The following is a 504,998-nucleotide window of genomic DNA, read 5'->3' on the forward strand; positions in this document are numbered from 1 at the left end:
CTACCAGTCTCCACGCATTGGTGGTAGTGGTCCCCCGGGCCCAGCTGTCTTTTCTTTTATCTCTTTGTCTTGTGTCTTTATTTCTACACTCTCTTGTCACCGCACACGGGGAGAGACCCACAGACCCTGTGGGGCTGGTCCCTACAAGAAGGAAAAAGGTTGAGCCAAAGGAACCCACCCAGGAGGTGGACAGGTGGAGACCACTGTAGGAGCTGAAAAGAATGCATTTCCCCCATAAGGTCATCCACACAAGTCAATCATAAATGCCTGGTAGAGTTGGATCCTGCTCACACTGAATAAATGGTAAAGAATTCTGTGTTGTTGGTGGGACTGTAAACTAGTTCAACCATTGTGGAAGTCAGTGTGGCGATTCCTCAGGGATCTAGAACTAGAAATACCATTTGACCCAGCCATCCCATTACTGGGTATATACCCAAAGGACTATAAATCATGCTGCTATAAAGACACATGCACACGTATGTTTATAGCGGCATTATTCACAATAGCAAAGACTTGGAACCAGCCTAAATGTCCAACAATGATAGACTGGATTAAGAAAATGTGGCACATATACACCATGGAATACTATGCAGCCATAAAAAATGATGAGTTCATGTCCTTTGTAGGGACATGGATGAAACTGGAAACCATCATTCTCAGCAAACTATCGCAAGTACAAAAAACCAAACACGGCATGTTCTCACTCATAGGTGGGAATTGAACAATGAGAACACATGGACACAGGAAGGGGAACATCACACTCCGGGGACTGTTGTGGGGTGGGGGGAGGGGGGAGGGATAGCATTAGGAGATATACCTAATGCTAAATGACGAGTTAAGGGGTGCAGCACACCAACATGGCACATGTATACACATGTAACAAACCTGCATGTTGTGCACATGTACCCTAAAACTTAAAGTATAATAATAATAAAATGTTAAAAAAAAAAAGAATTCTGTGTTCACCCCAGCAGGAAAGTGAAGGAACTTAGTTGCAACCATAGTGGTGGTTCAGTATTCCAACTATTCAGGTCAACCAAAAAAAAATATATGGAATATGGAAAAATATAGAACCCAAGAAATATGGGCTGTGAGTTCAATCCCATCTGGAGAGCATGGATTTAGCAACTAGAACGGGATAGAGAGCTTCTCCCTGTGGCTCCAGGAAAATTATACTAGTGACGAGCAGCCCAGACCGCATACATTCAGTGTCAGAACTCTGTCCAGCAAGCAGCCCCAGGCAACGCCTGGCAACCCCAGGGGATACAGAATGCGAATGCTTTTCCCTCAAGAAAGTGTATTCCAGACCTAGGAAGGTTTGAAACTAAATATATAGGCAACAAAGTAAATCCAACATGTAGTATTAATACATTTGTGCCAAATTTAAGATAATCTATATTTGGTATTATAATGTGTAAGAAAATTCAGCATACTAAAAGATTTGAAATTAGCCTGTGATAGCAAATTAAAATACAAAATGAAGTACTTGATTTTAGACTCGTGCTTTCTTTTTCAGTTGAAATGTATGAAATAATTTGATTAGGTTTGTAAACAATGTTGGAATGTTGAAGAGTCCTTGAGATTCCTTATGAATATTAATTTGCCTTATTTACTTAGTTTTTGATTGTTAAAATCAAATCCTTAAAATACACCAAATGTGTAAACTCAGTTTAAAAATGTTTCTAGGCATTTAACTGCATTGTGAATGAAGCTGATTATTTAAGAGAGTTTCGTGTCTTTGACTTTCATTATTATGCAATAATCAGTGAGAAGGTAAAGTCGGTGGCTCTTATTTAGCACAATTTATTAAAAGAATAATTACGGCCAGGCACGGTGCCTCACACCTGTAATCCCAGCACTTTGGGAGGCCGAGATGGGTGGATCCCCTGAGGTCAGGAGTTCGAGACCAGCCTGGACAACATGGTGAAACCCAGTCTCTAATAAAAATACAAAAAGTTAGCCTGGCGTGGTGGCACTTGCCTGTAGTCCCAGCTACTCTGAAGGCTGAGGCAGGAGAATCGCTTGAACCCAGGAGGCGGAGGTTGCAGTGAGCTGAGGTTATGCCATTGCACTCCAGCCTGGGTGACAGAGTGAGACTCTGTCTCGAAAAAAAAAAGAATAACTACTTTTATAAGCTGAACTTACAAGAAGTTTAAGGAAAAATTAGATTTAAAATGTACTTTAACAAACTGACAATTTCTTTAAGGAAACAAAATGATAAACAGTTCATTCAGTACACAAATACCAGCATGAACATGAAAAGCTCTCCTTGACTTTAGGGTCCACATGCCAAATGGCAGGGTCCAAGGCAGGCCACCGGAGACAGCGCCCCACCCATGCCAAGACCACCTGCAGCAGCGCCACCCCGGACCCCCCTTTCACCAGGCAAGTGGACAGGGCAAACATGGACAGGCCCCCGGCACCAGTCTGAGAGGCCCAGAGGCTAAGAGGGTGGGCTTCATGCCCCGGCTACCCGTGTCCCCACATCAGGAGACTGTGCACCCCCACCACACCCCTCTCCTCTTTCCTCCTTGCTCTGTTTTTCTCCACAGCACTCATCGCCATTTGATAATGAATGTTATGTATTTCGGTTATTATCTTTCTGCACATACAGCCAGGCATGGAGACTTAGGCTCACTCAGTCCTAAATCCCCAGCACCTAGAAAGGTACCTGTGCTTGGTCTGTCCCCATAAATCTGTGTTGCATGAAGGCACTGATGGCCTCAGCTCCTGCTTTGTGCCCCTCTCCCTGTCTGGACTGCCAGCTCCCTGACCTCAGGAACTACCTTACTCACCACTCAATGTCCAAGCCCAGCACCAACCCAGAAAAAAAAAAGAGTCAGACGCATGTAAAAGTGACTCCCTGTGGGAAGCCAGGCAGGGCCTTCAGAATCAAACGTGATCTTGAATTCTGGTTCTGCCACTTACCAGCCATAAGGGAACCTTGGATAAGTGACTCAAGGTTTCTGATATTCAGTTTCTTCAGCTGGAAATGGGTATAATAATACCTGCCTCACTCGGTTCTTGTTGGTATTAAACAGGTTAATGTAAGGCAAAGTGTCTAACACTGAGCCTTTTTTTTTTTTTTTTTTTTTTTTGTATAAGCAAAGCCCTCACATTGTAGGTGCTCAGTGAAAATCAATTCCTTAACTCTCATGGTAGGTACTCAAAGAAAATCAATTACTGGCTGGGCACTGTGGCTCACGCCTGTAATCCCAACACTTTGAGATGCCAAGGTGGGTGGATCACGAGGTCAGGAGATCAAGACCATCCTGGCCAATGTGGTGAAACCCCGTCTCTACTAAAAATACAAAAATTAGCTGGGTGTGGTGATGCGCGCTTGTAATCCTAGCTACTCGGGAGGCTGAGGCAGGAGAGTCGCTTGAACCCGGGAGGCGGAGGTTGCAGTGAGCCGAGATTGTGCCACTGCACTCCAGCCTGGCAACAGAGCAAGACTCCATCTCAAAAAAAAAAAAAAGAAAAAAGAAAAGAAAATCAATTCCTTTACTCATTTTAACTTCCTCCAGTTGCTGCAGAAAAAGCTCTGCTTCCCTCCCCCTGAGCTTCAGGTGCTTGACTTATATTTACTCCCCTGGGGAATGACAGGAGTCAATATGGGCGGGCTGGAGAACCTGGCACCTGAGCCCCAGAGGAAGGCCCCAGCTTCCTGCAGCTCGGGCTGGCGGATGGGAGCAGAAGCATCAGTTCCTGGTTGGGAATTTGGAGACACCAACAATTTGGGGAACTTCAAAAGCAGGAAGCAAAAAAGATGTGAGAGAAAGGGGAAACACCAACCCTCCTAGACAGCCCCCCTCCCCACCCCCAATCACAAAAATGCGGAGCCCAGGAGAGCCAACTCCTGGGAAGGGACGAATTCCCAGTTCCTACCCCGGCCCATCTCCAGCCTGGTCCAGAACTCAGTCCTGAACCCAGCTCCCGGCTCCCACACCTCCATCAGCCCCAACCCCACTAGCAGCCTGTCCCAGGCCCAATTCTAACAAAGACAAGGGGTGGGACCCTGGAGAAAGTGGGGTTCCCCAAATCACGAGAGAATTCCCTGGCCTCTCTGCCATCTGTTTCCACTTCCCCTGGTCTCTGTCTTCCTGTGTTTATCTGCCTCATTCCGTACTTCGGCTGTTCCCTCCTCCACAGGCTCTCTCTCTGCCTGTCTCTGGCTCATTCACTCACATATTACACAGCAGGTATGTGCTGGGGAAGAGGGAGCAGGCCAGTGAGTGAAAGCAGAGGAGGCAGAGGATGGGGCCAGAGAGGGAGGCAGGGGCTGGATCACGGGGACCTCCAGGGCATGGAAGGCCGGAAGAGTTTTCTTCTCTGTGAAATAGGGAATTATTGATGAGTTAAACAAGGCGACACATAGCCTGATTACATTTTTTAAAGTCACCTTCAGGCTGCTGTATGAGGATGAACCTTTAGGGGTGAGAGTTGGCAGGGGATGTTGTTGCCAAAGTCCCAAAAGAGAGATGACGATGGTGTTTGGGACTGGAGGTGGCTGTGACAACAGTGAGAAGATGTCAGATTAAAAGCAGATCATGTCAGGGTGCGGTGGCTCACGCCTGTAACCCCAGCACTTTGGGAGGCTGAGGTGGGTGGATCCTCTGAGGTCAGGAGTTCAAGACCAGCCTGGCCAACATGGAGAAACCCCATCTCTACTAAAAATACAAAAAAAAAAAAAAATTAGCTGGGCATGGTGGCAGGCGCCTGTAATCACAGCTACACAGGAGGCTGAGGCAGGAGAATCGCTTGAACCCGGGAGGCGGAGGTTGCAGTGAGCCAAGATTGTACCACTGCACTCCAGCCTGGGCGCCAAGAGCGAAGTCTCCGTCTCAAAAAACAAAAGGGTAGATAGTGAATCTTGGAGGAAGAACCATCAACTCAGCACTGGCTGGGGAGGGCCTGTGGGCGAGGAAAGGAAGGCTTCCTGAAGAAGCTTTGTATGCTGCTGAGAAAGTGACAGCAGGGTTAACTGAGCGGGAAGAGGGGGCAGGAATGGGTTAAACGCGCAATGTAGAAAGAGGAACTGAAAGGGCCGGGCGCGGTGGGTCATGCCTGTAATCCCGGCACTTTGGGAGGCCCAGGGAGGCAGATCACTTGAGGTCAGGAGTTCGAGACCAGCCTGGCCAACATGGTGAAACTCCATCTCTACTAAAAATATAAAATTAGCCGGGCGTGGTGGCACGTGCCCGTAATCCCAGTTACTCGGGAGGCTGAGGCAGGAGAATCCCTTGAACCCAGGAGGCGGAGGTTGCAGTGAGCTGAGATCACGTTATTGCACTCTAGCCTGGGCAACAAGAGCAAAACTCCATCTCAAAAAAAAAAAAAAAAAAGAAAGAAAGAAAGAAAGAAAAGAAAAGAAAAAGAGGAACTAAAAAGAGCTCAATTTGGGATAGACGGTGTTTGTGTTTGAGGTCCCTGTTAGACCCTAAGGTGAGATGCCAGGGCAGAAGCTGAATAAACAATCCAGGCAGGAACACACACTCACACACATTGACCCCAATCCCATGAGCCCCATTGTCCTGAAGACACATCCCTGCTCCTGCCCAGCTGGTCCCTGACCCCTGACCCCTGGCTATGCTGGCCTCAGATCTGTGTCTCCTTCTCAAGTCATTGGCCCCCAGGGCCACTGTCCCTCCGTCTCCACTGGGTGCACTGGAAAGGCAGGGTGAGGTACAAGAAGCCCCATTTAAAACCATGAAATCAGCAGCTCAAACACCAGAAAGTCCCCAGCTTTTGCAACAGCTCATAAGGACTGGTGTTTCCTGCGAGCAGTGACACCCTGCAGGTTTCTAAACTCTGCTTCTCTTTGTTTTGTAAAGCAGTGTTCTATCAGTCCCGGAAAGCCCCTGGAGTGGATCACGCCTCCCTAATCTACCGTGTTCTGCATTTATCTGCATCTGCAATGTTTGTTGTGGTCTTGTTGCTAGAGGCCTCGTTCCCCCTGCCTGGTTTATAAAATCCATGTAACCCAGGATTTTTTGTGGTGTGGATACTCTACATTGAAAGGACATGCATGCTTTCTATTTTATTTATTTATTTATTTATTATTTTTATTTTTATTTTTATTTTTGGAGACGGAGTCTGGCTCTGTTGCCAGGCTGGAGTGCAGTGGCGCGATCTCGGCTCACTGCAACCTCCACCTCCCAGGTTCAAGCGATTCTCCTGTCTCAGCCTCCCGAGTCGCTGGGACTACAGGCGCTCGCCGCCACGCCTGGCTAATTTTTTTTTTTTTTTTTTTTTTTTTTTTGTATTTTAGTAGAGACGATGTTTCACCGTGTTGCCCAGGCTGGTCTCCAACTCCTGAGCTCAGGCAATCCGCCCGCCTTGGCCTCCCAAAGTGCTAGGATTACAGGCGTGAGCCACCGTGCGCGGCCGACATGCATGCTTTTGAAATACCACAAGGGCACTGGGGACTGGAAACAGGAACGGAAACAGGAAAGGTTCCCTTGTCCCCGTCGCAGGGCGTGTGACAGCGGGAATAGCTCGTTTTTTCAGAATCCCACTGCTCAAACCTCTAGGGGGAGCCTGCTGACGGGCAGCTTGTGGGGCTCCAACCCCACGGCAGCATCTGGGGGTGAATGCTTACAGCTCCTGAAGCCCCAGTGGGCGTGTGTGACGGGGGCTCTTTCAGTTTTGCCGTCTGTAGGCGGCTTGTGTTCATCAGCTCTATTAGACCTTCTGCCTCATCACAAGCACAGAGGGCTTTCTGTGTCCTGGGGTTCCTGCCTTGGTGTACTGGAAGAATGGGATCACATGTGGGCTTGGAGAATGAGTGTAAGGTTTTTTATGGAGTGGTAGTTCTCAGCGAGGTGGATGGGGTGGCCAGAAGGGGGATGGAGTGGGAAGGCGGTTTCCCCCGGCCCGGAGTCGGGCCACCCAGTGCCCGGGCCTCCTCCAACCACCTCGGCCATACTCCGCAAATCGTTCTGCTGGTCAGTGACCTGCCGGCATCCACCTGTCAGTGTACTCCTATGCCCGTGCGTTCCCCTCGACGTCCAGCCACTTCTGTGTCTGCCCGCTAGGGTCTCAGGGCTTTTATAGGCACAGGATACGGGTGTGGCAGGCCAGGATGGTCTTGGGAAATGCAACATTTGGGCATGAAAACAGAAATGCCTGTCCTTGCCGAGGTCCGTGGGCACAGGCCCGGGGGTGAAGCCCTAGCCAGAGACCCGCCCTTCTCTCCCCAGCACTTCCCTGCCCGACTCCTGTATCAGAACCAAATGGTTTTCTGTCTTCTCGACAAGATCACAAGGTTCTTTGAAGCCAAGCACAACCAGAGGGTCCTGGGGGGTGGGGGTGGGGGGGCACCATATGCCCATAGCGTGGCAGCTCTTCCCTGTGCCAGAAGCACAGAAATGAAGGGACCCTGCCTTCAGGAACAGCACAGTTAGGAGGAAAATAAGGCTGGGCACGGTGGCTCATGCTTGTAATCCCAGCACCTTGGGAGGCTGAGGCGGGCAGATGGCGAGGTCAGGAGATCGAGACCAGCGTGGCCAACATGGTGAAACCCCGTCTCTACTAAAAATACAAAAAAGTTAATCGGGCATGGTGGCGCACACCTGTAGTCCCAGCTACTCTGGAGACTGAGGCAGGAGAATGGCTTGAACCCGGGAGGCTGAGTTAGCGGTGAGCCGAGATGACACCATTGCACTCCAGCCTGGGCAACAAGAGCGAAACTCCATCTCAAAACATAAATAAATAAATAAGAGGAAAATATACAGGTTCACAAGCATGGAGTGAGTGGGACCCCAGAAATAAGGTGTCCAGGGAGGGTTTTCTGGAGAAATGGTGCCTCAGCCACCCCTGGAAGAGCCTCAGTCCAGAACCTCACCCTCCAGAGTTTCCACCTACACACCTGCCTGTCAAAAGACAGCAAACTCCAGGAGAGCCACTTGCCACAAGTATATAGGATCTAATATGTTTGTTTGTTTTCATATAAAATTAATTTCAAATTAAATATTCCTGGATGATGAGGAGTTACCGAATGGGTACAAGGTACATTTGTTTGGGTGATGGAGATTCTAAAAGCCCTGAGTTCACCACTCCACAATCTATGCATGTCACAAAATTACACTTGTTTCCCATAAATTTATAAAAATAAATAAAGCTGGGCCGGGTGCCGTGGCTCACGCCTGTAATCCCAGCACTTTGGGAGGTTGAGGTGGGTGGATCGCCTGAGGTCAAGAGTTCGAGATCAGCCTGGCCAACATGGCGAAACCCCATCTCCACTAAAAATACAAAAAAAAAAAATTAGCCGGGCACGGTGGCGGGCGCCTGTAATTCCAGCTACTCAGAAGGCTGAGGCAGGAGAATCGCTTGAACCCGGGAGGTGGAGGTTGCAGTGAGCCGAGATTGCGCCATTGCGCTCCAGCCAGGGCAACAAGAGCGAGACGCGGATCTTTTGAGCCCAGGAGTTCAAGGCTGCAGTGAGCCATGATTGAGGCACTGCATTCCAGCCTGGGCGACAGAGCCAGGCTCATCTCAAAAACTAAAAATAAAGAAATTCTGACACATGCTACACCATGGATAAACCTTGAAGACATTATGCTGAGTGAAATAACCCAGTCACACAGGGACAAATATTGCATAATCCCACTACCTAAGGTAGTCAGATTCATAGAGACAAAAAGTAGAATGGTGTGGTCGCCAGGGGGAGGGGTTGGTGGGCGGGGAATGGGGAGTTGCTGTTCCATGGATTTAGAGTCTCAGTTTCACAAGATGAAAAGAGTTCTGGCCGGGCGCGGTGGCTCACGCCGGTAATCCCAGCACTTTGGGAGGCCGAGGAGGGCGGATCACGAGATCAAGAAATCCAGACCATCCTTCCTGGCCAACATGGTGAAACCACGTCTCTACTAAAAATACAAAAATTAGCTGGGCGTGGTGGCGGGCGCCTGTAGTCCCAGCTACTCAGGAGGCTGAGGCAGGAGAATCGCTTGAACCCAGGAAGCGGAGGTTGCAGTGAGCCGAGATCACACCACTGCACTCCAGCCTGGCGACAAAGCGAGATTCTCTCTCCAAAAAAAAAAAAAAAAAGATGAAAAGAGTTCCATGGATGGTTGCACAGCAATGAATGTGCCGCGTGCAACAGAAACGCATACTTAAAAACGGTTAAATTTTATGTGGTGTGTATTTTACCACAATTTTTTATGTAAAAGGCAAAGTTTTAAAAATTACTGCAATCAGTATTAAACCTCATTTCATATTTCTAGTTTACTCTTTCGCCCTTAGGAAGTTGGGTTTTTTTCTTTTTTCTCTTATGTTCCCAACATCAGGATAGCAGCGCCACCGTGTGGTCACAGCTGCAGGTGCCAGTCTGAAAGAAGAGAGACTCCCCTGCACCCCAACTATTTTTTAATACAGGTTGAGCGACCCTAATCCCAAAATCCAAAATCCGAAAGGCACCAAAATCCAAAATTTTCTGAGCCACAAGTGGAAAATGTCACACCTGACCTCATGTGACAGGTTTCAGTCAAAATGCCATCGAAACTGTTTCATGCACAAAATCATTTAAGATAATATATAAAATTACCTTCATAGCCTGGACAACATAGCAAGACCCTGTCTCTACAAAAAATTTAAAAATTAGCCAGGACTGGTGTTGCACGCCTGTACTCCCAACGACTCGGGAGGCTGAGGCAGGAAGATCACTTGAGGTCAATCAATCTGCATTATACTTCTAAGTAGCTGAAGTGAAACATTAAACAGTAAAGAGATCATTCTTACATAGCTAAGAGTATTCAATTATTCAGCTCCTGAGAACTATTTGGCTACACTTACTTATTATCTTTCTTTTGCCAACTGGTAAGACATCCTAGCCTGAATCACAAAAACACTTTCTGGTTCACATCTTAGAGTCGAAAAAGGCTTGCGAAGCCCCTAAAGGTGTTGAGGCAGCTTGGCCTGAGACCGTGATAGCTTCTGTTTCATCCCCAGATCTATTACATGGAGTTCAGAAACCAGGACGATTGCATTTATAAGCCCCAAATTTAAAAGATTATTTGAAAAAGAGCTTCTTGAGTTTTACTCTTGATACACTAAATGCAATCCACAGCCTCTCTGCCCTAACAGACTTTCGTGTTCCTTCCCTCTTTTATAGTAAAATTAGGAAGTGGGGAGACGGGACAAGTAAGTAAGGGAATCTGCACAGGCTGAGCAACCCCACCCTCAGCCTTGCTGAGTTCTCTCCACCCAGAGGACACTGTACTCCTGCTCTGGGAAGACAGCGCCTCCCGCCAGGGGATTCCGCCAACCACCGCTCCCTGCAATCGGGGTTACCAGTGATGATTCTTCCCCCAGCATCACCCTACGGTGTCTTGGCAGCCTGCCTCCTTCACAGACTGCCTCGAGAGTCCCTCAGAGCTATTTCCTTAAAGACCAAATGCGAGCATATCTTCACTGACGGGGTTTCAGAGCCTCACTTTGCAAGTTTTGAGGCAGAGGCTCAAACTAATTTTGCTGAGAAGGACAGGAGAGCTGAGAGAAAATCAAACAGAACGGCGGCTCTCCTCCCATTCATGGCATGTAATGCTCTGGGCCCAGCTACATCTGCCATGGCCTCCAGGGACCTGCTGGAGGGGTCTCCCAGCCCCACCTGGTATAAGCCAAGCCTGCTCCAGACTCAGGATCTGCCCAGAGGGCTGGGATCTCACAGCCTGAGGTAAGCATGAGTCAGTCTGAATGTAATCTACCCTCCCTACACCCCTTCCCAGCCCCAGCCTCTCTGAGGGGTCTCATAGCCACCCAGCCTGCCTGTGACCTTTGCTGGCTATAGCTTTTCTTCCCATTAACTTTTTTTGTTTTGTTTTTGAGATGGAGTTTCACTCTGTCGCCCAGGCTGGAGTGCAATGGCGCGATGTTGGCTCACTGTAATCTCTGCTTTCCAAGTGCAAGCAGTTCTTCCCCCTCAGCCTTCCAAGTAGCTGGGACCACAGGCACCCACCACCATGCCCGGCTAATTTTGGTGTTTTTAGTAGAGACAGAGTTTCACCACGTTGGCCAGGCTGGTCTCGAACTCCTGACCTCAGGTGATGCGCCCGCTTCGACCTCCCAAAGTGCTGGGATTACAGGCGTGAGCCACCATGCCCGGCCCCCATTAACTTTTAATAATAAAACATGGTGGCCAGGCGCGGTGGCTCACGCCTGTAATCCCAGCACTTTGGGAGGCTGAGGTGGGCAGATCACGAAGTCAGCAGATGGAGACCATCCAGGCTAACACGGTGAAACACCCCGTCTCTACTAAAAATACAAAAAAATTAGCCGGGCGTGGTGGCGGACGCCGGTAGTCCCAGCTACTCCGGAGGCCGAGACAGGAGAATGGTGTGCACCTGAGAGGCGGAGCTTGTGGTGAGCCGAGATTGCACCGCTGCACTCCAGCCTGGGCGACAGAGCAATACTTCATCTCAAATAATAAAATAATAATAATAATAATAAAAACATGCTGCCTGATTACAGGAACTTAAACTTGTTTTGTTTACCCAAGCTGACATGTAAAAGTTACTAATAACTTCTTTGTCTAGGCAAGTTAGCAAATGACTTTGTAAGCACTGAGCAGCTCCCCTTAACTGTTTAAGTGGGAAGCCAGCCGTCGCCTACCCCAGGCAGGGGAGGCAGGACTTCTCCAGTGGCTCAGGGGAGACTGCCCTTCTTTGCCAGTTTTGGTTTGCAGACAGGTCACTGAAAGGTGGGGCCAAAAAGCTTCTGTGAAGCAAAGAAATTTGAGACCCTAGTCCCTTTCTTTTGGAGATCTAATGTCCTTAGAACCTCTGTGATGAACAGAGGCTCTAGCTGAAGTCCACTGACGGGGAAAGGCACCAAAGGGCCCGAGGGAAGCCCATCATGACTGAAGAGGAAATAGAACAAGTGACCCTGTGTCTTAGTCAGCTTGCACTGCCATTGCAAAACACCACGGACTGAATGGCTTAAACAAAAAAAAAACATTTCTTTCTCACAGTTCTGGAGGCTAGGAAGCCCAAGGTGAAGGTACCGGCAGATCCAGTGTCTGGGGAGGGCTCACTTCCTGGTTTACAGACAGCCACCTTCTTGCTGTGTCCTCACGTGGATGAGAGAGCACACTCTGGCCTCCTTCTCTTCCAACAAGGGCACAAATCCTATCGTGGGGACCCCACCCTCACAACCTCATCTAAATGTAATTATCTCCCAAAGGCCCCACCTCCAAATATCATCACACTGTGGAGTAGGGCTTCCACCTATGAATCCGGGGTGGGGAGGACAGAAACATTCAGTCCCTAGAATCCTGTATCAGTGCTAAGGCCTGGTAGGGTTTGTGAGGGAAGCCGCGTTTGGCACAGGCTGAAGGTGCCCCCTCACCAGATAGAGGCTGAGAAGATGTGCTTTGAGGACCTCTGCTGAGCAGGGCTATGAACTGAAGTGTTTTTTCCTCTGGAGCCCGAGGACACGGTGCAGTTGCTCAGCAGCACTAAGGAGGGACTGGGTGTGCCCTGAGCAAGCTGTCATTGGGGGTTAAAGACTGAAACTGTCACAGCCTAGGTGCCTAGTGGCTTCCGGGACAGAGCTAAGCAGGGCACAACAGGGGTAGACGGTCTGTTCCATTAAGCTTTTGAAGCTCGTTGTCTGAGGTAATACCCAAGGTTCATCGTCTCATGCCAAGGAAATTGAGGATGCAGGCACACACGACGAGTGAGTTTAAGAGCAGAGGTTTAATAGGCAAGAGAAAGAAAAGCTCTCTCTCCTGCAGAGAGGGAGGGGCTCCCAAGTCGGTCTTCTGGCTCCGAGGTGAAATGCACTGGGTGTTATAGGTGAGCTTGAGGAGGCAGTGTCTGATTTGGAGGTTTTGCCTTGTTTTGTTTTGTTTTGTTTTTGAGACAGAGTTTCGCTCTTGTTGCCCAGGCTGGAGTGCAGTGGCACGATCTCGGCTCACCGCAACCTCTGCCTCCCAGGTTCAAGGGATTCTCCTGCCTCAGCCTCCCGAGTAGCTGGAATTACAGGCATGCACACCACGCCCGGCTAATTTTTGTATTTTTAGTAGAGACGGGGTTTCACCATGTTGGTCAGGCTGGTCTCAAACTCCTGACATCAGGTGATCCACCCGGCTCAGCCTCCCAAAGTGCTGGGATTATAGGCGAGAGCCGCCGCACCCACCCGGCCAGGCAGTGTCTGATTTACACAGAGCCCAAAAGATTGCGGGACCAGGTATGCCATTTACATAGTGCAAGAAGAAGCTGGCCGCCCCACCCTAATCTTTTATTATGCAAATGGATTCTCTACCTGGTTGGCATCATGTTGCTGCTTCCTTTACTGTACAGGTGGTTGATAAGGAAAAGGGAAGATGAAGCCTCCATGTTGAACATGCCTGGCCCCAGGTAGCCTTTTCCGATTGGCACGGCTGCCGCCATTCACCCGTTCAAGCTTCCAGCTTGCCTGTCAATGTCTGCAGCTCGATTTTACAGGCTGCTCTTTGTTAGAAAAGAAATGATGTGGGGGCTGCTTTTTGTTAAAAGGGATGCCTTACCGAGGACTCTCTTACCCTCACCAACTGCCTAAGTAATTTCTTTTTAGCTCCCGTATTACTGCATCAAACTATAGCCAGATCCACGGTGACTACAGCGCAGCCACGGCAGGGGTGGCCTCTGGCTGAGCGGGACTTGTTTGCAGCAGCAGCATCTGGTGGCAATCGCAGAAATAAGAAGGCAGTCGAGGCCGGGCACAGTGGCTCATTGCTCATTGCTTGAACCCAGCAGGCAGAGGTTGAAGTGAGCCAAGATCGCGCCACCGCACTCCAGCCTGGGCAACAGAGTGAGACTCCGTCTCAAAAAAAAAAAAAAAAAAAAAAGAATTTCGGCATTTGAGAAAAGGCTTAAGAATCTGGCATTGAACAGGCTATCCAGCCCAAAAGGGACCTCACCTGCTTTGTTGATTGTTGAATGGCCCAACTACATCTGGTTGCAGTGGCAAACGGCTGACCTCCACGAGCAGCTGAAAGTGCCTCCTGCAAGTGACCGACTCATCCAGGCCTTGGACCGAGAAAACAGCTCCTCAACTGCATCAGCTGGACCATGGTACAGACCAGAGACAGGGCAAGAAAAGAAGCAGAGGCTATTGGCCCGTGCAGAGAAGAAAGCTGCCGGCAAAGGGGGCATCTCCATGAAGACCCCAACTGTCCCACGAGCAGGGTTAACCCCGACAGCACCTTGGTGGAGAACAAGAAGCCTCAGCTGGTGGTGACTGCACGTGACTCTCGTCGAGCTTGCTGTCTCTCTGTCTGCGCTGTGTCCTACAGTGGGGTTCCCTTACTGCGTTATCCAGGGGAAGGCAGGACGGAGATGCCTGGTCTGCAGGAAGACCCCAGAAAAGACTGTCACCTTCACACAGGCTCACTGGGAAGACAAAGCAGCTCTGGCTAAGGTGGCGGAAGCTATCAGGACCGATTACAATGGCAGGTGTGACGAGATCCACAGTCACTGGGGAGGCAATGGAACCTCCTTTGCAAAAATTATAACTGAGGAAATTATGACAGTGAAAGAAATCAGACCTAACCGACTCCATCTTGCGTCTAACCTTTAAGCTGTCCTTGTCCATTCCTCGGCGTGGGCTGAACAAACTTCGGGGAGGAATTCAGCTCGTGGTTTGACTCTGAAACAAAATTGATAATAGCCCTTAACCGAAAAGACTCTTCTTGCCTGGGGACCAGTCTGCCTTTGCAAGACTAACAGATTAGCTACGAGATCAGAAATTGTAGTTTAGGGGTCATGCAGACTCTGACTCTAAGAGTCGGAACTTCCCCACATTGCTCCTGGGAATAACATCACTATTGTAAAACCTAAGATCAGTACTTGAGATACTTTTCAGACCCTGCACTCGATAGATCAGCTGACACCACCCAGACTCATAATCTGACCTAACCAGTTCTGCCACCGCACCCAGGAACAGAAGACAGCAAGAAAATCTCACTTTGATCTCCTATGATTCCGTCTCCAACCTGACCAGTCAGCGCTCCTCACTTCCCAAGCCCCTATCCGCCAAATTATCTTTAAAAACTCTGATCTCTGAATGCTGGGAGACTGATTTGAGAAATAGTAAAACTCTGGGCCGTGTCACGTGCGTCCGAGTGAAGAGCCCACCGAACAGGCTTTGTGTGAGCAACAAGGCTATTTATTTCACCTGCGTGCAGGCGGGCTGAGTCCGAAAAGAGAGTCAGCAAAGAGTGGTGGGATTATCACTAGCTCTTACAGGTGTTGGGATAGGCGGTGGAGTTAGGAGCAATGTTTTGCAGGCAGGGAGTGGATCTCACAAAGTATACATGGGTGGGGAGAATTACAAAGAACCTTCTTAAGGTTGTGGGAGATTACAAAGAACCTTCTTAAGGTTGTGGGAGATTACAAAGAACCTTCTTAAGGTTGGGAGAGATTGCAAAGCACATTGATCAGTCAGGGTGGGGCAGAAACAAATCACAATGGTGGAATGTCATCAGTTAAGGCTATTTTCACTTTTTTTGTGGATCTTCAGTTGCTTCAGGCCACCTGGATGTATACGTGCAGGTCACAGGGGATGTGATGCCTTAGCTTGGGCTCAGAGGCCTGACAGGCCGCGCGTGGTGGTTCACGCCTGTAATCACAGCCCTTTGGGAGGCTGAGATGGGGGGATTACGAGGTCAAGAGATCGAGACCATCCTGGCCAACATGGTGAAACCCCGTCTCTACTAAAAATACAAAAATTAGCTGGGCATGGTGGCACGCGCCTGTAGTCCCAGCCACTCAAGAGGCTGAGGCAGGAGAATCTCTTGAACCTGGGAGTTGGAGGCTGCAGTGAGCTGAGATCACGCCATTGCACTCCAGCCTGGGCAACAAGAGTGAAACTCCATCTCAAAAGAAAAAGCCTCCGGTCTCCCGCACAGCCGGCTCTGCGTGAATTGCTCTTTCTCCATTGCAATTTCCCTGTCTTAATAAATCGGCTGTGTCTAGGCAGCAGGCAAGGTGAACCCGTTGGGTGGCTACAGCAATGCCCTGGGTCCAAAATCTGGCTCAGACATTGCTAAACTGCAAAAGGCAAAGGCTAAAGAACTTGCCACTAAACTGGGTTAAACGTCCACTGTTGAGTTTTCTGTACATAAATTCTTTTTTTAATTCTCCTTCAAAAAAAATACTGGTCTATCAAAGTGGCTCCTGCCAGTAATCCCAGCAATTTGGGAGGCTGAGGCAGGAGAATGGCTTGAGCCCAGGAGCTCGAGACCAGCCTGGGCAACATAGTGAGACCCCTCTCCCTCCAAAAAAAAAAAATTAGCCAGGCGTGGTAGCACATGCCTGTAATCCTGTCACAGGGCGACCCCAAAATTAGAGGCTCAGCCCAGGAGGTCACATGGGTTCTTGGCTTTACACAGGAAGGAACTCAAGAGGGAGTCAACAGCTCAAGCCTGTAATTCCAGCACTTTGGGAGGCCAAGGTGGGCAGATCATCTGAGGTCAGGGGTTTGAGACCAGCCTGGCCAACATGGCGAAACCCCGTCTCTACTAAAAATACAAAAATTAGCCAGGTGTGGTGGTGCGCACCTGTAATCCCAGCTACTCAGGAGGCTGAGGCAGGAGAATCGCTTGAACCCGGGAGGTGGAGGTTGCAGTGAGCCCAGATTGTGCCACTGCACTCCAGCCTGGGTAACACAATGAGACTCTGTCTCAAAAAAAATAAAAAAATAAAAAAGGCCGGGCGCGGTGACTCATGCCTGTAATCCCAGCACTTTGGGAGGCTGAGGCGGGCGAATGACAAGGTCAGGAGTTTGAGACCAGCCTGGCCAACATGGTGAAACGCCATCTCTACTAAAAATACAAAAAATTAGCTGGGCGTGGTGGCAGGCACCTGTAATCCCAGCTACTTGGGAGGCTGAGGCAGGAGAATCGCTTGAACCCGGGAGGCGGAGGTTGCAGTGAGCCGAGATCGCGCCACTGCACTCCAGCTTGGGTGATAGTGAGAGACTCTGTCTCAAAAAAAAAAAAAAAAAAAAAAAAACAGAGGGAGCCAACAGAGTAAAGTGAAAGCAAGTTTACTAAGAAAGTAAAGGGAGAAAAGAGTGCCTACTCCATAGGCAGAGCAGCTCCAAGGGCCACTAGTTGGCTATTTTTATGCTTATTTCTTTTTTTAATTCATTTATTTTTCAAATGGAGTATTATTTCTTGATCTTATGCTAAACAAGGGGTGGGTTATTCATGAGGTTTTCCGGAAAGGAGCAGCCATTCCTGGAACTGAGGGTTCCCCCCGCTTTCAGACCACATAGGGTAACTTCCAAGTGTTGCCATGGCGTTTGTAAACTGTCCTGGCGCTGGTGGGCGTGTCTTTTAGCATGCTCATTTGTTATAATGAGTGTATCGTGAATAGTGAGGACAACCAGAGGTCACTTCAGTTGTCATCTTGGTTTTGGCGGGCTTCGATCCACTTATGTACCGCATCTTGTTTCAGCAGCGGGGTCCTCGTGACCTGTACCTTGCAAAACCTGTCCTGACAAACTCCTGTCTCAGTCCCAGTCACTCAGGAGTCTGCGGCAGGAAGATCACTTGAGCCCAGGAGCTCGAGGCTAAAGTGAGCCACGATTGTACCACTGCACTCCAGCCTGGGCAACAGAGCAAGACCCTGTCTCAATAAATAAATAATAAATAAATAAATAAAGGCACAAAGATTTCCCATATACTCCCTACCCCACCCCCCCCACCCCCACACATACACAACCTCTCTCCGTAGATTTGTTGTTAATGTTTGTCTGCATAGGTTGTACCTCTGGTATGTAATTTTTGTTTTAATCGTTTGTAACAAGTTAATTTGTTTTTAAACAGGCAACCTGCACTTCCCCAACCCCAGAAAGTGCTGATAATGAAGAGTTTATTTGCTCCCAAAACAAAGCTAAGTTTTCATCTCACCAGTGGGAGTATTACCCTCTGTATTTTTAGGTCATTAAATATTTGCAATAAAAAATACAATTAATAATTTAGTGTACCTAAGTGATGTGTGTATTGAAGGATTTAGCACCTCCCTTGAACAACAAACCGTATTGCTCAGCTGAGCACCATCCTCTTGAGGGACATTGAAGAATCTTTATTTTGTTTCTAAACAAAATAAAGGACAAGAACTCCAGTCGTTAGATCTGTGAAAGGAAAATAAATCTCGGGGCCAGGCACAGTGGCGCACTCCTTAAATCCCAGCACTTTGGGAGGCCAAGGCTGGCGGATCACCTGAGGTCAGGAGTTCAGGACCAGACTGGCCAACATGGTGAAACCCCATCCCTGCTAAAACTACAAAGACTGGCTGGGCGTGGTGGCTCACGCCTGTAATCCCAGCTACTCTAGAGGCTGAGGCAGGATAATCGCTTGGACCCAGGAGACGGAGGTTGCATTGAGCCGCACACCTCTGCACTCCAGCCTGGGCGACTTCACACACCTCTGCACTCCAGCCTGGGCGACTTCGTCTCAAAAAAAAAAAAAAAAAAAAAACCCGCAATCTCAGGATCCCAAAATCACTAAGCCAAAGGAAAAGTCAGGCAAAGGTTTGCCTTTTTATTCCTCCCATTTTATTCCTAAATAAGATAGCTACAAAGATGAAAAAGCCTACATACCTCCCTCACAATTTGCCCACACTGAGCCAGACTAAATTGTGTGTTCAGTGAAAGGCTGATCAAGGACTTAAAAGGATGCAACCTTTTGTCTCTCCTCTACCTATGATCTGGAAGCCCCTCTCCCTCCCCCCTTCCCCACCCCCACTGTCTCATGTCTCCCTAAAATGTATAAAAGCAAGCTGTACCCCAACCACCCTGGCCACATGTCATCAGGACCTCCTGAGACTGTGTCACGGGTGCATCCTTAACCTTGGCAAAATAAACGTTCTAAATTGATTGAGACCTGTCTCAGATCAAAAAGTGTTATGGTACATTGAGTTGCATTTTGGATTTTGGGTGTGTGTAAATTGTCCTCTTCTCCACAAAATCAGAAAGTGTGGCCCTGCGCTGGAGAGGGCGGGGTCGCCCCAGTCACCTGAGCAAGGAAACCCCCAAGCCCAAGGAAAAGAGAGGGAGCAGAGAGGAGGGGAAGCTGCAAAGCCCACTGCCCCGCCCAGAGCCACCCACCAGCCTGGAACTCCTCTGCAGAAAAACAAGGAAAATACAACTGAAGCTTGTTTGATGGCAAATGCTTTCCTTTGCCTTGTGGATGATGGAATGCAGATCGCTATGACGATGGGAGCTTAAATTAGAGGAATTTATCCAAAGGAAAGAAGGAATTTCCTCCACGGAGTGGCCTAGAAACTGCAGAGAAAAACAAAGGAGGTGAGGTCAAGTCACTTCAAAGTAGTCAGTAGTCACAGCAGAATGGCCCAGAGTAGGTCTTTTTTTTTTTTTTTTTTTTTTTTTAAGACCGAGTCTCACTCTGTCTCCCAGGCTGGAGTGCAGTGGCGCCATCTCGGCTCACTGCAACCTCCGCCTCCCAGATTCAAGCGATTCTCCTGCCTCAGACTCCCAAGTAGCTGGAATTACAGGCACCTGCCACCATACCCGGCTAATTTTTTTGTATTTTTAGTAGAGACAGGGTTTCACCCTGCTGGCTAGGCTGGTCTCGAACTCCTGACCTCAGGTGATCCACCCGCCTTGGCCTCCCAAAGTGCTGGGATTACAGGCGTGAGCCACATACCCGGCTCAGAGTGAGTCTTAAAAGGACAAAAAGAACAAACTTCATTGCTAATGCTCCAGACTGACCCAGCTGTGAAAACAGCGATACCATCTTACCCTTGCCCTTTTTGCCAACTCTGGAATCTTGCCAATGAGGAACTTAATCAAATGTGGGTTCCAAAATAGGAACTCATTAGCACAAATTTTGCAGGATGCATTCCTCACTTGCAGGATTTTATTATATAATAATCCTAATGTTTGTATGGAGAGAAATGTTTATTGGTAGATTTGGTTACTTTGTGACAGCACAGGTTTTTTGAGATGGAGTCTCGCTCTGTCGCCCAGGCTGGAGTGCAGTGGCGTGACCTCGGCTCACTGCAATTTCCGCCTCCCGGCTTCAAGCGAGTCTCCTGCCTCAACCTCCCGAGTAGCTGGGACTACAGGTGCCTGCCACCACGCCCAGCTAACTTTTGTATTTTTAGTAGAGACGGGGTTTCACCGTGTTGGCCGGGCTGGTCTCAAACTCCTGACCTTGCGATCCACCCACCTTGGCCTCCCAAAGTGCCAGGATTACAGGTGTGAGCCACTGCATCCCGGGCAACAGCACAGGTTTTTAAAGATGACCATGTGCTTTATGTGCACATCGGATGCAAAGTTGATGAGCACAGAATCCTTATGGCCAACATAAGGATTTGCTTCCTGGACAAGCAAAGCCTGCCACTGGAGACTGCTTCTGCGTCTGTACACAGGTAGAAGCTGGTCTCTGTGAATACACTGTTCTTTCTGTGACTTTTACCCACCCCACTGACGCCAAAAAAGTGATTGCATTCTCACTAATTGTTATAACACATTTAACCTCCTGGGCCCTTGAAGGAGGCAGCACCTTGCAGCCCGGGGAGGTCGGTCCTCAGTGTCTCTGGTCATGAATGTTCAGAGTGAGATAGGAGAACCTGCAAGCCACAATGTCCTCCCCACTTTTCCTGCCAGATGCATGTCTGGCTATTCCCCACCTGCCCAAGCCTCTCTTGGCATTGCTTGTACATCCCCCTCCACTATGGAGATCTGTCTAAGGTGTATCTCCTCCCAAGACCAGCTTGAGGCACTCTGGTATAACCTGTAGCCAAAGCTGCTCTGATCAATCAGCTGTAGGTTACACCAGAGTACCTCAAGTTGGTCCCGGGAGGAGACACAGCTTAGGCAGATCTAGGTCAAGTTTCTGTTTTCATGATCTAGCCAGGCTGCCCTTGATAATGTATTTGAGACTTTAGTCATTGCCTGTTCTGAGCCATCACATTACAGAGACAGGCCTAGGCGCCACCTAGCCCTTCATTAGTAAGAGTGCACTTCCTAGAGATTCTAGGTTCACTGCAGTGAGTCAAAGTAGCTGAGAGCAGCGCTAATGATTTGCTTGGTTGGTTGACTGAAATCTGGTGTCCTCTTGGCCGGGCGCGGCGGCTCACACCTGTAATCCCAGCACTTTGGGAGGCCGAGGCAGGTGGATCACGAGGTCAGGAGATCGAGACCATCCTGGCTAACACAGTGAAACCCTGTCTCTACTAAAAATACAAAAAAAAATTAGCCGGGTGTGGTGGCGGGCGCCTGTAGTCCCAGCTACTCGGGAGGCTGAGGCAGGAGAATGGCGTGAACCCGGGAGGCGGAGCTTGCAGTGAGCCGAGATCACACCACTGCACTCCAGCTTGGGCGAGAGTGCAAGACTCCGTCTCAAAAAAAAAAAAAGATATCTGGTGTCCTCAGGAGTGGTCTCTGCTGATTGAGATTGATATGATACCAAACTTCCCTGGTATAATGTATTATAGAAGAAAGAATCCACAGGCCGGACCTCAGAGCGGAGTGGGAATAACAGACCAGCCAGTCACCTACCTGGTAGCAGCTTATAAGTTAATGGCGAAGGACCTCATGAAGGGTGTAACATATAAATTGACTCATAATTCAGCGTATAGGTTTGCCTTTCCCTGCCCGCAGTGCTCCTGCCAGCACTGTCCTCCATGGAGTTTCAGAAAGCTGTGTTCACTGTCATAGTATACACAACACACTCCAGAGCAAGCAACTCACAGCAAAAGAACTGCGGCATATGGGCTCAAGCCATGGAATCCATTGATCTTACCACGTACCCCATCACCCAGAAGCAACTTGCCTGATACAATGGAATTACCAAGTAAACACTCCACAATTATGCCAGCTGGAAGACAGGCCCCTGCAGGATGGGGGTGCCAGCCTACAGGATACTCCATAGCATTTGAACAATTCCTCTCTAGTGAGAATTCACAGGTCCAGAAATCAAAGTGTTTTTCTCCCTATTACTTTTTTTTTTTTTTTTTGAGACGGAGTCTTGCCCTGTTGCCCAGGCTGGAGTGCAGTTGTGCAATCTTGGCTCACTGCAACCTCTGCCTCCCAGGTTCAAGTGATTCTCCTGCCTCAACCTCCTGAGAAGCTGGGATTTTTGTATTTTTTTTTTTTTTAGTAGAGATGGGGTTTCACCACGTTGGCCGGGCTGGTCTTGAACTCCTGACCTCGTGATCTGCCCGCCTCGGCCTCCCAAAGTGCTGGGATTACAGGGTGAGCCACCATGCCAGGCCTCCCTATTACATTTAATAACTCACCTGTGTTTGAGTTCTACCAACTTTAGAGGTCATAATTCCCAAGGGTGAAATGCTTCCATCAGGAAACATAATCAGTTCCACTGAACTGGAAGTGGAGGTTTCCCCTGTGGCCATTTGGGGCCCTTCCTACCGCTGAGCAATAGGAAAAGAGAGGTCCCTGGACTGCCTGGGATGACTGATCCTGGTTATCAAGGGGAAAGGAGGTTGCTGCTACACAGTGGGGGAAGGGGTGTATCTAGAACTCAGGGGGCCCAATGCCTTGTAATACAATTTCACAGAAACTATAACAACCCAATAAAGGCTTCAGACCCTGCAGAAATGATGATTTGTGTTTTCCCATCAGAAAAAGACCCCCTGTCTGCCAAGGTGCTGGTTGAAGGCAGAGGGAACATTCAATGGGTAGTGGAAGAAAGAAGTGACAGGCAGACGCGGTGGCTCACGCCTGTAATCCCAGCATTTTGGGAGGCTGAGGTGGGTGGATCACTTGAGGTCAGGAGTTTGAGACCAGCCTGGCAAACATGGTGAAACCCCATCTCTACTAAAAATACAAAAATTAGCTGGGCGTGGCGGCGGGTGCCTGTAATCCCAGCTACTTGGGAGGCTGAGGCAGGAGAATTGCGTGAACCTAGGAGGCAGAGGTTGCAGTGAGCCAAGATCACACCACTGCACTCCAGCCTGGGAGACAGAGGGAGATTCTGTCTCAAAAAAAAAAAAAAAAAAAAAAAAACGAAGGCAGTTACATCAACTACAGCTTTGCAACCATGGCAGAAATAACTGCTGTAGCAAACATGGGTATCTTTTCTTGTTTGTTACAAATATGTATATGTTAATTAATTCATTATTTCTTTTCTTTTCTTTTTTATTTAGATGGAGTCTCACTCTGTTGCCCAGGCTGGAGTGCAGAGGTGCAATCTCAGCTCACTGCAACCTCTGCCTCTCGAGTTCAAGTGATTCTCCTGCCTCAGGCTTCCGAGTAGCTGGGATTACAGGCGCCCACCACCACACCCGGCTAATTTTTGTAATTTTAGTAGAGATGGGGTTTCGCCATGTTGGCCAGGGTGGTCTGGAACTCCTGACCTCAAGTGATCCACCCGCCTCGGCCTCCCAAAGTGCTGGAATTACAAGAGTGAGCCACCGCACCCAGTCTATGTATTTCCTTTTTTTTTTTTTTTTTTTTTGAGACGGAGTCTTGCTCTGTTGCCCAGGCTGGAGTGCAGTGTTGCAATCTCGGCTCGCTGCAAGCTCCGCCTCCCAGGCTCATGCCATTCTCCTGCCTCAGCCTCCGGAGTAGCTGGGACTACAGGCGCCCGCCACCACGCCCAGAGTATTTTTTGTATTTTTAGTAGAGACGGGGTTTCACCGTGTTAGCCAGGATGGTCTCCATCTCCTGACCTCGTGATCCACCCGCCTTGGCCTTCCAAAGTGCTGGGATTACAGGCGTGAGCCACCGCGCCCAGCCCTATGTATTTCTTTTATAGAAATGTTTGTTTATATTTTTTCTCTTCTGGAGGAGTTTTTTTTGTTTTTTTTTGTTTTTTGTGTTTTTTGTTTTTGTTTTTGAGATGGAATTTCACTCTTGTTGCCCAGGCTGGAGTGCAATGTTGCGATCTCAGCTCATTGCAACCTCCATCTCCCAGGTTCAAGTGATTCTCCTGTCTCAGCCTCCTGAGTAGCTGGGATTACAGGCATGCACCACCATGCCTGGCTAATTTTGTATTTTTAGTAGAGATGGGATTTCTCCATGTTGGTCAGGCTGGTCTCAAACTCCCAACCTCAGGTGATCCGCCCACCTCAGCTTCCCAAAGTGCTGGGATTACAGGTGTGAGCCACCACGCCCGGCCTGGAGTCTTTTTGATAAATAACATTTTCCTAGACAATTATCCAGTCTTTTAAATTTGGTTTGTTTGTTGTTGTTGTTGTTTTGTCACCCAGGCTTGAGTACAGGAGCATAATCTTAGCTCACTGCCACCTCTGCCTCCCAGGCTCAAGCAATCCTCCCACATCAGCCTCCAAAGTAGCTGGAACTACAGGGGCAAGCCACCATACCCGGCTAATTTTTGTAGACACAGGGTTTTGCCATGTTGTCCAGGCTGGTCTGGAACTCCTGGGCTCAAGTGATACACCTGCCTCAGCCTCCCAAAGTGCTGGGATTACAGGTGTGAGTCACTGGACCTGGCCTGTTTTGGTCTTAGTTCTGTGTTAAATATATTAAACATTCACTGCCTTCCTTTTGCTAAAATTTACTTTTTTGCTAGCCCTTAGTTGACTCGAGTTTATCCTCCAGTAATTTCTTCAAGAAGGGCTCATGAGAACTATATTTCCTAAGATCATGCATTCTCAAAATTGTCTACGGTTTAGAGAATAAAGACAAGCCACAGACTGGGAGAAAATATTTCCAAAACACATATCTGATAAAGAGTTGTATCCAAAATTTACAATAAACTCCAAAAACTGAACATCAAGAAAATAAACTACACAATTTCAAAATGGGCAAAATATCTGAAGAGACACCTCACCAAAGAAGGCACATATATGGCAAATAGCATATGAAAAGATGCTCAGCGTCATATGTCATTAGGGAATTTAAAATTAAAGTAACATTTGGATGGTCAGGCACGGTGGCTCATACCTGGGTGGCCAAAGCTGGGGGATCACTTGTGCCCAGGAGTTCGAGACCAGTCTGGGCAACATAGGGAGACCACCGTCTCTACAAAAAAACGTTCTTTAAATTAGCCAGGCTTGGTGCCACACACCATGGTTCCAGCTACTTGGGAGGCTGAGGTGGAAGGGTTGCTGGAGGACAAGAGGTCAAGGCAGCAGTGAGCAGTGATCGTATCACTGCACTCCAGCCTGGGCAGCAGAGTAAGACTCTGTCTCAAAAATAAAATAAAATAAAATAAAATAAAATAAAATAACAGTTGAACTCTGCTACACATCTATTAAAATGGCTAAAATCCAAAACATTGACAACACCAAATGTTGGCAAGGATGTGGAACAAGAGAAACTCTCATTCATTGCTGGTTGGAACGCAAAATAGTATAACCACTCTGGAAGACAGTTTGGAAGTTTCTAATAAAGCTAAACATAGGCTTACCATACAATCCAGCAATCATGCTCCTAGGTATTTACCCAAAGGAGTTGAATGCTTATATCCCCATGAAAACCCCAACACAAATGTCTACAGCAGCTTTTCATAATTGCCAAACATTGGAAGCAACCAACAGATCCTTCAGTACATGAAATGATAAGCAAACTATGGTACATCCATGCAAAGGAAAATTATCCAGCTAAAAAAGAAATGAGCTATCAAGCCATGAAAAGACATGGAGGAAGCTTAAGTGTATATTGCTAAGTGAAAGAGGTCAGTCAAGCCGGGCGTGGTGGCGCATGCCTGTAATCCCAGCTACTCGGGAGGTTGAGGCAGGAGAATCACTTGAACCCAAGAGGCAAAAGTTGCGGTGAGCCAAGATCACACCATTGCACTCCAGCCTGGGCAACGAGAGCAAAACTCTGTCTCAAAAACAAACAAACAAACAATAAAAAACAAAAAGAAGAAGTCAGTCTGAAAAAGCTATAAATTATATATATCCAACTATATTATACTATATTCTGGAAAGGCAAAACTATTGAGACAGTAAAAAGATCAGTGGTTGCCAGAAGGAGGGGAGAGGGGAGAGGGAAAAAAACTTTATGGTCTTTTAATGAAATCCCTGACTCATGTTTTCTTTCCTTGACTACTTGCTCCATCTCTTCCAGCATTCAACATGGGTCTGCAGACATCCAAGGCTAGCCTGATTTTTATCCCCTAAAAGAAAAAAGGAATTTATCTTTTTTCCTGGCTGCTCATAAATTTCTTTATTTTTAAAACTCAATAACTTTACTAGGCCAGGTCTCAACAAAAACATTCTTGATCAGTTTTCCCTGACATCTAGCTTTCTCTTTCATCATAGATTCAAGCCTCTTTTATTTCAGGAGAACTTTCTTTTCTTTTTAAAGGAGAGACAGAGTCTCACTATGTTACCTGGTCTGGTTTCGAACTCCTGGCCTCAAGTGATCCTCCCTCCTTGGCCTCCCAAAACGCCTGGGTTACAGGCATTAGCCACCATGCCTGGCCAATTTCAAGAAAACTTTCTTGAATTATATCTTTAGCTGTATGTTTTATCTATTGTTTTGGTTTTATTTTTTAGAGATTTCAACTATGCATATATTGCATATTTAATTTCCTTTGCATCTTATATATATGTATATATATACATAATTTTCCCATATTGTTTTTAATCTACCATATTTCCACTTCATTGGTTCACTTTTCTCATTTCTATTCTTTATGTCCTTTACAGTGTCTTCCATAGTAACTGTTCTTATTTATACTCCCTCCAATTTCTTTTTTCTTTTTTTTCTTTTTTTTGAGACGGAATTTCGCTCTTGTTGCCCAGGCTGGAGTGCAATGGTGTGATCTTGACTCACCGGCAGAGGCCTCCCAGGTTCAAGTGATTCTCCTGCCTCACCCTCCCAAGTAGCTGGGATTACAGGCATGCACCACCATGCCCGGCTAATTTTGTATTTTTAGTGAGACGAGGTTTCTCCATGTTGGTCAGGCTGGTCTTGAACTCCCGACCTCAGGTGATCCGCCCTCCTCTCCCTCCCAAAGTGCTGGGATTACAAGTGTGAGCAACCATGCCCAGCCGGGTTTTTCTATTCTATTGCATCGTCAGGTTGCAAATTTTCCAAATTTTTATGCAATGCTTCCTCTTGAATGTTTTGCTGCTTAGAAACTTATTCCACCAGATACCCAAAATCATCTCTCTTAAGTTCAGAGTTCCACATATCTCTAGGGCAGGGAGAAAAAGCTGCCAGTCTCTTTGCTAAAGCACAGTAAGAGTCACTTTTGCTCCAGTTCCCAACAAGTTCCTCACCCCCATCTAAGACCACATCAGCCTGGACTTTATCATCCATATAACTATCAACATTTTGGTCAAAGACATTCAGTAAGTCTCTAGGAAGTTCCAAACTTTCCCACATTTTCCTGTCTTCTTCTGAGCCCTCCAAACTGTTCCAACCTCTGCCCACTACCCAGTTCCAAAGTTGCTTCCACATTATCAGCTATCTTTACAGCAGCATCCCACTCTACCAGTACCAATTTACTGTATTAGTCTGTTCTCACACTGCTAATAAAGACATACCTGAGACTAATTTATAAAGAAGAAGAGGTTTAATGGACTCACAGTTTCACATGGCTGGGGAAGCCTCACAATCACGGCAGAAGGCAAAGAAGGAGCAAAGATACGTCTTATATGGCAGCAGGCAAGAGAGTCTGTGTGTCGGAACTCCCATTTATAAAACCATCAGATCTCCTGAGACTTATTCACCATCAGGAGAACAGCACAGGAAAGACCTGCCCCCATGTTTCAATTACCTCCCACTGGGTTCCTCCTACCACATGTGGGGATTATGGGAGCTACAATTCAAGATGAGATTTGGGTGGGGACACAGCCAAACCATATCATGGAGGTTGCAGTGAGCCGAGATAGTGCCACTGCACTCTAGCCTGGGTGACAGAGCAAGACTCTGTCTCCAAAGGAAAAAAAAAAAAAAATTGTAAGATGACTCACCATGGGGGACAAGTAGATCCTCAAAGTTTGGCCCAAATTGCTGCTTTGGAAAAGAAACAGTAAGTGCATAGATACTTTGTTATGACGTGCTGCATGGAAAAGAACTAAATGCATTTGGCTTTAAGTATGAAATATTTTTGGTATCTTGGTGTCTACTTTCTTTTACAGTTGGTTTTAGATTACAGAAAGAGAGCTATTTATACCTGTTATTATTATCCTGACAAAAATGACAGCATAAGCACTATAATTGAAAAATCTGAATATAGAATGAATTTATGTTAAAAGTGTCTGTTGTGCTAAAGGCATTGTATTTAGTGGGAAGGGCTTTGGGGAACCAACTGGTAGAAATACATCATGGAACGGTTCATTTTAGCAAAGCATTAAGATATTGCCCACAGAATGTTTTCCACCATACAGGTTATGCATTCAGTGGCTGTTTCAAAGGTTTTATTTATGGAAAAGCAAGCGACTTTAGGTGGGGAGGGAAGAAGTTCTTGAGTTCTTAATTCATAGAAAAGGAGCCATAGCTCTTTGTATTGATTCTACCATTTCTTTATTCAGTTAGGATGAAGTATAACCCTTTAGCCAGAATTTTTGGCTAGGCACAGTGGCTCACGCCTGTAATCCCAGCACTTTGGGAGACCGAGGCGGGCAGATCACGAGGTCAGGAGTTTGAGACCAGCCAGCCCAATATGGTGAAACCCCAAATCTAATAAAAATACAAAAATTAGCCAGACGTGGTGGCACGCGCCTGTAGTCCCACCTACTCGGGAGGCTGAGGTGGAAGAATCGCTTGAACCTGGGAGGTGGAGGTTGCAGTGAGCCGAGATGGTGCCACTGCACTCCAGCCTGGGTGACAGAACAATACCCCATCTCAAAAAAAAAAAAAAAAAAACAGAATTTTTGAGAAGTATTATTCCAGGCGTTCAGAACTGAGAAAGTTCACACATAAGAAATACATTCTTTGGCCGGGCGCGGTGGCTCATGCCTGTAATCCCAGAACTCCGGGAGGCTGAGGCGGGCGGATCACAAGGTCAGGAGATCGAGACCATCCTGGCTAACATGGTGAAACCCATCTCTACTAAAAATATAAAAAATTAGCCCAGCGTGGTGATGGGCGCCTGTAGTCCCAGCTACTTGGGAGGCTGAGGCAGGAGAATGGCATGAACCCAGGAGGCGGAGGTTGCAGTGAGCCGAGATCTTGCCACTGCACTCCATCCTGGGCGACAGAGCGAGACTGCCTCAAAAAAAAAGAAAAAAAGAAGTACATTATTATCGTCATCAAAAGTTAAAAAAAAAAAAGTTATGGGATCAATGGATTGGATAGCAATGTCCTACGCCCCACCATTTACTCATCTTTTCTCCTCCTCTGAGTTGAAACTCCTCCTTGGTGAGCTACTGAATTCCTATATGCACTTGCATGTAGGAGATGGCTACTGTTGGCTTTCCCTCCCCCACATCCCACCGCCAACACCGCCTCCACGTTTCTGTGAACTCTCCCCTCCTTCGCATGCGGTCACCGCAGCAGCCATGGCATGACCTTTGGCTGCAATCGATCAGGCCAGTGTTAGTCAGCTGATCCAACAGAGCCAATCAGTGTCTTTCCCACTACTTGGGAGCGGGGGGGAAGACAGAAAGAGAGAGAAAGAGAAAGAGAGAGAAAGAGAAAGAGAGAGAAAGAGAAAGAGAGAGAGAGGAGAGACTATTAGGTAATCGCCCTGGATGGTCAGTTTTCTGTTGAAGGCGCCTACTCCATATCTTTTCCTCTTCATCACTCTGCATTTCTGAATTTCATCCTATACTTTGTGCTCAACTTTTGTGTGCTCTTAAAGTCAGCTTTATCCTAAGCAAATCTGTATCTACTTTAAAAGACTGAAAATAGAAAAAAAAATCTTTGCCAAATTCTTCAGAGACTGCTGTATTTACATATGGTTTAAAATCAAATGCCATAAGAACTTCTTGATTAAACTATTCCCCATTATTACATTCTTTATCTCTTCTACAGCATCATTTTTGAAAATACTTCCTCTTTGAAATACTGCATATATGTTCTTGTGCATTTGTTTCACCTTTCAACACTCAATTCAGGTGTGTTAAAATAAATCTAACACTTTAATTTTAAAAAAGAACTGGGGGAGAATCTGCAAGCTATAAAACTCAGGAGTTTGACATTTTGGGTTGGATGAAAAAATTAAAAACCAAAAAAAAAAAAATTCAGGAGTGTCGTAAAGATTTGAATTGAGGCCGGGCGCGGTGGCTCACACCTGTAATCCCAGCACTTTGGGAGGCCGAGGTGGGCGGATCACGAGGTCAAGAGATGGAGACCATCCTGGCCAACATGGTGAAACCCAGTCTCTGCTAAAAATACAAAAATTAGCCAGGCATGGTGGCGTGTGCCTGTAGTCCCAGCTACTCAGGAAGCTGAGGCAGGAGAATCACTTGAACCCAGGAGGCGGAGGTTGCAGTGAGCCAAGATTGTGCCACTGCACTCCAGCCTGGTGACAGATCGAGACTGCGTCTCAAAAAAAAAAAAAAAAAAAAAGATTTGAACTGAAAAGCAGAGAAGCCAGTCCACTATAAGAGGAAAAAGTGAGACAGAGCCTCTGAACCTCTCAAGGAGGTAGAGCTCAAGCACAGAGAGAACTTCCCAGGTCCCTGACTGAAAAAGCACCCATCCCCATTCTGACACAAGGCCCAGTAGCAACCTGGCCCAGAGACCCCTGAGATATTCTGCTGTCTTTCTGATAAACTCCCTTCTTTTTTTAAACAATTTTATTTCAATAGCTTTTGGGGTACAAGTGGCTTTTGGTTACATTGATGAACTGAATAGTGGTGAAGTCTGAGATTTCAGTGCACCTGTCACCTGGGTAGTGTACGTTGTACTCAATATGTAGTGTTTAATTCCACACCCCTGCTTTTATCCACCACCCCACTCAGCCCTTCTGAGTCTCCAAAGTCCATCATAGCTCTCTGTATGCCTTTGCGTATTCATAGCTCAGCTCCCACTTATGAGTGAGAACATACGGTATTTGGTTTTCCATTGCTGAGTTACTTCACTTAGAATAATGGCCTCCAGCACCATCCAAGTTGCTGCAAAATACATTATGTTGTTCCTTTTTATGGCTGGGTAGTATTCCGTGGTGTATATATACCACATTTCTTTATTTCTTTTTTTTTTTTTTTTTTTTTTGAGATAGAGTCTTGTTCTGTCGCCCAGGCTGGAGTGTAGTGGTGCAACTCGGCTCACTGCAACCTCCGCCTCCCAAGTTCAAGCGATTCTCCTGCTTCAGTCTCCCAAGTAGCTGGGACTATAGGTGCACACTACCAAGCCCAGCAAATTTTTGTATTTTTAGTAGAGAGGAGGTTTCGCCACGTTGGCCAGGCTGGTCTTGAACTCCTGACCTCGAGTGATCCACCCGCCTCAGACTGCCAAAGTGCTGGGATTACAGGCATGAGCCACCACGCCCCTACACCACATTTTCTTTATCTACTTATTGCTTGATGGGCATGTAGGTTGGTTCTATATCTTTGCAATTGTGAATTGGCCCACAATAAACATATGCATGATGCATGTGTCTTTTTCTTTCTTTTCTTTTCTTCTCTTTTTTTTGAGACGGAGTTTCGCTCTTGTTGCTCAGGCTGGAGTGCAATGGCGCAATCTCCGCTCACCGCAACCTCCGCCTCCTGGGTTGAAGCAATTCTCCTGTCTCAGCCTCCCAAGTAGCTGGGATTACAGGCACGTGCCACCACACCCAGCCAATTTTGTATTTTTAGTAGAGACGGGGTTTCTCCATGTTGGTGAGGCTGGTCTTGAACTTCCGACCTCAGGTGATCCACCCACCTCGGCCTCCCAAAGTGCTGGGATTACAGGCATGAGCCACTGCGCCCAGGCCATGTGTCTTTTTCATATAACTTCTTCCCTTCTTTATTAATTAAGCTGGTTCTCACTGAATTTCTGTCACTTACAGCCAAGACACCCTCAACTAATTCCCTGGATCCGTTTCTGGAGTCTATTCCATGTCACTGACTCCTCTCTCCATCCCTATGCCAGTGCCAAGTGTGTTTTAATTATGTAGATCTATTGTGGGGAAAAGAAAGAGAGATCAGATTGTTACTGTGTCTATGTAGAAAAAGGAGGACATTAGAAACTCCATTTTGATCTGTACTAAGAAAAGTTGTTCGGCTTTGAGATGCTGTGAATCTGTAACTCTTGTCTCAACCCTGTGCTCACAAAAACAATCCCTTAAACTCAAAGTTTAAGGGATTTAGGGCTGTGCAGGATGCACTTTGTTAAAAATGTGTTTGCAGGCTGTATGCTTTGTGAAAGTCATTGCCATTCTCCACTCTCTATTAACCAGAGACACAATGCACCGCGGAAGGCTGCAGGGACCCCTGCCCAAGAAAGCCTGAGTATCGTCCAGGTTTCCCCCCACGGAGATAGCCTGAGATATGGCCTCCTGGGAAAGGAAAGACCTTACATCCCCCAGCCCGACACCCGTAAAGGGTCTGTGCTGAGGAGGAGTAGTGAAAGAGGAAGGCCTCTATGAGGTTAAGAGGAAAGCATCTGTCTCCTGCACGTCCCTGGGAATGGAATGACTCGGTGTAAAACCGAGCATACATTCTATTCTGAGATAGGAGAAAACCGCCTTATGGCTGGAGGCGAGACATCATGGTGGCAGTACTGCTCTGTTACTCTTTACTGCTCTGAGATGTTCATGTAAAGTTAAATATAAATGTAGCCTACGTGCACATCCAGGCACAGCACCTTTCCTTAAACTTATTTATGACACAGAGTCTTTTGTTCACGTGTTTTCCTACTGACCCTCTCCCCACCATCACCCTATAGTCACACCGCATTCCCCTCGCCGAGATAGTAAAGATAGTGATCAATAAATACTGAGGGAACTCAGAGACCAGCGCAGGTGCAGGTCTTCACTTGCTGAGTGCCAGTCCCCTGGGCCCACTTTTCTTCCTCTATACTTTGTCTCTGTGTCTTATTTCTTTTCTCAGTCTCTCATCTCCACCTTGGGAGAAATACTCACAGGTGTGGAGGGGTAGGCCCCCTTCAACCTATGATATATTTTAACATCTGATAGGACAAGTCCCCTTATTATTGTTCTTTTAAATTTTTTCTGCTGGCTACTCTCACATGTTTAGTCTTCTAGATGAATTTAGGCTCATTTTGTCCAATTGCAAAAATACATTGCCCAGGAATTTTCATTTGCATAACCTTGAATTTATAGCTCAATCTAGGGAAACTTGACATCATAGCAATATGGAGACGTCATAGTCAAGTTGACTATATGAAGTATTTTTATGGCCTTCATTATAGTTGTTTTTTTGTTTTGTTTTTTTTTTTTGAGATGGAGTCTCGCTCTGTCGCCCAGGCTGGAGTGCAGTGGCGCCATCACTGCAAGCTCCGCCTCCCGGATTCGTGCCATTCTCCTGCCTCAGCCTCCCGAGTAGCTGGGACTACAGGCGCCCGCCACCACGCCTGGCTATTTTTTAAAATATTTTTAGTAGAGATGGGGTTTCACCGTGTTAGCCAGGATGGTCTCGATCTCCTGACCTCGTGATCCGCCCGCCTCGGCCTTCTAAAGTGCTGGGATTACAGGCGTGAGCCACCGCGCCCGGCCCATTAGAGTGTTATGGTTGTTCTCATCCACATCTCACACGTTTCTTCAGTTCATTCTTGGGTGTTTTATGGTTTGGTTGCTATTGTGCATTCCCAGATTCTTACTGGAGATTGGGTGTGGGGTCTTACAGTAGGCACCTCTGGTGTCCCACGTTGCACCCCCTTGACCCGCTGATTTCAGCCACAACAAAAGTAGACAGTTCCATCAGAACTCAACCAGGTCCTTGTGCTGAAAATACCCCTCCTCAAGCATGAGCCACACTCTCTGCCCCAGGGCTTTCTCTAGCACCAATAGAAGCTTGCTCAGCCAATACAGCACAGCTCAGACCTGCTGGGGAGTTCATGCCCACGGGGAATGGAAGCTGGTGGGTAAATCCTCCAGCCACCCCTCCTTCAGATCAACCATTCTGTATGCTTGGAGATGCTGGTGAGCCCCATCACCCAAAATGTGCAGCAGCCTTGACAATGCACCCCGATTGGGCTTGCCTCCTTCCCCGTCTCACTCCCTCCTCTTTTTCACTCCTGCTTTCTGGGATCAGCTCCCAAGAAAACTATCTTCCTCAAGTCCTTCTCTCAGGCTCTGCTTTTGGGAGACACCCAAACTAAGGCAGACCTCCTATGGGATTCTGGCTCATAGTGAGGCAATTGAGTTTTATAGGAGAATCACTTGAACCAGTTGGTTTCCCCATTGCCAAGAAATATCACACTCACTCTACATAGCTGTTGAGCAGAGCTGGGACCAGTCTGGCCTGGAGTAGACACACACCGCCCCCCCCACCCCACACACACACACACACGGGTCCTGCTGTAACCCTGCATTCTTCAGCCTTAGGTGTGGAACCTCTCTCTAATACCTCTAAGAAGCTTGTAACTCCTTCAAAGTACTGCAGTGTCCCCCTATCTGCCTCACCACAAATTCAGACTCCTCCCTTTATCCCCCAAGCACAGTTAACTTGAAGCAATAAAGAAGAAGATTCGGGCCAGGCCCAGTGGTTCGCACCTGTAATTCCAGAACTTTGGGAGGCCAAGGCGGGCGGATCACCTGAGGTCAGGAGTTCAAGACCAGCCTGGCCAACACGGTGAAACCGTGTCTCTACTAAAAATACAAAAAATTAGCCAGGCGTGGTGGCAGGCGCCTGTAATCCCAGCCACTCGGGAGGCTGAGGCAGGAGAATTGCTTGAACCTGGGAGGCGGAGGTTGCAGTGAGCCGAGATTGAGCCACTGCACTCCAGCCTGGGCGACAGAGTGGAACTCCATCTCAAAAAAAAAAAAAAAAAAAATTCTTACACATGACCTCCCAACTATTTCTACAAATTTGCATCATACACTCAAGACTCAATGTTCTGGGAGAGATTGCCAGGTGGGTGATACCCATGGCACATGCCACCCCCCTCCTGCTACACTGGGGGGTGGGGGAGAGATGAAGAATTCGGTTCTGTGGCTACTGGTGCCCCCTGAAGTATGCACATTATAAGGGGCTCTCTAAAATACAAATCATGAATGTTTACTATAATATTCTTTGCCCATTTCTCCAATGGGTTGTTGTTGTTTTTTTCTTGTCATTGTGTAGGGGTTCTTTATAGTCTGGATATTAATTAACTGTTATAAATATTGCAAATATTTCATCTAAGTCTATTGCTTTTTTTTTTTTTTTTTTTTAGACAGGGTCTCACTCTGTTGCCCAGGCTGGAGTGCAGTGGTGCAATCACGGCTCACTGCAGCTTTGACATTTCTTGGCTCAGGTGATCCTCCCACCTCAGCCTCCAGAGTAGCTGGGACTACAAGCACACGCCACCACGCCCAACTAATTTTTGTATTTCTTGCAGAGACAGGGTTGTTGCCCAGGCTGGTCTCGAACTCCTGAGCTCAAGTGATCTCCCTGCCTCAGCCTCCCAAAGTACTAGGATTACAGGCGTGAGCCACTGCACCTGGCCCCTCTTTTTTTTGTTTCTTACCATTTTTTTTCGTTGTTGAAGAAAGCATAAGTTGGCTGTAAAATCTTCCGCCTTCTGGATCTGACGGCATGCATGCCTGTGTGGATGTTCCCCTCCCACTGCATTTCCAATAAGCTGGTAGTTACTGCTAACCAGATTCAGTTCAAGGTTCTCTGACAACAACGTCGCGCAGGCGGTGCTGTGGCGTCCCTACCGCATCACAATAGTAAGTACATAGTGTCCGCAAATGTACAAAAACTGACCTCCTCCTTCCTCATCTTTTTATTCTGATTTTCTTCTCAGGATCGACCTTCAGAACTACTGTGACAATGAGTTCCTTCTCTTGATCCTGTGTTTAGTGGAAATATTTATCATCTCTCTCCATTAAGGGTGATGTCAGGTGTGGGAGTTGAGATGCACCTATGCGTTGCTCCTGCTGGACAGTGGTGAGGTGTGACTTGCTCCCATCCTCAGTTCCAGGCGCGCTCTCGGCCTCCATATGTTCAAGGCCCTTCCTTATTTTCATGTTTCCTCTTCATCCTCATTGCACCCTTGAATTCCCCTCCCTTCCTTAAGAACCCACTTGAGGCCAGGCACAGTGACTCATGCCTGTAATCTCAGCACATTAGGAGGCCAAGGTGGGAGGATCACCTGAGGTCAGGAGTTCGAGACCAGCCTGGACAACATGGCAAAACCCCATCCCTACTAAAAATACAAAATTAGCCGGGCGTGGTGGCAGGCACCTGTAAACCCAGCTACTCAGAAGGCTGAGGCAGGAGAATCACTTGAATCCAGGAGGCAGAGGTTGCAGTGAGCCAAGATCACGCCATTGCACTCCAGCCTGGGCAACAAGAGTAAAACTCTGTCTCAAAAAAAAAAAAAAAAAAAAAAAAAATCCATTTGAATAGGTTTGATGTATGTCCTTGAAAATAGCTGGATCCTGGAAAATTACAAAGTGGAGTTGTGTGCATAGGCTTTTGACATTAATCAATGTTGTCGTGTTCTAAACTGCATTCTGTTTTCTACTTCTCATTTAATGCTGATATTAGGTCTATTCATGTTGTTCTGTGTATATCTAGTCACTGTTTTTTGTTTTTGTTTTTTTTCGAGACGGAGTCTCACTCACTCTGTCACCCAGGCTGGAGTGCTCTGCCTCAGGCTTCCAAATAGCTAGGACTACAGGCTCCTGCCACCATGCCCGGCTGATTTTTTGTATTTTTAGTAGAGACGGGGTTTCCCCATATTGGTGAGGCTGGTCTCGAACTCCCAACCTCAGGTGATCCGCCTGCCTTGGCCTCCCAAAGTGCTGGGATTACAGGCGAGTCCTAAATGCTGGATAGTAGCCCATCAGACATGTTTCCCGCATTCTGCTCTCAGTAGGCACCCAGGCTGCCTCCAGCTCCTTGCTACCCAAACAGCACTGCAGTGAACATCTTCACAGTGCCCCATAATGGACCTGTCAGAGATTCTCTCTGGTGTATGTATCTGGAAGTAGGATTTTCAGGGATCATCTTTTTTTTTTTTTCGAGACGGAGTTTCACTCTTGTCACCCAGACTGGAGTGCAATGGCACAATCTTGGCTCACTGCAATCTCTGCTTCCTGGGTTCAAGCGATTCTCCTGTCTCAGCCTCCCAAGTGGCAAGGATTACAGGTGCCCGCCCCCAAGTCCAGCTAATTTTTGTTGTTACTGTTGTATTTTTAGTAGAGACGGGGTTTCACTGTGTTGACCAGGCTGGTCTAGAACTCTTGACCTGAAGTGATCCACCCACCTCGGCCTCCCAAAGTGCTGGGATTACAGGCATGAGCCACCATGCCCGGCCGATAATATGCATTTTTTTTTTTTTTTAGACAAAGTCTCCCTCTGTTGCCCAGGCTGGAGTGCAATGGCTCGATCTCGGCTCACTGCAACCTCCACCTCCCGAATTCAAGCGATTCTACTGCCTCAGCCTCCTGAGTAGCTGGGATTACAGGCGCACGCCACCATGCCCGGCTTATTTTGGTATTTTTAGTAGAGACAGGATTTCATCATGTTGGTCAGGCTGGTCTCGAACTCCTGACCTCATGATTCACCCGCCTCGGCCTCCCAAAGTGCTGGGATTACAGGCGTGAGCCATCGTGCCCGTCCTGATACTATGTATTCTTAATTCCAGTAAATATCTTGCAGAATGGCTATTCCAATTTATCCTCCCATCAGCAGCTTCTCCCACAACCTTGGCAGCAATTGACTTCCTCTTAATGTTTGTCAATTGGATGGGTGTAAACAGATGGCTCACTCGTGTTTGATTTCTCTAGTTAGTCACTAGTGATTGTAAACATGTCTTCATATGCACATTAGAACCCCAGGCTTCCTCATCTGTGAACTGCTTGTTTATACCTGATGCCACTTTTCCAATAGGTTTCCTGTGTATTTCTTCATCTTGGTCTCCTTCTGTGTTGAATGTCTTCCATTTGTCCTTCCAGATCCACACTCTATCCTTCTCCATGTTGTTCTGTGGCCTGGGAGGCTGAGCTGTATGACTGCATCAAATCGCTCCCTTGCCATCTGGCTTCCAGCCCTCTTCCAGGAAGAGAGGGAAGTGAGGATATTAACTCCCCGGCCCCTCCCTGTAGAGTGGCTGTGGGTTAGCTGCCCCCTGCAACTGAGTATCACAGCTCCTGTTGGGAGGCCCTCTCCCTGCGGTCCTGGAGGTGGTAACAGCTCCCCACTCTGGGATGCCTAGGTTCTTGCTCCATCTTGTGGCTTCCCTAAGCCTGTTCACACCTTTGCAGAGAGTCCCTATATTATGAAATCTTGCACTTACCCATTTTTGGGTGTGCCATCTGTTGCTTGCTGGGAGCCTACCTGATACATTGCTGTTGAACTGAAATTTATCATTTTCATGCAATTTCACAAATTTTTTTTGGCTTTTTGGAATGTGCTTCGGAGGCCTTATTTAACAAGCTCTTCAGCCGGGCGCGATGGCTCACACCTGTAATCCCAGCACTTTGGGAGGCCAAGGTGGGTGGATCATGAGGTCAGGAGATGGAGACCAGCCTGGCCAACAGGGTGAAACCCCGTCTCTACTAAAATTCGAAAAATTAGCTGGGCGTGGTGGCGCATGCCTGTATTCCCAGCTACTCAGGAGGCTAAGAAGGGGAATTGCTTGAACCTGGGAGGCAGAGGTTGCAGTGAGCCAAGATCACGCCACTGCTCTCCAGCCTGACGACAGAGCAAGACTCTGTCTCAAAAAAAAAAAAAAGAAGAAGAAGAAACCCTTCTATACTCTTAGTAGTATAGATTTTTCTTTCTTTCTTTTTTCCTACTAGTTCTGTAATTTTATGTTATATGTTTAGGTCTTCAATCTATCCAACATCCACCTTTGCCTGTGATGTTAGGTATGAATCCAGTTTTACTTATCTTCATAGAGTGAGCCAGTTTTCCCAATAATGTCTTTCTTCTACCAATTTGAGATGTTACCTTTATTGTATATTAAGTTCCCATGTAGGCACAGTTCTGTCTCTCGGCTCTTTATTCTATAACATTGGTTTATCCGTCTATTCTTGTATCATTACTGTGCTATTTTTATTACTATGGCTTTGTAATATATTTTAAAGTCTAATAAGGCTAGTTCCCCCTTCCTCCAATTTCTCCTTTTTTTCCCATATTGACTTTTATCTTGCCACATATATTTTTTTTAAAGTTGTTGCATTGCTTTTAAAAATCCAATTGAGGTCGGGCGCAGTGGCTCACTCCTCTAATCCCAGCACTTTGGGAGTTTGAGGCAGGTGGATCACTTGAGGTCAGGAGTTCAAGACCAGTCTGGCCAACACGGTGAAACCCCATCTCTACTAAAAATACAAAAATTAGCTGGACGTGGTGGCGGGCACCTGTACTCCCAGCTACTTGAGAGGCTGAGGCAGGAGAATCGCTTGAACCTGGAGGCGGAGGTTGCAGTGAGGTGAGATTACACCATTGTACTCCCACCTGGGTGACAGAGGGAGAATCCATCTCAAAAAGAAAATCAATTGAAATTTTATTTTTATTGCGTTGAATGTATATGTTAATTTGGAAAGAATTTAAGTTTCTTCTTGTATGTTCTTCATGTGTTATTGTGGTGATAGACTAATACACCTGCCGAAGCCTCTTATTAGGTCGAATTGTTTGTTTGTTTGTTGATGGTGTTGATTTTCTGTATAGGTGAGCATATTGTTTTATCTCTTCCTTTCCAATTCTTACAACTTTTAATGTCTTTTTCTGTCTTGTGCAGTTTGGCTACCATGCCCAGGATGATGCTGAACAGCAATAATAGCACTATAACGGAGGCTTCTAATTACCCCTAATACCAATTATCCCCTTCTTGCTACACCAGAGGTCCAGAAACATCTCCTATAAAGGGCCAGATAGCAAGTATTTTAGGCTTACCAGGTCATACAGTCTTTATCATAACTACTCAATTCTGCTGTTGCTGTGGTCATAAATGACATGTAAACAAACAGGCATGGCTGTGTTCCGATAAAACTTTATTTACAGGCCGGGATCCGTGGCTCATTCCTGTAACCCAGCACTTTGGAGGCGAAGGCGGGTAGATCACTTGAGCACAGGAGTTCAAGACCAGCCTGAGCAACATGGTGAAACCCCGTCTCTACAAAAAAATACAAAAATTAGCAGGGTATGGTGGCTTGCGCCTGTAATCCCAGCTACTTGGGAGGCTGAGGCAAGAGGATCACTTGAGCCTGGAAGGCAGAGGCTGCAGTGAGTCAAGATCCAGAGGCTGCAGTGAGTCAAGATCACGCCGCTGCACTCCAGCCTGGGCGACAGAGCCAGACCTTGTTGCAAAAAAAAAAAAAAAAAAAAAAAAAAAAAACTGGCCAGGTGTGGTGGCTCACACCTGTAATCCCAACACTTTGGGAGGCTGAGATGGGCAGATCACCTGAGGCCAGGAGTTCGAGAACAGTCTGGCGAACATGGTGAAACCCCGTCTGTACTAAAAAAAAAAAAAAAAGAAAAAATACAAAACATTAGCCGGGCATAGTGGTGCACGTCTGTAATCCCAGCTACTTGGGAGGCTGAGGCACGAGAACTGCTTGAACCTGAGAGGTAGAGGTTACAGTGAGCCGAGATTGTGCCATTGCACTTCAACCTGGGCAACGGAGAGAGACTCCGTCTCAGAAAAAAAAAAAAAAATAGAAAAAGAAAGCTTTATTTACAGAAGCAGGTGAGGGCCAAAGTTTACTGACTCCTTCTCTACAAAATAGAATCCTGTGTTTTTAGCAAGAATGTGGCCTCATGGAATAAAGTTCATTTCTCAGCCCCATTTGCAGCTATCTGTGGCCCTGGGACTAATTCTGATCAAAGAGATATAAAGTGAAGTGATGGAAGTGTCTGCATAGACAGAGAGAGAATGCGCCATTCTCCTTCCCTTTTCCCCTTTCTCTTGTCCGGAATGTGTCATAACAGGAGGGGCAGACATCTTGGAACATGTGATGGAAGCCACAGATTGAAACGATGGAGCAACAACGTAGAAACAGCTAGAGTCCAGAAAGATTTCATCATAAATCAGAGCTGAACTTTTGCTGAGTGTTTTTTCTGCATTGTGTAATTGTTTTCTTTTGTACACATTTAATCTATTTTTCTGTACTCTCTAAATCTATTATATTAACAGATTTTTCTTATGTTAAATCATCTTTGAATTCTTGGCATCTATACTACTTGAACATGTTACCTTTTTTATTTTTTATTTTTTGTTTTTTGTTTTTGTTCTTGTTTTTTGTTTTTGAGATGAGTCTGGCTCTATCGCCCAGGCTGGAGTGCAGTGGCGCGATCTCGGCTCACTGCAAGCTCTGCCTCCCGGGTTCACGCCATTCTCCTGCCTCAGCCTCCTGAGTAGCTGGGACTACAGGCACCCGCCACCACACCCGGCTAATTTTTTGTATTTTTAGTAGAGACGGGGTTTCACCATGTTAGCCAGGATGGTCTCAATCTCCTGACCTCATTATCTTCCCACCTCGGCCTCTCAAAGTGCTGGGATTACAGGCGTGAGCCACCACACCTGGCCATGTTATCTTTTTTAATGCTGCATTTGATTTGATAGGCTAATATCTGATAAAAGAATTTTAGGCCGGGCATGGTGTCTCGTGCCTGTAATCCCAATACTTGAGGGCGGATCCAAGCAGGCGGATCACTTGAGGCCAGGAGTTCGAGACCAGCTTGGCCAACATGGCAAAACCCCATCTCTACTAAAAACACAAAAATTGGCTGAGCATGGTGGCTCATGCCTGCATTCCCAGCACTTTGGGAGGCCGAGGCGGGTGGATCATAAGGTCAGGAGTTCAAGACCAGTGTAGGGAGACCCCCTAAAACTATTGCTATGGAATAAAGATGAAATGCTCCTAATTATTGTAAATACAAAATTGCATGCAGAATTGTGTAAAGACAATGCCAGGTTGGGCTGCCAGAATGAGCCAACAGCGCATGATGTGCTTCCCCCTGCAGAAAGCCTATAAACGGACATGCAGTCAGGGAGGTTTCATATCTCCCAGATTCCTATCCCAGAAAAGCAGATGTTCATAGCTCTGGGAGTGGAATGCGACCCTTGTGGAGAGCCTATAAACGGACGCATGAAGGGCACCTGTTCATATGGATAAGGTAGGGTTATAAATGCCCTTATCTTGCCACGGCTCTTCTAGGCCTCTTTAGGGTTAAGGCATACTCCCTTCTGAGAATTTTTGGTCTAACTGGTTGTCTAGCTTCACATCCTGTTTCTATGGATTGTTTGTAACCAGCTTTTGCTGCAACTGTTACTGCTGATTAATATCTTGCTAATCATAGGTTAGGGATAGACTGTGTTTCTGTTTTAAGGCTCTGTTAGAAATTGCTGACGCACACACTATATTGTATATTCTTATCTCTGTACACTGTACTTCTGCATACTGATGTTATGTTAAAGAATTACTTCATCCCCAATGTGACCATCTCACCTCATAATCAAACGACCCTAAATCCCTCACTAACCTACCCCCACCCTCACTAAACTTCATAACAAATGCTGGTATATCCAGTGCATTGGCGGCATCACAGGACCAAAAGGCGGTGACGCCCCTGGACCCAGCTTTCACTATCTTGTGTGTGTCTTTTATTTCTCAACCTGCCAATCCACCTGGGAACAAAGAAAGAGCCATTGCGGGCTGCATTGCAATGCGTTGCAACTGCGGGCTGCTGGCCAGATCCCGCAATAGACCAGCCTGGCCAACATAGTGAAACCCTGTCTCTACTAAAAATACAAAAAATTAACCAGGCTTGGTGGTGGGCACCTGTAATCCTAGCTACTTGGGAGGCTGAGGCAGGAGAATCACTTGAACTTGGGAGGCAGAGGTGCAGCGAGCCGAGATTGCACCACTGCACATCAGCCCAGGTGACAGTGTGAGACTCTGTCTCAAAAAATAATAACAATAATAATAATAATAATTAGCCGGGCATGATGGTGTGTACCTGTAATCCCAGCTACTCAGAAAGCTGAGGCACAAGAATTGCTTGAACCTGGGAGACAGAAGTTGCAGTGAGCTGAGATCACACCACTGCACTCCAGCCTGGGCAGCAGAACAAGACTCTGTCTCAATTAAAAAAAAAAAAAGAATTTTACATTCCTGGTCATTATAATGAAAAGCCTCCATTTGGAAATTGTTAAAGCTTGATTAATGGCCCAGTATTTGCTCAATTTTTTGAGAATGTCTCAGTATACTTGAAAAGAACAGGTATTCCACTGGGTATGGGGGCTTATGGCTGTAATTCCAGCTGCTCGGGAGGCTAAAGCAGGAAAATTGCTTGAGTCCAGGAGTTTGAGACCTGCCTGGGCCACATAGCAAGACCCTTATCTCAAAAATAAAAGGGGGGGTATTTTGTATTTGATGAGTACAGTGTACTAAATGTGTCCATTAGATCATAATAGTTCGATCTGGGATTCAAAACATCTGTATCCTTATTGTTTTGTCTGCTTGATCTATCAATTAGTGAGATATTTTATAATCTATTATGAATGTAAACTTGTCTGTTTTCTTATACCTCTAAAATTTTTGTTTCACGTATTTTGTGGCTATGTTATTCAGTGCATGCATATTTAGTACTAGTGTATCTTCCTGTTGAATTGAACCTTTTATCATTAGGAAGTGATCCTCTTTATCTCTAATAATACTTTTTGTTATAAACTATACTTCATGGCTGGGTGTGGTGGCTCATGCCTGTAATCCCAGCACTTAGGGAGGCCAAGGCGGGTGGATCATGAGATCAGGAGTTCAAGACCAGACTGCCCAAGATGGTGAAACCCCGTCTCTACTAAAAATACAAAAATTAGCCAGGCATGGTGGCGGGCATCTGTAATCCCAGCTACTCGGCAGGCTGAGGCAGAGAATTGCTTGAACCCGGGAGGCAGAGGTTGCAGTGAGCCGAGATGGTGCCACTGCACTGCAGCCTGGGTGACAGAGTGAGACTCCATCTCAAAAAATATATATAAAAAATAAAAATAATAAAAATAAAATAAAACAAAGTGTACTTCATATGATAGTCATTTGGTTGGAATTTGACCAATGTGTCTTTCATCATTTTGCTTCCAGCCTGTTTCAGATGTGGCTCTTGGGCATATAGTTGGATTTTATTTTTTATTCTGTCTGGAAAGTTTTTTTGTCTTTTAACAAGATAACTTGGTATTTTGCATTTAATAAAATCCGCAACATATGTGGATTCATAACCAACCTTTTGTGTTTTTTCTTATCTACCTCTTCTGGGTTTTTTTCTCCTTTATTCTCTTCCTTTAGTTTAATTTTTTTCTTCGTTTTTCCTGCTTATAAGTTTGAAAGTTATAACCCAGCTTCTAAGAGATTTGCCTAAAAATTACAATAATGGCAGGAAAAACACTGTATTTGCTTTACTGTTTTAAATCAGGAAGTGTTATGTAATTATATCCCCTATGTCTCTACTTACGTAATCTTTCTCCTTTCTAAAGTTATGTCTGTGTCTCCTTTTTTTCTCCTTCATTTTTATTTTATTTGCCTTTTTTTTTTTTTTTTTTTTTGAGACAGAGTCTTGCTCTGTCACCCTGTCACCCAGGCCGGAGTGCAGTGGCGAAATCTCGGCCCACTGCAACCTCCACCTCCCTAGTTCAAGCAATTCTCCTGCCTCAGCCTCCTGAATGGTTGGGATTACAGGCGCCCACCACCACACCTGGCTAATTTTTTTGTATTTTTAGTAGAGATGGAGTTTCACCATGTTGGTCAGACTGGTCATGAACTCCTGACCTCAGGAAATCTGCCCATCTCAGCCTCCCAAAGTGCTGAGATTACAAGTGTGAGCCACCATGCCCGGCCTTATTTGCCTTTTTTAAGCATCAAATTTTACTTTTTTTGATCATATCTATATTTTTATTTTCTAGTTCATTATTTCTGCTTATAGTTTTATAAGTTCTTTTCTTCTACTTTAGGGGATTTATCTTATTCTGTTTCAAGTTTCTTGAGTTGAAACAGCATATTTCAAGTCAGCCTTTCTTGTTTTTTAGTAAAAGTGTTTATCTTCGAGACCAGCCTGACCAAAATGGTGAAGCCCCGTCTCTACTAAAAATATAAAAAATTAGTCAGGCGTGGTGGCGGGTGCCTGTAATTCCAGCTACTCGGGAGGCTGAGGCAGGAGAATCCCTTGAACTCAGAAGGTGGACATTGCAGTGAGACGAGGTCACGCCATTGCACTTCAGCCTGGGCAAAAAGAGCAAAACTCCATCTCAAAAATAAATAAATAAATAAAAATAAATAATAGAAGTGCTTATCTCTACTTACATTTTCTCCCGAGAACTACTTTGAGCATCCCACGGTTTCAGCAAATGCAGTACTCTTGTAGTGTATTTCTAAATCACTTGATTTTTTCATTTCGATTTTCTCTTAAACTCAGAATTACTTAGGCAGTAATACAAAAAAAGATGGTGAGAAAATTATATGTTGGTAGATCTCTTCTTGGCTGTACTTTCACGTTCATTTCTAACTTTATTTTACTGTGGTCAGAGCATTGCTCCTCTTAGGAATCACTTGAGGTCTTGTTTATGGGTGAATACTTTGGCAATTTTTGTTCACAGTTCCATGTCTGAATCGGTTTGTCCTAACTCCCATCCTTGGTTGTTGATTCTATCCGCTTTGTTGCTTCTGTTCCGCAGTACTGGTTTTCCTAGTATGTTTGGTGATTCTTGGTTGTGTGTTCGTTGTATCTGCTACCTGTCTATGAACACTGCTTCTGTTTGCTGTAATGAATGCAAAGGACACCAGTGAGTTTCATTCGAAGTTGTTGAAGCACTCAACAAATTCGGGTGGTTCTGCCGGGGGCAGTGGCTCACGCCTGTAATCCCAGCACTTTGGGAAGCCGAGGGGGGCAGATCACTTGAGGTCAGGAATTCGAGGCCAGCCTGGCCAACAATGGTGAAACCCGGTCTCTACTAAAAATACAAAAATTAGCCGGGCGTGATGGTGCACTCCTGTGATCTCAGGTACTCGGGAGGCTGAGGCAGGAGAATCACTTGAACCCGGGGGGCAGAGGTTGCAGTGAGCTGAGATCGTGCCATTGCATTCCAGCCTGGGCAACAGAGCAAGACTCCATCTTACAAAAAAAAAATTCGGGTAGTTCTCCTCCTGGGGGTATTGCTCCAAGTAGGATGGCCTCCAGTAAGATGGCTTGTTTACAGCTGGGACACAGAGAACAATAATTTGCCCAAACTCACGTATCTGTAAATAACAAAGTCTGGCCATTCTGGCCCAAAGCCCACACAGTTCTCATGATGCCACAGCACCCGCTAAGGCTTCGTAATGCCAACCAGCCCACTCCTGCTTCCGAATCCCCAATAACCAGACAACTAACAGAAGGTTTAGGTATATTTCTTTTTACTCTTAAAAAAAAAAAGTTCACAATGATAACCTGCAAACTGCAGAAAGCGCCACGGGTTTCAAGCTCCTCACCTTCGGAACATCACCCTATCCTTCCCCTTCCCTTAAAATCCTAGATGAAAATTCCCGAGAAAGCAGAAGAGGCCCCCAGATGGGCGGATTCCCAATCCCGGACCCCTGCGGCAGGTCGAGGCATTGAAGAAATAAATTAAAGGAGAGGTGGCTCCTGGCTGGCCTTGTCCAGCTCTGTCTCGCAGACCCAGCGGTAGGGCCTCTGGCAGACGTCGTCGTTCCAGCGGCCGTCGTCGGTGAAGTGGGCACAGTCCTCGCCTCCTCCGAGCCCGTGGCCGTACCAGTCGTCCGGCTGCTCCGGCCTCCAGTTCCTGGGGACAGAGCCAGCTGTGGGCCCCAGGAGGTCGGATCCGCAGGCGGGTCGCTCCAGACTCCTCAGCCCAGGGCCCCAGGGCGCGAAGGCGGCCGGACCCAGGCCGAGGGAGGGCGCGCACTCACTTGAAGCCCGTCTCGTAGTCCGTCCCGTCCACCCACTTCCAGGGCCCGTTTTGGTCGTGGAGGCCCATCCAGGTGTTCACAGGGCCTATGTGGTGCTGGACAAATTTCTGAGGAGAGAGAAGGCGGGTGGTGATCTCTCCGAGGCCAGCCAGCCTCCCAGACCCTCCGGGTCCTCACCTGCTCCTCCCAGGACGTGACCACCACCAGGTGCGCGTCCTCCAGCCGGCAGTAGTTGTCGGCGTCAGCCCAGGCCTTCCCGGAGCGAGAGAACCAGTAGCAGCTGCGCTCGTGCTCCACCCAGTTGACCGGGCAGCAGGTCCTTTCTGAGCCTGAGCGGGAGAAACGGGGCGCAGGGGCTAAGCGCTGCCCAGAGAAGGGGGGAGGCAGAGAGCGGGCCGGGCTGGCCTCCTTACCATTGCCCTGGAGCGCCGCCATCTGACAGCTCAGGCTCCGCAGGTCAGACACGAACTGCTTCACGTGGAGCAGCAGGCTGGAGTGATCTGGGGAGACCGGGCGGAGGGGAGCGGGAGGAGATGCGGAAACCACGGGGAGGGAAACGGGAAACGAGGTCAGCCCTACATCCTCCTGCTGGGACCCGAACACCCGTCGCATTGCCACAAACAGCAGCGGAGTTGGCCTGAGAGACCCCCATACACACACACACACACACTCCTACACACACAACACACCCTTACACACACACTCACACAGACACACAACACATCCTAACACACACACACAGACAATATACAACACACACACACACAACCTAACCCACATACACACACACGGACAACACACAAAACACAACACATACAACACACCCTAACCCACAGACACAAACGCAGACAACACACAGAGACACACAACACACCCTAACCCACATACATCCACAACACACACAACACACATAACCCACATACAGACAACACATAAAACACACAATACAGAACACACAACACACCCTAACCCACATACACAAAACACACCCACAGACACACAACACACCCTTACACACACATACATAGACACAACACACCCTAACTCACATACACACTCACACAACACACACAACACACCATACACAACACACCCTCACACGCACAACACACCGTAACCCACATACACAGACAACACACAAAACACACAAACACACAACACACCCTAACCCACATACACACAACACACACAAAACACACACACAATACACCCTCACGCATAACACACCTTAACCCACATACACACAACACACCCTTACACACCCACTCACACACAAAACACCCACAACATACACCCTCACACACACACACGGAACACACCCTAATCTACAGTCACTACACACACAACACACCTTCACCCACGACACACACAACACACCTTCACCCACACACACACACAACACACCCTCACCCAAACACACACAAAAACCACAACACACCCTCACACAGGCACACACACCCTCACCCACATACACACATTCACACAACGCACACCCACACATACAACACACCCTCACCCACTACACACACCACACACACTCACCCACAACACACATATACTCTTTCACACATGCACACACAATGCACATTCACACAACACGCACATACACACACTCACATGCACTTACACATATACTTACATTCTCACACACGCAACACACTAACACACACGTTCTCACATACACTGACACATTCTCACACACATAAACACAGACTCACATTCGCACACACACCCACACTCCCTCATTCTCACACACATAAACACACAGACTCTCCCACTCACAAACACCCATCCACACTCCTTCTCATTTTCACACAGGCTCTCACACACACACACACTCCCTCTCATTCTCACAGACACACACTCAGACACACACACCCATCTCATTCTCACACACACTCCCACTCCTCACACACAGTCTCACAGACACTCCATCTCATTCTCACACTCACAGACACAATCCCTCTCATTCCCCCACACACGCAACACACACTAACACACATACACACGTTCTCACACACATACACTGACACATTCTCACACATAAACACAGACTCACACTCGTACACACACCCACTCCCTCATTCACACAGACTCACACACCCATCCACTCCTTCTCATTCTCACACTCACACACACTCCCTCTCATTCTCACACTCAGACTCTGTCACACACACACCCATCTCATTCTCACACACAGACACACACCCCATCTCATTCTCACACTCACACACACCCCATCTCATTCTCACACTCACAAACACACACACACTCACAGACACACACACCCCATCTCATTCTCACACTCACTCACACACCCCATCTCATTCTCACACTCACAGACTCACACTCAGACACAAACACCCCTCATTCTCACACTCTCACACTCACAGACACACACACCCCATCTCATTCTTACACTCAGACTCACACACACCTCATTATCACACTCACAGACACACTCCGTCATTCTCACACTCTCACACACACTCCCTCTCATTCCCACAGACTGTCTCACACACACTCTATCTCATTCTCACACTCAGACACACACCCCCTCTCATTCCCACACACACACCATCTCATTCTCACACACACACACCTCATTCTCACACACAGACTCACACACACTCCATCTCATTCTCACACTCACAGACATACACACTCCCTCTCATTCTCACATCCACACAAGGCTCTCATACACACACCCAAAACACACTCCCCCTCATTCTCACACACAGACTCACACACACACACACTCCCTCTCATTCTCACACACATCCACACACACTCACACTTTCTCACACACATCCACACATTCTCACTCTCTTTCACACACACACACACACACACACACTCCCTCTCTGACCTTCACTCAGGTCCTTCTGCTGTTTCTCCAGCTGGGACTCTAGCGACTTCATCTTTCTTCCCACATTGCCTCCTGCGGGAGAGGCTCGCTCAGCGTTCCCGACAGCCCCCCAGCCCCAGCCCCAGCCCCAGCCCCGCCCCAGCGCCCTCACCCTGGGTGCTCAAGCCCTTGACCTGGGCCTCCGTGCTCGCTGTGAAGTTGCTGAACGTCTCTCTCAGGCCCCGCAGCTCCTCCTGCAGCTGGGAGTCTGGCCAGGACAGCGTGCAGAGAGAAGAAAACGGGATCGCTGTGTCCGCCACCACTGCACCCACCACTCCCTTGCCACGGTCCCCCGTCAACACCCCCCAATGTTGCCCCCTTCCCACCCCTGGGGCACCCACTTTGGGATCCGATCACACAGACAACCACAAGCAGCAGGAGGCTGAGGCCCAGGGAGAGCAGGAGGAGGCGAGGTCCGGAGCAGAGACGCTGCAGGAGGGGCTGGGGAGGAGGTGGCCCTGCAAGAGGAGGGGGTGTCAGGAGCGCGGGGACAGAGGGGACCCTGGCACAGCTCCAGGGTCCTAAAAGGGTAGCAAGCTAAGGCGGCCCTAGTAGTCTAGGAGGAACCATGTACATGAAGAAATGCGGGCGGTGGGCGACCCTGCAGGGCCAGAGGCAACTGGAAATCGGGGAGAAAAGAGGGCTGGGGAAGGGGGCTAAGCGCTGAGCCGCCCCATCCCACCGAGGCCCTGAGCTTTTGCTGACACCTAATGGCATGACTGCGTCACTGCAGCCAATCCAGGAACCTCAGTCCACCCCCTCCTCCCGCGCCTTGAAACGCAATTGAGTGGCCCGCGCCTCGGAGTCGCTGCTTCCCCTGAAAGTGGGGAAAGAAGGAAGGTTTCTTTCTCTGTCCATGAATTCCACTTGTCTTTGGCTGCGTGCAGGGAGAGAAGGTGCAATAGCTACCATTCAGGCCCTCAAGTCTTCCACCCAGCAGGGGGAAGAGACACGTTAGCCCTGTGCCCTGAGAGCTGGAGGGTTGGGGGGGCCTCCCTGCCGGGTCTCCTCCGCTGCGGACCCTCCTTCCGTCAAAGCGCGCTGCACCCCATCCCCCACGAACTTCATCCTTGCTCAGCCTAAACAATTCCCTGCTCGGAGGACAAAGAAATGGGTCAAGGGGAATTTGTTTTTGAAGCAAAAGAGTCTCGTTCTCCCTCAGGTCAGAGACCCCTCATCGCCCCCCTCACAGAATCCTCAGACCCTTCACAGAAACCTTTTCCCCCTTCACCAAACTGATCACTGACACACACACGCACACGCTCGCACGACCGGGGTCCCTGGGTGGTGTTGGAAGGGGAAAGGAAGAGGGGGCGTGACTTCGTCATAGGAAGCCGACAGTGACCTCATCTCTCCAGCTTCCAGCTGTTCCCACACCCCCGGGTCCACCTCCGAGGGCCAGGAGGCACAGGAAAGCTTTGGGCACCTGTCACCAATAAAGGGACTCCAACCCCACACTCCGCCCCTCTCCTGAGAGAGGCAGTTCCGACACCTTTCCCAGTGTTGGGGGAGGGAGACAGACCCAGAGAGAGAGCCAGGCTCACGGGCAAGAGTAGGAGCTGTGGCTGGGGGGTGGAGAACCGCCAAATTCTCGCCTTGCAGAGGCAGGGCAAGGTGGCCCTCACCTTTTCTGAGCTGATGGTGGTCACTCTCCTCATTGTCCAGATGCTGAAGGTCTTGATACTCCTTGGTCATGATAGGGCTGGCGCTGGACCTGGGACTGAGTCAAGACTGAGGCTGGGGCTGAGGTGGGGGCTCACCAGGACTAGAGTGGGAATGAGGGGCCCATCTCTTTACTCCCATCTGATTGACGGCTCCATCATGGAGACCTTTCTTCTTTCTTTCTTTTCTTTTTCTTTTTTTTCTTTTCTTTTTTTTTTTTTTTTTGAGAGGGAGTCTTGCTCTGTCCCCAGGCCGGAGTGCAGTGGCATGATCTCAGCTTACTGCAACCTCTGCCTCCCGGGTTCAAGCGGTTCTCCTGCCTCAGCCTCTGGAGTAGCTGGGACAACAGGTGCACGCCACCACGCCTGGCTACTTTTTTGTATTTTAGTAGAGACGGGGTTTCACCGTGTTGCCCAGGCTTGTCTCAAACTCCTGAGCTCAGGCAATCCACCCACCCCAGCCTCCCAACGTGCTGGGATTACAGGCGTGGACCACCGCGCCCCACCGGGAGCTTTCTTCTTTCCTCCATCCCCTCCCAGGCCTGACATCCAGAATCCATCCTCTGATGTTTCCCACCCAGCACCCCCCAACACACCCTGGGTTCCCTCCGCACCCCTGCACCCCCAGCCAGCCTCCCGCCACCTCTCTTCCCATTTTACTTGCTCAGGGTCTCAGGGTCTGATTCCCAGGTTCTTCAGTGCTGTGCAGATGCCGAACTAAGGAGGGGGCTGAAGCTTGGAGAATGGGGGTGGGCGGACAGCCGTGGACAATGGGAGGGGAGCGGGCAGGGTCCATAGGAGGGCCCTGGGCCCCGGTGTCTCTGTGTCTGCGTGTCTGTGTGTCCAAGCACGCCAAACGTGGCATCTCCAGTGCCCGGGACTTTGGACAGTAAACAGAGGTGGAAATGGATTGGAACTTAGGGGAGTGTGGGGGTGGGAGTGGGGGATGGGTTGCCTCTGCTCTGCTCCCCAGGGAGGAGAATCGTGTTGCCCCCACACATGCCAGTCACCTCACTCTTCCGTGCACCGTTTGGGAGGGGTGCCAGGCCAGGAGGGGCTGGGGTGGGATTTGCCATATCCCTCCTCCCTCCCCGTTTCGCTTCCTGCCTCTAAATTCCCCAGAACTATTGGTGTCTCCAAATATCCCTGAACAGGATCAGAGGGACCGGTTCTCTGCTCTTGCCCAATCCAGACCTGTGACCCTGGCACCGGAGCCGCAGGCCCCAGTTTCCTGTGGGGCTGAGCCCCAGGCTTCCCAGCTCTGGCCTGACTTGCTTCCCTCTCCTGGGGAGTAAAGTCCTCCAAGCAGCATGAGGGCCAGCTTGGTTCCAGGAAAGGCAGGAGAGCCTCCGCTGGGACTGGTGCCAGCAAACCTCCACTCACTACTACTGTGTGCCTCAGGTCACTGCGTTCATGAACTTCTCTCATTATCCCCAGAGCACATCCCATTTCACAGATGAGAAAGCTAAGGCCCTACAAGGTAAGAGCTTGCCCAGGGTCATGCTGCAAGGAAGCAGCAAAGGGTAGACTAGAACCTGGGCAGCCTGACTCCAGGCACTGCGTTCGGGCCCCAGAACCACACCCATCACACAGAGCCAGGATCCCATCCCGTTGACACAGCTGGGCTCCAGTGTCCCAGAGATGCTAAACGATGGTCCCTCACAGCCCCACGGGGCTTCAGAGAGAGCCATGTGAATTTGAATTATGCTCACTTGGAAATCAGGCAATATTAAAGATAAGTCTCGGCTGGGCGCAGTGGCTTACGCCTGTAATCCCAGCACTGTGGGAGGCCGAGGCAGGCGGATCACCTGAGGTCAGGAGTTCAAGACCAGCCTGACCAACATGATGAAGCCCCGTCTCTACTAAAAATAAAAAAATTAGCAGGGCATGGTGGTGCATGCCTGTAATCCCAGCTACTCAGGAGGCTGAGACAGGAGAATCGCTTAAACCCGGGAGGTGGAGGTTGCAATGAGCCGAGATTATGCCACTGCACTCCAGCCTGGTGACAGAGCAAGACTCCATCTCAAAAAAAAAAAAAAAAATAATAATAATAATAATAATAATAAGTATCAGCTGGGTACAGTGGCTCATGCCTGTAATCTCAGCACTGTGGGAGGCCGAGGTGGGCGGATCATCTGAGGTCAGGAGTTCGAGACCAGCCTGACCAACATGGTGAAACCTTGTCTCTACTAAAAATATAAAAATTAGCCAGGCATGGTGGCAGGCGCTTGTAATCCCAACTACTCGGGAGGCTGAGGCAGGAGAATCGCTTGAACCCGGGAGGCGGAGGTTGCAGTGAGCTGAGATCGCGCCATTGCACTCCAGCCTGGGGGACAAGAGCAAGACTTCATCTCAAAAAAAAAAAAAAAAAAGATAATAAGTCTCACTTTAGGCCCAAATGTGAAGTCATCCAAATCCTATTTTACAGTTATTTCAGTGAGAAAACAAGGCTTGAATTTTGAGAGTTTTCAATGATGTGAGATATTCAGGAACACATCTCTTGCATAAAATGTGACAGGTCTGTGTGTGCCCTCCTTTGTCTGTGTCCTGACAACCACCATGTCATTTATATGTGCTGGGACAATGGCCAGTGATTTTGTTGACTGTTGGGCTGTTAATTAAACATCCTCTAATATAATCACTTACAATCGGGCTTATTCAGGCAAATGAACCTACATTATTTCGGTCGGAATAGTGGTCACCCGGCTGGGCGCGGCGGCTCATGCCTGTAATCCCAGCACTTTGGGAGACCGAGCCGGGCGGATTACCTGAGGTCAGGAGTTCGAGATTAGCCTGGCCAACATAGCGAAATCCCGTCTCTACTAAAAATACAAAAATTAGCCAGGCGTGGTGGCAGGCACCTGTGGTCCCAGCTACACGGGAGGCTGAGGCGGGAGAAATGCTTGAACCCGGGAGACAGAGGTTGCAGTGAGCCGAGATCGTGCCACTGCACTCCAGCCCGGGCAACAGAGGGACACTCCATCTCAAAAAAAAAAAAGAATAGTGGTCACCCTCACAGAAATAGTGACTAGCCAAGAGCACAAGAGGCACGTCGGGGATGACGGAAAACTTCAGCTCTTGGGTGTGGATGCTGGTTACACCGTGGTGGTGTTCAGCTTGCAAAGCTGCAGAAAGGTATGCAGTTATGATATGTGCATTTTTCCGTTTGCACATTATATTGGAGTAAGAGGCTTTCAAATCTGATTTCTACTCTATAACCACATTCCCCAAACTCATTGATTAGGGAGCAGTGCTTGGATCAGTGCTGAAAAACACCCTCTAAAGGCAATAACATTTATTATTATTATTATTATTATTATTATTTTTAGAGATGGGGGTCTCACCGTGTTGCCCAGACTGGTCTCAAATTCCTGGCCTCAAGTAATCCTCCCTCCCCAGCCTCCTGAGTAGCTAGGATTACAGGTTTGTGCCACCACCCTTGGCAAAGCAAGTAACTTTAGAATGGAAGTCAGAGATGGAAGGCAAACAAATAATACCATGTACCAGGCCACTAACTTCCAAGCCCTCTGCAAAATACCAGAGATAATACTGAAAACCAAAAAGTAGCTAAAAACAAAACTATGCCACAATGGTGGTAGATTGATGCCCTCTGAGAATTCATTCACCCTTTACATTTATTTCTTTAAGAACATGTTAGGCCGGATCTGGTGGCTCACATCTGTCATCCCAACACTTTGGGAGGTCAAGGCAGGAGGACTGCTTGAGGCCAGGAGTTTGAGACACATGTCCTGGGCAACATAGCAAGACCCCATCATGCCTGTAGTCTCAGCTACTTGGGAGGCTGAAGTGGGAGGATCACTTGAGCCCAGGAGTTGAGGCCACAGTGAGCTATGATGGTGCCACTGCACTCCAGCCTGGGTGATAGAGTGAGAACCTGTCTCAAAATAAGTAAATAAATTAATTAAATGAAATTAAATTAAAGGTTATAGGCCAGGCGTGGTGGCTCATGCCTGTAATCCCAGCACTTTGGGAGGCCGAGGCAGGTGGATCACGAGGTCAGGAGTTTGAGACCAGCCTGGCCAAGATAGTGAAACCCTGTCTCTACTAAAAATACAAAACAAAATTAGCCAGGCATGGTGGCGGGCGCCTGTAATCTCAGCTACTCGGGAGGCTGAGGCAGAGAATTGCTTGAGCCCAGGAGGCAGAGGCTGCAGTGAGCCGAGATCGAGCCACTGCACTCCAGCCTGGGTGACAGGGCAATACTCTGTCTAGGAAGAAAAAAAAAAAAGATTATATACCTTGGTTAGGGTAATCACTCTGTGGTTTATCCCTGTGTATGCTAATAAATTTGAATGCCTTTCTTGAAAATATATTTTTTGGCTGGGCGCGGTGGCTCACGCCTGTTATCCCAGCACTTTGGGAGGCCAAGGCAGGTGGATCACGAGGTCAGGATATCCAGACCATCCTGGCTAACGCGGTGAAACCCCATGTCTACTAAAAATACAAAAAAAAAAAATTAGCTGGGCATGGTGGCGGGCACCTGTAGTCCCAGCTACTCGGGAGGCTGAGGCAGGAGAATGGCGTGGCGTGAACCCTGGAGGCAGAGCTTGCAGTGAGCCGAGATCGCGCCACTGCACTCCAGCCCGGGCAACAGAGCGAGACTCCGTCTCAAAAAAAAAAAGAAAAAAAAAGAAAATAAATTTTTTGGCCAGGCATGGTGGCTCATGCCTCTAATCCCAGCACTTTGTGAGGCCAAGGCAGGCAGATGGCTTGAGCTCAAGAGTTCGAGACAAGCCTGGATAACATGGAAAAACCCTGTCTCTACCAAAAATACAAAAAATTAACCAGGTGTGGTGGTGCATGCCTGTGGTCCCAGCTACTCACGCGGCTGAGGTGAGAGGATCGCTTGAACCTGGGAGGCGGAGGTTGCAGTGAGCCAAGATCATGCCACTGCACTCCAGCCTGGGTGACAGACCAAGACCCTTTCTCTATGCGCCTGTAGTCCCAGCTACACAGGAGGCTGAGGCAGGAGAATGGCTTGAACCCAGGAGGCGGAGGTTGCAGTGAGCCAAGATCCCGCCACTGCACTCCAGCCTGGCGACAGAGCGAGACTCCATCTCAAAATAAATAAATAAATAAATAAATAAATAAATAAATAAATAAATATTTTCTTTAATACAAATTAATAACGTTTTCAAATATTGAAGAATTTTAGAGGATATGGACCTTGGATTTTCCTTGTGGAGAAAGTCTCCTGTATTAATTTTGTATTGCTGATAACAAAGGAAGACCCATAAAGAGTTGCAGTCAGGGCAGTGGTGAGGTCAGATCTGTGAGTTTAACAACAGCCTGGCCTTGGAGTGGGTGATGGCTCAGAGATGGTTTGCCCAGAGGCAGGGAGATGAGATCAGGAGGCTGCTGCGTTGGTCTCAGTGAGAAACTGTGAGGCTGGAGGCCAGACAGGGAAGGCCAGATGAGCAGAACTTTAGCAGGGGAATGAAGTGGACCTGTAGCTACTGAATGTGCAGTCAGGAGGGGACCAGGGAGGTGGGGGACAGTGGCACACCTGCCCAGGGTCCAGAGGCTACTGTAGATGGGTCTGGAGTCTGAAGAGACTTATGAGCAGGAGCCTCTGAAAGCAGAGTTGTGGGCGAGGTCCAGGTGTGGCAAAGTGCCCTGTGGCGACCCTGCTCCGTGAGAGGGCATGGTGGAAAGAAAGCAGCCCAGGACAGTCCCTGCCAGTGGGAGAAGCAGAAGGAAGTACCCAGGCCTGGCAGTCATCCAAGCTTCAGGGCCAGCTCTGGGGACCATAAGCACCAAGTTAAATATTGCTAGGGAGGCCACGCGCGGTGGCTCATGCCTGTAATCCTAGCACTTTAGGAGGCCGAGGCGGGCAGATTTCGTGAGCTCAGGAGTTGGAGACCAGCCTGGGCAACACGGTGAAACCACGTCTCTACTAAAATACAAAACAATTAGCCGGGCATGGCAGCGTGCGCCTGTAGTCCCAGGTAGTCTGGAGGTTGAGGCAGGAGAATTGCTTGAACCCAGGAGGCGGAGCTTGCAGTGAGCCGAGATTGCACCACTGCACTCCAGCCTGGGTGGCAGAGCGAGCCTCCATCTCAAAAAAAAAAAAAAAGTGTACATATATATATATATTTTGCTGAGGAGAGATAATGGAATGAACTTCCCATAAGGGTAAGTCAGGAAGACTGGAGTATTTTCAGATTGGGGGAGGCCTGAGCCGCTGGTGAACAGAGGAGAAGGGGCTGGAAGCAAGAGGGCTTGTGGCTGCTGAGCAAGAAGCTTGCCGAAGGCCGGAGGCTCCAGGAAGATGCTCATGCTGCAAAACCAGCCTGAGGCCCTCCATCAGCCAGACCTGCTCCACCTTGCCCTCATCTGGAAAATGGGTTCATGCCCCGCTCAGAGTGCTCATCAAGGTTAAATGGGATAATGAGTGAAAAGCACTTAGCGCAGTGCTGGCACACACCAGGTGCTCAGCACGTGCTAGCTGATTTTATTTTTATTATTCTCACTAGCAACACAGCCATGAGTTGCATTAGACCTCCAAGGCCTCTTCCAGTTTGGGAGGAGGAGAAAAGGGAGAAGATTGGGATCAGGATGGCAGAGGATGTCTGTCCCCACACCCCAGAGGGTGGTTATAGCAACTTCGCTGGGACAGAGCTGGAGGCCCGGGGGTTATCTGAGTTGAGACAGTCCCTTCCCCTGCTATGGAGAAGGATTCTGAGCTCCCTCAGTCCTTGCCAACCCTCTCAGAGCACTTTCCAGCCTCATGTTTGGGATGGGCCTGTGCACCCAAGGGCTGGAGCTAGACCTCCTCCCAGGCCTGCAGGGAGTCTAATACCCGCAGATCTGAAAAGAGGCACCTGAACAAACAGGCAGGAGGGGCAAAGCAGAGGCTCTTCACGAACTTCCCAAAGAGGGCGGCCTATGGTCCCATATCTAGAAGAGGCTGAGCAGGAATTGGGTTGAGATGAAGCAGGGGAGGTTGAGGAAAAGGAAGGCTATCCTCCAACCTTTCGGGCTGGAGGGCTGTGCGCCAGGGCAAGGGAAGAGGGGGACCACCAGTGCTGAAAGGAGCAGACGGGCCTCTGCACACAAGTTTAAATCTGAGCTGACACAACCCACCCCAAGGGCTTCAATATCCCATCTCTGCAGTTGACAAGAAGCCGGCCTGCAGGAATGGGGGCCCAAGCTCCCTGTCTCCAGTAGGGTCTCTCTCCCCCCAGCTCTCTCCTCCTCAATGCCACTCTGTCCACCCCAGGCACACCTTTTCAACCTTGGGACAGCCAGGATTCTCTGACCCAGGACCCTCTCTATACCTCTTTCCTACTTTTTTTTTGAGACAGAGTCTTGCCCTGTCGCCCAAGCTGGAGTGCAGTGGCGCAATCTCAGCTGACTGTAAACTCCGCCTCCCGGGTTCAAGGGATTCTCCTGCCTCAGCCTCCCCAGTAGCTGGGATTACAGGCGCCCGCCACCACCCCCAGCTTTTTTTGTTTGTTTGTTTTTTTAGTAGAGACAGGGTTTCACCATGTTGGCCAGGCTGGTCTTGAACTCCTGACCTCGTGATCTGCCCACCTCAGCCTCCCAAAGTGCTGGGATTACAGGCGTGAGCCACCATGCCAGGCCTGCCTCTTTCCTACTTTTTGAGGGTAAAACTTGTTAAAACTCCAAATGATTCCAGGCTTTAACTTTTGGGCTTATGCATATCTGAAAATAGACCAAGAGGCCAATGACAATAATTGCTACCATTTTCTACCATGCGTCAGGCACTGTGCTGAGGGCTTTACGTGTACTTTCCAGTTTATTCCTCCCAAGTATCCACCAAGGTAGGTAGTTATTTCCATTTTACAGCTAGGTATACTGAGGCTTAGAGAGGTTAAGCTCTCCCCAGAGTGACAGTGACTCCACCATCGTCCCTCATCCTAACGCCAGCAACAGCCTAGCTGGCTCTCCATTGCCCCCTGCTGTGTATTCCCCTTCACACCCAGAGTAACTGGCTCACGGTTCCCTCCACAGCCCTCCAGCAGCTTCTACACCACTCTGAAAAATCCACGGGAAGTCCTGTGTGCCACGCCTCTCTGACTTCTCTGACACACCTATTTCTCTCTGTCCCCCACCCTACTCCACTCCAGTGGCCTCCTTCTGTCCTCCAACCTTTCAAATTTATTCCTTCCAGACTGTTCGTCTCCCTACTTGGCACACTCTCACCACCCCAGTCTTTGTTGTCCTTCAGGCCTCCACCCAAATGATGCTGCAAGGGGCCTCCCTGACCGCCCGGTCTAAACCAGCAAGGGCCATCACTCTCTTTCATAGTAGCACCCATCATTGTCTAAACACTCTGTGTTCACTTACTCCCTATAGTCTGTCATCTCCACTGGATGCACCCAAAGTTCCCTAAGGACAGGGATGTTGCCTTCCCAGCATCTAGAACACTGCCTGGTTCCAAGGAACATCCAAGGAAGTATTTACTGAAAGAAGTAAAAAGTGTGGGGAGAAGAGGAACCAGGATTTGAACCTATGTTGTTTGGGAGCCCAGGGCTCCAATGCATTAATTACATTGCCTTCTCAAGCGGCCAGGCCATGGCCTTGGAAGAATACAGCCCCAGCGGCAACCGTGCTTCCCCTGAGGAATAATGCCTGGAGGGAAACAGGAAGGAAACTTTTTAAAAACAGTATGTATTTCTATATTTATTTGAATTGTTGTCAGGTACGTGTACTGATTATAATTTACAAAATAATGCATGCAGGCCAGGCGCGGTGGCTCATGCCTGTAATCCTAGCACTTTGGGAGGCCGAGGGGGGGGGGGGTGGATCACCCGAGGTCAGGAGTTCGAGACCAGCCTGATCAATATGGTGAAATCCCCATCTCTACTAAATACAAAAAATTAGCTGGGCGTGGTGGCATGCACCTGTAATCCCAGCTACTCGGGAGGCTGAGGCAGGAGAATAGCTTGAATCCGGAAGGCAGAGGTTGCAGTGAGCAGAGATCGCACCACTGCACTCCAGCCTGGGCAACAAGAGCGAAACTCTGTCTCCAATAATAATAATAATAATAATAATAATAATACATGCAAAATTATGTGATTCTACCCCATCCAGGTCAAATATGTGATTCTGCCCCTTCTAGTTTAACACGCAGACGCATTACCTGCACACACCTTCCTCAGCTCCTAGATTTCTCCCTTCAGCTCACGATAGAGAACGTTATCACAGCCTCAAGCCATCTGCTATTACACAGAACCAAGCTAAGAGAAGGATTATTTGAAAAACATCAGGGCCAGGTGCAGTGGCTCACGCCTGTAATCCCAGCACTTTGGGAGGCCAAGGCGGGCAGATCACCTGAGGTCAAGAGTTTGAGACCAGCTTGGCTAACATGGTGAAACCCCGTTTCTACTAAAAATATTAAAAAATAGCTGTGTGTTATGGCACGCATCTGTAATCCCAGCTACTTGGGAAGCTGAGGCAGGAGAATCACTTGAACCCTGGAGTTGGAGGTTGCAGTGAGCCGAGATCGCGCCATTGCACTCCAGCTTGGGCAACAAAAGTGAAACTCGACCTCAAAAAAAAAAAAAAAAAAATCCTCTGAAGCAGTGCTTCTCCACCCAGTGAGACATCAAAATCACCCGGGAGCTTTCCAGAAATGCAGACCCCTGGTCCCTATCCCCAGGATCCTGATGGACTCGGTCCTGCATAGAAAATCCTGCAGGGCAATACGTGGCTACTGGTTGAAGTGACACCCCTTCAGCAATCTCTGCCTCTATTCTTGGACTACTTTAGGCTTGGACGGCCATGCCATCCACAGAATCACTACCCCTGGGTTGGTCTTTTGCATGAAACTCTCAACTTTAGTCAGGAGTGGCTACAAAAAATGCCCTTTTGCACTGTTTGGGATTTAACCACCATAACTCTTAGGGCCCTCTGCCTCAGCCTTACCCACTGGAGCACCTGAGAATCAGAGAAAGGAATAGTACCCCAGCAGGTGCCCCCAAAGGTTCATCTGTGCCAAACACATGAAGAAGGCAGAAGGCTGAGAGTCACCATTCTACATAGCAGGATCTCAGGAGCTTCAGTTAGGACTTAGGGCCAGGAAAATATGACTCCCTAAAAGAACTAAAATTATTTCTCCCTTATAATAAAGAAGTAGGTAATTGACAATTTCCTTTTTTGCCATGGCTATCAGGAAGCTCAGAGATCACATTTACCCTCACAGTTCATATACATTTCTCCAGTTTTCATCTTTGGCATTTAGATTCTTATTTTCCTACCCTCATTATTTACAAAGCTGCCTCAGATCTTTCCCATAGAGATAGGACATAAAGGCTGGGCGTAGTGGCTCATGCCTGTAATCTTAACACTGTGGGAGGCCAAGCTGGGCGGATCACCTGAGGTCAGGAGTTCGAGACCAGCCTGGCCAACAAAGCAAAACCCCATCTCTACTAAAAATACAAAAATTAGCCAGGAGTGGTGGCAGGCGCCTGTAATCCCAGCTATTCGAGAGGCTGAGGCAGGAGAACCGTGTGAACCCAGCAGGCAGAGGTTGCAGTGAGCCAAGATCGCACCACAGCACTCCAGCCTGAGCGAAAGAGCGAAACTCTGTCTCAAAAAAAAAAAAAAAAGGGTGGGGGGGGCGCATAAAGAAACCTAGCGTATATTCACACAGCAGTTCTTATCAGCAGAACTCTGTAAAGATCATTTCCAGGCCAGGCGCGGTGGCTCACGCCTGTAATCCCAGCACTTTGGGAGGCTGAGGCGGGTGGATAACAAGGTCAGGAGTTCAAGACCAGCCTGACCAACATGGTGAAACCCCATCTCTACTAAAAATACAAAATTAGCCAGGCATGGTGGCAGTAATCTGTAATCCCAGCTACTCAGGGGGCTGAGGCAGGAGAATCACTTGAACCAGGGTGGCAGAGATCACAGTGAGCCGAGATCGAGCCACTGCACTCCAGCCTGTGCGACAGAGCAAGACTCTGTCTCAAAAAAAAAAACAAAAAAACAAAAAAAATCATTTCCAGATCCTAGCTCTGTCCACAACTCCATGAACATGAATGAACGAAGTTTCCTCTCTATTTTCCTTTAAGGACTGTTGTGCTTCCCAACAGGACTGAGACAGCCCGGCAGGGATCAGAGCTGGACTAAGTCTGCAGGGCCCCAGACAAGTTCCAGCCTCCCCTTTCTGGCCTGTCATGACTTTGGACAGAGCTCCAGACCTTCCCAGGCTCAGTCTTCACCAACTCGGGTTCCTTGATTTGCCAGTTACCTCCCTGGCCCATTTTCCAGGCCACTAACCTCTCTGGCTTGGAGTGAAGAAGGATCTGACTCTGCTGCGCCCATCTCCCTCCACACCCAGGTCCCAAATAACCAGGCCACACACCAAGTTTCAAGTATCTGTCTCTTCCTTTCACTCTCTCAAAAGAAAAAAATAAATAAATTGCAGAAGGCGGCAGCATTTCCAGTCTTCCCTGGCTCCCGGACACCCGACCCCCGACCCCTGCCCCCCACCCTCCCTCCCGCATTTCCCACTCCCTAGACCCATCCCTCCCTTTTCCCCAAAAAAATTCCCAGGAAAAAAAAAAAAAAAAGCCACATTTAGACCTTCCACTCATGCAAACCGGCAAAGAAAAATGGTGGGGGCATGTGGAAGGCAGGGGCCCGCTGCGGAGTCCCCTGCTTCTCCCCCCAAAAAACCACCTTTGAGAAGAAAAAAAGTGGAAAAAATAAATGAGAAATCAAGGAACATGGGGAATTACGATGAGGGCAGGGGTGACCCCAGACCCTGCCTTAGGAGAGAGCGGAGGCCTGTGGCCCTGCATCCCTGCAGCGGGTGCTCCTCGAGGGGGCCCTGACTTCTGGAATGTGTGTGGGAGAGGATGGGGGAGGGCAGGTGGCCCCCGGTGGGTCTGTGTGTGCATTGGGGGCAGGTGGGGGCGGGGATCCTAAGGAGCAAGGGCTCGGAACAAGGAGCCCAGCTCCCCCCCAGACCCCAGGTTCCTGGCGTTCAGGAGCCCAGTTCTGGGGTGCGGGGATACATGCAGAGGAGTGTCCCCCCTCCAACAGGCTGGATCCAGTTAGAAAGGAAATAAATAAGAAGGGGTGGGAGGGAGGCCGGGGGGAGCCAAGGGCTTGGGCAATTCAGTCCAGACCAAGGGCCCAGGTGATGGAGGCAGGGCGAGTCCAGGCCAAGCCAGGGCAGGAATCAGAGTCTCTCTCGGGCTGGAACCCAGATGTAGGGGCCTGAGAGGTCCTCGATGACACGCTTCACCTTGTGGTAGATCTCCTCAAAGCTGTCACCCTCCACGATGGCTGGGAGTGGGGTGGAGCAGGGAGTGAGGCCAAGGAAGGGCCAGAGGACACCTGGCCAAGGGGGTTGCACCAGCCCAGAGGAAGGGGCACCTCTTTCCAACTCTCCAAGCCATAAGTCCTGGGGCTGCACCCGCCCACAGGGGCACCTCTTTTTTTTTTTTTTTTTTTTTTTTGAGATTGAGTTTTGCTCTTAGCGCCAGGCTGGAGTGCAGTGGTGCGATCTCGGCTCACTGCAACCTCTGCCTCCCAGGTTCAAGCGATTCTCCTGCCTCGGCCTACCGAGTAGCTGGGATTACAGGTGCCCGCCAGTGCTGGGATTACAGGCGTGAGCCACCATGCCGCGCCCACAGGGGCACCTCTTTCTAAGCCATCCACTGGGGGTGGCGGGGGAGCTCTTTCTAATCCGAGCAAGGGCACCCTACATGCTGGCAACAGCCTTGCTGTGGCCTCACCTGAGAAGCACTCTGTGAACTCCTGCTCCAGCTTGGTGGCTCTGTCGAAGGCTTTGCGGGCTTGCTCCTCTGTGATCCGCTTGTTAATCTCTCTGTGAAGAGGGAGGGAGAGCAGGCCTGAGACTGGACCCACCTGACCCTGCCTTTTATCTCCTCTATCCAGGAATGTTAAGTATTCTTCTATTTGGAGCACATAGCAAAAAAAAAAATACAATTCCCAATATCCTCTGGGGCCACAGATGAGAACCACCCCCCACCCCCCTGCCACCCGCAACCGCCCCAGCCAGGTGTGGCTACTCCAGGGACATCTACGGAGCTTCATCCTTCCAGCCTTCAGCCCCAGAGATGGGATTCGGACTCCAATTCCCAACAGCCCTAGAGGCCCTGACTCGCCCCAGCTGGTATGCCCCAGGGGCTGCTGGGAAATGTAGTCCTGTCTAGCCAAGGCAGGAGAGGAGGGGAAAGACCCGATTCCCCCACATCCTCTGGGTTCCAGGGATCCCCCTCAGGGGCTGCTGAAACCGCTGTCCAGGGTTCTGAAGGGAGAGTTGAACGCAGACGCCTTGTGAGGCCCAGGGCCACAGGTGTTGGGGGAGCAAAGGGGAGGCCCCCAGGACCATACTCACAGCACATTCTCCAGGGAGCGGGGGCGGATGAAGATGGCGATGGGGTGCAGGTGGGCCGCCTGCAGCCGCCGCACGGCATTGGCCGAGACATCGAGGATGCAGTGCTTCCCCTGGGGGCAGGCAGGGTGGGCGGAGGGGGGCCAGCGGGTGGCGAGAAAGGACAGAGAGCAGTGCCGGAGGGACACGGACGGGGAGAGGTGGGGAATGGGAAGTTGGCCGAAGGGGAGTGACATGGATGTCAAGAAACACGGGGGCAGAGAGTCAGGCAGGAAGCGGGTATGGACAGAGTAAAAGACAGAGGGAAAGGAAAGGGAAGATGGAGAGCACGGGAGAGGGCAGGGACAGGACAGAATGGAGGAAGGGAGGAGCACCAGGCAGGCAGGGACCCAAGAGATGGTGGCAGAGCCGGGGCAGCAGCGAGTGGGGCGGGGTGTGCAAGGCAGAGGTGACACAGGCGGGAAGGAAAGCCAAGAAAAAGGAGAAAGGAAGTAGGATAGAGGGAGGAGGGAGGGGAGGACGGACAGAGGACAGACAGATGGAAGGAACAAGGAGACAGATGGGAGGGAGTGAGGCAGATGGAGAAAGGAACCGTGGAGGGAGGGAGGGAGGGCAGGGTGAGGAGCAGCGGGGAAAGGAAAGGAGTTAGCAGAGGAGTGGGAGAGGGGAGCCGGGCCCCAGAAAAGGGTGAGGCAGGGGAGAGGGCCAGCGGGGAGTCAGGAAAAAGGGAGGGACCCAGTGGGGAAGGCCAAGCCACCAAAGACAAGGCCATGGGAAGAGAGGAGAAATGGGGCAAGGAGAAGGGAGTGGGGAGAGAAAGAGGCCAGATGGTGGTGGGGAATTTGGGGTCAGGAAGTGAGGGAGGTGGGAGAGAGAGCAGGGGCAGAGAGCAGGCAGTCAGACAGAGTTGCCCAAGAGGAGAAGGAGGTGGAGGAGCGGAGTGGAGACCCAGCAGGGAAAGAGACAGAGAGAGAGAGAGTTAGAGAAAGCTGGAGGGAGGCAGTGGGGTGGGGAGAGGGGAGAAGGAAGAGGACCGGGTGCCCGCCAGGTCCTACCTGCTCTGCCACCTCTCGCACGGACTGGACGCTGGTCCCATAGAGGTGGCTGTTGTACTGGCCGGCCTCAATGAACTTGTGCGCCTGAATGTCCTTCTCCATTTTCTCCCGGGACGACACAAAGTGGTAATCCCGGCCATCTATCTCATACTCCCGCTTGGGCCGTGTCGTATCTGCCAGGAAGTCACCCCACCCCCCAAAGATCTAACCACCATCCCTCTAGCTTAAATCCTGCCTACTTCAATCAAATCCCCATAGTGCCCAGCTGGTCCTTTGGTGAAAGGGAGCTGCCAGGGAGACCAAGACTGCAGAGGGCCAGAACCGCTTCCCCTAGCACCCTCCAGGGCCTCCAAGTCTCTGGCCTGGGCATGGGTACTATGGAATGAGAGGGTGGCTGAGAAGCACCCCTTCTCGGAGAAACCCTGTATCTCCCTACACACCGATCCCCCAGGAGGCTCTGCCTATGGCCCCAGGGATGGGCCTCCCCTGCCCCACCCCCACTTCCACCTTCTCCTCCATCCAAGGCCCCAGCACTCACGGGGAACACAGGATCCAAACTTGTCGGGGAACTCGGAGAGAAGATCATCGTTGGCGCGGTCCTTGGTGGGCCCAAGGATGATGATGGGGCGAGCATAGTGCACTGCAGAGAGAGCCTGGCTTAGGCCGAGCGCAGGGTTGGGGGAGCAGCAAGTGCTGGGGCCAAGGCAGGGGCCAGGGCTCACCTTCCATCTGCGTCACTGTCTCGTAGCTCAGAACCGAGTCTTCTCGACCTGGTGGGAGGTGGGGCATCTGCAAGGGGCTCTGAAACAGGGGACCTGGAGCCCTGTCTCCCCCTTGAGGATATCAAAAGCAACTCAGTGCTCCTCTCACCCACATCTTCCCGAACTAACCCTACCTACCCTGCGATCCAGAGCTGGAGCCCCAGTCCTAAGAAGAAAAAGCAGGCCACGGGGTTAGTTATGAGCTCAGCTCCATGAGCCCTCACACTTCCACCCAGGCTCACACCCTCCTCCACCTACCTTGGCCTTTAACCTTGACCACTCTCGTCGCTCAACCCTGTGGGATACATGGAGGGATACGCGGGTAGGGGAATGCCTACCCCCTGCCACCCCCATGCTCTGAGCCAGCTGACAACCCCTTCTCCATACTCTGGGCCAGCTGACACCCCTTCTCCTGCAGCCCTGGACACTGTGCTCCTCAATAAGGAGTTGTCCTTCCCAAAGGCTCATGGGAGCCACGGACCCCAGGAGGGCCCAACAGACAAACCCCTAGGAGTTCAGAGGGCAAACCCATCCCCTGTTGGCTGCCCACCCCGGGGGACCTTGGGAACTTCAGTGCCTGTGGCAGGAAGGCTACAGAGCCCAGGAGCCTCACCGCCGTTTGCTGGGGATGAACCCAATGTCGTCGGTCTCACTGTCAGAGTGGACCCGCCGTGCCTGCCACCACTCCTCATCACTAGCATCGATGACATGCAGCACATCCCCAAAGCGGAAGCTCAGGGCCTGGCTCAGGAAGCCGCAGTCCTTGGTCTTGTCGTAATCAAACAGGGCCCTGGAGGGCAAGTGGCTATCGGTCAGAGCCCAGCTGAGGACTCCAGGAAGGATGCCCCAGTCACCCAAAGACCCGGCCCAGAGGTCTGCAGATGGCACTCCCATGGGAGCTATGGATGCCGAGGAACCCAAAACTGTGTGGGGACCAAACGCTGACTATAACTCATAACAACTATTAGCCATCACTCAGTCCACACTGAGCACAGTTTCCAGAGGCAGGGCTTGAACTTGACCCTCTCAAGAAAGCAGTTTGGGCCAGGCGTGGTGGCTCCCACCTGGAATCCCAGCTGACTTTGGGAGGCCAAGGCGGGCGGATCACAAGGTCAGGAGATTGAGACCATGGTGAAACCCCGTCTCTACTAAAAATACAAAATATTAGCCGGGCACGGTGGCGGGTGCCTGTATTCCCAGCTTCTCGGGAGGCTGAGGCAGGAAAATGGCATGAACCCAGGAGGCGGAGCTTGCAGTGAGCAGAGATCACGCCACTGCACTCCAGCCTGGGCAACGGAGCGAGACACCGTCTCAAAAAAAAAAAAAAAGAAAAAGAAAAAGAAAAACAGAAAGCAGTGTGCAGTACACACGCACATCATAAAGTCACAGGGGTAACCCTGAATCTGCCCAAATTCATAAGAAAAAGAAAATGTCCCGTGTTTCCAAATAATGGTTACCCTTACCAGTATCAAATTTCTATCAGTAAGTCACAACCCCTGGGGTCAGAACCAGGGAAGTAATGAAGACACAGAAGAAAGCAATGGGCCTGGAGAGGAGGGAGGAGACCCCGGGCCCCCTGGAAGTGTGACAACCAGATGACATTCCGCCTGGGAGCCACTACACAACCTCTGTGGTCACTGGGAGTCAGAACAACCTTGGGGACCAACCGGACCCGAGCAGGGAGGAAGGGCAGAGCAAGGGCTCAGGTGGGAGCCAGTGTCTGGGTGGCTGGTGATGCCATCCAACAAGAGGGAAACTGCTGGCACAGCAAGATGGAACCCAGGCCCACAGCAGGATGATGAGCTCAGCGTGGGACATGTTGAGTGTGGGACGCCTGTGGGACATCCCAGTGGAGATGGCCAGAAAGCCAATGGCCAGAAGTGCAGGTCTTGACCTCTGGAAATAGGTCAGCCAGGGCCAGCACCTCCGAGAGACATCTGCAGAGCGCAGCGGCAGACGAGGCCATGCAAGCCACAGGGCCAGACAGGGACAGAAGTGGAGGGGTGACCCCCGGGGGCGGGAGAGAGGTGTGTTTTGGCAGAAACCTAAGCCACAAAAAGAGTCAATGGAGACGAGCCCTAAGAGGGGAGCAAAATGCCGCTGGAGAGACGGGGGCAGGCACCACAGAGCTGCGGCCCACGTCTCCGGGACTGCCCACAGGGACGTGAAGGCTGGGGCAACACTCCAAATACCCTAGAGGACCCTGCTTCACCAAGCATTAACCTTCGAGACGCCAAATTGTGGGGTGGCCTGGGAGTCCCGGGGAAGTGCTGGGATGACCAGGGGCTAGAAGGCAATTGGGATACTTGGGGCAGAGGCTATTTTCCCATCGACAGGGAGTATTTCAAATGTTAACCTGTGCAGCCAAGCCCATGAACCCTGGCTGCGCCTCAGGCCTGGGGTGGGGAGCTAGAGCAGGCAGGGTGGAGAAGAGGAGCGGCTGAGGCCCGGGCCAGGCACAGAGTGCCCAGGAACGCAGAGGGGCTGAGGAGTCCAGCCCGGGAAGCCTCTGACCTGATGTAGAAACCCCTTTTGGGGTTGCTCCGCAGGGACGCAGTCCCTGAGCCCAGGCTGCTGTTCATGAGCTGTTCCCGAAGGTCGTGGATCTTGGCCTCGAATCGGCTGTACTCTGAGGAAGGACAGGGAGGTTTCTGAGCTCTGTCCCCATCCTACTGTCACCCCTGTCCTCCCCTACTGAAGCCATCAGCTGAGGAAGAGTTCTAAGGGCCATTTCAGCTCACAAGACAAGGAACTTCCGGCCTGGTACCTTCTGGTTTATACTGAGCGATGATCGTGACCGTCTGACCCGCATTCTTCAGGGCAATGGCAGCCTGCTCATGGCTGGCATTTCGGAGGTCCACACCGTTGACCTAGAGAGAGGACGACAGGCTGTGTCACCAGAGACAGGAGGCAGCACTTCTGGGTCCAGGTGGAGCAGGGAGTGGTCCCGCAAGAGGACTCGGCTGCAGCCCATCCAGGCCCCTCCCCAAGAGCTCTGCGCTCTGCCCTGTGGGGAGGGGGTGGTGCAGGTAGGGGCAGGCCTTCCCTCACCGACAGGATCTGGTCCCCCTTCCGCAGCTCCCCACTGAGGTCTGCAGGGCCCCCGGCCAGGATAAAGGAGATGAAGATGCCTTCACCGTCCTCGCCACCCACGATGTTGAAGCCCAGGCCCGTGGAGCCCCGGTGGATCACAATTCGCCTCGGTTCTCGGGGAATGTCTTCCTCCCCGAGCAGGTCCTTGGCCACTGGAGAGTAGCGCCGAGGGGAAGTGGGGGTCATGGCTGTGGGGTAGTCGGTGCCCAGGTAGCTGCTGTGACTGATCTCATTGTCCAGGTGCTGGGAATAAGCTGAGGAAGACAGGGCAGAGATGAAAGTGCCTGGAGGGAAACAGCACCCGCCACCCAACCTTCTCCCCAGGGTGCCAGAAGAGCCAAAGTTAGGTGGAAGGGAAGATATTCTGCCAGAGATGCCAGGGTGGGGTGGTAAGGGGATATCAGATCACAGTGACATCAGGGGTCAGGAATTTATAGGTGACATCAGAGGCTGGTTGTCCTAGGGGATAAAGGATTTGAACGTTATATGTCCTCAGTATGCCAGGGATGGGGAAGTCAAAGGGAGCATTAATATTACGCTTTGGGGGTTTTCTCTGGGTTCCTGTGTCACTCGAATCTCTTAATCCATAAAATTCTTCTCCCTCTTTTTTCCCCCCACCTCTCTGCCATCCATTCGTTGAAAAAACTAGGTCATTTGTCTAAAAGAATTTCCCACATTCTATGAGGGAAATTCTTTTGTTTTTTTGGGGTTTTTTTGAGAAGGAGTCTCAGGCTGGAGTGCAGTGCCGTGATCTTGGCTCACTGCAGCCTCTGCCTCCCAGGTTCAAGTGATTCTCATGCCTCAGCCTCCCAAGTAGCTGGGATTACAGGCGCGCGCCACCATGCCCAGCTAATTTTTGTATTTTTAGTAGAGACAGTGTTTCACCATGTTGTCCAGGCTGGTCTGGAACTTCTGAACTCAAATGATCCACCCGCTTATGCCTCCCAAAGTGCTGGGATTACAGGCATGAGCCACCTTGACCAGCCTATGAGGGAAATTCTAACAGGGAAATTACTGCTTACCCTCCTGTGGTTTGTTTAGCCTATGCCTCTGCCCCTGTATCTCCTGTAAACTGGCAGTTCATTCTGGAGGCTTGATCAGTTTCAAGTTCAATTCAGAGTTTTTTTTAGTAACTCCTGTATACTTCATAGGTAGCGCTACGTTCTTCCTACAGCATCACCACAGGATGCAATAATGCCTGGTTGTCTTTCTGTCAGGTAAGATTAATGGTAGGTTCAGGGTCATCAGCCCAGTCCATCCATTATCTAGCGCCCCATCAGCCTTTCAGGTAAGTTTTAGCCACACTGACAATCACCGCCTGGTTCTGATAAGTATCAAGGACTGCAAAATGGTGGTGATTGTCATTTACTAGTGGGAATTCTTCTGTAAAAAAGAAAAATCTCGACCAGGCACGATGGCTCATGCCTGTAATCCCAGCACTGTGGAGGCCAAGGCAGGCAGATCACTTGAGGTTAAGACTTTGAGACCAGCCTGGCTAACATGGTGAAATCCCGTCTCTACTAAAAATACAAAAATAGGCTGGGCGTGCTGGCTTACGTCTATAATCTCAGGTACTCGGGAGGCTGAGGCAGGAGAATTGCTTGAACCCAGGAGGCGGAGGTTGCAAGGAGCCAAGATTGTGCCACTGCACTCCAGCCTGGGTGACAGAGCGAGACTCCCTCTCAAAAAAAAAAAAAAAAAATTCCTCCAGCTTGGGTAACATGGTGAAACCCTATCTCTACAAAAGACAAAAGTTGAAAGTTAGCTGAGGCTGGGCGCAGTGGCTCACGCCTGTAATCCCAGCACTTTGGGAGGCCGAGGCAGGTGGATCACAAGGTCAGGAGTTCAAAACCAGCCTGGCCAAGATGGTGAAATCCCATCTGTACTAAAAGTACAAAAATTAGCTGGGCGCAGTGGCAGGGCCCTGTAATCCCAGCTACTCGGGAGGCTGAGGCAGGAGAATTGCTGGAACCCGGGCGGCAGAGGTTGCAGTGAGCCAAGATCGTGCCACTGCACTCCAGCCTGGGTGACAGAGTGAGACTCCATCTCAAAAAAAAAAAAAAAAAAGTTAGCTGAGCATGATGGCACTCGCCTGTAATCCCAGCTACTCGGGAGGCTGAGGTGGGAGGATCGCTTGAGCCCAGGAGGCGGAAGTTGCAGTGAGCCAAGATCACACCACTGCACTCCAGCCTGCTGGGTGACAAAGCAAGACCTGCCTCCAACAAAAAAAAAGCAAAAACAAAAACAAAAAAACAGCCCTATGTCAACCTGTTGGTTACTCTCTGAGGTAGCTGGTACATGAAAGGGAGGATAAATGCATGCCTCTCTCTGCATGCCTCTTTCCATTCATTCACCAATTTCAGAATGAATGAGATTGCCTAGCATCCTCCAATTTTTTTTTTAATTATTTATTTTTTTGGGATGGAGTTTCACTCTTGTCGCCCAGGCTGGTGTGCAGTGGTGCGATCTTGGCTCACTGCAACCTCTGCCTCCCAGGTTCAAGGGATTCTCCCACCTCAACCTCTCCAGCAGCTAGGATTACAGGCACCCACCACCACGCCTGGCTAATTTTTTGTATTTTTAGTAGAGACGGGGTTTCGCCATGTTGGGCGGGCTGGTCTCGAACTCCTGACCTCAGGTGATCCGCCTGCCTCAACCTCCCAAAGTGCTGAGATTACAGGCATGAGCCACCGCGCCCAGCCAAAATATTTTTAAGTATTATTATGATCTTAAAGATTTTAATATATTTAACGAGTTTTCACTGGACAGTAGAAGCACCTTCAGTTTGGATCCTGTGTCTTTGCTGAGACCCTATTAGTCCTGGATACCTTCCTTGCTCTCTAGTATGAAAGAAGTTAGAAGCTCATCTTACAGATTTATTGCCAAAGATTTTAAATTGGCTGGGCACGGTGGCTCAGGCCTGTAATCCCAGCACTTTGGGAGGCCGAGGTGGGGGGATCATGAGGTCAGGAGATCAAGACCATCCTGGCTATCACGGTGAAACCCCATCTCTACTAAAATATACAAAAAAATTAGCCAGGCGTGGTGGTGGGCACCTGTAGTCCCAGCTACTCGGGAGGCTGAGGCAGGAGAATGGCATGAACCCGGGAGGCGGAGCTTGCAGTGAGCCAAGATCGTGCCACTGCACTCCAGCCTGGGCGACAGAGCGAGACTCCGTCTCAAAAAAAAAAAAAAAAGAAAAGAAAAAAAAAGATTTTAAATTGACCCTTCTTCCAAGGAGCCCAGGTTCCTTTTGTTAGGTTATGGTATTTAGGAATAGTACCACATGATTTTAATATGGTTTTACAGTATTATTTCATATTTTGTAGGGGCTGCCACACCTCATTATTTGTTTCCAAAATGTCTTAGCTTTTCCACACAAATTTTTCCAGTCAAACTTTAGTGTCAACCTTCCAAGTTCCCAGTAGGGAAACAACATTAAAATTCTGATTAGGATTGAATGGAATGTAGATTAATTTGGAGCCGGTTGAGATCTTTAGCATATTAAGTTTTTCCATCCAGAGACACGGTGTGACTCCTCACCCCTTCCAGTCTTGTTTTATGTCTTTCAGTAAAGTTTTGTCATTTTCTTCATACAAATCTTACATTTCTTGTCAAGTTTCTATTTCTAATAATTTTATAGAAATTTTTTCTATGGCAAAAGGGGGCTTTTTATTCACTACATTTTCTTATTGCTGGGAAGTTACTAATTCCTGTTATTTATCTTACAAATAGCCACATTCCTTTTTTTTTTTGTCGTTTTTTGAGACAGAGTTTCACTCTTGTTGCCCAGGCTGGAGTGCAATGGCGCGATCTCAGCTCGCCGCAACCTCCGCCTCCCAGGTTCAAGCAATTCTCCTGCCTCAGCCTCCTGAGTAGCTGGGATTGCAGGCATGCACCACCATGCCCGGCTAATTTTGTATTTTTAGTAGAGATGGGGTTTCTCCATGTTGGTTAGGCTGGTCTCGAACTCCCAACCTCAGGTGACTCACCCATCTCGGCCTCCCAAAGTGCTGGGATTACAGGCATGAGCCACCGGCGCGCCCAGCCTGTTTTGGTTTTTTTTTTTTTTTTTTTTTGAGATGGAGTCTCGCTCTATCGCCCAGGCTGGAGTGCAGTGGTGAGATCTTGGCTCACTGCAAGCTCCGCCTCCCAGGGTCAAGGAATTCTCCTGTCTCAGCCTCAGGATTAGCTGGTATTACAGGCGCTCGCCACCACACCCAGCTAATTTTTTTTTGTATTTTTAGTAGAGACAGCGTTTCTCCATGTTGGCCAGGCTGTTCTCAAACTCCTGACCTCAGGTGATCCGCCCGCCTTGGCCTCCCAAAGTGTTGGGATTACAGGCATGAGCCACCTCGCCCAGCCAACAAATAGCCACATTCTTAACTTTGCATATTTTTCCAGTTAATTCACTTAGATTTTGATCTAGATGCACAGTAGTATAATTTACAAATAGAGATAACTTTTGTTTTTCCCTTCCAAATGTAACTATTCTCCTTGTCTTGTTACACTGTCTGAAATCTCTAAAGCAGTGATTCTCAACCACCATAATTTCGCTGGGGCAATTCTGTCATAACATTTTTTAATTGTTATGACTGAGGGGGAGGAGTACCATTGTCATCTGATAGACAGAGGCCAGGGATGCTGCTTAATATCCCACAAGGCACAGAACAACCCCCCACAATGAAGAGTTATTGGGTCCAAAAATGTCAGGAGTAACACTGAGAAACCCTGCTCTAAAGCAATGAAGAATAATAGCAGTGGGAAGAGGCATCCCTGCCCTCTTTGTAAGTTAACGGAGGCCGGGCGCGGTGGCTCACGCCTGTAATCTCAGCACTTTGGGAGGCCGAGGAGGGCAGATCACCTGAGGTCAGGCATTCGAGACCAGCCTGGCCAACATGGTGAAACCCTGTCTCCACTAAAACTACAAAAATTAGCCAGGCGTGATGGTGGGCACCTGTAATCCCAGCTACTCGGGAGGCCGGGGCAGCAGAATCACTTGAACCTGGGAGGCAGAGGTTGCAGTCAGCTGAGATCACACCACTGCACTCCAGCCTGGGCAAGAAGAGCGAAACTCCATTTCAAGAAAAAAATTAAAATTAAATTAAAAAATAAGTTAATGGACACACTGCTAAAATTGTATCATTATAAAATGTTTGTTACTGGTTCCTGATAACTAGTCTTCACCATCTTAAGGAAAATTTCTGTGTTCCTAGTTTACTAAAAGCTTTCATCCAAAAGAGATGGTGAATTTCACCAAATGCCTTTTTCACGTCTATTTAAGATAATCACATCGTTTTCTCCTCTCGCTCTGTCACCCAGTCTGGTGGGCAGTGGCGCAATCATTGGCTTACTGCAGCTTCCAACTCCTCGGCTCAAGCGATCCTCCAGCCTCAGCCTCCCAAGTAGCAAGGAGTATAGGCACGTGCTAATTTTTTTAATTTTTTTAGAGACAGGATCTCGCTTTGTTGCCTAGGCTGGTCTCAAATCCCTAGCTGGTCTCAAATCCTCCCACTTTGGCCTCCCAAGTGCTGGGATTACAAGCATGAGCCACCACACTTAGCCTCCCGTAACGTTTTAATATATGAATCATATTAAGAGATTTCCTAATATTGAGCCATCTTTAGTTTTCTGAAACAAACCCTATGTTATTCCCTTAACATGCTGCCATGTTTGCTTTGCTACTATATTATTGTAAACTCTTGTATCTCTATTCAGAAGCAAAACGGGTCTATACTCTCCTTATTTTACACTATCCTTGTGACCATTCGAACTGGCCTTATAAAATGAAATGTGAAATCTTTTATCTTTTCCTGTACTCTGGAAGAGCAGAAGAATTATCTATTCCTTGAGAATTTCACAAAATTAGCCATAAAACCAACCAGGCTTTGTGCCTTCCAGGAGAGAGATCGTTGACGATCTTTTCTAGTTCTTTTATGGTAATTGATTTTCCATCTCTTCTCCAACAACAGCAAGGATCAGAGGTTGTGGCTATTTCATAGGGAATATCTGAAGAGGGACAGCTACAGGGATGTCGTGGGACTGCATGTCATGGGTTAAACGGGATGGGTCATGGGGAACTTTGGTGTTTGAAGGGCTCTCACAGGTTGTGATGTCTGGGGGAGCATAGCTGTCACTCAGGTAGGCATTGCTGGGCTTGGCCACCTTTAGGTAGACAACATCATACGTGTTCTTCAGGGCTGCCACAGCATCTTCATGCATGACGTCCTCTAGCCCCACACTGTTGACCTGGAGTCAAGGAAAGCAAAGCTCAGACAAAGCCACAAATGGCCCAAGACAGAAGCACTGGGGTGAAGTGATGAACTTGGGCCTGCCAGGGCTAGTAGGTGAGACCCAAATCTGGGCTAGAAAATGGGCTAGATGGAGTCCTCACCGCCAGGATCTTGTCTCCAATCTGCAACCTCCCATCCTTGTGGGCAGCACCCCCTTCGATGATCTTTGTTACATAGATGCTATTATCTCCTGGGATGTGCTGGTTCCCTACGCCCCCTGCGATGCTGAAGCCAAGACCTGGATGGAGGGGAGGCCAGAGGTGGGTGCCCAGGAAGCAGGCTTGGGGGCACAGGACAGTTGGGATGGGGGTGGGAACAAAATGAGTTACTACCTTTAGGCCCCTTGATGAGCTTGATCTCCATGACCTTCTCAGCCGGGGGCTTCCGGCGCATGACATAGAGGCGAACGATGGAGCCTGCCTCTTTGAGGGCTTCCACCGCCGCTGAGTGGGTCACCTCGCGCACGTCCACTTCATTTACAAACAGGATGCTGTCGTTGACCCTGGGAGCAGCAAGGTGGGCCTGAGCCAAGAGCTTCCTGCTGCCCTGGCCCTCCCTCTCCAGGGACCAAGCAACCTAACCCCTGTCTCCTCTCCCCACCTGAGGCGGCCATCCTGGGCCGCAGCCCCACCAGGAATGATCTTGGTGATGAAAATGGATGGGTCGTCACCGATGTGTGGGTTGTCAGTGCCACCTGCGATGCTGAAGCCCAGACCTGAGTTACCCTGGGTGAAGGAGGGGAAGAGGGTCAGCTCCCCTCACTGCCCAAGTCTGGCAAGGCAAGTGGGGTGGGAAATGGCTTGGAGCAGCCAGAGGAGGAAGGCACAGGGTGAGGGGCTAGCCACCCAGACCACATGGCAGAAAGAAAGGTACAGACGGGAGGCCACGGGGACTGCCGATGGAGGAGCCTGCTCACCCTTTCCAATGTGATTTCCTCGTATTCCATCTCCCCCTCGGTCCCGTTCACCTGCAACTCCAGCACGGGACAGAAACACAAAAGCAGTGAGACAGACATTCCTGTCTGACCACCTGCCCGTCATCTGCTGCCCTCCCTTACTCCCTCCTTCCTTCTGCAATGGCCCCAGCCCCAAAATCTAAACAACTCACATATCCTGGGGCTTCTAGGGTATCTGTGTTGACAATCACTGGGGGAGAATTGGCCTGTTTGGGAAAACAAGAGACAAAAAGCAGCCTGAGCCTTGACTCGAGAGGGAGCCCATAACGGAGGGTCCCATCAGCGTGGCTACCCTTTCAGCCTCTTAGCCAAGCCCACTCCGCCACCCTGAGAGCTGCTCAAGGGCCCAGCCTCAATCCACATCACACACACGCACACGCGTGCACATGCGCACGCGCACACACACGCACAGATGCACACGCGCAAGGATCTAACTCTGCCCAGCCCGGGGCCCCCTGCATGTGGAAGGAGGTGTAGGAGAAGCGGGAAGGGAGACAGCCAGACGGAGAGGGGAGCAGCAGATGGCAAAGAGTGGGGAGAGGGGGGTAGGCTTGGGGGAAGGGAGCTTCTCACCGGATGTAACACCACAGGGTGTTACATGCCTTATGTGCTACACATGGACACCCCAGGGATCATGTCCACCGGGTCCTGGTCCCCATTTCCTGCCCCATCCCCCCAACCCCCCATATCTACCCAGATATTTTCATAACCCTCCCCTAGACTTGCCCCTCACTTTCACAGACATTTGCCCTAAACCCTGCACCCCGGGAATCCGGGGTTCCCCAGCTGCAGGCCCCTCCCTCGGTCTCACCAACCAGCCGTCCAATCCACCCCTTCCTCTAAGGACCGTGTTGCCTAGCAACGGTATCTAGGACCAGTCAAGACCCGGGGAGACCCACCTCCAGGAGGCCCTGTCGTCAGGACAACAGGGGGGTGGGGCGTGGCCTGGGGCCGACCAAACTCCTGAGCGCAGAAGGGATCCGCTAGCCCCGCCTCTCCTGCCCTGGGCCCCGCCCCACGTTAGCCAGGCCGAGAGGAGGCCGGGCTGAAGAGGTTTGTGGGCGCAGCGCATCCTGAATAACCTGCCTTCCTCGCTCCCCTACGCCCCTCACCCTACGCAGTGCAAAGGACGTCAGGAACTGGGAGTGGTGAAAGACATCCGGGTCCTATCCCGCTCATCTACTCCCTCCCCCCACTTCATTCGGGAAAGGGTTAAAGTGGGGCGTGCCCAGGTCCCTGACGTCAATCGCCTGGTCTCTAGACTCCCAGGCGGGGCCCGCTTTAGCCCGGTCCTAGGGGCTTCCCCAATTGCCAGGGCAACCGAAGCCACGTCTCTATGGCAATGGGGGGAGGCCGCCAAGAGCCTCCTTCCGGGGTCCCCAACCTACTTCCTCCTTAAAGAAACATGTATTTGCAGTCGCCCAAGCGCAAGGATTCCCCAGTCTCCTTCCCGCTCTCCCCGTCCAAAGGGGTCCCTCCCCTCTCCTACTGCTATTTCTCAAGCCTACAAACTACCGACCATTTTCAAGCTGTATCACAGATTTCACACCCATAAATCTATTAACACCACCCTCCAACCCTTCACATATCAGCAAATGCTGTTGTCCAACCAACAGTCACTGACTGCCAAAATCTCATCCACGTGTTCATCCCCCATCCCACAGCCCGTCCCCCATCCCACAGCCCGTCCCCCATCCCGCAGCCCGTCCCCCATCCCGCAGCCCGTCCCCCATCCCGCAGCCCGTCCCCCATCCCGCAGCCCGTCCTCCATCCCATAGCCCGTCCTCCATCCCATAGCCCATCCTCAATCCCCATCCCCATCCCTATCCTGGAACCTCCTTCCCAGCACACCCACCTTCATCCACTACGACATTCATTTGCTTCCCATCCCTATCTCTGCCCGCATCCCACATGCTCCATCTCCATCCCTGTCTCGCCCTTCAACATCCATCTTCCAACCCCAGCCTCCATTCTCCATCCGCTTCCCTGGCCCTGTCGCACCCTCCAGCCCCATCCCTTACCAATGTGGCCTCATCCTCCATCCCAATTTCTTTTTTTCCAGAGACAAGGTCTCGCTGTGTCACCCAGGCTGGAGTGCAGTGGTGTGATCATAGCTCACTGCGGCCTTGAACTCCTGGGCTCAAGCAGTCCTCCCACCTCAGCCTCCTGAGTAGCTACAGGCACATGCCACCCCACCCAGCTACTCCATCTCAATTTCTGATTCCCCAGAGAGTTTATCACCATTCTCCCTTACCCTACCTTCATACCCTCAAGATTATTCTCAAGTAACAATCTTACACTTCTCAATCAACTCCCCTCTCTTCTGAAAATTGGGGCTTCTCCTGTTCCCCAGGTGAGGCCTTGTCCTGAGACCTCCACCCCATGCTTATGGCCTCCAACACTCTCTCCCTCCACCCCCTTCTGCTCCTGAGCTCTGATCAGCAGCAGCTCTGTACTAACTACCACCCCTCAGGCTCCCTACCTCCTCTTCCCCCTGCTCAGGGATTTAATGGCCCTGCCTTGCACAAAGCATCTCTAGTCTTCTTTCCCTCACTCCTAGCATCCACAGAATTCGCACAAACACTCTGTACCATCCCTGTCTCCAGGGCCTTCCTTTCCTTGCTCTGTCAGCCTCATTCACTGCCCTGATCTCACAGTCTTATCCCTATCTGGCCCCTGACCCAGGACCTCTTACCCTTCCTATCCCCCAACTCCTCTCTTGCCAGTTCTAACTCCAGAACCTGCTTGCCCGCTCCCTAGGCTCAGAGACCTCCTCCCCATCTTCTTGGTGAAATGTCAGCAACCTCCCCCTTCCCAGAGCATCCCACAACATCCTAGAATCCCCACCCTGACCCCACAGTGTCCCCTCAATCTCACAGCTTGCCTGGTGCTCTCCAGTCCTCCCCATCCTGTGTCCCCAGAAGAGGAGATGGAGGAAGGGGAAGATGGAAAGTGGACTGGAGAATGGAAGGTCCCAGAAACCAGGCCTCCCGGGACTGGAGAGAGGAGGACGCTGTGAGCAGAGAGGAGAAAGGGAAACAGGTGGTGGGGGATGATGGAGGGGGCAGAGGGGGATAGAAAGAAGATATGGCAGAGGTGAGAACCCAAGAGGATGAGAGAGGGGAGGAGGAAAAGAGGGAAGGTGAAGATGAATAGGCAAGAGGGAACATGGGAAAGGGGAGCTGGCTGATGGAGGGAGAGGACTGATGAGGGAAAGGACTGATCAGGCCCCAGCGGCCTGGGCTGGGGATCAGGGAGAGGGAGAGGAGAATGCGTGGGAGGAAGAGAGAGACAGCATCAAGAGCCAGCCAGCCAGCCAGCCAGCAGGGAGGAAAGGCTGCAGAGGGGGAAGAGAACTCAGGAGTGGAGCAAAGCTGGGGCAGGGGACGAGGCAGCAAGGCCCCACCATGTGAAGTCTCAGGCCAGACAGATGGAAAGAGCTGGAGACTTGGGGACAGGGCGAGCCAGGCCCAGAGGCGGAGGTAGGGGGAGGAGGCGGGGAAGGGACAAGAGCAAATGAGGGCAGCAGGCGCTTGGAACAGAGCTCTGGACACAGAAAATGGAAATGGAGGTTGGGGGTGTGAAGGAATGAAGAGGTCCCAGGCGTGGGGGCCTCTTGGGGGATGCACACACCTCAACACACACGCATACAGCACACGCACAGGCACACAAACGGCGCACGCACGCACACACACACACAGCACACACACAGGCACGCATGCATGCACACACGCACAGGCACACACACAGCACACGCGCACAGGCACGCGCGCACACACACATTCTTGCTTTAGGCTTTACATCCACTCCCATTGGCCTGGCCTGTTTCTCCTCTGTGGGACCAAGGTGTTTCCAGCCCCACAAACGCCCCCTCCCCCAGACCCCAGGAGCCCAAGCCCCAAACCCCCGCCCCCAGTCCCAGCATCCCCCTCCCCACGGCTCTCTCTCACCCTACCGGCCCTTAGGGATTGCTGCAGCTCCGAGGCTCCGAGGGCCGCACTGGGGAGGGGGCCACCAGGGTCTCCTACCTTGAAGGGGGAGAGGTGGGCGTGGCCCACGACCCCGTGGCCAGCCTCGAGGTGGGACAAGTTCCTCTCCGCCACGTGCACCAGCTCGGGGGCGTTTACCTGGTTGGGGAGGTGGGCCGGGCTGTGCTCCAGAGGGGGCGTGTCTTCATCTTGGTAGCGGTATTTCTGGGGATGGGGACGGAGGTGTCACTGGGGCCAGCCCGGTGCCTCAGGCTCCAGGCTGGCCGCCCTGGCCGCCGCCTCTTCCCCCAGCCAGTGCAGTGCGGAAGGCCCTGGGGCCTGACCAGCTCCTCCCCCTCCCTCTCCTCTAGCCCATTGGCTCCCCTCTCTCCACTCTCCCAACAGCCCCCTCTCCCGCCAGGGCCTCAGCACCTCTCATCAATCCCCAGGTCCCAATCCCATCCCCCAACTCCTACTCCTCACATCCTGGGACACTGGCCTTCTGGTGGGCATAGCCCCTCTGGCATCTGTGTCTTCACCCCTTTCCCCACCACCTTCATCTTCGAGTCCCTCCAGCTTCTCAGAGCTCTAGCCCCGACACTCACATCTCCATTCTCTGCCTCCAGTCCCCAACTTCCTTGCTTCTCTCACCATCTCAGACTCACTCTTGTTCTAGCCTCCCCTCCCCTACCCCTCTGGCTGCTCCTACTCTGCATGGCATCCTCCCCGCGCCCCACCTCCATGGCCTCAGTCTCCCCATTGCAGCCTCTACCCCACAGGTGATTGGCTCTCCTTTACCTTGCACTCCTTAGGCAAGGACTGAAGTCACCCCTTCCACCAGAAGGTACTTGGTATCAGCCCCCGAGACAGGACAAGGCTAAGCCTGTCCAGTTCACTGCCCTTGCTGGTTTCCAAGCAGTCAACAGAGGGGCCCCGGGAGTCTGGCCCTACCCCTGCAACAGCCCACAGCCCAGCCAGCTAATCCGGTTATGCTATAAGGGCATGGGCTGGGGGAGGAAGGGGAAGAACAGAGACAGCAGGGCTCAGGACAGGGGCAAGAATGGGTGCCAGCCTCCCTGGTTGGGGAGGAGGGTAGCATGCTGAGCCTCAGAGTGAATTTCTGGTCTCCCTCTGCTCTTTTGGGGTGAAAGGCCCAACATGACCCCTGACTCCCTGCCCAGTTAATCAGCTGCCATCCCAAGGGCCTCCTGTGCTAGCTTAATAGGGACAACAGTAAAATGAGATTAACTGGGGGCCAGAGAAGGAGGAAAAGGGCAGATGGAGACAGCAGAAGAAGACAGCGTTTCTGCCTGGGTCCTTCCGTGTCCGCCTCTGCCCTCGCCTGCTCCTCTCCTCTGGAACGGGCCTCCACAGAGACTGACCCTCCAAGCTCCAGGTTCAGGAAGGGGAAGGTATCATACGCAGGGATCCCTCAGGAACTGAAGAAGACAGAATGCACCGCCCAGTACACATGGGTAAAAAGAGAAGGCACGGCAATCCCAGCACTTTGGGAGGCTGAGGCAGGCAGACAGCTTGAGCCCAGGAGCTGGAGTTGGAGACCAGCCTGGGCAACACAGTGAAACCCTGTCTACAAAAAATACAAAAATTAGCCAGGCATGGTGGTGCACACCTGTAGTCCCAACTGCTAAGGAGGCTGAGGTGGGAGGATTGCTTGAGCCCAAGAGGTGGAGGCTGCAGTGAGCCATGATCACGCCACCGCACTCCAGCCTGGGCAACAGAGTAAGACCCTGTCTCAAAAAGAGAGAGAGGCCAGGAGCAGTGGCTGATGCTTATAATGCCGAGGTGGGTACATCACCTGAGGTCAGAGACCAGCCTGGCCAACATGGTGAAATCCCATCTCTACTAAAAATACAAAAATTAGCTGGGCGTGGTGGCACATGGCTGTAATCCTAGCTACATGGGAGGCTGAGGCAGGAGAATTGCTTGAACCTGGGAAGCGGAGGTTGCAGTGAGCCGAGATCATGCCACTGCACTCTAGCCTGGCGACAGAGTGAGACTCCATCTCCAAAACAAAAAAGAGAGAGGGCGAGCAGAATTTCCCTCCCAAAAGTTTCTGAGAGGCTGAGAGTGCCCTAATACTTAGAGGGCAGCAGCTGCGAGATCAAATGGGAGGAAGCTTATCAAGGTCAATGGCCAATCCTTGAGTAGGATTCTGAAAATGTTAAAGATGATGAATCAAGGCTGAGAATATAACACAACTTTGGCTGTAGAGTAAGGGTACAGTAAGAGAATGGGAGAAGGGAAGTGGTCCTGTCAGCACGAAAACTCTCAAACCCAGAACACAGAGACAACTCAAATCAAGAAGCACCCTGATACATTTAAAGAGTCTTAAAGAAGGAAAACGGGCTCAGCAAGATTGAGTCTATTCTCTGGGCCACAGACTTGGAGAGAATCCTGAACTCCAGATTTCAATCCGATGGGCACAAAAAGTAGAGAAGGAAAATAGGAGAACACACAAAATAGCCCTCCTCCAAGGCTGAGCTGTCTTGAATAAAGGAGTTCTATGAACCAACAGAGACTGTTCATTCCACATCCTGAGAAGGTGGTCTTCTACCTGGGCAGTGCACAAGCTGAGGGGCAAGCCCCAGAATTGAGACCTGGGGGAAGGGGTGGAAGCCGCTCTCCGCTATCCACTCTTCCTTCACAAGGCCTCCAATTCCCTGCAAGGTAAATTAGGACCAAAGCTCCAAGTTTTGGAGTCTGGGGGAGGGTTTGAGTCCAGTGCCTCTCCATCTTCACTCCACCTCAGAGAGAAAATTCCTGAATCTGAGGAGGAAATGTCAGCGTGCACCCAAAGAAAATGGAAACATGAGGAGGGCCATTTCATCATTTATTCTAGGGAGGAAATGAAGGTAAACTTTTATCTCAGCGAGCCCCCAATACCTCTCCCTGCCCCACCCCCATGGAGGGAGGGTGGTGTCTGGCACTGAAGAAAAGGCTCCTCAGGATTGGGAGGCAACATGGAGAAAATGGGGAACAAGAAATGGGTGCCAGGGTTTCCAGAATGTGGCTGGAAGAGGTTAGGGACTAGGTTCAGTCTCTGGAAATTTTCGACGTACATGTAGGGGGGCGGGGAGAAACGTCGGGAGGGGTGGGGGTGGGGGCGGGGGAGAGTAATTCTGAAACTGCAGACTGGGGGGCTGGGGCGGTGGGGGATCAGCACCTCTCAGTCTTGGATTACAGGGCAACTAAAGCAGGACGGGAAAGGAGGACCCCCCCCATCCTTTATCCTACTGGGACTCAGGGCCCTAACCCAGACAACTCAGATGCTACTGGGACATATCTGCACCCCCAATATATTAGGGCTTAAAACAAGTAAAAGGCCTGGGGAATGGGGGACACGGACGGAGTCGCTGTTGTTCCTTCCCCTTTGGCCCCCTCCTCACCAGAGCCCCAGTTGCACAGAATGACCTGGAACTGAGGCTTGCACCCCCAAAACATAGGGGTGTGAGTCAAAGTGAATGATAAGAGGGGCGACCCACGGCGCCTGTCCACGAGAAGTTGCAACCCAGAGACCCCGCACCAAGCAGAAGGAAGAGCGACAGCGCTTGAAGCTTGCACCCTGATATTTGCGGGGGTCCGGGAAGGGGGAGCGGGCCGGAGCCCATACCGCGGCACGTACCACGCAGAGACACATGGAGGCGAATCTGTTCCGAGCCGACATGGAGAAGGGGAGGGGGACTGAGGGAAGGGGGTAGGTGGGATATCAAGGGTCCCGGGGGTTGGGGGAGGGGGAGGGGCAGAGGGGCGGGGGCTGCGGCGGCCGCGGCAACTGGAGGCTGCGGCGGGGGGGGGGGGGGGGTGACGGCGCCTGCGCAGTAAGGAAGAGCGTCACGTTGGGAGAGAGGGGTGAGGGGAGACCCTCTTAGCCACCAACTTCCCTGGTTCACGCTGTTTCTCTGTGAACTTCACTTTCCACAGTATACTTCTATTCCGACCCCTCTACAATTAAAGACAGACTTAAATTTACCAGTTTATCTCTCTAGTTCTCAGGGACCCCTTATTCCATCCCATCTAATCCCCCAACCCCAACATCGCGAGACCCCAAACCATTCCAAAACCTCACTGGACATCTCGTCACTACTGGCCTCCCAGAGTCCAGGGAAACAAACAGCACTTCTCTCACAAGAACCCCCAAGGGATCTACACTGCCTCTCCCACCAAACCCCCGCAAGATTGGTGCTGTGGATAGCATCTCCTCAGATTCCAAGGCATCTCCTACTCTAACCAGCATAGTTCTCCCCTGCAGTCCAGCCCCACCTGATAGGCAGCCCATGTTTCTTCAAGAGTTTAAGGAACCACAGAGCCTTGTTGGCCCCCCAAATTAATATATGCTAAATCATCCCTTTCTATATCACATCTATCTCCCAATCCACTAACAGGGATGTTGCAATTAGTGCAAATATTACTCTTGCTCTAATATAAACATCCAAATAACAAGTCCTCTAATTTGTTGGGGATCCCCTGTCCAAACCCCCGAATCTAATAAGATACTCATGACTTCCTAATATGCCAGTCTCCAAATCCACACCAGAACCCAATTTCAGGAAATATTTAATCTACTTTAAAGCAGACCCTCCAAATTAAATAGCAATCTCGTCAATTTTTTCCAAAACTCTTATAAAAAGAAATGTAGACGGGAAGATCGCTGGAGGCCAGGTGCCCAACACCAGCTTGGGCAACATAGTGAGATCCCATCTCTAAAAAAAAAAATTTTGGCCTGGCACGGTGGCTCACACCTGTAATCCCAGCACTTTGGGAGGCCGAGGCGGTTGGATCATGAGGTCAGGCGTTCCAGACCAGCCTGGCCAAGATGGTGAAACCCCATCTCTACTAAAACTACAAAAATTAGCCGGGCGCGGTGGCAGGCGCCTGTAATCCTAGCTACTAGGGAGGCTGAGGCAGGAGGATGGCTTGAATCTGGGCAGCAGAGATTGCAGTGAGCCGAGATCGTGCCACTGCACTCTAGCCTAGGCGACAGAGTGAGACTCGGTCTCAAAAATTAATAATTAATTAATTAAAAGTATTTTCCTTTTCCTTTTCTTTTCTTTCTTTCTTTCTTTTTTTTTTTTTTTTTTTTGAGACAGATTCTCGCTCTGTTGCTCATGCTGGAGTGCAATGGCGCGATCTCGGCTTACTGCAACATCCGGCTCCCGGGTTCGAGTGATTCTCCTACCTCAACCTCCCGGATATCTGGCATTACAGGCGCCCGCCACTACGCCCGGCTAATTTTTTTGTATTTTTAGTAGAGACGGGGTATCGCCATGTTGGCCAGGCTGGTCTCGAACTCGTGACCTCACATGATCCGCGCGCCTCGGGCTCCCAAAGTGCTGGGATTACAGGTGTGAGCCACCGCACCCGGCACCTCCTCTCCTTTTCTTTACCCCTGAGGTTCATAGATTACACCCTTTTCTGTCTGCCCAGAACATCCCCTCCACGATTCTGAATTCCAACTTTGTCGGAAGATTGCTCCCAAATATATCTTCTCCACACTCAGGCCTCAAAAAATACACACCAAAGATACGGCCGGCAATCTGCAATGACCCACAAATCGTCCAGAACACTCCCAACCGCCTCCTTCAGGTCTCTTCAGAGATTTCCATTTTCTCCCAAACAACTTAACCTGAAAGCCTCTCTTCCAAATATTCTCCCATTGAACGCCCACCCTTCCAGCTCTTAAAACCCAGTGAGGGGTCTCCTCAAATCGGCTGACTTCTATAAAATGCCCATACATGGTAGAAATGACGACTTCCCTAGAATCTCACCCAAGCGAGATTGACCCCGTTGATCGGCATCTGTTACATGCGCCCCCAAGATGACCCCCAATGTCCTAGTTTCATATCTGGTAGGAAGGCTTGGATCACCAGAGGATCCAAGGAGTCAGTGCGGAAGGGGCTGGACTCAAATTTCCTTCTAGAATAGAAAACCTGCAGGCCCTGCTTATCCACCAGTGGGCGCCATGGCCCATAAAGACCCTTCCCCATCCCCCATTTCCCTTTTCCCTCCATTTTCCGTTTCTCTGTTGCCTGGCAACGCAGCAATCAAGGACTTTGCCGTCGCCTAGCAACCGTCTCCTGGGAACACAGAGCTGAGGTAGGAGGGGTGCTCTGATGAAATCTGAACAGACCTCCATCTTAGGAAAATTGAGACGTCAGACTTCCCAACCCCCGGATTCTCCTTTCCAAAGACCCCCGCGCCCTGAAGTTACTTGGACAATAGCTCCTCAAACCCTGTCTCCTTTACGCACGGGGGGCCACGCCACGCCCATCCCAGGTCAGCCCCGCCCTCATTTCGGTCAGGTAACCCAGCCCCAAGGTTCCTCCCCTTTCCGAAGGTTGCTGCCTCCCTCGATAGAGTAAGCCAGACCCCACCCACCTGCCCGGGAGGCCACGCCTCCGTCCACTTCCCGCCCGTTCGCTCCCCCTGCCTCGCCCACACTGTCCCTCCGCCACGCCCCTGACGGCCAATGAATGAGGCCGTCGGCCACACTGCCCCGCCCCCGGCATCTCGGCTTTGCCCAATAAGGACCACCCGGAGGGTTTAACCGCTTCGCTCCTGGGGCTCTGGCAAATAGCCTCAGTCTTTCCCCCACTGTATCCCCACCCCCACTTGTTCTGCTCCGCCTTCCGCCACCCTCGCCCGGCCCTCCAGTCCGCCACGCAGCTTCAGTCGTCGCCGGTTACCATGGCAACGGCGGCAGCAGCGCGGGGAAAGGGGGAGGGACGGGGGCGGAGTGGGAGAAAGAGATGCTCAGAGACGAGAGATTCTGGCAGAGATAAAGGCACCAAGAAAGACAAAGTGATCGCTGTAGAGTGGAGTTTGCACACAACACAGGGCCTAGCACGCAGTAGGCTTTCAATAAATGTTCCTTAAATTACTGCGGCAGGAGTCTAAATATAGGCAATGAAAGATGGAAGACTCAGGCAGAGCTGGGGAGCTCAACGACCGCAAAGCCTGAGCACTCCCTACCCCATCCAGCATTTGGGGAAGCAGGAGCCATGTGCCCCCTGCAGGCTCCTCTTGGGCTACCCTCCGCTGGCTGCCCTGGATAGAGATGAACCACAACTCCCAACAGCGCCATGGGCAGCAACCCTCTAACATTGAGGGATCTGGTGCCTCGGGGCCTTATGGGAGTTGGAGTCCCCACCATACCGAGGCTGACAAGTTTTCCAGCCAAGGAATGTGGCAAGCCTGGGTCTCCACGCCTCTGTAAACCCCAAATGCATGATCTGCTCTGTAAGCCTCCTTCCTTCAGGGATGCTCAACCCTGGGCTCCATGGAAGAAGTAGGAGTCTGGAGTGGGTAATGAATAAGGCCACCCACCCACCCAGAATAGCTGCCTGCTGGCAAGCCCCTCACCCTCGCTCCCATTTGTGTGTTCACGTGTTGGAAGCAGAGCCCACACATTCCAGCGGGCTTTCTATTTACACCTGGAATGCAGGGGACCACAGCCATGGAGCCTAAGGCCAAGTGACAGGCCTAAGGGCAGGAGACAGCGGGAGCAGAGGAAACCAGGCCAGAGAAACTGAGGCATAAAAATCCACCGAAACTACAGGGGATGTGGGGAAGAGGCAGCCTGGGAGAAAGCCCGAAACCCACAGAATGAAGGACAAGAAAGTCGCCCTGGTGGAGAGAGGGTGGGGGCTCCAGATCTAAAGGTCCTCAGCCCCCAATCTCTTCCAACCATCCTCACACGTGCACAATGCATGTGTACACACATGTGTGAGTTTGTGGCAGGGAACATGTGTGTCCTCAGCTCCCTCCCATGAAAAGCTGCAGTTCCCACTAAATATAACCCCCTCCCCAGCCTGTGACTCACCCGGACCCCGCCTCCCCCGGCCCCCACTTCCTGTCCCACCCCCCAGCCCCCAGCTGCCTGCCACCCGCCCAAGCCTCCCTCCACACACCAGGCATCCAGCTCTCCAGTCCCAGAGTCTCCAAGGAGAGCCTAGGTATCTGCATCCCACCAGGAGCTCGCCTGTGCTCCATCCGAGATCTCCTGCCTTTGCCAGGCTCCAACCAGAGGGACACTCTTGCACAGATCCCCATCGCTGCCAGCCCTGCCCTCCTCCTACACCTTTTCACCCCAGTAACCTCAGTAACTTCGGTCATAAGCCCTCAGGGACCCTTAAATCCAGGTGTCCTCCCCCACCTTGATCCCAAGCGTCAGGGGTATCTGGAACAGTCCCCACATCTGCTCTTCTCCCTCTCTCTTGATCAGGGCTAGATACAGTGTGGGAGGAGATGGGGATATTGGGCACCTGCCTTTGGGCCACCCCCAAATTGTGCACCACCCACCCGGTCCCCCTCCTCAAATCCCCTCTCTCCCTAAGCCTCTCATCCTCCTCCTCAGGGGCTGGCAAGCTCGGCTGCTGCAATCTTCTGCCTCCTATGGGAGTACCCCCAAATCCTTGCCTCACCTGGTCCATTCCCTCAGGTGATCCCATGCCAGGGCCCCAGCCCTCTGACAACTTCCAACTACCTCCATTCTATATGACTGAACCCTAAATTAACAGTTCCCTCAAATTGAGAGAGCATCCCTAAATGCAGCCACCACGAGATGCTTGTTCTAGAGTCTGAAGGCCCACCCCTTCCCTGCCAGCTGACACCCCCAGATCAGTCAGGCACTCACAACCAATAACCTTTACCCCATGCCAGGAGCCCCCCAAAACTGGACAAGGCCCTTGGAAGCCAGCTTTTCCCTGGGGAGGAAAGAGGAACCCCCCAACATAGCCCACCTTCCCACATACACCAGCAGGACTCCCTTATGAGCCAGGCTTCTCCTTAAATAAGTCTCCCTCAAACAGCGCTGATGAACCCCCAAACCCGCCAGGCCCCCCGAACCATGGAATATCCTAAATTTTCCATATCCCTACAGGTACAAAGGGATCACTCCAGGGGGCACCTGTGGCCAAATCCTGCATTTTCTCAGATGTGAACCCCAAAACTAAATTAAGACCCCCAAATACATCTTACTTCTGATGCTGCCACTCCAGGGGCGCCAGTCCCAGATAAGGCCTACTAACCCCTCCCCACAAACTCATACCCTCCCCCCAGTTTATAGCCCCCCCATCATGCTTACCTTGGTTGTCACTATACAGAGACAGTCCATGTTGGGGGGCCTGGCCGCGGCGGCGGGTAAGGGGCTCTGACTTCATCGGAGTTTCGTTCCTCCCCTCCGTGGGTTCTCACCCCTCCCCCCTCCGCACCCCACTTTTGCAGGGGGGGCCAGGATGGGGGGAGGGGTGAGAGGGGAAGGAGGGGGTTGGAGAAGGGAAGGGGAGGGGAGCGTGGGAGGGAGGGGAAGGGGGCCCTAAAAGGGGCTCCCCAGTGGAGGGGAGGGGGCTTGGGGAGCACACCCCGATTCTCAGGAGGGGCGGGGGCACCGGGGGCTGGCAGCCCCGGAGTTCGGGGGCTGGGGCATGAGCTGGGGTGGGGGAGGGGAACTGGATTTCGGGGAGCCCCGGGGTAGGGGGGGGTCTTGCCAAACGGCCAGGGGCTAGGGGCCGTGGCGGGGGAGTGGGGTGGGGGGGTTGGAAACGGCAGCGGCCGAGGGAGCCGTGGAGCCGAAGAGGGAAGGGGAGAGAGGAGGAGAGAGGAAGCAGGGGGAGGGAGGGAGGGAGCTAGGAGCCAGAATGGGGGGGGTGCCTTGGCAGAGTTAACTCCTTCTGTGCTGGCAGGAACCCGGATAATGGGAAAGGAGATAGAAGCAGAAGCACAGAGGCCCCTGAGGCAAACATGGAGACCTGGCCAGCCACCAGCGATGACAGCAAAGACGATGAGGCTGGATTTCATTTCTTAGAGAAGGAAGCATCTATAGTTGGGCTGGGAGCACCCACGGTTATTTGAATACGGGAGGGAGGCCTCTCGGCAGGCGGTAGGGGGTCGGGTGTGAGGGAGGAGCTGAAGGAGGCAATCCCTGGGGGCCTAGTTCTCCCTCAGGTTTCTCAGGGGGAAACCTAAAAAGTTAAGCCCTAGACTCTTTAGTGCCTGAAACTGGGGCAGCCAAAGAAAACGAGGAAGAAAGGGAGAGTGGGTACAGGACCACAGAGAGTGCATTCTCGGTGCCCCAAGTCCCTGGGCCACTGACTCAGGCTTTTGTCAGCAGGGCCCCCAAGATTCCAGGTAATATTAGTGATATTTGGCTCACCCCTCCAGCCCTGCCTGCCCCTCAGGAAGTTAGGCGCTCGCCCCCACCTCCTTACCTGACTCTCTGAGAGGGAAGCCTCATAATAGTCCAGGATGTCTGTCACAGGAACAGAACTGAGTTACCTCCCCACCCCAGGCCTCTCCAGGCACATCACCCCTGTCATCACCGCTGCTGGCTGGCTGGCAAGGGAGGAGCCCTTTCAGCCAAGGCTGGTCCACACTCATGGAGGACACCATAGGCAGGACCCTGCATGGTGCTCCAGCTTGGACCAAATGATCTCTGGGCTCCCAAACAGCCCCCGAAGTTCAGTAATGGCCCTTGGAGGCCCAGGTCCCTCAGAAAACGGGCTACTCACCCAGCAAGGCCTGGAAGAGGTCGCTATGCAGCACTGTGAGGAGTGGGGGTGCCCACCGCAGCAGTGGGGGTGCCAGGAGCCAGAGGGCTGACCTGGGAGCTAGTGAGATGCAAGGAGAATTGGGACAGGGAAGATGCCAACACAGGAAGATGAACACACTGTCACTTCATCTCCCCAGACTGTGCCCTTCACCCCAGCCCCTACGGAAAGATTTGGGGAGAAGGATCTCCGAGCCCCAGCCCCCCACTTCGCTCCCAGACCTCCCCTCCACAAGGAGCCCTGTTTTTCACCTCTTGGTCTCTGGGACATCTCTCTCTTCTCTCACTTTAATCTCCCTAATCCTCCAGGATTGGAGTTGAGCTGCTTCTCCCCACTAAATTCCAGCTGTGAGTAAAGTAGGCCGTCTCTGAGCCGACCAGCTGTCCCATTCCCCCAGGTCCCAAGGCACCAGCACCGCCACCATCTTGCTCCACACACCCTGGCCCCCTCTTCCCATAGGCAGGCAGAACCTAGCCACGCTCTCCTGAGAAGCCAGCAAAGAGGGCCTCCTCACAGAGGGCTCCAGCAGCTCAAAAAGAAGCTGAGCCCAGCTCTCTCTCCTCCTGGGCCTCCTCTCACCCCAATGAGAATTGCAGAAAAAGGGGTAGAAATTGTTTGGGACTTCCTGCCCTAGGGCTAGAGAAGTTGGGGTTTTACGGGTAAGAGGCAGGAGAATTCCTGCAGTTCCTCTCAGGCCCGGGAGGAATCCATCTGCCTGGGCACATGGTCTCTGGAAGGAACAGAGGGCAAAGACAGAAGGGAATGTTCAGGAAGGTCTCAGAGGCTTTACTAAGGGAGGGGCAGTGAATCTGGGGGGGTCTTCCTACTGTGAAACTGTAGCTGTTCCAAGAGTTAGTGAATGGCCTACATCTCAGAAGAATACACTTAGGGTACTCACACCCTAGCTTGGGTGCCCCCCACCACTGTACCCTCCCTTTTGTGTTGGCCGAGATAGATTTCATCAGGAACCCTAGAGTCTGTCTTTCCATGTCTCTGCCTCTGCCATCTACCTTACACTTCTCTTTCCCTACTTTTCCCTTCTAACCCCACCGGAGAAGCCCTCCCTTCAGTCCACCTCCATCCCTCTGGCTGCAGTGACTTAAGCCCCTTCCTCTTCTGTCCCATCCTATCCCATCACCCCGTCGGAGGACTAGACTCTAGGTCGGACGGGCGGGATTAAGGAGTTTGGGGGAGACGAGGGACGCTTGGAGATCCCTCTAAGTCAGCGGAACGCAGGGCCGGGCTCCAGGGAACTACAGCTCCCAGCATGCCCCGGGGCCCGCAACCGTCCGCCGCCCGGTGCACTGTGGACGATGAGTCAGGGTTAGGGGCGCCAGGACGTGGGCGTGCAGGACGCCAGAGCTGGGTCAGAGCTCGAGCCAGCGGCGCCCGGAGAGATTCGGAGATGCAGGCGGCTCGGATGGCCGCGAGCTTGGGGCGGCAGCTGCTGAGGCTCGGGGGCGGAAGGTCTGTGTGTGACAAGAGGGACGGTGGGCAGCGGCCCTGGGCACCGGGCCGGCACTGAACCCCCACTCCCCACAGCTCGCGGCTCACGGCGCTCCTGGGGCAGCCCCGGCCCGGCCCTGCCCGGCGGCCCTATGCCGGGGGTGCCGCTCAGGTAAGTCACCGCAGCCTTGGCAAGGGGGTGTGGGAGCGGCGGTCCGCTTCGGCGCCCGCCATCGGCAGGGATCTCCCTCTTGGTGCCAGGTACCTGCCTACTGCTCAGTCGCCGAAAGTAGGGGAAAGGGCAAGCCAGGGTGCCCTAGGGCGAAACTAGGGGAAAGGTCACCGCTTCGCGCCGCCTCCCCGCGCGGCTCTCGCCTGTTCTCCCCTTGACACAGCGGAAGTCCCTTCCCTGAACTTGCTAACCGTCTCTTTTCCCAGCTGGCTCTGGACAAGTCAGATTCCCACCCCTCTGACGCTCTGACCAGGAAAAAACCGGCCAAGGCGGTAGGTAGCCCCGAGGCCAGGTGGACCTTAGCCAGACCCAACCAGAGCCCTGAAATTTGCCTCTCTCTGCCCAGGAATCTAAGTCCTTTGCTGTGGGAATGTTCAAAGGCCAGCTCACCACAGATCAGGTGTTCCCATACCCGTCCGGTAAGGGAAGGGATAATCAGAGCTGGGTGGGGCCAGGGTGGTTTCCCCTGCCAGCCTGGCCTGACCAGCCTGTCCCCCACCCTCTGCAGTGCTCAACGAAGAGCAGACACAGTTTCTTAAAGAGCTGGTGGAGCCTGTGTCCCGTTTCTTCGAGGTAAGGAATGACTCGGGGCTTGGTCCCTGGTGAGGTGTTTGGAGATGTTAAGCTCAAAAGGAGCCTGGATGTGGGATCCTGTGCCTTCCCCAGGAAGTGAACGATCCCGCCAAGAATGACGCTCTGGAGATGGTGGAGGAGACCACTTGGCAGGGCCTCAAGGAGCTGGGGGCCTTTGGTCTGCAAGTGCCCAGTGAGCTGGGTGGTGTGGGCCTTTGCAACACCCAGGTGAGGGCGCCCTATCGCCACATCCCAGTATGCCATACCCCAGCTTGGCAGACTCAGCTCTTTTGCCATAGACCTAGAGACTAGGGCTAAGGTCTCTTCTAAGCACCTGCCCTGGGTGCCTGTGGGATGGATGTTAACTGTCCAAACATAACACAATTTACATGCAGTCCCCTAGGCCTGAGCCATGGGCCTCACCCTGGTTCCCAAGTCCTTACAAATCTCTAAGTTGGGGATTGCCTAACAATAGACTGACTAGTAGCAAGTCACCCTCCTACCTAGACCTAAGACAGACCAGCATTCTCTGCTGTGCCCTTTGCACACCCCACTTCTTTTCTACACACTGGGGATGGCCCAGGTCAGGCACTGCCCTAGGTCAGGAACTGCCCTAGGTCAGGAACTGCCCTGTTGCCCACACTCTCCTGTTAAGGTCAGGTCCCCCTGCAGCCAGTGACAACCCCAGATTCCTGCTTCCCCTCCAGTACGCCCGTTTGGTGGAGATCGTGGGCATGCATGACCTTGGCGTGGGCATTACCCTGGGGGCCCATCAGAGCATCGGTTTCAAAGGCATCCTGCTCTTTGGCACAAAGGCCCAGAAAGAAAAATACCTCCCCAAGCTGGCATCTGGTGAGGCAACCCTAGGAGAGCCAGGGATTGGGGGGCACACTGGGCTTGGCACAGATTAGGCCAGTTGGCACTTAGATTATCAGATGGCTGAGCATTTCAGTTGGGGGAAGGTTTTGGGGAGGCATCACAGTGTGCTGGTTGGGACATGCAAAAGAACTGGATACTCCCAGGTGTTAAGGGGGAACTGCCTGCTGGAGGGATGGGGAAGTGGGCCGAGGGGACTTTGAAGCTCATCAGAACTTGGGGTAAAGTAGCTCTCTCCCCAACAGGGGAGACTGTGGCCGCTTTCTGTCTAACCGAGCCCTCAAGCGGGTCAGATGCAGCCTCCATCCGAACCTCTGCTGTGCCCAGCCCCTGTGGAAAATACTATACCCTCAATGGAAGCAAGCTTTGGATCAGGCAACCTGCCTCCCATTTCTCCCCTTCTCCTCCGCCCAATTCCAGGCCCCACTGCTCCCCGTCCTCCACGCCCTGAATATCCCATTCTTCCACAGTAATGGGGGCCTAGCAGACATCTTCACGGTCTTTGCCAAGACACCAGTTACAGATCCAGCCACAGGAGCCGTGAAGGAGAAGATCACAGCTTTTGTGGTGGAGAGGGGCTTCGGGGGCATTACCCAGTGAGTGAATTTGGGTTGGGGGAGCTTAGGACTGAGGGGCAGGACTGGGCTCCTGGGCAGATGGCTGTTGCAAGTCACCCTGGGGACGTGTGCAAAAGCCAAAGCAGGTGGACTGAATGTGGCCTTTGGGACTAATATGTATGCAACTGAGCTAAAGTTTTGGCTCCAGCAACCAAGTCCAACACAAAATAGGACATAGCCAGGCCTCCTTAGCCCTCAGGGCCTGAGGGGAAGTGGTGGCTGTAGCCTCTAATAGTCTAGTGGTCGTCATTCCTCCCTGGTGCATAAGGAGCGAAGGAGCAGTTTTTCCCCCAGTGACAACCTGTTGAACACACCTCTGCTTTCCCACACTGCCCTGACACAGTGGGCCCCCTGAGAAGAAGATGGGCATCAAGGCTTCAAACACAGCAGAGGTGTTCTTTGATGGAGTACGGGTGCCATCGGAGAACGTGCTGGGTGAGGTTGGGAGTGGCTTCAAGGTTGCCATGCACATCCTCAACAATGGAAGGTTTGGCATGGCTGCGGCCCTGGCAGGTACCATGAGAGGCATCATTGCTAAGGCGGTGAGTACCCTGCCCGAGTCCCTAGGTAACCCAAACAGAAGTCTCACTGTCCCCCTTGCCATGTGTCCCTGATCACTTGCAGGCACTCCCTACACTAGAAACTCCTCCCCTACCAGCAGCCCGACTTGCTAGCTTAGGTCTCCATCCAGCGTAGACTGAACTCTGGTTGTATGCAAAACCCATCCCTCTGGCGCAAGCCCAGCCCCTCTCCTAGGGAGACTGCAGAACCACACTGAACCACAGCGGGATGTGTGGACCCTCTTCCAGGTAGATCATGCCACTAATCGTACCCAGTTTGGGGAGAAAATTCACAACTTTGGGCTGATCCAGGAGAAGCTGGCACGGATGGTTATGCTGCAGTATGTAACTGAGGTGAGGGCCTCCCAAGCCCCTCTCCCTGGAGCCCTGGGGCTTTCTTCCCAGTCGGGTCAGACTACAACCCCCAGCAGCACCTGGGGCAGTGGGTCTCCAGCTTTACACCAATGCCCTAGGGGATGCGGGGAGGCATAGTCAGCTCAGCTTCTGCGAAGAGAGACAGCAATGATGTTCTGCTCAGGTGCCTGCCAGCAGTACCAGAAGTTAATTCTACCTCATCCCTTACATCCACCCCTTTTAAGAAAACAAATACCTGGAAGCACCTGATGAACTGACCCAGAACAAGTATCTGCCTGACCTGACAAGCTAGGTCAGCCCTTATCTTGGAGATCTGGGTGATGAGGCCAAGTCTGACAAAGCCCTTTGCAATTTTCCTTCCCATGTCCCAACTATGCAACCTCAGTCCATGGCTTACATGGTGAGTGCTAACATGGACCAGGGAGCCACGGACTTCCAGATAGAGGCCGCCATCAGCAAAATCTTTGGCTCGGTGAGGTCCCAGGCATGCTGGGAGGGAGTCCAGTTTGGGTGCTCAGCTCCCAAAACCAGTCTCATCTGTTCTTTGTCCCTAGGAGGCAGCCTGGAAGGTGACAGATGAATGCATCCAAATCATGGGGGGTATGGGCTTCATGAAGGTACAGGACGGTCTTCTGCAGAGCCTCGGCTGGGCCAGGGGTGGGTAGGCACATCTCAGCACGGGCATATAATTTGTGTGGCCCTGTGCTAGGAACCTGGAGTAGAGCGTGTGCTCCGAGATCTTCGCATCTTCCGGATCTTTGAGGGGACAAATGACATTCTTCGGCTGTTTGTGGCTCTGCAGGGCTGTATGGTAAGACAGAGAATTGGGTGGGGGTAGAGGTGGGGAGGACAGTGAGTCCTGACTGCTGGACCCTCTTCCCCCATAGGACAAAGGAAAGGAGCTCTCTGGGCTTGGCAGTGCTCTAAAGAATCCCTTTGGGAATGCTGGCCTCCTGCTAGGAGAGGCAGGCAAACAGCTGAGGCGGTAGGCTTAGGGCCAGAGCCAGGGGAGGGCAGGGTGGTGTATGGCAACTAACCAGTCATTCTCCCTCTTCCTCTCAGGCGGGCAGGGCTGGGCAGCGGCCTGAGTCTCAGCGGACTTGTCCACCCGGAGTTGAGTCGGAGTGGCGAGCTGGTAAGTGGCCAGGGGTCCAGGAGAGCCTGCATCAGGGACTGCAGCCGATGGCCCCTCTGAGCCCCGCACTGTCCCCATCTCTTAAGGCAGTACGGGCTCTGGAGCAGTTTGCCACTGTGGTGGAGGCCAAGCTGATAAAACACAAGAAGGGGATTGTCAGTAAGTGAGCTCTACACCATTCCGCCCCTCCCTTTCCTCTCCTTGAGACTAATGCCCCCACCCCCACCCCCACCCCACCTACCGGACAGATGAACAGTTTCTGCTGCAGCGGCTGGCAGACGGGGCCATCGACCTCTATGCCATGGTGGTGGTTCTCTCGAGGTGAGGAGGCAGGCAGGGAATGCCTGAGCCGCAGGGGGCCTGGGCCTGGATCCCAGCCGGCCCAGATTTATTTTCATCTCCTGCTTCCTGCCAGGGCCTCAAGATCCCTGAGTGAGGGCCACCCCACGGCCCAGCATGAGAAAATGCTCTGTGACACCTGGTGTATCGAGGTGAGACTCGGGGCTGCCAAGCTCAGGTGAGGGCTGGAGGTGCAGGCCCAACCCCTCCTTCCCTCTCCCCAGGCTGCAGCTCGGATCCGAGAGGGCATGGCCGCCCTGCAGTCTGACCCCTGGCAGCAAGAGCTCTACCGCAACTTCAAAAGCATCTCCAAGGCCTTGGTGGAGCGGGGTGGTGTGGTCACCAGCAACCCACTTGGCTTCTGAATACTCCCGGCCAGGGCCTGTCCCAGTTATGTGCCTTCCCTCAAGCCAAAGCCGAAGCCCCTTTCCTTAAGGCCCTGGTTTGTCCCGAAGGGGCCTAGTGTTCCCAGCACTGTGCCTGCTCTCAAGAGCACTTACTGCCTCGCAAATAATAAAAATTTCTAGCCAGTCATGCTTTGCTCCTGTGTGACGGTTCTTTCCCCCTGCTGCCTGCCTCCCTCCCAAAGAAAGGAGCCAGAGGCGTGGGGAGTTTGCCTCTATTGCTTTATTTGGTGTTTTATACAAGTGACTAAAATAAATAGAGTAACAAAGGCAGCTACATGGCCCAAATCTCCCAGCTTCCTCAGGCTGCTGTCTAGGATGCCTAACCCCGGGGTACCGCTGACCACCCCCAACCCTGCAAAGGGCAGGGCTGTGGGTAACTGGAGGAGGAGGTCACATTCTGGGGTTAGAAGGGGCCCAATGGATGGGAATTCTTCATATAAAAGAGGAAATGCCTATTAAAAAAGTCCCAAAAATGTAAGAAACTCTATTTTAACCCCCAAAAAGGCTTATAAAAAAACAAAGCTAAAAATAATCAAAGGTCCCTTGTCTACCCCTGAGGGAAGGGGGAGGAACCAGGCACTGCTGGTGAGAGTCACAGTGGCCACAATCTCCTGTATGGCAGCAGCTGGTAGGCTGAGCCCAGGCACTGTAAGAGCAAGCACATGACGGCCAGGACACCCAGTCACACACCAGGAGCGCCCGGCCCAGCCTGGCCCCACAGTGGGCTACATAACATCCACAAAGAACTCGCTGGGATTGCCCATGGCCATGTGGAAGCTTTGGCGGCTGGCTGTCAGTTCTGGGGGCACAGAGCCCAGGTCTCTGACTGGAGGGGCCCCCGGAGGCTGCACTGCTGGAGGGACTGGAGGTGGAGGTGGGGGCATCATGACCACCATCATGGGGTTGTAGGGGAGGGCCATGCCAGGGGGCGGTCCATAGGGATGGAGCCCTGGGTGGGCTCGGAGATTAGGGGCACCCCCAGTTGAGCCTCTGGATGGAGGAGGGCCCCCATCGCTAGTCCCACTTGCTTCCCCACCCCGCCGAAGGCTGCCCCCTCGGCTGGAGGGCTCAGACTCACTGCCACTGCCGGACTTGGACTCGGGGGCCCGCTCCTCGGGCCTCCCCGTGCGCCCTGCCCCCCCATCACTCCGTGTCGACCCACTGCTCCGGCTGCCTGTGGAGGGAGGGGAGGGGCAACTGAGTCCTCACCCAGGCTCCTCCCTGGCTCCCCTCTCATCCACCCTCAGATCCTGGCCGTACAGGTATGTGGGGATGACTTACCCTCACTATGCTGGCTGCTGGCACTGCCCCCACCATAGGTGTAAGATGAAAGCTCATGGTAGGGTGGAGGCTGCGGGCTGTAGGGGTGTGGGGCAGGGTATTGGTAGGAGAAAGTGGGCAGCAGGGGCCAGGGGGTGGCCCCAGGCAGAGGAGCCAGGGTATCCTGGTCTGAAGCCCCACTGGAGCCATCGTTGTCATTGAGAGACAGGTTGACTAGGTCTGGAAAGCAAGGGAAGAGAGGAAGAAATCACTGCTTCAAGAGGCTAGGGCCCCAAGACACCGAATGGAGAGGAACTGGGAACAGTTCTCCCAGACCCACCCACGATGGGGCTCAAAACAGGGGTTCACAAGGGTCTCTGACAAGAAACTCCCATCTACTTCTGCCATGAGGGCAGGGGCACAGCCACTAGCCCACGTCTTTGCGGGACTCAGGTAAGAGGTGCACCTTCCCCCGGTGGACACAGTCCTGCACCTGGCACATGGCTTGTCCAGCAGCACATGGGTGGACGTCAGCCCCCATCCTCGGCCAGTGCAGGACCTAGTGCGGGACACACACTGCTCGACCATCCATGGTGGCCCTGGCTGCGGTTTCTGGGCTAGGTCTAGGGTTGGAGAGGCAGAACAAGGTAGGCAAAGCCACACTCCCAGAGTTGGGGCAGGGGGACTTACAGCTCTCACAGCCACCACTGAGGTCTCCGAAGACGTAATAGCACTGCTCAGAGAAGGTGATCTTGTTGACGGTGTGTCGGATCAGGCCTGCTTTGAGCAGCCCGCTGGCATACTTGCGGGCCTCCCGCCGCTCAGGAAAGCCCTCCACGTGATGGTAGAGCCAGTCAACCACATCCGAGCCTGGGAGCACCCACAGTGGAAAAAGGCCTCAGGTTCTTCTTCCAACTCCTGCTCTCGCCTCTGCCTGTGCCATTCCTGGCTTTGGTCACCACCTCCTCCCCTTCTCCAGCCACCTGCCCAGGACCCAGCCATACCCAGAAAGGCATTAGGGATGGTGATCTTGAGCCACATGCGGTCCCGGACTTCCAGTCCAGACTCTGGAGCTGCCATGGCCTTGGTCACCGATGCCATGTCCGTATGGACGGAGAGACCCCGGCCTTCACAGCCTGGCAGAGGAGACAACGGGTAACCAGAGTCAGGGATCGCTCCCACAAGGGCAATGGATCAGACCACTGCGGGACAGCCTTCTGCTGGGAGGGTGGGATGAGGTGGGCTGGCGGCTCACCATCAGGCAAAGACGATCCAGATGTAATGGTGCTCATGGAGGAGGAACCTGGATAGGCTGGGAAGGTGCCAGTCAGAGCCGCGGAATGGGACACCCAGGCAGCAGGGTCAATTGGCTGGATGGGCTCATCTGGGACAAAGATGGCACCAAAATGACCCATTCTCAGTCCCCAAAAGCCAGCCCAGTCCCTCCCTGACTCAGCCTCCTGTTCCACCTCTGCCTGGACCCTCCTCCCACCCATTCCCCATGACCACAGGCCCGGCCCCAGCCTCCTGGGCAGCCCCCACCCCCAACTTCAGGCCCCTCCCTGAGTGTCACTCACTTCGGGGGAGAGTGAAATAGGCCTGAGGAGAGGGATCCCAGCACTTGGCCACAGTCAGCACAATGGGGCTATGGGGAAGAGAAGTCCAGTCAAGGGCGCAGGGGAAGAGGAGGCCTCAGGAGGGCGGGGGTCTGAAGCAAGGATGGATTAAGAGACACAAAGAGGGGGAGAAGCAAGCACATCGCGGCTGGGCTAGAGAAGGTGAGGGTGGAAGGCACCACAATGTGGATGACTCATCAACATGGAAAACTCTTAAAAACATACTGCCAAGTGAGACAAGAGAGTACACGCTGTACAGTTCCATTCACAGAAAGTCCAAAAACAGGTAAAACGAAACTGCAGTGTTCAAGGATACGTGCAAGGGTGGTAACTATCCAGTGAGGCAAAGCTTTTCTTTGTTATGGTGATGGCCAAAGAAGTCAGGAGAGTGACTACCCCTGGGGCAGTGAGGCATTTGGGAGCAGGAAGGGACATCTGAGGAGGAAGTTCTAGGGTATCAGCAATCTCCTATTTGATGATCTAGATGGCAGTGACATGGATATTTACTCTAGTATTATTTGCTATGTCATGCATTTGTTTCATGTACTTTGAACGTTATGTCTTAGCACTTTTTTTTTTTTTTGAGACGGAGTCTTGCTCTGTCGCCCAGGCTGGAGTGCAGTGGCGTGATCTCGTTTCACTGCAACCTCCACCCCCCAGGGTTCAAGTGATTCTCCTGTCTCAGCCACCTCACTAGCTGGGACTACAGGCATGTGCCACCATGCCCACTTAATTTTTCTATTTTTAGTAGAGACACGGTTTCACCACATTGGTCAGGCTGGTCTCGAACTCCTCACCTCAGGTGATCCACCCATCTGGGCCTCCCAAAGTGCTGGGTTTACAGGCTCGAGCCACCACGCCCGGCTGTCTTAGTACTTATTAAAATTCCAAAACAAAACATGAAAGAGAAAAAAAAAGAGGACTGAGGACCGGCAACCTGCTTGGCAACTCACCCAGGCTTGTGCACAATGTCCCTCAGCACCCGCACAGCGTCATCGTTGCTCATGTTCTCAAAGTTCATGTCATTCACCTGGAAGCGACGGCAAGTGGGTCAGAGACACGGTGGGAGAGGCTGAGGGCCCCCGTGCAGGGCAGCTCAGTGGCCCTACCCCAGCACACCTGCAAAAGCATGTCCCCTGGCTCAATGCGCCCGTCGGCCGCCACAGCCCCACCCTTCATGATGGAGCCAATGTAGATGCCTCCGTCTCCCCGCTCATTGCTCTGGCCAACAATGGAGATACCCAGGAAGTTGTACTTCTCTGTGGAGAGAGGCCATGTGAAAAGAGGAGCCCCTGCCACAGGACGCCCGGAACCCTAGAGACCAGGCCCTCCCCACGCCCTAGCCACAGGCTCTCCCCATACCCATGTTTAGCGTGACTGTGATGATATTGAGAGACATTGTGGAATCTGTGACGCTGCTGAAGGATGACGTCTGTGGTGGGAAAAGGAGCCAGAGTGCCCTTCAATAACCCAGGGTCAACCCTGGGGTGCTGCCGGTGTCCTGGCACCGCCCAAACCAAAGCCCATGCCCCACCTTCTCCCAGCACCAGCCTTCCTGTAGGAACCCCTCACCCTCTCCAGGCGGGGTGGCCTCTGCTTCCTTCGCCGCCGGTGGCGCTTAAGGAGGCGGGAGGCACTGCTCTGCTCCGTGGAGCTGCTGAACCTACCAGGAGGTTGGGAAGGAGAGCAAACGTAGGCCAAAGTGGTCATGGGGCCAAGAGAAAGAACAAGAGGATTGACTGGAAGACGAGACGGGGCTGGGTGCGCTGGGGAGAGCTGTGCGGAGCCACACCTGCTCATGGTGTCCTCCTCGTCCGAGTCCCCCAGGCTGGTACTCTCCAGCTCGCTGGTCATGAGGGTAGAGGAGCTCTCGTATCCGGCCAGGTGGCGCTCCAGCCTTGAGGGGCCACCAGTCCTGTGGCCCCCAGCTACATATGGACAGGAAGCTCAAGAACCAAGCTTCCCCCTGCTCACCCCACCAAGGCTGGGGTCTGGCCCAGCCCTTCCCGGCCCCCAGGCCTGCCCCTCACCGCCATGCTCACTGCTGTCTCTCCTGCGAGGCCGCTCCCGCCTCAGTGACACTACTGACTCGGTTTCTGTCTCAGGCTCCAGATTCTCATGGCTGCTGGACACATTAGGGCTGGACAGGCAGAGATGGTTTCCAACCCACATCAGGAGAACAGGGCTCCGGATCCTAGGCGTCCCCTACCAAAGGCCTGGGTTCCCTCCTCACCTCCCTCCCCTGCAGTCAAGAATCTGAAGGACTCACTGGAAGGATGGAGGCCTTGAGTCCCCAATGCCGCTGGTCCTCTCGGGTGGCAAAGGAGGTAAAGGTGGGGCTGGAGGCGCCAGTTCTGCCCGAGGCTCATGGACTGGAGGGGCCATCTCGGGTTGGGGATTATCTGAGGACACCAGCTAGAAGGGTGCAAATGATAAACAGTGGCTCACTTGGGAGTCAGGGTGTGACAGGTGGCAGTAAGTGAAAGAATGAGAAAGGGTCTCAGAGAGCTGGAGAAGAGCAAAAAAACCTAGCAAGTATTAGAGACTCCAGAAGGAGAAGGCTGAGGGCCTCTCGCCGGCTCTCCAAACAGACAGGAGGTAAAGAGCCAGGGCTGCTAACGCGCGGCCTGGGGAGGATACAGAAACAGACTGAGGCTTGAGGGAGCTTGGCAATGCTGAGGGGGCCTGGTCCTCGGTGTCAGAACCTCTTACCCAGGATACCACCCTTCCGTTGAAGCAGGGGAGGCGGGCGTTGTCATCTGAAATTTCTTCCTTCACCACCCTGCCAAGCGACAAGGTAGAGGTCAGTGAGCTGGACCAACCATCCCCACCCCGACCCCCATCAAACTTTCTCCCAATCTTCACCTGGCTCCAGGATGTTGACTTTCTCCTGCCCTGTTCAGGTCTTCTCTTACATTGAAAGAACTCACTCCGACACCTAAGAAATCTCCAAACTCAATCCCCTTTCCTTATTTCTCCTCTCCCTAACGCACCCTCAGGGGCACAGTGCTGCTCCAAAGACTTCCTTGAGTCTGACTCAAACCTCTTAGTCCAGTTTCAAAAGCAATCCCGCACGCTGATGCGGCTGCCTGAGATACCTATCTAATGAGACTGGCTGGTGGCCTCCTCTCAACCCCACCCCTGTTCCTTACAAACCTTCCAAAAAGGTCAGGCACGGTGGCTCACACCTGTAATCCCAGCACTTTGGGAGGCTGAGGCGGGCGGATCACCTGAGGTCAGGAGTTCAAGACCAGCCTGGCCAGCATGGTGAAACCCCATCTCTACTAAAATACAAAAATTAGCCGGGCATGATGGTGGGTGTCTATAATCCCAGCTACTCAGGAGGCTGAGATGGGAGAGTCGCTTGAACCCGGGAGACAGTGGTTGCAGTAAGTCGAGATCGCGCCACTGCATTCCAGCCTGGGCGGCTCAAAAAAAAAAAAAAAAAAAACCTTCCAAAAAAGGCTTTGGTCCTCATCAAAGCCTCTACTCTTATACTTTCCTTTAGTTTTCTCTAATTCATTTCTAGAAGACTGTCCTTTCTTGAGTAAAAACACCCATTAGAGGCCAGGCGTAGTGACTCACACCTGTAATCCCAGCACTTTGAGAGGCCAAAGTGGGCAGATTACCTGAGGTCAGGAGTTCAAGACCAGCCTGGCCAACATGGTGAAACCCTTTCTCTACTAAAAATATAAAAATTAGCCAGGCATGGTGGTGCACACCTATAATCCCAGCTACTCCGGAGGCCAAAGCAGGAGAATCGCTTGAACCCAGTAGGCGAAGGTTGCAGTGAGCTGAGATTGCGCCGCTGCACTCCAGCCTGGGCAGAGTGAGACTCCACCTCAGAAAAAAAAAAAAAAAAAAAAACCACCCATTGGATCAAACAAACAATGGAAGTTCCTCATTAGACTGAAAGCTCCCAAGGAGAGGGCAAGCTGGGGTTCCCATTCCCCTGTGCCTCACTGGGCACAAAATTCTGCACAAAGCAATCTGCTCAACCTGACAGATCCCAAAGCCCAGCCTTGGGGTCATCTCTCCAATGGGTTCCCTGTGGTGGACCGGACTTGCCCCTTCTTCTTGACCATGACATCAAACCATGAACACTTACTCTGGTCAACACCATGTCCTAGCCACACACCACACACTGACACTTAAGCATTAACAAATACTGTCGACTAAATGAATAAACGTATAAAGCATCAGACTCTCTACCCTAGTTGTTCCTCTCTCTCTTTCCACACACAACCTTAGCCCCAAATTAGGACACCTTGTCTAATTAACCCGTTAGCCTAATATGGTCATGGGAGCCAGGATATATATCAACATAATCCATTTGCTGTCAACGTGACAACACAGCCCAGTCACTACTAACCCGTCTCAGCATAATGTAGGATTCTTCCCAACATAACACAATCTCAGCACAGCTTGGTCCACTCTGAGGCAAATTATTCTGTATCACCATAACCTACTTTACAGAGTGGTCAGCCTCAATGCTAATTACAATTACCATTCACCAAGAATTTCCCGTGTGCCACACACGTGAACTAACCATTTCATTCTGTGATTTTCTCCATGTCACAGATGAGATCAAGACACAAAATTTAAATAAATTGTCCAAGATTACATTGCTGACAACTAGAAAAACCTTGCCTTAAAGCCAAGATAACTCCCAAGATAGTATCAGCATCCCCATGTCAAACAATCTTTCTAGCTAGAGTCCAGTTTGTTCAGTTCTTCTAAAACCCATGCTATCCCAACTTAATCCAGCCTGCCTTCAAAAAAGCAGAGGTTGGGCCGGGCGCGGTGGCTCACGCCTGTAATCCCAGCACTTTGGGAGGCTGAGGCGGGCGAATCACGAGGTCAGAAGTCAGAGACCAGTCTGGCTAAAACGGTGAAACCCCGTCTCTACTAAAAAATACAAAAAATTAGCCGGGTGTGGTGGCGGACGCCTGTAGTCCCAGCTACTTGGGAGGCTGAGGCAGGAGAATGGCGTGGACCCGGGAGGCAGAGCTTGCAGTGAGCTGAGAATGCGCCACTGCACTCCAGCCTGGGCGACAGAGCGAGACTGTCTCAAAAAAAAAAAAAAAAAAAAGCAGAGGTTGAGGACCCAGAAGGCTCAGCCCCAAAGACCATAAACACAAAAGGGCTTTCTCTGCATTATTTACACGCCAATCTAGTCCAAGATAGCCCTGAATGTCCCAAATTACCCTAGGATAGCCCAATCTATTCTAGCACAGCCTACAATGCCCCCACACGCAGCTGTCTGCACCAGTCTAGATTGGAACATCCCAATACGGCTGCCTGTGCTAGCACAGGCCCCAACAGCCTTGTCTGCCCCTATACCGAGTGCTCCAATAAAACCAAGTCTTGCCCCAAGAGAAACCAGGATTAACCAATACAACCCAGTAGAGTCCATAATGGCCCAAGTGTTTTTTGTTTTTTTTCTGAGACGGAGTCTCGCACTGTCGCCCAGGCTGGAGTGCAGTGGCGCGATCTCGGCTCACTGCAACCTCCGCCTCCCAGGTTCAAGAGATTCTCCCTGCTTCAGCCACCCAAGTAGCTGGGACTACAGGCGCGTGCCCCCACGCCCGGCTAATTTTTTGTATTTTTAGTTAGTAGAGATGGGGTTTCACCGTGTTAGCCAGGATGGCCTCGATCTCCTGACCTCGTGATCCGCCCGCCTCAGCCTCCCAAAGTGCTGGGATTACAGGCGTTACAGGACTCCTGAGAACGTACTAAACAACCAGACAATGGATCAATTTACTCAGTACAGACTAGAATACTCCAACATAAACCAGTATGCCCCCACCTATTCCAGTAAAGCCTAATCTTGTCTAATCTGGTTTAGGATATCCTAGTCTGTCCGTGTGCCTCAATCTATCCAAGCATAACCTTGTCCATCCTGGGATAGTCAACCTACCTCAGCATAGTACAATCTGCTCCACCATAGGCCAGAAAATCCCAGTGTGGCCCAAAGTAGACGTGTGCCCCTCCATGTCGCCCAATCCACTCTAGCAAAGCCCCCGCCGGTCCTATCTAGGCCTTGCGCTCACCCGAAATCCTGATCCATAGACTTGAAAAAGTACTTGGCGCCCGCGGGCCGCTGCAGGACGCTCTTGAAATCGCCGAGGGTGATGCGCTCGGCGGGGACAGGGATCTTCACCAGGTAGGGAGTCTCTTCCTCATCCAGGTGGTAAATCACCTTCGTCTCCCCAACCCCACCGCCCCCAGTGCTGCTACCCGCCATGGTCTCGCCCGCGCGCTCCCGGGCTCCACCGCCCACCCAAAGGGCTAATGGCCCCTGCCGCGCCTGCGCACACCCGCAAACCGACGCGCGAGCGCGGACAGGACTGACCCAGTACGGGAGAGAAGCAAAGGGGAAAAAGCACGGATCTGCGAGGGTGGCGGCGGGGGGCGGGCCGCGGGGTGCGACTCAAAGCCCCGGTCTCAGCGGCCGCCGCGCGCCACCGCCACCGACGCCGCGAGCTTCCTCCAGGTACCCGCCCACCTCTCCTCATGTCACGTGACTTAAAGGCAGCCACCCCGCGCTCCTCAGCCGCCCTCCGTCACGTGATCCCCTCCCAATCACGTGACCGTCTGACTCCGCCTAGTGCCCCCGCCACATGATCGCTGCCTTCAGCAACGGTCTCCCAGCCCCCAAACGTGTACCCCAGCCGAGGTCCTCTGAGCACCCAGGCTAAGCTGGCCTGTGCCTTCAGGAAACGGACCATCGGCTCCCACCCCGCTTTACCCCACCCACGATGGAGCACGAAGCAACTCTGACCCGCAGGAGTGTGCGTGCAGGGAGTGAAGGTGGGGACTGTGGGGGTTCCTAGACTCGAGTGGGGAGGGCCAAATACAATGAAAGCTCTAAGGTGGCTTACTTGTCTTGGGGTGGGAAAGGCCCAGTGCTGTGATATCTTCAGATTGGACTTTGAGACGTGGGTTTCAGCCCCACCTCCAGCTAGTCTTCAGCCACCAAAGCCTCCCTCCCGAGCAGGACAGTGAGGGCTATAAACACAAAAGAGCCCACTCTGCTTTATTTACAACACGCAGGCTGTCTGTACAAACAGCGGCCGATATTATTAAAAACAAAAGAGGTGAGTGAGAATCGTCACCTTTCTGCTTTCCTTCCTCACTTGGCCAGGCTCTAGTACTCCACCTTTGAGCTGCCATGCCCAATAGGGGAAGTCCAAAATTAAAAATACAACCGGTGTAGAAGAAAATAAATGGGGAGTGAAATAGAAGAAAAGATGAGGGAGGGGAGTGCTAATATTTACACTAGAGTTTTATAGACAACTGTCCCATTCCATCCCAATTCCAATCCTGACCCAGAAAGTGATGGTGGCAGGTCCAAGAGACAGAGATTATGTGTCGGGACACAGACAGCCTCCCATCCCCAACCGTAATGGATTCAATTTCAAGTCCACAGAGTGGGGAGGAAGGATAGGGTGGGAAAGTGAGACACTCATTTTCAAACAAGTCTCCCTTGAGAATTCCTGCCTTGAAGTGCAGACAGTATCCAAGCTCCAGGGGATAGGCTGAGGACCCTGAGGCTCAGTTCCCAAATCATGTTGTCATTTGGAAGTTCCAGGCTAAAGTTGGTGCCATCAGGGCTCTCCAGATTTGGGAGGCCCCCCTAACCGCCGGGCCTCTGGCCTCAGTTCCTTGCATTTCTGGCAATAAAAGAAGTCGGGGACGTTGGTCTTCTTAATCTTAGCACAGGAGAGGTGGATCCACGTCCCACACAGGCTGCACTCAATCATGGGCCGCCCTGCAAAGGGCTTTCGACAGTAACATGTGATCAGATCCCATGAGTCATCACCTGGGGAAAAAAAGGTTTGTTTGGTATTCTGCCTGAGCTGTTGGATCCACAACACCCTCAAACCCCTCGCCCCAGCCCGAACCTCTCACCTGATTCTACCATGATGTCCTCGTCCATGACCCGCATCTCGCCTTCACTGGAGCTGGCATCTCCATCTTGGCTTGTTTCAGTGCTGCCCACCTCCTTGCTTTCACTGTCAGCAGGAGGGACTCCTTCAGGGTGCACTGTGGCAGGGGGCCTAGGAGCCTCAGGGGGTGTTGGCAGCACAGGGACTGGGGCTTCACCCCCTACCACTGTTGCCATCTCTTCTTCTTCTTCCTCTTCCTCCTCTTCCTCCTCCTCTTCAGAGTCTGTATCACTGGGGGGTGCCTGGGGAGGCCCAGGAGGTGGGAGTCTATCCCCCCGTTCTGCCTTTTTTAACTTCCGCTTCTTGCTCTTCTTGATTCGAGATCTCTTTTCCCCATCCCCAGGAGTTGGCCGAGGCCTCCGAAGCACCCCAAAGCCAGCCCCAGCTCCTGGCCCCAACTTTCGGTTCTTTCGGTCCTTCTTTCGAGGAGGATGGGAGAGGTCCCCCTGGGAAAGGGGCACGGGGGTAAGAGCAGCAGGGGGCCGGGAGGTATGTGTCAGGGATGTGGGGGACAAAGGAGATGCCACTTTGGGCCCATCCAGATCAAAGAGAGAGTCCTTGAGCTTCATCTTCTCAAGCAAGGTAGCACTGTCGGGGGCCTGCAGACGAGAGAAAGTGGACCTTGGGGGTCCTGGCTGGGTGGGACCTGCTTGAGCTGCCCTTCTCTTGGATGACTTTGCTTTCTTAACAAAAGTCTGGATGGTTCGAAGATCTGAGGGGGCCGAGTCCCAGCCATCACTGTCGGCCGCACTCTCTCCTCGCAATGGAGAGCTGGAGCCAGAGGCTGGCCAGTCACTTTCCTTAAAAGGGGGAAGAGACCAGGGTCAGCAGAACCCCAGTGTCATCTCAGCCCCTCCACAAACCCAGCTTGAAAAGGAGTGACTGGATTTACCCCAAAATGTCCTACCTCAACCACTAAATCCCACTGTACTCCAAAAACTTCTCCCCACCCCAATTCCCATCAGCATGTCCTCTTGACCAGTCCGTGTTACCTCTACCCTCAAGTCTGACACCTCACCGCTGCCCCTGCCCAGGGCCTGTGGAACACTGTATCACCCAGACCGGAGCCGTTATGTCCTTAGCTCTTTTTCTGTATAGCCTCATTTGTTACCATTTTCATCTCCCTAAAATTTATCCATAAACACCTTCCATTCACAGCACCTCAAGACTATGCCAAAATCTCAACCAGCGACTCCAAATCCCCCTTCCTTTTCACTGCTGTTCAAGCTAGCTATCCCGGCCATCCACTCCCCGCATACCAGCTTTCCTACCACAGCCCTAAGAGTCTCCAACTTCCCTGGTCTTACATATAATTTCTAAGGGCCTCCTTCTATAAAGCAATACAGTTCTGTTTGAACAACAGTCACTCTATAGTCCCACCACACCAGCCTCAAGTCAGTAATTCTCTTGCCCCTACCTCTTTGCTAGGGGGAATGTAACCAGCATATGCCAAAACAAAACTGCAGAATTTGTTGAAATCCTCAATTGTTCTCCGCCGTTTCTCTGGTGGCTGAAAGGAAGGAGATATGGATCACATGCAAAGCCACACAGTTTAAGAATGGCATTCCCAGAAACACAGTCCCTAAGTGAGGTCTAGAAAAGGGGGGCGGGGGGCGTTGTCAGGCAGGGCTACTAGGCTGCAAAGGTAAGGCAAACCTCACCTGAGTCTCTGGCTTAAGGGTCGGAGGTGGATCTGGAAAAGCAATAAAAGCTGAGTCAAGACACTAGGAACAATCTGTGTAAAACTCCCCCTCTAAACCCCGTTGTTCCTAAGTGAACCCCCTGCTCTCCCAGGTCCCTCTGCCAGGCCAGCAGGCCCCCAGCTGTGTTGGATCCGCCCCGGCTCCCCCTTCCGCCCCGCGAGGGGCGGAGCCTGGGCGCGGCGCCCTCTGAGGCCTCGCTATAGCGCTCCCCTTCCCCCAACCGGAGGCCCGGCGCCCCGCCCCCCCAACTCACGGTCTCTCTCGACTCCAGTCTACTCGGATCCCTCAGCGCCCCACCCCACCGTACCGCTCCCGGGGCCGCGTCCGGGCCGCCGCCAGCCGCCCCCGTCCTTCACACGCGCCCGGAGCCCCGAGTTCCTACCCGGCCGCGCTCCACCGCCTCGGGCCCTCCGAGACCGCACACGCCGCCCGCCAGCCCCCAGGGTCCAGGATGACCACGCCGAACCGCTCCCCGCCCTCCGGCCCCTTCTACTCGAGCACGCGGCCCGGCGCGCCCCTCACCCCCACCCCAGACACACACAGGCACACGCATCCAACGCTACTTCACGGCCGGGACAGACCCGGGAGCTCTAACCCGGACGCGGCCCCCACCTGCCCCCCCCCCCCCGCCCATACCGCGCTCCCCACAATTTCGCCGTCCCTCCGCCCCCATCCGGGGCTTTGGCCCCTCCCCGTCTCCAGCTTTTCGGGCTCCCCACCGGGCCCCCCGGCCCTGTTCCTAGCCCTCTCCGGCCGCCGCCCCCCCCTCCGCCCCCGTACTCACCACCCAGTTACTAGGCTATGGACCCCTCAACTCTGGCCCCTTCCCCCCAACCAGCCACTCTCTCTCTCTCTCCACAGCAGCCACCGCTGCTGCCGCCGATGCCCCCCTCACCCTCAGCAACTCCCAGGCTCTTAACCCTCGCGGACCAACCCTACCCCCCCGCCCGACAAGTCGCCGGTCTTAACCCCCCCCACCCCGCCCCACCACCCCCTACAACTACCCAGCTCGCCTCGCTTCCTGGCTCGCTCTCTCCACAACTACCCCCCGGTACAGGTCCGTCTGCCGTAGACAATACCCAGACCCCCTCTTCTCCCCACAACTACCTGCCCACCTCTCCGACAATCACCGGGCATTCTCCGGCGGCAACTACTCGGAGCTCCGGTACCACCGCCACAAACTACCCCACCTCGGCGAACTACCGGGCCCCTCACTCAGCCTCTTCTACGTCCTCCCTCCTGAGCAACTCTCCGGCCACTGGATTCCCCTAACCTTCCAGTTCCAGGGCCCCAATCTGCCGGTGGCCCTTTCGGGCCCTAACCCCCGAGGCTCCGGGTTTCAAGCTCCTATCCCCCGCACCCCCACACCGTCTGATCTCCAACTACCCCAGCCCAGTTTCCCACTCCTCTTTCTCCAAGGTCTCTCAACTCGTCGCTCTCCCACCTCCAGGGCCAGCCTCCCGACCCCCTCCCCGAACTCCCCCGCTGGGCTCCGGGGCTCGACCTCCAAGTTTGCCAATTGATTCCTCGCCCGCCCCCCGCCGGCTCAGCGCTCTGCACCGGTCGAGAGCTCACCTTCGGGACTGGGCTCCGCCATGGCTTCCAGCATCGCCCCCTCCCCTCCTCCCGGTCCGGCGCCCCCCTCCCCGGAGCCGGGGATCCCGGTGCCGCCTCTAGTGCTCGATGCTCCCACTGCTTCGCTCCACAGAAGTGTCCGCCTCAGCCCGGTTGAGACTCGAGTCCGCTAGCCGCTGCCGCCACCTCCCTCTACCACTGCCTCCCGCACTCCCGGACCGGGCCCCCTCCCCCCGCGCCGCCGGCCGCCTGCTCCCTCCTCCTCCTCCTCCACCTCCTCTCTCCTCCCTCCCTCCTCTTCTCTCCCTCCTCCCCCCGCCGGCGCCGAGGCGCAGTGCACCAAGGGTTTTGTAGTCCGTCCGGGAACAGCGGAAAAGGGACCGCATGAACCTCCGGAACTTTGATTCCCAGAAAGCCACAGGCTGGCGCAGGCGCACCAAGCCGCTCCCCTCCCCCGGGGAGCGGCGGGGAGACCAGGAGCCGGAGGGGAGAGCGGAAGTGCGCGCGCAGGCCCCTGGGAGATGTAGGCTGGGCGGGACCAAGAAAGAAGAGGAAGAAGGGATTAGAACTCTCGGCCACCATACTGCCTCGTTCTGCAGCTTCTTTCTCCCCAGGAGGACCGCCCCACTTCCGGCCTGCCGGAGAAATGATTGCTGGGAGTTGAAGTATTCCTGGCGATAATGGCTCCCGCTCCCAGTCTTCTCCCTCCCTGATTCCACTCTGCCGGATCCCACACACCGGCAAAAGTCTAGCCAAGTGACATGCAACTGAGAACAGCCGTTTTACTAGCTTGCACACATGAAAATATCTTAGTTAGAATGTTCTAGCAAATGTGGATGTTCACCTAAAGCAGGTACTTCGGAACTTTCTCCACAGGAACCCACAGTAAAAAAAAATTTTTTTTTACATGAGCATTTTTAACATTTAGTTTCACATGCGTGTTATAAAACTAAAGTTTCAAGAAATAATCCTCAGTATTCCATTCCATCACAACAAAAGCACCCTCTTTTTGCAGACAGGGAAAAGCCCAACATGAACAGAATAAACCAAAATATACTTCTATCCCTCCAGCTTGTACCCAGTACTCTTCTTTCCCCACCACTGAAACCCACTGACACCTTGGAAAGACTTAAAATCAGCGGGACGAGGGGAGCAACACAAGGCAAAATTCAGTTCAGCTTGGTGGTTTCCTCTTTATTGATGTGCCTCCTACCTTCCCCCCACAATTTCAGTCCCTTCCAACTACCCCCAAAAAAGAAGGTAGTGAAAGGAAGGGATTGCTGGGGTTCTGAGCCCCTTGGGCAGTCAGAAAGGGAACAGAAACCAAAACAATCACTGGATGTGACACAGACTGACAATCAAGAAGTCTACAGCAGGATGGGAAAGGCGGGCAGAGAAAGGGGAAGAAAGGAGAAAGGAGAGTTACAAGATGCCAACTCCACCATTACCCCTCCTAAGAGAGGCTGGAGAGAAAGCCACAAACATTAAGAAGTGCCGGTCCTGAATAAGGGAGGTGGTGTTTGAGCTTGAAGGAGGAGGAGGTCAAGAAAGGGGGGCCACCTCTCTCTTTGTAGAATGAGACCCCCCTCCAGCTCAGGGGCAGCAGCTTCACAGACCGTAGACACTTTCGTCACTGTAGGCAATGTAGAGAAAGAAGTCTTCTTCATGGTGTTCCTGGGATGAAAGCAGAAAACTGTTCAGCAACTGGGCTCCAGTAACTTAAACCAACCACGACCCAGACACGTTCTTCTAGAACCACAAACCATTGCCTGACTCCTTCACTGACTCCAAGGCCTACCACACGAGCAGTATAATCTCTGCAGTCCTGGGCAAAAAGGCCTCAAACTGTTTTCTGCTGCTTTGGAATGGGGAGGGGGACTGGGAAGAGTCCCGAACAGATAGTTTCTCTAGCTCACTGTTCTCTTTCCTTCTCTCTACTCCTACTGTTCTGTCCAAACCCCCAACCCACGGCTATTATGAAACTTTAAGGCAAGCCAGGAAGCTAGTCCAAAACTACTGATGTAACAACACTTTCTTCCCCTCACGCTCTTCCAAGATTCCTCTCCAAAGCCTCCACCACTTCCCAGTCACCATACCTGGTACAGCTGACCCATTGTGGCACTGGTGGGTGGAATGACATTGTTGACAAAGAAAAACAAGGCATCCTCAGCTCGGAGATGAATTCGCTTCCGGATCAAGAAGTAGAACTGACCAACTGCAAAAGATACAAGATGCAAGAAAGTCACAGAGGTCAAAAATGCCCTCAAAAGAACAGCTGCTAGGTGGAGCCTCCTCCCGCAGAGACTGCACTCCCACCCACAGGAAGCAAGCCTGAGTCTTGGATCAGGTTCCCACCTGTGAGATCAGAAGGCACCAGGTATTTCTTTTTGTCCAGGTCTCCTATCCGAGCTTTGGGAGCCTTTTCTACTATCACCTGATAAAGAGATGAAAATTAGGAGACAGAAGGAATGCAGCCCCGAAGCTGCACCTGTCAAGAACTCAAGAAACAATATTCCTAGCACCTAAATCTACCCCAGATTCATCTCTTTGTCTTTGTACACGCGGTGCAGCACTGAGTCCCAGAGATCCTGACCTCACTGACTGGAGCTCATTTAAATATCCAGGATCCATCCCCCAATAGGGCGTCACCATAAACAACTATCTTAATCAGACGGAGGTGACTTGTTTGGGTCGACTAGTGATTCAATCTCGCAACCTTAGCTAGCTGGGGGGATGACCATTTGAAGCTCAGGCTGTCAAACTCTCTAAGGCCTCAAATGCTAAGGTTTCTCTCTCCTGTCCACATCCCTCTCAACCCCACATCCACCACTACCCCACTCCTTTCATCCTGGGTCCCAAGGACAGCAGTTTCAGGCTCGCTGCCAACCCCACCACAGCCAGCAGCCTGATCCCTGCGCTGCCTGTCCCGATCCAAGGCCAGGCTGTGGCGTCAGCGTAAGCGTCCCGCGCCCTCGGCCCTGGCTACTGTCCTCACCGGCACCCGGTCCGGGTATTTCTTTCGGATCTTCTCGCCCTCAGAGCGGCGCTTCTCGAACGGATGCTCTTCTTTGTACACGAACTTCATCCTCCCGGGAACCGGGCTGGACAGGGCTGGGCTGAGGGAACCCAGGGGGGCCGGGACGGGGGGCGGCGACGACGGCGGCGACGCGCGGGCGGATTCAGCGGAGCGATCCACGAATTTGCGCCACTTCCCTATTCACCAACCCCGCCCCCGACTATCGGGGACTGCCCCCCCCGCTAAGATACGCCACTACCTCAGCGGCGCTAACGCTGCTAGCGTAGCACCACCAACTGACCGGCCCCCTCACGCCATTAGCGTAATCGCTTTGGAATCAATTTGTGGGCTACGCAGGCGACGTAGCAAAGACGGTTGGCTTTTGCTCATCGAAAATTACTCTAAACCTATTCCCCAACCGTCCCCTCAAGGAAGCTGGGGCTGAAGAGGAGTAAAAGATGGTAATCATCATACGAGACTTGGTTCTCCAAGTTCCTTTCGTTAACAACGTAGAGGAACAGCAGGGACAATTACAAGGTTAGCTATTCACGAACCGTGTTGCTACGCTGAAGGCGGCCGTTGACACCAAAACAAAGTAGTACCCAAGTGGCGGAGATGATCTCCAGAAATAAGAAGTCAAAAAGAAAACAGATGTTTGGAGAGATCTACAGAACGCTTAAGTGCCAAAATGAGTAGACCAATAGGGACTGGAGAGGAGGTTGGAAAGGTAGGGACTACGCCAGCGCGGAGGAACACTGCGGGACTTGAGTTAAATCATGTGATCTCAAAGAGGGCGGAGCGTCACGTGGCGGGTGCGCGAAGTAGGGCCGGCTTGGGAGGGCGCCGGGGAGGCGGGGCCGGCTGGGCGACAGCTGGGAGGGGGACCGACGCCTTCCCGGACAGCGGAGGTCGGGGCGCCAGCCACCTGGGGGCAGCGCCCGCTTAACCTGTCCACGTCAGTGCCCCGGACGAAGCCCGGTTTCTCCAGCTCTACGCCCTTTGGCCGTCCAGGTTTCTCCTTTCGTGCTTCCATAGCCGGTTTCTCCTTTCGTGCTTCCATAGCCTGCTTCTCCGAAGGTGTCCTTCCACTCCCCACCAGCGCGCCCATCCTGTCACTCGGCCCTTCCCGCCAAAGCATCTGGTGTCAGCATTATTGTATCCCAGGCATCTGGTGTCCGCATTATTCTATCCCTATACTCAACGCCACCTTTCCCCCTGCCCCTTGAGTCCAACAGCAGTCTCTTCCCCCTCTGCCTGTGGGACAGGGTGCATGTGAACAAAGTCCCCTCTCTTCACTTCCCAAAACCCCAGAGAAGGACCTAAGGCCGCTTTGGTTTCAAAGTTATAATGCATGGTTTAAAAGAGAGAAAAGGAAAAAAGACACAAAGCTGGTTACAGGTCTGAGGGAGTCTAAGGAGAGAAAAATAGAGGGAGAGTAAAGGGGGGACAAATTTAGGGAAAATCCAGTGGCCCAAAATCCCAGTATCCCACCCACAGCCCAGCCCTTGGAGCAGGAGTGAAGAATTAGATCAGTTTTGTACAAGAGTTTTTTAAAAAAAATCAAATCACAACAAAGCTGACTTGGCTTCTCTTTGAGCCTCCTGGATCACCGTATGTCTGTCACTCTGGCCAGTCCTGCCTCTTCACAAACACTGATTCGGCTCTCCTAGGCTTCCGCCTGTGTCCCAGTCTGGGGTTTCCATGGAGTGTGAACACGAAGTTAAGAGTGAGGCTGCTTCAGAGCCCCTGGCCCATGTGTCCATCCAGACTCCAAGTGGAGTGTAGGGCTCCCAGGGCAGAGAGGGGTGGGAGGGGCAGACCCTGCCCAGGCAGTCCTCACATTGGACAGGGCATCAGACGGCATCCCAAGGGCTCGCCCTCCCTTTCCCCCCCACCCCAACTCAGGTGGAGGGGGAGCAGCTGTCACCAGAGCCGATGTTGGTGAAGGTTTCGGCTCAGCACGGAACGAACATCAGCGGTGAACCTGGGGTGACAATAACTTGCATTGGTAGAGTACCTTATAGTTCATACCCTCACAACACTCTTGTAAGGCAGCATCACTGGAGATGTGGGACCTAAATTATCACCATATTCATGATTAGATAGGTTCAATTTGCCCACAGCCTACTAGCTAAAGTGATGAGCTTTGAAGTAAGACGACCTGGGTCCAAATGTTAAATTCTTAAGGGAACAGAGTTAAAACAGGACAAACCTTTTTTATTCCCTCTGAGGATCCCCCACCTCCTCCTTTCTTGAGATATCCAAGTGTCCAGAGCCCACTTCCCTTACCTGAGGGCATCCAGCATTGGGAGCAGGTTGAGAAGGGCTGTGTCGCTGGGGTCACTGAACCAGGATTTGATGGGGATGGCATTGTCTAGGGTGGGTGAAAATGCAGATGAGAAGAAACAGAATTCAAGAGAGACGGTGTTTTTCTCTTCTTGGAGGGAAGGAGGAATTATTGTTAAAAATATATGCCTCCCACTACCGGAAGTCAACAACCTAAGTAAAACTTTCCTGGTTTATGCTCCGAAACTAAGTTTTAATCACCAGATCTCATACCTATTGATGCTTCTAGTCAAGCTTACTGCCATTGTGCCTCACTTGAAACACACTTGGCCAGGCGCAGTGGCTCACACCTGTTATCCCAACACTTTGAGAGGCCGAGGTGGGAGGATCACTTGAGCTCAGGAGTTTGAGTCCAGCCTGGGCAACATAATGAGATCCCTTCTCTACTAAAAATCAAAAAATTGGCCAAGGGCAGTGGCTTACGCCTGTAATCCCAGCACTTTGGGAGGCCAAAGCGGACGAATCACGAGGTCAGGAATTCAAGACCAGCCTGGCCAACGTGGTGAAACTCCGTCGCTACTAAAAATACAAAAAATTAGCTGCGCGTGGTGGCAGGTGCCTGTGATCCCAGCTACTTGGGAGGCTGAGGCAGGAGAATTGCTTGAACCTGGAAGTCGGAGGTTGCAGTAAGCCGAGATCACGCCACTGCATTCCAGCCTGGGTGACAGTGCGAGACTCTGTCTCAAAAAAAAATAAAAAATAAAAAAATTAGCTGGGCATGGTGGTGCACGCCTGTAGTCCCAACTACTGAGAGGCTGAGGCAGAAGGATCACTTGAGCCTGGGAGATCGAGGCTGCAGTGAGCTATGATCATGACACTGCACTCCAGCCTGGGAACAGAGTGAGACCCTATCTCAAAAAATAAATAAAAATAAATTTTATTTTTATTTATTTATTATTTATTTTTTTTGAGACGGCGTCTCGCTCTGTCACCCAGGCTGGAGTGCAATGGTGCAATCTCGGCTCACTGCAACCTCCGCCTCCCGGGTTCAAGCGATTCTCCTGCCTCAGCCTCCCGAGTTGCTGGGATTACAGGCGTGCGCCACCACGCCTGGCTAGTTTTTTCTATTTTTAGTAGAGATGGGGTTTCACCATGTTTGTTAGGCTGGTCTCGAACTTCTGACCTCGTGATCCGCCTGCCTCGGCCTCCCAAAGTGCTGGGATTACAAGCATAATCCACCGTGCCCAGCCAAAAATAAATTTTAAAAATGAAAAAAATGATATAAGAAATCCGACTTATGAAATGGACATATATGGTATCTCATTTGAAACACAAAAATAACTTGCATTTCGACTTACAGCAAACTAGGGATAATCTAGGGAATCCCAGCTCTCAAGGACCAAAGCCCAGGTCTCCTGCAAAAATACCTTCTCAGAACCATGTTCTGGTCCTGCCAGACTCACCACCTTCCCCCGTACCTGGATGGCTCCTGTAAGCCCCTGGGGAGTTATCCAGGATCACAATGCTGGAGAGGTCACTGTGGACCACAGAGAGGTCCTTGATGTAGCTGCCCAACTCCAAAGTGCAGTGCTGGAAGGCAGGGGATCATGTAGCAGGCCTCTCTCCAGGATACTCTCCTCAAACCCAGATCCCTCCCTGGTGGCCTCCCTCCCAAGCCACACTCTTAGACTGGGATTCTAGCTTACCTGTCTGTAATATCTCCTCTTAAGAATGCTTCTGCTATTGTCCAGTTTATCTGCCACAGCAGAGCCATAGATCTCCATGCTTGCTGTAAACACCACCAGCTCGTACCACTGGCTCACCTGAAATAGATTGGGGGAGAGGGCGATGCCATACAAGGTGATGATTCCTTTAGACATACAGTTATCTTTCAGAAAGGCAATGGCATAGTCCTTCAGGCCTTCCATCAACATCAAATGTCTCTGAGGACACGAAATTCTGAACCCCCAGCCCAAACCTCCAAACTCAGTGTTAGGCATCCTACACTCTTATGATTCAGAAATGCAAGAACAAAAGAGAAAGATGCCAGCGGAAAAGAATTACATCAGCACAACAAATGAACCCCAAGTACTGAAAGCCACTCCCCTACCATTACACAGCCTCCCCTCTAGAAAACTGCTCTAACCCGTTTCTCCTCACCCCTTCCTCCAAATCCTCCCAATTCCCAGAGCCCTAAAACCATTCCTTCATTACAGAGCTCCCTTTAGCTCTCCAAAACTCACCACTTCCAGGAAGAAATCCACATGGGGCCTCTTATGTACAAAAAACCGGACAGGATGTTTGTCTATTACCACCTACAGAGGAACAAGATGGGCTGGGGGATGTCATGACCACCACAACCCAGGCCTAGAAAACGCCCCACCCATCTGCTTCCCTCCTCCAGGCTGACACTGGTGCCAGCGGATGGAGACAGATGCTCTGGGACTGGGAAAGGGAGTCCAGGTTTGGGCAGAGGAACAGATGGAACCATTTCATCACTCCCCACCACCACACACCTTGAGGATGAAGTCAGGAGGCGTACCAGGCCGGACTGTGGGCCTCAGGACCCCATCATGGTGGGAGTGAATAAGTGTCTCATCCAGATCCAGCACCAGGATCTTCCTCTTCACCTGGGCTGAACCAGAGTGGGGAGGAATAATATTGACCGACCTCTGACCCAGAGCTAGCCCCTACTTCACCCTAAAGGAGGCTTCCCACCACATACTTACCTAGCCGATTCCGGGACACAGGAGATAAGGGGAGGATATCATATCGAACAGTTTGGTACTGAATTACCTACAAATAGCACAAAAGAGGATTGAAACCCTTGATAAGGAAGCCTTCCCCAGTAACAGTAACAGGGAGCACATAATGAACATTTACCACAGGTACTATGTATGTAATTTAGGCTTATTTCTTCTTCTTTTTTTTTTTTTTTTGAGATGGAGTCTCGCTCTGTTGCCCAGGCTGGAGTGCAGCGGCATGATCTCGGCTCACTGCAACCTCCGCCTCCCAGGTTCAAGCAATTCTCCTGCCTCAGCCTCCCTAATAGCTGGGACTACAGGCGTGCACCACCACGCTCGGCTCATTTTTGTATTTCTAGTAGAGGCGGGGTTTAACTATATTGGCCTGGCTGGTCTCAAACTCCTGACCTTGTGATCCTCCTGCCTTTGCCTCCCAAAGTGCTGGGATTACAGGAATGAGCCACTACGCTGGCCTTTTTCATTTAATCCTCAAAACAACCATAATATTACTGTTATACCTGTTTTAAGGTTAAAGAAACTGAGGCCACACAGCTAGGAATTATCTTAAGTTGTTTCTCTCCCTAATTAAAATGAAAACTCCATGAGAATATGATTTTGTCTAGATCATGGCTGTATTCCCAGTGCCTAGAACACAGTAGCAAAAGTGGTCAGTTGATATTAGTAGAATCAGCCAGGCGCAGTGGCTCATGCCTGTAATCCCAGCACTTTGGGAGGCCAAGGCAGGCGGATCACAAGGTCAAGAGACGGAGACCATCCTGGCCAACATGGTGAAACCCCGTCTCTACTAAAAATATAAAAATTAGCTGGGCGTGGTGGTGCGTGCCCATAGCCCCAGCTACTCGGGAGGCTGAGGCAGCAGAGTGGCTTGAACCCAGGAGGCAGAGGTTGCAGTGAGCCGAGATCGCACCACTGTACTCCAGCCTGGTGACAGAGCAAGACTCCGTCGCAAAAAAAAAAAAAAAAAAAAAAAAAAAAGTAGAATCAATGAAGTGATAGAGCCAGGATTGTACCAATGCAGTTCAACCCAAGAACGTGCCCTCTTTTTTTTTCTTTTTTTTTTTTTTGAGAAGGGAGTCTCACTCCATTGCCCAGGCTGGAGTGCAGTGGCGCGATCTCAGCTCACTGCAACCTCCACCTCCCAGGTTCAAGCAATTCTCCTGCCTCAGCCTCCTAAGCAGCTGGGACTATAGGCGCGCGAACCACGCCCAGCTAATTTTTGTATTTTTAGTAGAGACGGGGTTTCACCATATTGGCCAGGCTGGTCTTGAGCTCCTGACCTCATGATCCACCTGCCTCAGCTTCCCAAAGTGCTGGGATTACAGGCAAGAGCCACCACCCCCGGCCGAAGCTGCCCTCTTAACTGTGATATTATCCTGCTACACTGAACAAAGAAACGACCCCCACAACGCAACCTTCACCCCAAGAATTATTTGTAGCAACTACCATCATTGGGAACTAAGTGCCTCAGATTCCCTAGTGCACATGGAGTAGGAGTCGGGAGGAGATCCCTGGGTCCTTAATGGGAATATAGAATGAGGGAATCCAGAGGTTGTCAGGTCAGCTAAGTTCCTCTGGCTAGAAGCCACCAGGCCTATTTTAACCAGCCACCTGTCCACTTCTGTCCCTTCTAGCCAAGTCACAAGTTCAGAGAACCTCAGCCCTCTGAACAGTCTCCTTATCCTGGTACCCAGGGTGAGGCAAAGAACACTGGAAAGCCCCTGCCAGGCTGACTGGCAGGGTCTGGAGGAGGCCAGAGTGAAGTCAGGGCCGTTAAGTGAGAGGTGAATAAGGGACAAGGACGTCACCACCTCATCCAGCTCTGCTTCTCCAAGCATTCTCTAGGGGCTATTTCCTAATACGCACATCTCCCCATACAAAGCCTGGCAATTCCCTCTTCCACACTTTTCTTCAAAGGTACAAACCCTCTTCAGTGCATACCTAGGCCCCAAGCCACACCAGAACCAGGTTCTCCCTTCTAAACCCACAGGGCTCTCTCCCCCTAATCAAGATCTGCCCTTCTTTTCTCCCTGGGCCATGATGAGGTCCGAAAGAGCTCCAGTGTCCAGCCTTGCTATCTCGGGTTGCATATGCTGGGCATGTAGGGAATGCTCCAAGCATCTGCCAGAAGCGGGGTGGGGAAAGAAACCAGATTGGAAGGGAAGGGAGGACAAAAGGCTATGGGGTCAGTGCTGCCCAAAGGAGAGCAATTTTGGAAGTAACCTGTGGATGAGCTGAAGCACCACTCCGTATGCCCAGAAAACTGATGTGTTGGAGCGAGAACGTCAGAGAAGATGGCAGTCAACCCATAAAGAAAACCGCTGGAGGCCGGGTGCAGTGGCTCAATCCCAGTACTTTTGTGAGGCCAAGGCGGGCAGATCACTTGAGGTCAGGAGTTTGAGACCATCCTGGCCAACATGGTGAAAACCCGTTTCTACTAAAATTACAAAAATTAGCCAGGTGTGGTGGCAGGTGCCTGTAATCCCAGCTATTCGAGAGGCTGAAGCAGGAGAATCGCTTGAACCCAGGAAGTGGAGGTTGCAGTGAGCGGAGATGGCACCACTGCACTCCAGCCTGGGCGACAAAGCGAGACTGTCTCAGAAAAGAAAAGAAAACCCCAGGAGATAGCCCCACACATATCCCAGCATCTCTGACCCTAAATTTTTCTTGGCTCCTAGCTCTTGTCTCGGGGGAATAGCGCTGCTGCCTACAGCCACAACCATCCTGTACTGTTCGCGCCCTAAATCAGGAAGTGGAAGCAGACTGGTAAAGGACAGAATGAACCCAAGGCCAGACCCATTCTCCCAAATCAGTTAAATCAACCACCACTACCACTGAGGGCTTTCTGGAAATTCTCTGGACCCCAGGTCACCCCAACCTGGGTTTATTCTTTCAAATTGTATTGAGGTATGCTAAGGGGTACAGACCACAGTACAGACCCAGAACCTGTGTCTCCGCTTACTAAATTCTCCCCAGACTCCTTCCGAGGATTCTCCCTGGTGGTGGTGAGACCACAAGAGCACATTCATTTAAAGTGCTGTTAGCTGAAGGACCTCTGACCTTGGAGAAAAGCTAAGGGAGAGGGGACCCAGAGATGCTTGGGTCCATCCGGACAGTTTCCCTCAGAATGCTAGGCTCTCCTGGAGAAGCAAACGTCCTCATTTTCAAGCCCTACAACTGCCCAGCGCTGTCCTCTGACAGGGACACCCAAACTTCAATGGTGGGCACAGCACCCACCTTGAACTCCCTCCCACAATTAAAGAGGCCCATCGTAAAAGCATCTGCTTTAGTCTTCAATAAATCCAGATACCTACACTCACACTATGAAATAAATTTTCACAGCCTTTTTGGAGGAATTCTCTTAATGGGAACCGCAGGCGTTTCTCCTTCACACCCAGGGCTTTCCCAAGTTCCCGTCCTTGTTTGTAACGTATGCCCTCCCACCCACCTCCACCCTTGACACACAAGTCTGTCTCTTCCTTGTTATAGGACCAAACACACACCGAGGTTCCAAATAGGGTCTTTCCCAAGCCCACATCCACAGATCCGGCTGTCATCAAACAGGTGTTCCCCGCCTCTTGGTTTCTTTAGCAACAACTCCAGCTTTCTTAAAGAGCGCCCCACCCACCACCTTAGCCCCCAAGAGTTGCCAAATCCTGTCCCATCTAGCCCCATCAAAACCCCCAAGGGCAAGGTTCTATTACAAGGGTCTCCCACCTCGCCCCGCTTAGGGTGCCCAATTCTCTGGCGAGAAAAGCCCCAGCCAGGATTCCCTTCCTAGGCCCAAACAGAGGCCCGACACTCCGAAAACCCCTGAGCACCACGGACAGATGTCCCCAACACCGCCAGACGTCCCCAACACCGCCAGCGCCCACCCTGGCTCACCGTGCGGATCTGCCTCCGCAGAAGGTAAATGAAGAAGCTCCAGAGCTTGGCGGCGAAGGCCACGAACGTGCGCAGCCCCAGCAGACACTGCGTCCGCATCATCCCGATGACCCCGGCACCGCCGGCCCCGGGGCCCCCGCGGCCCAGCTCCGCCAGCCCCCCGGGGGCAGCCCCCCGCCGCCGGGAGGGGGAACGGGGGCCCCGAGTGGCAGGAGAGGCTGCAGAGAGGGGCACGGAGCGGGCGGCTCAGAAAGCCACCCCTGGCGAGGGTAAAGCCCAGCGGAACGGGGAGCTGGGGGACAGGCGTGGGCAGCCCGCGGGGGCCCACATGGGCTGGGAGTGGCACCGACGGCTTCGGGGAGGTTGCGGGCCGAGACAGGTAGGGCTAGGATGGGGTCCTCCGAGACCTGGAGGGAAGGGGAAGGATAATTGGGGGAGGGGGCAGTGGGGGAGGGGGCTAGGGAAAAGGGAGGAAGGGAAAAGGGAAGGGGAGGGGGGGAAAGCAGAGAGTGGCCCGCTGCGCAGGCGCGCTAGGGGGCTGCTCGCAGGAACGGGGAGGGCGGGGGCAGCGGCGCGCAAAGGGCCGCGGCAGCGGAGAACGGGCCTGCAGAGCGAAGGAGCAGGGAAGGAGGGGGAGGGGGAGCCGGAGGGCGCAGAGCGCTGGGCCGGAGCGGCCTCCCCCTCCCCGAGCTCGGGGGTCCTTTAGCCGCTGGGGACCGGGGCTGCAGCCTCTGCAGCTGGGTTTCCCACTCTGACAGGCGCCATTTTACCGTCCAAAGGACTCCCTCTTCCTGTCTTTCCCCCTCCTCTTCCCCTTTGACACTACTTCCGGTGGTGACGTGTATTCGCTTCACCGGGACTAAGTTCCTCCTGCGCGGTCTATGGCGGGTAGGTATAAGGAAAGCCAAAAGCACTCCAAGCGAGGCTGCAGTATTGCGCACGCGCAGAAGGTGGCCGCGGGGCGGGGCCTGAGGCGAAGCAGGCCCCGCCTCAAACTGCGTGGGCGGGGAGAGTGACGTCACTTGGCCCGCGCTTAGGGCCCTCGCGGGGGGCTTGTGGGTCCTCCTCCCCCTCCCACTGACAACTGCCCCAACTGCTCTTCCCGCCCCGGTCACAGTGAAAATGTAGACGGGGTCGTTGTCCGTACGACTGTGCGCCAGGGCTCGGGGAGGGGCGCCCTCCGCGTGAGCGCCCCCCTGGGAATATTGAACATAATCACCTCTCATTCCAGACTATGTTAGGTCTTAATGGTGGGAGGACGCCCGAGTGCTCGGCCCGTTTCACCCCGAGGAGGAAGGACACTGGGTCATGACGCCATCAGAGGGCGCCAGAGCAGGGACCGGACGCGAGTTGGAGATGTTGGACTCGCTGTTGGCCTTGGGCGGCCTGGTGCTGCTTCGGGGTGAGAGCCAGAGGCACGGTGGCGGGGCGGGGGGTGCGGTTCGGGCCTGGCTGAGGGGACGGAAGTGGGCAGGAAGGGCCAGGGGTCACAGGCTAGGTGTGGAAATCGCGACGGGTTCGCGAAGGCGGTAATCCCAGCGCTCTCATACCCTTTATCCGTCCCTCGCTCTGCAGATTCCGTGGAGTGGGAGGGGCGCAGTCTCTTGAAGGCGCTTGTCAAGAAATCTGCACTGTGGTGAGTATCCCACAGTGTCTCCCCGGCCTACCCTGGATAGGGCACCTGTGCCCACTCTTTGACAATCCCTTCTCATCTCTGCCTTAGTGGGGAGCAAGTGCATATCCTGGGCTGTGAAGTGAGCGAGGAAGAGTTTCGTGAAGGTTTTGACTCTGATATCAACAATCGGTAAGTACCAGTTGGAAGAGATTTGATTAAATTTGAGACCTATAATGCTAAGGAAATTTCTTTACAACAAGCGCAGAACCTGGTATGTAGTAGCAGTTCCTTAAATATTCATTGAAGAATTGGATATGGATCTTTCAGGAGGCAAGAATTAATAAGAGGAGTGATGAGTATTTGGGGAGTCCAAAGCAAAGATCATAGAAGTCGAGAGAGAAATAGCCTGGAAATAGGGAGAACATGTGGGAAGGGTATTGCAGTAATCCGTTAATCCGGCTTCACTCTTTAAGGTACATATGTACCGAGCACCAACTATCAACCAGGTGCTGTGCAAGATACTGGAGACGGCAGTGAGTGAGACCTGTTCCTGACCTAATGAATTTTAGGGAATAATGGTAGGAAGTGATAGAGGCCTGGTTTAAGGCAGTGGCAGTAGAGATGGAAAGTTTAGAACACATGTAAAGGACTTTAGTGGGTAGAATTTCCAGGATTTATTGACTAATATGGGGGAGAAGAAAGTATTGAGATAAGGAAGTTCCTAAACCCAGCGGCATGCCTGATCAGGAGACATTAAGAACCATTAGTAGGATGCTTTCTACTTCCTAGTCCCGGCAACTCAGTGGATGATAATAGTAGTTTACATCTTATCTGTTGAGCCTCCAATTTTGCATCAGCCATTGTTGTGATAGAGGCGGTGGTGTATGTTCAGATGGCATTCCATGGCTGGGCGCGGTGGCTCACGCCTGTAATCCCAGCACTTTGGGAGGCTGAGGCGGGTGGATCACCTGAGGTCTGGAGTTCGAGACCAGCCTGACCAACATGGAGAAACCCCATCTCTACTAAAAATACAAAAAATTACCTGGGCATGGTGGCACATGCCTGTAATTCCAGCTACTCAGGAGGCTGAGGCAGGAGAATCGCTTGAACCCAGGAGGCAGAGGTTGCAGTGAGCGGAGATCACGCCATTGCACTCCAGCCTGGGCAACGAGCGAAACTCTGTCTCAAAAAAAAAAAAAAAAGCGGGCACTCCACAAGAGAAGATAGAAAAGAGATATCTGGGAAAAAAAGTTCTGCTACCTATGCCAGTCTCCCTTTCCTGAGCTGTTTTTTCTGTAGTTGTTACTTCTTGACTTAATTCTTGACTTTCTTTAAGCTGTTCTACAGGCAGGACCAAATCTCACGTCCTCTGCTTTCTCTTTTTTCACCCAGGGTGATAATCTTTAGGTGCCACACACAGGAAATATTTGATAATGGTGATAACTAACATTTATCAGGCATATACTATGTGTCAAGCACTGTGCTGAATGCTTAGAGGTTGGCATCTCATTTCACCAATGAGGCAACTCTTAGAAATAATGTATCAGTTAGCTGACCTTGGGCAAGTAGCAAAGCCAAGCTTGGAGATCAGGCTGTCAGACACCAAAGTCTGTGCTCTCAATCACTGTATGCTCTCTCTCAGTAATTATCTTTCACTAATATTTAGGATATTCATAAAAATTGAGAAAACAGCCATAAAGATCAGAGGATGAACTTTGTGATCCTCTCGGGGGAAGGGGCAATATTATATTGTGTCTTATTTTCCCTTTGCAGGCTGGTTTACCATGACTTCTTCAGAGACCCTCTCAACTGGTCAAAAACTGAGGAGGCCTTTCCTGGGGGGCCGCTGGGAGCCTTGAGAGCCATGTGCAAGAGGACAGATCCTGTTCCTGTCACCATTGCTCTCGATTCACTCAGCTGGCTGCTACTTCGCCTTCCCTGCACCACACTCTGCCAGGTCCTGCATGCTGTGAGCCATCAGGACTCTTGTCCTGGTGAGACCCCTCCTTCATTGTTTCCCCTCATACATCTCCCTCTGCCAAGGAGTGTGCCCCTTTTCCTTTCTACCCTAGAATAAACATCTGGGTTCTCCAGTCAGACCTTTTTTCATTTTTTTGACTTTTTTGTCTGTTTTTTTTTTTTTTTACTTCTCCTTAATGCCATCTACCATTTGCTTTTTTTTCTCCAAGTTATTTTTTTACTCATTTGTTTCACTCATTCATTCATTTAACAAATCAATAGTAAATATATACAATGTGTCAGGTACAATTCTAGATAATGGCAAAATACAGACTGACTGTAGCTGGGTCCTTGCCTTCCAGGAGCTCGAAGTCCCATAAAAGATGGAGATAAGTAAACAGGCAGTTACAAGATGGTCTGATAAAGGCCATGATGATACAGGCATGCACAGGGCACCTTAAAGAAGGGCACTCTTGGCCGGGCGCGGTGGCTCACTCCTGTAATCCTAGCACTTTGGGAGGCCGAGGTGGGTAGATCACAAGGTCAGGAGATCGAGACCATCCTGGCTAACATGGTGAAACCCCGTCTCTACTAAAAATACAAAAAAAAATTAGCCGGGCTTGGTGGCGGGCACCTCTAGTCCCAGCTACCCGGGAGGCTGAGGCAGGAGAATGGCGTGAACCCGGGAGGTGGAGCTTGCAGTGAGCTGAGATGGGCCACTGCACTCCAGCCTGGGCGACAGAGCAAGACTCCATCTCAAAAAAAAAAAAAGGCACTCTCTTGAAGAGCAAGAGGTCATCCAGGCAAATTTGGCCGGGCAGGGGCACTGAGACTAGCCTTGAAGTGCACTGTGGGTACTCGAATGGACTTAGGAGTCAGACGCCCAGCTTTGTATTAAGGTGCTTGATCTCTCATTGCTTCACTTTCCCCTGTATATGGGGGAAGGTACAAGGGAAGTATTAGGATGAACCACTATATTGCCATTTCTTAGGTTAAAAGTTGTTAAATATTGTCTGGGCGCAGTGGCTCATGCCTGTAATCCCAGCACTTGGGGAGGCCAAGGCGGGCGGATCACCTGGAGTTGGAGACCAGCCTGGCCAACATGGTGAAACCCTGTCTCTACTAAAAATACAAAAAATTAGCTGGGTGTGGTGGTGCACGCCTGTAATCCCAGCTACTCGGGAGGCTGAGGCAGGAGAATCACTTGAACCCAGGAGGCAGAGGTTGCAGTGAGCTGAGATCACGCCACCGTACTGCAGCCTGGGTGACAGAGAAAGACGTCATCTCAAAAAAATAAAAACAGTCCGGGCGCAGAGGCTCATGCCTGTAATCCCAGCATTTTGGGAGGCCAAGACAGGTAGATCACGAGGTCAGGAGTTCAAGACCAGCCTGGCCAAGATGCTGAAACCCCGTCTCTACCAAATACAAAAATTAGCCAGGCGTGGTGGCACGCGCCTGTAGTCCCAGCTACTCAGGAGACTGAGGCAGTATTGTTGAGCCCGTAGCAGGGGTTGCAGTAAGCCAAGATTGCGCCACTGCACTCTAGCCTGGGCGACAGAGCAAGACTCCATCTCGAAAAAGAAAAGAAAAAAAAATTGTTAAATGTCAGTGATTTCATACAGTTTGACCTAAAAACGCTGACCTTTGTAAGGATTCAAACATTGTGTTAAAGCGTTTAGCATAGTACCTGACACTCTCTAAATGCTCCCAAAAAGGGAGGCAGAGAATTGAAGGCACTGACTGAGATCTTGGGAAGTTCCAGAAACTACAAGTACTTCCGTGTGTAAGAGATGAGGCTGGAAAGTAAGTGGACACCACCTGCTGGAAGCGTTCGTTCCATCCTGAAGGCAGGAGCTGCTGAAGAATAGAAGTTAGAGCGGTGCCTTGATCAGCTTTACATTGGGATGATAGAGGAGATTAAGGTGTGGGCTGGAGGAGGCTCAGAGCACGGTAGTGAGATTGGCCAAGGGACGTCAGGATTTTGGCAGCACTGTGATGGAATTGTGAGGCTCTCTCTTCTTCACTGTTAGCTCCCAGGCCACCAACCTGAATGCTCCCTACTATCCTACATTTCTTGTCCTCCTCTAGGTGACAGCTCCTCAGTGGGGAAAGTGAGTGTGCTGGGCTTGCTACATGAAGAGCTTCATGGACCAGGCCCTGTGGGAGCTCTCAGCAGCCTTGCTCAGACTGAGGTGACCCTGGGCGGTACCATGGGCCAGGCCTCGGCCCACATCCTGTGTCGGAGGCCCCGACAGCGCCCAACTGACCAGGTCAGAAGAACCAACAGAGAAGGACTGGAAACGGGGGACAGAGAAAGGGGTGGCACGATGGGAAGAACAATGAAAATGCTGATGTTTCAAGGAGACTTTAAAAACAAACTTTTTTAGAGATGGGGTTTCACTGTGTTGGTCAGGGTGGTCTCAAACTTCTGGGCTCAAGTGATCCTTCCACCTCAGCCTCCCAAAGTGCTAGGATTACAGACGTGAGCCACTGTGCCCAGCCCTCAGTGAGACCTTTTTTTAAAAAAAGCTGATTTAGGTATTTCTCTGTTTTCTATCACTCACTTCATTTAATCCTCTCAGCTATGGTTAAGGTAGATTGTTTTATTATCACCATTTTTCAGGCTGGAAAGCCAGTCCAGGGAGGGTTTTATTCCCTTGGAGTTTTTTTTTTTTTTTTTATTGGACAAGGTCTCACTGTTGCCCAGGCTGGAGTGCTGTGGTGCAATCATAACTTACGGCAGCTTTGACCTCCCATGTTCAAGTGATCCTCCTGCCTCAGCCTCTGGTGTAGCTGGAGGTGGGAGCACAGGCATGTAGCACCACATCCAGCCAGCTTTTTAGTTTTTTATACAGATGAGATCTCACCCTGTTGCCCAGGCTGGTCTTGAATAACTAGGCTCAAGCCATCCTCTGGCCTTGGTCTCCCAAAGTGCTGGGATTACAGGTGTGATCCACTGCACCCGGCCCAAGGAGGTTTAAATTTAAGTCACTTACCAAGGTTATAAAGTGTAAGTGGGGCCCAGGCGAGGTGGCTCAGGCCCATAATCCCAGCACTTTGGGGGGCCGAGGTGGGCAGATTGTGAGGTCAGGAGTTCGAGACCGGCCTGGCTAACATGGTGAAATCTCATCTCTACTAAAAATACAAAAATTAGCTGGGCATAGTGGTGGGTGCCTGTAGTCCCAGCTATTCGGGAGGCTGAGGTGGGAGAATCACTTGAACCTGGGAGGCGGAGGTTGAGGTGAGCCGAGATCATGCCACTACACTCCAGCCTGGGCAACAGAGTGAGACTCCGTCTCAAAAAAGGAGTAAGTGGGCTGCTCTGCCTAAGGAGTCGCCATCCTTTTATTCCTTTACTTCCTTAATCAACTTGCTTTCACTTTTGAAAATAAAATAGAGGCTGGGCGCAGTGGCTTACACCTGTAATCCCAGCATTTTGGGAGGCCGAAGTGGGCAGATCACCTGAGGTTAGTGGTTTGAGACCAGCCTGGCCAATATAGCAAAACCCCATCTCTACTAAAAAGACAAAAATTAGCTGGGTGTGGTAGCACGTGCCTGTAATCCCAGCTACTCGGGAGGCTGAGGCAGGAGAATCACTTGAACCTGGGAGGCGGAGGTTGCAGTGAGCTAAGATCACGCCACTGTACTCCAGCCTGGGCAACAAAGCCAGACCCTGTCTCAAAAAAAAAAAAAAAAGTTGAGGGCAGGAGCTGAAAGCAGTCAGTTAAATAGGTGATTGGGGGCTGAGGATGTGAGGTCCTGGAGTCTGTCTAGTTTCTTCAGTAAGATGAAAAAAACTCTTTTCTTTTTTCTCTCCAGACTCAGTGGTTCTCCATCCTTCCGGACTTCAGCCTGGATCTCCAAGAGGGGCCCTCTGTAGAGTCCCAGCCCTACTCCGATCCTCATATACCCCCGGTATCTAAGAATGCCAAGGCCAGAACAAGGAAATGTAGTTTAGTATCTGGTCACGGGAGAGAAAATAAAAGCTGCAGAGGTTGGGGGTGGGGTCAGGGATTCTAGGGATGGGGCAGAGTGGCAGCATCCTTTGTACCTACAGGTGGATCCCACAACTCATTTGACCTTTAACCTTCACCTGTCCAAGAAAGAGAGAGAAGCCAGAGATAGCCTGATCCTGCCCTTCCAGTTCAGTTCTGAAAAGTAAGGTTGGGACCTGGGTACGTGGATCCCTGAGTAGATCCCAGCATCTGGGCCATGGAGAGGTTGGGGCAACAGGTTATTGATTAACCTGACTTTATAGGGACTGAAGTCCACCTCCAGAGACAAGTCCAAGTTCTTGATCCACCCATTCCCCCTATAATGGCAGAGGACCTTTATGTCTCTTTTCTCTCCCTTATACCCTTGGGTCACAGCTCCAGTTGTCCCCAGAGCACCCTGGGCCTGGGCTGAGCCAGACCAGACCCTTGGGAGGTGGCCCTATCCCTAGGCAGTGGTGCTAGGAGGACAGAAGGCTATATGGGCGTGGCAGAGGCTGGTTAACAAGGGCTTAGTACACGCTTGCTGTTCTGTGCCCAGTATGTGGGCGGATGACGCAAGACTACAAGATCCTTGCCCTCAAGCTGCTAGGAACTTACGGTTTTATTAGGAGAGCAGTACAAGGGTATCTATCCCAGTACCAAATGGTGCTTCAGCTCTAACATGGAGGTCAGAGAAAGGGACTTGGACCAATAAAATGACATGGAGGCCTAACAGGTTGCCTGAATGAGAGTCACAGTCACCTGGAAGAAAGTATCCAGACCCAACCTGTTAGCTACCCTCACCAGCACCAAATCTTCCCTTCTCAGACAGCAGGCTCTCCTGCGGCCTAGGCCAGGGCAGGCTACCAGCCACATCTTCTATGAGCCAGATGCTTATGATGACCTGGACCAAGAAGACCCAGATGACGACCTGGATATTTGACTGGCCAGATTTGATTAGATTGTAATTGGAGGGGGCGCGGGAAGACTTTGGGCCCAGAACCATCTTTCTATTGTTTGTGTTAGCCTTACCCTGTCCCTGCCCCACCTTGGTTCCCCTTGTCTATGGAGCCCCGCCTTGTGAGCCAGGAAGCAGCGTCTCATCAGGACAGAAGGTAGGATGAAGACATGGGGTAATGTGAGAGAGTAGAACACCCCCGTACCTAATAAAAATCTTTATTTTTTTATTAAAAAAGAAGTACTTTGGTAGCTATTTAAATAAGAGGGGGGTGGGAATGAATGTCGAGATACGAGCACCTGCATCTTTTAGTCAATTGTCAGTGGAGTCAGTGGGGTGCTAAGTGTTCTGAACTGAAGTAGGTGCACTAAGGTTCCAAGCTCCCTGCAAGGATCTGGACGGGAGGAAAGCAGAGGCCCTGAAGGGAAAAAAGCCTGCTTCCCAATACTTATTTTTTATTACTGTACAAAAAGCACACTCTCCCTCTTTTTGTCTCTCCCACCAACGGCACCCCCCCACCCCCAACCCAAGAGGACTATACATGGAGTGCAGGGACAGAGTGACCAGGAGGCCTTTGTCCGGCACCCTGCCCACAGGCTGAGCTCAGCCCCAGGCCCTTTCAGGCATCTAGACACTCCCATAGCCTGTCAGGCTGGGGCAAGGAGATCCCAGGTCACACATACTCCTTGGAAGAGTTGGACTTAGGGTAAGAGCGGGGTACACGGTACCCAGCCTTGCTCTCATTCCCAGGACAGGAACAGGAGAGCAGTGCACCTCCCAGGATGACTAGGGCAGACCCTGCCCAGCCAATAAAGATGGCAGGGCCAAACTCATACCTGTGAAGAGAAGGGGGTGGTTAGAAACCCTGGCGTGCCTCTGCCCTCCTCCCTATTCCAGGACCCCAGACCTGTCCCCTTAGGAGGCAGGGTTCCCAGACTTACTTAATGTTGGTAGGGATCAAAGGGTTATAAAAGTCTGTGACAATCTGATGGCCATACCAGGAGCAAGCTACCAAGGCGGCAAGACCTGGAGACAGAATGAGGGTTTCAGTATAGTGAGGCCCCAAATGGGCGCCTTGCCCAGCCTTGCTCCTCCCAGATGGGAGAACCCGGGGGCTCACCTGCCACGATGAAAATTATGCCTCCACCCATGGCTATACGGGCCTTCTTCACTTTGTCGTCTCCCCCACAGCGCGTGCACTTCATGCCCATCGTGGCCACAAACATGGCCAGGAAGCCCAGCACCAGGGAGACCACCATTAGGGCTCGAGTGGCCTGCAAGGCCGCTGCGGGCGAGGGGAAAGGGCGCCGTCATTGCTGGAAATGCAGGCGGCTCCAGCCTTCGTGCCGCCGGCCGCGCCCACTAACCGCTGGACCTCTTCTGTCCGGCGCCGTGTTCTGCCGAGGGCCAGGGGCGCCCAGGTGTCCAAGACCTGGGCCAAGCGGGCAGGTCCCCGCCCCTCCCGACAGCGCGGCCTTCCTGCTCCCGCCCCGCCCTCTCCGCTCAAGGATCCGCCCGGGGCGCCGGGGTTTCGGTGAAACTGCCCTGGATAGGGGGAAGGGTGAAAGGGTGCAGCGAAGAGAAGCCGAGACGGTGGTCCGAAGCCCCGCGCGGCGCACATGCCAGCCGGCGTCCCTGCTCTGAGCCCGCTATCGAGGCCACCGGGTTTGTGGCTTCGGCTAATCGGCCGATAAGATTAGAGGCAGCAGGCGGCGGCCCACTCTGACCAGCCGCACCGCCCTTCGGCCCTCGGCGCGCCCCGTGCCCCGCGCCCCGGGGCCGTTTCTGTCTGAGAAAAGGACGGGAGATGACGGAGGCCATGGCCTGCCCGGGAATGGAGGAGGGGATGGCCCCGGCCTAAGCACCGCTGCTCCGAGCCGGGGACGAGGCTGGGTTGGGGGAGGAAGAGGAACGTGGGCGACCGAGGTGCGCGCCCACGTGCAGCCGCCGGAACCCCGGCCCGCTCCCGCCCAGCCCCGCCGCCCCCAGCCGACCACTTCCTCGCCCTGCAGCTCCCCGGCAACCCAGGGCCCCCAGCCGTGGGGCCTCGGCTCTCCCACGCGCGCCACCCCGCCACCTCGGTCAAGGGCGCGTCCGCCCCGTCGGTCCCGCGGCCTTACCGGACAGGGCGAGCACCGAGTCGTACATTTTGCAGCTCATCATCCCCGTGCTCTGCGTGACGCAGTCCATCCACAGCCCCTTGTACATGGCCTGGGCCGTGATGATGTTGTCACCCGCATAGGAGCTCATCTGCCACTGCGGGATGGCGGTGCAGGCCACCAGACCCACCCAGCCCAGCAGGGCCATGGAGAAGCCCAGCAACTGCAGGCCCGAATTGGCCATTTCCGCCCTCAGAAAACACTGGGGGCGCCGGGCGGGGAGACCCTACAGTAAAACAAACGACACTTGGGGGGCAGCCCCACAAAAGAAAACTTGAGGTGGAGTTTTCCGGTCACCCAAAGAGACAAAAAGGGTTTGGGCCAGGTGAATGCAAATCTTGTCACCAAACTACACACAAATCGACCCCTCCAGTGAAGCGATGGCCTCGCGGCACAGGGAGTAGGATACGCCGGGAGGGTGGTTCCAGACAAAATTGGTGGTCCCCGAAGGCCAGGCGGTTCCCTCCGGGCGCTCTCGGCGACCCTAGGCAAACAAAAGGTGGAGGGGCCGTCTGGGCGCGTTTCTGAGCGCCGGCAAGTCCCAAAGTATCCTGGGCTGTAGGTCCGAGGCTGCGGTGCGCAGCAGAGGTGGCTCGGAGGTGAGCCAGCAGGTGCGGGCGGACAGGTGGGGCGCACCTGAGTATATGTAGGGCGTCGGGGGCGCGGCCCGCGCGCCCCGGGAGCGCGGGAGGGGGAGGCGGGACCGGAGGGGCGGCCGAGGATGACCTGACGTCACCGAAGGGACACTCACCTGAACCGGAAGTCGTGGCCCCCACCCCTCCTTGCCCAGGTGAGGAGGAAGAAACCTGAGCACCAGGGTCACGCCCCTTCGCTTGCCCGGTTTTGACCGCCGCTGGGGAGGAGGCGGTGGCTCCCCAGGAGTCCCAAGCTCCGAGTCAGCCCCTCCGGACTGGATTTCCCTCGAACACCGGGAAGCCCCTTCCTTTCTTCCCAACAGGTGCGCCTGGGACGCTGCGGGGCGCCCCTGACAAGCCTCGGCGCCGCCCTTTCCCCGCCGGGTTCTGTCCAAAGTGCTCTCTCCTCGGCCCTGCTTTCGCCCCCACCCGCTGCTCTCCTTTTTTTTCCTGTCTCCTACCCTGGTCGATCCCACCTTCGGGGGCCCTGGCTCGATCCCTGAGAGTCGCCCCCTTCAGCACCCTCTTCAGTGTCCCGGTTCTCTGGCTCTGCTACAGACACCCGGCTTAGCGTGGCTCCCCAACAGCCCCACCTTCCTGTGCCCCCATTCCAACCCAACATGACTTACAGCCTGAACCCTTTGCACTCAACCTCCCCACCTACCACTGTCCCCTCCGGCATCAAGGCTCCTAACTGGAGGAAGAAACCACTGGGACCTAAAGCCGGCCGAGGGTGGGGAGCAGGGTGAGGGCTAGGTCAGAGTCTTGGCCACACCCATCGTTCCCCTCCCTTAGAGTCTTTTCAGACCTATCCTCCACCTTTCCCACCCCTCCCCCACACTCGCCCGTTTCTCTTTCCCTCCCGGGCCTGGGCTTGGACTGCCAATTGCTGTGCACTCTGTCACGCCTCACTGTTCCGTCCTCCCTATAATCTGGCTCTCTAAGGTGGTCGTCCATGGTCCCTCACCCTGCAGTCCTGCTATCTCTCCCCAAAGCATTGCTCCCTCCTTCCTCCCGGCACCCCTTCCAGCCTTTTGCTCCTTCCTCCTTCATCTTTGGTCATCTCCCCTTCCTGCCTTTCCTGCTTTGGAGCTTCCTGTTTCACTCCTTGTCTTTTTTTTGTTGTTGTTTGAGAGGAGGAAGTCTGTGTTACCCAGGCTGGAGTGCAGAGGTGCAATCTCGGCTCACTGCAGCCTCGCCTCCTGGGCTCAAGCGATCACCCCGCCTCAGCGTCCCCAGTAGCTGGGACCGCGGGTGCACACCACCACGCCCAGCTAAAGTTTTTGTATTTTTGGTAGAGAAGGGTTTTCACCATGTTGCTCAGGCTGGTCTTGAACACTTGAACTGAAGCAATCCCCCTGCCCCCACCTCCTAAAGTGCAGGATTACAGGCGTGAGCCACCGCACCCAGCCCACTCCTTGTCTTTTCGTTTACCTTTGCGCCTTGTCTCCAGTCTCCTTGGAACCCAGCATCAGCAATTAATCTTTCTTTCCTCTTCTTAGGTGCACACTGCACTTTCCCCACCCACCCTGCCCAGTTTCCTCCCAATCTTCCTACTACCCTCCAACCTCCTCATACTTCTCAGATTCTCACATACCCTGCTTATTCTGGCTCTCTCTCATTTCATTTTCCTCTCTCCATTTTTTACCTCAACTCTCTCACGTTTTTTATCTTTGTTTTGCCCTCTCAAACATTTCTCTGTCTTTCCTTCGTTTATTCGCTAAACATATTAAAGTCCCCCTTATGCTAAGCTAATTGACCTGCTTTTGTATAAAATGAAGACTTTCATGAACTCTTTTTTTTTTTTTTTGAAACAGAGTTTTTGCTCTTGTCGCCCAGACTGGAGTGCAATGGCATGATCTCGGCTCACTACAACCTCCACCTCCTGGGTTCAAGTGATTCTCCTGCCTCAGCCTCCCAAGTAGCTGGGAGTATAGGTGCCCACCACCACGCCCAGCTAATTTTTGTATTTTTAGTAGAGACGGGGTTTCACCGTGTTAGCCAGGCAGATCTCGAATTCCTGACCTCAGGTGATCCCAACCCACCTCGACCTCCCAAAGTGCTGGGATTACAGGCGTGAGTCACTGCTCCCAGCCATGAACTGTTTGTTATTCGTTTTTATTGTTGTACTTTTGGATTAATGGTACTTTTCTGGATTAATGTACTCTTAGAGGCCGGGTCTCACTCTGTCGCCCAGGCTAGAGTGCAGTGGTACAATTATAGCTCACTGCAGCCTTGAACTCCTGGGCTCAAAGCATGCCCCCCCACCCCCCAACAAATAGCTGCAATTACAGCCACGTGTCATCATTGTTCTGGCTTTGTTTGTTTTTTGAAACAGAGTCTCGCTCTGTCACCCAAGCTGGAGTGCAGTGGCACGATCTCGGCTCACTGCAACCTCTGCCTCCCGGGTTCAAGCAATTCTCCTGCCTCACCCTCCCGAGTAGCTGGGATTATAAGCGCGCACCACCACGCCCAGCTAATTTTTTGTATTTTTAGTAGAAACGAGGTTTCACCATGTTGGCCAGGCTGGGCTCAAATTCCTGACCTCAAGTGATCTCCCTGCCTCAGCCTCCCAAAGTGGTGGGATTACAGGAGTGAGCTACCGCAACTGACTTTCCTTTTTTTTTTTTTTTTTTTTTTTTTTTTTTTTTTTTGAGACGGAGTCTTTCTCTGTCGCCCAGGCTGGAGTGCAATGGCACGATCTCAGCTCACTGCAACCTCCGCCTCCCGGGTTCAGGCCATTCTCCTGCCTCAGCCTCCTGAGTAGCTGAGACTACAGGCACCCGCCACCACGCCCGGCTAATTTTTTTGTATTTTTTTAGTAGAGGCGGGGTTTCACCGTGTTAGCCAGGATGGTCTCGATCTCCTGACCTTGTGATCCGCCCGCCTTGGCCTTCCAAAGTGCTGAGATTACAGGCGTGAGCCACTGCGCCCAGGCTGGAGTGCAATGGCACAATCTCAGCTCACTGCAACCTCTGCCTCCCAAGTTCAAGCAATTCTCCTACCTCAACCTCCCAAGTAGCTGGGATTACAGGCATGTACCACGACACCCGGCTAACTTTTTGTATTTAGTTGAGATGGGGTTTCACCATGTTGGTCAGGTCGGTCTCGAACTCCTGACCTCAGGTGATCCACCTGCTTCGGCCTCCCAAAGTGCTGGGATTACCGGTGTGAGCCACTGCGCCTGGCCCCGACCTTTTTTTTTTTTTTTTTTTTTCCGATGGTGAGATTTTCTTTTTTTCTTTTTAATTTTATTTTATTTTGAGACGTAATCTTGCTCTATTGCCTAGGCTGGAGTGCAGTGGTGCGATCTCGGCTCACTGCAACCTCCGCCTCCCGGGTTCAAGCAATTCTCCTGCCTCGGTCTCTTAAATAGCTGGGATTACAGGCGCGCACCACCACACCCAGCTAATTTTTGTATTTTTAGTAGAGATGGGGTTTCACCATGTTGGTCAGACTGGTCTCAAACTCCTGACATCGGGATCCGCCCGCCTCGGCCTCCCAAAGTGCTGGGATTACAGGCCTGAGCCACCACCCCCGGCCTTTTTTTTTATTATGTTAAAAGACTAGTCAGATGCAGTAGTGAGAAAGCAGTGAGAGTGGAAAAAGAAGTTCCGTCTGTAACTGACTGTGAACAATCAATTGAAATAATTCACTACCTTCAGACCAGCTGAGATTTTCTTGAAAATTTTCCTTTTAGCTCTAAAAGAAAATATTTGTCATCACTTAACTATATCCAGCTTCTCTCCAAACTCACTGCCGCCACGCCACACCAGCCCAAGACTGGACACAGCAACTGCCTCCAAACCAATCTCCCTTCCACACTGGTCATTTTAAACTCTATTCTCTGGAGTGACCACTTCTTACTCACTCAGAGCTTTGTCATTTCCTGTTTAAAATCTTTCAGTTGGCCGGGTGCGGTGGCTCACGCCTGTAATCCCAGCACTTTGGGAGGCTGAGGCGGGCGGATCACGAGGTCAGGAGATCGAGACCATGGTGAAACCCCGTCTCTACTAAAAATACAAAAAAAAAAAAAAAAAATTAGCCGGGTGTGGTGGTGGGCACCTGTAGTCCCAGCTTCTCGTGAGGCTGAGGCAGGAGAATGGCGTGAACCTGGGAGGCGGAGCTTGCAGTGAGCTGAGATCGCGCCACTGCACTCCAGCCTGGGCGACAGAGCAAGACACTGTCTCAAAAAAAAAAAAAAGAAATAAAATAAAATAAAATCTTTCAGTGACACTCGTGTTCTTCCCAGTAAGTGTCACACCATGGCTGACCTGACTGCCTCAGCCACACTGGCCTTCTCTGTTCCTGCCCACTGAATTGCCTTTGTACAGTCTGTTCTCTGGGTCTGGAAGCTCTTCTCCATCCACTCCCACCCACCTTCCTCTATCCAGCTAACCAACTAATCCTTCAGCTATCCCTCAAATAGCACTTCTTTTAGAAAGCCTGGCCTGACCACCCCACCCCAAACTGAGTCAGATCATCTGCATAGTGCTCTCACGGCTACCAGTACTTTGCTTTCAAAGCTCTTATCACAGTTTGAAAATACTGTATTTACTTTATGTACTTATTTATTCAATGTCAATATCCCCACTATACTGTATGCTCCAAGAGGGTAGAGATGTGTCTGGATTTTATCACCAATAAATATTTGAGGAATGAATGAATAAATTGCAAATAAACAATATTTTCATTCACTGTTCAACAAATATTTTCTTTTTTCTTTTTTCTTTTTTTTTTTTGAGACAGAGTCTTGCTCTGTCACCCAGGCTGGAAGGCAGTGGCACGATCTTGGCTCATCACAACCTCTGCCTCTCAGGTTCAAGCGATTCTTGTGCCTCAGCTTCCCAAGTAGCTAGGGTTACAGGCACGGACCACCATGCCCAGCTAATTTTTTAAATATTTTTGGTAGAGATGGGGTTTCACCATGTTGGCCAGGCTAGTCTCGAACTCCTGACCTCAGGTGATCCGCCCACCTTGGCCTCCCAAAATTCTAGGATTACAGGTGCGAGCCACCACACCCAGCCCTCAACAAATATTTTCTAAGTGTCTATAATGTGCCAGACATGGCCAGGCACAGTGGTTATGTCTGTAGTCCCAGCTACTCAGGAAGCTGAGGTGAGAAGATCACTTAAGCCCATAAGTTCGAGGCTGCAGTGAGCTATGATCATGCCACTGCACTCCAGTCTGGGCAACAGAGGGAGATCCTGTCTCTTAAAAAAAAAAAATGGTGCGGCCAGGTGTGGTGGCTTATGCCTGTAATCGCAGCCCTTTGGGAGGCAGAGGCAGGAGGATCACGAGGTCAGGAGTTCGAGACCAGTCTAGCCAACATGGTGAAACCCCATCTCTACTAGAAATACAAAAAATTAGCTGGGTGTGGTGGCAGGGGCCTGTAATCCCAGCTACTCGGGAGGCTGAAGCAGGAGAATCGCTTTAACCTGGGAGGCAGAGGTTGCAGTGAGCCGAGACTGCATCACTGTACTTCAGCCTGGGCAACAGAGCAAGACTCTGTCTCAAAAAAAAAAAAGGGGGGGAGACCAAGCATGTTGGCTCATGCCTGTAATCCCAGCACTTTGGGAGGCTGAGGCGGGGGGATCACGAGGTCAGGAGTTTGAGACCAGCCTGGCCAACATGGTGAAACCCCGTCTCTACCAAAGGTACAAAAAATTAGCCGGGCGTGGTGGCACGCGCCTGTAGTCCCAGCAACTCTGGAGACTGAGGCAAGAGAATCCCTTGAACCCGGGAGGCGGAGGTTGTGAGGTTGCAGTGAGCCAAGATCGCGCCATTGCACTCCAGCCTGGGCAACAGGCTGTCTCAATAATTTAAAAAAAAAAAAAAAGAAAGGCTGGGTGCAGTGGCTCACACCTGTAATTCCAGCACTTTGGGAGGCCGAGGTGGGTGGATCGCCTGAGGTCAGGAGTTCGAGACCAGCCTGGCCAACATGGTGAAACCCCGTCTCTACTTAAAATACAAAAATTAGCTGGGTGTGGTGGCAGGTGCCTGTAATCCCAGCTACTCGGGAGGCTGAAGCAGGAGAATTGCTTGAATCCAGGAGGCGGAGGTTGCAATGAGCCGAGATCGCGTCATTGCACTCCAGCCTGAGGGACAAGAGTGAGACTTCGTCTGAAAAAAAAAAAAAAGACCAGGCACTATAGTTGACCCTGGAGATACAGCAGGAAGCAAACTGGATAAGGATACTGAACTCATGCTACTTATTTTCTAGAAGGAAGAAGCAGACAATAAAGACATAAACAAAACGGTGCATGTTTTGAAAGCAATAAAGCAGTGTAATCTGATGAGGTCGAATCTACTCTAGGATGAGGTTAGAGAGAACTTTTTGAGGAAATGACTGCTAAATAATATGCCAGTGGCCAGGCACAATGGCTCATGCTTGTAATCCCAGCACTTTGGGAGGCTGAGGCAGGTGGGTCACCCGAGGTCAGGAGTTCAAGACCAGCCTGGCCAACATGGTGAAAACCCGTCTCTACTAAAAATATTTTTAAAAATTAGCCGAGCATGATGGTGTGTGCCTGTAATCCCAGCTACTCGGGAGGCTGAGACAGGAGAATCGCTTGAAACTGGGAGGCAGAGGTTGCAGTGTGCCAAGATCATGCCACTGCACTCCAGCCTGGGCAACAAGAGTAAAACTCCATCTCAAACAAACAAAAAATAATAATAGTAAGCCACGAGGGAACCATATTATAGGCAGAAGGAACAGCAAGGGCAAAGGGCAAAGGCCTGCTGTTGATTGCCCCTTTGAGACTCACAGTAATTAATTTAAAGCAGAATTTCTCAACCTTGACACTGTTGACATTTTCTCCCCTGCTATCTCTTGGGCTAGATAATTTTTTGTTGTCCCATGCATTATAGGATATTTAGGAGCATCTCTGACTTCTATCAATTAGATGTACCCTCCCCTGTACCTAAGTGTGACAAAAAATGTCTCCAGACGTTGCCAAATGTCCCAGGGAGGAGAGGAGTAAAATGGGTCCCAGTAAAGCGTGACTGGTGAGCATCATCATGGATTTTTTTCCTCTAATAGCCTTGAAGTAACTAGTTGGATAAAAGGATCCAAGTAGGGGCCGGGCGTGGTGGTTCACACCTATAATCCCAGCACTTTGGGAGGCTGAGGTGGGCGGATCACCTGAGGTCAGGAATTCGAGACCAGCCTGACCAACATGGAGAAACCCGGTCTGTACTAAAAATACAAAACTAATCAGGTGTGGTGGCATGTGCCTGTAATCCCAGCTACTCGGGAGGCTGAAGCAGGAGAATCACTTGAACCTAGGAGGTGGAGGTTGCAGTGAGCCGAGGTCGCACCATTGTACTGTAGCCTGGGCAACAAGACTGAAACTCCTTCAAAAAAAGAGAAAAAATGGGATCCAAGTACATGAATAGTTGAAATTAACTAGGGTTGGGTGTTACTAAAAAGAGGAAGAAGGAATTTTATAATATTTTCACGAGAGTGATTGTGTTAGATTATAGATATAAATTGGGTAAGAGGGAGAGAAAACACAAAAGAGTTGGTGGATAGTGAAAAACTGGTAGGATCAAAAGTTTAGAGGTCCCCATGAGGTGAAAGAAGTGAGGATACATGAGTCTGGACATGGTGGCTCATGTCTGTAATCCCAACACTTTGGGAGGCTGAGGTAAGTGGATCACTTGAGCTCAGGAGTTGGAGACCAGCCTGGGCAATATGGCAAAACCTCACCTCTACAAAAAAAATACAACAGCAAAAAGTTAGGCAGGCATGGTGGCTGGCACCTGTAGTCCTAGCTACTCGCTCGAGAGGCTGCGGTGGGAGGATTGCTTAAGCCTGGAAGGTCGAGGCTACAGTGAGCCATGATCATTCCACTGCACTCCAGCCTGGGCAACAGAGGGAGACCCTGTCTCAAGAAAAAAAGAGGCCGAGTGCGGTGGGTCAAGCCTGTAATCCCAGCACTTTGGGAGGCCGAGGCGGACGGATCACGAGGTCAGGAGATCGAGACCATCCTGGCTAACACGGTGAAACCCTGTCTCTACTAAAAACACAAAAATTAGCCAGGCATGGTGACACACTCCTGTAGTCCCAGCTACTCAGGAGGCTGAGGCAGGAGAATGGCGTGAACCCGGGAGGCGGAGCTTGCAGTGAGCCGAGATTGCGCCACTGGGCAACAGAGTGAAACTCTGTCTCAATAAATAAATAAATAAATAAAATTTTTAAAAAGGAAAAAAAAAAGTGAGGATATGTGAGTAAATGAACTAGAAGGCTAGAGGTGATTATGAAACATTCCTGGTTTGAATTCAAAAAATTGGAAGAAGGCCGGGCACAGTGGCTCACGCCTATAATCTTAGCACATTGGGAGGTTGAAGCAAGCAGATCACTTGAGGCCAAGCAGATTGCTTGAGGCTTGAGACCAGCCTGACCCGTTAACAAGGCAAAACCCCGTCTCTCCTAAAAATACAAAAATTGGCCAGGCCTCGGAGGCCTGCAGAGAGCCGAGATCACGCCACTGCACTCCAGCTTGGGTGACAGAGCAAGACTCAGTCTCAAAAAAAAAAAAAAAAAAAAATAGCCAGGCATAATCCCAGCTTCTTGGGAGGTTGAGCCATGAGAACTGCTTGAACCCAGGAAGCAGAAATTGCAATGAGCCGAGGTCACACCACTGCACTCCTGCCTGGGCAATACAGCAAGACTCTGTCTCAAAAAAAAAAAATTGTTGCTAGGCATGGCAGCTCATGCCTGTAATCCCAGCCTTTTGGGAGGCCAAGGCCAACAGATAGCTTGAGGTCAGGAATTCGAGACCAGCCTGGGCAACATGGTGAAACCCCATCTCTGCCAAAAATACAAAAATTAGCCAGGCATGGTGGTGGATGCCTGTAATCTCCGCTACTCAGGAGGCTGAGAATCGCTTGAACCCGGGAGGCAGAGGTTGCAATGAGCCGAGACGGCGCCACTGCACTCCAGCCTGGGCAACAGAGCGAGACTCCATTTCAAAAAAAAAAAAAAAGTTGGAAGAGTTTGTTTTTGGAGATGACAAAACCTAGGGTAGAGGTCTGAGGATGGGCTGAAGAGGAAAATCACTGGAGAAGAGACTGAGGAGTGGAGAGGCCACAATGGATTGCCCTGATGGATTATGAAGTTATCAACGATGATGTTAGGAAAAAATAGGTGAAAAGAGGAAGAAGATGAGCCAGGTGCTAACATTATCAGTGAATGTGGGTGAACAACCGGGTTTGAAGACCCTTGCAACAAGTAGAGGCAGCAGATCATATAGTTTGAGACGTTAATTTCAAAAAGCAGAGGATTTTGAAAGATGAAGAAAGAATAAGGGTCTAAGGCCAGGCATGGTGGCTCATGCCTATAATCCCAGCACTTTGGGAGGCCGAGGGGGGCAGATCACGAGTTCAGGAGTTCGAGAGCAGCCTGACCTACATGGTGAAACCCCATCTCTACTAAAAATACAAAAATTAGCCGGGCGTGGTCATGCACGCCTGTAATCCCAGCTACTCAGGAGGCTGAGGCAGGAAAATCGTTTGAACCCGGGAGGCGGAGGTTGCAGCGAGCCAAGATCGCGCCACTGCACTCCAGCCAGGGTAACAGAGTGAGACTCCATCTCAAGAAAAAAAAAAAAAAAGGCCGGGCACGGTGGCTCACGCCTGTAATCCCTCCCAGCACTTTGAGAGGCTGAGGCGGGTGGATCATGAGGTCAGGAGATCGAGACCGTCCTGGCTAACATGGTGAAACCCCGTTTCTACTAAAATACAAAAAAAATTAGCCAGGCGTCGTGGCAGGCGCCTGTAGTCCCAGCTACTCAGGAGGCTGAGGCAGGAGAATGGCATGAGCCCGGGAGGAGGAGGTTGCAGTGAGCAGAGATTGCGCCACTGCACTCCAGCCTGGGCGACAGAGCAGGCTGTCTCAAACAAAAAAAAAAAAAAAGAGTCTAGACGCAGCACTAGGGAGCAATCCACCCAACTCTACTCTGCAGTATGCAAAGACCGATGAACAAGCCTCTGTAAAGAGGGCTGCCAGGGAAGTGTGCCCTCCAGACGCCAGGTTTCAGTAAGGTCTAGGAAAGGGAGGTTCAGAGAAGAGGATGGGCTTATAAGAATGATGACAGACATTGAGTCCAGAGGTAACCGTGGAAAAATTTGAAAGGTCAAGTCTGGTTGGAAGATTGGGTGATATTAGGGGATGTACACTACAGTATGGGGTGGTGGATGATGACATTATGAGTTAATCAACCTCGTATGAAAACCCAACCAACTTGTTTGTTTCTACAGGAAATTGTTCTGAGTTCTAAAAACTGATACATAAATTAACTTTGGAAACTTGCAGCATTATTTATAAAGTAATTGGTTACTGATTATTTCAAGGCAAATGATATTCCAGGTTCTAATTCTGCTTCCTTCAGGACTTCATTCTTGGGCTTCGACTATCTCATCTTTAAAATAGGAGTGATAATGTTTTTGCCTACTTGGGAAACAAGAGGCTGGGCTAAGTGGTCTACTATGGTTCATTCTGGAGTAGATATTTGAGATACAGATTTGGAAAAGAAGTGAAAAAGTGACCAACTCATTTATGAGGCTAGGGTAATCTTGCCTCTGAAATCAGTTAGTAATAATATAAGAAAAGAATTCTAGGCCCATTTAATCTATGAATATAGACACAGAAGTCTTTAATAAAATATTACTTAACTAGGCTGGAAGCGGTGGCTTACGCCTGTAATCCCAGCACTTTGGGAGGCTGAGATGGGCAGAACACATGAGGCCAGGAGTTCAAAACCAGCCTGACCAACATGGTGAAACCCCGTCTCTACTAAAAATACAAAAAAATTCTTTGGGAGGCTGAGGTGGGTGGATCACGAGGTCAGGAGATCGAGACCATCCTGGCTAACATGGTGAAACCCCGTCTCTACTAAAAATACAAAAAATTAGCCGGGCGCGGTGGCAGGCACCTGTAGTCCCAGCTACTTGGGAGGCTGAGGCAGGAGAATGGCACGAACCCGGGAGGCGGAGCTTGCAGTGAGCCGAGATCATGCCACGGCACTCCAGCCTGGGTGACAGAGCGAGAATCTGTCTCAAAAAAAAAAAAAAATACAAAAAAATTAGCCGGGTGTGGTGACGCACGCCTGTAGTCCCAGCTACTCAGGAGGCTGAGGCGGGAGAATCGCTTGAACCTAGGAGGCAGAGGTTGCAATGAGGCTAGATCATGCCACTGCACTCCAGCCTGGGTAACACAGCAAGATTCTGTCTCAAAAAAAAGAAAAAATTACAAAATCCATCAATGTGGTTTATCACAATAATAGACTAAAGGAAAAAAATCAGCAGGATGCGGTGGCTCTTGCCTGTAATCCCAGCATTTTGGGAGGCCGAGGTGGGTGAATCACGAGGTGAGGAGATCGAGACTATCCTGGTTAACACAGCAAAATCCTGTCTCTACTAAAAATACAAAAAATTAGCCAGGCGTGTTGGCACACACTAGTAGTTCCAGCTACTCGGGAGGCTGAGGCAGGAGAATCACTTGAACCCAGGAGGCGGAGGTTGCAGTGAGCCGAGATCGCACCACTGCACTCCAGCCTGGGTGACAGAGCGAGACTTCATCTCAAAAAAAAAAAAAAAAAAAAATAGAGGCTGGGCGCAGTGGCTCACGCCTGTAATCCCAGCACTTTGGGAGGCTGAGGCGGGTGGATCACCTGAGGTTGCGAGTTCGAGACTAGCCTGACCAACATGGAGAAACTCCGTCTCTACTTAAAATACAAAATTAGCCGGGCGTGGTGGTGGGCACCTATAATCCCGGCTACTCGGGAGGCTGAGGCAGGAGAATCGCTTGAACCTGGGAGGCAGAGGTTGTGGTGAGCCGAGATTGCACCATTGTACTCCAGCCTGGGCAACAAGAGCAAAACTCCGTCTCAAAAAAAAAAAAAAGGAAAAAAAATCATATGGCTATCTCAAATGAGAATTTTAAAGGGCATTTGATGAGGTTCAATACCTGCTTATCATAAAAACCTTTAGCAAACAAAGGTTAGATAGGAAATTCTTATACTTAATGAATAATGTTGGACTCATCTCTTTTATTCTTGGGGAAAAAAACAAAGATGTCCACTGTTACCACACTTATTTTACAAAATCCTAGAGGTCTTGAGCAATACTACAAGGAAATAAAAGAAACAAGTAGTGCAAAGATACGAAAGGAAAAAATAAAACTGATTATTTGCCGGGCGCGGTAGCTCACGGCTGTAATCCCAGCACTTTGGGAGGCCGAGGTGGGTGGATCAACAGGTGAAGAGTTCGAGACCAGCCTGGCCAACATGGTGAAACCCATCTCTACCAAAAATACAAAAATTAGCTGCATGTGCTAGCTCACACCTGTAATTCCAGCTACTTGGGAGGCTGAGGCAGAAGAATCGCTTGAATCTGGGAGGTGGAGGTCACAGTGAGCCAAGATCGTGCCACTGCACTCCAGCCTGGGCAACAGAGCCAGACTCCGTCTCAAAACAAGAAAACAAAACAAAACAAAAACCCTGATTATTTGCAGGTAATATAATCATCTACTTAGAAAAACCAATAAAATCGCCGGTCGCAGTGGCTCACACCTGTAATCCCAGCACTTTGGGAGGCCAAGGCAGGTGGATCACCTGAGGTCTGGAGTTCGGGACCAGGCTAACCAACGTGGAGAAACCCCGCCTCTACTAAAAATACAAAATTAGCCGGGAATGGTGGTGCATGCCTGTAATCCCAGCTACTCGGGAGGTTGAGACAGGAGAATTGCTTGAGGCCCGGAGGCGGAGGTTGCAGTGAGCCGAGATAGCGCCGTTGCACTCCAGCCTGGGTAACAATCGAAACTCCGTCTTAAAATAAACAAATAAATAAAATAAAATCAACAGAAAGACTAGTAGAACAAGCAAGGGTATTCATAAAGGTTGTTGTGTACAAAATTAACCTATAAAACAAACAAACAAACAAAAACTACTAGTATTTTACTGCACCAGAAATTACCAATCAGAAAATGTTAAAAAAAAAAAGAAAAGAAAAGAAAAGAAAAAAGAAAAAGAAAAAAAAAGGCCAGGCACAGTGGCTCACGCCTGTAATCTCAGCATTCTGGGAGGCCAAGGTAGGTGGGTACTTGAGCCCAAGGGTTTCAGGCCAGCCTGGGCAATATAGGGAAGCCCTGTCTCTACAAAAAGATACAAAAATTTGCTGGGCATGGTGGTGTGCGCCTGTAGTCCCAGCTACTTGAGAGGCTGAAGTGGGAGGATTTCTTGAGCCCAGGAGGCTGCAGTGAGCCATAATTGCACCACTCTACTCCAGCCAGGACAACAGAGTGGCACTCTGTCTCAAAAAAAAAAAAAAAGAAGAAGAAGAAGAAGAAAGAAAAAGAATAACAAAAATAACATTCAATGGCCAAGCACGGTGGCTCACGCTTGTAATCCCAGCACTTTGGGAGGCCGAGGCAGGTGGATCATGGGGTCAGGAGTCAGAGACCAGCCTGTCCAACATGGTGAAAGCCCATTTCTGCTAAAAATACAAAAAATTAGCAGGGCGTGGTGGCACACGCCTGTAGTCCCAGATACTCAGGACAGTGAGGCAGAAGAATCGCTTGAACCTGGGAGGCGGAGGTTGCAGTGAGCTGAGATCTCACCATTGCACTCCAGCCTGGGCAACACGGTGAGACTATGTCTCAAAAATAAATAAATAAATAAATAACATGCAATTTACATCAGTGACAAAGTTATAAGGTATCTAGGAATTAACCAAGAATTCTTAAAACTTTAGTGGAAAAATGTTTTTTAATTCTCATAAAATACATAGATGACAGCCTGAATATATAAATCAATAGTCCATGCTCTCAAATGGGATGACTTAATATTATAATGATATCAATTGTCCCTAGAATAATTTATAATTCAATGTTACCAATAAAAATCCAACTGGCAGCTAGGTGTGGTGGCTCATGCCGGTAATTCCAGCACTTTGGGAGGCCGAAGCAGGTGGATCACCTGAGGTCAGGAGTTCGAGACCAGCCTGACCAACATGGTGAAACCCCCATCTCTACTAAAAATACAAAAATTAGCCCATAGTGGTGTCTCACGCCTGTAATCCCAGCTACTTGGGAGGCCAAGGCAGGAGAATATTTTGAACCCAGGAGGCAGAGGTTGCAGTGAGCTGAGATTGCGCCATTGCACTCCAGCCTGGTTGACAAGATCGAAATTCCGTCTCAAAAAAAAAAAAAATCCAACTGTTGTTTTAGGCTTTTTTTTTTTAACGTTAAATTTATGTAAGCAAGTTTTTTTAAAAAACAGATCTTGTTAAGTGTATCTCCAAATTTGTATAGAGCAATAAAAAACAACAAATATTAAGTCTACAGTGAAAAGAAAGAGTAATGGCCGGGCACGGTGGCTCACACTTGTAATCCAGCACTTTGGAAGGCTGAGGCGGGCGGATCACTTGAGGACAGGAGTTCAAGACCAGCCTGACCAACGTGGTGAAACCCTGTCTCTACTAAAAATACAAAACAATTAGCCAGGCATGGTGGTGGGCGCCTGTAATCCCACCTACTCAGGAGGCTGAGGCAGGAGAATCGCTCGAACCCAGGAGACAGAGGTTGCAGCGAGTTGAGATCGGGCCATTGCAATCCAACCCGGGCAACAAGGGCAAAACTCTTTCTCAAAAAAAAAAAAAAAAAAAGAAAGAAAAAAAAAAGAATGAGTAACAAGAAGTCTCTTGCCCTTCTCAGAAATTTAAACTTGCTACAAAGTATCATAAAAATCAACTTGTGCAAGAACAGACAAATACATCAATGGAACAGAATACAAATTCAGAGACAGACCCTTACATCATACATTAGAATTTGATATATGATAAAAGTGGTTCACTAAAGAGAAAAGTAAATTGGATCCCTAACACCTAAAACAAGGATGAATTCTAGAGGAATCAAGAAGACTTAAATGTGAAAAGTAAAACTATAAAGTTACTGGAAGAAAATGTAGAAGAATGCATTTATGGTGCAGAGTTGGGAAAGAATATATACAAATTATCAAAAATTGCAAACCATAAGGGGAAAAAATGGTCATTTTCATTACACTTAAATTAATAATTTCTATTCTGGCCAGGAGCGGTGGCTCACACATATAATCCTAGCACTTTGGGAGGCCGAGGTGGGTGGGTCACCTGAGGTCAGGAGCTCCAGGCCAGCCTCACCAACATGGTGAAACACCGTCTCTACTAAAAATACAAAAATTAGCTGCATGTGGTAGCTCACACCTGTAATCCCAGCTACTCAGGAGGCTAAGGCAAGAAAATCACTTGAACCCGGTGGGCAGAGGTTGCAGTGAGCCGAGATTGCACCACTGTACTCCAGCCTGGGTAACAGAGCCAGACTCCATATGAAAAAAGAAAAAAAATCTATTTCATGAAGTTCATGAAGGAAAAATTAATATAGAGATGATAGAATGGGAGAAGGTATCTGCAATGCCTAAATCTGACAAAGTAACTGATCTCTCTTTTTTTTTTTTTTTTTTTTGAGATGAAGTTTCACTCTTGTTGCCCAGGCTGGAGTGCAATAGCGCGATCTCAACTCACCACAACTTCTGCCTCCCTGGTTCAAGTGATTCTCTTGCCTCAGCCTCCTGAGTAGCTGGGATTACAGGCATGCACCGCCACACCCAGCTAATTTTGTATTTTTAGTAGAGACAGGGTTTCTCCATGTTGGTCAGGCTGGTCTCGAACTCCCGACCTCAGGTGTTTGGCCGGCCTTGGCCTCCCAAAGTGGTGGGATTACAGGCGTGAGCCACTGTGCCCAGCCTGATCTCATTGTGTTTGTTTGTTTGTCTGTTTGTTTGAGATGGACCCTCACTCTGTCACCTAGGCTGGAGTGCAGTGGCATGATATCGGCTCACCTCAACCTCCGCCACCCGGGTTTATGCCATTCTCCTGCCTCAGCCTCCCGAGTAGCTGGGACTACAGGCGCCCGCCACCACGTCTGGCTAATTTTTTGTATTTTTAGTAGAGACAGGGTTTCACCGTGTTAGCCAGGATGGTCTCGATCTCCTGACCTTGTGATCCGTCCGCGTCAGTCTCCCAAAGTGCTGGGATTACAGGCGTGAGCCACCACGCCTGGCCACGAGTGGATTTTAAAAACATCGTGATTACTGAAAATAAGATCAGAGTGAAATATATAACAAGATGCTATTTATGGAAATTTAAAATGTTTGGGCCGGGCGTGGTGACTCACACCTGTAATCCCAGCACTTTGGGAGGCTGAGGTGGGCAGATCACTTGAGGTCGGGTGTTGAAGACCAGCCTGGCCAACATGGTGAAACCGTCTCTACTTAAAATACAAAAATTAGCCAGGCACAGTGGCGCAAGCCTGTAATCCCAGCCACTCCGGAGGCTGAGACAGGAGAATCACTTGAACCTGGGAAGCGGAGGCTGCAATGAGTGGAGATCGCCCCACTGCACTCCAGCCTGGGTGACAGAGCGAGACACTGTCTCATAAAAAGAAAAAAAAAAAAAACTTTGCACACAAAATGATTTATATTTTGTAAGAGCACAAAGAAAAAAATGAACATTTAATGCACTGGAATAATTGAATGCATTGGAATAAGCATTTGGGTGTGGTGAATCGAACGTGTAGTCTTAGCTACTTGGGAGGCTGAGGTGAGAGGACCGCTTGAGCCCAGGAAGTCTAGGCTGCAGTGATCGGTGACTGTGCCTCTCACTCGAGCCTGAGCAACAGAGACCTCAACTCAAAACCAGTAAAATCGCCGGGCATGGTGGCTCACGCCAGTAATCCCAGCACTTTGGGAGGCCGAGGCAGGTGGATCACCTGAGGTCGGGAATTGGAGACAAACCTGACCAACATGGTGAAATCCCCCATCTCTACTAAAAATACAAAATTAGCTGGGCCCGGTGGCGCATGCCTATAATCTCAGCTACTCGGGAGGCTGAGGCGGGAGAATGGCTTGAACCCGGAAGATGGAGGTTGCAGTGAGCCAAGGTTGTGCCATTGCACTCCAGCCTGGGTAACAAGAGCGAAACTCTGTCTCAAAACAAACAAAAACAAAAATAAAAATGAGACATAGATCAGTGAAGACAGTGTGCTAATAACTGTCATTCGTTCAATCTTCTGTGCTGGAACTCAGGGATCAAGGTCCCCAGAAGCCGGAAACAAAGTGAACCTGTGGAGCAGGAACTGGGTGAGGAAGCTTTCTTTGAAGGATGAAGAGGAGTCCTTTGGAATTCCGGATTTTTTTTTTTCTTCTTGAGACGGAGTCACTCTGTCGCCAGGCTGGAGTGCAAGGGCACGATCTTGGCTCACTACAACCTCCACCTCCTGGGTTCAAGCCATTTTCCTGCCTCAGCCTCCCGAGTAGCTGGGATTACAGGTGTGCATAACCACGCCCGGCTAATTTTTGTATCTTTAGCAGACATGGGGTTTCTCTATGTTGGCCAGGCTGGTTTCAAACTCCTGACCTCAGTCGATCCACCTGCCTTGGCCTCCTAAAGTGCTGGGATTACAGGCATGAGCCACCAGGCCGGGCCGGCATTCCAGATTTTTCAGGGGATTAGTGCAGCAAAGGAATCAAGAAGGGATGTAAAGGCACAGTGTGTTCTGGGTACAATAAGGACTTAGGCATTGCCCAGAACAGGAGGCGAAGGAGATAGAAGGAGAGGCAGGAGAGATAGGTAAGGCCAGAGATCGGATAAGAGAGGCAGGAGGTTTTGTTCACTCTGAAAAGGGATTTGAACTTGGCAATTGGGGCAACAGAGACAGTGACTTCTTGCTTGAGAGATGAGATTGGACCTTCGAAAATTGTTCTCTGCCCTCGTCATAAAGGAAATAAGAGGAGCACGAAGACCAGTGAGGGTGATGGTGATCTGGACTGAAGTGGCAGCCGCCACGGAGAATATCGGATGAATGTGAGAGAGTTTTGGAGGTCAAAGCACCAATGTTGGAAACTAACTGGATAAACGAGGAGAGCGGCGCAGGACAGGAGGAATCGAGCCTGACTTCTACCATAGGGGTGACTGGGCGGGTAATTCATTGAAATAAGGAAGTTAGGAGGAGGAGCAGGTTTGGACATGCTGATCACTAGAGCTGCCACATCCGGGCGGTAACGAACACCTGGATCTGCAGCTCCAGAGAAGGGCCTGGGTCAGATGTCACTGAAGCCCTATGGTGGCGGAAAGGCGAGAAATAGTGGGTTGAGATTCCAAGTGCAATCCACTGCGGCTCCTCGCTCGCCCTCCAGGTGGCAGCACAACCCTGCGCTTCCGAAGCCCGTTTTCTGAGCCAGACACTCTCCACGCTCTGGGTATTTCGGCTTCTCTCTCCCCACACGCCGACCCTAGGTCGCGCACTTTCTGCCTGGCAGAATTTGGCCGAGGATCCAAACCCGGAGCAGCCTCCAGAGAGCGTGTCGTTCACGCGGCCAGCATATGCTCAGAGACCTCAGAGGCTCAGAGACCTCAGGGCTGGTGGTGTGGTCGGTTGTGACCACTTGTCCCTCGGACCGGCTCCAGGAACCAACCTGGGGAATGTGTGTAGGGGAAGGGCGGGATAGACAGTGCCCGGAGCAGGGAGGCGCTGAAAGACAGGACCAAGCAGCCCGGCCACCAGACCCGTTGTGGGAACGGAATTTCCTGGCCCCCAGGGCCACACTCGCGTGGGAAGCATGTCGCGGACTCTTTAAGGCGTCATCTCCCTGTCTCTCCGCCCCCGCCTGGGACAGGCCGGGACGCCCGGGACCTGACATTTGGAGGCTCCCAACGTGGGAGCTAAAAATAGCAGCCCCGGGTTACTTTGGGGCATTGCTCCTCTCCCAACCCGCGCGCCGGCTCGCGAGCCGTCTCAGGCCGCTGGAGTTTCCCCGGGGCAAGTACACCTGGCCCGTCCTCTCCTCTCAGACCCCACTGTCCAGACCCGCAGAGTTTAAGATGCTTCTGCAGCCCGGGATCCTAGCTGGTGGGCGGAGTCCTAACACGTGGGTGGGCGGGGCCTTTTGTTCCAGGGACTCTTTTCTCAAAACTTCCCAGTCGGAGGCTGGCGGGAACCCGAGAGGCGTGTCTCGCCAGCCACGCGGAGGGGCGTGGCCTCATTGGCCCGCCCCACCAACTCCAGCCAAACTCTAAACCCCAGGCGGAGGGGGCGTGGCCTTCTGGGGTGTGCGGGCTCCTGGCCAATGGGTGCTGTGAAGGGCGTGGCCCGCGGGGGCAGGAGCGAGGTGGCGGGGGCTTCTCGCGTCTTTTCCCCCAGCCCCGCTCCACCAGATCCGCGGGAGCCCCACTGCTCTCCGGGTCCTTGGCTTGTGGCTGTGGGTCCCATCGGGCCCGCCCTCGCACGTCACTCCGGGACCCCCGCGGCCTCCGCAGGTTCTGCGCTCCAGGCCGGAGTCAGAGACTCCAGGATCGGTTCTTTCATCTTCGCCGCCCCTGCGCGTCCAGCTCTTCTAAGACGAGATGCCGTCGGGCTTCCAACAGATAGGCTCCGAAGTAGGATTCATCATGAGGGGGCGGGGCGGGGGGGCACGGGTCCCGCTTTTCTTGGGCTGGGGTCGCGGTTGGGGTCAGCTGGGGGTGGTTCCTGCGCAGGCGCAGGGGGTGAAGGTAGGGGGCTGGCTATTTATACCCGGCCTGGACAACCCGTGACTGTGAGATTCCAATCCTACCAAAAGGCAGAGTGGGTCTGGAGGGCCTTTCGGGGCACAGGCAGCAAGTGGATTCTGCGAGCCAGGGTTCACCCCCTTGCCTAGTAGGCGGCGCGGCGCTCCGGAATCGGGGACACCCTGCCCTCGATCCGACTCGGGAAAGCAGATCCAGGCGGGTCTTGCCCTCCGGGAGCTGTCCGTCCGTCTTCGCTCACGGGCAGTGTTTCGAGGACCGGAGGCTCTCCGTGGGCCCCCACCCCCACTCCTGGCCGCCCTCCAGGACGCTGAACTTTCCCTTGGCCCCATGGTTGGTGGAGGGGCAGAGGGGACTGTCAGCCCCCCCTCCTCCAGCTCAGGTTTCCGCTTGGAGACAGTCTGTGCCGCCAGCGAGCGGCCACCACTGCCACCGCCCCTCACACTACCTTCCTGCCCTCCTCCCCTGGGCATGGCTCTCCCAGGCAGAACCCCTGGACGGCCCTCCCTGCACGGAGGTTAGAGGGGGAGGGCAGGCCACGACGTAGATAGAGAAGGCCACCCCTAGATGACCGGGATGTCCTTTCTGGAACAGCACTTCTTGGTCCTGTTGGGGGCCTCCTGGAGCTGGCTGACAGAACCCCCAGAGGGGAGGGAAGAGGACAGTGGCTGATGATAATAATGCACGTGTTAATTTATGAAACCAGCACTGTCAAGGATATTGTTAACATGTGATGTTGATTTTCACAACACTCTCACAGATAGGTAGGCAAGGCAGGCAACATCACCCCCATCTCACAGAGGACACTCAGGTTCGGGGCAGGGAAGTGACTTGGCCAAGGTCACACAAATCTGAGCTCTTAAGGCCAAGCCTGTCTCAAGGTCACAGAAGAATTTTGAGACAAGTTCTCAAACATTTCTCTGCCTTATGGACCCAAACATCCAGTTTCTCCTTTATGCCCAGGTTGCAGTTCAGCTCCTGTTTACATTGAGATCTTTGTGCAATTCCTAATATGGCCCAGTTTCCCTCACCCAACATGTTGGGTGGAGCCCAGTATCTTCAGGCTCCAGCTGGGCCCGGGCCCCTAGCGGAAGGAAAAAAATCATGGTTCCATGTGACATGCTGTGTCTTTGTGTCTGCCTGTTCAGGATGGGGAACCCCCTCAGCAGCGAGTGACTGGGACCCTGGTCCTTGCTGTGTTCTCTGCGGTGCTTGGCTCCCTGCAGTTTGGGTACAACATTGGGGTCATCAATGCCCCTCAGAAGGTGAGGGCCTGCAGCTGGCAGGGTGGGGGTACCCAAACGAGGAGGACAGGTGTCTCGGGGGTGGTGGAAAGGGGACGGTCTGCAGGAAATCTGTCCTCTGCTGTCCCCCAGGTGATTGAACAGAGCTACAATGAGACGTGGCTGGGGAGGCAGGGGCCTGAGGGACCCAGCTCCATCCCTCCAGGCACCCTCACCACCCTCTGGGCCCTCTCCGTGGCCATCTTTTCCGTGGGCGGCATGATTTCCTCCTTCCTCATTGGTATCATCTCTCAGTGGCTTGGAAGGTTCGCAGCTGGAGGGCAGGGGTGGGGGAAACAGGAAGGGAGCCACTGCTGGGTGCCCTCACCCTCACAGCCTCACTCTGTCTGCCTGCCAGGAAAAGGGCCATGCTGGTCAACAATGTCCTGGCGGTGCTGGGGGGCAGCCTCATGGGCCTGGCCAATGCTGCTGCCTCCTATGAAATGCTCATCCTTGGACGATTCCTCATTGGCGCCTACTCAGGTACTCACGGGCACCACAGCCCTGCCTAGCGCCCTGTTCTCTTTCACCATGCCTGGGCTTTCAGATGGGAATGGACACCTGCCCTCAGCCCTCTCTTCTTCCCTCGCCCAGGGCTGACATCAGGGCTGGTGCCCATGTACGTGGGGGAGATTGCTCCCACTCACCTGCGGGGCGCCCTGGGGACGCTCAACCAACTGGCCATTGTTATCGGCATTCTGATCGCCCAGGTGACCGGAGCAAGCCTCATGGGTGCCTGGGCAGTGGTTAGAGTGGGGCTCTGGAGAATATGGTGGGCTTCCAAGGTAAGGCAGAAGGGCTGAGTGACCTGCCTTCTTTCCCAACCTTCTCCCACAGGTGCTGGGCTTGGAGTCCCTCCTGGGCACTGCCAGCCTGTGGCCACTGCTCCTGGGCCTCACAGTGCTACCTGCCCTCCTGCAGCTGGTCCTGCTGCCCTTCTGTCCCGAGAGCCCCCGCTACCTCTACATCATCCAGAATCTCGAGGGGCCTGCCAGAAAGAGTAAGCTCTCCCGCTGCAGCCTGGCCCAGGCCCATGCCTCCGCCTCATCTTGCTAGCACCTGGCTTCCTCTCAGGTCCCCTCAGGCCTGACCTTCCCTTCTCCAGGTCTGAAGCGCCTGACAGGCTGGGCCGATGTTTCTGGAGTGCTGGCTGAGCTGAAGGATGAGAAGCGGAAGCTGGAGCGTGAGCGGCCACTGTCCCTGCTCCAGCTCCTGGGCAGCCGTACCCACCGGCAGCCCCTGATCATTGCGGTCGTGCTGCAGCTGAGCCAGCAGCTCTCTGGCATCAATGCTGTATGTGTGGAGCAGCCTCCAGGCAGGGCACAGCCCCGGGAGGGTAGACGAGAGTGGGGAGCAAACCCCCTCCACCAACACCCAGGGTAGGGCCAGCCTGTTGTGGCTGGAGTAGAGGAAGGGGCATTCCTGCCATCACTTCTTCTTCTCCCCCACCTCTAGGTTTTCTATTATTCGACCAGCATCTTCGAGACAGCAGGGGTAGGCCAGCCTGCCTATGCCACCATAGGAGCTGGTGTGGTCAACACAGTCTTCACCTTGGTCTCGGTAACTGCTCACCTCTGGAATGGCCCGAGCCACTGGCTTCACCTCCCTGGGTGTCCCGGAGGTCCTGCTCTTGGTTGCCCTCACCCACGCGGCCCCTCCTACTTCCCGTGCCCAAAAGGCTGGGGTCAAGCTCCGACTCTCCCCGCAGGTGTTGTTGGTGGAGCGGGCGGGGCGCCGGACGCTCCATCTCCTGGGCCTGGCGGGCATGTGTGGCTGTGCCATCCTGATGACTGTGGCTCTGCTCCTGCTGGTAAGGCCTGGAGGCTAGGAGGGGCTAGCAGCCCACCCCATGGGAATGGTCCTGTGAGTCTCTGTGACCAGCCAGGGTCCCTTCTTAACACACATGCTTTCAATCCTGGCGCCAGCTCCGGACCAGGACTGGGGCTGACTGGCTCCAGAATCTGCTGGGATTGTGGTCTGCTCCTGAGGGATTTGGGCTGCACTGGGAGGCAGCTGTGGCACAACTCTGGCAGCCAGGAGGGAGAGCCCCTGTCAAGCCTCAGGAACAATCATTCCTAAGGACCCAGCTTTAGAGTCCAGGGAGAGCTGACCGTCATAAGAACTGAGAGGCCATAACATTTCCTCTGCCTTGAACCCACTTGGGATAGCCAGCAGAATGCCAGTCAAGGGCCTGCTCTAACCCGGGACAGCAGGCCCCCTACAAGCTGCTGCGGAGGGGGTTAGGTTTCACTTCTCTGAGTTGAGGGCAAGGGAAGATCAGAAAGGCCTCAACTGGATTCTCCACCCTCCCTGTCTGGCCCCTAGGAGCGAGTTCCAGCCATGAGCTACGTCTCCATTGTGGCCATCTTTGGCTTCGTGGCATTTTTTGAGATTGGCCCTGGCCCCATTCCTTGGTTCATCGTGGCCGAGCTCTTCAGCCAGGGACCCCGCCCGGCAGCCATGGCTGTGGCTGGTTTCTCCAACTGGACGAGCAACTTCATCATTGGCATGGGTTTCCAGTATGTTGCGGTAGGTCCCCCCGCCCCAGCCTCCCACACCGTAGGCCAGAGGTGGGCATCACACAGCTAGCCCACCTGCTTCCCCGTCAGGGACTCCTCCAGCCACAGACCATGGGTCTTTGGGTCAGTTTGGTGGACCACCTGCTCCACAGAATCAAAGCAAGGAAGGGAGCTGACCTAGATTGGATAGTAACTGAGGTGTCTGAAACGCACCAGTGGCATAACTTACCTTACTCCAAGAATAAAATGATACACTTTGCATTAATACTACAAACAGCTGGGACTCTCCTCTGAGTGCAGTAACTGAGGATGGTGAAGAGGGCGAAAACTAAGAGTGTTTGGGGTTCAGAGAATCCTCTTTTCAGTGTAAATTCTCATTCCTGCTCATTTCCCTTGTCCCTGGAGGAGGCAGCTGCTGTCTGCCGTCCCCCCAGCTCCCTATGAAGGCCTTTAGCTCCTGGTTGCCTGAAACTACCCCTTCCCTCCCCACCTCACTCCGTCAACACCTCTTTCTCCACCTGTCCCAGGAGGCTATGGGGCCCTACGTCTTCCTTCTATTTGCGGTCCTCCTGCTGGGCTTCTTCATCTTCACCTTCTTAAGAGTACCTGAAACTCGAGGCCGGACGTTTGACCAGATCTCAGCTGCCTTCCACCGGACACCCTCTCTTTTAGAGCAGGAGGTGAAACCCAGCACAGAACTTGAGTATTTAGGGCCAGATGAGAACGACTGAGGGGCCAGGCAGGGGTGGGAGAGCCAGCTCTCTCTACCCGGCCCAGAGACCCCTTCCTTTCCTCTGCAGCACTTTAACCCTCTCTTCCCTATTATTTCCGGGTGGAAAAGAATCCCTGCAGCCTGGTAGAATTGGGAAGCTGGGGGAAGGGTGGTCTGAGCACCCCCTCATTCCCCTCGTGTGACTCTCTTGGATTATTTATGTGTTGTGGTTTGGCCGTGGCCATCAGGGTGGGCCACTCTCCCCTCCCTCTTCCTTCCCCCATCCCCTTTCCTCCCCACCTTCCCCAGACTCAGCTCCAGAATACCTTCTTCGCTGCTAGAGAAGGGGGATTGGAGGGAAGACAGGTCTAGACTTTCTCAGTGGGACAAACCAGAGCAGAGAGCAGGACAGGAGACAAGAAATCCAGTTTCCCACCACCTTGGACTCCTCCCACAATCTGGGACTTTCACTGAATTCTTGCCACGCAGACTCTGGGCAAAGGGGTTTTTTTTTTTTTTTTTTTTTTTTTTTTTGAGACAGTCTCGCTCTGTCGCCCAGGCTCGAGTGCAGTGGCGTGATCTTGCTTCACTGCAAGCTGTCTCCCAGGTTCACGCCATTCTCCTGCCTCAGCCTCCGGAGTAGCTGGGACTACAGGCGCATGCCACCACACCTGGCTAATTTATTTTGTATTTTTAGTATATACGCGGTTTCACCATGTTAGCCAGAATGGTCTCGATCTCCTGACCTCGTGATCTGCCTGCCTCAGCCTCCCAAAGTGCTGGGATTACAGGCGTGAGCCACCGCGCCTGGCGAAGGGAGTTCTCTCTTGACCCCTGCAGGGAAAAGGACTCACCTCCCTCACTGCAGGCTCAGCCTTCCAGGGCAAGAGGGAACAGGAAAGTATGTGCCCATGTGTGGCAAGATGGAAGGACGGCAGGCTCCCGCCTCTAGGCTTGGGGCTCTACCCCGATGGTTTCCCAAGGCTGCCAAGAAGGAGCCCTAACTTTCTTCCTCTCCCTTCCTGGAAGGGTGCTGCATCCACAGGCTTTTGACCAACTAAGGCAAAGAGGGGATTTGAAAGGCTGCCTGGAAACACTGGGCTGGGAGGAGCCTTTGGATATTTTTATATACGTTTGAAAAGGGGATTGAGAGAAGAAACCAAAGGTCGGTTGTACTAAATGTATATATATAGATACTTCTATAAAGTCACTGCTGAAGACAAGCATCCTATTGTGGAGGTACTTGAGGATGGGCTGAGACAGGGACCATAACTCTTCACCCCTCTTCCTCCCTCTGTCCTGCCTCAGCTCAAGGCCTCAGAATCTTCTGGATGCCATTGCTCATGCCCCTACTCACATTTCTACTCGTTGCTTTATTAATAGTAAATGCTCAATAAATTGTAGCTGCCAGTGCCGGGCATTGCTCTTGGCATTTGCAGAATACTCACTCTGTGAGGGAGGTGTCAGCCCATGTCACAGATGGGCAGTGAAACCCATGATAGGGGCACTCTTCACCAGGGACACAGCTGGAGACATGGCAGCAAGGATGCCAGGCCCTGCCCACGGCCCCACATCCCCTCCTCCCCACCTTCAACAGTGAGTTACTAGCGATTCTCCAAAACAGAAGAGATGGAGACCAAGACCACAGGAAAGCCTGTTTTTGTTTTTACTGGAGGCTCAGGTGGCACATGACAGATCATAAAATGGCTTCAGAGGTAGGGGGCCGGGGGAAAACAAAAATAAACTTGGGGTGGGGGCAAGAAAAGCAACCAGGAGGAGGTAAGAGCTGGCTGGTTCCTTCTCAGCCTGAGTTACGGGAGGGAGTTGCTGTCTCTGAACAGTAAGGATGGCTCCCTTCCTTCAACCCTTGATAAGGGGAGGGAAGAAAAAAGAAAAAGCAAAAGGCTGCTGCTTTGGTCCTCCTGAGTCTCAAGGAAAAGGTGAAAAGCTGGTGTTTTGATGTCATGAATTATGGGAAAGGGGGAGCAGGGTACTGGGTAGGGTACAGGTCATTTGGAAAAACTGGCAGATACCTGAGAGAGAAAAGGAAATGGACGGATTGTGAACAACAGCGACTTGTCATCGCCACCCAGTACCTCACCTTCCTGGCCACCCACCCAACTGCACCAGCCACTCACCAGATGGCAGCTCTGGGTGTCCTCTGAGTTGAGTTGGAATCACTCCAGGATGGTGGTGGTGGGGTCCCCACTGTTGACAGGGGCTGAGGTCTAAAGAACAGCGGTGGCCAATTGAGACTTGTTCTTTTTGTTTTTGAGACAGAGTCTCACTCCAGGTTGGATGGAGTACAGTGGCGTGATCTTGGCTCACTGCAAACTCCCCCTCCCAGTTCAAGTGATTCTCCTGCCTTAGCCTCCCAAGTAGCTGGGATTACAGGCATGTGCTACCACGCCTGGCTAATTTTTGTATCTTTAGTAGAGACGGGGTTTCTCCATGTTGGTCAGGCTGGTCTTGAACTCCTGACCCCAACTGATCTGCCTGCTTCTGCCTCCCAAAGTGCTGGGATTACAGGCATGAGACATCGCGCAGGGCTGAGACTTGTTCTTCAGGGCCCTGAACTTCAACCTTCTTTCACTTTTTCCCTTCCCATTAAAACCTCAATCACACCCCTCAGTTCACATCTACAAGCTGGTAGGATGGCTCCAGGCAGCAAGTGGGGGATGGGTTGGGGGGGGCATGGCCATCATGGGCAATCATGGGCTTGATTGCCTCTGTGGGGGCTTCCTGGTGGGAGGCGGCACCTGCCAGGGGGGGACCCAGCAGGCTGCATGGAAGAGGGTGGTGGCAGGGCCAGGGCAGGGGAGGGGAGGAGCCAAAGGATAGAGTAGGAAAGAAAAAGGAGCAGGTGGGGGAGGGAGCTGGTCTCAGCCTTTTCTTTCATCCCACATCTGAGGTCCTCACCTCAGGGGCTGCGGGCTGCCGGGGGCCAGGGGCCTGCTGGGGGCCAGGGGCCTGCTGCCGTCTCCGCTGGAAGTAGGGGCGGTTTCGTGGGCGCTGGGGCTCAGGCCGGGAACCATCAGCGGGACCTTGGCTGGGCTTGGTCTCACCATCCCCACCTTCTGTGGTAGGCTGCTGGCGTGGCCTGGGGCGGAAAGGCCTAAGGCAAGGAACAAGGCTCTGAGGGGACCAGGGAATACTCCCTCCCCAGGGCTCACCCAGCTGCCCCACCCCACCTCCAGGAGCCAGGCTTCCAGCCCATGAGCACTGCCTCCCCGCAAGGCACCTGTCTCGCCAGGAGCCCAGGCTCTGCCTAGAGCTTCACCCTTCCATCCTCCTGTCCCTTGCCCCAAGGATCCAACACTGGAAGGGGAAGACCAAGCCCCAGCAGGGGGGTCTTACCTTCGGTACCTGGGCCGGAATCTGGGCGGGGGGACTCGCTCATCTCCCTGCTGTTGGTGCCCCTCCAATGGGGCTGTCTCTTTGGGTTCTACCCTGTCAGTGCCCTGGGAACATGCAAAGGCCCCGGTGAGCTGTGGGGACAGCAGCTGCTCTGGAGCCAGATTATCCACAGCTCTGCCCAACCCTCAGTTCCTCCTTCTTTGGGGACCCATGGTCTCTATCCTAACTCCCACTCCTCTCCTGAACTTGGGGAACTGGCTCCCATATTCCAGCATCCCCTCACCTCTATAGGCTGCTGCTGGTTGGGAGGCCGGGGGCCTCGCACAAACCGCCGTCGGTAGAAGAAGGGTGGGGGGCACCATCGTCGGGGCCGTTGCCCAGAGTCTTCAGCCCGCTCCCCTTTACTGCCAGGTCCTGTCCCCGCCGAGGGGATCTCTGCCACCATGGGTGGTGGGGCAACTGAGGGAGGCCGGGGGATGAATCGGCGGGACTTACGTCGGTTGGGGGCATAACGGCTGCCCTTCACGGGTACTCCCCCAGGCCCAGTTACATTAGTGGCTTCTGCGCCCTGGGAAGGTGGTAAGGGAATAGTGAGAACCTGCTCCAACAGCCAATGTGCATTTCCCAACTTGCTTCCCCTTCTTTCAGGGGAAGACCCCTCTCCAGCTTTCCTTTAGCTCCTCTAACTTCTTTCTACCCTCCCTGGAGAGGCAGTGGAATGTGCTTGCACCCATTTGGGAAGGAGCAACATGTCCTTTTGAAATAATTGCTACTGCACCCTCCTGAGTATACGACTGGGTGGAGAAAGGCCTGGCAGCCAGCATCCACCTTTTTACTCCAGAGGCGGACTCGGGAAGTCTAGGACAGGGCCCCACGTGGAGAACGGATGTCGAAGTGCTTGGTGAACTAGAGAAGAAACCCAGACACTGCCGACCGATGACAGGGACATACTTAGGACATCCCTTAGCCCTAGCATTAAGGAAGAGGACATCAGGGTGAGAGAACACAGTCCCATTCCCGCAGAACGGGTCAGAGCTGGCCCCAGGAGGGTCTTAGCCTGTGATGACCTCCAGGCCACCCTCCCGTAAGCCTAGTCAACTCTATACCCCATAGCAGTCCCCAAACCTTCTCTCCTTCCACGACATCAAATTCCACAGTCTCCCCATCTCCAACGCTGCGCAGAAACTTCCTGGGGTTGTTTCTTTTAATAGCTGTCTGATTGGGGAAAAGGCCATGTGAAAAGTGAGACAGCAAGACAGGAGTCTCTGTCACCCCTGCTGGGGCCACCACCCAATTTCATTCTTTCAACATTTGACTTGGGGTCTAGAGCTGGAGGGTGGAGCAAGGAGGTGGTCAAAGTTTAGCAGGGGAAAAGTCCTGAACTCAGGGCCTCAGCAGATTGTGCAGTTACCACCATCCCCAGGATGCACTCCCCGCACCTCCCCTCCCGCCCCGCTTTACCCCTCAGGGATTTCAGAAAGGGAGGCAAGAAATATGAACTCCAAAGCAAAAGGCAGGGACAGCCTTCAGTCGCAAAGTGGGTAGAATGCACTGTGCTTCTTACCTCAGTCCCAGTGAGAGCTCTTTCCACCAAGCAGTGGTTCTCAAGCTGTAGCGTGCATCAGAATCACCTGGAGAGCTCGTTAAACCGATTGTGGAGCCCCAGCCCCAGCTCTGATTGATTCACCAGGTCTGGGGTGGGACCTGAGAATTCGGATGTCAGGTGATGCTGCTGCCGCTGGTGCAGGGGCCACGCTTTGAGAACCACTGCACCCAAGGACCTTCTCCCTCTGAAAACTGCCTCAGTGCTTCCTGGAGTGTTAACAGGTCCCGGTGGGTAGTAAGCGTGCCATGCCCAGGGGTAACATGCTCAATTCTGACGGACGTTTAGTAACCCAGCACAAGTGCGGCTAATGGTGGTTGACACAGGCACCCAAGGCGGATGGGCCGTTGTGAAGAAGAGCCAGAGAAACATGGCGGAGCGCACTGCTAAGGATTACAGCAAAGGCCTTCAAAGACGGCCGGTTCTTCCCCTCAGAAAGCTAACCTAGCTCTTACCTGGTGAACAAAGACATCTTCCTTGGTGTCATTCCTGCAGAACAGGATGGGTCGTTAAGGAAGGGACTTCAACAAAGCCCTCAGCTCCTCACTGAGGTCCCCCTAGATGCCCAGTCTAAGCTCAGTGGGCCCATCCTCTCCAGCATTCCAGTTAGGGGTGGACATGGCCTGGGGAATGGGAGGGAGAGCCAGCAGGGCCCCCAGAAGCTGGTGTAAAGAGAGATACACCTAAAACCTCAGTGCCAAACCTGGACTTCACAAGGAAAGGGCAGGCTGGGGAGGCAAAGGCACCTTGAGGAACCTCAGACAGCTCTGCCCCTGCCGGGACTCCACCTTCCACCCCAGGCTAGCCTTACAACCTGCCAGCGCTGGGTGCAACTGTCCCTGGCCAACACCCCCTCCCCCAACCCCCATCAGGGTTGGAAAATTCCAGTCTTCTTCCTTCTATAGTCAAGGAGGCAGAAAGTGCAGATGGGGCCAGAGGGGCAGAACAAGTTTGAGAAGGGAACAATGTGTCAGGAACTTGCTCTAAACAGCTGCCAAACTTTATTCTCATCCTCAGCCTGGAGGTGAATCCCAGAGTCAGGACCACTCTCAACACGCGTGGGACCAAGGGTGAGAGAGAAGAAAACATTCACCCATTCTCTATCATAAGAACCCCAGTGGGTGGGGGGAGGGGAGAAAGGAAAAGTTTTCCTGGAGGCACTCTGCCCCCGACCCAGTCTGCCATTTCCAGAATTAGACAGGGACCCTTCCCCAGAACAAACGTTTTAGCTTTAAAGCACTTGGATCTGCACAAAGGTCAGCCTGCTAAGAGGGAACTAGGGCCTCCCAGGAGAGCCAGGCCGGGCAGGATGCCTGGGCTGGGGAAGGGCCCACTGGGGGAGACCTGGCTCTGCTCAGAATCCACTGCCACAGCCTCTCCCGGTGCTGAGGGGTGGGGCTGCCTACTGAAGGAAAGCAGCAGCCTCTGGCTCCTTCCTCCTGACCCCCACTGTCAGCCTCAGTCCCAACAGGTGGAGGGCTCGAATGAGCCACAGCTCTTTAAGGGAGTTGAGTTGTGAGTGCTGCCATAACAGGAAATCAGTTGAGGATTCCAGCCGGGGGCCCTGAGGCACAGAGAACCCTATAATACATTCTGCCCCAAAGGCATGTCAGAGTAAAAGTAATGAAGCAATTCCAGAAGGTGAGATGAGAAGCTGGCAGGGTCAGAGCCAGGTTTGCCAAGTTCCTGAATCATTAATCCTCCGCTACCCTTGAAGATGCGGAGGAGGCTTCCTCTTGTCACGAAGCACACATTTGTGCTGCGGTTAAAGGCTTTCAACCAGCATCAGCTGGACATTGCAACCATGTGCCTCCGCAGGGGTCGATGAGGTTGGGCGGGTGTCCAGTCCCACAGGCCAGCTGGGAAGACACCCATTCCACCCCCGCCCTGGGTTCCTTGGATACCTGTTGATGAATCCGTAACCATTCCGGACGTTGAACCATTTGACAGTGCCCAGGACTTGGATTGCTGCCAGGCAGAGATGCAGTGGGGACAGTGAGATGGGGGGAAGAGATGGAGTTGAACTCAGTTTTGAGACACTCCAAAACAAAAAAAAATCTAGCCTACTGCCTTATTACCTATTCAGGTTACCTTCAAGCCAACCAGGTTTCACTAGTAGCTTCAAGGTATTCCTACCCTAGTCCACCAAATGAAATCACCCACACAGGGACTCAGGCTTTCAAAAAGCCTTCCAACTCTAAGTCACGTTCCCCACATCCTACAAATCCAGCCCCTTCACCTAGAACTGGGTACTCACCTGGTCTGCAAAGTGCCGCCCCCAGGTCATAACTGAGGGTTTTTCTAGCCCTCCCAATGCAAGGGTCCCCAGTGCACCTGCTTGCCAGGCTCAGAGGTTTGCCTAGTTCTAACCCAGTCAACTAGGCACTGTGTCCCGCCCGGGGGCGTGGCCGGACCCTGGGGCTTTATTCTCCACCCCAAGACCTTAGCTGAACCTGCCGGCCCCGCCCTCTCTCCCAGGAAGGTACGGCAGGATTTCCCACCAGGGGAATCCACTTTGGTGCGCAGCTCCCAGCCCAGTTAGCGCTCTGGGCCTGCGGGCCAGGCCGCCTTTGGTTTTCCGGATCCTGCCGGGCTCCACACTGCCCCTCCCCCAGCCCGCCGACCCCTCAGAGCCGCCCTGTGCGCGCCTGCCCCTCACCCAGCACCGGCTTGTCCGCCTGACTCCGGGCCGGGGGGGCGGGGGTTCCCGAGACCGCCGTCGCCGGATTGCCAGGGGTGCGGGAGCCCGGCGCCGAGGGGGTCCCAGCAGCGGGGCCCGAGGCGGCTCCGCCCCCGCCGCCCGCCCCGCCGCCTTTCTGCGGCTCCCCTGCGGGCACCGGTACCACCACCGCTACCACCCCTGCCGCCGTCGCGGGCACCGTCGCCGCGGGGACCGCTGTAGCCCCCGCTGCCGCCTCCACCTCGCTCATCCCGCCGGGTCCAGTACCGGCCACAGCCGCCACCGCCCCGGCCCCTCCCCCCGGCTCGCGAACCCACCGCCCTGCTCGGTCCTCGCGCCCCGAGCCTCGCCCACACGCCGGCAGCGGGCCCGGAGCCGAGGCCAATGGCAGCCCGCTGCCGCCGCTCGCGCAGACCCCGCCTCCCGACCACGGGCCAATCCCAGCCCAGCAGCACCCCCGGACCGCACGCCGACCCCGCCTCCCGGACTTCGCACCGCGGCCCCGGCCCCCGCCAGCCGCCCAGTAAGTACACCTGGGCCCCGCCCCCTGGCCGCCACGTGACGGCCCCCGGCCCAACCCATTGGCCGGCGGCCCCTTTCCCCTCCCCCCTCCGCCCCTTTCCACCGGCCGCGGGAAATCAAACGGGCCGGTCGCGCCCCAACCGCCACCTGGCCTCTGCGGGAAGGGCGGGGCCGGGGCCGCAGTGCCAAGGTTGCCCCTAACGACCTGAGCGAGGGGCGGGAATCTGCAGCCTCGGTTCTGGCAGTGAGTAGCACCGCTCGCCTCCACCCTCGAGACCGACCTTGCCCGTATGCTGCCAGGTGCAGACGCCTTCCGGCCACCACCGCCCTTGGCACCCTCTCCCCACAGGACGGCCCTGCACACCCTGGGGCTGCGGGATCCAACCGCAGGATAGGCTGGAAAGCGCAGCAGAATGGTTTTCCCGGCTCACACTTGCTCCCATGAGCCAGGACCCCCTACTTTTCTTTTTTCTTTCTTTTTCTTTTCTTTTCTTTTTTTTTTTTTTTTTGAGACAGGGTCTCGCCCTGTCGCCCAGACTAGAGTGCAGTGGCGCGATCTCGGCTCGCTACAACCTCCGCCTCCCTGGTTCAAGCGATTCTCCTGCCTTGAGCCACCTCAAGGTGGCTCCCGGCCTGCCCCTACCTATGTTTGTATTGGAAACAAGGTTTACAAGTAGTACAATGCGCAATTCTTCTTCGCTGAGTTTGTTTGTTTGTTTGTTTTGACACAAGGTCTCCCTCTGTCGCCCGGGCTGGAGCGCAGTGCGCGATCTGGGCTCACTGCAGCCTCTGCCTCCCGGGTTCAAGCGATTCTCCCTCCTCAGCCTCCTGAGTACCTGGAATTACAGGCTTGCGCCACCACAACCTGGCTAATTTCTGTATTTTTAGTAGAGATGGGGTTTCACCATATTGGCCAGGCTGGTCTCGAACTCCTGACCTCTGGTGATCCGCCCGCCTCAGCCTCCCAAAGTGTTGGGATGACAGGGTAAGCCACCGTGCCCGGCCTTCGCTGAGTTTTGATCAATGTGTCCACCCATGTGGCCCATACCGACCGCTGCAGCTCTGATGTCTACCGCCCTAGACTGGCTTTGGGGTCTCTCACGTCTGTATGCCGGGGGCTGTGGTCTCCGGCCAGGCGTCAAGCTCCAGCGGACTCGAGGCCTTTTGCACATGCGGTTTCCTCTGCCGAAAACGCGCCTTCGTGTCTCCAGGTGGCTCTCTCCAAGCAGCAGCTTACGTGCCACTCTTCGCCATCACACCATTCCTTATTTTTCTAATGGCATTTTTGAAAATATGACATGATCCTGACCATTTGCTTATTTTATTTCCCTGCACACAGTGGGCTGTAAACTCCACAGCAGTAAGAGCCTTGTAGTTAAGCTGGACGCCTGCAGCAGTGCCTGGTACAACGTACACGTTCAATATTTATCGAATACATGAACGGCCCCCATTCCACAGATGAGAGGACTGAGGGGCAGTGCGAGGCTTGTACCAGGTTTCTCGGGAGCCTGGGAAGATTAAGAAAATGGGCCGGGCGCGGTGGCTCACGCCTGTAATCCCAGAAAAACGAGGCTCCAGCAGTATCTCCTCCCTAGGGCCGCCTCCCCCACCAGGGAGGACGCGGGTGCGCGTTGTATTTTTAGCCAGGGCAGCGCGCCCCGGGGCAGCACACGTGCCCCCAGGCGCTGCTGGGCAAGCCCCACGTGCGCTTCCCAAGGGCTGGCGTCCTCCGCGTCTCCTTCGCCGCCAGCTGCCCGCAGCAGCCGCAGTCGCCTCTCCCGGTCCCGGCGCGCCCTCTGCCGGCCGCTCCCGGAGGCCGCCGGATTCCGCTTCCTCGCTGACCCTCCACTTGCTATCTATCGCCCGCCGCACCCCTCCGGCCCTTTCAGAGTTGAAGATTCGGATTTCCGGGGCATCGGGCACAGTGGACAGAAAAAGAGAAGAGACAAGAAAACAACTAAGTAGCAAGACGAGGCCGTGAAGCATACAAGAATGACCACTGGCCTTAGACTGTTAAGGACCGACTTACCCGTGCCTAGCCCTGAGCTCAAGAAATTGGAGAAGCCTAAGACCAAGACTGGGGAAGGCAGGCAAGAAACCTCACAGTGTGACCGCTGCAGCAAAAGAATCACATGGAAGGCGGAGCTCAGGAGTGGGCCCGTTAGCTACAGGCTGGAGGGTGAGAAGAGAGGACCTAGGAAGGGAAGCTGAACCTTTTTGTAGTAAGATTAAGAAAATGGCCAGATGTGGTGGCTCACACCTGTAATCCCAGCATTTTGGGAGGCTGAGGTGGGTGGATCACCTGAGGTCAGGAGTTCGGGACCAGCCTGGCTAACATGGTGAAACCCCATTTCTACTAAAAATACAAAAAATTAGCCGGGCGTGGTGGCGTGTACCTGTAATCCCAGCTGCCTGGGAGGCTGAAGCAGGAGAATCGCTTGAACCCAGAAGGCTGAGGCTGCAGTGAGCCAAGATCATGCCATTGCACTCCAGTTTGGGCAACAGGAGCGAAACTCCGCCTCAAAAAAAAAAAAAAAAAAAGAAAGAAAGAAAGAAAAAGAAAATGGGGCGGGCGCGGTGGTTCACTCCTGTAATCCCAGCACTTTGGGATGAGGAGGCCGGTGGGTCACCTGTGGTCAGGACTTCGAGACCAGCCTGGCTAATATGGTGAAACTGCATCTCTACTACAAAATACAGAAAATTGGCCGGGTGCGGTGGCTCACGCCTGTAATCCCAGCACTTTGGGAGGCCGAGACGGGCGGATCACGATGTCAGGAGATCGAGACCATCCTGACACGGTGAAAACCCGTCTTTATTAAAAAAATATATATATATATACAAAAAATTAGCCGGGTGTTGTGGCGGGCGCCTGTAGTCCCAGCTACTGGGGAGGCTGAGGCAGGAGAATGGCGTGAACCCGGGAGGCGGAGCTTGCAGTGAGCCGAGATAGCGCCACTGCACTCTAGCCTAGGCGACAGAGCCAGATGCCCTCTCAAAAAAAAAAAAAAAAATTAGCCCGGCATGGTGGTGCGCGCCTGTAATCCCAGCTACTCAGGAGGCTGAGGCAGGAGAATCGCTTGAACCCGGGAGGCAAAGGTTGCAGTGATTTCAGTGATCTGAGATTGCGCCACTGCACTTCAGCCTGGGCAACAGAGTGAGACTCTGCCAAAAAAAAAAAAAAAAAAGTGGCCAGGCGCGGTGGTTCACACCTGTAATCCCAGCAATTTGGGAGGCCGAGGTCAGGAGATCCAGACCATCCTGGCTAACATGGTGAAACCCCGTCTCTACTACAAATACAAAAAATTAGCTGGGCGTGGTGGCAAGTGCCTGGAGTCCCAGCTACTCGGGAGGCTGAGGCAGGAGGATGGCGTGAACCCAGGAGACGGAGCTTGCAGTGAGCTGAGATCGCGCCACTGCACTCCAGCCTGGGCGACGGTGCGAGACTCCGTCTCAAAAAAATAAAAAAGAAAGAAAAGAAAAGAAGAGAAAATGTGAGGATGTGAGGAGACCAGAGGTGGGAGCATTGCAGGGAAATGTACTCCTGGCTGTTGAAACAACAGCTACACTGGCAACAGCTCAACAGCTATGTGCTCTCCATCCCCATGGAGGAGAATTCGCAGATACCACGGAGCGATGCAGCTCATTGTCCTCTTCAGTTGAAGGATTTGTGCATGTAATTTTCTTTTTCTTTTTTTTTTTCTGAGATGGAGTCTTGCCCTGTTGTCCAGGCTGGAATCCAGTGGCGCTATCTCCGCTCACTGCAAGCTCCACCCCCCGGCTTCATGCCATCCTCCTGCCTCAGCCTCCCCAGTAGCTGGGACTACAGGCGCCTGCCACTATGCCTGGCTAATTCTTTTGTATTTTTAGTAGAGACGGGGTTTCACAGTGTTCGCCAGGATGGTCTCGATCTCCTGACCTCGTGATCTGACCGCCTCAGCCTCCCAAAGTGCTGGGATTACAGGCGTGAGCCACTGCGCCCAGCCTTTCTTTTTCTTTTTTGAGACAGGGTCCCACTCTGTCACCCAGGCTGGAGTGCAGTGGCACAATCTCAGCTCACTACAGCCTCCACCTTGAAGGCTCAAGTGATCCTCCCATCTCAACCTCCCACCTGTAGTTAACTGGCCCACTCCTGAGCTGGGACTACAGGCACATGCCACCATGCCCGGATAATTTTTTTGAACTTTTTGTAGAGAGGGGGTTTCACCCTAGTGAACTCCTGGGCTCAAGCCATTGCCCACCTTGGCCTTCCAAAGTGCTGGGATTACAGGTGTGAGCCACCAAGCCTGGCCATAATTTTCTGGTTATTTAAATATTTTTAAGTACTATAGATAACAAGGGCTCCAGGAATTCTAGTGAAAAGGCTTCCTTCTTTTTCTGTCGCTTCCTTTCCATTAGTTCCTGCTCACCTGAAGTGTTCTTTACCTGACTGTTTTGTTCATTACTTAAAAACAAAAACAGGCTGGGTGCAGTGGCTCATGTTTGTAATCTCAGCACTTTGGGAGGCCAAGGCAGGAGAATTGCTTGAGCTCAGGAGTTCAAGACCAGCCTGGGCAACATAATGAGACCCCGTCTTTTCAAAAAATACAAAAATTAACTGAAGATGGTGACATGCACCTGTAGTCCCAGCTACCTGGGAGGCTGAGGTGGGAGGATTGCTTGAGCCTAGGAGGTCAGGGCTGCAGTGAGTGGTGATTGTGCCCCTGCAGTTTAGCCTGAGTGACAGAGTGACACCCTGTCTCAAAAATAGAAATAAAAAACAGGCCGGGCGTGGTGGCTAACGCCTGTAATCCCAGCACTTTGGGAGGCCAAGGTGGGAGGATCACTTGAGGTCAGGAGTTCAAAACCAGCCTGATCAACATGGTGAAACCCCGCCTCTAATAAAAATATAAAAATTTAGCCGGGCATGGTGGCACATGCCTGTAATCCCAGCTACTGGGGATGCTGAGGCAGGAGAATTGCTTGAATCCGGGAGGCGGAGGTTGCAGTGAGCCGAGATCATGCCATTGCATTCCAGCCTGGGCAATAAGAGTGAAATTGCGTCTCAAAAAAGAAAACAAAACAAAACAAAATCCTGCTTTCTCGACTATTGCCCTGTACCTCTCCATTGTTTGAACAACAAATTTCCTGAAACCAGTCTTTGCTGTGTTTACTTCAACTTTCTTTCACAACCCACCAACCCAAATCTGGTTTCTGCCCCATCACTCCACTGCGACAGCTTCAGCAATGCCCCACTGTCCCTTCTCAGTTGAGACGTGCAGTGGATGGCTTTGGTTCCCTTTGGACTCCGTCAAATGAAGTGTTCCTGCCACAGCTTCCACAACCCAACCTTCCCTGTCACCTCACACCTCTCCTGTTATGCTTGTTCTCCTTCTCCAACCCCACTGTTTCCTAGGCCATGTTTTCCTGTCTTCTCTTTTTTTTTGTTTTTTTGAGATACAGTCTCACTCTGTCACCCAGGCTGGAGTGCAGTGGCACGATCTCAGCCCACTGCAACCTCTGCCTCCCGTGTTCAAGTGAATTTCCTGCCTCGGCCTCCTGAGATAGAGTAGCTGGGATTTCAGGCACGCCCAGCTAATTTTTGTATTTTTAGTAGAGATGGAGTTTCACCATGATGGCCAGGCTGGTCTCGAACTCCTGACCTCAAGTGATCACCCACCTCGGCCTCCCAAACTGCCAGGATTATAGATGTGAGCCATCGCACCCAGACAACCCTTCTTTAGATTGTTCTATCCATTTCCCTGGCTTCGGTGACCACTTTCTGATGGCTCTCAAATTTGTGTCTCCACTCCTGAGTCCCTCCCACCTTCTGCCAGATGCCCAAGTCAGGGAGTCTCTCCAGCCAACAGCTCCTCAGGCTTCTGGAATTTGATGCATCCAAGTCTAAGCTTCTCTTTTTCCTCCCTCCGTTCTCCCTCCTCACTGAGTTTACGTCATCACCACTTATCCACAGTCATTTTGCGTAGAACAGTCTCCCTGGAGGCCCAGGATTAGCACAATAAAGGTGAAGATTTGTGTGATCAAACTGAGATAATATTTGAACGATTGAAAAAATGGTGTCAGCTGAGTGCGGTGGCTCATGCCTGTAATCCCAAGACTTTTGGAGGCCAAGGTGGGAGGATCGCTTGAGCCCAAGAGTTTGAGATTAGCCTGGGCAACATAGCAAGACCCTGTCTCTACAAAAACTTAAAAAAAAAAATTAGCCAGATGTGGTGGTGCACCCTAGCTACTCAGGAGGCTGAGTTAGGAGGATCACTTGAGCCTGGGAAGTCCAAGCTGTGGTGGGCCCTCTTCACACCACTGCACTGTAGCCTGGGCAACAGAGCGAGACTCCGTCTCAAAAAAAAAAAAAAAAAAAAGAAAGAAAGAAAGAAACAAAAGAAAAGATGATGTCACCTCTATCCCCTGGTGCCATCTACTCCCAGAAACTTTTCACTCCAACTTTTTTGTTGCAGCCCAAATCAGAGTTTACCTCTTCTCTGTCCTAATAACTACTCTCTTATTTCCCAACAGCAACAGTGTTTCATACCCACACTGTCCATCTTATCCTCTCACATTTATTTATTTATTTATTTATTTATTTATTTATTTATTTATTTATTTATTTTTGAGACGGAGTCTCTCTCTGTCACCCAGGCTGGAGTGCAGTGGCGCGATCTTGGCTCACTGCAAGCTCTGCCTCCCGGGTTCACGCCATTCTCCTGCCTCAGCCTCCCGAGTAGCTGGGACTACAGGCGCCCGCCGCCACCACGCCCAGCTAATTTTTTGTATTTTTAGTAGAGACGGGGTTTCACTGTGTTAGCCAGGATGGTCTTGATCTCCTGACCTCGTGATCCGCCCGCCTCGGCCTCCCAAAGTGCTGGGATTACAGGCGTGAGCCACCGCGCCCGGCTGGCACATTTATTGATTGATTGATTGAGACAGAGTTTTGCTCTTGTTGCCCAGGCTGGAGTGCAGTGGCGCACTTTGGCTCACTGCAACCTCTGCCTCCTGGGTTCAAGTGATTCTCTTGCCTCAGCCTCGCAAGTAGCTGGGATTACAGGTGTGCACCACCATGCCTGGCTAATTTTTGTATCTTTAGTAGAGATGGGGTTTCGCCATGTTGGCCAGGCTGGCTTTAAACTCCTGACCTCAAGTGATCTGCCCACCTCGGCCTCCCAAAATGCTGGGATTACAGGCGTGAGCCACTGCGCTTGGCCACACATTTATTCTTTAGCTGCTCTTTCCACTGTCCTTCCCTCTTTGCAGGCTGGGCTAGCACTCTGTCAAAGCCTTGACATTTTCTCCAGCCTCTACCTCCTTGTCTTATCTGCTGTATGTTTTTGTGTGCATTTTCAATTTCCCTAAATAACATCTTGTTATAGATTTCGTTCTGATCTTATTTGCAGTTAGTACTATGTGGTTAAAATCCACCCATGCTCTATGATGATCAAAGCTATTGCTGCGCCATGCTCTGCAGTATGAGTTGTGCCACATTTTACCTGCTCACAGTTCCACTGAGGAGCACCCATGGCACCTCCAATTCTCAACCACAACAAATAATATGGCACTGAACTTTTTTTTTTCCAGACATGGTCTTGCTCTGTCACCCCAGCTGGGGTGCAGTGGCATGACCAGGGGTCACTCCAGTCTTGACCTCCTGTGCTCAAGTGATCCTCCCACCTCAGCCTCCTCACCTCAAGTGATCCGACTACAGGCTCATGCCACCATGCCTGACTAATTTTTGTATTTTTAGTAGAGACGGGGTTTCACCATGTTGGCCAGGCTGGTCTCAAACTCCCGACCTCAGGTGATCTGCCCACCTCGACCTCCCAAAGTGCTGGGATTACCGGTGTGAGCCACCGTGCCTGGCCGAATCATTTCTCTCTGTTTTGTTTTGTGTGTGTTTTTTTTTTTTTTTTGAGCCTCCCTAGCAGCTGAGATTACAGGCATGCGCCACCACACCTGGCTAATTTTTTTGTTTGTTTGTTTTCTTTTCTTTTTTTTTTTGAGGTGGAGTCTCACTCTGTCGCCCAGGCTGGCCTGAGTGCAGTGGTAGGATCTTGGCTCTCTGCAACCTCTGAAGCCCGAGTTCAAGCAATTCTCCTGCCTCAGCCTCCTGTGTAGCTGGGATTACAGGCACCTGCCACTGCGCCTAGCTAATTTTTGTATTTTTAGTAGAGATGGGGTTTCACCATTTTGGCCAGGCTGGTTTTGAACTCCTGACCTTGTGATCCACCTGCCTCAGCCTCCCAAAGTGCTGGGATTATAGGCGTGAGCCACCTTGCCCGGCCGAATTATTTCTCAAGGAGGAAACTTCTTTTTTTTTTTTTTTTTGAGACAGAGTCGCCCAGGCTGGAGTGCAGTGGTGCGATCTCAGCTCACTGCAACCTCCGCCTCCTGGGTTCAAGTGATTCTCCTGCCTCAGCCTCCTGAGTAGCTGTAACTACTGCCCGAGTAGCTGGAACTACTGGCACATGCCACCACGCCCGGCTAATTTTTTGTATTTTTAGTAGAAATGGGGTTTCACCGTGTTAGCCAGGATGGTCTCGATCTCCTGACCTTGTGATTCGCCCACCTCGGCCTCCCAAAGTGCTGGGTTTACAGGCGTGAGCCACCGCGCCCGGCCCAAGAAGGAAACTTCTATGTGAACAGAAGAGAAATGCTCAATATATAAATTAGAAAGAAGGTCAGGCTAAGTGTGGTGGCTCACGCCTGTAATCCCAGCACTTCGGGAGGCCGAGGAGGGTGCATCACGAGGTCAGGAGTTCAAGATCAGCCTAGCCAAGATGATGAAACCCCGTCTCTACTAAAAATAGACAAATTAGCCAGGCGTGGTGGCAGGTGCCTGTAATCCCAGCTACTCAGGAGGCCGAGGCAGGAGAATCGCTTGAACCCGAGAGGCGGAGGTTGCAGTGAGCTAGATCGTGCCACTGCACTCCAGCTCGAGTGACAGGGCAAGAATCCGTCTCAAAAAAAAAAAAAAGTAATAATGTTGCTTTGAACATTTATGTACAACATTTCTGTTTTTTTCTTTTCTTCTTTTTTTTTTTTTGACAGGGTTTTACTCTGTTACCCAGGCTGGAGTGCAGTGGTGTGATCACAGCTCACTACAGCCTTGAACTCCTAAGCTCAGGCAATCCTCCTGCTTCAGCCTCCCCAGTAGCTGGGACTACATGTACATATGACCACGCCTGGTTAATTTTTGTGTGTGTGTGATGGAGTTTTGCTCTTGTTGCCCAGGCTGGAGCACAACGGCATGATCTCGGCTCATTGCAACCTCTGCTTCAAGCTATTCTCCTGCCTCAGCCTCCTGAGTAGCTGGGATTACAGGCATGCGCCACCACACTAGGCTAATTTTGTATTTTTAGTAGAGATGGGGTTTCTCCATGTTGGTCAGGCTGGTCTCAAACTCCCGACCTCAGGTGATCCACCCGTCTCAGCCTCCCAAAGTGTTGGGATTGCAGGCGTGAGCCACTGCGCCCGGCTATTCTAGATGTTTTCTAAGAGTGGAATCATAGAATATGTGACCTTTTGCATCTTGACTTTTTTCACTTAGCATAATGTTTTCCAATATTCATCCAGTTATAGCACGTACTTCATCTCTTTTTATGGCTAAATAATATTCCACTGTATAGATATACCACATTTTAAAAATCCATTCATCTATTGACAGACATTTGGGTTCTTTCCACCTTTTTTGCTACTGTGAATAACTGCTGCTAATGAACACTCACATGCCCGGATTTGCTTTTTTTTTTTTTTGAGATGGAGTCTTGCTCTGTTGCCCAGGCTGGAGTGCAGTGGCGAGATCTCAGCTCACTGCAAGCTCCACCTCCCAGGTTTGCCATTCTCCTGCCTCAGCCTCCCAAATAGCTGGGATTACAGGCGCCCACAACCAGGCCCGGCTAATTTTTTTATTTTTAGTAGAGGCGGGGTGTCACCGTGTTAGCCAGGATGGTCTCCATCTCCCGACCTCATGAGCCGCCCGCCTCGGCCTCCCAAAGTGCTGGGATTACAGGCGTGAGCCACCGCACCCGGCCCGGATTTTCTTTGAGTACCTGTTTTTAATTCATTGGGAGTATATATACGTTGGAGTGGAATTGCTGGGTCACATGAACAATACATACTTTGCTTTGAGAAAAGCAGGTGTTGGACTTTTGAACAATGTACTCACAAAGTTGTTTGCGTTTTTTTGTTTTTGTTTTTGTTTTTTTTTTTTACAAAGGAAAGGGCATGAATTTCAGAAAATTGAGGGGAAGTAGCTGGGGGTTAGCATAACAGGCTACACAAATGTAGTAATTCAATCTAGTGTTTGCAGTTCACATGTATCGTGTCACAAGACTTTTTTTTTTTCTTTTTTAAGAAACAGGTTCTCTGTTGCCCAGGCTCAAGTGCAGTGGTGGGGATTATAGCTCAATGAAGCCTCGAACTCCTAGACTCAAGCTATCCCTCCACCTCAGCCTCCCAAGAAAGAGTAGCTAGGTCTACAGGCACCAGCCACTGAGCTGAGCTTTTCTTGTTTTTGTTTTTTTAATTTTTTATTTGTAGAGATGGGCCGTTGTTATGTTGCCCAGTCTGGTCTGTAACTGCTAGCCTCACGGGAGCCTCCCACCTTGACCTCCCAAAAAGCTAAGACTACAGGTATGAGCCACTATGCCCAACCCATGTTGCAGAATTTTTGCAACGTCCTGAAAAATTGGGAAGTTCAGGCATCATTATTATTCTCATTTTATGGGAAGAAAATTAAGGCAGAGCTATCTGAAGTAATTCCTTAAAGACACAAAAGAAGGATGAGATCCCAAGATCTTTGGTCGCTTGTTTCTGTCTTTTTTTTTTTTTTTTTTTTTTTGAGATGGCGTATTGCTCTGTCGTGCAGGCTGGAGTGCATTGGCGAGATCTCGGCTCACTGCAATCTCCACATTCTGGGTTCAAGCGATTCTCCTGCCTCAGCCTCCCGAGTAGCTGGGATTACAGGCACGCACCACCACGGCACGGCTAATTTTTGTATTTTTAGTGGGGACGGGGTTTCACCATGTTGGCCAGGTTGGTCTGGAACTCCTGACCCAAGTGATCTGCTCGCCTTGGCCTCCCAAAGTGCTGGGATTACAGGTGTGAGCCACTGCGCCTGGCCGCTTGTTTCAGTCTTGTTATCCAACAAGGCAGCCATGAAGGTAGTGCAAGAAACCCAGGAATTGGAAGAAGACTACGAAGTTTCAGGAAAAGCGAAATGGGGGGCGGAGAGAGGGAGGGCAAAGAAAATAAAGTTGGGAAGATAGCTCGTCTCCAGCTTCATGGTCTCCTATGATTAAGACAATGTCAATGTAATCTAACATACCACTTTTTTTTTTTTTTTTTTTTTTTTGAGACAGAGTCTCTCGCTGTGTCTCCTAGGCTGGAGTGCAGTGGTGCGATGTCGGCTAACTGCAACCTCCGCCTCCTGGGTTCAAGCGATTCTCCTGCCTCTGCCTCCCGAGTAGCTGGTACAGGCGCCCACCTCCACGCCCGGCTAATTTTTTTGTATTTTCAGTAGAGACGGGGGTTTCACTACGTTGGCCAGGCTGGTCTTGAACTCCTGACCTTGTGATCCGCCCGCCTCGGCCTCCCAAAGTGCTGGGATTACAGGCGTGAGCCACCGCTCCCGGCCTACCACTATTTTATTTTATTTATGTATTATTTATTTATGTTTTTGAGACTTGAGTTTCGCTCTTGTTACCCAGGCTGGAGTGCAATGGCGCAATCTCGGCTCACGGCAACCTCCACAGGAGAAGCGATTCTCCTGTCCCAGCCTCCCGAGTAGCTGGGATTACAGGCATGCGCCGCCACGCCCGGCTAATTTTGTATTTTTAGTAGAGACGGGGTTTCTCCATGTTGGTCAGGCTGGTCTCGAACTCCCGACCTCAGGTGATCCGCCCGCCTCGGCCTCCCAGAGTGCTGAGATTACAGGTGTCAGCCACCGCGCCCGGCCCACCACTCATTTTTATAGACAATTTTTTCTAAGGGACCTCGTAGACAATACTTTGGGGAACCGCAGAGCACAGTTGGGGAAAACACAGTAATACCATCTAAGTTTCTTTACTGAGGACCTCAGAGCCGAATGGCCTCTATGGATGCCATAGAGACCAATACGGACTGAGGGTTTAAAGAAGATGGTGTCCGCCGCAGGACCGCTCTATCTTCTCGGGTGAACTCTATGGCAGAGCATAGGCATTCGATTTAGAGAAGTGAAGCCGAGATGGGTGGGAACCCGACCACACTAGCGCGCTAGAAGAGTGGGGCGGAAAGACATCTCCCGCGCATGTGTGGAACTGGGGGGACTGATTCCAAGACAAGGCGCCCACCCCACAGAGCAAGTTTTCTGAAACGTGTGAGTCGTTTAAGTCCAGTTAAAGCCGAGGTGGGGCGTATCCTGAGACGCATGCGTTCTAGACGAGACAAGTGATCTAGCGGCGTGGTCTTTTCAACGCCTGGCGTACTGACGGCGTCTGAGGTGGAAGGGGTTGTTTAGGATTCCGAACACGCATGCGTTCTGAGACCCAGGCGTTTCCTTTAGAGGGTGTGGAGTGCAGGGCTCCTTATTGCGCAGGCGCAAGGACTGCCCGGTAGGACGAGCGGTCTATCAAGGGGAGGGAAGATGAGGTTGAAGAGATTAAAAAACCGGGTGCGCCTGCGCGTTGCAGATTAGTTGAAAACGCTCAGGGTTTGTGAGGGGCGGGGTCACGTATGCGCGTCATTGGACGGGTCGGTGGGAGGGAGGGTGGAGATGGGTAGGGTGTGTGCGCTTGCGCAGTGCGGGGGTGGAGGGCGGAGGAGATAGATAGCACGCTTGCGCGGCTGTCATAGGGCTGCTTGGTTGGTCAGTGGGGAGTCGGCGCCTGCGTACTAAGACCCGTGTGCAGCAGCGGCGGCGGCGGTAGAGGCGGCGGCGGCGGCGGCAGCGGGCTCGGAGGCAGCGGTTGGGCTCGCGGCGAGCGGACGGGGTCGAGTCAGTGCGTTCGCGCGAGGTGAGAGCGGGCAGGGCGCGTGTGCGCGGTACCTTGGCTTGGGCCCGGGAGAAGATGGAACTGCGCGGGGGTCGGGGAGGGGGCAGAGGGGAGCGGCGGCCGCCGCCGCACGGGTTCGGCCAGAGAGCGGCGCGAGGTGAGGAGAGGCGCGGGCGCGCGCCCCGGTTGGCGCGCGGGGTGACGGTTGGGGTTGGCCCGGTGACGTTGGAGCGACGCAGGGCGGGGGACGGCGAGCCGCGAGGCAGCCACGCGGGAGAGGCCGCCAGGCGGCCACGCCGGGGCGAGGGCCAGGGGCCAGATCGGCCCACCGGGGCAAGGGTACCTGGGCCGTTGAGGACCCGGCTCAGCGCGGCCACGTGAGGTGGGGGAGGGGGCTATTCGGTGAGAGGGCATGATGGGGGGGGTTGGCGGACGGCCGGGGGGAGGGGAGGCGGCGTGGCTCCGGCCTGGCGCAGTCTCTGAGGAGGGGGCGGCCGCGGCACCGGAAGTGCCCCCCACGGGAGGCTGCCCTCGGGGTCGCAGGCCGCATGGCCAAGCGTGGACCGGGGCCGCATGGCAGCGCGGGGACCCCTCCCCCCAGGTCCCGGCCACCGGAAGCCCGGAACGGCCACATGGTCGGCAGGAGCCGGCAGCCCCTAGCGCGGGGAGCTAGTCCTCGCGGGGGTTCCGAGGGGGCCTGAGATTTTGAGGAGTGGAAGCCGGAGGCTCGGGTCCTAATCACCCCGGAGGGCCTGCTGCAGGCATATGTTAGCGCTTCCCAACCTCAAGGGCCCCAGGAGCTTTCCTGAAAAACCCTCCTGTGAAGTGTGGCGGTCAGCCAGGTGTAAGTGGCACCCCTTCGAGCTGGGAGGCCGGAGAAATGGGGAAACAGGGCGTTTGGACAGGAGCCCAACTTTTCTGTCGGCCTGGGTGGACAGCGCCTAAAAGCCTCAGGCAGATGAGTTTCCCACCGTGATAGGCGTTCTTCACCTTGTCACTGTCTTCCTGTTGTAACTGGTTTGGGAGTTCCACGGTTTCGAAGTCCTTAACTCTACTAGCCTAGTATGATTTTCTACTACTCACTACTACCAACCTTTTGCTTTCATTTTATTGTCATTCACCACCCCCCACCTCTCCCACTTTCTACTGACTGTACTGGCCCGGCCTGAAAAGCCGACAGGACAGATGCATCCTGGGAAAAGTGGGAGGGCCTTCCAGGAGAGGCTGGGTTCCTGGGTTCTCTTTGGGAACCAAGATCGAGGTGTTTGGCAGGGGGATCATTTCGGAAACAACTTTGCTTTCTCCCCCTTGGCTTGTTGCAAGTGCATGTTGGCGAGGCGGGAATCCCCCAAAGAGGCCTTGTGGTTTCCTGTAGCAGTGACTGGTTTGTGTGTGGATGGGGGGGGGCAGTGTAACAGATGGGTGGGGCCTTGTCCTCCGGTCTCCACCCTCCCCCCCCCCAATTAGCCCTGCCCTTTTGCTGGATCATAGCTGCTCACCTAATTATAGCCCTGGCTATATGTGGGGAAGAGGGGTGGTTGGTTTCAGTGGCAAGTAACACCTGAGTCCTCCCCACTCCCAGGAAGTAGGCCTTTTCTCATCTCTGAGATTTGACATTCCAGCTCCCTAGAGCCTTCCTTTCCCAAGCCACCACTTTAGCTTTGATTTATGGGGGAGAAACCAGCTATTCCACCCTCCCATACACACACCAGTTCTTGAGTATATTTGAGCCCAGTCAGTATTTTAAGTTCAGGAACTTTGACTTTATTTTAGGTGGGTAATGGAATAAAGAGTTGGGAAAATGTTTCTGGAGAGAAATGGGATAGATTGGAGGTCCTGTTGACCTCCATGCTTATTCACTTCAGTTCTCTTCTTGGCTCTAGTTGGAATCGAAGCCTCTTAAAATGGCAGATGACTTGGACTTCGAGACAGGAGATGCAGGGGCCTCAGCCACCTTCCCAATGCAGTGCTCAGCATTACGTAAGAATGGCTTTGTGGTGCTCAAAGGCCGGCCATGTAAGATCGTCGAGATGTCTACTTCGAAGACTGGCAAGCACGGCCACGCCAAGGTTAGAATTTCACCTCCGCATCTTGCCTTCCCCATGCCTCCAGTATCTTTGGCGCTCCCAGCAGCAAGCTGCCAACAGTGCTGACTTTCCTTTAACTCTGCTTTTACTGTCTGATTGTTTTTGTTTAGCGCTCAGCCTTCATACCCATTCAGACAACTACACCTGCTCCCCAGTCTTCAGCCTCTTCTGTGGTTACCCTTCTGTCCCCGCATCATTCTCTGGCAGTCCCTCCGTTTCTCCAGCTTTGTGCCAATCTCTTCAATTCATAGGCCTTTATGCTCTAGCTATTCAGTTGCTCCTTCCTTATTCTTGGTTTTCACTTTTTCTTTCTTCCCTTGAGCCGTTGTTAAGTGGTTGCTTCCATCACGTTGCCCAGGGTTTCTCCAATTCTACGCCTTCCCCTGGAGGGACTCCTGCGTCAATTCTGAGCTTTCAGGTCACCTTGCTGCTTCGTTCCCCAGTTCTAGCTTTCCCTTTGGAACTCTGACGCAGGATCAAACTGCCCCTACCTGCCCCATCCCACTCTCCTTGGGTTCCTTGAGCCTCCATGCTTTCATGGGTTTTAACATTCTTGCTAGCACTTCCCTCATCACCTCAGACTTTTCCTGTCTCTTTAGAATTTCAACCTGATTCGTTCTTGTTGAATTTCTTGTGGTGTTTTTCCTTAATCAGTTTTTCCATCTTTTGACTTGACATTGATCTTGGATTATTCTCTAGTGTCTGGATCCCTCTCTGTGCTCTTCTGGCTTCCTTATTTTCTAGCTACATAGTTATTTCTGATCTCCCTGCAAGTCCTTTTCTTCAGCTCTTTCACATTTCTTAGTTTCTTATCCTTTCCCTTCTACCTTCCTTATTCCCCAGTTTCTCAGCTCCTTCTCCTGGTGTCCGGAAAACTCTTCGAAACTTTTACTCAGACTCCTCCCACTCCCCTAGACTCTTAGCATCTTATCTTTTATCAAGGTAACTGTCTTCTCCAAGCCTGCCATGCAGTTTTCTATTGTGCTGTCAACCCCAATCTCAACGGTGGTTTTTTAGCCTCTGTTTTTTTTCTTTAAGAGGCTTTACTGTTTCTTGAGTTGACTGGTTCAATTCCAACACTCCAGTCTTTGCCCCAACAATGTAATTCTGACTTCCCTCATCAGGCAAGGTCAATTTGAGCCTTTATTTCCTCCGTTTTAGAGTTTGGTTGGGTTTCTCTTTGTGATGCATACATACAGGTCCATCTGGTTGGTATTGACATCTTTACTGGGAAGAAATATGAAGATATCTGCCCGTCAACTCATAATATGGATGTCCCCAACATCAAAAGGAATGACTTCCAGGTATGTAGATGGTCTGGATGAGGATGGGTTAGCGGTTTATGGTGGAGGGAGGGGTTGGGGGATAGGGACTGACCAGGAGAGCTTGTGCTGGGAGAGAGGAGGGAAATGGCAGGAGAGGGTGTTTGGTATTAGTTTGCTATCAGTCCAGTTTGTCTATCAGAGCCTTTACTGTCATGTCAGCCTCCCTGGGCCTACTACCTTCAGCCTCCTTCCCTATCTGCCCCCAGCTGATTGGCATCCAGGATGGGTACCTATCACTGCTCCAGGACAGCGGGGAGGTACGAGAGGACCTTCGTCTCCCTGAGGGAGACCTTGGCAAGGAGATTGAGCAGAAGTACGACTGTGGAGAAGAGATCCTGGTATGGTGCCTCCCTCCCTGCTTCTGTGCTCAGCTTTGTTCTGTACGTTTCTTCCTGAGCTCAGACATCTCTTGGCTATCCCTCTTGCTTCTCCAGATCACGGTGCTGTCTGCCATGACAGAGGAGGCAGCTGTTGCAATCAAGGCCATGGCAAAATAACTGGCTCCCAGGTGAGTGTGACAAATCCCTCACTGTCCCCTTCACATTTTGTTGTCCTCAGCAGAGCTGCTGTAGTCTTAATTGTTTCAGGCTTACTTTCTGCCCCTAGCCTGGCTCTGTCCTCCCTATCCTTCCTGTTGAAGGTATTATCCTGTCTTACTAATTTCTCTCTCCTACCTAGGGTGGCGGTGGTGGCAGCAGTGATCCTCTGAACCTGCAGAGGCCCCCTCCCCGAGCCTGGCCTGGCTCTGGCCCGGTCCTAAGCTGGACTCCTCCTACACAATTTATTTGACGTTTTATTTTGGTTTTCCCCACCCCCTCAATCTGTCGGGGAGCCCCTGCCCTTCACCTAGCTCCCTTGGCCAGGAGCGAGCGAAGCTGTGGCCTTGGTGAAGCTGCCCTCCTCTTCTCCCCTCACACTACAGCCCTGGTGGGGGAGAAGGGGGTGGGTGCTGCTTGTGGTTTAGTCTTTTTTTTTTTTTTTTTTTTAATTCAATCTGGAATCAGAAAGCGGTGGATTCTGGCAAATGGTCCTTGTGCCCTCCCCACTCATCCCTGGTCTGGTCCCCTGTTGCCTATAGCCCTTTACCCTGAGCACCACCCCAACAGACTGGGGACCAGCCCCCTCGCCTGCCTGTGTCTCTCCCCAAACCCCTTTAGATGGGGAGGGAAGAGGAGGAGAGGGGAGGGGACCTGCCCCCTCCTCAGGCATCTGGGAGGGCCCTGCCCCCATGGGCTTTACCCTTCCCTGCGGGCTCTCTCCCCGACACATTTGTTAAAATCAAACCTGAATAAAACTACAAGTTTAATATGAAGCCCCCAACTCAGCTGCTTATTTGAATTAAATGGGTGTATTTGGAAGCCACAAAAAGACTGAACTCTGCCACTGAGTTCACTGGAACCCGCTGTCTATCACTTTGACTTGCTGTGGACCTGCCAGCCATCCCCCCACCCTCCAAGCAACCTTGACCTATTCCAGACAGTTGGGTGGGAGGCAACACAAACAGCAGCAGCCAGGGGCAGTGGCAGGTAGATTTTATTGGCCTGGGACACACAGGGGATACCCTCACCCACGATGGGGTGGGGGGTGTGGTGTTGAAGATATAATCTGATGGTCACTTGTGGTAGAATCGCGGGTTCTGGCTGTGTTGGATGAAGGGGAGCCGAGGGCCAGGTTGGCTGGTAGCTGCAAAGCCCGACTGGTGGTGGTGATGAAAAGAGGGCTTTGTCACTGGGCATACTCTCCCTTCCACTTAATACCCTACTGATAACCACCCCCAAAGAGGAAGGAAAAACCAGATGATGTGGGCCACCTGTCCTACCTAATCCTGCTTTTCCGGATCCCTAGTGTAGGGATTCTGACAGGTAAATTCTATTACCATTCTTACCTTTCCTGCTGGCTGCATCTGCACAGGGAGCTGGGGGGAAGCAAGGAGTCCAGGGGCTGGATGCAGAGCCTGGGGGTGCATGGGGCGCAGAGAGGACTGCAGAGAACAGAGTCAGGGCCTGAGGCATACTGAAGCTCCCCTTAACATATCCCTAACCCTGACCTCCCAAGGTGCCATACTCACTGAGTCGGAGAAGCCAGTCTGCTGGTTAGCATGTTCCATCTGCTTTTGCAAGGACAGGGCACCACCAGGCTGGAGGAAACCTAGGTGGGGAAGAGGGGCATGTGAGATGAGAATGAAACAGGGAGGGGAGGACCTGAGAGCTAGAGCTCCTGCATGGGATGTTATCACCTGTCTGAGTGGGCTGAAAGTGGCCATGCACAGCATAGGGCTGTGGCTGTGGCTGAGATAGGTACTGCACTGCAGGGAATGCCGAAGGAGCTGAGAAAGGAAAAGACAGAGCCATTAAAATCTTTTACTGAATGGCATTCCTCCTTTGACCTTGAGGAAGGCCAAGCCCCATCCCTCCTATTACTCACCTCTGAGCTGCTGACTAGGACTATAAGCTGGCTGTGTGGGCCCATAGTGAGGTGGGGGCTGAGCAGTCCCATAGGCACCACCAGGACTGCCTTGGAATTGTCCATGCTCTGGTGTCCCTGCAAAAGCAGCTGCTGAGCCCACGTAGTGCCGGGTCTAAGGAAGGAGAATGAGAACTCGCCTACAAACTCCTTGAAAGCTGAAACCCAGTGACTTGTGTGTATCTGTATGCCCCGTTTCCCCCTAAACTTAAGTGCTTGATATGTTTGTGACTTGAATACTGGTGGCAAGGATGCATGGATGGAAGTACTAGGGGCTAGGCATCCAATCCTACTCTCACCGTAAGCACTTGGGGTCCAAACATTTGTTTGGCTCTGTCAGCTGCCATGAGGGTGCCTGGGCGATTGTGTCCTCCAGGGCTCCCTAGAAAGGGAGAAGGGCTTCATGATGCTGAAATGGGAGGCTGTGACCTCCAAGAAGGCCGGTTCCATCTGGTGGTTTCTTTAGTCCTCACCCTGCATGCTGAGGAGATGAGTTCCTGTGTGAACAGTCAGGCTCTGCTGGTATGCAGCTGATGTTAGGGTGGTCAGGTCACTGGAGTGAAAGGAAGACAGGTCAAAGTCAAGGACAGATGCCTTCTCTTTTGCCATTAAACACTGGTTCTTTTACTACCTGATCCCAGTTCCACTTGGCCCCCATTTCAGTTTTTAGCACTCTGATCCCACCTCTGTTCCTTTCGCCTCCGTTTTTCTTCCTCATGTAAAACTTTCTTGAGCTGCAGGAAAAGCTGGTGCTTCTCTTCCTGTAGAGCCAAAAGCTTCTCCTCCAACTTCAGAATCTGGGATGGGGTGGGAAAAGAAGATGAAGGCAGGGAGAGTCAAACGAAGAAATCAAAGCTGGGAAAGTTCAAGGGACTGCTTACTTGTTCCTTGGTCTCCTCTAATGACATTCTCTCTTCCATCTCCTTTTTCTTCCTTCTCTCCTGTTCTTCCTTCATCTTCTGTTCCATCATCTTATCCACCTCTTCTTCCTCTGGAGAATCAGGCAGAATGAAGAAGAGGCAGGGTAGTGAAAACAATTCCAACGTTACAGATTGAAGACCAGCAAAACCCAGTCATCCCAACACGCCTGTATGCTCTTTGCCTCGAGGGGACAAGCTCCCCATCGCGGCAATAGGGAACGGAAAGGCTTTATCAGGTGCTCTCCAAGGTCCTTCCCATCTCAAGGGTTCTGGAGCGTGGAACAGGACGCTTAAATCCCACCACAACGGGGCTATTCCTTCCCTCCTCTGCGCTCGGCAGCGGGCGCGCTGGTTGGCCGGTGGGTTGAGGCCAGCCTTGAGGTACAGGAGCCATTCTGGGCCGTGCGTCCCCCTGCTATGGCCCCGGCTCACCCTGCCGCTTGCGCTCCCGCTCCATCATAATGTGCCGGTGCAGCGCCCTGGCCATGGCGTTGGAAAGCTTGGGGCGCTCCAGGAGTGCGGGCATGGTGCTGCCGTGGGCGCTCGGGCCGTGGGCGCCCGGCTGTCTCTGACTGCCAGACCTCAGACGGGGCCTGCGGGGAGGCGGGCGCTCAGAGGGGGCCGCGCCCGGCCCAGGCGGAAGCCCGTCCGCCCGGCCCGCTCGCCGCCCCGGTCACGTGTCCCAGGAGCCCGCCACCCGGCCGGGACCGCAGCCCCAGTCCCACCGCGCGCGGGCGGCGCCGGGGTCCCCGGCTCGCTGCTGCCGCTCCCTGCCCAGCCAGCGCGGACGACTGCCCTTCCTACCCGCCTTCTCTGCGCTTTCTCAGCGGCTCCGACGCGCCCTGGCCCCTGCGTCACATCCGGCGGCCCGGCCGAGTCCTTCCGGAGTCACGGCGGCGGCCGACCTCACAGGTGAAAGAAGGCGGAAGCGCGCTGCGACGGGTGCCCGCGGCGTACAAACCCCGTCGCCGGGAACGTGAGCGACGACGGCTGCAGACTGGCCTTGGCATCCTCAGCTCTCTTTAATTTCGCGGGCCCACCTGGTGGCACCCCAGGGGACGCGGGCTCCGGAGAGGGGCGCGCGAGAGAGAGGCCGAGGCGGAGGCTCTGAGACGGTGTTTATTGGCTCCTTAGAAATCAGAGTCAGTAACAACTGTACAGAGGCCCCCATCTTCCGTGCGCCCACCCTTCCCCACTCCCGCCCGGTGGCCCCGGAAAAAGCAGCTTCATGTGGGCACAGGGAGAGACTCCTCTGGGATTCACAGTAACCAGAAACAAAAACGGAAATAAATTAAGTGATGTGGGGTAGGGGAGTAAAAGGGAGTCATGTTCCCCAAATCAGTGCATGAAGAGGGGTACCAGGGCCTGGAGCTGGGCTCCCACGACTCCTCCCATCAGACGGAGTGCTGGGCCTCCGGACATGGAGCTGTGCCACTTGCCACCTACATCTGAGAGCCTGCCTACATGCTCCTGCGCGGCTGCCAAGCTCCAGCACCTGCGCATGCCACGAGTCACGGGAATGAGGTGGAGGCAGTCGCCACTCAGAGTCCATGGGCCCGCGGCCCGACTGTGCTTGTAGTAGTGGTGTCTCACCCCTCATTCCACCCGTACCAGCAGGGCACAGAGGAGTGTGGCCCCCTTCTCCTTAGTGACCCACTCAAGTTCGGCTGGACTGAAGTGAGGGTCAGGAGGTTCTCCAAGGGCAGCGGAAGGGGGTCCCGGGGTGTAGGAGCCAGGGCGCACACACACCTGGAACGCCACCTGAGCCTGGTGCGTCCGCTGGGATTTGGGGTCCCGGAATCTGTCAGACAAGAAAAAATAAGGGAGTGAAGCCTCTCGCCCCATCACCTCCCCCTTGCAAAGTCTGTTCCAACCACACAAGCCTTGCTGTACCTAGGAAATACTCCCACCTTATGGGAACTTCGCTCTAGCTGTTCTACCTGAAATGCTCTTCCTCCCAAAGCCTGCTCAGCTACACCCTTCACTTCCTTCTTCAAGCCTTTGCTCGAATCTCTCCCACCTTCTTAGGATGTCCACACCAACCGCACTGCTGTCTCCGCCCCATTCTTTCTCTGTTTCCATAGTCCTTACTTATTACCTTTAAAAATACTAAATACTGGCGGGGCGCGGTGGCTCACGCCTGTCCCAGCCCTTTGGGAGGCCGAGGTGGGCGGATCACGAGGTCAGGAGATCGAGACCATCCTGGCCAACATGGCGAAACCCCGTCTCTACTAAAAATACAAAAATTATCCGGGCTTGGTGGTGCGTGCCTGTAGTCCCAGCTACTCAGGAGGCTGAGGCAGGAGAATCGCTTGAACCCAGGAGGTGGAGGTTGCAGTGAGATCACGCCACTGCACTCCAGCCTGGGTGACAGAGCAGGACTCCGTCTCAAAAAAAATAAAAATAAAAATAAATAAATAAATAATACTTATTACGTATGAACATTGTAGAGAGAAAAGGCAGAAGTTCCACAAGAGCAAGGTTCCTTTTTTTGCCCACTAGAAGAGTATATAAGTAGTATTTGTTCAATGAATGAAGAAAGGGCTGAGTTGGAGACTGGCAGCTAGCAAGACGAGATGAGAAAAGGGGAGGGCGAATCATGAAGACCCCAGTGGCTGCGCTTGGGCCCTCTCCATCCGAGCCCCTGGAAATCTCTCCCCACCCCTCCCAGTACTCACTGCACTTTGGAGGCCAGGGTCTCCGCCCCAGCATATTGAAGGGAGGGGGAAAGCAGCACAGGAGGGGGCTGCTCCTCCCGAGGAGGTGCACAGTTCTCGCCAGGCTCCTCGAACCCTACCCCAGGTTCTCCCTTCAAAGGACGGCAGCTCAGGATGGAGGCAGTACCTGGGAGGAGAACTGGGTCAGGATAGCCCTTTTTATTCCTCCACAGCCCCCCAGGCTCAGCCCACCTTGCATGGGCCTACTCGCCAGTACCTGCTCCCAGCTCCCCTCGGTCCAGCACTCTCCGTACAGCGGCAACATTGCTCCCGTGATATGCCATGTGCCACTTCTTGGTTAGTGTCCCAGCCTCCAGGCGGGGATTCACTCTAGGAGGTGGACAAGCGGGGCAGATACAACGAAGGCCACTGACTCCCCAGTGGAGGAGCTTCACGAGGCTCTTCCTTAGACAGGAAGTCCCTGGCACTTCCTGGCTTTTCCTTAGACAGGAAGTTCTATTACTTCTTCCATGCACCCTCTTGGGATCCCCGTTTCTCCAGGGGGAAAACAGTAGGGGAAAGGCATGACCTTGCCCATATGTACCTGAGGTTGAACCTGCACCAGCCAAAGGGCAGTGCATATTCCCGGGGAGGCTCCCCTCTGCGCCTGTGGGCCTCGTCTCCTCGCAGCTTCCGGCAAGACTCACAGTAGCACAGGCTTCGCTTTGGCGGAGGCATGAAATAATCTTCTGCGGGACAGTGAGTAGCAGGCTTGGTGCTGTGGCTCCCACCTCAACCACAGTGGCACCCTCCAGCTGCTCTCCAAGGCTCTAGGCCTGGCCCTGGGAATGAAGTCAGTTCTGGCGGACTGTGGGACTCACCGGGAAGCAGCAGGAGTTCTTGGAAGCGAGAGCAAAGGGCATGGTACTCGCAGCTCTTTAGAGGACTAGCGGCAGGTGGTGGACCCCAGCACACACTCTCTTTGATACCTGAGGGAGCAGAGGGGCACAGGTCACAGGAGCTGGGCTAGAAGGGTGAGGGTGGGGGAGTAGGGGCAGGAGCTGGGTCCCTTTGGGCTGGCACACCGTCCACCATGTCTGCTTTCTCCATGTCCCCTTGGGTTCCAGCACTTTTCCCACTGGCAGCCCCTGGCTCAGGGTTCACGATTGTCACCTGCAGGGGAGAGGGTAGTCAGACAGAGCTTGGTCAGACCCCAGGGCCTGCTGATCCCTCCCTGGAACAGAGATTTCCCCTGTCCTGGACAGCGCAGACTCTCAGGCACCCCTCCTCCCTGCCCCCACTGCCACTAACCTGCTCACACTGCCCATAGAGGTCCACAAGCGCATGGCAGGGCTGGGGCACATCTGGCACAGCTACCCCCTGGTCCACCCCATTAACATGAAGATGCAGCCCCCCAGAGCTGTCCAGCCGCAGTCCCAGGATGGTGCCTTCAGGGCACGTGTCCAGATTGGGCCCAAACTTCTCGCAGATCTGGGAGGAGAGACCGGCTGTCTTCCAGAGGTCAGACTCCACCGCGGCAGCTGTCCCGCCCTTTGCTCTGCTTCCTTTTGCCAGTGCCTTGGCTTTGCCTCCATGCTTGCCCACTGCCGAGGTTCTCCTCCCACTGCAGTTACCTAGAGCCCCTCCCCTTCCCCAAAACTGGCACATTCTCAATGGCAGGGACACCGCAGGAAGCAGCAGGCCTAAGACTGACCAGGCAATGCTACTCGCCCTTGCCTGCCCATTACTGTTCCCCTTTTACACCTGTGGTCCTACCTCCAAGGCTAGGGGCCCACTTCTCCCTTCTGGCCAGCCCTTCTCTACTCACAGGCCTGGTCCTGTTCCTTCTCTCTGGCTCCTACTCACCTTGAGACCGTTGTGGAAGACCCCACGGCCCCGCAGCAGCCAGGCTGCCCGTTTGAGGGCACAGGCAGAAGCAGGGAAGTTGAGCCTCTCAGGCGCGCAGGTGATGACTCCCAGGACAAGGGAAGATGTCCACTGTCGGTTTAGGAAATCTATCCGCACCTGGGGAAGAAAGAACTACTCCATAATCACAGCCTCCTGGGAAGAACCAGGCTCCGCACCCCAGCCAGAGAGGGAATACTGCACCTCCCAGAATGTGGCCTGGGATGCTGCCTTTTCTTATGCTTGGAAGGACCAGAAAACGCTAATTTAGTTGTTTCTTTCCCTCTTTTTTTTTTTTTTTTTTTTTTTTTTTTTAAAAAAAAGAACCGCCAGCCGGGCATGGTGACCCACACTGTAATCCCAGCACTTTGGGAGGCTGAGGTGGGTGGATCACCTGAGGTCAGGAGTTTGAGACCAGCCTGACCAACATGGTGAAACTCCGTCTCTACTAAAAATACAAAATTAGCCGGGCGTAGTGTCATATGCCTGTAGTCCCAGCTACTTGGGAGGCTGAGGCAGAAGAATCGCTTGAACCCGGGAGGTGGAGGTTGCGGTGAGCCGAGATCATACCATTGCACTCTAGCCTGGGCGACAAGAGCTAAACTCCGTCTCAAAAAAAACAAAAAAACAAAAAAACAAAAAAAAAACATGCTGTTTGAGCCTTGACCTTGCTGTTGCCTCTGTAAGGATCTCTAAGGATTCTTATTCCTAGGACTTCCTTCACCTAGCTAGTTTTCTTTTCCTTTCTTTTTTTTTATTGAGACGGAGTCTCGCTCTGTTGCCCAGGCTGGAGTGCAGCGGTGCGATCTCGGCTCACTGCAAGCTCCGCCTCCTGGGTTCAAGCCATTCTCCTGCCTCAGCCTCCCGAGTAGCTGGGACTACAGGCGCCCGCCACCACGCCCGGCTAATTTTTTGTATTTTTTAGTAGAGACGGGGTTTCACCGTGTTAGCCAGGATGGTCTTGATCTCCTGATCTCGTGATCTGCCCGCCTCGGCCTTCCAAAGTGTTGCGATTACAGGCATGAGCCACTGAGCCTGGCCTTTTTTTCTTTTTTTTTTTAAGATACAAGGTCTTGCTCTATCTCCCAGGCTAGAGTGCGGTGGCGTGATCTCGGCTTACTGTAACCTCTGCCTCCCAGGTTCAAGTGATCCTCCCACCTCAGCCTCCCGAGTAGCTGGGATTACAGGCTCGTGCCACCATGCCTGGAGAATTTTTGTATTTTTTTTGTAGAGACAGAGTTTCACTATATTGCCTAGGCTGGTCGCGAACTCGTGAGCTCAAGCGATCCGCCTGCCTTGGCCTCCAAAAGTTCTGGGATTACAGGTATGAGCCACCGCACCCGGGCTCAGCTGGCTAACTTTCACATATCTTTCAGTTTGTAGCAAAAAGGCACCTTCTTCTGGAAAGCCCTCTCTGCTCCCACATATAGGATCAGGCATTTCTCTTGGACTCCTCCAGCCTGTCCCTACTGCTTCCCTCACCAATCACCAGGTAGGGACTTCGTGGTAACTGACTGATGACCCTCATTACAGGCTATGAATAAAAGCCTAGGAAGCTCATCCAAGTGGCTTGCTTTCTTTTTCTCCACACAAAAAGGCCTTTTTTCAGGGGGGTTGGCCATGGGTCACTGTGGAGCGAGAGAAGCTGGGGATAGGGAGGGAGAACCCACCTGCACCAGCAGCTGGGGCACCAGAGGTTGGTTGATGACAACGATGCCCTGATTGTAGCTGGCCACCCGTGTGGCCGTACGGTTCCCATTAGACAAAAGGATATTCTTCCCATGGTTCTCCAGGAACTCGAGGGTGGTGGGTATAATACCCACTTCATTCTGGCCCTGGTGTGGAGGAAGGGACTGAGCTGCATGGGTTGCCAATGCCAGGACTGACCCACCCCACTGGAGTTTGCACAGATCCTGAGTGTGAGCCTCCACCCAACGATCAGAGAACCCAGAAAAGGCCTGGCATCCAACGGCCCAGCAACTGCCCATCCATGTGCACAGCAGACCATGCTGCAGCCTCTTACTCCCAGGCCATGCTCCTCGCCCTCGTCATCCTCCTCGCCCTCACTGCCGGTGTCTGAACTGGGGGAAGGAGGCTGGGTGCCTTCTGACTCCTCCAGTCTCGTGGAACTGACAATTGACACACCGCGGACTGGCCCGTAGAGATCCAACACAGCCCACACGTTCTGGGAGGCACACAAGACCCAGAAAATCAGAGATCAGCAGAAGACCTCAACCATCCTCCCAGAACCCAAGGAAGCGTTCAGGTCTACCTTGGCAATGCCAGTGGCTGCAGGCCCCATATCCTCTCCATCCACCAGGATGTGCATCGTGTCATCTGCCCCCCGACGAACACCCACACGGCTCCCCACCTAGGACCGAGGTAGGACAAGGACGGACGATGTTCAGCCCACCTCTCCCTGCCACCTCCACTCCCAACCCCTCCCCTGTCCCTGGAGCCAGCCACTTCACCCCCAGCCTCTCTAGGTTCCGGCCATAGTTCATCCTCTGGAGCTGCCCATCACGCCTCACTTCACAGCTGGATACCATCCAAGTGGTCTTCGTCCGGAGCTCTGGCAGGGAAGGAGGCAGCCCTGGGCCACCACCGCCTGCCCCGGGTCCCATCTCCCCCGGTGCTAGTGTGGTCAGCCCCAGCCGCAGGGAACCTGCCCACTTCTCATCTAGCTCTTCCACTTTCACCTACGAGACAGAGAAAACATAAGCTGGCCCTGTCGTGATGGGCCTCGCAGCCCCTCTGTCACATCACTACGGCCTACCTCAAAGACTTCCTCAGCCCTCAGCTCCTTGGTACTGAAGACAAGGCCATGAGCATAGCCAGCGGCACGCACTGCCCTCGTGCCATCCTCCTCTAGAGTGACGTTCTTGCCGCAAGTACTGTGGAATCGGTGAGCCACGCCAGCCACTGTGAAGAGATGGCACCAGTAGAAGGGGTAGGATTGGGGCAGCGAGCTTCAGGCAGAACACAGAGCAAAGCTTTCAGATGAAACGAAATGGGGATGCCAACGCCCCATCTGCCATCTGCCATTACACCTCAGGGCCTCCTGACACCTCTTTATTGTATTTTGTTGAGGCAGAGTCTCGCTCTGTCACTCAGGCTGGAGTGCAGGGGCACAGTCGTGGCTCACTGCAGCCTCGACTTCCTGGGATCCAGCTATCCTCCCACCTCAGCCTCTCAAGTAGCTGGGACCACAGGTGCATGCCACCACACCTGCCTACATTTTGTATTTTTGGTACAGACGGGGTTTCGCCATGTTTCCCAGGCTGGTCTCAAACTCTTGTGCTCGAGAGATCCACCTGCCTTGAACTCCCAAAGTGCTGGGATTACAGGCGTGAGCTACTGCGCCCGGCCCTGATACCTCTTTTCACCACAGCAAGGCCCATTTCCAAACCTGGCATGCTCAGCTTATGGTGTCCTGGCCCCTTGGTGGCAGGGAAGTGTCCAGGCTCTAAGTACCAGGTGTAACCTCCCCCTCACTGGCTGCTTGCCACCGTGGGCTGTCCCTTCCCTGGAGCCGGCAGCTACCCCAGCCAACCGTCTTTGCAGAACCTCTCTAACCTGGAAACCCTACTCCTCAGGTGCACAGCAGGCAAGCAGAGCCCGTCCAGCCCCCGCCCTGCTGCCGCACCTGGGGAGTGCAGTGGGAAGGACTTCTCGGTGGCAGTGTTGCTGGTCGCCAGGCTGTTGTCCATGGGGCCGGTGGCATTGGTGATGGACACTTGGACACACTGGCCATAGAGATCGACTACCGCATACACCTCTGGGGAGGAGAGGGAAGGTCAGAAGCCTGACAGCCAGGTGGTCTGGGCTGAGGGTGGCAGGCTGAAAGCCACATAGTCACCTTTACCCGGAGGCAGGCCCGAGCAGGCAGCGCCTTGGTCCTGGCCGTTGATGAAGTAGTGCAGGTCGCCCTTGGCAGTTCGCATCATGCCAATGCGTGCACCTGTGCCCAGCGCATCCAGGTCACACCCATAATTGTTGCGCATCGTGTTACCGTCTTGCATGATGGCTGTACCACTGGGGGGATGGCAGAAGGGGTGAGTCAGCCTGCCAACTTCAACTTCACATTGGCCCCTGCCCACTCCCTGTCTGTCAGAACCCTCCAATGTCTTGGGCTGGTGTCTTGATCTGGGTGTAAGGCCCAATCCTATCTCCTCTGTCCCTGGGATCCCCTTAGGAAAAAGCAAGAACTGCCTAAGATGAAGGAGGACTGAGCCCCTGTGGGCCTGGGCAGGACTTCCCAGAATTCAAGGGGAGGGGACAGGTAGATCCCCTAGGTCTGTCACTACCCACAGCCACCATAGGCCCAAACCTTGCTTCCCTGATCCCAGCCAGCTCCACTCAGCCCCAAGCTGGTCCCCAAAGCAGGAAGCCCAACCTCAGCATCCATGTGTCATAGTCAATGTCTGTCATGGTGTTGGGGAATTCCAGGTCTTCAGGCCGAATAGCAGTCACTCCTGGGAGGAGGCAGGGGTAAGTCAAGGCCGATCCCCAAGGCACAGACATCCAACAGCCCCCAACACACACAGACGGCCCTCACCAGCCTCAATGGAGCCTGACCAGCGGTCCACCATCTTCTGAATGACAATTTCAAACAGCTCTCCATCCCGCAGGGCCCTGCCAGGAGACTGGCGATCAGAGAGGCTCTACTTGCATGGCTGAGGCTGGGCAGGAGGAAGGTGGGGACATGAAAGTTGAGAGACTGACCGGTTGGAGATGACGATGGCGTCATTAAACTCGCTGCGACAGTTGTGGCGGAGGGCGGTGCGGCCCCCGTTAGTGATGACTGCGTTACTGCCGTGCAGCTGATGGAAGCGCAGGTCAGAGCCCCCGGCCCCTGAGGACGGAGAGCTTGGAGACACCTGGTTGTTCCCCTCAGGGAGTGGTTCAGGAACTGGAGCCACCTCTGTAAAAGTGGACATCACCCATCAGGTCTCTAGGTGTCTCTCAGACCTCCCAAGGCCACCCTAACCCCCAGCCCCAGCCCAGCCCGGCCCTCACCCACGTCGTCCACAATGGTGGCCTGGGCCGCCTGGCCATAGAGATCGACGACAGCATAGACGCCCGGGGGCACGTTCCAGGCAGCAGGGCCCTGAGTCATCCCATTGACAAAGAAGTGGAGAGTCCCGTCCTCCCGCCGTACCACGCCCACCGTGTCCCCTGCCTTGGAAGAAGGGGGTGCTGGAGTGAGGAGTCAGGCAGAGTTCCTGCCGGGGCTGGTCCTGCATCAGCCCCGCGGTGTTTGTGATGCCCGCTGCGGCCGCCAGGCGGCGCACCCACTTTCCCACCTTGAGGCGGTCCAGATTGTGCCCGTATTCATCCAGGATGGTCGTCCCATTGTGCATCACCCCATTCCCAGTCATCATCCAGGTCCCTGGGAGGACAAGGAGCAGGAGGGGACATGAGGGGAAATGCAGGGCTCCTCTCCTTGCCACAGCAGCGCCCACAGGACTCCCGAGCCCACAGTCCACCTTGCCTTTTCTTTGATGACTAGATTTCTTCCCTGAGCAGGACAAGAAAACTCTGCAGCTTCCAAGACAGCCACAGCCCTGCCCACGGGACACTCTCTAGCCACTGAATGAGTGGTCACAAGAGTGACAAGTGAAAAAGGAGCTGCAGAACAAGTGCCAGGGCTTTGGGGATAGCTTCCCCCCAAAACCCTATCCTGTCCCTGCCCTTCCTGGGAGCTCACCAGAGCGCAAGTTGGTCATGGTGGAGGGCAACTGGAGGTAGGCAGGGTTGTGGGTGGTGACACCAATTTCAATGGAGCCAGCCCATTTGTCCACCATCTTGTCGATGCGCACCTGGAACACCTCTCCATCCCGCAGGGCTCTGCTGCTCAGCACCACGCCGTGATTGAAGTCATCGGTGGCACTGAGGGCACAGCAAGTGGAGAGTCAGATCCCCAACACACGCTCTCAATGTGCCAAGGCTTAGCCCAGCAATGCCTGCCAACACTCACTGCCCCAAGCCAAAGAACTAAAGCTCAACCTCCAGGAAGCTGCCCCCGCCAGGCTCCCTCTGCCTTCCACTTCCTTGCCCCGCCCCCCCCCCCCCATTAGAATCCCTTCTTCAGGCTTCTCCCCACCCCATGGGCCATACTGGGGCCTCAGGGCAGTGCGTCCCTCGTGGGTGATGGCTGCCTTCTGCCCACAGTTGGGGTGGAAGAGCAGGCGCTCAGGTTCTGCCTGGGCGGCAGGGGCAGCACGGCGGAGAGCACCCTCGGGGGACAGCGCCCGCAGGATGGCGTTGTTTCGGCGGAGACGGTCACTGTGGTTGTTATTGTGGACGATGGTCACCTTCACTGCCATCCCGTACAAGTCCACCACACCATACACCACTGGGGGCGTCAAGGGGGTTGCCACTCCTGTGGCAGGAAGGTACGGGGGTGTGGGAGTGGACAGGGAGAATGAGGGGAGAAAGTCAAACACAGGGAGGCCAAGCACCAAAGAGAAGCAGGAGGATGAGGTACAGCCCCCAGTCCCAGCCCCACCGAAAGCCCCGGCCCAGAGGCTCTCTCTGGGCGGCCCTTACCCTGATCGATACCATTAATGAAGAAGTGTAGGGCAGAGTTGGACTTCCTTGTGAGGCCAATGTGGTCACCCTCCTAATCAAAGAAGACAAACAGTTTAGAGGAGTCCTGAGGCCTGCTCAGCACCCCACTCCACACAGGAACAACTCCAGAAGGTATTCGTGAGAGTCTCAGACCACCCTGGAGGACAGGTCCTGGGTCCTTGTTTTCCAGACATGACAATTTCCACATTTCGTCAATGCTCCACGTGAGTCAGGCACTGAGTTAAACCACCTCACAGACATTAGCTTCTACAAGTCTCAGCCTATGGAATAAGTACTACTCGTAGGCTCATTTTAGAGATTGCAGGAGGTGGGGGAGCAATCAAAGAGGATAAGCTTCTTGCCCCGGTTCGCTACTACAAATGGGAAAACAGTAAGAGGAATTCAACCATCTGACTCCAAAATCTGAGTGCTGAACTCTTGGGCAACTCAGGCTTCTAGGAAGGAACCTTTAGGTGGAAGATACAGGGACTGCCTCTAGGTCACATAGGAGACCCTGCTTGGTGCCCTGGCAGGGACACAGAGTACCTGTGGCTCTGCTGAAAGCGGCCCAGGGATCTGTGCCCCACCCTCACCTGCAACTCATCCAGACTGAATTCGCAGTACTCCCGGCGGGTGCCCTTGCCATTGGTCAGGATTCCACAGCCGCTCATCATGATGGTGCCTGGGTGATAGTGGACACTTGGGTTCGGGTACGGGGCTTCCTTCCCCTCAGCAACACCAGGCCTGCACCCCCGCCCCTGCCCGGGGCTGGTACCTGACTGGAGGTTGGTCATGGTGGCTGGGTACTCCAAACTGTTGGGGTTGTGGGTGGTGACCCCAATCTCAATGGAGCCTGACCACTTATCAACAAGCTTGTCGATACGGATCTGGCATTGAGGGACAGAAGGGAGAAGCAGGGAATGTAAATGCAGAAAGGGACCTTCAGCCCTTGGTTCTTCCCCAGGGCCCACCCTCCTAGCACCAAGGGTCAATCCCCATCTTTAGCTCCCAGGGATAAGGCGCCAACCAGACCACAGGACTTTGCACACCTCAAACATCTCATTGTCCCGAAGGGGGCGATTGGTCATGACAACCCCATTGTTGAATTCATCCAGGGGCCGCCGGCGCTCAGCCGTCTTATTATTGTTGCTGAGTTTGATGAGGGTCCCGCACTTTTCATGAAAGAGCAGGGCATCGTTGGAAGTGAGAATGGGCGAGGTGGCAGCACCGCTAGATCCCAGGCCTTCCCCTGCCGGTGGGGAGCTCAGGTTCACATTCAGGAGCCCTCCATTGTAGGCAGACAGGATGGTGTTGCTCACCACCTCAGACAGCTCCATGTTGGCAAAGTCTATAGCAGCAGGATGGAAGAAGGAAGCTCGGAAGTTGGGATGAGGCTCTACACCCCCAGACCTGGTGCCTCTCTCCCTACCCCTTCTCCTGAGGGCCCTCCCTTGTCCACCTCACTTCCCACTCCCCTTCCCAGGGCCTCCCCAAAGCCCTCACCATTATGCGACTCAAGGCTGTTAGGAAACGTCTCCGGCCGGGCCTGCGCTGGGGACACCATGAAGGCTGGGGACCAGGTGGGATGGGAGGGGAATAAGGGTTCAGTCCCTGCTTCACGGCCCATAGCCAGGAGAACCCCCCATCCTCTAGCTCCTGCTCTCCCATTCAACAGACTTGGGGATCAGGGTGGCCCTGCCCACACCCAGCCTGTCTTGTCACTCTATTTCCCCCATTCCGTCCCCACCCCACCACCACTGCCCTAGCTGTGTTCTCACCTTCATCTGCAGAGGTCCCCTGTTCAGCCAAGGCAGAGTCTTCAGTGGGGGCCAAGGGCTCGAGGGGAGGTGTGGGGATGGGAGTAGGGGGGCTGAAGCCTGGCTCAGGGGGTAGCACGGTGATCTGGGTGCACTTGCCATAAAGGTCCACGACGGCCCAGACACGAGGGGGCAGGCCTGTGGCAGCCACACCGCAATCCCGCCCATTCACCCAGAGCCGAAGCTCCCCAGCAACTGTGCGCTCCACGCCCACGCGGTCCCCTTCACCAAGCTGGTCCAGGTCCTGACCATACTCCTCCAACACAGAGCGTCCATCTCTCAGCACAGAGCAGCCCGACACTACCCACGAGCCCCCCTTCAGGCCCGTGGCACTGCTTGGAAAGTCCAGCACACTGGGGTCCAGCGCTGTCACCCCAATCTCAATGGAGCCGCTCCAGGAGTTGACCTGGGATAGGGGTATTGGACAGAGGCTTAGAATGGGCCACCCCCCATTCCACAGGCCACCATATCTTCCCACCTCTCAGACAGCTAGCTGGCTTTCTGTCTCTTGGAACACTAATCCAGAGATGCAGACAGTGATTTTCTGGACTCCGTCTTGGTAATTATTTGGGCTTTCCTTTAGCAACTCTGCTCTCTACTCAGTGTTTACTAAACCACTCCTTTCCAAGCCAAGCACAAATTCCTTGGTTCCAACCTCCTGCCTCCTCTAACTTTCCTTGTCTCTATGGCTCTCCAACCATCCAAATTCTCCTACTTCCTATACCCACACCTCTTGCTCTTGTGTATCATTCATTCCTTTCCCCTGGCCTAATTCTCTCCAAAGATCAGGCTCTACCCAGATTCAATCTCCTTCCAAGTTCTTTTTCTGTGAGCCTGGCCTCTTCACTGAATCACACACACCTCCCTCACCCTGGATCTTTCTCCTCACCTATCTTTCTGGCACAGCCTCTGTCCTTCAATGGTTTGTTCTGTTTTTTTGAGACGGAGTCTCACTCACTCTATTGCCCAGGCTGGAGTGCAATGGCATGATCTCAGCTCACTGCAACCTCTGCCTCCCGGGTTCAAGCCATTCTCCTGCCTCAGCCTCCAGAGTAGCTGGGATTACAGGCGCACGCCACCATGCCTGGCCAATTTTTGTATTTTTAGTAAAGACGGGGTTTCACCACGTTCACCAGGCTGGTCTCAAACCCCTGACTCTAGTGATCCGCCCGCCTCGGACTCCCAAAGTGCTGGGATTACGTTTGTTCGTTCCTTGGCATCTTTCTTCACTTGCCATCACATCTCTGACATCTCTCCATCCTCCATGCCCAAGAAATTGTACCAGGAGGTCTGTTCCCAGCCATTCTAGTGGGTTAGCCCTCGTGTCCCTTCCCTGGTTCTGGATCTTGAGAAAACTCAAGCTCTTAATGTCATCTTCAAACTCAATGTTTCTGCTTCATGCTGTCTTCCTGACCGCCCCCTGGTGCTCTATGGTCTTTCTGTTCCCTCTCGGTGCCCGGCAATGTGGGCTACCCTGGCTGTCCTACCCCGTCTCCCTCTAGACGCCTCCCACCACCCTCCACATCTCTGTTCCGCGGTACCAGCGCTGCACCTTGCGGTCGATGCGGACGGTGAAGACGCGTCCATCGCGCAAGGGTTCTCGGCTCAACACCAGCCCGTGGTTAAACTCCTGGCCCGGCTGCTGCCGCCGCGCCGTACGCCCACAGGCCGACAGGCTCACCAAGCGCCCAGTGCGCGGGTGCAGTTCCCCGCCGCTGCCCAGACCCCCGTTGGACCCCGGTCCTGAGCCGCTCCCGCTGGGGCCCCCACCCCCGCCCGGCCCCGGTCCAGGGCCTCCCCCAGAGCCCCCACTCCCACCCGACCCTGCCGCCATCTCCGCTGACACCGGGGCAGCGCGACAGCCGCGCTTGGCGGCACCGTGGCAACCGCGTCGGGCAGACAGTCCGAGGGATACGACCGGGGGGCTGAGGCCAGGTATGCTTTACGGCACTGCCGGGCAATGAAGCAGCCCGCGCTAGGAGCTGGGGACGACCACGATGAGAACAGAAGGACACGGGGTCGGGAGCCTCGCTTTACGGCATAGCGAGGTGACGGAGCGGCTCCGAGGGGGACGAAGACCTGGGCAGGGAGCTTTTGCGACAGTGGGAGAAAGACACGCCCACCGCAGGCATCTTTACGACGGTGGGGTGCTGGAGCCCAAACACTTTCTGCTTTGCGACAGCGGCACCGACGACCCCGCCCTCGCTAGGGGGCGGTGACACCTTGAAGCACTCGCTTTACGGCAAGAGGGGGTGTCTCCCCTCGGGATGCAGGCTCCAAAGCAGCGTGAGCCGAGTCTGGAGGACCCAGAGAAGCGGTAGTGAAAGTCTCTTCCCGCCACCCGACTGAGGACGAAGTGTCTTGCAACAGTGCGGCAGTCCTTCCACTTTGCCTCACACCTCTTCTGATTGGCTGAGCTAGCCGACTGGCGGGGGTGGGGGAAGCTCGCTGATAGTTCAAGTCAAGCCCAGCTTCAACTCCAACTCAACCAAACTATTCCATGTTAAGACCACAAAGAGTCTAAAGAAGTCCCGACAGGCCGTTTCAAGCGACAGCGTTGATGACCCCAAAAGATCTCCCTTAGAGCTATTAACAAGCCCCCTGCCCAACTCCCCGAAGCTCAAGCTCAGGCTGGAGGACCGTGAGGTCACAGTCGAAGCTCCTGGCCTGGCCCCCTGACTGGGATTGGCTGGTTTGGATGAGGGTGGTGATGGAGAAGGGCGGGAACAAATTGCCCAGACAAAGAAAATCTTTGGGTGGGACACAAAGGAAAGGGGCGAGCGGAGGGACCCCCAGCCCGAGTCTCTATATAGTCTTGATTCCGCCCGCCGCAGCTCTGGAGCAGGGGAGAAGTGGACCCGGGACTGAGCCCGAGCATCCCCGGCCGGCAGCGGTGGGGGCGGGGCCAGGGGCGGGGCTACGTGGAGCCGGGAGGCGGGTCAGGATCGCTGAGAGCAGCCCCCCAGTGGGGCCATGGAGAAGGTGGAGTCCCTAGGGGCTGCTGGCGGCCTCAACCGGGATTCCCCTGGAGGGGCAGCCAGAGGAGTGCCCGCAGCGGTCACAGGAGTCGAGGCAGGCGCTGGGCAGCCCTCCAGAGTAGTCTTGTTTCACGGTTCTGGGCCCCACGTGCACTCAGGGGGCTCCGTAACTCATAGTACTGGTTCAAGCTGTCCCTCCGGGGGGATAGTGGTCCTTGGTTCCGGGCCCAGTCAGCACCCAAGGGAGGCTGCGAACCACAGCCTTGGGTCTGGCAGGAACCCTGGTGGATTCAACATCCCCGGGCCTCGAACCAGTGTATCCAGGGCTTCCAGCCCCGGGCCTGGGGGACCTGCAGGGCAAGAGGTAAACAGCCCCGGGTGCAGTCCGCACTCTGGGCCAACTTGCTTGAACCCCCAAAACTCCCAACAGGACCGGCCCCGGAGCATCCTACGAAAGAACAGCTCCAACTTGATGCAGAAATCCCCCAATGTGGAGAAGTAAGGAGCCCAGCTCTGCGGGCAGCCAGCCCAGAGTCGGGAGGGTTCAGGACACCTGAGGGTGGGAGCCAGAAGGAAAGGGGCAGAGCCTTAAGAATGAAGAGTTAGAGTAGGTGAGGGCAATTGAGTGGGAAGTCCGAGGTTCCAGGCTTTCGGGAGAAGAGCAGGTGCCCCATAAACCGTGGCTGCACAGGACTGTGATTATCATTAAGTCTGACCCCATCCCCAGCCTCAACAAGGTATAAGAAACCTGTTTTGAGTCGGAGTGGTGACTCATGCCTGTAATCCTAGCACTTTGGGAGGCCGAGGTGGGCAGATCACCTGAGGTCAGGAGTTCGAGACCAGCCCGGCCAACATGGTGAAACCCTGTCCCTACTAAAAATACAAAAATAAGCCGGGTGTGGTGGCAGGCACCTGTAATCCCAGCTACTTGGGAGGCTAAGGCAGGAGAATGGCTTGAACCGGGGAGGCAGAGGTTGCAATGAGCTGAGATCACACCATTGCACTCCAGTCTGGAAAACAGAGCAAGACTCCATCTCAAAAAACAAACAAACAACAACAAAAACTGTTTTGAATGCCACGCAGGGTAGCTCATGCCTGTAATCCCAGCACTTTGGGAGTGCGAGGCAGGCAGATCACGAGGTCAGGAGTTCAAGACCAGCCTGACCAACATGGTGAAACCCCATCTCTACTAAAAATACAAAAATTAGCCAGGTGTGGTGGCGCACGCCTGTAATCCCAGCTACTCAGGAGGCTGAGGCAGGAGAATCACTTGAACCCGGGAGGCAGAGGTTGCCGTGAGCTGTGATCGTGCCACTGCACTCCAGCTTGGTCAACAGAGCCAAGATTCCATCTCAAAACAAAAACAAAAGCAAAAAACAAAAACAAAAACAAAAAAAACCTGTTTTGAATGACTGGGAAAATGAGGGAGGCCTATGGGGGGGTCATTAGAAGGTCTCCTCCCCCAGCCCCAGAAGGAAGTCTCAGCACTGGGACGAGATGAATATCCTGGCCACCTACCGCCCTGCTGACAAGGACTATGGATTTATGATGGTGGATGAGCCCAACACTCCCTACCACAGGTGCTGAGCCCTCAGCCCCAACCCTTCAGTCCAGAGATTCTTCTCTATTTAAAGGAGGGGACAGGTGGAGGAGGCAGAGCGCCTCAGGGACTGGATACTGCCTGACACCCACCTCCCGGCACTGCTTCCCCCTCCTCTGCAGGCTGCAGGACAGTTTTGAGGACCTCTCTGCCGGCTCCTCCTGCTCAGTGAATCCTGGAGTGCTGGCAGAGAGGTAAGAGTCCTGCCAGAGATCAGCCGGGTTATGGGGCCTCTTCCTTCCCTCAGCCCTGAATTCAGGTCTGCAGCGGGTCTGCTTTCTGACACCTGCAGTGGGAGGTGCTACAATTTCCATCAGGCCTGGATGGGGGCAGGGGTCCGCCAATTTGGCCTCGTTTACCACCTGTCCCCATTGCTATTTTCTTCTCTTGATGCCCCCAACTAGTCTCCTGCCCCTTCAGGATTGCCATGATGGACAGTATCTGCCCCAGGTTCCGCCAGGACTGTGCTGACAGGAGCTCAGGGCCTGCAGACAACTTTTCCAAGATACATGATGTAGGGTCCAGCCCTATGGGGCTTAGCGGGTGTTCCCCACCGTGTGCAGAGACGAGAGATTGTAATAAATTAAGACACAAGACAAAGAGATAAAGAGAAAGCAGCTGGGCCTGGGGGATGACTACCAAGACGCGGAGACCGGTAGTGGCCCTGAACCACTGGTTGCGCTGATATTTATTGCATACAAGACAAGGGGGCAGGGTAAGGAGGGTGAATCTTCTAAGTGATTGACAAGGTGCAGCAAGTCACGTGATCACAGGACAGGGGGCCCTTCCCTTTTAGGTAGCCGAAGTAGAGAGAGAAGGCAGCATACGTCAGCGTTTTCTTCTATGCACTGATAAGAAAGATCAAAGACATTAAGACTTTCACTATTTCTTCTACTGCTCTCTACTACGAATTTCAAAGAGGAACCAGGAGTACGGGAGGAACATGAAAGTGGACAAGGAGCGTGAGCATTGAAGCACAGCACCACAGGGAGGGGTTTAGGCCTCCGGATGACTGCGGGGAGGCCTGGATAATATCCAGCCTTCCACAAGAAGCTGGTGGAGCAGAGTGTTCCCTGACTCCTCCAAGGAAAGGAGACTCCCTTTCGCGATCTGCTAAGTAACGGGTGTCTTCCCAGGCACTAGCGTTACCGCTTGACCAAGGAGCCCTCAAGCGGCCCTTATGCGAGCGTGACAGAAGGTTCACCTCTTGCCTTCTAGGTCACTTCTCACAATGTCCCTTCAGCACCTGACCCTATACCCGCCGGTTATTCCTAGGTTATATTAGTAATGCAACAAACAGTAATATTAAAAGCTAATGATTAATAATGTCTATAATAATGATTGATAATTGTCCATGATCATCTCTATATCTAATTTGTATTATGACTATTCTTATTCTAACTATTTCTTTATTATACTGAAACAGTTTGTGCCTTCAGTCTCTTACCTTGGCACCTAGGTAATCTTTCGCCCACAACATGAGATGAGGGTTGTGGATTGAATGGAAAGGGGGAGGTGGAGCGAGCCTTTGGCAAGAGTGCGGTGGGAAAGCCAAGCTCTCACCATGGTCACAGACTCCACCGACTTTGACAAGCGCCGCAAGGCACACTATGACAAAGGGAAGTTTCTCAAGGCTCAGAAAAACCAGCCCTTGGAGAATGAAGAGGATGAGGATGACAATGGTGGTATTATCAGTATCAGCGGTGGCAGTCAAGGCGTGATGCTGGACCCAGAGCCCAGGCCTGTGCAGAGAGGCTTGGCAGGAGAACTAGCCAGAGGAGCCAAAGATGAGCCAGGCCTGGTCACCTGGAGGCACATCCTTGAAGCCGAGGGTTAGCGATGGCGGGGCTCCAGGGACTAGAGGGGGTTGTATTCCAGAGCCCGTTCCTCACTTCTCTACCACAGTCTGTCTTCCTCAGTGGCTATCAGCCCAAGACTCTGCTGCCTGACAGGGAGGTAATGCTGGGAAGTAACCCCAGGGAAGAAAGAGGGCAGCTGGAGGAAGGACCCCACTCAGGATAGTCCCCGGAGATTATTGGCTGTTGAGGAACAGAAAGTCTGATTGGGGGCTGATTTGTTGGCCAGGCCCAGTGGCTCACTTCTGTAATCCCAGCACTTTGGGAGGATTGCTTGAGGCCAGAAGTTCAAAACCAGCCTGGGCAACGTAGGGAGACCTCATCTCTACAAAAAAAGAAAAAGAAAAAAATTGTTTTTAATTAGCCAGGTGTGGTGGCGTGCACCTGTAGTCCAGGCTACTGGGGAGGCTAAGGTGGGAGGATAGCTTGAGCCCAGGAGTTTGAGGCTGCCGTGAGCGATGATGGCACTAACACATTCCAGCCTGGGTAACATAGCAAGATCTTGTCTCAAAAAATAAATAAAAAAATAAACAAAAGTCCGAGACAACCATGGGGGGAGGTGGAGCGGTCACTGAAGTTTTTCTAAAATGGGAAGGGTAAGAGAAGTCAGTGAGATGAGGATCTGGGGCCTGAGCTTCTCCCCTCTGGTGAGGGCCCACAACAGACACCTGGGAGGCATGGATACACCAGATGGCTAGAAGACTTGGATTCATTTGATTGATTCCTCAGATTCCTCCACCTACAGAAATCAGTCCCCCCAGCTGTGGCCACTATCATATTGGGGCAGGAGATTGCTCTGCAGCACAAGGAATATGATGGCAAAGGACTATACCTGAGGTCCTGCTCCCACCCAGAGCTTGTAGAGGACGTGGAAGATGAGCATCAGGATGGTGAGAACCTGGGCAGGCCAGCCTAGGGGGCAGGAGGGCTGGGAATGCACAGCCTGATGGGTACCCGAGCCCTGATCCCTGATTCTAGGCTCCACAAGCTTGACCTAGGTGATTGAGAACCCCGTAAGCACTGAAGTCCACCTACTGGACCACATGGGAGGCCCCTTTAGGGATCACAAGGCCACGGAGAGCTCCCTGATGGCAACAATGACAACATTGCAGCCTGTTGAGGGCACCAGGCCACCATCTCCCTGGGGCTGTCTCTTGGCAAGCTCCCATCTCCCAGCCCTCCAATTCTTTCAGGCCAGTACATCAGCAACAGGTGGAAGGAGAGGCCCTGAACAGCCTCAAGTCCAAGGTCCACATTGGACAGGCGAGGAACCAGGGAGACTCAGAGGCGGTTGGGACCCCCTCCAGCTTGGCACCACACACTGGCTCCATGCCTCCTCCTTCACTCCTCTGCCACACCACCCCACTCCAGGTATTTCTCTGTCCTCCAAAGACAGTGAGTCTCAAGTGGTGTCCAGCTGGTGGCTGGGGGGCTGAGCTGGCAAAGCCCAAGGAGTTCAGAGAGGGAGAGTGGAAGCAACCCCAACTCCTCAAGCCAGAACAAGCACAGCCTGGCACACTGAGCCTGGGCAGAGGCAAGGGGATGCATACACTGGCCAGGGAGGTAGAGGAGCTGAGTGGGGAGGTTCTAGGGGATCCAGAGTCACATGGACAAGATCTCATGCCTGCTACGAGAAAGCCATGAACTCAAACTCTTCTCTCCAGATGAAACCCTGGGACTTCAATGGACTCAAGAAAAGGAAAGCAAACAATGGAAAATGGGGCTGGTTGGGGGCGGAGTGGGGGCAACCTTCCCTTCATGACCACCCTATGAATAGAAATAAAGAGCAGAAGAGCAAGAGTCTGGGAGCTGTGAATCGGGTGCTCAGGCTGGGCCTGCTCAGTCGTTGAGGAGAGGGGAGGAGGAAGGGGAGTTCACACACAGGAACCATGAATATGACGGCAAAACGAAGAAAGCTGGGAGCAGTCCGGGGTACTGGACTCCACAGGAGCAGGCCCAAGCTGTAGCAGGATGACAATGACTGATGCAATTAATATAGTGAACCAGCTGGGCACAGTGGCTCACGCCTGTAATCCTAGCACTTTGGGAGGCCGAGGTGGGTGGATCACCTGAGGTCAGGAGGTCGAGACAAGTCTGACCAACAAGGTGAAACCCCGTCCCTACTGAAAATACAAAAAGTTAGCCGGGCATGATGGCAGGAGCCTGTAGTCCCAGCTACTCGGGAGGCTGAGACAGGAGAATTGCTTGAACCCAGGAGGCGGAGGTTGTAGTGAGCCGACATCGCGCCACTGCACTGCAGCCTGGGCGATGGAGGGAGACTCCGTCTCATAAATAAATAAATTTAGTGAACCATGAATTTACTGCTATCACCTTCTTCACTTCGTACAGCCCTGGAGGAAGGGGTTATCATTCCCATCTTCCAGATGAGAAAACTGAGGAATCAGAGAGCTCGTCCAGGGGCACATAACCTCTAAGTGACAGAGCCAGGATTTGAACCTAGATCTGCCAGGCCCCCAAGATAACCACGAAGAGAGAAAGAAACAGAGGCTAGAGCCCCAGGAGGAAGGAGCTGGCAGATCGTCTCTGAGGGTGGGGCTGTGGCTTCTCTGATCTCAGGCCCCCATCCTCCGCCCAGGCCCCGCCCCTGCCCCTCCCAGCACTGCCTGGAAGTGTGGGGTGAGAGCTCCTCCTAGGACACCCCTTTCCCCTTGGGGAAAGAATTGTGCCCCCAGGCCCTTCCCCGCGGAGGTCCCTCTCCTCCTTCCCCCTCATCTCCCCTTCCTGGGACAGAAAGTGCCTCCACCTGCATCCCCAGGGGCCCGGCCTCCAGGGCCCGCTGGCCCCACAGCAGGCAAGCTGAGATGACGGTCAAGCTGGATTTCGAGGAGTGTCTCAAGGACTCACCCCGTTTCCGGTAAGTGTGAACTGGTCTGGGGGGCTAAGGAGGGGAAAGTCTAACACCCCCAGCACACACACACCTTTCCCCAGGCCAGGTCTCCTTCCAGGGAGCAGGCCTCTAAGAGGCAGGAGCGAGCCTGTGGGCCAAAGTGGTACCCCAGCTGTGAAAGCAGGGTACTCCAATGCTCTCTGCCCCTGCATGCTCCTCCTGGCCTCTGCAGTTTCCCTCACCCCTAGAGCTGGCATTCCCTCTGGCCTCTCAGTGGGACCCCTGCCCCTCCCCCAGCACCTGCTCTGGGGCGGTTAGCAACTTCCTGCCCTGGCCACATCCACCCTCCTTCTACCCTTCCTGCTCTGGCCTGGGCTGTGGTAGCTCCCAGACTGCAGAGCGGGCAGAGCACAAGTAGGTGGGTGGGGGGCGAGCCTCTCAACTCTGCAGCTTTCTCCTCCGTACCCACCGCCCTGCGACTCCATCCCGCCTGATGAGGCAGACAGACCAGATGGACCCAAGCTCTCTTCCCATGACCCCCTCTTTCCCAGAGCCTCTATTGAGCTGGTGGAAGCCGAAGTGTCAGAATTGGAGACCCGTCTGGAAAAGGTGACCCTGACATGGAGAGGTGACCCAGGAGTGGATTAGGTTGAGAGGGGTAGGGCCAGGGAGAAAGCTGGAGACACAGAATGCATCCCAGGGATTATTGAATACTGTGTAGGGGAGATATTTTGGAGACTGCAGAGAAGCAAAAAAGGTGGTTCTGTACCGACAAGAAGCTCAGGATCTTGGAAAACAAGACTTACTTTTGGGCCAGGCATGGTAGCTCATGCCTGTAATCCCAGCACTTTGGGAGGCCAAGGTGAATGGATCACCTGAGGTCAGGAGTTCTAGACCAGCCTGGCTAACATGGCGAAACCCCATCTCTACTAAAAATGCAAAAATCATCCAGGCTTAGTGGCACCCATCTGTAGCTCCAGCTACTCAAGAGGCTGAGGCAGAGGAATCACTTGAACCTGGGAGGCGGAGGTTGCAGTGAGCCAAGATCGCACCACTGCACTCCAGGCTAGGCGACAGAGCGAGACTCTGTGTCAAAAAAAAAAAGACTTAATTTTGGACTTCCTTGTTCTGCTCTTGAGCTCCTGCATTGTGCCAGGCCCTGGGCATTCAGGGAGGACAAGATCATTTCTGCTCCCACGGAGCCCAAAGGCTGACTAGAAGACAAACCAGTGAAACGTTTCAATTCAAGACAGTAAGGTGTCCCCTGAGCACTCTATCAAACAGCATGTTCACACAAATACACACTCAAATGCTCTCTCATTCCCCTTACTTCGCTTTACTTTTCTCTGCAACATTTACCTCTGACACATTATGTATTTGCTTGCTATATATTAGTTCTCTATTGCTGTGTAACAAATTGTCACAAATTTAGTGGGCAACATTGTTTTATGGGCAACATGGTGAGACCTCATCTCTACAAATAATAATTTTATTTTTATTTTTATTTATTTGAGATGGAGTCTCGCTCTGTCACCCAGGCTGGAGTGCAGTGGTGCGATCTCGGCTTACTGGAACCTCCACCTCCCAGGTTCAAGTGATTCTCCTACCTCAGCCTCCCAAGTAGCTGGGATTACAGGTGTGCACCACCACACCTGGATAATTTTTTTTCTTTTTGTATTTTTAGTAAAGACAGGGTCTCACCATGTTGGCTAAGCTGGTCTTGAACTCCTGACCTCAAATGATCTACCTGCCGCAGCCTCCCAAAGTGCTGGCATTACAGGCTTAAGCCACCGCACCCGGCCTACAAATAATAATTTTAAACAATGGACTGGATGGAGTGGCCACAGCTGTGATCCCAGATGCTTCAATACTGGGCTCAAGTGATCCTCCCTCCTCAACCTCCCCAGTAGCTGTGCTACAGGCACATGCCACCACGCCTGGCTTTTTTAAATTTAAATTTATTTTTTGTAGAGATGGGGTCTCCCTATGTTACCTAGGCTGGTCTGGAACTCCTGGCCTCAAGTAATCCTCCCACCTCAGCCTCCCAAAGTGCTGGAATTACAGGTGTGAGCCACCACACCTGGCCTGAATTTTTTATTTTGAGTAAATTATTGACTCAGGAGACTAGTGAGGAGAGGTCTCATGTACCCATCACCCAGCTTCCCCCAGTGGTGACATCTTATACAATACTAGTACATTATTAAAACCAGGACATTAATAGTGTCACATTACAATTAACAATAAACTCGGCCAGGTGTGGTGGCTCACGCCTGTAATCCCAGCACTTTGGGAGGCCAAGGTGGGCGGATCACGAGGTCAGGAGATCGAAACCATCCTGGCTAACACTGTGAAACCCCGTCTCTACTAAAAATACAAAAAATTATTCGGGTGTGGCGGCAGGCGCCTGTAGTCCCAGCTACTCAGGAGGCTGAGGCAGGAGAATGGCGCGAACCCGGGAGGTGGAGCTTGCAGTGAGTGGAGGTCGTGCCACTGCACTCCAGCCTGGGCGACAGAGTGAGACTGTCTCAATAAACAAAAACAAACAAACAAAAAACCCCAATAAACTCTAGCCAAGCTCAGTGGCTCACGCCTGTAATCCCAGCACTTTGGTAGGCTGCGGCAGGTGGATCACGAGGTCAGGACTTCGAGAACAGCCTGACCAACATGATGAAACCCCCATCTCTACTAAAAATACAAAAATTAGCCAGGCGTGGTGGCACGCACCTGTAATCCCAGCTACTCAGGAGGCTGAGGCAGGAGAATTGCTTGAACCCAGGAGGCGGAGGTTGCAGTGAGCCGAGATCACGCCACCACACTCCAGCCTGCGGAGGTCGCAATGAGCCGAGATCGTGCCACTGCACTCCGGCGTGGGCGACAGACCAAGACTCTGTCTCTAAATAAATAAATAAACTCTATAGATCCTACTTTGATTTTACATTTTGCATATACTCTTTTTTGGTGTTTTTGTGTATAATTCTATGGTACTTTATCACGTGTATGGATTCCTTTAACCATCACCACACACCAATGGACACAAGGAATTCCTTTACAGTGGTACCCGACACCCTTCCCACACTTCTTTAATCTGTGGTAACCGCTGATTTGTTCTCCATCTCTCTACTTTTGTCATTTCCAGAATGTTCCATATATAGAATCATACACTATGTGACCCTTTGAGATTTGGCTTCCCCCTCCCCCCTCACTCAGAATAATGCTGCTGCCGGGTGTGGTCGCTCATGCCTGTCATCCCAACTACTCAGGAGGTCAAGGTAGGAGGGTTGCTTGAGGCCAGAAGCTCGAGACCAGCCTGGGCAACATAGCAAGACCCTTGTCTCTAAATAATGTTCTGTTTTGTTTTTAAATTAGCCAGGCATGGTGGTGTGTGCCTGTAGTCTCAGCTACTCAGGAAGCTAAGATTGGAGGATCCCTTGAACCCAGGAGTTCAAGGCTGCAGTGAGCTATGATCCCACCACTGCACTCCAGCCTGGGCGACAGAGACCTCAACTCTAAAAATAATCATAATTTTTTAAAAGATGAATGCTCTTGAAGTTTATCCAAGTTGTTGCACATATCAACAGTTTGTTCCTTTTTATTGCTGAGTACTGTTCTATTGAACAGATGTCCCAGTCTGTCACTAGTCCAGTGTTATGAAAGTTTCTTACTCATCTAAGGGGGAGGGGCTGAGATGGTAAGGAAAAAAACTAGACACAGAGTCCTCAGATTCACACAGTGATTTGTGAACATCCTTGTACCTTGTCACAGACAACCCATGGTGATGTCTGATAAGATTTGATCTCGGTCAGGCCAGGTGCAGTGGCTCATGCCTGTAATCCCAGCACTTCGGGAGGCCGAAGCAGGTGGATCACCTGAAGTCAGGAGTTCGAGACCAGCCTGGTCAACATGGTGAAACCCCGTCTCTACTAAAAATACAAAAAATTAGCTGGGCGTGGTGGCGGGCACCTGTAATCCCAGCTACTCTGGAGGCTGAGGCAGGAGGATCGCTTGAACCTGGGAGGTGGAGGTTGTGGTGAGCCAAGATCATGCCATTGCACTCCAGCTTGGGCAACGGAGCAAAACTCCGTCTCAAAAATAGAAAAATAAAAAGAGATGGGGTTTCACTATGTTGGTCAGGCTGATATCCAACTCCTGACCTCAGGTGATCCACCCACCTCAGCCTCCCAAAGTGTTGAGATTACAGGTCTGAGCCACCTTGCCTGGCCTATCAAGTCTCTTTGTCAGTCAAAAGAGCCAGATAGGATGGGCCCCAGGAGTACCCCGGCATTTCCTCTTGGCCCTGACCCGTGGTCTAGATGATGGATTAATATTTATGAGGGAACGTGCAGTGAGCACAGAATGGGACAACTCCTAGCAGTAAATACTATAGATTTTATTTATTTATTTATTTTTCGAGACAGAGTCTCGGTCTGTCACCCAGGCTGGAGTGCAGTAGCGCCATCTCGGCTCACTGCAGCCTTGACCTCCCGGATTCAGGCAGTCCTCCTGCCTTAGCCCCCCAGGTAACTGGGATTATAGGCACTTGGTGCCATCTCAGCTCACTACAGCCTCAGCCTCCCGGGTTCAAGCAGTCCTCCTGCCTTAGCCTCCCAAGTAGCTGGGATTACAGGCATGTGCCACCATGCCTGGCTAATTTTTGAATTTTTAGTAGAGATGAGGTTTCACCATGTTGCCCAGGCTGCTCTTGAATTCCTGAGCTCAAGCGACTGGCCCGCCTTGGCCTCCCAAAGGGTTGGGATTACAGGTGTGAGCCACCACGCCCGGCCAATACTGTAGAATTTAATAGCAACCAGGTAGAGCATCCAGACCATGCAGGAATCTCCACGGAGCTCTGGATCTAAGCAGGTAGGCAGGGCAGGAAGAGATATGTGCGAGTGGACAGGGAAAGATGTTTTGGAGGTAAGGCTGACAGAGGTGTTGGCGACAGGCTGAGAGGAATGGGCAGGAATTGGGTTTCAGGCCCAAGGCAGTGGGAGCAAAGACGCAGCGATAAGAACACAGCAGGTATGTGTTAGATACAGGGAGAGCTGGATGAGCCTGGAGGGCAGTGAGGCCAGGCAGGAATAGGGGAGCGCCGCCCTGGGCAAGGGGAGAGGAAGTGGGGCAGGTGTGGGGGCATCACCAGGTGTGAGGATGATGGCACAGCTCCCTGTTACCCTCCTTCTTTCCCAGCTCCTGAAACTGGGCACTGGTCTCCTGGAAAGTGGGCGCCATTACCTTGCTGCCAGCCGCGCCTTCGTTGTCGGCATTTGTGACCTGGCCCGCCTGGGTCCACCAGAGCCCATGATGGCGGTATGCGGAGGGTCTGCATCTGGGAGGGAAGGGGTCTGGGATGAGGAGGTGATGCTGTGGAAGAGGAGGGCTGGCCTGGGGTCTGCAGGTTCCAGGCCACAGCAGGGCTGGGCTGCTGTCCATGACAGCCGTAGCAGGCTGGGTCTCGAGTCGGGAGGGTGCTGCCACCCCATGCCTGGTACTCTTTCTGTGCCTCTTCTTGCCTAGGAGTGTCTGGAAAAATTCACCGTGAGCCTGAACCACAAGCTGGACAGCCATGCGGTAAGTAGGGGAAGGTAAGGATTGTCGGGGTGGTGGCCAGGTCACCTGTGGTCCTGACCCCAGTCTACCAACTTCTCCTTCCCTCAGGAGCTTCTAGATGCCACCCAACACACACTGCAGCAGCAGATCCAGACCCTGGTCAAGGAGTGAGATGGGGCCGGGCGCAGTGGCTCATGCCTGTAATCCCAACACTTTGGAAGGCCAAGGCGGGAGGATTGCTTGAGCCCAGGAGTTGGACACCAACCTAGCCAACATGGCGAAACTGTCTCCACAAAAAATACAAAAATTAGGCCGGGCACGGTGGCTCATGCCTATGATCCCGGCATTTTGGGAGGCCAAGGCGGGCGGATCACCTGAGGTCGGGAGTTCGAGACCAGCCTGTCTAACATGGCAAAACCCCAGCTCTACTAAAAAATACGAAAAAAAAAAATTAGCCGGGCATGGTGGCAGGTGCCTGTAATCCCAGCTACTCAGGAGGCCGAGGCAGGAGAATCATTTGAACCCAGGAGGTGGAGGTTGCAGTGAGCCAAGATCGCACTACTTCACTTCAGCCTGGGCAACAGAGTGAGACTCTGCCTCAAAAAAAAAAAAAAAAAAAAAAAAATAGCCGGGCGTGGTGGCACATGTCTGTTGTCCCAGCTTCTTGGGAGGCTGAGGCAGGAGAATTGCTTGAGCCTGGAGGTCAGGGCTGCGGTGAGCCATGATTGTGCCACTGTACTCCAGCCTGGGTAACAGAGCAAGACCCGGTCTCAAAAACAAAAACAACAACAACAACAAAAATTTTTTAAAGGGGGAGTGAGATGGGAGAGAAGGGGGCCTTATTTCTCGGAAACCAGCCCTGCTGCCCTCTTCCCATGGCCACAGGAGCCTCCCCAGTGACGGAGTTGTGAGATTGGGGGTTTCTGGTGTCCTGACTTCCGTCCCAGGGATCACCTTGGGTTTCCCACGTTGCAGAGACTAACTGAAAGGACATGAGGGCTTTACCCTGGGAATGCTCTGCTGGGGCAGGTGGGTGTTAGCTGCGATTCTGTGTTATTTTCCCATCCTCAGAGGTCTGCGGGGTTTCCGAGAGGCTCGCCGGGATTTCTGGCGGGGGGCTGAGAGCCTGGAGGCTGCCCTGACCCACAACGCAGAGGTTCCCAGGCGCCGGGCCCAGGAGGCAGAAGAGGCAGGAGCTGCTTTGAGGACGGCTCGAGCTGGGTACCGGGGACGGGCACTGGATTATGCCCTGCAGGTGCCTGCCCCAATCTGTCTTCCTGGGGTACCAGAGCCTCAAGTGTCACCTCGAGGCTTGGGGGTCTCCAGTGTGCAGTGGGAAGGGGTGCTGTGTCTTCAAGACTGATCTGGGGTTTTTTACGTCCTCTTTTACGTCCTCAGATCAACGTGATTGAGGACAAGAGGAAGTTTGACATCATGGAGTTTGTGAGTTGTGGCGGGGGTGAGGGCAGGGTGGAGAAGAGCCTGCTGCCAGCACAAGGGAATGGGGAGAGGGGTTCTTCCTCAGCCTTCCCACTGCCCGCCTTGTCCCCCAGGTGCTGCGTTTGGTGGAGGCCCAGGCTACCCATTTCCAGCAGGGCCATGAGGAGCTGAGCCGGCTGTCCCAGTATCGAAAGGAGCTGGGCGCCCAGGTGGGGCCCCAGGGCACAGCAGGTGGTAGAGGGAGGTTAGGGACTCCTAACTGGGGGGCCTTGGACATCTGAGATGCCCTTCCTGTGCCCAGTTGCACCAGCTGGTCTTGAATTCAGCACGAGAGAAGAGGGACATGGAGCAGAGACACGTGCTGCTGAAACAGAAGGTGAGGGGCCAGGTGCGGTGGCCCACGACCGTCATCCCAACATGTTGGGAGGCTGAGGTGGGAAGATTGCTTGAGGCCTGGAGTTCAAGATTAGCCTAGGCATCGTAGTGAAACTCCATCTCTACAGAAAATTTTAAAATTAGCTGGTGTGGTGGCATGCACCTCTAGTTCTAGCTACTCAGGAGGCTGAGGTGGGAGGATTGCTTGAGCCCAGGAGTTCAAGACTGCAGTGAGCTATGATCACACAACTGCACTTAAGCCTGGGTGAAAGAACAAGACCCTGTCTCTAAAAATAAATTTTAAAAAGTATTTCAAAAAGCAGAAAGTAAGGGCTAGGGCTGTGGGCAGGAGGCAGATGCCTATGGCCTTGGTGTCTGCCCATCTCAGTTGCCCTTTGATCCTCTTGTGCCTCCAGGAGCTGGGTGGGGAGGAGCCAGAACCAAGCTTAAGAGAGGGGCCTGGTGGCCTGGTGATGGAAGGACATCTCTTCAAACGGGCCAGCAACGCATTTAAGACCTGGAGCAGGTGAGGAGAGGACACCCCCAATCAGCCCGCCCCACCCAATGATGTATTTTCGAGTGGTAATAGCACACTAAGCACTGCAAGGAAAAACAGACGAACCCCCCTGCCTCAGTAGAGTTTCATTCCATCAGCAAAGACAGAGGATAAACCTAGTATGTAAATTACGTGCTATGTTAGAAGGTGATAGTGCTTGCTATAGGAGAAAGATGATAAAGCAAGGGATGTGGGGAGCTGGGTAGGGGTTACAGTTCTAAATAGTTGGGCAGTGTGGGCTTCATGAGAAGGTAACTTTTGAACAAAGACTTGAAGGATATCTGGGGGAAGAAAGTTCTAGACAGAAGAAAGAGCCAGTGCCAAGGCCCTGAGATAGCTGGGGAGTTGGAAGAGCAGGGTGGTGGCCCTGGGTCTGGACAGAGTGAGGGAGGAGGATGTGCAGGAGATGAAATCGGAGCTAATGGGGGCATGAGTCATTATAGGGCCCTATAGATTTTTGTAGGGATTTGGGGTCTACTCTGAGAGCAATTGGGAGCCGCTATAGGGTTTGGAACAGGATGGTGGCATGCTGTGACTTGACTCCTTTCCCTTCTAGGGCCACTGCTAGCCCACATGGGATCTCTGTACAAATTAGAAAATGGAGCTGCTTCCCCAAGATACTCTTTTTTCTTTTTCTTTTCTTTTTTTTTTTCTGTTTTTTTTGAGATGGGGTGTCACTCTGTTGCCCAGCCTGCAGTGCAGTGGCGCAGTCTCGGCTCACTGCAACCTCTATCCCCTGAGTTCAAGTGATCCTCCCTCCTCAGCATCCTAAATAGCTGGGACCACAGGCGTGTGCCATCACGCTCGGCTAATTTTTGTATTTTTGGTAGAAACAGGGTTTCACCATGTTGCCCAGGCTGGTTGCAAACTCCTGACATCAAGCAATCCACCCGCCTCGGCCTCCCAACTTGCTGGGATTACAGGCGTGAGCCACTGTACCTGGCCCCCAAGATTCTTTCTTTTCTTTTTTTCTTTTTCTTTTTTTTTCTTTTTTGATGGAGCCTCGCTATGTTGCGCAGGCTGCAGCACAGTGGTGCGATCTCAGCTCACTGCAACCTCAGCTTCCTGGGTTCAAGCGATTCTCCTGCCTCAGCCTCCCAAGTAGGTGGGATTATAGCCGCCTGCCACCACGCCTGGCTAATTTTTGTATTTTTAGTAGAGACGGAGTTTCACCATATTGGTCAGGGTGGTCTCAAACTCCTGACCTCGGGTGATCCACCACCCCCATCAGCCTCCCAAAGTGCTGGGATTACAGGTGTGAGCCCAGCCTAAATAGTATTTTTTAAATTGTAGCAATAGACATTTTATTAGAAAAAGAATTTTACTGCCATCTGCTGGAAAGTTGTCTTCATAACTATATGAAATCTGGGTTGTCCAAGATAGGAATAGCATCCTTTAGATGTTCCAATCTGCACAATTGTCCACCCTTCTCTGGAATGTCTCGTGGAACAGTCAGCCCAGGTGTCTGTCCTCTCAGTAAGATCCTCATGGGCAAAAAGCACAGCCTCTCTTCCGTCCCTCATCCTAAAGCTGCCTATGTCTGTAATGATTTCCTTCTCTTACAGACGCTGGTTCACCATTCAGAGCAACCAACTGGTTTACCAGAAGAAGTACAAGGTGAGTGGACCTGGGTCCTGGATGCCTGGGCCCCAGGGAGACTCAGCTCTTGCCTGCAGCTGGACATCTGGCCCCTTATCACCTTATCCTGCCAGGACCCTGTGACTGTGGTGGTGGATGACCTTCGTCTCTGCACAGTGAAACTCTGCCCTGACTCAGAAAGGCGGTTCTGCTTTGAGGTGGTGTCCACCAGCAAGTGAGTGCAATCCCCAGGGGTGATACTCTAATATATCTAAACAACTGCCAATCTGAAAGGCAGGGCCCACCACAATGGAGGCCCCCCATGCAGCTCCAGACTTTAATTTAATTCTTTGGCGGCTGGACTGGGGGGCCATTGTGGAAGAGGGTACAGGGTGATGGGGGATATTTAGGAGAATATTACCAACTGGTACAGAAGTCTTTCAATGCAACTGGAACTGGTTGAATACTGGCTGAATGTCAGTCTGCCCATGCTGCCACTTTGCTTCCCAGGCCTCAGACCCCTCTGCCATCTCCCTCACCCTCCTACCTAGGTCCTGCCTCCTCCAGGCTGACTCAGAGCGCCTCCTGCAGCTGTGGGTCAGTGCTGTGCAGAGCAGCATTGCTTCTGCCTTCAGTCAGGCTCGCCTTGATGACAGCCCCCGGGGTCCAGGCCAGGTACCTTAACCTGGGGGTGCGGAGCCAGGCTGCCTGTGGAGATGGGGCACCCTTTACCCTAGGCCCCTTGGCCACCCTTTCTTCCCCTCTCTCCCCCAGGGCTCAGGACACCTGGCCATAGGCTCTGCTGCCACCCTGGGCTCTGGTGGAATGGCCAGGGGAAGGGAGCCTGGGGGAGTCGGGCACGTGGTGGCCCAGGTCCAGAGTGTGGATGGCAATGCCCAGTGCTGCGACTGCCGGGAGCCAGCCCCGGAGTGGGCCAGCATCAACCTTGGTGTCACCCTCTGCATTCAGTGTTCCGGCATCCACAGGTTACTCCACAAGGCCCATGCGGGAGCCCCACTCCTTCGGGCCACAGTGCGGCTCCAATACAGAGCGCATCACACCGGCCCCTCTTCCTTCCCTGTCCTGGCTTCCTCTCTTAGCTTCTGGCTTTGTCACTGGGTACCAGGCCTGGGCCCAAGCCTCTGGGGTGCCAGTTGGACCCAGGCGGGCCTAGCCCCTCTGTGTCCTAGTCTGGCCAGAATTGGGGGATACCCAGAATTTGTTGGCTTGGTTGGAAGAAGTGTGGGGTCAAGGCTGCTGAGGGTGGGGGAGCCAGTGAAGACTAGGCAGAGAAACGGTCATGAGGCCTTAGCAAGTATCTAAGGCCCTCGCCCCCCACCTCAGTGTGGTGGAAGGGAGGTGACATGGGAGAGGTTGTCCAGGCCAAAGTGTCACAAGTGTCACTAGAGAAGGGAGGTGGCTGGAGTGATGAGGGCCTTGAAATGAAACCTAAGGAAGAAGGAATGGTGACGAGGCAGAGTCCTGCCAGGGCCAGGTCAAGGCTACATGGCGGTTACATGGCCGCAGCTGCCCTGCCTCCTGGGCCAGCACCTCTGCACGGGCCCCCATGCCAGCCTTGCCTCCCAGTGTCTTCAGGAGCAGCAGCAGCTCCCCAGGCCACTGCCCCCCTGCACAGGGCCTGACCCTCCCCCTCTGGCCCTCCAGGAGCCTTGGTGTTCACTTCTCCAAAGTCCGGTCTCTGACCCTTGACTCATGGGAGCCAGAACTAGTGAAGGTAACTTAGCGTATTGTGAAGATTGGGGGCAAGAACTTGGGGTGGGGCAAGGACATGGCGGTGCAGGGGCGTGATCCCTGAGGAGTCACTCACCCCCACCTTCCCTGTCTCTGCCTCTGCCTGGGCCTCCTGAAGCTCATGTGTGAGCTGGGAAATGTCATCATCAACCAGATCTATGAGGCCCGCGTGGAGGCCATGGCAGTGAAGAAACCAGGGCCCAGCTGCTCCCGGTGAGCTTGGGGTTTAGCCTCCCAGGGGAATGGGGGACCCCTGGAGCAGAAGAGGGAAGACTGCGTGCTTCTCCCCTCCCACAGGCAGGAGAAGGAGGCCTGGATTCACGCTAAATACGTGGAGAAGAAGTTCCTGACCAAGCTGCCTGAGATTCGAGGGCGAAGAGGTGGCCGGGGGCGCCCAAGGGGGCAGCCTCCTGTGCCCCCAAAGCCTTCCATCAGGCCCCGGCCAGGGAGCTTGAGATCCAAGCCAGGTATAGGGTTGGTTGGGCATTCATTGAGCATCTGCTGTGTGCTCGGCATCGTGCCAGGTAGCGCCGGGAGGCACAGAGTGTGAAGCCCAGGCCTTCCGCTGGACAATGTCGGAGGGACCGGACTGCCGTTTCAGGGGTTACGGTGGAGTGTGACATTAAGAATGAGAAGGAATGTGGGGCTGGGCGTGGGCAGGGAGGGTAAGGGGTGCCAACAGCACAAGAAAAGGAGAGAGAGAGGGGGTGGGTTTGGCTGGAGCGTCAGGGGTTGAGAGCTGAGGCCAAGTGTGGTTGGACCAGATGAGGTGATGATGCCGTCTCTCCCCCACACCCTAGGGACTCGTACACATGCATACGCATACTTACACATACCCACACTTGCATCACTCTATTCCCTCCACAGTCCCAAGCTCCCCATCATTTAGAAGAGACCTGTCCCATTATAGCATTGGGACACTGCTGAGGGTTTTCTTCCCAGACTCGGAGCTGCTTCCCCCTAACAGAACCAAATCCCCCGAACAGAGCCCCCCTCTGAGGACCTGGGAAGCCTGCACCCTGGGGCCCTACTGTTTCGAGCGTCTGGGCATCCTCCATCTCTTCCCACCATGGCTGATGCCCTTGCCCATGGAGCTGATGTCAACTGGGTCAATGGGGGCCAAGATAATGCCACACCGCTGATCCAGGCCACAGCTGCTGTAAGAGCCCTGCTGACCTCTCCACCCCACCCTAGGGCTCTGACACCTACTCCTGACTCTGGGCCCTGCCCTTACCTCCTTTCCCCACCACCTGTTCCCTAGGGCTTCCACCCATAGGGAGAGATCAACAATAGAGACTGGTTGCTAAGAGTGTGTGATTTGGAGGCAGAGAACCTGAGTTTGAACCCAGGCTCTCACCTCTTACAGGAGACTTTTTTTTTTTTTTTTGAGACAGTCTCGCTCTGTCCCCCAGGCTGGAGTGCAATGGTGCGATCTCGGCTCACTGCAAGCTCCGCCTCCCGGGTTCACACCATTCTCCTGCCTCAGCTGCCTGAGTAGCTGGGACTACAGGCGCCAGCCAGCATGCCCGGCTAATTTTTTGTATTGTTAGTAGAGATAGGGTTTCACCGTGTTAGCCAGGATGGTCTGGATCTCCTGACCTTGTGATCCACCCGCCTCGGCCTCCCAAAGTGCTGGGATTACTGGCGTGAGCCACTGTGCCCGGCCTACAGGAGACTTTTAACAAGTTATTAACCTCTCAGCCTCATCTGTAAAATAGTAACATACCTCAAAAGCTTGTACTATGGATTTATATATGAATACATGCAAAGAGCTAGAGCCAAGCCTAGCTTGGTTACAGTTAGCTGTAACCCCTTCCACACTCCTGATTACCACACTCCACCCTCCCATTCTCTGAACTGGCGCCACCCTAAGACATCTTGAAATCCACCACTAGGGATGCCACCCTCAACCCCCCTTCTCGACTTCTCCATGCAGAATTCTCTTCTGGCCTGTGAGTTTCTCCTCCAGAACGGGGCGAACGTGAACCAAGCGGACAGTGCGGGCCGGGGCCCGCTGCACCACGCAACCATTCTTGGCCACACGGGGTAGGGATGATGGCATGGGGAGGAAGGCTGGGAGAAGTTGGGCGGCCGGCTGACCCTGGCTCTTCTCTCCAGGCTCGCCTGCCTGTTCCTGAAACGGGGAGCTGATCTGGGGGCTCGAGACTCTGAAGGCAGGGACCCTCTGACCATCGCCATGGAAACAGCCAACGCTGACATCGTCACCCTGTAAGAATGCCTGAAGGGGCGGGGCTGGCGCTGGGACTCCCCCCACCCCCGCCCACCCACGTTCGGGCGGGCGGGCGGGGCTGACGCCGAAACAGAAGCCTGTGCTGTGGGGCCTCGGAAAGGGGCTGGGCCAGCGCCGGGGCCAGGCTCGAGAAAGGCTGCGCGAAGTGTGCACTGGGACGTGGAGTAGAAGGCAGGCGGGAGGGCGGGCAGGGTGCAAGGATGCTTGGCCCACCCTGAGAGGCGTAATTCGCCCATCAACATTGCTGTCAGGCATCTTTTTAGCACTAGACGTGACCCCGGGGGTGGGGGCAGATGAACGGAACGCAACCCAGCTCAAAGGATGGGAAGTTGTGGGGGAGGTGAGGATAGTCTTTTTTTTTTTTTTTGAGACGGAGTCTCACTCTGTCGCCCAGGCTAGAGTGCAGGGGCGCGATCTCGGCTCACTGCAACCCCCGCCTCCCGGGTTCAAGCGATTCTCCTGTCTCAGCCTCCCCTGAGTAGCTGGGACTACAGGCGTGCGCCACCACCCCCGGCTAATTTTTTGTATTTTTAGTAGAGACGGGGTTTCACCATGTTGGCCAGGACGGTCTCGATCTCCTGACCTCGTGATCCGCCTGCCTCGGCCTCCCAAAGTGTTGGGATTACAGGCGTGAGCCACCGCGCCCGGCCAAAGATAGTGTCGTTCATTTCTTAATTCCCTCCTCTTCAGGCTACGACTGGCAAAGATGAGGGAGGCTGAAGCGGCCCAGGGGCAGGCAGGTAAAGAATACACCCACCCCACCCCCCAGGCCCAACACCTGAACTCTGGGCTTCTGGTCCACGGTGACCTCTCTCCCTAGTGCCCAGCTGCATTCATTCCGTTATTTAACAAATGCGTATTGGGCGCATGCGACGTGCCAGGCCCTGGCAAGGCATAGGTGCTGGCGCAGTGCCCGCGGCGCGCACGTTCCCACCCAGGCTCGGAGCGCGAGGTCCCCAGGTGGGCCCCAACCGCCGGATCCTGCCCTTCTGCACTGGGGCCCAGCCGCCTCCCGGCCTTTCCTCCCTCCCCCAGGAGATGAGACGTATCTTGACATCTTCCGCGACTTCTCCCTCATGGCGTCAGACGACCCGGAGAAGCTGAGCCGTCGCAGTCATGACCTCCACACGCTGTGACCCGAGGCCCACGGGGCCCGCGCCTGCCTCCCTTCCCCGCCACCGGGCCCTCTGCCATTAAAGCCTCCGTGCTTCGCTCTTCCCTTCTGGTTCACTTCTTGGGCGCCACCTTCGGGCCCGTAGGGTGTTGGGCGCTGCGGCTCCCGAGGTGCGGGGAGCAGCTGGGGGTTTGCGAGCTCCAGTCCAGCAAGGTGCGACTCCGGGGAGCGAGGCGGCAGCTTCGGCCGCGGCCTGAGCGCAGGGCGCTGCGGGGCGGGGGCTCTCGGGCTGGGGCGACGTGGCCAGCCCAGTCCTGCCGAGGGGTGGGGCTGGCCCTGGGGCTCGCTGGCCCCGCGCCGCCGCGGAGAGAGCGCGCCCGGGCCACCCCGGCTGGAAGGCATCCCCGGAATGCGGCGGCTCAGCACCCGCCCCCTCGGGAATTCCCCGGGGGAGCCGCTGGGAGGGACTCGGCTCCCGGGCTGGGCCGGCCGGGCCTCGGGCTCTGAGCGGTGGGATTAGAGGCTCCAGCCCCGCCGACTTGCAGACGTGAGATCGGGCACACCTGAGCGGCGGCGGGGCGGTCGTGGCCACATCCGGGGCGACGTGCCTGAGTCACCCCGTCCCGCCAGCGTCTGCCAGTCCAGCCAGTCCGCCCAGTCTCTCGCGTCCGAGACTCGCCTCCAGCCTCCCACCTCCGCCCGGGCCGCGCGAGCCTCGCGGGGGCGGGGGCGGGGCGCCAAGGGGCGGGGCTGTCTCTTAAAGGGCCCCGGGCCGCTGCCCTTAGGCCACTTCCTGGGGGCGGAGAGGACCTCAGCGGCTGCGGCGACACCCAGGGAAGGCGGCGCGGCCGGGTCCCGAAACTCCTGGCTGTTTCCATCAGAGCCCTCGGACACTCCCAGCCCGGGCTGAGCACGCATCGTCGCTCCCCGGCGGATACAAGGGGGCTCCGCCATCCGCTCCCGTCAGTTCGGCCTCCATCTCCTGGGACCCGCGCCGGCAGCCAGGCCAGGCCTCTGAGTGGCCCCAGAGCCCTGGCTGGACTCGTCCACGGCGGCAGCGATCTGCCCGGGGTCTCGGAGGCCATCCCTTCAGAGTCGGCCCTGTGCTCGCCACCGTCACCTGCTGGTTGGATTCCGGAAACCCACTGTCTGAAGACCACAGAGGGGTGTCGCTGACCACCCCAAATCGGATACGTCCAGACCTCAAGCTCCCTTCCCCTCTCTGGCTGCCCTCTGCTCTTTTCATCTCTTCTCTCAACCTTTTGGGGATTTCTGTGTCCTGACACCACCTCCCCATCCACCACCAAAGTAGCCGGGGTGAGCCCCAAACCTTACTGGGTGTGCTCCACCTGTGCCTCCAACCCAGCGAATCTGACAGCTTCGACCCAATTCTGCACACACCCAGGAAGTTCTGCCTTTTCTTTTCTTTCGGTGTCTCCTGTACTTCCCAAAATTTCTCCTCCTCCTGTGCCCTCTTCGCCCCCCTCCTTTGGGGGCCCCGTGACCCTGAATGTGGGGGGCACACTATATTCCACCACTTTGGAGACCCTGACCCGCTTCCCAGACTCTATGCTGGGGGCCATGTTTAGGGCCGGCACCCCCATGCCCCCCAACCTCAATTCCCAAGGAGGCGGCCACTACTTCATCGACCGGGATGGCAAGGCCTTCCGGCACATCCTCAATTTCCTGAGGCTGGGCCGCCTGGACCTGCCCCGTGGGTACGGAGAGACAGCGCTGCTCAGGGCAGAGGCTGACTTCTACCAGATCCGGCCCCTCCTGGACGCGCTGCGGGAACTGGAGGCCTCTCAGGGGACCCCTGCACCCACAGCTGCCCTGCTCCACGCAGATGTAGATGTCAGCCCCCGCCTGGTGCACTTCTCTGCTCGCCGGGGACCCCATCACTATGAGCTGAGCTCCGTCCAGGTGGACACCTTCCGAGCCAACCTTTTCTGCACCGACTCTGAGTGTCTAGGTGCTTTGCGGGCCCGATTTGGTGTGGCCAGTGGGGATAGGGCAGAGGGGAGCCCACATTTTCATCTGGAGTGGGCCCCCCGCCCCGTGGAACTCCCCGAGGTGGAGTATGGGAGACTGGGGCTGCAGCCGCTGTGGACTGGGGGGCCAGGAGAGCGGCGGGAGGTGGTGGGCACCCCAAGCTTCCTGGAGGAGGTGCTGCGGGTGGCTCTCGAGCACGGCTTCCGACTAGACTCTGTCTTCCCCGACCCCGAAGACCTGCTCAACTCCAGGTCTCTGCGCTTTGTCCGGCACTGAGGATGCTGTTCTCAGTTTGACTGTGGGGAGGAGAGAGAATGGGGTACTAGCACCCCTGAAGCCTCTTTCCAGCTCTGCTTCAGGAGCTATGAGAGTCGGGACTCTCCTGCACCTGACTGGAGCTCAGATGTGGGCAGGAATTCCCAAACCTGAGCCCACCAAGGACTCACAAGTGGTCCAGAAGGTCTCAACCTGTGCTGACCCTGGGAGGGGTAGGGAAGGTTCTCTCAGCTTGTTCTTGCCTAAGGCTGAGCACCTCCAGTCTCTCCTTGATTTGGAGCTCAGTGTTTAAGGGCTTGGAAAAGGGGGGAACATCTCTTTACCCAGACTAGACCTAGCAAAACCCTGGAAGGATATTGAGGTCTGGGGAAAAGGGAGGACTTTGCATTTTCCCAATGCGGTCTCTTGGACCATGGCTTCTACTCCTGAAGCTGGGTGGCCTGGCCTGGCCTGACCAATGAGAGGCCAGAACACTCTGGAACATCGGAAGAGGAGTTCTTTGCTATGTTCCAAGCCATCTACTGAGGGAGGCAGAAAGGCCACAACCCACCCTAGGTTGATGTATGGGAGCTAGGACAGTCCCCATGGCAATGGGGCTGGAGCATCCCTCATCTGGAAGAATCCCATACTGATGGCAGGGCTGGCCAGGGGGAAGAGGGTAGTATCTGTGGGTCCTGGCCTTTCTTCATGTGTGCGTGCATATCAGCCCGTGTGGCTGACTGATGTATAGGTCCCTGGCATCCTGGTTCATATCTGTGTTGCTGACTACAGTGTCTGTGATGTCCGCATGTCCAGGCCTGTTTGGGGTTGCCTAGCGACTCTTCTGGCACAGGGTGTGTCTGTGGTATACCTGTGAGGTGGTTGACAATTAGTAGTTTAATCACAGGGTGTGTGTGTGTGTGTGTGTGTGTGTGTTTATGTGCACGCATGTATATGCATCACCACGTAGCCAGGAGGGGCCTGTTGGGGTTTGAGTCACTGGGATCTTCCTGGTGAGAGGTAAGAGAAGTCACTGGGCTTAGCTGGGCCTCTGAGGCCTGTATGGAACTCTTGGTTGCTGAGGCAACCATGGACCTGTTGCTAGGAGATAGCTGGGGAAGGCCCAAGGCCGCCCAGGGCAGAGAGAGGAGACGAAGAGTTTGGGACAGTGGGGGAGGAGATGGGAAGGGATGGGATTTCTGGGTCCCAGAGCGGGTGGGATACTCACGCACAGCTTCTTCACTGGTGGGGGGTGGGGCACACATTATTTCTCACTGGTCATGATTTACAAGAAGAAAAATAAAACTGCTTTTGGAACCACAAACTTGTGAAGGCTGTTGAGGGCCAGGTTGGGGGTGCTGTCCCCTCACAACAGAAGCCCTGCTTTCTCTGCCCATCGCCTGCTGGAGATGCCTTCTGGACCCCAGTTCCTTGAGCCCCAGCTTTACCCCAGCTGAGGATGGGCAGTGCCATTGTTCATTGTTCTGGAACATTCTAGAACCTCCAGGCAAGGGCTGGAGCCAGGGCTGCAGAGCATTCCTCGGCTCAGCTGGGGCAGCGCCGCCCCATCCCCCAGTGGTCCTCATGTGGAGGCTGGCACTAGGCGGGGTTTTCCTGGCAGCCGCCCAGGCTTGTGTCTTCTGTCGCCTCCCAGCCCACGACTTGTCAGGCCGCCTGGCTCGGCTCTGCAGCCAGATGGAGGCCAGGCAGAAGGAATGTGGGGCCTCCCCAGACTTCTCGGCCTTTGCCTTAGGTAGGACCAGACATCCAGGGATGGGCCCAGCAAGCACTCACCCCCCTACCCCCAGAGGGTGGCATGTGACCTTCCAGCTGTGCCCTCCATCTGTGGCCCTTTCTGGACATGCTGGCCTTTCCCTCTGAGAGAGCTCCATATCTGGGAAAGTCAGGAGAGACCCCAGAACCTGGGCTGATGAGGGAATCGCTGGTCCTTGCCCATCTCCACAGATGAGGTGTCCATGAACAAAGTCACAGAGAAGACTCACAGAGTCCTGAGGGTCATGGGTGAGGTCAAGGGGAAAGAGTGACCTAGGGGCTTGGGAGGATACCAAGGAGAGGGACGGGTGACAGGGGTTGGGGTGGGCAGGGAAGGGTGGAGGGGTAGAGACAGGAGGGCTGATCAGGGAGGGGCTGCGTGAAGAGAGGGGGAACTGGCCCCGTCGAGGCCCAGGGAAACGGAGCTGCTGTCTGCCTCCCCAGAAATCAAAGAGGCTGTCTCCTCACTCCCTTCATATTGGAGTTGGCTTCGAAAGACCAAGCTCCCTGAGTACACCAGGGAAGGTACCGATGCGGGATGGGCCTCAAGGGGAGCCTAGGGTCTTAACCAAAGGAATGTGTGGTGAGCAGCTCATCCATTCACACCCCCACCCCTTCCTTGTCTTTCATTTCAGCTCTCTGTCCCCCCGCCTGCCGTGAGTAGGAAAGGAAAGGGGTAGCAAGGACCTGGGGCCTGCAGGGTGTCAGAGGAGGGCCTGGCAGCTGCAGGAGGAAGCTGGGTACCAGGCAGGGTGGAGGCCCGGCCTCCCCTCCCCAGCGTTGCCTCTGCTGTCTCCTGCAGGGGGCAGCACCACGCTGTACAACTGCTCCACCTGCAAGGGGACGGAGGTGTCCTGCTGGCCCCGAAAGCGCTGCTTCCCAGGTCCTCACGCCCATCTTGGCCCCGCCCCACCTTGCCCAGATCCCTGAGCCCTTGGGCTCCCAAGTCGGTGCGTGTGGGTCCCAGAATCATTCACTGCCTCCTGGGTTCCCTGCAGGAAGTCAGGATCTTTGGGAAGCCAAGATTCTGCTCCTCTCCATCTTCGGAGCTTTCCTGCTTCTGGGTGTTCTGAGCCTCCTGGTGGAGTGAGTTTTGGGATAAAGACAGGAATCCTACCCCGCCCAGTGCCTTCCACCACCCATCCTCCCTCCCTCTGTCCCTCCCAGGCCCCTCCCGTAGGCTTCCCACCCTCGTCTTCCCTCAGGTCCCACCACCTCCAAGCAAAAAGTGGCTTGTGAAGACGCTGAAAACCTCCCAGCCTCCAGCTCTAAGGGGTATGCACTCACAACTTCCACATCCCTTGGAGGGGAACCAGTCAGCCCCTTAGTCCCAGCTCCAAAGACAGTCTCCAGACCCTAAAACCCAGACATCCCTGCTTCTGGTTGGTGAGATAATGAAAAACAAGAAAATCCCCAAAAACCCAGATCCCCCACAATCCCAGTGTCAGATGGCCTCCCGGGAACCCAGGCACCCACAGCTGGAAAGTTCCTCCCCTCCAGCCCTCAACCAATCACATGGCTGTCAACAATGCCAGGAAAATATCTACAGAAGGAAAGAATCCCCTACGCCACTCCCACCACACCCACACCCCCTTCTGCCTGTTCCGGGAAAGCGGGGGCATCTGCCCCAGAAGCTATTCCAGGCCCTCCTATGACTGATGGGGAATCCGGGAATGCATGTTCTGGAAAACTCACCCCACTAGAGTGAGATCACATCAGTGGGTTCGCGGGCATGCCCTCCCTCCATCGTGTTAACAGTTTGAAATCCTGGCCTCCCTCAGAGGCCTCCATCCTGCCAGGCCTAAGTAAAACTTGCTGTTCATGGCCTCTGCCCCTGCCTAGCCTCTGTCTGCAACTGGGGAGGGCAGAGGAAGGATGGGAGACTCTCAGAGTAGCACAGTGCTTCTCAGATGGGGGTGATTTTGCACCCCAGTAGACATTTTGCAACATCTGGAGTCGTTTTGGATTGTTTTAACTGGGGGGACGTGCTACTGGCCTCTGGTGGGTAGAGGCTAGAGATGTTGCTAAACATCCCACAACACACAGGAAAGTCCCCACAGCAAAGAATTATCCCGTCCAAAATGTCAGTGTTTACCAGGAAAGGGAGATAGGAGAAAAAAAAAAAGAAAAGAAGAAAAAGAAGAAGGAGGAGGAGGAGAAGAAGAAGAAGAAGAAGAAGAAGAAGAAGAAGAAGAAGAAGAGGAAGAAGAAGAAGAAAGAAAGAAAAGAAAGAAACAAAATGTCAGAGCATGGTTGAGAAACCCTGGTGTTTTGTCCCCTGCCTATCAGGAGTTTTTGGTTTGGGAATGGAACGTGGGACATGGAACATGAGAAGAGAGGCCTGTTGCCAACCACAAGGCACAGTCTGAGTGCCTAGGCCTGGCAGGGATTCCAGCCCTTACCTAGCCCAGGGGTTTTCAAACTGGGTACCTCGAGGCTCCAGGGTAAGCGTTCTCAGCCAGCTGCATATCAGAACCACCTGGGCAGCCTTAAAACTAGCTGTGCTTTGGCCCCAGCTCCAGAGATTCTGGAATAAGTGGTCCTATATGGGGCCTTGGTTACTGTAACCCACAGCCAGGGTTAGAATCATTGTTTGGGGTACCCAGAGAGGTCCTAAGGATGGGTAGAAGAACTCCTACCCCTTCCACGGTAGTACCTCTCTCTCTCTCTCTTTTTTTTTTTTTTTTTTTTGAGACGGAGTTTCGCTCTTGTTGCCCAGGCTGGAGTGCAATGGCGCGATCTTGGTTCACTGCCACCTCCACCTCCCGGGTTCAAAAGATTCTCCTGCCTCAGCCTCCCAAGTAGCTGGGATTACAGGCACCCGCTACCACGCCTGGCTAATTTTTGTATTTTTAGTAGAGATGGGGTTTCACTATGTTGGCCAGGCTGGTGGCGAACTCCTGACCTCATGTGATCCACCCACCTCAGCCTCCTAAAGTGCTGGAATTAAGGTGTGAGCCACTGCACCCAACCGTACCTCGCCCTTTTTTTTCAATATATATATTTTAAAAATTTAAAAATTATTATTATTATTTTGAGACAGAGTCTCATTCTGTTGCCCAGGCTGGAGTGCAGTGGCATGATCTCAGCTCACTGCAAACTCTGCCTCCTGGGTTCAAGTAATTCTCCTGCCTCAGCCTCCTGAGTAGCTGGGATTACGGGTGCCTGCCACCATGCCTGGCTAATTTTTGTATTTTAGTAGAGATGGGGTTTCCCTATGTTGGCCAGGTTGGTCTCAAACTCCTGACCTCAGGTGATCTGCCTGCCTCGGCCTCCCAAAGTGCTGGGATTACAGGCATGAGCCACCACACCCAGCCGATTTTTAAAATTAAAAAAATATATATATATATTAAGAGACAAGGTTTCACTATGTTGACCAGGCTGGTCTCAAACTCCTGGCCTCAAGCAGTCCTCTTGCCTCAGTCTTCTAAGTTGTTGGGATTACAGACATGAGCCACTGCATTCAGCCAAGTATCTCTCTTTTTGTTTTACACATTCAATTCCAATCCCTTCATATAACACATGAAAAAAATGAGACCCAGAGATCATGTAAGATCATATAACTTGTCCAAGATCATACAACTCATTCATTCATTCATTTGACAAAGACTTAGTGAGTATCCACCCACCAAGAGGGATGGGAAGCCACATTTCCTGCCTGCTCTGGACGGCAGTAGGTGCCCGTACCCTCCCCTGCTGTCCCCTCTTTCCAGGTTCAACATTTTGGAGCCATCCTTGTTTTCACAGTCAATATTCAGGAGGCCAACCAGTCCTGCCCATTTCTTTCTTCCTTCCTTCCTTCCTCCCTCCCTCCCTTTCTTTCTTTCTTCCTTCCTTTCTTTCTTTCTATTTTTTTTTTTTTTGAGACAGAGTCTCGCTGCGATGCCCAGGCCGGACTTCTGTGGCGCGATCTTGGCTCACTGCAACCTCCACCTTCCAGGTTCAAGCAGTTCTCCTGCCTCAGCCTCCCAAGTAGCTGGGATTACAGGCAACGCCATCATGCCTGGCTAATTTTTTTAGTACTTTTAGTAGAGACGGGGTTTCACCATGTTGGCCAGGCTGGTCAGGAACTCCTGACCTCGAGTGATCCGCCCGCCTCGGCCTCCCAAAGTGCTGAGCCACCATGCCCGGCCAGTCCTGCCTATTTTTCAAGGATCTCTATCCTGTCTGTCCCATCCTTCCATAGCCCCAGCCCACCCAGAACCCTCTCACAGTGGATCCCAGTCTCCCAGAGGCGCCACCAGGCTGCCTGCTCTCCTGGAATGCTCTTCACCCTCAGCGGCCGCGCTGGCCTCCCTGAAAACTCCACACTGCTCACGACCCCCAGCCCCACATCAAATGATGATTAAGAATTTGGGCTTTGGAGTTGGGCTGCCTGGTTTCAATCAAATCCTGGCTTTGTCTCTTACTGGACCGTGGGCAAGTTATTTAACCTCTCTGTGCCTGTTTTCTCTATTTTATTTATTTATTTATTTATTTATTTATTTATTTATTTATTTATTTATTGAGATGGAGTCTCGCTCTGTCGCCCAGTCTGGAGTGCAGTGGCGCGATCTCCACTCACTGCAACCTCTGCCTCCCTAGTTAAAGCGATTCTCCTGCCTCAGCCTCCCAAGTAGCTGGGACTACAGGCTCCCAGCACCACGCCGGGCTAATTTTTTATATTTTTAGTAGAGACGGGTTTTCACCGTGTTAGCCAGCATGGTCTCGAACTCCTGACCTCAGGCGATCCGCCCGCCTCGGCCTCCCAAAGTGCTGGGATTACAGGTGTGAGCCACCACACCTCGCCTCCTCATCTTTTAAATGCAGTAAATGTATTTTATTGACTCTATATAACGTTTTTAATCTGTTTACATTTGAACATCTCTGAAGTCAGAATGCATCTTAAACTGAAGGTATGCCATGGCTTAGTGGATAGTATTTTTTTCTTAGCAGTATATAACATAATGGTATATCAGCAGGGCACGGTGGCTCACACCTGTAAAACCGGCACTTTGGGAGGCTGAGGTGGGTGGATTGCTTGAGGTCAGGAGTTCAAGACCAGCCTGAAAAACATGGTGAAACTCCATCTCTACTAAAAATACAAAAATTAGCCAGGAGTGGTAGCAGGTGCCTGTAATCCTAGCTACTCAGGAGGCTGAGGCAGAGGAATCACTTGAACCCGAGAGGCAGAGGTTGCAGTGAGCTGAGATCACGCCACTGTACTCCAGCCTGGGCAGTAGAGCAAGATTCCATTTCAAAAAAATAATAATAAAAAATTTAAATATTAAAAAATAAAATAATAGTATATATTACAATTGATATATTAAAATTCGTGATAAATTCAATGAAATGCAGTAGTAGTTACCTTATGGGATTGCTGTGAAGTCTAAATAAGCTAATATAAAATGCTTGAGGCCAAGCACAGTGGCTTACACCTGTAATCCCAGCATGTTGGGAGGCCGAGGCAGGAGGATCGCTTGAGCCCAGGGGTTTGAGACCAGCCTAGGCAACATAGTGAGACCCCCATCTCTACAAAAAAAAATTTAAATTAGCTGGGTGTGTCAGCCGGGCGAGTGGCTCACGCCTGTAATCTCAGCACTTTGGGAGGCCAAGGCGGGTGAATCACGAAGTCGGGAGTTCGAGACCAGCCTGACCCACATGGTGAAACCCCGTCTCTACTAACAATACAAAAATTAACTGGGCATGGTGGCACATGCCTGTAATCCCAGCTACTTGGGAGGCTGAGGCAGGAGAATTGCTTGAACCCAAGAGGCGGAGGTTGCAGCAAGCCGAGATCGCGCCACTGCACTCCTGCCTGGGGGATGAGCAAGACTTCGTCTCAAAAAAAAAAAAAAAAAAAAAATTAGCTGGGTGTGATGGCGCATGCCTGTGGTCCCAGCTACTCAGGAGGCTGAGGTGAGAAGATCGCTTGAACCCAGGAGGTCAAAGCTGAAGTGAGCTGACATCACACCACTGCACTCCAGCTTGGGTGACAGAGTGAGACCCTGTCTTAAAAAAAAAAAAAAGAAAGAAACACAAACTCCTCCAACCTCTCATGCCACATGCTCAGGAAGAGCTTACTAGAGGAATTTATATCACAAGGGTTCAGAGAAGGGGCTGGGGTTGTCAAGGACATACCCTGGAGTCTGCCATGTGCCAAACACTGTGGAAACAAAGATAAAAAACCACTAGGTGGGTAGGCACGGTGGCTCATGCCTGTAATCCCAGACTTTGGGAGGCCAGGGTGGTTGGATCACCTGAGGTCAGGAGTTCGAGACCAGCCTGGCCAACATGGTGAAACCACATCTCTACTAAAAATACAAAAATTAGCCAGGTGTGGTGGCAGGTGCCTGTAATCCTAGCTACTCTGGAGGCTGAGGCAGTAGAATCGATTGAACCCAGGAGTAGGAGGTTGCAGTGAGCCAAGATTATGCCACTGCACTCCAGCCTGGGTGATGGAGCGAGACTCGGTCTCGAAAACAAACAAACAAACAAACAAAAAACCTGTTAGCTGGTGGTTTAATAGGGCAGGGCATGGTTTGGAGGGAAGATGGATTGGTAAAGAAACACCACCACCTTGATGTGACACAGCTGAGGGATGTCTAGAGAAGGGACACCCCCAGGGGCTCAGAGAAGGATTCTCAGAAGAGGTTGTGCCTGAGCCAAAGGAGAAAGACATCCCAGGTATAAGGACAAGCCTGGGCAATGACAGATGAAAAAGCAGGAGGTGTTTGGGCAGCTACAGGTGATTCAGTATGGCCGTGGGGGGTGCGTTGGGTGGGCAGTGCTGAGAGATAAAGCCGCAGGGACATGTGGGGGCCAGATTCCAGGAAGTATTACACAGGTAGATCACTTGCTTACTGATGAGAAGTGGGCATGTGGGCATGGCAGGAAGAGAAGAAGGAAGAGAATGTCCAGGGTACAGTTGGCGCTGCCACGAAGCTCCAGAGAGGTCACAGAGAAGTGATGGGCTCAGGGAGGAAGGTGAGCTTGAACATATGGAATCTGAGATGCCCGGGCAGGGGCATTCAAGTGGAGATTCCAGGTAGGGCTACCTTTGAACAGCTCTGGCCTGAGGAGCAGATATAACAAGTGGGAGCTGCTGATGGAAAGCCTGGAATGTCAGGGTAAATAGAGGCCAGGCCGGGCGCGGTGGCTTACGTCCGTATCCCAGCACTTTGGGAGGCTGAGGCGGGCGTATCACCAGGTCAGGAGATCAAGACCATCCTGGCTAACACGGTGAAACCCTGTCTCTACTACTAAAATACAAAAAATTAGCCGGGTGTGGTGGCACGTGCCTGCAGTCCCAGCTACTCAGGAGGCTGAGGTGGGGGAATCGCTTGAACCCGGGAGGCGGAGGTTTCAGTGAGCTGAGATCACGCCACTGCACTCCAGCCTGAAGATAGAGCAAGACTTCGTCTCAAAAAAAAAAAAAAAAAAAGCCAGGTCTATAAACTGCAGGCAAGGAAGAGAGCTAGGGCATGTCTTTTTTTTTTTTTTTTTTTTTTTTTTTTTGAGATAGAGTCTCACTTTGCTGCCCAGTCTGGAGTGCAATGGAGTGATCTCGGCTTACTGCCACCTCTGCCCTCCGGGTTCAAGCGATTCTCCTGCCTCAGCCCCCCAAGTAGCAGGGACTGCAGGTGTGCACCACCATACCCGGCTAATTTTTATATTTGCAGTAGAGACAGAGTTGCACCATTTTGGCCAGGCTAGTCTCGAACTCCTGACCTCAGGTGATCCTCCCACCTTGGCCTCCCAAAGTGCTGGGATTACAGATGTGAACCAGTGCGCCCGGCCAGGCATATATTTAAACAAGATATTATAACAGCTAATGCTGAGTGAGTGCCAGTATATGTGGGACACAGTCCCAAGCATTTTATTTATTTATTTATTTTTTGAGACAGGGCCTCACTCTGTAGCCCAGGCTGGAGTGCACTGGTGCAATCACAGCTCACTGCAGCCTTGGCCTCCCCGGTTCAAGCAATCCTCCTACCTTAGTCTCCCAAGTAGCTGGACTATGGGCACATGTCACCACGCCCAGCTATTTTGAAATTTTTTTGTAGAGACTATCTCACTATGTTGCTCATTCTGGTCTTGAACTCCTGAGCTCAAGTGATCCGCCCACCTCAGCCTCCCAAATTGTTGGGATTACAGGCGTGAGTCACCGCACCGGGCCTGTGTTTCTTTCTGTGCACATAAAGCCAGCCCACTGGAATATGGTCTACAGGGCTGGTATTTCTGAGCACCTCCCAAACAAGGGAGGCTGCTGTGGGTGCAGAAACATTTTTAAGTGGCCCCCAAATCCTCTCTGACCTGCCTTCCATGGAGAGGCAGATTCTATGGATCCTTCCCTTGAATCTGGGCTCTGTGTCTGGCTGACCAATGGAATGTGGGAGAAGTGACACTGCTCCACTTTCTGGGCCCACGCCTTAAGGAACTGGCACCTTCCACTCTCTGTCTCTTGGGGACTCACTCTGGAACCTAGTCACCATCTCTGAGGAAGCCCAGACTTCAGGAAGAGTCCATATGAGGGGTCCCAGCCAAACGCCAGCATCTCCTGCCACACATATGAGTGATATTACAGCCCCCAGATGTCCAGTTACCCCCAGACTTTTATTTTTCCAAGACACCAGATATTGTAAAGCAGAGATTAACCCCACAGTGTCCTGCTGGAATTCCTGACTCAAGAAGTCCAGGGCAATGATCAAACAGTGTGTTTTTTTTGTTTGTTTTGTTTTTTTGAGACGGAGTCTCGCTCTGTCTCCCAGGCTGGAGTGCAGTGGCACAATCTTGGCTCACTGCAACCTCCGCCTCCCAGGTTCAAGCAATTCTCCTGCCTCAGCCTCCCGAGTAGCTGGGCCTACAGGTGCCTGCCACCACGACTGGCTACATTTTTTTGTATTTTTAGTAGAGATGGGGTTTCACCGGGTTAGCCAGGATGGTCTCGATCTCCTGACCTCGTGATCTGCCCACCTTGGCCTCCCAAAGTGCTGGGATTACAGGCGTGAGCCACCACGCCCGGCCCAAACAGTGTTTTTTATGCCACTAGGTATTATTTCTTCAAAACAGATAGTTGGTTCAGTGGGACAGAAAAAGGAGCCTAGGACATGGCACTAAATGTCTTGGGTTTATGACACGGCTGGCCGGGTCCATCCTAGCCATGTGCACGGGGGGATATTACTTCAGCAACCTAAGCCTCAGTCCTCCTGCCTGCAAAATGGAGTTAATGATAACTAATGTGTACGGTGACAGCGTGTCAGACAGTCTAAGCAGTTTTTTTTGGAGACGGAGTCTCGCTCTGTCACCCAGGCTGGAGTGCAGTGGTGCGATCTCGGCTTACTGTAACCTCTACCTCCCAGGTTCAAGCGATTCTTCTGCCTTAGCCCCCGAGTAGCTGGGATTACAGGCACCTGCCACCATGTCCGGCTAACTTTTGTATTTTTAGTAGAGACAGGGTTTCACCATGTTGGCCAGGCTGGTCTCGAACCCCTGACCCCAAGTGATCCTCCCGCCTTGGCCTCCAAGGTGCTGGGATTGCAGGCATGAGCCTCCATGCCCGGCTTTCAGTGTCCTCTTGACATGGTGGCTGGCTTCCCCCAGAGGGAGTGATCCAAGAGAGCCAGACAGAAGCCATGCTGCCTTATACGGCTTGTCTCAGAAGTCACTCACCATCCCTTCTGGGGATCCCACTGGTTACACTGATGAGCCCCATTCATTGTGGGAAGGTACTATGGGAATCCCAATGATTACACTGATGAGCCCCATTCATTGTGGGAAGGGACTATACAACAGGAGGAATACCCGGAGGGGTGTTGCAGCCGCAGCCACTTTGGAGGCTGGTTACCGCACATGTGGACACAGTTACTTCTCCAATAACCCCATAAAGTAGATGCTCCTCATAGACATATGTTGTAGATGAGGAAACAGAGGTACAGAAATGAGAAGTAACTTGTTCAGATTCACAGTCTTTTAAGTGGTAAAGCTGGATAGAACACAGGCAGGCAGATCCAGCGTTGAGGCCTAAGTCACTGTGCTGTCAAGCATCTCAGATGCACTGTGAGCCTGAAGGAACATGGTGGGCACGAGAGAGCTTCCACTTTGGAAAGCAAAACAGCAGATATGTACAAGGGGTTGCGCTGATGATTGTAAACACAAGTGAAGCAAATGCAAATTGGGAAAGGATGGATGGGAACTCAGGGTCCTAGGAGATGAAGTTGGGGTGACAGAACAGGAAGGGTGGGCCGGGCGCAGTGGCTCACGCCTGTAATCCCAGCACTTTGGGAGGCCGAGGTGGGTGGACCACGAGGTCAGGAGATCGAGACCATCCTGGCTAACACGGTGAAACCCCGTCTGTACTAACAGTACAAAAAATTAGCCGGGCGTGGTGGCGGGCGCCTGTAGTCCCAGCTACTCGGGAGGCTGAGGCAGGAGAATGGTGTGAACCCGGGAGGCGGAGCTTGCAGTGAGCCTAGACCACACCACTGCACTCCAGCCTGGGTGACAGAGTGAGACTCCATCTCAAAAAAAAAAAAGAACAGGAAGGGTGTACCCAAGGGTCTGGGAAGAGCTGACTGCGCAGGGCCAGGGAGTACCAAAGTGGGAGGGCCTCATGGATGGGTTCAGAAGAAGAGTGCTTATTGGTGAGGTTTGGAGATTGCCATTCCCATCACTTCCGGCACAGGAGCTCTTAATTACAAACCTCTCCTTTGCTTCACTCAATTCAGATGACTCTGTCTCATCCATTCGTTCAGGAAATGTCACTGAGCACGTAGCATGTAAGTCAGGCGATAGACTGAACGGGGGAGACATAATAATGGCCGGGCAAGATAAGGTCCTTGGCTACCTGGAGCTTAGAGTCTAGCAGGGGAGACAAGTTACTGGCAAATTCTACCAGAGTGATGAGTGCAATGACAGGAAAGCACGGGGGACTTGAGGTGCAGAGGAAGACACCAGAGCAGTCAGGGATAGGTGTTTTTTTTGTTTTGATTTGTTTTTTTGAGACAGAGCCTCACTCCGTCATCCAGGCTGGATTGCAGTGGCACGATCTCGGCTCACTGCAACTTCTGCCTTCCAGATTCAAGTGATTCTCCTGCCTCAGCCTCCTGAGAAGCTGGGATTACAGGCGCCCGCCACCATGCCCAGCTAATTTTTTTTTTTTTTTGAGATGGAGTCTTGCTCTGTCACCCAGGCTGGAGTGCAGTGGCGCGATCTCGGCTCACTGCAACCTCTGCCTCCTGGGTTTAAGCGATTCTCCTGCTTCAGCCTCCAGAGTAGCTGCGATTACAGGCACACGCCACCATGCCCAGCTAATTTTTGTATTTTTAGTAGAGACGGGGTTTCACCATGTTGGCCAGGCTGGTCTCGAACTCCTGACCTCAGGTGATCCACCCACCTCAGCCTCCTAAAGTGCTGGGATTACAGGCGTGAGCCACTGCGCCCGGCCAGGGATAGGTGTCTTGCATTTAGCAAGTGAGACAAGAGTAGGCCAGATTGGGAAGACTTTTCTCAGCAGAGGGAACAGCCATGCAGAGGCTCAGGGGAGAGCGAGCCAAGATGCTGAGGTGCTTTCCCCTGTTGAAAGCCTGGCTTGTGGATGGTGGAAGGGGGAGAGCTGGGTGATCTCAGGATCAGAGCAGGGAAGGAGAAGCTAAGGAGGTACCAATGTAGTTCCTCACTGGCATGGAGAGGCCTCTGCACAGGAATGGGCCTCACTCAACCTGTGCTTCTCCCATCCCACCCCCATCCAAGGTGGTGAGGGCAGCCAGGCAGCCGAGTACCCTCTCTGCTTATCTTCCCCTGTAGGGGAAGAATTGGCCCTGCTGCTGTGAATGTGGTCCTCATTCCCAGATGCAGAGCCTGCGGGGCAGGGCAGAGGTTAGGGAAGGGCAGTTGGAGTGGGCGGTGCCCCATCTGGGTCTCCAGGTTTAAGTGTTAATGGGTGCTGCATTCCAGCCTGAAGGAGATGCTCCCTAACAGCGATTAGGATGGCCGGGCTGTGCTTCCCCTACATCCCACCCTCTTTATGGGCAAAGGTGGGGATGGGAGAAACTTAAATCCAAAAGTAAAAAATAGGCCGGTGCGGTGGCTCACGCCTGTAATCCCAACACTTTGGGAGGCTGAGGCAGGTGAGGTCAAGAGTTCAAAACCAGCCTGACCAACACGGTGAAACCCCGTCTCTACTAAAAATACAAAAATTAGTCTGGCATGGTGGCAGGTGCCTGTAGTCTGAGCTACTTGGGAGGCTGAGGCAGGAGAATCGCTTGAACCTGGGAGGTAGAGGTTGCAGTGAGCTGAGATCATGCCACTGCACTCCAGCCTGGGTGACAGAGCGAGACTCCATTTGGAAAAAAAAAAAAAGTAAGAAATAAACAGGAAGAAGGGGAGAAATAAAAAGTCTTCTAGGCCAGGCATAGTGGCTCACGCCTGTAATCCTAGCACTTTGCGAGGCCGAGACGGGTGGATCACCTGAGGTCAGTAGTTCAAGACCAGCCTGGCCAACATGGCGAAACCCCGTCTCTACTAAAAATACAAAAAATATTAGCCAGGTATGGTGGTGCAATGCCTGTAATCCCAGCTACTCGAGAGGCTGAGGAAGGAGAATCGCTTGAACCCAGGAGGTGGAGGTTGCAGTGAGCCAGGCGCAACAGGAGCGAGACTCCATCTCAAAAAAAAAAAAAAAAAGGCTTCTAATTCCCTGGATTTTTTTTCCCAAGCCCAAGCTAAAAGCATGCTTGAGTCTCCGCCTCCGGTTTCCTGCTGGGGCAAGATAGGGTGAAGGGGACCTGAGCCTGGAGTCCAACCCACGGTGCCCCGTCTCCTCGGCCTCCCCTCCATCTGTGATGCTGTGATATAATAAGAAATATATATTTGATATTTACCCTGGTCTCTGGCACAGAGCTCCTGTAACCCTTGGAATTTCCTGAGTGACAGTGGTGCCAGGAGCATCTGTTGTTATTCATAAGCCCCTTTCAACCATACCTGAGCTGATGCTGATGGGGTGACTCTTGGAGGATGGGGGCTGGTTGCCAGAGGAACCAACCATGTGATTAGAGGGTTGGAACTTTCAACCCCCTCCCCAGCCTCCACGTAGCGGGGAGTAGCTGAAGAGTGAGTTCAATTACCAAGGCCGATGATTTAATCAATCATGCTACATAATGGAGCTTCTATAAAAACCCCAAACAATGGAGTTCAGAGAGTTTCCAGGTCGGAGAAGGCTTGGAGGCGCTGGGAGGATGTCATGCCCAGAGAGGGCACGGAAGCTGCATACCCCTCCTGCAAACCTTGCTGGAAGCAACTCATCCACCTGGTTATTCATCTGTATCCTTTGTGATGTAATTTCCTTCCTCCCTCCCTCCCTCCCTTCCTTCCTTCCTTCTTTCTTTCCTTCCTTCCTTCTTGACAGAGTCTCACTCTGTTGCCCAGGCTGGAGTGCAGTGGTGCGATCTTGGCTTACTTCAGCCTCCGCCTCCTGAGTTCAAGCGATTCTCCTGCCTCAGCCACCTGAGTAGCTGGGATTACAGGCATGTGCCACCAGGCCTGGCTAATTTTTGTATTTTTAATAGAGATGGGGTTTCACCATGTTGGCCAGGCTAATCTCGAACTCCTGACCTCAAGTGATCTGCCCGTCTTGGCCTCCCAAAGTGCTAGGATTACAGGTGTGAGCCACTGCGGCTGACCTTTTTTCCCAGCTAATTTTTGTATTTTTTGTAGAGACGTGGTTTCACCATGTTGCCCAGGCTGGTCTCAAGCTCCTGAGCTCAAGCCATCTGCCCACCTCGGCCTCCCAAAGTGCTGGGATTACAGGCGTGAGCCACCCTGCCTGCCCTGTAATATCCTTTAAAACAAACTGGTAAATGTAAGTAAATGTTTCCCTCAGTTTTGTGAGCCATTCTATCAAATTATTCAACCCAAGGTAGGGGTCGTGGGGACCCCTGAGTTCTAACTGGTCAGTGAGAAGGACAGAAGGCTCGGAGGAGCAGTTGGCATCTGAAGTCAGGGGCAGTCTGTGAGAATGAGCCCTTAAATAGGGGTCTGCACTAACTAGGTACTGAGTGCCAGAACCGAATTAAATTATAGGACACCCAGTTGATGTCTGCAGAGAATTGGAGAATTGCTTGGCACGGGGAAAAAACCCACACATCTGGTGTCACAATGGTATGTGAGAGTATTAAAATATGTTTTTTTTTTCCTTTTTATCACTCCATAAGCAGGGCCTCAGCAGGCCAGTCTCACTCTCCTAATCCAGTCGTCAGTGCCCCTCCGCTTTACCTCCTGCTTCCCCCTCGCCCTCTCCCGGTCTCCACAGCAGGCTGATTCTGTCACTCCCCTGTGTAAGACAACTCCTCAGAGCCCTCAGGTAAGGCCCAAGCTCCTTACCATGTTCTGCAGGCCCTCTAGAATGAAGCTCCCCTGGGGGAGATTGTGTCTGCTTGTTCACCTGGGTTCCCAGAACCTGGCACGGAGTAGAGACTCAGTCAAAGTTTGCTAGAGGGATGAATCAATGCCTGCTCCGGCTCCCGCCTCTCTGGCTACATCTGCCTTCATCTCTCCCCATGTGCCCTAGCCTCACGTTCATTCAATTCTCAGATGACCTCTAGTACTTCCCAGAGTACACTGGGTGTTCAAAGGAAAGTCAGATTTCACATGATCTTCCCTGAAGAAGCTCATGGAAAGACTGTGTTTTTCCTACCAAGAACTTGGACTTTGCTCATTCCATCCCTTCAGCCTAGAAGGCTTAGCAACATCTGACCTGTCCTTCAGGGCTCAGCTCAAGTGCTACTACCTATTTATTTATTTATTTGAGACAGAGTTTTGCTCTTTTCACCCAGGCTGGAGCGCAGTGGTGCAATCTCGGCTCACTACAACCTCCGCCTCCCAGATTCAAGCGATTATCCTGCCTCAGCCTCCTGAGTAGCTGGGATAACAGGTGCCCGCCACCACACCCGGCTAATTTTTATATTTTTAGTAGAGACAGGGTTTCACCATGTTGACCAAGCTGGTCTCGAACTCCTGACCTCAGGTGATCCACCCACCTCGGCCTCCCAAAGTGCTGGGATTGCAGGTGTGAGCCACCTTGCCTGGCCATTTCTGCCTCTTTCTTGAAGTCTGCCTTCATGGTTTTATTCAGCCCAGTGAGAACATTCACCCACTTCTTTGCATTCCCAAGGCCCCCTCAGTTCTTCCTTACATGAGAGCTACTGCTTTCATTAATTATTTTATGGACTTATTCACCTAATAACATGTACTGAGAACCTGCTTTGGACAGTACTCGTTGTGCGCAGCTGCAGTCCTAGCTCCTTGGAAGGCTGAGGCGGGAGGATCGCATGCTAATTTGTAAACCCACTGCAAGGTAAGGAAGCTGAACTGAGACTCCTGCATTAATCTGGGACTCCTGAAAGAAGCTAAAACTGTCTCAAGTTGTTTGCAACCTCTGGCATCTGGCAGAAGCAAATGAAATTTCTCTCTGGAGTAAAACATCTCAAATTTAGGCACTTGGAATTCCTACAGATTAAGATCAATAAAATATAATATTAAACTGTGTACAGTGGTACATACCCATAGTCCCAGCTACTCGGGAGGCTGAGGAGGAGGATCCCTGAAGCCCAGGAGCTTGAGACTGCAGGACACTATAATTGTGCCTGTGAATAGCCACTGCCCTTTAGCCTGGGCAACATAGCAAGACCTATCTCTAAGAGAAAATAAAATATAATAAAATGTAATATAATTTCACAATCATAGACACACAAGGAAACAATCCACCGTGAATGAGAGTCAGCAGAAACAATGACTATAAATTTAGATCTGTAAGGATATTAAAAATTGGAATAAAAACAAAACTATGAATGAAGAATTAAAGAAAATGTGGAGACCGGGCGCAGCGGCTCACACCTGTAATCCCAGCACTTTGGGAGGCCAAGGCAGGTGGATCACACGGTCAGGAGACCGAGACCATCCTAGCTAACATGGTGAAACCCCATCTCTACTAAAAAAATACAAAAAAATTAGCTGGGCATGGTGGCAGGCACCTGTAGTCCCAGCTGCTTGGGAGGCTGAGGCAGGAGAATGGCTTGAACCCGGGAGTGCAGAGCTTGCAGTGAGATGAGATTGCGCCACTGCACTCCAGCCTGGGCAACAGAGCAAGACTCCCCCTCAAAAAAAAAAAAAAAAGAAAAGAAAATGTGGAATAGGCCAGGCATGGTGGCTCATACCTGCAATCTCAGCTCTTTGGGAGGCCGAGGTAGGAGGATTGCTTGAGCTCAGGAGTTTAAGACCAGCTTTGACAATATAATGAGACTCCATCTCTACTTATTTAAAAAAAAAAAAAAAAGGGCCGGGCGCGGTGGCTCACACCTATAATCCCAGCACTTTGGAAGGCTGAGGTGGCGCATGCCTGTAGTCCCAGCTACTCAGGAGGCTGAGGCAGAAGAATCGCTTGAACCCAGGAGGCAGAGGTGGCAGTGAGCTGAGATCACGCAACTGCACACCAGCCCGGGTGACAGAGCGAGACTCCGTCTCAAAAAAAAAAAAAGGGCTGGGCGTGGTGGCTCACACCTGTAATCCCAGCAGTTTGGGAGCCCAAGGCAGGTGGATTACCTGAGGTCAGAAGTTCAAGACCAGCCTTGCCGAACATGGTGAAACCCCATCTCTGCTAAAAATACAAAAATTAGCCAGGCGTGGTGGCGCACACTTGTAATCCTTAGGAGGCTGAGGCACAAGAATCCCTTGAACCTGGGAGGCAGAGGCTGCAATGAGCGAAGATCATGCCACTGCATGCCAGCCTGGGAGGCAGAGTGAGACACTGTCTCAAAAAAAAAAACAAAAAAACACTCCCAAAACCAAAAAAAAAAAAAGAAAACAACAACCAAAAGAGAGAATGTGAAATGAAAAATGAGAAAGCAACAAGATCCCATCTATACAAAACTAAAAATAAAAAATTAGTTGGACATGGTGGTGCATGCCTGTAATCTGAGCTACTTAGAAAGCTGAGGTGAGAGGATCAATTGAGCCCAGGAGTTTGAGGCTGCAGTGAGCTATGATCACATCGCATCACTGTACTCTAGCCTGGGCCACAGAGCAAAACCTTGTCCAAAAAAAAAAAAAAGAAAGAAAGAAAAAAGAAAACAAAAAGAAAGCTGGGCACGGTGGCACACACCTGTGGTGTAGTCCCAGTTCCTCAGGAGGTTGATTTGAGGTGAGAGAATCATTTGTTGCCCAGGTTATTCTCAAACTCCTGGCCTCAAGCGATCCTCCCGCCTTGGCCTCCCAAAATGATGGGATTACAGGCATGAGCCACCATGCTGGGCCGAGTCCAGGAGTTTGAATCAGCCTGGGCTGGGCAACATAGCTCCTCTCTCTCTCTTTTTCTTTTTTTTCTTTGAAACAAGTTCTTGCTCTGTGGCCCAGGCTGGAGTGTGATGGCACCGTCATGGCTCACTGAAGCCTCAAATTCCTGGGCTCAAGCGATCCTCCCACCTCAGCCTCCCAACTAACTGGGACTACAGGTGCATGCAACCAGGCTTGACTAATTTTTAATTTTATTTTTGTAGAGACAGGGGTCTCACTATTTCGCCCAGGCTGGTCTTGAACTCCTGGCCTCAAGCAATCTTCCCACCTGGGCCTCCCAAAGTGCTGGGATTACAGGTATGACCCATCACACCCAGCCGAAACAATTAATTAATTACTATTTGGTTTTATTTGAGACAGGCTCTCGCTCTGTCGCCCAGGCTGGAATGCAGTGGCAGGATCTTAGCTCACTGCAATGTCCACCTCCTGGTTTCAAGCAATTCTGCTGCCTCAGCCTCCTGAGTAGCTGGGACTACAGGTGCTTGCCACTATGCCCGGCTAATTTTTGTTATGTTTTGTAGAGACAGAATTTCATCATGTTGCATAGGCTAGTCTCAAAATCCTAGGCTCAAGCGATCTTCCAGCCTCAGCCTCCCAAAAGTGCTGGGATTACAGATGTGAGCCACAGCTCCTGGCACAATTAATTAATTTTTTAAAAAATAATAAAGCAACAGAAGACTATAAAAGATGACCAGGGACATTAAAGAGACAAAAGTATCTTTGGCTGAAAAAATGACATGAAAAATGTAATTGCTGAAGTTTAAGAAAAACTCTTTTTTTTTTGAGACAGAGTCTCGCTCTGTCGCCCAGGCTGGAGTGCAGTGGCACAATCTCGGCTCACTGCAACCTCCACCTCCCAGGTTTAAGCGATTCTCCTGCCTCAGCCTCCCAAGTAGCTGGGATTACAGGCATGCGCCACCACACTCAGCTAATTTTCATATTTTTAGTAGAGACAGGGATTCACCATGTTGACCAGGCTGGTCTTGAACTCCTGACATCAGGTGATCCACCCACTCGGCCTCCCAAAGTGTGGGATTGCAGGCATGAGCCACCATGCCCAGCCCCCCAAAAATACTCTTAAATTGACACAAAAAGCACTAAAAGAAAAAAATGAATAAATTAGACTCCACCCAAATTTAAAACTTTTTATTTTCCAAAGACACTGTTAAGAAAATAAAAGGGGCTAGGCATGGTGGCTCACACCTGTATCTCAGCACTTTGGAAGGCCAAGGCGGGTGGATCACCTAAGGTCAGGAGCTCGAGACCAGCCTAGCCAACGTGGCAAAACCCCATCTCTACTAAAAATACAAAAATTAGCCAGGCATGGTGGGGTATGCCTGTAATCCCAGCTACTCAGGAGGCTGAGGCAAGAGAATCGCTTGAACCCGGGAGGCGGAGGTTGCTGTGCGCCAAGATTGCCCCACTTCACTCCAGCCTGGGCAAAAGAGTGAGACTCCGTCTAATAAATAAATAAATAAAGGTACATGGATGGCAAATAAGCACATGAAAAGATACTGAACACATTAATCATTAGACAAATGCAAAGTAAAACCACAATGATGGCTGGGTGCAGTGGCTCACGCCTGTAATCCCAGCACTTTGGGAGGTCAAGGCAAGTGGATCATCTGAAGTCAGGAGTTCAAGATTAGCCTGGCCAACATGGTGAAACTCCGTTGCTACTAAAAATACAAAAATTAGCTGGGCATAGTGGCACATGTCTGTAGCCCCAACTACTTGGGAGGCCAAGGCAGGAGGATCGCTTGTACCTGGGAGGCAGAGGTTGCAGTGAGCTGATATCATGTCACTGCACTCCAGCCTGGACTACAGAGCAGGACTCCATCTAAACAAACAAACAAAAAACCACAATGAGATATCACTATGGCACTGACTAGAATGGCTAAAATTAGAAAGTGTTGCTGAAGATGTAGAGCAACTGGAACTTTCATACTCTGCTGGGAAGACTTTGAAATGGTACAACCAGCTGGATGCAGCAGCTCACATGTGTAATCCCAGCATTTGGGGAGGCAGAGGCAGGAGGATTGCTTAAAGCCAAGAGTTTGAGACTAGCCTGGGCAACACAGTGAGACCTTATCTCTACTAAAAATTAAAAAAAAAATTAGCCAGGCATTGTGGCATGCACCCATGGCCTCAGGTACTTGGGAGGCTGAGGTGGGAGGATCATTTAAGCCCAGGAGTTTGAGGCTACAGTGAGCTATGATCATACCACTGCACTCCATCCTGGTTGATAGAGTGAGACTTTCTTGCTAAAAATAAATAAATAAATAGGCCGGGTGTGATGGCTCACACCTGTGATCCCAGCACTTTGGGAGGCCGAGGCGGGTGGATCATGAGGTCAGGAGATCAAGGCCATCCTGGCTAACACAGTGAAACCCCGTCTCTACTAAAAACACAAAAAAAATTAGCTGGGCCTGGTGGTGGGTGCCTGTAGTCCCAGCTACTCGGGAGGCTGAGGCAGGAGAATGGCATGAACCCAGGAGGTGGAGCTTGCAGTGAGCCGAGATCACGCCACTGCACTCTAGCCTGAGTGACAGAGCGAGACTCCGTCTCAAATAAATAAATAAATAAATAAATAAATAAATAAATAAATAGCCAGGCGCGGTAGCTCACACCCGTAATCCCAGCACTTTGAGAGGCTGAGGCGGGCAGATCACTTAAGGTCAGGAGTTCAAGACCAGCCTGGCCAACATGGCAAAACCCCATCTCTACTAAAAATACAAAAATTAGCTGGGTATGGTGGCTCGCACCTGTAGTCCCAGCTACTCGGGAGGCTGAGGCAGGAGAATCATTTGAACCCAGGAGATGGAGGTTGCAGTGAGACAAGATGGCACCACTTCACTCCAGCCTGGGCGACAGAGTGAGACTTTGTCTCAAAAAAATTTTTTCTTGGCCAGGCACGGTGGCTGACACCTGCACTTTGGGAGGCCGAGGTGGGTGGATCACCTGAGGTCAGGAGTTCGAGACCAGCCTGGTCAACATGATTAAACCCCGTCTCTACTAAAAATACAAAAAATTAGCTGGGCATGGTGGCACATACCTGTAATTGCAGCTACTCAGGAGGCTGAGGCAGGAGAATCGCTTGAACCCAGGAGGCAGAGGTTGCAGTGAGCCGAGATGGCACCACTGCACTCCAGCCTGGGCAACAAGAGCAAAACTCCGTCTCAAAAAAAACCTTTTTTTATTTTAATAAATAAATGAAATGAAATGGTAAAACCACTTTGGAAAACAGTTTTTTTGGTTTCTTAAAAAATTAAACATACCTGGCCAGGTGCGGTGGCTCACGCCTGTAATCTCAGCACTTTGGGAGGCCGAGGCAGGCGGATTATGAGGTCAGGAGATCGAGACCATCCTGGCTAACATGATGAAACCCCGTCTCTACTAAAAAATACAAAAAAAAATTAGCTGGGCATGGTGGTGGGCACCTGTAGTCCCAGCTACTTGGGAGGCTGAGGCAGGAGAACGGCATGAACCCGGGAGGCTGAGCTTGCAGTGAGCTGAGTTGGCACCACTGCACTCCAGCCTGGGCGACAGAGCGAGACTCTGTCTCAAAAAAAAAAAAAAAAATTAAACATACTAATTTTATGACCCAGACATTCCACTCCTAGGTATTTACCAAAGACAAAGGGAAACATATGTCCACACAAAGACTTAAAGAGAGTGGTCACAGCAGCTTTATTCATAATGGGCGAAAACTAGAAACAACCCAAATGTTTATCAACAGGTGAATGTATAAACAAATTATGATACATCCATACAATGGAATACTACTCGGCACTAAAAGGGGATGAATACTGATGATACATACAATATCATGAATGAATCTCAAAATAGTTATTCTGAGTAAAAGAAGGCAGGCAAAAAAGAATGCATACTGTAGGATTCTATTTACATAAACTTCTAGGAAATGCAAGCTAGTCTAGAGTGACAGAAACAGATCAGTGGTTGTCTGAGGAACGAGGGGCAGAAGAGATTACAAAGGGACATAAGGAAACTTTAGGGGTGGCAATATGTTCATTACTGTGGTTATGGTGATGGTTTCATGAGTGCACACATTTGTCAAAACTTATCAAATCACAAGCTTTAAATATGGGCAGTTTATTGAATGTCAATTATACCTCAATAAAGCTGTAAAAAAAAAACTCCAGTGGATAAAAATAATTCATATATCCATCATTAGGATACTAGATTTGAAAAGTAATATATTTATATAATGAACTACTACTTCATAATAAAAAATAACTACTAATATACACAACAGCATAGATGAATCTCAAAAAGATTATGGTGAGTGAAATAAGCCAAAAACAAAAAAACTGAATAAGCACTCCATTTATAAGATCTAGAGCAGGTAAAGTGATCATTGTTTTTTTTTTTTTTAATCCTTTTTGTGTGTGTGTGGGTGGGGGCGGGGTGAATGGAGTCTTACTCTGTCACCAGGCTGGAGTGCAGTGGTGCAATCTCAGCTCACTGCAGCCTCCGCCTCCTGGATTCAAGTGATTCTCCTGCCTCAGCCTCCCAAGTAGCTGGGATTACAGGCACATGCCACCATGCCCAGCTAATTTTTGTATTTTTAGTAGAGATGGGTTTTTACCATGTTGGCCAAGATGGTCTCGATCTCTTCACCTCATGATCCGCCCGGCCTCCCAAAGTGCTGGGATTACAGGTTGAGCCACCGAGCCCAGCATTTTTTTTTTTTTTTTTTTTTTTTGAGACAAAGCCTCACTCTGTTGCCCAGGCTGGAGTGCAGTGGCATGATCTCGGCTTACTGCAACCTCTGCCTCCCAGGTTGGAGCAATTCTCCTGCCCCAGCCTCCCACGTAGCTGGGATTACAGGCGCCTGCCACCATGCCTGGCTAATTTTTGTATTTTTAGTAGAGACAGGGTTTCACCATGTTGGCCAGGATGGTCTTGAACTCCTGACCTCAGGTGATCCACCTGCCTCGGCCTCCCAAAGTGCTGGGATTATAGGCGTGAGCCACCGCGCCCGGCCAGATCATTGGGTTTTAAAAATCAGAGTAGTAGTTCCTTCTGGGGGATGAAATTGACTAAAAATAGACACAAGGGAACTTTATGGGATGAAAGAAATGTTCTGGATCTTTAGCCACATTAATAGATGTGTACATTTGTTGAAATTCATCATATTATACAGTTAAATGTGTACATGTTACTGACTATAGATTATATCTCAGTAAAATAGTGTAATGAAGTAGAGTAGGGGCCGGGCGCGGTGGCTCATGCCTGGATTCCCAGCACTTTGGGAGGCTGAGACAGGTGGATCACGAGTTCCGGAGTTCAAGACCAGCCTGGACAATATGGTGAAATCCCGTCTCTACTAAAAAAATACAAAAATTAGCCAGGCATAGTGGCAGGCGCCTGTCGTCCCAGCTAATCAGGAGGCTGAGGCAGGCAACTGCTTGAACCCGGGAGGTGGAGGTTGCAGTAAGCCGAGATTGTGCCACTGCACTCCAGCCTGGGCGACAGAGAGACTCTGTCTCAAAAAAAAAAAAAAAGAAAGAAAGAAAGAGAGAGAGAAAGAAAGAGAGAAAGAAAGAAAGAAAGAAAGAAAGAAAGAAAGAAAGAGAAAGAAAGAAAAAGAAAAGTAGAGTAGGGCCAGGCATGATGATGGCCCACGCCTGTAATCCCAGCACTTTGGGAGGCCGAGGTGGGCAGATCACAAGGTCAGGAATTTGAGACCAGCCTGGCCAACATGGTGAAACCCTGTCTCTACTAAAAATACAAAAATTAGCTGGGCGTGGTGGTGCGGCTGTAATCCCAGCTACTCCAGAGGCTGAGGCAGGAGAATCGCTTGAAACCGGAAGGCGGAGGTTGCAGTGAGCCGAGATCGTGCCACTGTACTCCAGCCTGGGCAAAAGAATGAAACTCCGTCTCAAAAAAAAAAAAAAAAGAAAAGAAAGTAGAGTAATTTTCGGCCGGGCACGGTGGCTCACGCCTGTAATCCCAACACTTTGGGAGGCTGAGGTGGGCGGATCACCTGAGGTCAGGAATTCAAGACCAGCATGATGGCGGGTGCCTGTAATCACAGCTACTTGGGAGGCTGAGGCAGAAGAATCGCTTGAACCTGGGAGGTGGAGGTTGCAGTGAGCCAAGATTGCACCACTGCACTCCAGCCTGGGCTACAGAGCGAGACTTGTCTCAAAAAAAGGAAAAAAAGTAGAGTAATTTTTTTTTTTTCTCTGTCACCCAGGCTGGAGTGCAGTGGCACAATCTCGGCTCACTGCAAGCTCCACCTCCTGGGTTCACGCTATTCTCCTGCCTCAGCCTCCCGAGTAGCTGGGACTACAGGCGCCTGCCACCAGGCCCGGCTAATTTTTTTGTGTGTGTGTATTTTTAGTAGAGACGGGGTTTTCACCGTGTTAGCCAGGATGGTCTCCATCTCCTGACCTCGTGATCCACCCGCCTCAGCCTCCCAAAGTGCTAGGATTACAGGTGTGAGCCACTGTGCCTGGCCAAGTAGAGTAATTTTCATATGAGTATAACAACAACCAAAAAATAAAATTAAAAAACCCTTCCATGTAAGGATTAAACAGCACATCAGATGTAACCAAAGAGAGAATTAGTGAACTGGAAGACAGACTGGAAGAGATTACCTGAATGTATCACCAAGACACAAAGAGATGAAAGATACAGGAGACAGGTTAAAAGACACAGAGTACAGAATGAAAAGGTCTAGAACACTCCTAATCAGAGTTGGCAAAGGAGAGAGCACAGAGGACAGAGGAAAAATAATATCTGGATGGTTTCTGAGAACTTTCCAATATGATAAAATACGATAAAAGATGTGAATTCATACATACAGGAAGTACAACATATTGAGCAGAATAAATAGAATAAATAAACATCTAGATACATTGTGACAAAACTACAAAACACCAATGATATCTTAAAAGCAGGGAGTAAAAAGAGATCATCTACACAACAATGAGGATTAGACTGAGGAGACTTCTTTACAACCAACATGTATCAGGCCTATTATATGCCCACACTGTCCTAGGTACTTAGAACACAAGTATGAACAAGCCAGGCCCAGCCCCTACCCTGTGGAGCTACAGAACCTCTAACAGGGATCGCAGATGTGCAGTAACAATTATAGTGTGATGAGCGATCCTGGTTGGAGGGCAAAAGAATCGGCAAGAAAACAATACCATAGAACAGCATTATGAAGATTTTCCTATCCCACGTAGGATCCACACAGGGACTGGCCCCCAAGCACAGATCCTTGCTGGCAGCCTGAGAGTCACTCGGTCTAACTTGGTTTCAAGGCAACTCCACCAGCCTTTATTAAATAAGGCTCTGGGTCTCTGGGTACTGGCTGCCTGCTCACACTTTCCCTTACAGACATCTGGACCCCTCCCTTACCCCACATTATAAGCAAGGAGGAAGAAGAGGACCCGAGGCTGGGAAACGTGGAGGTGGCAGTTGGGATCAAACATCCTACATGTTTACCAAGACCAGGAGGGCTTTTCCCTCCAAGGGACCCTTGGGACAGCAGCTGCTATGTTCACGCGTCCTTCCTTGGGACAGGGGACAGACTAGATGTCCTAAGACTGGCAGCTTCCTCTCTGGGACCCCTGAGAGAAGCGGAGACAAATGGTCCTCCTCAGGGCCTTCTTCAAGGTCCTGGACTTAGTCCCAGTGGCCACAGGCTAGGTAGCAGTGTGCAGGGCCCTGAGTTCTGCAGAGCTTGCATGGAGAGCAGGCGTTACGCTGGAAGGAAGCCCAGGAGTGTCAGTAATGGGGAAGCGTGCCCTGAGGCATGGAATGCTGCCGGTGATCAACAACAGCTTCAACTGTAGACTCTGTCTAGGCCAGGGCCAACTCTCCGTACCAGCATCAACATCTCTCTGCCCTGGCCCCATTCCAGGGTTCATTAAGTAAAGCCTGCTAGGAAGCTCTGAACCCCCTGCCATGGGGCAGGAACTGTGTCCTATTTAGCCTTATATTCCCTGTGCGTGGACAGGATAGCTCTATCGGGCGCTTATTCATGTAAGAGGTAGGGTCCTGGCTGAGAGGTGAAGGATTTGGCGAGAGGGCATGGGGGACAGAGACAGAGGAGTGAAGTCTGGGGAGGGCTGGGAAGCTATTCGGAGAAGGCTGGAAAGACGTGAAGGAAGACGAGCAGAGGAGAAGGGAAGGGGGCTTCTCACAGTCGGGGCGATCTGGTCTGGAGGAGGGAGGGGCCGCCAGTCGCCCTGGGGACCGTCACCTTGTCCCACTAGGGAACTCGGGGTGCGGCCCTCGCCGGCCCCGGGCCAGCGGCCAGGTCCCCGCCCTCCGCGGGATTTACTCCTGTCCCGCCTCCTCGGATTTAGCCCAGGCAGCCTGGGAGGTTCCGCAGTCGCCGCTTCCGCCTTGACCAGGTGAGGGTCCGGACCGAGCAGGGGGCCCGGGCTGGGGAGAGCCGGCGGAGCAGCCGTCGCTGGGGGCGCGTCCGGGGGGCGCTGGGCCTGTCCTCTTCTCCTGCGTCCTTCCCTCCCGCAGCCGCGCTTCCTCCTGTCTCCCTTCTGCGCTCCCCGCTTCCCACCGAGCGCGCAGGGCCGGGTCCCCCAGGGTCCTGGGCTTTCTCCTTCCCAACCCAACCCTGTTCGCGCCCGGTTCTGAGTCCACCTGCGCGTTTCCAACTAGGCCCAGCCTCGATCCTCTTCTTCCTCCTTGCTTATAATGTAGGGGAAGGGACGGGTCCAGGAGTGTGCTAGGGAAAGTGTGAGCAGGCTGCCAGTACCCAGAGGCCCAGAGCCTTATTTAACAAAGGTTGGTGGAGTTGCCTTGAAGCCAAGTTAGACCGAGTGACTCAGGCTGCCAGCAGGCATCTGTGCCTGGGGCTGAGCTCAGGTAGGTGTGGGACTGTGTACCTGACAGCCTCAGTGGCTCCATAGGCAGCACCTAAGCCTAGCGGCCATCACAAGTGCCTGATTTGATTTCAAATGTTGCTGCCTCCGGTGGAGGAGAGGCAATGACTGTGGACCTCTTTTGGCTTGAGGGGTCCCTATGCCCCCATAGCTCAGGTATGCTGTGTGCACACTGTACCTCGATGTCTGTGTGTTGTGTTCATGTGGACCTTTGTGTCTTAGCCGTGTGGGGCAGTGTATCTAGGTGTTTGGAGGCAGTGAACTGCCATGTCCCATGGATGTGACACGTATGTACAAGGAACATCTCATGGAAGGACACAGATGAGCCTGGGCGTTTTGTGGCCGCATGCTGAAATGTCTCAGCGTTAAGACGACATATATCGGCCGGGCGCAGTGGCTCACGCCTGTAATCCCAGCACTTTGGGTGGCCGAGGCGGGCGGATCACGAGGTCAGGAGTTCAAGACCAGCCTGGCCAATATGGTGAAACCCCATCTCTACTAAAAATACAAAAAATAGCCGGGCATGGTGGCACGCGCCTGTAGTCCCAGCTACTTGGGAGGCTGAGGCAGAAGAATTGCTTGAACCCGGGAGGCGGAGGTTGCAGCGAGCTGAGATCACGCCACTGCATTCCAGCCTAGATGACAGAGCGAGACTCCGTCTCAAAAAAAAAAAAAAAGAGGACATGTATTTGGGAGTCTCGGCCATGTTTTGCAGTATATCTGTAGGTCTCAGTGTGTGTGTGTGGCAGCATGTGGGAGGCAGTGTACCTTCGTGTGTGTGCGTGCTCTACCTACATGTCTGAGGTATGGTGTGGTTGTCATATCTGAGCATCTCCAGTGTGTGTGGTAGGCAAACATGTCTCATGTTGGAGGAAGGGAGATGTCTCATGTTGGAGGAAGGGAGATGTCGTCTCAGGTGTGTATGAGTGAGTTTGTGCCACTGCGTAGCTCAGGTCTAAAAGGGCAGTGTTTCTGGGTGTCCGGGTGTGTGATGTGCCGTGATATTTCAGAGTCAGGATGGTAACATACCTGGAGTCTGTAGTAGGAGCAGGCAGTATGCTAAAATTGCAGGTGTGAGCAGGGCAGGTTACTCAGCGGTGAAGGGACAGAGTACCCGGATGCCTGGGCACGGGGAACATTCTATCTGGGATTTGTGTGCGTGAGTGGCAGGGATCCTGGCTGTCTCTGCTGTGTCCCTGCCTCTGTACCTGAGTGTTTCTAATGACTTGCAGGTGGAGCTGGAGACCTGGTCTCTCTAGGGCCTACCCTGAGCTCACCATCTGAAGGAGAGTGCCATCATCCTTAGGAACTCCTTCTCCAGACATGCTTCCTGAGGCTGGCTCCCTGTGGCTACTGAAGCTGCTCCGGGACATCCAGTTGGCCCAGTTTTACTGGCCCATCCTTGAGGAGCTTAATGTCACTCGGCCAGAGCACTTCGACTTTGTAAAGCCTGAGGACCTGGACGGCATTGGCATGGGCCGGCCTGGTGAGGGACCCCTGCCCCGAGGCCCTGGTCTCTCTGTCCACAGCCTATCAGTTGCCTTCCCCCACCACAACCCTCTTCCAGCCCTTTTCTTCCCTGTAAGTCTCTCCGCACTCTTCCCCACACCCACCTCCACTCCAGCCCTGATTCTGGCCTCCCACAGCCCAGCGCAGACTGTCCGAAGCTCTGAAAAGGCTACGTTCTGGGCCTAAGTCTAAGAACTGGGTCTACAAGGTGTGTGTTGTAGGTGGGCAGCTTGGGCCTGGGAATGAGGTGGCTTGAGGGGCAGGGAGGGGGGCGCAGGGCTCTGCATACCGGATTTCCCATCCCTGTTTCAGATCCTTGGAGGTTTTGCCCCTGAGCACAAGGAGCCCACCCTGCCCTCGGACAGCCCACGGCACCTCCCTGAGCCAGAGGGGGGCCTCAAGTGTCTGATCCCAGAGGGTGCTGTTTGCAGAGGGGAGCTGCTGGGTTCAGGCTGCTTCGGTGTGGTGCACCGAGGGCTGTGGACGCTGCCCAGTGGCAAGAGTGTGAGTGTCCAGGGAGCCCGCTTCATCCAGGCCAGCTGCCCCCTCTGTTCTTCATGCCCGCAATGCCTAAAGGCGCTTCCCCCCACCTCCAGGTCCCAGTGGCTGTCAAGTCCCTCCGGGTAGGTCCCGAAGGCCCGATGGGCACAGAACTGGGGGACTTCCTGCGAGAGGTATCGGTCATGATGAACTTGGAGCACCCACACGTGCTGCGTCTGCACGGCCTTGTACTGGGCCAGCCTCTGCAGATGGTGAGCAGATCCAGCCGCTGGTTCCCGGGACAGCCGTGCGGCAGGAGCGTGGGCGGCCAGGGTCCAATGGGTCCGGCTCACGCGGCGCGGTGTTCCCTCCTGCAGGTGATGGAGCTGGCGCCACTGGGCTCCCTGCACGCGCGCCTAACGGCCCCGGCCCCGACACCCCCGCTGCTCGTGGCCCTGCTCTGCCTCTTCCTGCGGCAGCTGGCGGGAGCCATGGCGTACCTGGGGGCCCGCGGGCTGGTGCACCGAGACCTCGCTACGCGCAACCTACTGCTGGCGTCGCCGCGCACCATCAAGGTGGCTGACTTCGGGCTGGTGCGGCCTCTGGGCGGTGCCCGGGGCCGCTACGTCATGGGCGGGCCCCGCCCTATCCCCTACGCCTGGTGAGAGCGGGTCCGCGGGCGGTCGGGCTCTGAGCCGGGCGGATCCGGAGGGCAGCAGCCGAGGGAGATCGGAGGGGGCCGGGCTTCTGAGGGAGGCTTGGACCAGAAGGGTTATCCTCCTAGGCAAAGAGGACTTTTGTGAAAGATGGGTGCACTCGGGGGTGCTCCGTGGAGGGTGGGCCTCCAAGGAGCACGTGTCCCGCCCCTTTCAGCTCCACTTCCTTCGGCAGGTGTGCCCCAGAGAGCCTGCGCCACGGAGCCTTCTCGTCTGCCTCGGACGTGTGGATGTTTGGGGTGACGCTGTGGGAGATGTTCTCCGGGGGCGAGGAACCCTGGGCCGGGGTCCCACCGTACCTCATCCTGCAGCGGCTGGAGGACAGAGCCCGGCTGCCTAGGCCTCCCCTCTGCTCCAGGGCCCTCTACTCCCTCGCCTTGCGCTGCTGGGCCCCCCACCCTGCCGACCGGCCTAGCTTTTCCCACCTGGAGGGGCTGCTGCAAGAGGTGGGAACCCCCGACCTCACCAGATACACAGTCCCTCTTCCCTCCATTCGCTCTCCCAGGGTTCCATGCGAAGACTAACACATCTAGATGTCTGTGCTGGGCTCTGGGACTCAGCTCTGAGCAAAACAGATGCAGTCCCTACCTGCAGGGAGATCAGAGCCCTGGGGAGGCAGCTTGGGGCTACACAGATGCAGACTGAAAGGCTGGGGTCTGTGTCTGGGCCAGGAAAGGGGCATAGAGGAGACAGCACTCAGTTGCAGTCGTGTTGACACGCAGAGGAAGAGAAGGGCTCAGCGTGGGAGGGGAAAATAGAAATAATGAAGCCGCAGGCCGGGCGCGGTGGCTCACGTCTCTAATCCCAGCACTTTGGGAGGCGGAGGTGGGCAGATCACCTGAGGTCGGGAGTTCAAGACCAGCCTGACCAACATGGAGAAACCCCGTCTCTACTAAAAAATACAAAATTAGCTGGGTCTGGTGGTGCATGCCTGTAATCCCAGCTACTCGGGAGGCTGAGGCAGGAGAATCGCTTGAACCTGGGAGGCAGAGGTTGCGGTGAGCCGAGATCACACCATCGCACTCCAGCCTGGGCAAAAAGAGCGAACTCCGTCTCAAAAAAAAAAAAAAGAAGAAGAAGAAGAAGTAATGAGGCCACAGAGAGAGCAGGAGCTGTGTCATGGAGGGCTTTGCAAGGCGTGTTAAGCTAACACGTAGAGCACTTGACCTGTGCAGGACACTGCACTGTGCACTTTACATGGGCGCTTATGCAGATTCGCTCATTTAATGCTCTCAACCACTGGATGAGGTAATTATTATTAGTAGTATTTTATTTTGAGACAGTCTTGCTCTGTCACCCTAGCTGGAGTGCAGTGGTGGGATCTTGGCTCACTGCAACCTCCGCCTCCTGGGTTCAAGCAATTCTCCTGTTTCAGCCTCCCGAGTAGCTGGGATTACAGGCGCCTGCCACCACGCCTGGCTAATTTTTGTATTTTTAGTAGAGATGGGGTTTCACCATGTTGGCCAGGCTGGTTTCGAACTCCTGACCTCAAATGATCCACCTGCCTTGGCCTCCCAAAGTGTTGGGATTACAGGCATGAGCCACCGTGCCCGGCCTGGATGAGGTAATTATTATCTCCATGTTACTGATGGGCAGTTGAGGCACTGAGAGTTTAAGTGACTTGCCTAAAGTCACATGGTAAGTGGAGGAGTTGGGATTTGAGCCAGTCAGTTTGACTTCAGAGCTGTTCCCTAAGCTGCTACACTCTACCACTAAAGCTTAGTCTTTACTCTGAAGGCATTTGGGAGCCAGGGAAGCCTATTAGGCAGGGGAGTTACAAGCCACTCTCACCATGACGGCACTCTGATGTGGCGCAAGAATGGATTAGAGGGATGATGCTGAGGCTGGGAGACCAGGTAGGCAACAGTGGCTGTGAAGCAGAAGGGAGATGAAGAGGTCTGGATGAGGGTAGAGGCGGTGGGGCTGCAGAGGAGTGGAAATTTCCCAGAGGGGCTTGGGAGGCTGCTCTGACAGGCCTGGATGTGGAGTGAAAGCAGTGTACAGGATGACGCTCCTGTTAGTCCCCCCAGGTAGAGCCAGGGCCCTCCTCTCTTGCTCCTTGAGCCCTGACCTGTTTGTCATGGGATCCAGGTCTGCCTCCCTCACTGAATTACAATGGGGGGACAGGGAGAGTCCCACCCTGGGCCCAGCACAGACTACATACAGAGCGGAGCTCCTCTTTATTCCTGCTCCCATATTACCTATCTGACTCAGGCCACAAGCCCAGCCACCCTTTCCTCTTGTCTCCACAGGCCGGGCCTTCGGAAGCATGTTGTGTGAGGGATGTCACAGAACCAGGCGCCCTGAGGATGGAGACTGGTGACCCCATCACAGTCATCGAGGGCAGGTGACAGTCCCATACCTCCCAAGCACCCTCAGGAGGAGGATACCCTCCCAGCCTAATTCCTGATCCCTTCTCTGCTTCTCTCCAGCTCCTTGAACCCTGATCTTCTGTCTCATCTCCTCTCCCCACTGGGTCCTGAAAGCTCCAGCATGGTCCTGGCCTCCCTGCTGGAGCCACTGCTGGCCCATAGAGCCTTATTGCATTAGGGAAAAGGCTTCCCTTCCTCCAGGCAGATGCGGCTCCAAGGCACATAGCCTAGTGAGCTGACTGTGGGCCAGGGCCCAGCCCTAACTCTTGCCCTTATTCCCATCCTATTTACCAGCTCCTCTTTCCACAGCCCCGACTCCACAATCTGGAAGGGCCAGAATGGTCGCACCTTCAAAGTGGGCAGCTTCCCAGCCTCGGCAGTGACGCTGGCAGATGCGGGGGGCTTGCCAGCCACCCGTCCAGTCCACAGAGGCACCCCTGCCCGGGGAGATCAACACCCAGGAAGCATAGATGGGTGAGGACCTGAAAGGGTGAGGGCAGGGGTTGGCTGGGAGAACTGATGAGGTCCAGGAGCTTCTCTGGAAGAGAAGCCTGGGGACAGGACCAGAGTGAAGCTGCAGCCTCCACCCTGGGCCCTGGGTCTCCTGGGTTCCCCTGTGAGTTTTTTTGGGAGGGTATATTGATCTGTGGGGTGGGGAGAGTTGGTGTGGAGGATGAACTGGATCCCTCTCCGACAGAGACAGAAAGAAGGCAAATCTTTGGGATGCGCCCCCAGCACGGGGCCAGAGGAGGAACATGCCCCTGGAGAGGATGAAAGGTGGGTGTGGTGGACTCCAGAGTCTCTGAGGAGATCAAGACCAGTCCTTCAATTCCGACCCCCTGCCCTAAATCCATGCCTTTGCATCTATTATTTCCTTCCTCTGAATTCTGTCTGCTGGCATCCTAGCTATACTGTGCAATCTATTTTTTTTTTTTTTTTTTGAGACAGAGTTTCACTCTTTTTGCCCAGGCTGGAGTGCAGTAGCGTGATCTTGGCTCACCGCAACCTCCACCTCCCGGGTTCAAGCGATTCTCCTGCCTCAGCCTCCCGAGTAGCTGGGACTACAGGCATGTGCCACCACACCCGGCTAATTTTGTATTTTTAGTAGAGATGAGGTTTCACCCTGTTGCCCAGGCTGGCCTTGAACTCCCCACCTCGGGTGATCTGCCTGCCTCGGCCTCTCAAAGTGCTGGGATTACAGGCGTGAGACACTGCGTCCGGCCCTATACTGTGGAATCTTAAAAGATAGGAAGCCCTCCTGCCTTCCCTTCTGAAGAGCACCTCCACACTCTGGGCCCTGAGCTCTGAGTTCTCTGGGCCCTCCGCCTAGGCCTTGGTGTCCACTTGCCCATCTGTCTTATTGTCCCACCTGACACATGAACCACCCAGGGACAGGGCTGGCTAGCTCATCTGCAAATGCTTGCAAAACCATCCAGCTCAGCACAGATGAAGACAGAGAGTGGGGCCAGGCATGGTGGCTCAAGCCTGTAATCCCAGCACTTTGGGAGCCCAGCGTGGGTGGATGGCTTGAGTCCAGGAGTTTGAGACCAGCCTGGGCAATGTGCCGAAACCCCTTCTCTACAAAAATACAAAAATTAGCCAGTCGTAATGGCAGGCACCTATAGTCCCAGCTACTCGGGAGGCTGAGGTGGGAGGATCGCTTGAGCCCGGGAGGCGGAGGCTGCAGCCAGCCGAGTTCAAGTTGTTTCCTTCTCAACTGTGCAGGCATTTCCAGGAGTCTGGAGTCAGTTCTGTCCCTCGGTCCTCGTCCCACAGGGGGTGGTTCAAGCCCCCCTGAAATTCGACAAGCCAGAGCTGTGCCCCAGGGACCTCCAGGCCTGCCTCCACGCCCACCTTTATCCTCTAGCTCTCCTCAGCCCAGCCAGCCCTCTAGGGAGAGGCTTCCCTGGCCCAAAAGAAAACCCCCACACAATCACCCCATGGGAATGCCTGGAGCCCGTAAAGCCGCTGCCCTCTCTGGAGGCCTCTTGTCCGATCCTGAGTTGCAGAGGAAGATTATGGAGGTGAGGTCTCACTGAAATGGCCTGGTGTCCAGAAGGGGCTACAGGCAGGGGCAGGGGCCTGAGTGAGGCTTTGTCTGTCACAGGTGGAGCTGAGTGTGCATGGGGTCACCCACCAGGAGTGCCAGACAGCACTAGGAGCCACTGGGGGAGATGTGGTTTCTGCCATCCGGAACCTCAAGGTAAAGCCAGCCCCTTCTCTTGGGGTCCCTCCTCTCCTGCCCCTGCCGCCTGGCAGTCAGCTGCAACCCACCCTCCTGCTTCCACAGGTAGATCAGCTCTTCCACCTGAGTAGCCGGTCCAGAGCTGACTGCTGGCGCATCCTGGAGCATTACCAGTGGGACCTCTCAGCTGCCAGCCGCTATGTCCTGGCCAGGCCCTGAGCTCAGCTTCTGCGGGCACAGACACCAGCATGAAAAGCCTAGGCCCCTGAGGGCCTGGCCACATGGGACCAAGCGGAACCAGAACAAGGTCCCGACAGGGGTAGACGTTCCACCTGGGGAGATCCCACCTGCCGTAGGCACATGGAGGAGGAGCCCAGAGTTGGGCACTGGCAAATGTCTCCTCCCTCCCATGCTCCTTGGCTTCTGAAGGCTGAAGCTCCTTTGGCTGGGCCAAGAAGGATCTAGTCTGCCCACTACATTCTCAAACAAGAGGACTTGGAAGAAAAGAGCTGCTATACATCATATGCAGAGGAAGCTTCTACGCGCTAGAGAGGATCAAGGGGCCACACTGGACCATGTGAACAGCCATCCTGAACTGCCATCAGCTACCACACTGGACTCTGCAGGGCAGCCATCCTGGATGATGGAAGCCACCATATTGACTTGGGGTATAGGCCCAAACTGCCTTCGTTTGGTCCAGGGCCATCGTGGGTGATGACGATTGCTCTCTTGCACTCAAGGACATTTGATGCTGGTAGTATGGATTATGAGATGGACTAGCCCCTGCCCCAGCCCAGCTCTCACATTCCCCTTTGTTTTTTCCCATACCAACTGCTTCTACCCTCCCCTATTACATACATCTTTCAATGTCCAAAAAGTTACAAAGTTTATATGAATGTAACATATAAAGATGCAGCCTTTTTCCTAGGGCAAGGGAAGGAAGGGCAGTTACATAAGGCACAGGAATCGCAGCAAGCACCAGCTGAAGGCAGGGCCCTAGTGGGAGAGGAAGTTGGCACTGGGGTCCCCCTGCAGCTGTTGATGGGGAGGTAGAGACCCCCTCAAAGTGCCATGGTCTGAGGCTGAACTAATTGGCCAAGCAGATGCTAGGCAGCGGCGGGGGGGCGGTGGCTATATCCACCGTCTTTGGTGCAGCTTGCCCTTCCACACCCCAGCCCTCTTGTAAAACCCCAGAGTCCTGGGTTCCAGAGGCCTCCTTTGGAGCAGAGGCCCTGGAAGGGGGTGGGAGAGAGTGCATGGGGAAAGTGTGAAAGCTGATATGCCTGTGTGCCGAGGGACTGCTGGGACAGTGGTGGGAGGTAGCAGGAGAGCGGCTCTCATACATACCCCTCCTTGGGAACCACAGGGGCAGGCGGCCAGGGAGTAGGGTAGGGATGGGGCCCCCCTTCTGTCCCCTGCAGTGTACATGGAGGAAAGGGGCTGCCCAGAGGAGGGGCCAGGGCAGGTGACCATCTGGAGTTCTGGTCGAGGTGATGGTCTCCTCACACCATGGTGGCCTCTAACTGGTGACGGCAGAGGGCCCAGCGCCTCCTCGCTTCTCAAAGAACATGTAGTCCTAAGAGGAGGCCACTGTCAATGGGAGATCCGGCTGGGCCAGCCCAGCTTGGCTGTCACAGGCCAGCTCTAGAACCTCAACCCCCACAACACCTATTCCTGACTTTCCCCTAGCAAGAGGCCAGGAAATGCATAAAGCTTCAAATGACAGCAAAGGACAGGCAGGAGGTGGGGGCAGGGGCAGCCAACTCACAATGAGGAATGTGGCTCCCAGCAGCACAGCCTTCACCCTCACATCCAGGTCCAGCGGGAACTGTAGGCCAAAGTCATCTGCATCTGTGAGGGCTTCTCGGACCAGGCCCCCCCACTGCTTGCTGATGCGGCCCACACTGCGGGATTCATCCCGAGTCTTCACCTGTCATCAGGGAGGGAGAAAGGACCCAGCTGAGGAGGAGGCAGCCAGTCTCACCTGCTCCAGTCTCATTCCCACAGTCGCACGTATGAATTTGCAGGGTCTCCACTCAGTGAATCTTCCCCTCTAATGGTCACCGAGTGATCGCTTTCCTAACTGGTTCCCATCACAGAGTATGACAGCTGGGGAAACTGAGGCACTCTAGATCACGCTGAGTCTATACCCAAAATTAGGATTCAGACTCAGATCTGCTGCTATCGAAAGGCGACGCATGACATAACTGAACATCAGTGGTGGGAGAAATGGAAGCATGACAATCCAACCCCCTTAGGGTATGGCTGTTTGCTAGGTTTGCTCTGGTTCCCAATGCCCCTGCCACCCACAATTGGCACAGCTTGTGCCCTACACAAAGTAACCTGGCCAAAAGGGCAAGGAAAGCTACTGGAATTCTGGCTGTACTTCACCAGTCAAGAAGGCTCCTAGAAGGCTATGTCTACCCCGAAGAGTACCTTTTCTCTAATCTGCAAAGTAGGGGAGGGCCTTGCCCAGCACTGCATGAGAGCCTCATCTAGAGAGGGATACATGCCTATCTACTGTGGAGAGAGGCAGCAGTAAGTAGCCTTTGAGGACCACAATTTCCACTGGCTTCTCTGAGCCACACAGCAACAGGCTCTGCTGATGTGGGTAGTTACTCCCCGTGACTTCCTGGTCCTTTTCCTGTGCTCGTTCTCCAGTGATTAGAACTGCAGTGATTTCCTTTTGTGCCATTCCCATCCCCTTCCTGCACTGTCCTACAGCTCTGGGGCACTTCCTGCCATGGTCCTAAGGGTACAGCCCCAAGTATGGACCATTTATAATTATGCAAAAGGGACACTGGCCCTATGAGAACCCCACAGCCTATACATTCCCATCTGGAGATCACGCAGTTATTATATCTTATTCCCAATTGGTTCTCATCATGGAATCTCCCTCTGGCTACCAAGGTGACTCATTTTTGCAAAGTAACCTTAGGTAGGGTACCTCATTAGAAGCGTTGGAAAGTCTACTGGATTATACCTGTTGTTTCTCCCTTATCTGCACAAGCAATTATCCCTTAAAGAACTCAAGGGTCGGTCAGGTGCGGTGGCTCACGCCTGTAATCCCAGCACTTTGGGAGGCTGAGGTGGGCGGATCACCTGAGGTCAGGAGTTCGAGACCAGCCTGACCAACATGGAGAAACCTCGTCTCTACTAAAAATATAAAATTAGCCAGGCATGGCGGCGCATGCCTGTAATCCTAGCTACTCGGGAGGTTTAGGCAGGAGAATTGCTTGAACCCGGGAGGCAAAGACTGCAGTGAGCTGAGATCATGCCATAGCACTCCCACCTGGGCAACAAGAGCAAGACTCTGTCTCAAAACAAACAAACAAAAAACAAACAAAAAAAGAACTCAAGGGTCTGTGGAGTGCCTTTGTCTTCTAGAAACCAAGGTGCTTCCCAGGCCTCACCTCACTCTGAAATTCTTGCCACTTGGGATCTCTAGCTTCCAGACTGGTGACAGGAATGCACAGTGAGAAGGATATACTGGATTTCGGAATGGCAGGGGCATTTGGATTCTATTTTAGCAGGGCAGGCCACAGGATGTTAACATGTTAAAATCGTGCTTGCTCCAGGGCCTGGGCTCACACACTCATACACAGCAGCCACATGGGCCCGGCCCACACAGACTTAATCGTCCTTCACCCCAAATCCAGGCTGGCCTTAGATTTTTTTTCTGCCCATCTCAGGGCCACTTGTAATAATCAGCATTGCTCCTTAAGATGAAATCCTCGTTGTTATGCTTTTATAAGAGCACAGGGCCATCCTATTTCCAAATGGAGGAATGCTACAAATGCGGTCGGAGTCACAGTGGATTTGGATTGATGAGCTCAGGGTCTTGACCTTAATGTTAACTATCCTGCCTCATGGAAGCATCATCTTGGTTTACGAAGGTCCCAAGAGCCTCTAGTATTCCTGATACCTCAAAGTTGGTGTCTGTGCCACAGCCACAGGTCCAGCAGGGCCCCACCACTCGCAAGACTGTCTGGCGATCGGCATCCTGGATGGAGAACTTGGGGAGGAAGGGATGCCAGGTCTGTAGCACGTGGCCAATGGTGGTGCCTGGTGGAGCCTGTACTTCCATCTGGGAGTGGGAAGCAGACAGGGTCACTGCGGAGGCAGGGGTCCCAGCTCTATCATCTGTCTATTTGGCCCTCACTAAACCTCCCATCCCCACCTGCCCACTCCCACCTGATCCAGGCCTCATCTCAGGTGGACCTCATCATTGTCCCGCCCCACCAAGGCCCGCCCTCCCGGCCCCCTCCCTCCGCCCACCTCCTGGAGGCCACAGGGGCAGCAGCTGCAGCCACAGTGCAGCGGGCGGAGCAAACGCAGCACCTCACGGTCCCCGGGGTCGGCCAGGCGGACACGCAGCGGCCGGCGGGCGCCACAGCACAGACGGGCGCAGCAGTTGCTCTCCTCGGCCGCCTGACCCAGGGGCTGCCCGGCCCCAGAGCGCAGTTCATACCGATTACAGGTCTCCCAGCCTAGGAACGCTGCCCGAGGTGACACGGGGAGACTCGTAGAGCCTCGCGCGCCCAGGAGCCCACCATCCGGGCCACCATCATGAGGTCCAACCTCCCACTCCTTCTACTTACTTTCCACTCGCTCAGCCTTCTGGTGAATCAAAATCTGATCAATCTGGAAAGAGAGGGGCGGCGCGCACATCAGCTGGCCCATCTGGACGCCCAAGTCCCCTCCCAGTCATCCTCCCTCCCTCCTTCCCACTCACCTGCACCAGGAATTCGAGGCCAGAAGGCACCCCTGGCAGTGGCAAGAAGGGGGCAGCAGACCCCAAGGCCACGGGGCCAGGCGAGGGGAAGAGGGCGAAGCCGGGAGCTGGGGCAGGTACCTGGGCGGGCACTGGCGCCTGCCCGGGCCCAGGATGTAGCGCCGGCTCCGGGTACCCAGGGGTGACAGGGTAGGGAGGTGGGGGCGAAGGGGCGTAGCCTTTGGGGGGCAAGTAGCCTGTAAAGCGGTGGGAGCAGGATAGATTAGAAAGGGACTCAAGGCCTCATCCCCTTATTCCTCAGCCCATGGGCCGCGAGGCTTCGGGGGAAACGTGGTGGCAAGAGGCAGAGAAAGATGGGGCAGGGGAGCAGGGTGGAGGTTCCCCGGAAGGAAGGGAGGGGCCCCACCCAGCCAGTCCGAGCACATTCCGGGAGGATGTGTTCAAACCCGGCTCCCAAGTCCGTGGGGGGGATAACGGAGACCCCCAGACTTGCGCGCACTTACCTGCCATGGGAGAAGGGCTGGGGTTTTCGAGATGATGGTGTCTGGGTGGCTTAGTTCTGGAAGCGGAGGCAAACTCGGAGATAGCCAGACAGACACAGAGACAGACACAAAGACGGAGAGGCAGCTGCGCCCGGCGCCGGCCCAGGGTCTCTTGGGCGGCGCCTCTGACTCGGGGAGAAACCCAAGTGTCAGTGGGCGGGACCGGGTACCTGGGACCCTGGATTCCCTCGGGGGCCCCAGAACCGCCCCCTCCCTTTGTTCTCCCATCCTGCGGAGGAGGCTGTGGGCCGACGGCAGGACAGATGGACCCGCGGTCAGACCGACAGCCCCACCCCAAGGGCGGTCTCCCTGACCCCTCTGTGCCCCCGCTCACCTGGAGCCCCCAGAAGAGCCCGGGTGCCTAGCACTCGGCAGCTCACAGGAGCTGGCGGAGGCGGAGGCGGGCCCGAGCTCGGACCCCGGCCCCGCCCCCCGACCCGCCGAGCCCGCCCCCTCCTGGGCGGTGCGTTTGCGCCGGGAGGAAGGCAGCCGTCCGCTGCCCCGGGAAGCCGATCGTGGGCTTTGCTCCTCGGCGTCGCCGACGTTCCCGCCCCTTCCGCTCGGACTGCAGATGCCCAGAGAGTAGGAGCGCCTGGAGAAGGCGGCGGCTGGTCCCGGGCCCCGCGAACGCCGCCAGGCCGGCGGCGTGCGTGCTCAGCGCCCTGGGTGGGAGGCGAGGGCGGCCCGGGCCGCGCTGGCCCCTGGGCTCCTCCTCCCAAGGGCAGTCGGGCCTCGCTGACGCAGCGGAACACCCTTCACACTCACTCATTGGCTTCCAGGACTGGCTCCTGGCTCGCCTTCTGCCTCCCAGGGGCGACCTCGCCGTCTTCTCTCCCTGGCACAGCGGTGACCCACACGGGCACCTCGCAGCGACAGCAGTTTCTGCAGGTGCCCCAGCCACGCGGGTGACAGGCCGCCAAACGGTGTCAGTGAGCGTGCTCAGGCCGCCTAGAGGGCCAGAGGAGGAAGCGCGGTCAGAAAAGACCCCCGAGATGAGTGTCTTCGACTGGATCCTGAGCCAGGACCAGTCCTGCCTTGGGGGCCACTGGCTGAGTGGCGCAAGAGATGAGTTTAGAAACGGAGTGCAGTCCACATACAGGGCGGGTTGTGTGGAAGCTGCGATTTGGCCCCACGAGCAGCGAGGAGTCCACCGAGACATTTTTAGAACAAAGAAGGTCAAATGTGTGTTTTAGAAAGATCGTGGCGGGGCGCGGTGGCTCACGCCTGTAATTCCAGCACTTTGGGAGGCCGAGGTGGGCGGATCACCTGAGGTCAGGAGTTTGAGACCAGCCTGGCCAACATGGCAAAAACCCATCTCTACTAAAAATACAAAAATTAGCCGGGTGTGGTGGCGGGCGCCTGTAGTCCCAGCTATGCAGGAGGCTGAGGTAGGAGAAACTCTTGAACCCGGGAGGCAGAGGTTGCAGTGAGCCGAGATTACGCCATTGCACTCCAGCCTGGGCAACAGAGCGAGACTCCATCTCAAAATAAATAAATAAATAAATAAATATTTATTTAGACATCACCAATAAGGCGAAGGCATCACCAATAAGGCGATAGTTAGGCCGGGCACGGTGGCTCACGCCTGTAATCCCAGCACTTTGGGAGGCCGAGGCAGGCGAATCATGAGGTCAGGAGATGGAGACCATCCTGGCCAATATGGTGAAACCCCGTCTCTACTAAAATACAAAAAAATTAGCCAGGTGTGGTGGCGGGCGCTTGTAGTCCCAGCTACTCGGGAGGCTGAGGCAGGGGAATCGCTTGAACCTGGGAGGCAGAGGTTGTAGTGAGCTGAGATCTTGCCACTGCACTCCAGCCTGGCGACAAAGCAAGACTCCGTCTCAAAAAAAAAAAAGAAAGAAAAGAAAGAAAGAAAGAAAGAAGATGATAGTTGACCCAGAACCTAAAGGAGATGAGGGACTGAGCTGTGCAGATTACTGGGTAAGTGTTTCAGGCAGAGGGAACAGCAAGGGCATAGGTCCTGAGGCAGAAGACCAGTGAGACTGGAATGGAGTTAATGAGGGGAAGGTCAGAGGGGTCACAAGAAGCCAGGTCACGCATGGCCTTTTAGTCCACTGAATTATACCCTGAGATGGGAAATGTTGGAGGGTCTGGACAGAGAAGAGACGTGAGACGTACTGCAGTGGTTCTCCATGTGGAGGTTCCCCCTGTGCCCTAGATGCCACCTGAGGTGAAGGATGGAAATGCAGTGAGAGCACTGGACTGGGAGGAAGGAGCCTACAGACCCAGCCTTGGCTCTGCCACTGGACCTTTGGGTCACTCTGGTTTTTCTGTTTTTTTGAGAGTCTCACTCTGCCACCCAGGCTGGAGTGCAGTGGCGCTATCTTGGCTCACTGCAACCTCCACCTCCCAGGCTCAAGCAATTCTTCTGCCTCAGCCTCCCAAGCAGCCAGGACTACAGCCACCACACCCGGCTAATTTTTGTATTTTTAGTAGAGACAGGGTTTCTGCATGTTGGCCAGGCCGGTCTGGAACTCTTGGCCTCAAGTGATCCTTACACCTTGGCCTCCCAAAGTGTTGGGATTACAGGCATGAGCTACTGCACCCAGCCCCTTTGGGCCACTCTGGAGGTCCCCTCTAAGGGTTTGTTTGTTTGTTTGTTTGTTTGTTTATTGAGACAGGGTCTTGCTCTGTTGCCCAGGCTGGAATACAGTGGCATGATCTCCACTCATTACAACTTCTGTTTCCCAGGATCAAGGCATCCTCCCACCTCAGCCTCCCGAGTACCTGGGACTACAGGCATGGGCCACCATGTCCAGCTAATTTTTGTATTTTTTGTAGAGATGGGGTTTTGCCATGTTGCCCAGGCTGGTCTTCAACTCCTGGGCTCCAACAGTACACCTGCCTCAGCCTCCGAAAGTGCTGAGATTACAGGTGTGGGCCATCACACCCAGCATATTTATTTATTTATTTATGAGACTGAGGTCTTGCTCCGTCACCCAGGAGGGAGTGCAGTGGCACCATCAGAGATCACTGCAGCCTCAAACTCCTAGGTTCGGCCGGGCACAGTGGCTCACATCTCTAATTCCAGTACTTCACATCTCTAATCCCACTCTGCCCAGGCAGGCAGAGCACTGAAGATCAGGAGTTTGAGACCAGCCCGGCCAACACAGTGAAACCCCGTCTCCACTAAAAATACAAAAAAATTGCCCAGGCGTGGTTGGCACATGCCTGTAATCCCAGCTACTCAGGAGGCTGAGGCATGAGAATCGCTTGAACCCGGGAGGCAGAGGCTGCAGCAAGCTGAGATTGCACCACTGCATTCCAGCCTGGGCAACAGAGCGAGACTACATCTCAAACAAAAACAAAACAAAATTCTTAGGCTCAAGCTATCCTCATGCCTGGGGATCCTCAAGCTGGGACTACAGGCACATACTACCACATTATTATTATTTTATTATTATTATTATTATTTTTGAGATGGAGTTTTGCTCTCGTTGCCCAGGCTGGAGTGCAATGGCCTCCCAGGTTTAAGCGATTCTCCTGCCTCAGCCTCCTGAGTAGCTGGGATTACAGGTGCCTGCCACCACACCTAGATAATTTTTGTATTTTTAGTAGAGACAGCGTTTCACCACTTTGGCCAGGCTGTTCTTGAACTCCTGACCTCAGGTCATCCACCTGCCTCGGCCTCCCAAAGTGCTGGGATATTTTTATTTTTTTAGAGACAGCATCTCACTATGTTGCCCAGGCTGCTCTTGAACGCCTGAGCTCTAGCTATTCTCCCACTGTAGCCTCCCAAGTAACTGGGTAGGGGGCTGAAGCAGGAGGATTGCTTGAGCCTAGCAGTTCGAGACTAGCCTAGGCAGCCGACATGGTGAGACCCCATCTCATCTCTTTCTTGAACCTCCTGGGTTCAAGCAATTCTCCTGCCTCAGCCTCCCGAGTAGCTGGGACTACAGGTGCGCACCACCATACCCTGATAATTTTTGTATTTTTAGTAGAGATTGGGTTTCACCATGCCGGACAGGCTGGTCTCGAACTCCTGAACTTGTGATCTGCCCGCCTCGGCCTCCCAAAGTGTTGGGATTACAGGCATGAGCCACCGCACCCGGCAAGACCCCATCTCTACAAAAAAGTAATAATTAGCTAGTCGTGGTAGCTTACACCTGTAGTCCCAGCTACTCGGGAGGCCGAGGTGAGAGAATTGCTTGACCCTGGGAGATGGAGACTGCAGCGAGTCCTTATGGCACCACTGCATTACAGCTGGGTGACAAAGCGAGACCCTGTCTCAAACAAAACGAAAAAGCACAGAGAGGCGGTGGAACAGCTGGAGGGTGGAGGGTGTGCCCCTTCAGATGTGGAAGGCCTCACCAAGGTGATCCTATTGAAGCTAAACTAAGCTTGCACAAAGTGTAGAAGTGTATTCTAGGCACAAAGAATAACTGCAAAACAGGCTGAAAAGAGCAGCTCAAAATCTTGAGGCAGAAGAAAATGTGGTGGGTTGGCAATGTGGATGCCATGTAGTGACAAAGAATCACAAAGCCCGGATGGCCAGTGCAGGCCTTGGAGACAGTGGTATGGCACTTGGAATCTATTTGCAGTGCAGTAGTAAGTAAGTCATTGAAAAGTTTAAGTCACTCTTTTTTTTTTTTTTGAGATGGGGTCTTGCTGTGTTGCCCAGGCTGGAGTATAGTGGCTATTCACAGGCTTGATCTTAGCACACTAGTCTCAAACTCCTAACCTCAAGCAATCCTTCTGCCTCAGCCTCCTGAGTAGGTGAGACTATAGGCACACACCACCGCACCCAGCTATCATCATTTTTAATTTCTATTTTTGTGTATGCTTTATATAGTACAATCTGTATAATATATTGAAGGCATACTTAATTTTTCTGAAGGTATGCATTTTTTTCTTTTTTGAGACAGGTCTTGCTCTGTTGCCCAGGCTGGAGAGCAGTGACACGATCTTGGCTCACTGCAACCTCCGCCTCCTGGGTTCAAGCGATCCTCGTGCCTCAGACACCCAAGTAGTTGGGATTACAAGCACCATGCACCACCACGCCAGCTAATTTGTGTATTTTTAGTAGAGACGGCATTTCACCATGTTGGCCAGGCTCGTCTCGAACTCCTGGACTCATGTTATCCACCTGCCTCAGCCTCCCAGGATTACAGGTGCTGGGACTACAGGCGTGAGCTGCTGCGACTGGCCTGAAGGTATGCTTTTTTTTTTTTTTTTTTTTTTTTTTTTTGAGACAGAGTCTTACTCTGTCGCCTGGGCTGGAGTGGTGCAATGACATGATCTTGGCTCACTGCAACCTCCGCCTCCTGGGTTCAAGCGATTCTCCTGCCTCAGCCTCCCGAGTAGCTGGGATTACAGGCACCCACCACTACGCCCAGCTAATTTTTTAAATTTTTAGTAGAGACAGGGTTTCACCATGTTGCCCAGCCTGGTCTCAAACTCCTGACCTCTTGATTTGCATGCCTCAGCCTCCCAAAGTGCTGGGATTACAGGTGTGAGCCACTGTGCCCTGCCGGTATGCATTTTTAAAAGTGTGCAGATTTTTTCTCTAATGAGAAGATTTTAGGTAATTTCATCTCATTCCGTATCTCTAGTTACAATCTGCATGCTTTTAATTGCAGAATTTCTATCACCAACACTAGTCTCTACTGAGCTCCCGACTCCTGTAACAGCAGCTTTCCAGGCTTCCCTGAAGCAAGAGAGTGTGTTAGAGACCTGAAGGAATTCCTAGGGGCTGGCCTGAGGATTGTGAGAAGGATGACAGGGCCAAATGGTGGAGGGCCTTGTGCGGAGATGTTGTACTGTCTTCTGAGGGCAAAGGGGAGCCAATGAAGCATGTATATCCAGGGAGATGGCATAATTTGAGGTACACTCGTAGATCACAATATTTCTTCATTTTAAAGATGAGTCAGAGGCCAGGCACAGTGGCTCATGTCTGTAATCCCAGCACTTTGGGAGGCCGAGGCGGGCGGATCACCTGAGGTCGCGAGTTTGAGATTAGCCTGACCAGCATGAAGAAACCCTGTCTCTACTAAAAATACAAAATTTGCCGGGCATGGTGGCGCATGCCTGTAATTCCAGCTACTTGGGAGGCTGATTCAGGAAAATTGCTCGAACCCAGGAGGCGGACATTGTAGTGAGCCGAGATCGCACCATTGCACTCCAGCCTGGGCAACCAGCGAAACTCTGACTCAAAAAAAAAAAAAAAAAAAAAAAAGATGAGTCAGGAACCAGACATGTGTTCCTCCAAACTCAGCCTCCCGAGTAGCTGGGCCTGCAGGCTACAGGCACAAGCCACTACACCTGGCTATTTTTTTTTTTTTTTTTTTTTGAGACGGAGTCTGGCTCTGTCGCCCAGGCTGGAGTGCAGTGGCGCCATCGCGGCTCACTGCAAGCTCCGCCTCCCGGGTTCACGCCATTCTCCTGCCTCAGCCTCCCGAGTAGCTGGGACCACAGGTTCCCACCACCATGCCCGGCTAATTTTTTTGTATTTTTAGTAGAGACAGGGGTTTCACTGTGTTAGCCAGGATGGTCTCGATCTCCTGACCTCGTGATCCACCCGCCTCAGCCTCCCAAAGTGCTGGGATTACAGGCATGAGCCACCGCACCTGGCCATGGCTATTTATTTTTATTTTTATTTTTATTTATTCATTTATTTATTTTTTGAGACGGAGTCTCGCTCTGTCGCCCAGGCTGGAGTGCAGTGGCACTATCTCGGCTCACTGCAAGCTCCGCCTCCTGGGTTCATGCCATTCTCCTGCCTCAGCCTCATGCCATTCTCCTGCCTCAGCCTCCCGAGTAGCTGGGACTACAGGCGCCCGGCACCACGCCCAGCTAATTTTTTTTTGTATTTTCAGGAGAGACGGGGTTTCACCGTGTTAGCCAGGATAGTGTCGATCTCCTGACCTTGTGATCCGCCCACCTCGGCCTCCCAAAGTGCTAGGATTACAGGCGTGAGCCACCACGCCTCGCTATTTTTTTATTTTTGTAAAGACAGGGGTCTCCCTGTGTTATCCAGGCTGGTCTCGAACTCCTGGGCTCGAGCAATGTTCCCACGTCCGCCTTCCAAAATGTTGGGATCACAGGCTTGAGCCATCGCACAGGGTCCTCTCTGTTCCTTTCCTTTCAGCATGCAGCACAATTTGTAATGATACATGTTTTGCAAATTTTATAAATGTTTAGTTATTTCAGGTCCATTTCCACTACTAGATGGGAAACTCCTTGAGGGAGGGGATATCTGTCTCCCTCAGGGTTGATCTTCCTTGTAACGTGTCTGACGCATGATCAACACTGGTTTAATAAATACTGTGCCTGCCAGGAGCAGTGGCTCACACCTGTAATGCCAGCACTTTGGAAGGCTGAGGCAGGTGGATCACTTGAGGTCGGGAGTTTGAGACCAGCCTGGCCAACATGGCAAAACCCCGTCTCTACTAAAAATACAAAAATTAGCCGGGCGCGGTTGCGGGCGCCTGTAATCCCAGCTACTCGGGAGGCTGAGGCAGGAGAATCACTTGAACCCGGGAGGCGGAGGTTGCAGTGAGCTGAGATCGTGCCACTGCACTCCTGCCTGGGTAACAGGGCAAGACTGCGTCACAATAAATAAATACTGTCCCCACTAAATATCTTCCAGTTCTCTACATGCTGTGACTGCCACTCCAGCCTGTCCTGCCACCTTTTCTCACTCCTTTCCTACCTAACTCAAACTCAGCCCACATTGAAGACTCCTGCTTCTCCAAACCCCTCCCCTCTCCATCTTGTTCTTTGTTCATTGTTTCTTCCATACAATAGAGCTCCTTTAAGGATCATCTCAAGCATTGTGACACATTTTCTGATCCCCAATACATGATCTGTCCCTGCTTTGAACCCCAAAGTATTTTGTAACTAATGACACTCCTATCCTGCCTTGCCTTAATCCTCACTTCTAGAGTAAGTGGGTGCTGATAACAACAGGGCTGAAAACCATGACCCTATAGTAATTTTTTAAAATCCCAGTACTTTGGGAGGCTGAGGCGGGTGAATTGCTTGAGGTCAGGAGTTCAAGACCAGCTTCGCCAATATGGTGAAACCCCATCTCTACTAAAAATACAAAAATTAGCCAGGCATGGTGGCATGCACCTATAATCTCAGCTACTTGGGAGGCTGAGGCAGGAGAATCACTTGAACTCAGGAGGTGGAGGTTGCAGTGAACCAAAATCGCACCACTGCACTCCAGCCTGGGCAACAGAGTGAAACTCTGTCTCAAAAAAATAAAAATAAAAATAAAAACAGGCCGGGCGTGGTGGCTCATACCTGTAATCACAGCACTTTGGGAGGCCAAGGCAGGCGGATCACCTGAGGTCGGGAGTTCAAAACCAGCCTTGCCAACATGGCACAACCCCGTGTCTACTAAAAATACAAAAAATTAGTTGGGCATGGTGGCAGGCGCCTGTAATCCCAGCTATTCAGGAGGCCGAGGCAGGAGAATCGCTTGAACCTGGGAGGCAGAGGTTGCAGTGAGCCGAGGTCGCGCCACTGTATTCCAGCCTGGGCGACAGAGCAAGACTCCATCTCAAAATAATAATAATAATAATAATAAAATTAAAAACCTAGTATGCATCAGAACCACAAGATGAGCTTATTAAAATACAGATTCTCAGGCCCGAAAGAGTGCTTCAGTAGGAATCTGTGTTATTTCAAGCATTCTTTATGACTTTGATGCCCACCAGGGTAAGAACATTATAATAAGTTAACTTAAAGTGACCAGAATCCCCAGACCTAAGGCTCACTGATTAAGTCTTAGGAAATGGAGGGAGTTCAGAGGTTGAATCCCCACCCTTCGTCCTCCAAGAGGTTAGATGAACAAAGACTCCAAAGTTTATTTGCCTTTCCTTTTTAATCCTCTTCTTACTCCAACTCTTTAAAAAAAAAACTGCCCAGAAAACCCAGTAATTAAGCAAAAGGGAGCTCAAAGAGCCAAGGCAAGCCAGCCCAAGAGTAGCAGGGTCCCTCCCGCAGGGGCCAAAGTCTGGATGCTGGGGTCTCCACTCAGAGCCTGGTAGTAAAAGCTGGTGCAGAATAAGGTCGTTCCGGAAGCTAGCAATAACCCAGCCTGAAGGAGACACAGCACAGAAAACAGGATTGTTAAGAACAGGGCAGGCTGAGAGGGAGTGTGTGGGGCTTGGTCAGGGTTAGGCGCAGGGAAAGATTACCCAGAGTGGCTTTCTGCAATGGGGCACCCCTAACAGGGCCAGGCTGTGTAAGAAGTGGTGTTTGTTGGCCTTGTCAAACAGCTGTAAGAAAAACAGAAACGAAGGGATGTCGTAGGCAATACAGGTACTGAGATCCCCTGATGACACAAGGGACCAAAGTTCCTTCCCCCACCCCACCCTTGAAGTCCCAGCTTGATCCCAGGCCTTTGGCTTACAGAGCCTTTGGCCTTTGCTGCTCCAGAGATCCGCGGCTCGCCCCACCCTCTCCCCGCCCACTTCCCCCAGGGACCCCAGACTTTGTGCCTTCGTAGACCCACGAGTCAGGGAGCCCCAGCGCAGTTACTTCACCTCCTTCCCGTAGGCATCTGGGAATTGGGCGCCTGTGGAGAAAAGAAGCAAAGGTTAGCGGTCCTAGTGCCAGCCCTGACCGCCCCCAATCCGGGGGGACCCAGGTGGACATTGGCGAGAAAGGGCACCCCCCCCCCCGCCCCAGGAAGCTTCCGATTGGTGGGAACACGCTCGGGCAGTACTGGGAACCAATTGGACCCAGCTGGGGGACTTTAAAAGGTTTAGGGCTCCGCGGACTGTCTGATAAACGAGAGGCCGGGCACCTCCCATAGGTTACGCCCTTGCAGCAGACCCCAGAGGACGCCCCAAGTACAGTCCCATCTTCGTCCCCAGCCCCCTGACCGTGCGCCCCGTAGGAAGCGAAGCCTAAGGCCGCAGCTCCGGACAAGGCGCCCAAGCGGCGGAAAGCTGCAGCTGGCCCGGCCATAGCTGTAGAACAGGACGCACCGGACCAACGCCGCCCAGGCCACCCAAGAGGCCAGCCAATCCCGACCGCCCATGCAAATAAGGTTCACAGGCGCCCAATCCGGGCCGTGTTCATTTCAGCATTGCGCTCTTCACCCGCCTTTGTAAAACCGCTGCAGAGTGGCGAAGACGTCTGGCGGGCGGAGAAACCAGCACCAATTAGGAACAGAGGAGCTAAGCAGTGGGGGGGCGGGGTTGAGGGCGGGACTAGGGGGATTTGCGTCAAGGATTGGCCCACTTTCCAAGTTGATCGCCTCTTCGAACCCCCCACCCCCATGCTCCGGCCAATTTCCAAAGATCCCGGTCTTCTCTCAAAGTTCCGCCCCTTTTTCCACAGGCTCCTCCTGTTCAGCTTCAAATCAAACCCACTACCAAAAAGAGGCGGCCCGAAAGATAGCAAAGCCCCACCTATTGCCAGTAAACCCCGCCCACTGCACAAATGGCCCCTCCCCCATGTCTGAAGGCTCCGCCTTCTTTGTATGATGCCCCGCCCCCTGTAGTTAAGATATTCTCCCCCCCGCCAGCCCTCCGAGACCGCGAGAGCCCCGAGGGTGGGAGATCCGGGGGAATGTCTCCACCCTGCCCTGGCCCGCTACGTCCATCTGTCCGTCTGTCCGCTCCCGCCTCTTCCCACCATCTCCAATCCCCCCATTCTCCGGAGGGCGGGCGGGCAGGCGGGTGCGAGCGGGGGGTGCGAGCGGGGGGTGTGCGCCGCTCTCTCGGCAGGGGGCGGGGGAGGCGGCCGCGCGGTGACGCGCGGGGCTGCTGCGGCTGCTCCGCCGGCGGATCATCACTCTCGGGCTGGGATGGACGCGGGGCGGGCCGGCCCTGGCGCGCGGAGCCAGGAGTCCGGGCCTCCCGGCTGCTGAGCGTCCCTCGAAGCCTCCCCTCACCCCCGCCTTCCCTCCTAGGATCCGCGCTGACCCCCGCCCCGGGGCTCTGGACTCGGCTCCCGCCCTCCTCTGACTCCCCGGACCTCCCCCTCACGCCCGCCCTCGGGATCGACTAGATCCCTCCCCCTCCCCGAGGATTCCGGCTGGATCCCTGCCCCTGCACCGCGGATCCTGCGCTCCCGGGCCCCGGGCCCCTGGGGATTAACGTGGACTCCTCCTCCAGCACCCGATCCTTAGGATCCTCCGCCTGGACCGCCTTCTGGTCCCTCGAAGCCGGCCCACGGAACCAGCGGATCCTCAATCTAGTCCTGTCCCGTTGCCCCCTCCTTTCTCTATCGTCCCTACTGCGGGGTTCCCTGTTCTCGGGCTCCCCCTGATCCCATCCCCTAGCTCTCCTTTTCCCGGGGATCGACTGGATCCCGGCCCCGCCCCCCGGGGCTGGGGCGATCCCCCTCCCCCGCCGGGTGAGGCGCTGCGGGCGGGGGCTGGGCCTGCGGGGCCGCGGGGGCTCAGAGGCCGCCGCCCCCTCCCGAAGGCCTTTCGCCCCCCACTCGGAGCCCTGGATGGAGGCACCACGGCCCCAGGGCTGAGCCAGGTAGGACCTAAGCCGGGTCGGTGGAGGGGGCTGCGTGGCGGTCCACTGGGGTCTCCCTCTCCCCATCTCCCTCCCTGCGCCTGGTTTCCCCCAGCCTGCTCTGTCTGCGTGTCTCCGCCTAGGGATGCTCTCGCCGTGTCTCTGCGTCTTGGTCTCTTTGTCTCTGCCTCTCTCCAGTCCATGAATGATCCTTTGAATGGGCCCACAGACCCCGTGTGTTCCCATCTCCCCCTCCCCCTCCTTCTCCCCTTCCCAGCCAAGCCATTTTCACCACTGCAGGAAGGGGGGGCCTGCGGCCTGAGCCCCCGTCCCTCAACTCTCCCCGGCTGGGGGAGTCAGGCCTGGGCAGGAATGGAGAGAGAAGGCAGAGGGATAGGGAGAAGGAGGAGGGAGCAAGATGTGGCAGACAGAGATGAGGAGAGAAAATGGGGGAGACAGTGATGGGGAAAGACAGGAGAGAGAGACAGAAGGCTTAAGGGGGAAATTTGGGGAAGGCATTTGGAGAGAGAGAAAGAAATGAGAAACACCAAGGAGAGAGATACAGAAGAGAAAGATGTAAAAAGACCGAGGGTGAGAGACTGAAGGCAAGAGCTGGGGCAAGCTGGAAGAGGCCCACAAAAGATGCTCCCAGGGAGCACTACGGAGAGGAGAGAGATGGGGGGGCCTCCAGTGGGAGGGAAGGAGGGAGCGGAGCTGGTGGGAGGAGGCCAGGGGCCCAGAGTACCCTCAAGAGGAGAGGGTGACTGAGGCAGATCTTGTTGTGGGGAGGGGGAGGGGGCAGCAAGGCCATGGTAGCTGAGCCCAGTCTGGCACAGGAAAAGGAGATCCTGGGGGAATCAGCCCCGAGCCACCTCCAGGTGATGGAGGAATAGAGGAGCCTTAGAGAAGCTGAAAGGCAGGGGGCATGACTGGGTGTGTGTGGTAAGGATTCCTGTGTCCTCATCTCTGGAATAAATTGACACCTGCAGAGAGCCACCCGCGGGCTGGCGCCTGGCTCTGAAAACCCCGCGTCAGCAAACAGCTCTGGCGGCTGGTGGGGGGGCGGGGGGGGGGCTTGCCGAAATGACCTGGGTGTCTGCCCCTCCGGTCTGATCTTCTCCCTTGGCTGGCCCCTGCTGCCCTGAGCACCCAGGCATCAGAGCAGCAACTGTAGGGGGGGTGGCAAGGGGAAGGGTAGGTGAATGGATGGGTTGGGATGGGAAGAGAAGAAAGCTCAGTGTTGCCCCCAGGACATGGGTCACAATGGCTTGCAAAGATGAAAAGGTGGTGGGGTCCAAGGTTGCTTGAAATTGCTGGAGGGGGGCAGTCAGTAGGCTCCTGTGATGTCTCTTCAAGCCCACCTCAGCACCCCCTCTCCCAAGCCAGAGGCCTGGTCACTAAGGCTAGGCTTTGATTGGCCAACAGGCAGGGCTTTTAGCGTTCTTGGTGCCCCCAATCTCCCCCTCCTCTCAACATATATACTTCTTCCTCTATGTTAAGGTTGGGGGGAACTCTTGCATTCTGACTCACGCCTTTGCCCTCCCCTTCATGCCCTGAATGGACCACCAAACCAAGCCAGCCCCTTCCCGTCTTCCTCCAGAACCCCCCTCCAGGGTTAAAGCTGCAGCCCGTTGCCGAGGTAACATTGCGGGGCAGCATCCCGTCACCCGGCAACCGGCTGCAGGATCACGCATCTGTCCCTGGATTTGCCCCTCCAGCGTCCCCTCCCTACTCTAACCCCAGCCTCAAGGTACCCCAACTTCTGACGGAGGAAATGGAGAGAGTCTGGGGAGAGAGGGGTCGCAGGCAGCACAAATCCTTAGCGAATGGTGTGTTGAAGTGGGGATAAGGTGCTAGGTTTGTGCAGTCCCAAGAAAGGCCTGAGTCTGGCCTGGGGTGGGGGTTCAGCGCCATGAAATTACAGCTCAGGAGTAATTAACACATATAAACAAACCTGCCTCTTCCAGCTAATTAATGACTTGGTATTTTTGTTTTCTCTTCCTTGTCTACCTCATTCCCTCCCAGGGAGGTGGGAGCTGGGACTCCTGAGTCCCTGAGGAGAACCTGCCTGGGAGGGATACATCAGCTGGAAGGGAGCATGCTGGGTCTGGAGAGCTGACCCGCCTCTCCTCTGGCTGGGTCCTGGACTTGAACCACATCTGGGCCCCACCCCCAACCTAGGCGTCTGCTGAGGGGAGAAGGGCTGCTGGGTGGGAGTGGGGAGGTGTCAGGGGGCCTGTGGGTGGGAGAAGGGGGCAACTTGGTCTGAATTCCAGGTCACTAACCACTTGTCTCTTCTGTTTCCCCATTCCTTTCTGTCTGCCCCATCCAATTTCCCTTGCCCTCTTCCACCTCTGTATTTTTCTGTCTGTCCGTCTGTCTGTATCCTGCCTCCCTGCCCCTCTCGCTCCACCCCCCGCAGGTCGGGCCTGCCTTCACCTTCTCCCATTTCCTTCCCCTTCCCCACCCCGTGCCCCCTCCATGGAGAGGAACAGACCCCTTCTCTGTCCAGTCTAACCCAGGTCCCTCCCCAACCCCCTCCTCCCTCCTTTCCCCCCGCCCCTCCTCCCTCCTGGGGCGAGGGGGGCCTCCCTCCCTCTCCCCCCCTTCTCTCTCTCTCCGAGGGGGGGGGGTCCCAGGGAGGGAGGGGGGGTCCCCCGATCAGCATGTGGCTCCTGGCGCTGTGTCTGGTGGGGCTGGCGGGGGCTCAACGCGGGGGAGGGGGTCCCGGCGGCGGCGCCCCGGGCGGCCCCGGCCTGGGCCTCGGCAGCCTCGGCGAGGAGCGCTTCCCGGTGGTGAACACGGCCTACGGGCGAGTGCGCGGTGTGCGGCGCGAGCTCAACAACGAGATCCTGGGCCCCGTCGTGCAGTTCTTGGGCGTGCCCTACGCCACGCCGCCCCTGGGCGCCCGCCGCTTCCAGCCGCCTGAGGCGCCCGCCTCGTGGCCCGGCGTGCGCAACGCCACCACCCTGCCGCCCGCCTGCCCGCAGAACCTGCACGGGGCGCTGCCCGCCATCATGCTGCCTGTGTGGTTCACCGACAACTTGGAGGCGGCCGCCACCTACGTGCAGAACCAGAGCGAGGACTGCCTGTACCTCAACCTCTACGTGCCCACCGAGGACGGTAAGGGCGCGGGCACAAAGCCGGGCACCCCGTGGACACAGCCCACAAACGCACATGCAGACCCTCAGGCACTGGCACCGCTCTAGGGCTCAGAGCTGGGCCTTTGTGGGGGCAGTGAGGGACGGAGTGTCCCTGCAACCTCTACGTGCCCCCTGAGGATTGTAAGGGTGCCTCCAGGCAGTCCCAGGCACACACTCTGCAGACAGCCTCTCCATAAGTTCTTTACGCCCATGGGGGGCCATGGTAGGGATGGCAGGCACTGGACTAGGCTCACCCACTGTCTCCCCAAAGAGGCACAGTCTGCCAGCTAATCTCAACCTGGCCACGGAGGGGGAATCAGGTGATCCATCCTCTGCTCAGACACCCACTCCAACCTTGCCCCGCCTCCCGCCGCCAGACCTGGGCTTGTTCCTGGCAGAATACCCAGGTTAGCTACATCTGCACCCCAAGGACAACGCAGGCTCTCCCTCTCCCCCTGGCTGGTGAGGGCTGCCTTCCATCTATCACATCATGTCCAGAGCCCCTTGCCTGAGCTGAGCACCTTGGCAGTGGTACCGATGTCCTTCTCTTCTCCCTTGACCCCTGTACGCCCCTGAAGGATCAGGGAAGCTCCTTGCTGAGGGCCAGCACAGCCCACCCGTCTTCCCTGGGGCTCTTGAATTTCTGTTCTTAATGAACTCTTGTTCACTACAGGACTGCTCATAGCCCCTGGCACATTCCTTCTGGACAGTTCTCCACCCTCCATCCTCAGCACTCCAAGACTAATCAGAACACCTTCCAGAGTGTGAACAGGGTGCAATAGGTGGATTCCAGCCATCTCAGCAGACCAGCCTCACAAACACCCCCCTGCACCCCGCATGGCTCTTCTGACACCCATCTTACCACTCCAAAACATGGCAGCGTCTGCGTATAGACCATCCGCTGCCACCACGCTTCCCACAGTCCATGTTTCCAGCAACCTTACACATAGGCCTGGTACCCAGGAGCTCCTAATGTACCCTGTACATACCCAGCACCTCCACGGCATGTGCTCAAGTCCCAAAACAGATGGCAAATCCCAACTACTCCACAATTAAATCATCACCCAACCAACCTGTACACTGACCTTGTGCTCCAGCACCCCACAATCACAATTCCCAGTACTTTCATATCACACACACCCCCAGTACATCTCTGAAACTATGTACCATGTCACCCACACACACCTGTGCTCCCCAGCATCCCTGGATATAGATCACGTGCCTTAAGAACATCCACACATCCAGTAACCTGCGCGCCTGGGCCGTGTGCTCAGCAGGCCCCTCACATCACAGTCCCCAACATCCCCAACACTCCTCAATCATTGTTTACCCCACTCCTACCTAGAGATCATCTGCACCGGACCTCAGGTGGTGAAAACACATCCGGCAAGCTTGCACCCTACTCACCAAACAAGTACTCCAACACCATGCCCCCTGCACTCAGAATCCCCCCCTGCCAAACACGGAACATCTCATGCACCTCCACCCACCCATGTCCATCCCAATACCTCGCAAATGGACCATTCACCCTGTATCCCCCATCCCAGCCATACCCCTCTCCATATAAACCACGCCTCCCCACAACCCATACACACAATGCACAGAGCGTCATCTACTCTAATCCTATTCAAATTTGAAGCACCCTAGTTCCCCATAAGCCATTTATCCCAGTACATGCCCCACGTGCCCCCCAGTACAATGCCCTCCACAGAAGAGCTGTGCACACCACACTCCTCTGCCATCCCAGCGCCTGCCCCATCATGAGTCCTTCACCTCAGCACCTCCATGTGGGCTGCCCATCCCAGCACTCCCTACTCTCACACAGGCTCTGCACACCCCAGGGCCCCCTCATGGGTGCTGTCTCGTCACCTTCCATGTGAAACATCCACCCAGCACTTGTCACCAATGGACTGTCCACCCCAACACCTCCACACAGTTGTCCACCCCTGCCCCCACACCACCCTTGCCCACACCTTCTGTATTTTTAGCCACTGCTGATTGCAGACCTGCCTGGGGCCTGACACATTCAGGTGATCTCACTGAATCTTCACACCAGCTCTGGGAGGAAGAGGTTGACTCAGGCGCGCGCGCGCACACACACACGCGCTTCATAGACTCACGTGCACACGTGCCTTGCTCACTTTGTCCCCACCCCATCCTCTCACAAAGAAGAGGCCCTGTTCCCAGCGGGTCCCCATGGGGCCATCACTGCCACTTAGGAGACGCCTTCCAGAGCTTGCCTTGGCCTTGACCCATCCTTGGCCTTGACCCACGTGCCAGTCCCTGTGCCATTGAGGAAAAACCAATCAGCCTCGGGGAACCCCCAGGCCTCTGGGCTCCAGCTCGCCCCTGACCAACCCCGTAATCTGGAAGAAGCCCTGACACTGGGCGAACCTGGTGCTCCCGGTACCTGCTGGCACCTGTGTGCCAGGCTGGCTCAGGGCACTGTGTTCCTCGTTCCCTATCTGTGGACTGAACCACCCGCTCGGCCGTTGGGGAAGGGGTGCTTTTTGGCAGTGGAGCAGGGGCAGGGGAGGCAGCGGCTGGTGGCCCTGGTGGGAAATTCACCATTTTGGGGGGAGGAGAGGAAGCCTGGGTAAGGGACGAGGTTGGGGGGAGTGCGGAGGGTTGAGCTGGAGCGGAGGGCAAGACCTGATGACCCCCTTCCCTGCTTTGCCCACACTGGGGAGCTGGGGTGAGAAGCCAGGCCTGTGAGTGTGGATAGACGAGAAGTGCTGGTGGTGAGGCTGGGTAGCGGGCGGGCAGCCCCAGCTGACCTTCCCATAGCCCTCCAGTGGGGAGCGGAAGGCTTCTGGGGCTGAGCTGTGGGGCAGGCTGCCCCCCAACCCTGTCCTGCTCGCTGCCCTGCAGAGTGGTCCAGAGGGAAGCAGAGTCTTTTCTGCGGCAGTCTCTCCTCCCTACAGCCTTGTGGGGGGCGGCAGGCAGGTGCTTCGCTGGCCCTGAAGGGGGCCTTCTGAGAGGTGGCCTGGGTGGCAAGCTGGCCTTGGTCTCCCAGGGGCTCTGGGTGGGCTTCCCCTCCCCTCCCACCCCACCTCTAACACTGTTTCATTTCCAGCAATTAGCAAACACATCGACAAGCCAAAACCTTTCCAGCCAAGTCGATATGTCTTAAGACAGGCCTCAGCCCACTCAGGCACCCCACCCCCCCAAAACCAGCCTTTTCTTTGGGGCATGACTTTTTCTGGGGAGGGGAACAAAATTGGGTTGTAGAAACGTTTTTCTCTTTTCTTGGTTTCTTTTTCTTGCAAACAAATTTTGCTTTTTTTTGGCTTCTTTTTTCTGCCTCCCCCACCCTCCCCTTTTCTGCTTTCTCTCCTCCCCTCCCCATCCACCACCTCCCCCCGACCCCCATCTTTCCCCACAAAATTGTCCTTTTTTCTCTGTTTTGTGTTCCCGGTCTTAGGTCCGCTCACAAAAAAACGTGACGAGGCGACGCTCAATCCGCCAGACACAGGTAGATTTAAAAATCCCGCTGCTGCATGTGGTTGCTTATAAGAGGACATTCATGGCCCTGCCCCTCACTAAATGTCCCCACAGCCCTCAAGGCCCCTCAGTCGTTCTCCCAACTAAAATGAAAAAGAAAAGAAAAGAAAAATGTTTAATAATTGGAAAAAAGAATTATGAAAACTTCAAACGAAATTTGAACAATGTTGGACCCAGTAGAAAACCTGCCAGAAAAGCTAAACATGGTGAAAATAAGCTGAAAAACAAAAAGAAATTGGAATGTCAGAAAAATAAAATTCAAAAGAATTGGTTAAAATGTTTAGAATTTGAAAGAAATCTGGACAGTTTTGAAACTTGTGAAATGTAACATTTGAAAAAACCAATTTGAAATTGGAACAAAACAACAGTTCAAAAAAAATTTAAAAGTTGGCAAATTGATGACACCATTGAAACATCAGAAGCCTGTCGCAATTTCCAAAAGCCTGTCAGACACAGAAAACGCAAACATTCGAAGTGAATTAAAGAATTTGACAATTTTTTAAAACAGGGCCCAATATCTTGAAGTTTCACCACAAAATTTTGAAAAAAAAATGCAAAGAATTTTTTTCTTTTTTTCTTTTTTCCCAAAATGGATCTTTTTGTTTTTTCTTTTCTTGTTGAATCTGCCCCGAGAGCTTCTTGCTTTTTGGTTGTTTTTTTCTTTCTTTCTTTCTTTCTTCTTTCTTGATCCTGTTTTTGTTGTTGGTTTTGAATTCTTGTCGCCCCAGCCCCTCTTCCTGCTCCTTCCCTTTCTGACCCCTCCTCCCCTCACACTGGGAGAGGGGTGGGGTGAGGATGGGAGAACTGAGGACAATTAGGACAGGACCTTGGAGGGAAGGAGATTCCGGCCTGAAAGTGCTGGGAGGTCACTTGAGGTTCAGGAGCAAAGGAGAGGACAGGATTTGAGGAGAACCCAGCGAGGGTGCTGCCCACATAGAAGCTCTGGCGGAAGCAGTCAGGAGCATGGGGGCTGCACAGGGGGTCTTAGGGATGGGAGGCAGGAAGCTGTCTGTGAGGTCAAGGAGAATGTCTTAGTGACCTGCAGGTTGACCTTCTGGCAGGAGGGATGTTTCTACCAGGATGAGGGAGGTGGGCAGAGATGCTGGGGACCAGCTGTGGAGGCCCAGGCCTGGCTTTGGTTTGCTGAGTATCCAGGCTAGCAGGGAGGGCCAGTGTCAAGAAAGAGGAGGGCCTGTGGGCCAGGGGTGACCCCAGCCCTAGCACTATGGCTGAATCATGGGGAGCTGCAGGGGAGGATACTGTAGCCTCGGGGACCCTGGCAAGCACTCTCAGACTCCCACATCCTCTGGAATTAGTCACCCTTCAGTCCAATCTGGAGCAACTCAAGGGCCTGATCACATGTGGCAGTGATCAGGGGATCCTCAGGGGGTATGGCGGGAAGGAGCCCAGTGCAGAACCCAGGGCTCAGGCCAGTTTGGGGGTGTCCAAAACTAAGCTGCACCCTGGCTTCATTAAGCAGGCTCTTCCTCCTCCTGCCACAGTAATTAGGCTGGGGGTTGCCATGGTGACTGGGGAGGTGACCTAGAAAGGAATTAGGGCGGGGAGGAGACCAAGCCCCAGGGACCCTAGGCCTGGCACCCCTCACCCACAGACCAGGGACCCTAGGCCTGGCACCCCTCACCCACCGACCAGGGTGCCATGTGGAGTGGAGGCCCAAGGCCTGAGTCGGAGGAGACACCAGGACCCTCCCAGCAGCTCCAGCTCCAGTTCTAGCCTCGGGAGCTTGCTCTTCCCAGGGACAGGAAGGAGATGTGCTGTGTGCGGGGGTGCTGGGGGTTCCCTGGATCCAGCAGATGCCCTAAGGAGGGCCACTGCCCACCCCCAGCCTCTACGGGGTTTCTTGGAAAGTCTGCATTGGAGAAGTGCCGCGGGGAAGGCTGGCAGAGGGTGGGGAGGGAATGTCTGCCAGGGCTAGCTGGGGAGGGAGGAGGGGAATCCGGTCTTGCCCCCCAGGGATGGGAGTGACATGTCCCCTGAGCTCCAGGCCAGTCCTCAGCAGGCCTGGGAGCTGGGCGCTGCTGCTTCCGGTCTGACTGTGTCCTTGTCCCTGACCCCCTGGCCCACCTGCCCACCCCTCCCCACACAGATATCCGTGACCCTGGGAAGAAGCCTGTGATGCTGTTTCTCCATGGCGGCTCCTACATGGAGGGGACCGGAAACATGTTCGATGGCTCAGTCCTGGCTGCCTATGGCAACGTCATTGTAGCCACGCTCAACTACCGTCTTGGGGTGCTCGGTGAGGGTGGGCAGCCAACTCTGGGGCTCGGGGGAGTCTGGGAGGTGGGCCTGGTGGGCAGGGTTCCTCCACATCCAGCAGAATGGCTTCTGGGCTGGACTGAGCTGCCCAGAAAGGGGGCAGGGGCGCTGTGACACCTCCAGGGAGCCCTCTTCTTCTCTACTCCCAGGTTTTCTCAGCACCGGGGACCAGGCTGCAAAAGGCAACTATGGGCTCCTGGACCAGATCCAGGCCCTGCGCTGGCTCAGTGAAAACATCGCCCACTTTGGGGGCGACCCCGAGCGTATCACCATCTTTGGTTCCGGGGCAGGGGCCTCCTGCGTCAACCTTCTGATCCTCTCCCACCATTCAGAAGGTACCAGCAGTGTCCCAGCCTGTTCCACCCTTCCCAACCCTGCCAACTCCCCCCTCTCCTTCAGGCCGGTACTCACAGCCTGGCCTGAGGTCTGCCTGTCCCGCCAGGGCTGTTCCAGAAGGCCATCGCCCAGAGTGGCACCGCCATTTCCAGCTGGTCTGTCAACTACCAGCCGCTCAAGTACACGCGGCTGCTGGCAGCCAAGGTGGGCTGTGACCGAGAGGACAGCGCTGAAGCTGTGGAGTGTCTGCGCCGGAAGCCCTCCCGGGAGCTGGTGGACCAGGACGTGCAGCCTGCCCGGTATGGGGTGGGAGAGGGCTGGGTCCAGGCCTTCAAGGTTCCAAGGAGGCTGAGGTGAGAGGTGCCTGTGGGCATACCATTTGGCAAGGAGGGATGGGCTTCTGGCCCCCAGTAAGTGGCCTCCTCTTGCAAGCCTTCCTTCAGTGGAGGTGCTCAATCAGAGCAGGTGAGCACAGGGTGCCATGAAGTGCTTTGGGATGACTTCCAGAGAGGCCAGATCTCCCAAAGGACCCACTGGAGGATTTCAAGTAGGGAAGAAGGGTCTTGCAGGTAGAGGGAAGCATCTGCGTGTGGGCTTAGCAGGCCACAGGCCAAGAGGAGGCCAGTGAGCAGGTGGTGAGACCCTGACCCCTTCTCCCCAGCTACCACATCGCCTTTGGGCCCGTGGTGGATGGCGACGTGGTCCCCGATGACCCTGAGATCCTCATGCAGCAGGGAGAATTCCTCAACTACGACATGCTCATCGGCGTCAACCAGGGAGAGGGCCTCAAGTTCGTGGAGGACTCTGCAGAGAGCGAGGACGGTGTGTCTGCCAGCGCCTTTGACTTCACTGTCTCCAACTTTGTGGACAACCTGTATGGCTACCCGGAAGGCAAGGATGTGCTTCGGGAGACCATCAAGTTTATGTACACAGACTGGGCCGACCGGGACAATGGCGAAATGCGCCGCAAAACCCTGCTGGCGCTCTTTACTGACCACCAATGGGTGGCACCAGCTGTGGCCACTGCCAAGCTGCACGCCGACTACCAGTCTCCCGTCTACTTTTACACCTTCTACCACCACTGCCAGGCGGAGGGCCGGCCTGAGTGGGCAGATGCGGCGCACGGGGATGAACTGCCCTATGTCTTTGGCGTGCCCATGGTGGGTGCCACCGACCTCTTCCCCTGTAACTTCTCCAAGAATGACGTCATGCTCAGTGCCGTGGTCATGACCTACTGGACCAACTTCGCCAAGACTGGGTGAGGGCCAGAGGGGCTGGGCGGGGCTGGGCGGGGCCCTCCCTCCTTCACATGGCCGCCGTTCCTCTGTTAAGGCACTCACTCTGGCCTGCCCTCTTGCTCGAGTGAAACCAACCCAGACACCTCTGTGCCAGGCACGGAGTTGAGCGTTGGAGACTCAGCAGTATCAGACAGAGAAGCCGCTGTCCTTTCTGGGGAGTTGGGGGCCCACTCAGTGGCTTTGGCTTGGCGTCTGTCTCTCCCTCCTCCTTGCCTGATCCCCCCTGCCCGACCCCCCTAGGGCTCTGCATCTCTGGCTGACTGCTCAGGTGTGTGTGTCTGAGTGTGTGTAAGAGTTTGTGTGTCTCTACTTCTGTCTCTGTCTCTCTGAAAATCCACTGACAGCTCTCCACCTCCCTCTGCTGCTCTCTTTTGTCTGCTTACTTTTCGCTTTCTCTGGCTGCCGGCTGATTTCAGCCTGGCTGTGTATCTGTCTCTGGCTGTCCCTCCCGTGTCTTTGACCCTGTCTGTGTTTCATTCAGGCTCAGCTTCTGCTTCTCCCTGGCTATCTCTGTGTGTGTCCCTGCCCCTCTGCCCGCATTTCTGGCTGTCTCTGCCAGTCTGTCTCCATCCCTATTTGCCTATTTGCCTGAAGAGACAGGCAGTTTCTCTGTCTCTTCATATCCATCTGTGTCTCTCTGCCTCTGTGACTTTTTCTCTGGCTTTCTTGCTGTCCCCCTGTCTCTCTGCATCTCTGTCTGTCTCCCTGCCCACTGCCATCCACCCTCCTTCAGAGCCTTGCCCTCACTCCTCCTTTCCCTGCCCTCCTGTGCCCACAGGGACCCCAACCAGCCGGTGCCGCAGGATACCAAGTTCATCCACACCAAGCCCAATCGCTTCGAGGAGGTGGTGTGGAGCAAATTCAACAGCAAGGAGAAGCAGTATCTGCACATAGGCCTGAAGCCACGCGTGCGTGACAACTACCGCGCCAACAAGGTGGCCTTCTGGCTGGAGCTCGTGCCCCACCTGCACAACCTGCACACGGAGCTCTTCACCACCACCACGCGCCTGCCTCCCTACGCCACGCGCTGGCCGCCTCGTCCCCCCGCTGGCGCCCCGGGCACACGCCGGCCCCCGCCGCCTGCCACCCTGCCTCCCGAGCCCGAGCCCGAGCCCGGCCCAAGGGCCTATGACCGCTTCCCCGGGGACTCACGGGACTACTCCACGGAGCTGAGCGTCACCGTGGCCGTGGGTGCCTCCCTCCTCTTCCTCAACATCCTGGCCTTTGCTGCCCTCTACTACAAGCGGGACCGGCGGCAGGAGCTGCGGTGCAGGCGGCTTAGCCCACCTGGCGGCTCAGGCTCTGGCGTGCCTGGTGGGGGCCCCCTGCTCCCCGCCGCGGGCCGTGAGCTGCCACCAGAGGAGGAGCTGGTGTCACTGCAGCTGAAGCGGGGTGGTGGCGTCGGGGCGGACCCTGCCGAGGCTCTGCGCCCTGCCTGCCCGCCCGACTACACCCTGGCCCTGCGCCGGGCACCGGACGATGTGCCTCTCTTGGCCCCCGGGGCCCTGACCCTGCTGCCCAGTGGCCTGGGGCCACCGCCACCCCCACCGCCCCCCTCCCTTCATCCCTTCGGGCCCTTCCCCCCGCCCCCTCCCACCGCCACCAGCCACAACAACACGCTACCCCACCCCCACTCCACCACTCGGGTATAGGGGGTGGGTGGGGAGGCCCTCCTCCCCGGCCCTCCCTGGCCCGGCCACTCCGAAGGCAGGGAGGAGGACTTGGCAACTGGCTTTTCTCCTGTGGAGTCGTCACACGCCATCCAGCAGCGCTAAGGTGGACATGGGATTCCTCCCTGCGATGCGTGTCTTTCCCACGCAGAGAAGCCCAGTCTCTTCTCTGGATCTGGGCCTTTGAACAACTGGGGGGCGTTTTCTCCCCCCCATTGGGACACCAGTCTTCGGTGTGTGGAATGTGGTATTTTCCCGCGTGGAGGTGTGCTTTCTCACAACGGGGTGTGTTTTCCCATGTGCAGGGTGAGGTTTTTTTTTGCCACCCTGGACACATGTTGGCCCCCTCAAAGAATTTCTGTGGGGATTTGTACCCCAGAATCCTGTTCCCCCATCCCTTCTCCCACCTCCTCCCCTCTCCCTCCCCCTGGAGACCCTGGAAGTGGTGTGTTCACATACAGTGACCCTTGGCCACCAGACCACAGAGGATGGAGCCTGGGAAGCAGCGAGGAAATCACAGCCCCCTCGCCCCTGCCTCCCTTGCCCCTACCCCGGCGAAGCATGTTCCCCCCGACGCCCCCCTTGGCACAAGTCAGATGAAGCACGTTCTGCCGGGGAGGCCCTCACCTTCCAGAGAGGACAGACACAGATTTCCTGCTGGGGGAGGGAGGAGTCCACGCATCCTGATGCTGCCTGGAAGCTTATTTTCCCGTGGCCAGGACGCATTTCTCTGAGTGGAAACAGGTTCTTGCATGTGGATGTGTGTTTCCCCAGGCAGACGGCCCCTCTCTTCCCAGCACTTCCCTGCCTCCCCCAGGCCTCAGGCCCAGCACCCAGTTCCTCCTCACATGGCAGGTGAGCACAGACTTCTAGTTGGCAGGAGCTGAGGAGGGTGAACAAACCCCGAGGGAGGCCCGGCCCTTGCTCCCGAGTTGGGGGGAGGGGGTGTGGCAACGTGCCCCCCGCAGAGGCCACGCATGTTTGACCAAAGCCCTCATTGTGGTCCGAGGACAGCCTTTTCCCCAGGCCTCAGAGCATTGCTCATCCGTGCCAAACTGGGTAGGTGGATTTGAGCGGAAAGACTCCCAAAATGTGCCAAGAATTTCCCAGTCCCAGGCAGGGCAGGGGAAACTAAGGGCAAGCAGGATACAGGGCGAGGGATGTGGCAGGTGAGGGGGCTCCCGCCTGTGCCCCTTCTCCTCACCATGTCTCCCCCACCCTGCCTCAGTTCTCCGTTCCCCTTCATCTCCGTCCCCCTCTTTGAAGCTGTCCCCATCTCAGTGTCAGACCAGCCTTCTCCTCAGCTGACCACCCTCCTCTGACCCACGCCCCCTCCTTGTCTGAAAGAAAGGAGCCTTGAATGGTGGAGGGAGGCAGTGGGGAGAAAGGTCTCACCGGACAGGTTGGGAGAATGAGGTCAGCGGTGCTGGGGAACAGATGGAGGGGGCAGTGGGGACAGGGCTTGGGCAGACACCAGCAGGAATAATTTGAAATGTGTGAGGTGACTCCCCGGAGGGCCTTGGGCTTGGGCATTTGGGAAAAGAATGATGTCTGGAAGGGCTTAAGGGACACAGTGGACGAGGGGAGAGTCCTCATCTGCTGGCATTTTGTGGGGTGTTAGTGCCAAACTTGAATAGGGGCTGGGGTGCTGTCTTCCACTGACACCCAAATCCAGAATCCCTGGTCTTGAGTCCCCAGAACTTTGCCTCTTGACTGTCCCTTCTCTTCCTACCTCCATCCATGGAAAATTAGTTATTTTCTGATCCTTTCCCCTGCCTGGTCTAGCTCCTCTCCAAACAGCCATGCCCTCCAAATGCTAGAGACCTGGGCCCTGAACCCTGTAGACAGATGCCCTCAGAATTGGGGCATGGGAGGGGGGCTGGGGGACCCCATGATTCAGCCACGGACTCCAATGCCCAGCTCCTCTCCCCAAAACAATCCCGACAATCCCTTATCCCTACCCCAACCCTTTGCGGCTCTGTACACATTTTTAAACCTGGCAAAAGATGAAGAGAATATTGTAAATATAAAAGTTTAACTGTTGGTTGTGCCTGCTCTGTTGTGGGGAGGGCGGTCTCTAAAGAAACAAGCCCTGGGGAAGTGACGAGGGAGGAGGGGTCTTTTCAGTGACCAGCTCTGAGGTCTGAGAGGAAGGGGGAGTGTGTGCTGGGGTCTGGTTGCCATGGTAATGGGTCTGTTTGGCAAATGAATGTCAGGACCCGTGTCTATGCCGAGACTGGAGCCTGGTGTCGTTCTATAATGGAAGGACAAAGGCTGATGGGGGCAGATGTCAAACAGGCCAGAGGCCCAGTGGGCTGGTGTAGGCAGCTAGCTCAGCAGAGGTATGTGAGGTGAGAGGCATGGCCTCTGCCAAGGCCTGGACTCAGGCGAGAGGGTCAGCCACGGGTCCAGGACTCAGGGTAGCCCCTTGGCACACTGGAAGGGAGTGGCCTGGCACCATTGTGACCCGTTCACTCCCAAGACCCTCAGGGACAGGCAGGCAGTCAGTGGACACTGTCGGCACGGTGGGCTGGGGGCGTAAGGGCCCCGGTGGTCCTAGGGACCCCATGGCCATGGTTGAGCGGCCGAGGCCCGAGTGGGCCTCGTATCACAACTGCAACAGCAACAGCTGCCAGGACCTGGGCAACTCTGTCCTGTTGCTGCTGGGCCTCATCATCTGCATTAACATTAGCATCAATATAGTGACCCTGGTCAGGGTGGGGCCAGATGGGAGGGAGCTGGTGGGATAGTGGGGGGCAGGCCTGCCGGCCAGGGCCTACCTGGGATCACTGTGTCTTCCCCCACCTAGCTCTGGAGCCGATTCCGTGGTGTCTTATACCAAGTGTTCCATGATACCATTTGTGAGAAAGGTAAGAGGTCTGGGGGCTGGGACATAGGAGGGGCAGAAACCAAGTGCTCTAGCCTCAGCCCTAAATTAGCCCCTTCCCTTCTTGCTCGCCCCTCTCAGACAACATAGCTGTGTGGCTGCCCTTCCTGGGCCCTGCCTCTCCATGCCTGTAGGAGCTGGCCTCCCCACTAGTCTCACCTCTCCCCCATCCACAGAAGCTCCCAAGTCATCATTACTCAGAAAGCAGACCCAGCCCCCTAAGAAGCAGAGTTCTCCTGCAGTCCATCTTCGGTGCACCATGGACCCTGTGATGATGACTGTGTCCCCGCCCCCAGCTCACCGCCATCGCCGTCGAGGCTCTCCCACACGCTGTGCTCACTGCCCAGTAGCTTGGGCTCCTGACACTGATGACGAGAAGCCTCATCAGTACCCAGCCATCTGCTCCTACCACTGGGATGTCCCTGAGGACTGGGAAGGCTTCCAACACACTCAGGGGACCTGGGTTCCCTGGTCTCAGGATGCCCCAGAGTCCCCTCCCCAGACCATCCGCTTCCAGCCTACCGTAGAGGAAAGGCCCCTCAAAACAGGCATATGGTCCGAGCTGGGCCTAAGGGCCTATGTGTATCCTGTGAACCCCCCACCTCCCAGCCCTGAGGCTCCTAGCCACAAGAACGGTGGGGAGGGGGCGGTGCCAGAGGCAGAGGCGGCTCAGTACCAGCCTGTCCCAGCTCCCACCCTGGGCCCAGCAGTCATCCCTGAATTTTCCCGGCACCGCTCCTCAGGCCGAATAGTGTATGATGCCCGGGACATGAGACGGCGGCTTCGGGAACTGACCCGGGAGGTGGAGGCCCTGTCCGGCTGCTACCCCCTAGCCTCTGGATCCAGCACTGCCGAGGAGACAAGCAAGAATTGGGTGTACCGTTCCCTAACTGGGAGGTGACTGGAAAAAAATAAAAAGGAGAGAGGAGGTGATCTGTGGTGGTGCTGGGGTGCCAGGGCCCACACAGCACCTAGAAGCTGTGGCTGTGAAGAGAATGCTCTCCCTAGCCACAGGGCCCTGAGCCCTGAGGACCCTCATTAACCTTTTGCCCCACAGGCCTGTCCCTGTCCTCAGCCTTTCCTAGGCCCTTCTGGGTTCCAAGGCTCTTACCTGCCTCTACCTTGTTTTCAATTTTTTTTTTTTTTTGAGACAGGGTCTTCTCTGTTGCCCGGGCTGGAGTGCAGTGGTGCAATCACAGTTCACTGCAGTCCCAACTGTCTCCCACCTCAGCCTCCTGAGTCACTAGGACTACAGGCATGGGCCACTAGTTTGTTGTTGTTGTTGTTGTTTGTTCGGTTGGTTGGTTTTTGTGTGGGGGGGGTTGTTTTTGTTTTTAAGACAGAGTCCTATTCTTGTCACCCACACTGGACTGCAATGGCACAATCTTGGCTCACTGCAACCTCTGCCTCCCAGGTTCAACCAATTCTCCTGCCTTCAGCCTCCTGAGTAGCTGGGACTACAGGCGTGTGCCACCATGCCCTGCTAATTTTTGTATTTTTAGTGCAGATGGGGTTTTGCCATGTCGGCCAGGCTGGTCTTGAACTCCTGACCTCAGGTGATCCGCCCGCCTCAGCCTCCCAAAGTGCTGGGATAACAGGTGTGAGCCACCCCACCCCAGCCGCACCACTATTTTTTGTAGAGATTGGGTTTCACTACTTTGCCTAGGCTGGTCTCAAACTCCTGGGCTCAATCGATCTGCCTGCCTCAACCTCTGAAAGTTCTGGGATTACAGGTGTGAGCCACTGTGCCCGGACTGTTTCCTCCCCCTCCCCTGAGGCAGGGTCTTGATCTGTCACTCAGGCTGGAGGGCAGTGGTGCAATCATGGCTCACTGGAGACTCAACCTCCTGAGCTCAAGCAGTCTTCCTGCCTCAGCCTCCTGAGTAGCTGGGACAACAGGCACCACCACGCCCAGTTAATTCCTTGTTTTCTTTAGTGCACAGAGAAGCCCCTAAATTCTACCCCAGGTCCCCAGGCAGTCGTGCACTAGAGGAGAGATCTCCATCTCCATGGCCCTAGCTCCTCAGAAGGCTGGTGCCTGCCAGAGCCCAGCGTTAGGCTGCAGCCACCGGTGAGGCCTGGTTCCCACGTAAGCCCTGATTTATTTGGGGAGGGATGGCTGAGAGGGCGTCTAGTCCTTCACAGTTCCCCAGTCACCCTGAAGGTCCTATACCCTTAAGCAGGATTGGAGCAGAGGAGGAAATATTGGGGCCCCCTTGGCTGGGCGCAGTGGCTAACGCCTGTAATCCCAGCACTTTGGGAAGCCGAGGCGGGCGGATCACGAGGTCAGGAGGTCGAGACCTCTTGGCTAACACAGTGACACCCCGTCTCTACTAAAAAATGAAAAATAAAAAATAAAAAAATTAGCTGGGCATGATGGTGGGCGCCTGTAGTCCCAGCTACTTGGGAGGCTGAGGCAGGAGAATGGTGTGAACGTGGGAGGCAGAGGTTGCAGTTAGCCAAGATGGCGCCCCTGCACCCCAGCCTGGGCGACAGAGCGAGACTCCATCAAAAAAAAAAAAAAAGGCCGGGCGTGGTGGCTCACATCTGTAATCCCAGCATTTTGGGAGGCCGAGGCGGGCAGATCACAAGGTCAGGAGATTGAGACCATCCTGGCTAACATGGTGAAACCCCATCTCTACTAAAAATATGAAAACAAAAAATTAGCCGGGCGTGGTGGTGGGCGCCTATAGTCCCAGCTACTTGGGAGGCTGAGGCAGGAGAATGGTGTGAACCCAGGAGGCGGAGCTTGCAGTGAGCCGAGATTGCACCACTACACTCCAGCCTGGGCAACAGAGCGAGACTCCATCTCAAAAAAAAAAAAAAAGAAGAGAAATATTGGGGCCCCCCTCAAGAGGTACCTCACTGTAACATCACAGCTCTCTGTGACCTCACTCCTTTGATTAACTCACCATGTCACCAGTGAGGAGACTAAGTTCAGAGAAGCTAAGGGTCTTGCTCATGGTTACACAGACACTGAGGATCAAGCTCATGGCCTCAGATGCTCCATCCCATTGCTGCAGAGCCAGCCTGACCCACCAGAACCTCCCACCTTCCCCAGTTCACCATGTGAACTCAGAAACTGAGAAACAGAGAAACTCAGGCCCTGCCTTTCTGCTACACAATTGGGATCATATGCACATGCACACACATACCACTTGAGAACAAGCAGCTGTGTGCGTGAGCCCAGGCTGAGGGAGCTGGACTTCACCTTCCACTCTAGACAGATTCCTGGAATGTGAGCAGACGGACCGTTTACAAATGGCCCTACTTCTCTCATTCAACTAACGTTACTGATCATTTTCAATGGATTCCATTCAGTGGAATCTGAATCTACTCTGCATCTACTCTGTGTTTGGAGGCTGGATGGGATATGATCACTGGCCTTTCTTTCTGCTGAGTGGTTCACTGTGTAAACAAATGGCTTGCAGTCTCCAGGGCACCACAGACCCCAGTGATGCACCTGTTTTAAGTCAAACACTCTTTTTGGTATATTAACAATTACATGTATTTTGTGCTTTGTTAATTTCATGTGGTTTTCTTGTTGTTGTTGTTGTTGTTGTTGGGTTGTTTGTTTGTTTTGAGACAGTCTCACTCTGTCACCCAGGCCGGACTTCTGTGGCGCGATCTTGGCTCGCTGCAACCTCCACCTCTCAGGTTCAAGCAATTCTCCTGCCTCAGCCTCCCAAGTAGCTGGGATTACAGGCGCCCACCAACATGCCCAGCTAATTTTTGTGTTTTTAGTAGAGGTTTCGCCATGTTGGCCAGGCTGGTCTCAAACTCCTGACCTCAGGTGGTCCACCTGCCTGGGATTATAGGCGTGAGCCACTGCGCCCAGCAAGTTTCCTTCCTTCCTTCCTTCCTTCCTTCCTTCCTTCCTTCCTTCCTTCCTTCCTTCCTTCCTTCCTTTCTTGTTTTTTTGGAGACAGATTCTCGATGTGTCACCCAAGCTGGAGTACAATGGCGAGAGCTCAGCTTGCTGCAACCTCCACCTCCTGGGTTCAAATGATTCTTCTGCCTCAGCCTCCCGAGTAGCTGGGACTACAGGCGCGCATCACCACACCCAGCTAATTTTTGTATTTTTAATACAGACGGGGTTTCACTATGTTGGCCAGGTTGGAACTCCTGACCTCAGGTGATCCAGCCACCTCAGCCTCCCAAAGTGCTGGGATTATAGGCATGAGCCACCGCGCCCAGCTCGGGTTTTCTTCAGGTAGTAGCTTAACCGTTTTTCACCTTGGAGTAAGGGTGGGTTGGTGGGAGTGTAGGTGGTTAGGTTGGAGAAACCATGGCTGGGGTTGGTTCCCAGCAGAGGCAGCCACCTCAGTGAGTCAGATGTCAGTGTGACGAAGTGGCTGGTGGGCTCAAGGACCACCAACACCTAGGGCTGGAGTCTGGCCAGGAAGAATTGGGCAGAGATGGGAGCTAGAGGACTTTTGACAGGGAAATGGGCAGAGTAGGGAGGGGCTGGTACAGCAGGGTGATGCCTGAGGGGACGCAGTGTCACCCGCCCATCTAGTCACCCTAGATGCTGGCCCCAAAGTAACCATGGGGCAAGGCACGCCAACAGGCTATGTAAGTTGCCATAATGTCTCAAAAGAACAATGAAACAGGACATATCTGATGCATGCTTCAACCCTGTGACGACCGTGTCAGCCTCTAACTACCCTATCTTCAGCTCAGGAACCAGCTGTGGGGTTAAGCAAACCTCGTGGAGATAGAGGAACAGACTGAGATCTGGGATATGTGGGGACCAGGCTCCACCAAGTAGGAGCCAAGGGTGGAGATGGCGGTAGAAGGGGCCAGCAGAATGGATAAAAGCTGCCACCTCCACATTGTGACTCTCGCTAGCTCACCTCATTGTGACCTGGCTCCCTTACCAGCTTGTAGTTATCTCCGGGGATTGGCATGAGTGCAGTGTGGGTTGGGGCCGGGGGTGGGGGGCAGAGGGGGGTGGCCCAGGTGGCCCTAGGACCCCCCCTCCATGGAAAACCAGCTATGGCATAACACCGTGAGATGTTGCAATCAATACCAAGAAAGCCCCCACGATGCCGAGGACATCTTACTCCTGCTGCTGGGCCTCATCGTTCTTGTCAACATTGGCATCAACGTGGCAACTATGGTCAGTGATGATTGTGGACTACCTCTGGGGGTGAACAGGGCCAAGGGTGGGAGCCAGCTGCAGCCTACATCTCCACCTGCAGGTGCGGTCTAGATTGGGGCGGGGGCAGGGGTGGTGGTGCTGGGCGCGGAGGGCCTGGCCTTCACTCTCTTCCACCCTGCCCCAGATGTGGCATGGACTCCAGAACGCCTTAGACAAGATGATTGATTGGGCTACTCAGAAAAGTAAGTGTGGCTGCTGGAGAGGTAGGGGACCCCCATCCCCACCCCTGACAATGGCCCTAGAAACCCAGGCCCCAGTGTTCCCAACCTTGAGCTCTTCTGACAATTGCCCTGACTTCATGGACTCTTGCCTTCCCCAGATGAAATTCAGGCCAGTGAAAGTCCCCCAAGTGGTCCCCCAGACAAGGCTCAGGATGTCCACATCCACTGCATCCTGGACCCTGTGCAGGTGAAGATGTCCCGACCCACGCAGTACTCCTCTTTCTCCTGCCACCATTTCTCCAACCATCACAGTAGCAGTCTTCTTCGCTGTGTTCGTCGCCGCCGCCGCCGCCACCGCCGTTGTCGCCGTCGCTGCTGCAACCACCAGCAGCGGCCGCAGAACTACAGACAAATCCCCCATAGCCACTCAGTCTTCCGTAACCCACATCGCAGCCAAAAGATGTCACAACTACACCGAGTGCCTTTCTTTGATCAGGAGGACCCGGATTCCTACCTGGAGGAGGAGGACAACCTGCCCTTCCCGTATCCCAAGTACCCACGTCGCGGCTGGGGCGGGTTTTATCAGAGAGCGGGCCTGCCCTCCAATGTGGGGCTGTGGGGCCACCAGGGTGGTATCCTGGCCAGTCTGCCACCACCCTCTCTCTACCTGTCACCTGAGCTGCGCTGCATGCCCAAGCGTGTAGAGGCCAGGTCTGAGCTGAGGCTGCAGTCCTATGGGCGCCACGGTTCCCAATCCCGACTGTGGGGCAATGTGGAGGCTGAGCAGTGGGCCTCGTCTCCACCACCTCCCCACCGGCTGCCCCCTAACCCCTCTTGGGTCCCCGTGGGGCACAGCCCTTACCCCTCAGTGGGCTGGATGCTGTATGACTCCTGGGATCAGCGGCGTCGTGGCACGGAGGGCTTTGAGCGCCCCCCTGCCTCGGTGTCCCGGAACGCCCGGCCTGAGGCCCAGGGCTGCCGGGAGCACCACTCCCCACAGTCCCACCAGCAGAGCCTGCTTGGTCACGCCTATGGCCAGTCCCACCGCAGTCCCCACCCATCCACGGAACCCTTGGGCTACAGCTCCCAGGACCCCCGTGAGGTGCGGCGTCGGGCAGCTGACTGGGCTGAGGCTCTGCCCGCCTGGCGTCCTCTGACTACCTCTGCCTCCCTCACGGTGTTGGACGAGGCCTCCCATCAACGGACCCCAGCTCCAAGCTCAGTGCTGGTCCCCCATTCCTCCCAGCCCTGGCCCAAAGTCCAGGCTGCGGACCCTGCCCCTCCCCCGACCATGTTTGTCCCACTCAGCCGGAATCCAGGGGGCAATGCCAACTACCAGGTGTACGACAGCCTGGAGCTGAAGCGGCAGGTGCAGAAGAGCAGAGCCAGGTCCAGCTCACTGCCACCGGCTTCCACCTCCACCTTGAGGCCCTCTCTGCACAGGAGCCAGACCGAGAAACTCAACTGACCAGCAGGCGGATGTGGGGTGTGGGGCAGGGCATGGAGGGAGAGGAATAAAGAGAAACAGAGTCCAGGAAACACTGTGGTGGTCTGTAGCGTGGGAGTGCCACTCCTTCGGCCAGCCTGGGTCCCTGCCCTTGGCTTCCTGAAATGAGAAACCAGTGTCCCCTTCTTGGTGTGAGGCACCCCTTGGCTTAGTGGCCACGCGGCTGCCAGCAGGCCCTCCTAGTCTGCACCATGCACTACGTAGCTCTTGCACTGGCTGACGACAACCACCCAGGCTCTTTATTCTCCCTGTTTCCAGCAAGGATCAGGTCTGGATTCTGAACTCAGTGTCTTGAGTGGAGCTCTTTGGGATTTACTTAGCACATGGTACAGGACCAGGCCAAGGCTCTGGATTCCAGCCATGCCTTCCCCAAGGCTCTGAGGCGGAGGTCTCCCCAGTCTCTGGTGTGGTCAAGAGGTAAAGGATTCAGGATTCTGAAATGAAACTGCAGGAGTGGCCGAGTGCGGTGGCTCACACCTGTACAGCACTTTAGGAGGCCGGATCACTTGAGGCCAGGAGTTCGGGACCGGCCTGGCCAACATGATGAAACCCTGTCTTGGTCGGGCGTGGTGGCTCACGCCTGTAATCCCAGCACTTTGGGAGGCTGAGGTGGGCAGATTACGAGGTCAGGAGATTGAGACCATCCTGGCTAACACGGTGAAACCCCGTCTCTACTAAAGAAATACAAAAAATTAGCTGAGTGTGGTGGTGGGCACCTGTAGTCCCAGCTACTCGGGAGGCTGAGGCAGGAGAATCACTTGAACCCGGGAGGCAGAGGTTGCAGTGAGCTGAGATCACACCACTGCACTCCAACCTGGGTGACAGAGTGAGACTGCATCTCAAAAAAAAAAAAAGAAAGAAACCCCATCTCTACGAAAAATACAAAAATTAGCCAGGTGTCGTGCATGCCTGTAGTCCCAGCTACAACTATTTGGGAGGCTGAGGCAGAGAATCGCTTGAACCTGGGAAGCGGAGGTTGCAGTGAGCCGAAATCGCACCACTGCACTCCAGCCTGGATGACAGAGCAAGAATCCATCTCAAAAAAAAAAAAAAAAAGGAAGAAAGAAAGAAAGAAACTGCAGGAGTGATGGAATGAGAGTGAGTGAGTCACCCAGCAGTAGAGAACGATGGAGAAACAGGAGAGGGTCACTGGCTTCCAGACCCTGTTTGCCTGTCCATACCTGGTTACTCAAACCTGGTTACCAGAGAGTTCCACCCTGGGCCCTCCTCTTCCTCGACGTTCCTCATTGTGACCCTGACCACCTGCCTCATTATGACTCAGTCCACCCCCTCCCCAACAACAGGAGTCTTGCTCCTAGTGACTGTGTGAGGGCCGGGGGCCTAGGCAGTCCTGGGACCCCAGGCCATGGGTGAGCGAGCCTATCATGGGGCCCAGGTGTGCTCTGGCACCAACCCCAGGAAGTGCCAGGACTTAGGAGACTCGATTCTTCTTCTTCTGGGCAGCTTCATCTTGCTCAACGTGTGGATCAATGTGGTGACTCTGGTCAGGGCAGGATCTGGGTAGCAGGGTTGGGGGAGCCCTGGGGTCTTGAAGGGGCTGAGGTGGGAGGGCTGTTGGGGTGTGGCCAGATAAGAGTTGGACTTAGGGGCTCACCCTGCTTCCGGACTCACCTGCCCTCCCACTCCCTTCAGCTCTGGAAGCATCTGAAGAGCTCCTTGCGGATTCTTTTCCGTCATTTTTTCCCCAAAGGTGAGTGGGCCCCTGTATGGGCTCCCAGGGATATGGGCCTGTCCCCTTTCTCCTATCCCTGGCCCAGTTCTTAGTCCCTAGGGAACCCGGGCATTGTCCCCATCCTACCTCTCCCTGCAGACAAGCAGCCCAGCGGCAGCCATCCCATATGTATTTGCTCCTCCGTGGATCCCAAGAACCTGTGCTCAAAAGTCTCTTCCCGCGTCCATCCTCGCCCAGGCTTCCTGCTCAGGCGCGTTAACCACCTTGACTCCTGGATACCAGACACGAACGATGAGAAGGTTTCTGCGTGCTGCTGCGTGCCCCCTAAATGTGGACATGCCGGCGTTCCCAGGGAGTCTGCACGGGGACTGTACAAGGCGGGGATGATGGGCGGGGGAGAAGCCCCTCAGGTCACAGCCTCAAAGGCTCAAGCCTCCTTGCTCTCCAGGCCAGAGACATCTTCCCAGTTCCCAAAGATGAGCAAGTTGGACACGGGTCCATGCCACCTGCCCCAAGAGAGCAAGACTAAGACCCCAGACTGTGCCCCAGCCGAGGCCCCAGCTCAGGCCCAGGTCCACTCCCCAACCCACACTCCTGTGTGCACCCCAACCCACCCCTGGACCCGCTCCACGGACCACACCGCTGTGCACACCCCTGCCCACTCCTGGACCCACTCCAAAGCCCGCACCCCTGAGGGCACCCACTCCCAGGCCCAGGACACCTCAGCCCAGGCCCAAGCCCACACCTCAGCCCCTACCCCAGCTCAGACGCCAGCCCACATCCAAGCTCACACCCCAGCCCCTACACCGGCCAAGGCCTCAGCTCACACTAAAGCCCATACGTCAGCCCAGGCCCAAACCCACTCTCCGCCCCACACCCCTGAGTATACTCACTCCCAGGCCCACAGCCCTGAACACACCTCAGCCCACTCCCCAGCCCAGGCTCCTATGCCTGTCCCAGCCCACCCCCAGGCCCATGCCCCTGAGTACACCTCAGCCCATGCCCCAGCGTATATCCCAGACCACTCTCATCTAGTCCGCAGCTCCGTTCCTGTCCCAACCTCTGCCCCAGCTCCTCCCGGAACTCTTGCCCCAGCCACTACTCCTGTCCTAGCTCCAACACCAGCCCCTGTCCCAGCCTCTGCCCCCAGCCCTGCTCCAGCACTGGTCATGGCCCTGACTACCACTCCTGTCCCTGATCCTGTCCCTGCCACCACCCCTGCCCCTATCATAACTCCTATACCCTCTACCCCACCTGCCTTCAGCCATGACCTCTCCACTGGCCATGTGGTCTATGATGCCCGCAGGGAAAAGCAGAATTTCTTCCATATGTCCAGCCCCCAGAACCCTGAGTATTCAAGAAAAGACTTGGCTACCCTCTTCAGGCCCCAAGAGGGTCAGGACCTGGTGAGTTCTGGCATATCTGAGCAAACAAAGCAATGCAGTGGGGATAGTGCCAAGCTTCCTGCAGGATCCATACTGGGCTACCTGGAGTTGAGGAATATGGAATGGAAGAACTCAGATGATGCCAAAGATAAGTTCCCCCAGACCAAGACTTCCCCTTACTGCAGCTTCCATCCTTGCAGTTCTGAGAAGAACACAGACTCCCAGGCTCCATTCTACCCCAAATTCCTTGCCTACTCCCGGGATACTGCATGTGCCAAGACTTGCTTTCATTCTGCAACCACTGCCCAGAGCTCAGTGTGCACCCTTCCTCCACCGTTCACTCTTTCCCTGCCTCTCGTTCCTCCCAGATCCTTTGTCCCTCCTCAACCCACCAACCATCAGAGGCCTTCCACCTTAATACAAACCCCTACTGTTCTTCCAACCTCCAAGTCTCCTCAGTCCATCCTCACTTCCCAATTCCCCATCCCTTCCCTGTTCGCCACCATTTCCCAACCCCTGATCCAACCCCAATGCCCTGAATGTCATGAGAGTCTAGGCCTTACCCAAGATTCTGGCCTTCAAAGGACCCCAGGCCCTTCAAAAGACTCCAGAGTTCCCAGGAATCTGGACCTTGCCCAAAACCCAGACCTCTACAAGAACCCAGGCCTTACCCAAGATCCAGGCCTCCACGAGAACCCAGGTCTTGCTCCAAATCAAGGCCTACATGAGTTCCCAGGCCTTCCCCAAGATTCTTATCTCTGCCAGAATCCAAGCCCTTCTCAAGACTTTGGTCTTCACAAGAATTCAGGCATTACTCAAGATTCCCACCCCCAAAAGAACACAGGTCTGACTCAAGAAGCTGGTATCCTTAGGAGCCCATGTCTCACCCAATCCCCTGGCCTCCACAAGAAAACACCATTTACCCAAACTTCTGATCTTCAGAGGAGCTCAGGCTTTACACAAGACTCTGGAATCTATAGGAATCTTGAACCAAACCAAGAGACTGTGATCTACAAAAATCAAGATCTCTCCCAAGCAACTGACCACCAAAAGAACCTAGGCTCTTCTAAAGATTCTGGAGGTCACAAGAATACAGGCAATGTCCAAGATCCAGGAGTCTGTAGTACCGCAGGCCTTACTGAAGATTCTGGATCACAGAAGGGTCCGTATGTTCCCCAAGACTCTGAAGTCAATAAGAGCTCAGGAGTTATCCAGGAATCTTTTCTCCACAAGAGCCCAGGCCTTGTCCAAACCTCTGGCCTCCCAAAGTGCTCAGGCCTTACCCAAAACTCAGGAGACTACAAGAATCCAGGACTTATCCAAGATTGTGGTGGCCACAAAGTTAAAGGCCTTACTCAAGATTCCAACCTCCCAAGCCTTACCCAAGCCACTAAAGTTGAAAGAAGATTTAGCCTTCCCCAAGATGTTGGAGTTTACAGGAGCTCAGAACATAGCCAAGACTCTAATCTCCACAAGTGCCCAGGAATTAATCAAGATCCTGGCCCCCATAAAGACCCAGCCCTTGTCCAAGACTCTGGCCTCCCCAAGATTTCAGGCCTTACCCAGGAATCTGGCCCCTACAAGAGCTCATGCCTCATCCCAGATCCCAGCCTCTACAAGAACCCAAGCCCTGCCCTAGGTTCTGATTTTGTCCAGCTTTTGTCCCTGCTTCAGACCCCAAAGTCCACACTGTCCCTGATGAAGTCATCTGTGCCTGAGAAGGCTGCTCAGAAGGAGGACGCACAGCGGCACGTCCTCTGGGCTCGTGTCCAACTCAATGAGAACTCCTGCCCTTCCAAGGCCCAAGTGGTCTCCAATGACCTGCAGACCTTCTCAGAGGTACCTGTATTAATTGAGCTGCAGTCATCCTCCTGGCGGGCAGGCAGCCAGCACGGGGCGTACCGCCCTGTGGATACAGTTCCTTCAGGCTACCAGAACTATCGTCAGATGTCTATGCCTACCCATATCAACTGGAAGTCCCACTGCCCTGGACCAGGCACCCAGGCAGGGCATGTGGTTTTTGATGCCCGTCAGAGACGGTTGGCAGTGGGCAAGGACAAGTGTGAAGCTCTGTCTCCTAGGCGCCTTCATCAAGAGGCACCCAGCAACTCGGGGAAACCATCAAGGAGTGGGGATATCAGAATGTGATGAGAACCTTGGACAAAGAGGGGACAAAAGTGCATCAGGAATAAAGAGGCGAGAGAAATGTTCTGTGTTTGTTTGAGGACATCCACCCCAGCCCATCCCCGATACTGGCCACCCACAAAGCCACTGAGGACAGGTCCCTGTTTCTCCTCCATAGCTGCATAGCTAAGCCCATTATCCTCAAGGCCCTAGAGCTCCTCTGTCCCATACACTAGCCATTAGCCAAATGTGGCTATTAAAATGTATATTAGGCCTGGTGCAGTGGCTTACACCTGTAATCCCAGCACTTTGGGAGGCCGAGGTGGGCGGATCACCTGAGGTCAGGAGTTCGAGACCAGCCTGGCCAACATGGTGAAACCCCGTCTCTATAAAAATACAAAAATTAGCCGGGCATGGTGGTACACGCATGTAATCCCAGCTATTCGGGAGGCTGAGGCAGGGAGAATCACTTGAACCTGGGAGGCGGAAGTTGTGGTGAGCCGAGATCGCACCATTGCACTCCAGCCTCGGTGACACAGCAAGACTCTGTCTCAAAAAAAAAAAAAAAAAAAAAAGTAGATGTTACTGCGGAACACATTTTTAAATTTTGTTTAATTTTAATTTACATTTTCTTTTTTTCTTTTTCTTTTTTTCTTTTTTTTGAGACAGAGTCTCGCTCTGTCACCCAGGCTGGAGTGCAATGGCGCGATCTCGGCTCACTGCAACCTCTGCCTCCCAGGTTCAAGCAAGCGATTCTCCTGCCTCAGCCTCCTGAGTAGCTGGGATTACATGCGTGCACCACCACGCCCAGCTAATTTTTGTCTTTTTAGTAGAGATGGGGTTTCACCATGTTGGCCAGGCTAGTCTCGAACTCCTGACCTCAAGTGATCCACCCGCCTCGGCCTCCCAAAGTGTTGGGATTACAGGCGTGAGCCAGGGCGCCTGGCCACATTATCTACATTTCAAGTGCTCAACAGCCACAGGTGGCTGCTGGTGGCTACTGTATCAGACAGGACCAACTCAGGACATTGCTATCGTCACAGAAAATTATATTGGAGAGCCATGCTTTAGAGTTTAGAGGAACTATTCCTTGTCACCCATTCTTAACATCTTCAAAGCTTCCACAGAGTCCAGAGAACTTAGTTCTTTTTAGAGTGCCTCGGAAGCCACCCTCTGGGAAGGAGGTGAGATGCAGGGATGTCTGATGCCTGGTTACTCCAGACTGTGAGAAACAGCCCAGTCTCCAGTTCTCCTGATCTGGCCTCTTGGGTCACAGCCAGATGTGTGTGTACGGGAACCTACTTGCGCAGTTCTGGGCTGCTTTGGTGCTCTCGCTTCTCCCAGGGACCCCAGCTCTGGTTGCTGAAGGAGAAAACTCTCTGTCAGTGACGAGGAACCCCTGAGTCCTGGGCTTGCCAAATTGATCTCTACAGTTGGGGAGTCTCTTCTTTTACAGGCCTCTAATTTTCCTAGATGTCCTCCTTAATTATCTTATCCATGGACTTAGGCCTATCCCGTCCTGGAGACAGACCAAGGGCAGAAGGAATGTAAGAAGTCGTGGCCCAGGCCGGGTGCAGTGGCGCGTGCCTATAATCCCAACACTTTGGGAGGCCGAGGTGGGAGGATCACCTGAGGTCAGGAGTTCAAGACCAGCCTGGCCAACATGGTGAAACCCTGTCTCTACTAAAAATACAAAAAATTAGCCAGGTATGGTGGCAGGCGCCGTAATCCCAGCTTCTCGGGAGGCTGAGGCAGGAGAACTGCTTGAACCCGGGAGGTGGAGGTTGCAGTGAGCGGAGATTGCGCCACAGCACTCCAGTCTGGGCAACAGTGCGAGACTCAGTCTCAAAAACAAAACAAAACAAAACAAAAATTTGAGATCCCAAAGTGTTTTCCCTGCCACGACTCAGGTAGCAGTGAGCTGAGGTGGGCATCACTAACATGTATGTCTCTCCTATGAGTCAAACGTCCATTTCTGGGTCACCATCTGTGTGCTCCTGCCTAACACTACCACTTTTGGGATTCCAAGATGCACCCCCCCCACCCCACCCAGGCAGGGGTCCCTATCTCTCCCCAGGCCCTAGGGTGGAGTTTCGCTCTTATCACCCAGGCTGGAGTGCAATGGCACAATCTCAGCTCACTGCACCCTTTCCCTCCTAGGTTCAAGTGATTCTCCTGCCTCAGCCTCCTAAGTAGCTGGGATTACAGGCGTCTGCCACCACGCCCGGCTAATTTTTGTATTTTTAGTAGAGACAGGGTTTCGCAATGTTGGCCAGGCTGGCCTTGAACTCCTGACCTCAGGTGATTCACCCGCCTCAGTCTCCCAAAGTGCTGGGGTTACAGGCGGGAGCCACCGCGCCCGGCCCATCCCTCATTATTTTTTGCGACTCAGAGCCATCCTATTACCCCTCTCAAACCCCAAGGAATGTTTGAGTGGGGTTGATATGGGTGTGAAAAGACACAGAATAATCTGTCTCCAGAGGAACTACAACTTCCATCAGGCACTACTTCAGCGGAACAGGAAAGGATGTGGGGGCGTGGCTACCACGCCCTAGTAGAGCGGGAAACTACAACTCCCAGGATAACGCGGGATTTCAGCAGGGCCAAAAGAGTGATTGAGCTCTGACTGGCGACCCGACCCGGCGGAAACCACCTCGACAGCCTCCAGAAAGGGGCGTGGCTGAAAATGTAGGGGCGTGGCCACGTGGGCATCAGGAAGAAGTAACCTGTTGAATCTATTTCTGCTCCCCACCCTTACTGCTTCCCATAAGGGGGAAGCCGCAGACTAATAAGCCTCTTCCAAAAAAGAGGTAAAGGGAGGTAGACAAGGGGCGGCAGCGGAGGCTGGCTACTGCATTCCGTAGGAGGAGCCAACAGTTACTTTTTACCTGCTGAGTCCGGTGAACCAGTTCATGGGGGCGGGGACCTGCCTATGAGAAAAGGGCCAGGATAGAAGAGGTATTTATTTGTTCATTTTGAGGACTAAATTTAGAACCCATCATCTACAGACCCATTTGTAGGTTGTGTCTGGGGCACTCGCTCGGCCTCAGGAAGAGGGAAGAACGGGGACGACTTTGTGGCAGCAAAGCCACCTCCCTTCCGTGTTTTCCGCAGCCCAAAGCGATAGAACCGCATGGCTTCCGCAGTCTGGGGGAGTGCCCCCTGGTGGGGCCCGCCGCCCCCGGCCCCAGCTCGGCCGCTCACGGACATCGACTTCTGCTCCGGGGCGCAGCTGCAGGAATTGACCCAGCTGATCCAGGAGCTGGGTGTGCAGGAGAGCTGGAGTGACGGGCCCAAGCCGGGAGCCGATCTCCTCCGGGCCAAGGACTTTGTCTTCTCTTTGCTTGGTAAGTAACCCTACTTGCCTTTGGGAACTCACAGCTCTCAGCCTCACCACGCCCCCGCCCCCGCCCCGGCTTTGGGCGACGCCCTCACGATCCGTTCCCTTTTTTTAGGTCTAGTTCACCGCCGGGACCCTCGCTTTCCTCCCCAGGCAGAGCTCTTGCTGCTTCGTGGTGGGATTCGCGAGGGCTCCCTGGATCTGGGGCATGCACCCCTGGGTCCCTACGCCCGGGGACCTCACTACGATGCCGGCTTCACACTCCTAGTGCCCATGTTTTCACTGGACGGCACTGAACTGCAACTGGACCTGGAATCCTGTTACGCACAGGTCTGCCTCCCAGAGATGGTGTGCGGAACCCCCATCCGGGAGATGTGGCAGGATTGCTTAGGACCCCCAGTCCCAGGAGCACGTGATTCGATCCACCGAACGGAGAGCGAAGAAAGTTCCAAGGACTGGCAAAGCTCTGTAGACCAGCCGCACAGCTACGTCACTGAGCACGAGGCGCCGGTGTCTTTGGAAAAATCGCCTAGTGACGTTTCAGCGTCCGAGTCGCCTCAGCATGACGTCGTCGACCTTGGCTCTACCGCACCTTTGAAAACAATGAGTAGTGACGTCACCAAGGCAGCCGTCGAAAGCCCAGTCCCAAAGCCGTCGGAGGCTCGGGAAGCGTGGCCCACATTATGTTCCGCCCAGGTGGCTGCCTGGTTCTTTGCTACGCTGGCGGCGGTCGCCGAGTCTCTGATCCCTGTCCCGGGTGCTCCGCGTCTGGTGCACGCAGCTCGCCACGCGGGTTTCACCACCGTCCTCCTGGCTACCCCTGAGCCCCCTCGCCGCCTCCTGCTCTTCGACCTGATCCCAGTGGTGTCCGTGGCGGGCTGGCCCGAGGGGGCTCGGAGCCACTCGTGGGCCGGTCCGCTGGCCTCTGAGTCGGCTTCCTTCTACCTGGTGCCCGGTGGCGGCACCGAGCGGCCGTGCGCCTCCGCCTGGCAGCTCTGTTTTGCCCGCCAGGAGCTGGCGCTCAAAGCGCGCATACCAGCGCCGCTGCTGCAGGCGCACGCGGCGGCCCAGGCGCTACTGCGCCCGCTGGTGGCCGGGACCCGGGCGGCGGCGCCCTACCTCCTGCGGACGCTGCTGTACTGGGCGTGCGAGCGGCTGCCTGCGCTCTACCTGGCGCGGCCAGAAAATGCGGGCGCCTGCTGCCTCGGGCTGCTAGACGAGCTCGGCCGAGTGCTCGAGGCCGGGACGTTGCCTCACTATTTTCTGAACGGCCGACAGCTCCGTACGGGGGACGACTCCGCTGCGCTGCTCGGAGAATTGGCCCGGCTCCGCGGGGACCCGGCCCGGGCCCTCCGTGCCGCGGTGGAGGAGGCCAAAGTGGCCCGCAAGGGGGGCGGTTTGGCGGGCGTGGGGGGCGGGGCCCATTAAAGACGCTGTTCCTACCAGTGGAAAGTGCCTCTGTGGGCGAGCGGGACGTGGGGGGCCCTGCTCGCCCCTCGCCAGGGGGACTGACTGTGTGCCCTGGGCCTGAAGCCCCCCTTCTGGAAGACCTCCCTGTTGGTTCCTCCTCTACGCCCACCCGCCTGCCCCCGCACAAGTTGCCCCATTCCAGCCTCGCTATTCTCCACATCTGTGGCCAGCACTCCGCCCAGGGGCAGCTTCCAGAAACCGTCTGTCCCCAGTTCTTTTGGTCATTTCTCTTAAGGGCCAATAGAAATGGGAGAAACATATTTGCTGACCAAACGCGAAAAGGAGTTATGGAGACCAGGGTCTGATCAATTTGGCTCACACAACGGCAGAGATATGAAGGAGGCCGGATTTCGCCCAAGGCTGGATCTCACCACCCCCCATCCTCCATCTCTCCAGTTCTTCCCCCACTTTACTCGTGCGGTTCTTTCTTCACTAACATCCCGGCCAGTAGGGTCTCTCTCCCTTCTCCCAGCGTCCGCCATTCCATCTCCCTTAGGCCCAACCTCTCCTTCCTACCCAGGGGTGCGTTCAGGAGGCCTTCCTGTCCCTCCTCCTCTGAAGGCTGAGACGTGCGGCCTTGCCTCGGCTTTGCCTGCTTGTAAGACACAGTCCGCACTCTCTACCTCCAAGGAACCCCGGGGTTCCTCCTGCCCGGCTTCACCCTCCTATTTCCCAGCGTCTCCGCCCCCTGCCCCGCCCCCGGGCCGGCTCTCCGAGGAGGGGGAACTGCTGTCGCCGCCGCCGCCGCCGCCTCAGCTTCCCACAGCCGCTGCCGCTGCCGCCGCTCTGCCTGGTCCAGCCACCGGCCCAGTGCTCTGACTTCGCCGGACCGGGGAGCTCTGCAGAGACACCCTCACTCCTTCCCGAGGGTCCGGGACGCCTAGCCGGGCGTGGGGGGAAGCTCCGTTTGCGGGGGACAGGGAGGGAGGAGCCTGGAGCCGAAGCCAGCGCCACCCGTCGCCGGATCAACAGGACAGGACAGGTTGAGGGGCGTCGGGAAAAGGAAGAGGGGGTGCTATAGGCAATCCCGGGGAGGACGAGGAAGCCCTGTAGCAGGAAGCTGTGATCCGCTCTGACTTGTAGGGGGCCTGTTCACATCTGGGGACTGGTGACAACGTGGGTGCACTCCTCTCTTGGGGGGCTGGTTAGATTGGAGGGCGTGGGATCTAAACAGCACCAGCTGTCCCCAAGAAAATTTAAGGGGCAGCCAGGGGAGAAAAAAACAAAAACAAAAACAAACACGGATGCTCCTCATTTTGAGGTGGCGGAAGGCCCTCCAGTCAACTACCTGGTGTATCCACTAGGAAGGGTGGATTTGGAGGTGACTTCAAAAGGAGCGGAGGGTGTGAAGGTGAAGAAAGGGTCTTGGCCGCTAGAATTCTATGCTACTAGACATGGGGGGGACTTGGTGAAAAAGGTATTATCCAGCCAGAGGGTCTGGGAGCCCTGTCTTACTGAACCTGGGCAACCTGGATATTCTGAGACATATTTTGGGGGGATTTCAGTGAAAAAAGTGGGGGATCCCCTCCATTTAGAGTGTAGCAAAGGAAAAAACACCAAGGTTGGGTTCCTTCCTGACATTGGCAGTGCCCCAGTAGGGGTGGGATGAGCGAATATTCCCAAAGCTAAAGTCCCACACCCTGTAGATTACAAGAGTGGATTTGGCAGGAGTGTGCCCCAAAATACAGTGGAAAGGTGCCTGAAGATATTTAAACCACGTCTTGGAAATTTAGTGGGTCTTGGCTTTGGGATAGGTGAAGTGAGGACAGACACTGGAGAGGAGGGAAAGGGGACGTTTTCAATAGGAGGCAAAACTCGAGGGTGGGATCCACTGAGGAGTACATAGGCTGCTGGATCTGGTGGAGCCAGCACTGGGCCCACGGGTGGTAACTGGCTGCTGTGGAGGGGGGTACGTGAGGGGGGGGGTCTGGGGCTTATCCTCAGGTCCTGTGGGTGGGGCAGCGAGTCGGGGCCTGAGCGTCAAGAGCATGCCCTAGTGAGCGGGCTCCTCTGGGGGAGCCCAGCGCGCTCCGGGCGCCTGCCGGTTTGGGGGTGTCTCCTCCCGGGGCGCTATGGCGGCGCTGGCCAGTAGCCTGATCCGGCAGAAGCGGGAGGTCCGCGAGCCCGGGGGCAGCCGGCCGGTGTCGGCGCAGCGGCGCGTGTGTCCCCGCGGCACCAAGTCCCTTTGCCAGAAGCAGCTCCTCATCCTGCTGTCCAAGGTGCGACTGTGCGGGGGGCGGCCCGCGCGGCCGGACCGCGGCCCGGGTGAGTGCGGCTGGGGCGGGGTCTCCCGGCCAGAGGTTTCTCTGCCTGGGAGATTGAGGCCAGGGACTCTGAAGAATAGGGCCCGGCTGAGGGGCTCCCCGAAAGTGGAAGGGGGTGGGCCAGGACGACAAAGTCCCTGCCAGACTGTGCCTCAGTTTCCCTTCTCTTTTGTCCATAACCCGGAGTCTCCTTATTTTCGAGGTCAAGGGGAAGGCTTGAGGGGCTGCCTGGCGCCCCGAAAGCCTCGTAGTTCCTGCTCGTCCCCCCTTCCCAACACAGCAGTCCCCACCCCCATCGTCCTCCGCCTACGTGCCGGTTCTCGCGATTCTTTCAATCTGGAGCGGAGGGGCCCGGGGGTTTCCAGATGCCTGGGTCACCCCAAGGATTTCTGCAGCTCCAGCCGCACGCCCCCCCCCAGCCCCCGCCTGCCCCGGTTCTCCCGCTCCTCCACGCCTGGGCTCGGTTCCTCCTGGTCGAGCTCTGCTGGCTCCGAGCCAATCTCCCCAGCTCTCCCTCGGGTGTCCTTGCAGCTACCTCGCCAGCCAGCCCTCTATGCGCCCTCCTCCTGTGACCTGCGCTTCAAGAACGGAGCTGGGCACCCCTCCCATAACCCCCGCGCCACTCCGAAATCGGGTCCCGTAGGCTCAGGGGACCCTACGCTGGCAGGAACTCAGACACAGTTCACGGCTAGAGATGGGCGCCGACTCGGGGGTCGTACCACCTACAAGGGGGGACAGGGAAGTCGGCAGAGAGCAAGCGATGGGGGAGGAGAGTTGTGAGAGTTAGAATTGGTCCCCGTCCATGTACGACAGTCAGGGAGTCCCTCTGGCCCTGCTCCCGCCCGCTCCCAGCTCCCCTAAGGGTAGCCACCTCGCGCCCTCCTCCCCGCGCCACCGGCTGCCCATAGTGGTACAATCCGCAGCCCACCCTCTGAGTAGGACCGGGCCCCCACGTGACTCAGCCTGCCTCTCCATCTCCTCAGCTCCCACCCCCCATATCCTTGGTAAGGTCCCCCTTACCCCAGGCGAGTTACCTGGCCGAAGGGGAGAGGCTGAGCCTCAGGGAGAACTGGGCCCCCGGGAGCCAGCGGACTGACAGACAGACAGACAGACAGACAGATGGGTCAGTGTCAGACAGGCCGGCGCTGGGCCAAGGCAAGGCTCTCGCCAAGCTAGCGGCAGCCGCAGCAGGTGCTGAGTCAGCGTCAGGCCCAGTCCCACCCCCACTCCTGAGGGAGAGCCCCTACCCTGTGGTCAATTTGCTGCTGCCAAGATCCCCCACCTTCGCAAACACGCTGCCCCTTCAGTACCCCTGCTGGTCTCCCTCTGTCCCTGCCTTTTGATATATCTCTCCCCTCCCTCCTCCCCCACTCCTTCCCCCTTCTGGTTGAGCTGTAGGGTAGGAATTAAGCCATTTAAATAAATTTCAATAAATTACACTGAAAGCTCCTGGTTATAGGAAACAGAAGGGACCCACACCAGCTTTCCCAGGAGTGAAAGAGAGGTGGGAGAGAGCGTGCTTGGAGGATAAGAGAGCTGGGGCCCTGGGACCCTCTTCCTTCCTTTCATTCTCCTTTCTTCCCTCTAATCCTGCCAAGTGTAGGAATGTTTCTGGGAACGGAGATGTCATTTTCAAAGATGAATGTCTCTCTCTCCAGAGCCTCAGCTCAAAGGCATCGTCACCAAACTGTTCTGCCGCCAGGGTTTCTACCTCCAGGCGAATCCCGACGGAAGCATCCAGGGCACCCCAGAGGATACCAGCTCCTTCAGTGAGAGGGGAAGCTGGCTGCAGGGTGGGAAGGGGGAGAATGGGGACAGGAGATGACAATCCTATTCCCTCTTCAGCTTCTGTTGCCATTGATCCGTCTTCCTGACCTCTAAGGGAAAAAGTGGAGCTGGGATGAGGGGAGCTCAGGTGAGGGTCAGAGGCCTGGGTATTGATGCTCCCTCTCTCCACCTGCAGCCCACTTCAACCTGATCCCTGTGGGCCTCCGTGTGGTCACCATCCAGAGCGCCAAGCTGGGTCACTACATGGCCATGAATGCTGAGGGACTGCTCTACAGTTCGGTGAGACAATGAGGCTGAGTGGCCGGGAAATACTGGGGACTCCCCTTCCTCAATTTGTCCCTTGAGGGAATGACAACCTTCCTCAACTACAGACATTTTGCCCGGGACTCCTCCCTCCAGCTTTGCTGATGGCCTGTCATCGCTGCCCATTCCAGACCAGCTCCTCTAGGGTCTCTCCAGTCCCCACTCCTTGCACACCCCCAAAACAGCCCCAGGTTCTTTGAATGTCCAACTCTTTCTGCCTTTTAGGGCCCCTACTTCTTATCCCACCTCCTCCAGATTTTGTCATTACTCACTTCCCTAGAGTCATCCAGGATAGGGGATAGTGAGAGACTGGGAGTACAGTGGAGAGAAGGAATCTTATTGCAAGACCCCTAAAAGTCTAGTTCTTTTTTTTTTTTTTAAATAGTGACAGGGTCTTGCTATGTTGGCCAGGCTGGTCTGGAACTCCTGACCTCAGGTGATCCACCCGCCTCGGCCTCCCAAAGTGTTGGGATTATAGGCATGAGCCACTGTGCTTGGCCCAGAGCCTAGTTCTTAGCCCTCAGCCCTCTTCCTTGTCCTCCCTTTGCTCCCAGGTCCTACATGGACTCAGAAGTTGTCCTCCCCCTCCCCCAAAAAGGATTTGTGCTTTCCATGAGCTCCTTTCTGCCCAGTGATGTGTCTTTTTATCTCTCTGTCTTTGTGCGCCTTTCTGGGTCTTTGTCTCCTTAGCCGCATTTCACAGCTGAGTGTCGCTTTAAGGAGTGTGTCTTTGAGAATTACTACGTCCTGTACGCCTCTGCTCTCTACCGCCAGCGTCGTTCTGGCCGGGCCTGGTACCTCGGCCTGGACAAGGAGGGCCAGGTCATGAAGGGAAACCGAGTTAAGAAGACCAAGGCAGCTGCCCACTTTCTGCCCAAGCTCCTGGAGGGTGGGTATAGACTCAAGAAAATGTGGGCCACAGGAGAGGGTATTGACCTTGATATGGACATTTAGGGGCAGACAGCTCAGGCTACAAGTGATAAGAGGACCCTTTGTGACAGATCAAGCCAGGAAGGCTTTGCCCTTTGGGGGTTTGGGTGCGGTCCTCCTGTGGGGTTGGGGTTCTTGGAGGGTGAATGTACGGGAAGGGAGCCCTTTTGGAGCACTGGTTCTGCCTGGGTCCCTCTGTGCCTAACTCTCCTTCCCTGCTCCTCTCTTTCTCCCCTTCACAGTGGCCATGTACCAGGAGCCTTCTCTCCACAGTGTCCCCGAGGCCTCCCCTTCCAGTCCCCCTGCCCCCTGAAATGTAGTCCCTGGACTGGAGGTTCCCTGCACTCCCAGTGAGCCAGCCACCACCACAACCTGTCTCCCAGTCCTGCTCTCACCCCTGCTGCCACACACATGCCCTGAGCAGCCAGGTCCCACTAGGTGCTCTACCCTGAGGGAGCCTAGGGGCTGACTGTGACTTCCGAGGCTGCTGAGACCCTTAGATCTTTGGGCCTAGGAGGGAGTCAGAGAGGGGGATGTCTGAAGATGGTCCTGGCTGATCACTTCTTTCTTTCCACACTCACACAACGCCATGCCTTTTCCTGAGATGGCGCTGGGAGTTCCCACATGGACAGCCAGGGCATAAACACTTCCCACCCCGGCTCAGCCAGTTCCTGGAGTCCTGTGCCCCTTTTCATTGCCACTGAGCCATTTCTAGATTCACTGGAGCTCAGGATTCATGTGTCCTTCTTTCCCTACTCTACCTTCTACCTTGGTCTGGACACATTCTGGAACACTGGACACCCTCGCCAGGGCCACTTCTGCACTAGGGCTCTGTGCTGGAACCCAGGCATGCTGCCAGCCTTTTCTCTGGATCTGTCAGGCCTCTGTCATTGACTCAGATGGACCCCTGGTTTCCAAGTAGAAAGAGGCTAGATTTGGGCCTTGTCTAGCTGTTGGCTTTGGCCTGAACCGGAACCAGTCTCAGATGACCACGGGTTTAACCTTCTTATCCCAGAGACACCCAATTCTAGAGCTTTATGGAGCCGTACTTCCCCCTGAATCCTAGCTCTAGGACATAGATCATGACTCTCAGCCCTTTTACCCAGGATGGAGCTGGGGCCTGTATAGCCATATTATTGTTCTAAGTAAGTTCTAGCCCCACCCTCCCGCCTTCTTGAGTGATACCTATTACGGATGAGTTCTGGAAAAGACCCAGCTATGATTCATAAAAACACTTCTGGATGAATCAAGAACCATTTCTTGTTTTTCCTAGATAATTCTCTAAAAATATGATTCTTCCATATAGAATGCTAAGCTTATTTTTACATGCAGTTTCTAGCTCCTTCAACCCAGCTGAGGTCGTGCCAGGGAGACAGAGTCTGGAGAAGGGCAGAGGAATTTTGGAAGGATCCCTGGCTCATAGTAGGGAAGCTGGGATGGGGGAGGGGTCAAAATTATGGCATGACTGAACCTGCATCTGTGTTGGGTGGACATGAATACTTAGCTACCTCAGCAGGAATTCCTTCCAGGTCCCCTTTAAAGCTGAGGTCCTTAGAGTAATATGTCCTTAATAAAAAGGACAAATGGATACAGCCTTGACCCTCCCAGTGAGGAGACCCCAATTCAGCAATAAGTCTCACCCTTCTCCCCTACAGGTCAGGCCAAGAAGGGTGAAGGCCTCTTGCACTCCAGACCTCATACGCCCCAACAGCTTCTAATTGGATAGAACTTGCTTTACCTTACAGCTCACAACCTCAGCTGGGTTTTAGGTACCCAAAAAGGGCCTGTCTAGATTTTTTCAGAAAAACGTGGAGTGCTAGGGGCAGCCTGGAAAAGATGGGGAACCTGCTAGTGAACTAGGAGGGAGACTTCCATAGCCTCAGACTTGGATAGGGTAGGCTGAGGGGGCCCTAAGGGAGGGACTAAGGCTCCAAGGCAGGTCACTTTTCCTTAGGCTGTTCTACTTCTGGCTTGTTGCAAGAGGAGTAGATGCCCCCTCACCCACACAAACCCCACTCAGTCTCCACCCAACTCCTGGCACTGCTCCCAGGGGATCGGGTCTCCACTCCAGCTTTCTCAATTAAAGACGATTTATACAACTGAAGTGCTGTCTGTCATCTGTCGGTGGCGGGCTTGGCAGTTGCTCGAGGCAGGATCAAGTCCCGGGGGCGGGGCGGGTGGGCTGGCGGCTGTCCTCCAGCAACAGGTGCACATTCCCGGGCTCCTCGTCACTTCCCCTGTGCTGGCGGTCCCAGCGGCTCTCTGAGCGAAGTCACTGAGCGAGCCGCCAGGCTATGACCCCAGGGGCTCTGCTGATGCTGCTGGGGGCGCTGGGGGCGCCGCTCGCCCCAGGTAAGTGTAGGCCCCGAAGGGGCAGTGACGGGGCCAGCGGTCGTGGCCAGGCACCAGGGCTGCACTTATTCTCTCCTCCCCCAGGCGTCCGCGGCTCGGAGGCGGAGGGTCGACTCCGGGAGAAACTTTTCTCTGGCTATGATAGCTCCGTGCGGCCAGCGCGGGAGGTGGGAGACCGTGTCAGGGTCAGCGTTGGTCTCATCCTGGCGCAACTCATCAGCCTGGTGAGGGCGCGCGGGGGGTGGAGGTCAGGCCAGCCGACCGGCCGGGGGCGTGGCTTTAGGCAAGGCCGGACCAGGGACAGGCTGGGGGCGGGGCCTGGGACGAGACCAGGCTGAGATGGACCAGCCTTTGGTGAAGATTGGATCGAAATCAGACCAATGGACAAGCTCTGGCCGTGGGTGGTGGACGGGCCTGGAGTAGAACTGGGTAGGGTGAAGGACGGACCTGTGATCGGACCTTAAAGTGGGGCTGGGGACGAGGCAGGGGCTGGGGGACGGACCTCGACGTAGGGCCACATGAGTCCTGAGTGCCCAGGGTGGGGCGGAGCTTGGTGCTCAGGGGTCAATAAATGGCAGCGGGTGGAGGTTCGGGGCTGGGTGGATTATGAGCTGAAGGCAGGGCCGGGGACAGAGCTAGGCGGAGGGCTAGGCAGGGGCGGGTCTGGTAGGTTGATAGGCTGGGAGTGTAGACGGCAGGAAGAGGTGTTTCTGAGATAGAGGCAGGTCTTAAACTAACGCCGCTTCTGGGAGGTGGACTTGGACCCGAGAGGATGGGGCTCAGAAAAAGGGGGCGGCGTTCCCAGGAGAGAGGTTGGCCCCCCGAGCCCCCTCATTTCTCTCCACCCTACTTCACCTTTACGCCTTAAATTTTTCCCTTCTAGAACGAGAAGGATGAAGAGATGAGCACAAAGGTGTACTTAGACCTGGTATGGAGACCCCACGGGGTGGGAAAGGGCTTCCCTCTGCCTTGACAATTTCCTTGAATATCCAGCCCAGTAAGAATATTTTTTACATCATGACTTTAGATAACACGTTTATAACTGAAGCAAAAGCTCGAAGAAACAACACTTAACTTTACTACAGGAGTTACACCCCATGCATTTTTAATTCCAATTTTGTGTGTGTGTGTGTGTGTGTGTCTGTGTGTGTGTGTGTGTGTGTGTGTGTGTGTGTGTGTGTGTGTGTGATGCGGTCTCACTATGTTGCACAGGCTGTTCTTGAATGCGGGGGCTCGAGCCATCCACCAGCCTCGGGGGGAACCTCCACAAGTGCTGAGATTACAGCCGTGAGCCACTGCACCTGGCCCATTCTAATTTTTGAAACACTGGTTTGGGGCCGCTAATTTCATTCCCCATCCACTAAAGGATTGCGAACTGCAGTTTGAAAACCGTTTTAGAGGCTAGCTACTGCAGCCTCCTCATTTTTACAGAGTAAAATATTGAAACCCGGTGCGGGGGAGGGAAATTAGCTGATGTGGATCCCAGCGAGTGAAGGCGGAGCCAGAGCCAGAACCACGGCCCCTTGACCCACAGTTTATGCCTGTCCTGCTCCCCTTCCTTGCACTCCCTTCCTGGGCTTCCTTTGGAAATCCCAAGTCCCTCCCGGCCTCCAACCCGGGGCAGCCCCTCAGCCTCTGCTTCACTAGGAGTGGACTGACTACAGGCTGAGCTGGGACCCTGCGGAGCACGACGGCATCGATTCGCTCCGCATCACGGCGGAATCCGTGTGGCTCCCTGACGTGGTGCTACTGAACAAGTAGGAGAACTTCCAAAGCCCGGGAGGTGGCGCGGGGCCTCGGGGGGCGGGGGGCCTCCGGGCGCGGGGCCTGATCCCTGATGAGATCCCTTCTCTGCAGCAATGATGGGAATTTTGACGTGGCTCTGGACATTAGCGTCGTGGTGTCCTCCGACGGCTCCGTGCGTTGGCAACCCCCGGGCATCTATCGCAGCAGCTGCAGCATCCAGGTTTCCGGCCTCCACATTGGAAGCTGAAGGAGCTCTTACAAATCCTCCCTTTCCTTAGACATCCTGACTCCCCGGCGACTCCCATCCTTCATCCTTCCCCCATTATCTAATCCCCATGACCCTCACCTCGTCTACCCTCCTGGTTTTCCATTGAGTGTTCTGTACACTTTCTTTGACTTCTAGTCTTACTCAGTGACCGCCCTCCCCATCCCTCCCCCATTAATGGCTTCCCTTCATAACCCTCCAATTCCTCCATGATTTCCCTTCTCTGTGCCCTCCCCAAAGACCTCCCAAACTCCACCAGCGCTGACTGGTTCTCTGGCAGCTCTAGTGACTCTCTCCTCCATCCAGGTCACCTACTTCCCCTTCGACTGGCAGAATTGCACTATGGTGTTCAGCTCCTACAGCTACGACAGCTCGGAGGTCAGCCTGCAGACAGGCCTGGGTCCTGACGGGCAAGGGCATCAGGAAATCCACATTCATGAAGGGACTTTCATTGGTGAGTAGGCATGGCTCCTACATCCATGGGCTCTATCATTTCCAGCTTCTAACAGACTCATAAATATACTGTCAGTGATGCCCAATATAGCCCTGTGGGGTCAGCAGGATGGGTATGGCTATCTACATTTTAAAAGTATGGAAATTGCCGGGGGCAGTGGTTCATGCCTGCAATCCCAGTACTTTGGGAAGCCGAGGCGGGCGGATCATTTGAGGTCTGGAGTTCGTGACCAGCCTAACGTGGTGAAACCCCGTCTCTACTAAAAATGCAAAAAATTAGCCAGTCATGGTGGCAGATGCCTGTAATCCCAGCTACTTGGGAGGTTGAGGCAGGAGAATCGCTTGAACCTGGGAGGTGGAGGTTGCGGTGAGCCGAGATGGCGCCACTGCACTCCAGCTTCGGTAACAGAGTGAAAGTTCGTCTCAAAAAAAAAAAAAAAAAAAAAAAAAAAAGGGCCTGGCGCAGTGGCTCACGACTTAATCTCAGTATTTTGGGAGGTGGAGGCGGGCAAATCACCTGAGGTCAGGAGTTCGAGACCACCCTGGCCAACATGGTGAAACCCCGTCTCTACTAAAAATACAAAAAATTAGCCAGGTGTGGTGGTGGACACCTGTAATCCCAGCTACTTGGGAGGCTGAGGCAGGAGAATCACTTGAACCTGGGAGGCGGAGGTTGCAGTGAGCCGAGATCACGCCACTGCACTCCAACCTGGGCAACAAGAGCAAAACTCTGTCTCAAAATAAATAAATAAAAATATGGAAATTGAGACTTGCCCAAGTTTATTAGAGATGGGCTACTCAGCCCAGTTTTCACAGCTAGTTTCATCAAGTCAGCCCTCTCAGGTCTAGGCTGTGGCAGAGCAAGCCATACCTGGCACTAACCAGGACAGCTCTCACATCTGTGTTCCCCTCCTTCTGCTCATCCCCAGAGAATGGCCAGTGGGAGATTATCCACAAGCCCTCTCGGCTAATCCAGCCTCCAGGCGATCCTAGGGGAGGGAGGGAAGGACAGCGCCAGGAAGTCATCTTCTACCTCATCATCCGCCGCAAGCCTCTCTTCTACCTGGTCAACGTCATTGCCCCATGCATCCTCATCACTCTTCTGGCCATCTTCGTCTTCTACCTGCCACCAGATGCAGGTAATGGGGGAAGGGGCTCCTTACTCTTTTGTCATTGGCTCAGCTTCTTACTCTTTATCCTTAATCCAGGCAGGGTTTTCCTGCCAATCCAAAGCATCATAGATTGGGCTTCAGCAATCCCGCCCAGGCTCTGCCTCCCGTTGACTGCCACCTTTCCTCCGCTCAGTGAAACTGGAACTCTTTCCTAATAGGAGTCCTAGCCTCTAATCCATAAAGCCTTTACTCCTCTGAACCACAAACCTCCAGGCTTAGATAGCTCTCCCATTCCCTTTCCCAACATTCCCTGCCCACTTTCAGACTCCCACTACTCCTTTAATTTTTTTTTTTTTTTTTGAGATGGAGTCTCACTCTGTCACCCAGACTGGAGTGCAGTGGTGCAATCTCGGCTCACTGCAAGCTCTGCCTCCCGGGTTCACGCCATTCTCCTGCCTCAGCCTCCCGAGTAGCTGGGACTACAGGTGCCCGCCACCACGCCCGGCTAATTTTTTGTATTTTTAGTAGAGACGGAGTTTCACCGTGTTAGCCAGAATGGTCTCGATCTCCTGACCTCATGATCTGCCCGCCTCGGCCTCCCAAAGTGCTGGGATTACAGTCGTGAGCCACAGGGCCCGACCTTTTTTTTTTTTTTTTTTTTTTTGAGACAGAGTCTTGCTCTTTTGCCCAGGCTGGAGTGCAGTGGTGTGATCATGGCTTGCTACAGCCTCAAACTCTTGGGCTCAAACAATCCTCCCACCTCAGCCTCCTGTGTAACTGAGACCACAAGCACCCACAATCATGCCCAGCTGATTTTTTTGTATTTTTGGTAGAGAAAGGGTTTCACCATGTTGCCCAGCCTGGTCTGCAACTCCTGAACTCAAGCGATCTGTTCGCCTCAGCCTCCCAACGTACTGGGCTTATAGGCATGAGCCACCGCGCTCGGCCCCCACTAGTCCTTTAACCTCCTATCTCCCTGGGAAATATATAATAGTAATAGCCACCGGGCGCGGTGGCTCACGCCTGTAATCCCAGCACTTTGGGAGGCCGAGGTGGGTGGATCACGAGGTCAGGAGATTGAGACCATCCTGGCTAACATGGTGATACTCTATGTCTACTAAAAACACAAAAAATTAGCCAGGTGTGGTGGCGGGCGCCTGTAGTCCCAGCTACTTGGGAGGCTGAGGCAGGAGAATGGCGTGAACCCGGGAGGCGGAGCTTGCAGTGAGCCGACATTGTGCCACTGAACTCCAGCCTGGGAGACAGACTCTGTCTCAAAAAATAAATAAATAAATAAATAAATAAATAAATAAATAAATAATAGTAATAGTCAACATATCTTTAGGAGGCAGCAAAATAGGATAACTTTTGGCAAATTCCTTAATCTTTTTTTTTTTTTCGAGACAGAGTTTTGCCCCGTTGCCCAGGCTGGAATGCAGTGGCATGATCTTGGCTCACTGCAACCTCCACCTCCTGGGTTCAAGCGATTCTCCTGCTTCAGCCTCCTGAGTAGCTGGGATTACAGGTGCCCACCACCATGCCTGCCTAATTTTTGTAGTTTTAGTAGAGATGGGGTTTCACTATGTTGGCCAGGCTGGTCTCGAACTCCTGACCTCAGTGATCCACCTGCCTCAGCCTCCCAAAGTGCTAGGATTATAGGCATCAGCCACCACACCTGGCCAAATTCCTTAATCCCTATGTGTCTCAGTTTCCTGATCTGGAAGTGGGCCAACCATTGTCCCTACCGCCTAGAATTATTTTGAGGATTGACAGAGTTAATAGAACTATGCCTGGCACCCAGTAAGTTCTATGTAAGCACTGGGTTTTGGGTTGTTTTTTGTTTTTCTTTTTTGAACACTTGCTATAAGGTAATTCATTTAACATGGTACATGTACTAATTCTAAACTTTACAACAATCCTGTGAGGTAAGTAACGAATTGTCATTCTCATTTTACAGTGGAGGATAAAGAGGCTGAAGGAGTTTAAGTCATTTGCCTGAAATCATTACACAGTTAGAGAGGGGCAGTGTTGCAATTCCAACCTGGGTCAGTGGCAGTCTGATTCAGAGACCTGATATCCTTAGCTCTGGTATTCAAAACATGCTTTCCTCCTCTCTGCCATCAAATCCTTTGTCTAAAGAAGGAAAGCAGGCTGGGCGTGGTGGCTCACACCTGTAATCCCAGCACTTTGGGAGGCTGGGGCTGGTGGATCACCTGAGGTCAGGAGTACTCAAGAAACAGAAAGGAGGCCAGTAGAACTGAATGAAGTAAGCAGAGGGGAAAGCAGTAGGAGATGAAGTCAAGGAGCTCATGGGAAGGACCTATAGACCATAACCAGCTGCGTTTCAAAGGGACTCTAGACCCAGGAAGGCCCAGAACCACTGATGCTGAGTAACACCCTTGGCCTTCTGGTCTGAGTTGCTATGGCCTTGGGCATGCTAGAACAGGCAAGTGAGTTTCACTGGGGCATGTGTTGGGTGGATGTTTCAGGTTCTTTTCTTTTCTTTTCTTTTCTTTTTTTTTTTTTTTTTTTTGAGACAGAGTCTTGCTCTGTCTCCCAGGCTGGCATGCAGTGGCGCGATCTCGGCTCACTGCAACCTCCACCTCCCAGGTTCAAGCAATTCTCCTGCCTCAGCCTCCCTCCCCGGTAGCCGGGATTACAGACATGAGCCACCATGCCTGAGTAATTTTTCTATTTTTAGTAGAGATGGGATTTCTCCATGTTGGCCAGGCTAGTCTCAAACTCCTGACCTAAAATGATCCACCCGCCTTGGCCTCCCACAGTGCTGGGATTACAGGTGTAAGCCACCCCGCCCAGCCTGTTATGTTTTTTAACGTTGGTCTTTCGGCCACCAAGAGCCCAGGAAGGCCACATGCACAGCTCTGCCAGGTGCAGCCCAGGTGTCCAGGGCTCTCTGGTCCAGGACACCATGGCCTGGTGTGCCCTTATCTCCAGGCCTGAAGCCCCACCTGTCCAACCTGGAGACAGCTATGCAAGGTTCTCTTGCCAGGTGCTGTTTAATCTTGGGCCCTCCAGGGCCTGGAGCAGCTTCCAGGGCCCGTCCTCCATGCCCCCACCCAAGGACGTCCTCACTCCAGCAAGCTCAGCTACATGCTCAGCAGTCAGGGCCACTGAGGCCACAGCCCCGCCGCCACCCACACCAGGCTGTCCTAGAGGGCCACCCCAGCCCTGGAAGCCCCCTCAACCCCTGCTTTCATGCAGGAGAGGGGGAGCCACTGGAAGGTTCTGGAAAGAGGAATAATATGATCTGATTCTATTTCTTTCTTTCCTTTTTCTTTTTTTTTTTTTTTTTAGATACAGTCCCTGTCTGTCACCCAGGCTGGAGTGCAGTGGCACGATCTTGGCTCACTGCAACCTCCGCCTCCCGGGTTCAAGCGATTATTCTGCCTCAGCCTCCCGAGTAGCTGGGATTCCAGTCACACACCACGATGCCCAGCTAAATTTTTTGTAATTTAAGTAGAGATGGGGTTTCGCTATGTTGGCCAGGCTGGTCTCGAACTTCTGACCTCAGGTGATCTGACCGCCTCAGCCTCCCAAAATGCTAGGATTACAGGCATGAGCCACCGCACCCAGCTTGATTTATATTTTAACAAAATCAGTCTGGCTGCTCGGTTGAGAACAGTCAGCATGGGAGAAAAGGATGGAGCAAAGAGACCAGTTAGGAGGGCTTTACAATAATTCAGACCTAAGGTAATGTGCTTTAGAGCAAGGTGGTGATGTAGGAGGTGGGACTCGACTCCAGACCAAATTGAGGACCAGCTAGAACAGGAACAGGGCAGATGCAGCTTTCCATAAGACATACTCACGAGTGTGCCATGTCAGTTTACCATTGCCATGGAAACACCTGGGAGTTACCACCCCTTTGGCAATCACCTGATGACACAGAAGTTACTGCCCTTTCCCTAGAAATTTCTGCCTAATCCGTTGCTTAATCTGCATGCAATTAAACGTAGGTATAGGCCAGGCGTGGTGGCTCACGCCTGTAATCCCAGCACTTTGGGAGGCTAAGGTGGGCAGATCCCTTAAGGTCAGGAGTTCAAGACCAGCCTGGCCAACATGGTGAAACCCTGTCTCTACTAAAAATACAAAAAGTTAGCCAAGTGTGGTGCCATGCACCTGTAATCCCAGCTGCTCGGGAGGCTAAGACAGGAGAACTGCTTGAACCCAAGAGGCAGAGGTTGCAGTGAGCTGCAATCACGCCACTAAACTCCAGCCTGGGTGACAGAGTGAGAGTCTGTCTAAAAATAAATAAATACATAAGAGATAGGGAAGACTATCAGAGGAGTAGCTTTGGTAGTAAGATAATTTAGTTTTGGACATTTTGTTTTATTTTGTTTCTGCTTTTGTTTTTTGAGATGGAGTTTTGCTCTTGATGCCCAGGCTGGAGTGCAATGGCACGATCTCGACTCACTGCAACCTCTGCCTCCTGGGTTCGAGTGATTCTCCTGCCTCAGCCTCCCTAGTAGCTGGGACTACAGGCACCCACCACCATGCCCAGCTAATTTTTTGTATTTTTAGTAGAGATGGGGTTTCACTATGTTGGCCAGGCTGGTCTCGAACCCCTGACCTCAGGTGATTCGCCTGCCTCGGCCTCGCAAAGTGCTGGGATTACGGGTGTGAGCCACTGTACCCGGCTCAGTTTTGGACATGTTAAGCTTGAAATATTTATTAGACATCCAACTATCCAAGAGAGGTTGAGTAGGCAGATGGATATATATCTGGCATTCAGGGGAGAAGTCCAGGGTGGACATACAAATGTAGGAATGATTTACATGCAGATGGCCCTTCCAAAAGCCTGTCTTTTTTTTTTTTTTTTTTTTTTTATGATGGAGTTTTGCTCTGTTGCTCAGGCTGGAAGGCAGTGGTGCCATCACAGCTCACTGCAGCCTCCATCTTCCACACTCAAGCAGTCCTCCCAACTCAGCCTCTCAAATAGTTGGGACCACAAGCATGCGCCATTGTGCCTGGCTAATTTTTTTTTTTTTCTTTTTGTAGAGGTTGGGCAAAGTGGCTCACGCCTGTAATCCCAACAGTTTGGGAGGCCAAGGTGGGTGGATCACTTGAGCTCAGGAGTTTGAGACCAGCCTGGGTAACATGGTGAAATCCTGTCTCTACAAAAAGTACAAAAATTAGCTGGGCATGGTGGCGTGCACCTGTAGTCCCAGCTACTCAGGAGGCCGAGGTGGGAAGACCACTTGAGCCTGGGAAGTGGAGGTTTCAATGAGCCATTATCATGCCACTGCACTCCAGCCTGGGTGACAGAGCAAGACCCAGCCTCAAATTTGTTTTTGTAGAAAAGAGGTCTCCCTATGTTGCTCAGGCTGGTCTGAAACTCCTGGGCTCAAGCAATCCTCCCACCTTGGCCTCCCAAAGTGCCAGGACTACAGGTGTGAACCACTGTGCCTGGCTGTAGAAATCTGTCTTTGAATGGCCTGGAAACATGGTCACTGATTATGCCATAGAGCTTTCCTTCAGGCAAGTCTAATCCTTCTCTCTTCCCCTCTGCCCTCCAAGGAGAGAAGATGGGGCTCTCAATCTTTGCCCTGCTGACCCTTACTGTGTTCCTGCTGCTGCTGGCTGACAAAGTACCTGAGACCTCACTATCAGTACCCATTATTATCAAGTACCTCATGTTTACCATGGTCCTCGTCACCTTCTCAGTCATCCTTAGTGTCGTGGTTCTCAACCTGCACCACCGCTCACCCCACACCCACCAAATGCCCCTTTGGGTCCGTCAGGTAAGAAAGATCTCCTCCTCCAACCCCAATTTTCCTTTTACAGACCATAGGGAGAACTATAGCTATGTGGCAGAGTGTTGAAGTGTCCAAGCTTGTTGAGTGTTGAAATGTTGCACAGTTAAGCTAGCCCCCATCATTATCATTTCACAGATCCCATACTCTCTTCATCAATACTGCCCATCTCGGGTCCCAGGGAAATATTCTTAGGGTTAGGTACTATCAGATTGGAAGCCCTCTCTTTCCAGTTGGGATACCTCCCAACCCACTAAATAGCTTTTTTTTTTTTTTTTTTTTTTTTTTGAGATGGAGTTTTGTTCTTGTGGCCAGGCTGGAGTGCAATGGCACAATCTCAGCTCACTGCAACCTTCACCTCCCAGGTTCCAGCGATTCTCCTGCCTGAGCCTCCCAAGTAGCTGGGATTACAGGCACCCGCCACCACGCCCAGCTAATTTTTGTATTTTTAGTAGAGAGAGGGTTTCACCATGTTGGCCAGGCTGGTCTTGAACTCCTGACCTCAGGTGATCCACCTGCCTTGGCTTCCCAAAGTGCTGCGATTACAGGCGTGAGCCACCGCGACAGGCCCAACCCACTAAAGAGCTCTTAGGTCTGTGTGGCTGCATTTCCTTGTGTAGCTCGTTTGTGGAAGAATATGCACGCACATACTCACGCGCGGGAATGGGCATGTGGAGTGGGGTGGTTGGCTGTTTCCCTTCTGGTCTGAAAGCATGAAAGCCCCCACCAATACGCCTCTTCTACTCTGCAGATCTTCATTCACAAACTTCCGCTGTACCTGCGTCTAAAAAGGCCCAAACCCGAGAGAGACCTGATGCCGGAGCCCCCTCACTGTTCTTCTCCAGGAAGTGGCTGGGGTCGGGGAACAGATGAATATTTCATCCGGAAGCCGCCAAGTGATTTTCTCTTCCCCAAACCCAATAGGTAGGACTACGCCCGTTACCCACATAAGAGGGAGAGGGAGAACTACAGTTCCCAGAAGAGTGTGCGGAAGAAGCGGCCCATGCTCTCGGAAGACGCTGTGGTTGAGCATCATGGGAGTTGTAGTACTCCTGCTGCTCACTTTGAGGGGAGGTGGGAACTAAAACAGAGGCGGTGGAAGAAGTTGCACAAGGCTAGAGAGATCACTGCTGGAGGGAAAAGCATGATGGGCTCTCGGGTTTTGAGAACTGGCAAGTTGTTGGAGGCAGCTGGAGCGGGGCCTGGGTCGCCGGCACTGGCTGTCTTTGCGTTTGGGCGTGGCCAGTCACTCCTCTTCCAGGTTCCAGCCTGAACTGTCTGCCCCTGATCTGCGGCGATTTATCGATGGTCCAAACCGGGCTGTGGCCCTGCTTCCGGAGCTACGGGAGGTCGTCTCCTCTATCAGCTACATCGCTCGACAGCTGCAGGAACAGGAGGACCACGATGCGGTATGTCCAACGGGGGTGGAACAAGGCCAGGTCTAGGCGACCTTGGCCCCACCCCCAAATTCCGCACCAGCACTCGCTTTCGTTTTTTTTGTGTGGTTTTTTTTTGGCTTTTTTTTTTTTTTTTTTTTTTTGAGACAGAGTCTCGCTCTGTCGCCCAGGCTGGAGTGCAGTGGCTCGATCTCGGCTCACTGCAACCTCCGCCTACGGGTTCAAGCGATTGTCCTGCCTCAGCCTGCCGAGTAGCTGGGACGACAGGGGCGCGCCACCACGCCTGGCTAATTTTTGTATTTTTAGTAGAGACGTGGCTTCACCATGTTGGCCAGGCTGGTCTGAAACTCCTGACCTCAGGTGATCCGCTCGCTTCGGCCTCCCAAAGTGCTGGGATTACAGGCGTGAGCCACCGCGCCCGGCCTCGCTTTCGTTTCTGATTGGACCTCTCCCTCATTTGGTCCCACCCCCTGCTTACCTACTGGTTCTTTATGCCCATGCATTGCCTGCAGTCTCGCTCTCCTGTTGGCGCTGCCGGCTGTTGCCTCAAACCAGTGGTAGGAGGACTCAAGCGGGTAGCGGGCGGGGAAATGGGGGGGTTTCCCTGGGGGTCTGGGCCCAGAGCTCAGGAAGTTTCCTTTGCCTACCCACAGCTGAAGGAGGACTGGCAGTTTGTGGCCATGGTAGTGGACCGCCTCTTCCTGTGGACTTTCATCATCTTCACCAGCGTTGGGACCCTAGTCATCTTCCTGGACGCCACGTACCACTTGCCCCCTCCAGACCCCTTTCCTTGAAGACTGGAGGGTTGAGACCCAGGCCCCCTGCCAGTTGAAGTGAGAGTTTGGTGATACTGTCAAGCCCTATCCTTCTCTGCCTCTTAACTCCTTCACGAGGAATCTGGGCCTCTTATTTCGTTTCTGGGGACTGCATTGGACTGAGGGCTGGGTAGGCAGGTGTCTTGGACCCACCTGAAATGCAGTATCATCTGATTTACTCTTTGGGATCTTGAAGAAGCTCTTTTGGGTATCAACACCTAGGTCGCCAGTGAAATAGAACACAGAACAGGAACTAGATTATAAGCCTTATGAGGTCAAGAAATGTGACTTGGCCGGGCGCGGTGGCTCACGCCTGTAATCCCAGCACTTTGGGAGGCCAAGGCGGGCGGATCACCTGAGGTCGGGAGTTTGAGACCAGCCCGACCAACATGGAGAAACCCTGTCTCTACTAAAAATACAAAATTAGCCAGGTGTGGTGGTACATGCCTGTAATCCCAGCTACTAGGGAGGCTGAGGCAGGAGAATCACTCGAACCCGGGAGGCAGAGGTTGCAGTGAGTCAAGATCACGCCATTGCACTCCAGCCTGGGCAACAAGAGCGAAACTCCATCTCAAAAAAAAAAAAGTGTCTTGTTCACTGCAGCATGCCCAGTGCCACGCACAGGTGCTGACCTATAGTAAGTGCTTAACATTTGTTGAATAGGGGAAAGAAATTTCCGGAAGTAAATACAGCAATTAATAATGTTTATAAGCTGGGCATGGTCGCTCAGGCCAGTAATCCCAGTGACTTAGGAGGCTGAGGTGGGAGGATTACTTGAAACCCACAGTTTGAGACCAGCCTGGGCAACATAGTGAGACCCTGTCTCTAAAAAAATAAAAATAGAAATAAAGTAGTGCTTATTGTTTGCATGTTGGGTCTTGTGGTCGTTTTCTTTTTACCTTTCTGTAATTTATTATGTTTTGTAATGTGTACTATCTCTGGGATTAAAAAAAGTTATTTCTACAAGCATGCATTGGTAATGAGAAAAAACAAGCGTTTTGAAGGCCTTCATTCAAGTTCCAACCTTGGTGCTCACACAAGCCACTAGCTTGCTCTGTACTTGTTTCGACATCTGTAAAATGAAACTAATGATAGCATATGCCCTATAGGATTGTCTGGGGATCACAGGAGATGGGAAAAAAGCACTATGCGATATGTATCAGAGGTTGCAACGGTGTGTTTTTTGTTTGGCCTGCACAGTTTTAAATTTGAACTAGTTCACTACTTTTATTTTTTATTTTTTTTCAAGACAGAGTCTCGCTGTGTTGCCCAGGCTGGAGTGCAGTGGCGGGACCTCGGCTCACCACAACCTCTGCCTCCCGGGTTCAAGTGATTCTCCTGGCTCAGCCTCCTGAGTACCTGGGACTGCAGACCCACACCACCATGCCCAGCTAATTTTTGTACTTTTAGTAGAGATGGGGTTTCACTATGTTGGCCAGGCTGGTCTAGAACTCCTGACCTCGTGATCTGCCCGCCTCGGCCTCCCAAAGTGCTGGGATTACAGGCGTGAGCCATCACGCCTGGCTACTAGTTCACTGCTTTTAAAATGTGGATATTTCATGAGAAATTTGGCTTCCTGGCTTCTCTTGAAAATAATCTTATTTAAAAAAAAACTATAGAGACAGGGTCTCACTATGTTGCCCAGGCTGGTCTTGAACTTCTGAGCTCAAGTGATCCACCTGCCTTGGCCTCCCAAAATGCTGGGATTACAGGTATGAGCCATCACACCCAGCCTCAAAGATAATTTTAAAAACTATAGTAGTCCGGGCGTGGTGGTTTATGCCTGTAATCCCAGCACTTTGGGAGGCTGAAGCAGGCAGATCACGAAGTCAGGAGTTCGAAACCAGCCTGACCAACATGCTGAAACCCCGTCTCTACTAAAAATACAAAAATTAGCTGGATGTGGTGGCGTGCACCTGTAATCCCAGCTACTCAGGAGCCTGAGGCAGGAGAATCGCTTGAACCTGGGAGGTGGAGGTTGCAGCGAGCCAAGATCGTGCCACTGCACTCCAGCCTGGGCAACAAGAGCGAAACTCCATCTCAAACAACAACAACAACAAAAAACTATAGTAACACCAGGCCTGATTCCCCTGTTGGCAACAACTTGTGTAGAGCTTAGTGGCTGCCACTCTGGTCAAGTTATTCATACCATAATTCCTCAAAGCCCCTGTAAACCTGACCCACGTCACTTAGTTTACCTGCCCATCCCTCCGTAACACTAGAAAAGATACAGGGGGCAACGAATTGAAGCCAATGGGGAAGCCACAAGTGGAAAAAGAAAGGTTGTGTCTCTTATGGCCATCACACATTTTATGCCTCAGTTTTCTTTCAATTTGGAAGGAAGGTTAGACCTGGTTTAAGGCAGGGCCATTTTGGACATAGAGATCTCGCGCCCAGCAGGTTGTATGAACTAGACTGTTAATATTTCTGGCTGGATGTTGGGCCAAAGTCAGCTTGAGCCTACAGTCAACAAGCCCTCACTCAACTACTCAACTGCTGGAAGTTGCGTCCAAACAGGGAGCATTGGGCCACAACTCACAGGGATCCTTGTGGGACAAAGTTAGCATGTTCCTTTCCCCCAGACCCACCAGCCACGCAAATAATTGCACCTGGCATCCCACTGTGGAGCACAGTTCATTTGTCTTGTTGGTTTATTGGCCTACAGAGTTGGACACACACACAAATGCGGAGATAAATATTGGTCAGTTTCTCTAAATCTGGGTCCTCACTACGTATAGAGCTAGTCTGTAGAATTCTAAATTTTGCGTGCTGCGGCACAGAACCAGTGGCCTTCTCACTCTGCCACCACCCGTCTTCCCAGGGAACATGGGGAAAGAGGGCACGAACTGACAAGACTTGATCATTTTCAAAAGACAAAACTGCAAAATCCCAAATTTCCAACATCTGAAACTCACAATATTCAAATTCCCCAGCTCAAATACATATATTTTAATCTCCACGTCGCCACAATCTCATTTGTTGCCCAGAACCACCACATTCTGGAAGCTATTTTCCTTGATCATATTTAAGAAAAAAAAAATGTCTACAATCTCAATTCTCCCAAAAAAAAATGTCCATGGTTTTGGAATTTTGACCTATTCTGAAGTTCCAATTCTCCGGTCCATCCTCAACCCTTCCATTTTCCCATGCCTGTTTGCCTCAGAGGAGTATGGGTTAAGGATATAGGGGCACTGTCGTCACCTCTGCCCCTGCCTCCAGGCCTTCCTCAGTCTCTCTTGTGGTTCCGCTGTATAGATAGATAGATATATAATTTGTGTGTAGATATATATATATGTATTCTTTATTACGTATTTTTTTGCAGTTTTTCTAAAGTGCCAGAAACAAGATTTGTGGGAATTTTTAGTGATTTTTTTTTTTGTGTGTTTTTCCCCATTTGAAACCTTTCCCCCCCTTAAAAATTGGAACTTGGTACATTCAGTAGGAAATTCGTCACTCAGGCTGTGGCCAAGACCAAGAAAAGTGCAAAGAGACAGAGGAGGAATGAAGGAGTGACTCCTCTGTGGTTAACATTCAGGGAGCCTGTCTAAAACCTCCCCTTTTGTATATGCTGGGAGGGTATGAGGGGTAGGAGGATGGTCCTGGCCCTCCCTAAACTCACCTCCCTCCAAAAGCCATGATCTTGCCCTTGGCAGTGATTGCTGCTAGGGCAGCCATCTTGGCCCCAAAAACAGTAGCTGGGGAAAAGGCTGCCATTTTGATGACAGCAACTTTTCCTTTTAAAACTGCACTCCTCTAATTCCCATTTGTCAAATTTGCTCCCCCATACTGGCTCTCCCCTTGTGAGCTATTTTTTGGGGGGAGGTGGGTGGGATGGGAAATATTTATCCAATCACAGAGCAGGGAGGCCCAGTTTTCAAAGAGAATTAGGAGCAAACATTTATCTCCCCCACTGGAAGGAAATACAGGGACCCTGACCAGGGTTAACTAGTGCAAATTAGGGATTAGGGACTATTTAAAGTCCCTGTACCCCATCCCTAGGCTGGGATCTTTGGGTGTGGGGAACTGAGTCAAAGATGGGGTGTAAGGTGCTATTTTGAAGGGAAAGTTGGTGGGGATACCCCAAAGCCCACCAGAAGAGTAGAATGGTTCCCCCAAAACCATCTGGAGTGATTGGTGAGGGGAGTGACACTGGGGAGATGGGAATACAGGTAAGGATGGAAGGTCATGTGCAAATCCTGGGCTTACCCACCCATCCGACCCCTATCATTTTTCTGGCTATTTGGTCTAGTCTGGGAGAAACCATCAGGAAAAAAAAACAGGGAGAAAGTAGATTCCCTTCTCCATCCCATATGGAGTTCTTCCCTCCTGGCCCCCAAATCTGGTCTAGCCCAGAATAGGCCATATGTAGAGGCAGAAAGAGGTGTGATCTGCTTACCTCTTTTGCCTTGGAAGAATCTGGAGCTCACTGGATTTGGGGGTCAAGATAGGGCCAATATTTCCCTGCCCTGGACTGGGAAAGTGCTCAGCCACAGAACAGAGGGGCAGAGGGGCAACCCTCCCCCAAACCTCCTTGACCTGGCTTGGGAGAGGCCATCTCCGAAGTCCAGGAATATGGGGAGGAACATGGAAGATCCAAAGGCATGGAAGCTGAGGAAGGTGTCTTGATACAAGGGAAACAGGGACGTAGAGACCCACGCTGGGGAAGGATGAAACCCAAAGCCACACTCCCAGGTGGGCGGGGTCAGGTATCACAATGGTCTGGTCCAGGCCCTGGGCCACAAAGAATGGAATGTGCTAGGAAGCAACTGGGAAGGGCTTAGAGAAAGCTTCAGAACAAGGCGGGTCATTAGGTGAGAGAGATGGTTTCCCCTAGGTTTACGAATCAGGGGAGCAGGTTAGACATTCAGAGCTGGTGGGGGCTGTGAGTAGAGATTCAGGTTAAGTATATTGCTCAGTTGCCCCAAGGGCTGGAGAAGGGATGGAAGCTGGCCCTGCCCCTCATGGAGGCCATTCCCTGGAGGAAGACTGAGAGGGGAACCTCGAAAGATCCCTTCCCAGGAGATGGGAAAACTACATCTCACACAAAGCAGCCTGACCCCTGAGCTCCAGGGGCCCCCAAGTCCCTGCACAAGAGTGTGAAGGGGCTCCCAAGGGGCAGGGAGGCCAGGGAGCTGGTAGTGGTGGGGGGTTCAGGGAGGGTGGCATCTGGTGAAAGGGGGATTGAGCCCCAGGGTTCACCCCACATCGCCCTTCTGGGTTCTCTCAACCCCTGCCCTTTCCCCTTCTCCCTTAGGGGGAATTGGTGGAGGAAGAGTTGGGGGAGGTGGTGTTGGTGGGGCAGGGGGTGCTGCTTGAGGATTCACTGCGTAGCCAAAGACCCCTGGTAGGAAGGGAAGGGCCCCCGCACCCTTCTCATCAGGTAGGACCATGTTGAGAGCAACCGGGAGAGCGGCCAAGTTACTGAAGTTGTAAGGGTAGGCGGCAAGGAGCTGGGGGCCATAGACGAGCGGGTAGGGCTCAGGGTAGAAAGTGACTTTGGCAGCCCCTATCCCCTCCATCCGGTCCCCCTCACCAGCCCCCACTGGCCCTTCACTCCCAGATTTTCCCCTGCCACCGCCAGGTTCCCGGCCGCCCCCAATCAAGGCCAGTGGAAATTCCTGCACAGGTGGGTATACATAGCTGCCCCCGCTTGCCACTACTGGGGGCTCCTCACCCCCTGAAATGATAGGGTCCTGGAGTGAGGCGGTCTCGGAAGCTTCCTCAGCAGCAGTGCTCCCGCCACCTGCCTCACCGCTGGATGAGGAGACTTGCATCTCTTGGGGGGCTTCCTCCTTGACATCCCCGGGCCTGGTGCCAGCGCTGCCCTTGGAATAGGCAATGACAGGGGTTGGGGTGCCCCCGGGCCGCTCAGCAGCATGCCTCTGCCCGTGGCGGCTCAGGGCAGCTGCGGTCTTGCACACCTTGGCGCAGTGGGGGCAGGTAAAGCGGGTGGAGGGCCTCCGTCCGGCCCGGGAGCTGTGGGAGCCCCCACCGTGGGCCTCTTGGTGCTTCCGCAGCTTTCTCAGGGTGGTGAAGGTCTGGGCACAGTCCCCGCATCGGTGCCTCCGCTCTGTGCGGGCACGTCCCGCTGGGCTCTCGGCCGCTGGGGTTTCCTCCCAGCTCCTCCGTTCCAGCTTCTGCCTCCAACGTGGTGGCCGGCGGCCTCGGGGCAGCCCACTGCCCCCCACACTGGCACCTCCAGCAGCTCCAGCCTTGCGCTTAGGCTTGTAGGAGTAGTAGGGCCTCCAGAGCTGGTCCTCCCCACCAGCCTTTGATTCCTCCTCATCCTCCTCCTCCTCCTCTTCGTCCTCCTCCTCTTCGTCCTCCTCACTCTCCTCCATCTCCTCTCCGCTCAGCTCCCCAGGACGCAGGTCAGTCTCTGAGATGCGGCGCTTGACGATGGCCTCCTCCCCTATTCGCACAGTGATCTGACACAGTGGAGGTGGAGCCTGCAGCTGAGAGGGGCCCCGGCCAGCCCCTGTGGGGGGACCCCCACCTCCACCAATCCCGCCCACTGGCTTGGCTGTGTAAGTCAGAGTCCTTCCAGCCCGTGGATTCCGGCCCTTGGCCTCCTCCGTGGTGGTGGCCATGGCTGGCCCTGCAGCGGTGGCTGGGCTGACTGCTGTGGCTGGGCTGGTGGGTGTGGCTGCAGGCTCAGGGGGAGGAGGTGGGTATTCTCGTTTCTTGGGTGGCCTCGGGGGAGCAGTGTAAGTGATAACCGAGGCAGCTTGGGACCCTCCTGTGCTGGCCGTCCCACTCCCCCCTCCACCACTGCTACTGCCCCCATGGACAATGACAGAGGGGGCTGGGTGGGCAAAAGTGATGACAGAGGGTGGAGGGCCAGGCTCTGGGGCAGGTGGAGGCCCAGGCGGCGGGCTGGCTGGCATTGCCACAGGGGCCGGTGTGTTGAGGGTTGGAGAAAGGGGAGCCTCCGGGGCTCCCTGGCTGTAGGTCTTGTAGGGCCGCTTGGCTGCCCGCATGGGGAGCAGGCGGTAGAGCTTGAGTGTATTGAGCTTGGGCTTGTAGCCTCCATTGGGTGTCTTCTCACTGGCAAGGAGGCCCGGGCTAATGCCGTGGAAGGCTCGCTGGTGGGTCTTCAGGTTATAGTAAGTGACAAAGGTCTCCCAACAGAAGATGCACTGGTACCTGGGTCAGGACAGCAGGGAATAGGGCAGGAACACAGGCACTTGAGTCAAGGGCCCTGAAGCCTCCCAGGTCCTCCTACACCCTGCACTCAAACCTGTGACTCCCGTAGCCTTGTGCTGCCTCCCTCACCAGGCCAGCCTCAGTGCAGGGTGCCCGTCTGAGCTCAGTGCCTCCACTGGCTGTGAGACTCTAGGCCTCAGCTATTCCATCTGGGACGCAGCCTAACTCACGGAGCCTTCTTCTCAAGCCCAAATGGCAGAATGGGGAAACGACTTACGAACAGGGACACCACGTGGAAACACAAGGCCCTGCTCGGAATAGTGTAATGACTCCCGGACATGCCTGTGCTGCCACAGTCCTTTCTGGTGAGGGGAGTTTTCTCTTTCCTTCTAGGCCTTCCCCACAGCAGCAAGCCAGGACATGGCACAAAGAGGCCCTAACAAACCTCAGCTGATGAACCCTGGAGGTGAGGTTGCAGTGAGCCAAGATTGCACCACTGCACTCCCGCCTGGGCGACAGAGTGAGACTCTGTCAAAAAAAGAAAAAAAAAAAAAAAAAAAAACCTCAGCTGAAGGAACTGGGGCTGGAGGGAGGCAGACCGGTGAGTGGTGGTGAGCAGGGGCCTCAGGATGGCTTTTTTTTTAAATTCTCAAATTGCTTGTAGAGGCTGAGCGCAGTGGCTCATCCCTGTACTCCCAGCACTTTGGGAGGCTGAGGTTGGCGAATCACCTGAGGTCAGGAGTTCAAGAACAGCTTGGCCAACATGGTGAAACCCTGTCTCTACTAAAAATACAAAAATTAGCTGGGCGTGGTGGCGCGCACCTGTAATCCCAGATACTCGGGAAGCTGAGGCAGGAGAATCGCTTGAACCCAGGAGGTAGAGGTTGCACTGAGCTGAGATTGCGCCACTGCACTCCAGCCTGGGGGACAGAGCGAGACTCGGTCTTAAAAAAAAAAAATGCCGTCTTAAAAAAAAAAAAATGCCGCCGGGCGCGGTGGCTCATGCCTGTAATCTCAGCACTTTGGGAGGCCAAGGCGGGTGGATCACAAGGTCAGGAAATCGAGACCATACTGGCTAACACGGTGAAACCCCGTCTCTACTAAAAATACAAAAAATTAGCCGGGCGTGATGGCGGGCGCCTGTAGTCCCAGCTACTCGGGAGGCTGAGGCAGGAGAATGGCGTGAACCTGGGAAGTGGAGCTTGCAGTGAGCCGAGATCACGCCACTGCACTCCAGCCTGGGCAACAGGGCGAGACTCTGTCTCAAAAAAAAAAAATAAAAAAAATGCCAGGTGTGGTGGCTCACGCCTGTAATCCCAGCACTTTGGGAGGCCAAGGCGGGCAGATCACGAGGTCAGGAGTTCAAGACCATCCTGACCAACATGATGAAACCCTGACTCTACTAAAAATACAAAAAAAAATTAGCTGGGCATGGTGGCGCATGCCTGTAATCCCAGCTATTCGGGAGGCTGAGGCAGAATTGCTTGAACTGGGACCTGGGAGGCGGAGGTGGCAGTGAGCCGAGAAGGCACCACTGCACTCCAGCCTGGGCTACAGAGAGAGGCTCTGTCTCAAAAAAAAAAAAAAAAAGAAAAAAAAATTGTTTGTAGAGATGGGGTCTCTATGTTGTCCAGGCTCGTCCCAGACTCCTGGCCACAAGCGATCCTCCCACCTCAGCTAACCACAGTGCTGGGATTACTGCAGCTAGCCTAGTTTCAGGATAACTTTCTAGGCCCCAAGCCCCACCCACTGCCGCCCTTGTTCCTATGACCGCTGAGTGCCAGCCTCCAGCCGCTCCCCCGCCAGCCTGGATCACTCACCTGCGCTCCCCCGTGTGCCACACTTCATGCTTCGTGCGGTACTCCGCCAGAGCAAACACTTTCTCACAATAGCGGCAGGGGTACTTCCTCCGCCACGAGTGTACATTGCTGTGTCTCTTCAGACTGGACAGGGTCACGTAGGAACGCTCGCAGGCCGCGCACACATACAGCACGTGGCCGCCCACCACCTTCACCACGTGCTCGGGGCCCCCTCGGAAGCCCACTGGTGGAGGCAGGGCTGAGGCGTCCACCCCTGCAGGACCACCAGGGCCAGCGCCCCCAGCTCCCAGCCCTGTAGACCCCCGCGTGCTGGCCCCTCGTCGGCACTGGGCCTCATGGGTCTGCAGCCGTTTGGGATGGATGAAGCTTTTTCCACACTGGGGGCAGGGGAGGGGCCGCCGGGGCAGGGAGCACTGCAAGTCAGGGGCCTGGGCCTCAGCCCTGTCACCCTCCCACTCCCCAGCTGGCCTGGGCCCGGGCCCAAAGCTGTCCTCTTCAGGCTGCGAGGTGGCCATGGGGGCTGGGGTAGGAGGTACCCAGGCATCACCTCCCTCCCCCAGGCCCTGAAGGCGGGAGATGCCCAGACGGCGCCCCAAAGCTCCAATCTCTGCTACAGCTGCCCCGTCCCCTCCACCACCAGGCAGTGCGAGCCGGGCGCTGTAGATGAAGTTGAGGACATCAGAAAACGCAGCTGCTGGGACTCCTGGCAACTCCAGGACCCGGGGTGGGGAAGAAGCAGGGGGAGAGGCTGGAGGGGGAGAGGAAGAGGAAGAGGAAGAAGAAGAAGAAGCAGAGGAGGAAGAAGAGGAAGAAGACGAGGAAGAGGAGGAGGAGGAAGAGGCAGCTGTGGTGGTGGCAGGGTTGGGTGCGGCGCCCCCAGTAGCTGGTGGAAGGGGTAGTGGGGCTGAAGTGAGCAGGGCCTCTCTGAAGAAGGGACTTGAAGCAGCCAGGACGCTGCGGTGAGCAGGGAACTTGGTGTCTCCGGCTATGAGGGTGACGTCACAGAAGAGGCCACGGAGCCGCTGTTCATTGAGCTGGCGCAGGACGGCGGGGGCATGGGACGGGTCCGTCACCTCTGCAGGGGGGGGCATGGTGCCAGCCTAGACAGTGGGAGAAGAGGCCGGGTAGAGTCTCAGAGGCTGGGCAGAGGGCAGGGGCTTCTAAAATCAGGCAGAGAGAGGATCAGGAGCTGCTGGTCAGAAACTAGTGGAAGGCTGAATCACTTCTGGTCACAGAAGTCAGGGGTTGGCCCTTAGCCACCCAAGTCTGGCCAGCATCCAAGACCAGTATGTCTAACTCACTTCTGAGGCTGGAAGAGGCCAGAGATACCTCAGGTCATGGTGAAGGTCAAGGGGTCATGACCTCTGAAGTCACAGACTAGAGATGTAAGTGAGGCAAATCTCTCTCATGGGAAGGAGGAGGAAGCTCCACAACTCCTGATAGCCATTTCACAGAACTCCCCAGCCTAGACAAAATGGCCGCCCCTGCTGGCCTGCTGCCTTGGGTCTACTTTGTCCTCACTGTAGGCCTCTGGGTACCTTCTCACCTGAGAGCACAGCCAACATGGAGTGGGGCGGGGGGTGGCTCAGCGAGTCCCTTCTGCTGGGCCTCTTCCTTCTGCGGAGAAACAGAAATTATGTCAGGGGAACCTAGAGGAGGAGCAGAAGAGGGTCCTCAAGGAGGGAAGTGAGAGGAAAAGCCCCCAGGAAGTGGGGAGGGGTGCAGTACTGTGGCCAGAGAGGACACCTGGGTGAGCCCAGACCCCTCCCCGGAGCCTCTGCCAGGTTATTTGTTTAGCTGTGTCCAGTCAAACCTGGGAGGTCACGCAGATTATTGCAGAGCCTTGTTCTGCGGGCCCAGAGAAGTACAGTGACAAGATAATTTGCATATTCCCAATTCACCTCCAAACAATATAGTAGCACAGGTCCAGTCCATAGGTTCAGGGAAGCCTGTCACAGCACTCTCAAGTCCCTTTGGCCCAATCTCCAGGGCTCAGAGGAAGTCAAAGATTTGCATGTTGTCATTTATCACAATGGTCTCATTTACATATCAAAATAATTTGTGAGTTTTTAAAAATTGGACCTAAGCTGGTAGATATTCAAATTAGGAGAGGACATCCTCACATCCTTCCAGCCCCATAAATCTTAGAAGGGGGTTTCTGGCGCAGCTGCCAGGCAACCATTGAAGACCACTGACCCATACACAACTGCCAGCTTGCTCCAGCCTCTGGAGGGCACTGGAAAGGCCACAAGACCAGGAGGCCTGGTCCCACGCCTTACTCAGAGACCTGATGCCCTAGGGATCTGGACTTAAAAAGCGGCAGAATCACAACTCCTACCTCACCTCTTGCTGGGAGACTCGTCCAGAGGGAAGAGCAAGGCCAGGCGCGGGGGCTCACGCCCGTAATCCCAGCAGTTTGGGAGGCCAAGAGGGGTGGATCACCTGAGGTCAGGAGTTCAAGACCAGCCTGACCAACATGGTGAAACCCACATCTCTACTAAAAATACAAAAAATTAGCCGGGCGTGGTGGCACGTGCCTGTAATCCCAGCTACTTGGGAGGCTGAGGCAGGAGAATCACTTGAACCTGGGAGCTGGAGGTTGCAGTGAGACGAGGTCACGCCACTGCACTCCAGCCTGGGCAACAAGAGCAAAACTCCGTCTCAAAAAAAAACCCCCCAAAAAACAAAGGGAAGAGCAGACAACTGAAACGCAAGCTCAGGCAGTCAGCAGCAGAGAAAGCACCGCGCAGCCACCTTCCCCTGCAGGCACCATCAGGGCCTTGAAGACTCTTTTCAGTTGAAGGTTTGAGTTCAAAAGCCAGACTTATCCAAAGTCACACAGCGCTGGTAATGACAGGCGGCACCTATTTAGAGATCCAGGCCCGCAGACTTGAGAGCAGAGCTCTCCGGACCCTCTCCTCTGCCCTCCACAAAGCCTGGGAGCTGTCACCCATCTTTGAGGGTGTCCTTCCGTATGCCGTGGGCCACGTGTCTTCAGAGGTGTCCGGCATCAGGAGTTCCTCATACAATTCCCATCCCCTGAAAAATCTTCTTTCCCATTTATCACTCATACTGTCTGGACTCAAAGGCCTTTTCCCCACATATACCCCATTTCACATCCCCCAAAATATTTTCCTGACACCTCTCCTGGATGGGAAGAAGGAAGATGGTAAACAGGGATGATATTCCAAAGTTTTAACAACCCTGTCTGCCAGGGACTGATGAGGTTCTGGGTCAAGTGTTGCCCTGTCAGTTGGTGAATTTCAGGTAGGTCGTAGGTCAGGCATCCTGCGGAAGGGGCCTCACTGCATTCACAGGCTGATGCCCAGGCCTCCTACTCGCCTCCATGAGAACCACTGGCTCACCGGGACCCCAAGAGTCAGTGTTTTATTTGGATTACCTCATTTGTTCCTTATCACTACCCTGAAAGGTAGCAGTTAGCTTTCCCTCCTTTTAAATTTTATTTATTTGTTTTGAGATGGAGTCTCGCTCTGCGCCCAGACTGGAATGCAGTGGTGCAATCTCAGCTCACTGCAACCCCCGCCTCCTAGGTTCAAGCGATTCTCCAGCCTCAGCTTCTTGAGTAGCTGGGATTACAGGCGTCCGCCGCCATGCCTGGCTAATTTTTTGTATTTTTAGTAGAGACAGGGTTTCACCGTGTTAGCCAGGGTAATCTTGATCTCCTGACCTTGTGACCTGCCTACCTAGGCCTCCCAAAGTGCTGGGATTATGGGCGTGAGCCTCCATGCCTGGCCACTTTCCCTCTTTAAGGCCGGGCACGGTGGCTCATGCCCGTAATCCCAGCACTTTGGGAGGCCAAGGCGGGCGGATCATCTGAGGTCAGGAGTTCTAGACCAGCCTGGCCAATGTGGCGATCTCTACTAAAAATAATAATAAAAAAAAAATTAGCCAGGCATGGTGGTGGGTGTCTGTAATCCCAGATACTTGGGAGGCTGAGGTAGGAGAATTGCTGGAACCCAGGAAGTAGAGGCTGCAGTGAGCCGAGATCGCGCTGGATGGAGATCAATCCAGGCTGGGTGACAGAGTGAGACTCTGTCTCAAAAAATAAAAATAAAAATAAATAAAAAATAGGCCGGGCACGGTGGCTCACACCTGTAATCCTAGCAGTTTGGGAGGCAGAGGCGGGTGGATCGCGAGGTCAAGAGATTGAGACCATCCTGAAAAACATGGTGAAACCCTCTCTCTACTGAAAATACAAAAATTAGCCGGACGTGGTGGCAGGCACCTGTAGTCCCAGCTACTCGGTAGGCTGGGGCAGGAGAATCACTTGAATCCGGGAGGCGGAGGTTGCAGTGAGCCGAGATTGCGTCACTGCACTCCAGCCTGGTGACAGAACGAGACTCTGTCTCAAAAAATAAATAAATAAATAAAATGACAGACCATGGGCTGGGTGCAGTGGCTCACACTTGTAATCCCAGCACTTTGGAAGGCTGAGGCAGGTGGATCCCTTGAGCTCAGGAGTTCGAGACCAGCCTGGGCAAGATGGAGAAACCTGGTCTCTACAAAAAATACAAAAATTAGCCAGGTGTGGTGGTGTGCACCTATAGTTCCAGCTACTCAGGAGGCTGAGGTGGGAGCATCCCTTAAGCCCAGGAGTTCAAGGCTGCAGTGAGTTATGATTATGCCACTGTACTCCAGCCTGAGTGACAGAACAAGACCCTGCCTCAAAAAAATAAAATAGGCTGGGCATGGTGGCTCATGCCTGTAATCCCAGCACTTTGGGAGGCCGAGGTGGATGGATCACCTGAAGTTCAGGAGCTCGAGACCAGCCTGGCCAACATGGTGAAACACCGTCTCTACTTAAAATATAAAAAATTAGCAGGGCATGGAGGTGGGCACCTATAATCCCAGCTACTCAGGAGGCTGAGGCAGGAGAATCACTTGAACCCAGGAGGCAAAGGTTGCAGTGAGCCGAGATTGCACCATTGCACTCCAGCTTGGGCAACAAGAATGAAACTTCGTCTCAAAATAAATAAATAAAATGTCAGATTATGGCTTATCAATGCTAGGTAGCTGGCCCAAGGACGTATGACCAGCTAGTAGCAGGGCTGGGATCTGATCCCAGGAAGTTTGGCTCCAAAGCCTGTGTTCCTGATGACTTCACCATATATTAACGAAGGACGTGTTTATGGCACCCACTAGGGCACAAATATCCTACCTGGGTGCCTTTCTGAAAATTAGAAGCAAGGTTCTTTCCTCCAGGAGGTAGCAGCCCTGTGTAGGTGGGCAAAGTCAAGCTTTGCCTCCAGTCCCCATTCACCCCACTGGCTGGGCCTGCCAACCTGCACAACCATATGTGGTGGGCTATGCATGTGTGACCGTGTGCTGACTACCACAGTACTTGGACGAGACCTGTCAGGGCTTCTTAGAACTAGAGACACCCAATGCTGGACTGGCCCTTAAGATCACACACAATCATTGTCATCATGGTCTCTGTAGCTGCCATTTATGAAAAAAATTTTTTTTTTTTGAGACAGGGTCTCATTCTGTTGCCCAAGCTGGAGTGCAGTGGTGTGAACATTGCTCACTGCAGCCTGGACCTCCTGGAATCAAATGATCCTCCTGCCTCAGCCTCCGGAGTATCTGGGACCATAGGCTTATGTCACAATGCCTGGCTAATTTATTTATTTACTTTTGTAGAGATGGGGTCTTGCCACGTTGCCCAGGCTTGAAATACTTATGATGTGCAAAGTATAATGCTAAGCATTTTATCTGTATCATCTCATTTCAACACTCAAAATGGCCAGTGAGACAACAGGCTTAGAGAAATCAAATACTCTAAACTCCTCCCTTTCAGGTAGAAGGTAGGTAGTGATGGGGTTATTTGCCTCTGGTTTTGTTGCTAGCCAACCCAGCGTTTGGACGCAGCTTGAGTTAAACTGCCCTATCCTGGCTACTGCCCTGCAAGGCCTTATAGGAAGTGGAAAAGACTAGCTATGTGACCCCAGGCAGGTTACTTAACCTCTCTGTATCTGTTTCTTTGTCCATACGGTGGGGACAATTAATAGTTCCTACCTTGTGGGGTTGTTGTAAAGATTAAATGAGCTAACAACTGGCAATATTTAGTTTGTAGAACTCAGTCCTGGAAAATGGTGGGGAGAAGTAGTGAAGAAAAAAAGGCACAAATTGGGCTTCCTGGTAGGTTTGGTGGCTCTGTGGTTTTAGAGTTTTTTATTTGTTTGTTCTTACCATTTCTCTACTCTTCAGTGCCTGTGTGACCTCAGATGTGCCACTGAGGTGGGGATCTGAGCATGGACACCAGAGACGCCCTACATCTTGCGGTTCCCTCTGGCTGGAATGTTCTTTCCTCCAGATAGCCTCATGCAGTGAACCCCAACTTCCTTTAAGCCTTGACTTAGAAGCCACCTTCCCCTGAGGCCTTCCCTGGCCACTCCCCACCTTCTAAAACTTCCTATCTCCCGACCCTACTTTATTTTGCTCCTTGGCACTTAGTAACACTTTTTCTTTTTTTTTTTTGAGACACAGTCCAGCTCTGTCGCCCAGGCTGGAGTGCAGTGGTGCGATCTGGGCTCACTGCAACCTCCGCCTCCTGGGTTCAAGCGATTCTCCTGCCTCTGCCTCCCGAGTAGCTGGGATTACAGGCGCCTGCCACCACGTCCGGCTAATTTTTGTATTTTTAGTAGAGACGAGGTTTCACCATCTTGGCCAGGCTGTTCTTGAAATCCCAACCTCGTGATCCACCTGCCTTGGCCTCCCAAAGGGCTGGGATTACAGGCATGAGCCACCGCGCCCAGCCTGGCTAATTTTTTTGTATTTTTAGTAGAGGTGGGGTTTCACCATGCTGGCAAGGCTGGTTTTGAACTCCTGACCTTAAGTGATCTGCCCGCCTCTGCCTCTCCAAGTGCCAGGATTATAGGAGTGAGCCACTGCACCTGGCCATTCTTTTTTTTTTTTTTTTTTTTTTTTTGAGATGAGGTCTCACTCCGTTGCCCAGGTTGGAGTGCAGTGGCACAATCATGGTTCATTGCAGCCTCAACCTCCCAGGCTCTCATGACCTCCCACCTCAGCGTCCCTAGTAGCTGGCACCACAGGTGCACACCACAATGCCCAGTTAATTTATTTTTTATTTTTAGTAGAGATTGGATCTCTCTATGTTGGCCAGGCTGGTCTCGAACTCCTGGGCTCAAGTGATCCTTCTGCCTCGGCCTCCCAAAGTGCTGGGATGACATGCATGAGCCACTGAAACTGGCCCAACTGCTTCTCTTTTTTTTTTGCGGCGGGGGACAGAGTCTAGCTCTGTCGCCCAGGCTGGAGTGCAGTGGCACAATCTTGGCTCACTGCAACCTCCGCCTCCCGGGTTCAAGAGATTCTCCTGCCTCAACCTCACGAGTCACTGGGACTATAGGCGCGCGCCACCATTTTTTTTTTTTTTTTTTTTGAGACTGAGTCTCGCTCTGTCGCCCAGGCTGGAGTGCAGTGGTGCGATCTTGGCTCACTGCAAGCTCCGCCTCCCGGGTTCACGCCATTCTCCTGCCTCAGCCTCCGGAGTAGCTGGGACTACAGGCACCCACCACCACTCCCGGCTAATTTTTTTTTGTATTTTTAGTAGAGACGGGGTTTCACCATGTTAGCCAGGATGGTCTCCATCTCCTGACCTTGTGATCTGCCCACTTCGGCATCCCAAAGTGCAGGGATTACAGGCATGAGCCACCGCGCCTGGCCAGGCCCGGATAATTTTTGTATTTTTAGTAGAGATGGGGTTTCACCATGTCGGCCTGGCTGGTCTTAAACTCCTGACCTCAGGTGATCTGCCCGCCTCAGCCTCCCAAAGTGCTGGGATTACAGAGCCTGGTCAATTATTTATCTTTTTTTGAGACAGGATCTTGCTCTGTTGCCCAGGCTGCAGTACAATGGTGAGATTGAGGCTCACTGCAGCCTTAACCTCCTGGGCTCAAATGATCCTCTCACCTGTCAGCCTTCTGAGTAGCTGGGACTACAGGTACCTGCCACCATGCCCAGATAATTTTTGTATTTTTTGTAGAGATGAGGTTTCACCATGTTCCCCAGGGCTGGTATTGAAATCCTGGTCTCAAGCAATCCGCCCAGCTCAGCATCCCAAAGTGCTGGGATCATAGTGGAAAGCCACTGCGCCCAGCTCCTATTTCTTATTTATCTCTGGAATGTAAGCTCCAAGGGGTAAAAGGTAGGAATGTTTTTGGTTTTGTTTTGTTTTTGAGATGGATGGCATCTTGCTCTGTTGCCCAGGCTGGAGTGCAGTGGCATGATCTCTCTCGGCTCACTGCAACCTCTGCCTCCTGGGTTCAAGCAATTTTCCTGCCTCAGCCTCCCAAAAACCTGGAACTACAGGCATATGCCACCACACCCGGCTAATTTTTATATTTTTAGTAGAGACAGGGTTTCACCATGTTGACCAGGCTGGTCTCGAACTCCTGACCTCAGGTGATCCACCCGCCTTGGCCTCCCTCCCAAAGCGCTGGAATTACAGGCATGAGCCACCATGGCCAGACTTTTTTTTTTTTTGACATGAGGTCTTGCTTTGTCACCCAGGCTGTAGTGCAGTGGTGTTACCACAGCTCCCTGCAGCCTTGACCTCCCCTAGGCTCAGGTGATTCTCTCATTACAGCCTCCCAAGTAGCTGGGACTACGGGCATATGCCACCACGCCCAGCGAATTTTTTGTATTTTTAGTAGAGATAGGGCTTCACCATGTTGCCCAGGTTGGTCTCGAACTCCTGGGATCAAGCAATTCACCGCCTTGGACACCCAAAGTGTTGGAATTACAGGTGTGAGCCACAGCGCCCGGCCAAGGGTAGGGAATTTTGTCTGCTTTGTTCATTGCCGTATCTGAAGTCGTTAGAATAGGGCCTAGCACGTAATAGGTGGTAAAAACAAAACAAAAAAACTGGTAAATGAATGAACCTGTCCTCAAAGTCCATCCTCCAGGATGGAAGCCATCGTCCACGCTGGACTGAGTTGGCCTGGAGATAGGGATGACAATTATAACTTGACCACTTCTGGGCCAGGCACAGTGGCGCACACCTGTAATCCCAGCACTTTGGGAGGCTGAGGCGGGCAGATCACTTGAGGTCAGGAGTTCCAGACCAGCCTGGCCAACATGATGAAACCCCATCTGTACTAAAAATACAAAAATTAGCTGGGTGTGGTGGTGCACGCTTGTAACCCCAGCTACTCAGGTGGCTGAGGCAGGAGAATTGCTTGAACCGGGGAGGTGGCGGTTGCAGCGAGCAGAGATTGCGCCACTGCATTCCAGCCTGGGCGACAGAGTGAGACTCTGCCTCAAAAAAAAAAAAAAAAAAAAAAAAGGCCAGGTATGGCCAACTCACGCCTGTAATCCCAGCACTTTGGGAGGCCAAGGCAGGTGGATCACCTGAGGTCAGGGATTGACCACCTGCCTAGCCAACATGGTGAGACCAGCCTGGCCAACATGGTGAAACTTGGTCTCTACTGAAAATAAAAAATTAGCTGGGCGTAGTGGCGGGCGCCTGTAACCCCAGCTACCCGGGAGGCTGAGGCAGGAGAATCACCTGAACCCGGAAGGCGGAGGTTGCAGTGAGCCAAGATCATGCCATTGCATTCCAGCCTGGGTAACAAGAGAGAAATTCCGTCTCAAAAAAAAATTAAAAGAAACCATAAATAAGTTGACCACTCTGGAGTCCTCACAATTTGCCTCATACTCTTCTTGGGGCCTCACACACATTACCTCATTTAATGATATTCTCAGTACAGCCACCCACAATAGGTTTTATATTATCCTGTTGCCCAGGCTGGAGCGCAGTGGCGTGATCTCGGCTCACTGCAACCTCCGTCTCCTGGGTTCAAGCAATTCTCCTGCCTCAGCCTCCAGAGTAGCTGGGATTCCACGCCCAGCTAGTTTTTTTATTTTTAGTAGAGACAGGGTTTCTCCATGTTGGCCAGGCTGGTCTTGAACTCCTGACCTCAGGTGATCCACCTGCCTTGGCTTCCCAAAGTTCTGGGATTACAGGCATGGGCCACTGCGCCCGGCCATATTATTCTAATTTTACAGAAGAGGAAACCGAGGCTCAGAGAGGGATATACCTTACTCGAGGTCGCACAGCTTGTAAGCAGCAGTCAAGATTCGAATCCAGGCCCAGCTGACCCCAGATGCTCAATCTTTCCCTCTGCCATACTGCTAGACCTGGCCCTGAAGAGGCCTATGGCCCGCCAGCTGGTTACATAAACCACCGCACAAGGTCTCACGTGCTAAGTGCTAAATGTGTCATGTCTGACTCCACCCTTTCCCTCACTTCCACATCCAGCAGTCATCAAGTGTGGCTGAAATCGCCGCCGAGCTTGGGAATGGCTCTGGAAATCTTCCCTTCGATAGCTCAGGTCCTTGTTAACACTCACGTGGTCCAAGGTTATGGCCTCCCAGCTATCCCCTGGCCTCCAGGCTTACCTTCCTCCATCCAGCCCTCCTCCCCCTGAGGGTCAACGTCCCTAACCACAGTTCAGGACTATCACTCCTGGGCTCAAAACCTCCACTGGTCCCCACTGACTCTAGAAGAAAGTTCAAATTCTTCTACCAGGCAGTCAAGGGCTCTGGTCTAGCTCCAATCTTCCTTTTTAATCTTGCCTTGTGTTATCCTCTTCAAACACACAGTACTCAGCGTGAGCCAGGCGTGATGGCAGATACCCATAGTCCCAGCTACTCAGGAGGCTGCAGCTAGAGGATTGCTTGAGCCCAGGAGTTTGAGTCCAGCCTGGGCAATATATTGAGACCCAGTTTCTAAACAAATGAACAAAACCCCAGACACCCAGTGTGCTCTCCAGCTTCTACATGACCCACACCTTCATGCCTTTGCCTGTGCTGGCTTGTTCTGCCAGAAATGCTCTTTCCCCAAGCTTGTCAAAATCCCTCCAAAACGTTAAGATCTGACTCCAAGGCCACCTCCTTCTTGGCCCTCCCTGATCCACAGGATGAGAACGATCATTCCTTCCTCTGACTCATCAACCTTTTGTGCTCCTATGGCCAGCATCCACCTTACACAGCAGCAGAGACTCAGGTTCTCATGCCCTCAGCTGGGGATCCCTGAGCATCCGGGTCTTCTGAAATGGACTGCTGCAAATGCTAAGTTCTGCAGCAACTGGGGAGAAGAGTGTTGGAGGGAGTTGCACAGAAAGGACCATCCACTGAATGTTCCAGAAGGCAGCAGAGTACAGTAGTTAAGAGCACAAGATCTTCAACCTGATTGCCCGGGTTCAAATACAGCTTCACCTCTTACTAGCTAAGTGACTTGGGGCAGATTACTTAACTTCTCTGGACCTCAGCTGCCTCACTTGAAAAAGGGAGGTAGAGTGCCTACTTCAGGGTGTTGTTCTGAGGACAGAGTGGCCACATATAAGTGCCCTGAGGACAGGCTGGTGCACGGTCAGTGCTAAGCAAGTGTGTGCTGCCATTATTATCAGCGAAGCCCCAAGAAGGGAATTCCCAGTCCTGGGGGAGGGCTGACAGGGGCTGGCATAGGCACAGCCCCCAGACTATAGCCACTTTCCGGGTCCGTTTCCCATGTGCTTTTGGAAGATACGCAGGGCAGACAATCAGCCCCATTCTGCAGATGAGGAACTGAGCTTCCTTCAGATCAAGTGCCAGTGAGGGAATGGTAAAGACGCCAGAGCTCCTCAGCCCTGGACCATGGCTCCTTTCTCTTCACCAGACCGTCACTGTGCACCTGTTGAGCAGGCTCCCACGGCAGCCACCCCTTCCCAGCCCCCCATGCCGGAGGGCCTGTCCGCAGCACCCTCCCTTCCCCCACGTACACACATCCTTCCAGTGGGGCCGGGCACAGTAGACAGTGGTGTGCAGGCTTGGAATGCACTTGCACACACACCCCTAGAAGGGCCCAGTCCCCAAAGGTGAGGAAAACCTGTTCTGAGGAATCTGCCTAGTGAGCGAATTCTGTTCTGAGGCCCTTCCACCGTCGCAGGAGTGGGGCCCAGTGTGCGTCAGAGATACCCACAAGGGGGGCAGAGAGAGGGAGAGGGTGAAGCAGGAGGAGGCTGAAAACTTCACGTTTCTTTTTTCCATTTTAGTGACAAGAGTCACACCCAGCCTTTACATAAACATGGCCAAGGAGCCTCTCTGTCTAAGCTTACTTCCCTTGTGGCCGCCCAGCCTCTCCTCCGGGTGACCCTGACACGCTGGGCAGGCTCATGAGGGGCAAACATACAGACCCTGCAAAGATTAGCTGGGCCATCTGACAACACCCATGCCTCCCGCCGGCCTCCATGCGCTACCCTGCATTTATCTCCCGCCTTCCTCATACCAAATCCCCTCCGCAGCCCCACCGCCACTTAAGCACACAGACGGCAGGCACGCACACACAGCCTGCTTGCGGCTGGCCTCTTGGGTCTGAGGCCCACACTGCCCTTGTCACGCCACCTCCCTCCCCACATGTGTTTTCTGACCAGTTTGCCTCCCAGCTCAGCAGCCCAGACAGGCTCCTACAAACAACGTCACAAAAGAATCCTGTGGAGAATGTTGCAAACACACAACCTTCCCCTCGCTTGGCTGCCCATGATCCCATAAACACAACTGGCGCATTCCACCTCGAGCCCCTCACACCAGTGCCAACTGACCCACAGGCCCCTGAGACATACCCCGGGGTTCCTCGCTCCTCTCATGATCTTTGGGATCTGAGTTCTAGACGCGCAGCCCCCATGCAACGCGCTCATCACAGACACGCAAACCCATCCATCGCCCTCTTCACCACTGGACCACACCTCAGCAGGGCCACAGAAATGGGACCCAGACGTGACGCCTTCTGACTCAAAGGCCCACAACCGCCCCCTCCAAAAGGGCACATACACTGCATCCTGGCACCCTCCGCAACACATACAGCATGCCAGCTCTGCAGAAAACAGTTCATAAACAGGTCATAGGTGCAGCACAAGACACACATGCGAGAAAACACATGCTGTAGAAAACATACAGCCCCACATCGAACAAACTCTGCACCCAGCATGCTGTGCCCTGCTCAGAATACCCATCTGTCACCCAAAGCCACAGGGCTCGTCTTGTAACTCTGCCCCACAACACTGGACACCCTTCCTGGCTTTCTATCTCCATGGCCCAGGGAGGGCCCTACCCAGACCCCTGGCTGCCAGCAAACGGTGGTGCCCAGGAGAGGTTTACCTTGCCCCACCACACAGCACAAGACACACGATCTCCAAGACTCACAGCCACAACCCTGCCCCGACGGCGCGGCGGTTCCGGGGCCCCAGCTCGCCCTGCGCACCCCGCACACCCCAACTCTGGGGCGCTCGGCGGCCCACCCCTCCCCCTCTCTGCCTGGCTCCTACGCCATCACCCTCCCAGCAGCTTGCAGCGCTTGCCCGGGCTCACACCCGCCCCACCCCACCCCCAATCTGCCCCACGGGGGGAGGGGGCCATTAGGCTGCAGAATTAACCCTTCAAAGAGGGAGTGAGCACCTCCCCTTCCACGGCCCCAGGCGATCGCGTCCCACGGCCGCCCCTCGCTCGGACGCCATACCAGGGCCCCCTTAGTCGCCCCCCAGCGTCGTGCGCGCCCGGGGGCGGGGCCAGGCTCAGCCCCCGACCCCTGCGCCCCCAGGTCAACCCCAAAGGAGAGCGGTCTGGGCGCGGGGCGCGGTCGGGGCTCCCGCAGCGCCGGGCAGCGGAGAGGGGGCCTGGCAGTTGGCTCCGGTCCGCCCTGGCCCTGCCCAGTTCGCCCCAGGGCCCACCTGACTGCGATGGCGCCGCGTCCGCCAGGCCCGGCTCATCACCGTGGCCGCCCCCGGCCGCTCCGGTTTTGCCCGCCTCCAGCTCCGGCTCCGGCTCCAGCTCCGGCCCTGGCCCCCCCAGCGCCTGGCCCCGGCCCGGCCCCGCTGCCGCCGCCGCCGCCGCCGCTGACATCATCGGCTCCCCCCGCCCCGGTCCTACCCCCACCCCCACCCCCGGAAACAGTCCCCCCCCAGCGCCGCCGCCGCCGCCGCCGAGAGGAGGCCGGCGCAGCGCAGCCGACACCGACACAAAGCTCCGAGCGCCCGACGGCCTTCCCCAGGACTGACCCCCGCGGCATGACACTGCGCCGCGCTGGGCCACCGGGCGGGTGGACACCGAGCGGGGCGCGGGCCGGGCTGCAGCATCCCGGCAGGGGCGCAAGACCACCGACCCCCAGGGAAAGGGCTCCCTCCGCCCTTCCTCCTGCACGCCCTTCACTCAGCGGTGCACACTGCCTGAAAGCATAACACACAGGCTCTCAGGGTGCAGACATGACATGGCAGACTCATAATCAGGCCCGGTGGGACTCACAGACCCAGGGTCGGCACACTCAAAGAGGGCCAGCCCTGGACACACACACACACCCTCTCCAGGAATGCGCAGGAAAGCTCAGCAGGCCGCGGAAAAAGAAGGCCCTGGCCCTGCATACGGGGCACACACGAACGACCACCAGCGCAAATGAACACATGAAGCTGGCTGGGTACTTTGTCCCCACCAGCAGATAGATCCACATCTGTATACTTGAACATAAATGCAGAGGCCTTGGTGTCGGCCTCTGGGGACAGCATCAACAAAACACCAGGTGGAAGCACACACAGAAAAAACACATTCCTGAAACTCCACAGGGACAATCCCAAGAACTCCTCCCTGGTGCTGGAAAATTAAAAACTAAGGAGATGGAGGAGCCAGGGTTCACAGCTCCTTGCCTTAAAACCTCTCTGAGGCTGGGCGCGGTGGCTCACGCCTGTAATCCCAGCACTTTGGGAGGCCGAGGTGGGCGGATCACGAGGTCAGGAGATCGAGACCATCCTGGCTAACACGGTGAAACCCTGTCTCTACTAAAAATACAAAAAAATTAGCCGGGCGTGGTGGCGGGCGCCTGTGGTCCCAGCTACTCGGGAGGCTGAGGCAGGAGAATGGCGTGAACCTGGGAGGCGGAGCTTGCAGTGAGCCGAGATCTCGCCACTGCACTCCAGCCTGGGCGACAGAGACAGACTCCGTCTCAAAAAAAAAACAACAACAAAAAAACCTCTCTGAAACCATGCAAGATATAAATAAACAAATTAATGTAAAGCCACAGAGCTAGCCATAAAAAGAATAAAAGAATCAGACAAACTTTGGAGTCATGGAGACATAAATAGAAAAGAAGCAGAGTTGGGCTGGGCACGGTGGCTCATGCCTGTAATTCCACCACTTTGGGAGGCGGGGGGTGGTGGGGTGGATCACTTGAGGTAAGGAGTTCAAGACCAGCATGGCCAACATGGAGAAACCCCATCTCTACGAAAAATAAAAAATTAGCGGGGTGTGGTGGCACATGCCTGTAATCCCAGGTACTTGGGAGGATGAGGTAGGAGAATTGCTTGAACCCAGGAGGTGGAGGTTGCGGTGAGCCGAGATTGCACGCACCACTGCACTCCAGCCTGGGCAAGAAGAGCAAAACTCCGTCCCAAAAAAAAAAAAAAAAATTAGCCAGGTGTAGTGGCACATTCTTGTAATCCCAGCTACTTGGGAGGCTGAGGCAGGAGAATCGCTTGAATCTGGGAGGTGGAGGTTGCAGTGAGATGAGATCACACCATTGCACTCCAGCCTGGATAACAAGAGTGGAAACTTCGTCGCAAACAAAAAAAGAAAGAAAGAAAGAAAAGAAGCAGAGTTGGACTCAGCGGGAAAATAGGCGTGCTACCACCTCAGGAGAGTTCCAGGGAAGAACCCCACCCCCACTCCAACCATGTCACAATGGCTGGAGCTCTGAGGGGCCCAGGCTCCCTGAGCCAGGAGGAGAGGAGAAAGTCCAAGGAAAGATGGTGAGTGTGGGGGCCAGGGGCCTAGTACTCCCTCCCTATAGCTCCTGGTTGCTCCATTTCCCCTCCTTTCCTAAAACTTAGCTGTCTCAGAGATACCCACAAATAGAATTCATAATGGTGTACCCAGATGTCTCTGGAACCTGTGGCATCATACAGATGCATAGCATCTGAGGCTTCCTCCCCTTCCTCAATCCGAGAGAGCATCCTGGGTCCTTTTTCTCCTCCCAGGAACAACTTACCCAGGGAAACGATGCTCCAGGACTGCTCACTCCTTGCTTCCTGCTCCAGGCCCACATTATAACATCTCACTCATCTTTTAGGCCCTTTCTAGCTCCGAAGAGTTCCTCAGCAAGATAGCCCAACACTGTACAGTCCCACAGGGTCCCAGACCCCATCCTGGCATCTGCCCTGCCCCAGGTCGCCTGGGCTGCGGCTGCTGTCTACCCTGAGCTCCTTTCTCCCTAACAGGCTGGCAGTCACCCCTACTTGAACCCGCCTGACTCCACACACCCATCGCCGCCCTCCGCTCCACCCAGCCTCCGCTGGCACCAGTGCTGCCAGCCCTCTGATGCCACCAATGGCCTGCTGGTGGCCCTGCTGGGTGGGGGCCTGCCTGCTGGCTTCGTGGGCCCCCTTTCTCATATGGCTTACCAGGCTTCCAACCTGCCCTCGCTGGAGCTGCTCATCTGTCGATGCCTCTTCCACCTCCCTATTGCCCTGCTACTTAAACTGCGTGGCGACCCCCTTCTGGGACCTCCTGACATCCGAGGCCGGGCCTACTTCTATGCCCTGCTCAACGTCCTCAGCATTGGATGTGCCTACAGTGCGGTTCAGGTGGTGCCCGCTGGCAACGCTGCCACTGTTCGCAAAGGTTCTTCCACCGTCTGCTCCGCCGTCCTCACCCTCTGCCTTGAGAGCCAGGGTCTCAGTGGCTACGACTGGTGTGGACTGTTGGGCAGCATCCTAGGACTAATCATCATTGTGGGACCTGGACTCTGGACACTACAGGAGGGGATCACGGGTGTCTACACCGCCCTGGGCTATGGGCAGGCTTTCGTGGGAGGACTGGCGCTGTCCCTGGGGCTTCTGGTCTATCGTTCTCTGCACTTTCCCTCCTGCCTCCCAACAGTGGCCTTCCTATCTGGCTTGGTGGGGCTGCTGGGCTCTGTGCCAGGCCTCTTTGTGCTGCAGCCCCCCGTGTTGCCCAGTGATCTCCCGAGTTGGAGTTGTGTGGGGGCAGTGGGGATCCTCGCCTTGGTCTCCTTCACATGTGTGAGCTATGCGGTCACCAAGGCCCACCCTGCCCTGGTGTGCGCTGTCCTGCATTCCGAGGTGGTGGTGGCCCTTATACTGCAGTATTATATGCTCCATGAGACTGTGGCACCTTCTGACATCGTGGGGGCAGGGGTTGTGCTGGGCAGCATTGCCATCATCACAGCCTGGAACCTCAGCTGTGAGAGGGAAGGGAAGGTGGAGGAGTGAGATAGAACTTGGGAGCCCGGGGGTTGGGAGGGACAGGGATAAATAGAGGCAAAGACTGAAGACAAACATGGGAGGAGAAGTGACTGGAAAAGAACTGGTGTGGGAGAGGGATACCTCTCAGAGTCAAGGGTGACTTGGGGACTTGGTGGAGAGGGACTACCTGGAAGACCTGGGGCCAGCCTGGGACCAAGGGATGTGGAGACCAGGCTGGGTCCTGGAATCAGGGCATAACTAAGGGGTAAAGTCTGAGGAGCAGATCCAAACGGCTGAGGCAGGGAGGCCGTGGGCCACGGGGAGGACTTCACTCAGCAGCAAAGAGAAGAGCATTGGGGCTGGAGTGTTCCGGCAAAGACAGAGCCAGCAGCTGCGGTGGGGGAGGGGAGCGTGCCTCCCCACCCCTCCCCTCACGGCAAAGGTTTCCTTTCCTCGTGCTTGTGCCCCCCCCTTGGGGTGGTGACGTGACATTGACATCAAACAAGGATTACTCTGAATGTGGCTTGCAGTGGTGTCGTCTCTGCTTTGGAGGGAGAGTGGAAAGTCCTACGACCGTTCTCATTGGAGAACCCCTTGGGATCCCCGCCCCCCATTTTATTCCTGAAATATTCTACAAAGTGGAGGATTTCCTAATGTTCAGATGCCTTGACCCCAAATCCCCCAGGACTTTCGTGGCCCGCCCCATGGCTAATCTGCTTTTCTCGGATTGTCGCGGTCCCGTGATCTCTCCCGGACAGTGGCCACCCTCCTTCCAGAGCAGGCCTCCCAGCTGAAGTCTCTTCGAGAGGCTCAGGCCATGGATCTAGGATCATGGCTCGGTACAGCGCGGCATTACAGGCCAGGAGATGCCCACCCGTCTCCGGGGGCCGTTTGACAAACATCGGCTACTTCCGGACAAGCCACTGGTCCTGCCATCTTGGTTTGTTCATGCATATTCAGCAAGAGAACTGCATATTCATGAGCAACCGCCCTTCCCCGGGAGGACCCGCCCCGCCCCGCCGCCATTACCGATTCGCAGAGCAGACCATTTTCCAGCTGGGGGGGGCTACGAATGAGAGGCTTTTGCTGAAGATGAAACCGTTGTCCAAACTAGAATGAAAGCGGCCCAATTTTACCCTCGAGTCTTCAAACCTTAAGCCTCAGTGCAAAAGGGAGCAGCGAGGAGAGGCGGTGGGATTAAAGAAAAAAATTCTTCTCTCCCTGTCACTTCAAAAGGTCGCCCAACCAGCGAGCGGGGGGTTTACCCACGACTCTGGCTCGCACCCCTTGCGGGCCTGCGCAGGCGGCCCCGTAGCGCAAGGGAGGGCGGGAAAGGAAGGGGCGGGGACGCGAGGGCGAATCTATAAGAAGCGTCGTTCAGCGAGTTCGCTGCTCAGAAGCGCCGAGAGCGCGGCCGGGACGGTTGGAGAAGAAGGCGGCTCCCGGAAGGGGGAGAGACAAACTGCCGTAACCTCTGCCGTTCAGGAACCCGGTTACTTATTTATTCGTTACCCTTTTTCTTCTTCCTCCCCCAAAAACCTTTTCCTTTTCCCTTCTTTTTTTTTCCTTTTTGGGAGCTGAAAAATTTCCGGTAAGGGAAAGAAGGGCTCCTTTCGCTCCTTATTTCCCCGCCTCCTTCCCTCCCCCACCTTCCCCTCCTCCGGCTTTTTCCTCCCAACTCGGGGAGGTCCTTCCCGGTGGCCGCCCTGACGAGGTCTGAGCACCTAGGCGGAGGCGGCGCAGGCTTTTTGTAGTGAGGTTTGCGCCTGCGCAGCGCGCCTGCCTCCGCCATGCACGGGGGTGGCCCCCCCTCGGGGGACAGCGCATGCCCGCTGCGCACCATCAAGAGAGTCCAGTTCGGAGTCCTGAGTCCGGATGAACTGGTAAGCGGCTCTGTCCTCCCCTTCCCCCCTCCTCCCCTGGCGGGCGGGGCCGGACGGGGGCTGCGGAAACTTGGCGCTTTCTCGCTGCTTATGGGTGACGGGCCAGGAGCATGGCTCAGCAGCGCCAAGGCCGTGTAGGCGCCAGTCTCGGGCCTCCCAGAGTTATATTTTGCAAAGAGTTGAGCAGGCGTAGCGCTTTGTCCGAGATGGGGGGCTGGCTGGAGGGTGAGAAGGAGGGAGAGAAGGATGACTGATTTCACACTCCAGAGTTACCGACGTTAAAGGCGATCCGACGAATCCTAGGGAGTCTTTACAAGTTTGGTTAAGAAGCCAAACCCGGGTAGCTTCCTCCTCTTCTGTAATACAAATGTTAACTGAGCACCTGCTCTGTTGAAGACACAGGAGACTCGGGTTACAGAGGTGAACACGACAGACCAGGACCCTACCTTCAAGAGCACTGTCTGTGGGAAAGGGCAAGCAGTAAACATGAATACAATGAATGAATGAGATAATTCAGTTAATGGCATTTGTCTCGAATAGAGTGAAAAGGGGTAATCCCATGGAGAGTCACTGAGCTGGGGCTACTTTATTTTTTTATTTTTATTTTATTTTATTTTTTGAGACGGAGTCTTGCTCTGTCGCCCAGGCTGGAGTGCAATGGCACGATCTCGGCTCACTGCAATCTCCGCCTCCCGGGTTCAAGCGATTCTCCTGCCTTAGCCTCCTGAGTAGCTGGGATTACAGGCATGCGCCACCATGCCCCGCTAATTTTTGTATTTTTAGTAGAGGAGGGGTTTTGCCATGTTGGCCAGGCTGGTCTCGAACGCCTGCCCTGAGGTGATTCTCCCCCGTCTTTTTTTTTTTTTTTTTTTTTTTGAGACGGAGTTTCGCTCTTATTCCCCAGGCCAGAGTGCAATGGCTGAACTCCTGACTTCAGGTGATCCACCCGCCTCGGCCTCTCAAAGTGCTGGGATTACAGGCGTGAGCTACCGCGCCCGTCGAGGTGGGGCTACTTTAGATGGGATGGCGTCAGGGTCTGGGAAGGCCTATCTTAGAAGACATTACCCAAATGATGAGAGGCAGCCAGTCGTCGAAGCCATAGTTTGGATGGCGAGAGCTTTTCCGGCAGAGGAAATAGCAAGTGCAAAGGGCCTGAGGGAGAAATGAACTTGGGCTTGTCCTACAGGGTGAAAGGCGGCCGGTGTGGCTGAGGTTTAGTGGATGAGAGAAGAGTGTTACAGAAATAGGCTGGAGAAGCATGGGATATTGTATATTATGGTAAGGAGTCAGGACTTAATTCCATTTTCAGTAGGTAGTCGTTGACAATTATAAACAGAGTGACAGCACATTTGAAAAAACTACTGCTGTAGTTGCTCTATGAAGAACTGATGCGAGAGGAGGAGAGACCAGAGAGAGGAGGGCAGCCCTAGGGGAGAGCTATTGGTGACTTGGACTTTTTCCCTTGTGGCGCTAAGTAGAGGAGCCCACTGGCTGGAAAGAATGGAGTTAAGTGGCTGTTTGTGGATAGAGACCATTTTTGCTGGGAGAAAGTTCAGCTATGTCAGGAGTCAGAACGTCCTGACCTCACACCATACCACAGAATCAGTTCCAGATGAAGTTAAGACTTAAACCTAAAAAAACCCATAAAGCACTAGAAAAAAAATAGAAGGCTTTTGCAGGGCTGATACCAGAGACAGAAGTCCTTAATAGTAGTGAATTAATTATAGGCAAATTTTATGGAGTGCCTAAAATGAGCTAAACGTTATATATAAGGAAGACCAAGGCAGATTTCACTACATAAAAATAAGAGCCACTTCTGTTTATAGAGGCACTGTGGCAAAGCTGAAAAACAGATCAGGAAACAGTATTTGCAATTACGCAGACAAGGTTAAATTTATTGATGTACAAGGAACACAAATCAGTAAGGAAAGTACCTATCTACTAGAAAAATGGGTAAAGGAGATGAATAGGCAGTTCACAGAAATAGTGCAAATGGCCAACAAAGAGTAGACTTTCTAATAAAAAAAATCCAGATTAAAATAAAATTTTTTCTCATCTGATTTTTTTTCCCTGCTGGCAAAAATACTGGGAAATAGACGTGCTTATACATTGTTGGTAGAAAGATAGATTGGTATAACCTTTTTGGAGGATGGTCTGACAATTTTTTTTTTTTCGAGATGGAATCTCACTCTTGTTGCCCAGACTGGAGTGCAGTGGCACGATCTTGGCACACTGCAACCTCCACCTCTCGGGTTCAAGCGATTCTCCTGCCTTAGCCTCCCAAGTAGCTGGGATTACAGGCGTGTGCCACGATGCCTGGCTATTTTTGTATTTTAGTAGAGATGGGGTTTTGCCGTGTTGCCCAGGCTGGTCTTGAACTCCTGACCTCAGAGGACCCGCCCGCCTTGGCCTCCCAAAGTGCTGGGATTACAGGCATGAGCCACCATGCCCGGCCTCTGGTCTAACAATTTTATCAACCTTTTAATATGTAAATCATTTGATCAAGCATTACCACTTATAAAAATTCATCCTTAGGTTAAAAAAGCTTAATTATCCCCTCAATGATGCCCCTTTCCCAGTCTTGCATGGTTCATTAAATAGTTTCTCCATTCATCCATTTGCTCAGGCCAAAAATCTAAAAGCCATCTTTGATTCTCTTTCTCACAATCTCCACTTAGTCCATCTGCCAGAGTGTCAGTCCTACCTTTCAAAATATGCCTGGAATCCAGCCATTTATGACCATCTCCACCACCATGTCCCACCATATCCCACCCTACTGTCATCTTTCCTGTGGGGTGCTATAGAGCCCTAATTGGTCTTCCTACAGTTTGTAAGAACAGCTAGAACAGGCTAGAGAGATCTCTTCATCCCTTCCCTTCATAGAATCCTTTCCAGAGGTTTCAGGACTCCTTACTCTGACCTATAAAGTGCTGTTTTATCTGGCTCCTGCTTGCTTCTCCATCTCATTACTAGTCTCCTCTTTGCTTTTCTTGAACCACGCTGACTGCTTGCTCCTCTAACACTGCAAGCTTATTCCCACCTCAAGGACTTTATTATTCACTATTCCTCCTGCTTGGAACAACGTTGCTCAGACCTCTGCTCTGCATGCCTGTTCCTTTATGTCTGTATGTTCTGTGTTGAAATGGCATATCTTTTTTTTTTTTTGGACACGGGGTATCCCTCTGTCCCCCAGGCTGGAGTGCAGTGGCTCGATCCCAGCTCACTGCAGCCTCTTGGGCTCAAAAGATGCTCCCTGGCCAGGCTCAATCACGTCTGTAATCCCAGCACTTTGGGAGGCCAAGGTGGGCAGATAACGAGGTCAGGAGTTTGAGACCAGCCTGGCCAAAATAGTGAAACTCTGTCTTTACTAAAAATACAAAAATTAGCTAGGTGTGGTGGCACGCCTCTGTAGTCCCAGCTACTAGGGAAGCTGAGGTAGGAGAATCAGTTTAACCTGGGAGGTCGAGGTTGCATTGAGCTGATACTGTGCCATTGCACTCCAGCCTGCGTGACGGAGTGAGACTGTCTCAAAAAAAAAAAAAAAAAGGCCAGGCGCGGTGGCTCACACCTGTAGTCCCAGCACTTTGGGAGGCTGAGGCGGGCGGATCACGAGGTCAGGAGATCGAGACCGTCCTGGCTAACACGGTGAAACCCCGTCTCCCCTAAAAATACAAAAAATTAGCAGGGCGTGGTGGCAGGTGCCTGTAGTCCCAGCTACCTGGGAGGCTGAGGCCGGAGAATGGCGTGAACCCGGGAGGTGGAGCTTGCAGTGAGCCGAGATTGCGCTCCTGCATTCCAGCCTGGGCAACAGAGCGAGACTCCGTCTCAAAAAAAAAAAAAAAATGCTCCCACCTCAGACAGACCCCCAACCCCCACCTCAGTAGCTGGGACAACAGGCTCATACCACCATGCCTAATTTTTAAATTTGTTGTAGAGATGGGTTCTCACTATGTTACCTAGGCTGGTGAACTGGGCTCAAGCGATCCCCCTCCTCTGCCTCCCAAAGTGCTGGGATTCCAGGCATGAGCCACTGCGCCTGGCCGATGTCATATCTTTAGGAGCGCTTCCCTGACCACTCTGTTTAAATAGCATCCCCCGCCCTTCCCTTGTTTTCTCTGATCATTCTCTGCTATATTTTCCTTCACAGCCTGTCACTCCAGAAAGGATTAGTTTTTCTGTTTCTTGCTTCCTTGCTAGAGAATGAATTTCATGAGGGACTTTGTCTGTGTTATTCATGTTCCCTTAGTATCTCAGGTAGTGCCTGGCACATGATAGACATGTAATAAAAATTAGTTGAATAAACAAGTGAATGAAATAATTGGGCAAATATGCATAGATAATGTAGAAGGACTTTTATTGCAACATTGTTTGAAAGTGACAATTATAAATTACTCGGTATTTACTAATAGGAATCCTGTTGAATAACTTAGGGTGTATTCTTACAATGTAATAGAGGAACTTCCCAATAAGGTCCCACACTGTGCTGATGCCCTGAGACACTGTGGCACACGGTGGGCACAGTGAGGTATTTTAAATTTCCAAGAGAAACACAGGTACATTTGTCAGATACCCTGGAACTCCTAGTTCCTGGTAGTTCTGTTTCAACATTAGATGGTGCCAAATCCCTTTCTATAATGTCATATTTTTGTGAAACTGGGTTTTTAGCAGTTGCTAAGTACAGGCAAAAATCAGTTTGTAGAAGAAATAAAGGTGGTGCTGTTTAGTCTGATTCCAAGGTTTGAGAGGTGCAGTGCCTAACAGGCGCCATAAGTGAGTGAGATGGTTATTTGGTAAAGAAATAAAAATGTTATTTTGTTTTAATATATTAATAGTATTTTCAACTTGTGTGTATTTTCTCAAATGGCTAGTAAGTTCCTAGGACATAAATGCTTAAGTTGTTTGGGTCTAGGTGCTTAATAAATTGCTGTCTTTTCTTGGAAAGATGGAGTCTTGCTCTGTTGCCTAGGCTGGAATGCAGAGGTGAGATCTCAGCTCACTGTAACCTCTGCCTCCTGGGTTCAAGCTACTCTCCTCCCTCAGCCTCTCAAGCAGCTGGGATCACAGGCATCCGCCACCATGCCCGGCAATTTTTGTATTTTTGGTAGAGACAGGGTTTCACCACATTGGCCAGACCGGTCTCAAACTTCTGACCTCAAGTGATCTGCCCACCTTGGCCTCCCCAAGTGCTGGGATTGCAGGTGTGAGCCACCGCGCTCGGCTGTGGCTCTCTTTTGACCTAGTAAGTGCTGTGAGAGTTACTGAAATGGTAAGGGCACTGTGGGCTGTTGATAATGTTAGGGAATCTATGGATAAATGAAAAAGTTACTCAGAAGTATGCAGAGTGAAGGCCTTATGTTAAAGTGGGAACGTATTTACGGTTTTTTTAAAGCATGAAAAAAAATGCATGCCGTGGCTCATGCCTGTAATCCCAGCACTTTCGGAGCCTGAGGCAGGAGGATCATTTGAGGCCAGGAGTTCAGGACCAGCCTGGGCAACACAGCAAGACCCTATCTCAATTTAAAAATAATAATAACAAATGGGCTGAGCACGGTGGCTCACTCCTGTAATCCCAGCACTTCGGGAGGCCAAGGTGGGCAAATCCCCGAGGGTCAAGAGTTCAAGACCATCCTGTCCAGCCTAGTGAAACCCCGTCTGTACTAAAAATATAAAAAGCAGCTGGGTGTAGTCGTGGGTGCCTGTAATCCCAGCTACTTGGGAGGCTGAGGCATATGAACCACTTGAACCTGGTAGGCGGAGGTTGTACTGACCCAAGATGGAATAATAACAAATAAAAGTATGGGACACTGTTGACAAAGCTCTACCAGAGTCATCTCTGGGGTGTAGGATTGTTGGGCTTCGATAGTGCTCTGCATGTCTTGCAGTTTATACGATGTCTGTATTTTGAGGGACCAACAGACGGTTCAATTTTGGGTAGAAGGATGGGTGAGGGTGAGTAAGGTGCCTCTTGTTGTGAAACAGGTGGTATTTTAGGCTAAAATGTTTTACAGAAGTCTTAGGGGTCAGAGTGTATGGAGGTACGGAGGGGTCTTTGAATTGGCTTTGAGATAGAGCTGTTGTCCTTGCTGTTAGAAGATGGATTTAGATGTTGCTAGGTGAGGGGAAGGTTACAAGGCGGGTTGGTACTAGAGCTTTGTACCAGCGTGTGCACAAAATTTTGGGGAAAGAGGGTGCTGGATTTCCTTCGCAGTAGTTGACCCCTATTCATTAAAAACAACTGTCTATCATGGAATGCATAACTTATTTATACCCTGACTTATTTAAATAAGGATTTAAAGCAGTAATCTGTTCTTTTTTTTTTTGATACGGACTCCAGCTCTGTTGCCCAGGCTGGAGTATAGTGGCACAGTCTGTGCTCACTGCAACCTCTGCCTCCTGGATTCAAGCGATTCTTCTGCCTCAGCCTCCCGAGTAGCAGGAACTACAGGAGCACGCCACCACACCCAGCTAATTTCTTTTTTGTATTTTTAGTAGAGACGGGATTTTACTGTGTTGTCCAGACTGGTCTCGAACTCCTGACCTTGTGATCCACCCACCTTGGCCTCGCAAAGTGCTGGGATTACAGGCATGAGCCACCGCACCTGGCCTAGTTTTTGTATTTTTATTAGAGACAGGGTTTTACCATGTTGGCCAGGCTGGTCTCGAACTCCTGACCTCAGGTGATCTGCCTGCATTGGCGTCCCAAAGTGCTGGGATTACAGGCTTGAGCCACTGCGCCTGGTCAATAATGTATTCTTTTAGGTAGAGTGTGGGCTACATTGATGAGTGAGAAGATGATCCTTGTTTTCAAGTTACCTATAATCTTGTGAGGGATTTCCTATGTATGCAGCAAATAGTTACTGAGCCTCAACCATATGTTGGTTACTGTGCTAGGTGCTGAGGATATGAAGAGAAAACATGACCCTTGCCCTCAAGGATTACAGTCCAATGAGAGAGACAGATGTGTCACCAAGTAATTAAAATTGGGCTGAGAACCTTGCTGGGGTGTGCATAAGACTAGGAAGAGTTAGAGAAGACTTCATAAGGAGGTGACCTCTGAACTGGGTCTTAAAGAATAAATAGAAGTTTACTCCCAAGGGGGTGTGTGAAGCAAAAGGAGATTTGAGAAATCTATTGTATTTAGAACATAAATGTGGGAGGCGGGTAGGAGAATGTGGTACCAAATAAAGCTGTAAAAGCAACTTGAAGCCAAATTGTAATAAGGACCTTGTTAGCTTTGCTAAAGCAGAGGAAAGAGGACGAGTATTTACTGAGATTCAATGACAGCCCTTTTGTTATTGTGGCCTCAGGGGCAGAACCCAAAGAGAACCCAGCCTGACTGGCCACCCCCTCAAGTGTTTAACCTTTATCCTGTAGGCAGTGAGAACCATTGTTGGCCGAAGGGTTGGGGGCTAATTTAAAATGACAGTTTGAGGCCTGGTGCGGTGGCTCACGACTGTAATCCCAACACTTTGGGAGGCTAAGGTGAGTGGATCACTTGAGGCCAGGAGTTTGAGACCATCCTGGCCAACATGGTGAAACCCTGTCTCTACTAAAAATACAAAAATTAGCCAAGTGTGGTGAGCACCTGTAATTCCAGCTACTTGGGAGGCTGAGGCACAAGAATCACTTGAACCTGAGAGGCAGAGGTGGCAGTGAGCCGAGATTGTACCACTGCACTCCAGCCGGGGTGACAGCAAGACCCTGTCTCAAAAAAAAAAAGTAAAATAAAATAAAAAATGAGAGTTCGTGAACTTGGTGATGGAGGGATAGCTCTTCTCATTAACAAGGATATGCGTGTCTGCTGTCTAGGACACCCCCTGACCCGGTCTCAGAAAGCCTGAAAGCAGAATTAGTCATTAGAAGGGTGGTTGGCTTGGTCGGCATAGACTTTGAGCAGAAAGAGGTTGAAAATGTTGAGCCTGATTTCTCTTAGGCCCCTCTGCAGTGTCTGTTGTGGAGGCCAGATACGTAACTGCTTCCGCTTTTTTTGGTCTCATTCAAGGTGAGCAAATCCCCTTCATGTTTCTCACCAGACAATGCAGCTGATGAGGTTCCAGCTTTGCAAATGTAGTCATCCATGAGGACTGTCTTCCTGAGATTTCATCAGGTCATGTTGATGAGAGTTTTGAACCTGTCTGAGGCTGAGAGGTGTGCAGAACTTCTTCAGCTTTGCATCTGTAGACCATTTTGGTTTCTACCCAGCAGTGGCCAATCAGACCTATTATGAGGGGATTACTGGTTTGACTGTCAGAGGGTAACCTCTCTTTTTCCAAGTTTTTTGAGGGTACCTCCCTCCAGTGGAGAGTCCTAAGCAGTAGGTCAATTTAACAGACATTTGTTAGGAGCCCACCATGTTTCAGGCAGGCACATGGGATTCAGGATGGTTGAGGCATTCTGCCTGCCTGAGAGGTGCTTATAGTTATAGGGAAGACAGACCCCCATAGGTCATTTTATTGCATTGTTGTATGTGCAGTGATAGAGGGCTGTGGAAGCACAGAGGAGGGGTGCCTGTCTACTTTGGGCAGGCTGTGGAAAGGCTTCCTGGAGGAAGCAGTGCCTGAGCCGAGTCTTGAAATAGGAGTTTTGCAGTGGGAAGAGCATTCCAAGCAGAGAGGCACTAGCATATAGAAAACCCCGGAGGAACGCAGCACGTGTTGCGCTGGATGTGATAGGCGACTCCAGGGAATTGTTACTGAGGAGTGAACAGGAAGGTGTGGAGCATCAGGGAAATGAAGGTTGAGAACATCATAAAATCCTTTTGGGAAGCTGTCCTGCTGAGTTTGGATGTCAGTCTGAGGACAAGAGGGTATGAATGATTACATTTTTAGTTTATTATTAATTTTTATTTTATTTATTTTTAGCACACATTTTTATTTTAGAATGAGCACCCCAGTTGTAATGTAGAAGGATTGGAGAGAGACAGGCTGGTGACCCATAGGAACGCTCTGTTGTAGACTACAAAGGAAGGGCCTGAACTAGGGCAATGGTGGTGGGGATGGAGAAGAGAGGCAAGATTCAAGAAACACTTAGGAGGCCAGGCGTGGTGGCTTATGTGTGTAAACCCAGCTGAGATTCCCGCCACTGCACTCCAGCCTGGGTGACAGAGCAAGACTTCTTAAAAAAAAAAGGGAGGTAAAAGTGACCAGTACCTGGTGAATGACTGAATAATAATAATGTCCATTCATAAAGCGCCAATTACATCCTGGACTTAAGCAAGCTAATTAAGTCCTTAATGGTTACATAGTTCATAAGTAATATAGGCAGAATTCCAAAGCAAGGGTGCCCGACAGCTAAGTCCATGTTCTTTGGACTGTTTTGTGCTTGAAGGTAAGGAAAGGTAAGCATAGGTTTCTGAATCTGGGATAGAGACTAAAGGAAAAAGAGAAGCTTTTGTGGAAAAGAGAGTTTGCTTTTAAACATGTTTAATTTGATTTTTTGGTGTGATGTTTGCAGGGGGTTCAGTAGGTAGTCACATACGTGAACCCAAAGTCCAGAAGAAAAGTAAGGCCTGGAATTAGAGAGTTGAGAATGAGTATCCAAGCATACCTTGGAGATACTGTGAGTTTGGTTCCAGCCCACCGCAATAAAGCAAGTCACATGGAGTTTTTTGGTTGCCATTGTGCATGTTACATTAGTACTATGCTGTAGTCTACTAAGTCTAAGTGTACAATAGCATTACAATTTTTTTTTTTTTTTGAGACGGAGTCTTGCTCTGTCATTCAGGCTGAAGTGCAGTGGTGCGATCTCAGCTCACTGCAACCTCCGCCTCCTGGGTTCAAGTGATTCTCCTGCCTCAGCCTCCCGAGTAGCTGGGATTACAGGTACCCATCACCACACCCAGCTAATTTTTTTGTATTTTTAGTAGAGATGGGGTTTCACTATGTTGGCCAGGCTGGTCTCAAACTCCTGACCTCAGGTGATCCACCCGTCTCAGCCTCCCAAAGTGCAGGGATTACGGGTGTGAGCCACCGCACCCGGCCCATCTACTTCTGAGTTCTTCTGTTTCCTCCTTTCCTTCATTGAAATGTCCCCATCAAGTCCTGGCTCTTCCTTTCTTGGGATTCCAGCTATTCACTTTTGCTTCAAATCATTTCCACCAACCTGTTTTTCTAGCACCTGTTTCTCCAGTCTTTTAATAAAATCTCTGGCCTGGCGCGGTGGCTCACGCCTGTAATCCCAGTACTTTGGGAGGCCGAGGCGGGTGGACCATGAGGTCAAGAGACCATCCTGGCCAACCTGGTGAAACCCTGTCTCTACTAAAAATACAAAAATTAGCTCGATGTGGTGGCGCTCACCTGTAGTCCCAGCTACTTGGGAGGCTGAGGCAGGAGAATCACTTGAACCCGGGAGGCAGAGGTTGCAGTGAGCTGCGATTGCGCCACTGCACTCCAGCCTGGCGACAGAGCGAGACTCCATCTCAAAACAAAACAAAACCAATAATAAAATCTCCATCTGGACACGAAAGGGTTCAAGCAGTTCAGGCCTTGAGAAGGAGGGCATGACAAAGATGAGGGAAAAGAAACAGGGCTGCATCTCTGAGTGCCTCGTTTCTTATCAGGGGCTTGAGTTGGCGGGGCATGTCTTGGTGCAGAACACCTGGGCTGTCATGGCGAGGGTACAGGTACAGAGAGGCTTCTGCCAGGATCTCAGATTCATGAGCTTGATTTCTGCTTGGGAGGAACAAATAAAGCATTGTTTTGTTTTTTTGTTTTTCCTGAAGCAACTTTGATTTCTTTTTGTGGCTAAATCCTATGGATGTCAGAGACCTAGAATTCAACCCAGATGGAAGTCTGGGGTTCATGTCCCAGTAGCAGGTGATTTGTATGGAACCCAGGATCGACCATTATCTAGTGTGAGTGCTTTTCCTGCCTCAGTGACTGGAATAAGCCTCTGACTTGGGATATTCAACTTTGGCCTTTTCAGAAGTGTACACACACCAATCCCCCATTCCCCTCACTCCAGGCTAAACTTAGTTCTTCTGTAAGTAGTTCAGGGTTTTCCCAGACCTTAGTCCAGAGCTCCCCAGCCACAAAGGCTAGAAACTAGGAACGCTGTTCAGTTGTTGGCCTTTCTTTCTTTGCAGAAGCGAATGTCTGTGACGGAGGGTGGCATCAAATACCCAGAGACGACTGAGGGAGGCCGCCCCAAGCTTGGGGGGCTGATGGACCCGAGGCAGGGGGTGATTGAGCGGACTGGCCGCTGCCAAACATGTGCAGGTAAGTGCTGGGGGGCCAGGTGGGATCCCAAAGGGGAGGTGGGTTGGGTCCTCAAAACTAGGGCTGACGGTTGACACCTGGAGGCCTCTGAGATGAGTGGGAGCTGGGAGGAAAGCACTGGGTGTGTGTCCCACAGGAAACATGACAGAGTGTCCTGGCCACTTTGGCCACATTGAACTGGCCAAGCCTGTGTTTCACGTGGGCTTCCTGGTGAAGACAATGAAAGTTTTGCGCTGTGTCTGCTTCTTCTGCTCCAAACTGCTTGTGGACTCTGTGAGTGGGGAACAGGCTCTGGTCTGGGAGCGGGGGTGCTTGGTAGGGGGCAGGGGGACAGCTTCAACTGACCCTGCTCTGCCCTGTCCCCAGAACAACCCAAAGATCAAGGATATCCTGGCTAAGTCCAAGGGACAGCCCAAGAAGCGGCTCACACATGTCTACGACCTTTGCAAGGGCAAAAACATATGCGAGGGTGGGGAGGAGATGGACAACAAGTTCGGTGTGGAACAACCTGAGGGTGACGAGGATCTGACCAAAGAAAAGGTGGCTGGGGCTGGCGGAGACTTTTGGGAAGGAGGGGTCAGAGGCCTGGAGGGAGGAAACTGGAAGGGAAGGAAACAGGAGGGGCTGGCCTGGTGTGGAGGGAAATGGCCCACCCTCTGGGCTCTGATGGCCCCTGTCTCTCCTTGGAAGGGCCATGGTGGCTGTGGGCGGTACCAGCCCAGGATCCGGCGTTCTGGCCTAGAGCTGTATGCGGAATGGAAGCACGTTAATGAGGACTCTCAGGAGAAGAAGATCCTGCTGAGTCCAGAGCGAGTGCATGAGATCTTCAAACGCATCTCAGATGAGGAGTGTTTTGTGCTGGGCATGGAGCCCCGCTATGCACGGCCAGAGTGGATGATTGTCACAGTGCTGCCTGTGCCCCCGCTCTCCGTGCGGCCTGCTGTTGTGATGCAGGGCTCTGCCCGTAACCAGGTCAGTGGCTCCAGGGCTCTGCCTCTTAGCTGGAGGGCGAGGTGTCTAAAGGGAGGAAGACCTGTAGGTGGGGATGGGTGGATGGACCTGGGTTTGAAAATTCCCCTGCTACTTACTAGCTGTATGATCTTTAATGAGTCCTTTCACATGGTTAAAGGCCACAAACGTGTTTCTGAATCTATAAATGATAGTGGGCAGTCCTGCCTCCTGGGGTGGTGTGAGGATGAGAGCTGTGCTGTGTGCCTGGTACGTTCCTGCCGAGCGCTGGCAGTGGTGGCTGGACCATGATGATTCTGACTTCCTGCCTCAGGATGACCTGACTCACAAACTGGCTGACATCGTGAAGATCAACAATCAGCTGCGGCGCAATGAGCAGAACGGCGCAGCGGCCCATGTCATTGCAGAGGATGTGAAGCTCCTCCAGTTCCATGTGGCCACCATGGTGGACAATGAGCTGCCTGGCTTGCCCCGTGTGAGTCAGCATGCTCCCCACCCCTCTGTGTATTGGAGCCAGGGTGGGGGCTAGCATGAGGCTTCAGAGCTCTGGAAGAGGGCCCAGTGCTGACTTTCTGGATTGCCCCCACCCTGTGTTTTTTCCTCACAGGCCATGCAGAAGTCTGGGCGTCCCCTCAAGTCCCTGAAGCAGCGGTTGAAGGGCAAGGAAGGCCGGGTGCGAGGGAACCTGATGGGCAAAAGAGTGGACTTCTCGGCCCGTACTGTCATCACCCCCGACCCCAACCTCTCCATTGACCAGGTTGGCGTGCCCCGCTCCATTGCTGCCAACATGACCTTTGCGGAGATTGTCACCCCCTTCAACATTGACAGGTGTGCCTCCGTTGGAAAGCCCTTCCTGGAATGGCTAGGGAAGACATGGCCTCAGTGGCAAGGCTTCGAGAGTCTGCTCCTCCTACCTCGGGCGTGGGCTTGGAGCAAGGAGGAATTGAAGTTCTGAAGTTTAACTTCCACTCAGGGAGGGTGGCTGCAGGGGTATTTTAGGAAGCATTGAGTTCATTGCACCTCTTTCCTTCCTAGACTTCAAGAACTAGTGCGCAGGGGGAACAGCCAGTACCCAGGCGCCAAGTACATCATCCGAGACAATGGTGATCGCATTGACTTGCGTTTCCACCCCAAGCCCAGTGACCTTCACCTGCAGACCGGCTATAAGGCACGTAGCAGGCCAGGGCCTCTCTCAGCCACCTGAGCAGAAAGCTTTCCAAGATAGGGCAGGCTGGGTTAGGCCATCTGAGTCTGTCTCGTTCATTGGGATCCAGACTTGACTGTCTTGTTAAAGGCTGTTGCTGCCCAGGTGTGCAGGGAGCTGTTGGTCTCTGGCATTCAGGGTGGGGGTGGTATAAACCCGGGGCAGCTTGCATATGGCAGGGAAGAGGGATCCGTGGAGGAACAGTGCAGAAGGCTTTATGTTCAGAATCTCTCTTGCTTTTCTTCTAGACTGAGTTCCTTGAGATTGGTGAATGCTGTGTATTATTCATCCCTGATAACCTGGTGTTTGGCCCAGGGCCTTGTCCAGAGGAGTGTTTAATAAGTGTTTCAAGTGAATTAGCACCACGATGTCATCTCTTTTCAGTTTACAAAGGACTTTTTTTTTTTTTTTTTTTTTTTTAAAGAAGACAGTCTCGCTCTATCGCCCAGGCTGGAGTGTAGAATGCAGTGCTGTGATCTTGGCTCACTGCAACCTCTACCTCCCAGGCTCAAGCGATTCTTCTGCCTCAGCCTCCCGAGTAGCTAGGATTACAGGCGCGCGCCACCACACCTAGCTTATTTTTGTATTTTCAGTAGAGATGGGGTTTCACCATGTTGACCAGGCTGGTCTCAAACTCCTGAGCTTAAGTGACGTGCCCGCCTCAGCCTCCCAAAGTGCTTGGATTATAGGTGTGAGCCACTGCACTGGACTTGCAAAGGACTTTAGGTCCATTGTCCTTTTATTCTTAGATACCTCCTTCACTGAGACCTTTTCCTTACCTCACCTCTCTAGGTGGAACGGCACATGTGTGATGGGGACATTGTTATCTTCAACCGGCAGCCAACTCTGCACAAAATGTCCATGATGGGGCATCGGGTCCGCATTCTCCCATGGTCTACCTTTCGCTTGAATCTTAGGTCAGTCCCTGGCTGAGGGAAGCAGGCTGGAATTGGTGGGAGGCGGGCAGGCTGGGTGGCTCCTCAAGGTTTCGCTGCAGACATCTTCCCAACCCTGACTTTTCTCTTTAACTGTAGTGTGACAACTCCGTACAATGCAGACTTTGACGGGGATGAGATGAACTTGCACCTGCCACAGTCTCTGGAGACGCGAGCAGAGATCCAGGAGCTGGCCATGGTTCCTCGCATGATTGTCACCCCCCAGAGCAATCGGCCTGTCATGGGTATTGTGCAGGACACACTCACAGCAGTGCGCAAATTCACCAAGAGAGACGTCTTCCTGGAGCGGGTGTGTGGTCCAAATGGAAACCTGGCTTAAGTGGGCAGTGGGGCTCTGGGGTGCAAGGTGGAGGCTAGAGAGGAAGAGCTGTGTTTTTTTTCCTGACTTACCCAGCAGTGGTCTGTGAGATTGTCTTTTCTGGTGGGCGAACAAAAAGGGGGTTAGGAAAACTCAGGCCAAAAAGGTGTAAGGCGTTAATTCCCCATTTAATTCCTTAAAATTTCATGTAATACCAGGTATTGCCTGTAAAGGAAAGATAAAGGGAAAAATAAGTAAGACCTTGTTCAAATTTTATTTTTCTATTTTAACCTTCACTTATTTCCTAATTATTAAAAGAAATTTATGCTTATTGTTAAGAACAAAAACAAAAATTTCAGTATTACAATGAATTTTTAATTAAAAGTTTTTGGGGCCGGGCGCAGTGGCTCACGCCTGTAATCCCAGCACTTTGGGAGGCCGAGGCGGGTGGATCACGAGGTCAGGAGATCAAGACCATCTTGGCTAACACGGTGAAACCCCATCTCTACTGAAAAATACAAAAAATTAGCCGGGCGTAGTGGCATGAGCCTGTAGTCCCAGCTACTTGGGAGGCTGAGGCAGGAGAATGGCGTGAACTCGGGAGGCAGAGCTTGCAGTGAGCCGAGATCACACCACTGCACTCCAGCCTGGGCGACAGAGCGAGACTCCGTCTCAAAAAAAAAAAAAAAAAAGTTTTTGGGACTGGGCATGGTGACTCACACCTGTAATTCTAGCACTTTGGGAGGCCGAGGCAGGCACATCATTTGAGGCCAGGAGTTGGAGACAACTCTGGCCAACATAGAGAAACCCCGTCTCTACCAAAAATACAAAAATTAGCCGGACATGGTGGCAGGTGCCTGTAATCCCAGCTACTTGAGAGGCTGTGGCAGGAGAATTGCTTGACCCCAGGAGGCGGAGGTTGCAGTGAGCCCTGATTGCACCATTGCACTCCAGCCTGGGTAAACAGCAAGACCCTGTCTCAAAAAATTAAAGGTTGGAAAAAACTTTTCCTGTCATCTTTGCCTCCAAAATCTGGCTTTCTCCCTTGGGCAGGGAAACCTCCCCAACATTTCTCTATCATCCCTGAGATGTGGGGCCTGCACTCTGACTTCTGTCTGCCTTACTCTTTGTCTTACAGGGTGAAGTGATGAACCTCCTGATGTTCCTGTCGACGTGGGATGGGAAGGTCCCACAGCCGGCCATCCTAAAGCCCCGGCCCCTGTGGACAGGCAAGCAAATCTTCTCCCTCATCATACCTGGTCACATCAATTGTATCCGTACCCACAGCACCCATCCCGATGATGAAGACAGTGGCCCTTACAAGCACATCTCTCCTGGGGACACCAAGGTAGGGCTTGGCTTCTGGATATGTGAGGACAGAATTTGGACGTGGGAGCCAGGACCAGAGCAGGGGCCTTGAGTGGGTGCTTTGTCCTTAGGTGGTGGTGGAGAATGGGGAGCTGATCATGGGCATCCTGTGTAAGAAGTCTCTGGGCACGTCAGCTGGCTCCCTGGTCCACATCTCCTACCTAGAGATGGGTCATGACATCACTCGCCTCTTCTACTCCAACATTCAGACTGTCATTAACAACTGGCTCCTCATCGAGGGTGAGCATGGAGGCGTGGTACCAAGACGTCTCTGTGAATTCTCTAACTTCTTACTGTCCTTCCATCCCTTTCTTTCCTCCTTGGATTTGGTGCCCCCTGCTTCTACTCTCTTGGCTATAATTCCATTCCATGTTTCTTAGAGGTCCAAAGGGGTTTGCTGATGTTTTTCCCTGTCTCTAGGTCATACTATTGGCATTGGGGACTCCATTGCTGATTCTAAGACTTACCAGGACATTCAGAACACTATTAAGAAGGCCAAGCAGGACGTAATAGAGGTAAGAGGGGAGGCCACCAGAGACGGAATAAGGGGTTTCCAGGGACTTCGAAGTTAGCATCATCAAGAGCAAAGGGAGTGTAAGGTTAGAGGGAAGGGGCAGAGAGTAGGGATTGATGTCTCACCGAGAACTCTGCCTCCAGGTCATCGAGAAGGCACACAACAATGAGCTGGAGCCCACCCCAGGGAACACTCTGCGGCAGACGTTTGAGAATCAGGTGAACCGCATTCTTAACGATGCCCGAGACAAGACTGGCTCCTCTGCTCAGAAATCCCTGTCTGAATACAATAACTTCAAGTCTATGGTCGTGTCCGGAGCTAAAGGTTCCAAGATTAACATCTCCCAGGTGAGAAGCCTTGTTTTTCCATATACGGGGCCGCTGTGAAGTTTGGGAGGAGGAAGGAAGGTGTTTGTATGTATTAGGGTCAGGAGAATCACGGGAGTTGGGGGAAATTTTGGGAACTGTTATTCTTAAGGCAGAGGGAATTCAGTATACACCACCTTTCTGTTTCCCAGGTCATTGCTGTCGTTGGACAGCAGAACGTCGAGGGCAAGCGGATTCCATTTGGCTTCAAGCACCGGACTCTGCCTCACTTCATCAAGGATGACTACGGGCCTGAGAGCCGTGGCTTTGTGGAGAACTCCTACCTAGCCGGCCTCACACCCACTGAGTTCTTTTTCCACGCCATGGGGGGTCGTGAGGGGCTCATTGACACGGCTGTCAAGACTGCTGAGACTGGTGAGGCTTTCCTCAGGGGTCTTCCTTGGGCTGTTAGCAGGGACTGCTGCAGGCTGAGAAACCCCTAACAGGTGGGGAGCGGAAATGCTCAGGCTCCTATTCCCAGGGTATAATTCTGGCCCTTGTGGAAAGAATAGAGTCTCAAGAGTAGGCAAACACCCTTGTTTGGATTGCTGTGCAGCATTGCACAGTGCAGGGACAGAGCTTCCGGGGCTCTGCCGGCCTGTCCCATGGGAGTGGTTCCTGCTGGGCTTTTTGTCCGTCTAGTGGTAGACACTGAGTTTGCATTCAAAGGCCTCAGACACAGAGAGTACTAGCTGACTCTTCTGACAGTCAGGTAGGTTAAGGCCCCAGCCTGGGTCTTTGGGCTTTATCATCCCCTTACTTCCCTCCAGGATACATCCAGCGGCGGCTGATCAAGTCCATGGAGTCAGTGATGGTGAAGTACGACGCGACTGTGCGGAACTCCATCAACCAGGTGGTGCAGCTGCGCTACGGCGAAGACGGCCTGGCAGGCGAGAGCGTTGAGTTCCAGAACCTGGCTACGCTTAAGCCTTCCAACAAGGCTTTTGAGAAGAAGTGAGGAGGCGGGCAGGCGGGTGGTTCTCGCCCCTGGGGCTCAGGGCCTGAGTAGTAGGATTCCCATACCTATTCCAGAGAGATAGCCTGGTATGTGTCTTGCACTAGAGCTTACCTTTCAGCATCCTTCCCCACCTATCTGAAACAGCTGTGTGACATGGGGGAGGTGGTGGATGGAGGTGGATTTAAGATTGGTCCCCACATCGTCCCTGCTGATATTATAAAGCAGATGCAGAGGGGTGGGCCTGTACTCAGGTCCCAGTGGCAGTCCTTGGGCCTGAATTTTTCTCTGTCCAGGATTCTTGCCTCCAAACCACTGTACTTGGTCGGCTGTGCACCTTTGGGAACCTTACAGTGCGTTTTGTGGGGACCAAGGTCCCAGAGCCCACCTGTCCACTAGCTACCCCTTGCACTTCCAGGTTCCGCTTTGATTATACCAATGAGAGGGCCCTGCGGCGCACTCTGCAGGAGGACCTGGTGAAGGACGTGCTGAGCAACGCACACATCCAGAACGAGTTGGAGCGGGAATTTGAGCGGATGCGGGAGGATCGGGAGGTGCTCAGGGTCATCTTCCCAACTGGAGACAGCAAGGTGCGTGTGGGTCGAAGTGCTGATGCTAGAGATGTGCCTCCCTGGATGGCTGTCCCCAGACACAGCCCTCCCTCCATTTCCCCCTCTCTCAGGTCGTCCTCCCCTGTAACCTGCTGCGGATGATCTGGAATGCTCAGAAAATCTTCCACATCAACCCACGCCTTCCCTCCGACCTGCACCCCATCAAAGTGGTGGAGGGTAAGTACCTGCTTAGGGGTCTCCAAGCCAGGCTAGGGGATAGGAGACTGCTGGGCCCTGGTCTAATGATCTCCTCACCTTTAATTGGTCCCCAGGAGTCAAGGAATTGAGCAAGAAGCTGGTGATTGTGAATGGGGATGACCCACTAAGTCGACAGGCCCAGGAAAATGCCACGCTGCTCTTCAACATCCACCTGCGGTCCACGTTGTGTTCCCGCCGCATGGCAGAGGAGTTTCGGCTCAGTGGGGAGGCCTTCGACTGGCTGCTTGGGGAGATTGAGTCCAAGTTCAACCAAGCCATTGTGAGTGTTGTGCTCTTCACAGCAGTCTTCTTTTCCTCCTTTTACCTGTTGACTTCTGTGGTTTCCAAGAGCAGCCCACTTCTGTCCACAACCTACAGAATAGGTTCTGTAGGTTCTGTCCCACCTAATAATAGCTCTCATTCATGGAGAGACTGCTTGTACCTTACCAAGTCCTGTGTTTGGCCCATTATCGCTTTATACCATCATGGCTTTAATACACTCCTAGTAGGGGAGGGTTTGTTAGTCCCATGTTGCAGAGACAAAAACTGAGGCTTGGAGAGAGTGACTGGATTGTGTGATGGTCATATAGGAAGTAAGTGGCATGACTGGGATATGACATAGGAGAATTGTTCTTTTTTTTTTTCTCTACACTCTCTGCTGTGTGCAGGGTCTAATTTAGATAAAGATAGGGAATTGGGGCTAGGTGGGGTGGCTCACACCTATAATCCCAGCACTTTGGGAGGCCGAGGCAGGCAGATCACAAGGTCAGGAGTTCGAGACCAGCCTGACCAACATGGTGAAACAAGGGTGAAATACAAAAATTAGCCGGGCGTGGTGGCGTGTGCCTATAATCCCAGCTACTCAGGACGCTGAGGCAGGAGAATCGCTTGAACACAGGAGGCAGAGGTTGCAGTGAGCCAAGAGTGCGCCTTTGCACTCCAGCCTGGGCAACAGAGCAAGACTCCGTCTCAAAAAGGGAGTTGGAGAGAGTAAATAGAAAAAAAGATTTATGGCTATTGGAATGTGCTTTCACTGGCTTTAAGGATTTTATAGGATAGTAAGAGGGTAAAGCACTGTTACAGGCGTACCTCTGAACCTGTTTACTGTAAGTCAGTTTTTATAAATTAAATAATTAAAAATGTATTAGGGAACACCATAGAACATGGCTGAAAGAAATTGTAAAAGACCTAAATGAGGCCGGGTGCAGTGGCTTATGCCTGTAATCCCAGCACTTTGGGAGGCCGAGGTGGGCAGATCACCTGAGGTCAGGAGTTCAAGACCAGCCTTACCAACAGGAAGAAACCCCACCTTTACTAAAAATACAAAATTAGCAGGGTATAGTGGCACATGCCTGTAATCCCAGCTACTCTGGAGGCTGAGACAGGAGAATCACCTGAACCCGGGGATGGAGGTTGCGGTGACCCGAGATTGCACCATTGCACTCCAGCCTGGGCAACAAGAGTGAGACTGTATCAAAAAAAAAAAAAAAAAACCCTAAATGAAAGACCTCTCATATTCATGGATTGGAAGACTTAATATTGTTGAATATTAATATTGTTAATATACTTCCCAAAATAAGCTATAGATCCAATATAATCCCTATCAAAATTCCAACTGGCTTTTTCTCAGAAATTTATTAAGCTGATGTTAAAATTCATATGGAAATGCAAGGGATATAGAATAGCCAAAACAATATTTAAAAGTAGCAAAAGTTTGGAGAACTCACATTCCTGATTTCACAACTTACTACAGAGCTACAGTAAACAAGACTGTGCTTCTGTCATGAGGATACGTATAAAGACTGATAGAGTAGAATTGAGAGTCCAGAAATAAACCCTCACATTTATGGTCACTTGATTTTTTGCAAGAGTCCCAATTTAATTAAATGGGGTGAGAATACTCTTTTTAGCAAATGGTGCTAGGGCAACTAGATATCCACATGCAAGAGAATGAAGTTGGATTCCTACCTCATACCATGTACAAAAACTCTCAAAATGCCTAAATTGAAGAGCTAACACTATAAAACTCTTATAAGGAAACTTGAATAAATCTTCATGACTGTGGCTTAGCAGTGAATTCTTAGGTATGACACCAAAAGCATAAGCATCCAAAGGAAAAAATAGATGAATTGGACTTCATCAAAATTTAAAACTTAATGCTTCGTAGGACACTATCAAGAAAGTAAAAAGATAACACAGAGAATGGGAGAAAATATTTGGAAATCATCTGATAAGGGCCATACATAAAGAATATATAAAGGACTATAACAATAAAAAGTCAACAATAAAAAGTCTCAAAGGATTTCAACAAATGTTTCCTGGCTGGGCGTGGTGGCTCACGCCTGTAATCCTAACACTTTGGGAGGCTGAGGCGGGTGGATCACCTGAGGTTGGGAGTTTGAGACCAGCCTGATCAACATGGAGAAACCCCGTCTGTACTAAAAATACAAAATTAGCCGGGCATGTCGGCACATGCCTGTAATCCCAGTTACTCGGGAGGCTGAGGCAGGAGAATCGCTTGAACCTGGGAGGTGGAGGTTGCGATCAGCCGAGATAGTGCCATTGCACTCCAGCGTGGGCAACAAGAGTGAGACTCTGTCTCAAAAATAGTAATAAAATAAAAAAACAGGCTGGGCGCAGTGGCTCACGCCTGTAATCCCAGCACTTTGGGAGGCCGAGGCGGGCAGATCACGAGGTCAGGAGATTGAGACCATCCTGGCTAAGACGGTGAAACCCCGTCTCTACTAAAAAATACATAAATAAATAAATAAATAATAAAAAAAACATGTTTCCCCAAAGAAGAGTACTATTCATGTAAATGATCAGTAAGTGCATGAAAAGATACTCAACATCATTAGCCATCAGGGAAATGCAAATGAAACCAGAGTGATGTGCCACTTCACATGCACTAGGATGACTGTAATCCAAAACACAGATAATAACAAGTGTTGACAAGGATGTGGAAAAATTAGAACCCTCATACATTGCTAGTAGAAAAGGTACAACTGCTTTAGGAAGTTAAAGCAGTTACCATATGGCCCAGCAGTTTCGTTCCTAGAGAGATTATACACACACACACGAGAGAACAGAAAACATATGGCCACACAAACATTTATACACAAATGTTCGTATCAGTGTTACAGTAGCTAAGCAGTGAAAACAAGTGTCCATCCACTGATGAATGGATAGGCAAAATGTGATATGTCCATATGAGGGAACATCATTCAGCAATAAAAAGTAATGAACAGGCTGGGCCTACGTGGTGGCTCACGCCTGTAATCCCAGCACTTTGGGAGGCCAAGGCAGGTAGATGACTTGAGTTCCAGACCAGCAGCCTGCCCAACATGGTGAAACCCCCAACTCTACCAAAAATAGAAAAATTAAGTGTGGTGCTACATGCTTGCTATCCCAGCTACTTCGGAGGGTAAGGCAGGAGGATCACTTGAACCCAGGCAGCAGAGGTTGCAGTGAGCTGAGACTGCACCACCGCACTCCAGCCTGGGCGACAGAGGGAGACCATCTCAAAAAAAAAAAAGTAACGGACAGCCAAGCACAGTGGCTGATGTCTGTAATCCTAGCACTTTGGGAGGCTGAGGTGGGAAGATTGCTTGAGCCCAGAAGTTCAAGACCACCCTTGGGCAACATGACAAAACCCCATCTCTACAAAAAATTTAGCCAGGTGTGGTGGAGTGCACCTGTAATCCCAGCTACTTGGGAGGCTGAGGTGGGAGGATACCTGAGGCCAGGAGGTTGAAGCTGCAATAGTGAGCTGAGATCATGCTACTGTACTTCAGCCTGGGCAACAGAGTGAGACTCTATCTCAAAAAAAAAAAATCTGTCAAGCCACAAAAAGACAGTGATAAGCCAGATGCACTGGCTCATAACTCTAATCTCAACACTTTGGGAGGCCGAGGCAGGAGGCTCACGAGAGCCCAGGAGTTTGAGACCAGCCTGGGCAGCATAACGAAATTCTGTCTTTGCCAGTGATGAACCTTAAATGTATACTTGCTTAATGGAAGAAATTAGTCTGAAAAAGTTAGATACTGTGATTCCAGTTAAGTTTAATTTCGTATGTGACTATCTCATAACACATACGGGGAGCTTCCTATTTAGCTAACTGTTATAAAATGAATATTTACGGAGTAATTTTAACATAGGTTTAGAAATTTGGATCTTGGCCGGGCGAAGAGGCCCACACCTGTAATCCCAGCACTTTGGGAGGCCAAGGCGGGTGGATCACCTGAGGTCGGGAGTTTGAGACCAGCCTAACCAACATGGTGAAACCCCGTCTCTACTAAAGATACAAAAAAATATTAGCTGGGTGTGGTGGCACGCGTCTGTAATTCCAGCTACTTGGGAGGCTGAGGCAGGAGAATCGCTTGAACCTGGGAGGCAGAAGTTGCAGTGAGCCGAGATCGTGCCATTGCACTCCAGCCTAGGCGACGGTGAGACTCCGTCTCGAAAAAATTTGGATCTCAGATGGTATAGTAGCTTTCTTTGGATGTGCTGCATACCAGGTGCCAAATGGCGTCCTATAAATGGAAGCTCTTGTGTGAGGAAGGGGATGATCAAATAAGAGTTTTGTTTTTGTTAAGAGTCTGTCTGCCTTTTCCGAACTCATCTACCCATGTCCTTTAAGATTACAGTCCTGGCCCTGTGATAAGCCAGATGCAGATCCACATCGTACTCATTCACTGAAAGAGAGGCGTTGGCTTTGTCTGATGCTAGCTTTTTCTTAGGCGCATCCCGGGGAAATGGTGGGGGCTCTGGCTGCGCAGTCCCTTGGAGAACCTGCCACCCAGATGACCTTGAATACCTTCCACTATGCTGGTGTGTCTGCCAAGAATGTGACGCTGGGTGTGCCCCGACTTAAGGAGCTCATCAACATTTCCAAGAAGCCAAAGACTCCTTCGCTTACTGTCTTCCTGTTGGGCCAGTCCGCTCGAGATGCTGAGAGAGCCAAGGTAGGGATCAGGACTGCTGGGCTTTTTGGCCGGAAGAAAAGAAGGAGAACTCAACTGGGTATGGTGGCTCATGTCTGTAATCCCAGCACTTTGGGAGGCCAAGGCAGGTGGATCACCTGAGGTCAGGAGTTCAAGACTAACCTGGCCAAGGTGGTGAAACCCCATCTCTACTAAAAATAGAAAAATTAGCCGGGCATGGTCGTGTGTGCCTGTAATCCCAGCTGCTAGTTGGGGCTGAGACAGGAGAATCGCTTGAACCTGGGGGGCAGAGGTTGCAGTGAGCCGAGATTGTGCCACTGCACTCCAGCCTGGGCAACAAGAGCGAGATTCCATCTGAAAGAAAAAAAGAAAAAAAAGGAGAACTTTTCCCCTTGAATAAAGGGTTTTGGATTCCCTTGATAAGGAGGGTTAGAAGAGACGTTTAGAGCTACTCAGTTCCCTGTGTCATGGACTTCTGTCTCTTCCCAGGATATTCTGTGCCGTCTGGAGCATACAACGTTGAGGAAGGTGACTGCCAACACAGCCATCTACTATGACCCCAACCCCCAGAGCACGGTGGTGGCAGAGGATCAGGAATGGGTGAATGTCTACTATGAAATGCCTGACTTTGATGTGGCCCGAATCTCCCCCTGGCTGTTGCGGGTGGAGCTGGATCGGAAGCACATGACTGACCGGAAGCTCACCATGGAGCAGATTGCTGAAAAGATCAATGCTGGTAAGCCTAGGAGGGCTGGCCTGGCTCAGGAGCCCCGCTCTCTGGGCTACCACCTATCGTGTTCACCGCACTTGAGCCCCCAAAGAGCTACCCACCCTCACCCCCATGCATGTACCAGTTCCGCCCCTCCGAGGCATCCTCCAACTCTCCAGGTCCCCTCTGCACTCCCTTTCTCTTCTGAATGTTCTCCCTTCCCCTTTCCAGGGGGTTCTATGAAAAGAAAGTTTCTGTGAGGAGCGGGGAGCCAAAAGAGAGCCTTGCTCAGAGAGAGCTGCGAGTGGACAGTGGCTGGGGCCAGTCCCCTTAGCTGCAGCCTTTCTCATGGCTCCTCACCCCACCAGGTTTTGGTGACGACTTGAACTGCATCTTTAATGATGACAATGCAGAGAAGCTGGTGCTCCGTATTCGCATCATGAACAGCGATGAGAACAAGATGCAAGAGGTAATGGGGGTCCTAGAAGTCAGCGTGTCACATGTATAAAACGCATGAATCACGTTAGAGACCAAAGAAAAGAAGATGCAATCAACATTGAGGGGCGGCCAGGCGCGGTGGCTCACGCCTGTAATCCCAGCACTTTGGGAGGCTGAGGCGGGTGGATCACCTGAGCTCAGGAGTTCGAGACCAGCCTGACCAACATGGAGTAACCCCGTCTCTACTAAAAATAAAAATTAGCCGGGCATGGTGGTATGTGCCTGTAATCCTAGCTACTTGGGAGGCTGAGGCAACAAGAGTGAAACTATCTCAAAAAATAAAAAAAACATTGAGGGGCCAGTCATACCCACCTAATTTAGGGATAGGGAATGGTGATTAGCAACGATTTTCAAAATCCACAGCACCGGCCGAGTAGATAAAACAGGTGGTGTTGAAATAGGAGATAGGAGTGCCTCCCTGTCACGCTGTCACTTGGCTCTCCTCCCCCAAGGCTCCTGCAGCTTGCTTTGCTTAGGGAATACAAGCCCCACCCCTGAGGCAGGGGCCAGACTTGGGGGCAGGTTGGGCAGTAGGCATTGCTATGTCCTAGGGGAAGTCGTGTGACAGCCATAACAAGACCCATGAAAAGGCTGGATCAGTGACTTCACTCCTGGGCATGGCTCCTGAGATACTTGTTTGGCACATGTTGGTACCTGGTGCTTTAGTAATAAAAACTGAAGAACTCAGGCTGGGCATGGTGGCTCACACTTGTAATCCCAGCACTTTGGGAGGCCAAGGCGGGCAGATTACCTGAGGTCGGGAGTTCGAGACCAGCCTGACCGACATGGAGAAACCCCGTCTCTACTAAAAATACAAAATGAGCCGGGCGTGGTGGCGCATGCCTGTAATCTCAGTTACTCAGGAGGCTGAGGCAGGAGAAATGCTTGAACATGGGAGGCAGAGGTTGTGGTGAGGCAAGATCACACCATTGCACTCCAGCCTGGGCAATAAGCGAAACTCCATCTCTAAAAAAACAAAAACAAAAAACTGAAGAACTCACTAACTGCTGAACTGCTGTCAGAGAACAGTTATAAAAGCATTGATAGGTCTTGATGGAATACAGTATATGGCCATTAGAAGTGATCACTGTCATGCCAGCAGCAGCCTAGATGAACACACAGTGAAGTGCCAGAGCAGGGAATGGTGTGTGCTCGGGTACAGCAGTTGGGAGGATATGACATGTACGTGGAGCCCGCCTCTCGCTAGGCGCAGGACTGCACAAGAGTGGAAGTTGTGACGGGGTGGTGGGATTTGGGTGCCTTTCCTTAGGCTTCTTTTAATATTGTAAAATCAGGATTAAAAGTCTCACTGGAGAATTGCAGGAACATGGGAGGTAGAGGTTGCAGTGAGCTGAGATCGTGGCATTGCACTCCAGCCCAGGCTGATAACAGCGAGACTCCACCTCAAAAAAAAAAAAAAAAAAGTCTCACTGGAACTGTGAGGGGCAGAGCCTGGTGACTGACTCGTTTGGCCCTCAAAGAGGCTGTAGTTGGAGGCGAGAGCTGGGGAAGAGACCAGAGGATGCCAAGTGCTGACCTCACTCTCACTGCAGGAGGAAGAGGTGGTGGACAAGATGGATGATGATGTCTTCCTGCGCTGCATCGAGTCCAACATGCTGACAGATATGACCCTGCAGGGCATCGAGCAGATCAGCAAGGTCAGCCATCCCCTCTGCCACCGCCTTCCTCCTCCCACTCCCACACTCCCCTCCCTGCCTACTCTGAGCACGCTGTCTTCCCACAGGTGTACATGCACTTGCCACAGACAGACAACAAGAAGAAGATCATCATCACGGAGGATGGGGAATTCAAGGCCCTGCAGGAGTGGATCCTGGAGACGGACGGCGTGAGCTTGATGCGGGTGCTGAGTGAGAAGGACGTGGACCCCGTACGCACCACGTCCAATGACATTGTGGAGATCTTCACGGTGAGCCCGTGTGTGCTGCCTAGCTGCCTTTCGTGGATCTCTGGCTCTCAGGCCCCTCATTCTGTGCTGTCCACTCAGGACTTTTTCTGCCTGATTCCATTTCTGAGTGTGGGATATCCTGGCTCCTGACACCCTCCCTGGATCTGGGTGGCGACAGAAGCAGGGAAGAGAGCAGAGTTGCTCAGTCCTGGCCCTCCCCTCCACTTCCCTCCCCTGTGCCAGGTGCTGGGCATTGAAGCCGTGCGGAAGGCCCTGGAGCGGGAGCTGTACCACGTCATCTCCTTTGATGGCTCCTATGTCAATTACCGACACTTGGCTCTCTTGTGTGATACCATGACCTGTCGTGGCCACTTGATGGCCATCACCCGACACGGAGTCAACCGCCAGGACACAGGACCACTCATGAAGTGTTCCTTTGAGGAAACGGTAACAGTGGAATTTCTGAATAGGGCAGAAGGAGGGAGTAGTGTGAGAAGAAGGGCACACACTTTGGGCAGCTGGGCTGTGGTGATGGGACAGTCAGGTGCTGTGTGTGGAGGGGTCTCATGGGGCCGGTCTGCTCTGTTCAGGTGGACGTGCTTATGGAAGCAGCCGCACACGGTGAGAGTGACCCCATGAAGGGGGTCTCTGAGAATATCATGCTGGGCCAGCTGGCTCCGGCCGGCACTGGCTGCTTTGACCTCCTGCTTGATGCAGAGAAGTGCAAGTATGGCATGGAGATCCCCACCAATATCCCCGGCCTGGGGGCTGCTGGACGTGAGTATGAGGCCCCAGCTGCGGTACCTGCTTGCGTCGGCGAGGCGGGGGGGCAGGCCATGGGTGCAAGGGTGTCACCAGTCCATGATTGCTGTTCTTGCTCCTCACGATTTCCTGTGTTCCTCTTTGCAGCCACCGGCATGTTCTTTGGTTCAGCACCCAGTCCCATGGGTGGAATCTCTCCTGCCATGACACCTTGGAACCAGGGTGCAACCCCTGCCTATGGCGCCTGGTCCCCCAGTGTTGGTGAGTAACCTGATCCAGGAAGAGGGCCCTCCAGGTGGTTCAGAGGTGGATAAGCTGGGATCGTGAACGGTAGCCATTGTTGGAACTCTGAAGGCCGCAGAGGGCTAGTGAAAGGTGGGGCAGGGAGAATTGGGGGCCTTTGGTCTCCCGCTCTGGCCTTAACTTGCTTCTCTCACTCTATAGGGAGTGGAATGACCCCAGGGGCAGCCGGCTTCTCTCCCAGTGCTGCGTCAGATGCCAGCGGCTTCAGCCCAGGTTACTCCCCTGCCTGGTCTCCCACACCGGGCTCCCCGGGGTCCCCAGGTCCCTCAAGCCCCTACATCCCTTCACCAGGTGAGTTGTCGCCATCTGTCAGGCCAGGTTTGTTTCCTCCACAGTTCTGGGTGAGTCTGTCCATTGCTCATCTCCTTTGTTGGCTGCTTCCCCACAGGTGGTGCCATGTCTCCCAGCTACTCGCCAACGTCACCTGCCTACGAGCCCCGCTCTCCTGGGGGCTACACACCCCAGAGTCCCTCTTATTCCCCCACTTCACCCTCCTACTCCCCTACCTCTCCATCCTATTCTCCAACCAGTCCCAACTATAGTCCCACATCACCCAGCTATTCGCCAACGTCACCCAGCTACTCACCGACCTCTCCCAGCTACTCACCCACCTCTCCCAGCTACTCGCCCACCTCTCCCAGCTACTCGCCCACCTCTCCCAGCTACTCACCCACTTCCCCTAGCTACTCGCCCACTTCCCCTAGCTACTCGCCAACGTCTCCCAGCTACTCGCCGACATCTCCCAGCTACTCGCCAACTTCACCCAGCTATTCTCCCACTTCTCCCAGCTACTCACCTACCTCTCCAAGCTATTCACCCACCTCCCCCAGCTACTCACCCACTTCCCCAAGTTACTCACCCACCAGCCCGAACTATTCTCCAACCAGTCCCAATTACACCCCAACATCACCCAGCTACAGCCCGACATCACCCAGCTATTCACCTACTAGTCCCAACTACACACCTACCAGCCCTAACTACAGCCCAACCTCTCCAAGCTACTCTCCAACATCACCCAGCTATTCCCCGACCTCACCAAGTTACTCCCCTTCCAGCCCACGATACACACCACAGTCTCCAACCTATACCCCAAGCTCACCCAGCTACAGCCCCAGCTCGCCCAGCTACAGCCCAACCTCACCCACAAGTACACCCCAACCAGTCCTTCTTACAGTCCCAGCTCCCCAGAGTATACCCCAACCTCTCCCAAGTACTCACCTACCAGTCCCAAATATTCACCCACCTCTCCCAAGTACTCGCCTACCAGTCCCACCTATTCACCCACCACCCCAAAATACTCCCCAACATCTCCTACTTATTCCCCAACCTCTCCAGTCTACACCCCAACCTCTCCCAAGTACTCACCTACTAGCCCCACTTACTCGCCCACTTCCCCCAAGTACTCGCCCACCAGCCCCACCTACTCGCCCACCTCCCCCAAAGGCTCAACCTACTCTCCCACTTCCCCTGGTTACTCGCCCACCAGCCCCACCTACAGTCTCACAAGCCCGGCTATCAGCCCGGATGACAGTGACGAGGAGAACTGAGGGCACGTGGGGTGCGGCAGCGGGCTAGGGCCCAGGGCAGCTTGCCCGTGCTGCTGTGCAGTTCTTGCCTCCCTCACGGGGCGTCACCCCCAGCCCAGCTCCGTTGTACATAAATGCCTTGTGGCAGAGCTCCCGGTGAACTTCTGGATCCCGTTTCTGATGCAGACTCTTGTCTTGTTCTCCACTTGTGCTGTTAGAACTCACTGGCCCAGTGGTGTTCTCACTCCTACCCCACCCACCCCCTGCCTGTCCCCAAATTGAAGATCCTTCCTTGCCTGTGGCTTGATGCGGGGCGGGTAAAGGGTATTTTAACTTAGGGGTAGTTCCTGCTGTGAGTGGTTACAGCTGATCCTCGGGAAGAACAAAGCTAAAGCTGCCTTTTGTCTGTTATTTTATTTTTTTGAAGTTTAAATAAAGTTTACTAATTTTGACCAAAAGTATGTACATCGAGTGCTTCATTGGGGTTCAGGAGACCCCCAGGCCCCTGCCTCCTGCCTGGGCTGCTGCTTGATCTGTTAGGGGGAGGGGACCAGGAAAATGGGAGGGTACCTTACAGTCAGCCCACACACAGCCCCTGCTCTGTGCCAGGCACTGCTCTGTACTGAGTTTGTTATAGTCACAACAGATGCAGCTCTTGTCCTCTATTAAGGTGATATTGACCATAACAGCTTTTTAACTTGTTTTACTGATTGTCATAAATAATTTGGAAAAGTGTAGAAAAGTATAATGCAGAGGGAGAAAAATGATCACCCATAATCCCACCACTAGGAGGCATACTTTCTTTGGTATTTTTTCCTATACTTTTCTTGAGTCACTAACAAGTGAACAAAAATGTACTTTGATTTTGGCCTCAAACCAAGAATGAAAAGATTATATAGATGTTGTAATACAGAAGCTGAAGTAAAAGGACTTGGGGGTAATACGCTAGTTTTAGCCGGCTATTTTTCCCCCTTTCATTAGCACCTTAATGTGGTATCAATGTTCTACATCCTCTGCAAGTCATTTCTGATTTACTTGAGGTATTTTTATTTTTATTTTATTTTTTTGAGACAGTCTCGCTCTGTTGCCCAGGCTGGAGTGCAGTGGCGCAGTCTCGGCTCACTACAACCTCTGCCTCTTGGGTTCAAGCAATTCTCACTGCCTCAGCCTTCCAAGTAGCTGCGATTGCAGATGTCCGTCACCATGCCCAGCTACTTTGGTATTTTTAATAGAGAAGGGATTTCACAGTGTTGGCCAGGCTGGTCTCAAACTCCTGATTTCAGGTGATCTGTCCACTTTGGCCTCCCAAAGTGCTGGGATTACAGGCATGAGCCACTGCACCTGGCCTGTTATCTAGAAATGTCTATTTTGCCTTCATTCCTAAAGAATATCTTTGCTAGAGATAGGATTCTGGTGTGACAGATTCATTTTTTGTTTTTAGCACTTTTTTTTTTTTTTTTAGGAGCAGAGGTTTAATATGCAAAAGATAGAGAAAAGAGAACAGCTCGCTCTCTTGTGGGGGAGAGGGGCTTCTGAAAGGGAAGTCCCTAAGATGTCCTATCTTCCGGCCCTCACAGTTTCTAGTGAGAAGTTCACAGTCTTTGGGATCATATTTCTTGTGTTATTTTTCTCTAAATGCTTTCAAGATTTTCTTTTTATCTCTGGTTCTTTGGTTTTTGACAGTTTAGCTTTGGTGTGTATATTGGAGTTCTCCAGAGAAGCAGAACCATTGGGAGAGATATATATCTTCCTGTGCTAATAATCACATTACTTTTATATGTGATTATATATATACATATATATTTTTTTCTATTTACTTGAGCTTCCCCACAGCAAAAATGAGGGGTTTTGTCATGGGAATTCGCTCAAACGATTACAGGGACCAAGAAGTTTCACAATCTGCCATCTGTAATCTGGAGAACCAGGAAGCTGGTGGTGTAATTCAGTCTTGAGTCCAAAGGCCTGAGAACTGGAGGTGGGGTGGTGGTGGCAGTGGTGGCAGTGGTGGCGCTGGTGTAAGTCCTGGAGTCTAAAGACCCAAGAATTGGGAGCTTCTAGGTCCAAAGGCAGGAGAAGTTGGATGTCTGAGCTCAAGGAGAGGACTCACCCTTCCTCTACCTTTTTGTTCTTTCCAAGCCCTCACTTGATTGGACAATGCCCACCTATGGCGGTGCAAGAGAACCTTACTCAGTCTACCGATTAAAATGCCGACCTCTTCAAGAAACACTCTCACTGACACACCCAGAAAGAATGTTTTTCCAGCTCTCTGGGCGTTCCTTAACTCAGTCAAGTTGACGCGTACCATTAACCACCACTGTGTGCCCAGGCATAGTTTTCTCATTTATCCCGTTTGAGTTTCCCTGAGATTTTTGATTCTGTAAAATTGCCTTTTAGCGTATTTGGGAAGTTTTTAGACTTTTTTTTTTTTTTTTAAGATGGCGTCTCGGTCTATCGCCCAGGCTGGAGTGCAGTGGCGCTATCTTGGCTCACTGCAACCTCTGACTCCTGGGTTCAAGCGATTCTCCTGCCTCAGCCTCCCAAGTACCTGGGACTACAGGCGCCTGCCACCACACCCGGCTAATTTTTTGTAATTTTAGTAGAGACGGGGTTTCACCATGTTAGCCAGGATGGTCTCGATCTCCTGACTTTGTGATCCACCTGCCTCAGCCTCCCAAAGTGCTGGGATTACAGGCGTGAGCCACCGCGCCTGGCCTAGACATTCTTTCAAATACTTTTTTTCTGTCCTATTCTTTCCTTCTGAGAATTCAGTAGCATGCCTACTAGACTTTTTGATTTCCCCCCCCACAGGTTTTTGAGGCTCTTAATCATTTTTGCAAATTTTTCTCTCATTCTTTTTTCGAGATGGAGTTTCACTCTTGCCCAGGCTGGAGTGCAATGGTGCCATCTCGGCTCACTGCAACCTCCGCCTCCTGGGTTCAAATAAGTCTCCTGCCTCAGCCTCCCGAGTAGCTGGGACTGCAGGCATGCACCACCACACCCAGCTAATTTTGTATTTTTTTTTTTTTTTTTTTAGTAGAGATGGGGTTTCACCATGTTGGTCAGACTGGCCTTGAACTCCTGACCTCAGGTGATCCAGCCATCTCGGCCTCCCAAAGTGCTGGGGATTACAGGTGTGAACCACTACGCCTGGTCTGGGGGGCACATTTTATTTTATTTTATGTTATTTTTTATTTCATATGGTATGTTTTATGTTATGTTTGTTATGTTATTTTGAGACGGAGTCTTGCTCTGTCGCCCAGGCTGGAGTGCAGTGGTGTGATCTCGGCTCACTGCAAGCTCTGCCTCCTGGGTTCTCGCCATTCTCCTGCCTCAGCCTCCCGAGTAGCTGGGACTACAGGCGCCCGCCACCACGCCCGGCTAATTTTTTGTATTTTTAGTAGAGACAAGGTTTCACCATGTTAGCCAGGATGGTGTCGATCTCCTGACCTCATGATCCGCCCGCCTCGGCCTCCCAAAGTGCTGGGATTACAGGCGTGAGCCACCGTGCCTAGCTTGGGGGGCACATTTTAATCAGCAAAATAACAAAAACCTTCAAGCTATGAAAAACATGTCATTAAGTAGATTGAAAATAGAAAACTAGAAGGCAGAGCACTGCCTTGTTTAACCTCAGTGGTGAACGTGTGCGTTGGGTGACTCAAATTTTTCACCAGTTTGCTCATGTCTGCAAATGGCCACAATTATTGATTTTAAAGTTATAAATAAATTTTAGGAAGTAGGTGAATTTGCAAATATTAAATCCACAAACAATAAGAATCAACTGTATGTATGTGTCTTCTCTTTTTCTCTCCCTCTCTCCATTTTTTCATTCATCCTGAGAATATATATAATTTTTTTGAGATAGGTTTTCACTCTGTTGCCCAGACTGGAGTGCAGTGGCGCAGTCTCAGCTCACTGCAGCCTCAACCTCCCAGGCTCAAGCGATCCTCCCACTCAGGCTCCTGAGTAGGTAGAACTACAGGTGTGAGTTACCACGCCTGGCTAATTTTATTTTTTGTAGAGACAAAGTCTCACTATGTTGCCTAGGCTAGTCTTGAACTCCTGGACTCAAGCGATCCTCCCTCCTTGGCCTCCCGAAGTGCTGGAATTACAGGCATGTGCCACCGCACCCAGCTAGGTTCATTTTTGTTTTTATTTATTTATTTATTTTTGAGATGGAGTTTCGCTCCTGTCGCCAAGGCTGGAGTGCAAGGACACAATTTTGGCTCACCTCAACCTTTGCTTCCTGGGTTCAAGCGATTCTCCTGCCTCAGCCTCCCAAGTAGCTGGAACTACAGGTGCGTGCCACCACACCCAGCTAATTTTTTAGTAGAGACTGGGTTTCAGCATGTTAGCCAGGATGGTCTCGATTTCCTGACCTCGTGATCCACCTGCCTCGGCCTCCCAAAGCACTGGGATTACAGGCATGAGCCACTGTGCCCAGCCTCAAGCCATAGGTTTTTATGCTACATGGGACTCTATCATCATTATTCCAAATCATTTTCTAATTTCCATTTTGATATGTTTGATCTGTGAGTGATTTATTTTGTACATATATATATATATATATATATATATATATATATGTATTTTTTTTTCTTTTCTGTTTTTCGAGACAGAGTCTCACTCTGTCACCCAGGTTTGGAGTGCAGTGGTGCAATCCCAGCTCAAAGCAACCTCCACCTCCCAGGTTCCCATGATTCTACTGCCTCTACTGCCTCAGCCTCCTGAGTAGCTGGAATTACAGGTGCACGCCACCACGCCTAGCTAATTTTTCTGTATTTTTAGAGACGGGGTTTTACCATGTTGGCCAGGCTGGTCTCCAACTCCTGACCTCAGGGTGATCCACTCACCTTGGCCTCCCAAAGTGCTGGGATTACAGGCATGAGACACTGGGCCCGACGAATTTTTCAATTTCATCTTACTTGTCTTACTTTGTATGCTTAATGTTTTTAGTTCATTCCAGCTTAAAATTCTAATACTTTCCTGGTGAATGGACTCTTTTATCATTGTAGCAATCCTCTTTATCTCAAGAAGTGCTTTTTAACTTAGGGTCAATTTTTTTTTGTTTGTTTTTGTTTTGGGATGAAGTCTCGCTCTGTCACCCAGGCTGGAGTGTGGTGGTGCAATCTTGGCTCACTGCAACCTCCATCCCTCAGGTTCAAGCAATTCTCCTGCCTCAGCCTCCCAAGTAGCTGGGATTACAGGCGCCTGCCACCATGCCCGGGTAATTTTTGTATATTTAGTGGAGACAGGGTTTCACCTTGTTTGCCAGGCTGGTCTCGAACTCCTGACCTCAGATGATCCACCCACCTCAGCCTCCCAAAGTGCTGGGATTACAGGCGTGAGCCACCATGCCTGGCCAACTTAGGGTCAATTTTATCTGAGATAGCTACACCAGTTTTTCTTTCAGTTGGAATTTTTCAAGTATATTATTCTTCCATCTTTCTGTATCTTTACATTTAAGCCTCTTATAAATAGTATATCATGGGCTTTTGTTTTTTATACCTTCTTACAACCAATTGTCCTTTTATTGGAGAATTTAGCCTATTTGCATTTAGTATGACTACTAATACATTTGGATTTTCTTCCTACTCTCTTATTTACTTCACAGTTATCTTTCTCACTTTTCCTCCTTTCCTCTCATGCCTTCCAGAGGGTTAATGTTTTTTCTCGTTTCATTATTTTCTCACTATATGTTTAAAATCTATGCTTTATGTCTATTTTGTGTGTGTGACTACCCCAATTATTATTTTTCTTTTTTTTGTATTTTATTTTTTAAAAATTTACCAAAATTATTTTAAGCTATATAAGTTGAAGTCTAAAGTTAGAAATATAGGCTGGATGCAGTGACTCATGCCTGTAATCCCAACACTTTGGGAGGTTGAGGCAGGAGGATCACTTGAGTCCAGGAGGTCGAGGCTGCAGGGAGCCAAAATAATGCCACTGCACTCCAGCCTGGGTGACAGGGTGAACGCTGTCTCTAATCAATCACAATCAAATCAAATAAATAAGATAAAATATAGTTAAAAAACACAGTTACTCTCTTGCTGAATCATACTAGGATCTTACAATGCTTCAATTCTGAACCCTTCTTTCATTTAAATGCAACTACTGTCTAGTATTTGTACTATGACAATTGTCATAAATAAGACATTATTATATTTTACTATTAAAGTTAGTTTAGATTTCCTTAGATATCTATCAATATCTTTTTTTCTTTTTGAGACGGAGTTTCGCTCTTGTTGCCCAGGCTGGAGTGCAGCAGCGAGATCTCGGCTCATCGCAACCTCCGCCTCCCAGGTTCAAGCGATTCTCCTGCCTCAGCCTCCCAAGTAGCTGGGATTACAGGCATGAGCCACCATGCCCAGCTAATTTTGTATTTTTTAGTAGAGATGGGGTTTCTCCACGTTGGTCAGGCTGGTCTCGAACTCCCGACCTTGGGTGATCTGCCCGCCTCAGCCTCCCAAAGTGCTGGGATTACAGGCCTGAGCCACCGTGCCTGGCTTCAATATCTTTTCTCTTAATTCCTTCTTGCATCTCAAATTTTCTTTCATCCGGGATCATGTTTCTTCTGTCTGATGCATGTCAAACAATTTCCTTTAATGAGTTATGTTGGTCTTAATCTTTTTCAGCTTTTGTTTATCCGATGATATATTTATTTCACTCTCATTCTCTTTTCATAACAGCTTTATTCAGATATAACTAATTATGATACAATTCACCTAAAGTGTAGATTTCAATGGTTTTTGAACATATTCAGACTTGTATGACCACCACAATCTGTTTTAGAACAGCTTAATCACCCCAAAAGAAACTCCATATACTGGCCGGGCTTAGTGGCTCACACCTGCAATTCTCCCAGCACTTTGGGAGGCCGAGCAGGCGGATTATGAGGTCAGGAGTTCTACCAGCCTGGCCAACATGGTGAAACCTTGTCTCTACTAAAAATACAAAAATTAGCCAGGCATGCTGGCGCATGCCTGTAATCCCAGCTACTCAGGAGGCTGAGACAGGAGAATCGCTTGAAACTGGAAGGCAGAAGTTGCAGTGAACTAAGATCGCGTCACTGCACTCCCGGCTGGGCAACAAGAGTGAAACTCCATCTCAAAACAAAAAAGAAAAAAAAGAAAAGCCAGGCGCGGTGGCTCGTGCCTGTAATCCCAGCACTTTGGGAGGCCGAGGTGGGTGGATCACGATGTCAAGAGTTCGAGACCAGCCTGGCCAACATGGTGAAACCCCATCTCTAGTAAAAATACAGAAATTAGCTGGGCGTGGCAGTGGGCATCTGTAATCCCAGCTACTTGGGAGGCTGAGGCAGAATTGCTTGAACCTGGGAGGTGGAGGTTGCAGTGAGCCAAGATTATGCCACTGCACTCCAGCCTGGGTGGGTGACAGAGGAAGACTCCATCTCAAAAAAAAAAAAAAAAGAAAAGAAACCCCATATACATTAGCAGTAACTCTTCATTTTGTTTAGCCCCCAAGCCCTGCACTAGGCAATCACGAACCTGTGTTCTGTCTCTTTATATTTGCTTATTCTGGTCACTTCATATTCATGGCATTGTAGAATATGTGGTATTTTGTGATTGGCTTCTTTCACTTATATAATTTCAACATTCATACATTTTGTAGCCTATATCAGTAATTAATCACTTTTTGTTGTCATGTATTCCATTGTATGTGAATATACCACATTTTCTTTCTTCATTCATGAGTTGATGGACTTTAGGTTGTTTCCTTTTTGTTTTTGTTTTTTTTTGAGACAGTGTTGCTCTGTCACCCATGCTTGAGTGTAGTAGTGCGATCTCAGCTCACTGCAACCTCGGCCTCCCATATTCAAGCAATTCTCCTGCTTCAACCTCCCGAGTAGCTGGGATTACAGGCGTGTGCCACCACTCCCAGCTAATTTTTTGTATTTTTAGTGGAGACAGGTTTCACCATGTTGGCCAGGCTGGTCTCAAACTCCTGACCTCAGGTGATCCACCTGCCTCGGCCTTCCCAAAGTGCTGGAATTACAGGCATGAGCCACCGCGCCTGGCCTAGTTTTTTTTTTTTTAACTAATATATATAATTGTGGATCTCTTTGTGTCTATTCTGCGTAGAGTTTGTTGAGCTCTTTGGATTTGTACATTAATGTTTTTCAGTAAGTTTGGGAAGTTTCCAGCCAATTATTTCTTTGACTTTTATTTGCTCGTTCTCTGCTCTGCTTCTGGTATTTCCCTTACATGTATGGTGGTGTGCTTAATGGTGTCTCACGTTTCTTTGATGCTCTGTTTATTTTTCTTCATTTTTTTTTTTTTTTTTTTTTGAGACAGAGTCTCACTCTGTTGCCCAGACTGGAGTGCAGTGGCACAATCTCGGCTCACTGCAACCTCTGCCTCCTGGGTTCAAGTGATTCTCCTGTCTCAACCTCCTGAGTAGCTGGGATTACAGGTGCCACCGGGCATGCCACCATGCCCAGCTAATTTTTTTTTTGTATTTTTAGTATAGATGGGGTTTCATCATATTGGTCAGGCTGGTCTCGAACTCCTGACCTCAGGTGATCTGCCCACCTTGGCTTCCCAAAGTGCTGGGATTACAGGTGTGAGCCAACGCGCCAAGCCTTTCCTTCATTATTTTTATTTCTATTCTTTGGATTGCATAATATTATGATCTATCTTCAGATTGTAATTCTTTCTTCTGTTAGGTGATACTGTTGCAGAAAAACCAGGTTCTTATCACACGACCAGGAAAATTTACGCACACGGACACATTGAACAGTGGGTAGAGCGGGGTTTATTGGGTGAAAAGGAAAAAAAAAGAAAGAAACTCTCAGCAAAGTGAGAGGGCAGTCCTGCGAGCAGGCCCCCACTTTACAGATTGAATCCCAGGCCACCACACAGGAACTGAAGAGGCCAGGCTCCACCTGGATGCAAACGGCGTGAACTAACATGGCTCCACCACATTCTTCTAGTACGTAGGCTGGTCGGAGATTCTCTGGGGACCCACCCCCTTATCTGCTTCCTGCATCTATCATTGTTAATCCCGCCTCTAAAGAAGTCCATCTAACTGCTGTTAGAACAAGGATAAGGATAAAGACCAAGACCGGTCTTAACTGCTTCCTGCTGACAGGGGGCGCTGTTTTGAGAAGATGGCTGTCGGAGCTCCCTTAGAGGCCTATCTAAGGGTCCCTGGCAAAAGGGGCCGCCATCATCTGAGGCTCCAGTTGCATGACCATTTGGACTTTGATGGCCTGAAGCCGAGAAGAGACAAACCAGGTTGTCAGAAAACTTGTATCAAGGCAAAATAAGGTGGGGGTAAGGACAGCTTAAAAATCCTGAGGCCTTGGCTGGGAGTGGTGGCTCACGCCTATAATCCCAGCATTTTGGGAGGCCGAGGCGGGTGGATCACCTGAGGTCAGGAGTTCAAGACCAGCCTGACCAACGTGGAGAAACCCTGTCTCTACTAAAAATATGAAAATTAACTGGGCATAGTGGCACGTGCCTGTAATCCCAGCAGGAGAATTGCTTGAACCCGGGGAGGCAGAGGTTGCAGTGAGCCAAGATAGTGCCACTGCACTCCAGCCTGGGTGACAGAGCAAGACTCCGTCTCAAAAAAAAGAAAAGAAACGTCCAGGTGCGGTGGCTCAAGCACTTTGGGAGGCCAAAGCAGGTGGATAACCGGAGGTCAAGAGTTCGAGACCAGCCTGGCCAACATTGTGAAACCCCATCTCTACTAAAAATACAAAAAAAAAAAAATTAGCTGGGCACAGTGGCAGGTGCCTGTAATCCCAGCGACTCGGGAGGCTGAGGCAGGAGAATCGCTTGAACCCAGGTGGAGGTTGCAGTGAGCCAAGATTGTGCCATTGCACTCCAGCCTGGATGACAAGACAGAAACTCCGTCTCAAAAAAAAAAAAAAAAAAAAAAAAAATTCCTGAGGCCTTTTACTGGTTTGCACAAGGAGTGGAAGGCCAAAAGCCTGACTTATAAAAAATCCACTTTACCCTTTTTACCCTTTCACCAGCATGTCAGGCTTCTGGGTTCCCCTCCCCTGAGCCCCATCCTAAGCCAACCAGTCTAAGGTTTGGGAATTTTTTTTTCTTTTTTTCTTTTTTTTTTTTTTGAGATAGAGTCTTGCTCTGTCGCCCAGGCTGGAGTGCAGTGGTGCGATCTCGGCTCACTGCAAGCTCCGCCTCCCGGGTTCACGCCATTCTCCCACCTCAGCCTCCCGAGTAGCTGGGACTACAGGCGCCCGCCACCACGCCCAGCTAATTTTTCATATTTTTTAGTAGAGAGGGGGTTTCACCGTGTTAGCCAGGATGTTCTCGATCTCCTGACCTCGTGATCCGCCCATCTTGGCCTCCCAAAGTGCTGGGATTACAGGCGTGAGCCACCGTGCCCAGCAGGATTGGGAAATTAACTCTTCTCAGTTTGGAGGATGCATCTGAGGGGAATGTCCCGTAGTATGGAGACACAATTACCTATCGGTGAAGAGAGGACAGAGGAGAAAAAAGGAAAAAAAGAAGGCGTTTTCCTCAGAGGAGTCCCAAGGGTTCAGGACGCATTCGAAAGGAGCACAGACAGCGGGGCCAGTGGCTCACACCTGTAATCCCAGCACTTTGGGAGGCTGAGGCGGCCGGATCACCTGAGATCAGGAGTTGGAGACCAGCCTGGCCAACATGGCGAAACCCCGTCTCTACTAAAAATACAAAAAAATTAGCTGGGCACGGTGGCTCACGCCTGTAATCCCAGCTACTCAGGAGGCTAAGGCAGGAGAATCGCTTGAACCTGGGAGGTGGAGGTTGCGGTGAGCTGAGATTGCTCCACTGCACTCCAGCCTGCCAGCCTGGAGTGCAGCGACAAGAGTGAAACTCCGTCTCAAAAAAAAAAAAAAAAAGAAAAAGAAAAAGAAAGAAAGGGGCACAGACTGAAGATGAATGGCTACTCATCTAGAAAGAGGGGAACAGGTCTGTCCCTGGTTCCTTTCCCTTCCTAGCAAATACCCAGAGTACGTGAGGGAGAGAAAGTGAGGTGTCACTCCTTCTCTCTTCTGTCCTTGTATCCCGGAGTCCCAGCAACCATGACAGGTTCCCACCCATGGGTGTCAAAGTGGTTTTCACTCATATTAACAGGGGGTTCTAGGGGGTGGGAGTATTTACTCTTACCCACATATGCCCTATCTCCCCTGCTGTCAGTAGCTTTTAAATTCCCTAGACCTCATTTATGCCACAGATACTAGCATGATCTTTATCCATGGAACGGGAAGCTTGGCTTAATCAGCAGGAATTAATTATGCTCACCTGCACTGTGCCTTTTAACTTCCATTATCACCTGCCTCTGGATCCCTCAGATCCAGTTTTCTTTCTAGGGCTTTGACCTGAAGCTTGAAATTGAGTTTGGGACAAAAATGTTTTTTGGGGGGTTGTGTGGACTCCTTATCATAAGCTGAATGCTAGGGTGAAGATGTGGGATTGAGTCTTCCTCCAACAAAGGAGAGAAAAAGATGTCTTGTGACATGGCCAGATAACTGGTGGCTATAGTTATGCTTCCTGGGATTTGGGTGCATGAGGCTTGGCTTTTGTTAGCTCCCTTGGTCTTACTTTCCCACAGAGGAAACCTCTGGGTTATGGGCACTGTATTTATTCCCATCACCTGGAAGGATTTGCAGGATAATTGCTCAGAACTAGAATATTGATCCAGATTTTTACATTACCCATCCCTCTTGTTGTTTCTGAGCTGCAGCCAGAGATCCCTGGTTGGTTTACAGGAATAAGCAGGGTTAGTTTAAAATGTAGGCAAAACTTAGAAACAACTAATGAGTCTAAACTTTAATGACAAATATATAAGTTTTGAAATATAATTTCTCTCTATATATTTTTTTAATCTTTTTTTTTTTTTTTTTTTTTTGAGATGGAGTTTCACTCTTGTTACCCAGGTTGGAGTGCAATGGCACAATCTTGCCTACCAGGTTCAAGCGATTCTCCTGTCTCAGCCTCCCATGTAGCTGGGATTACAGGCATGCGCTACCATGCCCAGCTAATTTTGTATTTTTAGTAGAGGCAGCATTTTTCCATGTTGGTCAGGCTGGTCTTGAACTCCCGACCTCAGGCAATCCACCCACCTCGGCCTCCCAAAGTGCTGGGATTACAGGTGTGAGCCCCCACGCTCAGCTTCACTCCCTCCCCTCTTTCCATCTCCCCTCTTTCTCCCCTCACCTCCCCTTCCCTCCCCTCCCCTCTCCTCTCCTCTCCTTCTTCCTTACAGAGTATTGCTCTGTTACCCAGGCTGGAGTGCAGTGGCACAATTTTGGCTCACCACAACCTCCACCTCCTCGGTTCAAGAGATTCTCGTTCCTCAGCCTCCCGAGTAGCTGGGACTACAGGCGCACACCACCACACCTGGCTAATTTTTAATATTTTCAGTAGAGACGGGGTTTCACCATGTTGGCCAGGCTGGTCTTGAACTCCTGATACCAGGTGATCCACCCACTTTGGCCTCCCAAAGTGGTGGGTTTACAGGCATGAGCCACCATGCCCAGCCTTCTAGTCCTCATTTCTGTTAAAAACAAATCAAGTTAGAACTCAGTTGTTTGCAAAATCGACTTTAATCTTATACTTGGCCTGATTATTTGCATAAAGTGCAGCAAAAATAATTATTTCTACATAGGCCTTTTAGATTGACTTTGATGGAACTCTGTTCCACAAGGAATTTCAGATAAGACCTTTTAAAGCTCAGGCCAGCCATGAGTTTGTATCCTCAAATACCTGTGAGTTGGGTAAACTCCTCTCTTCTTGAGGTCCCAAGAGCATGTGTTTTCTGGGCCTGTTGGAAAGTGACATTCTTTACTCATTGCAGGTTAGGAACCCTGTATGGAGACTGTGTAGACAAGGGCATGAAGCCAGTTTTACCAAAGGACTTTTATTGGCTCTGCAAGTTGAGATTGACTCCTTAAAGGGAAGCATACCATTCCAGTCAAAGCCTTGGTAAAACAACCAGTTTCTCCAATTGCATCCTGTTGCAAAAGAAAATGGATTCTTACTGCACTGATACAAACAACTATATTGTCATAAGTTATGAATACTCATAGATAGTTTCTAAATTCTAGAGGAACCAGGCAGAGAGAAACAAACATGCTCCAAATTTTGTTCACAGGAGTATACCCTACTCAATTTTTTTTTTTTTTGAGACGGAGTCTCGCTTTGTGGCCCAGGTGGGAGTGCAGTGGCGTGATCTCAGCTCACTGCAAGCTCCGCCTCCCGGGTTCATGCCATTCTCCTGCCTCAGCCTCCCGAGTAGCTGGGACTACAGGCGCCTGCCACCACACCCTGATAATTTTTTGTATTTTTAGTAGAGACACGGTTTCACCGTGTTAGCCAGGATGGTCTCGATCTCCTGACCTCGTGATCCACCCGCCTTGGCCTCCCAAAGTGCTGGGACTACAGGCGTGAGCCACCGCGCCTGGCCACCCTACTCAATTATTAAAGGCTGTAAATAATTCCTAATAATTTTCCTCGACTCTGAAAAATGAAACAAGGATCAGCAATGTTCCAAGCAAAAGTCCAGAAGATTACTTCAGTTTTCTATTAGTTCAGTCCATTCAGTTAACTCTTGTTTTGCTTGATATTCATGAACATTTCAGCTCTTCATGAGTCCTGTACATTTTTCCTGTGTGCCAATGTCACAATCTCCAAAGTTATCAGAAACTGATATTTGAGCATACTTGTCAGAGTCCTATAGCTTATTTTTTTTTTTAATTTTGCTTTAAGTTCTTGGATACATGTGCAGAACATGCAGGTTTGTTACATAGGTATACATGTGCCATGGTGGTTTGCTACACCTATCAACCTGTCATCTAGGTTTTTTGTTTTTTGTTGTGTGTGTGTGTGTGTGTGTGTGTGTGTGAGAGAGAGAGAGAGAGAGAGACGGAATTTCGCTCTTGTTGCCCATGCTGGAGTGCAATGGCATGTGATCTTGGCTCACCACAAGCTCCACCTCCCGGGTTCAAGTGATTCTCCTGCCTCAGCCTCCCAAGTAGCTGGGATTCCAGGCATGTGCCACCATACCCGGCTAATTTTGTACTTTTAGTAGAGACGGGGTTTCTCCATGTTGGTCAGCCTGGTCATGAACTCCTGACCTCAGGTGATCTGCTCGCCTCGGCCCCCCAAAGTGCAGGGATTACAGGCGTGAGCCACCGTACCCAGCCTATCATCTAGGTTTTAAGCCCCACATGCATTAGGTATTTGTCCTAATGCTCTCCCTCCCCTTGTCCCCCACTCCCTGACAGGCCTTAGTGTGTGATGTTCCCCTCCCTGTGTCCATGTGTTCTCATTGTTCAACTCTCACTTATGAGTAAGAACATGTGGTGTTTGGTTTTCTGTTCCTGTGTTAGTTTGCTGACAATGATGGTTTCCAGCTTCATCCATGTCCCTGGAGAGGACATGAACCCATTCTTTTTATGGCTGCAGAGTCCTGTAGCTTATGAAAAGGATCAAAACAAGACAACAATTGTCTGTGAATAACAAAATGTCCAGGGTAGTTACAGTTAGAAACACAATTGACAAAGAACTTTGGTTATCTCTGTGGTTTACAATAACTTAACAACCTTAATTATGACTGATAGCATATACTTTAGACATTAGAATTTTAGAAATCCCACACAATTTTGGAACATACATTAGTATTATTCACCAGAATATAACCTAAAGAAGATTGGACACCATTTTGGCAATCCCATGTAACTAAACTTGTCAAATAATTCTGTTTACCTCTCTTTTGGATACTGCAGGGGCCCTCTGTAGCATCCAAAAGCCAGCCATCAGGAAAGGCAATTTTGTAATGGAAGTTTAATTTCTGGAAGCCTGTTAAATATGTTAGAGGTTTAAAACACTTGATGTTATGAAATAGAATTCCAAATTACCACAAGTTATTTATTTTGCTAAAATGACTCAGAAATTTAAAAGAGCAAAAACCTTTTATAACCCTTTACAAATTTTGTTAAAGAGCAGATTAGTGCCTTATGAGTGTCTTGTTGTGCTTTTATTTCAATGCTCAACTTACAGAAAAACCATATAACACCCTTTTGAATTTAGTCAATATGTTCATACTTCACACATAGAATTTCTGGGTTTTTTTGTTTCGTTTTGTTTTGTTTTGTTTTGTTTGGAGACAGTCTCACTCTGTCGCCCAGGCTGGAGTGCGGTGGTGTGATCTCAGCTCACTGCAACCTCCACCTTCTGGGTTCAAGCAATCCTCCCACCTCAGCCTCTCGAGTAGCTGGGATTACAGGCGTGCACCACCACACCCGGATAATTTTTGTATTTTAGTAGAGATGGGGTTTTGCCATGTTGGCCAGACTGGTCTCGAACTCCTGACCTCAGGTGATCTGCCTGCCTCAGTCTCCCAAATTGCTGGGATTACAGGCATGAGCCACTGCACCCAGCCAATTTTAATTTTTATTAATTAATTATTATTATTATTATTATTTTGAGACAGAGTCTCATTATGTTGACCAGGCTGTTCTCAAACTCCTGGGCTCAAGTGATCCTCCTGCCTCAACCTCCCAAAGTGCTGGGATTGTAGGCATGAGCCACTGTGCCTAGTCTTCATTACTTCTTGAAGCATGGTTTCCTTAGTTATTTGAACATATTTATAATAAGTGCTTTGAAATCTTTTCCATTAAATCAAATGTCTGGGCTCTCTCACGGGCAGTTTTTGTTGCCTACTTTTTTGCTCCTGTGTATATGTCACGCTTTCTTTTTTCTTTGCAAATCTTAATAATTTTTTTGGCCTAAAACTGGATATGTAAAATAATATATTAGGCTGGGCATGGTGGCTCACACCTGTAATCCCAGCACTTTGGGAGGCCACGGTGGACAGATCACCTGAGGTCAGGAGTTAAAAACCAGCCTGGCCAACAAGGGGAAACCTCATCTCTACTAAAAATACAAAAATTATCCAGGCGTGGTGGCGCACCTGTAATCCCAGCTACTCGGGAAGCTGAGGCAAGAGAATCACTGAAATCCAGGAGGCTGAGGTTGCAGTGAGCTGAGATTGCATCACTGCACTCCAACTTGGGCAACAGAGTGAGACTTCATCTCAAAATAATGATAATAATATATTAGCAACTCTAATTCCTCTTTCCTCTCTGTAGGGCTTGTTTCTGTTGTTTTTTGCTTGTTTGCTTAGTGACTTGACTAGATTATTTTAGTGAAGTCTATTTCCCCCATATTGTGAAGTCTTTGGTGTCATTCTTCAGAAGATGTAGCCTTGAGTGTACCTGTAGTCACAGTAAGATAATAGTGGTTTTAGCAGGGCTCTCTTTGTCTCTTTCCCCACACCCAGCTGTTAAGCTCCACTAACTGCAAGCTGATTGCTCTATTATTTTTGACAATGTCCTGAGGCATAAATTCCTCCACAGTCTGATTCAATTAATTTCTGGCAGGGATGGTTTTTGAGGCAAGTCTTTGAGTTTTGTTCTGACCTCAAGAGTGCTCTTCTTAGGATCTTTCCCCTATTTTATATCTTTAAATATAAAAGGCACTGGCTTTTAATATTTAACTTAACCACTCAATCAGTTAAGTTCCCTCTGGTGATCTAGCTGGCTTATGGCTTAACTTGTTGCTCTTAAGAGAAACTAGAGTTGACCCTTGAAGAACCAGTGTCTCTAAGGATTAGAGACACTGACCCCTCTGCAGAGTCAAAACCGCATGTATACTTTTTTATTCCCTCTCCCCCGCCCCGCAAAAAAAAAAAAAAAAAAAAAAAGCAGAATGAAAAAAACAAAGAACTGGGTGCGGTGGCTCCTGCTTGTAATCCCAGCACTTTGGGAGGGCAAGGTGGGTGGATCACGAGGTCAGGAGTTCCAGACCAGCCTGGCCAACATAGTGAAACCCTGTCTCTACTAAAAATACAAAAATTAGCCAGGCATGGTGGCGCATGCCTGTAGTCCCACTTACTCGGGAGGCTGAAGCACGAGAATTGCTTGAACCCAGGAGGCAGAGGTTGTGGTGAGCTGAGATCACGCCACTGCACTCTAGCCTGGGCAACAGAGTGAGACCCCTTTTCAAAAAAAAAAAAAGCAAACAAAACACAAACAAACAAAGAAAAAGGCTGTGCGTGGTGGCCCGTGCCTATAATCCCAGCACTTTGGGAGGCTGAGGCAGGTGCACTGCCTGATCTCAGGAGTTTGAGTCCAGCCTGGGCAACAAGGCACGACTCCGTCTCTATGAAAATACAAAATTAGCTCAGCATGGTGGCATGCACCTGTGGTCCCAACTACTCAGGAGACTGAGGCAGGAAGATTGCTTGAGCCAAGGAGGTCAAGGCTGCAGTGAGCCATGTTTCCATTGCTGCACTCCAGCCTGGGTGACAGAGTGAGACCCTGTCTCTCTTTTTTTTTTTTTTTTTGAGATGGCGTTTCACTCTTATTGCCCAGGCTAGAGTGCAATGGCACGATCTTGGGTCACCACAACCTCGGCCTCCCGGGTTCAAGTGATTCTCCTGCCTCAGCCTCCCAAGTAGCTGGAATTAGAGGCATGCGTCACAATGCCTGGCTAATTTTGTACTTTTAATAGAGGCAGGGTTTCTCCGTGTTGGTCAGGCTGGTCTTAAACTCCTGACCTCAGGTGATCTACCCGCCTCAGCTTCCCAAAGTGCTGGGATTACAGGTGTGAGCCACCGCGCCCGGTGAGACCCTATCTCAATTTTAAAAAAGCAAAGAAAAAGAAAAAAAATTTTTGACTCCCCAAAAACTTAACTACTAATAGCTTCCTATTGACTGGAAGCCTTACGAATTACATAGTAGAAGACTAACATGTATTTTTTATGTTTTATATATATACTATATTGTTAAAATTAAGTAAGCTAGAGAAAAGAAAATGCTATTAAGAAAATCATGGGGTAGGCATGGTAGTTCATGCCTGTAATCCCAACACTTTGGGAGGTCAAGGTTGGAGGATCGCTCAAGCCCAGGAGTTAGAGACCAGCCTAGGCAACATAGCAAGACCCCATCTCTATAAATAATTTAAAAATTTGCCAGGCATGGTGTCATGCGCCTGTAGTCCCAGCTACTCTGAAGGCTGAAGCAGGAGGACCACTTGAGTCCAGGAGTTCAAGGCTGCAGTAGGATATGTTGGTGCCACCAAGCTCCAGCCTGTGTGACAGATAAAATCATAAGGGCTGGGCGTGGTGGTACTGTGGCAGGCCAGGTCTTACTAATGCAGGCCTCCATAGCAACTGTTTCAGTACTGATTGAGTAGTTAAGTTAAATATTAAAAGCCAGTGCCTTTATACAAAGGCTGGAACGTAAGAAAAGCCCACCAAGAGTTTTGCCTAGGCCTTTCCTGGGCCTTAAAGCATGACAAAATAACGAAGGAATTCTTAACAAGACCCATTTAGGATTCAATAAATTTTACTGTGGGTCTGAAGAAACTCTCCAGGCCTCCACAAACAAGTTTACTGGGGGTCTGAAGGAACTCCCCAAACCTCCATGATTTAGCAGGAAACAAGATAAGGGTAATCACCCCAGCACCTGGACCCATTTAGATTAAGTAAATTTACTGAGGCTCCAGAGGAAGGTCTTCAGGACTCAGACCTTAGTTATAGATTAAAAGAAGTTAACCAGCTCGGCACAGTGGCTCATGCCTGTAATCCCAGCACTTTGGGAGGCTGAGATGGGCGAATCATTTGAGGTCAGGAGTTCGAGACCAGCCTGACCAACATGGCAAAACCCCGTCTCTACTAAAAATACAAAACAAATTAGCTGGGCATGGTGGCACATGCCTGTAGTCCCAGCTGCTCGGGAGGCTGAGGCAGGAGAATTCCTTGAACCCAGGAGGTGGAGGTTGCAGTGAGCCAAGATCGTGCCACTGCACTCCAGCCTGGGCGACAGAGTGAAACTGTGTCTCAAAAAATATATATATAAAGAAGTTAATCACGTATGTCTTTAGAGGAATGCACACTTACACATAGACATATAGCTCAGAAGGTATATAAGCTCTGGAAAACTTTATAATTTTGAGTTTGTCTGGTGATAATTTCCAGACCATCTCCCTGTAACCGGTTGCACAAATAAAAACTCTATTCCTCCCCAGTTCATCTGCATCTCATTACTGGGCCACAAGAAATAGCAGCCCAACCCTCAGTTTGGTCTAGGAACAACAGTACATGTTTATAATCCCAGCTATTCAAGAGGCTAAGGCAGGAGGATTGTTTGAGCCCAGAAGTTTGACACCAGCTTTGGTAACATAGTGAGACCCTGTCTCTTAAACAAACATAAACATAGATATGTGTGTGTGCGTGTGTGTGTGCAGGTGTGTGTGTGTGTGTGTGCGTATAATTAAAAAGATAAAAATATAAAAGAGACAGGAATAATACAAGGTGGTCACAGGAGAATAAAAATTTCAGGCAGGCTGGGCATGGTGGCTGACACCTGTAATCCCAGCACTTTGGGAGTCCAAGGCAGACGGATCACAGGGTCAGGGGTTCAAGACCAGCCTGGCCAAGATGGTGAAACCCTGTCTCTACTAAAAAAAAAAATACAAAAATACAAAAATTAGCCGGGTGTGGTGGTGGAAGCCTGTAATCCCAGCTACTCGGGAGGCTGAGGCAGGGAATTGCTTGAACCTGGGAGGCAGAGGTTGCAGTGAGCCAAGATTGCGCCACTGCACTCCAGCCTGAGTGACAGAGGGAGACTCCGTCTCAAAAAAAAAAAAAAAAAAATTCCAGGCAGCATTTTCACATGACTAGGGGCTGTGGGCTGATAAGACCCTAAAAAACAGGGTGTGGGCCAAACTGGCTAAGACAGACTGGGCCCAACATGGTGCTGGGTTCAACCTAGGTTTCACCTAGGACCTCATTACATGCTCATTAACATGCTAAACACACACCCACCAGCGCTGGGACAGTTCTGAGAACACCCGTATTTCGTATACAAATGTGTAGCGCCACATTTCTGAGAAATCTCCACCTTTTTTTGAAATTTTCATGAATATTGCACCCCTTGGTTAAAGAAATCCGTAAAGGTAGCAGTCCCCAACTTGGTTACTCAAGACTCCGTGTGAATACGCCTGTATTCCCCTTGCTTGAGCAGGTACATCTCCTTAGTTTCACTATTTTCTGACTCATCCTAGAATTCAACGATGTCAAGAGCCTGGACACTGGCTGGGGTCAAGGTCCCACCGCCATCTGGCGATCTCCTCCAGCCCACTGGTATCATAAGAAAGTGAAAATATATTTACTATTCACCAAGCGCAAGTGGATCATCACAAAGATCTTCATCCATATCTTCACATTGAGTAGGCTGAGGAGGAAGAGGAGGAAGAAGAGGGGTTGATCTTGCTGTCTTAGGGTGGCAGAGGCAGAAGAAAATCCACATATAGCTGGGCACAGTGGCTTACGCCTGTAATCTCAGCACTTTGGGAAGCCAAGGTGGGCAGATCACAAGGTCAGAAGATCAAGACCACCATGGCCCACACGGTGAAGCCCCGTCTCTACTAAAAATACAAAAAAAATTAGTCGGGCATGGTGGTGTGCACCTGTAATCCCAGCTACTTGGGAAGCTAAGGCAGGAGAATCGCTTGAACTCGGGAGGTGGAGGTTACAATGAGCCAAGATTGCGCCACTGCACTCTAGCCTGGGTGACAGAGCGAGACTCCAGCTCAAAAAAAAAAAAAAAAAATCCACATATAAGTGGACTTGTGCAGTTTAAATCCATGTTGTTCAAGGGCCAATTCTACCAGCCTTCTCTTATTTGTTTATCACCAAAATCTCCATTATTTTAGCGTGCGTCCATAGACTTGATCTTCCCTCCACTCTATTTCAAATAAAGTCAGTTTGTTTGTAGACACTGTCAGATCTTCACGTTCTTATGCACTGCCTCTCCCCCTAGGCAAAATTTCTGAGCCACTACTCTGGATGTTGGGCAGGGGTGGTAGCCATGATCTTCTCAGCTTGCCTTTCCTTGGCATAGAGCCTCTGCCCAATGAGTGAGCTGGGGTGAGGACAATCAGGGTTCCAGTATTCTTGGCCCACCATAGGTGGGGTGAAGCCTCTGTCCACTGTATTCCCTGATTGGGAGTTGAGGGGAGAGGCAGCCCTATCTTTTTGCTCACACCTGGGCAGACTGGAACTTCCATCAGACAGAGCTTAGTGGGAGTGTGGGGTGTGGATAGAGAGTAACTTACGGAGCAAGTTCCAGCCTCTCACTGTTCTTAACAAGTTTTTTTTTTTTTTGGACATGGAATCTCACTCTGTCGCCCAGGCTGGAGTGCAGTGGCACCATCTCGGCTCACTGCAACCTCCGTCTCCCGGGTTCAAGCGATTCTCCTGCCTTAGACTCCCGAGTAGCTGGGACTACAGGCATGTGCCACCATGCCCAGCTAATTTTTTTGTATTTTTAGTAGAGACAGGGTTTCGCCGTGTTAGCCAGGATGGTCTCGAACTCCTGACCTCAGGTGATCTGCTCGCCTCGGCCTCCCAAAGTGCTGGGATTACGGGCGTGAGCCACCACGCCCGCCCTTTTTTTTTTTTTTTTTTTTTTTTTGATACAGAGTCTCACTCTGTCACCCAGGCTGGAGTGCAGTGGTGTGATCTCAGCTCACTGCAACCTCCCTGTCCCAGGTTCAAGCGATTCTCCTGCCTCAGCCTCCCGAGTAGCTGGGACTATAGGCACGTGCCACTACGCTTAGCTAATTTTTTGTATTTTTTTTTAGTAGAGACGGGGTTTCACCGTGTTAGCCAAGCTGATCTCGAACTCCTGACCTCGTGACTCACCCGCCTCAGCCTCCCAAAGTGCTGGGATTACAGGCGTGAGCCACCGCGCCGGGTCATAAACTGCTTTCTTTTTCCTTGGAACTTTATCTGTGGGAGAATTTTGAGTCTTTGATTGAAGTGACTTTCCTCTAGAGAGAATTTGTATTTGCTTCTGCTTGGCCCCTGGGTGTGCCACCAACCCAGAAACCCTTTCGATTCTGTCGTTGGCATTTTCTTGGGCTACTCACGCAGCATATGTTCATTTGAGCACAAACTATGGGAGGACTGATTTCAAATTCTCAGGGGAGATTTTTTTTTCTTCCATCCAAGGTTAATACAGGCAAGCTTTCTTGCTGCTTCCTTCTGTGAAATGTGTTTTGTTTTTGTTTTATCAGTGCCTTTATACTAAGGTAGTAGGAGCCTCCAACCATATGCAGAAATCTCTCATTCTCTCTTTTTTTTTTTTTTGGAGATGGAGTTTCATTCTTGTTGCCCAGGCTGGAATGCAGTGGCACAACCTCGGCTCACCGCAACCTCTGCCTCCCAGGTTCACGCCATTCTCCTGCCTCAGCCTCCTGAGTAGCTGGGATTACAGGCATGCGCCATCATGCCCGGTTAACTTTGTATTTTTAGTAGAGATGGGGTTTTACCGTGTTGGTCAGGCTGGTCTTGAACTCCTGACCTCAGGTGATCTGCCTGCCTCGGCCTCCCAAAGTGCTGGGATTACAGGCATGAGCCACCACACCCGGCCAAGATTTATTTTCAAACTATTGTAATTAAGATGGCCTAGGGCCGACTCTGTGGCTCACGCCTATAATCCCAGCAGTTTGGGAGGCTGAGGTAGGCAGATCAGTTGAGGTTAGGAGTTTGAGACCAGCCTGGCCAACATGGCAAAACCCTGTCTTTTTTTGTTTTTGAGACGGAGTCTCGCTCTGTCGCCCAGGCTGGTGTGCAGTGGTGCGATCTCAGCTCACTGCAAGCTCCGCCTCCTGGGTTCACGCCATTCTCCTGTCTCAGCCTCCAGAGTAGCTGGGACTACAGGCGCCCGCCACCACACCCGGCTAATTTTTTGCATTTTTAGTAGAGACGGGGTTTCACTGTGTTAGCCAGGATGGTCTCTTATCTCCTGACCTCGTGATCCGCCCACCCCAGCCTCCCAAAATGCTGGGATTACAGGCATGAGCCACCGCGCCTGGCCTATTTTTTATTTTTTAAGGCTGGTCAGTGAAGCAGTGGGAGTGGAGAAGGTACAAAGAAATCTGTAACCGGTTGTGATCAATTAGTTGTAAACACCAATGCACTCAGACCAGCATATGGTGCTTTGACACACAGAACTCAAGGAGCCGCAAGATCTCTCTGACCTTGCCTGCTCACCACCATCTTTCCCAAAGTGAAGTTCCTTTATCGGCCTAAAATCCAGACCCACCAGAAGTAACAATTGTTTTTTTCTTCTCTTCTCTGTAAACCAAGAATGTAACCTCACCTGAAAAAACTCTTTCACAAAATAATGTACAAGTTCATCTCCGTTCCCCGATCCATTCATTCTTCCTAGTAGTCCCCTCAACAGAACTCCTCTTCTCCCTCCTCCCATAACCTGTTTTGCCAGTAGGGTATGTAAGCTTCACAACCACACTGGGAGGTGGGCAATCATTCTGTGGTTCTCCCCCAAGTACACTTTAATAACATTTATACGCCTTTTCTCCAATTAATCTACCTTTTGTGAGTTGATTTTTCAGCAAACCTTCAGAGGGCGAAGGGGAAGTTTCCCTTGGTCCCTACAAGCCGTATGCATGTTTGCAGGCGGGTAGAGGCTTCCACCTTCTGCAGGGGCCCCAAAGCCGGAACTGTACATTCCCAGCATCCCTTGCAGCTGATCGGGAACCTGTGACCAAGGATAAGCTGGGGAACCAACTCCCCTCAGACTTTGGTTTGAAGGCAAGTGAGGCCAACAAGGAAATAACAAGATCCTCAATCCTGGGGTGGCAGCGGACTCCAGCATCCAGGGCCAGTGGTGCTGGCCGTGCTGGCATGAGTGTTTGTCCTGCAGGGCCTGAGGAGGCTATGTCCTCACCAGACCAGCTCTACAGTGAGCTTTGCCCCTGTTCATGCTGTAGTTGCCTTGACCCAGCTTGTTTCCTGAGCCTGGTTATCCTGCCTTCCTGATAGTTCTGGGAGGTACCTGTGACGTTCCAATAAACTCCTTTTCTGTTTAGGTCTAGGGATGCTTTTTGTTGATTTCAACTGAAAAGCCTAACAATTCAGCCACAGACAAGGGCAGAGGTGGAGGCCTCAGTCCTACTTGTCCCAGTGTTACAGCCTAACAGATTCTTCTTGTCTGCTGCACAGATAAAGTCAATTCACTGAGACAGTGGTGTTGCAGCAGAGAAAGAGTTTATCATGAGTCAGCCAAGTGGAAGGATAGGAGATTTTTCTCAAATCCACCTCCCCAAGAACTTGGAAGTTAGGGTTTTTAAGAATAATGTGGTGTTGGGGGCTAGGGAAGGGGCGCTGCTGGCTGGGTATGAAATAATAGAAGTGTCCAAACTGTCTTCTCCGCACTGAGTCAGTTTCTGGGTGGGGGGTCACAGTGATACAGAAGAGCTGGGCTCCCAGGTAAACCCCACCCTTGATCCTGGAACTCTAGCCCTAAATGAAAACAGCTGACCCCGTTTTCCCACCCAAATGTTGCCTTTTTGGCCTGCTCCGCCCCATCCTGTGCCCATAAAAGACTTCAGCTGGCAGAGCAACACAAGCAGCTAAGTATTGAGGATACAAGCAGCTGAGTGGCGAGCAGAGAAGCATCTGAGCGTCGGAGACTACAGATAGACGCGGCTAACTTCAGACATTCAAGTGGCCTGATTCTTCCTGGATGCTGGATGGACAGAACCTGGGTGCTGAGCGGGTAGGGGCTGCCACCTTGACCCTCCGCTGAGCTGGTTGGTACTTGGCTGTTCCTGGATGGCAGAGCTGAAAAAGCATCGGTCGTAACACTCTTGGACGCTGCTGCGGGGCTGCACACAGCCTGCTCCCACCAGAAAGGAGTGACTGGCTGGTTCCGGCATTTGTTCGCTCCTTACTGCACTCACTCGCTCACGTGCCCCCTCCCACGAGGAGTGGTCAGCGGTGGGCTGAGTTAAAAGAGCCATTCCAGTTCCTGCCCGTGAGGGGGGTCAAGGGAACTATCCCATCTCATCAGGATGGGGTGAGTCAGCTCCTTGGTATAAGTCACAATCCAGGCGGCTTCCTTTGGTCTGCCCACATGCAAATGTCTGAAAAATATCTGAAAAAGACCAATCTTAGGTTTTGAAAATAGTGATGTTGTCTACAGAAGCAACTGGGGAAGTTACAGATCTTGTGAACTCTGGCTACATGACTCCTGAGCATCAGGGAATTACAGAAGAACGGCTGGTTATCATTTAACTATGCCTGCATTTTAGTGGAATTCATGCCCCTCCCATAATCCTATCATTGTGGCCTTTTATTAGTCTTACAAAGGTGGTTTTAGTCCCCAGAGGGGTCACTTCTGAGAAGGGACTGCTGTCATCCTTTTTCAACGTTAAACTATAAACTAAATTCCTCCCATAGTTAGCTTGGCCTAGGCCCAGCCAGATTTCTTTTTTTTTTTTTTTTTGAGACAGTCTTGCTCTGTTGTCCAGGTTGAAGTGCTGTGGCGTGATCTCGGCTCATTGCAACCTCTGCCTCCCAGGTTCCAAAAATGATTTTTGTGGAGAATGAGGTCTCGCTGTGTTGTGCAGGCTGGTTTTGAACTCCTGGGCTCAAGTGATCCTCCCACCTCTGCCTCCTAAAGTGCTGGGACTATAGGCGTTAGCCACCATGCCCAGCCTAGGTTTCAATTAGATTTAGATTGAAGTTAGTTTTGAAAACACACATTTTGAAAATTGTTGATAATTCCCTTCTTCTTTGCAAAACATTTAATTATTTGTTTATTTACAATAGATGAGACATACATATGGGAATGAGTGTATGGTGAAAATTCTCTCACCAGACCCCACATACCCAATTTCCCTTCCACAGAGGAAGCCACTGGTACCAGTTTCTGTGTCTTCTTCCAGAAACATAGGCCGTGCAAATACAAGCTCTATGAGTGTGTGTTTACATGTATCTTTGTATTTTTGCTTTATTCGCTTAACAATATATCTCAGAGCTTATTTCTTTCATAGCTGCACGTATGCATTTGGTTTTGTCATATAAATAAATATATATATATATATATATATATATATATTTTTTTTTTTTTTTTTTTTTTTTTAAGAGTCTCACTCTGTTGCCTAGGCTGGAGTGCAGTGGCTCGATCTCAGCTCACTGCAACCTCTGCCTCCCAGGTTCCAGCGATGCTCCTACCTCAGCCGCCCGAATAGCTGGGATTACAGGCATGCGCAACCATGCCCGGCTAATTTTTGTATATTTAGTAGAGGCGGGTTTTCTCCATGTTGGTCAGGTTGGTCTCGAACTCCCAACCTCAGGTGATCCACCCACCTTGGCCTCCCAAAGTGCTGGGATTACAGGTGTGAGCCACCGCGCCTAGCCTCTCCCTTTCTTCCTTCCTTCCTTTCTCTCTCTCTTTCTTTCCTTCCTTCCTTCCTTTTTTTCTTTCTTTCTTTTTTTTTTTTTTTTGACAAAGTCTTGCTCTGTTGCCCAGACTAAAGTGCAGTCATGAGATCACAGGATCTTCCCACCTCAGCTTGCTAAGTAGCTGGGACTACAGGGACAGGCCACTGCATCTGGCTAATTTTTAAATTGTTTGTAGAGACACGATCTGGTTATGTTGCCTGGATAGCTGGTCTCGAACTCCTGGGCTTTAAGCAATCTTCCTGCCTCGGTCTCCCAAAGTGTTTTTGTTTGTTTGTTTGTTTGTTTGGGTTTTTTTTTTTGAGACGGAGCCTCACTCTGTCGCCCAGACTGGAGTGCAGTGGCGCAATCTCGGCTCACTGCAAGCTCCACCTCCCGGGTTCACGCCATTCTCCTGCCTCAGCCTCCCGAGTAGCTGGAACTACAGGCGCCCGCCACCACGCCCGGCTAATTTTTGTATTTTTAGTAGAGACGGGGTTTCACTGTGTTAGCCAGGATGGTCTTGGTCTCCTGACCTTGTGATCCACCCGCCTCGGCCTCCCAAGGTGCTGGGATTACAGGAGTGAGCCGCCACACCCACCCCCAACATGTTGTGATTATAGGCCTGAGTTACCGTGCTCGGCCTTGGATTTCTTTTTAGCCCATTTTTCCATGTGAGACCCAGAGAGCTGGGGGGCCCACTCAAGGCCTTGCCAAAAGCCAGAAGCCAGTGCAGACCAGAACCCAGATACCCCATTTCCCACCCATCACTGGCCAAAGGGTTAATGGCTGTTGGCAGACACAATGTTTTTGTTTTTTATTGATTTGTGTGTTTACATTTGACTTCCCAAAAGTGTCTGAGGCAACTGCCACTGAGGTATCAGGACTTGTGTTTGCTTTTACCGCACTCCCTCCTGCTGGTAGGGAACCCAGACAGTCCGAGCCATCACAGCCAAACTAGAACGGAGTCAAGCTGCAGCCCAGGGCCAAGGCCGAGGGAGGCACCAAGAGCCAGGGGCCAAACCAGATCGATCACATTTGCCATCAGGCCAAGCACCATGTCACCACCACAGCCAGGTGTGAGCTACAGGCCCAAGAGCCAGGCCAAGCAGAGAGTGTCCAGGGCACACGCCCCACCAATCCCCAGAATACAGCGCCTTCTGATACTCAGCCCCAGCTCTGGGCTGAATCTTACCTGGAGGCAGATATCTAATGGATGGAGAGGCAGGGCGCGGTGGCTCATGCCTGTAATCCCAGCACTTTGGGAGGCTGAGGCAGGTGGATCATCTGAAGTCAGGAGTTTGAGACCAACCTGGCCAACATGGCGAAACCCCGTCTCTACTAAAAATAGAAAAATTAGCTGGGCGTAGTGGCACATGCCTGTAATCCCAGCCACTTGGGAGGCTGAGGCACGAGAATCGCTTAAATGTGGGAGGTGGAAGTTGCAGTGAGCCGAGATCGCTCTGTCATCCAGCCTGGGTGACAGAGCAAGACTCCATCTCCAAAAAACAAACAAACAAACAAAAAGAAATGGAGAGCTGAGGATAAAGGTAGGAAACTTGTGACCCAGGAAACTGGAATAGCCAGAGAAGGTACAAAGGCGGAGGAGCTGATGAAAGTCAGGCTCAGGCCGCTTGCGGTGGCTCATGCTTATAATCCCAGCACTTTGGGAGGCCGAGGCGGGGGGATCACTTGAGATCAGGAGTTCGAGACCAGCCTGACCAACATGGTGAAACCCCGTCTCTATTAAAAATACAAAATACAAAATTAGCCAGGCATGGTGGTGCATGCCTGTAATCCCAGCTACATGGGAGGCTGAGGCAGGAGAATCACTTGAACCCGGGAGGTGGAGTTTGCAGTGAATGGCGATCACAACACTGCACTCCAGCCTGAGCAACAAGAGTGAAACTCTGTCTCAAAAAAAAAAAAAAAAAAAAAACCAAAACCAAGAGCAAAACTTCGTCTCAAAAAAAAAAAAAAAAAAAAACAGGTCAGGCTCAGGATTGCCCACCCAGCCTTGCAACCCCACCAAGCCCTGCACTGTTATCAGGCTGGGTCCTCTCTTCCTTCGTCCAGAGGGGAATGGAACAGGTATGGAGACAGGATGTCATTTTGGAGACCCAGGTTTGAATTCTGGTGCTTCCATATCTTGGCTTTGGCATTTGAGCAAAATCATTCACTCTTCTATGCAACAAATATTTATTGAGCAACTACTATGGTAAGGCATTAGCCAGGTTCTAGGGAACAAAGATGAGTAAACCACGGTCCCCCCCTCATGACATGAGAGTAGGAGAGTCAGATGAGCCCAGATGGTAACATGATGAGATAGTGGTGTGGCTGGGGCAAAAACAGGCATCTGTGGAGCTCAGAGGGAGCCCCTATCCAGGGAGAGAAGGCCCAGGTAGAGTCTCCTGGGGAATTCCCTTGGACCACCCATTCATTCAACAAATACATAAAGTGCCTACTGTGTGTCAGGCACTAAGCAAGACACCAGAGAAACAATGGTCTACAAGACAGACTTGGCCCCTGAACCAGTAGAACTTCACGGTTGAGTGAGGGAGGAAGACCAGAAGTGCGAGTTGTGAGAAATGCAATGATGGAAACACAGCATTGTCATCGAGACTAACACAGGGGATACATATATGGGACAGGGGACGTGAGGCAGAATGTTGTGATGTTGGACCAAAATTAGAGTGTCCTTGTGAACTTATGCAATATGTATCTATCCTATCTTTGTCTGCTAAAAGTCCTCACTTCCAGGAATGCTGAGTTTACCCGGTGCCCAGATCTTAGTTGCTAAATATCCTTCTCCGTGAAAGGGCACCGTTCCCTGAAGAAATGGCTTCTGATCTCAGGGCTGGTGCTGAGGAAGTACAAGGTGCAGCTGGAACATCTTATTATGAAAGAAAGGAATGGAAGGATGGAAGGAACAGAGGGAGGCAGGGAAGGAGGGGAAGGAAGGATTATAGCATTTCTATATGAAGTCTATTTGTGATACCAAGCTTGGTAATATAATGAATGAACCAGCTTAAATATAGCACATTTATGTTCTTAAAATAACCAGTGAAGGAAACTAGAAGGCAGAATGGTAAGAGGCCAAGGAAGGAGGACTTCAGAATGAGAGTGGGAAACAATCGTAGAGGCTGCAAATAAGTAAGATGAGGGCCAAGGTGTATCTGCTGGATTTAGTACGAGAGAGACCTGTGGTGATGACCAACCACGTGGAGCCCATGTTCACTGGGGAAGTGGGGAGAAGAGGACAGGAGGGTCATCAGTGAAGAGAAGGTAGGTAAAGTCTGGGGAAGAGCCCAGGATGATGGCACACGCCTGTAAACCCAGCTACTTGGGAGGCTGAGACAGGAGGATCCCTTGATCCCAGGAATTTGAGACCAGCCTAGGCAACATAACAGGACCCTGTCTCACATAAATAAATAACTAAACAAACAAACAAACAGATAAATACAGACAGACATACATCTAGGGAAGACGGAGGTGGCAGGTAGAAGTGGAAAGAGAAAGAAGCCCAGGACAGGGATTTGAGTTGTTTGATTGACTGATTAAAGCTTAAATAAAGCTTAAGAATTTTGACCAAAAGTGAGTGTGGTGGTGGCTTGGGGGTGGCATTTAGTCCTCTCTTGGGTCTGTTAGCAACTCATCCTGGTTTTTCCAGAACTGTCCTGGTTTTAGCATTGAAAGTACCTCATCCTGGGAACCTCCTTAGTCCCGGCAAACTGGGATGGTCACTGTCCACTCTCAGGCTGCTACTATCACCATATTCAGTAGTCACTGCCAGACTGGGAAGGCTAGGCCATATTTATTCATTCAACAAACTTTTGCTGACCCTGGAAATACAATGCCTGCAAAGCATACACAGTCCCTACCCTTACAGACTACGTGAAATTCTTTATTTGCATTTAAGTGATTTTTTTTTGAGACGGAGTTTCACTCTTGTCACCCAGGCTAAAGTGCAATTGCACGATCTCAGATCACTGCGACCTCTGCCTCCTGGGATCAGGCGATTCTCCTGCCTCAGCCTCCCAAGTAGCTGGGATCTCGGCTCACTGCAACCTCCGCCTCTTGGGTTCAAGCTATTCTCCTGCCTCAGTCTCCTGAGTAAGGGGGATTACAGACATGCGTCACCACACCCGGATAATTTTTGTATTTTTAGTAGAGACGGGGTTTCACCATGTTGGCCAGGCTGGTCTCAAACTCCTGACCTCAAGTGATCTGCACGCTTCAGCCTCCCAAAATGCTGGGATTACAGGCGTGACCACCAGGCATGGCCTTGCATTTAAGTGATACTAATCAAGCTGGATATCCAAAAAGAAAAACAAAAAAGAAAATGACAAAGCCTTTTTTTCCTTTAGTATCTTGGTTGAAAATGTGAAAAGTAAGAAAAGTGTAAAAAGGCAGGAATAAAAAATATTAGCAGATTTCCTTTCAGTATTTTTCCTGCATGTTTCCCAAGTTACTTCCTATCAGTGTCCTAAAAAATGCAAGTTAATTTTAACTTTGGCCGCAAACCAAGAACAAAAAGGTTAAGTGTATTGAATTAATTTTTCAAGCCAAAGTTAAAGGATCTGAGGATGATCTGCTGTCTCCAAGGCTCCAGTCCCTGTTTTTTTCCTTTAGCAGGTGTGATCACACGCTGGCTGAGATGAGTAATGACTTTCCCTCTCCTCAGCACGCTTGCTGCTGTACAATTTTTTTCTTTTTACAAATTAAAATGCTGCATTCACCTGATAATAAAAATCAAGTAGAGGCTGGGTGCAGTGGCTCACGCCTGTAATCCCAGCACTTTGGGAAGCTGAGGCGGGTGAATCACCTGAGGTTGGGAGTTCGACACCAGCCTGACCAACATGGTGAAACCCCGTCTCTTCCAAAAATACAAAAATTAGCCTGGCATGGTGGTGGGTGCCTGTAATCCCAGCTACTCAGGAGGCTGAGACAGGAGAATCGCTTGAACCCGGGAGGCAGAGGTTGCAGTGGGCTGAGATCACACCATTGCGCTCCAGCCTGAGTGATGAGAGTGAAACTCCATCTTAAAAAAAAATAGGCCGGGCGCGGTGGCTTATGCCTGTAATCCCAGCACTTTGGGAGGCCAGGGCGGGTGGATCACGAGATCAAGAGTTTGAGACCAGCCTGGCCAACATGGTGAAACCCTGTCTCTACTAAAAATGCAAAAATTAGCCAGGCATGGTGGTGCACGCCTGTAATCCCAGCTACTTAGGAGGCTGAGGCAGGAGAATCACTTGAACCTGGGAGGGAGAGGTTGCAGTGAGCCAAGATTGTGCCACTGTACTCCAGCCTGGGTGACAGAGCGAGACTCCGTCTCAAAAAAAAAAAAAAAAAAAAAAAAAAAAGTGAAAATTGTGGGCATTTGCAGTCTTTGCTGCCATTAAGTCTTCTGGATTTTTCTACAGGTTGACTCTAAAAGTTGAAATCCAGTCAAAGATATTTACATTATTATGGCCACATGAACGTTGTTTACCCTCAGGCCAAACAATGGGCTGGAATTACACTTGCTTCTCCACACACTCCATCCCATAATCCATGTGTCACTCAAAGGACAATGTGGCAAGCAAGCACTAAGGCCCTAAATTGATACTGTATCAATTAAATACAATTATGTTGTGTTATAGCTTGTGTTTCATTTATTTTATTTTATTTTTTATTTTTATTTTTCTGAGAGATGAACTCTCACTCTGTCGCCCAGGCTGGAGTGCAGTGGCACAATCTCGCCTCACTGCGACCTCTGCCTCCCAGGTTCAAGTGATTCTCCTGCCTCAGCCTCTCGAGTAGCTGGGATTACAGGCGTGCGCCACCATGCCCGGCTAATTTTTGTATTTTTAGTAGAGACAGGGTTTCACCATGTTGGCCAGGCTGGTCTCAAACTCTTGATCTCGTGATCCACCTGCCTTGGCCTCCCAAAGTGCTGGGATTACAGGCATGAGCCACTGCGCCCGGCCTATTTATTTTATTTCAAGCAGTTCTCCTGCCTCAGCTTCCCAAGTAGCTGGAACTTCAGGCGTGCACCACCATGCCCAGCTAATTTTTGTATTTTTTAGTAGAGATGGTGTTTCACTACATGTTGGCCAGGCTGGTCTCGAACTCCTGACCTCAGGTGATCCACCCACCTTGGCCTCCCAAAGTGCTGGGATTACAGGCATGAGCCACTGTGCCCGGCCTATTTATTTTATTTTTTATAGAGACAGGGTCTCACTCTGCTGCCGAGGCTTCGGTTCAATGGGGTGATCATAGCTCACTGCAACCTCAAACTCCTGGGATCAAGTGATCCTCCTGACTTAGCCTCCACAGTAGCTGGGACTACAGGAGCATGCCATCGCACCTGGATAATTTTTCTTGTATTTTTTGTAGAGATGGAAAGGGGTTCTCACTATTTTGCCCAGGCTGGTCTTGAACTCCTGGCCTCAAGAGATCCTCTCGTCTCAACCTCTCAAAGCTCTAGGGTTACAGGCGTGAGCCATGATGCCCTGCCCGTATTTATTTATTTTTATTTTATTATTTATTTATTATCTTTTTTTTTTTTTGAGACAGGGTCTTCCTCTGCAGCCCAAGCTGGAGTTCAGTGCCCAGATCATAGCTCATGGCAACCTGGAATTCCTGGGCTCAAGCGATCCTCCTGCCTCAGTTTCCCCAGTAGCTGGGACTACAGGTGCACACCATGATGCCCAGCCTGTTTTGTTGCTTTTTTTTTTTTTTTTTTTTTTTTTTTTGAGATGGAGTCTTGCTCTGTCGCCCAGGCTGGAGTGCAGTCATGCGATCTCGGCTCATTGCAACCTCCACCTCCCGGGTTCAAGCAATTCTCTGCCTCAGCCTCCCGAGTAGCTGAGATTACAGGTGCCCGCCACCGTGCCCAGCTAATTTTTGTTTTTTTAGTAGAGACAGGGTTTCACCATCTTGGCCAGGCTAGTCTTGAACTCCTGACCTTGTGATCCACCGACCTTGGCCTCCCAAAGTGCTGGGATTACAGGCGTGAGCCACCACAACTGGCCCCAGCTGTTTCTTATTTACATTGTGATTTCAGTTTTGAAAATTTTCTGGAGATTCTAACTGCTTTTCTTTCTTTGCATACTCTTTTTTTTTTTTTTTTTTTTGACAGGGTCTTACTCTGTTGCTCGTGTTGGAATGCAGTGGTGTGATCACAGCTCACTGCAGCCTCAACCTCCCAGGCTCAGGTGATCCTCCCATCTCAACCTCCTGAGTAGCTGGGACTACAGGCATGCACCACCATGCCCAGCTCTATGGATGCTTTTTCTTGACTCTCTTTAAGTATATTAGGTAGTACTCTTTGTATCCTGAATTATCTCTGTTTCCTCCAATGTCAAATTTTGTTTGTTAATTTTGGTCTTTCTTTCTTTTTTTTTTTTTTTGAGATAGGGTCTTGCTGTGTTGCCCAGGCTGGAGTGTGGTGGCGTGATCTCAGCTCTCTGCAACCTCTGTCTCCTGGGTTCAAGCAATTCTCTGCCTCAGCTTCCCGAGTAGCTGGGAACTACAGGCGCCTGCCACCACGTCCGGCTAATTTTTTTGTATTTTTATTAGAGACAGGGTTTCACCATCTTGGCCAGGCAGGTCTCGATCTCCTGACCTCGTGATCCACCCGCCTCAGCCTCCCAAAGTGCTGCGATTACAGGCGTGAACCATCGCGCCCAGCCAATTTTGGTCCTTCCTTCCTTCCTTCCTTCCTTCCTTCCTTCCTTCCTTCCTTCCCTCCTTCCCTCCCTCCCTCCCTCCCTCCTTTCTTTCTTTCTTCCTTTCTTTCTTTCTTTTTGAGACAAGGTCTGTTGCCCAGGCTGGAGTGTAGTGGTGCAATCACAGCTCACTGCAGCCTCAAACTCCTGGGCTCAAACAATCCTCCTACCTCGGCCTCCTGAGTAGCTGGGACTACAGGCGTGGGCTAATTTTTTAAAACTTTTCTGTAGAGATGGGGTCTTGCTCTTGCCCAGGCTGATCTTGAACTCCTGGCCCCCAGCCTTGGCCTTCTGGGATTACAGGCGTAAGCCACCTGCCGGACCAATTTTGGTGTTTCTTTTGCATGCTGCTGGTCCTCCTCAGATGCTTGGCAATCATTGGTAATGATGGGCTTCAGAACGTGCTACCGGCACAGTGAGTGTTTTAAGCTGAAGGAATTTGAGAAAACCGCAGAAGCCGAAGGATCTTTCTTACCTTCTCCTGCCCTTCTTCCCTGAACCAGGTCATACAACCTGGAACTCCCTGCCCTTTTCCTGAAGAAGCAAATAACAGCCTCCTGCGAGAGGCGCCCTCCCTGCACCTGGGGGAAAGGAGGGTCCTTATCTCTGAAGACACAGGGACACAGAAGAATCTGAACCAACAGGCCTTCCTGAGTTCCCCACCTCCCCGCAGGAGGTGCCCGCACACGCATAGCCCCGTCGCTCCCGCGGCCGCACGCAACGGACCTCGCCCTGGTGGTGCACGCCCGGGCTGGGCGCTCAGAGGTCGGGTGGGCGCCCACTCCGTTCGCTGCGCGCACAGCGCCCGGCGAGAGGCTCGGAGTTTGATCACACACAGCGTCCGGCTTCCTGTCCCCAGCGCCCCCTCCCGCCCCGTTTCCCTTGCCCCTCCCTCTCCCCGGCCCGATCCGCCCGCCGGCTCCCCCTCCCCCGATCCCTCGGGTCCCGGGATGGGGGGGCGGTGAGGCAGGCACAGCCCCCCGCCCCCATGGCCGCCCGTCGGAGCCAGAGGCGGAGGGGGCGCCGGGGGGAGCCGGGCACCGCCCTGCTGGTCCCGCTCGCGCTGGGCCTGGGCCTGGCGCTGGCCTGCCTCGGCCTCCTGCTGGCCGTGGTCAGTTTGGGGAGCCGGGCATCGCTGTCCGCCCAGGTGAGGCCCCGCTGCGCACCCCTTCTTGGGCACATCAGGAGCTGAGACTGCAGAGGGGCCGCTGGGGGCCGCGTGGGCTGAAGGCAAGGGGAAGGGAGGATGGGTGGAGGGTGAGATGTCAGGTGGAGCGGCACAGGGTGACGCTCCCTCCTTCCCAGCAGGAGCCTGCCCAGGAGGAGCTGGTGGCAGAGGAGGACCAGGACCCGTCGGTGAGTGGGCGTGGGCGCGGTCTGCAGGCTGCTGGGGCATGGGAAGTGTGCACAGCCGAGGCTGCAGGTGTGTGCAGCTGTGCCAGCCGTACTCGAGGTGTGTGCAGGGTGTGTGTGAACACAGTGCGTGCATGGGTGCGTGTCTGCAGGGGTGTGTGTGCGTGGTGACAACTCTGTGTGAGGGGTTTGTGCTGGGGTTGTGCCACCTGAGTCTGAGGTGTTTATTGGCTGGGGGTGACGTGGTTGTATAAGATATGTGAGTCTGCGTGGAAGAGGGGTGCGGTTGTGTACAGGGTGTGTATCCTCTGTGCGTGGTGACTGGGTGCGGGCATGTGTGCAATGTGCCAATTGAATGCAGGGTCTGCGTTGGTTGTGTGTGTGGGTGGGAAAGTGTAGCTGGTCTAGAGGAAAGGGTGAGGACTGGGGCCTGACTCCCAGCTTCACCTTTGCCCGGGGCCCCAGCTGTAGTTGGCTGAGGGGCTTAATCTGTCCCTGACTTCTGTGTCTATTGCTGGCTGGTGGCTCTCCTGACAGGCCCCGTATGTCTCACTTTATATCTCTGGGAGTCTGTGGTTGAACCCTGCCCTAATTCCCCTAGGAACTGAATCCCCAGACAGAAGAAAGCCAGGATCCTGCGCCTTTCCTGAACCGACTAGTTCGGCCTCGCAGAAGTGGTGAGCATCCCTCTATCCCAACCTCAGGAAGCGGGCAGAGCAAAAACCATTATCCACAGGGAGAAACTGAGGCACGGAGGGTGAAAGGAGTTCAGAGTCATGCAGCTAACCAGCCAAGACTCAAACCTAGGGATTCTCGCCCTCCTCTGAAGCTCCTTCTGTCATATGGATGTGCTCCTTCAGACCCTACCCCAAACAGGAAGGCAGGGTGGCCATGAGTTAGAAGAACTACTGGGATCCTGATGGAGACTAGGCCTGGCAGTCAGAGGCCTGGGCCCCGGTAGGCAAAGAGACTTAGGAATGGGATGATGGGGTGGCCGGATGACCACGTGTCCAAGTCGGCATGCAGTTGTCCTGGCCCCCACCTGTTATCTCGGTGTGATTAATAGCAGCTTCCCGTTTTGCTCTCAGCAGTATCCCAGTGTGGATGACAAATTATAGTCACTCTACTTACTGAGGAAGATGAGGCCTGAGATTCTAAGGCCAGGAGTCTGGACAAGAATAAGGATGCCAGGGTTCCTGAGAGGGGAATGGGGCTGGGAGAGTTGCTCTGGGACCCCCACTAGGGCCCGCTTTGCTCATCTGTCTTTCCTTGATCCTCAGCACCTAAAGGCCGGAAAACACGGGCTCGAAGAGCGATCGCAGCCCATTATGAAGGTGGGTGATGGGTGAGCCATACCCAGGAGGAGAGGGGCAGGTGGCAGAGGGTCAGGGCAGGTCTCACCAGCCTTTTCCTGTACTTTACAGTTCATCCACGACCTGGACAGGACGGAGCGCAGGCAGGTGAGACCCCATCCCCCGACACAGCACTGGCCTCCTGGGAAAAGGGCCCTTGAAAACCTTTGACCTCCCACTCCCTTCCCGGCCATCAGTCTCAGAACCACAGAAGCCAGTTCATGAAGGTCTTGGTTCTCTCTGTGACCCAGGCGTGGGACCCCATGAAAGACCCCTACTCTTCCCCAGAACTCTGCCCAGTTCCCCCAGCAAATCACTGTCCCAGCTCTCTCCTTCAGCCCTCATTCTTCTCCAAGAAGCACTTTTCATTCTTTTTTCTTCTGTCTCCTCCATATTCCACGTTCTGATGATCTTTTTCTCTAAATGCTGCTAGTGTCTGCTCATCTTTTCCATTTCTACCCCACCCTCTACCTCAGCACCGTGACCTCAGAACCTCAAATCCAGCCTCTTGCTGCTTCCCCACTCCACACCCTCCCTACCCCTCCACTCCATCTGACCTGTGCTGCCATGCTGAGCCCCTAAACTTCACTTTTCTTGTGGTATTGGCTCTCTACATGGCTTCCAGTCTCTTCGTGGTCTGGTCTCAACCTAATTTCCCTGCACTCTTATGCTGTCTTCATGTTTGCTGCGCTGACACCCCTGCTCCCGGTGTGCCTCTTCTGGACTTTGCACATACCATCCCCCTCACCAGAATGTCTTTCCACTGTGAGAGGCAGGGAGGCATGAGGAGTGCTCAGCCGAGGGGTTCACAGCAGAGATGGTGAGAAGTGGATGGGTTCAGCCTGTGTCCTGAAGATATTACTGACTTATGGGTTGGAGGTGAAGAATAAAAGAAAGGGAGGAATCACAGATGACTTCTAGATTTTTTATTTTTTTTAAGACAGTCTCGCTCTGTCACCCAGGCTGGAGTGCAGTGGTGCAATCTCGGCTTACTGCAACCTCTGCCTCCCAGGTTCAAGAGATTCCCGTCTCAGCCTTCCAAGTAGCTGGGATTACAGGCGTGTGCCACCACGCCTGGCTAATTTTTGTATTTTTAGTAGAGATGGGGTTTTGCCATGTTTTCCAGGCTGGTCTCAAACTCTTGACCTCCAGTGATCTGCCCGCCTCGGCCTACCAAAGTGCTGGGATTACAGGCATGAGCCACTGCACCCAGCCAGCTTCTAGATTTTTAACTTGGGTATCTCTGGGAAGAATGATGCCATTTCCTAAGAAGGGATTGACCAAGGAATAAATAGGTTGGGAAGTATGTAAGATAATTATTAACGTTGAGAAGTCTAAAATAAACAAGCGGATAAATGACAATAAAGTAAATTCCAGAAATGGATGGCTGGACATTGTCGACTAGCTTAGGCTAGGTCAGGACGGATAAAGCCAGGAGTCATGGCCATATGGATGGCTTTTTTTTTTTTTTTTTTGAGACAGAGTCTCGCTCTGTCACCCAGGCTGGAGTGCAGTGGTTCGATCTTGGCTCACTGCAACATCTGCCTCCTGGGTCCAAGCGATTCTCCTGTCTCAGCCTCCCAAGTAGCTGAGATTATAGGCGGGTGCCACCACACCCAGCTCATTTTTGTATTTTTTAGTAGAGACAGGGTTTCACCGTGTTGGCCAGGCTGGTCTTGAACTCCTGATCTCAGGTGATCCGCCAGCCTCAGCCTCCCAAAGTGCTGGGATTACAGGTGTGAGCCCTTGTGCCCGGCCTATCGATGGCATTTAAAGCCACAGGATTGGGTGAGACGCCAGGAGAAAGAAGGGCCCCACGAATGAAGCCCTGAGACTCTTGGGCATCTTGAAGTGGAGCTGAGGGGAAAACCAGCAGAGACTGAAAAGAAGCTGGAGAGAGAGGAAGAAACCCAGGGAGGGTGGCATCCTGGATTCGGAGAAACCACTGTTTCAAGGAGGATGTGGCTGTCTGTGTTGAATGCAGCTGAGAGATCACATGAAATGAGAACAGAGAAATGATGGCTGGGTTTGGTAACGTGAAAGTCCTGCTGACCTTAAAGAGGGTGGTTTCAGTGGCATAGTTAGAACAGGAAGGCAGTGTGCATTGGGTTGAGAAGAAAATGAGAAATAAGGAACTGGAGGCAGGGACAACCTTTTTTTTTTTTTTTTTTTTTTTTTTTTTTTTTTTTTTTGTGACAGAGTTTCACTCTTGTCACCCAGGCTGGATCCAGTGCAATGGCACGATCTCGGCTGACCGTAACCTCCACCTCCCGGGTTCAAGCAATTCTCCTGCCTCAGCCTCCCCAGTAGCTGAGATTACAGGCATGCGCCACCACGCCTGGCTAATTTTGTATTTTTAGTAGAGACAGGGTTTCTCCATGTTGGTCAGGCTGGTCTCAAACTCCCGACCTCAGGTGTTCCACCCGCTTCGGCCTCCCAAAGTGCTGGGATTACAAGCATGAGCCACTGCACCCGGCCTAGGACAACCCTTTTTAGAAGTTTCTCTGTAACAAGGAGCAGAGAAATAGGCCAGTAGGTGGAGGGGTGTGTGGACCAAGGAAAAGTTTAGTTCTGTGAACAATACTATTTTCATCTGATCTAACATGTACTGAGGGCTTTCTTGAGATAGGCACTGTGTCTGGCACTTGTGTTTGGTCTTATCTAATCCTCACAACAGCCCTAAAAGGAAGATACTCTAATTACCTCCATTTTACAGATGGAGGTTACACAACTTGTCTGAGGCCATGAGATACTAAGTGGTGGAGCCAAGATTTGAACCCAGCTAGAATGTGCCTGTGTACTGGACATGGTCTGCATGAAAGGCGAGGTGGCTGGTGCAGGGGTGAGGGGTCCATGCAGGGGCCACATCCAAAAAGGGGAGAGGGAAGTTTCCAGAAAGAAGAGAGGACACATCTCCCACCATTACCAGAGGGTCAAAGGAGAACAAGAGACCAGGTGGGTTTGTAGATTTGCTGGGGGGAGATGAGGGAACCTTTGCTCGATGACTTCTAGGTCCTCTGGACAACTAGGGAGATGGAGACAGGAGATTTGAGGAGAAATGGTACAAAATCTCAACTTGCTGATTATGAAAGCAAGCTTCGTGGGGGAATGTAAGATTGCCAGGCAGGACGGAATGTCCAGGTGAGGTTTGTGGCTGGAGACAAGTGATATACCAGGCAAGCCCTCCGTGCTCCTGGGCACACCATGCCCTTAGGCTACAAGCAGCCTTTGCTTAGGCTGGCTTCGTAGCTAGGAATGCCCTCTCTTCTCTGCCCTCCCTACTCTTCATGCCCAGATCAGCCTTCCTCCCCTCTGTATAGACCACTTATTTTGGCAATTATCCAGACATTCATTCATTCATTGACTCAACAGGCATTGAAGACCTACTGTTTGCTAGGGGCCAGGCTAGGTGCCCACAGCAACTAATATCCAGACTCTTTTTTTTTTTTTTTTTTTTTTTTGAGATGGAGTCTCACTCTGTCGCCCAGGCTGGAGTGTAGTGGCGCGATCTCGGCTTACTGCAAGCTCCGCCTCCTGGGTTCATGCCATTCTCCTGCCTCAGCCTCCCAAGTAGCTGGGACTACAGGCGCCCGCCACCACGCCTGGCTAATTTTTTTTTATTTTTTAGTAGAGACGGGGTTTCACCGTGTTAGCCAGGATGGTCTCGATCTCCTGACCTCGTGATCCACCCAACTCGGCCTCCCAAAGTGCTGGGATTACAGGCGTGAGCCACCGCGCCCAGCCGGTCAGACCCATTTTTTTTTTTGAGATGGAGTTTTGCTCTTGTTGCCCCAGCTGGAGTGCAGTGGCGCCATCTCGGCTCACTGCAGCCTTCTCGGGTTCAAGTGATTCTCCTGCCTCAGTCTCCCGAGTAGCTGGGACTACAGGCGCCTGCCACCACGCCTGGCTAATTTTTTTTTTATGTTTTAGTAGAGACGGGGTTTCACCGTGTTAGCCAGGAGCGTCTCGATCTCCTGACCTCGTGATCCACCCACCTTGGCCTCCCAAGGTGCTGGGATTACAGGCGTGAGCCACTGTGCCCAGCCTCAGACCAACTCTTAAGGAGTCACTGTCTAGGAGAGGAAACAAGCATATAAATTTGTAATTACAGGAACATACAAAAAAAATTAGCCAGGTTTGGTGGCACATGCCTGTAATCCCAGCTACTCAGGAGGCTGAAGCATGAGAATCACTTGAACCCGGGAGGCGGAGGCTGCAGTGAGCCGAGATTGTGCCACTGCACTCCAGCCTGGGTGACAAGAGTGAGACTCCATCTCAAAAAAAAATTTGTAATTACAGTGGAATATGACAAGAACAATAATAAAAGTGGCCAAGATACCTGGCAACACAGGGGAAGACAGACATGGCTGTGGAGTCAGGGATTCTCTCCCTGCATCGCAAGGTGCCGCTGGGCCTTGAAGCAGGAGCGTAAGACAAGACAGGCAAGGGGTCAAGAATGGTGGGTGCAAGCAGAAGCAGCCCCTGGGGCAAAAGCCCCGGGTTTGCCCAGAGCATGATGAGGCTGGGGGACTCTAAGTTCAGCGTGGCAGAAGCAGAAAGTGCTAGAGGAGCGAGATGGGGATGAGGCTGGAGACAGAAGCCAGGCCACACGGTGGCATGTGGGAACTATTCTGAGGTGAGCCATCGGAAGGAGGAAGGCGAGGCGAGGCGGGCTTACGTCTGCATCTTAGAGACTCATTCTGTGGCTTTGTGTAGGGAATAAACTGGAGGAAGCCAGAATGGAAACAGGGAATGCTGTGAAAACCAGACAGAGGCACCAGATGGGGGAGAGAGGGGAGAGAGCTATTTAGGAGGCAGGATAGATAGGAACTGGTGATCGATTAATGATGTAGGTAAAGGAGAGGGAGGCTTGAATATCCCCCTGGTGGCAAAACCAGAAGCCAAATGTGGAAAACAGACAGTAAAGCAAGAGTGGGATGAGGGGGGTCAGCTCAGTGTTGGTTGAGATGAGTTTGAGGGGCTATTGCTGTTCAGATGGTGCAGTTGGCAGGGTAAGGAAGGGAAGGAAACTTCAGGGCTGGAGACTCTGCAGAGCACAGGTTGTGGGAACCCATTGGTGGAAATAAAAATGCCCAGTGAGCGTTTTTTTTGTTTTTTTTTTTTTTTGGAGACAGAGTCTAGCTCTGTTGCCCAGGCTGGAGTGCAGTGGCATGATCTTGGTTCACTGCAACCTCCCCATCCCAGGTTCAAGTAATTCTCCTGCCTCAGCCTCCCATGTAGCTAGGATTACAGGTGCCTGCCACCATGCCCTGCTAGTTTTTGTATTTTTAGTAGAGACGGGGTTTCACCTTGTTGGCCAGGCTGGTCTCGAACTCCCGACCTCAGGTGATCCGCCCACCTTGGCCTCTCAAAATGCCGGGATGACAGGCGTGAGCCACTGCACCTGGCTGAGCATGATGTTTTCAAGGCACATCTGTGCCATAGTGTGTATCAGTACTTCACTCTTTTTATGGCCAAATAATATTCCATTATATGGATAGACATTTTGTTGATGGACAATTGGGTTTCATTTTATTATTTTTAGTTGTACTAATTCAGATAATGTATGTTTACATCCTCCATATAAAAGAAGCAAATAATATAGATATCCATGAAGTAAAACATTAAATCCCCTCACGCTTCTCCTTCAGTTCTACTCTTCTCCCCAGAAGTGACTGCAGGTGACAATCTGCCCTGAATGTCTCTGGCCATATACATTAGATTTTTTCACATAACTTCCTAGTCAACTATGGGCATCATAGGGGATGGGTCCTCCCTTGCCCGGGGTGATCTATGTGTCTTCTGGGTAAAGTGGGCGCCGAATGTTCATATGCTCAATGGATCCCTGGGGAGTGTGGGGGAGTCCTGTAGAGAGACGTTTCCTTATCTCTGAGCATCCGTGTTCAGGTGTGGACGGGACAGTGAGTGGCTGGGAGGAAGCCAGAATCAACAGCTCCAGCCCTCTGCGCTACAACCGCCAGATCGGGGAGTTTATAGTCACCCGGGCTGGGCTCTACTACCTGTACTGTCAGGTAAGCCCCATCTGGCTGCATGGGTAACGCAGTAAGAGAGTGGCGAAGGGTTTGCCAGGAGAGTGGGGGACAAGCTACAGGGCTGGGAGGGTGAGTTGGGGTTTGGGTGGGATGGGATGCCTGCGTCGCTGAGGAAATTGGAAATTGAGGCGAGGGCAGGCAGAGGCCTGGACTCGGCCTGTTGTCCCCACCCCAGGTGCACTTTGATGAGGGGAAGGCTGTCTACCTGAAGCTGGACTTGCTGGTGGATGGTGTGCTGGCCCTGCGCTGCCTGGAGGAATTCTCAGCCACTGCGGCGAGTTCCCTCGGGCCCCAGCTCCGCCTCTGCCAGGTGTCTGGGCTGTTGGCCCTGCGGCCAGGGTCCTCCCTGCGGATCCGCACCCTCCCCTGGGCCCATCTCAAGGCTGCCCCCTTCCTCACCTACTTCGGACTCTTCCAGGTTCACTGAGGGGCCCTGGTCTCCCCGCAGTCGTCCCAGGCTGCCGGCTCCCCTCGACAGCTCTCTGGGCACCCGGTCCCCTCTGCCCCACCCTCAGCCGCTCTTTGCTCCAGACCTGCCCCTCCCTCTAGAGGCTGCCTGGGCCTGTTCACGTGTTTTCCATCCCACATAAATACAGTATTCCCACTCTTATCTTACAACTCCCCCACCGCCCACTCTCCACCTCACTAGCTCCCCAATCCCTGACCCTTTGAGGCCCCCAGTGATCTCGACTCCCCCCTGGCCACAGACCCCCAGGGCATTGTGTTCACTGTACTCTGTGGGCAAGGATGGGTCCAGAAGACCCCACTTCAGGCACTAAGAGGGGCTGGACCTGGCGGCAGGAAGCCAAAGAGACTGGGCCTAGGCCAGGAGTTCCCAAATGTGAGGGGCGAGAAACAAGACAAGCTCCTCCCTTGAGAATTCCCTGTGGATTTTTAAAACAGATATTATTTTTATTATTATTGTGACAAAATGTTGATAAATGGATATTAAATAGAATAAGTCATAGTCTCTCTCTTTATTGGGGCTCAGGGGACACTCTCAGGGTAGCTGGGGGCCACGTGAAGGGGGGCGTTGCGGAGCGGCACAGCTGGAACTCCGGGATGATGTTCAGGCTTGGGGGCGGGGACCTCCATGCCTCCAGCCCCCAGGTGGGAGCAGAGGTAGGAAGGCACACTGCCCAGGAAAAAAATCAATCCTCCGCCCAAGGTACAGCAGAAGCGGCCTCCTTGGCCTAGGAGGCAGACTTCCTCCTGCGGGGAAATCCCTTCCTGGCTGGGAGGAGCAGGGGCCCTTCCTCTTGGTGGCCTCGGACATTCAGCAGGTGCTGGCACAGGCCCTGGCTGGGAGGTGGGGCGGGCAGGAGCCAGCCTGGAGGAGGGGCTGAGAGTCAGCAGGCACACGGGAACCCGGAACCCTGTGTGCTGGGGAGGAATCCCGCAGTGGCCGGGGGGCTTGAGGCCGCTGCTTTGTCTCTTCGTCCAGAGCCTTATGTAAGAGCTTTTCTCGGGAAACAGGAAGTCCTGCTTGCCAATTTCAGCACAGGGAGTAGTGCAGGCCTTATTCCAACACACCCGGCCCAGCCTTAACCCCAGAACTCAGCCAGTTTCTTGCTTCCGTGCCCCTGGTTCTCCTCCCCATCGAGCCCACCCCTCCTTTCCCACCTTCAGTCACCCCTAGTGAACTGCCCCAGCGATCTCTGCTGTGCTTGACCCCGAGGGTCTTCCACCCTCGCCCTGACCCTGGACACTGCCCAGCTTGGCCCCCCATCCTGCTCCTGGCACAATGCCCTCTAGCCAGCCAACCTTCCCTCCCCCAACCCTGGGGCCGCCCCAGGGTTCCTGCGCACTGCCTGTTCCTCCTGGGTGTCACTGGCAGCCCTGTCCTTCCTAGAGGGACTGGAACCTAATTCTCCTGAGGCTGAGGGAGGGTGGAGGGTCTCAAGGCAACGCTGGCCCCACGACGGAGTGCCAGGAGCACTAACAGTACCCTTAGCTTGCTTTCCTCCTCCCTCCTTTTTATTTTCAAGTTCCTTTTTATTTCTCCTTGCGTAACAACCTTCTTCCCTTCTGCACCACTGCCCGTACCCTTACCCGCCCCGCCACCTCCTTGCTACCCCACTCTTGAAACCACAGCTGTTGGCAGGGTCCCCAGCTCATGCCAGCCTCATCTCCTTTCTTGCTAGCCCCCAAAGGGCCTCCAGGCAACATGGGGGGCCCAGTCAGAGAGCCGGCACTCTCAGTTGCCCTCTGGTTGAGTTGGGGGGCAGCTCTGGGGGCCGTGGCTTGTGCCATGGCTCTGCTGACCCAACAAACAGAGCTGCAGAGCCTCAGGAGAGAGGTGAGCCGGCTGCAGGGGACAGGAGGCCCCTCCCAGAATGGGGAAGGGTATCCCTGGCAGAGTCTCCCGGAGCAGGTGAGTGAGGGGAGGAGGGTGTCTGGGAGAGGATGGTTAGCATGGGGGGTCTCTGGGCCTCCTGGTCTGCAAAGTTTCAAGGGGGTGCAAGAGAGGGTCTCCGGTTTGGAAGTCAGGGGCGCGGCCATTCCAGGAAAGGAAACTGTTAAAGGTTAATGCTTCTCATACCTAACAAATCCTGGAGGGCAGCCAGCACCAACACTCAGGGTGCTGGGAAAAGGTGCGTGAGAGATCTGAGGCATCTCGGGGGCAGGGGAGGGCTGGGAAGGCAGGCTGGCTGGGACCCTCGCATCTTAACCTAACCTTGACCCTCTTTCCATGAGCAGAGTTCCGATGCCCTGGAAGCCTGGGAGAATGGGGAGAGATCCCGGAAAAGGAGAGCAGTGCTCACCCAAAAACAGAAGAGTGAGGCTTCCAGGGTGCAGCAGGGGTGGGAGGTGATCAAGCAGCGTGGGGATTGTAAGCCCGAGTCAGGGTGAGGGTGGAGGCTGCCAACAGCACAACGGGGGAAAGTGGATGCGGCTGAGATTCCCTCCTTCTCTCCTCAGAGCAGCACTCTGTCCTGCACCTGGTTCCCATTAACGCCACCTCCAAGGGTGAGCACTATTTTAAATAATGGCTTTGGGGAGGGGCAATAACCAGGAACTCGGGCTGGCACTTGGGCTCAAGGGGTCCTTATAGGTGAAAGGGAAAGAACCAAAAAGCACCTGAGAGTGCCAAGAAGTCCTGACCGACACACTCTCACCTCCAGATGACTCCGATGTGACAGAGGTGATGTGGCAACCAGCTCTTAGGCGTGGGAGAGGCCTACAGGCCCAAGGATATGGTGTCCGAATCCAGGATGCTGGAGTTTATCTGCTGTATAGCCAGGTAACCCCAGCCACACTCTGAGCTTCACAGAGGGCCTCTTTGGCCCCCTACTGAGGGTTCCTGACCCCTCTATTCATACCAAACCCAGCAGACCCTTCTTTCTTCCCTCGTTAGCGCTCCTGAGGCCTCCCAGAACTGAGCCAGGCCATCCTGTTTTCTTCAACATCTCCCTTCCCTGCCAGGTCCTGTTTCAAGACGTGACTTTCACCATGGGTCAGGTGGTGTCTCGAGAAGGCCAAGGAAGGCAGGAGACTCTATTCCGATGTATAAGAAGTATGCCCTCCCACCCGGACCGGGCCTACAACAGCTGCTATAGCGCAGGTGAGAGCCGTGTGGGCAGCCGAAAGCAGGACGTCTCTGACCGGGGGTAGCAGTGCAGGGAGCTACCGCTAGGAGGGAGGTTGGAAACCTAAACAGAGGCGGGTCTGAGGAGTGAAGTGCAGAATGCCGGGTCCTTACAGGAGGCAGAGGAACGGTGGAGCTGGAGAAGGCAGGGGGAAACAGGGCATCTGGATGGCTGTGCTTCACTGCGAATCTACTTTCTCTCTTTTCTCAGGTGTCTTCCATTTACACCAAGGGGATATTCTGAGTGTCATAATTCCCCGGGCAAGGGCGAAACTTAACCTCTCTCCACATGGAACCTTCCTGGGGTTTGTGAAACTGTGATTGTGTTATAAAAAGTGGCTCCCAGCTTGGAAGACCAGGGTGGGTACATACTGGAGACAGCCAAGAGCTGAGTATATAAAGGAGAGGGAATGTGCAGGAACAGAGGCGTCTTCCTGGGTTTGGCTCCCCGTTCCTCACTTTTCCCTTTTCATTCCCACCCCCTAGACTTTGATTTTACGGATATCTTGCTTCTGTTCCCCATGGAGCTCCGAATTCTTGCGTGTGTGTAGATGAGGGGCGGGGGACGGGCGCCAGGCATTGTCCAGACCTGGTCGGGGCCCACTGGAAGCATCCAGAACAGCACCACCATCTAGCGGCCGCTCGAGGGAAGCACCCGCCGGTTGGCCGAAGTCCACGAAGCCGCCCTCTGCTAGGGAAAACCCCTGGTTCTCCATGCCACACCTCTCTCCAGGTGCCCTCTGCCTCTTCACCCCACAAGAAGCCTTATCCTACGTCCTTCTCTCCATCTATCGGACCCCAGTTTCCATCACTATCTCCAGAGATGTAGCTATTATGCGCCCGTCTACAGGGGGTGCCCGACGATGACGGTGCCTTCGCAGTCAAATTACTCTTCGGGTCCCAAGGTTTGGCTTTCACGCGCTCCATTGCCCCGGCGTGGCAGGCCATTCCAAGCCCTTCCGGGCTGGAACTGGTGTCGGAGGAGCCTCGGGTGTATCGTACGCCCTGGTGTTGGTGTTGCCTCACTCCTCTGAGCTCTTCTTTCTGATCAAGCCCTGCTTAAAGTTAAATAAAATAGAATGAATGATACCCCGGCTCCATTTCCCCCACTGCCTCGCCTCAGCCCGGTCCTCGTACGGGGATCTCCCGCCCTCCTGGCTCTCCTGTGGCGCGCCCCCCGCCGGATCAAGGTACTGGGGATGCCGCTAGGGTCAGGCCCGCGAGCGCGGAGAAGACAGAGCGCGGCGCAAAAGGGAAAGTGGCGGGGCCGCCACGCGCGGCCGGGCGGCGGATGTGCGCAGGCGCAGCCTCGCGTAGCGCTCTGGGCTGGCCAGTCCCGTGGCGCCGGCGTCCTCGGGTAGACGGGACCGCGCGCTTGGTGGCCGCGCCGGCGCTCTTCGCCGGGTGTGACGTACTAATCGTGCGCCACCGCTGCCGGTGGGCCCGGGGCTCGCGGGAGGGGAAGGAGGAGGGGGGGAGGAGTGGCGGCGGCGGCGGTGGCGCTGGTGGCGGCGGTGGCGGAGGTGGAGGTGGAGGTGGAAGCTGAAGCTGAAGCAGAGCCAGAGGCGGCGCGGCGGGGTGCTCGGCGGCGCGGCACGCGGCCCAGAAGCGTTGGAATCCTGAATTGAGACGGCTGCGCCTAAAGACAGCAGGAGTGGCGGGGCCGCCGCCGTCGCCGGAGAGATGAGCCGGGAAGCTTGAGGCCGGAGACGCCCGCCTTCGGGCCCGTCCGCCCGGCTTCCCCGCTCCCGGTGAGGACGCCCCCTCCCCTCCCCCCAGCCCTGCCTTGGCCTCTCCCATTCCTGGGCCTCGCTCCCACCGAACCGGGGCCCAGAGGCCCGCATAGGGGCTTCTTAAGGCCCGTGTGCGCCGAGCCATCCAAGCTCGTGGGACCGGACTGGTGCCGGGTTGCATTCTGGTCCCCGAGGATGAAGTAGGAGGGGGCTGGGCCGGCCTGGCTTGTGCGCTCCGTTCTGTCCCAGCGTCTTGATTCGGTTCTCTTTAAGTTTCCTTCAAAGTTCTTCCCCGTTTATCAGCCTCTGCCCCCTGAACCATATCCCTGGCATCTGCACTTGAGATGACCGCAGCCTTCCCATGCCCCCCGTTCATCCAGGGTGTTAGAGAACTGTCTCCCATTCCAGTCCAGTTTCCACGTGCAAGTTGCATTCTCCTCAAGTACCACGGTTATCATGTCCCTGAGGAAAGAAACTGCCCTTGTTGGGCCCTCAAAGGACAGCCCTGGTGGTATTAAAATAAAGACGTAGAACCTGGCAGTGCTATTGGGTTTGGCCTGGTGATCTTAGAAATAAGATCTCTGAGGCCTGCTGCTTAGCCATTTTCCCTTGTCTCTGGACTGGGGAGAGATGATGGCACAGACCCTGAAGGGCCCCTTGTGGACCGCGTTAACCGGGAAGATCTTAAGTTAGGAGTTTTGCGTTTTTTCCTCTTTTCTTTATTTGCATCTGAATCCAGAGGAGGCATGGCCAGGAAGAGAGGCAGGATCTGCGGTGGGGTGATGCTTAGATTTTGATACCCTGATCTTTTGTTTTTCAGGGTACTGGAAGATGAAAGAGACTATACAAGGGACCGGGTCCTGGGGGCCTGAGCCTCCTGGACCCGGCATACCCCCAGCTTACTCAAGTCCCAGGCGGGAGCGTCTTCGTTGGCCCCCACCTCCCAAACCCCGACTCAAGTCAGGTGGAGGGTTTGGGCCAGATCCTGGGTCAGGGACCACAGTGCCAGCCAGACGCCTCCCTGTCCCCCGACCCTCTTTTGATGCCTCAGCAAGTGAAGAGGAGGAAGAAGAGGAGGAGGAGGAGGATGAAGATGAAGAGGAGGAAGTGGCAGCTTGGAGGCTGCCCCCAAGATGGAGTCAGCTGGGAACCTCCCAGCGGCCCCGCCCTTCCCGCCCCACTCATCGAAAAACCTGCTCACAGCGCCGCCGCCGAGCCATGAGAGCCTTCCGGATGCTGCTCTACTCAAAAAGCACCTCGCTGACATTCCACTGGAAGCTTTGGGGGCGCCACCGGGGCCGGCGGCGGGGCCTCGCACACCCCAAGAACCATCTTTCACCCCAGCAAGGGGGTGCGACGCCACAGGTGCCATCCCCCTGTTGTCGTTTTGACTCCCCCCGGGGGCCACCTCCACCCCGGCTGGGTCTGCTAGGTGCTCTCATGGCTGAGGATGGGGTGAGAGGGTCTCCACCAGTGCCCTCTGGGCCCCCCATGGAGGAAGATGGACTCAGGTGGACTCCAAAGTCTCCTCTGGACCCTGACTCGGGTAAGGTGGGAAAGGGGTGTGGGGTTGCGGGGGAGGGGTTAGGGAGGGTTAAGAGCCTGGAGCACCAGGAGCCTGTTGCCATGGTGAGAGCTGGGCTTAAGGAAAGTAGGATGGAAGAGTGCCGGCTCCAGAAGAGCTGCGAAATGTCTCCATTAAGCCCCACTTTGAGCAGAAAGTAAGCCTGGGAGTGAGCCTGGCAGTTTCCCAGGCAGAGCTAGGAAACAGATGCCCTAAGTAGGTATCCCGTGGTCTTGAGCGCAGATGAGAAAGGGAGATGTGGTTTACAAAAATCCTGTCCACACGAAATCCCTTGTCGGCCTCTCAGTATAAGAACCCCCGTGTATACATCTCCAGAGGGTACCATTCCCAAAGTGACGGGATGGGATCTCTCCCAGTAGTGGAGTACATCATCTTACAGTTGTGAAAGAATATTTCCCTTTCGGAGAACTCCAGCCAAACAGTTTCAGGCTCTCTAGGTCTTTATTACATATTCTAGTATTCATTGAGCCTTTACAATATGCTGGGTACTATGCTGGGTGTTTGGCATATAGTGGTGACAAATATCCCGAAGTTTTCATTTCTAAATGCTAATCCTTTTTCTTTCTTCCTGTCTATGAGTAGGAACTCTCTCTCCATCCCTGTAGAATCTCTTGGACATGTTTATCTCATGCTTATGGGGTCCCCATTTCTTGGAGTGGGATTGACATTGGTGGATTCTGCTTCAGTGTATCCTTCTTGCGGTCTTATTTGCATGCATGAGTCAACTGTGTGCATCCCATTGTGCTTTCCCCAGGCCAGTCTCTCATGCCCATTCCATTTCCCCTGCCCTATAGGCCTCCTTTCATGTACTCTGCCCAACGGTTTTGGGGGACAATCTGGGCCAGAAGGGGAGCGCAGCTTGGCACCCCCTGATGCCAGCATCCTCATCAGCAATGTGTGCAGCATCGGGGACCATGTGGCCCAGGAGCTTTTTCAGGGCTCAGATTTGGGCATGGCAGAAGAGGCAGAGAGGCCTGGGGAGAAAGCCGGCCAGCACAGCCCCCTGCGAGAGGAGCATGTGACCTGCGTACAGAGTAAGGAGCCCTTAAGCAACTAGCCTCTCTCCCTTCTCCGACTCCTAGAGGAGAGTCTGGAGGCCTCACCCCCTCCTCTCTCCCTTTCCACCAGGCATCTTGGACGAATTCCTTCAAACGTATGGCAGCCTCATACCCCTCAGCACTGATGAGGTAGTAGAGAAGCTGGAGGACATTTTCCAGCAGGAGTTTTCCACCCCTTCCAGGTGAGGCTTGAAAGCCCTCCTTGAAAGAAGGGCTGGGGCCTTGGGGATGTGGAGAGAATACTGCTGCCTTTTCTTCCATAGGGCTGTAGTTGGGGAGGAGGAAGCTAGAGCTGAAGGGGAGGACTCTGCAGGCAGGTGCCAAATCCTTGGAAGCTGATGGGAGAGTCTTTACCTGGGACCCTGAAATGTTCTACCTGAGTAGTCATGTTTATCTTTCTGGGGAGTGGGCCTTTCGCAGGTCCTCAGAAGGACCCATCATGAGCCAGAAAAAAGGGAGTCAGTTAGAATTTGTATTCCAGGGAGTAGTAGGTATTTCTGTGTGCCCCAGCTGCATCATCTTTTGTGTGACTCCACCCTTGGCCTACTCAGGAAGGGCCTGGTGTTGCAGCTGATCCAGTCTTACCAGCGGATGCCAGGCAATGCCATGGTGAGGGGCTTCCGAGTGGCTTATAAGCGGCACGTGCTGACCATGGATGACTTGGGGACCTTGTATGGACAGAACTGGCTCAATGACCAGGTGAGAAAGGGTAGAGAAACAGGCCTGAGAGGGGATTCAGGGAGCAGGGTGTCTGGGGCCCTCTGCATGGGGGAGCCCTGTACCCATGCCGCACCCTCCATGGCAAGCTGCCTCCCATCTTCTCCCCAGGTGATGAACATGTATGGAGACCTGGTCATGGACACAGTCCCTGAAAAGGTAGGCCCAACCAGATAGGTCAGTACCCAGAGGAACTTCTGCAGTTTTAAGCAGCTTTTTAAGCTCCTTTCATCTCTTTCATTTTACACAGAGAGGGTCTCTGTTTCAGGGAGAGAGGTGGTAGTGGTAGTGTATTAATTTCAAATCCGTAATCTTGGGCTCTGGATTTATCAGTTGTTTTCCTTTCTGCCAGTATTTAGTGTTTTTCGCTATGGCCAGCCCCAAGGATTGGGATGGGTTCCTATTGTAACTATTGTAAAACAAGATTTAAAAAAAAAAAGAAAAAGAAAAAGGCCACCGGGCATGGTAGCTCATGCCTGTAATCCCAGCACTCTGGGAGACCAGGGCGGGTGGATCACCTGAGGTCGGGAGTTCAAGACCAGCCTGACCAATATGGAGAAATCCCGTCTCTACTAAAAATACAAAATTAGCCGGGCATGGTGGTGCATGCCTATAATCCCAGTTACTCGGGAGGCTGAGGGAGGAGAACTGCTTGAACCCGTGAGGCGGAGGTTGCGGTGAGTCGAGATCCACGCCATTGCACTCCCGCCTGGGCAACAAGAGCGGAATTCTGTCTCAAAAAAAAAAAAAAAGACAAAAAACAACTTCGGCTGGGTGCGGTGACTCATTCCTGTAATCCCAGCACTTTGGGAGGCCAAGGCGGGTGGATCACCCGAGGTCAGGAGTTCCAGACCAGCCTGGCCAACATGGTGAAACCCTGGCTCAACTAAAAATATAAAAATACAAAAAAGTTAGCTGGGCATAGTGGCGGGTACCTGTAGTCCCAGCTACTCGGGAGGCTGAGGCGGGAGAATCGCTTGAACCCGGGAGGCGGAGGTTGCAGCGAGTCGAAATCATGCCACTGCACTCCAGCGTGGGCGACAGAGCAAGGCCCTGCCTCAAATAAAAAAAAAAAAAAAGCCTGGTTTGTTGACTCATACCTATAATCTCAATGCTCTGGAAGGCCGAGGCAGGCAGACAGACAGATTGAGGCCAGGAGTTTGAGACCAACCTGGGCAACATAGTGAGACCCTGTCTCTACCAAAAAAAAAAGAAAAAACCCAGAATTTGTTTTTACTGTCAGTGGACTGAGGAGGGGAGACTTAGTGGGAGAGTCTGAGGTCTTTTAATTCCATTGAGCTTTTTTGTGTCATTGGCACAGGTGCATTTCTTCAATAGTTTCTTCTATGATAAACTCCGTACCAAGGGTTATGATGGGGTGAAAAGGTGGACCAAAAACGTGAGTTTTGAATTCACATCCACTTGTGTAATGCCTTGCCTCTAAAGAATGAGAGTCTTGTTTTCTCTGAGCCCTTTCCCTGACCGTGTTCATTCAGTCTTTCAAAGATTAAACGTCTCTTGTGTGTGTAGGCACTAAGGATACAGTGTTAAATAAGGAAAACTTGCCCTTAAAGTTAAATTGCAGCTAGTGATAAGTGCTGTGGGCAGATCAACACAGAGTAACGTGAGGCTGGGCGCAGTGGCTCACGCCTGTAATCCCCAGCACTTTGGGAGGCCAACACGGGCGGATCACCTGAGGTCAGGAGTTCGAGACTAGCCTGGCCAACATTGAGAAACCCCATCTCTATTAAAAATACAAAAATTAGCCCTGTGTGATGGCAGGTGGCCTGTAAGCCCAGCTATTCCTGGAGGCGGAGGCAGGAGAATCCCATGAACCTGGGAGGCAGAGGTTGCAGTGAGCCGAGACCCCGCCATTGCACTCCAGCCTGGGCAACAAGAGCAAAACTCCGTCTCAAAAAAAAAAAAAAATCACAGTAATGTCATAGCGTGGGAAGTGGGTACTTTAGATTGGGTGATCTAGGAAGGCCTCTCATAGCTGAGACGTGAATGATGAGCAGCCAGCCATGCGCAGACCTGGGAATAGCAAGTACACAAGACCCATAGTGAAAAACCATGGCTGAGGAACAGAGGGCTTGTGGGGGTGACCTGTGTAGTTGGCGCAGAGTGAGCAAAGGGAGATGGATACAAAATTCGGTCAGAGAGTAGATCATGTAAGACATGTACGGTAGGCTGAGGAGGGGGGATTTTATTGCGTGTATACTGAGAAGCCATTGAGTTTTAAGCAGGCTGAGAAGTGCCTTCTGTTTTAAACTCCTGTTTCAATGACAGATTGAAAGGGGGGCAAGAATGGAAGCAGGAACAGAGCACAGTAGTCCAGGTGAGAAACTTGAACTGGAGTGCTAAAGGAAGAGAGAGAGAGTAGTTTTATGTAGGATAAATTTTACGAGTAAAACCAGTAGGACTGACAGGCTCTGTGATACTGAGAGATACATATTTGGTCTCCTGACCAGGCTCCTGGCATTCAACTTCTAAAATCCTTGGAATCTCCAGTGATGTGTGTTTTTGTGTGCTGATGAGTTGATTCATGGCTAGCCCCTCTAGGTGGCTTCATGATTAGAGGGTTGGAACTTTCAGCCTCACCCCCACCAACTTCCTGGGAGGGGAATGGGGCCAAAGGTTAAGGCAATCACTGAGGATCAGTGATTTAATCAGTCATGCCTAGTAGTGAAGCCTCTAAAAACCGGAAAGGGGCCGGGTGCGGCGGCTCACGCCTGTACTCCCGGCACTTTGGGAGGCTGAGGCAGATGGATCGCAAGGTCAAGAGATTGAGACCAGCCTGGCCGACCTGGCGAAACCCTGTCTCTACTAAAAATATGAAAATTAGCTGGGCGTGGTGGCGTGCGCCTGTAGTCCCCGGGAGGCTGAGGCAGGAGAATCGCTTGAACCCGGGAGGCAGAGGTTGCAGTGAGCCGAGATTGTGCCACTGCACTCCACCCTGGGTGACAGAGTGAAACTCTGTCTCAAAAAAGAAAAAAAAACCCGAGAGGAGGAGTTTGGAGACATTCTAGATAGCTGAAGGCATGGAGGCTCCCACAGGATGGTCTCCAGGCCTCTTCCCGGTACCTTTCCCTGTGCATCTTTTCATCTGTACTCTTTGTACTACCCTTTGTTAATAAACTGGTAAATGTGTTTCCATGAGTTCTGTGAGCTGCTCTAGCAAATTAATCAAATTCAAGGAGGGGGTCATGGGAACGCTGATCTAACCAGTTGGTGAGAAACACAGATAAAACAACCTGGGGCTTAGGACTGGCATCAGAATTGGGGGCAGCCTTGTGAGACTGAGCCCTAAACCTGTGACACATTATCTCCAGGTAGATAGTGTTGGAATTGAATTGGGGGATACCCAGCTGTGTCCACCGCAAAATTGCTTGCTTGGTTGTTGGTGGAGAGAAAGCCCCACAAACACTTCTTGGTGACCACAGGTTACAGAAGTATTTTGTGTTGTGAGAGTATAGTAGGAAAGAAGATTTGTTTTTTTGCCGGGCGCGGTGGCTCACGCCTGTAATCCCAGCCCTTTGGGAGGCTGAGGCGGGCGGATCACCAGGTCAGGAGATCAAGACCATCCTGGCTAACACAGTGAAACCCTGTCTCTACTAAAAATACAAAAAATTAGCCGGGCGAGGTGGCACGTGTCTGTAGTCCAAGCTACTTGGGAGGCTGAGGCAGGAGAATGGCATGAACCCAGGAGGTGGAGCTTGCAGTGAGGCAAGATCACGCCACTGCACTCCAGTCTGGGCAACAGAGCAAGACTCCGTCTCAAAAAAAAAAAAAAGATTTGTTTTTTCCTCCGCAGGTTGGATGTGGGAAATGAAGAAAAAGAAATGGAGGATGATGCCTAGGTTTTTGGCCTATGTAACGGGAAAAGTGGGAGAGGAACAGGTTGGGGGAGGAAAATGAAGAGTTCTTTTCTCTTCTGGTTTCCCTGCCCTCCCATTCAAAGGCCAGGAAATTTCTACAGCTAGGCAGGATGATTGGCTCCGGCATTCCTTAATTTCAGTCCTCAAAATCAAGAGCTTACACCCTCAGGGATCTTCTTGCAGTAGAGGGAAGGGTGGTGACGTACAGTGAAAAACATGTTGGCCTTCTTCATACTGAGTTTGAGTCCCACTTCTGCCATTTCTTTCTTTCATGACCTTGTGCAAGTCACGACTTTCCAAGCTGCAATTTCCTCATCTGTTAGGTTGAATGTTGAGAACTTCCCGGTAGGATTGTTATGAGCATTAACTGCGTGTTTACTTTGTGCTGTGTCTTGTTCTAAGTGTATTATGGATAGTCACTAGTTTAATCCTCATATCAAATGGATGAGGTGTAGGTACTACTATTTACACTCTCTGACAGATAAGGAAACTGAGGTATAGAAGGTTATTAAGTAGGTTGCCCACTGTCATAAGCCAGTAAATGGAGGAGCTGTATTTGAATTCTGGCAGGCTCCAGAATCCTGGGCCTGGGTTCTTAGCTGCTAAGTGCTTCTCCCTTTAAAGTGTGAAAAGCGCCTGCCCATCATGGGTTCTCCAGTGTTCGTTCTGATGTCTCCTCCATTGTCTGACCTTCCTCCCTTACCCCGAAGAACCGAAACATGCAGATCCTGAGCTTGCCCACAATCTAGGCCTTGGGTCTTCTGTTCTTTCACTTGGTTCCCTTACCTGTGTCTCTGTTCCTCTCTAGAACCTTCATGGCAAAAGGCAAGACTTCTGTTTGTTGTACCTGACCTGTGGCACTATCTCTTTAGGTGGACATCTTCAATAAGGAGCTACTGCTAATCCCCATCCACCTGGAGGTGCATTGGTCCCTCATCTCTGTTGATGTGAGGCGACGCACCATCACCTATTTTGACTCGCAGCGTACCCTAAACCGCCGCTGCCCTAAGGTTTGAGGGGGTAGGAGAGAGATGGGCAAAATGTGGGGCGGTGCAGTGGCAAGGCATTGCAGGAAGAAGGGTGGGCTTTGGGTCTTTGAGGGGCGACCTGGGCATGGTGTCTGCCAGCACTGTACCCACCATACTGTGTTCAATTGAGAAACTTAGGGCATCACTTTCTTTTCCCCCATCCACATAGCATATTGCCAAGTATCTACAGGCAGAGGCGGTAAAGAAAGACCGACTGGATTTCCACCAGGGCTGGAAAGGTTACTTCAAAATGGTGAGTTTCCTGAGGGAGGGGTATAGGGTGTTGGTGGGGACAGTGGTAGAAGGCAGAAATTGAAGTCCTACCCCTGGGAGTCTCCATGTGAAGGGCCTGCTTTCTTTCTCTTCTCTAGAATGTGGCCAGGCAGAATAATGACAGTGACTGTGGTGCTTTTGTGTTGCAGGTAAGCAGATGATGGGGCCACCTCCCCTAGCTCTGAAGTCAGTTGGGTTAAAGGGTCGGGAGGCTGTTATGCATCCCCTCATTTGGCTCATAGTCAGTTGTGGAGCAGGAAGTAATCTGTTTTAGAACACCAAAACACTGGCTTCACTGGTTCTCTTCTGGACTTCTCCATCCCACATTGGGACTGGGTCTCTAGTCTTGGGCCTCTGGCCTTCATAGAGCTCCCTGCTAACCTCCAACTCAGTGTATTTTCTCCATCTAAAACATTCTATCAAGTAAGAACACTAGCTTTAGAGTCAGGCTGTTTTTGAACCCCAGGCTGTGGGACCCTGGCTCCCTTTGGGGATGTTCTCTGAAGGATGGAGACACATCTCATATGAAATGTGTAGCACAGGTCCTGACACGGGGGGTTTCTCATGGCTTGCTTTGTTAACACCCAGTACTGCAAGCATCTGGCCCTGTCTCAGCCATTCAGCTTCACCCAGCAGGACATGCCCAAACTTCGTCGGCAGATCTACAAGGAGCTGTGTCACTGCAAACTCACTGTGTGAGCCTCGTACCCCAGACCCCAAGCCCATAAATGGGAAGGGAGACATGGGAGTCCCTTCCCAAGAAACTCCAGTTCCTTTCCTCTCTTGCCTCTTCCCACTCACTTCCCTTTGGTTTTTCATATTTAAATGTTTCAATTTCTGTATTTTTTTTTCTTTGAGAGAATACTTGTTGATTTCTGATGTGCAGGGGGTGGCTACAGAAAAGCCCCTTTCTTCCTCTGTTTGCAGGGGAGTGTGGCCCTGTGGCCTGGGTGGAGCAGTCATCCTCCCCCTTCCCCGTGCAGGGAGCAGGAAATCAGTGCTGGGGGTGGTGGGCGGACAATAGGATCACTGCCTGCCAGATCTTCAAACTTTTATATATATATATATATATATATATATATATATATATATATATATATATATATATATATATATATATATATAAAAATATATAAATGCCACGGTCCTGCTCTGGTCAATAAAGGATCCTTTGTTGATACGTAAGTGGTGGTCTTCCTTAAGGGGCTTCAAATTAGTGGATATGCTTAGCTCAGACCTTCCAGCCAGTCTCTTGAGACTAAAGGGTTCAGCTTTCCATCCCTGGCTCAGGCACTGCCAACACCTTGTCTTCACCCAAACAAATCCCCGAGATGGGAGCAGAGAGCAGGAAGGAGGGAAAGTAGATAAGCCTCAAGAATAAGGGCATCCGAGAGGGAAGCTGGGGAACTGGACACAAGGGACTGGGGAGGGGACCAACCAGGATTCATGATAGTACCCCAAAGCCCTTTACAGTTTTCTTCCATCCCTCCACCATCCAGCCAGGGGAATCCTCCCATCCCTACGATATCGCTGTTGATTCCTTCATCCCTGGCACACGTCCAGGCAGTGTCGAATCCATCTCTGCTACAGGGGAAAACAAATAACATTTGAGTCCAGTGGAGACCGGGAGCAGAAGTAAAGGGAAGTGATAACCCCCAGAGCCCGGAAGCCTCTGGAGGCTGAGACCTCGCCCCCCTTGCGTGATAGGGCCTACGGAGCCACATGACCAAGGCACTGTCGCCTCCGCACGTGTGAGAGTGCAGGGCCCCAAGATGGCTGCCAGGCCTCGAGGCCTGACTCTTCTATGTCACTTCCGTACCGGCGAGAAAGGCGGGCCCTCCAGCCAATGAGGCTGCGGGGCGGGCCTTCACCTTGATAGGCACTCGAGTTATCCAATGGTGCCTGCGGGCCGGAGCGACTAGGAACTAACGTCATGCCGAGTTGCTGAGCGCCGGCAGGCGGGGCCGGGGCGGCCAAACCAATGCGATGGCCGGGGCGGAGTCGGGCGCTCTATAAGTTGTCGATAGGCGGGCACTCCGCCCTAGTTTCTAAGGATCATGTCTGCGAGCCAGGATTCCCGGTAAGAAAGGCATTTGCAAGAGATTGTGGCTGCTTATTTTGCCGCCCCCTTCCGACGGGCCCGCCGGGGGTAGCTGAGAGGCCCACCAGGGTTGCGGGAGAAACCGAACCGGGTGGGGGGAGGGTCCGACTTGGAGGGGCGAGGGGGAAGACCCACGGCCGACGCGGCCACCAGGTCGAGGCGGAGGGTAGGGACAGCCCGGCTAGGGTCAGGCGTGCGAGGTCTGTTACGAGGCCTCGACCCGAGGCGGTGCCATGCGCGAAGCCCCGGCGCTGAGTGGCGAGACGGGGTCGCGACCTGGCGTGGGAAAGAAAGGTGGAGGCGGCCGCCACTATGTGTGGCCCAGAGCCGGCAGGTCCGGTTGCCTCCCTGTGCCGGGGGAGGGACGGCGCGCGGGGTTCCGGAGCATTCTGACGGTACCACTCGCGAGAGGCGGGGGTGCCTGGTCCTTAGATCCAGTCACTTCGTCGCGGCTAAAACACGGGTCGGGGAGAAGAAACCGGCCGTTCAGTGTGCTGGTTTTCTTGACGGCCAGGACTGAGCCTAACCCCGAGGAGCGGCCGCGTGAGGCACCAGGAGCCCACCCGGCGCCGGGCGGGCGGGTCCATTTTGCCGCACAAGCCGGGCTATTGGCAAACTGCGGATGGGCAGGTCCACCTTCCTTCGGGGGTGAGCGGCCTGAGGTATGGGAGGGCGACGCTACTTCGCGACGGGGGCGGGCGGGATGTGGATTGTTCATGGAGGGGTGGGAGACGCCGCCGGGTGGTCGAGGGAGCGAGCACATGGTGGCCTGAGGCGTTCCCCTCCCCCAGTCTGCTTCGCTTCTAAGTGTTGTGCAATCTCCCCCTTTGCTAGCTCGGCTTGGGCTCATTGTGCGCGAGGCCGCCACCGCCCGCGGCCTCCCACATCCGGGCAACGCGAGGGGGGGGCTTCGGCTGGAGGGAGTGGGGGAGGGCGCGGGCGGGATGACGTGGGGGGAAGGGGATGTCCTACCCTCCGATCTGGGAGGTGAAGGGCGGGACTTCCAGCGCGCTGGTGCTGCGGTGGGAGGTGCACGCGCTTGGGCTTTAAGCGGCTGGGTCGGGCCCACGTGGACCCGGCGGCAAGCACCACCTCTGGGCACCGTGAGCGCGGCGGCACGCCTGCCGGCCTGTCTTCAGAAAGGGTCACCCCCTTATGTCGGGGGTGGCCTGGCCTGAGCCGCTGCCTGCATGGGGCAAATGCCTCAGTTTTATAGAAACTCCTCCTTTGGGTATTTTTTGGGAGCTGGTGGGAGTTGGATCTGGGACAGCAGATTGATGGCATCATGCAGGCCACTCCTGACAGAGCCCGGCTGTCAGGATTTCTGAGTGCTTCGGTCGGGCAGGGGACAAAACTTATGCTTTAAACCAACAGATCCAGAGACAATGGCCCCGATGGGATGGAGCCCGAAGGCGTCATCGAGGTGAGACTGGAGAAATGGAATTCTGTCCTCCCCCATTACAACTTTCAGCCGTATAGAGTTAGAGTGGCCTCTTGATTGATTTCCCAGATCATCTAGAAGCAGCTGGTTTCCCTAAAGGGAGGAGGGTTGTAAGCTCTGAGGCTTTTGTTAGTAGGCACCAGATTCTGTTTGCTCGGAGACTACAGCTCAGCTCCACCTTTTCCATGACTCAAGCTTTAATTTCTTTGCATCCCCTAGAGTAACTGGAATGAGATTGTTGACAGCTTTGATGACATGAACCTCTCGGAGTCCCTTCTCCGTGGCATCTACGCGTATGGTTTTGAGAAGCCCTCTGCCATCCAGCAGCGAGCCATTCTACCTTGTATCAAGGGTGAGACCTCTCAGTCCCAGAAGACATTGTGGACTGTCCCTGACCTGGGTAGAGTGGCATCTGGTTGGTGATGCCCATCTCATATCAGCCAGGGACAAAGCAACTCCTTGTTCATCCCAGCTTGGCTTTTGATCCGTGCCCATGCCTGGTTCATGCCTTGGACACATAGGTTTCCTTTAAAGAGGTGGTATTGTAGCCAGCTTATATTTGCATCTACAGCCATGTTTCTAGTCCAGCTTGGTGTGCAATACTAGATGAGTTAATAACTGGTCCTTGTTTCTGATCTGGTTCCCATTGTGTAACTGTGTTGATTGGGAAGGTAGTTTGTGAGCCATGAAATGCTTGGTTCATTGGTTGCTTATTGACCTCATTAACCTAGGACTTGAATATCCCAAAGGGTATGCTCTTTACCACATTCAACTCCTAATTTATTTGTTTAGGTTATGATGTGATTGCTCAAGCCCAATCTGGGACTGGGAAAACGGCCACATTTGCCATATCGATTCTGCAGCAGATTGAATTAGATCTAAAAGCCACCCAGGCCTTGGTCCTAGCACCCACTCGAGAATTGGCTCAGCAGGTAAGAGTGGCTTCTATTCCCTCCTTCAGGGCTGATTTAGGGATGATGAGTATAATCCAAGGACCAGAGAAGTCTTCTCTGATCACCACCTTGGGAGGAAGACATGGGTGCCCTAACACTCTCGAGACCTGCTGGGTTAATTAAAAGCTATTTCTTACCCAAACGTAACCATTGCTTCCTCCACCCATTTCCTGAGTCAAATGGGAAAGCTGTTGGGTGAAGCCTGGCTGGCTGGGCAAGTTTGACTGTGTTCTGAATAAGCACCTTCACTATGGGCTAAGAGATCCCTTGGTGTGGGGGTGATCTTACAGTAGTCAGAGCAGATGGACAGTCCTTTTCACCCTTGCTTAATAGCCAGAGCTGTTTCATGCCTGGGGCACACACAATTCTAATGCTGGACTTTTTCCTGGGTCATGCTGCAACACTGATGTCAGAGCATGTTTTTAAATGTTCTGTGGCAGGGGCAGTGATTATTCTGGGTGTGGATAATGTAAGAAGTTACAGCAGAGCTCCATTCTAAGGCACTTGGCTCTCAGTTTTCTCAGAGTGAACATGCCTCGTAGCTTGGGTCCTATGGCAGGAGTGCAATAGGACATGGATATGCATCACCTGTTCTATAAAACTGGTTGCTGGCTGGGTGTGGTGGCTCAACTCGTATAATCCCAACACTTTGGGAGGCCAAGGCAGGCAGATCTCTTGAGATCAGGAGTTGGAGACCAGCCTGGCCAACATAGTGAAACCCCGCTTCTACTAAAAATACAAAAATTAGCCAGGCATGGTGGCGTGTGCCTTTTATCCCAGCTACTCGGGAAGCTCAGGCAGGAGAATTTAACCCAGGAGGTGGAGGTTGCAGTGAGCTGAGATTGTGCCATTGCACTCCAGCCTGGGCAACGAGCAAAGCTCTGTCTCAAAAAAAGAAAAAAAAAATGGTTGCTGCGTGATGAGGCAGTTGGTCAAATTAGTTTTCAGAAGGTTAAGGGTTCTAAATATCTAGAGTAAAGAAACTGAATTAATTATCTGAGCGGCCTCATTGTGAATCACTGTACACTCAGGAACCAGACTGAGTTGAAATCCTGTCTTTGCCACCTATTGACAGCACGATCTTAAGTGGATTTTAGCCTCTGCCTGTTTCTCAGCTGAATGTGAGTTTAATAATAGTGCATGCCCCAAAGTTGTTGGTTAGGAATCAATACATGAAAAACATTTAAGAATGGTGCCGGGCACAGTGGTAACTGACATATGAGCACCTGCCTCTCTCTGCTCAGATACAGAAGGTGGTCATGGCACTAGGAGACTACATGGGCGCCTCCTGTCACGCCTGTATCGGGGGCACCAACGTGCGTGCTGAGGTGCAGAAACTGCAGATGGAAGCTCCCCACATCATCGTGGGTACCCCTGGCCGTGTGTTTGATATGCTTAACCGGAGATACCTGTGTGAGTAATTCGGTTCTCCAATCCCCTGGGTCACTTTGCTCTTGTGCACGCTTTCCAGTCTTTCAGCGTAAGCCAGAGTCATTCCCAAGGATGCTGGTTTCTCTCTGGGGGAAGAGCTGCTCTGTGATGGAGCCCATGCGTGTCATCTGAGCCTCTGGCTTCCCTGCCAGTGCAGCCCTGGCAGTGTCCTACTTCCCAGGGCTGTTGTCTGCCTGGCGGGAAGGTCCTGGGCAAAGGATCAGTCTTTGTACTCTGAGAGCAGACTACTTGGCTCCTCTCTGTTTTTTATCAGCGAAGTTGGATATATCTCTCCCACATTTCCCTAATCATATGCTATATATTGGCTTTTTTTTTCTTCTCTAGCCCCCAAATACATCAAGATGTTTGTACTGGATGAAGCTGACGAAATGTTAAGCCGTGGATTCAAGGACCAGATCTATGACATATTCCAAAAGCTCAACAGCAACACCCAGGTGAGGGCAGTCTTGCTTGAATAGCTAATGATTCTTGAAAAATAGTAAGTGCCAGGGGAACCATATACTGGATTCTTGAGCCTTTTTATGCATCTGCTTCAGTTTTAGGTGTGGCTAGGGAAGGGAGCAGGCCTCAGGAAGGAACCAGCACTCTAAGACTGGCCTTTTTTTCCACTAGGTAGTTTTGCTGTCAGCCACAATGCCTTCTGATGTGCTTGAGGTGACCAAGAAGTTCATGAGGGACCCCATTCGGATTCTTGTCAAGAAGGAAGAGTTGACCCTGGAGGGTATCCGCCAGTTCTACATCAACGTGGAACGAGAGGTGGGGCCCAGTGCAGGAGGCGGGCCTGGTAGTGAGTTGTTGGGTATAGCCCCTGACTGATTTTTGTCCCCCAACCTCCAGGAGTGGAAGCTGGACACACTATGTGACTTGTATGAAACCCTGACCATCACCCAGGCAGTCATCTTCATCAACACCCGGAGGAAGGTGGACTGGCTCACCGAGAAGATGCATGCTCGAGATTTCACTGTATCCGCCATGGTGTGTTTGCCCGCTGCCAGCCTGTTGTGGGTCTGCCCGTCAGAAGTGTCCTACTTGAAGCCAGGGTTCCTGGAACCCAGGTGCCTACCTGGTCTGCTGCATATTTGTTTTCTCTTCCAGCATGGAGATATGGACCAAAAGGAACGAGACGTGATTATGAGGGAGTTTCGTTCTGGCTCTAGCAGAGTTTTGATTACCACTGACCTGCTGGTGAGTAGAGGGAACTGATAGCAAAGGCAGAAGGGAGGATCCAAGGTGATTCCCTCTCCAAGGGGACATCAGTGCCTCTCAGGAAAGTAGCAGCTTGGAATAGAATCTGGCATGCCTAAGGCCTTTGGGGAACTGGGATGCTTATTTCCTCTGCCTTCCTTGGCTGCCCACATGGATGCCTAAGTGTCTTCCCTCCGGGATAGAGTGTCCTCCGTGCACATGCTGAAGAGTTGTCTTTCTTGACGTAGGCCAGAGGCATTGATGTGCAGCAGGTTTCTTTAGTCATCAACTATGACCTTCCCACCAACAGGGAAAACTATATCCACAGGTAAGCGTAGATCTGGAACACTCCCCTACCCCTTCACACCTGGCCCTCCCTGGGCTTAAAGCTCCTGATATTCCTCATCCCCTTCCTTGTTTTCCAGAATCGGTCGAGGTGGACGGTTTGGCCGTAAAGGTGTGGCTATTAACATGGTGACAGAAGAAGACAAGAGGACTCTTCGAGACATTGAGACCTTCTACAACACCTCCATTGAGGAAATGCCCCTCAATGTTGCTGACCTCATCTGAGGGGCTGTCCTGCCACCCAGCCCCAGCCAGGGCTCAATCTCTGGGGGCTGAGGAGCAGCAGGAGGGGGGAGGGAAGGGAGCCAAGGGATGGACATCTTGTCATTTTTTTTCTTTGAATAAATGTCACTTTTTGAGGCAAAAGAAGGAACCGTGAACATTTTAGACACCCTTTTCTTTGGGGTAGGCTCTTGCCCCAGGCGCCGGCTCTTCTCCCAAAAAAAAAAAAAAAACACTAATCCATTTCCCTAACCTAGTAACCTCCAGATCCCAGAGGCTCTCCTCACCTCAGCTGAGCTCCTTTGAAAGTGATTCAAGGGACTATGTCACTCAGCCTCATTTGCTGGACCAAATCTGGAGGGAGAACCCCTAAAACCCCTAAGTGAGGTTGCCCAGGGGGTTGTCCCCAGGTGGGGGGAAGCAGGGGAGAGAAAATGGTAGCCATTTTTACATTGTTTTGTATAGTATTTATTGATTCAGGAAACAAACACAAAATTCTGAATAAAATGACTTGGAAACTGCCTGTTTGGGCTTCTCATTTCTTACCTCCCCTTCCCTCTCCCACCTGCTACTGGGTGCATCTCTGCTCCCCCCTTCCCCAGCAGATGGTTACCTTTGGGCTGTTGCTTTCTTGTCACCATCTGAGTTCTCAGACGCTGGAAAGCCATGTTCTCGGCTCTGTGAATGACAATGCTGACTGGAGTGCTGCCCCTCTGTAAAGGGCTGGGTGTGGATGGTCACAAGCCCCTCACATGCCTCAGCCAAGAGGAAGTAGTACAGGGGTCAGCCCAGAGGTCCAGGGGAAAGGAGTGGAAACCGATTTCCCCACCAAGGGAGGGGCCTGTACCTCAGCTGTTCCCATAGCTACTTGCCACAACTGCCAAGCAAGTTTCGCTGAGTTTGACACATGGATCCCTGTGGATCAACTGCCCTAGGACTCCGTTTGCACCCATGTGACACTGTTGACTTTGCCCTGATGAAGCAGGGCCAACAGTCCCCTAACTTAATTACAAAAACTAATGACTAAGAGAGAGGTGGCTAGAGCTGAGGCCCCTGAGTCAGGCTGTGGGTGGGATCATCTCCAGTACAGGAAGTGAGACTTTCATTTCCTCCTTTCCAAGAGAGGGCTGAGGGAGCAGGGTTGAGCAACTGGTGCAGACAGCCTAGCTGGACTTTGGGTGAGGCGGTTCAGCCATGAGGCTGGCTGTGCTTTTCTCGGGGGCCCTGCTGGGGCTACTGGCAGGTAAGGAGGAAGGAGGCTGAGGGGAGGGGGCCCCTGGGAGGGAGCCTGCCCTGGGTTGCTAACCATCTCCTCTCTGCCAAAAGCCCAGGGGACAGGGAATGACTGTCCTCACAAAAAATCAGCTACTTTGCTGCCATCCTTCACGGTGACACCCACGGTTACAGAGAGCACTGGAACAACCAGCCACAGGACTACCAAGAGCCACAAAACCACCACTCACAGGACAACCACCACAGGCACCACCAGCCACGGACCCACGACTGCCACTCACAACCCCACCACCACCAGCCATGGAAACGTCACAGTTCATCCAACAAGCAATAGCACTGCCACCAGCCAGGGACCCTCAACTGCCACTCACAGTCCTGCCACCACTAGTCATGGAAATGCCACGGTTCATCCAACAAGCAACAGCACTGCCACCAGCCCAGGATTCACCAGTTCTGCCCACCCAGAACCACCTCCACCCTCTCCGAGTCCTAGCCCAACCTCCAAGGAGACCATTGGAGACTACACGTGGACCAATGGTTCCCAGCCCTGTGTCCACCTCCAAGCCCAGATTCAGATTCGAGTCATGTACACAACCCAGGGTGGAGGAGAGGTAAAGCTAAAACTGGGGGATGAGAGGGGAGGGAGGCAGGACTGGATATAGGCTCAGAGGGAAGAAGGAAGAGGGGACAGGGAACCTTGGCCGGCATCGCATGCAGTCTTGTGACCTTCCAGTCTTTAACTTCCGCAGGCCTGGGGCATCTCTGTACTGAACCCCAACAAAACCAAGGTCCAGGGAAGCTGTGAGGGTGCCCATCCCCACCTGCTTCTCTCATTCCCCTATGGACACCTCAGCTTTGGATTCATGCAGGTATAGCCATGACCTCAGTCTCACCCCTCACTCAGCCTCCCGGCGCCCCTCCCCTCCCAATCCCACACGCTACTCCTTCCTCTGTGGAGAGGGATACCACCTGCGCCTTCCTCTTCGCCCCACAGGACCTCCAGCAGAAGGTTGTCTACCTGAGCTACATGGCGGTGGAGTACAATGTGTCCTTCCCCCACGCAGCACGTAAGTAACCTCCTTCCCTTTCTCATTGCTACCACTAGACGCCAGGGTTCCTGAAAGGACTAAGCTGGGGCCAGGGAGGTGGATAGGATCTGACCCTTCCTCACTCCTCCAGAGTGGACATTCTCGGCTCAGAATGCATCCCTTCGAGATCTCCAAGCACCCCTGGGGCAGAGCTTCAGTTGCAGCAACTCGAGCATCATTCTTTCACCAGCTGTCCACCTCGACCTGCTCTCCCTGAGGCTCCAGGCTGCTCAGCTGCCCCACACAGGGGTCTTTGGGCAAAGTAAGACCTACCTACTCCTTCCCTCCTAGAATCCTCCCACTGCACTGAAAACCCCTTCCCCAGGCCCATAAGCCACTCATCTCTCTTCTTAACCCCCCAAATCTCGCTCTCCCAGCTTGTCATGGCTACAGGGCAGCTTTCTTTCCATCCTCTACAAGACTCTGCCAGTTTCCCCCTTTTATCACTGCTGAGTCACTGCGGTGAGCTCCTCACCAATCTCCTACTCCCCAGCATCCCCCCATTCCCTCCTCCCACCTTTATCCCAACCAGCACGTCACTGCAAATACCTACCTGCCCTATCCTTCCGCCAGGTTTCTCCTGCCCCAGTGACCGGTCCATCTTGCTGCCTCTCATCATCGGCCTGATCCTTCTTGGCCTCCTCGCCCTGGTGCTTATTGCTTTCTGCATCATCCGGAGACGCCCATCCGCCTACCAGGCCCTCTGAGCATTTGCTTCAAACCCCAGGGCACTGAGGGGGTTGGGGTGTGGTGGGGGGGTACCCTTATTTCCTCGACACGCAACTGGCTCAAAGACAATGTTATTTTCCTTCCCTTTCTTGAAGAACAAAAAGAAAGCCGGGCATGACGGCTCATGCCTGTAATCCCAGCACTTTGGGAGGCTGAGGCAGGTGGATCACTGGAGGTCAGGAGTTTGAGACCAGCCTGGCCAACATGGTGAAACCCTGTCTCTACTAAAAATACAATTAGCCAGGTGTGGCGGCGTAATCCCAGCTGGCCTGTAATCCCAGCTACTTGGGAGGCTGAGGCAGAACTGCTTGAACCCAGGAGGTGGAGGTTGCAGTGAGCCGTCATCGCGCCACTAAGCCAAGATCGCGCCACTGCACTCCAGCCTGGGCGACAGAGCCAGACTGTCTCAAATAAATAAATATGAGATAATGCAGTCGGGAGAAGGGAGGGAGAGAATTTTATTAAATGTGACGAACTGCCCCCCCCCCCCCCCCAGCAGGAGAGCAGCAAAATTTATGCAAATCTTTGACGGGGTTTTCCTTGTCCTGCCAGGATTAAAAGCCATGAGTTTCTTGTCACATGCCTTTCTATGCCTTCCATGGCTGGGTCTCAGGGAGCCGGAAGCAGCTGCTGAGGAGGGATGAAAATGTCAGTGTGTGACGATGCCTCATGGGTTCACCCCCCAAAGCCTGGCACAGCTGGTGTTGGGTCTGCCGTGCCTCCCTTCCTTCCTCCTCTTGGGGCCACTGGCTGCTCCAGTTCCCCATCCGTGGCAAGCCGGTAGAGCCATTCATCCCCGCAGCCTTCTTCCTGACCCTCGTACAGTTTCAAATGCAGCAGACAGCCAAAGCAATGAGTGGGGGGCTGTGGAACTTCATTCCCAAAGGCAGCGCCAGTGGCTCCTGAGCAATGAGAATGTCCTGTCCTGTCCACCATATTCAAGGCCAGCAGAAGAGCCCGATTAAACCCTCGCAGCACCTGGCATGCTCCTATCCCACCTACAAGGGGTTGAATCAAGAAGGAGCAGTGGGTACTCTGACCTCCACTGGGGGCTCCTGGGAACAGCATGCCCCCCACACGGGGCCACCTGCCAAGCCTAACTTCATGCCCCCAGTACTTGAGATGAGGAGTGTCACTCTCAGGACAGCCAAGGTCCAGATTCCAGAAAGGACCTCCCAGATGGCCACAGCCTGCACCAGCAGTGAGCGCCAGTCCCACCCATTACAGCTGGCTACGGCGCAATCCCTGGGAGCCAGGATGAGCAGCACCCCCCAGCCGTAGGAGCCCCAGGAGGCTTCCGGCCTCCAAGGCCCAGAGACTGCCCCACAAGGGCAGCCCTCACCTGGCAGGGCCCCAGCAGCCCCACCTCTGCCTGCAGACATCCGTGTGACCTTGTAGACTTTGGAGGGGGGCCGCCAAAGGGCTGATCCACAGCGGAATGACGCACGGGTGGGCACCGTGGGTTGGCGTCCCGGCGGTCGGTAACGAAGCACAACGCCCCCACCAGGTAGTCCAAGGTGCCCTTTCCCAAGCAGCGCTGCAGGGTCCACTCGGCCTCGCCGAAGTCTCTGCCCAGCACGTGGTGCGCCCTCGGGCCAGCGGGGAGGGGGCGAATCCCGGGACTGCCTCGCCAGGCCTCGGCTCCCCGGAGACTCTTGGGGGTCTGGGCCCCAAGGGTGATTCAGGTGCTGCCCTTCCCCGACCTGGGCTCGCCTCCCCCACCTCCTCCTCTGCTTCACTGTCCCGGGCCCAGCAGTTGCCGGCGCACTCATGCTCCGAGGCCTGAGCCAACCGGAGGCGAGACAAGCACAGGGCCCTGCGCGCAACCCGGCACCTAAGGAGGCCTGCCCGGTGCAGACTCTCCTGCTCCCACCGGCGCCCTTCCCTCTAGAGACGCTGAGAGAACGGGAGCTAGTAGCGCCCCCACCCAACGCCACCTCGGAGACTCCGGCTCCTTCTCTCTCAACTTCGAACAATACAAAGTGTGCTAGGAGAAGACAAGATGGCGCCCAGCAGGAGGAGCGGAGAAAGGCAGGGGTGTAAATCTGGCTTCCAAACTGGAAGCGTCAACAAAGGCGTGGGAGGTCTAACCGCGCAGGCGTGCAGCTTCGGCAAGCTTTACAATTCCAACAGCGCGTCCAAAACGTGGTCCCTGACTGAGACTTATTTTACGCCACTAGAGTGAGGGTGGGTAGCGTCAGAAAGAGCGGGGCACGGGGCGGGCCAGCTTCGCCGCGGGAAAAGAACGGGAGGCGGAGTGTCCGCAGCGCGCACGCGCAACGAAAGTCAATGGCGGTCTGGAGAGACTGGCGGAAGCTAGCTTTGCAATATGGCGGCCGAGGCGGACGGACCGCTTAAACGGCTGCTCGTGCCGATTCTTTTACCTGAGAAATGCTACGACCAACTTTTCGTTCAGTGGGACTTGCTTCACGGTGAGTTTTATTCAGCATCCGATCCAAGTCCTACTCGAGTGACCGTGGGCCCTTAGTCCAAGCCTTGATCGGCGACTAAGTGACGGCAGTGACTGCCGCCATGCCGAGCTGGACGGAAGTCACTTCTGAGAAGGGCGGAAGTGTCTCGGGCTCCTTAGAGGGAGGACACCATATTAGTGCCAGTGGGGAAGTCACCGGGTGGAATTACTTCTTTGTGGAGTTTGTGCTGTAGCGACAATGAAAAACGAAGAGTCAACTTTTATAAAACAAAATAAAAATTAAGTCAAATCATGCCAACCTTTATTAGATCGCTAGCAGGGTTAAACTTAATTCAAAGCCCCTGATGAATCGGGCCTTCATTGCACCCCCAAAGGCTCCGCCACCCTGATTGCTTTCTTTCCAGCCTCCAGGTTTGCTCATAGTCTGATTTCGGAATAATTTGCCTCCCTTCCTTTTTCTGATTGCGAGACAGCTCCACAAGGGTCACCGTCAGACCGTTTGGGGAGCGTCAGTCTGCCCCTGTCAGTTCATGGTACCTCTCTTGAGCTCGTGGGGCACTTTGTTTTAGCCGCATTCATGACCCGTGAGAGTCAGACTCCCACTAGACCAAGTTCCTTGAGGGGAAGGCTTCAAGGCTAGAGAAGTTGTGGATGGCCAGGGCATAAAAGCAAGCCTTGAAAGGGTAAGGTTTAGTCCCTGAGTAGGGGCCAGGGACAGTCAGAGTGTTCAAGAAAGAGTGGTATGGGGCGGGCACGGTGGCTCACGCCTGTAATCCCAGCACTTTGGGAGGCCGAAGCGGGTGGATCACCTGAGGTCAGGCGTTCGAGACCAGCCTGGCCAATAGGGCGAAACCCCGCCTCTACTAAAAATACAAAAAATTAGCCGGGCGTTGTGGCAGGCGCCTGTAATCCCAGCTACTCGGGAGGCTGAGGCAGGAGAATCGCTTAAACCCGGGAGACAGAGGTTACAGTGAGCCAAGATCGTGCCATTGCACTCCAGCCTGGGCAACAAGAGTGAAACTCCGTCTCAAAATTAAAATAAGAAAAAAAAAATGGTATGAAGACTTGTCTTTGGAGAGAGAAGACATGTGAAATGGGGCACCCATTGGCCCAGAGAAGGGAAATAAAGGATCAGAGAGCTCTTGGGCATTTCTCAGCTTTATATGGGGAAGCAATGGAGAGCCGTGGAGGTCAAGCCAAGTTTGGGTGTTAATTTATAGGGAATGGAAGATTGGATGTGGGGGGTGGTAGGCATCGGAGAAAAGCTGTTTTGGAAAGTAACAGTCTGGGGCCCGGTGCGGTAGCTCGAGCTTATAATCCCAGCACTTTAAGGAGGCTGAGGCAGGTGGATCATCTGAGGTCAGGAGTTCGAGACCAGCCTGGCCAACATGGTGAAACCCTGTCTCTACTAAAAACACAAAAATTAACCGGGCATGGTGGTGTGTGCCTGTAATTCTAGCTACTTGGGAGGCTGAGACAAGAGAATTGCTTGAACCCAAGAGGCAGAGGCTGCAGTGGGCTGAGATTGGGCCACTGCACTCCAGCCTGGGTGACAGAGCAAGACTCTGTCTCCAAAAAAAAAAAAAAGTGTGGTGGTTTGGAGCAGGAAGGACCAGGACTTTCTCACTGCCCTCCGCCTCTCCTCCCCCCAAGACAATGCAAGACCCTGGTGTGGGTAAGGGGGCTCGGGGAGAGCCCACAGGAGCTTCAAGCCCTGGCCTGGGTTTCAGACATCTCCTGTCTGCTTACCCTTTTTTCTCTCCTCAGTCCCCTGCCTCAAGATTCTCCTCAGCAAAGGCCTGGGGCTGGGCATTGTGGCTGGCTCACTTCTAGGTATGTCTCTTATCTTTCTTTCCAGCTGTTGGGTTGGGGTGGAGGTGCTGAGAGGCCATCAACTGTGTGGGTGTTCGTTCTATAGCTGTTGTGTTGCATCCCAAAGAATGGAGAGTCCTCAGTCCTACTTTTCTCATCTTTCCCCTAGTAAAGCTGCCCCAGGTGTTTAAAATCCTGGGAGCCAAGAGTGCTGAAGGGTTGAGTCTCCAGTCTGTAATGCTGGAGCTAGTGGCATTGACTGGGACCATGGTCTACAGCATCACTAACAACTTCCCATTCAGGTGAGGGGCCCACCCTTCCACCCCAAGGGTAATACCCACAACTCTAATGGGGATTAAGGTGAAGGAGGTTACAAGGCAGCAAAGTGGCCGGGCCCAGTGGCTTGCACCTGTAACCCCAGCACTTTGGGAGGCCGAGGCGGGTGGATCACCTGAGGTCAGGAGTTCGAACTGGCCAACATGGTGAAACCCCGTCTCTACTAAAAATACAAAATTAGCTGGGTGTGGTGATGGGCACCTGTAATCCCAGCTACTTGGGAGGCTGAGGCAGGAGAATCACTTGAACCTGGGAGGCAGAGGTTGCAGTGAGCCAAGATTGCGCCACTGCACTCCAGCCTGGGCAACAAGAGCGAAACTCAGTCTTAAAAAAAAAAAAAAGGGACAAGGGGCTAGGAAAGTTTTAAGCCCTTTTAGAAACCTAATCATCACCAGTGGAGGTGATCTTGAGAAGGGGTGAGCATCCCGAGAATGGCCACGATTCAGAATGAGCCAGTCCCGTGTGGGGGCTGTAGAGAAGCGTGATCAGAGCATAGTGTCCCTGGATGGATGGGCTATGGAGGCTTTCCCTGCCTCTTTCTAGGCCCGCCTTTCTTCCTCCCAACTCTTGACTCTGCAGCTCTTGGGGTGAAGCCTTATTCCTGATGCTCCAGACGATCACCATCTGCTTCCTGGTCATGCACTACAGAGGACAGACTGTGAAAGGTGCTGGGGACTTACCCAAGAGCAGGCTGTGTGGTTCCTGGGAACCCTGCTGGGAACTCAGGTCTGGGAAAGCCAAATGATGTGGAGAGATTGACAAGGACTCCTGTCTCCCCACCCCTAGGTGTCGCTTTCCTCGCTTGCTACGGCCTGGTCCTGCTGGTGCTTCTCTCACCTCTGACGCCCTTGACTGTAGTCACCCTGCTCCAGGCCTCCAATGTGCCTGCTGTGGTGGTGGGGAGGGTGGGTACCAGGAGCAAGGGACAAGATGTTGTGGGGGCAGGGTGGGGGGGAAGAGTAGAAGATCAAAGTGTGGGGGTGTTGTACTTGGGGGAGCATGGGAAGAGCTCAGGTGACAGAGCCAAAGGTCTCAACTCCTCCCCTAGCTTCTCCAGGCAGCCACCAACTACCACAACGGGCACACAGGCCAGCTCTCAGCCATCACAGTCTTCCTGCTGTTTGGGGGCTCCCTGGCCCGAATCTTCACTTCCATTCAGGTGAGTGCAACATCTTCCTTCTAGAAGGCACTAAAACCTCGTCTTACTTCTCCCAGCTAAGGGCCAAAGCTGCCCCGTGAGGAACCTTTGTCCATAAGGGAACCTTTCTTGAGCTATGCTGAAGGGTAACCCTGGCTCTGTCTCTTGCAACCAGGAAACCGGAGATCCCCTGATGGCTGGGACCTTTGTGGTCTCCTCTCTCTGCAACGGCCTCATCGCCGCCCAGCTGCTCTTCTACTGGAATGCAAAGCCTCCCCACAAGCAGAAAAAGGCGCAGTAGAGCCAGCTACTGGAGTCATTCCGTTTCCACTCATTCACCCAACCTCAGGGTTCTCCCCATCTGAGCCAGCCTGCTGGTGTGACTTACTCATCCTCCATTCCTCTGCACTTGCAGACTTTCTGAGCCAGGGTTTTCTTTTAGTGGAAACAAATGGTTGATGGATCCAGATCCTTAGAAAAGGAGAGGATGGGGGTAGAGTCTCCCAAGCCAAAATTTTGACATTTGAGTGCTTTCGTAAGCCCTGTACATGTACTATTAATTCAGTCATTCAGCCAAGCCTCCTCCTCTAGCAGCAATTTCCAGCTGTGTAACACTATCCTGGGCAAATGTTTTACCCTGTCCTCCAGCCTCCCTGCTTCCCTTCTGGCCCTGGAAGACTGAGTCTGGACGGCAGAGTGGAGGGACTGGGAGGCTGTGGCTGCCTCCCTCCCTCAGCCCGGCTGGGACTGTCTCCCGGACCCCAGTGCTGGGGTGGGGGAAGGGGGACGGAGAATGACTCAGGCAGGGCCCCAGGGTGGGGTGAGGAGGTTCCTGCTCTGGCAGGTCTAGGCGGAAGGGAGTGGAGATGGGGCTGGTTCCTGCTGCAGTGAGGGGAACAGATGGGACAATAAAGACTGGAGACTCAGTTGAATAATACAAAACTGTTTAATACTACCAAAAATATAATTGTATGTTGTGCGGCTCTCCCTGGCTATCATGGGAGGACTGCAGGCTGCCTCTGAACTGTAGTCCAACAGGAGAAAGGGTTGACAGCCTGGGGTAGGGGATGCTGCTGGATTAAAAAAGGAGGATGAGGCCCGTCCCGTGAGGTCTGCGTCCATGAGGGTTAGAGGTGGGTTAGGGGCATGGGGGCACCAGCAAGGGGAGGGTTGTATGGAGTGGGAGAGCCAGGGGGCAGGTAGTGGGTATAGGTGGGCAGCAGTTCCCCCTGGAGCCTAGGGTCACTCTGAGGGAGGGAGCACGGTGAGGGGGCTTCCAGTTTGCAGTGGGAAGAGCTGCAGAGAGAAACAAGAGGTTAGAGGGCACTTCCCTGGGTTGGAGGTGAGTCTGGCCAGTTCTGGGCAGACAGGGTAGAGCGTGCCACCCACCCAGCCCTGGCTACCCAGCCCGCTGGGCGCAGCAGGCATGGAAGCCGACCCCGGGATGGAGAGCCCGCGGCCCTGTTGGGGCACGCTCGGGAGCGGGCTTGCGTGCTGCACGGCTGTTTTCCTCTTGGGGAGTCAGGCCAGGAAAGGGCAGAATGAGCTCGGCCTCTCCTTGCCCTGGGGGCTGGGAGAGGAAGCTGGGTCACACACAGGCCAGAAGCAGGGGGGAAACGGGGCATCTAACTAGGACACAGTCGCATCCAGGGGTCAGTCACCTGACCCTACAGGGCCCACCACCTTCAGACTGAGATGGAAACGCCCTCTGGGAGAACCCTGATCCGCCCCACCCTACACAGGCCCCGGAGGTACTGGGCCTGCGCCCGCCACACCTTGGCCGCGAGTGGCCTCTGCTTGGGTGGGCTCCCGTCCTCCGGCATCCGCCCCCACCAAGGCTCCAGAAGAGGGGCGCATGGGCCTCCGTCTTCGGCCCGCTTCCCAGGCACTCACCCATAGCTGCCAGGCAGGTAGGCTGTCGAGTAGCTGGGGGGTCTGTACCCAAAGCCTCTGCTCGGTTGGGTGGTCGCGTACCCCGGCCCCCAGAGCGGGCCGCCGCTGGCCAGGTTGCCTCTTCCCTGTCCGCAGCGGGAAGGTCCGGCGCCCGAGCTCTTGGCCTTGCGCCGAGGCCGGTACTTGTAGTCGGGGTAGTCGCGCAGGTGTCGGGCGCGGAGCCGCTTGGCCTCCTCCACGAAGGGCCGCTTCTCGTCCTCGTCCAGCAGCTTCCACTGCGCGCCCAGGCGCTTGGAGATCTCGGAGTTGTGCATCTTGGGGTTCTGCTGCGCCATCTGGCGGCGCTGAGCGGAGCTCCACACCATGAACGCGTTCATCGGCCGCTTCACCTTCTCCAGGGGCAGCGTCCCGGGGGCCGCGGGGCTCCCAGCGCCCTCCCGCTCCTGGGGTCCCGAAGATGAGGAGGCAGCAGCCGTGGCAGCCGGAGGCTCCAGGCTCCAGGCCTGGTCCTGTGAGGAGCCTGGTAGCGCCATGGGTTGGGAGAAGCCTTAAGAGGGCGTCCTGAATGCCCTCCCCTCAACGTGAAGCGTCGATCCTGAAAATGGAAAGGTCTTCCCAGTCTGGAGTCGTTGCCGAGGAACTTGGGTCCTTAAAAAGTGTATTTTATCCCCAAGCCCAGAGCTTAAACCGGAGCCTTTGCTTCCAACCTGTTCGGCACACTTTGGGGAGAGTCGAATGCAAAATCCGCTGTCTGGTGCCCCGGCACTGAAGAGGTGTTCTGAGGCCTACTGACTGGGGGACCCCCGGTCCCTCTCCCCGACCCGCAGCTGCGATCAGACCGACCTTCCGTGGAGGGGGTAAACCATAAACCCCTTTGTGGTCTCCGGAGTTCCGACAGCTGCCAGGCGCGGATAGGCCAGACCTCTCCCACCTGGGCTCAGCGTTTGTGGCAGGCGGGCCAGACCTGGGAACAGCTTTTAAAGACTGACTCCGCCCCTGTCCCTCCCATAAGACTGCACCTCCTTAAGGGCGCCAACATCCTCAGCCCGTAGGTAAACCCAGGTGTCCTGTTTGTCCCAGCCCCCAACACCCTCAGGGTGCCACGCCCCCCGCCCCCCCCACCCAAGACCTGATGTCAGGCCTTCCAGCCCGTTGCTGATTGCCTCCCCTCCCTGAAGCACAGGCAATTTAAAGCCAATTCTTTCCACAATGGGATCAAACACAGGGGGATGAAGTGCCCTCAGGGCCCGAGTTGTGCTGAGAGGAGCTTGGGAGCATCCCGGACCACCACCCCAACCCCTTTCCTGGTGCCTGTTGCTCCTCAAATCCCAGAACTGCCCCTGGGGCAAGAAAGGCCGAGGAGGGAGACCATTTTTGTTTCCTGAGTCATTCCAGCAGGTGCTTGGGCCGTGATTCAACCCCTTTCCCAAGTGAGAAAACTTAAGCCCTCCCAACTCCAGTCCCTAAACCTATATTTCTCCACTGCTATTGAATTATGGCAAGTTTTAGCTTCAGTCGTCCAAGTCATGAGGGGGGAGCCAGGAAACCCAGGACAACTCCCCAAGTTAAGAGGTCTGTGATGCGCATGCCGGAGAAAAAGCCTGGAGCCAGAACAGAACACCACCAAGAAGGCCGGACCCCGGGCTCCAGAGGCTGCTGTGAGGGAACCCTGCTCCCCACTCTGCCCAACGGCCCAGCCCAAGCCCCAGGCCTCAGGTAATCGGATTAAGCAGCCTGCCTTGGCTCTCAGCTTCTACAGGAACAGCTCCAGCTCTGAGCAGCCCTGCCTAGCCTGTGCTGTGACTCAGGGTATAGGAGTGGCCCAACTCCCTCTACCAGCAAACTTGGGGGAGGGGAGAAGCAACAAGGCACAAGCCCCCCTCCTCTGAACCAGGAGGGAGAACCTGGGCCTGGGGAGTTTAGGAATGTCAGGAATTCCCAGAAGTAAGACCATCTTTGGGACAAGAGACAATGAAGAGAAGTCAGATGTGGAGGAACAGAAAACAAGAGCCAGGGGCCAGGGCAGGTCAGTCCTAGAGAAACAAATGGACCAAACTGGGGACAAAGAAGGCACAGGAGCCAGACAGCCATTTGGATTTTTTTATTCTCTTTTTAAATACTGTACAGTGAAAAATAAATACGCCTTCTCATCCACCAGACAAGGTTGGTCCCCTCCCCAGGGGGACCTTGTCACCCCCCTTCATACACACCCCTGGTTCTACTCCAAAACCTTCCCCGTGCCTCCCACCCACTTATCTCTTACTATCCCCGTCTTCCACAGTGATGAGGCCCCAGAAATGGGGGGTACAGGATGGGAGGAGGGATAGCAGGGGAGGCCCCCTGAACGGTCAAATCTGGGTGGGTCGAGGAGCACCCCCCACCAACAGGTGGAGAATGGGGGTGTTCAGAGAGAGATTGGGGCATTAGAGGATAAAGGCACATCCAGTCTGATGGGGAAGGAGAGAGGCTCCCCTTACCCTGGGGGTAGGGTGGACAAGAGGGAGGGGGTATGACCCTGTTACACACCCCTCCACTAGCTCCTGGAGGTTGGGGGGTACCCAAGCTGCTGTGCCACCCCCCTCCCCCCTAGATAAGAGCAGCTCCAGCGCAGGTCAGTTGGGCCTGTGAGGGCCATGGTGTTGGGCAGCAAGCGAGATGGAGAAGGGAGGGGTGCAGGTTGGAGGTTTTATGAAACCCCATTCACCATACTACCCAACTCCAAGGGGGCGGAGAGCTCCCCATTCTCCGAGGGGCCCTTAGGAAGCTTGCTGACAGAGTCACCCTGAGGGGAAAGTGGGAAAGAAAACAGAAAAGCAAGAAGCGGTGAGTAGAAATTCAGGTGGGAGACATTCCCTACCATCCAAGCCCTCCTGGCATTTGGTGATCCAGAGGTTGGTTCCCTGATCTCATGATCCAGTCTCTCTTACTTGGGATCCAGAAAATGTGAACCACACTTTCTTCTCTATCCTATTCAAAGTTTACACTGGTCTAAACTCCATCAGACACAGCTGCCTCTGCAATTCAGTAGGAGATTTGTGAAATTTTTTGTGCCCCCTGCCCCAGAGTAACAACAAAAAAGGGATGGGGTAAAGCACATCTTGCCTGCCTACCTTCTGTCCTGAAAGAGAGTCTTCTGAGGGTTTAGTGCGTTCCAGGGGTGGCCTCTGGCGGCTCTGAGACTCTGCTCGTGAGATATAGTCAGCCACAGTCACTGGGGAAGGCAGGAGATTAAGACTTTCAGATGGAATTCTGGTAGCCAGCCTAAGACACCCACTGAACCCGAACCCCTGATTTTCACAGGGGTGAGCATCCCATTCTCTCAGCTCTGAGGAAGGATTCTGGTGTCCAGAGTTGGCTGACCTGGCTGGCGGTCTCCACTGATAGAGCCATCAGTCCGATTACCACGGTTACGGCGGCGGCGGCTGCGATTACGACGTTGAGGTCTTGATTCATCTTCTGTAGGGTAGGAAAAAACCAGAGTCACACATCCAACCTCCCACCCTCGATTCCTACCCATCTCTAACTTTCCAGACCCCAGGCACACCCTCACCCAGGCCATTCTCTGTCATGTTGGGCCCATCTGATTCCAGGCCTCCATCCATGACGGTCCTGTCTTCATCAGTGCGGCGGCGGCGGGAGCGGCGGCGCCTGGCACTTGCTGGGGGGGGTTCCCCAGGTTCTGAATCAACCGGGGGCTCTGGTTCAGACGTGTCCAATAGGCTGTAGGGATTACTGTCTGGATCCTTCAGCACTGGTCAGAGGAAGAAGAGGAGGAGTTGGCAGTCAGGTGCCCATCATCTTTCCTTTTGGCCCATATTCATGAACCCAGCTGTCTGGTACCTGAGCTAATAGATGAAGAATTGTATCTCGAAGTGGGCCGGGGGGCAGGTGGGGGTCCCCTACCCCGGCCCCCAGTCGGCCGCCTCCGGCTTTCTTCCCCTCGGGTTGGGGGATCCCTGTCGCCAGGCCCAGCTCGGTTGGGCTCCTCTCTCTTCTCTGACTCAGTCTCTGAAGCTGTAGACACATCTGAGCTGGGGCCTGAAGAACACAATGGGATTTATTCACGGCCATTCATCCCACCTCAGGATCCATCACATCCCCCAAACTGGAAGAATTCTCCTTCTCACTCACAAGCCTCCCAGCCAATCAATCACTTTTTCATCATCTCCATTCCAGATTTCCCCAAACTTCCATCCAGACCTCTGCCTCTACCCACAAGCCCTGCCACTCCTTGCCTCCTGTTCCCATAACTGTCTCACCATAGGCAGGACCGCCTGTCCTCCGGCCACGGCCACGGCCCCCATAGCTGCCCCCATAGGTTCGAGTCGCATGGAGGGAGGAGGAGGAGCTCTCATCAGTGCTATATCCAGCCTTGTCGCTGCCACCGCTGCCCCGCCCACTCCCAGGAGGGCGAAAGCCCAGCCCAATCTGCCGAAGCTGCTCATCAATTTGTAGCCTCTCCAAGCGAAGCTGCTCTACCTCCTGGTTGGGTAAAAGATGGAAGAAGGGGAAGGAGAAATAAGATCAGTGCCTTGCTTCATGCTTCTGCACCCTGACTGTCCCTCTATATCTAACCTCTCAGGAATGCAGGGAGAAGGAAGACACTGGCTAAACAAGGAAAATTCTGGGACCCAACCCTATAGCCCCAAATTTCCACAGATGTTTTCTGTTCTACACGGAGAGACAAACAGAGAACCAAAATCCCTGAGCTGACCCCCACAGCAGTCTTAGTTCCCTTTTCACACCCAGCATTTTTCTCTCCCGGCCTGGGTACCTGCAGGTAGGAGAGGTGATACTCCAGCAAAGCCTGGGCATTGCTGATGTTCTCTCGGGTGCCAACAAAAATGAAGGGAACCATTCCCTAGAGAACAGAGAGCAGAAACGATGGATCAGAAAGGAAAATGAAATGGAAGGATTAACGCCGCCCAGTCTCCTAGGGGAGCCTGCCCAGTGGGATCATTCTGGGCTCTAAATCTACTAGTGTTAAACAACTTTCCGTACTCCACCCTCTCAAAGAACAATCCCAGCCCTCAGAGGACAATCCCATTTACTTCTGGAAACCAATCTCTATGCCCACTTGCCCCGTACCCATACCTCCTCCCTGGGGTTCTTCTTGTCATTATCACCTTCCACTCGAACCCTCACCACACCAGATTTATCCACAATCTCCTGGATCACTTTCCCGTTCTTTCCAATCACTTTGCCTGGAATAGGTAAATGAGGAATTCAGCCTTTTATTTTTTTTAAGGAAATAAGAATAAAGCTGATACACCGTCTTCCAGCCTCATTTTCTTTATATGGATTCCATTTACTTCATTCTCCTGCTTCTAGGTTTCTGATGTGTTTTTACAGGACAAAATGTTACAATCCCTAGAAATTTATTCTTTCATTTTTATCACTCCCATTACAGACTGTTTCTCTGTCCTTGTGAAACTGGGAGTCCACAGGGAGGTGCCAATCCTGGATAAAAGCTCAGAATCACTGTAGAGAATCTTGATTCTGACCTCTAACTGTATATACACACCACCAACTCACCAACCAGGTTCCTGGGCACTTGCACTGAGTCCTCAGAAAACTCAAGGTAGCTTCGGGCCTGTCGGCAAGCCTCGGGAGTCTAAAGGAAGAACAGCAGGGAGTTGTTACTAAAACAGAAGACCAGCTGGATGTGGTGGCTCACGCCTGTAATCCCAGCACTTTGGGAGGCTGGAGGCAGGTGGATAAATTGAGCTCAAGAGTTCAAGACTAGCCTGGGCAATATGGTGAAACGCCATCTCTACTAAAAATACAAAAATCAAAATACAAAAATACTAAAATACTAAAAATACAAAATTGGTGGCTCACGTCTCTAATCCCAGCTACTCCGGAGGCTGAGGCAGGAGATTTCTTGAACCCAGGAGGCAGAGGTTGCAATAAGCTGAGATTGTGCCACTGCACTCTAGCCCGGGCAACAGAGTGAGTTAGACTCCATCTCATAAAAAAAAAAAATTAAACAAATAAATAACTTAAAAAAAAAAACAGAGGACCTTGGCCAGGCACAGCGGCTCACACCCATAATCTCAACAGTTTCGGAGGCTAAGAAGGGAGGATTGCTTGAGGCTAGGAGTTAACAACCAGCTTGGGCAACAGAGATCTGGTCTATTTTTTTGATTTTTTGGTCTCACTCTATTGACTATGTTGCCCAGGTTGGTTCAGTGGCACCATCATGGTGTACTGCAGCCTTGACTTTCCAGGCTCAAGTGATCCTCCTGCCTCCGCCTCCCAAGTAGCCAAGTAGCTGGGGCCACAGATGCATGCCACCACGCTCAGTTAACGTTTTTTGGTTTTTGGTTTTTTTGGGGGGTAAAGACAGGGTCTCTCTATGTTGTCCAGGTTGTTCTCCAACTCCCAGGCTCAAGTGATCCTCCCCTCTATCTTCCCATTTCAGCCTCCCAAGTACCTGCGACTACAGGTACGCACCACTACTTCCAGCTAATTTTTAAATTTTTGTAGAGATTGGGTCTCACTATGTTGCACAGGCTGGTCTCAAACTCCTAGGCTCAAGTGATCCTCTCACTTTGACCTCCGAAGGTGCTGGGATTACAGGTGTGAGCCACTGTGCCCAGTTTGAGGCTTATTTTCTACTTCGGCCTCTCTTCCCTCTATCCCCTAAGAGACCCAGAAGAAAGACATCCTTTGCTGACCTCCCCATAGATGCGGAAAGTGCAGGTCTCTTCACCCAACTCAATGGCGGTCACCCCAGGTACTTTTCGGGCCTGCTGGATGTTGGCACCGTGAGTCCCAATTGCCAGTCCCATCAGGTCCTCTCGCACTGTGAACTCCTCTTGGAAGGCTGCTGCCAACTGCTTGCTTGTCTGAAAGGAAAAGTCACTGTAGGAATCATGGTGGTAGAATCTCACAGTCCCAGGCACACGACCCTTTGCATAACTTAAATAAGGAAAACTGTGTGATATTAATAGAAAGCTAGAACCACTCTGGAGTCCGCGGACCACGAGGACCTGTGTGGAAAGGTCAGGAACTTTTTGTTTTTTCTTTGAGATGGCGTCTCGCTCTGTCGCCCAGGCTGGAGTGCAGTGGCGCGATCTCAGCTCACTGCAACCTCCGCCTCTCGACTTCAAGTGATTCTCATGCCTCGGCCTCCTGAGTAGCTACGACTACAGGTGTCCACCACCATGCCTGGCTAATTTCTGTATTTTTAGTAGAGACAAGGTTTCACCATGTTGGCCAGGCTGGTCTCAAACTCCTGACCTCAGGTGATCCGCCCGCCTCAGCCTCCCAAAGTGCTGGGATTACCGGCATAAGCCACCACGCCCGGCCAAGGTCAGGAACTTTTAATTCCACTCCTTCCAAATACCAGTGGTTTGTGGGGGAGGAAAGGTAAAGAGGGCAGAGTTTGGACTGGGACACACCGAAGTTCTGGATTTGGCCCTAACAGTATCTGTCCCTAAGAGTATCTATCTGTGTGATCTTAAACAAAACATACTCTGCCTCTTGTGTCATCTGCTAAGTGATTATATCCAACTTATCTTATTCTCAAGACTAGCAAGAGGATTAGACAAGGCTGGTGTGAAAGTACTTCTCACAAGGTACATGCAAGTGTAAGGAACTCTTACCTTAATCAAACAAATATCAACTCATCCCCAAATAAAACTCAACAACTTAAGTAAAAAGTGAGGGGTAGGCTGTGCGCGGTGGCTCACGCCTGTAATTCCAGCACTGTGGGAGGCTGAGGCAGGTGGATCACAAGGTCAGGAGATCAAGACCATCCTGCCAACATAGTGAAACCCCATCTCTATTAAAAATACAAAAATTAGCTGGCCTTGGTGGGGTGTGCCTATAATCCCAGCTGCTTGGGAGGCTGAGGCAGGAGAATTGCTTGAACCAGGGAGTTGGAGGTTACAGTGAGCCGAGGTCATGCCACTGCACTCCAGCCTGGTGACAGAGCAAAACTCTGTCTCAAAAAAAAGTGAGGGGTTAAGAAAAACAGAAAACATGCCTCTAGAACACCAGGCTTTCACTTCATTTCTCAATCAGTCCTTAGAGGAACCCCTGGGTTCAGGGGCAGGAAGACAGGAAAGGTTTTAGAGGAGTGAATCCCATGTTGTAAGCACCAAATAGAAACAATACCTGAAAGGAGACATTCCTAGATTGAAATACACTACTTCCCACTTCCAAGTTGGATAGGACTGAATTATACCAAGGATTTATACCAGGCAAGAAGAGAAAGTTGGAAAAATAAACTAAGTTGAGTGTTCAAAATCACTACATTAGGAGGGGAGGGGAAGAGATCTACAATGACCTATAAGCGTCTTCTAGATAAGCTTGCAGAACAGCTGGGTTTTCTTTTTTTTTTTTCTTTTTTTTGAGATGGGGTCTGTCACCCAGGCTAGAGTGCAGTGGCATGATCTCTGCTCACTGCAACTTCTGCCTCCCTTTTTTTGTATTTTTAGTAGAGAAGGGGTTTCACCATGCTGGCCAGACTGGTCTCAAACTCCTAACCTCAGGCAATCCACCTGCCTCGGCTTCCCAAAGTGCTGGGATTGCAGGCGTGAGCCGCTGCACCCGGCCCCTTTCCGGTTTTTAGAGGCTTCACTACTAGGCATGACTGATTAAATCACTGATCCTCAGTGATTGCCTTAACCTTTGGCCCCATTCCCCTCCCAGGAAGTTGGTGGGGGTGAGGCTGAAAGTTCCAACCCTCTAATCATGAAGCCACCTAGAGGGGCTAGCCATGAATCAACTCATCAGCACACAAAAACACACATCACTGGAGATTCCAAGGATTTTAGAAGTTGAATGCCAGGAGCCTGGTCAGGAGACCAAATATGTATCTCTCAGTATCACAGAGCCTGTCAGTCCTACTGGTTTTACTCGTAAAATTTATCCTACATAAAACTACTCTCTCTCTCTTCCTTTAGCACTCCAGTTCAAGTTTCTCACCTGGACTACTGTGCTCTGTTCCTGCTTCCATTCTTGCCCCCCTTTCCATCTGTCATTGAAACAGGAGTTTAAAACAGAAGGCACTTTCGGCCGGGCACAGTGGCTCTCGCCTGTAATCCCAGCACTTTGGGAGGCCGAGGTGGGTGGATCACGAGGTCAGGAGATCAAGACCATCCTGGCTAACACGGTGAAACCCCATCTCTACTAAAAAAAAATACAAAAAAATCAGCCGGGCGTGGTGGCAGGCGCCTGTAGTCCCAGCTTCTCGTGAGGCTGAGGCAGGAGAATGGCGTGAACTTGGGAGGTGGAGCTTGCAGTGAGCCGAGATCACGCCAATGCACTCCAGCCTGGGTGACAGAGCGAGACTCCGTCTCAAAAACAAAACAAAACAAAACAAAACAAAAAACCAGAAGGCACTGTTAACTCAATGGCTTCTCAGTATACGCACAATAAAATCCCCCCTCCTCAGCCTACCGTACATGTCTTACATGATCTACTCTCTGACCGAATTTTGTATCGGTCTCCCTTTGCTCACTCTGCGCTAACTACACAAGCTGCAGTGAGCTGAGATCGCACTACTGCACTCCAGCCTGGACGACAGAATGAGACTCCGTCTCAAAAAATTAAAAAACAACAACAAAAATTAGGCCGGGTGCAATGGGTCATGTCTATAATCCCAGCACTTTGGGAGGCCAAGGCAAGTGGATCCCTTGAGGCCAGGGGTTCGCGACCAGCCTAGCCAACATGGTGAAACTCCGTCTCTACTAAAAATACTGAAATTAGGGCCAGGTATAGTGGCTCATGCCTGTAATCCCAGTACTTTGGGAGGCCAAGGCAGGTGGATCACCTGCGGTCGGGAGTTCAAAACCAGCCTGGGCAACATGGTGAAACACTAAAAAAGCAAAAATTATCCAGACGTGGGGGCGCGTGCCTATTATCCCAGCTACCTGGGAGGCCGAGGCACAAGAATCGCTTGAACCCAGGAGCGAGAGGTTGCAGGGAGCGGAGATTGTGCCATTGCACTCCAGCCTGGGTGACAGAGGGAAACTGTCTCCAAAAAAAAAAAAAAAATAGCCAGGTATGGTGGCATGCACCTGTAATCCCACCCACCCAAAGGCTGAGGTGAGAGGATCACTTGAGCTCGGGGGGTAGAGACTGCAGTGAGCTGAGATCGCACCACTACATACACTCCAGCCTGGATAACAGACTGAGACTCCATCTCAAAACAAAAAACAAAAACAAAAAATAAAGTTTGTATCATCTGAAGGTAATGGTGAATTTTTACCTGCCAGTGCCCTGAGCAGGATCCCTGAAGAAGTCAAAGATTATCATGACCCAGAAATTGCACAGGCACAGAAAAAAGCCTCCCAAAAAGATCAATTCCCTTGATAAATGGAAATGGTATTCAAACACACACACCCTATTCACTTAGAATAGTATAATACCAACGAAAGGGAATCTGACAATTATACGATGTCAGAATTCAAAAAGATCTCACAGAAATACTCTAGTCAGGCCAGGCGTGGTGGCTGACACCTGTAATCCCAACATTTTGGGAGGTCGAGGTGGGCGGATCACCTGAGGTCCATAGTTTGAGATCAGCCTGGCCAACATGGTGAAACCCCATCTCTACTAAAAAAGACAAAAATTAGCCAGGTGTGATGGCACACACCTGTAATCCCAGCTACTTGGGAGGCTGAGGCAGGAGAATCGCTTCAATCTGGGAGGTGGAGGTTGCAGTAAGCCAAGATAGCGCCACTGCGCTCTAGCCTGGGCGACAGAGACGCTATCTCAAAAAACAAACAAAAAAACAAGAAATATCCTTTTTTTCTTTGAGATGGAGTTTCACTCTTGTTGCCCAGGCTGGAGTACAATGGTGTGATCTCGGCTCACTGCAACCTCCGCCTCCCAGGTTCAAGCGATTCTCCTGCCTCAGCCTCCCGAGTAGCTGGGACAACAGGCGCCTGCCACCACGCCTGGCTAATTTTTGTAGTTTTAGTAGAGACGGGGTTTCACCCATGTTGGCCAGGCTGGTCTTGAACTCCCGACCTCAGGTGATCTGCCCGCCTCAGCCTCCCAAAGTGCTGGGATTACAGACGTGGGCCACCGCGCCCAGTCATATCCTTTTTTTCTTTGAGACAGAGTTTCACTCTTGTCACCCAGGCTGAAGTGCAATGGCGCAATCTTGGCTCACTGCAACCTCCACTTCCCAGGTTCAAGCGATTCTCCTGCCTCAGTCTCTCGAGTAGCTGAAATTACAGGCATGTGCCACCACGCCCAGCTGATTTTTGTCTTCTTAGTAAAGATGGGGTTTCACCAGTCTCGACTCCCAACCTCGGATTGATCTGCCTGCCTCGGCCTCCCAAAGTGCTAAAGTGCTGCGATTAAAGGCGTGAGCCACCGCGCCCACCCTAAAAAATAAATATTCTAGTCTAGGCTGCATGTGGTGGCTCACACCTGTAATCCTAGCACTTTGCAAAGTACAGGCAGATGGATCTCTTGAGCCTAGAAGTTCAAGACCAAGGCCGGGCGCAGCGGCTCATGTCTGTAATCCCAGCACTTTGGGAGGCCGAGGCAGGTGGATCATGAGGTCAGGAGTTTGAGACCAGCCTGGTCAACATGGTGAAACCCCATCAATACTAAAAATACAAAAATGAGCTGGGTGTGGTGGCACAAGCCTGTAGTCCCAGCTACTCAGGAGGCTGAGGCGGGAGAATCGCTTGAACCCAGAAGGTGGATGTTGCAGTCAGCTGAGACTATACCATTACACTACAGCCTGGGTGACAAAGTGAGACTCCGTCTCAAAAAAAACCATTCAGCCAGGTGTGGTGGCTCACGCCTGTAATCCCAGCACTTTGGGAGGCTGAGGCGGGTGGATCACATGAGGCCAGGAGTTCGAGGCCAGCTTGGGCAACATGGCAAAACCCCATCTTACTAATAATACAAAACTTAGCCGGGTGTGGTGGCGCACGCCTGTAATCCCAGCTACTCAGAAGGCTGAGGCATGAGAATCGCTTAAACACAGGAGGCAGGGGTTGCAGTGAGCCGAGATCGTGTCATTGCACTCCAGCCTAGGCGACACAGCGAGACTCTGTCTCCCAAAAAAAAAAAAAAAAAATTGGCTAAAAGAAATTTGAAAATAATTGCACTATACCATGATAGAGCTCTGCCATCTGGAGGAGTCTGAGATAAAATAGCTGACCCAGGTTTAATTGCCCAGAAAAAGCCTTAGTCTTTGTTCTGTAAACACAAGATCATGGATGGAGGACAGGGTAGGAAGGGAGGAAGACAATACCCTTCAGCAGAAGGAAAAGGAGCTAAAAGTTACCTCTAGGTGCTTGGTAGCTTCTTCATTGCGGGACATAAGTAGCAGTTTGGTGCGCAGGCTTCGGAAATGCATATCACCCAGCAGAGATGCTCGCTTCACAGGGGCTTCTGTGGTTGACTGGGAGGAAACCAGTGGGAAAGTCATTAAAACTGGCTTGGAATAAACACTAAGGGAGAGCCAGGGACTAGAAATCAGGATGCCTAAGTCCCGGGAAAAGGGTTAAGAAATGAAGCTAGGAGACCGGGCGCGGTGGCTCATGCCTGCAATCCCAGGACTTTGGGAGGCCAAGGCAGGCGGATCACGAGGTCATGAGATCGAGACCATCCTGGCCAACGTGGTGAAACCCTGTCTTTACTAAAAATACAAAAATTAGCTGGGCGTGGTGGCACATGCCTATAATCCCAGCTACTCCAGAGGCTGAGGCAGGAGAATCGCTTGAACCCGGGAGTCGGAGGTTGCAGTGAGCCGAGACTGCGCCACTGCACTCTAGCCTGGTGACAGAACAATACTCTGTTTTCAAAAAAAAAAGAAATGAAGCTAGGAAGGAGGAGACTCATTGTCAGTCCCACAAAGGCTGACTATCAGGGTACTGAAGGAAAATGGTTTAGAGAGAAAGCAAGGAGCAAGCATAAGGTGAGAGCTACATACTCTATTTCTGAAAGTCCAAATATCAAGAGAGGGTCTCTAACCCAGATGGCAACATGATTATCAGGTTTAAAAAAAAAGGGTCAGAGGCCGGGCGTGGTGGCTCACGCCTGTGATCCCAGCACTTTGGGAGGCCAAGGCGGGCGGATCACGACGTCAGGAGTTCAAGACCAGCCTGACCAATATGGTGAAACCCTGTTTCTACTAAAAATACAAAAATTAGCCGGGCATGTCGGGCGCGGTGGCTCACGTCTGTAATCCCAGCACTTTGGGAGGCCGAGGCGGGTGGATCAGGAGATCAGCAGTTCAGGACCAGCCTGGCCAACATGGTGAAACCCTGTCTCTACTAAAAACACAAAAAAAAATTAGCCAGGCGCAATGGCAGGCGCCTGTAATCCCAGCTACTCGGGAGGCTGAGGCAGGAGAATCGCTTCAATCTGGGAGGTGGAGGTTGCAGTGAGCCGAGATCGCGCCACTGCACTCCAGCCTGGGCGACAGAGTGAGATTCCATCTCAAAAAAAAAAAAATTAGCCGGCGTGGTGACGCACACCTGTAATCCCAGCTACTCAGGAGGCTGAGGCAGGAGAATTGCTTGAACCCGGGAGGTGGAGGTTGCAGTGAGCCGAGATCGTGCCATTGTTCTCCAGCCTGGGTGACAAGAGTGAGACTTCGTCTCAAAAAAAAGAAAAAAAAAAGGTAGGGCTACCTGGGCCTGTAGGAGTCAGGAGCAATAAAGTCCTCTTGACAAATAAATATAAGCACATTTAAGCCCTTCTCTTTCTGCAAAAGGGTTAAAAAGGGAAAAAGAAAAAATGTTCAAAAGGCTTATGTGAAATTCAGGCAGAATAAACTCACCAGAATGAAGAGCTCACTGTTTGTGATGTTGAGAAAGATGCAGTTGGCTCCCAGGGCTTTCTTGAACTCTTTATGGACGTTTTCATTGGAGCAGCTGCAGAGGAAAAAAGTACTCAGCGGGCAGAATGCAGAGAGTACAGTGAAGAGTTCGGGGGAGGCTGGACATGGTGGTTTGCACCTGTAATCCTAGCACTTTGGGAGGCTAGGGCAGGATGATCACTTGAAGTCAGGAGTTCAAGACTAGCATGGGCAACATAGTGAGACCCTGTCTCTATTAAAAAAAAAAAAAAAAATTCAGAGAAGCAGGGCTGAGTAAATAAGAAAAGAAAAGGGACTGGGCCGGGTGCGGTGGCTCACGCCTGTAATCCCAGCACTTTGGGAGGCTGAGGCAGGCGGATCACTTGAGGTCAGGAGTTTGAGACCAGCCTGACCAACATGGAGAAACCCTGTCTCTACTAAAAATACAAAATTAGCCGGGTGTGGTGGTGCATGCCTGTAATCCCAGCTACTCGGGAGGCTGAGGCAGGAGAATCGCCTGAACCTAGGAGGTGGAGGTTGCGGTGAGCCGAGATTGTGCCACTGCACTCCAGCCTGGGCAACAAGAGCAAAACTCTGTCTCCAAAAAAAAAAAAAAAAGAAAGAAAGGAAAAGAAAAGAAGAGGGACCACAGTTAAAGAACAAGGATGGGAAAATAAAGAAACTAAGTGTCTTCTTAGCAAGAAGGGCTCTAGTAGAGGGCCAGGGGAACAACAGAGAAAACTGCAAAGTGGGAGTGATGCCTGGGAGAAATAAAGCCAGAGATTAGGGCTGTAAAGAGGGCCCTCATTCCCACCATCCTTAACACTCACGCTTCTCTCAGATCCTCGGGCACAGCCATGGTAACCTTGAAGAAGCTGCCTTTGGTTGCAAGGGGATTGGGATTAACTGGCCGAAGTCGCTCCAGGGTAACAATTTCATTGTAGGTGGCATCACAGGCAGCATATTCAATGACATAGAACTGGCACATGGTAAAAAAGGAGAAGTTGTGGATGACCTGAGCAACTTTCTATGAATAACATATTTGTTTCAGTAGTTCTCCAAAGGCATTCCCAGTCACTCACATCTCCCTTCATCATCCGCACCCGGGCCAGCCACCAGCCACAAGGTTCCTGTTCATTGGCTCGAGAATAAACCTAAAGAAAAGTAGAGAATCAAAGAGATATTGAAGACCACCCAAAAGCATCAAGAAAGGGATGAGGAGGCCGGGCATGGTGGGGCTCACACCTGTAATCTCAGCGCTTTGGGAGGCTGAGGCAAAAGGACTGCTTATGCCCAGGAGTTCAAGACCAGCTTGGGCAACATAAACAATAGAACAACCATTAAGATATTTGGGGCTGCTGGGCACAGTGGCTCAAGCTTATAATCCCAGCACTTTGGAAGGCCAAGGTGGGAGGATCTCTTGAGCTCAGGAGTTCAAGAACGATCTGGGCAACACAGTGAGACCCCACTTCCACGAAAAAAAAAGAGGCCAAGCGCGGTGGCTTATGCCCATAATCCCAGGACTTTGGCTGAGGTGGGCTGATCACCTGAAGTCAGGAGTTCAAGACCAGCCTGGCCAACATGGTAAAACCCCACCTCTACTAAAAATACAAAAATTAGCCGGGTGTGGTGCCACATGCCTGTACTCCAAGCTACACAGGAGGCTGAGGCAGGAGAATCACTTGAACCAGGAGGTGGAGGTTGCAGTGAGCTGAGACCGCGCCACTGCACTCCAGCTTGGGCAACAGAGTGAGACTTCATCTCAAAAAGAAAAAAAAGGTATTTGGGATGCATCTTTTTTTTTTTTTTTTTGAGACAGAGTTTCGCTCTTGGTGCTCAGGCTGGAGTGCAATGGCACAATCTCAGCTCACTGCAACCTCCACTTCCTGGGTTCAAGCGATTCTCCTGCCTCAGCCTCCCAAGTAGCTGGGATTATAGGCGCCCGCCACCACGCCCAGCTAATTTTTTGTATTTTTAGTAGAGATGGGGTTTCATCATGTTGGCCAGGCTGGTCTTGAACTCCTGACCTCAGGTGATCTGCCCCACTCGACCTCTCAAAGTGCTGGGATTTCAGGTGTGAGCCACTGCATCCAGCCTGGGATGTATCTTAAACCAAGGATACAAGAAACCAGAGGAAGGAACTAATTAAAATCAGAGGACGGCAGGGCATGGTGGCTCATGCCTGTAATCCCAGCACTTTGGGAAGCTGAGGCGGGTGGATCACCTGAAGTCAGAAATTCAAGACTAGCCTGGCCAACATGGTGAAACCATGTCTTTACAAAAATGCAAAAATTACCCGAGCATGATGGCAGGTGCTTGTAATCCCAGCTACTTGGGAGGCTGAGGTGGAAGAATTGCTTGAACCCAAGAGGCGGAGGTTGCAGTTAGCTGAGATCGCGCCACTGCACTCCAGCCTGGGCAACAGAGCAAGACTCCATCTCAAAACAACAACAACAACAACAACAAAAAAATCAGAGGGCACTGGATTTTAGATGTTGTTACCATAAATGGAAGGCAAATCGCCTGAAACTGGGGATGTTCCTGAGAGTTTGGCTGATCACAACAGTGATAAAAGGGGAACTGTTGCATTTTACATTTCCATAGGCTACATGGCTGGATATGGCTTAGTTGGGGAGGAAGGAACATGAACCAACCAGAGAAAAGCCTAGAATCCTGGGGAAAAGTGACATTTAGAAAGGTGTACTCCACAGCCCTTACCTCCACTTCATCCCCTTCTGTGATCTCCTTATTATAGTCAGCTGGAGGTGGTAGCCGGACATCCCCAAAAGGAATTTGTCTCTCACTCTGCCAGCTATAATAGAAACAATAATATGAAAAAGCTACTCTGACTGATATGGTTGCCCATTTCTTTACAAAAGGGTTATTGCCTCAGCTGGGCGAGTTCCACCTATCTGGATAATTAGAGGCTAAACCCCAGGCCCTGCTCCATAGTAGTGTCTTCCATCTCTTTCTAGACTCTAAATACTGGGTCAAATGCCCCCACCCTCACCAAATTCTCAGCCCTTTCCTCTCCTGGGATCCATATGAGTTCCCACCCAAACCCTCAGCTCTCCCAACCTATTACATGCCTCATAGGACTCAGCTGCCCCCTCTTCTCCACTCTCCTTCTAGGACCTAGTATGCTGGATTCTCTATTCCCAAGGTCTTACTTGTTTTCAAAGAAGATGGTGACAGAGTCTTCATGGACATCCTTCACAAAGCCCTAGAATGGATTTTAGAAAAAAGCAAAAAAAATAAAATGACCTTTTACTTCCACCTTAGCCATCAAGGGAATAAGACACCACAAAACCTTAAACTTGAGTTTTAGATAGGGACACAAGTGGTGTAATGAGACAGCCTGAAAGGCTGCACTGGGGAAAGAATATGGGCAGTCAAACAGAGAAAGGAAATGATATTGTCATGGAGAGGTGTATGTACCACCTGCATCAGAACAGCCTGGAAACCAATGATCTACTCAGGCTCCCACAGGGGCCTCCCTATCTGTCTGCCTCCTGTTGTGCTAAGCAGCCTGCCAGAGTTCAATTAAAATACCAACAACATTCAGCAAGGCTAAGAATATCCCATGAGACAGTGTGAGGCTGTCCTGGAACACCTAGAGGACATGAGGATCTGTCGAGAGAGAAGGGCCTACCTCCGCAATACAGCAAGAGATCTGAGCAGACTCGCTGCCCTGATGCATGGGTCCTAAGACAATAATCGGAACACTAGACAAGTTCAAAATTGTGATGAACACAATTTACAGAAGGAAAAATTAAGACTTAATTTAAAAACATCGGTTTTTTAATACTAGAATTGAATCTAGAATGACACTGATAATTTATAAAGGATAATAAAATTTATGGAAGACTCCAATCTTGATATTTTGACAAGAGCAAGAGGGATGACTGAACAGCTGATCCACCTCCTGTGGTCTGTGTCCTCACTAAGGAGGCCAAAGCCATGCATTCACCCCTATGCTCCCAATTTTTCTACCTTCTCCCTATTTTTCACATACAATTAGGGATTTCTAATTTTGAAAAAGGTCTAGCTTATGAATTTATTATTTTATCAACTGTGCTTTTGGTTTCATATCTAAGAAATCTTTGCCCAGGCCAGGCACAGTGGCTCACGCCTATAATCCCAGCACTTTGGGAGGACGAGGCAGGCAGATCACCTGAGGTCAGGAGTTCGAGACCAGCCTGCCAACATGGTGAAACCCCGTCTCTACTAAAAATACAAAAATTAGCCAGGTGTGGTGGTGCATGTCTGTAATCCCAGCTATTTGGGAGGCTGAGGAAAGAGAATCACTTGAACCTGAGAGTCAGAGGTTGCAGTGAGCCAAGATCATGCCATTGCACTCCAGCCTGGGCAACAAGAGCAAAACTCCATCTCAAAAAAAAAAAAAAGAAAAAGAAAAAGAAATCTTTGCCTAATCCAAGGCCACAAAGGTTTTCTCTTATGTCTTCTTCTTAAACTTTTAGTTTTTTGTTTTACATTTACATCTATAATCCTTTATTTTTAGACAGAGTCTCACTCTGTCACCCAGGCTGGAGTGTAATGGCGCAATCTTGGCCCACTGCAACCTCCACCCCCCGGGTTCAAGCAATTCTCCTGCCTCAGCCTCACGAGTAGCTGAGATTACAGGCAACCGCCACCACACCAGGCTAATTTTTTATATTTTTAGTAGAGACGGGGTTTCACCATCTTGGCCAGGTTGGTCTCGAACTCCTGACCTCAGGTGATCCATCTGCCTCAGCCTCCCAAAGCTGGAATTAAAGATGTGAGCCACTGTGCCCAGCCTATGATCCATTTTGAATTAAATTTTATATATAAGGTGAGGTATTGATCAATGTTTTTTAAATTTTTAAATTCTTATTTATTTTTTTGAGACAGAGTTTCGCTCTTGTTGCCCACGCTGGAGTGCAATGGTGCAACCTTGGCTCACCGCAACCTCCGCCTCCCAGGTTCAAGCAATTCTGCCTCAGCCTCCCAAGTAGCTGGGATTACAGGCATGGGCCACGACCCTGGCTAATTCTGTATTTTTAAGAGAGACAGGGTTTCTCCATGTTCGTCAGACTGGTCTCAAACTCCCGACCTCTGGTGATCCACCCGCCTCAGCCTCCCAAAGTGCTGGGATTACAGGTATGAACCATCGCACCAGGCCACTTTTTTTTATTTTTAATATATTTTTAAATTAAAATTTTTTTTTAATAGAGACAGGGTTTCGCTATGTTGCCCAGGCTGGTCTTGAACTCCTGGACTCAAGCAATGCACCCGCCTTAGCCTCCAAGAATGTTGGAATTACAGGTGTGACCACTGTGCCCAGCCCATTTTTTACCTAAAGATATCTTGTTCCAGCACTGTCTGTTGAAGACTATCCTTTCTGGCCAGGGGCGGTAGCACACGCCTGTAATCCCAACACTGGGAGGCCGAGGCTGGCAGATCAGCTGAGGCCATGAGTTCGAGACTAGTCTGGCCAATATGGCAAAATCCCATTGCTACTAAAAAAAAAAAAAAATAATAATAATAATAATATATAAATTAGCCAGGCGTGGTGGCACATGGCTGTAACCTCAGTTATTCAGGGTGGCTGAGGCATGAAAATCACTTGAAGCCAGGAGTTAGAGACTGCAGTCAGTCAAGATCATGCCATCGCACTGCAGCCTGGACAACAGGGCAAACTCTGCCTCAAAAAAAAAAAAAGAAGAAAAGAAGAAAAGAAAAGACAAGACTATCCTTTCTTAGCTGAATTGAACTGCCTTTTCATTTCTATCGAAAATCAGGAAGGGCAATTTAATGTATAATGACAGAAGATTGGTAGTTGATGGAGGACTTTTGGGAGTGACAGAAATGTTCATTCCTTTGATTGCAGTGATGGACTCAGTTACATACATGTCAAAACTTAACAAATGGCACACTTTAAATATGTCTACTTTGTTGTATGTCAATTTCAGCTCAATAAAGATGTTTTTTAAAAAAATTAGAGAGCCCATACAACACAGGGAAACCTCATCTCTGCAAAAAATTTATAAATTAGCAGGGTATGATGGCTTGTGCCTGTAGTCCCAGCTATTTAGGAGGCTAAGGTGGGAGGATCACTTGAGCCAGGGAGGTCGAGGCTGTGATGAGCTGTGATTGCACCACTGCACTCCATAGCTTGGGCAACACAGCAAGACCGTGACTCAAAAAACAAAATAAATAAACAAAAATAAAAGAATTAGAGGTTTCAAAAGGCTAATACACAAGAACTATTCATGAGCTTTGCTGCTAGGGACAAAGGCTAAGCTTAGGAGAGAAAACACCAAAAATGCCCTTGGCAAATGCACAGCTCCCACCTCATAGAACTAATCAATCACAAACACTTACCAGATTGCTATTTCCTTACGATGGGAAAATCTAAGCCTGCATTTCACTCTTCATACAAGCCACCTTTCTCGTCTTTAGGGATATGTCTTGCTATAGAGGCTGCAGTCAGTCAAGATCATTCTTGACTGAATGTTCTTTCTTAGAGCCTTACTACTGCCCAAGGCTTTAATTACTACTGGTACTTCCTGGCCTCTTTTTTACCCATGCTTTTTCTTTCTCTGACATTCTCTTCTCCAGAAATGTTTTTTCTACTCTTCATTCAGATTTTTTTCCTTTTTCAAAAAGAACCTGAGTTATGAGCATGTTCATTCAGGTTTAATGCCAACTCCTACTGTTCTCCATTCAAGTCTTCTGAGGCACTTTTACTTCTACTTGCCTGGGTCTCTCTTCCCTTTTGGGTTCTTCCCTTAGCTCCTGCTCAAGTGTCCTCCCCACTCCCACAACCACTAATATTTTATCCATTCCCTCTTCTTTTCCCTGTAATCCCAACACTTGGAGGCCGAGGTCGGTAGATCAGCTGAGGCCAGGAGTTCGAGACCAGTCTGGCCAATATGGCAAAACCCCATTGCTACTATATATATATGTATACATATACATATATATACACATACATATATATGTATATATACATGTATATGTATATATATACATGTATATGTATACATATATATACATGTATATGTATACATATATATATACATGTATATGTATACATATATATATACATGTATATGTATACATGTATGTATATATATACACACACACACACACACATATATATAAATTAGCCAGGCGTGGTGGCACATGGCTGTAACCTCAGCTATTCAGGGTGGCTGAGATATGAGAATCACTTGAAGCCAGGAGGCAGAGGCTGCAGGGTCGTCTGGATTTCTAGAATTATTCCAACCAGCCTCTTCCGCTGACTTTATCCAGTTCTTTACCCAAAATGTCTACTCCAAGCCTTAGAAGTAGTTTATCAAGGCAGGAGTTACACTGACAGAAAGAAGTGGAAAAGAGACAGAGATGAGAATCACTAATTTACTGCTTTTGTGGAGAGATTTCTACTCCTAGATATATTCAAATCGGCTATGCCTATGGTGTAATCCAATTCTCCTCCACCATGTTAGGCTTGGCCCCAGGGTGAGCAGCAATATTACCCTAGTTTTCCCAGCTACCATGACTTCCAAGGCAGAAATGCAAAGCTCAGAATGGAGTAATCTCTCACATTACTCAGCAGTTCAACCAAATCTCACTCAACCCTTATATTTCCAGGGTCTTTTTCCTTCAATTAGTCTCCAAAACTAGCTCTGTCCCCAACTTCATATTCCAATCCTGTCTCTGCTCCTAAATTCCACCCATTCATCCCATACTAGTTTTTTTCTCCAAGGGTATCTGTGGTGGAAGTGAGCCCCAAGTTCTGCTCAGTCTACGCTCATTGTGAAAATAAGCAGGTGAAGGCAAGAGCAGGTGGGTGGAATGTATTAGGGAGCCACCTAGATCCAGAGGATAACTTGATTCAGTGGCCATAGCATCACCTGGCTTTGGCTTCTGGAGCCTGGCACCAAGCCAGCAGAGGAAGAGAGAGCCCCAGGTTCCTAGGTACTTTGGTTTCCTCAAATTAGAAGATATAAAATTGGTCCCCACCTTCACCGTCTTCTAGTTCTAGACTCCCAAAGCAAAGGAGGGGGTTCTAGGAGAAGAGCAGGAACAGTCTGAGTAAAAACCAAGTACTGAAGCTGAGGATGCCATGTTGATTAAGAAAGGAATGGGGATTAGGATATCCAGATGAGGTTTGGAGTAGGAAGATTGCGCCCTGGACGGTGAATACTTCATTTGGGAGAGTACAACTTAAAGAATAAAATACATTAGGCCATTTTGTACGTCTTAAGCCATTTTGTACGTCTTAAGCATGATGACTGCGGTTTCAAGCTCACGGTGAGGTATGCCTCCCTCAACCCTTGTTACGGATGCCAGTCTGACATGAAAAAAAAAAGGACGGAAAAAAAGAGTAAATTCTGACAAACTTAATTTTCAGATAGCTACAAAATAACTTAGATCCCAGATCTAATATTTTATCCTTTAAGAAAACTGACGGGAGGGCGTGGTGGCTCACGCCTGTAATCCCAGCACCTTGGGAGGCCAAGGCGGGCGAATCTCTTGAAGTCAGGAGTCAGAAACCAGCCTGGCCAACATAGCGAAACCCCGTCTCTACTGAAAATACAAAAATTAGCCAGGCATGGTGTTGCACACCTGTAATCCCAGCTACTCGGGAGGCTGAGGCACAAGAATCACTTGAACCTGGGAGGCGGAGGCTGCAGTGAGACGACATCACGCCACTGTACTCCAGCCTGGATGACAGAGGGAGACCCTGTCTCAAATAAAAAAAAAAGGAAAAGAAAGAAAAGAAAACTGACAACAGGGCCCAATTCTGAGAGAGGAGAAAGGGACCTTCCCAAATGTACAATTCCAGAAGCAGTGTAAATACTCCCTGACCCATCCCAAGTTTGCTGAGTCATGAATATTAAATCAGCAGCAAGGTCAAAACGGATAAGTATCTGTAGGGTACTGAGAGTGGAAGATTAGCCTGAATTTAGGGATTTGTGGTTTTTAACTCAGGAACAGGGCAGAAAATGCTAACCTGCCCAGATCCACATTACCACATTACCTGGCTTTCAGCTCAACCCCAAACTCTACTCTCTGAATCACAGTATCCTGGTCCCCATCTATTCAAGTCTATCACTGCCACAGCACACAGGAGAAAGGGAAAAGATTCAGAGAGACTTTCTGCTGGACACTTATATGTGGGACAGAAAACGTGTCCCTTCCCAGCCATCTCATACAGTTCATTTGAACTGGATACCAATCTTTCTCAGCTGTGCAGGGCTCCTACGCTTCCTAGAACAAAGCAAACATCATATCTTGATCTTGGACTCAACTTAAGAATCACTTTTCTTGGAACTCAGAATTTGGGGGTGGTAAGGACCCAGATGAAGGAAAAGATACCAAGGTAAACAGGGAGGGCCACTTTAGGAAGCTATTTCAACAAAGGTAATGCAAGTTTGGGGAAAAGGATATGAGAGACAAATGTGCTCTATCAAAAGCAGAAAGGAATTAGAGACTTTTGCCAAAGAAAACAGAAATGCTATGGAGGCAGGCTAGAAGAAAAAGTCCCAAGAGTTAGGCAAGTATGCACAAAATGACAAAAAGAGATCAGCAGGGAGCTTCCTTCAGCTAGACAGGGAATAAGGTGATTCCTGGGGATTACACAGGAATACAGAAATATTAGGAGAAAAAGCTAAAAACTTGAATTGAGAAGGTAAGTTAGACATGGGTACCCACAGTCACCGCAGAGAAATAAATCTGATGAGGGAAGTAAGGCAAAAATGGGTAAGTATGAAGAGTGAGTAAAAAATGACTACAATGGCCGGGCGCGGTGGCTCACGCCTGTAATCCCAGCACTTTGGGAGGCCGAAGCAGGTGGATCACTAGGTCAGGAGATCGAGACCATCCTGGCTAACACAGTGAAACCCCGTCTCTACTAAAAATACAAAAAAATAGCCGGGCATGGTGGTGGGCACCTGTAGTCCCAGCTACTCGGGAGGCTGAGGCAGGAGAATGGCGCGAACCAGGGAGGCGGAGCTTGCAGTGAGCCAAGATCGCACCACTGCACTCCAAGCCTGGGCAACAGGGCGAGACTCCATCTCAAAAAAAAAAAAAAAAAAAAAAAAAATGACTACAATGCACTTAGCAACTGAAGTACAGGCAGAAACCACCCAAGAGAAATTACAAGACCCTCTGCAGTTATAGAAAAATATGACTTAGAGAAGGAGTCAAAGAAAGACATTTCCAAGGGCATGAGAAACTAGAGAGGACTACAGTGGGGGAAAAAGGCCTGAGGGGAACTGAAGGAAAGGGGGAAGGGGGATCCACTCTTAACAAGTGATGCCATGGGAAGGTATCTCTTCCCCAGCTCCCCAGGGTGAAATCAAAGAATGAGACAGAAATCAGGAGAGTCTCTAGGACAATTCCAGGCATCAAATCCAAGAGGTTCAGAATACCAACAGTCACACAAAGAAAAACTCTTGGGAGGCAAGAAAGGGCTCTCTCTGGCTTAATCTAAATGGGAAAAAAATGTCCTAGAAAATAGATTCAGAGCAGATAAGGAAGGTGGTATTATAAGGAGTTCTAAGGAACCAAATCCTGGGCAAAGGGGGAGGTGAAATAAGGAAGGGTCTTTGAAAGATGATCCCGTCTTCCAAAAAAGGTTGTCAGATTCCCGAACTGGGATAGTTGGCCAAGAGTCTTCAAGAAGTGGAAATCTTAAGATAAACAGAAGGGAACCTCATAAGCTTCCTTTCAGAGATCCTTTTAGAGATTATGACTATGAAGCTTACATGCCTCAAGACGAAGAAACTATATGAATGACCTGAAGGTATCTGAGGTCTAAGTGAGACCTCAAATCCATTCCTGAGTAGAATGGTAGAGCAGTGGGTCTTGAGATCAAGGTGTGGTGGGGAGAGAGACTTGCGAAAGATGCCACCTTATGGCTGGCTGGGAAGCAACTTGACTGATCCAACCCAGGGTTCCTGAGGTCAAAGATGCCAAACGTCGTAAATGGATCTGACCATTTCTCCTTGGCTTGGGAACCGGAATATAAGATGAAAGTGGGGTGAGTGTTCCAGAGCCAGTAGGCAGAGGCCTCTCTGAGGAAGATGAAAGGATCTTTTACGGGACAGAGGGCCTTCCCAAAGGGACCGTGTGGAAGAAAGACAATTCTCCATGTGCTTGGATCGTGGGGAAGATGTGATTAAGGTCTAAGGTATGTCTTCCACCAGACAACGGACACAGTCAATTAGAAGCTGGGTAAAGGGGTCTCTCCTGCGGAGCGGGGAGCGCCAAGCCAGGGACAATAATGGCCTGAAGTTCATTCTCCCGGAGATGGGGGTAGAAGCAGGTGCAGGTGCCTTAGAGGGGTCAAAAATAAGAGGAACAGGGTTCACTCTAAGCGGTCTCCCAGGGAAGGCTGCGGGTTGGAGCAAGGGTCCAAGATTCTAAGGGCCAGGACTCAGCTCCAGAAGCTCGATCCCGCCCCACGCGTTCCTGCTCCGGCCAGGGGAGGGGGCTAAGGACCGGCGTCCCCAGTCGGCGCGCCGTCTCACCTTGTAGAAGGCCCCGTTGGAGCCGCGCACCTCGACGGGCAGTCCCGGCTCCACATCCCCCCCAGAGGCCAGGCCGCCCATGGCGCCGCCACCGCCTCCGACTCCCCCGGCGGCGGCTGCAGCAGCAGTCTGAGTGCGGGCCGGGCCAGGCCCCCGGCGTCTCCCCGGAGGAGGAGCCGGAGGGGGAGCCGCGGGGGGCGGGAGCCGGGCCGGCCCCACGGCGGCCCTGCCACAGCCAACGAGCAGGGGGCCGGGGCCGGGCCGCTCCCCGTCCGCCGCCGCCGCCTTGGTCTCCGCCACCGTGAGGGAAACGGCCGCCGCCGCCGCTGCCTTCGTCACCTCAGCTTCCGCCCGCCGCCGCCCCCGCTGCTGCCTCAGTCCCGGGACCCGCTGCTGCCGCTGCCGCTCCACAGCCTCCACCTCCCCCTGCCACCGCCGCCTACTGCGCAGGCGCACCGGGCACCCGCCCGCTGCGCGCGGGGCCCCGAGGGCCACCGCGCAGGCGTCAAGGTTAGAGCCCCAGCTAGCGCCAGCTAGCGCATCGGGGCTTCCACATTCCCTTTCACTCTCTCACTCCCCCTCCTGGTCGCTTGCTAGCGCTTGCGCAGAACAAGATTAGCCTTCTTTCTTCACCGCTCCACCGCCCAGCCACCCCGTCTCTTCCTTTCCCCGCCCCACAACACTGAGAACCAACCAATCAGGGGGAGGGAGGGGCCGGGCTCGCTCAGTCCGATTGGGCGGCGTCCGCACAGTCACACAGCGCTCAGGCCACACCCACTCCGCCGCCGCTGGCCCCACCGGGCTTGGACAAGTTAGGGATGGGCATGCGCCTGAACGACTGCTTGGTCACTTTCCCCACCTTTGTCTTTCTTGGTGCGCACGCTCCAAAAAGAAAAAAAAAAGAAGAGGAGTCGCCGCAAGGAAAAAGGTGCTTGGTGCGCACGCGCTGAGCTTTACCCTCTTCGCGTATGCATCGCCGATATTTTAAGAATCTGTAACTCTCTACTGTAGTAGATTTAACAGTCATGGCTCTTACCTTGAAGAGATTGTGATACAATGAAAGTTTTGGCCGGGCGCGGTGGCTCACGCCTGTAATCCCAGCGCTCTGGGAGGCCGAGGCAGGTGGATCACCTGAGGTCCTCGGATCACCTGAGGTCAGGGGTTCGAGACCAGCGTGGCCAAAATGGTGAAACCCACCCCCCCCCCCACCCCGCATCTAATAAAATACAAAAATTAGCCGGGCGTGGTGACACGCGCCTGTAATCCCAGATACTCGGGAGGCTGAGGCAGGAGACTACCTTGAACCTGGGAGGCAGAAGTTGCAGTGAGCCAAGATCGCACCATTGCACTCCAGCCTGGGCGACAGAGCAAGACTCAGTCTCAAAAAAAAAAAAAAAAGAAAGAAAGAATAGAAAGAAAGCTTTAAGAATAGTTTCAGACGGGCGCTGTGGCTCACTCCTGTAATCCCAGCACTTTAGGAGGCTCAGGCGGTGGATCACTTGAGCCCAAAAGTTTGACACCAGCCTCAACAGGGCGAAACCCTGTTTCTACTAAAAATACAAAAATTAGGACGGGCGCGGTGGCTCAGGCCTGTAATCCCAGCACTTTGGGAGGCCGAGATCACGGGCGGGCGGATCACGAGGTCAGGAGATGGAGACCATTCTGGCCAACATGGTGAAACCTCGTCTCTACTAAAATACAAAAAATTAGCCGTGGTAGTTCCAGCTACTCGGAAGGAGTCCCAGCTACTCAGGAGGCTGAGGCAGGAGAATCGCTTGAACCTAGGAAGGTGGAGGTTGCAGTGAGTGGATATCATGCCACCACACTCCAGCCTGGGCAATGAGTGAAATTTCTTCTTTAAAAATAATAATAATGGCAGGGCGCGGTGGCTCATGCCTATAATCCCAACACTTTGGGAGGCCGAGACGGGCGGATCACGAGGTCAGGAGATCGAGACCATCCTGGCTAACACGGTGAAACCCCATCTCAACTAAAAATACAAAAAAAAAAAAAAAAAAAAAAAATTAGCTGGGCGTGGTGGCGGGCGCCTGTAGTCCCAGCTACTCGGGAGGCTGAGGCAGGAGAATGGCGTGAACCCAGGAGGCGGAGGTTGCAGTGAGCGGAGATCGTGCCACTGCACTCCAGCTGGGGCGACAGAGCGAGACTCCATCTCAACAACAACAACAACAAATAATAATAATAGTGGCCCGGCGCGGTGGCTCACGCCTGTAATCCCAGCACTTTGGGAGGCCAAGATGGGTGGATCACAAGGTCAGGAGTTCAAGACCAGCCTGGCCAACATGGTGAAACCCCATCTCTACTAAAAATACAAAAATTAGCTGGGCATGGTGGTGCATGCCTGTAAACCCAGCTACTTGGGAGGCTGAGGCAAGAGAATTGCTTGAACCTGGGAGGCAGAGGTTGCAGTGAGCCCAGATTGTGCCATTGCACTCCAGCCTGGGCAAAAAGAGCGACACTCTGTCTCAAAAAATAGTAATAATAATAATAAATAATGCTGGGGAAATTCAAAATAGGAAAAACTGTCATGAAATAAGGGTAGTAGCAGGAAAACTTCACATTCTGGGAGTTGTCCTATGTTCCATCCACTTCTTGGATTAGAGTAAATGGTAATGCCAATCATGGAAGAGATAACATAGGAGATAAAGGTTTAGAAAATAAGGTGATGAATTTACTTTTATTTTTTTTTTGCCCTTTGAGCTTAGCCACCACATCTGGCTAATTTTTAAATTTTTGTATTTAATGGTGGAGACAAACAGACTTGGAAGTCTCTGACTTCATAGTGTGATGGCAGAAGAAAGACACTGGAAAAATTATTAATATTTATAATAATTATTAATATTGCAACCATGGCCAGGCACAGGGCTCATGCCTGTAATCCCAGCACTTTGGGAGGCTGAGGCGGGTGGATCACCTGAGGTCACCTGAGGTCAGGAGTTCAAGACCAGTCTGGTGAAATTCCATCTCTACTAAAAATACAAAAATTAGCTGGGCATGGTGGCACGCGCTTGTAGTCCCAGCTACTCGGGAGACTGAGGCAGGAGAATCGCTTGCACCCAGGAGGCAGAGGTTGCAGTGAGCCAAGATTGTGCCACTGCACTCCAGCCTGGGTGACAGAGCGAGACTCCATCTCAAAAAATTAAAATAAAAAACAAAAATAAATAAAGGCGATAGAAGAAAGGAAAATAAAGTATAAGAAAATTAAAGGATTAGTCCATGGGATACAACATCTGAATAACCAGAATTCCAGAAAGTGATAACAGAAATAATTATCTGGAAAGGATAAAATCATCTAAAATCAATAGTAATAATTATTCAACAAAATTTTCCAAGGCCAGGTGTGGTGGCTCATGCCTGTAATCCTGGCACTTTGCGAGGCTGAAGCAGGCAGATCACTTGAGCTCGGGCGTTCAGGAGCAGCCTGGGCAACATGGCGAAACCCTTTCTCTACCAAAACTACAAAAATTAGCTGGGTGCGGCGGCTCACGCCTGTAATCCCAGCACTTTGGGATGCCGAGGTGGGTGGATCATCTGAGGTCAGGAGTTTGAGACCAGCCTGGCCAACATGGTGAAACCCCATCTCTACTAAAAATATAAAAATTAGCCACACGTGGTAGCGTGTGCCTGTAATCCCAACTACTCAGGAAGCTGAGGGAGGAGAATCTCTTGAACTTGGGAGGCTGAAGTTGCAGTGAGCCGAGATCACACCACTGCACTACATACAGCCTGGGTGACAGAGAAAGATTCTGTCTCAAAAAAAAAAATTATTTCCAACCTCGTTTCCTATACCTAGCCACACTCTCAATATTTTTTTGTTGTTGAGATAGAGTCTTACTCTGCCACTCAGACTGGAGTGCAGTGGTATGATCTCGGCTCACTGCAACCTCTGCCTCCCAGGTTCCAGTGATTCTCTTGCCTCAGCCTCCTGAGTAGCTGTGATTATAGGTGCCCACTGCCACAGCTGGCTAGGTTTGTTTTTTTTGTTTTTGTTTTTGTTTTTGTTTTTTTTGTATTTTTAGTAAAGACGGGGTTTCACCACGTTGGCCAGGCTGGTCTCAAACTCCTCACCTCAGGTGGGTCACCCACCTCGGCTGCCCAAAGTGTTGGGATTATAGGCATGAGCCACTGCGCCCGGCCCACACTCTCAATTAAGTGCAGTAATAGAACAGACATTTTCAGGCTTTTAAGTTCCCAACAAATTTACCTCCCGGTACTCTTTCTCAAAAAGCTCCATCAAAATAAGAAGAGTAAACATAGAAAGAGGAAACACAGGTTCCAGGAAACAGGACGTCAACACAAGAGAGAGGCAAAGGGGATCCCCAGGATAAAGGTGAAGGGAGATCCCAATTGCGCAGCCTCAAGATCGCCTCTCTGGACTGGAGCAGGTCTAAGAGCTTTTTGAGAAAGTTCTTCAAAATGACGTAGATTGAAATCCCTAAGTGTTTGTATATCCTTATAAGAGATTAATTAAGGGAGAATTTGGGGATAAATTAGAGTACACAGGAAACTAAGCAAACAGAGAGGACAAGGCAGTTATTAATTCCAGGGAAAACAAAAATGGTACAGGAAAGAAAAAGAATTGTAACTATCCACATGGATCATACGTGTATTCGTATAATCATAATAATCATAATAATGAGGCCAGGCATGGTGGCTCACACCTGTAATCCCAGCATTTTGGGAGGCCGAGGTGGGCAGATCACCTGAGGTCAGGAGTTCAAGACCAGCCTGACCAACATGGAGAAACTCCATCTCTACTAAAAATACAAAATTAGCCAGGTGTGGTGGCACATGCCTGTAATCCCAGCTACTCGGGAGGCTGAAGCAGGAGAATTGCTTGAACCTAGCAGGCAGAGGTTGCAGTGAGCCAAGATCGCGCCATTGCACTCCAGCCTGGGCATTAAGGGTGAAACTCCATCTCAAAAAAAAAAAAAAATCATAATAATGTAAATGCTAAGGCTGGTGCGGTGGCTCATGCCTGTAATCCCAGCACTTTGGGAGGTCAAGATAGGCGGATCATGAGGTCAGGAGTTCGAGACCAGCCTGACCAACATGGTGAAACCCCATCTCTACTAAAAATACAAAAATTAGCCAGGCATGGTGGCATGCACCTGTAATCCCAGCTACCCAGGAGGCTGAGGCAGGACAATTGCTTGAACCCGGGAGGCAGAGGTTGCCTCTGCATGAGCCGAGATCATGCCATTGCACTCCAGCCTGGGCAACAAGAGCGGAACTTCGTCTCAAAAAAAAAAAAAAAAAGTAAACACTAAACACAGGAGGATGGGAAGTGGAGGTGGGATGATAAGCAGATTGGAAAAATAGTGCTTCTCTTTTTTTAACCTCAGTGATCCGTGTTCTGAAGGGCTAGCTTTTCATCCTCAACAGTGCAAAGCCAATAGCTAATGCCTAAACAAAAAACACTGGAGTGCAGTGGCTCAAACATGCCCCACTTCAGCCTCAACCTTAAGAAGTAAGGCCAAGAGCAGTGGCACATGCCTGTAATCCCAGCCCTTTGGGAGGCCAAGGCAAGAGGATCAGTTAAGGCCAGAAGTTCATGGTTACAGTGAGCTATGATCGTGCCACTGTACTCCAGTCTAGGCAACAGAAAAAGACCCTGTCTCTAAAAAAGTAAAGACTCCTTATCCCTCTCCAAAAAAAAAAAAAAATTGAAAAAATTGAAAAAGAAAAAGAGACATCAAGAAGTGGTAATACTGGCCAGGCGTGGTGGCTCACACCTGTAATCCTCCCTCCTTTGGGAGGCCAAAGTGGGAGGATTGCTTGAGCTCTGGAGTCCAATACTAGCCTGGACAACATAGTGAGACCTAGTCTCCAATAAAAAATTTGTTGTTTGTTTGTTTGTTTTTTGAGACAGAGTCTTACTCTGTTGCCTAGGCTAGAGTGCAGTGGCACGATGTTGGCTCACTGCAACCCCTGCCTCCCGGGTTCAAGAGATCCTCCTGCCTGAGCCTCCCAAGTAGCTTGGATTACAGCCGTTTGCCCCCACATCTGGCTAATTTTTGTATTTTTAGTAGAGACGGGTGGGGTTTCACCATGTTAGCCAGGCTGGTCTCGAACTCCTGACCTCAAGTGATCCACCCGCCTCAGCCTTCCAAAGTGCTGGGATTACAGGCGTGAGCTACAGTGCCCAGATTAATAATTTTTTTTTTTGTTTTTTTGGGGGACGGAGTTTTGCTCTTGTTACCCAGGCTGGAGTGCAATGGTGCAATCTCGGCTCTCTACAACCTCTGCCTCCCAGGTACAAGTGATTCTCCTGTCTCAGTTTCCCAAATAGCTTGGATTACAGACATGTGCCACCACACCCAGCTAATTTTTTTGTATTTAGTAGAGACAGGGTTTCACCATGGTAGTCAGGCTGGTCGCGAACTCCTGACCTCAGGTGAGCCACCTGCCTCGGCCTCCCAGAGTGCTAGAATTACGGGCATGTGCCACCGTGCCCAGACAAAAATTTTGCTTTCATTAGCCAGGCTTGATAGCACCTGACTGTGATCCCAGATACTTGAGAGGCTGAGGTGGGAGAATCACTTGAGCCCAGGAGGTCAAGGTTGCAGTGAGCCATGATCGCACCACTGCACTTGGCCTGGGCAACAGAGCAAGACCCTGTCACAAAAAAAAAAAAAAAAAAAAAAAAAAAAATCAAGATTTGCAATAGCCAGTTAGCTCAGTTGGTTAGAGCCAGGTGCTAACACCAAGGTTGTGGATTTGATCGCCACGTGGGCAAATGTATTATCATTTATGTGGATGGAGGATTGCTTGAGGCCAGGATTTCGAGACCAGCCTGGCCAACACGGAGAAACCCCATGTCTACTAAAAATACAAAAATTATGGGCTTGACACAGTGGCTCGCACCTGTAATCCCAGCACTTTGGGAGGCTGAGGCGGGCAGATCATCTGAGGTCAGGAGTTTGAGACCAGCCTGGCCAACATGGTGAAAACCCATCTCTACTAAAAAAAAATACAAAAATTAGCTGGGCGTGGTGGTGCACGCCTGTAATCCCAGCTACTCAAGAGGTTGAGGCAGGAGAATCACTTGAACCTGGGAGGCAGAGGTTGCAGTGAGCCAAGATCATGCCACTACACTCCAGCCTGGGGGCAACAGAGCGAGTCTCCGTCTAAAAAAAAAAAAAAAAAAAAAAACCAGCTGCATAAACTGGTCTCAAAATAAAGAAATAAATTAAATTTAAATAATAAAATAAAGTACATAATGTATATCTGTGAAAAAAAAAATCCCATGGAATTGGGGGAGAAATTACAGAAGGAGGCTGGGAGACCAGTAAGGAGGTTGTGGCAATTTTCAAAGAGTGAGAACTTTGCAAGTAAGGATAGAGCTATGGACAGATTTGAGAGACATTTTAATTTTTTTTTTTTAGATGGAGTTTTGCTCTGTTGCCCAGGCTGGAGTGCAGTGGCGCAATCTTGGCTCACTGCAACCTCCGCCTCCTGGGTTCAAGCGATTCTCCTGCCTCAGCCTCCCAAGTAGCTGGAATTACAGGCATGCGCCACCATGCCCGGCTAATTTTTTTTTTTTTTTGTATTTAGTAGAGACAGGGTTTCACCATGTTGGTCAGGCTGGTCTCAAACTCCTGACCTCAAATGATCTACCCGCCTCGGCCTCCCAAAGTGCTGGGATTACAGGTGTGAGCCACTACGCCCAGCCCAAGTTTTCTTTATTCTCCCTTTAAAAAGCCATTAGCCTAAATACCCTCCACTCTGTTTCCCTTAGAATGGACAGAACCCAGGCCCTTTTCACCCCACTCCAATCAGCCCCAACACCTAATAGGATCACTTTTTTTTTTCTTTTGTAAGAGGGAGTCTCACTCTGTCACCCAGGCTGGAGTGCAGTGGCTCAATCTTGTCTCACTGCAACCTCCACCTCCCGGGTTCAAGCAATTCTGCTGCCTCAGCCTCCCAAGTAGCTGGGATTACAGGTGCCCACCACCACGCCCAGCTAATTTTTGTATTTTTAGTAGAGACAGGGTTTCACCATGTTGACCAGGCTGGTCTGGAACTCCTGACATCAGGTGATCTGCCCACCTTGGCCTCCCAAAGTGCTGGGATTACAGGCGTGAGCCACTGCGCCTGGCCTGGCCAGGATCATTTTATAGATGGCTAATGAAGTGATGAATGGGCTGGAGCCCAAGGATGTAGACATGGGGGTGGTTGTGAAAATGGAGTGATACTGGAGTGCAAAGATATTCTATGAATATTAGTAAGATCTGGGACCAAGGTGAGGGTAATAACATTAAAAATGTAAACCCTGGGCTGGGCACGGTGGCTCACGCCTGTAATCCCAGTACTTTGGGAGGCCGAGGTGGTCAGATCATTAGGTCAGGAGATCGAGACCATCCTGACTAACACAGTGAAACCCCGTCTCAACTAAAAATACAAAAAAAAAAAAAATTAGCTGGGCGTGGTGGCAGGCGCCTGTGGTCCCAGCTACTTGGGAGGCTGAGGGAGGAGAATGGCACGAACCTGAGAGGCAGAGCTTGCAGTGAGCCGAGATCGCGCCACTGCACTCCAGCCTAGGCGAAAGAGCGAGACTCCGTCTCAAAAAAAAAAAAAAAGTAAACTCTGAAAACCAAAGACAAAACAAGATGGGGGCAAGATAAATTTTGGAAGTATTGGCCGGGCACAGTGGCTCACGCCTGCAATCCCAGCACTTTTGGAGGCCGAGGTGGGCAGATCACCTGAGGTCAGAATTGGAGACCAGCCTGACCAACATGGAGAAACCTCATCTCTACTAGAAACACAAAATTAGCCAGGCGTAGTGGCGCATGCCTGTAATCCCAGCTACTCAGGAGGCTGAGGCAGGAGAACTGCTTGGACCCAGGAGGTGGAGGTTGCAGTGAGTGAGATCGTGCCATTTCACTCCAACCTGGGCAACAAGAGTGAAACTCCATCTCAAACAAACAAACAAAATTTTGGAAGTATTAAGTTTCCTAGTTTATACTCTTTTATCTTCTGCATTAGTGATTAAAGTTTGTTTTTTGAGACAGGGCTTTGCTCTGTCACCCAGGCTAGAGTGCATTGACAGGTTCTCAGTTCACTGTAGCCTCAACCTCCCAGGCTCAAGCCGTCCTCCCATCTCAGCCCCCCAGTAGCTGGGACTACAGGCATTTGCCACCAAGCTCGGCTAATGTTTTTGTATTTTTTGCAGTGACCGGGTTTTGCCCTGTTGCCCAGGTTAGTCTTGAACTCTTGGACTCTATTGATCTACCCACCTTGGTTTTCCAAAATGCTGGGATTATAGGCGTGAGCCACTGTACCCAACCTATTATTTTTTTTTTGTTTTGAGACAAGGTCTCACTCTGTCACTCAGGCTGGAGTGTGGTGGCACAAACGTGACTCACTTCAGCCTCGACCTCTAGGGTTCAGGTGATCCTCCCACCTCAGCCTCCTGAGTAGTTGGGACTACAGGCATTTGTTACTGACCTGGGCAAATTTTATTTATTTAGTTTTTGTTTTCTTTGGGTTTGTTTGTTTGTTTTAGACAGAGTCTTGCTCTGTCGCCCAGAGTGCAGTAGTGCAATCTCGGCTCACTGCAAACTCCACCTCCTAGGTTCAAGTGATTCTCCTGCCTCAGCCTCCTAAGTAGCTGGGATTACAGGCTTGCACCACCAAGACCAGCTAATTTTTGTATTTTTAGTAGAAACAGGGTTTCACCCTGTTCGCCAGGCTGGTCTCAAACTCCTGACCTCCAGTGATCCACCCGCCTTGGCCTCCCAAAGTGTTAGGATACAGACGTGAGCCACCACGCCTGGCCATTTTCTTTTTTTTTGAGACAGAGTCTCCATCTGTCACCCAGGCTGGAGTGCGGTGGCACAATCTCAGCTCACTGCAACCTCTGCCACCTGGGTTCAAGCGATTCTCATGCCTCAACCTCCCAGGTAGCTGGAATTACATGGGTGCCACCACACCCAGCTAATTTTTGTATTTTTAGTTGAGATGGGATTTCACCATGTTGGCCAGGCTGGTCTCGAACTCCTGACCTCAAGTGATCTGCCTGCCTCCCAAAGTGCTGGGATTATAAGGATGAACCACTGCACCCGGCCTAATTTTGTAGAGATGTGGTCTTGCCCATGTTGCCTAGGCTGGTCTTGAACTCCTGGGCTCAAGTGATCCTCCACCCTCAACCTCTCAAAGTGTTGAGATTTTTGTTGTTGCTGTTTTGTTTTTGTTTTTGAGACTGGGTATGGCTCTGTCACTCAGGCTGGAGTCCAGTGGCATGATCTCGGCTCACTGCAACCTCCACTTCCTGGGATCAAGCGATTCTCATGCCTCAGCCTCCCCAGTAGCTGGGCCTAGAGGAGCATGCCATTGCGTGCTGGCTTTTTTTGTATTGTTTGTAGAGACGAGACTTTGCTTTCCTATGTTGGCCAGGCTGCTCTTGAACTCCTGGGCTCAAGCAATTTGCCGGCCTCCCAAAATCCAAAATGCTGGGATTACAGGCGTGAGCTTTTTTTTTTTTTTTTTTTTTTGGAGATGGAGTTTTGCTCTTGTTGCCCAGGCTGGAGTGCAGTGGCATGATCTTGACTCACTGCAACCTCCATCTCCCAGGTTCAAGCGATTCTCCTGCCTCAGCCTCCTGAGTAGCTGGGATTACAGGCGCCTGCCACCACGCCTGGCTAATTTTGTATTTTTAGTAGAGATGGGGTTTTGCTGTGTTGGTCAGGCTGCTCTTGAACTCCTGACCTCAGATGATCGACCCGCCTCGGCCTCCCAAACTGCTGGGATCACAGGCATAAGCCACTGAGCCCGGCCAGGCATGAGCTTTTGTAGGGCATACCAGATTGAAAATGAAGACTGTCAGGCCAGGCGTGGTGGCTCACGCCTGTAATCTCAGCACTTTGGGAGGCAAGGTGGGTGGATCACGAGGTCAGGAGATCGAGACCATCCTGGCTAACACGGTGAAACCCCGTCTCTACTAAAAATACAAAAACTTAGCCGGGCGTGGTGGCGGGGGCCTGTAGTCCCAGCTGTTCAGGAGGCTGAGGCAGGAGAATGGTGAGAACCCAAGAGGCAAAGCTTGCAGTGAGCCAAGATCTCACCACTGCCCTCCAGCCTGGGTGACAGAGCGAGACTCTGTCTCAAAAAAAATAAAAAGAAAAAGAAAAGACTGTGGGCTGGGCGCGGTGGCTCACACCTGTAATCCCAGCACTTTGGGGGGCCGAGGCAGTCGGACTACCTGAGGTCAGGAATTTGAGACCAGCCTGGCCAACAAGGTGAAACCCCGTCTCTACTAAAAATACGAAAATTAGCCGCATGTGGTAGCAGGCGCCTGTAATCCCAGCTACTCGGGAGTCTGAGGCAGGAGAATCACTTGAACCCGGGAGGCGGATGTTGCAGTGAGCCAAGATCAAACCTTTGCACTCCTTGCACTCTGGCCTGAGGACAACAGCAAGACTTGATCTCAAAAAAAAAAAAAAAGACTTTGGACTGGGTGCAGTGGCTCACACCAGTAATCCCAGCACTTTTCGAGGCCGAGGCGGACGGATCACGAGATCAGGAGTTGGAGACCAGCCTGGCCAGTATGGTGAAACACCGTCTCTACTAAAAATTAGCCGGGCATGGTGGTGCGCACCCGTAGTCCCAGCTACTCGGGAGGCTGAGGCAGGATAATTGCTTGAACCCGTGAGGCAGAGGTTGCAGTGAGCGGAGTTCGCACCACTGCACTCCAGCGTGCGCGACAGAGACTCTGTCTCAAAAAAAAAAAAAAAAAGAAATAAAAGAAAGACCCAACACCACATCAGGACATGTAATTCTTATTTATTTTTCACCCTCAACAAGGAAGAAAGGTCTCTCCCTCAATTCTGCTCTTCCAATACTTGAGGATAGGCACCCCTAACCCTCCTTCCTCCAGGGAGGCCTCAGCATCAGTGTCTGTGGACGTAGTCTCTGAAGAGTGCTTCAGCTGATGGGGAAGGAGAAACTCAAGACAGAGATCCTCCTAGGGATGGCGTCACTTTCCTGCCAACTTTCTCGTTGCCTCTCCTTGAAAGCAGAAGAAGTGCCAGCCCTCAGCTTCCGTCAGATCTTGGGCTCCTAGGGCCTTGTACAAGTCCATGGCCCTCTGGTTCCAGTCCAGGACGGCCAGGCGGAATTGGGAGCAGCCCTTATCCAAGGCCACCTGTGGGAGAAGACAACACTAACTTTTCTGGGGTCAAAAAAGAAAAAGGTTTTCTCACTCCCTCTTTCAACCCGGGTCCCCCCTCCATATACCCTTGCTTCTTCAGGTCCTCACTTGTCGCCCCACCCATCTCCTCACCTCAGCCACCTTTTTGATTATTTTGGAACCAATCCCTTGACCTGTTGTGGAGAGAAAGAGGCAAAAAATAGCTATTGTTTGAGCTGAAGGGGATCAGAAAATGACACCGGCTGGGCTCTGGGGACAGGGGATAACAGTGGGGTCTGTGGGGTGCTTTGCTCCCACCCCAGCCTCAGCTTCTGCCCAGTACCCCGATATTCCGGCATCACATAGATATCCTCCAGATAAATGGTGCGTCCCTTCCATGTACTGTAGATGAAATAGTATATCCCATAGCCCACCACGCAGGGCCCTGAGAGAGAGAAAAGGGGAGTAAGGCTTCTGGAAGCCTGTGGGGAGACCTCTGAGGCCGGCTGGAGAGGTGGACTTCTAAGGGCCAGGTGCTCTTACCCAGTAGCTTCCCGGGCGCTGGAAGAATCTCTGCTACCAAACAGTGATAGAAAGGATTGTCTCCAAAGCCATCTGCTCTCAGGGCTGCCGAGATTGGAGTTGTGACAAAGAGATAGAGAAAGAGGACGTGGGTGTATGCCCAGCCTGGAGCTGTCGCCTGGGGAACCCATCCCTCATTTCCTCCCCAGCCTCCGCCAGAACCTGGGCGCTGAGCCCCCACCTTCTTCACTGATCTTCACCTGATCCGAGAGTTTTTCGAATTCGGCTAGCTCCTAAGGCGTGGGTACGGAAGCTAGATTAGAGCAGAAGGGCCCCGCTGCTCCCCGAGCAGGTTCCCAAGGCGAGCCCCTCCCCCTGCCCCCGCCTCCTACGACCCCGCTCTGGCCGCGCCACTCTGACCCCCGGGTTACCGGCCTGCAGTCTTCACCCGAATCAGCCTCAGGATATCTCCACAGTCTCCCTCCTTGGCCTCTCGGATCCGCACGGAAGCCATCCGGATCCCCGCTGTCTGGGACCAAAGTCCCAGGGCCTCGCAAACGGCAACTAGACCCCTTAAAGGGCCTACGGACTTGGATCCTGAAGAGCCTGAGAGAGCGGGGTGGCGGGAGTCGGGGGGGACGGCGGGGTAGCCGCGGCCTGGTAAGTGGAGCTGGGATTCCGGCGCCGTACGGGAGGAGAGAGTAGGCCAGCGAGGCGATCCTCTGTCCGGGCATAGCCCCACCCCCTCGAATTCTGTCGCAGCAGGGGGCACAACTGTCAGCCAATCAGCTTGGAGAACAGGCACGGCCGCGTCCCCCCCAAGCCCCACCCCCGACAGCTGGATCTTGTGACTGGGCTCCTGGGTAGAGTTCAAGGTTGGAGTGAAGCGGCTTCCTTGCGGTTGTGTGGGTGTCCCAACCTGGGTCGAGATACCCCGCGGTTCAAAGGCTCCCCCGCAGTGCTTTTTAAATTGACATATGCAGTGATAACCTGCTTTAGCCTCAGGCTCACTCACCCGCCCAGACCCTGGGTAAGCCTTAAGACCCTCAGCTCTGAAAGCTGTTTCCTGCAGCTCTTGAGTAGCATGAAGTGTTACCTCTTGGGGGCATTTGCATTTTTTAAATGTTTTATTTTTATATTTATTTATTTATTTATTTTTGGAGATGGTGTATTGCTTTGTCGCCCAGGCTGGGGTGTAGTGGCGCGATCTCTGCTCACTGCAGCCTCCACCTCCCGAGTTCAAGCGATCCTCCTGTCTCAGCCTCCGGAGTAGCTGGAACTACAGTCGCGCACCGGCACGCCCGGCTAATTTTTTTTTCTTTTTTCTTCTCTTTTTTTTTGTTTTAACGGATTCTCACTCTGTCACTCAGGCTGGAGTGCAGTGGCGCGATCTCGGCTCACTGCAACCTCTCCCTCCTGGGTTCAAGCGATTCTCCTGCCTCACCCTCGGAGTAGCTGGGATTACAGGCATGGGCAACCATACCTGGCTAATTTTTGTATTTTTAGTAGAGACGGGGTTTCACTATGTTGGCCAGGCTGGTCTGGAACTCCTGACCTCAAGTGATCTGCCCGCCTCAGCCTTCTAAAGTGCTGGGATTACAGATGTGACCCACCAAGCCCGGTCTGTCATTTGCATTTTAAAATGGGTCATGGGGTGGGCACAGTGGCTCACACCTGTAATCCCAGCATTTTGGGAGGCAGAGGCAGGCGGATCACCTGAGATCAGGAATTTGAGACCAGCCTGACCAACATGGTGAAACCCCGTCTCTACTAAAAATACAAAAATTAGACAGGTGTGGTGGCGCATGCCTTTACTCCCAGCTACTCGGGAGGCTGAGACAGGAGAATCGCTTGAACCTGGGAGGTGGAGGTTACAGTGAGCCGAGATCGTGCCATTGCACTCCAGCCTGGGCAACAAAAGCGAAACTCCATCTCAAAATAAATAAATAAAATAAAATGCGTCAGGGAGGGTCGGGCCTTGTGGCTAATGCCTGTAATCCAGGTACTTTGGGAGGCTGAGGTGGGCGGATCATTTCAGGTCAGAGGTTCGAGATCAGCCTGGGCAACGTGGTGAAATCCCCGTCTCTACTAAAAACACAAAAAAATTTGCTGGGCGTGGTGGTGCGTGCACCTGTAGTCCCAACTACTAAGGAGGCTGAGACAGGAGGATCGCTTGAACTCGAGAGGCAGAGGCAGCAGTGAGCCGAGATCACGCCACTGCACTCCAGCCTGGGTGATAGAGCAAGACTCTGTCTAAAATAAAATAAAATAAAATAAAATAAAATAAAATAAAATGGGTCAGGGAGTGGGTGATTTCTACTGCTAGACTGTTTAGGCCCTGTAATAAATGGATAAGGGAAGATAACTGAGAGGCGGGGGGCAGGTCCCTTCTTAATATTCACTGAATCATACACACAGACAATACCTTCTTGGGAGACAGGCCTCAGAGGCCTGGGAAAAGACTGGGGGAGGAGTTCAGACCAGATGCCAGGCACTGTGCCTGCATTTTCTCAATGAACCCTCTTTCACAGTCACCCCGTAAAGTATTATTTTCCTCATTTTACAGACAAGGACACTGAAGCACAGAGGTGAAGTGACTTGCCCAAGGTCACTCAGCTAGAAATTTAGGATTCCATTATCTCATTTCTAGTCCTGATACAGGATGCTACTTGGGACGCAGGGGAGGACTGTTTCTAGACCTCAGGCCTGTGAATGCAGGCTCCCCGAGTGGACAGAAATCTTGGAGGACCTAGATCAGGCCCTAGAGGAGGAGAGGGGAGATGGAATATCCTCTCCCAGTTCAGAAACTTTCTCGGCAGTGGAGGATGATAGTGGAGGGGACTCTGTCCTTCACCCCATTGATCCCCAGAGGGGTGATAGCTGAGTCTTGTGACTGGGCCCCTGGGCAGGGGTCAAGGGTCAGTGCCCCTGTTTCCTTTACCCCCTCCTCCCCGGGCAACCTTTAACCCTCCACCGCCCACACGCAAGGCTGCCTGCCTCTACACATTCTCCCAAGAGTTGTCTGAGCCGCCGAGTGGACAGTGGCTGATTATGGAGAGCAGAGGCCCACTGGCTACCTCGCGCCTGCTGCTGTTGCTGCTGTTGCTACTACTGCGTCACACCCGCCAGGGATGGGCCCTGAGACCTGTTCTCCCCACCCAGGTGCAGGAGCGGGACAGGGCACTCAGCTCATGCAGTCTTCCCTTCTCTCCTCTGGCCCTGTAGCAGGGCCTCTCCCTCTGTCTGTCTCTGACATGTCCCTACTCAGCTTTGTTTGTTTTCTCTTTCTGATAGAGTGCCCACGACCCTCCGGCTGTCCACCTCAGCAATGGCCCAGGACAAGAGCCTATCGCTGTCATGACCTTTGACCTCACCAAGATCACAAAGTATGGGGTTGGCCTAGCCCTTGACCCAGTCCCCTGGTTCTGCCCTCTCTCCATCAGCTCTTCTCTTTTCCCTGTCTTCCTTTCCTTATCTGTGAACACCATCTCCCCCAAACCCACACTGGTTCTCAAAGGACACATGACATACACAATCTTTCCTTCTGTGTCCTTCCAGAACCTCCTCCTCCTTTGAGGTTCGAACCTGGGACCCAGAGGGAGTGATTTTTTATGGGGATACCAACCCTAAGGATGACTGGTTTATGCTGGGACTTCGAGACGGCAGGCCTGAGATCCAACTGCACAATCACTGGGCCCAGCTTACGGTGGGTGCTGGACCACGGCTGGATGATGGGAGATGGCACCAGGTAAGCTAGCTCTGGTCCTCAGGGGAGGGATGTCTGGAGCTGGTCTGAGGAAAGGGAACAAAACCAAGTTATTGGGCATCCCTCTACCACTGTCATCTCGTTTAATCCACACGAACCCCCACAAAGTAGCTATTCTTGGCCCCATCTTTTCTGATGGGAATTCTAAGGCTCAGTCAGTATATAAGTGACAAGAGCTGAGTGACCCAAGGCCAAGGATGCTAGCTGCTTCTTTAAGGCATGTTCTTTCCACTATAGTACTAGGCTGCCTCACAGGAAGGTGGCAGAAACAGATCCCAGGGGCCTCTGATTTTGCTTCCCACCTTCCTGCAGGTGGAAGTCAAGATGGAGGGGGACTCTGTGCTGCTGGAGGTGGATGGGGAGGAGGTGCTGCGCCTGAGACAGGTCTCTGGGCCCCTGACCAGCAAACGCCATCCCATCATGAGGATTGCGCTTGGGGGGCTGCTCTTCCCCGCTTCCAACCTTCGGTTGCCGGTAACTACACCCCAGGGGTGGAACCCTAGCCAAGACTTGGTAAAGCACTGCTGGGTGGCTGGCCGTGGGAATCTAAGTCCACACTTTTAGGGAGAAGGGAAGGGTTGAGAGCTGCAAGGGGGAGGCCAAATGCTCAGAGGGGAGTCAACTGAGGGCAGGGAGGTCGGGACTGCGGCTCCGATGCCCTGATTTCTACATCCCCGTATCTTATCTCTGTCACACTCCAGCTGGTTCCTGCCCTGGATGGCTGCCTGCGCCGGGATTCCTGGCTGGACAAACAGGCCGAGATCTCAGCATCTGCCCCCACTAGCCTCAGAAGCTGTGATGTAGAATCAAATCCCGGGATATTTCTCCCTCCAGGGACTCAGGCAGAATTCAATCTCCGAGGTAGATTTCCTCGGAGTCTATTTTTCCCACCCTGGCCAGCTCAGCCTGCCTCTGTCCCCCTCTACCACTGGCCCCTTTCCTCCTTGAGACCCCAGCTTTGAGGCCTCAGGATAATCATTTCTCCCCACAGACATTCCCCAGCCTCATGCAGAGCCCTGGGCCTTCTCTTTGGACCTGGGACTCAAGCAGGCAGCAGGCTCAGGCCACCTCCTTGCTCTTGGGACACCAGAGAACCCATCTTGGCTCAGTCTCCACCTCCAAGATCAAGTAAAGGGGGACAGTGGGGCATTGCCTGTATTCAGTGGAGCCTGGAGCAATGAGGGAAGAGGGGAGTCCAACATGTCAATATTAGGAAGGTTTCCAGCCCAGGGAACAT

General features: G+C 52.4%; 41 protein-coding genes, 7 long non-coding RNA genes, 4 other non-coding genes and 3 pseudogenes across 172 annotated transcripts in view, besides 149 other annotated features; 34 read left to right on the top strand and 21 right to left on the bottom strand.

The window, feature by feature from the left end:
- Nucleotides 3,832–4,369: an enhancer, noted in NCBI's record as "H3K27ac-H3K4me1 hESC enhancer chr17:7034277-7034814 (GRCh37/hg19 assembly coordinates)". NCBI's record gives its function as "activates a minimal SCP1, AML or CMV promoter by ChIP-STARR-seq in naive H9 embryonic stem cells {active_cell/tissue: H9 hESC(naive)}" and the evidence as "EXISTENCE:reporter gene assay evidence [ECO:0000049][PMID:30033119]".
- On the top strand, nucleotides 4,121–13,637 carry LOC105371512 (uncharacterized). 2 transcript variants are annotated; one of them, XR_934191.3, is made up of 3 exons: nucleotides 4,121–4,202; nucleotides 10,112–10,672; nucleotides 13,552–13,637. It is a non-coding gene; the product is annotated as an uncharacterized LOC105371512 (long non-coding RNA). The 2 variants fall into 2 exon arrangements; XR_934190.3 differs by lacking the exon at nucleotides 13,552–13,637 and adding an exon at nucleotides 13,299–13,385.
- Nucleotides 6,500–6,609: an enhancer, noted in NCBI's record as "active region_11602". NCBI's record gives its function as "activates an Ori minimal core promoter by ATAC-STARR-seq in GM12878 lymphoblastoid cells {active_cell/tissue: GM12878}" and the evidence as "EXISTENCE:reporter gene assay evidence [ECO:0000049][PMID:35858748]".
- On the top strand, nucleotides 13,819–14,466 carry RPL7AP64 (ribosomal protein L7a pseudogene 64; annotated as a pseudogene).
- LOC124903910 (uncharacterized) lies at nucleotides 15,123–15,498 on the bottom strand. Its single transcript, XR_007065600.1, has 2 exons — nucleotides 15,349–15,498; nucleotides 15,123–15,317 (listed from the first exon to the last, which is right to left on the bottom strand). It is a non-coding gene; the product is annotated as an uncharacterized LOC124903910 (long non-coding RNA).
- Nucleotides 29,204–29,498: an enhancer, noted in NCBI's record as "tiled region #10830; HepG2 Activating DNase matched - State 8:EnhW". NCBI's record gives its function as "activates a minimal TATA promoter and a strong SV40 promoter by Sharpr-MPRA in HepG2 cells {active_cell/tissue: HepG2}" and the evidence as "EXISTENCE:reporter gene assay evidence [ECO:0000049][PMID:27701403]".
- LOC124903911 (uncharacterized) lies at nucleotides 41,943–46,547 on the top strand. Its single transcript, XR_007065601.1, has 2 exons — nucleotides 41,943–42,059; nucleotides 46,441–46,547. It is a non-coding gene; the product is annotated as an uncharacterized LOC124903911 (long non-coding RNA).
- On the bottom strand, nucleotides 46,305–52,244 carry ASGR1 (asialoglycoprotein receptor 1). 3 transcript variants are annotated; one of them, NM_001671.5, is made up of 9 exons: nucleotides 52,064–52,244; nucleotides 51,368–51,462; nucleotides 50,084–50,200; nucleotides 49,855–49,950; nucleotides 49,704–49,775; nucleotides 47,248–47,334; nucleotides 47,012–47,163; nucleotides 46,835–46,941; nucleotides 46,305–46,707 (listed from the first exon to the last, which is right to left on the bottom strand). In NM_001671.5, exons 2-9 carry the CDS (start codon nucleotides 51,435–51,437, stop codon nucleotides 46,533–46,535), a joined length of 876 nt encoding a protein of 291 aa, NP_001662.1. In that variant the 5' UTR covers nucleotides 51,438–51,462; nucleotides 52,064–52,244; the 3' UTR covers nucleotides 46,305–46,532. The 3 variants fall into 3 exon arrangements, with proteins under 3 accessions (NP_001662.1, XP_011522163.1, NP_001184145.1); XM_011523861.3 differs by having other exon boundaries at nucleotides 51,368–51,507; NM_001197216.3 differs by lacking the exon at nucleotides 50,084–50,200.
- Nucleotides 46,956–47,672: an enhancer, noted in NCBI's record as "H3K27ac-H3K4me1 hESC enhancer chr17:7077401-7078117 (GRCh37/hg19 assembly coordinates)". NCBI's record gives its function as "activates a minimal SCP1, AML or CMV promoter by ChIP-STARR-seq in naive H9 embryonic stem cells {active_cell/tissue: H9 hESC(naive)}" and the evidence as "EXISTENCE:reporter gene assay evidence [ECO:0000049][PMID:30033119]".
- Nucleotides 59,526–59,695: a silencer, noted in NCBI's record as "fragment chr17:7089971-7090140 (GRCh37/hg19 assembly coordinates)". NCBI's record gives its function as "represses an EF-1alpha promoter that drives an FKBP-Casp9 reporter gene in an ReSE screen in K562 erythroleukemia cells {active_cell/tissue: K562}" and the evidence as "EXISTENCE:reporter gene assay evidence [ECO:0000049][PMID:32094911]".
- Nucleotides 60,061–92,924, bottom strand: DLG4 (discs large MAGUK scaffold protein 4). Of its 8 annotated transcripts, none has more exons than NM_001365.5 (22): nucleotides 91,705–92,710; nucleotides 91,415–91,513; nucleotides 91,115–91,155; nucleotides 81,048–81,113; nucleotides 77,073–77,126; nucleotides 76,882–76,941; nucleotides 76,566–76,690; nucleotides 76,298–76,467; nucleotides 76,067–76,203; nucleotides 75,777–75,921; nucleotides 69,631–69,926; nucleotides 69,347–69,449; nucleotides 69,094–69,208; nucleotides 67,193–67,369; nucleotides 66,838–66,874; nucleotides 66,718–66,745; nucleotides 66,541–66,588; nucleotides 66,357–66,458; nucleotides 65,819–65,991; nucleotides 64,767–64,876; nucleotides 64,141–64,232; nucleotides 60,061–63,688 (listed from the first exon to the last, which is right to left on the bottom strand). In NM_001365.5, the coding sequence occupies exons 1-22, from the start codon at nucleotides 91,721–91,723 to the stop codon at nucleotides 63,582–63,584; spliced, it is 2,304 nt and encodes a 767-aa protein (NP_001356.1). In that variant the 5' UTR covers nucleotides 91,724–92,710; the 3' UTR covers nucleotides 60,061–63,581. The 8 variants fall into 8 exon arrangements, 7 of the variants coding, with proteins under 7 accessions (NP_001356.1, NP_001122299.1, NP_001308004.1 ...); NM_001321074.1 differs by having other exon boundaries at nucleotides 62,764–63,688; nucleotides 76,882–76,932; nucleotides 91,705–92,924; NR_135527.1 differs by lacking the exon at nucleotides 64,767–64,876 and having other exon boundaries at nucleotides 62,764–63,688; nucleotides 91,705–92,924.
- Nucleotides 68,967–70,166: an enhancer, noted in NCBI's record as "MED14-independent group 3 enhancer chr17:7099412-7100611 (GRCh37/hg19 assembly coordinates)". NCBI's record gives its function as "activates an origin of replication core promoter dependent on BRD2, BRD4, P300/CBP and CDK7 cofactors, and independent of MED14, by STARR-seq in HCT116 cells {active_cell/tissue: HCT116}" and the evidence as "EXISTENCE:reporter gene assay evidence [ECO:0000049][PMID:35650434]".
- Nucleotides 78,044–78,093: an enhancer, noted in NCBI's record as "active region_11603". NCBI's record gives its function as "activates an Ori minimal core promoter by ATAC-STARR-seq in GM12878 lymphoblastoid cells {active_cell/tissue: GM12878}" and the evidence as "EXISTENCE:reporter gene assay evidence [ECO:0000049][PMID:35858748]".
- Nucleotides 83,903–84,417: an enhancer, noted in NCBI's record as "H3K4me1 hESC enhancer chr17:7114348-7114862 (GRCh37/hg19 assembly coordinates)". NCBI's record gives its function as "activates a minimal SCP1, AML or CMV promoter by ChIP-STARR-seq in primed H9 embryonic stem cells {active_cell/tissue: H9 hESC(primed)}" and the evidence as "EXISTENCE:reporter gene assay evidence [ECO:0000049][PMID:30033119]".
- Nucleotides 84,418–84,932: an enhancer, noted in NCBI's record as "H3K4me1 hESC enhancer chr17:7114863-7115377 (GRCh37/hg19 assembly coordinates)". NCBI's record gives its function as "activates a minimal SCP1, AML or CMV promoter by ChIP-STARR-seq in primed H9 embryonic stem cells {active_cell/tissue: H9 hESC(primed)}" and the evidence as "EXISTENCE:reporter gene assay evidence [ECO:0000049][PMID:30033119]".
- Nucleotides 87,184–87,478: an enhancer, noted in NCBI's record as "tiled region #12633; K562 Activating DNase matched - State 5:Enh". NCBI's record gives its function as "activates a minimal TATA promoter and a strong SV40 promoter by Sharpr-MPRA in K562 cells {active_cell/tissue: K562}" and the evidence as "EXISTENCE:reporter gene assay evidence [ECO:0000049][PMID:27701403]".
- Nucleotides 87,226–87,465: a silencer, noted in NCBI's record as "silent region_8087". NCBI's record gives its function as "represses an Ori minimal core promoter by ATAC-STARR-seq in GM12878 lymphoblastoid cells {active_cell/tissue: GM12878}" and the evidence as "EXISTENCE:reporter gene assay evidence [ECO:0000049][PMID:35858748]".
- Nucleotides 87,853–88,831: an enhancer, noted in NCBI's record as "H3K27ac-H3K4me1 hESC enhancer chr17:7118298-7119276 (GRCh37/hg19 assembly coordinates)". NCBI's record gives its function as "activates a minimal SCP1, AML or CMV promoter by ChIP-STARR-seq in naive H9 embryonic stem cells {active_cell/tissue: H9 hESC(naive)}" and the evidence as "EXISTENCE:reporter gene assay evidence [ECO:0000049][PMID:30033119]".
- ACADVL (acyl-CoA dehydrogenase very long chain) lies at nucleotides 89,999–98,140 on the top strand. Of its 10 annotated transcripts, NM_001270447.2 has the most exons (21): nucleotides 89,999–90,047; nucleotides 90,590–90,692; nucleotides 92,996–93,071; nucleotides 93,338–93,403; nucleotides 93,478–93,550; nucleotides 93,640–93,704; nucleotides 93,798–93,932; nucleotides 94,412–94,556; nucleotides 94,826–94,955; nucleotides 95,051–95,176; nucleotides 95,541–95,739; nucleotides 96,007–96,111; nucleotides 96,518–96,604; nucleotides 96,687–96,749; nucleotides 96,842–96,943; nucleotides 97,020–97,117; nucleotides 97,195–97,267; nucleotides 97,354–97,426; nucleotides 97,516–97,588; nucleotides 97,683–97,758; nucleotides 97,831–98,140. In NM_001270447.2, exons 1-21 carry the CDS (start codon nucleotides 90,020–90,022, stop codon nucleotides 97,969–97,971), a joined length of 2,037 nt encoding a protein of 678 aa, NP_001257376.1. In that variant the 5' UTR covers nucleotides 89,999–90,019; the 3' UTR covers nucleotides 97,972–98,140. The 10 variants fall into 10 exon arrangements, 9 of the variants coding, with proteins under 9 accessions (NP_001257376.1, NP_000009.1, NP_001257377.1 ...); NM_000018.4 differs by lacking the exons at nucleotides 89,999–90,047; nucleotides 90,590–90,692 and adding an exon at nucleotides 92,812–92,920; NM_001270448.2 differs by lacking the exons at nucleotides 89,999–90,047; nucleotides 90,590–90,692 and having other exon boundaries at nucleotides 92,812–93,071.
- Nucleotides 92,936–93,145: a silencer, noted in NCBI's record as "silent region_8088". NCBI's record gives its function as "represses an Ori minimal core promoter by ATAC-STARR-seq in GM12878 lymphoblastoid cells {active_cell/tissue: GM12878}" and the evidence as "EXISTENCE:reporter gene assay evidence [ECO:0000049][PMID:35858748]".
- Nucleotides 93,104–93,711: an enhancer, noted in NCBI's record as "H3K27ac-H3K4me1 hESC enhancer chr17:7123549-7124156 (GRCh37/hg19 assembly coordinates)". NCBI's record gives its function as "activates a minimal SCP1, AML or CMV promoter by ChIP-STARR-seq in naive H9 embryonic stem cells {active_cell/tissue: H9 hESC(naive)}" and the evidence as "EXISTENCE:reporter gene assay evidence [ECO:0000049][PMID:30033119]".
- Nucleotides 96,171–96,253, bottom strand: MIR324 (microRNA 324). The gene has a single exon (NR_029896.1). It is a non-coding gene; the product is annotated as a microRNA 324 (primary transcript).
- Nucleotides 97,830–98,329: an enhancer, noted in NCBI's record as "H3K4me1 hESC enhancer chr17:7128275-7128774 (GRCh37/hg19 assembly coordinates)". NCBI's record gives its function as "activates a minimal SCP1, AML or CMV promoter by ChIP-STARR-seq in primed H9 embryonic stem cells {active_cell/tissue: H9 hESC(primed)}" and the evidence as "EXISTENCE:reporter gene assay evidence [ECO:0000049][PMID:30033119]".
- Nucleotides 98,216–107,391, bottom strand: DVL2 (dishevelled segment polarity protein 2). Of its 6 annotated transcripts, none has more exons than XM_005256502.3 (15): nucleotides 106,943–107,391; nucleotides 103,602–103,671; nucleotides 103,159–103,304; nucleotides 102,932–103,029; nucleotides 102,682–102,817; nucleotides 102,462–102,552; nucleotides 102,252–102,321; nucleotides 102,009–102,148; nucleotides 101,843–101,919; nucleotides 100,851–100,918; nucleotides 100,529–100,657; nucleotides 100,278–100,409; nucleotides 99,964–100,143; nucleotides 99,295–99,513; nucleotides 98,216–99,187 (listed from the first exon to the last, which is right to left on the bottom strand). In XM_005256502.3, the coding sequence occupies exons 1-15, from the start codon at nucleotides 107,134–107,136 to the stop codon at nucleotides 98,739–98,741; spliced, it is 2,199 nt and encodes a 732-aa protein (XP_005256559.1). In that variant the 5' UTR covers nucleotides 107,137–107,391; the 3' UTR covers nucleotides 98,216–98,738. The 6 variants fall into 6 exon arrangements, with proteins under 6 accessions (XP_005256559.1, NP_004413.1, XP_047291474.1 ...); NM_004422.3 differs by having other exon boundaries at nucleotides 102,920–103,029; XM_047435518.1 differs by lacking the exon at nucleotides 106,943–107,391 and adding an exon at nucleotides 103,755–104,068.
- Nucleotides 102,348–103,547: an enhancer, noted in NCBI's record as "CDK7 strongly-dependent group 2 enhancer chr17:7132793-7133992 (GRCh37/hg19 assembly coordinates)". NCBI's record gives its function as "activates an origin of replication core promoter dependent on BRD2, BRD4, P300/CBP, MED14 and CDK7 cofactors, with strong dependence on CDK7, by STARR-seq in HCT116 cells {active_cell/tissue: HCT116}" and the evidence as "EXISTENCE:reporter gene assay evidence [ECO:0000049][PMID:35650434]".
- Nucleotides 107,129–107,428: a silencer, noted in NCBI's record as "silent region_8089". NCBI's record gives its function as "represses an Ori minimal core promoter by ATAC-STARR-seq in GM12878 lymphoblastoid cells {active_cell/tissue: GM12878}" and the evidence as "EXISTENCE:reporter gene assay evidence [ECO:0000049][PMID:35858748]".
- Nucleotides 107,539–107,588: an enhancer, noted in NCBI's record as "active region_11604". NCBI's record gives its function as "activates an Ori minimal core promoter by ATAC-STARR-seq in GM12878 lymphoblastoid cells {active_cell/tissue: GM12878}" and the evidence as "EXISTENCE:reporter gene assay evidence [ECO:0000049][PMID:35858748]".
- Nucleotides 107,912–113,702, bottom strand: PHF23 (PHD finger protein 23). 10 transcript variants are annotated; one of them, XM_047436728.1, is made up of 5 exons: nucleotides 112,460–113,702; nucleotides 110,503–110,534; nucleotides 110,259–110,351; nucleotides 108,804–109,440; nucleotides 107,912–108,714 (listed from the first exon to the last, which is right to left on the bottom strand). In XM_047436728.1, exons 1-5 carry the CDS (start codon nucleotides 112,503–112,505, stop codon nucleotides 108,500–108,502), a joined length of 1,023 nt encoding a protein of 340 aa, XP_047292684.1. In that variant the 5' UTR covers nucleotides 112,506–113,702; the 3' UTR covers nucleotides 107,912–108,499. The 10 variants fall into 10 exon arrangements, with proteins under 10 accessions (XP_047292684.1, XP_024306706.1, NP_001271446.1 ...); XM_024450938.2 differs by having other exon boundaries at nucleotides 108,804–109,641; NM_001284517.2 differs by lacking the exon at nucleotides 112,460–113,702 and adding an exon at nucleotides 112,120–112,331.
- Nucleotides 110,599–111,078: a silencer, noted in NCBI's record as "silent region_8090". NCBI's record gives its function as "represses an Ori minimal core promoter by ATAC-STARR-seq in GM12878 lymphoblastoid cells {active_cell/tissue: GM12878}" and the evidence as "EXISTENCE:reporter gene assay evidence [ECO:0000049][PMID:35858748]".
- Nucleotides 111,932–112,581: an enhancer, noted in NCBI's record as "H3K27ac hESC enhancer chr17:7142377-7143026 (GRCh37/hg19 assembly coordinates)". NCBI's record gives its function as "activates a minimal SCP1, AML or CMV promoter by ChIP-STARR-seq in primed H9 embryonic stem cells {active_cell/tissue: H9 hESC(primed)}" and the evidence as "EXISTENCE:reporter gene assay evidence [ECO:0000049][PMID:30033119]".
- Nucleotides 111,932–112,598: a biological region, named in NCBI's record as "H3K27ac hESC enhancer GRCh37_chr17:7142377-7143026".
- Nucleotides 112,229–112,408: a silencer, noted in NCBI's record as "silent region_8091". NCBI's record gives its function as "represses an Ori minimal core promoter by ATAC-STARR-seq in GM12878 lymphoblastoid cells {active_cell/tissue: GM12878}" and the evidence as "EXISTENCE:reporter gene assay evidence [ECO:0000049][PMID:35858748]".
- Nucleotides 112,459–112,598: a silencer, noted in NCBI's record as "silent region_8092". NCBI's record gives its function as "represses an Ori minimal core promoter by ATAC-STARR-seq in GM12878 lymphoblastoid cells {active_cell/tissue: GM12878}" and the evidence as "EXISTENCE:reporter gene assay evidence [ECO:0000049][PMID:35858748]".
- Nucleotides 112,709–112,798: an enhancer, noted in NCBI's record as "active region_11605". NCBI's record gives its function as "activates an Ori minimal core promoter by ATAC-STARR-seq in GM12878 lymphoblastoid cells {active_cell/tissue: GM12878}" and the evidence as "EXISTENCE:reporter gene assay evidence [ECO:0000049][PMID:35858748]".
- On the bottom strand, nucleotides 112,882–115,323 carry GABARAP (GABA type A receptor-associated protein). Its single transcript, NM_007278.2, has 4 exons — nucleotides 115,115–115,323; nucleotides 114,475–114,553; nucleotides 114,216–114,334; nucleotides 112,882–113,793 (listed from the first exon to the last, which is right to left on the bottom strand). The coding sequence occupies exons 1-4, from the start codon at nucleotides 115,202–115,204 to the stop codon at nucleotides 113,728–113,730; spliced, it is 354 nt and encodes a 117-aa protein (NP_009209.1). The 5' UTR covers nucleotides 115,205–115,323; the 3' UTR covers nucleotides 112,882–113,727.
- Nucleotides 114,480–115,031: an enhancer, noted in NCBI's record as "H3K27ac hESC enhancer chr17:7144925-7145476 (GRCh37/hg19 assembly coordinates)". NCBI's record gives its function as "activates a minimal SCP1, AML or CMV promoter by ChIP-STARR-seq in primed H9 embryonic stem cells {active_cell/tissue: H9 hESC(primed)}" and the evidence as "EXISTENCE:reporter gene assay evidence [ECO:0000049][PMID:30033119]".
- Nucleotides 115,032–115,583: an enhancer, noted in NCBI's record as "H3K27ac hESC enhancer chr17:7145477-7146028 (GRCh37/hg19 assembly coordinates)". NCBI's record gives its function as "activates a minimal SCP1, AML or CMV promoter by ChIP-STARR-seq in primed H9 embryonic stem cells {active_cell/tissue: H9 hESC(primed)}" and the evidence as "EXISTENCE:reporter gene assay evidence [ECO:0000049][PMID:30033119]".
- Nucleotides 115,196–115,385: a silencer, noted in NCBI's record as "silent region_8093". NCBI's record gives its function as "represses an Ori minimal core promoter by ATAC-STARR-seq in GM12878 lymphoblastoid cells {active_cell/tissue: GM12878}" and the evidence as "EXISTENCE:reporter gene assay evidence [ECO:0000049][PMID:35858748]".
- Nucleotides 115,976–116,085: a silencer, noted in NCBI's record as "silent region_8094". NCBI's record gives its function as "represses an Ori minimal core promoter by ATAC-STARR-seq in GM12878 lymphoblastoid cells {active_cell/tissue: GM12878}" and the evidence as "EXISTENCE:reporter gene assay evidence [ECO:0000049][PMID:35858748]".
- On the bottom strand, nucleotides 116,465–124,852 carry CTDNEP1 (CTD nuclear envelope phosphatase 1). Of its 2 annotated transcripts, NM_015343.5 has the most exons (9): nucleotides 124,673–124,852; nucleotides 124,069–124,475; nucleotides 120,151–120,217; nucleotides 119,938–120,056; nucleotides 119,665–119,736; nucleotides 119,128–119,244; nucleotides 118,900–119,011; nucleotides 117,425–117,509; nucleotides 116,465–117,119 (listed from the first exon to the last, which is right to left on the bottom strand). In NM_015343.5, the coding sequence occupies exons 2-9, from the start codon at nucleotides 124,168–124,170 to the stop codon at nucleotides 117,059–117,061; spliced, it is 735 nt and encodes a 244-aa protein (NP_056158.2). In that variant the 5' UTR covers nucleotides 124,171–124,475; nucleotides 124,673–124,852; the 3' UTR covers nucleotides 116,465–117,058. The 2 variants fall into 2 exon arrangements, with proteins under 2 accessions (NP_056158.2, NP_001137247.1); NM_001143775.2 differs by lacking the exon at nucleotides 124,673–124,852 and having other exon boundaries at nucleotides 124,069–124,608.
- Nucleotides 124,211–124,798: an enhancer, noted in NCBI's record as "H3K27ac hESC enhancer chr17:7154656-7155243 (GRCh37/hg19 assembly coordinates)". NCBI's record gives its function as "activates a minimal SCP1, AML or CMV promoter by ChIP-STARR-seq in primed H9 embryonic stem cells {active_cell/tissue: H9 hESC(primed)}" and the evidence as "EXISTENCE:reporter gene assay evidence [ECO:0000049][PMID:30033119]".
- Nucleotides 124,336–124,455: a silencer, noted in NCBI's record as "silent region_8095". NCBI's record gives its function as "represses an Ori minimal core promoter by ATAC-STARR-seq in GM12878 lymphoblastoid cells {active_cell/tissue: GM12878}" and the evidence as "EXISTENCE:reporter gene assay evidence [ECO:0000049][PMID:35858748]".
- Nucleotides 124,526–124,735: a silencer, noted in NCBI's record as "silent region_8096". NCBI's record gives its function as "represses an Ori minimal core promoter by ATAC-STARR-seq in GM12878 lymphoblastoid cells {active_cell/tissue: GM12878}" and the evidence as "EXISTENCE:reporter gene assay evidence [ECO:0000049][PMID:35858748]".
- ELP5 (elongator acetyltransferase complex subunit 5) lies at nucleotides 124,598–132,814 on the top strand. Of its 6 annotated transcripts, none has more exons than NM_203415.4 (9): nucleotides 124,598–124,956; nucleotides 125,300–125,470; nucleotides 125,644–125,704; nucleotides 125,792–125,872; nucleotides 127,457–127,677; nucleotides 129,731–129,912; nucleotides 131,462–131,557; nucleotides 131,700–131,800; nucleotides 132,445–132,811. In NM_203415.4, exons 2-9 carry the CDS (start codon nucleotides 125,425–125,427, stop codon nucleotides 132,557–132,559), a joined length of 903 nt encoding a protein of 300 aa, NP_981960.2. In that variant the 5' UTR covers nucleotides 124,598–124,956; nucleotides 125,300–125,424; the 3' UTR covers nucleotides 132,560–132,811. The 6 variants fall into 6 exon arrangements, 5 of the variants coding, with proteins under 5 accessions (NP_981960.2, XP_011522081.1, NP_056177.4 ...); XM_011523779.3 differs by lacking the exon at nucleotides 124,598–124,956 and adding an exon at nucleotides 125,089–125,219; NM_015362.5 differs by lacking the exon at nucleotides 124,598–124,956 and adding an exon at nucleotides 125,089–125,211.
- Nucleotides 124,799–125,387: an enhancer, noted in NCBI's record as "H3K27ac hESC enhancer chr17:7155244-7155832 (GRCh37/hg19 assembly coordinates)". NCBI's record gives its function as "activates a minimal SCP1, AML or CMV promoter by ChIP-STARR-seq in primed H9 embryonic stem cells {active_cell/tissue: H9 hESC(primed)}" and the evidence as "EXISTENCE:reporter gene assay evidence [ECO:0000049][PMID:30033119]".
- Nucleotides 124,799–125,475: a biological region, named in NCBI's record as "H3K27ac hESC enhancer GRCh37_chr17:7155244-7155832".
- Nucleotides 125,256–125,475: an enhancer, noted in NCBI's record as "active region_11606". NCBI's record gives its function as "activates an Ori minimal core promoter by ATAC-STARR-seq in GM12878 lymphoblastoid cells {active_cell/tissue: GM12878}" and the evidence as "EXISTENCE:reporter gene assay evidence [ECO:0000049][PMID:35858748]".
- Nucleotides 125,506–125,745: a silencer, noted in NCBI's record as "silent region_8097". NCBI's record gives its function as "represses an Ori minimal core promoter by ATAC-STARR-seq in GM12878 lymphoblastoid cells {active_cell/tissue: GM12878}" and the evidence as "EXISTENCE:reporter gene assay evidence [ECO:0000049][PMID:35858748]".
- On the bottom strand, nucleotides 132,777–136,087 carry CLDN7 (claudin 7). 3 transcript variants are annotated; one of them, NM_001185022.2, is made up of 5 exons: nucleotides 136,033–136,087; nucleotides 134,695–135,217; nucleotides 133,695–133,859; nucleotides 133,516–133,600; nucleotides 132,777–133,410 (listed from the first exon to the last, which is right to left on the bottom strand). In NM_001185022.2, the coding sequence occupies exons 2-5, from the start codon at nucleotides 134,915–134,917 to the stop codon at nucleotides 133,248–133,250; spliced, it is 636 nt and encodes a 211-aa protein (NP_001171951.1). In that variant the 5' UTR covers nucleotides 134,918–135,217; nucleotides 136,033–136,087; the 3' UTR covers nucleotides 132,777–133,247. The 3 variants fall into 3 exon arrangements, with proteins under 3 accessions (NP_001171951.1, NP_001298.3, NP_001171952.1); NM_001307.6 differs by lacking the exon at nucleotides 136,033–136,087 and having other exon boundaries at nucleotides 134,695–135,352; NM_001185023.2 differs by lacking the exons at nucleotides 133,516–133,600; nucleotides 136,033–136,087 and having other exon boundaries at nucleotides 134,695–135,352.
- Nucleotides 133,741–133,790: an enhancer, noted in NCBI's record as "active region_11607". NCBI's record gives its function as "activates an Ori minimal core promoter by ATAC-STARR-seq in GM12878 lymphoblastoid cells {active_cell/tissue: GM12878}" and the evidence as "EXISTENCE:reporter gene assay evidence [ECO:0000049][PMID:35858748]".
- Nucleotides 133,991–134,120: a silencer, noted in NCBI's record as "silent region_8098". NCBI's record gives its function as "represses an Ori minimal core promoter by ATAC-STARR-seq in GM12878 lymphoblastoid cells {active_cell/tissue: GM12878}" and the evidence as "EXISTENCE:reporter gene assay evidence [ECO:0000049][PMID:35858748]".
- Nucleotides 134,192–135,155: an enhancer, noted in NCBI's record as "NANOG-H3K27ac-H3K4me1 hESC enhancer chr17:7164637-7165600 (GRCh37/hg19 assembly coordinates)". NCBI's record gives its function as "activates a minimal SCP1, AML or CMV promoter by ChIP-STARR-seq in naive H9 embryonic stem cells {active_cell/tissue: H9 hESC(naive)}" and the evidence as "EXISTENCE:reporter gene assay evidence [ECO:0000049][PMID:30033119]".
- Nucleotides 134,301–134,390: a silencer, noted in NCBI's record as "silent region_8099". NCBI's record gives its function as "represses an Ori minimal core promoter by ATAC-STARR-seq in GM12878 lymphoblastoid cells {active_cell/tissue: GM12878}" and the evidence as "EXISTENCE:reporter gene assay evidence [ECO:0000049][PMID:35858748]".
- Nucleotides 135,304–135,598: an enhancer, noted in NCBI's record as "tiled region #7888; HepG2 Activating non-DNase unmatched - State 10:DNaseD". NCBI's record gives its function as "activates a minimal TATA promoter and a strong SV40 promoter by Sharpr-MPRA in HepG2 cells {active_cell/tissue: HepG2}" and the evidence as "EXISTENCE:reporter gene assay evidence [ECO:0000049][PMID:27701403]".
- Nucleotides 154,556–154,705: a silencer, noted in NCBI's record as "silent region_8100". NCBI's record gives its function as "represses an Ori minimal core promoter by ATAC-STARR-seq in GM12878 lymphoblastoid cells {active_cell/tissue: GM12878}" and the evidence as "EXISTENCE:reporter gene assay evidence [ECO:0000049][PMID:35858748]".
- SLC2A4 (solute carrier family 2 member 4) lies at nucleotides 154,592–161,131 on the top strand. The gene is made up of 11 exons (NM_001042.3): nucleotides 154,592–154,841; nucleotides 156,119–156,235; nucleotides 156,347–156,519; nucleotides 156,612–156,736; nucleotides 156,848–156,963; nucleotides 157,091–157,253; nucleotides 157,359–157,546; nucleotides 157,709–157,813; nucleotides 157,962–158,063; nucleotides 158,579–158,782; nucleotides 159,300–161,131. The coding sequence occupies exons 1-11, from the start codon at nucleotides 154,809–154,811 to the stop codon at nucleotides 159,501–159,503; spliced, it is 1,530 nt and encodes a 509-aa protein (NP_001033.1). The 5' UTR covers nucleotides 154,592–154,808; the 3' UTR covers nucleotides 159,504–161,131.
- Nucleotides 154,838–155,825: an enhancer, noted in NCBI's record as "H3K4me1 hESC enhancer chr17:7185283-7186270 (GRCh37/hg19 assembly coordinates)". NCBI's record gives its function as "activates a minimal SCP1, AML or CMV promoter by ChIP-STARR-seq in naive H9 embryonic stem cells {active_cell/tissue: H9 hESC(naive)}" and the evidence as "EXISTENCE:reporter gene assay evidence [ECO:0000049][PMID:30033119]".
- Nucleotides 161,137–167,513, bottom strand: YBX2 (Y-box binding protein 2). Of its 2 annotated transcripts, XM_017024713.3 has the most exons (10): nucleotides 167,104–167,513; nucleotides 166,349–166,412; nucleotides 164,900–164,933; nucleotides 164,406–164,450; nucleotides 163,967–164,056; nucleotides 163,125–163,409; nucleotides 162,842–162,945; nucleotides 162,404–162,599; nucleotides 161,623–161,712; nucleotides 161,137–161,517 (listed from the first exon to the last, which is right to left on the bottom strand). In XM_017024713.3, the coding sequence occupies exons 1-9, from the start codon at nucleotides 167,372–167,374 to the stop codon at nucleotides 161,662–161,664; spliced, it is 1,140 nt and encodes a 379-aa protein (XP_016880202.1). In that variant the 5' UTR covers nucleotides 167,375–167,513; the 3' UTR covers nucleotides 161,137–161,517; nucleotides 161,623–161,661. The 2 variants fall into 2 exon arrangements, with proteins under 2 accessions (XP_016880202.1, NP_057066.2); NM_015982.4 differs by lacking the exon at nucleotides 164,406–164,450.
- Nucleotides 166,865–167,040: a silencer, noted in NCBI's record as "fragment chr17:7197310-7197485 (GRCh37/hg19 assembly coordinates)". NCBI's record gives its function as "represses an EF-1alpha promoter that drives an FKBP-Casp9 reporter gene in an ReSE screen in HepG2 liver carcinoma cells {active_cell/tissue: HepG2}" and the evidence as "EXISTENCE:reporter gene assay evidence [ECO:0000049][PMID:32094911]".
- Nucleotides 167,458–167,577: a silencer, noted in NCBI's record as "silent region_8101". NCBI's record gives its function as "represses an Ori minimal core promoter by ATAC-STARR-seq in GM12878 lymphoblastoid cells {active_cell/tissue: GM12878}" and the evidence as "EXISTENCE:reporter gene assay evidence [ECO:0000049][PMID:35858748]".
- Nucleotides 167,608–167,777: a silencer, noted in NCBI's record as "silent region_8102". NCBI's record gives its function as "represses an Ori minimal core promoter by ATAC-STARR-seq in GM12878 lymphoblastoid cells {active_cell/tissue: GM12878}" and the evidence as "EXISTENCE:reporter gene assay evidence [ECO:0000049][PMID:35858748]".
- LOC124903912 (uncharacterized) lies at nucleotides 168,952–169,770 on the bottom strand. The gene is made up of 2 exons (XR_007065602.1): nucleotides 169,676–169,770; nucleotides 168,952–169,528 (listed from the first exon to the last, which is right to left on the bottom strand). It is a non-coding gene; the product is annotated as an uncharacterized LOC124903912 (long non-coding RNA).
- Nucleotides 169,316–169,475: a silencer, noted in NCBI's record as "silent region_8103". NCBI's record gives its function as "represses an Ori minimal core promoter by ATAC-STARR-seq in GM12878 lymphoblastoid cells {active_cell/tissue: GM12878}" and the evidence as "EXISTENCE:reporter gene assay evidence [ECO:0000049][PMID:35858748]".
- Nucleotides 169,696–169,745: an enhancer, noted in NCBI's record as "active region_11608". NCBI's record gives its function as "activates an Ori minimal core promoter by ATAC-STARR-seq in GM12878 lymphoblastoid cells {active_cell/tissue: GM12878}" and the evidence as "EXISTENCE:reporter gene assay evidence [ECO:0000049][PMID:35858748]".
- Nucleotides 178,816–179,627: an enhancer, noted in NCBI's record as "H3K27ac-H3K4me1 hESC enhancer chr17:7209261-7210072 (GRCh37/hg19 assembly coordinates)". NCBI's record gives its function as "activates a minimal SCP1, AML or CMV promoter by ChIP-STARR-seq in naive H9 embryonic stem cells {active_cell/tissue: H9 hESC(naive)}" and the evidence as "EXISTENCE:reporter gene assay evidence [ECO:0000049][PMID:30033119]".
- Nucleotides 178,816–180,458: a biological region, named in NCBI's record as "H3K27ac-H3K4me1 hESC enhancers GRCh37_chr17:7209261-7210072 and GRCh37_chr17:7210073-7210883".
- Nucleotides 179,499–179,798: an enhancer, noted in NCBI's record as "active region_11609". NCBI's record gives its function as "activates an Ori minimal core promoter by ATAC-STARR-seq in GM12878 lymphoblastoid cells {active_cell/tissue: GM12878}" and the evidence as "EXISTENCE:reporter gene assay evidence [ECO:0000049][PMID:35858748]".
- Nucleotides 179,628–180,438: an enhancer, noted in NCBI's record as "H3K27ac-H3K4me1 hESC enhancer chr17:7210073-7210883 (GRCh37/hg19 assembly coordinates)". NCBI's record gives its function as "activates a minimal SCP1, AML or CMV promoter by ChIP-STARR-seq in naive H9 embryonic stem cells {active_cell/tissue: H9 hESC(naive)}" and the evidence as "EXISTENCE:reporter gene assay evidence [ECO:0000049][PMID:30033119]".
- EIF5A (eukaryotic translation initiation factor 5A) lies at nucleotides 179,873–185,337 on the top strand. Of its 13 annotated transcripts, none has more exons than NM_001143760.1 (6): nucleotides 179,873–179,989; nucleotides 182,489–182,674; nucleotides 183,892–183,996; nucleotides 184,224–184,355; nucleotides 184,452–184,525; nucleotides 184,696–185,337. In NM_001143760.1, exons 1-5 carry the CDS (start codon nucleotides 179,921–179,923, stop codon nucleotides 184,512–184,514), a joined length of 555 nt encoding a protein of 184 aa, NP_001137232.1. In that variant the 5' UTR covers nucleotides 179,873–179,920; the 3' UTR covers nucleotides 184,515–184,525; nucleotides 184,696–185,337. The 13 variants fall into 13 exon arrangements, with proteins under 13 accessions (NP_001137232.1, NP_001357349.1, XP_016879790.1 ...); NM_001370420.1 differs by having other exon boundaries at nucleotides 179,876–179,987; NM_001970.5 differs by lacking the exon at nucleotides 179,873–179,989 and adding an exon at nucleotides 180,502–180,626.
- Nucleotides 180,349–180,458: a silencer, noted in NCBI's record as "silent region_8104". NCBI's record gives its function as "represses an Ori minimal core promoter by ATAC-STARR-seq in GM12878 lymphoblastoid cells {active_cell/tissue: GM12878}" and the evidence as "EXISTENCE:reporter gene assay evidence [ECO:0000049][PMID:35858748]".
- Nucleotides 180,819–180,988: a silencer, noted in NCBI's record as "silent region_8105". NCBI's record gives its function as "represses an Ori minimal core promoter by ATAC-STARR-seq in GM12878 lymphoblastoid cells {active_cell/tissue: GM12878}" and the evidence as "EXISTENCE:reporter gene assay evidence [ECO:0000049][PMID:35858748]".
- Nucleotides 181,079–181,198: a silencer, noted in NCBI's record as "silent region_8106". NCBI's record gives its function as "represses an Ori minimal core promoter by ATAC-STARR-seq in GM12878 lymphoblastoid cells {active_cell/tissue: GM12878}" and the evidence as "EXISTENCE:reporter gene assay evidence [ECO:0000049][PMID:35858748]".
- Nucleotides 181,669–181,958: an enhancer, noted in NCBI's record as "active region_11610". NCBI's record gives its function as "activates an Ori minimal core promoter by ATAC-STARR-seq in GM12878 lymphoblastoid cells {active_cell/tissue: GM12878}" and the evidence as "EXISTENCE:reporter gene assay evidence [ECO:0000049][PMID:35858748]".
- A 197-nt stretch (nucleotides 185,338–185,534) lies between the features above and the next one.
- Nucleotides 185,535–188,234, bottom strand: GPS2 (G protein pathway suppressor 2). The gene is made up of 11 exons (NM_004489.5): nucleotides 188,205–188,234; nucleotides 187,833–187,993; nucleotides 187,362–187,471; nucleotides 187,165–187,277; nucleotides 186,954–187,033; nucleotides 186,780–186,862; nucleotides 186,442–186,595; nucleotides 186,254–186,343; nucleotides 186,086–186,165; nucleotides 185,903–185,998; nucleotides 185,535–185,713 (listed from the first exon to the last, which is right to left on the bottom strand). Exons 2-11 carry the CDS (start codon nucleotides 187,924–187,926, stop codon nucleotides 185,630–185,632), a joined length of 984 nt encoding a protein of 327 aa, NP_004480.1. The 5' UTR covers nucleotides 187,927–187,993; nucleotides 188,205–188,234; the 3' UTR covers nucleotides 185,535–185,629.
- Nucleotides 186,830–186,899: an enhancer, noted in NCBI's record as "active region_11611". NCBI's record gives its function as "activates an Ori minimal core promoter by ATAC-STARR-seq in GM12878 lymphoblastoid cells {active_cell/tissue: GM12878}" and the evidence as "EXISTENCE:reporter gene assay evidence [ECO:0000049][PMID:35858748]".
- Nucleotides 187,847–188,176: a silencer, noted in NCBI's record as "silent region_8107". NCBI's record gives its function as "represses an Ori minimal core promoter by ATAC-STARR-seq in GM12878 lymphoblastoid cells {active_cell/tissue: GM12878}" and the evidence as "EXISTENCE:reporter gene assay evidence [ECO:0000049][PMID:35858748]".
- NEURL4 (neuralized E3 ubiquitin protein ligase 4) lies at nucleotides 188,502–202,209 on the bottom strand. 2 transcript variants are annotated; one of them, NM_001005408.2, is made up of 29 exons: nucleotides 201,905–202,209; nucleotides 200,314–200,758; nucleotides 200,039–200,104; nucleotides 199,585–199,883; nucleotides 199,311–199,422; nucleotides 199,129–199,217; nucleotides 198,515–198,587; nucleotides 198,083–198,347; nucleotides 197,673–197,854; nucleotides 197,269–197,354; nucleotides 196,982–197,144; nucleotides 196,688–196,886; nucleotides 196,521–196,597; nucleotides 196,359–196,437; nucleotides 195,828–195,997; nucleotides 195,609–195,740; nucleotides 194,739–194,884; nucleotides 194,434–194,661; nucleotides 194,235–194,333; nucleotides 193,986–194,147; nucleotides 193,633–193,797; nucleotides 191,924–192,082; nucleotides 191,369–191,548; nucleotides 191,143–191,230; nucleotides 190,939–191,046; nucleotides 190,662–190,806; nucleotides 190,335–190,447; nucleotides 190,079–190,244; nucleotides 188,502–189,201 (listed from the first exon to the last, which is right to left on the bottom strand). In NM_001005408.2, exons 1-29 carry the CDS (start codon nucleotides 202,184–202,186, stop codon nucleotides 188,997–188,999), a joined length of 4,683 nt encoding a protein of 1,560 aa, NP_001005408.1. In that variant the 5' UTR covers nucleotides 202,187–202,209; the 3' UTR covers nucleotides 188,502–188,996. The 2 variants fall into 2 exon arrangements, with proteins under 2 accessions (NP_001005408.1, NP_115818.2); NM_032442.3 differs by having other exon boundaries at nucleotides 195,822–195,997.
- Nucleotides 196,215–196,721: an enhancer, noted in NCBI's record as "H3K4me1 hESC enhancer chr17:7226660-7227166 (GRCh37/hg19 assembly coordinates)". NCBI's record gives its function as "activates a minimal SCP1, AML or CMV promoter by ChIP-STARR-seq in naive H9 embryonic stem cells {active_cell/tissue: H9 hESC(naive)}" and the evidence as "EXISTENCE:reporter gene assay evidence [ECO:0000049][PMID:30033119]".
- Nucleotides 196,722–197,227: an enhancer, noted in NCBI's record as "H3K4me1 hESC enhancer chr17:7227167-7227672 (GRCh37/hg19 assembly coordinates)". NCBI's record gives its function as "activates a minimal SCP1, AML or CMV promoter by ChIP-STARR-seq in naive H9 embryonic stem cells {active_cell/tissue: H9 hESC(naive)}" and the evidence as "EXISTENCE:reporter gene assay evidence [ECO:0000049][PMID:30033119]".
- Nucleotides 196,969–197,178: an enhancer, noted in NCBI's record as "active region_11612". NCBI's record gives its function as "activates an Ori minimal core promoter by ATAC-STARR-seq in GM12878 lymphoblastoid cells {active_cell/tissue: GM12878}" and the evidence as "EXISTENCE:reporter gene assay evidence [ECO:0000049][PMID:35858748]".
- Nucleotides 201,482–202,141: an enhancer, noted in NCBI's record as "H3K27ac hESC enhancer chr17:7231927-7232586 (GRCh37/hg19 assembly coordinates)". NCBI's record gives its function as "activates a minimal SCP1, AML or CMV promoter by ChIP-STARR-seq in primed H9 embryonic stem cells {active_cell/tissue: H9 hESC(primed)}" and the evidence as "EXISTENCE:reporter gene assay evidence [ECO:0000049][PMID:30033119]".
- Nucleotides 201,482–202,153: a biological region, named in NCBI's record as "H3K27ac hESC enhancer GRCh37_chr17:7231927-7232586".
- Nucleotides 201,914–202,153: a silencer, noted in NCBI's record as "silent region_8108". NCBI's record gives its function as "represses an Ori minimal core promoter by ATAC-STARR-seq in GM12878 lymphoblastoid cells {active_cell/tissue: GM12878}" and the evidence as "EXISTENCE:reporter gene assay evidence [ECO:0000049][PMID:35858748]".
- Nucleotides 202,124–202,418: an enhancer, noted in NCBI's record as "tiled region #1992; HepG2 Activating DNase matched - State 1:Tss, and K562 Activating non-DNase unmatched - State 1:Tss". NCBI's record gives its function as "activates a minimal TATA promoter and a strong SV40 promoter by Sharpr-MPRA in HepG2 and K562 cells {active_cell/tissue: HepG2 | K562}" and the evidence as "EXISTENCE:reporter gene assay evidence [ECO:0000049][PMID:27701403]".
- Nucleotides 202,124–202,533: a biological region, named in NCBI's record as "Sharpr-MPRA regulatory region 1992".
- Nucleotides 202,354–202,533: an enhancer, noted in NCBI's record as "active region_11613". NCBI's record gives its function as "activates an Ori minimal core promoter by ATAC-STARR-seq in GM12878 lymphoblastoid cells {active_cell/tissue: GM12878}" and the evidence as "EXISTENCE:reporter gene assay evidence [ECO:0000049][PMID:35858748]".
- Nucleotides 202,564–202,613: an enhancer, noted in NCBI's record as "active region_11614". NCBI's record gives its function as "activates an Ori minimal core promoter by ATAC-STARR-seq in GM12878 lymphoblastoid cells {active_cell/tissue: GM12878}" and the evidence as "EXISTENCE:reporter gene assay evidence [ECO:0000049][PMID:35858748]".
- Nucleotides 203,494–203,643: an enhancer, noted in NCBI's record as "active region_11615". NCBI's record gives its function as "activates an Ori minimal core promoter by ATAC-STARR-seq in GM12878 lymphoblastoid cells {active_cell/tissue: GM12878}" and the evidence as "EXISTENCE:reporter gene assay evidence [ECO:0000049][PMID:35858748]".
- Nucleotides 208,846–209,607: an enhancer, noted in NCBI's record as "H3K27ac-H3K4me1 hESC enhancer chr17:7239291-7240052 (GRCh37/hg19 assembly coordinates)". NCBI's record gives its function as "activates a minimal SCP1, AML or CMV promoter by ChIP-STARR-seq in primed H9 embryonic stem cells {active_cell/tissue: H9 hESC(primed)}" and the evidence as "EXISTENCE:reporter gene assay evidence [ECO:0000049][PMID:30033119]".
- Nucleotides 209,265–209,474: a silencer, noted in NCBI's record as "silent region_8109". NCBI's record gives its function as "represses an Ori minimal core promoter by ATAC-STARR-seq in GM12878 lymphoblastoid cells {active_cell/tissue: GM12878}" and the evidence as "EXISTENCE:reporter gene assay evidence [ECO:0000049][PMID:35858748]".
- Nucleotides 209,403–224,351, top strand: ACAP1 (ArfGAP with coiled-coil, ankyrin repeat and PH domains 1). Of its 4 annotated transcripts, none has more exons than XM_047437150.1 (22): nucleotides 209,403–209,661; nucleotides 210,137–210,243; nucleotides 214,822–214,941; nucleotides 215,149–215,202; nucleotides 215,290–215,348; nucleotides 216,253–216,436; nucleotides 216,580–216,624; nucleotides 216,735–216,830; nucleotides 216,923–216,997; nucleotides 217,413–217,522; nucleotides 219,118–219,169; nucleotides 219,265–219,365; nucleotides 219,682–219,805; nucleotides 219,905–220,116; nucleotides 220,796–220,865; nucleotides 221,001–221,095; nucleotides 221,180–221,349; nucleotides 221,869–222,041; nucleotides 222,819–222,928; nucleotides 223,001–223,111; nucleotides 223,824–223,873; nucleotides 224,169–224,351. In XM_047437150.1, the coding sequence occupies exons 3-22, from the start codon at nucleotides 214,933–214,935 to the stop codon at nucleotides 224,267–224,269; spliced, it is 2,001 nt and encodes a 666-aa protein (XP_047293106.1). In that variant the 5' UTR covers nucleotides 209,403–209,661; nucleotides 210,137–210,243; nucleotides 214,822–214,932; the 3' UTR covers nucleotides 224,270–224,351. The 4 variants fall into 4 exon arrangements, with proteins under 4 accessions (XP_047293106.1, NP_055531.1, XP_047293107.1 ...); NM_014716.4 differs by having other exon boundaries at nucleotides 210,186–210,243; XM_047437151.1 differs by lacking the exon at nucleotides 210,137–210,243.
- Nucleotides 209,608–210,369: an enhancer, noted in NCBI's record as "H3K27ac-H3K4me1 hESC enhancer chr17:7240053-7240814 (GRCh37/hg19 assembly coordinates)". NCBI's record gives its function as "activates a minimal SCP1, AML or CMV promoter by ChIP-STARR-seq in primed H9 embryonic stem cells {active_cell/tissue: H9 hESC(primed)}" and the evidence as "EXISTENCE:reporter gene assay evidence [ECO:0000049][PMID:30033119]".
- Nucleotides 221,855–221,904: an enhancer, noted in NCBI's record as "active region_11616". NCBI's record gives its function as "activates an Ori minimal core promoter by ATAC-STARR-seq in GM12878 lymphoblastoid cells {active_cell/tissue: GM12878}" and the evidence as "EXISTENCE:reporter gene assay evidence [ECO:0000049][PMID:35858748]".
- Nucleotides 222,745–222,834: an enhancer, noted in NCBI's record as "active region_11617". NCBI's record gives its function as "activates an Ori minimal core promoter by ATAC-STARR-seq in GM12878 lymphoblastoid cells {active_cell/tissue: GM12878}" and the evidence as "EXISTENCE:reporter gene assay evidence [ECO:0000049][PMID:35858748]".
- Nucleotides 223,085–223,224: a silencer, noted in NCBI's record as "silent region_8110". NCBI's record gives its function as "represses an Ori minimal core promoter by ATAC-STARR-seq in GM12878 lymphoblastoid cells {active_cell/tissue: GM12878}" and the evidence as "EXISTENCE:reporter gene assay evidence [ECO:0000049][PMID:35858748]".
- Nucleotides 224,105–224,164: a silencer, noted in NCBI's record as "silent region_8111". NCBI's record gives its function as "represses an Ori minimal core promoter by ATAC-STARR-seq in GM12878 lymphoblastoid cells {active_cell/tissue: GM12878}" and the evidence as "EXISTENCE:reporter gene assay evidence [ECO:0000049][PMID:35858748]".
- Nucleotides 224,235–224,294: a silencer, noted in NCBI's record as "silent region_8112". NCBI's record gives its function as "represses an Ori minimal core promoter by ATAC-STARR-seq in GM12878 lymphoblastoid cells {active_cell/tissue: GM12878}" and the evidence as "EXISTENCE:reporter gene assay evidence [ECO:0000049][PMID:35858748]".
- Nucleotides 224,345–225,114: a silencer, noted in NCBI's record as "silent region_8113". NCBI's record gives its function as "represses an Ori minimal core promoter by ATAC-STARR-seq in GM12878 lymphoblastoid cells {active_cell/tissue: GM12878}" and the evidence as "EXISTENCE:reporter gene assay evidence [ECO:0000049][PMID:35858748]".
- Nucleotides 225,036–227,818, top strand: KCTD11 (potassium channel tetramerization domain containing 11). 2 transcript variants are annotated; one of them, NM_001002914.3, is made up of 1 exon: nucleotides 225,036–227,818. In NM_001002914.3, the coding sequence occupies exon 1, from the start codon at nucleotides 225,817–225,819 to the stop codon at nucleotides 226,513–226,515; it is 699 nt and encodes a 232-aa protein (NP_001002914.1). In that variant the 5' UTR covers nucleotides 225,036–225,816; the 3' UTR covers nucleotides 226,516–227,818.
- Nucleotides 227,571–228,097: an enhancer, noted in NCBI's record as "H3K27ac-H3K4me1 hESC enhancer chr17:7258016-7258542 (GRCh37/hg19 assembly coordinates)". NCBI's record gives its function as "activates a minimal SCP1, AML or CMV promoter by ChIP-STARR-seq in naive H9 embryonic stem cells {active_cell/tissue: H9 hESC(naive)}" and the evidence as "EXISTENCE:reporter gene assay evidence [ECO:0000049][PMID:30033119]".
- TMEM95 (transmembrane protein 95) lies at nucleotides 228,030–230,093 on the top strand. Of its 9 annotated transcripts, none has more exons than XM_017024568.2 (8): nucleotides 228,030–228,247; nucleotides 228,460–228,516; nucleotides 228,712–228,792; nucleotides 228,903–228,923; nucleotides 229,070–229,150; nucleotides 229,266–229,353; nucleotides 229,473–229,542; nucleotides 229,768–229,789. In XM_017024568.2, exons 1-7 carry the CDS (start codon nucleotides 228,079–228,081, stop codon nucleotides 229,504–229,506), a joined length of 531 nt encoding a protein of 176 aa, XP_016880057.1. In that variant the 5' UTR covers nucleotides 228,030–228,078; the 3' UTR covers nucleotides 229,507–229,542; nucleotides 229,768–229,789. The 9 variants fall into 9 exon arrangements, with proteins under 9 accessions (XP_016880057.1, XP_016880058.1, NP_937797.1 ...); XM_017024569.2 differs by having other exon boundaries at nucleotides 229,710–229,772; NM_198154.3 differs by having other exon boundaries at nucleotides 229,046–229,150; nucleotides 229,473–230,093.
- Nucleotides 228,098–228,624: an enhancer, noted in NCBI's record as "H3K27ac-H3K4me1 hESC enhancer chr17:7258543-7259069 (GRCh37/hg19 assembly coordinates)". NCBI's record gives its function as "activates a minimal SCP1, AML or CMV promoter by ChIP-STARR-seq in naive H9 embryonic stem cells {active_cell/tissue: H9 hESC(naive)}" and the evidence as "EXISTENCE:reporter gene assay evidence [ECO:0000049][PMID:30033119]".
- Nucleotides 239,193–239,415: a silencer, noted in NCBI's record as "fragment chr17:7269638-7269860 (GRCh37/hg19 assembly coordinates)". NCBI's record gives its function as "represses an EF-1alpha promoter that drives an FKBP-Casp9 reporter gene in an ReSE screen in K562 erythroleukemia cells {active_cell/tissue: K562}" and the evidence as "EXISTENCE:reporter gene assay evidence [ECO:0000049][PMID:32094911]".
- Nucleotides 252,921–262,616, top strand: TNK1 (tyrosine kinase non receptor 1). 6 transcript variants are annotated; one of them, XM_011524045.3, is made up of 13 exons: nucleotides 252,921–253,621; nucleotides 255,710–255,963; nucleotides 256,124–256,194; nucleotides 256,299–256,490; nucleotides 256,583–256,738; nucleotides 256,844–257,127; nucleotides 257,358–257,628; nucleotides 259,435–259,529; nucleotides 259,864–260,028; nucleotides 260,252–260,331; nucleotides 261,280–261,578; nucleotides 261,662–261,757; nucleotides 261,845–262,616. In XM_011524045.3, the coding sequence occupies exons 2-13, from the start codon at nucleotides 255,801–255,803 to the stop codon at nucleotides 261,956–261,958; spliced, it is 1,986 nt and encodes a 661-aa protein (XP_011522347.1). In that variant the 5' UTR covers nucleotides 252,921–253,621; nucleotides 255,710–255,800; the 3' UTR covers nucleotides 261,959–262,616. The 6 variants fall into 6 exon arrangements, with proteins under 6 accessions (XP_011522347.1, NP_001238831.1, NP_003976.2 ...); NM_001251902.3 differs by lacking the exon at nucleotides 252,921–253,621 and adding an exon at nucleotides 253,963–253,988 and having other exon boundaries at nucleotides 259,849–260,028; NM_003985.6 differs by lacking the exon at nucleotides 252,921–253,621 and adding an exon at nucleotides 253,963–253,988.
- Nucleotides 253,481–253,981: an enhancer, noted in NCBI's record as "H3K27ac hESC enhancer chr17:7283926-7284426 (GRCh37/hg19 assembly coordinates)". NCBI's record gives its function as "activates a minimal SCP1, AML or CMV promoter by ChIP-STARR-seq in primed H9 embryonic stem cells {active_cell/tissue: H9 hESC(primed)}" and the evidence as "EXISTENCE:reporter gene assay evidence [ECO:0000049][PMID:30033119]".
- Nucleotides 257,027–257,286: a silencer, noted in NCBI's record as "silent region_8114". NCBI's record gives its function as "represses an Ori minimal core promoter by ATAC-STARR-seq in GM12878 lymphoblastoid cells {active_cell/tissue: GM12878}" and the evidence as "EXISTENCE:reporter gene assay evidence [ECO:0000049][PMID:35858748]".
- PLSCR3 (phospholipid scramblase 3) lies at nucleotides 262,601–267,399 on the bottom strand. Of its 6 annotated transcripts, none has more exons than NM_001201576.2 (8): nucleotides 267,351–267,399; nucleotides 266,978–267,033; nucleotides 266,475–266,710; nucleotides 266,341–266,383; nucleotides 266,018–266,238; nucleotides 265,665–265,826; nucleotides 263,508–263,669; nucleotides 262,601–263,315 (listed from the first exon to the last, which is right to left on the bottom strand). In NM_001201576.2, the coding sequence occupies exons 2-8, from the start codon at nucleotides 266,982–266,984 to the stop codon at nucleotides 263,259–263,261; spliced, it is 888 nt and encodes a 295-aa protein (NP_001188505.1). In that variant the 5' UTR covers nucleotides 266,985–267,033; nucleotides 267,351–267,399; the 3' UTR covers nucleotides 262,601–263,258. The 6 variants fall into 6 exon arrangements, with proteins under 6 accessions (NP_001188505.1, NP_065093.2, NP_001356336.1 ...); NM_020360.4 differs by having other exon boundaries at nucleotides 266,978–267,141; NM_001369407.1 differs by having other exon boundaries at nucleotides 266,978–267,145.
- TMEM256-PLSCR3 (TMEM256-PLSCR3 readthrough (NMD candidate)) lies at nucleotides 262,601–277,005 on the bottom strand. Its single transcript, NR_037719.1, has 10 exons — nucleotides 276,874–277,005; nucleotides 276,532–276,563; nucleotides 267,782–267,964; nucleotides 266,978–267,141; nucleotides 266,475–266,710; nucleotides 266,341–266,383; nucleotides 266,018–266,238; nucleotides 265,665–265,826; nucleotides 263,508–263,669; nucleotides 262,601–263,315 (listed from the first exon to the last, which is right to left on the bottom strand). It is a non-coding gene; the product is annotated as a TMEM256-PLSCR3 readthrough (NMD candidate) (long non-coding RNA).
- Nucleotides 267,287–267,776: a silencer, noted in NCBI's record as "silent region_8115". NCBI's record gives its function as "represses an Ori minimal core promoter by ATAC-STARR-seq in GM12878 lymphoblastoid cells {active_cell/tissue: GM12878}" and the evidence as "EXISTENCE:reporter gene assay evidence [ECO:0000049][PMID:35858748]".
- On the bottom strand, nucleotides 275,849–276,971 carry TMEM256 (transmembrane protein 256). The gene is made up of 4 exons (NM_152766.5): nucleotides 276,874–276,971; nucleotides 276,532–276,563; nucleotides 276,184–276,264; nucleotides 275,849–276,083 (listed from the first exon to the last, which is right to left on the bottom strand). Exons 1-4 carry the CDS (start codon nucleotides 276,956–276,958, stop codon nucleotides 275,940–275,942), a joined length of 342 nt encoding a protein of 113 aa, NP_689979.1. The 5' UTR covers nucleotides 276,959–276,971; the 3' UTR covers nucleotides 275,849–275,939.
- Nucleotides 276,780–276,959: an enhancer, noted in NCBI's record as "active region_11618". NCBI's record gives its function as "activates an Ori minimal core promoter by ATAC-STARR-seq in GM12878 lymphoblastoid cells {active_cell/tissue: GM12878}" and the evidence as "EXISTENCE:reporter gene assay evidence [ECO:0000049][PMID:35858748]".
- Nucleotides 277,450–277,779: a silencer, noted in NCBI's record as "silent region_8116". NCBI's record gives its function as "represses an Ori minimal core promoter by ATAC-STARR-seq in GM12878 lymphoblastoid cells {active_cell/tissue: GM12878}" and the evidence as "EXISTENCE:reporter gene assay evidence [ECO:0000049][PMID:35858748]".
- On the top strand, nucleotides 277,527–292,734 carry NLGN2 (neuroligin 2). 6 transcript variants are annotated; one of them, XM_047436464.1, is made up of 9 exons: nucleotides 277,527–277,674; nucleotides 277,908–278,484; nucleotides 280,489–281,586; nucleotides 285,031–285,081; nucleotides 287,218–287,367; nucleotides 287,537–287,722; nucleotides 287,830–288,022; nucleotides 288,385–288,981; nucleotides 289,800–292,734. In XM_047436464.1, the coding sequence occupies exons 3-9, from the start codon at nucleotides 281,130–281,132 to the stop codon at nucleotides 290,671–290,673; spliced, it is 2,508 nt and encodes an 835-aa protein (XP_047292420.1). In that variant the 5' UTR covers nucleotides 277,527–277,674; nucleotides 277,908–278,484; nucleotides 280,489–281,129; the 3' UTR covers nucleotides 290,674–292,734. The 6 variants fall into 6 exon arrangements, with proteins under 6 accessions (XP_047292420.1, XP_047292419.1, XP_047292418.1 ...); XM_047436463.1 differs by lacking the exon at nucleotides 277,527–277,674 and having other exon boundaries at nucleotides 277,789–278,484; XM_047436462.1 differs by lacking the exon at nucleotides 277,527–277,674 and having other exon boundaries at nucleotides 277,789–278,484; nucleotides 280,886–281,586.
- Nucleotides 292,682–293,201: an enhancer, noted in NCBI's record as "H3K4me1 hESC enhancer chr17:7323127-7323646 (GRCh37/hg19 assembly coordinates)". NCBI's record gives its function as "activates a minimal SCP1, AML or CMV promoter by ChIP-STARR-seq in naive and primed H9 embryonic stem cells {active_cell/tissue: H9 hESC(naive and primed)}" and the evidence as "EXISTENCE:reporter gene assay evidence [ECO:0000049][PMID:30033119]".
- Nucleotides 293,198–294,506, top strand: SPEM1 (spermatid maturation 1). The gene is made up of 3 exons (NM_199339.3): nucleotides 293,198–293,402; nucleotides 293,501–293,561; nucleotides 293,755–294,506. Exons 1-3 carry the CDS (start codon nucleotides 293,259–293,261, stop codon nucleotides 294,477–294,479), a joined length of 930 nt encoding a protein of 309 aa, NP_955371.2. The 5' UTR covers nucleotides 293,198–293,258; the 3' UTR covers nucleotides 294,480–294,506.
- A 3,983-nt stretch (nucleotides 294,507–298,489) lies between these two features.
- Nucleotides 298,490–300,442, top strand: SPEM2 (SPEM family member 2). Of its 2 annotated transcripts, none has more exons than NM_175734.5 (3): nucleotides 298,490–298,700; nucleotides 298,867–298,924; nucleotides 299,062–300,442. In NM_175734.5, exons 1-3 carry the CDS (start codon nucleotides 298,563–298,565, stop codon nucleotides 300,369–300,371), a joined length of 1,506 nt encoding a protein of 501 aa, NP_783861.3. In that variant the 5' UTR covers nucleotides 298,490–298,562; the 3' UTR covers nucleotides 300,372–300,442. The 2 variants fall into 2 exon arrangements, with proteins under 2 accessions (NP_783861.3, XP_006721534.1); XM_006721471.4 differs by having other exon boundaries at nucleotides 299,151–300,442.
- Nucleotides 299,425–299,926: an enhancer, noted in NCBI's record as "H3K27ac-H3K4me1 hESC enhancer chr17:7329870-7330371 (GRCh37/hg19 assembly coordinates)". NCBI's record gives its function as "activates a minimal SCP1, AML or CMV promoter by ChIP-STARR-seq in primed H9 embryonic stem cells {active_cell/tissue: H9 hESC(primed)}" and the evidence as "EXISTENCE:reporter gene assay evidence [ECO:0000049][PMID:30033119]".
- Nucleotides 300,443–301,730: 1,288 nt separating the features above from the next.
- On the top strand, nucleotides 301,731–305,694 carry SPEM3 (SPEM family member 3). Of its 2 annotated transcripts, none has more exons than NM_001364708.1 (3): nucleotides 301,731–301,914; nucleotides 302,064–302,121; nucleotides 302,242–305,694. In NM_001364708.1, exons 1-3 carry the CDS (start codon nucleotides 301,777–301,779, stop codon nucleotides 305,634–305,636), a joined length of 3,591 nt encoding a protein of 1,196 aa, NP_001351637.1. In that variant the 5' UTR covers nucleotides 301,731–301,776; the 3' UTR covers nucleotides 305,637–305,694. The 2 variants fall into 2 exon arrangements, with proteins under 2 accessions (NP_001351637.1, NP_001351601.1); NM_001364672.1 differs by having other exon boundaries at nucleotides 302,341–305,694.
- Nucleotides 307,993–308,162: an enhancer, noted in NCBI's record as "active region_11619". NCBI's record gives its function as "activates an Ori minimal core promoter by ATAC-STARR-seq in GM12878 lymphoblastoid cells {active_cell/tissue: GM12878}" and the evidence as "EXISTENCE:reporter gene assay evidence [ECO:0000049][PMID:35858748]".
- TMEM102 (transmembrane protein 102) lies at nucleotides 308,309–310,553 on the top strand. 2 transcript variants are annotated; one of them, NM_178518.3, is made up of 3 exons: nucleotides 308,309–308,570; nucleotides 308,727–308,959; nucleotides 309,068–310,553. In NM_178518.3, the coding sequence occupies exons 2-3, from the start codon at nucleotides 308,746–308,748 to the stop codon at nucleotides 310,378–310,380; spliced, it is 1,527 nt and encodes a 508-aa protein (NP_848613.1). In that variant the 5' UTR covers nucleotides 308,309–308,570; nucleotides 308,727–308,745; the 3' UTR covers nucleotides 310,381–310,553. The 2 variants fall into 2 exon arrangements, with proteins under 2 accessions (NP_848613.1, NP_001307373.1); NM_001320444.1 differs by having other exon boundaries at nucleotides 308,347–308,959.
- Nucleotides 309,214–310,123: an enhancer, noted in NCBI's record as "H3K27ac-H3K4me1 hESC enhancer chr17:7339659-7340568 (GRCh37/hg19 assembly coordinates)". NCBI's record gives its function as "activates a minimal SCP1, AML or CMV promoter by ChIP-STARR-seq in naive H9 embryonic stem cells {active_cell/tissue: H9 hESC(naive)}" and the evidence as "EXISTENCE:reporter gene assay evidence [ECO:0000049][PMID:30033119]".
- Nucleotides 309,214–310,138: a biological region, named in NCBI's record as "H3K27ac-H3K4me1 hESC enhancer GRCh37_chr17:7339659-7340568".
- Nucleotides 309,859–310,138: a silencer, noted in NCBI's record as "silent region_8117". NCBI's record gives its function as "represses an Ori minimal core promoter by ATAC-STARR-seq in GM12878 lymphoblastoid cells {active_cell/tissue: GM12878}" and the evidence as "EXISTENCE:reporter gene assay evidence [ECO:0000049][PMID:35858748]".
- Nucleotides 310,920–311,019: an enhancer, noted in NCBI's record as "active region_11620". NCBI's record gives its function as "activates an Ori minimal core promoter by ATAC-STARR-seq in GM12878 lymphoblastoid cells {active_cell/tissue: GM12878}" and the evidence as "EXISTENCE:reporter gene assay evidence [ECO:0000049][PMID:35858748]".
- Nucleotides 311,034–311,942: an enhancer, noted in NCBI's record as "H3K4me1 hESC enhancer chr17:7341479-7342387 (GRCh37/hg19 assembly coordinates)". NCBI's record gives its function as "activates a minimal SCP1, AML or CMV promoter by ChIP-STARR-seq in primed H9 embryonic stem cells {active_cell/tissue: H9 hESC(primed)}" and the evidence as "EXISTENCE:reporter gene assay evidence [ECO:0000049][PMID:30033119]".
- Nucleotides 311,110–311,209: a silencer, noted in NCBI's record as "silent region_8118". NCBI's record gives its function as "represses an Ori minimal core promoter by ATAC-STARR-seq in GM12878 lymphoblastoid cells {active_cell/tissue: GM12878}" and the evidence as "EXISTENCE:reporter gene assay evidence [ECO:0000049][PMID:35858748]".
- Nucleotides 311,172–317,811, top strand: FGF11 (fibroblast growth factor 11). Of its 3 annotated transcripts, none has more exons than NR_130156.2 (5): nucleotides 311,172–311,404; nucleotides 314,345–314,455; nucleotides 314,650–314,753; nucleotides 315,468–315,666; nucleotides 315,950–317,811. NR_130156.2 is itself a non-coding variant. In NM_004112.4 (5 exons), exons 1-5 carry the CDS (start codon nucleotides 312,495–312,497, stop codon nucleotides 316,018–316,020), a joined length of 678 nt encoding a protein of 225 aa, NP_004103.1. In that variant the 5' UTR covers nucleotides 312,386–312,494; the 3' UTR covers nucleotides 316,021–317,811. The 3 variants fall into 3 exon arrangements, 2 of the variants coding, with proteins under 2 accessions (NP_004103.1, NP_001290389.1); NM_004112.4 differs by lacking the exon at nucleotides 311,172–311,404 and adding an exon at nucleotides 312,386–312,687; NM_001303460.2 differs by lacking the exon at nucleotides 311,172–311,404 and adding an exon at nucleotides 313,642–313,690 and having other exon boundaries at nucleotides 314,325–314,455.
- Nucleotides 312,196–312,729: an enhancer, noted in NCBI's record as "H3K4me1 hESC enhancer chr17:7342641-7343174 (GRCh37/hg19 assembly coordinates)". NCBI's record gives its function as "activates a minimal SCP1, AML or CMV promoter by ChIP-STARR-seq in naive H9 embryonic stem cells {active_cell/tissue: H9 hESC(naive)}" and the evidence as "EXISTENCE:reporter gene assay evidence [ECO:0000049][PMID:30033119]".
- Nucleotides 312,488–312,587: a silencer, noted in NCBI's record as "silent region_8119". NCBI's record gives its function as "represses an Ori minimal core promoter by ATAC-STARR-seq in GM12878 lymphoblastoid cells {active_cell/tissue: GM12878}" and the evidence as "EXISTENCE:reporter gene assay evidence [ECO:0000049][PMID:35858748]".
- Nucleotides 313,498–313,607: a silencer, noted in NCBI's record as "silent region_8120". NCBI's record gives its function as "represses an Ori minimal core promoter by ATAC-STARR-seq in GM12878 lymphoblastoid cells {active_cell/tissue: GM12878}" and the evidence as "EXISTENCE:reporter gene assay evidence [ECO:0000049][PMID:35858748]".
- Nucleotides 317,935–330,584, top strand: CHRNB1 (cholinergic receptor nicotinic beta 1 subunit). Its single transcript, NM_000747.3, has 11 exons — nucleotides 317,935–318,059; nucleotides 318,144–318,283; nucleotides 318,943–318,987; nucleotides 319,707–319,816; nucleotides 319,917–320,025; nucleotides 320,377–320,524; nucleotides 321,453–321,662; nucleotides 327,171–327,394; nucleotides 328,158–328,330; nucleotides 328,668–328,815; nucleotides 329,457–330,584. Exons 1-11 carry the CDS (start codon nucleotides 318,002–318,004, stop codon nucleotides 329,595–329,597), a joined length of 1,506 nt encoding a protein of 501 aa, NP_000738.2. The 5' UTR covers nucleotides 317,935–318,001; the 3' UTR covers nucleotides 329,598–330,584.
- Nucleotides 318,007–318,056: a silencer, noted in NCBI's record as "silent region_8121". NCBI's record gives its function as "represses an Ori minimal core promoter by ATAC-STARR-seq in GM12878 lymphoblastoid cells {active_cell/tissue: GM12878}" and the evidence as "EXISTENCE:reporter gene assay evidence [ECO:0000049][PMID:35858748]".
- Nucleotides 328,565–329,066: an enhancer, noted in NCBI's record as "H3K4me1 hESC enhancer chr17:7359010-7359511 (GRCh37/hg19 assembly coordinates)". NCBI's record gives its function as "activates a minimal SCP1, AML or CMV promoter by ChIP-STARR-seq in naive H9 embryonic stem cells {active_cell/tissue: H9 hESC(naive)}" and the evidence as "EXISTENCE:reporter gene assay evidence [ECO:0000049][PMID:30033119]".
- Nucleotides 328,594–328,673: an enhancer, noted in NCBI's record as "active region_11621". NCBI's record gives its function as "activates an Ori minimal core promoter by ATAC-STARR-seq in GM12878 lymphoblastoid cells {active_cell/tissue: GM12878}" and the evidence as "EXISTENCE:reporter gene assay evidence [ECO:0000049][PMID:35858748]".
- Nucleotides 328,754–328,913: an enhancer, noted in NCBI's record as "active region_11622". NCBI's record gives its function as "activates an Ori minimal core promoter by ATAC-STARR-seq in GM12878 lymphoblastoid cells {active_cell/tissue: GM12878}" and the evidence as "EXISTENCE:reporter gene assay evidence [ECO:0000049][PMID:35858748]".
- Nucleotides 332,252–357,123, bottom strand: ZBTB4 (zinc finger and BTB domain containing 4). 5 transcript variants are annotated; one of them, NM_020899.4, is made up of 4 exons: nucleotides 356,878–357,123; nucleotides 340,131–340,201; nucleotides 338,585–339,684; nucleotides 332,252–336,764 (listed from the first exon to the last, which is right to left on the bottom strand). In NM_020899.4, the coding sequence occupies exons 3-4, from the start codon at nucleotides 339,673–339,675 to the stop codon at nucleotides 334,814–334,816; spliced, it is 3,042 nt and encodes a 1,013-aa protein (NP_065950.2). In that variant the 5' UTR covers nucleotides 339,676–339,684; nucleotides 340,131–340,201; nucleotides 356,878–357,123; the 3' UTR covers nucleotides 332,252–334,813. The 5 variants fall into 5 exon arrangements, with proteins under 5 accessions (NP_065950.2, NP_001122305.1, XP_047292437.1 ...); NM_001128833.2 differs by lacking the exon at nucleotides 356,878–357,123 and adding an exon at nucleotides 352,330–352,505; XM_047436481.1 differs by lacking the exon at nucleotides 356,878–357,123 and adding an exon at nucleotides 352,119–352,306.
- Nucleotides 338,342–338,864: an enhancer, noted in NCBI's record as "H3K27ac-H3K4me1 hESC enhancer chr17:7368787-7369309 (GRCh37/hg19 assembly coordinates)". NCBI's record gives its function as "activates a minimal SCP1, AML or CMV promoter by ChIP-STARR-seq in naive H9 embryonic stem cells {active_cell/tissue: H9 hESC(naive)}" and the evidence as "EXISTENCE:reporter gene assay evidence [ECO:0000049][PMID:30033119]".
- Nucleotides 351,812–351,861: a silencer, noted in NCBI's record as "silent region_8122". NCBI's record gives its function as "represses an Ori minimal core promoter by ATAC-STARR-seq in GM12878 lymphoblastoid cells {active_cell/tissue: GM12878}" and the evidence as "EXISTENCE:reporter gene assay evidence [ECO:0000049][PMID:35858748]".
- Nucleotides 352,122–352,581: a silencer, noted in NCBI's record as "silent region_8123". NCBI's record gives its function as "represses an Ori minimal core promoter by ATAC-STARR-seq in GM12878 lymphoblastoid cells {active_cell/tissue: GM12878}" and the evidence as "EXISTENCE:reporter gene assay evidence [ECO:0000049][PMID:35858748]".
- Nucleotides 352,602–352,861: a silencer, noted in NCBI's record as "silent region_8124". NCBI's record gives its function as "represses an Ori minimal core promoter by ATAC-STARR-seq in GM12878 lymphoblastoid cells {active_cell/tissue: GM12878}" and the evidence as "EXISTENCE:reporter gene assay evidence [ECO:0000049][PMID:35858748]".
- SLC35G6 (solute carrier family 35 member G6) lies at nucleotides 354,320–356,370 on the top strand. Of its 2 annotated transcripts, none has more exons than NM_001102614.2 (2): nucleotides 354,320–354,393; nucleotides 354,862–356,370. In NM_001102614.2, exons 1-2 carry the CDS (start codon nucleotides 354,391–354,393, stop codon nucleotides 355,873–355,875), a joined length of 1,017 nt encoding a protein of 338 aa, NP_001096084.1. In that variant the 5' UTR covers nucleotides 354,320–354,390; the 3' UTR covers nucleotides 355,876–356,370. The 2 variants fall into 2 exon arrangements, with proteins under 2 accessions (NP_001096084.1, XP_047292489.1); XM_047436533.1 differs by having other exon boundaries at nucleotides 354,391–354,399.
- Nucleotides 356,179–356,448: an enhancer, noted in NCBI's record as "active region_11623". NCBI's record gives its function as "activates an Ori minimal core promoter by ATAC-STARR-seq in GM12878 lymphoblastoid cells {active_cell/tissue: GM12878}" and the evidence as "EXISTENCE:reporter gene assay evidence [ECO:0000049][PMID:35858748]".
- Nucleotides 356,452–357,446: an enhancer, noted in NCBI's record as "OCT4-H3K27ac-H3K4me1 hESC enhancer chr17:7386897-7387891 (GRCh37/hg19 assembly coordinates)". NCBI's record gives its function as "activates a minimal SCP1, AML or CMV promoter by ChIP-STARR-seq in primed H9 embryonic stem cells {active_cell/tissue: H9 hESC(primed)}" and the evidence as "EXISTENCE:reporter gene assay evidence [ECO:0000049][PMID:30033119]".
- Nucleotides 356,539–356,588: an enhancer, noted in NCBI's record as "active region_11624". NCBI's record gives its function as "activates an Ori minimal core promoter by ATAC-STARR-seq in GM12878 lymphoblastoid cells {active_cell/tissue: GM12878}" and the evidence as "EXISTENCE:reporter gene assay evidence [ECO:0000049][PMID:35858748]".
- Nucleotides 356,679–356,748: an enhancer, noted in NCBI's record as "active region_11625". NCBI's record gives its function as "activates an Ori minimal core promoter by ATAC-STARR-seq in GM12878 lymphoblastoid cells {active_cell/tissue: GM12878}" and the evidence as "EXISTENCE:reporter gene assay evidence [ECO:0000049][PMID:35858748]".
- POLR2A (RNA polymerase II subunit A) lies at nucleotides 357,240–387,490 on the top strand. The gene is given in 30 exon segments (NM_000937.5): nucleotides 357,240–357,731; nucleotides 368,815–368,947; nucleotides 369,084–369,220; nucleotides 369,314–369,487; nucleotides 369,638–369,919; nucleotides 370,230–370,391; nucleotides 370,524–370,744; nucleotides 370,952–371,084; nucleotides 371,913–372,037; nucleotides 372,155–372,365; nucleotides 373,513–373,722; nucleotides 373,814–373,982; nucleotides 374,163–374,257; nucleotides 374,400–374,603; nucleotides 374,774–374,996; nucleotides 375,392–375,575; nucleotides 375,995–376,166; nucleotides 376,259–376,364; nucleotides 376,460–376,665; nucleotides 381,125–381,349; nucleotides 381,818–382,064; nucleotides 382,406–382,506; nucleotides 384,089–384,193; nucleotides 384,280–384,462; nucleotides 384,685–384,888; nucleotides 385,032–385,218; nucleotides 385,351–385,464; nucleotides 385,648–385,797; nucleotides 385,895–386,650; nucleotides 386,653–387,490. Coding segments are annotated over 30 exon segments (5,913 nt in total). The 5' UTR covers nucleotides 357,240–357,638; the 3' UTR covers nucleotides 387,054–387,490.
- Nucleotides 357,447–358,440: an enhancer, noted in NCBI's record as "H3K27ac hESC enhancer chr17:7387892-7388885 (GRCh37/hg19 assembly coordinates)". NCBI's record gives its function as "activates a minimal SCP1, AML or CMV promoter by ChIP-STARR-seq in primed H9 embryonic stem cells {active_cell/tissue: H9 hESC(primed)}" and the evidence as "EXISTENCE:reporter gene assay evidence [ECO:0000049][PMID:30033119]".
- Nucleotides 357,559–357,878: a silencer, noted in NCBI's record as "silent region_8125". NCBI's record gives its function as "represses an Ori minimal core promoter by ATAC-STARR-seq in GM12878 lymphoblastoid cells {active_cell/tissue: GM12878}" and the evidence as "EXISTENCE:reporter gene assay evidence [ECO:0000049][PMID:35858748]".
- Nucleotides 374,641–375,840: an enhancer, noted in NCBI's record as "BRD4-independent group 4 enhancer chr17:7405086-7406285 (GRCh37/hg19 assembly coordinates)". NCBI's record gives its function as "activates an origin of replication core promoter dependent on BRD2, P300/CBP, MED14 and CDK7 cofactors, and independent of BRD4, by STARR-seq in HCT116 cells {active_cell/tissue: HCT116}" and the evidence as "EXISTENCE:reporter gene assay evidence [ECO:0000049][PMID:35650434]".
- Nucleotides 384,141–385,340: an enhancer, noted in NCBI's record as "CDK7 strongly-dependent group 2 enhancer chr17:7414586-7415785 (GRCh37/hg19 assembly coordinates)". NCBI's record gives its function as "activates an origin of replication core promoter dependent on BRD2, BRD4, P300/CBP, MED14 and CDK7 cofactors, with strong dependence on CDK7, by STARR-seq in HCT116 cells {active_cell/tissue: HCT116}" and the evidence as "EXISTENCE:reporter gene assay evidence [ECO:0000049][PMID:35650434]".
- Nucleotides 421,827–422,016: a silencer, noted in NCBI's record as "silent region_8126". NCBI's record gives its function as "represses an Ori minimal core promoter by ATAC-STARR-seq in GM12878 lymphoblastoid cells {active_cell/tissue: GM12878}" and the evidence as "EXISTENCE:reporter gene assay evidence [ECO:0000049][PMID:35858748]".
- On the top strand, nucleotides 421,932–430,755 carry TNFSF12 (TNF superfamily member 12). 2 transcript variants are annotated; one of them, NR_037146.2, is made up of 8 exons: nucleotides 421,932–422,186; nucleotides 422,348–422,395; nucleotides 422,994–423,069; nucleotides 423,673–423,726; nucleotides 423,817–423,852; nucleotides 426,461–426,699; nucleotides 429,652–429,776; nucleotides 429,973–430,755. NR_037146.2 is itself a non-coding variant. In NM_003809.3 (7 exons), the coding sequence occupies exons 1-7, from the start codon at nucleotides 422,028–422,030 to the stop codon at nucleotides 430,222–430,224; spliced, it is 750 nt and encodes a 249-aa protein (NP_003800.1). In that variant the 5' UTR covers nucleotides 421,932–422,027; the 3' UTR covers nucleotides 430,225–430,755. The 2 variants fall into 2 exon arrangements, 1 of the variants encoding a protein (NP_003800.1); NM_003809.3 differs by lacking the exon at nucleotides 426,461–426,699.
- TNFSF12-TNFSF13 (TNFSF12-TNFSF13 readthrough) lies at nucleotides 421,932–434,475 on the top strand. Its single transcript, NM_172089.4, has 11 exons — nucleotides 421,932–422,186; nucleotides 422,348–422,395; nucleotides 422,994–423,069; nucleotides 423,673–423,726; nucleotides 423,817–423,852; nucleotides 429,652–429,776; nucleotides 432,498–432,576; nucleotides 432,720–432,767; nucleotides 432,923–433,041; nucleotides 433,224–433,362; nucleotides 433,598–434,475. Exons 1-11 carry the CDS (start codon nucleotides 422,028–422,030, stop codon nucleotides 433,705–433,707), a joined length of 993 nt encoding a protein of 330 aa, NP_742086.1. The 5' UTR covers nucleotides 421,932–422,027; the 3' UTR covers nucleotides 433,708–434,475.
- Nucleotides 422,047–422,126: a silencer, noted in NCBI's record as "silent region_8127". NCBI's record gives its function as "represses an Ori minimal core promoter by ATAC-STARR-seq in GM12878 lymphoblastoid cells {active_cell/tissue: GM12878}" and the evidence as "EXISTENCE:reporter gene assay evidence [ECO:0000049][PMID:35858748]".
- Nucleotides 427,765–428,265: an enhancer, noted in NCBI's record as "H3K4me1 hESC enhancer chr17:7458208-7458708 (GRCh37/hg19 assembly coordinates)". NCBI's record gives its function as "activates a minimal SCP1, AML or CMV promoter by ChIP-STARR-seq in primed H9 embryonic stem cells {active_cell/tissue: H9 hESC(primed)}" and the evidence as "EXISTENCE:reporter gene assay evidence [ECO:0000049][PMID:30033119]".
- Nucleotides 430,374–431,167: an enhancer, noted in NCBI's record as "H3K27ac-H3K4me1 hESC enhancer chr17:7460817-7461610 (GRCh37/hg19 assembly coordinates)". NCBI's record gives its function as "activates a minimal SCP1, AML or CMV promoter by ChIP-STARR-seq in primed H9 embryonic stem cells {active_cell/tissue: H9 hESC(primed)}" and the evidence as "EXISTENCE:reporter gene assay evidence [ECO:0000049][PMID:30033119]".
- Nucleotides 430,753–430,812: an enhancer, noted in NCBI's record as "active region_11626". NCBI's record gives its function as "activates an Ori minimal core promoter by ATAC-STARR-seq in GM12878 lymphoblastoid cells {active_cell/tissue: GM12878}" and the evidence as "EXISTENCE:reporter gene assay evidence [ECO:0000049][PMID:35858748]".
- Nucleotides 431,156–434,475, top strand: TNFSF13 (TNF superfamily member 13). Of its 7 annotated transcripts, NM_172088.4 has the most exons (7): nucleotides 431,624–432,171; nucleotides 432,498–432,576; nucleotides 432,720–432,767; nucleotides 432,923–433,041; nucleotides 433,224–433,362; nucleotides 433,598–433,691; nucleotides 433,873–434,475. In NM_172088.4, exons 1-7 carry the CDS (start codon nucleotides 431,914–431,916, stop codon nucleotides 433,877–433,879), a joined length of 744 nt encoding a protein of 247 aa, NP_742085.1. In that variant the 5' UTR covers nucleotides 431,624–431,913; the 3' UTR covers nucleotides 433,880–434,475. The 7 variants fall into 7 exon arrangements, 6 of the variants coding, with proteins under 6 accessions (NP_001185553.1, NP_742085.1, NP_003799.1 ...); NM_001198624.2 differs by lacking the exon at nucleotides 432,498–432,576 and adding an exon at nucleotides 431,156–431,249 and having other exon boundaries at nucleotides 431,942–432,171; nucleotides 432,725–432,767; nucleotides 433,598–434,475; NM_003808.4 differs by having other exon boundaries at nucleotides 433,598–434,475.
- Nucleotides 431,623–431,672: an enhancer, noted in NCBI's record as "active region_11627". NCBI's record gives its function as "activates an Ori minimal core promoter by ATAC-STARR-seq in GM12878 lymphoblastoid cells {active_cell/tissue: GM12878}" and the evidence as "EXISTENCE:reporter gene assay evidence [ECO:0000049][PMID:35858748]".
- Nucleotides 434,047–434,296: an enhancer, noted in NCBI's record as "active region_11628". NCBI's record gives its function as "activates an Ori minimal core promoter by ATAC-STARR-seq in GM12878 lymphoblastoid cells {active_cell/tissue: GM12878}" and the evidence as "EXISTENCE:reporter gene assay evidence [ECO:0000049][PMID:35858748]".
- Nucleotides 434,793–444,843, top strand: SENP3 (SUMO specific peptidase 3). The gene is made up of 11 exons (NM_015670.6): nucleotides 434,793–435,137; nucleotides 435,940–436,665; nucleotides 437,499–437,738; nucleotides 437,833–437,944; nucleotides 438,314–438,461; nucleotides 438,591–438,638; nucleotides 439,801–439,878; nucleotides 443,230–443,367; nucleotides 443,555–443,638; nucleotides 443,757–443,807; nucleotides 444,247–444,843. Exons 2-11 carry the CDS (start codon nucleotides 435,951–435,953, stop codon nucleotides 444,355–444,357), a joined length of 1,725 nt encoding a protein of 574 aa, NP_056485.2. The 5' UTR covers nucleotides 434,793–435,137; nucleotides 435,940–435,950; the 3' UTR covers nucleotides 444,358–444,843.
- Nucleotides 434,857–434,936: a silencer, noted in NCBI's record as "silent region_8128". NCBI's record gives its function as "represses an Ori minimal core promoter by ATAC-STARR-seq in GM12878 lymphoblastoid cells {active_cell/tissue: GM12878}" and the evidence as "EXISTENCE:reporter gene assay evidence [ECO:0000049][PMID:35858748]".
- SENP3-EIF4A1 (SENP3-EIF4A1 readthrough (NMD candidate)) lies at nucleotides 434,866–451,880 on the top strand. The gene is made up of 22 exons (NR_037926.1): nucleotides 434,866–435,137; nucleotides 435,940–436,665; nucleotides 437,499–437,738; nucleotides 437,833–437,944; nucleotides 438,314–438,461; nucleotides 438,591–438,638; nucleotides 439,801–439,878; nucleotides 443,230–443,367; nucleotides 443,555–443,638; nucleotides 443,757–443,807; nucleotides 444,247–444,353; nucleotides 445,158–445,738; nucleotides 447,134–447,182; nucleotides 447,420–447,552; nucleotides 447,993–448,132; nucleotides 449,398–449,566; nucleotides 449,930–450,039; nucleotides 450,218–450,361; nucleotides 450,443–450,580; nucleotides 450,701–450,790; nucleotides 451,039–451,118; nucleotides 451,216–451,880. It is a non-coding gene; the product is annotated as an SENP3-EIF4A1 readthrough (NMD candidate) (long non-coding RNA).
- Nucleotides 435,563–436,259: an enhancer, noted in NCBI's record as "H3K4me1 hESC enhancer chr17:7466006-7466702 (GRCh37/hg19 assembly coordinates)". NCBI's record gives its function as "activates a minimal SCP1, AML or CMV promoter by ChIP-STARR-seq in naive H9 embryonic stem cells {active_cell/tissue: H9 hESC(naive)}" and the evidence as "EXISTENCE:reporter gene assay evidence [ECO:0000049][PMID:30033119]".
- Nucleotides 445,037–445,096: an enhancer, noted in NCBI's record as "active region_11629". NCBI's record gives its function as "activates an Ori minimal core promoter by ATAC-STARR-seq in GM12878 lymphoblastoid cells {active_cell/tissue: GM12878}" and the evidence as "EXISTENCE:reporter gene assay evidence [ECO:0000049][PMID:35858748]".
- Nucleotides 445,127–445,176: an enhancer, noted in NCBI's record as "active region_11630". NCBI's record gives its function as "activates an Ori minimal core promoter by ATAC-STARR-seq in GM12878 lymphoblastoid cells {active_cell/tissue: GM12878}" and the evidence as "EXISTENCE:reporter gene assay evidence [ECO:0000049][PMID:35858748]".
- Nucleotides 445,197–445,256: an enhancer, noted in NCBI's record as "active region_11631". NCBI's record gives its function as "activates an Ori minimal core promoter by ATAC-STARR-seq in GM12878 lymphoblastoid cells {active_cell/tissue: GM12878}" and the evidence as "EXISTENCE:reporter gene assay evidence [ECO:0000049][PMID:35858748]".
- Nucleotides 445,377–445,446: an enhancer, noted in NCBI's record as "active region_11632". NCBI's record gives its function as "activates an Ori minimal core promoter by ATAC-STARR-seq in GM12878 lymphoblastoid cells {active_cell/tissue: GM12878}" and the evidence as "EXISTENCE:reporter gene assay evidence [ECO:0000049][PMID:35858748]".
- Nucleotides 445,617–445,676: a silencer, noted in NCBI's record as "silent region_8129". NCBI's record gives its function as "represses an Ori minimal core promoter by ATAC-STARR-seq in GM12878 lymphoblastoid cells {active_cell/tissue: GM12878}" and the evidence as "EXISTENCE:reporter gene assay evidence [ECO:0000049][PMID:35858748]".
- Nucleotides 445,687–445,746: a silencer, noted in NCBI's record as "silent region_8130". NCBI's record gives its function as "represses an Ori minimal core promoter by ATAC-STARR-seq in GM12878 lymphoblastoid cells {active_cell/tissue: GM12878}" and the evidence as "EXISTENCE:reporter gene assay evidence [ECO:0000049][PMID:35858748]".
- Nucleotides 445,699–451,880, top strand: EIF4A1 (eukaryotic translation initiation factor 4A1). 2 transcript variants are annotated; one of them, NM_001416.4, is made up of 11 exons: nucleotides 445,699–445,738; nucleotides 447,134–447,182; nucleotides 447,420–447,552; nucleotides 447,993–448,132; nucleotides 449,398–449,566; nucleotides 449,930–450,039; nucleotides 450,218–450,361; nucleotides 450,443–450,580; nucleotides 450,701–450,790; nucleotides 451,039–451,118; nucleotides 451,216–451,880. In NM_001416.4, the coding sequence occupies exons 1-11, from the start codon at nucleotides 445,716–445,718 to the stop codon at nucleotides 451,358–451,360; spliced, it is 1,221 nt and encodes a 406-aa protein (NP_001407.1). In that variant the 5' UTR covers nucleotides 445,699–445,715; the 3' UTR covers nucleotides 451,361–451,880. The 2 variants fall into 2 exon arrangements, with proteins under 2 accessions (NP_001407.1, NP_001191439.1); NM_001204510.2 differs by having other exon boundaries at nucleotides 451,101–451,118.
- Nucleotides 445,953–446,708: an enhancer, noted in NCBI's record as "NANOG-H3K27ac-H3K4me1 hESC enhancer chr17:7476397-7477152 (GRCh37/hg19 assembly coordinates)". NCBI's record gives its function as "activates a minimal SCP1, AML or CMV promoter by ChIP-STARR-seq in naive and primed H9 embryonic stem cells {active_cell/tissue: H9 hESC(naive and primed)}" and the evidence as "EXISTENCE:reporter gene assay evidence [ECO:0000049][PMID:30033119]".
- Nucleotides 446,647–446,786: a silencer, noted in NCBI's record as "silent region_8131". NCBI's record gives its function as "represses an Ori minimal core promoter by ATAC-STARR-seq in GM12878 lymphoblastoid cells {active_cell/tissue: GM12878}" and the evidence as "EXISTENCE:reporter gene assay evidence [ECO:0000049][PMID:35858748]".
- Nucleotides 446,647–447,464: a biological region, named in NCBI's record as "H3K27ac hESC enhancer GRCh37_chr17:7477153-7477908".
- Nucleotides 446,709–447,464: an enhancer, noted in NCBI's record as "H3K27ac hESC enhancer chr17:7477153-7477908 (GRCh37/hg19 assembly coordinates)". NCBI's record gives its function as "activates a minimal SCP1, AML or CMV promoter by ChIP-STARR-seq in naive H9 embryonic stem cells {active_cell/tissue: H9 hESC(naive)}" and the evidence as "EXISTENCE:reporter gene assay evidence [ECO:0000049][PMID:30033119]".
- Nucleotides 446,927–447,056: an enhancer, noted in NCBI's record as "active region_11633". NCBI's record gives its function as "activates an Ori minimal core promoter by ATAC-STARR-seq in GM12878 lymphoblastoid cells {active_cell/tissue: GM12878}" and the evidence as "EXISTENCE:reporter gene assay evidence [ECO:0000049][PMID:35858748]".
- Nucleotides 447,587–447,721, top strand: SNORA48 (small nucleolar RNA, H/ACA box 48). Its single transcript, NR_002918.1, has one exon. It is a non-coding gene; the product is annotated as a small nucleolar RNA, H/ACA box 48 (small nucleolar RNA).
- SNORD10 (small nucleolar RNA, C/D box 10) lies at nucleotides 449,685–449,832 on the top strand. Its single transcript, NR_002604.2, has one exon. It is a non-coding gene; the product is annotated as a small nucleolar RNA, C/D box 10 (small nucleolar RNA).
- Nucleotides 450,829–450,965, top strand: SNORA67 (small nucleolar RNA, H/ACA box 67). The gene has a single exon (NR_002912.1). It is a non-coding gene; the product is annotated as a small nucleolar RNA, H/ACA box 67 (small nucleolar RNA).
- Nucleotides 451,513–451,701: a silencer, noted in NCBI's record as "fragment chr17:7481957-7482145 (GRCh37/hg19 assembly coordinates)". NCBI's record gives its function as "represses an EF-1alpha promoter that drives an FKBP-Casp9 reporter gene in an ReSE screen in K562 erythroleukemia cells {active_cell/tissue: K562}" and the evidence as "EXISTENCE:reporter gene assay evidence [ECO:0000049][PMID:32094911]".
- On the top strand, nucleotides 452,512–454,985 carry CD68 (CD68 molecule). 2 transcript variants are annotated; one of them, NM_001251.3, is made up of 6 exons: nucleotides 452,512–452,600; nucleotides 452,684–453,201; nucleotides 453,340–453,459; nucleotides 453,585–453,657; nucleotides 453,770–453,940; nucleotides 454,252–454,985. In NM_001251.3, exons 1-6 carry the CDS (start codon nucleotides 452,552–452,554, stop codon nucleotides 454,383–454,385), a joined length of 1,065 nt encoding a protein of 354 aa, NP_001242.2. In that variant the 5' UTR covers nucleotides 452,512–452,551; the 3' UTR covers nucleotides 454,386–454,985. The 2 variants fall into 2 exon arrangements, with proteins under 2 accessions (NP_001242.2, NP_001035148.1); NM_001040059.2 differs by having other exon boundaries at nucleotides 452,765–453,201.
- Nucleotides 453,177–453,236: an enhancer, noted in NCBI's record as "active region_11634". NCBI's record gives its function as "activates an Ori minimal core promoter by ATAC-STARR-seq in GM12878 lymphoblastoid cells {active_cell/tissue: GM12878}" and the evidence as "EXISTENCE:reporter gene assay evidence [ECO:0000049][PMID:35858748]".
- Nucleotides 453,337–453,406: an enhancer, noted in NCBI's record as "active region_11635". NCBI's record gives its function as "activates an Ori minimal core promoter by ATAC-STARR-seq in GM12878 lymphoblastoid cells {active_cell/tissue: GM12878}" and the evidence as "EXISTENCE:reporter gene assay evidence [ECO:0000049][PMID:35858748]".
- Nucleotides 454,841–456,966, bottom strand: MPDU1-AS1 (MPDU1 antisense RNA 1). 4 transcript variants are annotated; one of them, NR_136403.1, is made up of 2 exons: nucleotides 455,774–456,392; nucleotides 454,841–455,037 (listed from the first exon to the last, which is right to left on the bottom strand). It is a non-coding gene; the product is annotated as an MPDU1 antisense RNA 1 (long non-coding RNA). The 4 variants fall into 4 exon arrangements; NR_136402.2 differs by lacking the exon at nucleotides 455,774–456,392 and adding an exon at nucleotides 456,792–456,966 and having other exon boundaries at nucleotides 454,848–455,037; NR_136401.2 differs by lacking the exon at nucleotides 455,774–456,392 and adding an exon at nucleotides 456,792–456,966 and having other exon boundaries at nucleotides 454,848–455,405.
- Nucleotides 455,550–456,423: an enhancer, noted in NCBI's record as "NANOG-H3K27ac-H3K4me1 hESC enhancer chr17:7485994-7486867 (GRCh37/hg19 assembly coordinates)". NCBI's record gives its function as "activates a minimal SCP1, AML or CMV promoter by ChIP-STARR-seq in primed H9 embryonic stem cells {active_cell/tissue: H9 hESC(primed)}" and the evidence as "EXISTENCE:reporter gene assay evidence [ECO:0000049][PMID:30033119]".
- Nucleotides 455,550–456,424: a biological region, named in NCBI's record as "NANOG-H3K27ac-H3K4me1 hESC enhancer GRCh37_chr17:7485994-7486867".
- Nucleotides 456,375–456,424: an enhancer, noted in NCBI's record as "active region_11636". NCBI's record gives its function as "activates an Ori minimal core promoter by ATAC-STARR-seq in GM12878 lymphoblastoid cells {active_cell/tissue: GM12878}" and the evidence as "EXISTENCE:reporter gene assay evidence [ECO:0000049][PMID:35858748]".
- Nucleotides 456,424–457,298: an enhancer, noted in NCBI's record as "NANOG-H3K27ac-H3K4me1 hESC enhancer chr17:7486868-7487742 (GRCh37/hg19 assembly coordinates)". NCBI's record gives its function as "activates a minimal SCP1, AML or CMV promoter by ChIP-STARR-seq in primed H9 embryonic stem cells {active_cell/tissue: H9 hESC(primed)}" and the evidence as "EXISTENCE:reporter gene assay evidence [ECO:0000049][PMID:30033119]".
- On the top strand, nucleotides 456,521–461,086 carry MPDU1 (mannose-P-dolichol utilization defect 1). Of its 5 annotated transcripts, none has more exons than NR_024603.1 (7): nucleotides 456,521–456,839; nucleotides 458,606–458,671; nucleotides 458,825–458,952; nucleotides 459,566–459,651; nucleotides 459,773–459,891; nucleotides 460,035–460,145; nucleotides 460,300–461,086. NR_024603.1 is itself a non-coding variant. In NM_004870.4 (7 exons), exons 1-7 carry the CDS (start codon nucleotides 456,737–456,739, stop codon nucleotides 460,423–460,425), a joined length of 744 nt encoding a protein of 247 aa, NP_004861.2. In that variant the 5' UTR covers nucleotides 456,726–456,736; the 3' UTR covers nucleotides 460,426–461,086. The 5 variants fall into 5 exon arrangements, 4 of the variants coding, with proteins under 4 accessions (NP_001317002.1, XP_006721661.1, XP_006721660.1 ...); NM_004870.4 differs by having other exon boundaries at nucleotides 456,726–456,839; nucleotides 458,820–458,952; NM_001330073.1 differs by lacking the exon at nucleotides 459,773–459,891 and having other exon boundaries at nucleotides 458,820–458,952; nucleotides 459,566–459,712.
- Nucleotides 456,535–457,064: an enhancer, noted in NCBI's record as "active region_11637". NCBI's record gives its function as "activates an Ori minimal core promoter by ATAC-STARR-seq in GM12878 lymphoblastoid cells {active_cell/tissue: GM12878}" and the evidence as "EXISTENCE:reporter gene assay evidence [ECO:0000049][PMID:35858748]".
- Nucleotides 457,299–458,171: an enhancer, noted in NCBI's record as "NANOG-H3K27ac-H3K4me1 hESC enhancer chr17:7487743-7488615 (GRCh37/hg19 assembly coordinates)". NCBI's record gives its function as "activates a minimal SCP1, AML or CMV promoter by ChIP-STARR-seq in naive H9 embryonic stem cells {active_cell/tissue: H9 hESC(naive)}" and the evidence as "EXISTENCE:reporter gene assay evidence [ECO:0000049][PMID:30033119]".
- SOX15 (SRY-box transcription factor 15) lies at nucleotides 461,052–462,968 on the bottom strand. The gene is made up of 2 exons (NM_006942.2): nucleotides 462,018–462,968; nucleotides 461,052–461,420 (listed from the first exon to the last, which is right to left on the bottom strand). The coding sequence occupies exons 1-2, from the start codon at nucleotides 462,548–462,550 to the stop codon at nucleotides 461,252–461,254; spliced, it is 702 nt and encodes a 233-aa protein (NP_008873.1). The 5' UTR covers nucleotides 462,551–462,968; the 3' UTR covers nucleotides 461,052–461,251.
- Nucleotides 462,112–462,686: an enhancer, noted in NCBI's record as "H3K27ac-H3K4me1 hESC enhancer chr17:7492556-7493130 (GRCh37/hg19 assembly coordinates)". NCBI's record gives its function as "activates a minimal SCP1, AML or CMV promoter by ChIP-STARR-seq in naive H9 embryonic stem cells {active_cell/tissue: H9 hESC(naive)}" and the evidence as "EXISTENCE:reporter gene assay evidence [ECO:0000049][PMID:30033119]".
- FXR2 (FMR1 autosomal homolog 2) lies at nucleotides 464,104–487,771 on the bottom strand. 2 transcript variants are annotated; one of them, NM_004860.4, is made up of 17 exons: nucleotides 487,326–487,771; nucleotides 478,971–479,023; nucleotides 478,519–478,612; nucleotides 476,883–476,954; nucleotides 476,631–476,779; nucleotides 475,783–475,876; nucleotides 474,283–474,399; nucleotides 468,698–468,868; nucleotides 467,553–467,631; nucleotides 467,112–467,221; nucleotides 466,792–466,878; nucleotides 466,277–466,499; nucleotides 465,858–466,055; nucleotides 465,568–465,768; nucleotides 465,378–465,473; nucleotides 465,128–465,228; nucleotides 464,104–464,799 (listed from the first exon to the last, which is right to left on the bottom strand). In NM_004860.4, the coding sequence occupies exons 1-17, from the start codon at nucleotides 487,404–487,406 to the stop codon at nucleotides 464,704–464,706; spliced, it is 2,022 nt and encodes a 673-aa protein (NP_004851.2). In that variant the 5' UTR covers nucleotides 487,407–487,771; the 3' UTR covers nucleotides 464,104–464,703. The 2 variants fall into 2 exon arrangements, with proteins under 2 accessions (NP_004851.2, XP_047293062.1); XM_047437106.1 differs by lacking the exon at nucleotides 464,104–464,799 and adding an exon at nucleotides 464,940–465,031.
- Nucleotides 484,055–484,147, top strand: LOC124904134 (uncharacterized; annotated as a pseudogene).
- Nucleotides 486,938–504,998, top strand: part of SHBG (sex hormone binding globulin) — a 19,309-nt gene continuing 1,248 nt past the window's right edge. For 2 of the 8 annotated variants that reach the window (NM_001289113.2, NM_001289115.2), the window contains exons 1-6: nucleotides 500,435–501,025; nucleotides 503,290–503,381; nucleotides 503,554–503,743; nucleotides 504,074–504,235; nucleotides 504,463–504,622; nucleotides 504,753–504,889. In NM_001289113.2, coding sequence (NP_001276042.1) covers nucleotides 503,353–503,381; nucleotides 503,554–503,743; nucleotides 504,074–504,235; nucleotides 504,463–504,622; nucleotides 504,753–504,889 — 678 coding nt within the window. In that variant the 5' untranslated portion in view covers nucleotides 500,435–501,025; nucleotides 503,290–503,352. Of the gene's footprint in view, nucleotides 486,986–500,434; nucleotides 501,026–503,008; nucleotides 503,158–503,289; nucleotides 503,382–503,553; nucleotides 503,744–504,073; nucleotides 504,236–504,462; nucleotides 504,623–504,752; nucleotides 504,890–504,998 lie in introns of those variants that run through there. The other 6 variants (NM_001040.5, NM_001146280.3, NM_001289114.2 and 3 more) reach the window with 5 other exon arrangements.
- Nucleotides 487,326–487,855: a silencer, noted in NCBI's record as "silent region_8132". NCBI's record gives its function as "represses an Ori minimal core promoter by ATAC-STARR-seq in GM12878 lymphoblastoid cells {active_cell/tissue: GM12878}" and the evidence as "EXISTENCE:reporter gene assay evidence [ECO:0000049][PMID:35858748]".
- Nucleotides 487,966–488,015: a silencer, noted in NCBI's record as "silent region_8133". NCBI's record gives its function as "represses an Ori minimal core promoter by ATAC-STARR-seq in GM12878 lymphoblastoid cells {active_cell/tissue: GM12878}" and the evidence as "EXISTENCE:reporter gene assay evidence [ECO:0000049][PMID:35858748]".
- Nucleotides 492,592–492,792: a silencer, noted in NCBI's record as "peak2713 fragment used in MPRA reporter construct". NCBI's record gives its function as "represses an SCP1 promoter by STARR-seq MPRAs in K562 erythroleukemia cells {active_cell/tissue: K562}" and the evidence as "EXISTENCE:reporter gene assay evidence [ECO:0000049][PMID:32103011]".
- Nucleotides 494,013–494,081, top strand: TRUND-NNN6-1 (tRNA-undetermined (NNN) 6-1; annotated as a pseudogene).
- Nucleotides 499,108–500,750, bottom strand: SAT2 (spermidine/spermine N1-acetyltransferase family member 2). 5 transcript variants are annotated; one of them, NM_001320845.1, is made up of 6 exons: nucleotides 500,427–500,750; nucleotides 500,237–500,288; nucleotides 500,017–500,100; nucleotides 499,817–499,918; nucleotides 499,627–499,667; nucleotides 499,108–499,488 (listed from the first exon to the last, which is right to left on the bottom strand). In NM_001320845.1, exons 1-6 carry the CDS (start codon nucleotides 500,727–500,729, stop codon nucleotides 499,321–499,323), a joined length of 750 nt encoding a protein of 249 aa, NP_001307774.1. In that variant the 5' UTR covers nucleotides 500,730–500,750; the 3' UTR covers nucleotides 499,108–499,320. The 5 variants fall into 5 exon arrangements, with proteins under 5 accessions (NP_001307774.1, XP_016879562.1, NP_597998.1 ...); XM_017024073.1 differs by having other exon boundaries at nucleotides 499,581–499,667; NM_133491.5 differs by having other exon boundaries at nucleotides 500,444–500,695.
- Nucleotides 500,074–500,123: an enhancer, noted in NCBI's record as "active region_11638". NCBI's record gives its function as "activates an Ori minimal core promoter by ATAC-STARR-seq in GM12878 lymphoblastoid cells {active_cell/tissue: GM12878}" and the evidence as "EXISTENCE:reporter gene assay evidence [ECO:0000049][PMID:35858748]".
- Nucleotides 500,334–500,393: a silencer, noted in NCBI's record as "silent region_8134". NCBI's record gives its function as "represses an Ori minimal core promoter by ATAC-STARR-seq in GM12878 lymphoblastoid cells {active_cell/tissue: GM12878}" and the evidence as "EXISTENCE:reporter gene assay evidence [ECO:0000049][PMID:35858748]".
- Nucleotides 500,604–500,683: an enhancer, noted in NCBI's record as "active region_11639". NCBI's record gives its function as "activates an Ori minimal core promoter by ATAC-STARR-seq in GM12878 lymphoblastoid cells {active_cell/tissue: GM12878}" and the evidence as "EXISTENCE:reporter gene assay evidence [ECO:0000049][PMID:35858748]".

The sequence above is a fragment of the Homo sapiens genome, chromosome 17 (assembly GCF_000001405.40).
Source record: "Homo sapiens chromosome 17, GRCh38.p14 Primary Assembly".
Taxonomy (NCBI): domain Eukaryota; kingdom Metazoa; phylum Chordata; class Mammalia; order Primates; family Hominidae; genus Homo; species Homo sapiens.

Excerpts from the sequence above, each read along its gene's own strand:
- SENP3 (NM_015670.6), top strand. The coding sequence starts at position 435,951 with ATGAAAGAGACTATACAAGGGACCGGGTCCTGGGGGCCTGAGCCTCCT. Across the intron at positions 436,666-437,498 it reads TCCTCTGGACCCTGACTCGG|GCCTCCTTTCATGTACTCTG; the intron begins GTAAGGTGGGAA and ends CCTGCCCTATAG. Across the intron at positions 443,639-443,756 it reads GGAAAGGTTACTTCAAAATG|AATGTGGCCAGGCAGAATAA; the intron begins GTGAGTTTCCTG and ends TCTCTTCTCTAG.
- SPEM1 (NM_199339.3), top strand. The coding sequence starts at position 293,259 with ATGGCCATGGTTGAGCGGCCGAGGCCCGAGTGGGCCTCGTATCACAAC. Across the intron at positions 293,403-293,500 it reads GCATCAATATAGTGACCCTG|CTCTGGAGCCGATTCCGTGG; the intron begins GTCAGGGTGGGG and ends TCCCCCACCTAG. Across the intron at positions 293,562-293,754 it reads TGATACCATTTGTGAGAAAG|AAGCTCCCAAGTCATCATTA; the intron begins GTAAGAGGTCTG and ends CCCCATCCACAG.
- EIF5A (XM_017024301.3), top strand. The coding sequence starts at position 182,517 with ATGACTTGGACTTCGAGACAGGAGATGCAGGGGCCTCAGCCACCTTCC.
- SLC2A4 (NM_001042.3), top strand. The coding sequence starts at position 154,809 with ATGCCGTCGGGCTTCCAACAGATAGGCTCCGAA. Across the intron at positions 157,547-157,708 it reads AGCTCTCTGGCATCAATGCT|GTTTTCTATTATTCGACCAG; the intron begins GTATGTGTGGAG and ends CCCCACCTCTAG. Across the intron at positions 158,783-159,299 it reads TGGGTTTCCAGTATGTTGCG|GAGGCTATGGGGCCCTACGT; the intron begins GTAGGTCCCCCC and ends CACCTGTCCCAG.
- CTDNEP1 (NM_015343.5), bottom strand. The coding sequence starts at position 124,170 with ATGATGCGGACGCAGTGTCTGCTGGGGCTGCGCACGTTCGTGGCCTTC. Across the intron at positions 120,057-120,150 it reads TGTGTCCCGGAATCGGCTAG|CCCAGGTGAAGAGGAAGATC; the intron begins GTAAGTATGTGG and ends ACTCTGGTTCAG. Across the intron at positions 119,012-119,127 it reads AGAGGAGATATTACAGACAG|CACTGCACTTTGGAGTTGGG; the intron begins GTAAGCTAGAAT and ends CCTGCCTTCCAG.
- DLG4 (NM_001365.5), bottom strand. Across the intron at positions 66,746-66,837 it reads GGTCAAGGTTAAAGGCCAAG|GACTGGGGCTCCAGCTCTGG; the intron begins GTAGGTGGAGGA and ends TTTTCTTCTTAG. Across the intron at positions 64,233-64,766 it reads CGCTCCCTGGAGAATGTGCT|AGAGATTAACAAGCGGATCA; the intron begins GTGAGTATGGTC and ends CCCTCTTCACAG.
- MPDU1 (XM_006721597.3), top strand. The coding sequence starts at position 456,737 with ATGGCGGCCGAGGCGGACGGACCGCTTAAACGGCTGCTCGTGCCGATT. Across the intron at positions 458,953-459,565 it reads ACTAACAACTTCCCATTCAG|CTCTTGGGGTGAAGCCTTAT; the intron begins GTGAGGGGCCCA and ends TTGACTCTGCAG. Across the intron at positions 460,146-460,299 it reads GAATCTTCACTTCCATTCAG|GAAACCGGAGATCCCCTGAT; the intron begins GTGAGTGCAACA and ends TCTTGCAACCAG.
- DVL2 (NM_004422.3), bottom strand. The coding sequence starts at position 107,136 with ATGGCGGGTAGCAGCACTGGGGGCGGTGGGGTTGGGGAGACGAAGGTG. Across the intron at positions 103,305-103,601 it reads ACGGAAGGGTGGTATCCTGG|CTGGTGTCCTCAGATAATCC; the intron begins GTAAGAGGTTCT and ends GCACCCTTCTAG. Across the intron at positions 102,553-102,681 it reads GAGGAGGACACCATGAGCAG|GTTCAGCAGCTCCACGGAGC; the intron begins GTGTGGCTCCGC and ends ACCTCCTGGTAG.
- ZBTB4 (NM_020899.4), bottom strand. The coding sequence starts at position 339,675 with ATGCCCCCCCCTGCAGAGGTGACGGACCCGTCCCATGCCCCCGCCGTC. Across the intron at positions 336,765-338,584 it reads TGGCACACGGGGGAGCGCAG|GTACCAGTGCATCTTCTGTT; the intron begins GTGAGTGATCCA and ends GTCCTGACCCAG.
- TNK1 (NM_001251902.3), top strand. The coding sequence starts at position 255,801 with ATGCTTCCTGAGGCTGGCTCCCTGTGGCTACTGAAGCTGCTCCGGGAC. Across the intron at positions 256,739-256,843 it reads TGGGCCAGCCTCTGCAGATG|GTGATGGAGCTGGCGCCACT; the intron begins GTGAGCAGATCC and ends TCCCTCCTGCAG. Across the intron at positions 261,579-261,661 it reads TGCAGAGGAAGATTATGGAG|GTGGAGCTGAGTGTGCATGG; the intron begins GTGAGGTCTCAC and ends TGTCTGTCACAG.
- SOX15 (NM_006942.2), bottom strand. The coding sequence starts at position 462,550 with ATGGCGCTACCAGGCTCCTCACAGGACCAGGCCTGGAGCCTGGAGCCT. Across the intron at positions 461,421-462,017 it reads TACCTGCCTGGCAGCTATGG|CTCTTCCCACTGCAAACTGG; the intron begins GTGAGTGCCTGG and ends TTCTCTCTGCAG.
- SPEM2 (NM_175734.5), top strand. The coding sequence starts at position 298,563 with ATGGAAAACCAGCTATGGCATAACACCGTGAGATGTTGCAATCAATAC. Across the intron at positions 298,701-298,866 it reads GCATCAACGTGGCAACTATG|ATGTGGCATGGACTCCAGAA; the intron begins GTCAGTGATGAT and ends ACCCTGCCCCAG. Across the intron at positions 298,925-299,061 it reads TGATTGGGCTACTCAGAAAA|ATGAAATTCAGGCCAGTGAA; the intron begins GTAAGTGTGGCT and ends TGCCTTCCCCAG.
- CD68 (NM_001251.3), top strand. The coding sequence starts at position 452,552 with ATGAGGCTGGCTGTGCTTTTCTCGGGGGCCCTGCTGGGGCTACTGGCA. Across the intron at positions 452,601-452,683 it reads CCTGCTGGGGCTACTGGCAG|CCCAGGGGACAGGGAATGAC; the intron begins GTAAGGAGGAAG and ends CTCTGCCAAAAG. Across the intron at positions 453,941-454,251 it reads CACAGGGGTCTTTGGGCAAA|GTTTCTCCTGCCCCAGTGAC; the intron begins GTAAGACCTACC and ends TCCTTCCGCCAG.
- ACAP1 (NM_014716.4), top strand. The coding sequence starts at position 209,609 with ATGACGGTCAAGCTGGATTTCGAGGAGTGTCTCAAGGACTCACCCCGT. Across the intron at positions 216,998-217,412 it reads ACGTGCTGCTGAAACAGAAG|GAGCTGGGTGGGGAGGAGCC; the intron begins GTGAGGGGCCAG and ends TTGTGCCTCCAG. Across the intron at positions 223,874-224,168 it reads AGCGGCCCAGGGGCAGGCAG|GAGATGAGACGTATCTTGAC; the intron begins GTAAAGAATACA and ends TCCCTCCCCCAG.
- ASGR1 (NM_001671.5), bottom strand. The coding sequence starts at position 51,437 with ATGACCAAGGAGTATCAAGACCTTCAGCATCTGGACAATGAGGAGAGT. Across the intron at positions 49,951-50,083 it reads CTGTGTGATCGGATCCCAAA|ACTCCCAGCTGCAGGAGGAG; the intron begins GTGGGTGCCCCA and ends TGTCCTGGCCAG. Across the intron at positions 47,335-49,703 it reads GCAGAAGGACCTGAGTGAAG|ATCACTCCAGCCTGCTGCTC; the intron begins GTCAGAGAGGGA and ends CGGTCTCCCCAG.
- NLGN2 (XM_047436464.1), top strand. The coding sequence starts at position 281,130 with ATGTGGCTCCTGGCGCTGTGTCTGGTGGGGCTGGCGGGGGCTCAACGC. Across the intron at positions 281,587-285,030 it reads CTACGTGCCCACCGAGGACG|GTCCGCTCACAAAAAAACGT; the intron begins GTAAGGGCGCGG and ends TCCCGGTCTTAG. Across the intron at positions 288,982-289,799 it reads ACCAACTTCGCCAAGACTGG|GGACCCCAACCAGCCGGTGC; the intron begins GTGAGGGCCAGA and ends CTGTGCCCACAG.
- SPEM3 (NM_001364708.1), top strand. The coding sequence starts at position 301,777 with ATGGGTGAGCGAGCCTATCATGGGGCCCAGGTGTGCTCTGGCACCAAC. Across the intron at positions 301,915-302,063 it reads GGATCAATGTGGTGACTCTG|CTCTGGAAGCATCTGAAGAG; the intron begins GTCAGGGCAGGA and ends CACTCCCTTCAG. Across the intron at positions 302,122-302,241 it reads CCGTCATTTTTTCCCCAAAG|ACAAGCAGCCCAGCGGCAGC; the intron begins GTGAGTGGGCCC and ends CTCTCCCTGCAG.
- CLDN7 (NM_001185022.2), bottom strand. The coding sequence starts at position 134,917 with ATGGCCAATTCGGGCCTGCAGTTGCTGGGCTTCTCCATGGCCCTGCTG. Across the intron at positions 133,860-134,694 it reads CTCGGTGCTCGCCCTGTCCG|CGGCCTTGCAGGCCACTCGA; the intron begins GTAAGGCCGCGG and ends CCTCGCCCGCAG. Across the intron at positions 133,601-133,694 it reads CATAATTTTCATCGTGGCAG|GTCTTGCCGCCTTGGTAGCT; the intron begins GTGAGCCCCCGG and ends TTCTGTCTCCAG.
- CHRNB1 (NM_000747.3), top strand. The coding sequence starts at position 318,002 with ATGACCCCAGGGGCTCTGCTGATGCTGCTGGGGGCGCTGGGGGCGCCG. Across the intron at positions 318,988-319,706 it reads CAAAGGTGTACTTAGACCTG|GAGTGGACTGACTACAGGCT; the intron begins GTATGGAGACCC and ends CTGCTTCACTAG. Across the intron at positions 319,817-319,916 it reads GACGTGGTGCTACTGAACAA|CAATGATGGGAATTTTGACG; the intron begins GTAGGAGAACTT and ends CCTTCTCTGCAG.
- FXR2 (NM_004860.4), bottom strand. The coding sequence starts at position 487,406 with ATGGGCGGCCTGGCCTCTGGGGGGGATGTGGAGCCGGGACTGCCCGTC. Across the intron at positions 478,613-478,970 it reads ACCATCTTCTTTGAAAACAA|CTGGCAGAGTGAGAGACAAA; the intron begins GTAAGACCTTGG and ends TTTCTATTATAG. Across the intron at positions 467,632-468,697 it reads CTTTCCGCATCTATGGGGAG|ACTCCCGAGGCTTGCCGACA; the intron begins GTCAGCAAAGGA and ends TTCTTCCTTTAG.
- TMEM256 (NM_152766.5), bottom strand. The coding sequence starts at position 276,958 with ATGGCCGGGCCAGCTGCAGCTTTCCGCCGCTTGGGCGCCTTGTCCGGA. Across the intron at positions 276,265-276,531 it reads CAGATGCCTACGGGAAGGAG|CTGTTTGACAAGGCCAACAA; the intron begins GTGAAGTAACTG and ends TTTTTCTTACAG. Across the intron at positions 276,084-276,183 it reads ATTGCAGAAAGCCACTCTGG|GCTGGGTTATTGCTAGCTTC; the intron begins GTAATCTTTCCC and ends TGTCTCCTTCAG.
- PLSCR3 (NM_001201576.2), bottom strand. Across the intron at positions 266,239-266,340 it reads GAAGGCTGAGCGAGTGGAAA|CGTTCCTAGGCTGGGAGACC; the intron begins GTAAGTAGAAGG and ends CACCTCGGGCAG. Across the intron at positions 263,316-263,507 it reads TGGGAGCCACATTCCTCATT|GACTACATGTTCTTTGAGAA; the intron begins GTGAGTTGGCTG and ends GCCTCCTCTTAG.
- TNFSF12 (NM_003809.3), top strand. The coding sequence starts at position 422,028 with ATGGCCGCCCGTCGGAGCCAGAGGCGGAGGGGGCGCCGGGGGGAGCCG. Across the intron at positions 422,396-422,993 it reads AGGAGGACCAGGACCCGTCG|GAACTGAATCCCCAGACAGA; the intron begins GTGAGTGGGCGT and ends TAATTCCCCTAG. Across the intron at positions 423,853-429,651 it reads ACAGGACGGAGCGCAGGCAG|GTGTGGACGGGACAGTGAGT; the intron begins GTGAGACCCCAT and ends ATCCGTGTTCAG.
- ELP5 (XM_011523779.3), top strand. The coding sequence starts at position 125,377 with ATGACGCCATCAGAGGGCGCCAGAGCAGGGACCGGACGCGAGTTGGAG. Across the intron at positions 125,471-125,643 it reads CGGCCTGGTGCTGCTTCGGG|ATTCCGTGGAGTGGGAGGGG; the intron begins GTGAGAGCCAGA and ends CTCGCTCTGCAG. Across the intron at positions 131,801-132,444 it reads TTCCAGTTCAGTTCTGAAAA|ACAGCAGGCTCTCCTGCGGC; the intron begins GTAAGGTTGGGA and ends TTCCCTTCTCAG.
- TMEM95 (XM_017024571.2), top strand. The coding sequence starts at position 228,079 with ATGTGGAGGCTGGCACTAGGCGGGGTTTTCCTGGCAGCCGCCCAGGCT. Across the intron at positions 228,248-228,459 it reads CTTCTCGGCCTTTGCCTTAG|ATGAGGTGTCCATGAACAAA; the intron begins GTAGGACCAGAC and ends CCATCTCCACAG. Across the intron at positions 228,924-229,069 it reads TCTCTGTCCCCCCGCCTGCC|GGGGCAGCACCACGCTGTAC; the intron begins GTGAGTAGGAAA and ends TGTCTCCTGCAG.
- GABARAP (NM_007278.2), bottom strand. The coding sequence starts at position 115,204 with ATGAAGTTCGTGTACAAAGAAGAGCATCCGTTCGAGAAGCGCCGCTCT. Across the intron at positions 114,554-115,114 it reads AATACCCGGACCGGGTGCCG|GTGATAGTAGAAAAGGCTCC; the intron begins GTGAGGACAGTA and ends TCTCTTTATCAG. Across the intron at positions 114,335-114,474 it reads GGTGCCTTCTGATCTCACAG|TTGGTCAGTTCTACTTCTTG; the intron begins GTGGGAACCTGA and ends TATCTTTTGCAG.
- EIF4A1 (NM_001416.4), top strand. The coding sequence starts at position 445,716 with ATGTCTGCGAGCCAGGATTCCCG. Across the intron at positions 447,183-447,419 it reads AGCCCGAAGGCGTCATCGAG|AGTAACTGGAATGAGATTGT; the intron begins GTGAGACTGGAG and ends TGCATCCCCTAG. Across the intron at positions 448,133-449,397 it reads CTCGAGAATTGGCTCAGCAG|ATACAGAAGGTGGTCATGGC; the intron begins GTAAGAGTGGCT and ends CTCTCTGCTCAG.
- GPS2 (NM_004489.5), bottom strand. The coding sequence starts at position 187,926 with ATGCCCGCACTCCTGGAGCGCCCCAAGCTTTCCAACGCCATGGCCAGG. Across the intron at positions 186,596-186,779 it reads TTGGACCCCAAGTGCTTACG|ACCCGGCACTACGTGGGCTC; the intron begins GTGAGAGTAGGA and ends CTCCTTCCTTAG. Across the intron at positions 186,344-186,441 it reads TCCTAGTCAGCAGCTCAGAG|CTCCTTCGGCATTCCCTGCA; the intron begins GTGAGTAATAGG and ends TTCCTTTCTCAG.
- ACADVL (NM_001270447.2), top strand. The coding sequence starts at position 90,020 with ATGTTGGGGGGCCTGGCCGCGGCGGCGG. Across the intron at positions 93,933-94,411 it reads TGGGCCTTTGCAACACCCAG|TACGCCCGTTTGGTGGAGAT; the intron begins GTGAGGGCGCCC and ends CTTCCCCTCCAG. Across the intron at positions 96,605-96,686 it reads TCAGCAAAATCTTTGGCTCG|GAGGCAGCCTGGAAGGTGAC; the intron begins GTGAGGTCCCAG and ends CTTTGTCCCTAG.
- KCTD11 (NM_001002914.3), top strand. The coding sequence starts at position 225,817 with ATGCTGGGGGCCATGTTTAGGGCCGGCACCCCCATGCCCCCCAACCTC.
- YBX2 (XM_017024713.3), bottom strand. The coding sequence starts at position 167,374 with ATGAGCGAGGTGGAGGCGGCAGCGGGGGCTACAGCGGTCCCCGCGGCG. Across the intron at positions 164,934-166,348 it reads GGTTACGGATTCATCAACAG|GAATGACACCAAGGAAGATG; the intron begins GTATCCAAGGAA and ends CCTGTTCTGCAG. Across the intron at positions 164,451-164,899 it reads AAGATGTCTTTGTTCACCAG|CTTGAGAACCACTGCTTGGT; the intron begins GTAAGAGCTAGG and ends TGCACGCTACAG.
- FGF11 (NM_004112.4), top strand. The coding sequence starts at position 312,495 with ATGGCGGCGCTGGCCAGTAGCCTGATCCGGCAGAAGCGGGAGGTCCGC. Across the intron at positions 314,456-314,649 it reads AGAGGATACCAGCTCCTTCA|CCCACTTCAACCTGATCCCT; the intron begins GTGAGAGGGGAA and ends CTCCACCTGCAG. Across the intron at positions 314,754-315,467 it reads AGGGACTGCTCTACAGTTCG|CCGCATTTCACAGCTGAGTG; the intron begins GTGAGACAATGA and ends TTGTCTCCTTAG.
- TNFSF12-TNFSF13 (NM_172089.4), top strand. The coding sequence starts at position 422,028 with ATGGCCGCCCGTCGGAGCCAGAGGCGGAGGGGGCGCCGGGGGGAGCCG. Across the intron at positions 422,187-422,347 it reads GGGCATCGCTGTCCGCCCAG|GAGCCTGCCCAGGAGGAGCT; the intron begins GTGAGGCCCCGC and ends CCTTCCCAGCAG. Across the intron at positions 432,577-432,719 it reads GCTCACCCAAAAACAGAAGA|AGCAGCACTCTGTCCTGCAC; the intron begins GTGAGGCTTCCA and ends TTCTCTCCTCAG.
- TNFSF13 (NM_003808.4), top strand. The coding sequence starts at position 431,914 with ATGCCAGCCTCATCTCCTTTCTTGCTAGCCCCCAAAGGGCCTCCAGGC. Across the intron at positions 432,172-432,497 it reads GGCAGAGTCTCCCGGAGCAG|AGTTCCGATGCCCTGGAAGC; the intron begins GTGAGTGAGGGG and ends TTCCATGAGCAG. Across the intron at positions 433,363-433,597 it reads CAACAGCTGCTATAGCGCAG|GTGTCTTCCATTTACACCAA; the intron begins GTGAGAGCCGTG and ends CTCTTTTCTCAG.
- TMEM102 (NM_178518.3), top strand. The coding sequence starts at position 308,746 with ATGGCTTCCGCAGTCTGGGGGAGTGCCCCCTGGTGGGGCCCGCCGCCC. Across the intron at positions 308,960-309,067 it reads CTTTGTCTTCTCTTTGCTTG|GTCTAGTTCACCGCCGGGAC; the intron begins GTAAGTAACCCT and ends CCCTTTTTTTAG.
- SAT2 (NM_001320845.1), bottom strand. The coding sequence starts at position 500,729 with ATGCCCGGACAGAGGATCGCCTCGCTGGCCTACTCTCTCCTCCCGTAC. Across the intron at positions 499,919-500,016 it reads AGCGCCCGGGAAGCTACTGG|GGCCCTGCGTGGTGGGCTAT; the intron begins GTAAGAGCACCT and ends TCTCTCTCTCAG. Across the intron at positions 499,668-499,816 it reads TGTGATGCCGGAATATCGGG|GTCAAGGGATTGGTTCCAAA; the intron begins GTACTGGGCAGA and ends TCTCCACAACAG.
- PHF23 (XM_024450938.2), bottom strand. The coding sequence starts at position 112,505 with ATGCGGTCCCTTTTCCGCTGTTCCCGGACGGACTACAAAACCCTTG. Across the intron at positions 110,535-112,459 it reads GACGGACTACAAAACCCTTG|ATCCACCTCCGACCCTTAAG; the intron begins GTGCACTGCGCC and ends TTGCTTTTCCAG. Across the intron at positions 108,715-108,803 it reads GGACATCATGGTAGAATCAG|GTGATGACTCATGGGATCTG; the intron begins GTGAGAGGTTCG and ends TTTTTTCCCCAG.
- NEURL4 (NM_032442.3), bottom strand. The coding sequence starts at position 202,186 with ATGGCGGCAGGGTCGGGTGGGAGTGGGGGCTCTGGGGGAGGCCCTGGA. Across the intron at positions 200,105-200,313 it reads GGGGACCTCTGCAGATGAAG|CCTTCATGGTGTCCCCAGCG; the intron begins GTGAGAACACAG and ends CCTGGTCCCCAG. Across the intron at positions 199,884-200,038 it reads CAGCCTTGAGTCGCATAATG|ACTTTGCCAACATGGAGCTG; the intron begins GTGAGGGCTTTG and ends CTGCTGCTATAG.